A 570,385-nucleotide genomic window follows, 5' to 3' on the forward strand; every position below is an offset into this window, starting at 1 on the left:
ACTAGGAATCCCTTGTAAACAGGCAGTACTTCTCCCTGCTATTACATACAAATCAATAGGCTTTTTGCAGCTGAGCAGATCATGTAATTTCTAATATAACCAAACAGGCAGCAGCATGAAGATGATATTGCCTAAAAACAGGTGCTAGAACAAAACAAATGGTTTTATTGATTCTCTGAAGTTTAATTAAATTTTCAAAATATTTCCACCCCATCACTTTCTTTGGCCTTACGAATTGTTGGTACAGTATAAGTACAGCTTTCTAACTAGTTTCTGGTACTTTAAGAAAAAATAACATCAGATGAAAGGATATATTCTGCCATGTTTATACATGGGAAGAATATATATTTGTAGTGAAGAGATTACTGTCCCAAAGGCTTTTCCTCTTTTAAAGTCTCAGCCTGCATAAGACTGTTGGAAATAGATTAATTTAGAGATTTTGAGAATTCTGTTGCTGAAGAAAAGCATTGTATTTGTGAGGGGTGGGTAAGGGCTGTGTGCGTGCAAGAACAATCTCTGTGAGTAGGAGTGATGAAGCACTGGGTCTGAATGCTGGACTATTTTGGAGGCTGGGTGGAATACAAAGGGATATTTTAAATTCATTTTTAGAAAACACCTGTTTCCAGCCATTGCAGAACAGGTAACAATTGATGAGTAAGGTGATGCTTAAGTCAGTGGGTTTTGAAGAGCTGCTCTGATGATACTTCTATCATCCATTTGCCCCACAGCTGGCACAAGGCTCTTCTCACTTGTTTGGCAAAGATTACTGGCTGGTGTAGGAAGAGCAATCCCAAAGTCTGGTTAGCCTGTACTGAAGATTGGTGGGAAAAATCCACTCGTGATTTGGATCCATTTTTCCTTGAGGGGAGACAAGGACTACAACTGGTGCATTTGAATGTAGGAAATCAGACACTGCTCTCACAAATGCATGCTGGAAGTTGTTTAATTCCATTAGTTATGCTTAGTACAGTTCTACAGAGACAGGATTCAGGGGAAGCTTTTGTTCAGTATTCTAATCATAGCTGTGGTGGAAAAACTGCTATCTGGACATTGCTACTAGGGCTGGAGAGAGGATAGATCAGTTCAGGGGCACTCTGCAGGGTACAGCCTAAAACTTGTACTAGAAGGAAAGAGACATTTTGAAGAATGACATATAATTCTATCACACAATGTCCCTGTAGGAAATACAAGTCAAGTGCACCAATAAATGGAAGAGGAAAATGCCATGGAAGGCAGTAAATCAAAATGTAATTGATTGGAATATTTAGAGAGCTTAATTTCAATTACTGAAAGTGAGACAATGGCATACTGCAAAAGTCTGAGGTTTGGAGGGAGATACTTGGGGCACTTAATGTTCAGCCCTTTTCTTCCCAGAAAAGGTGTGCTGGGGGAGCCCAGCAGCTGACCCTGAGGGACATGGCCTTATTGCTCATTTGGAACAGGGTATAGAGCTTCAGCCTTTTCAATAGTTTGACAGTTTAAAACTGAGGAATTGGGCCATTAAGCACAAGATTTGGTGAGAATGGAAATGGTCTAGGAGCTTGGCTGTTCTCTGGTTAGCAGTGAAGCTCTTAGTCACTGAGTCTCAGAGTGCTATAACTACCATTTCCATTTGCTTTTGTGGCTTGTACTGTGCTGAATCCTTATTAGAACTAAGGCAATGCCAGTCAAGCTACTGATAATTCCAGTGAAGTTATACACTTCCATCATCTCTCCCACATTTTTCACGAATAATTTCATGTCTGATTTCAGTTATATTTTAACATTTTCAATTGAAATGGCAATTATTCGTTGTCAGAACCCAGCTATTACTCTTGTCAAAAAGACATATGATACATTAGCTTAAGGGCAATTGGCAATAAGTACAGAGGTGACATTCAGTTACACAGGATGGGCAGGTTCCACATAGATCTTCCTCAAGTGGTCAGGGTTTGCATGCCCTGCAGTTTGCACTGTTTGGGAGTGCTGCCCAACTAATTGTGCAAAACCAAACCAAATTTCAGTTTGGCTTTGAGACCATTTTGCTGTAATTAACATCTGCTCTCCCCTAGTTTCATTGAAGTCTTTTTATGTTTGTGTTTTATTACTCACTGAAACGAGCTTGCTGAAGGGGGTGGAAGGGGGAGCACTTTGTTGCCATGTAGTCTCCCATAGCATTTGTGATGACAAAGCTTTCTGATTACTGAGAGGCAGGGACCAAATGATATTTTCTTGCACTATTTCAGTTTGTGCAAGATATCCTTTGCTTTTCTAGATCCTGCTATCCTTCCTACTGAGGTTATGCTTGCTTTCACTTGTTACCTCTTGAGAGAGATTTGCAACATGATAAAACATCCTTTGTTTTATTTCATTGCTGCTGGACTTGTGGGACAGATTTTAGATGCATTCAGGAATTCCACATAATTTCTGCATCTTTGGAGCTTTAAAAATCCAATTCCACTGATGCAGCTGAAAGAGGCCCTCGTGTTTTCTCTCTTATAACAGGAAGAGTGGGAGTTATAGTCAGCTGTGCATGAAGGGAGGGGAAGAAGCTACTGGGATGGTATGAGGCAGAGGGATTTTACTTTCCAATGACAAAAAAAATTCTCACCACAAAGATTTTTTATTTAATATTGAAGTATGCAGTGTTCCTCACTCTATTTTGTGACACAGTTTGACCTGATACCTTTTTCTGGATACATTGTAGTTAGTGGCAGAACCCATGAAAGCTCAGGAAAACAAGACTTCACATGCTTAATATGGATGCCTGTGTTTGCTAATTCTGTTCTCAGTTATTAGTATACAAACCTTGTTAACCATGTAATGTAGGGGGACAGAATATAAGAAAATAAAGATAGTGTAGAAAGTAATCTCACCCCTAAGGAGTTGCAGCTGGGCCAATTATCAAAGATTAGGAGCAGGCCTGACTTTAACAGGCCACAGCTGTAACCAATGAGAAGAAGATGCTATAAAAGAGTGGGGTGGGTGGGTGAGAGGGGAGCTGGAGTCAGTGGCTGCTTTGTGAAGAAGAAAGAGTCAGTGCTCTGAGGAGATGCCCACGAGGAACACCGGGAAGGTGTGAAACTTTTGTGATTAGGAGACAACAGCATGGAACCCCTGCAATACGATGACAACAATGTAGTTTTTCTCTAATTCTGTGCTGTTTTACCCTTCTTTGCCTTATTTAGCTGGGAGAAGGCAAGCAATGGATGATTTTACTTTGTGGGTCCTTTTCATTTTTTGCCGGCTCTTAGACAAGATTTCTCTGTTGTAATAGCAGTCACCACAGGGGAGTGATAAACATTGTGACATTTCAAGTCCAATGAACAATATGATAATTTCCATCTAATTATCTGAGCTAGTTGTACCCATAACTTCCCTTCAAGGCTTCAGGAGCCTATGTATATTGCCACCACCCTTGTCCTGAAGAGTTCCTTGGCTTATCAGCTTGTGCCTCTCTGAGTGGGAGGGCTGGGCTTGCTAGTCTTATTTTTATGTACCTTGCTGCTGGTGCTGCCCAGTCTGTTGTCAGCACTCACCCAGCTTCCCTGTGTGGGGCCAGTGCAGCACCATATCTTGTCTCCTTACAGGGAGTTCAGGGCTAGGAACAGACCATTCCTCCTCAAACCGCGTGATTACTGACCAGCTTCTGCAATTGCTTGCCTTGCAAAAGCAGTGCTCCTTATTTATGCTTTTAGTTATCTAAGATAATCTAGCTAACCCAGCATTTCCATATTTAAAATGTCCTTCTGGAGAGTGGCAGGTTTCAGCTGATAACCAGTGCCCTTTGTTCATCTCTCAATGCTGTTTTCCACATGATCATCCCCAGGGAAATCCTGGTCCTTAGATGCATACTCTGAGAACCCAGTGGCAAAAAATCCCTTGGACAGCACTGTGGATATACAGCATCATTTCTTCCCTGCTGTTACTGCAATGCCTTCACCAGCATATTTCCACCTCAGATCACCTTCAGTTTGCATCAAAAAAGCATAAATCCTTAATGAAAAAATTCCACGTGTGTCTTCTGCAACAAGACACATAAATTGTGAAGACAAACTGGCTGCGGAATTTATACAGATACTGAGTTCCTAGAAATGCAAACATGTATAATTGCCTTCATAATAAGATATGAAGGAATAGTAAATGTTTCTCTTTTTTTTTTGTGTGTTACAGGAAGCCACTCACTCACAACCAGAGCAATTAGAACAAATCCCAGAGCTCAAAGGCTGTGGCAGTTTTCTTGTCACTATTAAGTAAGAACATTTTTTTTCCCCCAAATGAACAGAAGCTGTAATTTATTGTAATGTGCCCACTTGTGAGCTGAGGGGCTGGCTTTTCAGCCATTCCTTGCCCTGACAGGATTTTCCTGAGCCCATGAATGTGCTCACCATCTGGGAATGCTCATGCCCACCTTTGAGGTTTATTCAGGCAGTGCTACATTAATGAGATGCAACTTTGTACTTTCCATTTCTTGAAATCTATGGTCATTAAAGTTGAATTAACAAACAAGCAACAGTTTTTACCTGTTGTGGTGCTTCTGAAAATTGCCACTGGAATCTGTTCCACAAAGAATGAAAACCCAGAGCTGGCCAGTGAACAGCTGCACAGCCTTCTGTACCAGCAAGAAAATGAGATGGAAATCAGAGGCTGGAAGAGGTGCAAGTGCAGGTTTGTAAGAGAGTAAGGAAAAAAAAATCCCAGCAATGTTTTCTGGCTCTCTGAAGATAATGAGTGCAATGATGCCTTAACTTCAATGGGAACAGAAGCAGACCCCTGGAGAATAGTGGTGGGATCTATAATGTAAACCCCCTGCTAATAACTTTGTTAAATAGCTTTGGTGTTGACTACAGAAGTAGCAGCTGCACACACTCTTGGCTGGAGAAGGAGAGTTGTGGAGATGTGAATATATGTGGGAACATCTGGCGTGGAGACTAATCAAACTGCAGAAATTATTTTCTCTGTGTTATTGCTTGATTGTTGTTCTCTATGCCAGAAAAGGAGAACAGGAGGTGAGCGTCAAACCTCTTCAGACAGTGCAGCAAATCCTGCTAAAAGGAAGAATCTTTTTTCTTCCCCTGAGTTTTGAGTTGTTTTGCTTGAAAATGAATCAACAGCAAAACTTTTTTTAGGAAAAGAAAAAGCAGTTACTGTTCCTAGCATGGGCGTTTCCCCTCTCTCCCCTGCTAGGCAGGTATCCATGCCATGCCTATGTATATTGGCAAACCCACTCTTTGTTTCTTCATTTCTCTTCCTGGCTGAGAAGACATTCATTTTCCTTGTGCAGCCTGCTGCACTCAAATTCTGCTCTTGCAGCCGGAGTGCTTTCCTTCCTGTGGCAAAAATTGAACTAATATTTAGTAGTATCAAAAGAATAACTGCAGATATTCCAGAAATTCTTATTTCAGATTAGATGGCTTTACAGTTTTGAGCAAAATATCATCTGGTGTAGTCCAGCTAACCAAAGCTCTGCACTATTTGTAACTGTGGTTTAGCTTTACAATCTGTGCCAGTTTGTCTTATCAGAACATGATGCTGACACCACATCTAAGTAAATGAAATAATTGTCTTGCATTGCTCGAGAGCGGTTTTGTATTTGCTTAAATTATACATTATTCTGCTCCTGTGTGTGGGGATGGTATTTGGTTCAGCAGTGTTATGTCCCTCACAGCCACAAGATGTCAGGCTGAGGAGCAGTGCTGGGCTTAGAGGGCTCTGCCTGTCTCTGTGTTTAAGTGAAAATGATGATGAGGGGAACAATGAAATCTTGGATTTTTAAAGGCTGATAAAGAAGCCAGATGGTCAGTTCTTTCTAAAGCCCTAAGAATTTGCTTAGAATTATTTAAAAATCTCAGCATTTCCTGTTTTGTGCTAAGACATGATTAGAAATAAAGTGCACAGTGCCCATTTCTCTCACTGGGTGCATGGATTTGGAGTTTGGCCTCTATTCCTTTGAGTCAGTGTCCCACTAGGTACTGGGAGTGGAGCTATGTGAATCATGAGTCTAAAAATGCAACCAATGCATGATTCTAAGAGGGCTTTATCAGTACTACCTCCCCTTGCTCAGCACTTTTGAAAGAAGTTTATAAAGTTCTAAGGTGTGTTAGAAACAAGATGTTTTTCTGGATTGTGCAGTGGAGGACAAGTAGCTGTGTTTTTGTGGGTGAGTTCTTTTAAGTTTTGGAAGACCTGCTCTTTTGCAAGATAGCTGCTCTCAGGAGCATTGGCGTGAACAAATCCCAGGGGCTAAACTAAAAATTTTCTACTTTGGTGAATTACTTAAATAATAGACCTACAGTTGAGTCCGTCCTTAAAGACTGCCTTTGTTCTGCTTGTCTAAAGTCTATGCATTCCTTTTTCCCCAGGTTTTGTTGTTTTGCTCCTTTGACCTGGGCCTCCTCAGAGAGTAGCCTTTCTGTCTGTGAAGAATTCCTAGCCCAGTGTGACAAGATCCAGGGGTACATCAGTTAAAAGTAACTGAGAATGTGTTCTGTCTTGATCTGTGTTGCAGAGTTGGAAGACTCTCTTCCATGTGGTAAAGAAGCTTGCACTTATAGACACAGAAAACACAGAAGGTGGGAAAACTATAGGTAGGCACACTAGAATCTTCCTGTGTTGGTAGAAGTACAGACCCTGGATGGAACAGGAACTTCAGAGATGTGGAAAATGGTCAGTCCCATGTAGTGCAGACTCAAACTGATGACTCATTATAACTTGTGATGTGATTTATGGAACAGATGTAGGTTTTTGAGTCCTTTTATAAATGAATTGTGGTTTTGTCACTGAGGATTTACATGAGGTGCTAACTGGTGAAGTGATAGGGAATTTAAGGTACTTGCTTCTCAGGCACTTGGTAATTTTGATTTATACTATTCCTTCTTAATTTAGTGTCAGTCCTGAAGGAGCCTTGGGGGCACTGTGACCTCTGATAGAGATCATTTGGTGCTGGCTCACACTGTGTGTGTCTGGGTACTGGGTTCTTAATGATACAGCAGTCAACTCCAATGCTGGCAAAGATACAGAGAACATGAATGGATTTGGGACTCTTGATTTGAATCATTTTATCTCAAGTCCATTTAGTTCACTTAGTTGTTGAGTCATGACAAATTGGGCTGGAAAGGAGAAGGTTTCATATATCAGCCTAACAACCTGAAATGTCATTATTTTCCTTGTGTTCTGCTGAACCCTTGCTGATTTTGTCCTGCTGCAAGTGTCTATCTCTGTTCCTTGTTCTCAGTGGATACCAAAGATATTCCAGGAAGCCTTTTACCAATTTTTAAATGTTTCTATAAGAAAAATGATGCAGTTTTAACAGCATGTGCAGGTATTTGTGGAAAAGCAAATGTGTTTCCCTCTTGGCTGTTTAGTTGTCTGTAACAATAATGTCATAAATAAATAATGTTTCTGTGAGGGAGAAGAGGAGATGTTTATCAGATAGAATACATGCCAGCTAGGATAACTCTGAACAAAATGTTAACACGGATTAAACAGGGAAACATGCTGCTGGCAAACAAATTGCTGGTGAAAACAGCTTCAGCTAGGGAGTTCCTTTCTCTGTTGGATAGAAATGGTGCCTGCCATACAGACCAGCATCTTAAATTAAGACATTTGTCACCAGAAATGCTGGGTCTGTGGAAACATTCAAATGAGAATAATTTAAGTGCTGCAATAGAATAATGCACAATAAATAGTACATGGAACTGTACAAATGCTACAGATTATAGTAGGATCAGGGAGATAATGCCTAAGGGATTACTTTTTCTTTTCCTGAAATTATTTTTCAATCTAATTTAAAACCTGATTCTGTTTTGTTGAAATCAAGGTGAGGTTTTCCTTTGCATTTAATGGATTCTGGAACAGGCTGTTAACAAATGCAAACTGGTCACTCCTTGAAGAATGAAACCTAATTGTTCTCAGAATAGATGCACCATTTCCACTGAAGTTCTGTGTTTTTCAGAGTATTTTGTAAGTGTATTTCCTCCTTCTCTGAGGCCTGGTTTTGAGATATGCAGGGTTAGCTCATCTTCATTTCACTTTCCCTTGGCTTCCTTTGCTAAGATTGACAGCTGAGGGAAAATCCACTGATAGCCTTTTATCAGCATGCGCATCTCCCTTAGCAGCTGTACCAAGGCTGCTGACTAATTGCCACACAAGAATTACCACCCACAACTGAAGTGTCCAGAAGCAATGACAAAGCCAAGCCTGCCTCTGTTTGTCTGTCTCCCTGCTTTTGGTGTTTTGACTTTTAAATTTGGAGCAGGCTGGATGGCAAAGAGCATACATCTCACAGGTGATACTGTCTCAGAGTGATCCTACCTCTTCTTAGCCATTGTGAGCCATTTGAGAAAAGTAAAGTAGACATTATAGACTAGGAAGAAAAAAATACACTAAAGAGGACTTTGGTTTTATAAATTCAGCATGTGCTTACACTTCATTTTTAAATTTGGTTACCATGCTGAACTGACTTTCAATTCAGACTTTGACTTCTGTTACCAGAATTTTACATTTGTGGTTTTTGTCTCCCCTCTTTTAGAGACATTTTTTGGCTTAAGTGTTGGCACAATTTTATTATCAGTAAATGGCCCTAGTAATGTGAAATTGGAAAGCATGTTAAAATTCCTACTACAGATTCAAACTGATTGCTCTGTGGTTATCTAGTTATTTATTTATATACTTTGTCAGCCCAGTGTGCTTGGTTCAAAACACAGGAAAAATCTGGTGTTTAATACAAATAATGCTTATTGGCTAAATAATCTACATTTGAAGAAGAGAAAGAGAGAAAAGAGTGGCCAGATAATGTCTGAAAGCAGCAGAAGAAAATACAGATACATTGAAGATAGCTGAATTACAACGAAAGTAAGTACATTCAATCAGTTGCTCTCTATTGGCTTGAGGGTAATCTCTGCCATATTACAATGTACTGATTTATGGACTAATTAGTTGTACAAAACAAAAATATTTAGAGAAAATATTTCTCTCAAGCAGTCAGCAAAACAACTAAACAATAGGAAAATGGATTTGGTGTATTAAAAAATTAAATTCAATATATATTTATGAGCTTATTCAAGATGTAGAGTCTTTTTGCAACCAGATTTTCCAGTAAGCAAGAAATATCTATGTATCAAAATCTAATTGGGTCAGTATATAGACATTCCTAGAAGAAATTAAATGCCTAAGCTATAGGTATTTCAAGTCATAAAAGATATTATATATATTTATCAAGGCATAATATTATTATTATGTGAGCTCTAATATACCCAGTTAAATAAAAATCAGACAAGGAGGGGGAAAGGAAAACCCATAATATCTTTACTTTGGAAGAGAATTGTAGTGCTCAACTGTCTTTCTGTATGCATGTCTTTTAATTTATCAGACTGTTAAAATGCTTCCAATTACTTTGACTCATAACATCCCTTCACAAAACAGTAGTTGTGGTTTCCTTCTAGTCTTGAACTGAAGTGCCAAAGAGAAAATACCAGACCAGCAAAATTGCATGTGTGAGTTAAATATCACAACATTGAAACTCCAATGTTTTGGGAGGTGTAATGTAAAATGGACTTGGATGGGATAATCTGAAGTAAGTAGGTGGCAAAAAGATGCAGATGGGAGGCTATTTAACTTCAGATCTGTGTAATTTGGATGGAGTAGGGAACTGTAGGTCTCAGTACTTATTGCGATGGACGAGGTGTCAGAATTAATCTCTTTTTCTGTAATTGAGTTTGTAAGTCTCTCAGCATCTTCAAGCTTCAGTCCTTATGAATAAAATGGAAATAACATACTTCCTTGCTTTGCAGTAGTGTCATGAGGCTAACCTCAGTACAGTCTGGGAGATATTCTGATGTTAGATATTGTCAGTAAATGAGAAAACTGTCAAAAAATTGTTCAGCACTCCATCTACATAGTTTAGTCATCGTTCCTTACATCCTACTCAACGAGTGAATTGTACAAGTCGTTGTGCCTCTATCAGATCTGGGAAGGCAGAGGAGCACTGCCAAAATTAATTCATAGGTACCAATCCACCTACTTAGTGCCTGTGGGAGATCTGCAGAGCAAAGGAAGAAAAATAATTTATGAGGGCATAGAAAAAACCCTGACATGAGGGAAGAAAGCAAGCTGGAGTATGGCAAAAGAAAGCAGTATAATAAATGTAACTACCAGGGTGTTCTACATGTCAGCTTTCCCATCCTTCCAAGCAACAGTAATTAGAGGTAAGAGCTGTTAACAAGACATGCATCAAATGAGTCAGTGCATCCAGGGCCTTTCAGTCCCTTCTTGCACGTGGTGACTGCAGATGCCAATAGAAGGGAAAATATTCTCTTCTGAACACATTTAATTTTCTATGTCCTCATAAAAATTACTTTTAGAGATTTCAGAGATGTGTGGCAAAGAGCCAGAGTAACTGCTGGCATTACAGATTGTGGCAAGGGGATTCCTCCTGCACTGTGCTTACTGTGCTGTGGCCTGAGCCAGGCCTGTGATGTGTGGAAAAAACATCTGCTCCATGAACATCTGGACTAGATGGCCAGACTTGTGGGAAGTGCACAGCTGGAGCAAAGACAAAGCAGAGGTGCTGATGGGCCTGGGCTCTTCCAGCAGGTGAGTGAGCAGAGTATCACCCAGACACAAGGGGAAACCCTCAAGTGAAGACTTGTCTGTGTGAGGCTCAAGTTCTGCAATTTCCAAATCAGGGATTACAATGCTAAAATCTGTGCCTACAGATTTGTGAGCACGTATGTGGTGCCTAGACTGCCTTTTCCCTGAGATCTGGCATATTTTTAGTCTGGGCATGGGCTTATGTTCTCTTTCTTTTCCTTCTCCTGGTGTTTGGTTTTCCTCATTTTACAATACTGTAAGTCTTCATAAGAGTGGACTTTGCTTTGTTTCCCTCTGGATTCCAGTACCTTTCATGTGCACTTCTGTTTGGATTGAGGTAAAATTTGAGTAGTAAGAACAACACTTTTAGTTCTTCTTGATCTTGCTGGTCTGCATTTTCAGTAACCTGTTTCTGCTGCATGGGCTCCAACATTCATTTCTGTGTTTAACCTTTAAAGTTTCTACACTGTGAAGCTGAAAACCTTGTTTAATATTTGAATTCCATTTCCTGTGAATGCTTTCCAGTGCTATTAGATGAGCAAAGCTCTACCTCTGTACGTAACTGTTGCTGTATTTTAGCTTACTGGTTTTGGGCATACATAGCTTTTAGCTGGACATGTATTTTGCAGATCTGTTTTGAAAGAAAAATGTAATACACTTTGCATAAAGTCAGTAAAACCAGCAACAAGTAAACAATATAATTTATTTTAGTACTTGCCTAAATTTTTTAGTGCATTTTTGTAAATACATTAAATTCTCCTGCAATTAAGATGACGAATATTAAGGTATAGGAAATAATTTGAGATGTCATGATAGTTAAAACCATGATTGTAATCATTAATTTATGAACCACTATATGTTGTTTATTCTCATTAAAATACCAGTACAGGAATACTATCTTTTTTATGACCTTGGTATTCATAACTCTTGATAAAGTGAAGAAAGAATGAAGTTAAGTAAGAATGGTTACCTGTTCAGGCAAGGAATAATTTCACACCATTTGGGATACATCTGTGTCTTGCTTGTTACTTGTGAGAACAAATTTGGTTTGATCCTCATTATAAAATGAGGAGGTGTGAAGTTGTATTTTCTGATTAGAAATATAGGTTATGCATAAAAAGATTATGTTATGTGTATACTAATGCTATACATAGTGGTAGTTGTAACCAAAGCTACCAAGAAGTTTTCAATACTCTTGTAGTGTAACACTGTTCACATTCCCTGTGCTGCAAAGCTTGAATGTGGTGAATTTGTTCCTTGGCTTTGCCAGCTGCTTCTTGGGCTCTTTCAGGCAACTTCCTTTACCTCTCTGAATCAGTTTCTTCATTTCTGTTAAAAGATACCTGAAGTATCTGAACATTTACAGACTGTAGAGAATAAAAGTCTAGCCCTATTGTAACACCACTGAGAGTTTTTGAAGTATCTCACTTGTGATAAATGGAAGTACTTTCACTTTGAGTGTCATTAGAATCTTGTAAGAATGACTTAACCTTGTATTTATTTAGTTATAGCAAGCAAATACGTTTTTTCCTTCAATGTGTTTGCACAATCCAGTCAAAGGGACCCAAGCCTTTGAAGCAGATTTCTTGGTGTTGTCAATTGCAAACAACTAATATAGGCAGCAGCCACTACTTTTGCATCTACAATTATTTTCAGGTGCAAGGTGAGCCATGTTCCCAGTAGATGTACAAGGCTTGGAATGTTTTCATTGATCTGTTCAGGTAACACTGAATACAGCCACTTAAAGATGTGAAAGCATCAGCTAGATCAAGGCTTCTTAAAACCAGGGAACTTAGAATATGCCTTACACAAACTGTCAGGGTAAGGGCCTGAATGATCTACATCTCATCAGGTAGTTTAGTGGAGGAATGGTGTTGCACTTCTGAATGCAGAGAATGTTTTGAGATTAACACAATGTCCTAACCAGAAAAATTTATTCAAAAATACATTCATTTAATGGAGCTGAATCAGAAATCAGAGAAATTTTTTTGTTAATTCATGAGAAGTCATGTTCATATATATAAACATTAGATTTTATTTATTCTTGGATGTCACAAAGACTTGCAGAGAGTACTTGAGTGAAAATTACACTATATGATAAATGGAAAATACTCATCCCAAACCAGTCCCATTTTCTCTAGGCAGACAAGCATAGCCCCAGAACCCACCTCTTCCCCTCCTAGAAAACACTGCTATAACTTCAGTTTCTCAACAACAGTTTGCTTCTAGTACCAGAAGTGCATTTCCAGTGGCACCAGTAGACTTGAGCACGTGTCCAGCAGCTGCCCTGGGCAGCACTGTGTGGTGGAGATGTCTTGGAAGGGGCACGAGCACCTCTGCAAGCAGAGCTGCCAAGGCTTTGATGGGGGAGTGGTGCCTGCTGTGTCCCCATGTGAGATGTGCCCTGCTCCAGGCCCACACCCTGCTGGTGGGCTTTCCCTAACTGGGCTGGCACTTTGGCTCTCTCCCATACATCCCATGGCGTGATCTTTATCCCAGTCCTCCTCAGAGGAGAGCACTGGATAGCAATGTGTGCAGAAACTCAAGCCCCAAGCCTTTACGATCTGCTTAGGTCCCAATTGCATAAATTAGCCTTCCCTGTACTATTTGAGGCTGTAAAAAGTCTCAAGCAGTATTTCATTGTCTGTATGTTTGTGTCTGTATAGATAATGATGGCCAGAAAAACAATCAAGGGAAACATATGCTTTGTACTGGAATTTTATCTGTTGCATATTATGGCAAAACGGTGTCTTGGTGAACATACTGCTCTGGTGATGAACTTTCATTTCATTAAATGAAATGCACCATATGGTGCAAAATGCTGCCTCTCTACTTGTTTGTTTTGCATATACTTACAGCCTCTTCTTTCTGACACTCTGTGAGGGTGGGAAAGGTATTGTTGGCTAATATAAAATTTCTAATTTATAATACTAGATCTGCATTGTAGCAGATAAATGTTTGCCTCCATAAATAATTAAATGTACAGTTTTTCTTGGGAATGAATTGATTATGTCTTAATATTTACATCTGTAACTTTTGCAAGGACAAACATGAATGCTTGGCTGAAGGTTGCCTGAAAATCTGGTCTTGCATATTCTATGAAAAATATTACTCACATTTCTCACAGGTGAATAAGCTGCACGCATGGATGAATCTAGTTAATTCAATGGTTTAATAAACGTAGAATCCCAATGAGGTTATAACAAATCCCCCTGGTGTCTTGGAGTTATGAGAGAGATGTATAAAATTATATGCAACAGAAGAACTCTTTCTAAATTTGAAGAATCTTTTGCACATTATTTTTTTTTTCTGTTCACTACACGAAATAACTTCTCACTGGTGGCTCCGTCATAATAAAGTATTAGATCAATTATTTTTTTGAGGGCAACATCTGGGGTCAATTTGCATTTGACTAAATTTTTTTTCCATCTGGATAGCTTGTTTATGAAACAATTAGGTAGCAGGAAGACAGGTGCCTCTCTCTTAACTTCCCTGTGTTAAAGATGGTTGGTGTGAAGTGGAAATATCTGCAGTTCTATTGTCAGGGAGAAGCACCTTGCCCCATTTTCAGATGTTAAACACATGTGGATCCTGGATCAGAACCAATTCTCTAGGTACAAACACACGAATAGCAAGTTGACTAGGAGTGACTGATTTAGCAAAGCAGCTGGAACTAATATAACTGAATAAATCTATGATGAATGCTAGTTTTAGGGTCACTGTACTCTGACCTGTTATCTGGACAACTCAGCAATCTAAAGCCTGGTCAGAAACCTTCCAGGAAAGAAGTATCAGGCAGAAAATGATAATTCCATATTAGGTTTCTTTTGCTCTGTTTTGATACAGAAGCAAAATCCTAGCCTAGGGATTGGGTTGGCCTTTTTCAGTATCATGAATGTGTTGCTATTTTACAGGCATTTGCAGGGAGAGGATACCCAGTCCAAGAAACCTCAATATGCTGGAAGGGGTCTGTTTTCTGGTGAAAAATAAAACAGATGCTGTGACTGCACATTATCATGGAGAGATCCTACTGCATGCTCAGGAAAAGGAATCTGTTGTTTTTCACAGCTTCTGAAGTGGGGAACAAGTTCTGGCTTCATTTTACACTGAGTTAAGTAAAAGATTGCAGGTAAAGTAATGCTGAGTGCTGTAATCTCTCTCAAAGATGCACACATAATTTTAGAAATATACCTGTAATACAGTAACAGAAACTTAAACTCAAATTTTCATTTAGTAAAGTTCTGTGGAGTTTAGAGGAAGAAATAATGAAGCTGAAGAAAAGCATGGTTGACAAGAAGATTTTCCACTGAATGTATTCCTGTATAAAATTGTAATTTTATTAACAGGTAAAGGAGGATAAAATGCACAAAATGGTATCTAAATACGTGGAAAGCCATATACTCTGCCCTGGTTTAAAAGATCCCAAGTATATGAAATTGAAATGTAGCTGAGTTGATTGTGATCTTATATTCATTACTCTTCAGAACTGCTGGCAGAATCCCTTCTAACCAAATGAGCATAACATGCTCACTTAGCACTTTCACAAAGCCTTGAGTTTATAATCACAATTAAAGTACTTCTTTTGCAATAATTACACAATCTGAATTGGTCTGTGGTAATAGAAGCAAATTTTAATTCCCCATCTTATATCAGAAATCCACTTAGTTTTAGGTAGTCTCCAGCTCTGTATGTCACCTGTATTAACATTTGTATTCCTCATTGAGTCTGCTCAGTGTACTCTTCTGTTTTTATGAACATACTTCTAAAATATACCTGCAATCTCACATAGGCATGGCTGGCAACCAGCAGAGCACTCAATTTCTCTCTGCCTTACCTTATTTAGCCCACAAATGAGTGCAAGTGTGAACAGCAAACCTGGTACATGATGGAGGGTCAGGGCGCCAGCCTGAAGAGGCAGCAGCTTGATGTCATCAGCATCTTCATAGTATTCTTTTAGAATCCTATTTCTTTTTAGAAATGAAGACCTGGTTTCCCTACCCACTTCTGGAGGCTGGGTACTGTCCTGCAAAACTTGCTTCCTCAGCAGAAAGAGGTTCTCCAAGAAAGCAGTGGCCTAAATTCTGCAGTTCACCATTTGAAAGAGGCAGCCAGGTAGAATTTATTTCTCTCAGTAGTTTTTCTTTTGCTGATTAATTGTTTTCTACACTAGGCTATTATGTTGGTAAAATATTTATAACCATTATGATGAAAATTGCCAGGAAATGAATTCACACAGTCCTGCTACCTTTAGAAATTTTTTTTTTTCCTAGGACTTTGAAACACTGCTGTGGTTTTGGCTTGCCTCTCTAGTCTTGCTATTCTTTTCTGTCACACTCAGTAATTGGCCTAATAAAAGGCAGTAACAAGAATTTATTACACCTTGGGCGATACTTGAAACAAACTTTATTTGCTGGAGCAGCACTTTTTATCTACTTGCTGCTGTATATTTTGACAGTCTTTCTAAATATTAAATCTGACTTTATTAAAAGTTAAATCTTGGTGCTTTTTTGTGATTGCTGCTGTTTTTGCAGTTTCTTAAGCAGAATAGTACATATATAAACATATCTTTTTAATGAAGCTTTTGGAGAAATAATGTAAGCTGTAGATCTATCTGCTTATCGCTAGAGTCCACAAAAAAGGTATGAATTAAAGACCAGCTTCTATGATATTAGAATTTAGTTTTGGAATTTAATGTATGTGATTAATTGAGAGAACAAAGATGCAAATTTTGCAGAGCTTTTTCAAGGTTCAGATTTGATGAAATCTTCCTCGAGCAAATGATGCCCTTAACATTTTAAGTTCACAAAGTAACAGCAGTAAAATTAAAGTGAGATTAGATCGCTGTGATGTAATTTCCACTTTTAAATCTGGGTTTCCTCCAGATACTGAATGGTAAAACCATAAACTTTTTTTGTTTGTTTGCTTTCTAAAAAGGCCTTAAGAAAGAGAGCAGTAAGTCATCCTGGAACTGTTTATGCAGGAATTTTTATTCTTTGAAATCTTCCAGTGTTAAAGCAACAAGAAAACATTTATAATGTCCTTTGGTGGAATCTTATTACACTTGTTATATATGTAAACTGATATTCTTTGATGCCAGCACGTTGCCCATACAGAGAAATCTCTGCACAATTAAATGAAAGGAAAAAGAAAAGGACTAAATAAAAAGTAATAGTTTTCTCTTACCTGATTAGAATTAAATACATTAATAAATTGTCTGGTAACACAAATAGGCAATAATACAAAAAATCTACATTGTACATTATTTCAAGAAAAATAACTTCATTTGAATACAAAAGGATAAATACACTTTTTGTCCTATAGCCACTCTTGTACGGTAGGTGAACACAGCATCTTACTGATGCAGTGCTGCTAAGGTATACAAGGATATGACTGGCTCGAGTTGTATTGAGGGGGCTGTTACACATGTGCATCACTAACATCAGACAAAGAAATCTTTCAACCAACAAGGGTTACAGAGCAACGTTCACTAAAGCACAGGTTGGAAAGGATTTGGGGACTGAAGCAGGCCAATATGGCAGCTTTTACAGATTTCCTTATACCCACAATGCACTGACAGCAAAGAATGCCTTGGTTCGGTCAGTCCACACACCGGGCGGAGGTACAGGAGCGCACCAGAGAGGAGTAGCGGATGTTGTTGGAGTTCTGGGCTGTCAAAGCCATGTCAGTCCCGCAGCCGATCGATCTGACAGAACAGCGGCTGCCAGCGAGTCTCGAGTCAGAGGGGAGCAGTGTCCGCTCGCAGCCCTGTCCGTGACTGAGTGATATGGCTTAGTTCAGTTCGGCCTTCCTAGTTTGTGTGGTTATTTTGACTGTGTTTTCCTTTAGGGATTCCAGTGGCGAACGCCGGGGTTCCGTCCCGTTTCCCGCGGCCCAGGGCCGTGCACAGTCCGGGTTGAGGCCCGAGGCGCGGCCTCAGCAGCCCCGGGGCGGGCGGGCCGCGAGCAGCGCCGCCAGCAGCAGCAGCGGCGGCAGGAGGAGCCGCGGGCCGGGCCCCGCTCCCGCCCGGCCCGGGGCCGAGCTGCGGCCGCCGCAGCCGCCCGGCTCCCGCTCGCAGCGCAGCTTCTCGCACAGGATGCCCGTGTAGGCCGGCGGGCACTGGCACCGCACGTTGTTGATGCACGTCCCGCCGTTCTGGCAGTGCAGGAGCTCATTGTCACACACGTTCGCTGCAAGACAGCAGGGGAAAGGGGGACAGAACAGAGAGCCAGTGTTAAGTTTGTTTACAGCAGAAATTCACTAGAACCGAGGCTCCACCTCCCTCCTCTTCCTGAGACATATAAGGGACTCTGCTTTTTCAAATACTAGGATTCTTTTTTTTCCCCTAAAGGCTGTATTCTTGGAAAACCATCGAATTCACTTAACACCACTGACTAAAGTATTGATTAATTTTATATGAAGGACTATTTAATAATGAAATAATAAGAATTTTAATACGTGCCTTGTGCTAACGTCTGCATCGTTATTACTGAGCTGGAACTGTAGGCGCTGTGTGTTATTTGAAAGGGGCAATGTATCTAGAGCTTTTGGAGACCACGAACAGTGGTTAAAAATGCAATGTGGCTTTGCTAAAGTAAAAAGATCTGCATGAGAGGGAAGGTTTTATAATCAAGACCTGCATGTATTAGTGATCTGAAAAAATTGTGCAAAAAAGATAAGGCAAGCACAGGCAGGAAATTGAGCATGCTGTTGGATGGGGATTATATGGTACAGACATGTGGAAATAAAAGATAATGTTATTTCCATTATAGATCAAATATTTCATCCTAATTAGATTTGCTACTTTGGTACATGGCATCTTAAAGCTATCTTAGATATCTTAGATATTGTAGCCTGATAATAACTTCAGAAATCAGATTTGACAAGGGAGTTAAGAGACAATAATACAGGCAAAACTTTTAGACATGCATAATATTATAATATTTGAAAAGCTGACAGCTTTACTTTGTATTGCTTAATATCAATTCAAATATTTCATGGGTGAAAATGCGGAGGTATGAGCAACATACTAATTAAATGTGTCAATCTGTGTTGTAGTTCAGATGATATCACTAGTATGATATGTGTTGGATTACAGCCCTGCCTTCCACAGCGAGGCAATTTTAGTAAAGAACTTGCACCTATGATCTAGGTAGAAAGTAACAGTAAAATTTTTAACTTGGAGAATTAGGGAAAAGATTATTTGGGTAAGAAGCAGACACAACATCATGTGATATTTATGTATACCTTAGCCTAAAATACTCGAAATAATTCATAATATAGGAAGTATTGTTAATTTCATCTTAAACATTACTGTTTATTGCTACAAAGAAGTACAGTTTTGCAAATATTAATTTAATTACTTTTAAAAACAGTCCAAATAGCATGAGAACTACAAGTGAAATAGTCCAAGTTCTTAAGTGGTGTAGTTCTACATAAATCTGTACAATTTTGTGCACCACTAACCTCACTGGTAATCTTATGTGTCCTGGCTTGCTTTCAGAAAAATAATTTTCTCACCCTAGAAGATCTCTCCAATAGCTGCTTTCTGATGTTCTGCACCCAAGTGGGCCAAATAATGCAGTATGTTGAAAACTTGTAGATGCAATTAAGAGAGACCAGTAAATAATTAATTTCTTAGTGATTCCTTTAGCAGTCAAGGGTTTTTATTAAGAGCTATGGATTTAATACTGTTGTCCAGTTTCTGAATTGCAATGGAAAAAATTGAATAGTAAGGTACAATGACACATTTTGTTGATGATTCTATGTCTGAATTTCAATGTTCTACTCATACATTAGAAAAAATGTGTAAGAAACAGTAAATCCCCACCAAATAAATATGATGAGATTAACAACCCAAAAAAAACCATGGTAACAGGCAGAAAAAATTAACTGTATTTTAATGCAGTCAATATTTGCATTATATCTCTTACAACTGAGGCTATGTATCATTGAAGTTGACTTTATTATTTAGATTATGTATATTTAGTCATCTCAATATGCAAAATCAAAGTACTTTATCTGATGGTACAGCTACTGGAGCTGCATGTTCGGGACTACTCATTGCTGGGATGCTTCCTACAGTTCAGGCAGTGAAAATTGTGAAATATCTGCCCCATCAATACAGACCCTTGTTTGCCTTGACAAGCTCAGTGGGAGTCAACAGTTCATTAAATGCCACTTGTTAAACAGCAGAGATGTTTCACTTCACATTTTGCCTGGAATAATTTATCCAAGTTTTCTCAAGTATTAAGTAAACCATATTTTTAAAAATGTATTATAAAACAAATATCTTTCCTATTTTAAAATTTATTTTGCATACTACAGCCTGTTATTTGAAGAGGTCCTTAGCCCAGTCTGGTCTGTAGTTATAGGTGACTGGAGATGAGGGGCTGAAAAGGTATTTTGCTCCATGCTGGCTGTTCTGCCTGACACAAAATTCTGGATACAATGTTATAGATGCTGATTTTGAAATCAGACCATTTCATTCTCATTAGGAAGTTTTTGAAATGTGCTTAAAGAAGGGATGGATCAAAAGCTTCATCGTTATTCTTATATGAATGTTTTAAATGTTTGCCCACAGGAGTGCAGGTAGGTTTACTGCAAAATAGCTGAAAATAGCTGAAAATTCTGCAAAATAGCTGAAAATTCTGGAATTGTTGATCTTGTATTGTCACAGCTTTCCTAATTTTGTGCTTCTCTTTCTCTTGCACACAGACATATATGCATATATGTATCATGCAGATAGCAATTGTGAGCTGGAGGTTATATGAAAAAAAATCTGGAAATGTTATGAAATGCCATTTTTTTTGCCAATTTTGTTTTAATTTTATTCTGACCCACTCTAATACCATTTTCACTTTTCTGAAAGTATGGTCATGATTACTTTCAAAACTTTAGTATTGACTAATGATTATCTGAATGGCATCAGATACCAAGTTCTGACCAAAGAATGAAACATGGAGAAGTGACACAAGTAAAAGACTTAATTCTGAAGTCATCACATGGTAGACTATTAAGACCTGTGGGGCTAAACTAGCTGTGGATTTGCTGGCAGATCCTCCTTACTTAGAAGCCAGAACACCAAACTGGTCACTTATAAACCAAAACAGGAATCTCATTTGTTTTGGAGAGCTTTGCAGGCCTTTTTGAGGGATGTTTCTGAGCACAGTCTCCAGATCTGTGCTACTGCATGAAGTGAAATATTTAAAGTAAACTAAAGAAAATTGTTTAAAAATTATTCTCATAATTCATCAATTTGCAATCTAACTATGGTTCAGTTACAGGATCCTTAAAACACTTCACAAAGAAGACAGAAAAGAAGGCACAACATGCCTTGCCATATGTCACAAACTATTCTTGATCTTTAATTGCAATGTTAATGAATTTGGAAATGGAACAAAAAAGGAAAACAAGGGGAAAATACCCATCTTTGAGCTGGCTCAAGGGATAGTCTTAGCCTGCCATAAATGTGCTAGTGTTTCACAGAATTTATATTGGGTATTAAATGAAATATTGTGGGTAACACAGCTGTTTGACAAATTACTACTTTCCTCTTAAATGTTCAAGTCTGAATAATACATGAAAATTCCCGAGTCTCTCCAAAACTCAACTTTAATATCTTTGCAGCTTCTTGAAAGAAAAGAGTTAGACAGCTCTGGCTGATTTTAGTTCTGAGGCAACAACAGAGGCAGAGAAGGAGAAATGCAGGGATTGCTCTCTTCAGTCTGGAGGGGCACCTCAGGCACAGCCCTGTGCTCTTGGCTCACGGACCTTCTGTTGCTGTGTCTGGGCAGCTGCAGAGCACATGCCCAGGGCCTCAGCTTCTGTCTCCTGCCCAGACAGAACAACAAGATGCTACAGAGCTTAAATACAATTTCTTCTACACTCCTGTCTTTCCCAAAGGCCATCCAAGAGGGAAGAAAATAACATTTCTACCTTTCTTTGTGCTACCTTAATTTTTGTACAGCTTGCCTACAGTAGCATCTTGTTCAGGTGGGATAGGCTATTGACACATTTTTTGGGCTGGGATAGATTGTATTCTCTTTCTGCATCAAAATCTGGATTTATGATGAAATTTTCTTTGTGGGAACAACATAAAGATCATTAATGACAAAGTCACAGAAAGAAAAATTTTTATGAGAGGTCCTTGCTTCCTTTCTTGAATTCTTAAGACTTAAATTTCAAACAATGTTTCCTGCAATCGCTTCTATCACTATTTTCCTTCAGTGTGCACTTTTTGTCACATCATTTGTTACAGACTTCTCTCTCCCTCTCTCTCTTTTTAAAACCATCCCTTCACTTTCCTCCTTTTTTTGTCTCCCAGATCATGAGTATCACAGTCCCTGGACAGGTTGCAGGGTTGACAGCTCTGAATATATTACACAACGTATTTGTCTTTTCTAAAGCACTGATGCAAGCTTTGCCCTGACTTCTGCTGCAGTGAATTTTCCATACTGTTTGTCAGTGGTTTTTGTTACTGGCACCACTGAATTTTTGACCTTGGATTCCATCCATTGTTCATAACTTTGAGAGCATGCAGGTCTAATGGCTGAAGAAATTATTCTTGGCTGTTTTTTTCTCTAATGCATTTGTTGCCTTGATACTTCTTGTTTAGTAAAGAATATTGCTTGAACTCATGAATGAGGAAGATTTCAGTACACATGCTAACAGAATATTCTATCTGTGCATAAGTGAGTAAAAACCCAGCACAGTGAAACCCATGTTTTCAGTAATGATGCTTATAGGTAGCTCCAACATATGCAGTGGCTGTCTATATATAGACACTGAACAGCACATTGAAATGCCATGAAAAAATTGGGAGGCTTCATCTCACTGCATAAACAAGTACAGTAAATCCAGGCCAAGCACAAGCGATTTCTTGTCAAATGCAGAATTAGTTCCTGTGAATACTATGAGGAGCCTGTAACTAACATGCATTATTCTCTAAATGTGTGATCATTTAATCAATAAATGGTAAAAACAATCTCAAAATATAAAAGGAATTGCAGTGAATGAAGCTTGTGTGTATGCCTAATAAGAATGTGAGCATCTGCACATACATATATAGCTAGAAAACCTCTGCAGTTGTGACAGTATTAGCAACGTTTCCCCCCCAGTTTGTCAAATAGGCAGAAATGGAATTGGGGAATGCAAAAGACTTAGTCTCATTCGAATGCAAGGGTGTGAAATTCTTTCCAGTTGTACCCAGTTGCATGTTCCATAACATAAGTTACTGCAATCAAAATATTTCAAATTGCCACGGTCAGCAATGAATACCTTCAGTATTTGGGAAAAAATCCTGAAAATACAATATATAATTGTGTATGATAAGATAATACAGTATATAATTGCTGTGTGTTGAAGATCTCTACATGGAATTCCACTGACTCATGAGATCTGACCCATGTGGCACAGATGTCAGGTAAGAGGATATAAGGGCATGGGGAAAACAGTAGTCAGGCTTCTCCTGAAAGGTTACAGCTGCTGCTGTTACAGTTTGTGTTGCACAGCAGATGACAATACTTCAGGTTTTTATAGCTTAAGTATCTTACTCCTTTGAATAACCAGTGAGTAATAACTGAGTTGAAGGCTTTGTCACTGAGATTTCTTCCCCTGCCTGCCTTCCAATTAGAAGTACTAATTTTACTTATTTTATTCTAATGTTTAGAATTTAATTTACTGTTACTGTTTACATTACTGCCAAATAGCTTTAAAATGTTTTACTACTGTGAATATGTGTCAGTGTTGATCAGACTTCTTCAATGCTTTGAATCCACAAACATACCTGATATGAAAAATAGCTACTGTTCTTATAAATGAGATATTCATAATAATTTCTTTGTTTGGAAGTGACACTAATTCAACATTTGCTGTAGTAGTAAAACTATCTTAGGATACTATCAAGACAAGGCAGATGCTTTGATAGCATGAAAATAAAACTGGTTTGCACTTATCTACCAAAGCACATTCTTAAGCTAAGACAAAATAAATCACCGCAGACAAGTACAAGCCTAAAGCATATCTTACTGTGTCAAAATTATGGTCACAAAATGACAAACATTAATACAAAGATCTCTGGTGCAAAGTTGAAATAATGTTGTGATTAATTATACTGCCAGCAATACAAGGAAATAAACATTGACCAAGTAAGAGTAGTTTCTAAAGGCAGACATCTCCATCTTGACTTGTCTTAGAAATGCCTGTTAGAAGCACAATTGAAATGACACTTGATTTTTTATCAAATCACTTTTATTAAGTTATCAGAGATTAAATGAATAGGAGAGTAATGGAGATACTGTCTTCACTGCAAATTTCCAGTAGAATTTTTGGATTGCTTGCCTACATATAATTTCTGTTTTTTCTGCACAACAGGCAGTTCAAAGCCAAGCAGTTCTAATCAAATTGCAGGTGAAGTCTTCAGAGTTTCTACAAGAAGATGTAGCTATTACTCAGAGTTCTGCCCAGCACACAGCCAGAGGATGGATGGTGATTCCTCTCTCCTACAGATAGGCAGTAATTTATCCTAGCATCCACATGGGTAAGCTTAGTTGATTATCTCTCACCACTGAAAGTGCAAAATCCTGTACAGAATATGTGGGAGTTTTTAACCATGGTATGAGGATAGCAGAGGTAGAAAGTTACTGTTTTTCACAGGTTGTGTCTGTGCTTTCTCATTTTTCATCTCTATTCTTAATCTAAAATCCTTGGGTTTAATTAATAAAGAATAATGAGAAGAAATACATCTAATCTGTCAAAAGGACACGAGGAAAAACTGAATTTTGGAATTGATACTCATACATGATAGCCATAGTAGCTTTGGTAAAACTACACGATTGTGAATTAAGATGGATAAAACAAATCCAGATTTATTTATCTAAGAATTATAGTTGAACTAATACCTTTCAATCTTCCGTGGTTTCAGGAAATGAATGATTTAACCTTTCAGTTTTCCGATTTTGATGGTTCCAATTTCATACTTGTACAAAAGAGGATGATTCCCAAAGTGGGGGGAAGAAAAATTTCCCTATTCTTTTTATTGCTTTGCTTATAGAGGAGCACCACTGAATTGGTATGACCCTGATCATACTTTAGGGTAATCTCAAGAGAGCAATAAACTACATATCAGCTTTAGTTGCTCAGAAGGGACTACATGCCCCTATCATTCATATTTCACTTACAAAGCTGTAAGCTGCAGTGCCATTATTCCTCTCTGCCTGGAGAAAAATGAACATTCTTACATGACCTGTCTTCTCTTCCCTTAACTAGGAAAAGAAGCAGTTATAACTCCAGAGTTGTTGTTGGTTTTTTTTTATTTTATTGCCAACAGCAAGGGCAGGGTTTAGATGTAACCACTATCAGTAAAACTGGTTAAGCACAAGTGCTCAGATGCAAAAGACGAAGTCATCAAAGGGCCCTATGAATTGGGGGATGGGATTTGGGTCCCTAAATACAAGCAGCTACTGCCATTAGCTTTCCAGAAGTCACTTCAGACAGGTATATGGAGCTGGCAGGTGTGTCCAGGGGCTCTGGGGGCTGTAGCTGGGGGGGAGCAGTGCTGCCAGGGGCTCCTGGGCCCTGCTCTGCTGGCAGCCTCTGCCTGCTGCAGATTCCCATTTGAGGCACAGCTTCCCTGCTCCTGCTGAGCTCTGCAGGCTGTGCCTGACCCTGCGGCTGCCACTGGAGCTGCTCTGCTGCCCTGGCCTGGGGGACTGTGTGCAGGGAAACTCCTGTCCTGCTGTCCCTCACCCCTCCTGTCCTGCTGTCCCTCACCCCTCCTGTCCTGCTGTCCCTCACCCCTCCTGTCCTGCTGTCCCTCACCCCTCCTGTCCTGCTCCTGGCTCATTTGGGAGTGCCCAGCTGCCACTTCAGTCCTATCCAAAGGGCTGGCAGGGTGACCTTGCCTGCACAGCAGCATTTTCTGCTTCATGTGCGACAACAGGATTTTCTTGGAACTTGATTTTCCCAAGAATTATGAAACAAACCTGCAACAAGTATTGCTTTTACAGAGCACAAAACCATAGGAGAAAATCTGGAAAACAAACCAAAGCAGGATCTTGCAAAGGTCAGCAATTCAAATACATGATTATGAATTATATAAAAGGCTGAATGTTCCTGCTTCCTTGGCTGCTAAGGTGTTTGATTTGGAATAATGTTATGGGCAAAAAAGAATGCAAAGAATTTGTCTTTACAGAGAAAATAGTTTCTCTTTTGGCTATTCTTCCCAGTGAGCACTACACTGAAGGCTTTGAAAATCCATTAAATAGCCCCAAACACTTCTTACTGTATTTGGCAGCAAAACCAAAGGCAAGATAATCACAACTGAAAATACTTCCCCAATGATTTATGGGATTAGAATAATTTTAGTAAGTATTTTCCTAAATTTTTTTAGGGAAGGGGTAAAAGAGAGTCACAGAATGTGTTGTTGGTAGCTTCTGTTAATAATTACTGCTATCCTAAAGTTATTTGTAATCTAAAATAATTTGTAAGTTGCAAGCTTTCTTCTCACATTTGGCTTTCATTTGTCTGAAAGCCAATTGCATGGGAGCTTTTGAACAATAGGAAAAAAACCTACTGGAAACATATGTTATGATCAACTTTTAAACTACGTAAAACCAGCATTTGTAATGGAAGCACCAGCAATCTTTAACTGCACTGTAGTAATTATCAAGGGTATTAAAGTGGGAAGGGTATGAAATTAAATGGAAGTGTGACTGATCAGCTCTTTTACAGTGACCACAAGGAAAGGTAAAGCCAACTTTGTATCTACATGTCACTATATATTCCTTCTGTGTGCATTTGCCAAAAGAAAGGTTTAAGATATCAGGACAGTGGTCTCCTACAGGATACCAAAACAACAGTGTGCAAAGTTAATGGTGTAGAATCTCTGAGGAGATGAACATTGTGAATTTATGTGAACATTGGTTACAATGCAAAGACAAAGGTAAAAGATTTGCATAATTCCTACAACATGTACGAAGTGAGGGATGGGGTTTTTTGTTCAAGTAACAATGCTGTGAATCAGGAGATCTTTCTGAATGAATCTACTTTGATTTATTGTTTTGAGTGTCAATGAAATGCTGCAGAGTGCTTTTGCTGAGCCAGCTTTAGAATGGGGATAAAAACACTTCCCTATAGGTGTCAAAGCTATTCAGAGTAAAACTTCTTATTGCTAGTGAACAATGGGGAAGTTGATGCCAAGGGAAGTCCAATGAGTTGCCTGTGCAAACAAAAGGAGGGAATGATGCAGGCCCTGTGAATTCCTACTCTATTTATTACATTGCACTGCTGATTAGATAAATGCAACAGCAGAGTTGATTATTGTTTCCAGGGGAGTTTGCTGACAGTCAGCTTTAAAAAGGTTTCTAAACTATGCAGTTTAAAAAAGGACTATGCAATCTTGTCCAATTGTCATATGTGATTGTCAGAGTATTTAATCATTTTATGCAATCTCAAATACCAATGTTGTGTATTGTATCTCCTTCTAATCTCACCTATCAGAACTTCAGCTGCTTCATATTCATACATAAGGTACACAGTAAAGATATGCAAATCTTTTATCCACTCTGCTTCATCTGACCGATACAAATATTACCTGTTATTGTCTATTTTTGTATGACATTAAAATTAAAAAATGAATTCAACAGGCAGATTTTTATGTCCTAATTCCTGTCTGAGATATACCAGATGATAACATGCTCTCTTGTGAGAGGGATTTTAATTGGTGCAATGCTTTACTTTTCCACTCTTTTCATCAGAATACCAATAAGATGATTCAAACAGCTGGCATGTAGCACTCTGCAAAAATAAGAATGAATAAATTAATGTATCAAATAATTAAAGCTATTAGTTGCTTCATGCTAGTTTTCATCAACAATATTTATTGCTGCACACAGACTTGCTTGGGGTTATCATTGTGCATTTATCTTCATGACAGAGCAACCATTAGATGGGAAACCCCAGATAACAGCTCCTCTCTTTCCAACACAATCTTCTTCAGGCACACCAGTTTTTCTGTTTTACCAAGTGTAACCAATGTCACAGTCTTAGCCAGTATTTTTTTACCTGAAAACGTTAAAAAAAACTGACACAGTTCAACAAAAATGTCTGAAAGATGTTCATTATTACACACCAACCAATAGAGCGGAAGCAGGCATACAGGCAACCTACAGATTTTTCACAATATTGATATGCAGGCTACCACTAATAAGTTGTTTCAAGAGTAACAGAATTTATATTAATATTTTTTAATCAACTTTCAAGTTTTGCTATAATGTAGAAAAAGATCTGAATAAACACAGACCTGTCTTAGAGGGTACATAGCATGGTTTGTTTGGGATAATATCTGAAAAGTTCTTTCTATCAGCATACAAACTAAAGATAATGTCTCTAACCACGGATGCTGATATTGCATACTATGACAAACTGTTAAGATAATTCAGGATATTAAAAAGACCAGAGTTATATTCTCATGAGTAAAAGCTGTTTCCCTGTGAGCTTTATATGGTTCTAGCATTACGTTTGGCATTCTGATTAATGTACTTATATTTCTGTTTATCAATTGTGATGCACAAAGGTGTTAAAATTTAATTATTAATGAAGACTGAAATAACCTGGGATCCTTGAGGAATAGATAATTGCCAAGTGTGATTTCACTTCAAAGTACTTTACTTATTTTGTTTAAAATTATTTTCTCCAATTTTTAATTTGTCAAGTCATGCCAGAGTTGAAAAATACCAAGGATATCTCCTTTAATTGTTATCTAATAAATTACTGTAGATAATGTGCTAGATATTTCTAAAGATATATTGGATCAATAGCTTTAAATCGAATGATGGAAAGAAGTAGTTGTGTTACTTAAAAAGACTTCCACCTGCACTTAAAGCTGAGAAACCAAGCCCTCGGTCATTTTCTCCTGCTCCTGAGAGGCTGTGTGTACAGCAATGCCACAAACCTCTGGCTTGGAAAAGGAAGGGTCACACAAAACCCACTCAATTTTTATGAAAATGTACTTTTAGAATGCACTTTCAAAACATCATGTCTGACTCTATTTCTTTTAAACCTCTCAGTGAAAAAGGAGACAAATTTCTGCACAATGGACCTGGGATGATGACTAATCTGTATTTCCTGGCAAGTTTATCTCATTGGGTCCAGTCCTGTCATCTGCCCCAGAGAACCCTCTACATTACATATGACATCTCACAGCTCCTATCATGTTTGTCTTTCTCTTCCAGCAGCCTTGGCTGGTGGCAATGGAAATCTGGCTGATAAGATCCCAGCTCTCTGAGAACTCTGTATTCCTTGACATTGACTCCTATGGCAAGAGGGGATTTGCAACACGCCTGTGCTGCTGGCTGCATGTGCTAGTGGAGGGCCAGGAAAGGCTCTCATTCCAGGTAGGATGAATTTTTGTAGGCCTGGAGCCTTGTGAGGGACCAAACCTGGGGACAAACAGCAACAGAGCCTCCTCCTGCTCCATGGAACCACAAGGCAAGCAGGGCCAGCCAGCACAGTGCCTGCTCAAGTTTCAAACACAGCCCCAGAGTGTAGTGAGGGTATGACAGGAGTGTGAAAGGCAAAGGTTTTCTGCTGTGAGACAGCATTTCTGAAGTGGTAACATGGCAGATCCGAGAGGGATGCTGGTTTTCTGGAGACTGCCAGAAGCTACAGATTGAGTAGCTGTTTAGCTAAAACAGCAGGAGGAATGCTGAAGGGAAGTAGCTGGAACAGGAACAGTTCTGGAGAGGGGTTTGGGCTAAAGCCAGGGCGGGTAGGAGTAGGTGAGGGAGGTGCTCAACACATCTTAGCTGCCTCAATGTTTTGTATTTGCAAAACACTCAGGGTCCTTCTAATGGTGCAGTGCAGCGTGGGCTGCAGCATCATCACTAAGTTGTCATGTTGCCACTGAATAAAAGATATAACTGGAGTACACTTCTCAAAGTGTGTTTGCACTTGGTTTTAAATCTGTAATGGTTTAGCATGAACTAGCAAAGCTCTCAGGTCATTGCAGGAAAATTATTGCAGGATATGGCTTTATTTTGACAGGTAGTGTAAATCTTGACCCAAATTTTCATACCTTTGCAGAAGTTATGCAGTGTACATGCCACCTTTCATATTTCTCCCCAGTTGTGTACCAAAGGGCACATACGCAAACATAATTGGAAGCATTTCAAAGCATCCAGCTCAATTTTTGAGATGTTTGTGTTGCAGTATGTTGCAGTATGCTGTTGTAATCTGTCTCTAAGATATGTGGAATAGGTTGCTCTTTCTGAGAGTAGAAGCCTCCTTGCAGAGATCTGTGCTTTGCTGCATAATGTCAACATAATGGAGCTGATTTAAGGATGCCATGCTTGCCCTCAAGATGAATTTCCTTGCACTAGCAAGTCCCAGTTTAAATCTCATTGTGGGATTCTCCTGTTCCTGAAATCAGTAGGAAGTAAGTTAGCTTTTTGAATTTTGTGAGTGTAACTTGTCTGCCTTAGATGCTAGTCACTGCTTATTGCCTCATGATCAAAATGCAGCTTCAGCTCTTTAAATGAACAGCTGCATGTGATGAAACTGTTCACACTCCTTGGAAATGAAATTCTAAAATCTTCAAGGTAAGAGTCCTATTTCAAGGATCCTTTGGCTTAAAAAGCAAGTTGAATTCCCATTTAAAGTATGTGTGCCATTCAGAGCTCAGCGGTGCAGCCTCTCATGAACAGAACACCCTACTGACCTGTCTCCCATGGACTGCTATTCCGTACTGAGGACAGTGGAGTTTGTTCCTCCTGCACTTGTCAGTGTATCTGGGGACTGGGTAGTGCATGTGGGAACAAACCTGGTAGCTCTTTATTTTAGCCCCTGCGTGCCCCTGATCTGTAGCTGCTTGGTGCTGCTTCTTAAGGCTCACCTAAACACCTGTTAAAGGGAGAATTCCTCCTCCAAAGAGATTATGGCTCAACTCCTTATAAGCTAGAAATTTTGAAGGGCAAGCATAGATCCTTGAGTCTATTGGAAAAGGCTTCAAATTTAAGCAGGAAAGAGATTAAGAACAGAGGCTAGTTGGATGCTGGTTCCATGAGCTGGAACAATGTTTTGGGTTATCCACAGAGAGATCTGTAAATCTGGAAAATACGGATCAATGTCTAAAAAGTGTGAAAGATTTGGAAAACTATTCCACTCAGTCTCTAGAAAAGGAATAAAGTGGGTAAATTGATCTACAGTGCAAATCAAAATACTGGCTCTAGATTCAGCCAATGGCATCAGTGCAGTTGTTACTTTTGTCCACCTGTAAGTCTAAATTTTAAAATGCTCGCATGTTTGATGGATTTCAGAGTTACTTTAGGTACAGGGGCACGCCTAATGTTAAGGTGTATTTCTGCTCTGAATTTAAACATACTAAATTAATGTAATCCTAAAGTAATCAGGTTTTCTAATGTCAGATTTGTACTTCTGTAGAGCTTACTATTGTAGTATCTAGCAGCTTTCCATGGCTTTCCATGTCCATCTGAACAAAAAGACAGACAAGTCATTGGCAAGAAGAAAAAAGCATATCAAGAAGTACCTGTCCAAGATGTAGTTATAAAAATGCAACATAATTTTGGGTATTACACTTAAATCATCCTGGACTTCAGCTGCCTGTTGACATCAGTGGTGTTAATGAATACAATCCCTTTAATATAATTATTTCAAGTTGATTTCAGATACAAGTAGTCTTCTATAGAAATTAATTGCCAACAACTGAATTATGATCAAACTCTTCCCTCTTCTCTGTAACATCTTTAAACTTTCAGCACTGTCACTTCTCACCTGATGATTACAGGTAACAATTTTATTAACAATTTAATTATTCTCTTTAGACGCTAAGGTAATTATAAGGAGGTTGGATTCTACCAGAAGTCGTTTTAAATGAATTTATCATTGACTGTAGTCCAACATTAGAGAAGAACAGGCCATAATCACCAAAACCATATCTCAAAATTGTGTAGTGTTGGGAGAAATTGAAAGAGCAATGCTGTTAATATTTTACTGAACATCATGGTCCTTTTGTATGGGCTATGAATCCCCTCTAAATTTATACTGTAAATCCTGTAATGCTCAATTCACTTTCACAGTGAGTTTGTGCTATAAAAGCTGGTAGTCAAAGATCTGACAAAAAGCTGGACTGACATTTATGAGATCAAGCTTTTGTTCCTGATTTTATCATATCCATGTGCCTTGTCAAAATCTTTCCTTGCATGCTTAACCTGAAGAGGAATTTGAAATAGCTGGAAGGGCTGGTCCATGTCTCAGGTGTATGGATCTGGGAGAAGATGATCATGCAGACACTTATTAGAGAGAAATGCAAGGAAAAGCTAAAGGGGCAGAATGTTGCAGGTGATTTGGTGAGCTGGTTGTATTTGAGATGCAGAGCAAAGTGAGTATCAAAAAACCCCCAAACCTATTTAAAAGGGTTCTTATAAAAATTACATTTTTAGCAGCAGATTGAAAAAACTTTATAATAAAAATAAAATAAATTTACAAAGGGTAAAGAAAAACGGTGCAGTTATGGTGAAATGAAGGAAAAAAGAAAAGAGTACACATTCTCACAACTTAGCTCTAAGAACAGGTTAAACTACCAAGGTAGGCCAGCAATGATTGAGAAATTTAGTAAAGTCATAAAAATTAGCCATTAATATTTTTTTCTAAACATAGGAGAAGCCAGGCCTTCTAGAAAGGCTGTAGGGCAAATAAATGCTGTGTTAGGTAGGGAAGGGAAAAATCTATTAACAATGGAAGCTTTGGGAGGTTACCAGACTCCTGCCTGTGGTGATGGGGGCATGTTCTGGAGGTGTGTCTGAATGTTTATACAAACCATTATTTAAAAATGGAAGTCTGTTGCATCAGACCACCAGAAGCAAATATTGCTGCTGAGAAATTTTTAAAAAATGGAGAAATAACATTTTCACTGCTGCTTGTGATTTTTCTAATTTAATTTTTCTTATTTTCAGGATGGGCTTGATTAATTACAAAAAAGGACCTGTGGCAGGTGTGATTTTTATAAAGATTTTCAAGGAGATGGAGAGGAACTAGAGACTGGAAATCAGAACTTCTGCAGCAGGCAAGTTAATAGAAATTGTGATGAAGAACAGAATTAACAGTTAGATGAGTGAACATGATGAGTATGTAAGAGAGAAATAATAATGTACAAACCTAGTAAAGGATTTTTTTAAAGAATCAAGTAACTATATAGATGCAAAAGATCTGGTTGACAATGTATCTTACTTTACACAAAGCATTTTCCAAGATGCCTCAGCAAGGATTTTGTTTTTTCCTTTTAATTTATTTTTTTCTTTATGGAATAATTAAAGCTTGAATAATAAGAAGCAGCCTAAGAATAGATGTCAGGAACTACTAATAAGTCTTATGAGGACTTACACATATAGAATTCTGCTAGAAAAGTGAACGAAGCATGGTGTAATAAATTTACTTAGACTACAAAGGTATTGTGGCTATAAAGACCTTCAGAAGAATTTCTAAGGTGTGGGTGACAGAAATTAAGTGTTCAAGAGTAAAGTATTCCTACAGATACTTGGCTTTACTATTTAGAAAAGGTATCCTAAGAGTAGTTCAGGGTGTTTTATTGAGAATTTTGACTTAATGCTCTTCATCAGTCAGAAAGGCAAATAGATTATTGAATTTTTCAAGACAGGAAAAAGAGTGAAGTGGAAACACCACAATGTCACTATATAGCTTCATGATGTGCCCGTCTCTTGAACACTGAATGAAGTCCTGATATTGAAAAGATGTATATATATATATATATATATATATGTAGTACTACCATAAAAGGTAGAATGAAAAGCTGTCACAGCTATAAGTAGGCCATATAAAAGAAGAGATTAAATACATTATGTTTCTTCAGTGTAAGAAAGGAAAAACAGATTGAAGAAAAATAAAATATATGTCTTTAAAATCACAGATGTTATGGAAAAGGTGAATTGGAAATGATATTCATTTATTCTTCCTCTCAAGAACCAAGAAGGAATAACCAACCAGTTAAACAAAGATATTTAATTATTATTGTTGTTGTTGTGAACTTGTGCCCAGAACATTTGGATAACAAAAGTCTGAATGTCTCAAGAAGTTATTAGGCAAATTAGTGGCTGAAAGACTCACTGAGACCAATTAAATATGAAGATACTGATGAATTCTTTGGCTGAGAAAATCTATAAGCTGCACCTTCCAGCAGCTGGATGCCTCTGCTGCCTGAAGCTCACACAGCCTGCAAGTGTCACACACAGGGCACTGGTCCAGCTCAGAACAGCTTTAGTTTCTATTGTGAGGTGTTCCATTGCCTGCAAGCATGAAGATAAACACATGACTCACAGGAGTGAAAGGTTTTGAAGACTAGCTCTAAAATGAACTAGGTAAAATGGTCAGAAAATAGGGTGAAATGGGAACTGGGAAATGCAAAAAGGCACTTCTGTTAAGTGTTTTAGTTAAAAGCTCAGATCTTGAAAAGTCTTGATTAGATTCAGAAATTCTTTGCTGAAGCACTCAATTTATTGATACTAAATAATAACACCCTAAGTTTGACTAAATTTCCTTAAAACCTCCAGTCTGAATTTTTTAACCCCACCTGTACAGATTACTCATAACAAACACTATCAGGTAATCAAGACATCCAAAATATTTTGAACAAGTACGTAAAATAGTAGTAGTATGTAAAAAAGGTCTTGAATTCCTTTGCTGTTAGATACTACAATAGTCAGCTCGACAGAAGTACAAATCTGACATTAGAAAACCTGATTACTTTAGGATTACATTGATTTAGCATGTTTAAATTCAGAGCAGAAATACACCTTAACATTAGGCATGCCCCTGTACCTAAAGTAACTCTGAAATCCATCAAATATGCGAGCATTTTAAAATTTAAACTTACAAGTCGACAAAATCATAGTATACCGACTTCTATGGCATCCATTTATTAATGGTAATTAAAAGGCATTTTTTAACTTTAATATCACTGGGGAAGCTTAACTTCTCCACAGCTTTAATATCACTCCACAGCTTAACTTAGTGGAGGCAGTCAGCACTTTGCAAGTTAAAACCCATCAGCTTCTTCTAAATGAAACTTTGGTTTCCATACTGTTGTATCTGCACATGTGTAAAGGAAGTTAAAACAACAACTGCTGAAACCAGTTGATAATGATAATCAGCGTGTACTGGTTTCAGCAATGCCATCAGTTGCATCAGTGCCAAGAATGGAAACCCTGGCTATCTTTATTTGCCTCAGGTCAGTAATTTTTATCTGCAGTTAAGTAGGATGGAGATTACTTTACTTACTTCTAAATGGTCCTTTTAAGGCCCCTTCATAAAAATGCCCCATCTGGGTGTGTCTGTGCTGCTACTGATCTCTTTATTCTGTCCTCATAAAAAGGCAGTGAGCAGGCAAATTACACAGAATCTACGGCCACTGAGCAGGCTTAAAAGGAAAGCATGACAGATTTTTCAGAGGAAAAGAAGTCCTGCTCATCACTGTTCAAATGAACATTTAATAATTCATAACAACTGAGTTATAAGTTTCCCCTTCAATACGTTTCCAAATGTGAATAGATTAAGTAGTAATTGCTATCAAGCTTTATGTTCTATTTCATGTACCTAATAAAAGTTTATCTAGTGGAGCTTACTTTGTATCTTTTTGATCTATTCCTAACTGACTGCAATATACTCTATTAAAATATTTATCATAGTGCTATCAAATATTAACCATTTTAAAATCATCTGACTGAAGAAAACAAATAATGTTACTTGCTTAAGTTTTCATGAATTTCCTGATATTTAGTTGTTCAGAACTCCCCCCGATATAGCACTAAAAATACACAAGATGCTACAAATTGTATTCACTCTCTTTGAATTGGGCTGTTTTGGAAATGCACTCTGCTCACATCCATCACCACTGTCCGATTTGGCTCTTCATGCAGAATTTGAGTTTTGTTGTCTGAAAAGTTTTGATTCTGCTACAGTACAAGAGAATATTAGAGAGGTGTTGGTTTTTCTATAGCTTAGTGGATTTTTAAAACTATTTTAGGAGAGTACAGAATGTTAGGGTTTTTTTAAGAGTAACATTTTTAAGACATTTCCCTAATTATCCACCTGCTCATCCTTCTGAAATTCTGTGGCTTTGTCAGGTAAAAATACTGGCAAGTTCCTAGAGTGTAGAATAGTCTAGTAATGGGGAGTGATGTGCCACAGTTGCATGGCAGCCCAGCCCAGCCTGACTGGCTGCCAGGCTTCCATCTCTCCCCAGCTGAGTGGGTTATGCTCTCCCAGGGTGCTCCTGCTTGTTCAACCAGTGGATGATTCATATCACAGAACTAACATAGCAAAAAACCCTATTCTTTTTTGGTTAGTGTCCTGCTGAGTTAGATCTGAAATCATTCAGTGAAAGGTCAAACAACTGCCTGAGAGATTGCTGGGGGTGTGGGACTAAATAGTGGGGAATTGGGAGAAGAGGGATTGCAGCACTTGCAATTAGAGCAGTTTGGACAGCCATGAAATAGCAGCTTTGAAGCTGACACCTGGGCAAGATCAAGAGGAGAACAACCTCTCTGCTCCAATCCAATCCCTCACCTTGCTGGGGAAAAATTGTTCTGTTAAAGGTCAGGTGTATAAATGTTGCTACTGAACCATTTCTTTTTGCTTTGGAGAAAGCAATTCCTGATCACCAGGTTATCAGAGTAAATCTCCTGAAGAGCTGCAGTCTGTCAGGAGCTTGGTGCCTCTCAATAACATGGTAACTATGCAAGCTAGTCTGCTCTTTTGAGCCTCACTCTCTGCTTGATTTTATTTACTTGTTATTTTCTTTGTCTTCACCACACACAGGTATTACCCAATTCACAACCCCATCTGTTCACAGAGGCCTTCCAGCACAGAGGCACTGAGATAAAGTCCTTGAGCTCTCCCCAATACCCCTCTAGTCTATTCCTTCTGCAGGTTCTTCCATTTCCACAATATCCCACACACTTTGTAGGCAGCAGCACTAAAAGAAGAAAATTAAACATAGTCTCCAGCCTAGACATGCTACAGGAATTATGCAGATCTGTATATCTCTCTCAGAGCATCTTATGTTTTCATCTCCTCTGTGCTCTTCATAGAGGAGAGGTGCCTCACTTAATCATTTCTGTTCATATACAGTGTTTGTGTTGACATGTTTACTCTGACTAAAATACATTCTCCCCAGAGAGAGAGATCAACCTTCCTTTTCTCCTTCAAATCTAGCATCTCATTAAAAAATAATAACATTCCATGGTATTCCTACTTTGATGAGCAACTTTCTATGTATCCTAGTATCTGTATGAGTATGCTGTGGGTTGTATATTTTGGAAGGAATGCATTAATAAGCACATATGCATTGTTGTTTCTCAGGTTTGAAAGACCCTGGTTTTAAAAGGATATCAGGATGGCATTACACCTGTAAGTCACCAGTATGCTTCCCCTGAGGCAAGCAGAACTAGTGTTTTGCATCATCTGAGGATCAGGTCTGATAATGCTGTAATTTTGTTTGTATTCTTGCCTTGCTTGTCTTACATCTGTAAACCATACTTTGCTGTGAGTTGCAGAGGTTGGATTCTGGATTAATGTAAAGAGAATTATTCTGGATTTTAATTTGCAGCCATTTGAAGGAGAGTCTGTTCCTCTTGAATCCAAACCCCTGTACACACACACAATGTCTTTAGTCTGCAAAACAACCATGTAAAATAGGTATTTTGAAAGCAGTATAAAGACCAGGGACAGATGACTGTTCCCTGAGGACAACAATGCTCAGCTTCAGCAGAACTTTATCCTTTTCCATAAATTCTTCTTATATTTTACTTCCCTTCAGCTCCAAGTATAGCAGTGTGCTTACTAGTACCAGCCTTGGCACCAAACCACAGCAGAACTGAAATATATACAGCACCTGTGAGAAGGAAGTCCTACTGTATCCTGACCACCTAACAGCATTAAAACTGCTATTGGTCAAAAGATATAAAAATAGACAGGTGGATCTTCTATGGCTCCCACACGGGCAGTTGCAATGGTGAACTGGAAAGCAGGGCACCTTGATTCTGCATTTCTGTTTCTTTTTTTTTTTGTCTTGTCCCCTAGGCACAAGTTCAATGTGTAGGTATTGGATACATCTGTGTACAAATGTGTAAAAGATCACTAACCTTCACTGGGGAGACCATTGCATTTATATGTATTTAATCTGTCTATAAAGAAGTGTAGGGTGTATTTTTTTGAAAAAAGATTTTAGAAGAATTAGATGGTATATGTCTTTTCCTCTTTGCTTGCTGAATGGTAAATCCAATCTTCCAAAAGCAAATGTTAAGATTAAGTTCCAAGTTTACAATTTCAAGTCTGATTTTCTTTGGCAACTCAATCTGCATGATGATTTTGATCAAATGCCCCATCTTCTAACATTTGTAGCACATGAAAAAATCCACCCCTAATAAGCTCATATTTAAATAATCATATAATAAGTTAAATGCATGCTGTGACAGAATATGAATTATCTGACGGGCTGCAGATTAATACAAGTTTAGTCTGGAAGACAGATACAAGTACTGAGTCCAATTTGAGCATTGAAGATAAGAGTGCAATCCTTTGCTTGTTTCTGTTTAAATGAATGAGAAAGGGTAAAATGAGACGGATTGTTCAGACCTTGATATAAGGCATCTGGCTGAAAACTCTATTGCTAATTGTTTAAGATTAGCACCATTGAACCAAGATAATTTAAAACACTGATTTGCTATAGGGTGCCAGCTACCATTGGTAACTCTCACTCACTCTAGGCCTTTGTAGTGCTGTGGGTTCAATATGTTTACTTGGTTTTTGTATGAAGGGAGATAGAGAATATTATTAGTCATTGAACCTTCCCTCACCTTTTCCCCCGTGAGGAACATGCCTAATGAAAATTCGAGCTGTGCTGCCAAACTGATATTGGCAAAAGATCTTTTCTTTGCCTGATTGGATAAATATGCAGCTGGTTTTGGAATCAATGCTTCTGTGAGTGAAATTAAAAGATGTTACTTTAAACTGCTGCAGTATGTATGCAGTGGACTTTAGTCACCTGAAATGCCATGGCCAAGAAATGCACAAGACGCAAGACTGTGAGCAATACACGTAGAAGATCAAGTGAATGCTCCTATTTAATATTTTTGTGGTGTTTAAATATTTTTGCTTTTGATACAGGTTCCTTTTTTCAAAAAACACTATGTTCAATTAAAAACTGGCCCAAATCAAGTGTAGTTGCAGGTTAAATTTCTTGCCAGGCTTGGAGCTTTTAGTTCTGTTTTAATGTTCATTTTTAAAGGAAATAGTTCAGTTTCTATAAAATAGAAAAATCAAATATATGCTGTGCTATGTAATTTCTCATGTTCCAGGAGTTCTAAAAGGGTTACAGAACCAAACTGTTCTGTTCTGAATTCATTGCTGTGCTTTGATCCTGGTGAGAAAATCCATTGTGGGTATGTGGCAGGGAGGCCCCGCTGAGCCCAGCACGTTCCCCGCACGCCCACGCCTGCGGCCGCAGGGGTTCTGGGGAGGGCTCAGAAGCTGCGCCAGGCACAGCCACGTCTATTGTGCCTCTTCTTCTGAGGGCAGCAAACCTTCCTGTACCAGCCAGACCCCGCTGACCGCTACGTCTCTGCAGCACAAACCCTGAATGCAAGAAGATAACAGCTGCTATCACAGTGCTTTTTATCTGGGAGGCAAAGTCTAAAATTGCATCTGACCTCGGTGTGCGCAGAGACACCAAGTGAGGAGCGCTCTGCCTGGATCCGCAAAGGGTTTAGATTAAATCACTAAGAGTGAGGTACCTAAATAAATAGTTCTGAGGATAATAGCTTCTGTGACTTCTACTTTGTGTGGTACAAAGTAGACTCCAAACTGTAATTTATCAAATGATATATTGCAGGCCTTAGAAAACACAACTCGGCTTTTGTGTTGTTTTTTTCCCTAATAGGTTTACTAATATATACAATTATGACACTACATTTACTTATAGAATCATACATGTAATTAAACTAGCTATGGTATAGATTTAAATAGTTTATTTATAGTCAAGCTTTTGTTTGCACTAGGTCAATGGATCTTAGCAATAAAGCTCCAGAAGAATAGAATTTCATAATAATGCCAATAGCCTATGTATAACAAAAAGTAAACAAGCACATATTGGTCTGTCGAGTGAGTGTGTGTATCCATCTTTGCATATCTGTGTTCCTGTGCAGCACAGGCTTAGGGAAAAGCAGATCAAAACCACATGCTACGTGTCCAGACAAATAATCTTTTTGAGCTTTGCCAAGGCAACAGAATGAGTTCTTATTTTTCTCGTATATTGGGGTCTGCTTGCTTGCCCGGTCATTTGTTTAGAATTCAATGGGAAAATAAGAAAGCTAAAACTGACACTGTACAAAATTAAATTAATTGGAATTCTGTTCCTCCATGATAAGACTTGAAATGAGATTTAAATCAGTTTGTGGTTGGTAAAACATGGCAATTTGATGTCTGTTCCATAAAACTGACAACTGCATCTAGTTGTTTTTCTTCTGAAATTGATCAGATAATTTGTTCAAACTTTGAGAATATCTGACAGTTACACAATCAGACTGAGATTTGTTCAGAAAATTACAACATAGTGAAAGAAAACTCAATTAGTTTTGTCAGCAAATATAAAGGCACTAGCTTGCATTTCCAGAAACTGTCCAAAGCTTTTACAGATACTCTTGATTCAGCTAAAATCAGGCTAATTATATGCTGGGCTCAAAAAAACTCCTCATTAAAAGAACATTTTTTGTCTTATAATTTCCAAACTCTAAAAGATAGGAAGTACTGAAATGATTAAGTAATTGCTTTGACAAACTGGTGTATATATATATTACTGTAAAATTTGCTCAACAGTGCTCCAGACTTGTTCAGTACCTTAGCTACTTAATGTCTTTTTTAAACCCATTGGGTGGACACAGTGGTAGGTTTTCTTTATTCAAATTCTATGCAGAGAACCATACCGATTTCTGGTTTTGCTTTTTTCCCTTGTAGTTTGGGTCACTGCAATATTTCCAATGCTTCATAAATCCCAATGGTTATTTTGCCACTGTCTAGGATAAGGTACAGGGTGGTAACAACCTTCTTCTGCACATGGGGTGCAAGGCAAAGGGAGACCTCTTATTTCTGAGTGTGTTGTTTGGGAGGTAACTAGGATCTGATTTGGTGAAGAATTAGTAATAGAGAACTTAGAAACTTGAACCATTACTTCACCTGCTTTCTGCTGCAATTCTAACTGCCCAATAATTTTGTGAATCATAACTCAAGTAGAAGCAACTGGAAAATGAGAACACAGTCAACAACCATGTGTGAAAAATATGGTTTAAATGCCCTGCTAAATACAGGAACTTGCTGGTAGAAGCTGAGGAAGCCCAGTTTTCTCAGGTTGCACTGAGCAGTGTTGCCCATGCAAGCTTCTTTTCTTTTCATATACTATCTTTAATGCTATTTGGTTAATTATCACAATATTACCTGAAATTATTTATTGGTTTTCTTTCCAGATATAATTTGTTGAGTTATCACAAGTCCAGCTTTTCTGCTTCAGAGGTACTCATCACTTGGAGTGGCAGTGGTAATCTCTACCATTATTGTCTTTTTTAAAAAAAAAAATTATTGTATAAGATTTGTGTTTGGTTTTGAGTATTTAGAGCACTTGTATGACTGTTGACCAATTTATAGTACTCGTCTGATCGGTGTCAGTAATTACATTTTCTTGGGTTTCTCATTGTTGAGAATCCAAAGCAAGCTCTTGTAGAAATCTGTCTTTAATGTGTGTGTGGTTAAGAAGGCAGAGAGGCAGTGAGAGAAGGTGAAAGAAAAATGTCAGAGGACCCTCCAGAGTTTCTGGAAGTAGATGATCAAAACCGTTAAAAGAATAAATCTTAAGAATTTACTACAAACAAAATTTGCAGTAAAAGTCTAATCCTGTATATACTGAAGTGATATTTCTACTCACTTGTTTACAAGACCCGTTAACCAGAAGAGAAGCAAAATATATAAATAAGTATTGAAACAACATGTGTTCTAGCACCATTTAAGGAAAATTTCAGCTCTTATTTTTAAGGGTATTAAGTATACTTCCATTTTTTTCCAACCATTAGCTTTCATCTAGTTTTCACTAATTATTACAGGTACCAAGCCAATGTTTTGCAGTTATTGTCCAGGGATAGTTTAAAGATATGAAAGCATAATTAACTTAGTCAAGAAGCTGAAGTTTAGGACAGAAAAAAGTGAACATGCAGAGAAATCACCTTCTTTCTTTTAGTAGGAATTCTGAATTTGGAAGTAATATACTGATGTTTTAGTATACAAAACTTACTTCACAGTTGCCAACACATGTGTATTTACCTATGCCAGCGGGAGCTCCTCCGGGTATTAGCGGGAGAGAGGGAGGACACTGCAAGTGCATTGAATTAACTGGGTGGCACAGTCAGTGCCCTCAGCTGGGAGTCTCCCAAGGTTCAGGCATTATGGCACTGGTACAGCCCAGAGCTTTCACTCGTTCTCTGCTCCCAGGAATTGGCACATGACAGCACACGGACGAGAGGCAGCACAGCTGCAGGAGAGGGGCGACTCTCAGAGTTACTTACGTTGGCAGCCCAAGCTGTGCCAGATATATCCCGGCAGACATTTATCACATTTAGGCCCTGATGTTCCCTCCTTACACTCACAAAATCCTCTGTCATTACAGCGATCATGGACTGAACCAAAAGGGTTACAATAACAGTCTGCAGAAACAAGACAACACATACACACTGGATTCAGGTCTACATGTGGAGATAATTCATTCAATACCAATAAAGGGTGCATTTCCAGTGCTAAAGGTAAAGGAAGACTGTCTATTTAGAACATCTAGTGTAGTGAATATAATTACTACATGTCCATTTATTTGTTTGCATGTGTCATTTCAGGAAGAGACGTTTTATGGTGCAAAGAGAAAAAGTAGACAGAAAAGATATAAAGGCAGAAGATACCACGGTCTTGAGGGTAAGTGATTGTAACAGATTCTCTTTGGCAAGAATATTTTTGACAATTTAATGAACATTAGAAAAGCTTTGTATAGTATGGATATATCCATGTGCCATCAGGGTGAAATGTTTTGCTTTATTAAAATAGGCTTATCTGTATTACTCAATATCTTTAAAAGTGCTAGATGTCTTTACAGGGCTATATAAATGCACTTAACTTATTTCCAAGATAGTCTTCCTTTATAAGTTTGAGCAGTATAATAATTTAAGTGAATATTTGCCATTAAATTGATGAGATTGATTTATCAGTGACATTAATAAACCTTTTGCGTATTCTGCAATGAAAAGCTTGAGGTGAGCACTAATGTAATGCAAAACCTTTAAGAACAGGCTTTATGCAGCCATTTTAATTTCTCTCACCTCCCAGTGTGCAGATGGAAAATGCAGTGAGGCTCATTCCCCGCTGTATATTTTTCACATGTGTTCAGCTAATTAAAGAATAAGTAGGGTAACACATTTCCTCCCACAACACTTGCTGTGTTGTTCATTCACAGCCCTTTTCTTTAATGCGATTATAATATCTGTGTTCAGCTTTCAGCCAGCTGAACAAAGGCAAGGAGCTCACAGAGCTCATTTTTGGCATTCCTGTTCTTTACCTTGGTTATTCAGATTTTGTTTTCAAATGAAAGGTTATCTCATTTTTATGTAGACCCATGTAGACCCAGAGTAACTTCACTGTTAACTGAGACCACAGACTCCTTTTGGAAGCATCTGATCTCTGCTTCTTGCTGATTTGGGGCAACCTGCTGGGAGTCTGGATTTATATGTTTGTGAATCAGTGCTGCTGCTTTGATGACTACATATGGCAATTGTTCCCTAGCATTAGGTTAAACCTCAGTGGTACTATAAATGAAAAAATAGACTTGAACTGGGAAGTTACATATGTATAGATCTCCAATGAAAAAAACTAACAGGAAAAAAATTACCAGAAAGACATCTGTCATCTGTTGTCTCACTGTTTATTAACTATAAATTACAGATGGCACTTTGAACATTTGGGATGCTGAAGAAGAATAGTTACCTTTGGCAAAAGGGTTCCACAATAATAATAGAGTCAATTAGCTGGCAACATTCATTAATGAAGCAGAAAACTGACATGCCAAAAATACTGTGCAAGGCTGAGTATTACAGCAAAGTGAGTGCCATTTGAAAAGCTGGGAATTCTGACGTTAATCAGATGTATCAAATGTTCATGTAAACAGGCACAGACTTGAGATACATTCTGAATGCAGGAAGTGAAATTTGCTTCAAGAGTGCTTACAGAAAACCTTGCAAGACAAAAGCTTGGAATTACATTAAAAACAGAGGGCCCAATTCTTGTTTAAAATAGCTTTGTTAGATATAATGAAGTTACAGTGCTTTAAACAAGTATTTTTGAATGAAATAGCCTGTGATTCTGGATGTTATATTTTCCAGAGAACAAGACCCTGAACCCGTGAAACCTTTCCTACTGAACTCAATCATATAAACGTGTAGGAAGTTCCAGGCCCATATCATGCTATTGAAGGGAAAGTAAATAGTAGAAATGAAGTTTTAAGCCAGGCCATTTTGCAAAATTAGTAGATTCAATCAGAACACCCAACAGACTAATTCTAGCTTCCATCTTTCCCAATTGATACCACAGTAATATAATCTACAGAACATTCAGGGTCATTGTCCAACACAGTATCACAGTTTGTGGAACACTTCTCAAGGCCTACCAAATACTTAAGACATTGCAAATCTCAAAGGTCACAATTTCAGTGTGCCACAGGGAGGCAGCAAGTATCTCCAATGCCCTTACAACAACAGGCCACTAAGTAACCCTAAACTAATATTCCCAGATCACCGTAATAAGCAAACCACACACAGGAAAAACCTATGCAGATCTGAACTGAGAAAGAATTTTCATCCTAAACTTCATCTGGCAACTATTTGAAAGGATAGGAAGATAACAAATGGTAACCTGTTCACTGGGGTTCACTCTATCAATGTGATGCTTCAAACAAAACACAATGAGCATAAATAACAAAGGAGGTGGGGAAATGGGCTGAGGTTTGCTGCTTTATTAGTCTGGGCTGACAGTGGCTCCAGGACAACCCCCAGGGTTAACTTCACTAGGTGTCATTAGGTGTTAACTGAAGCTTAAGCCTGATTGACTGCAAGGGTGGCTCTGTTAAAAGTGTGACAGCAATCACCAGTTGAGTATTTATGCTGTGAGGCAAAGGTCATGTTTTATTACTCTGGGTCTACCTGGTGGTTTCCATGCTATCCTTGCTTGTCAGTGTGTGCATTCACTGAAAGTCACTCGGGCTTTATCAAGAAATAAAAAACTTCAAGCTGTTAAATTATTTTTCACACCGAATGAATAATTTTAAACTTCAGAATACCTTGATTTATTCTGAAACTGCAGTTGCCCGTATGAGGTAATTTTGCAGTTAGTGTACAAATCCACAAATTTTTGATGTTTCATTTTAGGAAATAAAATCTATTTTGCTGCTAAAGAAATTAAGGGCATCAAGAGTTTAGATTTAAGCTCACTGTATAATACATTGCATTTGGCTCACTGGTAAAAAAACCTTCTCAGGATTTGAATTCTTTATTCTTAAAAATTAAGCATTTTACATTTTCTCCATTGATTTAGCATTAGCTAAAATTTACAGATTTGTTATCCATGTACTTACCATATGTATTTCAGCAAACTGTGAAGCAGTTTTGATAAATCAGAGCCAAAGCCCTATTAGCTGCCATTAAACTAGCTCATCCAAACATTTGTTACCTTTCTACATACATGGCTGAAGAGGAAAGAATTAGCCTGAAAAAATGACTTTCATATGGGAATGAGACTTGCACATATCACTGCAAATCTGCTTATTAAAATGTTCATGCCAACATTTCATTGTAGTTAAACCACAGAACACTGCTTTTAAACTCAGAGAAAAGAGAAATGAGCGTTTCCAATAGAGCAAGACTGTGCTTGACCCAGAAGGGTGGTCAACTCTCCATCAACTCTCTCACAGGTGAAAATACTCCATGTTTTGCCCAATTAAATCTTAGGAGCCCCAGATCAAGACAGCACTTTAAGAACAAACTTCTCTGTTTTCTGAAAAGTGCTTAGGTGTCTGTTCATTTCAGTGACTTTACACATGAAGTAGGAAAGACCTCTTAAGTTGGCAAATCAGCTAGGACACATACATTAGAAACGTACATTTTGTATGGTAACTGTGATCTGGAAAACTGTCTTAGTCCAGCAAGAATGTTATTTATTTCAAATTAATTACCTAACGTTAGAAAATCAAGGTTTGATCCTATAGTTATTTCACATAGTGCAATTCTCATGGGAGTCCAAGAGAATTCTGCTTGCATTAAGGTGGAAAGTCAGCAAATGTTTATCATTGCCTATTTGTTTTGCTAAATAAAAGATTTAAAAAATTTATTTCCTCAGTGTCTTGGCAATTTTAAAATGCACAGTTGTCTTACCATGACATTTTAAATATATCACTTATAAAATAATTTTAAAATTACTTATTTTTGGATTATTGTTTACTAACTTCCTTGTCTTATGTAGCTGCAGCTGCTGTCTTAGCATTTCAGTGTATATGGGAAAACAACATACTGAATGAACTGATGAAAAATTCCAAACAGACCAATTTAGAGTTGTATTCATTAGGCCTATTTAGGCAGCTGAAATTATACAGCCCTGATGTCATACCAATTATGTCTGTCATCTACATCAAACAAATATGTGGGACAGTAGTTTTTTCCCAAGAACATTTGATTGTGTTAATCTCCTCAGCACAGTCATACAAAATCATGACTTGCCTACTAAAGTTCTTATTAGCTCTGACTAATTACTGGCAAAGGAGATCATGCATTTCCTGAACGCGTTGCCAAGCAAAGTTAAAAGAAGGACACATGAAATGCAGTGCATGGATGGATCTGTGTGTTTATCACAAGATAAAAATGTAAATCTGTCAAGTTACAAACTCAAATAATGGCAACTTAAATAGTTTCTGGCTTGAATCTCAGCAGTGGATTATAAATATAATAAAATATAATTTATTCACCCGTAGTCTATTTTGATTTTACAGTATCTGTTAACTACTCTTTGCTTCCTGGAAGATGAAAAGGAAAAAAACATCACAATGAAAATCCAGAACAGGTCCTACTGGTGCTTATGTCTATAAGAAACATGGTATTATTAAATTCTCCACCTCTGTTTGTTATTAGAACAGTGTTTTTAGTGATTATCTGTTAATTACTGGCCATTGTACAAAGGTTCCTTTATTGACTATGTTCAGGCTTCACCTAAAGTGTCCTAACTTTGTTGTATACTCTCTGTGGTGACATGAGAACAAATGCATATTCTTCTAGGGTGCTAAGATCTTAAATTTTTTCCTAATACGCTCTTCTTATTATGTTCTAACATTTTCTCTAATTCTGCAGTTTGAATATTTATAGCAGATGCTTGTTCTAAAGCACTGTTTTCACCTAGGAATCCCTTTTCTAAATTGACATCGTGTCACACTGATTTGACAAATTCTGTTTCTAACCTCATGGGCATAATTTCAGTTCCTCCTCTAAGTAGCGGGGAGGTGACACTGCATTTACAGCCCTGTGTCTGGGAGCAGAATTAGCTGCAACATGTGAAATTTAGTGAATAAAAGGGATTAACAGAGGTCCCTCCCCATGTCTTCTTGATGCAGCTGGCAGCTTTTGTAGGTATCCAGGCAAGTATTCAAGAATATGTGCAAGTAATTGCAAAAGTCAGATTGGGACCAGGTATTTAAGACTCAACTCTTAATTTTCATGTGTGGCTCCCTCCTATGTAAGGAGAGCACATCCAGTTTCTCAGGGGATTCTGGGGAAAGTCTACCCAGGACCCATAGCCAGAGAGGTTTGTCATCATGTTAGAGATTCAAAATGCCTCCTTGGGGCTACCAAGGCAATAGAAATGAAGTGAGAAGTCTACACAGATGTTCTGATCCATTGAAAAAGCTCATTCTGGCTTCCGTGGCAAGTAAGCAGCAGTGGTCCCTAGCAGCTGCCAGGAGCTGAAAAGGCACAGAAGAAAAGGCGCAGTTATCCCGGGACTGACCTATGCACACATTTTCATCGTCCAGCTCTGCAGAAGCATTTCTGAAGTAGCCCAGCCTGCATAACTCGCAGTGCTGACCTCTAGTGTTGTGCTTACAGCTCACGCAAATGACCGTATTGAGCAGCTCGATGTAACTGCACCGGTTGGAGTGCCCGAAGCATTCACAGTCTTTCAAGGAAGAACAGAAATGTATACAAAGTGTATACAGCAGCAGAGTAATAGCACAATACATGCTTAGTAAAAATGAACCATGAGCAGAAGTATGAATGAATAGCACATACATGTTAATCAATGTAACATGGACAGCAGCAGATGTTTATCTGCAATGGAAGTGGAGCTGGTTTCAGGCAGGTTAGCGTGACCCGACAACCATGGCATGATGTCGGAGGTTGGCTGTTGTTGGCAGACCTGATGGAACTGAAGCATTTGCAGTTGTAAACCTTTCAGGGTTACTGGAGGTTCAGTTTCCGCTGAGAGAAATGCACATATTTTTGCACATTTGAGATGAGTATAAATCAAGACCCGGGAAAAAACCTCCTCGTATTAACAATGTTAAATTCAGTGGACAAAATTGTCAAACCTAATTACGATTAAATCCACAACTGTAAGTAATTTTTTTTTTTTTTCTGACAGAAATGGAGAATATTCAAAAATGCTATTGAACTTGGGGTGCTCTGACTGGTAGGCACCTTGAGAACCAGTGTGTTTTATTTTTATGGCCAAACAAGTCTCTAGTTTGACAATTTTGGCCAACACCTCCTAAAACGATTAACAGTGAAGAAAAGGAAGGAAGACAGTTATTGGAGAACTACATCAACTCTACTTTTGAGGTAAGCATTAACTGGTTTTTGTATTCTGAGATGAAAACCAGTTGGGCTAGAAACGATTATGAAAATTCTGAAATGTGTACTGACTAGAAAGCATGCTTTTTACAGCCATCTGAAATGAAGTTGGCATGACAGCCACTTAAAAAAACCCCTTCATTAAATATAGAATGCTAGTGCCTTTTAGTCTTTAATCACGAGCAATACTCAGCTTTATGCAGAACAAAGAAAAAATCAGAAATGTATCAATAACGTTATAGAAGACACAGCTCTGCTTTGTGTAGAATACTTGTGTAAGCCTGATCGCTCAGGTCTTGGGATTATGAGCCCAGAATGAATGCAGGAAAGGTTACTAGGATGATAAAAGAAGTTGAGTCTATTTAAAAAGTCAAGACTAGGAAAATTTGACTTGTTTAGTCTAGCAAACTGATGACAGAAGGTATCACCTTCTTGCATAAATACAGCAAGGAGCTAAGCCTCCTGCCATCCTAATGGACAATACTGGCACAAGAACAAATGGGTGTTAACTGGCTACTGGGAAATTTCAGCTGGAAATTAGAAGATGGTATCTAGGCTTTAGGGCGGTGAGGTTGTTGGACACTTTCCATTTGTCACAAAACACACTAATGCTTTACAGATGTAGTTTATTAACTGGTAGAATAAATTGCAGTATGTTTCCTGCAATAATGGAGCATTGGATGCAGTGACTTGGAAGAGCTTTGAGGTCTTGAAGTTATCTTGTAATTAGATAAAGGTCTAGCAGGGGGTGTAAAATGTTTCCATATATAACAGAGGCCAAGTCCCCTGTGCTGCCTTTCCTCTGGTATGCTCCTGGTTATGCTGAGGCACCTGATCATCCCCCTGACTGGTGGAGTGGGCTTCACATACAGTATTTGAGTGTGTCTGTATTTTTGTAAAGAAACAACAGTTGCAGGACATGTTTCTGAGTATGCTGTGCACTCCCAATACATGGATATTTCTTTGGCTTTTGTCTGATGTACTGGACCGTAAATAGATTGCACCGTAAATGGATTAAATTTTTTTAGACACTTAGCACAACATATGTTTCAATCTTGAGAGCTGCCTTTCTGCTGCCAGAAAACATTAATCCATTTTACATATATGCATTTAGTTAACATATATTTCTTGTTCTCTTCAATGTTATTCTGCTAAACCGGTGTTTTGTGGTTCGTGCTATTCTGGTAATTTTGATGCTGGTAACTGCTGGAGTACAGGAAAACATTTGTTATCAGTCTCAGTATGTTACCATTTGACACAATTAAGTAAGGAGGAAAAAATGTTAGTTTGTTGTCTTTTGTAGCTGGTCACTCTGATCTCAGCCAGCCACCCTGCAGCATTTCTCCCCAAGTATATCCATCTTGCTCAAGTGAAAACTGCCTCTGTGGAACAGATGAGATCTAAAAGTGGAAAATAGCACTAGCAAACAGGAGTAATGGAAAATTGGTGTGATTTTGTTTGTGTTTGATTTTTAAAGTAAGAAAGACTGACTAGTGATAAGCAATCTGATCTTTCTGAAGCCAAGATTCAGAAGCAAGGCTGTCAGTCTTTCTGTCTGACAAAGGACCTGTCTTCTGCTACCAACAGATAATTTGTTTTGGTGAGGTAATACTGTATTGGTATGTTGGTCAGACTTGTTGCTAAACATTTTCATATTCCAGATGAATTTAGAGGAAATAATTTGCTTATATACGATAAAGAAAAGCTGACTATGCTACATTATCTTTTGTATTTAAGGCAGCAGAAAGAAAGTGAAAATAGTTCATGAATGAATGACTGCACTACTTCCACTCTGAAACTGCAATACAACTTTCAATTATATTACTACTACACGTAATTAGCCATAGCAACAGCACAAAAACAAAAGCTGCACATTAAGCAATTCACTCTCAACACAGGGCCTGCTCCAAGTTATGATTTGGAGTGAAGAAACCTCTAATAATTACGAAGCACTTGGATGTATGCATGCACTGTGAAACATAGGCAGGAGGACTGCTCAAGTTCAGAGGGGGGTCATCAATACTTAGGGTAAACAAAGAGACCAGTTTTTAAACTTGGTTGCATTTCTATGGGTATTGCTCTTTTGTAACAACTGTGCTGTGTGAAACCAAATCTTTGTCTCAAAGTTAACTAAGGTACAGGAGTGCTCTAGCAGTCTTGGTCAAATAAGTAAATGCTACATGGTGTAGAAAAAGCCACAGTTAACTCAAAACCAGTCCATGATCTGATCAAACACTAGCAAAGGAAAAAAAAAAGAAATGGCAAGTAATGATTAAATCAATTTTGTGATAGTGTTTGCTTCTCCCCTGCCTCCTCTCCATGTTGTTAGTGCAATAAATTGTTGCTGTTGGCCTGGTCAGTGAATCATTTTTACATCCCTCTGTGCTTACAAAAATAAGCTATGTAAAAAGTCCTCCTATGATTGAAATGGAATTACTTTTTCTACTGGCTACATGAGGTGCTACCCTAAGCCACTCAGACATAGCACACAGAATTACATTCAGCACCGTGCCAGCTGGGAAGCTGTCAGTGTTATATGGCCCTTCCAGCAGATCATGTGGTTCACCTTAACCAGAAAGTATTCTGCTTGTTAGACCTGTCAGAAGCACAGCTTAGGGTCTTTAGGCACACAGCTCTGGCCAGCAGCCTAAAGCACTGTCATGCACTGGCAAAGTCATGCAAACACTGAAGGAGATGGGGGAAAGTCTCAAAATCAGGCTGCACATGGTTTACCAACCATTGTGAAATGACATGAGCTTCTTACAGTGCTAGAAAATGCTGCTTTCAGTTCTGAGTACCACATGTCAGAAAAGACACAGATAAGTTGAATAACAATAAGGAGTGAATGGTTCAGAAACTAAAGATCTCAGAGAAGAGGTAATGACAGCTAGATTGGTTTAATGTGAAGGAAAAAGGGATTGCCATGTTAGATGTGATCATTGTTTTTGGCTGATTCAGGAACTGTCAAATCCCTTACAAACTCACAGAAGCATTGACTCCCTGAGCCTCCCTAACTATTTTCCAGTGCAATGATTTTATTGAAACAATCTTGATTCTGTTGCAGAAAGCATGATAAAATTACCCACTGAAGCAGGCTCACAAAGTTGATAATCTAATTGTTTTGTTTCTATAAATTGAACAATTTCCCCCCATTCTAATGCTATACACTTACATCTTTGAGATAACATACTATTATTGTAGGGATGAAGTTCAGCTGAAGCTTCAGCTATTACAACCATTAAAACATGAAATGTCATCACATGAAACAATGATAAACACACGAGGAAGGGTAGCATCATTTCTAAACTAAGGTTGCATGAGACAGCTATTAGTGTCACTTTTTAATTAAAAGCACAAAGCATATTTCAAGAAAAGTGCATTCACAAATCATTAAATTATATTTTCTTTTTCATTTTCCACTCACTCCGTGCTCCTCATCCATACACTAAGGCAAACAAAGGAGATTTCATTGTAACCTTAGAAATTACCTGCTTCATAACAGACAGTGTGTCTCATTACCATGATCTCATCAAATGGGCCAAACTAAGTTCACACATTTCTTAATAACCCTTTTCCTTGTTCATATGTATTTCATGAATAATGAGATATTCACAATAGCTGCAGAAAGACAAAACATCTTCATACATACTCTTTACAGATAAATTGATGAGGAAAAACAATGAAAAGATCTCAGGGTTCAGACTGTGAATGACAGATATGCAAATGAAACAGGTTGCCTGTAAGTCAGAAAGAATATTGGCATCCTTTATTATATTCATAAAATTCCATTACTTTTATAGAACACTAGACCATCAGTTCCAAATGTAATGCCTGCACTCCGAATTTGCACACTTACAATAAAATGAAGACATAAGGCACACTTACAATGCATTAAAAGACACAACAATGCATTACATTCCATGGCATTTACAGATACTTCTTGAGGACATGGACAATTGAGATTTTATGGATTGTTTGCCCTCAACTAATCTGCTTATGTTTCCTCTTTTACAATTTATGCATATCACTGAGGAAAACAAGACTCTAGTAAACATCTGCTTTCTAGGCAAGGATCTGAATAGTCATATTCATACATTTATCTCCTTTAAAAATAAATGCCATGTCACTTTATTTGCCACCAACAACTGTCTAAGAAGCATATTTATTTTTCTTTGTATGGCTTATGTTTATGTGACTTAATGCTTCTGTTGTATTCAATGAAGATGCCTCACCAGTAAACTAATGGGTACACTCCACAGATATTCCAGATTCATACAGTGCAATGTTTTCACAACACAGAGCACTATGGGATCACTGTATGAATCCTAGAATTCCTACCTCTCTTGTGGTTTGCAACTTGAACAGAAGAAACAGTTGACATAGCTAATTTGGGAGCAACTGGATAGGTAATAAAATGAACAGCAAATTAGAAAAAGTATCATATAGGAACAAATAAAAATATTAAAATAAACATTTTTATTCTCTAACTTTTGAATTTAACAATGGTTATTTTTTTGTAAAGAAAGGGTAAAGTTTCAGAAAATGAATTACACATTATCAATTATTGAATTATTTGAGCTGCAACATCCAAGATCAAGACAGGGAATGTAATTCACATCTATGCACTTTGGCAGTTTTGTGTTAAGAGTTTATTTGGCGGTTTCTCCCAATCCATGACAAATGACTATATGATAACCAGAGTGGTCTGAAAAGGGTTTTATTGAATTTGAATGCATATTTATTCTGGCCAATTAGCATAAACCTAAATCCCACAATAAAATATTTAGATATAGATGGATTTTATAATCATTCTTTTCATACACTATCCTTAAATGAAATATTTAATCTACAACTATATGTGAAACACTGTAACAATTTGCTGCAAACACACAAAAGCTGAATAGAAATGCTTTGAAGTTTTTGTGTTTTGTGCTCCCTACCAAAACATCAGAACTAAATTTACTTAAACTCTTATTTTTGGGGAAGAAATACTGAGTAATTCTGTACTGTTCAAAACATATTTTCCAATGAAGTTAGGTCTTAGATCACACACAGTATAATTAAGCAATGAAATCCATTAGAAATGCTAAGTATCATTTAACTGAGAATGGTTTAATTTAAAATTCTTCTGAATAACATAGGCTAATCCTTACAGACAGCAGAGGAAAAGAGATCAGTCTGGGCGGGGCTTTTTGTTTGTTTAAAAAAGACATGCAAAAACTTGGGAAATACAATGAGAGCTAAATGAAATTGGAATGCTAGGTATTACTTTATCAGGGATATTTAGTTTTAAATATATGGTGAATAATCCAAACTAGAGTACATATCTAATCATTACATAGAGCACAGATCAATTAGTGTTTTCTGTTTTGTTGGGCACATAGAAACTTGCACGTATAGCATGGCAGATTTCACATGCACATGGGGTATGTTTGATTTGGTGATTGTGATCCACAGACTTAATTACAGCCCTTCCCATGTAATTCCCAACAGATTCCCAATACATCTCATTTGGTGTAGTGGCCATTTTCTAGATTGCCTTTTCATTAATTTTATCCTCCACCTCTGTGTGTTATAGCACAGAAAGGACATCCTTTGAACATGAAAGTAAGCCACAGGCCAGATTTCTGCAGGGACTTTTGGGGGAGGAAAGGGCAGTAAATAAGAACAGAAGGAAATTATTTTTATAATGAGCAATCACTTTGAAATGTGAAGTATAGCTGAATACTTCTTCAACTAACAAAGAATCTTAGTTTTATTACTCATCTTAAAAGTAATTTTGTTTCTTTCAGTGCTAATCGTCACATCACAGTATGAAAGTAATTTTTTGTGTAGCACTCAAATTGTAGAAAACCATAGGTCTTTCCTGCAGAGAACTTGCTTGTATTGTGGGATGGCATGAAAGCTGAGAATGCTTCTCAGCTCACTTGGGAAAACAAAGTGGAAACAAGACATTAAAAATGCGTTTGATGTTGACAGCAACAACCTTTGTTCACTGAAAAATCTCAAAATTTACTCAAAATACAGATTGTGCTATCTAAATAGTCCAAAATTTTCCTGGACTTTCAGTGTATCACAACTTTTAGTCTGTATGTCTGTTATTCCCATATTTGCAGTAATGTGCACAGTCTGAGTGTTGGAAGACTCCCTTTTCAGGTGAGGTTTGTTTTATAGTTATTTTCTCATAGGATAGCATTACTTAGCACCAGAGAAAAATGAGTTGGAGTATCATTGTTATTACTTTTGCCACCCTGTGGGACTTGTTGAGAGCAATTTCAGTACCTTTAGACCACTAGGAATTTTACAGCATCCTACCTTGGTTTGGTTTAGAAACCTCAAGGGAAGAAATATTCGGCCATATCCTATCAAACTTTGGAGGATCTGCATGCATCAGGAAAAATCAGGTTTTGTTATTTACATCTGTGATATTGTTCTAAACAGGCAAGCATATGGACAAAGACAGAGATTACACACAGCTATTACTGGACTAGTCTAAGTTGCACTAGAACAGAACATGACTCCACAGTGAACAAGAAAACAAGCAATTCATGATTCCCAAAACACCAAATGGACATAAAATACTGTGCATAACAATTTCTCTTCTATGGCTTAAAATATAATTTTTCATGACGAGAAGATATCCTAGGCCAATATATATAGTTTTAACACCAGGAACAAAACAGGAACATATTGTGTTAAATCTGCTCTGCAGAGATAAAACGACAGTATCAGACAAATATGGACTTCTTACCAAAGACACATATCTTACTGTAACATCCTGTTTCAGGGCCTTTTGAGTGAATTACATATCTGTTATCAGAAGAAATATATTTACCAGTAGAGTGGGCCTCTTCTTTGGCTCTCACACTTTTGTGCGTTTCATCTATTTCCTATCATCTGATATGTCTGCTGATATATTTTACAGCTCGATTTTTTTTTCTCATAATGTTAAATATCTAAGTTTCTTATAAGTTCTACAAAATGTGTTACTTGCATGAAGCATTTTGTGTGAGCAGTAGAATTAGCTGTGTCTCTTTAGATCTTCATCTCCTTTGATTAATATGTTCTGGGGCTGGGGAAGTGAGGAATGACAACCCTTAGCAGACTGGTGCTGGGTCTCGGAGCTGAAAGTGAAGGGGATGGGGTTTTGGGGAAGGAAAAAAAACTTGTTCCTCTGTTGCCACCTGCCTAGCTTTGAATATTAGACTTGGACCATGTTTTTATAATATTTTCTGAGTACTGCAGTGGTTGTGTCTTGTCTGAACCAAACAGAATTCTTCTTAAGGGTCTCATCAGCCTTTGTCCCTAAAGTTCTCCACACAAAGAACAATGAAAGGAAAGGATGGGGACCTGCACTGTGCCATTTGCTGTTAGGCAGTCTTCTGCAATTGAATGGGTCAAGTTGTAATTTAATCACATAATTACATCAGATTCTTGCATTTTTGTGCTTTTTCCTTATCAATCCAGAAAACAGAGGAAAGAAAAATGGAACCAGTTTGGTAGATTCTCCAAGAGTCTACATATTGACTGACATTAACCTGCCTCTACAGGTCAGATCCACCAATTCCCACACATAGGAAGCGCAAGTGCCCCAGTCAGAGTGGATGACAAGAAGGATCTCCAAGCTGTCCCTAGTGAGGTGCTGTGGTAACCCTCACCACTCCACTGACACACAAACACCTGACAGACCACCTTCCTCCTCATCAGGCACTCACTGACAAATTACTTGCAGTTAATTCCCTGTCAAATTTTGGTCGATTTAGGAACACTTAGACTTGACCTAAACATTTAAAAGTGACTGGACATTAGGCATAACATAAAAATCAGGAGTTAAAAAAGGAAAAGCAATCATTATGGACTATGTTGTCCTACTGTCTCCTGAGCCTTTTTTTTCTTTTAGCCATTGTGCAGCATCAGAGTTGTTGCAGAAAACCGGTAACATTTCAGACTGGAGCTTCCAATATCCTACTTGTGTTGTTGAGTACAGTGTGGCACACCTGCTATAAAAATTCATATGTATATTGGTCTTCAACTGAAAAGGCCTAGGTATTATCAAAGGTAAAATTAATGGTGTCAAAGAACTTTGTAATGCCTTAGGACTAACCCTCTGGAATTTGTCATTTCATAAACTGTAGGTCCTAGATAGTAAATCAGATACTTTACATAATCAAACTGATATAATCAGTAATATTTAATATATAATTTATCCTGATCATGATTTTTCTAAGTAATATCATTCCTTGTAATGCAGAAAAATTATATTTACATATTTTTTAGAAATTCTATAAATGCTATAAATCTGTGCTTGTTTTAGCAAACTTACTTAAAATGGAGGTTGTGACTTACTGCAAAATAATTAAAAATTCCCTGACCCTCTAAATTAGATAACACTGAACTGAGTTTCTTAATGGGCACCCAAAACAATAAAGTTGGAGTTTACGGTGCCTGGAGATTACCATTTAAGTATTATTACTAGTGATTATTACTGGTTATTACTGATAATTATAAACATATTAGAAGGGACTTCTGGAGGTCATTTATTTCCACAGTTTGCTCATGGCAGGGTCAACTTTAAAGTTAGATGAGGTTGTTGAGGGTGATATCCAGCTGAAACCAGCTGCTGCTTGGTAATGTGGTTAATACTCCTTAGACTTAATGCTCCTGTCAATGTTCTTTTTTCAATCTTTGGTTAAGAGGAAATCTTTTACTCATATCCTTTATTCATGGCCTGTATTTCTATCAAGATTACAGGCTTCTTGATAAAGGTCTTTCTTTGTATCTTTCAATGGTTTTTTAATGGCAATGACTTAAAATGCTTTATCTGAAAAGGTAGGTGAGAAGTCCAAGTCCAAGAATGCTGGATGTCATTCCCACATGTACATTGGAGCAGATGAGTCATCCCTTGAACAGACACTGGGAAGATTCATTTAGCAGCTAGTTATTCTTTCACAGCAACCTGTGAAAATATTTCTAGTCCTTGGTGATTACCACCAAGGGCTTTATTTATAGAGGAGTTGACTAGATAAACCAATCTTTTCCAGAACAGTTCCATGCCTGGAAACTGCATTTTGTAATTAGAGTAATTATTTACCAGAATAATAAATGAATCTTGGGGTAGATCGTCTATAAGATGTGCTATTTCAATCTACTGTAGAATATTCCATGACAGTTATTCTGGGCAAACAAGGCTAAGAAATGTGAAAGAGAGTTTCTAAATGTATGTTTGAGTGTTATTATTTAAAAGTGATGCTACTGTAGGCATCTTTAAGAGTGGAGGTATGCAAGCTATGTGACTGAGCAAAAAATCAGATATGACATTTTAAATTTGCATTGGATATTTTTGCATTTTAGTTACTATTGTTCCAAAGCCGATTATATGTAGAAAGTAATGACTGAAAAAAATTTAATTTTCATGAAGGAAAAACTTACTGCATTATATTTATTAGATGTATGATAATTTCCTTTTTCTCCTCCCAATCTTTTTTTATTTATTTCCTCCCTGACATTCTGTATCAGAACTACTTCCAATAGTAAATGAAGAAAATCTGTCTCAAATATTCACTGGAAGCACAGTCTGCACCATGGGCTCTATCATGGTTTCAAATGGGGGAAATAAAGGAAATGAATGGGGAGTTTCAGCCTAATTCCAACCCGACAGCTGCACATGAAAAAAACCTGTCACGATCTTGGCAGAAATTAATGGGCATTTTGTTGGTTTCTCACTCCAACCAAGTACTGAGCTGGCAGTAAAAGGAAAGTGTATTCCCAGAGAGAGGGGCTGTCCCTGCTCAGGGATGAGGGCAGAGGTGATGGAGCACAGAATTCTCTGCTGCTGCCTGTGCACCTGCACTCTGCAGCCAACAGTGCCTGATCCCCTCCTCAAGTGATCCTGCAGGCCCAGCCCACAGACAGTGCAGCTGCTGGAAATTACTACCCATAAATCTCTAAGTCTTAAATAATGCTCACTAGTGGCAGACAGGGAGCACTTGTGTTGGCAACTATCATTATTAATTTAATTTTTAATAACAATAAGGAACCCCAGTGGGATATGCTGATTAAGATGTTTTCTAACTTTCTTTCCATTAAAAAAAAATTAAAAATGTATCAGTATAAACTTAATGATTCAGTAGAACTTCACGTCTCTAGCCACAGAAAGCTGGCCTTGCTGCTACCTATTTTAAACTATGAGTAGGCAGCAGTAAATATCTGTTCTCAATTATAGATGCCTGCTGAGGACAGTGGACTTATTACAGTTGTTTTAGGTGCTAATATTGAACAAAAAAATTAGGATTTTTAAGAAATAATGCTCACTGAAATCACTGGCAGATTTAGTAGCTGCTGGAGTAATCAAGTGTGTTTATATCAGGTTGTATTCCACCATTTCTTGCAATCATCATGTCATTGTTACAGCATTTCTACCTCCTTTGGCCTTTTGGAAGCTATGGTAATCTGCCTCACATAAAATTTGCTCTTTCATTAAACTGTAAAATCTAAATCACTGAAAGAGAGAAATGCTGATTTTTTTTATCAACCCTTTATTAAGTTAAAAAATTGTAGGCCAATATTAGGCAATCTTTCTTGGAGCAATGTAGGAAGTTTCATACCTGTTCCTTTGAAGAAAGGAGAATTCTGCATAAATGTGAAGATGTGGTTGTTTTATGGTAGCTCCTCAGCCATAACAGCTTTTATAACTGTTGGAAGAATTTAAATGTAATTAGTCCTTTATGTGTCCACTTGCAGAGTAAAAAGAAAGTGATCTTTTCAGAGGATTAAAAATAATCCAAGGATCCATCTCTGGAAACCTTCAGATATCAGAAAAATATACCACTGATTTGAACAAATTTTTGGCTGATTCTCAAAATAGTGAGGGCTGAGGGAATTCTTCAATTTTAAGTATTTCCATTAAAATGTTTATAGAAGTGCACAATGAATGCCAGTATTTTTGGAATGAAACATTTAGGTACCCTGTCATGAAAAGAAGAATTACTTTGTTGATAGTTTGCAGGGGTTGTGTTGTTATTTTTTATTTGGACTGGTTCTGCTTTTTCCTATAAAAATAAAATTGTCTGATCACCTGGAATTACTGTACAGTAATTCACAACTGATGAATAGTAAATCAAGATTTGTTTTTTAAAATCACTATGCTGATTTGGAAACCTCATTCTTTGCTTTAGTCAGTGAAATAAACAGATTACATGTCTTAAGGAACAGAAAGAAAACAATGAGAGGGTAACACAGAAATGCATTTTTTCCTGGCAATTTCTCCCCAAGTTTTATAGATAATTAGATTTTAAAGTAACTTTTTGGGTCATCTCTACTCTCTATAAACTTCCCTGAGTAACTGAGCTCAACTTGCATATTGCAAGTGCCATGTGTTTTGCATGGGTACCATGGTACATATTGGAATATTGCCATCTTATTTTCTAGAGTATCCTATCACTGGATTATTTATTAATGGTTAAAAGAAAGATAACTATGAACTAAGTAGTTCTCTATATATTTGCAGCACATCAAAAAGCATTGAAAACACTGTGTGATTGATAGACTGATTTAAACTAACTCAAGATGATGGTAGAAAACTGGAAAGAGGAATGAGAAACAACTCTAAACTGCGACTGGCTGTGTCTGACACTGCTGAGCACAGCTCTTCTTATCTGTTAAAATTGGTGGATCTGGCAAAACCAAAGCTGAAACAAAGCCTCCCCCAAATCCCACCCAAGGACCTGGCAGTGCTCCCTGGGGCAGCACTGGTGCTTTCTGACCCTGCCCTTGAAATCACTTGATTTATTTATATCTGTCACAGCAATTTTAGCCAAGAGGCAGTTCCTGCTCTGTGCTGGGCTCAGTTCTGCTCCCTCCCCTTCAGGGGTCACACCCTAGCTGTAGAGCAGCAAACTGGCTTTGTTGGGACTCCTACCAGGTACAACGATCCCTAACGGAATGATTTGGAATGTAAATTTCTCTCAGATCCAGTATTCAAATGAGCACATCATACCACAAAGGCCGTTTGTACTTTCTTTCAGCTCAGTAATGTTTTAATATAGTGTAAAATCGAATTTTTAAAGCAAAAGATTTCAAGAGCTTCAAAGCATTAAAGGAGGGAAAACAACTACTGGCTTGATATTATAATCAGTTATCCAGATAAGGTGACTGCCTTAGACTGGAAGCCTGATTAACAATATTATTTATTAGAAGGTCAGATTTGTATGAAATTAAATTGAAATGAGAATATTTTGCTTATATGTCCAAAATAATAGATACAGTCTGAAGACAATATTTGAATGTTTTAGGGAGATAAATATCTTAATGGTCCCTCAACAGTACAGCTTTCTGTAAACCTGACCTCAAATAATGATAGAAAAGTAATGTACAACCTAGTTATGCATGTTTATGACATGTGTTGGGTATAGACTCTAGTCTATAGCTTGGCATGGTAATGGCTTTGCTCACACGACTGAAGATTTAATAAGAGAACTTCTTGGTTACTGCAAAAGGGCAAAATCAGGTCCAAAATACTTTGTGTTGTTATTAAAAAAGAAAAAAAAAATCCACTTGTATTTGCTCTCACCACCTTTTAAGATATATATTTACCACATTAGAATTTCATTACAAATGTGAAAAACAAATAAAGCTACACTCATCCAGACACTATTTTAGCTCCAGAAAAATACCTATGAGATTTTTCAAGGTTAAGAAAACAATAAAATAAGAAAGTGCATATTCAGTCTTTTTTTTTTTTTTACTACTTCATCTTGCATTCATTATCATTTAAAAAAAGTTATCTTAATTTAAAATTGACTATAAGGAAGAACAAAAACATAGAGAACAAAGCAGAAAATACTGTTTGGTTATTGTGATTGCATCTTGCACTTGGGTGCATGGTCTGTCTCTAAACTCTGACTCATCTGCCAGCAGCAGGCTTTAAGGTGATAATCGCCCACACAGAGCTATTTGCACATCATGTCTATCTTCTCCTTTATCTAATTATACCCTCTATAACAAACTGTTTAGCATAATTAGTGGAGTTATGCTTTGCAAAAAAAAAGAAGCAATAGTTTAGAAGACTCAACTTTTTGAAGGCATACATGTACAGATTAGTAATGCTGGTATTTGGTCACAATAATGAACATTTTGATGCACTGGTCTATGTAAAATTGTACAATCATTATTTTAGCAAGTAAAATAATGCAGTTTTCAGAATATTTAAATACTGTATATAAGTATTGATTAAAATTATGAAATGGTTTTGGGACTCATTAATTGCTAACACTTTCACCAGTATTTTTTCAGACATGGCTGAAAAATGCTGAAAGAGCCAGCACTGCAATCAGGAATGCTGGAAATGATCAGAGAACCTATTATTCAACTGATAGACAACAGCAGGTACAAATGACCTTAATGGGAAAGCTCTGGGTTGTTTTTTTTTTTTTTTTTGTTTGCTTTGTTTTCTTCTAGATGATCAGAAAGGATGTTTACTAATGACCACTGTTTTTTGTGTTCAAATTTTAGTGCTAAGCTGCTTTAATACAAAATCCTTTGAGGTAAAAAAAAAAAGGAAAATAGAGAATAATACATATATGTGCACACAGGTGAATATATTTTATTCTTTGCTGGCTTTCATTGCAGTCTCAAAAAAGTGTTAAATGAACATTGCTTGAGGTGGGCATCTTCTTTGCATGCTGGAAATGTAGTGTTTCTAACCCCCTGCCCCAACCCCATCCTCTTTATAAGCTAGAAAAAGCTGGGAGCACACAAAATCCAATACCCCCCTGTAGGTGTTTGCTGCCAGTAAAATGAAACCCAAACTGTATCTCCTGAGAGTAACTTCCTGCCCCCAGATGGGGAAAAACTCTGCTGATATGAAAACAAATACTGTGTTAGCATAGACAAAACAAAAATCATGCAGAATCCATTAAAGCAGCCACAACTAATTAATCTTGTTTGGTTTTGTGTGTTAATTGGACTTCTGTTAAATTCTATTTGAGAACAGGATAAATTTATGGATTCTATCCTTGTTTAACAAAAATTCTGCTATTCCTATGTTATAGGAGAGGTGTTCAGAACATTAAGCAAGTAGACTTATTTCTCCCCTGAGATATTTAAGAAAAATCACATGGAAAAAGCAAGCAGAGTATCAGTATTTACTTGTGCTCATGAAGAGATGCTCATACTTCACCCCTTTCAGGTAGGCAAAGAAACATGTTGAATTCTACCACATATTATCCCAAGACATTAACAGCAGACTAAAGATAAAACACAGATTTGCATAAACTCTTGTATTTCCTATAGAATGTTAAACAGAATTTTCTCTGTCTGTAATAAATAAACTGTACTAATCATCCCAGTGTAAAATACAAAGAGGTCAACAATGCATCCTTTCAGCTCACCATAGTTCAAAAGGTATTTGAGTTTCCCTATTAAGTTTTCAAAGGCCAACATCTGCTGATGCTCAGAAATGGTAGATGTGGTGACGAAGGCTGTATGGAGGATGAAGTGAAAACACAACCATATAGACCATGCAACACAGTAGTACTAAGAAACTATAGCACAATCAAACTCCAAAGAACTATTTCCCATTCATCCCATTTCTGTTATTAATGGCAGGAATATTTCTGAGAATGGTGACATAAACTTATTCTCTGTCATTGAGTTAATTTTTTTTGTAAAGTATATATGTATAAACACAAAGTTTTGAAAATAGCACATCACTATGAATCTGCAGGCGTGCAAATATCAGAGCAGACACTAGAGCAGGCAAATGACATTATTAAGATTGAAGGCTTTCATTTGCACATTATTGTCATTGATGCTGTTTTTCTATTTAAAGCAGAAAACAGATGCTGTGGCATTCAGCTGCTAATGCTGCTTGCACTTGCAAGGGAGATAGTTTTGATGGCATTTAACTTGCCTGTCTAGAGCTTAACAAATCAGTGCTATTCATCAGCTTAAGTAAACCGAATTGATTAAAAATTGATAGTCCTGGCCCTGCATCATAAGAAGTGAGACAGTTTTACCCAAATTGTTAAAAACTTCTCACTTGGGTATCAGGTATGGCAAATTGCATTTAACAATGGTGGTATTTTATAACTGTGATTGTCCTGTATTATGCAAGTTGTGCCCAAACTATCTGCAAAGCTGAGGCTGTGGGGAATATTCTTTCCTTGAGCCACAGCAGGATCCCATTTCTCCCTCCCTGCTTTATTGGCAATTAACTAACGTGCCATGACTGCGTGCACTCCTCAGCTGTGGAGCTCAGCCGAGGCTCACAGCTCAGCTGCTGTGCACTTGGTCTCTCCACGTGTTTTGTTTAAGTAATCATCTGTTTCATTGATAAGTAGTTCTTTATGTAATGGTGTCATGGTTTTGGTATAGTTTGAGTTGCATTTTGGTACTTTGATTACATACAGGAAAGCATTTTTCTGTGAAGGAACACAATTCTATTTATTTTGTGGAGTAAAGCCGAGTTCAAAGCCTGCTAGAGTTAATGCAGATTCCAGCAGATACGCTGCATTTGCTAATCTACTTCATAGAAATGAAAGCTATTCCATTTATAAACTTTTCCATTTGCTCTTTGAATTTACACACACATATACATACATGAAAATTATTGGTCCTATGCTTCTGTTATTGGCAAACACTTTTCTTCAAAATGCTCAACAAATATTTTCTCTGCAACAGTGTCTTAATTCTTTGTGTCACAGTAGTTTTATAGGACTTGGTGCTCATCTGCTGACAAGAATCGATCAGAAAATCTGGGGCTGAATGCAGATGTAAGGAGTGACATTGTCTCTGACCACGTAACAACAGTTACATGTTAATGCCAGAGAGGAAGGCCAATAAACAGCCCCTGCACCACAGGGCATGCTGTCAGAGAAACATTATCTACACCAGAAAGGGATGTTGGGAAATCAGATCCATGAAGCTGAATGACAATGCAGAACAATACTGGTTTTATTACTTACTACCAATACTGGAAATACTGGGTATACCTGCAGAGAAAGAAAACACAAAGAAGTGTAGTTAGCTGTTTGCTATAGCTGGGTGAGCTATTACACCTAAGATTCTGAAAACATCTTTAGAATACTTTATCAATACATAGTTAAACTCAAGCATCTGCCATTACGTGCCCAGTCCTTTATAAATGCAGTCTTTTAGATTTTCCAGTATGGGGCTGCAGGGACCACTAAAATGCATTGACAGATGGGATCTATACCAGCTCTCTGAACTTCATGAATTTGTTCAGAACAGTTTTGTATTTCAACTAACCAGCCATTAGGTTTAATGCTCTAGATAAAAATATCAGTCATGCATGTATTATGCAGATCCAGGAGAGTAATTTAACCAAGGGATAGATGCATTGCTAACTGCTTTGGCCAGCTGCTTAAATCAGTTGGTACCTTCTGTTGCATTAATTGCATAGAACTATTTTTCCCTCTTTTACCTGACAGTTATCTAAATTAAGCTATGTAAAAGAAATGTAATTGGGTGAAACAATCTAATGCAGTAGGTTGGCCATATTGATTAAGCCTCTCATTGATTTATTTTTTTTCCTGTGTTCATTTCAATTCCTTAACTGAATTAATGCAAGGAAACCATTCCAGAGACAGGTGAAATTTACCATAAGAGGTGGGGCTGTTAAGGAGTAAAACTCCTTCACTGGATAAGCAGTGTGAGATCTCATGCTGTATAATGCAATCTCAAGAACTAGCTTCTTGTCAGGTCTGCCCTGAAAGCTAGGCTTTGTGTGTAGCACAAAACTATGGATATGAAATCTTTCCTGAAATGCCATTTTCTTAAGATTAAATACCATTGTTAATGGGACTGTGGCTCATCACTTGGGTTAGTCAGAAACTGCAGATCAGTATTGAAATCCTGGGTATTTGCATCCTCTTCCTTAAATACAGTTTGCCTTTTTAAAGTTTTATTGATTTTGTGGCATGCATTTTCTAGCAGAAATCTGTCTGTTTCTCCATTAAACATCTGCTACACTTCTTTCAACATCTATCCTAAAGTTCTGCCTTACTCAGAGATGGCATGGACCTCACTCTGCAATTAAGTGAAGGAATGTCTTGAGAATAAATGATATTCAATGTAAGCAAGGTTGCAGAGTCAAGCTGGGAAAAATCCTCACTTGTGGCATGGCTAAGACAATGCTGAAGTAAGAGAATTTGCAGAATGGGGACCAAAGCCAGACTTCTTATGTTTCCCCACATCAGTCCTGGGACACATATCAGAATTGCAGCTCCTGGGTTTCATAGCCTATGGAAGCTGTGGTCTGGCAGAGCACCATGGACAGCACCTGCTGCTCACCCAGCCCCACACTCAGATGCTGTTTGCAAACTTAATTATTTCTACTTCTGCTGAGATTAACGTGTATTTTCCAAAATTTTAGCACCATGAGGTATTGAACCCTGCGCTCATTTGCTAAATGCAAATATCAACATAATAAAACAATGTGGTCACAGTTCCAATAGTAACAAAAAGTGCTGTTTTTTGGTTAAGATAATTAAAGAGAACATCTATCCCCTTATTTTACATGTCAAAAAGACAATCAATTTTCAAATATTTTTCCTTGAAGTTTCAATAGCAGCTTGTTTCAAGTTTTGCAAGTCATTGTAGCTGGTTTAAATTAGCAGGATTAGCTTTCCTTTATACACATATGGAACCTACACAAATATTAGATAAAAGACAAAAACTGTGTTCTTGCACTCACACTTGCGCTGTGAAATGGTATTTGTATTTCCTCTGGGTATACTCCCCCGCCTCAAACCTCTCTGTCTCCTACACACACATACAAATATCCTTTCCTTTCTCTCCTGAACAGATTGTAGCAAAGGAAGAGGTTTTCCTGCAAGTCTGCTTGCCTCATATTATCGTACTTCAAAATTTTCAATGAACTCATAGTGATAAATGCTTCCTGGGCAGAGAATAATGAACACAAGATGCCTGCTAGCCTGAGGGCTCTGTATTAACCTTGCAAAGATATCTTCAGGTTCTGTTTCAAAAGCTGTTTTGCTATTTCTGTACAGAGTTTCTTAGCTGGTGTGGTGTTCTGTAACCAGACTGGTTTTTGTACTACCAGGTATCCCTGTGTGAGGTGACTGGCCTTTACAGTGCACTACTTTATGCCCTTCTTACTAAAGAGAGTGAGAATGACACTTCTGAGTTTGTCTGGAAAGGAGCTGGTTATGTAGGGCCACGAAGCAGGATCTATTAACACTCTGTGAAAACTGCACATATGATGGGGAAATTATTCTTAGAAGGAGTGTTTGTGTGAGATCTGGAGTTACATATTGAGGCTAGCTCTTGAATTCAGCTGAGCTGGATTTGCTGCAAGTCCTTAGGTAATCAGGCACAGGAGGTGTGATTGTGCTCTCCCTCTCTGTCCATGTGGAGGCAGGCAAGGGCCTTAGTGCAGGGTTCTGCCTGTGCCACCACTGCTGGGGACTGTGGGGTCATCCCCCCACTGCTGGGGACACCCACAGGCTATGGGGTCATCCCTGCACTGCTGGGGACACCCACAGGCTGTGGGGTCATCCCTGCACTGCTGGGGACACCCACAGGCTGTGGGGTCATCCCACCACTGCTGGGGACACCCACAGGCTGTGGGGTCATCCCTGCACTGCTGGGGACACCCACAGGCTGCATGGTCATCCCACCACTGCTGGGGACAACAGGCTGTGGGGTCATCCCACCACTGCTGGCCCTTGGCTTGAACCTGGTCTGTTACATGGTGTGGATTGTTTCCAGTCAGCCTTGTACTGAAATCTGTGAGTACTCTGCAGCAGTGAAGTGATGGGGACAGGTTAGAGAGATGAAGGATCAGGCCTCCTTTGATGGACAATTCTATTGAACAAGGTACAAAAAGGGATTCAATTAACATCTATTCAGTTGTTAAACCAAAGCAATGTTCAGCCTAAATTATCTTCCAGTTGAAATCACTGGGATGGTTATTAATGGTAATAGATTTATAGTGAAGGGACACCAAGTAAAGCATGCGAATAAGTTCAGAGGTTGGTACTGCCCCTGAAATTGCAAATATTGCAGGAAAAAGTCACTAATACTATTTATTATTTTTGACTTGACTTGAGGGCGGTGGTTTGGTATATTACATGTTCACTGTAAGTGCATCTAAATATATATGCATTACTTGAGAGGAAAAAAATCTGTTGTTTTCCTTTCGTATGATCTTCTGCATCTGCCCTGTAATTTTCTCATTTCCCCTACTTCCAGAAATGGGTTGTTTTAGCTCTTAGCTACCATGGAACTGGCTATTGAGATGAAGAAAAAAGCAAATCAGATGCTAGCGAAGAAAGCAAGTTTTTGATTCTGTCTCTAGTTTGTGTCAGTGTGAAATCCTTAACACAAAGAAATAGATCAAGCTTTCGGTGAGAAGGACCACACTGCTGCTTCCAGTGTCAGGGCAGGTCATACCCTGCAGACTCTCTTAGCACCTCCATTGTCAATGCCTGCATGTGCTTCTGGCAGGACTCTTAAACAGGAACAAAATACAGAGCTTTTCATAGCAGAGTCAGAGCAGGGATGTTAATGCCTCATCCGATCTTTTGCTAGAATATCTGCCCTGCAGCATGACAGCACTCCCTGCAGTGAATCTTTCTTTCCTTTGCAGCTCTTCCATTGAGGAATGATTGCAATATCAGATGCTCAGCATCAATTTCAGAACTTCTGAATTCTCTAGCAATTTAAAGCCCTGAGAAGCTCGATGATACTGGTGTCTTGTAATCCCTCAAAGGGAGTGATCATTATGATCATAGGAGTAAACTTTTCATGGGTTGTTAAACCTGTAGTCAGACAAAGGATTACACACAGTGAAAGAAAATTCTTTGGAAATTTCATCTTGTTTCATTGCAAGAGCCCCAGAACTCCTGCTACTGTTAATTTTTCCATTGTTCCTCTGTATAGATTGAATTCATAGCAAAGGAACTGTTTTGATGAAGTTTGTTATCCCTCATCTCTGCTTTCCCAAGCAATATCACCAGAAATAAATGGGACAGAGGAAATAGCTATTGTTTTATTGGGTAACATCTTTTAAAATTTGGACTTCTTCATGTTATGTTTTAGTGAGTCCAAACCAGTATTGAAAACTCTGCCTAGGAAACACCCGGTGAGATCAAAAGATTTTCTTTTTCAAGTAATCGTAATTTATTGATAGAATATTAGAAACTTTGAAAAGTCTGAAACTCAGACTATTTTTAGCACTTTGAATATCTTAAAACAGACACTTTGCCTTTCCATGCTGCTGCTGCTAAAGGACCAGAAGTCTCTTTCATTTCACCTTTTCACTGTATATGGCAAAACCAGAGTTGTTTGAAACCAGTGACATACAGAAACAATTCATTTCCCAGCAACAGATGTCACCACAGCCAGCACAAACAACCAGCTCAGCAGGGTCATGCAAGAGGGTAGAGTGCTGAAGGATAATTTTTCAAGCCCTATTTTAAAAAAAATACAGCATGTTATTTATAATGCATTGTTTTTAGGTAGGTACCTGCAATGTTTTGCTGGCTATTGCACTGGATACCCAGTTGAAGGAAAATGAGTTTATCAGTTGCAGATTTTGCAGTTTTTCCTGACACTCCTGTTTACCTGAATGCTCTTGATACACTGCAGTTTTGTCCTCACACTGTTTCCCAGCCTTCTGTGTGACATGTTCCTGTGGCTTTATACCTTCTGTAAGCTTCACGGACTAATATTAGTATGTAATATAAATATAAAATAGGAGCAATATGAAGCTTTGCTGTTTTGTAACTTATTGATTGATATCTTCCTTTTTCTCTTTGAAACACATTGTCAAAAGCATCAAGGAGCAAAATTTTGTAACTTCAATATAAGTGTCACATTCCTTCAAATCAAGTCATAAAGAAGACACTAGAAAACTTCCAGGTACTTGGGAGAATGGGCCCTTAGAAAATGGGACACTGTCTAGTTTATGAGTCTGCTTTGACTGGAAAGCAGGATGTGTGATTCTTTCAGTTAGAGGGATCCTTGTTACCTGGATTCCTGACTAAAAAGTCCCACTTCTTGGACAACTTCATTTATGCTGGTCCTTCAGGATGGCTTTGTGCCAGCAAGTATTTATGAGGAAAACTGAACATCAGTGAGGGTAATACCAGTGCACTTCTGGAGGTGCCATAAGTTTTGCCAGAAACTGTTTCTGTGGCAGCTGTGCTGCACGGATGCCTTGTAAGTCTTTTGCCTTTCAGGGAGGTTTAAGGCTGTGCTGCTGAGACAGAGGCTGTACCATGGGAGGGGGACCCACTGCAGGAGAGATTTGGTAAACTGAGATTGTCTGCCTGACTCTTGAGTGAAAAGAACCACCAATGTTTCCCATGTCCTGGTCAATCCTTCGTTTCATGTTGAACAATGAATTATGAAAGTTGTGTAACGGCTGGGAGGGAGTTCTGCTGAGTGTGGGGCACTTTTGATACAGGTTATTGGTGGTGAAGGGACTGACACAAAGGGAGCAGACTTTGATGCAGGGCAGCTCAGTGCAGTCTGAGACAGCTCTGTCTGATGGAGCAAAGAACCTAAGTGCCAAAGATGATCTAAACAATGAGAGGAAGAAAAGGGCTAGTGCTGTCAGACACACACAACTGCTGAGGAGAAAAGCTATCCTGTAATACCAAGTAGAGAGAAATTCAATAAGTTCACTTTGTGTGTCAAAACATATTGCAGAAAAAACTATCTATAGAATGTGGCAGCACAAGGGAATGAATGTAATCACAAAATAGTCAATAAGATAGAGTTGAAATATAAAATAAATGCTGTGTGGAGACAAATGGAGAAATATTGTTAGTGCCAGTAAACAACAGAGTACTTGCTGTCTTTCACAGGTAAAGCATGGAAATATGTTTTGCATTCTCCTGAAGAACTCAGGGTGACTTAAAATGGTGAAGAGATAAATGGATAAAGAAAACAGCTTTGAGTCAAGGTTTCCACTATGACTACAGAATAATCTGCAATGGTCTTCTGTTTCAGGAGTGTACCTTGAAAAGGTATGATAAAGTCTTATTGGCCACAAAAAATGGCAGAAACTGAGCAATGGAAATAAAAGAAGTTCCAGCTCGGAAAGATTTGGAAATAGTCATTAAGCTTCTTGTTGAATCTGAACAAATTTCACAAATTCAGAGAATCTCATGAAAGAGTATATTTTTATTTTGTGGAAAGAAGAAAAAAAAATTTCAGAGTGTTTCATTTATACAGCTATTTTTAACTGTATCTTATTTAAGCATATTCATGTAAACTTCAAATATATTTAAATTTTTAAATAATTTGGTATTAGATGAAAAAGATGGTCTTTGAAAATTAGAGGAAGGAGAAGTATCAAAGGAACACTGTATTACTGGATTATACAAAGTGCCCCAGAGAACTGAAGTAATATATGAAGGGAGGTTATTTCTAGCAACACGTTCCAGGAACTATTTCAGAATCCACACCTGACTAGGGAGAGTACAACACCAGGGCTGCACTGCTGACCACACGATGGAGATGGTGACATAAAGGCAACAAGTTAAGTGAAATTACACTGGCTGTGCAGAGAGTTTACACAGTAATGTAAAACTTCATATGCTCCAACACATACAGCCTTAAATCAGGAAGTGGCAAAAGAAACGAAGATTTACATACCATAAATGATTGCTGCTTGTACCAAAGAATTAGACAACCCACGAGAAGCTGATTTAGTTCTGAAGCAGTGCATAGGACACAATTCAAGAAGTAGTTATCAGAGAACCACTTCTGGACTGAAACTCAACATGCTTGTTGAGAAGGAAAAGGATAAAAAAAAATCCACTGCAGTAATATTTAACTTTGAGAGAGCGAGGAAACGAAAATGAAGAAGTTAGATAAAAGAAAAGTGAAAAGAACATCTAAAAAGATATGCATGCAAACAGCATGGAAGCAGCTGGAGACAAGTGTATGAGAGGCTCAGAATAATCATATATAACTCATTTCTTTTTTTGTAACTTATAAGAATTAGCTATCTTATAAGCAAAAAAAAAAAAAAAAAAAATCCAAACCCCAATGCCAAATTGAAAACAACAGAATGTAGATGATTTTGGAAAGATACCATTCAAACGTGTAAGTCTTCTCAATGGAGAAAGATATGGGAAGAAAAGCATAAAATCTGCCAATTTAAATATAAACCACAGTATTTTGAGAATCAACTTCCTATGAACACAGAAGTTAGAAATTGTTTTTTGTTAAAATCATCATAATAGAAGCAGGAGGCCCAGAGAGATAACTGGGGAGATAGGCAATTGGGGTATTATTAATGGTATGAAAAATTAATAATTAATTTAATTTTGAATACTAAGTTAATTGTTTTCACTGATGTTCACAACAAAGAAAGCGATTCTCACCGGCTGAGGAATTTTCTCTAAGTCTGTTAGCATCTGAAGTAAATGGTATTGAACAAGAATTGCTATGAGGAAATGTTGCCCCAAGAAGTATTTTACAGGAACTCAAATATGATGTTTCTGAACTAACTATTGTAACATATAACCTGTAATTTAAGTCAGCCTTGAGGCCAGAAGAAATGTTTTAACTGCGGTAGAGTCTTAAAAAAGGACTCAAGGACTGATCTAGAGAATAACAAAACATAAAAGAGGCACATTTTTATGTTATTGTTAAGAGCCATGTTGTTGTCATGTCTAGAATATCATGTGGAGTTTCAGCCTCACCAAATAAAAAAATGACATCACAGAACTAGAAGAGAAAGCACAGATGACCAGAGATGTGGCATGGTTTTATGATAAGATCAGAGAGATCAGGATTTGTCATTTAAAAAAGAGTGGAGGAGTGGATAAGGTCAAGTCTATGTAATGATAAATGGTGTAAGAGATGTAAACAGAGATGCATTATTCTTTGTTCCTCCCTTATCTAAGGAGGTACTGGCTCAACCGTCGAAAAATATTTAAGGCAAGCAAAATAAAATACCTCTCACTCCTTGTCTCACTAAAATTTGAAATGCATTGCCATAAGGTATCACTGAGGTCAAGCTCATGTCAGTTGGGTGTCTCTCTCTGTTCAGCAGCCAGCAACCCAGCAGTCCAGCTCAGAAAGCCAGTTTATTTCATGGTAACTGAGATGAAGAAGAAATCCTTCATTGCTTCTTCCTGTTTGCTGGAAATTCCTGCTGCCAATGACTGCTGAAGTCAGGATTTGAGGGTAAGTGGAGTATTTGTCAGCTCAAACAAGGTTATGTTTTCATCATCACCATCAACCCCAGGAAGGGCTACCTATTATTTACAAAACATTTTGATTTTTGATTAAACTGTGTATTTGCTGAAATTCACTGACGTTGTTTTAACATAAAGTTGATTTAACAAGCTTCAGACACACTTTCAGTAGGTGTTAATATCACTGTTCTGTCTGGTGCGTGCTCAGCTGACTGGGAATGAGGTAAAACTCACAGCAAGCTGAATTTAGCTAAAATCAACCTGGTAAATCTCACCATATTTCCCAAACATAGCTTTAAAGTATTAATTCTGTGAGCCAGACTCAGTTTTTATAACAGGCGAAAAAAAGTGAATACTCTTACAAAATGTTTTTCCCTGCTTTTTGGAAGTTCATTTTTTTCTGCTCAGTAAGAATTTTATCATAATTTCATGCCCCCACACTTCATGGTTTGTTACTTAGTCTATTACTCTCACATTTTACTTGATAAGGTCCTGCTTCCTATGATCTTCATTTCTGAGTTTTGATTCTTCACAGCTGCTGCTTTGAAGTCTTAGATAACATTCTGAGCATTGCACATAGCTCCTGGTTTTAAACTTTTCCTTCAGCTGCATACATAGCTCTGTTTCTCTCAAATAACTTTTTCAATAAATTGTTATATCTAATATTTTAAAATGAATGTTTTGCTTTTAATCAGGGCAAAACTGTGGACTTTTTTAAAAGGAAGCTAGTAACATCTGTCAAAAGGTATCCTCATTTTCAGTCATTTCTTCAAAGGAATTAAGGTCTGTTACTCAGTTCAGGGGGATTCTGAATCACTGCATATTTCATATATGCATGAAAGGGAGAACTGAGGGTCATACTTGTCTTTGTGCCCTCTCTTTCAGTACCATGTTTTATTTTGGCCCAATCTTGTCCAGAACCAGGAAATAGAGCTGTCAGTAACTTCTTGCTTTGGATAATATGGAAGTGTGCTGGAACAGTACAGCTGTGTGTTGTGGAGTGGCTGTTAGCTGGAAACAAGCAGATGTAAAGCCTCAGGTTGTGCCCTCGCTTTCTCTCTTCAATACTTGATCTACAAGAGTGCATCTGAATCTGGACTGCAGGTCAACATCAGGGAAATGTTTCCCAACCTTTAGATCTTTAGTTAGTAATATGAAAAATCTGGCCTGAGGTGTTTTTTTTCCCCCCTTTTTAAATGGAGAAAAAATGAGCAAGGATCTCACATGTTGAGCTGAGAGTGTCACTAATCTCAAGACAACAAGGATGTATGAATAGAGAGCTGAGGGCACCATGGCTGGAGCAGTACTGCAGTAATTCCCACTGTTTTCTCTCATCTCTGTGTGTTTTTTTATGTAGAGAGTCCTAATTTTTTCATTCCTTAGCTCTTTCTGTGCAGTGTCCAGGGATGTGTACTATGGATATAAACATGTGGTTCTCCTGGAAGTCATCTATAACCATGTGAGAGCACAGATGATGTATACTTACAATTAGCACTTACAAATTGACACCTTGTCCAATTATACACACAGAGTCAGAAAGAAATGACAAACCTTGCAAACATTAATCTTCCTTCAGAGTCATGATATGGGGCAGAATTGTAATAATGAAATATCCTTATTATACAAAACTACTTACAGATATTAGCAGTGCCCTTAGGTATAGGCAGATAAGAACCAGGGCTCCACGGTCGGCCCTGATAATTCTTCTTGCATTTTCCACAGTCTGGGCCCGTTGTGTTATGCTCACATTCACAAAGTAGTCTTTTGTTTTCTTCTTTACAGCCAGTAGCATGAAGGTTGCACTTACACCTAATTTTAAAAGGCAAAAATAAAACAAAGTGGGATATTATTTAGAGGTGAGGTGAGTTTAAGCTCAAGTTTTAGAAAAGCATGTCCTATGGCAACAGCTTGATTTCTGTGCTGTCCCTCTGGTATTGTTCTACCATGAAAGCATGACATCACAAAGCATCCCTGCAAAGAGCAAGCTGCAGCTCTTCAGCTCACACAGGTCTAAAGGCAGAAATGCCACTAAGATTCCAAGATTTTGAATCTTGTTTTCACTAATGCAGCACCACTGAGAACACATAAATGATTAATTTTTTTTTACAGATAAGTCTTGCAAAAATTCAAGAGTTACTATTTCCAGGAATAAAACAAGTCCTCTGCTTATGTCCTTACAGAATCTGGTCCAAATTACACCCTGGAAGCCTGAGAAAACAAGACTTCATTTAAATATTCTCTGCAATACCACACTTCAATAGAAGGAAAGCTCACTATAATTGTGTCTTGCCATTCTTGTTCAGCAAGTACTGTCTTGTTCAGAAAGGAAATTTCTTTTCCTGCTTTAATTTAATTTAGCTGTAGTAGCTGAAGGTCAGATGAATTATTTTGGTAGGCACATTTAGTTTTACTTGGGAAAGAAACCTAATCAAGCCTTGTGACAAAATCATTAGATAAACCAGATTCTGCATCTGGTCTTAAAACAATTTTATTTTCCTTAAATTCCCCTCTTTTCCTGAAACTAGGACACTTACAGAATGGGAAGTTAGTTTCATAAACAGTAAGGTATTTTCACCTCTTTCCATCCCTTTCCAATGGATGTCAAAACCAGCTAAAATCTATTTCTGTTTGGGGCTGGAGAGAAAAATCAGTATTTAATGACCTTTCCTGTTTGTTTTCCTAATGACCATACATCTAGTAATTTACAGGGTTCTCATGTGGGCATTTGTCACCTGTTCCATACAGTGACCAATAATCAGAGCAGAACAACATGTGGAATGGCCAAGTGCAAATTAACAGCTGTCAAGCTGACTTCCATTTGGAAGGAATATGACCTGAAGCAATTGGCCACATACATATATATCCCCAGGGTAAAACAAGCTTGCAGTTGTCATAAGTAGCTGTTGGAGAAAATCCACAAGAATATGTAATACAGTAGATGGTGGAGCATTCTCCTGTGTGCTAGAAATGAATGAAACTGCTGTTATTTGAGCAATGCTCATTCTAAAGACAAACAGGTTCAACACTTTTAAAATTGAAATGACCAAAATGTATTAATTTTGGACAAGAGAAAGAGAGTAATTTTTACACAGTTTACAAAATATGTGTGCTTGAAGACTAAATCAATTGTGACTTTTCAGTGAGTTGCCATAGCAGAAGGAAAGATGCTTGTCTGGGCATCAGTGAATGACATCCATCTATTCACTAGACACTGAACCTTTTGGTAAAGGGTACTGCTATTAAAAAAAGCCATGGGTTTTACTGTCCACAGGAATATGGAAATTGAACACTCCAAACAGGAGAGATATACAGTAAGAACAAGACCAAAAAATAGAAGAGAAAAGCAGGAGAGACTGTCAAGTAACTAGAACAAATTAGAGAGAGGAAAGGACTTGATTTCTTTTAGGAGCAGATTTCTGTTCTATTGTAGGGACTCAGTGTCAGAGGCAGCAAAATGATCTAGGCAAGAGGAAAAAAGTGGTTGATTCTGAGGAAAAGCTGTAGTACCTAGTGCTCTGAAAGGGTGCTGCAGATTTGTACAGGAACTGAGGTGGGGGAAGATAAAGGTATGTCCATCTGCTAATTGGAGTAAATATTCACAGCTCTTTTAACAAGTGCCCGAAAATAAAGAACAGTTGTGTCACAAAATCTTGTGCAAAATCTCTTTGCACTTCTTAGATGCTATGCTTTGTCAGATGTTCCTGAAGAGAGACTGACCCTTCCTTAGTTTTGCTTGCATGGGTAAAAGTCTTGGATAGACTCTGGCCTTCTCCATCCTCCTCTGCTTCTATCCAGTCCTGTGCCCTGCCTCTTCACATATATATGCAAAAAATATGCATGTACGTATATGTATGGATATATACATGCATACAGAAATAACTCCCATAGAGCCTCACCATTTCCTTTTACTGCCCTAATCCCTCTGTGTCCCACCTCTTTACTGGCTGCCTCCTCTTTTCCCTGATTTCCCAGGCAAGAGAGCATGGGCAGCACAGCTCTGCTGCCTGTCCTGGTGCCTGTTTTTTAAACTCCTTAGGGAAAGATGCTGCAGAAGAAGTGATTCTCAGCCCAAGGTGCAGCACCCACACCAGGCAGCTGTTCTGGGGTCCTGCACAAGGTGTCCTGTGTGACTGCAGCCACCAGCCAGAGACAGTGAGACATCCTGCAGGGCTGTGTTTGTACCAGGTACAGGCAGCTTTGCACAAAACCAGCAAAATTAATTTATTCAAAAAGTAGCTGGCAACCTCCTGTCAAAATTTTAAAACCCTATTAACTGAGATTTAAAACCTACAGCCCCCATATAGGCATTCAGACTAAACACACACAAAATAAAGTAGGGACATTTTAGCCACTTAGCTTTGTAAATGGAAGAATTGCTAAATAGCTTTTCTTTCCTAAACCAGCAGAATAATCAAAGATTAATTCAATCAATGCCTTTACGCAAATCAACTTATTTATATGCTTTATATGTATTTTTGAAAGCTTTCCCAGCAGAATTACCCAGAATGCTGCATCTCGTCTCAAAAGAAAATTCCAAGTAATAATAAAAAACTGAAAAAAACCCCCAAACCAAACCCCAAAGCATTGCCCCTCCAGGAAAAAAACAAACAAATAAACAAAAAAAAAAAGCTATGTGGAGAGAGGAGAGAGTAGTGTAGCCTTCTAGGAGTATGATTTAAAGAGAATAAGAGAAACAATAAGTTCAGTCACTGGAAAAAAAATAAAGGATTGATCTAAAACTTTTGTAGGCAGAGGATAGGCCAAATCTAACATTAATAACTGAGCAAAAAAAAAAACCAACAATGGTGGATTTCCAAATAATCCTCAGAATACTTCAAACTTAGCTGTGTACACTTTCTAATGAGAAGGAAATAATGAACAAATCTGGTCACTAAGTATTACTACAAGACTAGCAAAAATTAGGGTTAAAAGTACATTCATATTAAAAATGTAAAATTTGACTTACTAAGAGTTAGTTATACTAGGCACAAAAATAAATGTTTAAAACTCCCCCTAAACCCAAACCACAAATATCAGATTATGTGTGGTAAAAACTTTGCCTTCTTAATGTCTAGTCAACAGAAAAGTTGGGTTTGGCTCATGATTATTTTCATACAAGTATGAAAAAATCTGTAGATTAATAGAATCTGAAGCAACTGAACTAACAGTCTTTTAGTGTAAGGAGTAAAAGAGTGGAAGCGTAAGACGGAGTGGAAGACTGAACCAGAGGCTCTGATTCTCCTCTTGCACCATTTTTTTTTTGTGGAAGCCACTTGATAGATCTTGAAGAGATTGATCATGATTTCCACTGCAAATCAAGGACATAGCTGAACAGTGAATGTGTGTAAAATGCAGGCAATGCTAAAACTGAAAGAGAACAAGAAGCATCTGTAGAAAGCAAACTGGAGGGTACCATGTCTGGGGAAAACCAGGCCAGTATCAAAATCTGTGGTGTATGTGGAGAGAGAAACAGGGAAATAATATTTCATGTGCTTTTGGTTTTTTATGAAGGGTGCACTAGGAATTGGGCAATATGTCCCAGGGACCTAATCAGAATGTACACATGCAGTCTCAGAGACTGCTGCAGAGAAATGTGTGTTGTGCTTGAGGGACAGACTTCTCTGGATGACTGAGAGAGGTAAATGAGCGTAGCGGGGCTGAGAGATGACTAGAGTACAATAAAAAAGCTGCTTCTATTTGCAGAATAGGCAATAAGGAAAACAAATATTTAGGGTTACAGAAAGAGGGCTATTTTGGTAAAAGTAGCACCCAGACAGACCATGAGAGAATCACTCTTTTGATGAGATACACTGGATTGTCAGTGGTGTGAAAACAAAGCAGCACAGTCTGGACCTTAGGAATTCCAGCTGTCAATCAGCTGAGCACCACTGATCTGGGAGCTGACCTGGGCTCCCAGCAGATCACTCAAGATGTGCAATCAGCTTCCTATGGAGGATAACCAAATTCATCCCTTTCTTATGGAAGATTACCTTTCTTTTCTACTCCAGAGAGAAGGATGGATTTTGTTATCTTGTATGAATATCCATGGTGATAAATTATTACTGAAAATCCTAGGTACCATTTGTAATTTCATTAACCACTTGCTTTGAAGGCTGTTACTGCTGTCAATCTAAAATACTAACAAAAGGTTTAATTACATACAAAGCACATTTAACACAACAATCCCATAGCCTGTGTTGATGCTTCCATTGGCAGAATGTGCTTGTTTTGGCTGCTTGTATAAGAATGGAGAAGGTCTGAAAACCTAAAAAACTGATTTCACCTCCAGTGTACTTAGTTCCATATGACAGTATTCCATGCCCACTTAGAAATCCAAAGAAGAAAGTCCAAGTCCTGGAGAGGGTATGATGTACACACACCCAGAAAGGCAATTACTGGGTAGCAGTGGGTGGGTAGCAGCTGCTGGCACACTAAGTGGATTTGCCTGCACAGAGAAGGGGATGACAGAGGGAGCTCTAATCAGTACAGCAGGTTTGAGAGCACAGGTTAAGGTCTGGAAAACAGAAGAGGGTCTGTGCTGCAGCCTCTGCACTGCACTGACTAACAGCTTAAGGGCAAAATCTCATGTAAGGACACAGCAAATGTTAAGGGCAAAGTGCAGTTCTGAGATACAGTACATGCTCACTGTAAATGGCACTGCTGAGGTCTAATGCTTGTATGACTTTACAGAGAATGACTGAAGCTCATGATTATAAATATCAACAACTCCATGGACAATTAGGTCACGTATGGAGAGATGTAGGCCTTGCAATGGCTTTCTACCTGAAGGGAAAAGCTGTCTGCCATTTCTATCTGGTGACAGTTTTTGCAGACTTTTTTATTATTGCTCCTGGTGGGGCAGATCTGTCAGTGCTGAGCTTGTGGAAGTGAATGCCATGGCCCCACAAAACTTGTCTGCATTTGGAAACTTCCACCCTGATGTTTCTGCAGCACAGTGGATATCCATCTTCCCAGTTCAACCTGCTAAGCAGCCTGGTTATAGCACACGCAAGAACACATTTCCCTCAACGTGCAAATTCAATTTTGAATCACTGGAGATTGATATTGCTGTCCAATGCTATAAATCCTAATTGTGTGGGAGAACAAATTTGTTTTTCTGACCACTCATCTCTGACAGACTCATTATTTTGTCATAAAGCAATTGAAATGATATTTTTGGCAGTTACATAAGGCACAGGAGCGTTCTGGCGCGCTGACGGAGCAGTGCTGTTGTGGTGGGAGCCCTGGGTGTGCTGTGCTCCTCACAGACTCTATTTACATACAGGCAAGTGACATTAAAATGCTGTAAATATCACTAAGGTAATTGCTAATAGCGTGCTGACGCTCCCGCAGGGGAATGCCAACCAACAGACTGGGGGCACGTGAGGGGATCCTTGATGTTCAGGAGATCATTCACGAGAAAGAAAGACAAGAGGAGCTCTTTGATACATTTTTAACGACTAGCCATATGTTCCTCACTTAGATACATCTTTGAATCATTCTAGGTCATTGCCAAAGTTTAGAAAATTAACTTGAAACCAACTTGGAAGCCTTCTGCACAGACTCTTCCCTTCTGCATGCCACGAGCTGGCTCCCTGCTCCCAGGTAAGCCAAGCCTGAGCTTGCAGAGGAGTTGGTGTGTTTGCTCTTCACATTACTGCCCACACAATGAAAAATACCACCCCCACACAGTTTTAATTAGGCATTTTAAAACACTGTTGGCAATGTTAGGAGCCTTAGTCAGCTCCCCAGTGCTAGCAACTACTTCCAGCACCTTGTTACAGTTGTCCTAAAGGACTTGGCCGTGTTTATCATGACATCAAACGTGTTAAGGCTGTCATCTACATTATGCCTCTCAAGCTTACTAATGACCTTGAGGCAGCTTCCCCAGTGAGGTTTAGTTTTCTAATGTAATGTAGAGAGAGGAAAGAGAGGAAAATTCCACATTACAAATACATCTGAAGTGATACCCCAGCCAGGAAGGAGGATGAGATGTAAATTGAGAAAGCAAAAGTCAAAATATACCATGAAATCTTTGTCACTGAATCATTATTTTTCAGATTTTTTTTTTTTTTTTACTCTTTATGAGACAGATTCATCATAACCTGAAAAACTATATGTACAGGTAAGTTACAAAACTCTTGCACTGTTTGTGCAAGTGTACAAGGTAAACATCAATGCTTAGGTAAGTCTGGTTATCCTTTAATTTTCTCTGATAAGTGAACACATTTTCATTGAGGCTCACCATCTCAGAAACATCATGTTGGCTGAACAATATTATTCATTATATTTTAAGATTTTTCCGTGTCATATCAAAACCCCAAAGTATGCTGATCCTTACTGTAGTTTTCTAAGCTTAATAGATTTTGTGGAGATAAAAACAAGTGTAAAGGATACTGTTGTGAAGAAATAAAATGACTGCTGGCCAATTTATTTCCGTGAGGATGCAGCAGACACACTTTCATCAAAATGGTAACAAGATAATTACTGCAGTCTTGGCTACCAATGCTCACTGTAAGGACTGACCCCTCTGAAGTTTTGAGCTAAAAGGGTCAAAAACACCTAAGGACAGTTGACACTCAGAAAATGGCATGGCTTGTTGGCTGCAAGTAGGTCTGCTGAACACATGTTCTGGCTCACATGAAGCAAAAAAGTAGCTTCTCTTTTCTATTAATATTTTTTTTAGTCATATGAGTATCTCAGGTCCAGAGTGATGTATGGAATCTAAATGAATGCAGAGAGGGCACTGCGTCTTTTTCTGGACATTAGGAATAAGACCCCTGTGGTCTGGTGGTTAAATGTAGCTGCTATAGGGAGAGCAATGAAATGTGAGTCCTTTTTTTCACTTGTTTATTTCTGGAAATGCATTTGTTCACCAGTTATTTCCCTGTCCTTTTCCCTGAATTTATCTAATACATCATAATCTCTCACTGAAAAAAAAAATTCCTTTGTGGAATAGGGCTACATCAATAATAAGGGATAAACAAATTCAATAATAACAAATATAACTTTGTATAGGTAGATACATTATTCTTTCATTTGCAAAGCAAGGACTAATGGTGGATCAGGTTTTTAAGCTTCTTAAATCTGTAAGTAGCTTTGTGGTTAGAAAAGAAGTTTAACCTGTGCTCAGTAATCCTGCTGCACCTTAGTACCTTAGAATCCAGAGATTTACAGAAGCCTCTTCAACTTTATTCTTTACTGGTTCGTTTTCACTGCTAAATTTGGGAGGAAATTGAATTAGATTCCCACAGGCAGTATGGAAAATTGGGGAAAATAGCTTCTTATTCTCCCTCAGCTGAATATAATGTATCTGGTGGGGAACAGCAAAGCCAAGGCACAGAGAGCATGTTTGCTTTGCTTTCTCAGCGGCCTACTTCCAAGCAGTTTGGAGAGCTTGAAATTAAAAAAGAAAACAAAGTCCAAAAGGGCAGCATAATTCCCTTTCCCTCAGTCCCAAGGCTCACAGAAAGCTTGCAGGGTGTAGAATTGCCCACTGTTTGCACTAAGCCAACCCAACAATAAGAGTATGCAAGTGCTAAATTTAAACATTAAAAACATTTATTGTGTTCATATGCTAGTAAGCATTTCTATATACTGTCAGGTAAATGCTGGCAATACAAACAACTACAGCATCACTGCTGATCAATTCATATCTCAACCTGTGTTTGATTAAGATTGATTATTGTCTGATGCATACTATCTTCCTTTTGAAGCAAAATATCATTTAGGCAGGTCCTTCTGGCTTGGTTTCTCCTTTTCCCCTGCCTCTTTCAGACAGAGAGCCACAAGCTACCATACCTTGCCAAATAAACTATAAATGTTTCTGAAATGCAGTAGGTTACCAAATGACAGCCTTCCAGACAAACTGCACTCATCACAAACCCAGAAAGGAGGAGGCAGTAACCTGAGCAAATGCCTCAATAGTTAAGCATTTATAACTGTTCTTTGTGACTGCATAAAGGAGTGTCACAGACTAACAGATATTCTGACTTCAGAAAATATTCAGACTTTCTTCAGTTTCTTAGATCCAAAGTCTAAAAGTAATCCACTGATGCATATGTCTAATAGAACAGAACAGCTCATTGAGTCCAAGTTATTCCAGTTTACCACATAAAAAAATACCTATCCTTAAACACTTCTGTAAACTTAGCCAAGTGGAGTGGACATATACTTTTTCTAACTTTGATTCCATATTCTCTAAGTGTTAGAAATATGTGTTAGAAAGTGCAGAAATAAATATCTGACTATATAGCTGCTGTTAGCTGCTGTAGAAAACTAACTTCCATTCCCTTCCTAAACATTCATTTTTGCATTTTCTTCAGAGGTATTAGTTTTTATGGAAATGTGTCAATAAAGAAAGTGATTATAAAATCTGCTAGAGTTTGCCAGCAGCGTGTTCTGCAAATACTTTCACTCGTGAACACACTTTGTCAGATTCTTAGCTGAAGTAAATCCATCTGGCTCCTGTAAATTCAATGAATTTATGTTAGTTCACACTGCCTGAAATAAAGCCTAATTTGTTTCCAGCTTTCATTCATATTATCCTAAGCTTGGTGGCTGTATTTTTAGGTAGCGACAGATAATCTTTTTATAATTTTCAGCGGCAGGTCCAAGGCCTTGAATAATCATGGGATGGAAACTGGGAATCAGTGGAGGATAAGGAACCCAGGTGTGACGTGCTTAGGGACAGGACTGCTGTCAAGGCAGGATTCCAGTATTCCACATTGTTTCCATGCATCTGTTTTGCTCTACTCTTTAACCTCAGTAATAGGAAGCTTTTCTTACCGACATGAAAGATGCTGACAAACGTGGTCATGTCTCCCCCAGAAAAGAAGCAAAACCTCTCGTGAAGATGAAGATCAAGGTCAAGAATGACAGTTTATTCCTGTGCTACCAAGTGGTCATTTAACACTAGTGATTGTTTTGGTAGGCTCCCAGACTACCAATGAAGAACTGAGAAAAAGTAGCTGATGGAAACTCTAAGTACATCAGTGTTACAAGTAGTTTTGCTTTTTCATTCTCTCTCACTTGAGAATTCTTTTTCTTTCTCACTGGAATCCCTTTGGTTTTACATGCTAAATTGCTGTACTTCACACAGTGATCAATGTCTTGACTCAGGGATGGGATGAGAGGGCAGAGGGGGAAGCAGGTGTTGCAGAGGTACTACAGAGCTCAGGTGTTCTGAGTTGCTATGTTGTATCTCCTATTTTAATTGGTTTGCTCTAAATATAAAGAAAAAGGAGATGGTAAAAACCTGAATATCCTCAGCTCCCCATAGTGTTACGTATCAGAGTGGCAAGGTGTACTGGGACAAGAATACATCTCTCTTCACCCACCAGCTGGAATAACACAGTCTGCTTGGCAGTACCCTGCCATTGTCTGTCTGATAGTGCAAAGAAGTTAGGGTGCATGTTAACTGAGATTTGACAACTACTCCTTGCCATCAGGATATTAAGAAAGAGAAGCTTTTGATATTTAAAATTTTTTAGTGCTGTCCAATGTCCTTCTTACCCACTCTTAGTTTGCCATCCATCATTGGGCAGTTATCATTATCAACAAGTCAACAGACATGAAAAGACACCTGAAAACCACCTTCTATCTTAATCACAATAATACTACTAGGCAGGATTTAACCACTGTATTGCAGCAATTGTAAAAGAACCTGCTAGATCTAAGAATGTGGTACACAAATCTTGCATGAAAACTGCAGCAATATATCACTGCAAAGTTTTATAGCTTACAAAGTTAAAAGGAGAAGTTAAGAAATCCTCAGGAATAATTTTTTCTTCTCTTTTCTCCTGATACAGATCTGACCACTGGATTTGAAACTCCCGGCATTGTGCTAATGTGCATCACCACTTTGAAGTTTATTGAGAAATCATTTTTTCTGGGTTTAGTTTAATTAATAAGTACCAGTCTTACATCTGCTCAGCAGCACTCCCAAGAAAGCTGCTCTAAGATGCCAGTGATTATGCCAAGCTTCCTGTCTTTATCTGTAAGTAGTATTTCACAGCATCAGCTGCCAGCTGGTCCCAAATTCTTTTTCCCAGCACAACACTGAAAAGGAACAATTTGTTGTGTGGGAGGTCTAAAATTGTGGCCATTAAATTACCATCCAAGTGGACATGGTTTACAAATCCTATTCAAAAATGTCATTTAACTGTCTGCAGTGGGAGAAATTTTATTCTTGCATGCAGCAATACCCAAATGAGCTGTTAGGAATTCGTATCCATGACTGATGCAGGACAGACCTGGCTGAAGCAGAAATAACTGTAGTAGCTTAGAAAAGGACTCAGGGCATAGCACCTATTGTGTCACAGTAGGGAATTTTTGTTGTCAAGAGAGCAGTGTTTCTGCTACATGAGAAACAAGCAAGGTTAATTTCATACTGATTTTGGTAACCTTTGGAGGACTATAACCGAGAAAAGCAGCATAAAGATATCCATGGTGCACACAGAATTCAACACCAGGGAAACCAGCTCTGTGAAGCCATACATCTGCTGCTCTTCTTAAAAGGTTTTAAAGCATTTCTGTTTAAGAGACCTCCCAAAGACTCATTTAAAAGCTCAAACATGTCCCCAGTAGTCACTGCTGTGGATGGTACACATGGAAGGGTGGGGTAAGGGCTGGAACTGGTTGCCTCCAAGGGAGAGAAAATACACCTTGTGCTGCTCTGAGCAGTGCTCCTGGAGGGGCAGGGGCTGTCCAGGGCTCACTGCTGTCCTTGCTGGTGGAACCTCTGCACCCCAGGCAGCTGCAGAGCTGGGAGGGCAGGATCCCTGCATGTAGGCACAGAAGGGGTGCAGAATAGCCCACCCCACCCACACTGGCCTTTGGCACCAGGTATCACCTGAAAAAGTGAGACCTCTGATAGCTTAAATGCAATGAATAGCCAGGTCCTGCTCCTACTGCAGTCAGTAACAGGAAAGGTTTCCCTGTGGCTGCTGCTATCAGGATTCAGTGAGGAACCTTCTCCCCTGCTTATTCTCTGATAGGCATCTGTTGTGACCAGACCTGCTTTAAATCCCTCTGGTTATGCTTGTGTCTGTAGGTGAGAGGATTTTACAAATCAAAAAGTCCTGAGGAGATTTTCACCTCCTTTCCAAATAAACACAAAGACCAGGGAAAAATTTGTTTCCAAGTTAAGTTGTATTGAGAAAAAAGCAAACACAAAGCAGAATGATTTCTGGAGGCTGTCTAACCCTGCCAGAGGTGCTGCTTCAACCCCAGTGACAGGAGCCATGCAGGACGTGCATATGGAGCTGGAGCAAGGGAAAGGAGCCAGCAGAAAAGCTTCAGGCAGGTCAACAGGAGACCCACTTACTTCTCTTTGAAAAGAGCCAGGAAGAAGTCAGACTTTTATCCAAAGATAAAAGTCATATGCCCATTTTTTTGCTATGTATGTTGGCCACCTTTTGCTTTAGGTGAACGACCAATACACACAACCAGCAATAAAGAATACCAAAAAAGAAAGGCTAAGTTCTCTTTCCACGTAAGTTCTGCTAATGGTTACATATGACCCAATAGTCCCTGAAAAGCCCAGGTTGTATGTACTTTAAACAGAAAAAAATCAGATTTCTTTCTTTTATTTTTTTGTTTGTTTTGTTTTATAGGAGGTGTGTTGGGGAAAGGTAGAAAAATATTGATAAAAGCACTCTTTTATTTTCAGTATCACCATGAAATGTCTGGACACTGTTTGGACATTTAGAAAAACTGCTGGGGTAAGTGAAGGCACAAAAAGAGATGTAATTCAGGAAATTGTCATTTTAGACTTCTGAGAATCCAGACATGAAAACTTTTGGCATATGATTTAGTGGCCTGTCCTCTTAGTGGATATTTTAAAATGATAAATATCTAAAATATTTTTGAATTGTGCAGACTAATGCTTGATCTGAAAACCACCTTAATGTTTCTCTTTTCAGGCTCATTGCTACCTTGACCACATCTGCACAGAAGCCACTGCCTGATGTTCAGTGCTGGAATCACTCTGAAAGGCACCTTTTTACCCAGGTAAACTGAGCCCTGCTGCTCTGCTGGTTGCTGCTCAGGTGCTGCTGAATCAGTCCTTGGTGCCCTCTGCAGCCCAGCCCTGGCTGCAGGGTGCAGCAGGAGTGCAAGGTGCTTACATGGGGGCACGTGACTTGGTCTCTTTTTGAAATACCACATCACTGAACTTCAACTTTAAGGAGAATTATAAGGCAGCTCTGTTCTCTTCTGGACTGTATTCCAGGGTATTCATGATTAAACCAGCAAAGCTGAGAGTGCTTAATGACCTGTTCAGAGTAAAGGAAGCTGAGTAAATGACCTGGACACGAGCAGGTGACACATGTGGACATGAGCAGGTGACACGTGTGACATGCATACAGGCCTGCCCATCGTGGTAACCACCAACGCTGGTTTTCCCCCAGTGCCAAAATAGCTCTGCTATTGTGTTTAGTAGTTGTCCAGGCCACAAACTTATGTGACATGGGACAAGAGACTTTATGTATGTCACTGCGAAAAGGGGTTGCTGACACTGCTTTGGGAAGCTGAAGTGACAAAGGGCTGGTAGTTTTAAAGCCTTATATTTTAAAGTCTTAAAATTCTGACCTCATGTCAGATAAGAATAAAATATGGATCACTTTTGGCCTTCAAGTGCTCTGGAACATTTATTATTCATGTTTATTTTTAACAAATACTGGGTAAATCAAAGAATGTTCACACAGACACTGCAGTGTCCACTGAGAGGCTGGGAACGTGCTTTTGTTGTCTATGAAAACAGACATGCTGGGGGGTCAAATTTGATCCAGTGACTATAATATTCCATGTACCAGAAGAACTAAACAACTTCATTTATATTTTAAATGTTTCAAATCAATACTTCCCTTCATATTCTGTGACCCCCGCCAGGAAACTCTTATAACTGAAAATTTAAAGAATAGATTTTAACTTATGAATAATGTAAGGCTGTCATAGGGGAAAGCAACAGTGAAATACTGCTGACAGAAACAATCAGTACATGTTTATACTGAAGAACAAACCTTAGCAATTCCATCTTGCATAACACAGCTTTTAAAATCCCATACAAACTTTTCAGTTTTCCCTGAAATGTCAAGCAGTCTTCCTCAGCCTTAAACTCTGCTGGAAAATATACAAGCTGTTTCTCAAAGACTGAGCTAATCTGGAAGTAAAATGTATGCATCTATAGAATAACTATCTCTATGAAAAATAATAGAGAACTAATAGATGCAGGTAAAGAAAGATCATTGATTTGAAAAAAAACCCCAAAGTCCTTAATACAGGGAGGTCTAGCAGTATCTATTTCTCAAGCAGCAGGTTATTACCAGGAATAGATCTAGCAAGATAGGACAGGATCCATTTTGGGACACAGACACTCAGATGGTGAACCAGAGCTTCCTTGCACTAAAGCATTCTTCAGGTCATTAAGTGTGCTGTTTGAGTCTTGTCTGCACACTGACAGAGAGTTGCCATCCATTGAAAATAAGAAGAGGTATTTGTCCTGTAGACCTGATGAGTAGGAAGAGCCACGGTGCCCTGAGAGAATCCTTATAAAAATGCTTGCATGACACAGAGCTTTATCTTTAATGAATTGGGGCATAATTATCACAAACTCCCTGAATTATGCAAATAAAAAAATCAAGAAGAAAAACATAACGGCCACTTCATTAGAAAATATTTTTCTAAGTAATACTTCTGGGGGTGAAGGAGTTATTGTTTGTCTGATGGGTTTATAGCTGTGTTCTCTCTCTCAGACAATGAGGGCTGCAGGGGGAAGGAGGGAGACAGCTCACTGGAATTTAGGATGGTGCCCACAGCAGTCATGACATCCTTTCCCACCACTGCTGTTCATTGTCGTTCCTCATCTATTCTCATGCCTGCTCAGCATTTTCTCCTGTTGACCTACAGAAGCCAGGAGGGGGAAGCATTATGCAGGACTCAGAAGTCTCCCCAAATCTTGTTAAAGCAGTTCTCTGCTTGCAAACTGGGCAAAAAACATCAGGAGAGAAAAAGGGCAGCACTTGTAGGTTTTCTGGTATACACAGATTTATCATGATAAATAGCTTGACTGAGCCAAATGACTTAGTGGCCATATAATCATATCACAAAGGGCAGATTCTGGCATCTGTTCTTCTAACAGAAGTTGAATGTAGCTTTTTTTTTTTTTTGAGAATCCAATATTTCTATTACTGTTCTTTTTTTTCTGCCTTATGCAAATCACTCCTGTATTTTGTCTCAGTATTACCCCTTCATAATATTCTCTGGGTTTTCAGATGCTGACCTACTTGTGAAGGTAAAGAACTCTATAAAATAAGGTAAAAAGTCTTAGTCTGTAACAGGTTTCTCTTGAAATGCAAGCACTGCAGAATGGGAACTCTGAGAACACCTCTGACAAAACAGCTGCCTCCTCTCAGTCTCACCAGCCCCTGCTCCCGTGGCTGCAGGGCAGGACAAGTGCCCTGCTCTCCCCTACATCTCTGGGCAATTAGTTCTCTTTTCTTGCTTGACTAATGGAGTTATAGCAGCTGTTTCTGTGTTGGTTTTTTTTAATGTGCTAAGTTTATGATGATATAAAAAGTACACATTTTATTTGTTAGGAATTAGGGGGAAGCTCCTGCATGCAGGACATCGAGAGTGGACTTTATGGTGTATGAACTGTGTTTGCATTGCAGCAATATTTGCACAACTGTATAAAAGATCTCTCCTGTTTGGAGAGAGATACTTTCTCCACTCAGCCCATTTTAAATTGCTGAATCTTTTTCAGTGACAGTAAGCTTTTTTTATTGTGGTCTAATATGTGCAAGAGATTTTTCAAAAGCCCTGGTATAATAAAACAGTCAAAATTTCCAAAATCTCCAATTTTTTCTAAGAGTCAGCACTCAACCACTGTTACATAATTTAATTTTAAATGCCAAATGTCTCTAAAAATCTGTGAGTGATGCATCAAGTGATGCTCTTTGGATGAAGCCTTTAGAGCATATGTATCTCCTCTGCAGAATTCACGAGCAGGCTGAATGTCAGCCACACACTTGTGCATTTGTTAGTCAAAGCAGGGGTATGACTGTGCAGGGAGGAGAGCAGGGAACATTAAAGGTAGATCCTTTGGAATCAGAGCACACAGCCCTTTGTCATGCCCATGGTATCGCTGTGTCCCATCTCTCCTATTTAAAGCATCTATATTTTATGAAGCACTAACAGACAAACAAACAAACCAACATACAGACCACAAAGTCAGCATTAGTCTCCTAAAGCAGCCATTGGAAAGATGAGGTATTGCAGGATCTGCTCTCTCAATACAGTGATTCAGTATCTTTAAAACCCTAAAGCTCCAATATGTATTTTAAGGCAATCAAGTCTGAAACATGAGATATTTGTACATGGCAGAATGGAGGCTGTTGCTGTCATCCACCTGGAAGGATTACTGTTGGAAAGAATCCCCACACTGAGGGTTACTCCTGCAGTGTCTAAGGGACCTACCTAAGGAGAAGGTACAATGATGCAAACTGCTTTGGGTGTGTAAGGGTTCTACACTGTTGAAACTTTCTTTCAAGACATGTACACTAGAGGGGAAATGAAGTATTATTTTTCATTTTAATTTTCATTTCATCCAACTCTTTCTCCACTCCCCCTTCACCACTCAGGAATAAAACAAATGGAAAGGAGGATGAAGCCCTTTATTCATACCTGCCCCAACCCCCCTCCCATCTAGCTTCTGGATTAGGTTGAACATTTTCAGTAGCAGAATATTAGTAGCAGATTATTTGATCTTCAGCTCATTAATAACTGTAACCCACCATTCTCAAACCACAGCTTCCCATCTTTTTATTCTCCTCCTGTGTTGCGGAGGGGAAGGAGCTGCCCTTGCTGGCAGACTGCAATTCCTAGGGGACACAAGTGATTAAAAATGTAACTGGCTCCTTGCTGTTTTGCTGTCCTGCTGGAAGAATTATTTCAGGGGCATTCAAAGGAAGGAAGGCATGGTTCCATAAACACAGGATCCTTAATGAAGCTTGCTAAATGATAAGCAATTTTCTGCATTGACAAAGTAGAATAGCTTGACTTTTTTATTGCAAAGGGAGACGTTCCTCCTGAAGGTTTCCATTCCTTCTTTGAGGCACTCGGGCAGGGACTCCCCATGAGCTACAACTGAAGGAGTGATGATCACATCATGGAAAAGAGACTCAGAGACAGTGAGAAATGAGCAGCTGGAGGTATGTGGGGTGTGGGACGGGGGAAGGAGCATTTCCCCAAGTGGGTCACTGACAAAGCAGATGCCTTGTCATACTGCAGCTCTGTCCCCTGGCCCGACTGCCATTGCTGCTCCCTGTTCCTGCTGGCTCCACTCCCCCAAGGGAACAGCAGGTTGTGGGACCTGCTGTGCTCTAAATGCGGGCCAGAAATGATAATTTTTTTAAAAAACAAAACAACTTTTCCAAGTCAATTCATGGTTGTGCTTACATGGCAGAATCAACAGCTCTAGCTCTAAGAGAAGAAACAGCCCACAGTTCAATAAATATGAGAGAAATCTAAGGCCAAAGAAGAAGATCAGCTACTCAGGGAATGAATTTCATGTTTCCTCTCCTGCACAAACAGCTGCCAGAGTTCCCTGGACTCCAGTGCATGTTCATGTGCTTGGATTGGCTTTTCCAAACAGGCCTAAACCAAAGCACTATAGAACCATTACCAAATCAAAGAAGTTAAATTACTATGGTTATGACAATTTCAGTAAACACCATCCCAACATCTAAAGATCCTTAATGCACAAGACAGTTGAAGGGAAAAATAAGTAAAATCTGTTTTATCACCTATAAAAGTCAGAAACAATAAACATTCCTGCAACCATTCTGTATCTGGTAACTTGCATTAAAATATATATAAAGTATTCTGGGAACTGAAGCAATGCTTCAGTTCAATAAAACTAATGTAATTAAAGAGAAAGAATCCTGTTTTTCCTCTGCTTGCAATTTCAAATGAGAGCTTCTTAAAACTTGTGACCATTGCTGGAATCCAATTCAGGACCTCAGCTTATCAAATTCCCTGCTCTGGCACCATGCCTTTGAGGTATTATGAAGCACTCCTCATCAAAGCATCCCTGTCTGTAAATGCTCCCAATTACTTTAAAGAGCAGACACCCCATTTTGAAACAGGCAAGTGTTCCCTGTGAATCAAAATGGAGTCACCAAACCTGTGCAGCCCTCAGCTGGTGCTTCTTTTCTTGAAAGGTAACAAAGGAAAATGTGTTAGCACAAAATGTCTCCTTGTAACATTTTAAACTTGAAAAGCTTTGCAGGACAGCACACCTACACAATGCCACAGCTTTTTGGGACCCTATAGACCACACATCTTATCCTGTAATTCATTCTGGGACAGGGAAACTGCCAGGCTAATGAGCTCTCCTGCAGCCTCTTCCCCTGCAGGTGCTTCCCTGGAAGCACAATCTTAAATCAGACACGGCCATGCCAGATGTAACCTCCTGAACAAACTCCATCCTCGCTCCCACTGTGGTCTGAGCAAGCCATGGCAGCACTAATGTCTGACTTTGATGAAAGCACAAACTTCTTTTACATTCAGACAGTGGAAGCCAAATTAATTCCTCAGTTTCTTTAATGCTGAGAGCCACATCTCAGGAATTCAATACAGGAACATATTAATCTCTCTGATAGGTGATAGTGCAATGTATCACTGATGGGGGAGCCAGCACGTCAGCACTGTGACAGTGACCCTGACCAGCAGATGACTGAATGGGTAAGGAGTGAAGGAGCTGCTCTGGATTGAAGGCACAGCTCAACTTTGGCAGGCAGTCCTTCACTCTTGCCCCACTGCTAATTTTCCAACGCATTACTTTGTAGCTTGGTATCCAGGAAACCTCATTATGAAGGTATGTGACAGCCCCTGATAATACATGTCTGTGGCAAAATAATTGATCCCTCTTTGCAGTGGTGATCTTTAATGCTTATAGGGCATGGGAGGTTATTAGATGGCAGGCACCCTTTGATGGTCTCCAGCGTAATACGTTACCAGACAGCAATGTGCCACCTATCTATCACTTACAAAATAATGTCATCCCTCAAAAAGGGCCTGGCAGTTGGGGTTAGCAGAGGAAGGGGGTTTAATTATATTTGTGGATGAAAAGATGTCCTGAGAAAAGTGTGCAGCCTGATTATTTACTGGCTGTTCAAAAGCACTCAGCACAATATAAGGAAAACATCAGGCTCTCCAATACGGTGGTTCACATTGCTGTTACAGACTCTAGCCTTGAAATCAAGTTCAAGCTGAAGGACAAAATTACCTCTTACAATATGTGGTTTACTTCTGAAAATGAAAAGGGTAAGAGATGTATTAGCAGTGTTGGCATTAGTGGAGACAGCTGTTTTTAGATATTTGGTATTTCAGGGATGTGAGTTTAGCATCGTTACTAGAAGTACAGCTTACTATATTCCTCTGCTAACTTTCCAACAGTGAGCAGATGGTTACCCTATTACCAACCATTTGCATTTAACATATTGTAATGATTTATATACCACATGTCACCGAGCAAAGTAAAAACAGTCGATGGTAACTAATTAGTTGAGCGTGAAGATGTATATCTCAATGTATATATCCTTATTGTGATAAAATTTAATCTTCTTGGTTGTTATTAGGTTTAATGTATGGTGTACAGAGGGTAGATTATAACAATCCATTGTTCTTCTCTACCAATCCTTCTTAAGTGCATTTCAAAGTATTTTATAAATCCTAATGTATCAGATAATTGGCTCCTATTACAGGACAACACACATCTGGAGAGGGTGGAAGTGGGAATGCTGCTTAGCAGAGAGGAAGTATGCTCAAAGGTACCATAAAGACAGAAATGGATTTAAGAGAGAGAATGAAAAGAATCAGAAGGTCTTCAAGGGAGTTTGCACGGAACAAGCTGACAACTAATGACATTGACATGAACATCAACATCAGAAGATAGACTCAAGGGTTCAGAGGAAGAATATAACTTTAGAAACCTGCCCTGCACAACTAGAACATGGGCAGGTCTATATGCCATGTATGGCACTATCCATGGTATGTCCCAATGCCTGATCAGATGTAACCTACAGTATGAAGCTATGGATTATATGCCTTACCCTGAAATGGTTTTTGTTCACTTTTTGGCTAATTTCAAAATGGTGGCTATCACCCCAGATATGTCAAAATAATTAATATGAAGTACAGCTGGGTTACTCCAGAGTACAGCAGCATTTCCAGCATAAAAGTCTGGATGAACTGTTACGTGAGCAACCAGGTACTGTTGACAGACTGACTCTAAGGCTCCAAGGACTCGGTATGCTGCAAAAATTACAGGTGGTCTCATTCGGGAGTTGCAGTATGTCAAGATGTTCAGCAGTTCCTGCTCCCTCCTAATGTCATTAAGACACCTCTTGCTGCTCAGCATCCTTTCATTTCTACCATATCCCACAGATCTCCAGGGACACAGCCTGTTCTCCTGCAAAGGGCTGCAGCCAGCATTCTGCTTTCCTGAATGCGTCAGCAGCCAGACTTTCTCTTGGGAATTCGACCTGCAGTGTAACTCCTCGGCTCCTTTTCCCTGACACTATTGCTGCCTGCTAAAATTGCAGCATTGCCATTTGTTTCTGGAGCTCTTTCCTCCTTACTTTTCCATGAACTAGATGATAATCTGTAGGAAAGTGTTGAAAACTTCCGCTGTAGCTCAGCCCAGTTAACGATACACTTCACTTGTGTTTTACTGAGGATTTTTCACCACAGCCTGCTGTGATCAAAGAGGGACTGTGATGATTCCCTTTGAGCACAGGTCACTCCTACTGCTGAGGCACAAAAATCCCTGAGGTGGACTCCAGAGGGAATGGCAGGAAGGGTCTTGCAGACCCCACATAATGATACCATTAGACCTTGACCTTTACTAATTCACTTTCTATTTCTGAATAGGTGTGACTGTATCACTGGACTTGACAGAACCGGCTGCTTTACATCAGCTCTATCATACGGGCATGAGACAGGATGAACAGACTGAGATGTGTGAGTTTTTTCTCATTTTTTTAAACAGAAGCTGGGATAGCCTTCTGACTTCTGTCCTCCCTCCCTCCCTCATTTTCCCCCCTTTTGTTCGTTCTGTCCTCCCTTCCTCTTCATCATCTGTTTTCCCTCATTCCTCCTACATGCATTTGGAACTCAGTGAGTTAATAAGAGTAACTTCATTCAAATTACTCCTGACTTACAGGATGGCATCTGAAACAAGTATCAAGACTGGTCACTTGTTTCAATACTTAGCTTCTAACATACAGGGAGTGATACAGAGCATATTATGGCACCATTCTAAAGGGAAATGGGAGGAAAGGCAGTGGGGTAACTCTCTTAATTTCAGATATTTCCCTAGATCACAGCTGAATGATGGGTTATTTATTACAGCTACAAAAAACCCCCCACCAAAATAAGAGAGAGAGAAGGACCACCTATGTCAAGAGAAAGTACATGGATATTTTGGATTCAGTTACTACTTTCTGAGGCACTTCACACACTGAGAAGTGTTGAGGAAGAATCAGCTCCTAAGCAGATACAGTCAGGTACTGACATGAACAAAACTAATGGCAGGCAATATCACACACTGGTACCATGGAAAGGATCAGAATGCAAACTTAACCCACGCCTAAAAAATGGTAGCTCCTATTACTTGTTAAATAGTTGGAAATTTTCAAACTTTTAATGTGATAATATGTTGTACCACTCCAGCTTTAACTTCAACCAGAAGGACATCCCTGTGCCAGGAATCATTTGTATATGTGATACAGGAGATCCTTAAGCTTATTTCAGTGTTTGCATTAAATTGCACTCTTTTCAAATGAAAAGCTTAAAGGAAAGAAAGTTTCTGCAAGCTATTGGAATCACTGAATTTATTCAGAAGGCTCTTTGGATTGATTCTCAGCATACAAAGCAATACAGAAAGAAAAATCCTCATTTCTTTCATCAGGATTTTTATCTCTACTCCTTTAATATTCAGTGGCAAAATGAATTATACTACAAAAGGTTTGGTGCCTCTCCTCAATAACCCTGATCCTGCATGATACTGAGCTTCATTGAAAGACAGCTGGGGGAATACTTGATGTCTTGCAAAAAAGAAAAGATGACCAGATGCTAATGAGCTAAGGTGGTGAGTGAAACCTGGGGATTTAAACCCACTGATTAATTTGAAAAGCATATAGCAGAATGAGGGTCCTAGACAGCATTCAGACTCCACTGCTCTGCTCCCCTTCCAGCCACTGTGACTGAGGCCACGCTGAGCTGATGGACAGGACTTGTGCCATCAGGATCCAGGGTAGAAATCAGTATTATCCAAACACAGGCACCAGTAAAACCCCCCCAGGACACCTGTACTGAGTAAACCCCTGGAGACTGTTCATGTGTGAATAAACACCATGACCATTTATTTCAGCTCCTGATGACCCTAGATTTGCTTACAGAAAATGAAGGACCATTTTCCTTAGTGACATACTACAGTAGATATATTAAAAAAGCAAAAATTGCACTTGGGACTTACAGATCAATTGACATGCTCTTAAATACATGCTTCTTTCTCTTTCCTGTTCTCTAATGAGTTTATAATTTAATCAGAGAAACTGCTAGATTCCCTCCAAATACTAGTGAAAATCTCAAAGGAGAAAAGCTGCTTATGCAAGTGTTCCTGTAAAACAAAGAGTATTCAAGTATGGTAAATAACTACTAGAGTCAAGAATGGTATCCAGTTGTATCCTTAAAAGCTTGAAACCTACGTATCTTAATATCGATGGTCTGGTTTAAAACATTTTCTATTCTAAATAAAACTACAGCATTTCTATAGATTGTAACTTCCCTCGGGCAAAGCTCTGCTTTTGGGTAAATTACAGAGGGACATTATCATATAGTGTTGCCAAGTGTATGACAGAGTAACATAGACATTTACTCCAATTAATCCATCTACAGACTGCACCTGCAGAATAAGCCAGAGGATGGCACCCAGTAGAGCCCAGGCTGCCTGGTGGAACCGTGTGCCTGAAGCTGCAGGGTGAGCTCCCACTCAGGGCAAGGGCCCTCACCCACCCAAATCCATCACAGCCTCAGGAGCAGTTCAGCCTCACAGCCAGCAGGAGCAGCGGGCTGACCAAGGAGACAAAAAAGCCCCAACCCCCTCAGTAGCAAATATATTTTCCTTCAGATTAATTTATTCAGATGCTGAGATGGATTTGAATTTCAAATAGATAAAGTGAGAGCAAGGAAGTGCTAAAACTGAGGTTACTTTTCATTTGTGTATTGTGAGTTAGAGGTTTCTATTGCAGCTGGGACTACAACCGCAGCTGAGACGCGGTCAGAAAACCCTGGGGCTTAAATAGAGAAGCTTCAAGGCGAGAAGAGTATAAAAATAAATTCCAGAGGGCTTAATAGCATTGTGCAGAGACTGGATATTCTGGTGTCACAAAGAAACTGGTGGCTCTTAGATCAAAACCTAATCATTCAAAAGCAATAAGAGCCTTTGTTTTACCCAGCCAGTCATTCTGTTACCCACTGGGACCACGGATTTTACAAGCATCCTGAATTACAGTTAATTTACAGTGTATAAATGTACATGTCACTGACAATATAGAAGTTAGAGCAGAACTACTTTAAAATTAACATGGTTAAACCTTCAGCAGTCTGATCCAAAATCTGCTAGGAACCTTGAGCTTGACTTCAAAGGAATTATTATCAGCATTTTAGTGAACTTGAACAAAAATAGGTTTAAAACTGGGAGCTGTACCTCACTGCTTACTGCCAGGACTGTCCTTCACACGGAATTGAACACAGGTAGAGCCTGCAGACGGGTCAGGCCACCTCTGCAGGCAGCACAGTGAAAGAAACCTTCCTGAGGCTGTGGCACAGGGCACCCTCTGATCCTCTGCAGCAAGGCCAGATGAGGGAAAAATGTCTGCTCTTTCCTAGCTTCCCATCCCAGAAGACTTTATTTATGCATTAGTTGACCTTTCTAGCTGTTAGGACCATCTTGCTTCAGCAGTTAATTAACACAAGTGCCATAATTTAATACAGTTAATGCTACTTTATGCCCTTTAATGTACCTTCCATTAGTGATATTATTGTAGTATTACCCTGTAAATTAAAATAAGATCAAGAATAAGAGAGGCTCTCTTTAATTAAGGTACTGGCACACTGCATCGTCCATTATTCACTAGAAAAAATCACCCTGATTTAGTGAAGCAGACCATCAGTAAGTCAGAATTAGTTCATGTGGATTATTAGGTTTCTTGAATAATGGGAGCACAATGGGGTTGCTGAAATTGCTAACAGCCACGTTTCCTTTTTTTCATCACCTTAATAAATACACAATGGAAGTGGTAAATTGAAGAAGAATAAACAGGTGGTAATAGAGAAGGAAAGGCATTCATTGAGAGTACACAGGTTTTCATCTCTAATGCAACATACATCAGGCTTATTTCACACCAAAATGCAAGCAATGACAAAACAAACCTATATTAAGTGGGCAAATCTCCTGCCTATAATTCATTGTGAAGTATTAACCACCACATAGTCCTGTATATTAACACAGTGGCTTTAAGATAGATGCTTTTCACTGTCATTGATGCTTAAAACACAGTGTGAAACAAATTACATTTTATGCTGCCTTTAGAAATATGCTATTATGAGCTTTGGTGATTTTAACTGTATTTGACCTACAGGTTATGTTTTTCAGAAAAAGGAATAGCTTTAAAGTGGCTGCCAGCATCTTTCATCCACTATATGTCAAGCTCCTTGGTAACCTCCTGTCTTCATGGAATAATCTAGTCTAGTTTAACCAAATTTATATAAATAGCTGGGTCTCAAAGCCCAGCATATGAATCTTGGTAGCAAAACAAAATAATTTTGTAACAATTTCCAGTATACATCCTCAATTAAGGAGCAAGAGCTGGAAAACTCAGCTGAACGGGAAACTGTGGCACAACTACCCTGGTAACCTTTGCTTCCCTCCTCTGGTTCCCATGCTCAGGCCATGCCAGGGCACATGCTGGGAATGTTGATTGGGAGACTCTGGTAGGGAGAGGCCATAAAGTTTCTGGAAGAGACAAAAAATACCTAAAACTAGGTAACAGTGGGCTCATTGCAAGTTACAACAGGTGCAACTGAATAACCAGGGGCTGTGTAGTGTAGCCCCACAGCTGCTCAGCAGAAGCAGGCCCTAAAGACTTTTAACAAGCAAGGCTCACTAGTTATTGAAGGAAATGGCACCAAATCCCAAAAGAGCTGTTCTTCTCATTAGCAGAAAAGTGATAAGAATTCACATGAATCTAATCTACTGAGGTACTATTACACATCAGATACTTCTTTTAAAGTACATGTCCAATTACTGCAGCATTTAGACAACAAGCATCAGCATCAGATAAGTTCTCTGTACAGTCATGCTTCATTTCTACAGATAATTTTTCACAAGATTGGTGAGCCCCAGATGTGCTCAGAAGGTTTCTGTTTCTAATTTGCATGCAATGCACTCTTTTTTAATCCTTCAGATGCTTTCTTTGATAAAGTAATGATAATCTAATTGAAGTCAGACTAAGCTCCAAATGGGTTTTCAGACAGGGAACAGGCTTTCCTTAAAGCCTAAGGACCTACAAATCCTGAGCTTTGATATGATGCCTCAGTAGAGCTAACCTATGTGGAGGGAGCCCAGAGGAGAAAATATACACATTAAATAGGTGTTATTTTCCTATACTGAGGCTAATTTTACCAAACTATTTCAAACAGAGTATCTTAAGCTGTTCAAGATCCACTTAGCCCTCCCAAGAGACTTCTGAAAAATAATTTACAAGGTAACTAATGGGCATTGCAAGAAGAATTCTTAAAACAGCAACATTTATTTTAGGTTTTCAAATGTTAGACTAGTCATTTTGTACATGTGGATATATAGTTGATGTGGACACAGAAGACTGTAACTGCATGTTAAATCTCCAGTCCTAAGAAATGTATTTTGATGATCTTGATTTTCACTACAGGAATAATAAAAATACAGTCAGCACTGTTTTATATAATCACTATTATTTCACTCAGTTCTGAGTCTGCAAAGAAAGTCCCTGACCTTCCAAGACAGATTAGCTTTTCTGTTTGTTTTTATACTTAGATTCTCTTGAAGAAAAAAAAAATTTAAAAAGCAAGTCTTAAACCCTCTACAGGAGAAACAGAGAAGGAACAAAAGGTATATGAGACTGGCAAGTGAATTGCTAATAGAGGTGATCCCACTTATTTCCTCTGAACAACTTGGCATCCAAGACCCATACAAAGGGATCATTCTCCTGCTTGAGGGCATCAGTCAATTGCTAGCTTGAGCTGGGAACAAAATTTCTGATAGGAATGTCACTGCAATTATTATTTTTGGGACTACAGCACTTGATACCAGCCACCACTTGCCCTAGAGGTAACCATTTGTCTTGAACCCAGCTGAATAATCATCTTTGTTATATTCAAATCAGTCTATCTAAAACACTGTTGGGTTTTTTTCCATTTTAATTCAGCTTCTCTGCATTTCAGAGCTAATTAAAGTAGAAGGAATGGGCTCTAATCTCCGCTGCTTTCCTTGTTCACAGCCAGACCTAGTGGGAGGGTTTGGGCAAGGGTTGCTGTATCAATCACAGCTCACATTAGAGACCTGGAAAAGTCAAATGATAAAACAGAATCTCTGTTTTTAGTTAACTGCCATTGGAACAGACTCCACCTACATAAGAGAAGAAAGAGTTCGACTGCTAGGGTGAATTCCTGAGCCAACACGGGAACCGTCCTGCCTGTGAGACCCAGGGCTCAAGATCCAAGGCGAGTGCCAGCAAACACCCAGACCTTGTGCCACTGAGTCAGAAACTTCTGGTATGACAGCAATGGCCTTCAGTTGAGCCAGATTTCCAATGAACACTGACAGAAAATATCATCTTATTTGGGGAAATAAATAGCTTTGAATACCTTCTCAAATCAAACACATATGCCTGTTTCTAAAGTTATATATTCTCTTACCTTCCGTATACCCTTATGTCTGAAATTGCATAAAAGTAGCGTGCCAGGTGTTGCTCATCAACATATATTTCACCAGTTGCTGGCCTAAGCAGTCTTATCCTCAGATCTGTGATGGTAAAGAAATCTCTTAACTTCTTGGTGGTGTCAAGCTGGCCATAAAGAGAAGCCATGTTATGAAGCCGAGGTCCAGCAAAAAAAGCAAATCTATCTTTGATTTCAAAGTGGATTATTTTACTATTTGTCATGTACCCAGTAGAGTATTCCTCTGTGCAAATGATTTCTAGGACTGTGTGCTGTGATAAATCCCTCACTGATTTTGGATCCATGTGAAAAGCATCTAAGCAGTCTGTGGCATAGTACTGGTAGGGCTGCCACGTTCGTCCATAGTCGAGTGACTTCTCCAGGATCATTTGGTCAGGACGGCCAGATTCAAAGGTGATAACTATGTTATCTGTAAGCTCAATGGTTTTGTTCCAGGAGAGGGTAATATTAACATGAAGAGGCTTTGGATAGTCCTTCCAAGTTGTGGACTGCCAAAATGTGGAGGGATGTCTTCCTTCCAGATCGAACATCAGTTCTGGAGGATGAGCCAATTCTTGGGTACTTGCATCACATTCATTATTGCACATGTAGGGATTCCCCTGGAAAAGAGCAAAGCAGTGTTACAAGGGGCACCACAGAGGTGAGTGTGACACACAAGATGTTTCTTGACTGAGGACTGCTTTTCGCCAGGAGGGAAGCCAAGAAAGAAAAAACAAATGCCTGCAAGTAATAACTTTAGCTTAATGAGATTAATCCTGGCTGTTTTACCTGTTGAAGTACAAACACAAAATAGACAGCACCCATGTGTCTGTACTATAGACATTTTTCTTAATATATGTTAAAGAAAGAAACAAGGTTATTTACCCTGAACAACTTGGACCAGAGACTGAGTCACAAAAGACTAAGAATGGTATGCAAGTCTCTAATAGCTCAGTAACTCCAACTCTTCTTAGAAAGATTCAGCAGCCAAAGAGGATATCTTTTTGAAACAAGCATGTTCCCCAGAGCTCTGCCCAAAAAGTACTAATTTTTAGGGCAAGTGTATTTTGTTAGCAGTGCAGCCTGTGTGTATTCAGTATGAGCCAGTATTCAGTACACTTTCAAGTTTCCTTTCACCCAGGTGGGAAATTTATCATGCTTAACCAGCTCAACGCTGCCCTGCCTTAAAACATTTACACTTGCAACCAAAAGCCATTAGAAAAACAGTGCTCTGTCAGCTCTGGGACTTGATTCAGGTATCTGCCATCTTATTACGGGGTACCAAAGTACTTCAGAAAAGACGTTTCATGAGGCACCAGGTTCAATTTATCAGGACAAGATAATCCAGCACTTGATTAGGTGGGAGATGTCAGTGGCTCCAGCTGGAACACTGCCAAGGTGGCAGGAACTCTGAACTGAGGGTTGAGTTAAAAACAGCAACAAAAAAAGCTCGCCAATAGTGTACAGATTTTACTGCTGCTTGTCCTCTGGAGCAAGGTGAAAGTGAATTATTCCCTTTCTGGCCTTTTGATGCATTAACTTTCACACTACAATCTTCTGCTTCTTCACAAAGGCTATTTTGTCTGCAGATTGGGGATATCTTGCAGCAGTTGCCAAGATATCAGACCCTGTAGGCTGCACTGAATCACGTATATCTAATTTCAGCTTTCAACAGTACGTTAGTATTTTGCTACTTGTTCATTCTGTGTTTGTTCCAGAAAGCAAATGCTGCTCTCTCTATCCTTCCCTCCACCTGACACTCAGATTGTGGAAGAAGCCTCTATTCACTGACAGTCAGCACTGCTGGGGGAAAACATGCACATGCCTATACCTGGCAGAGCTCAGTGAGGTCATTAATGTAGGTGTTATTGTCATTATTCAGACTTCCCTGCACCTGCCCTGAAAAGAGAACAAACCCTGGCATGATGATCAACCTTTTCTTTTCTTATAATTGCAGTTATACTTCTCTCCATTTCAAAGAGCAATGAAGTGACTCAGTGCTATCCAGTGTGGAAAACAGGTTTCAAACATGAGTTTTCACCTTGGCCACTGCTCTGCTCCTTGATACACTCCCACAAAACACAAGCAAAAGAAGTTCTGCACTCACTTTGACCTCCCCACTGGCAACTTCCTCTTACCTGGGTTGGAAAATGCTGCTTTCTTTCCCTGTCTTTCTTGTTAATACAGCTGAGTGCTAAAACTGACAACGATTCACTGGGACTGGAAGTTAGGGAAAAAAACTACATGACAACAAAAAGGGTTATTTGAAAACCAGCTGTAACTGGAAATACTCTGCAAAATTTTGTCTATAATCTGTTACAGCTCTGATTTCAAGCTCATGGTTGCTATTTCTATGCCTTCCTTTTGAATAAAACAGTGAAAATTAAAAGTAAGCTTCAAGCAGGAGAGAGAAAACACAGAATTTTTAAATATTTAAGCTCCATTTAATATACCAGATACAAATGGTAAGAATCTGCTAACTTACACAAGCCTATTTTCCTCAGGGAAAATATATATATTGTGAAATCTGTCAAATTCCAGATCCTTTGGCTATATGTAAATATCAGTTTATCAGAAGATGCTCAGATTGCATAAGTCACCCCTGTCTGAGGTTGCCCAGAAAAATCTGGTCACTTAAATCTGTGTACTTCTAATCTATATGCTTTATGCTTCTGCTTTGGCAAAAGCAACTGCACTGGGCAGTCACGGGTATCAAAACCCAACAAATAAATGCTCCTGTGCAGCCAGACAGGTGCATTAAGCACTGCTGAGGGATGGCTTTAGTTTCCTGCTCCACAAGCAACTGCTGAGTCTGTTGTGACTCTTTGTGCTAAAAACTAAAGCCACTCTGATCCCTTAGTCCCTGGATGCTGGAGGAAACATGTTTCATGACTTCCAGCAGCTAACCCAGGTTGTATGGGATGTAGTGTTTCTTTCTCTCTATTGGTTGATTTATTTTACTCCCTTTGCCTTTTATCTTTTATGTTTTAGCAAAAGCTGAGGTGCCAACACAATCAGAGAATAACTGGGAAGGGGGGTTCTAAAAACACCCAACAAGCTAATGTGAATACAGTATGACAGTGAGAGCTGGCAGCCCTAGCTTGCAACTGAAATGCAGTCTACAACTCTGTGCACAGAGCTTTTTAGGGAAAGATGAGATTATTCGAATTAATGGCAGAGCATTGTGAGAAATAGGTCAAAATCACATTGCTGTCCTGTCCTGCACCTGAAACTCTTCCCGGTGGTAACAGCAGTGTCACAACCTGCCACTGAAACACTGGGGTAAGGACATCACTGCAAATGAGAATCCTAATGAAAGCTTCAGGTATATCCTCACCAATGAACTTACTTATTCTTTTGATTTTATGGCACAGAATTCTCTTTTAAGAGGTGAATGATTGGATGACACCAAAATAACCTGTGTGGAGTTCAAGTGCTTGAAAAAGAAAATTAGGAGAAAAAAAATCTAAGCTGATTATAAGCCAAAAAAATAAGTATCCTGAATTCTAACAGAAGAAGAGAAATTATGAGTTTATGTAAATTCCCCTCTGTCTACTGACATGGCAATTGCCGATGTAATTTTGAAATATTTAATATAATTATTGCTTCAGAGGCTTGGAATCAGGTTCCCATTTTCTCTGCTTGCAACTTGGCTTTCAACTGCTTCTAATTAATCTTAAATGTAATTTGCATGGTAAGTCATACTTACATTACCAAAACAGTCTAAAAGGGTCTTACTTTACACAAATGTCCCTCAGTACATGTTATAATGAAAACAATTAATGTAACTGGGATTAGTTACATATTTTAATGCCTTGATCTCTAAGATAATCCTCTTTAAGACTTTTGCCTCAGTAAAATGAATACAACAAAGACAAACTTTGTCCAATTTGTGAAAACCAAGCTCAGTCTGTGTTGGGGCCATCTGAAGGACCAGACCATTAGCATCTCTAAGTAATTTTGTGCCTAGCAGGCAGCTGTAAATAGATCTTCATTTAAGCCTTCCAAGAAGCAGCTCTTCAGTAGGACAAGGTGGAAAATATTTGTAACTTTTCAAAATGATATTTGAGCCATTAGGAGTGTTCTAAATAATTAAATACTGATAAATACTTCTAAACACTTTAGTGCCAATTAGCATAAAAGGTAGCTGAGTCTTTCCCAACACCACAACCATGGCACCCTAAAACAACCAACTATTTTCCTGTACAGAATGGGAGATTGATATTAGATGGCTCTTTGCAGGCAGGCAAATTAAGCTGCTATTAATTTTGGTTTTGGCTGCTCATGGAATTGAAAATATTACTGAAACTACTGCCATGGTCTAAGTGTTGGCTTTAGGAGGAGGTACCTGATTTGCAGGCACAGTGAGGACATGTGGCCATATCACATGACTTGATGACATTCAGCCCAGGCTGGAAAAAGCAGAGTTACCTGAGAAGCTCCTGCGTAGGCTGACTAGGCCCAGTAGGTTTTGCCTCAACCAGCTGGATTTAGTTTGTTTTAGGACACAGCAGTGTCTCTTTGTGCCAGGCAGCTTGAACTTTTGTACTGGTGTAGGAGGTGCTCTGCAAGTGTCCCTGGCTTTTTCCTTGCAAACAGCCTGAGCCCTAGTCTGCATTTGCTGCCTAGGGTTAGGGGTACACTAGGGTTAGGGTTTTGAAAACCACAACGCCCAGAGCTCCAGGCACACTGCAGCTGCAACAGGCATCCCAAGGGAAACACAAAACTGCCACAACATGCCTTCCTCCACCTGGCCTTGCTCCCCCTGGGCAGCAATGTGTCCTACCAAAAGCCTCTCCAGGAACAGCACAGTCACCCTAGGGTGAGGATTTAGGTCAAAACCAGATGTCCAGCAGCAGTGTGACCTCTGAATGTCAGCAGAGGAGCAGCAGCAGTGCTGCAGCTGCTGTTCAAGGGTTGCAGTTCGAGTGCTGCTGTTCAGGTGAAGCCTCTGGTCTCTCACCTGTGCAGCTCCTCAGTGGCACCCACTCAGGCTCAGGGTTCAGCTGAAGATGTTGCTCCTTTCAATGTGTTCCCTGTCCACATTAAGACCTCATGGACTTTCTCACTCAGGAACAAAGACAGAGGGGCTTAAATCTTCTGTAGCGTGAAGACTGGAAGCTGTATCACAGATTTCATGCTGTAATAGACACCTGGCTAAATCCCTGCAGAGGATTATAACTTGCATTTTCAAACTGGTGAAGGCTGCTGAGGTCAAGCTGGCCAAGACTTTAAAAAGAACCAAAGTAAATTTTCAAGGAGTGAGTCACTCCAACTGATTTTTATACCACTGCCACAAGGTAATTAGATCAGATGCACGAGACAAGAAATAAATACAGCCTCACTTATTTCTGGAGTGTGGCTGTGTGGTAAATTACCACATTCAAGTCACACTTTTAGGAATAATAGAGTATTTCTGTTTTCCTTTTCAAAAGATCATTACAATTAATTCACTTGGTGCATGCTGTACATTGTAGGTGATTAATTAGACAGTAATAGCTAACAGCAGCAATTGCCCTAATGCTTACATTTTGCGTGTGGTTTCTAACCAGGAATTACTTGTTTACCATGACAGAGCCAGATTATGAAACCATTAATTGTGAGATACTACTACATCTAATAAGGTGTTGTTCTGCTAAAGGCAAACAGTCAGTGAGGTGGAGGACTGGCAAGGTCCAGGATCTGGTGCATGATAATTGATGTTATCAAAGCCACTACATCCATTAGCTGGTTTGAGAGCATCTCGGTCAATGTCTGCAGAATTATTGCTGTGATGATGACAGGAATGGCTGTAGACAAGAACATTTTACCATCAACAGCCTTTCATCACTGCAGTGACAGCATTTTAAGTTAAAGTGATTTAAGTTAAGAAAGAAAAAGTGCTAAAATCTGAGTGGAAGATTTGATGCTCTTTCAAGAGCTCCCAAGCGAGGGCATCTGGATGCCCAGACTAGCACTTTGAACTCTGAGCTGCAGGCTGAACAATGTACATTCTTCAAAATGAGCAAAAAAGAGAATAAAAGCATGTTTAAATCAATACCTTCTGGGGAGACTTAAAAAGATTAAACCAGGGAGGATGTGACTGGCCAAAAATAGACAATAATGCTTAACAACTTCATGCACTTTTAAGCTTGAAAGTACATTGTAGATTATGGTCCTGATGGTGAAACAAACTCGGTGTAAGAAGGCCCTTGTAACTCAGATTTAGAAAAGATATTTAAGCCTCTGAAAATCTGGCACTTTTGCTGTGTGGCACAAAAACCTAGCTAATTATTCTTCATGACAACACCTCCACGAGGTATGGAATCCTACACCAAATTTACATATAGATGCAGAATTAGAGAGAAATGCTTTTGCATGATGAACTCAGTAATCCCTGATTATATTGTACTGTTGCTTGCAAAGCCTTTTGGTAGATCATGTGAAGGTATTGCTGGCATACAGAGTAGTTCTCAGATTACTGCCTCTTTTCAATACTGTGGATTGAAAATGCTGCATAGGAAAACATTTAATATTTGCAGCACCAAATGCATTGGTGCATTTGCCAAAGGCATTTACTTCCTAGCAGAACATTCTCTATTTTTAGTAACTTTAGTTACTTTTTGAAAATTATTTTCAATTTAGTCTGTGAGTCAAATGGAGTTTTGTTTCCTCTGAAATATTTCTACCCACTCTGGAGAGTGAAAATCCTTCTTTTCCTCACTGGTAGCTTTCTGCTGCTGAAACTGTCTCTGACTTGGCAACCTTGCTGATGTAACTTTGGCCACTTGATCCTTCTGGCATAACCTTATGGCAGATCTTACTGGCACCGACCCCAGTGTGGTTTTGTTATTTCAGAAACTCAATATTGGTGTTTTCCTCTTGCATCAGCAGGTATCTGGCAACATAATCACTATCTTATTTATAGCTTTTGCAGTGTCATGCCATGCCTGATGCTGGGACCCCACTGTGCTGAGCTCTGGCTGAACAAGACAGCAAATGTTCCAAGAAAAACTGAGTTTCTTTTATACCAGATACATACCCGGATTTAAGGAACTGAAATCCAGGGGGTGTAATATCCCCTTCTCTCAGAACAGTGGCACTTGTCCTGGCTAAAGCAGCCCATCCATGAGAGCCCTCCTTGGACAAGGCAGCAGAGGGTACCCATCTCCAGCAGCCTGCTCAGCTCAGCACTTTTGTCTGAGCCAGTTTTCCAGCCATCCGGCTGCCCTGCAGGAGCTCTGGCAAGGAAGTTGTGCAGGAGATACAGGGGGTGTCCTCAGCTGGGAATAGCTTATGCTGCCAGAAACAGCAGCTTGGGGTGTCTCTGCCTTAGCTTTTGTGTTCTGATATAGCTCTCTCATCTTGCTCACTTTCTGATTACTTTGGACTATCCATGCATTAGAATGGGAGCCATTGAGAAGGTAGAAAGAAGTCTAAAACATTACAGCTGAAAGGTGCCATTCCTGAGCAAGGAAAAGCAGTGCAGAGGGAAGTTGGTCTATTATTATGAACAGATGTTATCAGTGATCACAGTGATCATGGAAGGAATGTGCGCATCAAAATCTGAGAAATTAAATCATCCTGGTGGGGACAGGAGAAATCAGGGTGCTGGGAACACTAGTTTTTTTTTGTTGTTGTTGTTGTTCCTTTGTTGTTATAAATGGTTTTGTTCAGAGTTGTGGTCCAAAAAGAAAACTGCATACCAGAATGTTTGAGAAACAGGTTTTGATAGCATGGAAGAGCCCTGCAGGCCTTAATGTCTCCCCTCTCCCGGCCTGGGAGCAGGGGTTGATGTCCCTGACCAGCCCCACCTGGGCCCCAGGCCAGACCCTATTAAAGCTCAGTCTCTGTTCTGATGCACTGCTTGGCTAGAAGAGTACTGGTACTACCAGAAGGAACGCAACAGCTGGGAATGAAGTGAAGCAGTGCAGATAAATTGACTGGCTTAAGGGCAACATGAAAATGCACCCTAAATAGTGAACAAAGAGCTAAATTATGCCTGTGCTGTTGTACTGACGCTTAAGTGACTAAAAGGTCACTTACATACAAAAATAGCTACTTGCATGTGCAAGTGTTATGTTGTAGAAGACTACTCAGGGAATGTATGTGTCTGTTGGACTTAGACACAACCATTTCTGTCCCAACAAAATGAATTTCACTGCATATGTCCCCCCAAGGCATCATTACAATTTTATTCTTACAGAGAGCAGCAGGATTGAGGACAACAAATTCAGATTATTTCCTTTCTGACAGATGTAAACATAGCACCTGCAAATGCATACCCTGGTCTGCACTGCAGGTATTGCTGTTGCAAACTCAACAATCTAAATTCAGGTATGAAGAATTCTGTTTTTTCTACTGGCAATATTTTACTTCCTCTGTATTTGCACATCTGTGTGAGCATGCTGTATATTTTGAATTTGTTTTGCCTGATAATTTTATTATTTCTTGAAAGTGGAACTGTAGAATATGCTACAGCTGGGAAGTACAGCAGTGTGATGGAAGGCATGGCTTGTTATGTCATTGTGATTGTAGGTTTTATGTTTTACTCTGAATACTGGCAGGCTGTGTTAATGCAGATAGCCAAAGGCACTGTACCAAGCTATTCTGATTGACAAGATTTTGCTATTGTGCTATTTTCATGCACAGAAAAGCACAACTCCTTTACTAGGAACTAGTTAAAAGGGAAACTAACAAAACCAAATCCCAAACCTTTCCCAGCTTTGTGAAGACAGAGTTCTTGTTTAAGTATTCACCCTCAGAAACAGGATCTTACAATTTATTTCTCACTTGTGATCTTCACCAACTTAAAAGGTGCTATTTGATTGCCTAGATGTGCAGCTACACAGTCATTCTGCAAAATCTGTGGGATATTGACTATGAATTATGGCAAGACAATGAGCAGAAGAAAACCAAATCCTCCACGGTATTCATTAATGGTTGCCTGTGACAAACCACTGTCAGCTTTAATAGTTTTCCTGGGGTGATTCTTGCTTCCTCTGTGGGAGACTTTTGAGATTGCTAAAGAGGATTCCTAAGTTGTAGCAATAGTTAAATAACTTTCATCAAATGTAATGCAAAACAGTTAGAAAAAAGTTATCTTTGATTTCATTTTATTTCTTCATAAAGAAGTAATCTTTTTAGAACAGATGGTCTAATCAAATACCTGCACAACCAATACTAAGTAATGCCTATATTCACTAGAGCATTACCAGAACAGTGAGCTGACGTTTTACTAATCACCCCAATGAGAGAAATGCTGAGTGCCATTCAATAAACAGTTAATTTCCCAATGCTGGACTAACTTTTCCTTTGTTATCATTGAAATTAGACAGCCTTTCCAAGCCAAGGCAGGCTGTCTTCCCCAGCTCTGACAGTCCTCCTTTATTTTGCATGCTATCACACCAGTTTGAATAGGATGCAGTGTAGTAGCTGTGAATCAGGATAGCAAAACCAGGTCACTTAAAGCTGTAAAAAAACTTTCAATCCATGTTTATGTAATGTTTTGCATGTTTATGTAATGTTTTGCATACTACTTTTTAGCTCTAAATCTCCAAATTACTTACAACCACGTTCAGCTGCACGCAAAGGTACAGGTGCAGGAGATCAGACAAAGAGGTGAAGTAATTAGTGCTCAGATGAGTGGTGGCTAAGCCAGACCCTCTTCCTTAGCCTCAAGGGCCTTTGTTTCAAAAAGAAATTTTTTTATTAATTATTTTTTTCAAAGACAAATCTTTTAATTAATTCTATGGCTAATGCCATAGAGAAAAGACAGTGCAAAGCCAGACAACAAATAAAAAGAACTAAAGAGACAGAAGAAATTATTTTCTTGCTAGGGATATCTCAGCTGTGTTTTTGGGACTGTCTGCATCTGTAGACATTGTTCATCCTACTCCAGAGTGTTATTGGTTCTGTGTGCTCGTGGACCTCATGCAAATTTGTATTTCTACAATAGCTGTAATTTTATTTCTGATTCTTAACATCAGTATTATTTTTGACAATTTCAGACCTACTAATACATCTATTGCCATTCTTAATAAGTTTTAGAGCTGATGGATTGACACTGAATGTCAAACACCACAATCAGAATAGTTGATGTTATGCAGAAACACTGTTCCTAGTATCTATAACCCCCTTCCTCCCCATCTTATCATTGCTACCACATTTGCACTCATTTCTGTTGAATTTGGTAAGTGTTTTGTGGCAGGATTTCCAGGCTTAGAGGACCTTTGCATGTATGTGAATGACTTAAAGGAAGAATGAAAAAGAACATAAACAATAATGACAGTTGTAAATGAAATCCAATTTCACCTCATGTCTCTTAAAAGGTGGGCCGCATTGTTTTCCTTTCATTTGATAAAATAAATATTTTTAATGAGTCACAGTGTATACCTACATAAGGTGGAATTGTTATAGAGACAAATTTGAATGTTGAATTTCATTATACAGTGAAGAGATGTCTTATTAGTATTCACAATGAATTGTGTGATGTCTCTCCACATTCAAATTAGAGTACATAGTGTTTTGAAAAAGAATAAAGTCACTCATCAAATCCACATTAGGATACTGCACCAATATAAGTAATTCAATAAAAAAAAAATCCCCATATATTATCTTTTGAGGAAGGGTTGCAAACTGTGATAAACTGGTAATTTGTTCGGTTCTGTGCTGGAGAATGTCATGTAATTTCCTTCATGACATATGTCCATAATAAAAAATAACCACACAGCGCTGAAAAATATACAATGACTTCCTAAAATCATTAATACTGTTATCTGCCAATTTATACTTCAAGTTTGGTATGTGCTTGCAGTGCCTCCTAACAGCCTGTCACTTAAAAAATTTATTTCATCATAGCACACTGGAATATGGAAGAGCCCAACTGGTTGTGTGGCAGCGCTGCTGAAAGGGGAAGGAAAGCAGCTGCTCCTGTCCCATGCAGAGGGCAGGGTGTCATGTCTGCGTGATCCCTGCTGCTGCCTCAGGTGGGCACCTCAGAGCAAATGGCATAAAACCACTCCCAACGAGATTTCGTAGCCTCAAGTGTTGTCCCAAATGATAGAGTACCTCCCAAGTCTGAATGTGAATCTTTTACCTAAAGTAAAACAAGAGCATCTCCAAGTGCAAGCAAGGCTTATGATAAGGTATGTAACACTTTCAATTAACTCATCAGATGTGGAGCATGCAACCAGCTCCCCTGAACTGAGGCAAACTTGCTTCCTGGGTTGTTTATAAAGTAATTCAAATCTGAAGAGGCTTCTTTCCCTACAGAGCTGTGGCAAGACTTCTGCAAGCTGGGGTCTCCTCCTGAACATCTGCCTCCAGTGTAACCAGGAACAGTCATGAACTCATGGCACATGACCTGGGCTAACCCAGGTAACTTTGTTAGTGAGACCAGGGCAGCCTGGGCCATGCAGTGGTCTGGGCATTTCCGTGCTGTTGCCTATGGGGGTGTTGTGCTGCCAATTCTTTTTCTGTGCTGTTAACCCCCCACAGAAATTAAATCTGCATGTGTACGCTAGGACAAGACAACTGTAACTCACGAGCACTGTTGAATGAATATAACCTAAAAGGTATTTGGCTTTTGGTAAGCATTAGGTGGAGGAGTTTCTCCGAAGATGAGACTGAATGTGATTTTTCTATAGTGGTAAAAATAGACTTTCTACAGTTGCCTGCTGGGATGCCTGAAGGTAAAGTTTATGGACAGGGTTTCCTTTTATCCTAATACATTTCAATCTATTACAGAGCAAGTTGATAAGAAAAGCTCTAACTATGCTTCTTTCCACTGTACCACCCTGGGAAGTAATAAATTACAGCATATTATGTTCCCTATCAGTCCTACCCATCACACATCTTACAGAAGATGTGATAAAGAGAAACACATTGGCTAGAGTAATCCAATTAACTGCTGCCATTTGAAATGTGAAAAATTACATTCTCTTATTCCAGCCTGCCTGGTTGCTCAACTAATTTTGAGCAAAAATGCTGTTTAATGACTTAATGGTTGACTGTATGACTACTTTCCAACAGATTCTGTTTCCTGCAGTAGGTGCAAGCAAGGTCAAAACCTTTCACCAGTCTGCAGTGTCCTGGCTGTGCAGCCCAGAGGTCAGGGTGCTAAGGGACAGGAGAGTACTGGGACAGCCCAGCTCCACCTCAGCTGCCTCTGTGAGGGGCACAACAGGGACAGCCCCTCCCCAACACCTGGATGTGCTTCTGATGTCAGGTGGCAGCTGGGCAAGGCAGCATCTGAAGCCAGAAAGGGATGAATATGAGAGATATGCCTCCATGTGTTCCTGCAGAGACTCAGTAATTCAAACAAGCTAGCACTGCTCAGCATTTATCTTTAAATGGAATTTTAGGTTCCAGCTAGTATGAAAGGAGCTGTATGAAGTGCACTTACTAGAATGCAAGTATCTGTTTATAAAATGAGTCAGTACTTGTAAGGGTGCAGAAATAAAAGACCTCAGAGCAGGTGAGGTATTCTCTCATCTGACAGAGAATTTAAGGCTGTACTGTGCTACAAACCAGAGCCATATGCCTCTTTCTTTAAAGGTATGCAACATTTACATTTTCTCATATAAAAACCCCTTTGCATATAGCATCTCAGTGTTTTCAGGCCCCAATAAAGTGCTTTACGGATAAGAAGTGGCATAGCTCTGCTTGTAACAATGTCTTTAGACAGCATACAAAATCACCCTGTTCCACATGGCCATCTGTGATATGTTAATGCAAAAGTAAAAAAGAAAAAAGCAACTTCAAAAGATATGCCCTTGGATTTTTTTAATTTTCATTTCTTCTAATTTTTCACTGGGCATTTACTGAAAGTGCTGCAGTGAGATCAATGGAAAATAACTCCAAGTTTTAGCTTATAATGGAAGTGAACATAAGGCTGTAAATAATTTTAAATGGATTTGAGATTATTTTTGTGAATTCTGTTATACAGCACTTGAATGCACCAGTTAATAGTATTTTGTGGGCACATGCAAGTTCAAAAAGCTGGTCAATAATTAAAATATATATAAGAAAAAAGCAAGCCTCTTAAGGCATCTTTGATTTTCCTAACTCACAGTGACATAGTAAGGCTATGGAAATTATGTATTAATGTAATTTATTCAAGAAGCAGGAGAGATACTTGTCTTTGCATGGGAGCTATTAAAGAAAAAAAAATCTACTGTTTACCTCTCATCTCCTTGCAAACATTTGTGACTCTGTATCTCTCTACTTATCTGTATATATTCTGCAGCACAGTACTGACTAGCTTGTAATCATAAAATCAATTCTTCCATGTGATATTATGCCTACTCAAGTTCCTTCATATTTCGCAGACTGCTTTTTTAGGCTTCATTTTGTAATCGTTATTTTGCAGATATAGGAGAAACTTATAATAATAAAAAATAATAAAAAATCTATATTTACGTAACATTTTCTTGTAGGGTCCTGTAACCCCCCCAAACCTGGAGAAACTGCCTGCATACTTGCAGGTGTCTGAACTTGGCTGATACCAAATGTTTGGGTATGTTGCTCAAAAACAGAAACTTCTGACCTTTTTTTTAAATCTGCAAGCAGGTAAGAAAACCATTTAAAACTCTGTGTTGAATACATGAAGGGATATTTAAGTAGTTATAAAACAATCCTATGACATAAAAAATATTTTATTAGGACTTTATAGTTTATTTAAATTCTCTGAAGTTTCTTTCAATGAGGCAAATCCTATCCAGAGATTCAATTAATTTAATTCCTAGACATGAATTTGCTGAAACCAACAGATGTTCTTACTGAATAATATGTGAACAGCAATTGAACAAAAGCTCCAGGAGGTATCCCAGTGCTTATGAAGCCCCAGATCATCCTGTCACCTCCCAGCAGCTTTTAACTCTGCACACACTGAACTTCTCCAAAGCTGCTTTGCCATCAGCAGCTCCCCCAATGGCAGTGGAGGAAAATGAGGAGGCAGTTTTTGACTGAGGGAAAACTGAAAAGTCACTGCTCTCCTCCTGGAGCTTGCAGGTGTGGCAAGGCTTAGGAAAAGATCCCTGCAGCATCCTGGGGCTGTGGGGAATCCATGAAAACAGGGAGTAGGGGCCACAGCCCCACCTGAAGGCAAATAAAAAGGCAGTAAAACAAGTATGACTCAAACAAGTCTGAAGAGCAATTGTGTTTCTCTGAGTGTAAGGCAAGTGTGTTTCATACCAGTGCTTGCCTTCTCAGGTGCTACCTTTGTTAATTAAAGAAATGCTTTATAATAGAATAGCTGTCACAGATGATATAATGCTATCACTTTGATATCTTAATTAAATTACACTGCAGGTTCTAAGTCCTTCAGGACACCTTCATTGCAGATGCTCTGTGTTTGTCAGTCACCATCACAAATGGGATTTTGTTTTGTTTTGTTTGTTTTTAATATCTACACCTACAAACGCCTGGCTTTATTAGTTGACTCTAGGCTAGCAGAGTGAAGGTAGCCATGGGATGATGTAACTACAAGAGATTAGACTGAAAAGGCAGATCTGTTGAGGTTCTGACTAGCTTTTATACAATAATGAATCTTATCACCCTGCAGGAGAGTTTAACGTATATAGCAGTGGTGTCAAAATGTGGATTATGTACTGGATAGTCCATATTTTCCATTAAAAATCATAGATGTCAGAGTGTCTAAACTCAGTGTTTGTCATCCTGATTCTTATTTGTAGCAGAGGAGCCAATTTTTAGCTTATGCAGTGGTCCAAAGGGCATAACTGTGTTGAATGCCAACAGTCTGTGTAAAATGTTTGTAGTTCAGTTACACGAACAAGATTTATACAATGGTTGAAGCTAAGTAGAGGAAAAAAAAGCTTTCTGCTGGCTGTCATTCTGTTGAATGTCTTAATTATTACTATTTGTTTACATGTTGGTATTGCAGTGGCATGGCATGGAGTGGTGCAAGCCCACAGCTTGCTGAGGGCCATTGTCCAAACAGGGGTGAAGACAACCTCTGCCTGGAGGCACTGCCCATCTTGACAGCATTTTAATATCTCTCATTGTCAGTTTTATTATTTTGTTGATGGCCAGCTGCTCTTTTGTCACTATTACAATGACAAGCTGTCAAGCATGTGCTGGTCTTGGCAAAGCTCAGGTGTTTGCTTGTTGCTGTGCCTTGGAGAAGGGGATGCAAAACAGCCCCATCCTACACTCCTGAGTAAACCCAAGTAGCAAAACTTCAGGAAGCAAAATAAGTATAAGAAGAAAATATATTCATATATACATATATGTATTTGGTGCTGTTACTCTGGCATTTGTGATGGACAAGTCCTTCATGTGTCACTCTTAACTCCCACTGAAGACTGTGGGAATCTTTGCACTGATTTAAATTGAAACAGACCTGCTCCTAGATGCTCCAATTATGGAAACAGCAGCAAGTGCTTATGAGACAAAATTTTCTCACACTGGGAGAAAAAAATAATGAAGGGACACACTGTATTCGATGTGGGACATGGAACAAAATGAGTTTCTTAATGATGAATACTTGTAAAGGTTAAAAAAATGACATTGCAACAAACAATGTGCCCTTTTAGTCACCTCAGATGAGGACTGATCTCCTACTGTGTTTCATTGTTTGGTGTTATTTTATTACTGGACTTAACTTGATTTAAAATTAATTATTCCTTAATATATCTGCATTAAAAAAGTGCCGAACACCAATTATGAATGATGACATTTAAAATAATTCACCAAGTGAGTGTAATTAAGTTACAAATAGACTGTTCTGCAAATAGAACTGCTGCTCTGAGGGCAGGCTGCAGCATGCTGCCTGCATGGCATTAGCCAGACAGGCACTCCTGATGCATGTGTGTGCTAGACTTGGGAAACAAAACTTTTCTGAACTGGTGAAATAACCAAGAATAATAATTGCCTGTGAGTGTGATCTTGTAAGAAAATACACCATTCTGTATAAAGGCAACACCCCAGACTGCAGTGTCCTAAGTGATTTCATGCTTTGTATTTTTAAAATAATTCTTTAAAAGGCCATTGCAATATAAACCAACTTAATGGTGAGAAGGCTGCAGGAAGGATTTATTTGAGTTTTGAATCTGTAATAGAGCAGTTGAGTAAGAAGGGTTGGGAAAGGCTTAATAATTTTTGCAATGATTCAACACAAGCAAGTACTTCTAAGAACAATACATTTCTCGTCTTGCAGTACAGTTGCTTTTTCAGTTTTAGAAGAAGCTCTTGTTTTTTAACATTCCTCCATGACAATACAGAAGTTACATACAAAGGAGATTGTCTGTTGCATTCCTAAACTGCTCCAGAGTTTGAGGGAAGATTATGTCTAGCTTTCTGGAAGATATCAAGGGTGACTGAATAGAATCTCTGGGAAAATACACATTTACTCTTTAGTGCTGTGAAAATATAGATAATCTGGACTATAGTGTCTATATTCTTATCTTTAATGAAATGCTATGGGAAATCTGTGTAAATCAGGATAAAGTGGGAATAACTCTTCTGACTTTGTTAAAGCTGCAACAGACAACAAAACAATTAGGAAATTAGAGCTTTAAACATGTATTAAGTTCCCTGCAGTGCCTGTAATCAAAATTAAATTTATCTTAAAAATACATTAAGATTTTAGAAGCTGAATATTTTGATATTTGAATATGTGAAATAAATTATATTTTGGATGCTTGACCAATTACAACTGATGCTGGCATCATTTTCGGGATTTTTACTTTTCAAAGTGCCTCAGGATGGGTAACAGCTGCAGAAGTGGGAGTTTCAGGGACAGAGGAGTCGTGGTTGGGCCATGCTTTCCACAGGCTGCATAATATGCTGGCCAGAGAATTAAATGTGAATTCTTTATTTACAGCTCAGAGCCTTTGCCCCCCACAGCAGTGAAGTTACTGCAGCTGTACCTGAGAGCTGACTGTGTGAGCTGCATGTGCCACTGCACAATGGGATCAGTGACTGCAGTGTCACAGCAGTGATCCATTCCAGGGCACTGCAGCCCCTTCTCCTGCATTTCTACAGGTAGGCTTGGGCTGTGTCCTTGGTCAGGATGGAACTTTGAAAAGCAAGTGGTGGGGAGCAGAGGGGGAGGAAAATGCACAACTAAGTTTTGAAAAAAGTTAGTGACAACTGCCAGTAACACCAGGTAAAACTGAAACTGAGAGGTGGTAATGGTATGAAACAGGAAAGGAGGGGTCTAAAGCACTGAGATCATCAGGAAAAAACATGCAAAAGCCAACTGAAGTTTAAAAAGACAACCTTTTGTTACTGTTTTCTTCTTCTTTAGTTCTCAATTATTTCAGGTCATTCCCCTGAATATATGTCATGGTTTAAGCCAGCTGACCACCAGGCTCTATGGAGCTGCTCACTCAATCCCCCTGCAGAAGGCGGGGGGAGAATTGGAAGGGCAAAAGCCAGAAAATTCATGGGTTGAGATAGAAGTGTATGGGGAAAGTGAAAGCCATGTACACAAGCAAAGCAAAACAAGGAATTAATTCCCTACTTCCCATGGGCAGGCATTCCTGTCCTTCTTTGTTTTAAATCTGTGCTAACACAGTCCAAACTGCTGAACTACGTTCATGCATGTAAAATCACACCTTCATTTCGCTGGGTATGAGGCAAAGAATTGAGTGTCCAGTCTGAAGGCAGTAGAGGAATTTTGCACACAAGAAGAAAAGCAAAAGGAAATAAAAGGTCACTGTCTTCAGATGTGTAAAGAAAATGGGATGTAAACGGGCTAGATTACAAAAAAAGTGAGTTACCACTAAGTAATTTTCCCTACTACCTGATTTCCTTTTGCTCCTCTATCTTAGTAGACATTATGCCAAATGACAAAACAAATGGTAAAGATCAGGACAAGAACTTCTCATGTAGAACTGCCAGAAGTGCAACTTTGTAAAGTTGTATTTTTTTCCCTTTTTCCCCAATAGTCTAAAGATGCTCTTATAAAGAGTATATGCTTGTGAACAGAAGTGGGCTTCTAATGGAACTAAACCATAATTTATTTTTATGGCTTGCAATGTTAAGTAATTTTACTTAACATGCCATTTTGAAACTAAATGCATGACAGAAGGGGAAGTATGAGACACAACAAATGCATGAAGGAAGATTTATACTGAAAAATAAACTGCTAGTCTGGTTCACTGACACCACATTCCTCCAGCATTAGGCAACTCTTGCAGGTAAGTATCCTACAGTGTTTCACAAATAAGTCTACTTCTTAAGGTGCTTCTAAAATATTTTTTTTCAGATGAGGGAAAGAGGTCACAGTTTAACACTAATTGAGTTATTGGATGGACCAGTGTGGGAGTTTGCACTGACCACTGCATTGAGAGGTACTGCAGCACAGCATTTTGCCTGCTGCATGCAGCGATTTAGCAGCAAGTCAAAAACTCGTTAACTATCTGTTTGGTGTTACTGTGTCACATCCATCATCACCACATCTACTACCCTCTACTTGACAGTTTATCTCATTATAACAGCTAAAAGGAAAAGGGTCCTTTGAAACCCTTCTGACTGGGGCTGCTACTGGCTCCACCAGGAAAACAATTAGGAAACAAAGCTGCTATTGGCAATACTACCATCTTAAATGCTTGCTAAGATCTTTTATCAGGCTCTAGTGATTATTTTTAAGTTTAAAGAAATTTTTTTTTCTGCTTTATTAGCCTGCAATTAAAGTGAATTATATGAATGAACAAAGACAAACTTCATGTCTGCCGCAAAGTTATATGCAGCCTAATAGCTTATTCCTATTTTTTAAGCACTACATTGCAAGGCAATTAAAAAACCTATTTAGAGCATGTATTATTGCTGAATTGTTTTACTTTTTGTCTTCTTTTCAGTACCTCTTAATTTTATTGCTGCAAACAGCAGTATATGATCATGTGTTTGGACAAAAAAGATGAACAGCAGGAAATATGACCTGTGAGTCTATCTGGTTAATAAACATATTTCAGGAGAGGCACAGGAGATAAATGAAAACCTAATGGTTCCTGCCTTTATCCTGTGCCAGGCTCAAGGATGTCTCCTAATTTGACTTGAACATATTTTTGAATTCCATTAAAGCTAGTGTTCCTAAAAATACCTGTAAAATCATTTCGATACTAATTGGAACATTGTGTTTTTTCTGCAGGAAGCTTCATATTCCTACTTCTGCCTCAAACCAGCCAATTTCTAGGAGAAACATCATGCAAGTCATTACATTTGCCTGCAAAGCCTGGGTCACTCTGTTGCCAAATGATGAGATTCAAGGCCTAGAAACTTGGATCTTTGCAAATTGCGTGCCAGCTACAGCCGGGATTCAGGTGGGCTCTTTTGCAAACCATTTGTCTCATCTATACAAATCTGCCATTTGGCATTTTCCTGTAAGTTTTTAAATTTATTTTCCCTTATTTTAATTATGAGAGGTACATCAGTACCAAGGGCCATGTTACTGCCTCTACACTGAGGCACTTTAAAGTAAATGCTTGTTTTATATGCCTTCTGCTTTCTAACCTGGTTTACATAAATTACTGCTACTACATTATTACATACATTAATGTAGATGTATGTCATGGCTTCTTGATGTGGCAGGTGCAGGTATCCTCACTTCTCAGGGGCCCTGCCTGGCCTCAGTATGTTTGCAAATGTTGAAGACTTAAAGATGTTTTCCCCACAGAAGCCACAAGGTAAATGTAACAAGTAATCAATCTTCAGAACAACAATCAGGAAATCTCCTAATGAACATCCTACACACATGCAATAATTAATCTGAGCTATGACCTGAATGGCAATCAATACAGTCAGCCTGAAATGGTGGCGATACTGTATTCATGTTTTTGGCTTTCACAAATAGTCTGTTATATGCAATACAAACATATGGGCTGTTTTGAAGAATACTAATTTCAGGAGGGGAATGTGACACAAGGGGTGCATGCAGATTAGGTTGTCTGTTCTTACATGTTCAGAGTAAGGCAAAACACAATGTCAATGTCAAAGCAGAACAGGAAGGATATAATACACTCAGAAACCAAAAAACCCCAAGCCATCAAACCTATAGCACAAACCACACAGCAAACCCAGTCCTTTAACCACAAAGCCTCAGACAAGCAATTGAGGGCTGTGAGCAATAAGTGGTGGAGAAAGAGAAGTGTTTGGCACAGGTTCAAATTAGGCAGTGTAAGCTGTCCTTTATTAATTAGGAGGACATGTAATTTGAAAATTGCAGGCTGATCTTCAGCCAGTGTAAGTCGGCCTAGTGCCATCTTGCTCAGTCCAGTTAAAGACAGTAATGTAATTTTTTTGAGACAATACATTTTTTAATCTGAATTAGTAACACATCAAGATTCTACAAAATGAATGTGTTTCTTCTTCACTTGGCATCAGCATTGGGCATTAGAAGCAGGTGGGCAGGTTTCAGTCCCCACTGAGCAGGCTGGAGGCTGTTGTGCACAGTAATGTTTCCAGGGCAGCACTGCAGAAGTGTTTTTAAACAAGAGCAAAAACATTTCCCTAAGGATTAAAATAATGCATCTTCTAACAGACACTTCTAACAATCTTTTACACAGATTTTCTTTTTTTAAGTCTGTCTACCAAAATTAACCTAGGAAATGCCTAAAGAAATGCAACCAAAAAGAAACTTCTCCTTGGACAAATACAGGTAATCCTTACTGACTTTCACTATCAGACATGTAAAGATGGGATTTATTAATTTATGTATTTACTCTTTATTTAGTTTGGCTGTCATTTCAAAATTATGCAGGGGGAAAAAAAGGAATTCCTTGTACTTTTTCTGGTGGTAGTTCAATAGTTGAGATTCGGTGGATGCTCCCTTAGGACTGGTGAGAAATGCTCATCATGACATCTTTCTCAAATGACACTGAAATTGTCTTGTGAATCATTAGATCCATCACTTAAATTTAACTGCATTAAGCATATTATACCAGGTCCATGAAAAGGTAGGGCGGGCCAAAGGATGGAAAAGTCTAAGAGGTAACTATTGAGCAGTTAAATGTCAAGAAGAAAATTAATTGTTAATAATAACCTCGCTTACTCACAAAGAAGGAGCATGAGGAGCAAACTAAAAAATTGAAAATTTCATGCAGAAGAAAATTTCTACCAACAATGATTTCTGTATCTAGCAAATAAAACTTTTTAAAAATGTTGACACAAACCACTTAAAATTATTTCAGGTTTTTAGAGGAGGGAAAAAAAAAAGTGGGATACAGAGAAGCAAGGATTGGCAGCTCTAGACAGACCATGCCTTCTATCTGTGAGATTTTTATAGTTGAGACATAACCAACCTGAGGTTTTATTTCAACAGATAACATCGGCTATTAAAAACCAAATAAACCAGATCTACAGACAATCTCTCACCAGTTCAGTTGCTCTGGTATACATGAGTAGATGAAATGTTAAGGGTATCCCTGCTGAAATGTAAAATGCAAGTGCTGAGGAGCTAACCAAGCTGTATGAAAGCATACCAGCTGGGCTGAGACGGCAAAGGAGGAAGGTCAGGAACTCTGAAAAGAAGAAGGATCAATACCAAAGTCTTGAGAGGAATGCATTCAAGTCCTACAGAGAAAAAGAAAACTACCTTAGGTGAATTGTCAGAAGCAGCTGCCTGTTCAAAAAATAATGGTGCTTGCTCTTTTGCTCAAGTTTCTTTTTATTTTTTTTTTCTTTTCTTCTCTTTTCCTTTTCTTCTCTGCATTCCCTTGATTGATAACAGAAAAAAAAATGGTGCCTCTATATGCTATTGCAAAAATGTTGAAATCTGGCCAAATGGAAAAAGGCTAGAAAAAGATTAAAAATGTTAAAGTATATTCAGCAGCCAAGAAGCTAACCCAAAACCACAGGTAACAAGTTCATGCAGATGTCAACTTAAAGTTCAGATGGATCAGCATTTCAAGTGAATATTCTGCTGGGTTTTTAAAGAGAAAGGTAAGAAAGAAGATAATAAAACTGGAAGTATTTTTTCAAGCTTTCTTTGGCCTTGCAGTCTTCTCTGCAGTTCTGTATAATGGAAGAGATATTCAAATAGTCTAGTTTTTTGGGGTTTTTTTCCCTGCAAATTTCTCAACTAGAACTGGTTTATTAATTAATAGAAATTAGTGAGAAACCTCACTAACTAATAATCTCCAGCTCTGAAAAACGAGTTGCTTTCCCTAGACATGGCATCAACGGAGAGCTTCAGTATCAATCCTGGGCTAGGGGCAAGGTGCAGGAGGAATGAGAGGAAGCACAGTGCTCACCCCATCTCATCCCCTGCTCTCACATCTCTCCATCTTTCCTGAGGCTCAGATTTTGATAACCCTTGCTATGGTAGGAGCTGAAAAAATACTAATAGATAGAGAAAATAAGAGCAAACTTTTACTAATTCTGCTAAAGCTACTGATGTTAGTCTGGATTTAACTGGTGCAAATCAGAGTACAGCATGGATGTAATCAGCTGAAGAATAGGAATTACTGTGCAAAAGGCAACACTGCATAAACTTAAGATCTATAAAGTCTCTTAGTTCGAAGGGACTCTGTATTTTTAACTTAGTTACAGTTATGATGTGCAATGAGATATGATGCATGCTAAAGACCTCTGCTATCAATTAGTAGCAATAGGCAGAAATGAAAGATGAATATCTAATGTTTGACTGATTCAATCTCCAGTGAGAGTGGCTGGGTATTTTAAATGCGTGCCTGCATTTCTGGGGAAGATACAGTGAGCGGCTTGATGCCCACAGCAGTTGGCACCAAACAGTTGGCAGCTTCTTCATCTGCCTCTCAGGAGGGCACCAGCTTTACACCAGAGTTTGGTTTCATGTTTAAACCTGCCATGGAGAATGACACTGATGATCAGCAAAGAGACAGTCAGCAAAGGCACCCATGTCAGGCACAGTCAGAGAGAAATGTTGTCTGTGCAGTTCGAGTGACTGCTCAGAAATAGGTTAAACCTCCTGAGGCATGGTCACCATGGATTCCATGGGGCTTGGGGGGCTGTGTGCTCACTTGCACAGGCAGGAGCCTGTCCTCACCACCTGCCACAGACAGGAGCACAGTGAGCAGGGCTGCTCTCCATCCCCACTTTCTTAAGCTCCTCTGTTCAGAGATAAAGTTATGTCTGAGGGGGCTTAATGCTCTGAGTGTGTGAATGCCTGTGTGTATCACAGACCTGATGATAATTTAAACCCTCAGGTATATAGACATTCTTTTAAAAGAATAGCCCAAATAATGTTTAAACACCTGAAATGGAGACCAATGAAGTTCTTCTACAATAGATTTTTTTAAGACACACTTCATTACAAAAAGCCAGTAAGATTGTGTTCCTTATAAGGGTAGCAGCAGCTAAAACATACAGCACAAATAGATCTATTATTTACTATCCACCTAAAGCTTTATCAGTGCCAGCAGTGAGCCAGGCTGAATCTTATCAGCAAAGCCGCTTTGACATCAAGCTGCTTTTCTCACAGAGAGTTTTCCTGGATTCTCCAGGCCCTGCAATGAGGAACATGCAGGACAGTGTACAAGCAAACAAGGCTACAGAAGCAGCCTGTGCTAATCATTGTAGCTGTTGGCACACTCTTGACCTCTTGCCAACAGCTGTGAAATTATTCTTTTTTCAGATCTGAAAAAAAAAGAAATAATCACAGTTTTATTTTTTCCTCAAAAAGTTCCAGAAACAGTGATATGACCTTTAGGGGAATGCTACAGAAAATGGGAGAGATAATGGGTCCTTTGAAACAATGAATCAATGGGGGAAATGTGTTTTCTTACATAATCCATCACCCTGATAAAATTTGCACTTGCTCAGTTAGGGAGTAAACTGGCTATAAACTGTGCTGTGCTGGGAGCGCGGCTGGTGCGTGCTGCAGTCTGTAACGAGGACACACAACTTGGGGATATTTTGAGCTGAGTGATTTACATAAGCAAAGAGCCTGATCCTGTGCTTGCAGGACTCTGGAGCAATGGTGCAAGCAGGGAAGCAAAAGAAGGAAGCACCTAACTTCCATGCATTCCCATGACTACAGTATCCAAAAGAAATGAAAGGAAGATATCTGGCTGTGCGTGCCATGGCTGGCACGGGGGCTGGCCGGGGCACTGCACTCTGCTTTTCTGCCTGCTGGTCAAGTAGAAGGCTCTGATGGTTGTGAAGATGAAAACTTTTCATTTGTTCTTCTCTGACAGTCTCACACCTTTTGTGAGATGGTTTGAGAACTGTATATCAGAGCTGAGGATTTTTAAGCATGGTCTGTGGAATTTGGTGGCAGTCAGCAGAAACAGCAAAGGTACCCAGGGCAGGATTAATGCAGATTGTCTTGGACTGCAGATACAAATCATACAATTGCACTGACACCTGAAGAGTTGTGCTTGTAAAATACCAAAATATTACAGGTACAGAGCATCAACCAATCTAAAAATTACTAAAGCCCATACAAATATAAAGTTTTCCATACAGTCTTATAGCTGTCATCTTCCAGCCAGAATCCTTTGGGAATCAGAAATACTTCATGCTTTGAAAATCTTTATGACTCCACTATGGAAAGGAATCATGCACAGCAGTATGTCTAGAAAAAAACCTCAAAACTACTGTTTTTTTTTAAATGCTCACAAAATTAATAATTCAGGGTAATAAAACTCAAAATCATTGCCTTTTTAACCTCATGGTGACAAAGAAGCAAAACAACTCTCAGATTTATCTTTGCTTGATCATCTGAGTTTTAGCAGATTACTGTGAAAGATGAAACTTCCCAAATTACCACCAGCATAAAATGAAAATAATAGAGGATTTTTTCCCTCTGCTTTCTCATCCCTTCATCATCTCTCCATTGGACAGCACTGTGGATTTAGTTCATATCACTGTGGCCAGTGCTGGTTTGCCACAGGTTAGGTCAGGCTGCTTCTCTTGCACAGGGTGTCAGAAACAAACACAAGAGAAAAGAACACAGGGGAAAAAAATGCTCTACAGTAAGAGTGAGGGAAATTGCTCAAAAGAGTGAGGGAGTGTTAGGCAGGCATCACAGCTGAAATAATTTCTGCCTATTTAAAAAGATAATGTTTCAATTTGGTGCTGTCACTTCAAAACAAACAAAGCAAACATTTCCTTGAAGAAATAATGAAGAAAATAATAGTTTATTATAAGACTAGTCTTAAAGTTTATTTAGATGTTCCGTTTTCAGAACAAGAGTAATTCATAGCAGAGAGATACATTGAAAAGTGTGTAGTTTGTCAGCAGTAAACAGTAGTAAATACAATCCTGCTCTTTTCATCCTGCCATTTATATAGTGAAGCTGGCTGGGATGCCAGCTCTTCTGTCCAAGAATACATTAGCAATTCATCAAAAGAGCAAATGTCGTTATACATGGGAAGCACAGGGAATTATTTTGCATTTGATTTCCAGCTCTGATAGCATCATTATTGATTTAAATATTCTCCTGCATAACATGCACTAGACACAAAGGATCATTGTATTTTTGAACTTCCAATCACAGTCATCCTGAGTTGCCCAAATACTGATGGCTTTACTACAACTGAACACACAAACTCCTTAGGTCAGACTTCTGGCCTGTTCACAGATGACGTTCAACAGAAGCACGGTTTCTGAAATATCTAAGAATGCAACCTTAGAACAGCTGTATGAGTATACTCTATACCCACAAAGCCAGGCATGAATCCTTTAGGGCAAAAATCTGGTTTAGGTAGAAGTAGTAAGAAAATTAGTAGAAAATGAAGAAGGAAATGTTTCCTTGTGTTGCCTTTCTCAAGCAAGTAATGGTGCAGTGGAGCTGGCACAGCGAGGTTGTGTAATCACAGCTCAGCCTCGCCAGGTGACAGAGCCTGAGCCTCCCTGTGAGTACAAGGCTCTACCACCACCCTTAGAAATGCCCATTTTAGGAGAAAAATGGGAAAAGACCACCCTGATAGAGAAGAAGTGTTGTAATTTTCTCTCTAAGTGAAAAGGCTCTTTACTGTATTCCTTGAAAATGCAACTTTATGATTTATCTAAAGCACAATACTATCTATCTGCAGTGCTGGCTGTACAATGGGAAATAATGCACATGTTGGGACTCCTGGGTTCTAAGAAAGGTGTTCCTTTGAATGTTTCTGACAGACAGCATGTGTCAGACCCTACCTGACAGGAACTGTGATGAAGGGTGCCTCTGGTACATGGCCAAGCATCTTCAACAACCTTCAAGCTGCATTAGGACGCTTACAGCGCTCCAGAAAACAAGGACTCATGGACAGCCTTTGGTCCTCTTGAAGAACAAACATTAAGTCATCACCTGAACGTGAAAGAGACTTGGCAGGAGTCACAGGCACAAAACAGTTTTGGCAGTGGTTTGCAAGATGTCCAGAAGAAAGATGAGGAGTTGTTTCTGCAGCTATGTTTTGCCATGGCTGGAACAGGCAGGACTACAGCTTGCAGTAATTTAAGGTTGTGTATGGATTTAAATCAACAGGAAGAAACCAGGAAAAGGAAACAAAAAGACCTTATGACTCCATGTGGCCGTATCTGAGAGGACTAGCTGGGATATTCCCATAAGGTCAAGATAAAAAGGTAAGGGTGAGAACTTGGTATAAGAAAGCACAAGTTTACTATTCCTTGGTTACTCTGCTTGTAACTAGTATTGGATTTGAAACAGCAGAGAACTGGTACTGAAGGAATTTGAACCCTCCCTCTGTTTCCAAAAAGCAAACAAACACACAAGAACCAAAACAGAGAAGGAGCTTTGTTTAGATAAATGCACCCATCCAAAACCAAGAGACATGAAGTGCTGCAGGGCTCAGACACGATGACACTTCCAGCTCACAGAGGGCTTTGACATCTGCTCCCCAGTGACTCTGGCTGAGAGATGAATTCATGGCCCCTCCCTAGAGGTCACAGACCCACAGCAGTTGGCAGATGAGACTGGCTCTTCATGTCAGCACAGAATTCATCAGCTCTGCTGACTGCCCTGCTGGCTGTGGTTTAGAGCTAAACCAGGAGACCTCAGGGCTGAAGCAGAGGGGAAGTCATATGTGGCCTCTGCTGAGGGGAAATGGGCAATAACCCCAGCAGGCAGAGGAGGACACTGCAGCACAGGACAATCTATCTTCAGCCATGTGGTGCACTTGTTGAACGAGGATTAAAAGACACTTGGAACATCATATTCCTTCAGAGGTGGTGGCCCATAGAGAGAACAATAATGACAAATAAGACTACCACCTTTCTTCCAGATGCTTCACTAGATTAGCATCTGCATTATTGAAATGTGTGTCTAGCTTCAGCCTCCATTCCTGGAAGTGATGGAGCCAGTCTTACTTTTATCAGCAATGAGAGAGGACTCTGGTCCCAAGACAAGAGAGGACAGGACATGTATACCCATTCATACTGCAGCTTTCCAGACCCTGCTGGCACAGCTCAGCTTTGTCACATTTAGTCACAGACAGGTTACAATTATTTTCTGTTTTATTTTTTTCTCACTTAGCAAATTGCACTGGAAAAGTTTAGTAATGAGAACTAACTCATTTCTGCCACACTGGTAATGACATACATAACTGCCTACATGCTATATAAAAATTCAGTGATCCCATACCTAGAAAAACACATGTATGTGGGCTAGGGAAAGAGTGGGATGAGGACAGGTACAAACAAGCATGATTTGGTTAGCTTGACTGAATGTTAAGCTTCAGTGTCTTATTCCAAGCTACCTACTTATTTGTAAGTAAGTTTGGATTTTTGATCATACAACTTTTCTATAAAATTAATACTTTTTATAAAAGAAAGTATCCTCTGTTGAGGAAGCATCAGAACACACTCCAGATATCCAAGGATGACAGTGGATTTGTTCTGCTTGATTTATTTATTGAAGTTTTATCCACCAACATCTTTCTCAGGTACTACCATTCTGCTTCCAGTTTCACATTTTAAAAGGAGCATTATCTTTCTAAAAAGAGGCATTCTTCAAATCCTGTGTAATCTCCAAACTAGACTATTACTTCTAAAAATATAAGTCTAAAAATGCAGTGCATGAATATGTTTTCATCACATAAAAATACAGTACTGATGGAGTGCTCCATTCCCCATTAATTAAAGTGTGAGTATTGTAACATGCATTAATTTTTTTCAATTCCATTTTTTCATTTTTTAGGTTGACTTCTTTTGAGAGCCATGGTGAAAACTTTGCCTCACCATGGACCCAGCTTTCAGAAGCGAGGTGATAATTAGGTATGGATGATTCTTGTGTTTGAAAACCTCCACAAATGTACCCAATTAAGGTTCGTAATGGTGGTTGTTAATGAAGACCTTATGTAAGCATGTCAAGGGCGGTCTGTAGATGTTGCTACTGTTGGGAAGGCTGTGATGGCTTCTACTCGGTCCTGAGCAAGGTGAGTTTCAAATTACTTGAACAGGACTTAAGGTTTTTATTCTTCTAGAACTCTGCAGCTTTTTTTTTTATGGATAGTGTTTTATTGGCAGCAAATACAATTGCTTTTTATGCCGTGGCTACCTATTGAAAGTGTTGTGTGCTAGCCTCTGCTGTGTGTTACTGTGTCTGCTCTGGCTGGAAGGGCTCTCAGCAAGTGGTGATGGTCAGAGGACAATGCTGGCAGGAAAGAAATGGATTGGCTGATGTTGAGTCTCTGCTGGAGCTGGTGCTAGCGCCACGGATGTGTTCTGGAGCTCCTCAGTGGCAGTGCTGTGTCTCAGTTGGGCAGTAATGTTGGTTCTCAAGTTCTCTAAGCTCAAGGCTTGTGAGGTTGTGTGCAGAGCCCCTTGGCTCACCAGGGAAGGCTGCAGCACATCAGGAGACACAGAATCAAAAGGCAAGCCTGGGGCAGCTGCAGTAGTGTGTCCAAGGTGCTGGAGTATCCGCCACCAGAATAGCTCTTTCTTTTCTAATTTAAAATTTGGTATCTACTGTGAAAGAAAAAAATCCTTTAAGCAATATGTGCTTAATGCCTTGTTAGTGAGGCACTTTAAGTAAGTTGAAGTAAAAAATCTCTCTATCAATCCAAGGTTATCCTACTTCATAAAAGAACTAAGAGACTGCACTTGGTGCCAGGCGCTCTGAAAGCACCTCGCTGCCATACAAACTGTTTTCCAAGAAATTAAAAGCATACAACTTTACAACTCCTCCAGTAAGTGATGGAAAATATCAATTGCAAAAAACCTTCCCAGAAAAGTTTCTTCCTTGATAAATTTGAGAATCTCCATATTGCATTTTGCTTAATGCTGATTTCAAAGTATCTTACCTTAAGCTCTGAGGAGTTTGGTGCCTACTGAACATTTTGTAAAGTATTTTCTGTGGTAAACAAAAGTTCTTTCAAGTCTATACAAGAACCTAAGACAGCACAGTGTGTATGAAGCAGAAACTTCACGGGAAAAAATTTTATAACATTAAGATGCAAAAAGAATAGGATAAAAACACTGGAAATACTGAGATGTCACTCCATAAATCATTGTTGTACCCTCTCTTAAAATATATTTTTGTTTGCCTCACCTGACGTAGGACATTGCAGAAATAGAAAAGACTCAAGATCATGTGATAGAAATTAGATGTCTGGACTGACTGCTACAGGAGAAAAAATGAGAGCATGTTTAGGGAGAAGAGTGTGACTTGCACAAAAGTACTAAATGAAGGGCACTATTTGCTATTTTACCTAATGAATGAGGTAAATCAGTGGAACAGGCAATGTATTTTAAATTAATTACTGATGGAGTTTAATCCTATAATGTTTAACTGAATGCCTGGGCATTGCAAAGAAGGTAACAAATGTGATGTAGAAATACAACAAAGCACCATTTAGGTCAAGGTAGATTCTGGACCTATGTTGGTTGTAGCAGAAGCAGTACTGAAATAGAATAAAATGGCTATTTAAAATCTGAAAAGAAAAAAACCAACAACCAACTGCTTCAAACCCCATCTTCAACCCTCAAAAGGTCAAATTCAGCCCCAGAACAGAAGGTACAGAGTATACACAAGCTGAATTTTGTGCTAGAAGTGTATGACTTTATCCTTCATCTCCAAGGTTTTACTGTATTTAAAAAAAAAAAAAATTGTTAAAAGCTTGGACTGTGTTGTTATTCTCAGCACAGTCCCATAGGCTTTAATGTGACTATCATATTTTATTTGTGCATTTTAGTCAAATGCATTAGTCATGTATCAGAGATGACCTTGTAAGGGATAACGTTGAAAGCAGGAGAATATTATAATATTATGAAAGGTAATTTAATTAAAATGATAAAAGTTAATAAAGACAGAGCATTAAATAAAAAACAAGCTCAGGGAAGGCACCAACTCTAAATGGAAATAGGCAGTGAGTATTGTCATTCTGATTTATTTTTGCTCTAAGTATGTCCATTGTTATGGGTATTTGCAAGTGAATGTAGTTAGCATGTTCCACTTTGTCGAATACAGGGTAATCTATACACTGACTCTTTTTCTTGCAATATTAAAAAAAAATTAAAAATTGCCTATTAGAAAATACTTAATAGCAACTGCAGAATACAAACCAACTCAAAAAGGAAACAAAAATAAGAAATGACCACTTTTCCTGAGAAAGCATGGTGGACTTGGTTGTCTGTTTGCATCAGTGCTGCATGCCTGGGAGGGACAACTTGATGTAGAATGCAGGCTCTAGCCCGTTCCCTTGGCTGTGGGATGGAAAACAGCTTTCATGTGCTGGGGAGGTACTGGAGGTGCAGAGCAGCTGTGGCTGTTCATGATGCTGAGCAGAGCCGTGGGGAGCACAGGGTTAGCATGGCTCTTGCACCGCCCTGCAGGAGGGGCAGTGGCAGCGCTGTTTTGTCCCAGGAGTCACCTTCTCTGTCCGGGCTGGCTGAACCAGGCTGGCCCTGCTCTCGTACCGGAGATGTGGGATCGTGCCTGTGCCCAGAGAGCATCTGCTCCTCCCCTAGGCAGAGCTGTGTACAGAGGATACACAGCAGGATGCGGAGGTTGTCTTTATCTACCAGAAGCCCAAAGAGAGGAGCCAAGAGGTGTATTTATATCCACTGCCAAAGCAGAGAAAGAAAATGTACAGAATTCTGGTCCTAACTTACAGGAAAAACTTAGAAAATGCCATCATTACAGTCTTATGTACAGTATGGCCTGAGGATGTGACCATGGCAATTTGCACATCCTCAGGAAAACCAGTGATTATCTCAACATGGCCAGAAGAAAAACTCCTGACAAAATAGAAATGGAATAAAAAAACTCGATAACACAAACACCACCAACACATATGAATCTGATTAAATGCTGCCCTCACTGAGGAGAACAGTGCTTTATGTTCAGAAGATGTGCTATGCCCTGAATGAACACTCAAGCTATTTAATCCAAATATGGTTAAACTGAAAATTGTGTTATCCCCTTTTTAGCCTAAATTGTGGGCAGAGCTTGGCACACGGAGCCTGCCTTTGGAAACGTGCCGATGGCGTGTCAGTGCTGCTCTGCAGCGATGATGTGATTGCGATTAACGAGTGGCAGGGTGAGGGGGATGCTGACTGTAAAGAGCAATCCCATCACCTGACAATGGCTCTGCGATGAAATCTCTTACACAGATTAAAGAGGGAAGGGCAATAACTCATCAGAAAAAGCAGAACTGTCTGCTTAATTACTTGAAAAATGTCTGAGCCACTACCTTTTATGACACCTGGTGGGTATAAACATGTCCACAGTTTTAATTAATTTTCCCTCTTCTTTCATTGCACCTGTATAGCCTGGAGAAATGCAATTCTAATGAAATTACAGTTGCGCGTTTCTATGTGAGTTTGAAACACACTTTGGCAATATCCAAAAAACAAGGCATTTCCATGGATTTAATTAGAGACAGGAAGTGTACTGGGAAAAATACTTCCCAACAATTATAATTATTCCACATCAAGCCACAGTGCTAAGTTCCTTCTCTTAATTCATAAAACTTAGCTTTTTGGTGTCCATTTTAATTTAAAAAGATAATGGAGGAGGCTTTTCTCTGGAGTGAAGCAGAGTTACAGTGAATACCTGTCTTGGCATTTTGAAAGCAGCAACAGCACAAGCTCATACTTTTGACCTTGCAATCCTGCTACTCTCATTTAAAATTGATGAGTGAGACCCTTGCATTTGTTCTGCTGAAAACAACACTTTTTATAATGACTTTTATAAACATACCACTAATTGTGACAAAATGCCAGCTCTGCAGAAAAATGAAAGGAGCAGAGGTCTTTCTCCTCCACTTCGTGCCCCCACACCTTTTTTTTTTTTTTTTTTGAGGCAGGAACAGGTTTGCTTCCATTCTTTGGGGACATGAACCACTGACTTGTCAAGCACAGCCTGAGTTTATGCCAAAGCTTAAGCAAAGATACCTTGCATGTTCCTTCTTTCATATCACTCTAGGGAAGTCATGGTTATGCTGATCTAAAGCAGACAAAATTGAGATAAAACCCTAAATGCAAATTCTAGATAGAAATCAAATGTTCTCTAAAACTCACAATTACTCAGACACAACAGGTAACCCTTCTAGAGCTGAAGTCTTTCGCTCCTTTCCTGTATTGGTCTCTGAATTTGTAAAGAAAGCAAGCGCTTTAGAGGTTAAAATGGTTTTAGTGGAGGAAACTGGGACAAATTAAGGACGCAGGGTAAATAGTGGGGGAAGCAGAATCCAAAATGTGCAGGAATAGTGCAGTCACAGCAATACAGTATTGACATTTCTATCAATCCTCAAGCTTCATTGCCTGGGAGTTTGGGTTGGTGTAGAACCAGTGCTTGGGCAGCAGCCAGGATCTGCAGTGTTCCACAGCACTGCTGATGAATACAGGCGTGGCCTCTGGCTTGGCTAATGCTGACCAGAACCTTTTCCATGGGCCCCAGCCACAAAACCTTCTGAGCTGCTGAGGAATGCTTCAAGCTCACCTCTAAATTTTATTTGTGTCTCAGTCATTAAATTTCTCATTCTATGGACAGGTACTTCATAGTAAATGTAGTTCTAGTTTCTCAAAAACTCACTGACTGGTACTGTTTGATGGCATGTACATACAGATGTTTAGCTAGATCTTATTTTATGCCATCAAGCACATTACACTTGTTTTAATTTTTTGATTCAAAGGCTTAACATCTGGAAGGTACCAAATTAATAACTAGGAAAATGTCATCCCAAGTATACAAAATACTTTTAATGATGATTTTGTATCTTTGTATCATTCAGAAAAAAACCAAAACCCAATATATTGATGGTAATCAGATTCAAAGCAGCACAGTATGAATTTTCAAGGTTTTTTTGACACTATTTTTAGCAGCATTTTGGATTCCATGTCTTCCCCTCTTCAGAATGCCTGTGTTTATCATTTAGCATCATTAGAAAGCTCGCAAATATTATCAGGTACACAATATTCTTTAGTGTATATGCATTGAATTGTTTGGGCCTATGATGTACCAGTGCAGACTGGAACCGTCAAATAACTCTAAGATGGGTGTGTCTTGGAATGGCCACTATATCCTTTGGGCAGCAGGCATCTGAAATCTCCATATGCTTAATTGCCCTGAATAAAGCCATGGCAAACCTGACATGCTGAGGCAAGAGAAATGACAATATGCTGCTTAGGAGGAATACAGCAAAAAGCCAGATCCAGAAGATATGTGTCCCTTTGTGCATGTTGCTCCTCCCAGTGCATGTCACTGCTGAGTATGTCTGGATAAACTCTGTTTGCAATGACATGGAAGACAAACCAGAACTGGACCCTTGCTTTTAAACCTGAGCTACTGTGGGAGGAAATGGGGTTGCTGTAGGGCAATTGATGGGCAAGAGGAGAGAGGCTGTAAGTGACTGAAGTTGAGAACTGTGAGTCAAAAGCAGGACTGCAGAGAAGGGAAACTGTGATTGCAGGAAACATTCTGCAAAGAATGACTTAAAGCAAACAGGATCTGCTGTACCTCCCGCCTGTCAGGTGGATTAATTTGGAAAGTCACACTTAGGCTAAATATGTTTCCACAGTATTTAGTTGCACAGAGCAGAGAACTGAGCTAGCTATAAATCTGTTGTTTAGATGTTCTTGTGATAGCTAAAAACCCGATAGCTTTGGTAGCAGACGCCTCACTTTGGCAGTGCAGTGCTCATCATGGGCTAATTGGCCTTGCTGACAGTGGAATGGCTCTGCCAGATGATTTATGGTTTCCATGCTACATCACTATCATATCACTGTGATACAGTCTTTCCTATCCATCTTCCTAGTTAAACTCTCATTGAGGCCCTTCCTATACTGTGTTTTGATTACAGCAACAACCTTTCTTCTGGCCTTGACAAATGCAATCTAGGTCTGTTGATAACCATCCAGAAATCCAGAATGCTTCTGCTAAGATTGTTTTTCTAGGTCATTGCATGCTCTTGTTGCACTCCAGCACTAGCTACTCCTTCTCCATCTCATCAGCCATCAGCTGTTTGCCCTCACTTTGGAAGGCCTTCACTGCCTGTTCCTGCCACACTCCTCATCTCCAGTTTGGTATCAGTCAGTCAGTGCTGCCCTCATAGCACTGCTTGATGATAAGAGCCTTTACTCCTTACCTGTTTGTTTTTTACTTACACTTTTTTTATTACACAGGAACCCTTGTATTTTCTTCCATGCTGTTTTTCACACTTGGGAAGAGTTCTCCATAAAACTCAGTAAAATGAGATCATGAATCTCCTTAAAGGGGCCCCTCTTTTTCAGCAACTGGAAATATGGCACTAAATATTAATTGTATGCTCTGTTACAACTAGTATCTTTCATGCTGACTAGTGTGGATTCCTTACTTCCCTGTACTTCAAAACTTGTCCATAGAACGAGAGCTTGCATTTGGGGTAGGGGATCACCCAGATGCTAGGACAGCATGCAGTTAGCACCAGAAGGGCTCATAAATACATGTTACCCAAAATAATAAAGTTGTATAAACATTTTTATAGTGACAGCATAGAAAATGCTCACTTGGGAATCAACCAGTTAAACCCCCATCTTCAGTAAGTTTATGGAAATGATGCATCATGAAGTGCCAATGCAGAGTGTGATATTACTTTCTGCCTGACTTCCCCTGCAGACTCCCACAACTTTTTAGACATTGTTACTGCTGTTCTTATGCTATTTGATATTCAGAGAACTCTGATTACCTTGTGACTAAGAAAGGATGAGAAGTGTGGAAAGGGTTTCAGACAAAGAAACTCTGGACTGCTTGGCTGAAGGAGACGTATTGAGAAATGATAGATGCAAATAGATTAAGTTGCTGTAATAGCACCATCAACTTAAAACAAAAAAGAAATACAACTAACTGGAATGCCTGAGTTATAGCAGTAATCTCCTAAATTTAGCTGGCATGGGAAATGGGTGCTATTCCTTGAAAATTACCACTGTGACTGACTTCTAACAATTCTATATGAAAGGAGGAACTTTAATGCTCTGTGATCTCCTGTATAGCCAATAAAGCACTAAAAAATACATACTTAATTCTTTAGAAGGTACCTGGAGTGAACAGTGAGACAGACAAAGAAATATGAAGTATGGTTTTCTATAATTTTCTTGTTTTAATTTTCCTCTGGGGAACCCTTAATCACAGTATTCAGAAGGAGCTTGCACACTAAAGCATTTAGAAGCAGTGCACTGCTGTGGGAAGTTGACTGCTCATCCATGGAACCAACTGGTGTGAGCTGAGGTGCAGGTGCTGGCTCCTGTTCACAGCGCATTACTGCAAGTACATGGATTGTCACAGGCACTGCAGATGAACAGGAAGGTCATGGTATAAATCATTTTATTTGAGTCAGAGGTCTCTGGGTTTTGGAGAGTACCCCATGATGCATTTGCTCCACAACACAAATATTAAGTGCAATGAAAGTCTGTCAGAGGCTACATTTCTCAGGAGCAGTCTTACAACTCTGTGCTTCAGCTCGTGGTAAGAAACTGTAGAGTAATCAGCTACCACTGTACACATTTATTTCTGGTCATTGCAATTTAGATTAGTTCATGCCTCTATAGGATTTCTGTCAGGCATCCTGGTTACAAGTGAGTCATTGCTCTGGAGAAGGGACCAACTCCATGCACTCACAGATATCCACATTTATCACGGCACAACACCTACAAACGCTTAGGTCTCCTGTGAAGGGCAGGAAGCAGCACTGATTTATGTGCTATGAAGTGAAAGGAAACATCATAAAGGGAGTATTTTAAACTTAAAATAATGCTATTCTTAGCTGGCAAGACTTGTGATTTTGATCCTTCTCAGATACACAGCCAACAGTGAGCTATCTGGCTGCACAAATGCCCCCGCTTTTCTTCTCCTGGTTAAATCTGTGATTCGAATGCACACTCCAGTCCTCAGGAACATTATGTAGATTTGCAGAACTTTCAGAAAGACTTCCTGCCCATTAGCCACTGGCTGCTTTGCAAAAATGCATAAAGATAGTGTTTTCCTCTTGTAACAGATGTAAGCTCCTTGCACTGTTGTTCAAACTGCTTGAAGGAAAGCAATATTCCTTTTCTCCTTTTGCTGAAATAGTGACATCTCTCAACATAAACTGAAAATATACTTGGAACTTAATTTGATGCAGCTCTCACAATTTCACACGTGAGGGATGAACAAATGACGATCAGATTTCTGTAATTAGTGAGGCACATTAGAGGGACCACAGCCTGTAAAGTTTTCTGTGCTGCAAATGACTAATATTCTTGTAGTACCAAGAAGCACTTAAGGTCATTAGCCCATTAGCCACTGGCTGCTTTGCAAAAATGCATAAAGATAGTGTTTTCCTCTTGTAACAGATGTAAGCTCCTTGCACTGTTGTTCAAACTGCTTGAAGGAAAGCAATATTCCTTTTCTCCTTTTGCTGAAATAGTGACATCTCTCAACATAAACTGAAAATATACTTGGAACTTAATTTGATGCAGCTCTCACAATTTCACACGTGAGGGATGAACAAATGACGATCAGATTTCTGTAATTAGTGAGGCACATTAGAGGGACCACAGCCTGTAAAGTTTTCTGTGCTGCAAATGACTAATATTCTTGTAGTACCAAGAAGCACTTAAGGTCTGTGTCCAGTTCTGGGCCCCTCACTTCAGGAAAGACTTTGAGGAGATGGAACATATCCAGAGAAAGGCAACAAAGTTGGTGAAAGATCTAGAGATGAAGTCCTATGAGGAGCAGCTGAGGGAGCTGGGGGTGTTTAGGCTGAAGTAAAGGAGGCTCAGGGAAGACATTCTGCCCTTTAAGACGACCTGAAAGGAGGCTACAGCCAGGTGGGGCTTGGCCTCTCCCAGGCAGCCAGCAACAGGACAAGACAAAATGGCTTCAAAGTGTGTCAGGGAAGGTTCAGGTTGGACATCAGGAAGAATTTCTTCTCTTTAAGGGTAGCTAAGCATTGGAAAGAGCTTCCCAGGCAGGTCATGGAGTGACCACTCCTGAAGGTGGCACTTAGGGCCATGGTTTAGTTGACAAGGTTGTGTTCAGTAATAGGTTGGCCTCAACTGTCTTGGAGGTCTTTTCCAAACTTAGTCATTCTATGATTCTGTTCTGTCTGAAAGGTGTTGAAAATTTTATTTCAGTTGTCATTCTTGAAGCTTATTTGAAACAAATTCAGTTTTTAAATTTATGAACATACTGGAGAAATTGTTAGAGTGTGGAGCAAATTAATGTATTTTGGTTTCCAGTTTATGCTCATCACAAATGAAGAGGGAGAAAAGTAGTCCTAAAGAGCATTTCATTCTGATTAAGACTTGGAAGAACTCTAGGCATAATTTAGAGCATCCTGTAGGGTACTCTAGCTTGTGTTGGTCACAAGTCCCAGCATTCTGACTGTCTGGAAGGGGTTTTTCTCAGGCCTGCTTCATGTCCTCCAGCTGCTGGCACGGTCCATCTCCTCAATAAGGGGGAGGATCAAAGAGCAGATGCCACTGAACTGATCTTGCCAATCGTCTGCCACTGGAAGAATTTTTCCTGTGACAGTGAAAATCTTCTGCTCCATCCTAAAACCAACCAAAAGTTGGGGTTTTTTTTGGTCTACTTAACATGGTGAAGGCAGTATGGAGAAACTAAACCAGGGTCTAGATGCTTCCACAGTGACTTTAGTAGGCTTGCTCTAGACTCAGAGGTGCTACTGGCAGTGCAGAGAAGCCCGTGGCAGATAAAATAGGTGGTTTGTAATGAATGAGGCAGAACTCTGCAGTAAATTCATCAGGGACACTGTGGCAAGCCCCAAAAGGGAAAGAGGTCTAATATCCATTGAAGAGTGATGATAAAAATAAATTTTGAACAGCTGCTCTCCTCAGTTTGCACTAGACAAGGACATTTTTAAGGGTAAATATTGTTTAGAATAATCTAAAAGCTTCTGCATAATGAATTATCCACCTTTTCTGCAATACCCTTCAGAATAGCTACCCTGAGTTTTATCACAGGACTCTCCACAGCCATTTTCCTAAAAAATCATTAGAAAATACATTCTATAGTTCAAAATCTGGACAAAGTGCTTTAGCAAACTTCACAGCAAAGCAGGAGCAGGCTGCTGGGTGAGTGGTGACAAGGTGTTTCATAACTGAGGATCTGCAAACCCTTGCTGACAGCAAGATCAGCACAGTGGGACCAGTGTTCAAGGAAAGATATTTTAAGTCTGCCAGAAATTTTACGGCTCTTGTACAACCCAAATCGTCATAGAATCAGTTAAGGCAATTTTTATTTCTGAAGGGCAGCATCTGGCCTACTTGGCATGCTTTAAAATTTCAAATGTGTATTTTTCAAAGCAAGAAGCGTAACAAAAATATATAATTTAAACTGGCAGAACATTATACTTTGGATGACATTTTGTAGTTAATAACAATTTAATATAGCATAAACTGTACTTCTGGTGCAACCTAGAAAAGCATCACACAGTTTAGAACAGACATGCTAAAAGTTCATTTCAAAGTGGTGGTGCAAGCAGGCTCTGTGGCTCTTGCAAGAGCAGTAGCTTCTGCAGTATTCTTAGTGACTGGTTTTAGCATTTGGTACTTGTAAATGGACAAGATTCCAAAATCAAAAGGGAATGTGAGGGGTAGCACTTTGCTCATGGCACTGCGAGATTTATACCACAGTTTTGTCTGTTCCCAAAATCAAAGGCTGTACAAACTTTAGGAGACTTGTACCAAACACCCTGCCTGGGATTTTGGCTCATGTCCTCATTTGCCCAGAAAGCCCTCCCTGTGGCTGAACCCGACCTCGCCTGGTGCAGGAGCGGCTCGTGCGTCATTCAGCCCTTCCGTCCCCTGCCCCGCTTTGCACTCCGTGTCACTTACATTCTATTTTCCTTTCACCAAGTGCCCAAACATCATCTGGGCATGGCTTGGAGAGCTAAGCTGTGCCTGAGCAATGCAACTGAGCACCAGCTGCTTTTGTTTGTCCTCAAGTACCATGACACTCCTCCACTCAGTACATTCTGGAAAAATCTGGGTGGCACCTCACTGTGCCTGGGAATGGCCAGACCCTGGGACATGCACATACCCTGCAGGCTGGAGGAAAGCCAGACTGGCTAATTCCTCATTTGTGTCGATGTAGTTAAGCTTCTTCCTAATGATATTTTGACCTGGGTAGAGAAGAGGGGCCATATGGTATCTTCCACCCCTGACAACAACTGTGGTTAGTGTAATCAGCACATTAGCTAGGTGATTTGTTTAGATTCAGCTGTCACTAACTTGTGGCAAATTAAGTTATAATTAAGTTGTGTATTAGGTAGACTCCTAGTATAAACTGGTTTCATTTTCACAGGCCATTTCAATTGTATTTTTTGCCATAACCCTGCTTACAGATGAAGTGTCCTGACTAACTCTTCCTCAGGGCCATTGCATTTCCCACCTTTTAACTTAGGAACTGAATTTGTCTAGCATGGCAATCAAAGAGCTACAGCACCAGCCACAGAGCCATGCAACAATTTCAACAGAAATAATGCACAATCATTAGCCTTAACACATGCCTAAGTCAGCCTTCCGAGCCCCACTTTTAATTGCTTTTGACATCTGTGTTTCAATTGTGGTCTAAGCTATTTAAAATGGTGGCAATGTCTTTCCTTAGTTTTGGGCAATATACAGCCCAGTGCAGCAGCAGGCTTAAAGGAGGACTTTGAAAGTCACAGAATCACAGAATATTCTGAGCTGGAAGGGACCCACTAGGATCATCGAGTCCAGCTCTTAGGTGATTGGCCAATACAGGGATTGAACCCACAACCTTGGTGCTGTCTGCACCATGCTCTAACACTCTGAGTTAATAAACCACTATTTGTTTATGCAATTTGCTGTCCTTGGAGGTAAATGATGGTTCATGGAATAGCTCTGGGTTGCAGCAGCAGTTGAAGGTGTTTATGATGTAGATTTTCTCAAAAAGTGTTGATGCAATAATGATACTTGTATAAGTCCTTTAAAATTCCCAATTTCCCCAGACAGTATCCTGTGTTTAATAACAGGATGAAAGAGCTCAATAGTACTAACCCCCATCCTGCAAAATTAACCTTCCTCCCCCAACACCCTGAGGACAGAACTGTGATATCCTCTCCTTTTTACAGTATAGATTTCTGAATCAAATATTAATGCTAAGCATAATGTAAATGGGTTCATAAAGCTTAGAAGAGAGAGAGACAATGTTGATGGTTATCTAGGGCTATACTATTTCTCAACTTTACTGCATTAACATGCTAGCTAACAGAGGGCATGTAGTTCTTAAAAGCTTACTGCTCAAGAATACTGAATGGCAAAAAAAACATAGATGCTGTCAGATCACTGCAGTTGATTTACAAGCTTTTGCTTTTGAACTATAACCTCAGAAAAACAGGGAGAAAGATTGCAATAATCGCAAATAATGATCAAGCATTGAATTATGGCTTTGATAAATGTTTTCAAAATTGCAATGATAAACAAATTAGCACCCTTTTACTATGCACTAAATAGGCACAGTTTGCTATTAAAAGAACAAAAGGATCTAGTTTCTGTAGGTATTTAAGGTAAGTGTGGGACAAAATACAGGGCAGCAGACAATGGAGACTCAATCCCAAATGAACACTATGAATATCATTCAAAAATTCAGCAATTCTGTGAATTGTCTCCATCCCCTGCCTGGAAATGGAAGCAACCAGAATGAGATGCAAATCAGTGCGTTTATCTAATGAATAATGCAAATGAGTGTTCCTCTTATGGCATGGCAGTCTGCAGGAATCCTCTCTGCCTCACCTCACATTTCGTGTGGATTTAAGCACCATGTGTCAGAAGAAATTAGAGAACAGAATTGCCAAGAAATGACAAAGCCTTGGAGCCCCAAGTCAGTGCAGACAGCAAGGTACATTAAGATGCATAGTAGAGAGGAGGAGAGAGCAGACATCTCATTAAAATGAAAATGTTGCTATTTTTCCTTCACCTCGTTAATCGAGTTGTATGACAATTTAATCAGCAATTATTTCTGTGGCTACTAATTAGAAACATCCTCTACAATGATACCAAGGTGGGATCTCAAAAACTTGCCAAAATCTTTGAGTTTGGCTTTTTTTCTTAAATGCTGGTGTTATTTTATCTCTCTGGTATCAGTTAACTGCATCAGCATTTTTCTCATAGCATCACAGAGCATACTGCATCTTATCCATTAGTCACAAGCCTTGCTGTAACTTTCCCTTAGCATCTAACATTACCGTCCAAAAATATACTCAAGCAAACAAATCCAAAGTCATGCAAACCCTGAAAATCAACTCTTCCCCCCCCTCCCCCCCGCCCCAATCATATTTTGCCTGAATGTCTATGTGATTCAGAATCCAGGATGGATTTCATCTGCTTCATTAAAACCTCTCAGCATGTAGACCAGCTATGCTGCCACAGCTGGCATCAAGTCCCTCCTCTTCATCATTGCACTGAGTCCTCCATCTGGGGATTTGTGAAACTTTATGCTTTTCTGGCTGGTACTCTCTTAAAATACAGGGCTGATTACATCCAAATGAACAAAGCCATTTGTTCCCTGGACAACTTCTTAGTTATCAAATACAGAGTGGTAAAGGATAGGGAATGCACAGAAACCAGAGGTCTGAGAATGCAGTTTGGCCAGGTTCTGTGAAGTCCAGTTTGGGGTGGAGGGAAATTGCCTCCCACTTGGAAAGGGAAGTGCACCTCAAAGTTCTGAACTGTAAAGCTGAGAACTTGTTTTAATCACTGAACTTCGGGGTGCCCATTGTATATGTTACAACATTAGGGCCGTGTTCCCATGGGTCACTGAGCCATGAACCAGCAGGCAACAAATTGGTGGTTTGATTCAGTGACCTATCAAACAGATAAATCTATGTATTAAGCAAAAAAAGAGATTACAGCTATCTTACTACGTGCACTTCCAGGAAATGTGAAAAATAACCCAAACCAAAAAACAAAACTAAACTCCAACCCTTTTTTCTCACAAGCTGACAAAGACATCATCGTTATTTATAGTTGTGCTTCAGTTCATCAGTTGGAGGCACACTGCAGAAGATGCTAAAGCACTAGCGACATTGTACTAAATTAAGAGCTTGCAGTTTCTTTGTAATAGTTGAAAGCAAAGCTATTTCTCCACTGGGCAGCTTGTTGCAAACTCCACAATACTGGGAAAAAATGGTGTATTATTTTGATGGATTTTCTCTCAGGTCAATCCTAGTGAATCAAGGGGGAATTGCCTGGGATGCAGGTCTACAAGGAATTTGGTGTGAACTCCATGAAAATGCGACTTGCAGTCAGTAGCATTTTCACTCTCTTAAATTAGAAGAACACGGGTAGGTTCTCTGCTCCTGTTCCTGTTGGCAGTTACCATGCCAGAAATATACAGAGAGTTTAGGTTTCTTATAGCAAGGGCAATGGTAGCTACAGTGAAAAAAAATACTGTTAAAGCGAACTAAGAAGTTGATTTGAAGCAAGGAGACAATTAAAGCACAGCCTTTCTGAAAGAGTAATAAAAATGTCACTGCAAATGACAGATTGTTACAAGTCCTTGGCTTCTTCCTAGCACTGCAATAGAATACGGTGTTAAATCAGTTCCCAGAGATTATTAGTGGTATATGTTATTTTCCCAAACTCAAGGAACTCAGTATCATTTCATAAATCAACTGCAGGTTAAAATTAGATTTTTTTTTTTTACAACCTTAGTTCTGTGACCCTTGCACATACAATTAGCAAAGAAAATTAGATAAAAAAATATAGCTGAAACCTGACTCATCAAACTCGGAAAAGCTAAAAACATTCCACCAAAAACCCAAACCAAATTGGAAAACAGCTCTTTTCTATGACTTCTCAATGCCTGTGAGTTTCACTGACTGAAGAATAAGATACTGAGACAAAGATATTGGAGGAGGACTCCAATAGGAGTAGGAATGGACTCTCATTTCTCATTAGCTTAAAGTTCTGTGAATTAGCTCTAAGGTCTTCCTGTATTTTGTTATGCTTACTATCTGTACTGCTTTTTCTGTATCAAGCCTTAAGAAACCTAGGCCAGAAAACTGTAAGTAATTAAAGCCAATAATAACCCCATCACCGGGCATGTGAAGATCTCCAATGTGCAGGCTGAAAATAAGTTTTTGTGTTGTCAGGTACAATGGTATTGCAGGCTCAACTCCAAGTTCCCCTGTCTGGGGTGTTTCTGGGCCAGATAATGTCTTCTAACAAAGTCTCAGTGACAATACTGTTAGAATCTCACATGCCTTTCTTATATGGCAGAAAGCTGATTTCTACTGGAAACAATTTATCCAAGAACCCTTCAAGTTCCATGGGAGGGATCTCTGTTACCATCTTCCGACAGGCAACATTGTGGTGTGCTGTGTGTATGGCTTGCTTGGGGGGGCTGCAGCGCCCCCGGCACACTCTGGTGTGTGTTGGATACAGGGCAGGGTGTGTCACCAAGACCAGCATTCCCTTGTGGGTTCCCTACTAGCTCAGATGAGGTTTATTGTTCTCTTCTTCAGCAGCTGCCCTTTCCTAGAGCTGCACTGCCAATGTTCACACGTGTTGCAGCAAATGCTGTGTACCCAATCCTTGGTTAGGAGGGGTAATTTTGAATTACAAAGTGTTTCCAATTTATGATTTATTTAATCACTGCAAAAGTAAACTTGTTCTGCTCTTCCTGTGATGCTTTATACAGCTCATAATTATCAACAAAGCAATTACTAAGAGTCACTAAAGGCAGTGACAGCAAAGGTTTGCTCAGCATTGCCCTTACATCTGCTTTCTGTGGCCTTGGTGGTTGGCTGGTTGAAAGACAAGAAAATCAACTGTGGCTTACATGACAGGAGTTGAGAGAAACTCATGTATGGTGGTGTCATCAAGAAAGTGTTGAACAGGTCATCACAGGCACAGGTGCCATTCATCCCTGTAATAATTTGTGAAGAACATTTTTCTTCTTGGTCAGCTCCTGTAAATCTTCTTTTGAAGTTATGAGAACTGGCCTGACAGGAGGAGGATGTTGATGGCTGCATTAGTAGAGGTGTAAGGACCTTGAGGATGGGAACTGAAAAAAGCCCCTGTTACTAAGGTAAAACTCAGCGGTGCAGTGCTGCTTTCTGATTTTTTTTCTGATCTTATGCACAATTTTATTATTCCAAACCCATCACTTAGTAGTACGATGCCCTTGACATGGTACAATCATCAGAACAAGATTTACTTCAAATTCTTAGCCTGATTGTTATTGATTGGGAGAGTCAAACACTGCCTCATAAAAGGGCTATGCCTGCTTTTTCTGAGCTCCTGCAATGTATTTACTGTCCTAGAGAGTGAGCACCTGGGAAAAGCAGCATGGTGAGCAGGTCCTCATCAACCAATCAGCATTCCTGCACAATCTTTTCCCATCCTAGTGCTGAACTCTTTAAGCTTAGAAAACATCTAGAAAACACTTTACCCATCTCAAATCCACAGATTAGGTTTGTGTGGTGTGTACCATTTCCAAAAAGGATATGATCCAAATAGGATATCAGAATTCTAAGTAAGAACAAGCCCATCAGCTCTGGTGGCCTCTCAAGGTGCAGAACATTGAAGGTGTGACAAGACAGGGATGTGACCAGAAGGAAGGCAGGCAGGCTCTTCTGTTCTGTGGAACAACTCCCCATGTCTCTCTTCAGTTTTTATTTTCTCCACCATTTTCAAGACAGGGAGAGAGGGGCTGGCACCCTGGAGGGCAGCACGGACTGCGCAAGTGGCAGATGTGTGAGTGCTGCCTGCCCCACCATCCCATTAAATGTATGTACACTTTACACCAGCTGAGGACTTGTAGATTGTAGCAGAGGGAAGACAATTGTCTGTATGGCTTCAAAAAAACTCAAACCAACCCTATATAGCATTTCAGATATCAGTCCACTGTTTAACACTGAAAAAATGGCATACTTTCTCTCAAGGCTTAAAATTTGACACCATGTTCTGCTGAAACCCCCACCTTGTCTGACTAACAAAGGAAGGACAACTGTTGTAGTATTTTCTGAGACCTGTTTTTTAACTTATAAAACTTGAAGTTCATGATTGATGATGCCTGGCTAATGTTTGAGTGCTACAAGCAATAATGGTGTAGTTATGGAGAACTATGGAATGATCAGTCAATAATAGTCTTCTGTCCTTTTCAATTATTTACAAATAATCCAGGAGATGCATAAAGCTAAAATAGAGTATTTAAATATGCAAACCCTGTTACGTATTATATATATATTCTAGCTGGCACCTTCCAGATAGATGCTTTCAGTGTATCTTGTATGCCTCAAAACCAAGAAAAGATGGATAATGTCCCATTCTCCAAAACTTGTTTTGTCACTAGGGACAAAGAGCCTTGCACTGAAGATCACAACGGCTGAACTAATCCAAAACCCAGCACCAGTAAAATGAGTAAAGAAGATTTTAAAACTGAAAATGCTGGAAAATAAGTGAACTTCTGTGAAATTGCTTGTGATAAAAAAAAAATAAATTAGAATATAAAGGCACACACTTAACTTTACTTAAGATGGTTTTATAGTTTCTAGTTGAGAGTTTCAAACTGGTACAGTGCAGAGGGTAATGCTCACTACTGAGGAAGCTGCATTTTGTTGCCATCCATTGCTGTCAGTAGGAGTCCTTCTGTTGGCCTAACACAGGACACATTAATTTCAAAGGAAGATCATATTTTAAGCCCTGTTGATGTAAAGTCAAACATTAGCTCTTAGGCATGAAATATACATGATGAGTCACTTCTAATTTCCCTTTATTTATTGAAGTGTATCTTTTTTAAAAAATCAAAGCCACTGCTTCAGATGACAAAAAGCTTCTATGTTTTTAACATTTTATTTTCAAAGGCATATCCCACTTCTTTTTCAGGAAAATAGGGTTTTTAGCTGCAAACACGCTGACAAAAATTTACCCCACTAATTTAGTGAGGGAAGCTCCAATGCTTGAACCCCTTAAACCCATTACTTAACGTGTCTGGAAGTCTGAATCAACCCTTGTCAAGTGAGACACCTTGCTAGGATATTTCTGTAGGCTATCCCTACAGTATTTATACTACTTGGCAGATCCATATGGTCAAGGAAGCCAAGAGGCATGTCAGTCTGCAAGCCTGTGTTAAAAACAGAGGAGGAAAATAGCACGTGTAGAAAAAGTTGTTTCAGCAGTTAGAAAATTGCATTCTGTACTTTTTTTTTCCTCCAGCTATGCACATTGCAGATTTTAGAGGATGAGGGCTTTTGTGTAGTTGTTTGCTATTCCTTTTTATTTATTTTTTACCATCTCCCCACCCCCAGTCACTTGTAAATGTCACCCACAAGTAGCTCTGTTTCTAGGTTTCACTGGAGGAAAACGTCTTATGAGCAGGTGTAGCTGGTAGAAATCAAATTCATGAGTTAAAATGTGGCTCGTGACAGTTTTACAGATAAAAATCTAAAATGCACCAAGATGTTGGAAAGACATGGCACGTACATGTAAAAAAATGCTCCTCTCATCATAACGGTGTCTTCTTTTAGAGGTTTTACAAATACTTAGCTATAAAAATTCTCTCTGGGCTGAAGCCTGACATAAAATATCTCTGATATAGTACAAGTTCTTGCTTGTAGTAAATATAATTAGATTCATTTGCACCCTTTTCTTTCCTCCCCTTTTTTTATTCCTAAATTCCATATAAACAATCTGCCTAAAGAACTAGAAGATGAGAAATAAAACCATTTTCCAGAAAATACAACACATCAAACATCAAAGCTACATGAAATCACTTATGCACACTGCCAAGTCAGCTCAATGCCAAGGATTTTTCTGTCCTTAGCTATATTTGTACTTGTAGATCAAGATGATGTCACCACAAGTGACCTGTGAAAACACAAATTTCCATACCTAAAATGTCTACAACAGTCATTGTTTCTCCAAGTAAATTGTGTCCAGAGCTACCTATTTTTTAACTAGGGAGATTAGTGTTCCAGACACAGCAATCTGCATCTCATCACTCAATGGCCTTAATAGTATCTGGGATTATTTTTTATTTTCATATTCAGGCAGTACTCATAGGCCTTGAAACAAGTCAAGAAATATTTGGATTAGCAGATCACTCATCCCGTTTTAGCTACTCTTAAATAGGTATGTTATTTTACCTATTGGAAATGGCAGTTTTGGCAAAGCAGTATCAGTATTAAAAAAAGAAAAGTGGCAGTGGTGCTTATGCTAAAATTGACCAGCTCTCACAGATTCAGCCCTTTCTAAACTCGGTGGGTAAAAATAAATGACAGGTTTTCATCCTCACATAATGAGATGGGTAATTTCCATACTTTGTCAAGAGGAATTGCTAATGTCTGTCTGTATTTCTCCCCCTCTGCTTCCCAGCATAAAGCAGAAGGGATAGAAGTGCAGATTATCATCTCGGTTTGTACATTTATTTTTTCTTGAATGAATGAAGGTGATTTGGGTTGCATTAGGACTGGATGCTTTATAAGTAACATAAATGTCTAAATGTTAAAATCATTACTTGAGAGTCAACTTACTGATTTCTTCCTTCTCAAAGGACCCTGGGGAGCCCACTAACCAGAATGGTTGTCCTGGTGTACACTAGGTTTGTAGAATTCTCAGCTGAGTTCACTTGGCTTTGTTTCAACAAGATGCTTACAAATGGAAATTTTAATATATGGAAGTGCCTCAGGAACTTGCATTTGGTTTCCAGTGATTCTTAGCTTTTACTAAGTACAAGCTCTGCAAGAAAAAGACATGAAACTCTGGGGTTCAGAGACTAAATGAAGATGGAAAAGTATGTTTATCCAGATAATTTGAACAAACCTGAGCAGCATAAAACTTATCGCTGCTCAGTTCTGCCAAGTAAATCCAAATTTCACATTTTGAAACTTGTCTACCACAGCGGGAAGAAATATAATACCATGCTCCTTGTACAGTGTCCTCAGCCTGGAAAGCCTGATGCTGCACACTCCCTTGGGACTGAGGGCATCGTGCCCCTGACCCAAATGTGTGAAAGCAAACTGAGGGGGCGATGCTGCAGCTCCGCTCCTCCGGCTGCCTGCGTGACACCGCCAGCTTAGGAGGCAAAGGCCACTCTGCTGAAAGGAGGATTTACCATCCTGGAAAAATTCTAAGTTCAGGCTTTCTAGCAGAGAAGAAATGGGGTCACCCAGCTCTCCCTCCCGTCAGTGCAGCAGGGATGTGCTGTCCTGCCCTGGCCGAGGAGCACCAGCTGGGGTGTGCTGCTGTACTGCACTGTCTCCCTGCTCCCCAGAAAATCTCTCAGGAGTCTCCCTGCAGTGAGCCACGGGCTTGAGATCACCTCTGCCTCACCAGCAGCAGTTCAAATTATGACAGGTCCGGTAAATATTTTATTTACTAAGCAGTATTATTATACTTCACTAAAGGTGCTGCTGAGGGGATGTTTCTGGTCCAACTGCATTGACATCCATCACCATGGATGTCTGGGACTTTATTTTATAGTGGAAGATATTTATTTCTTTACAAAATTTGTGTTGCTGGTTCCATACTCAAACAAGGCCAGAACTCCAAGTTTCCACAGAGTACTTGGGTATCTCCCTCCATGTACCTCAGTGCTTTGGGGGGCCCAGGGAGGAGGGAGCAGTGGGGGGAGGCACCAACTCAGGTATTTTAAAGAACCTCATCCAGAGAGCCACACTCTCCCCCTGCACGGTTCCCTGCTTTTTAAGATCAATTGTTATTAAAATAACTGTCTAAAAATGTCCACTCTTCCCAGCTAATTTCAGGGAAAAAACAAACCAAACTGGAAGAGCAAGTAGTAAAAGGAATAAAGGCAATGCTAGAAAATGCTTAACAGCTGCTCTTACAAAGTGTATTTACAAAATATAAATCTCCTTAAAAGGATGCTCTTCTACACATACTAGTGTCATGTGCTTTGAAACTGCAACTGAAAATATGTAGAAACCGTATATTTCATTTAGGAACCCTGTTTTACCCTCAAATATTTTTAACAACTGAAGTACTTTGTGGGTGTGCTTTTGTTTTGTTTCAGGCTTGAAAACATTCCAGTACCCAAAGTGTAACTGAGGAGGAAAAAAAAAGGCAACCGGACAGAGTGTTGTTAAAGATTTACTGGAGCATCTTGATGTGTGATAATGAATAAAATGCAAATCTGTTTTACTACCAATCCTCAGTTTTGATTTATGAGCAATTATTAATTTTTAGATTGCTTCCAGTTGGATGAAAACAGAGATTTTACCAAACTATTTTTTTTATTCCTGCTGTCACTAAGTATATACCCATCTTTTTAAATCTTGTAGGAAACCAAGGAATCCTTTCCCATAAGGACCAATGAGCCTTTTCAGAGTGTACAGCAGGTGCTGCCAGAGACACAGGTAGGCTGGCCTGTGGCACTGCACAGTGGGAGGGAGCTGAGGGACAGACAGGGACAGTCCGTGACCCATGGGGACAGCCAGCAGAGGGACAGTCCGTGACCCACGGGGACGGACAGCACAGGGACAGTCCATGACATATGGGGACAGCATAGGGACAGTCCATGACCCACAGGGACAGACAGACAGGGACAGTCTGTGACCCACAGGGACAGACAGACAGGGACTGTCATGCCCCTGGTGTCCTTCCTGCCCCACTGGCTGCTGAGGGGCTGCGAGAGGGGCTCAGTGGGGCTGGATGGGAACAGCCTCAGCAGTGAGACTGAGCTGTCCTGCCCTGCTGGGGACAGGCCAATGGGCAGGGCCAAAGCTCTCAGGTCTCAGAGTGTTATTAATGAAATGAAATATTTAGTGACTTAAGAGGAGGCACTAAAATAAAAACCCCTCTCTCTGAAGGGTAAGGTGCTCTACAGTGACAAAGCAACAGCTGTAATAATTGTATGTGCCCAAAGAGTTCAAATTAGATGAATGCAGATGTTGTAAATGAGGTCTGAAGTAACTTTGAGCTGTACATACTTTAAAAATACACAACTATAAAAATCCACTTTAAACAAGACAGTAGCAAGAGCTTCATCTTTAACTTCCTGTTCCCATTTATTCCATGCTATCTAGTAAGACTATACAGATAGAATTTAGAATCCTTTGTTTTTATTCAAATTTAGCCCATAAAATAAAAAAGCTTTTTTTTTAACAGCATCTTTTAATCATATTGCACAACACTGTTTTAAAGTGTCTCATTTGAGAAAGTATGTATAAATGCCAAAATGCTTTCAAAAATAATTTTTGTTTCACATTGTGATTTACCCATTACTCAGAAAAGTATCTGTTCATTTAATTATTTCAGTAAACATAATACTGGTATCACTATGCTATATAGTATTTCCCCTTTTTTAAGGAATATGAGCCTACTTGTAATTAAAGGAATGCTATATTAATGATGCTGAAAGTCTCAGAGGGAAAAAAATTTAATGTCCACTCATAATATTATGCCAGAATTACATGTGCAGAATACTTTTTAATAATCTTTGTTTCTTAATTTAGTTTTGATTGACTATGAAATACGGAGTAGCACTCAAGGGCTCAAATTTCTACTGTCATCATCAGCATTTCTGCTCTATAAATTGTACAAATGCACAGGACTCCCATCTGCAGGCTCCTTTTCAAGCTTCTATTTAACCTATGAAGGAAATTAGCTGCAGGCAACTGTAATTGATGATAATTTTATCATTTTTAGCTGTTGGGATGTATTATGATATCTAGGTTTAAACACAAACAGAAAATTATATTTTAATGTTGCCATTTGAGCTGCAAACACAGGTTGGTAACACAAACCCATCTCTAGTTTGCAAATTACAGCAATAGCCACTAGGAGTCTCCTGGTCAAATTCATGATGAATTTGCACAGTAATCCCAGCTCAGGTTTGAATGCAAACCCCATGCTGAAGTCTGGATTTCAGCAGAGGTGCCAGTCCCTGTGCAGGGCAGGTGGGAGTGGGGCGACAGGATCTCTGAGCTGTGAGCAGCATCATCAGGTTCCTGAGATTGTACCAGGGACAGAGCTGGCACATGTTTTAGAAGGAAAGCCAGAAGCCACCTACACACTGTTCTGGTAGAGCAAATGATGGTCAGGATCATAGGAAGTCAGATTTGTTTCTCTTTATGACTGGACGGAGTATTGTGGAATTGTTCTTACAAAGAGGGAAGCAGATTTCACTGACTGTTAGTTACTCCCAGGGATTTCAAGATTTGTTTTACACTGAAATGCTGCAGGCCACAAGAACTAGCACCACCAGGTACTTCAAAATTTGCTTAGTGTGAAACCTGCAGCTCAAACCTGAAAATGTGAATAGTTTCTTTCTCTTCTCTCCTCTCCTCTCCTCACCTCCCAGGCCAACAATGCACAAGCATACAGTGCCAGACATACTCTGAGCAATGCCAAATGCTCAAAGTTAATAAATTACAGATCTGCAGAAAGGGGTCATGCTGGCTTAAACACTGTGGCTGTTCGGTCCAAGTCTGTGACTGACAAAAGATGTCCAAATTTCCTTGAAGGAGTACCACAGAAAGCAGTCATGCACCTTCTGCCAGCATATGTAGCTCACTCTGAGACACTAGAGACTGCTTTAAAATGGACAGGGAAGCCAGAGGTGACCAGAGAACCCTTCCCCACAGTGCTGATTATCCTGCAGGCAGGAGGAGCCATTATTCTTATTCTTATATACTTATTCTGCAAGGATGCTGTCACATCCTCCTTACAGATACATGCAACTCCACATCTAGAAATTGTAAGTGTTCAACTGCTCTTAGCCACTTTTTAAAGTTTCTTTTATGCATCTCTCCTCTTGAGCAAAAATTCTTTCCAAGCTGTAGAAATCCTGAATGACTTTAAATCTGATGAGATTTTAAACAAACAATAATTTGGAAGATTATTTGGTTTCTGCTTTTTGAGCTATTTGGTTTCATTTTCAAACTTTTCCCTGCAACCAGAAGGACTAAGGAAATAAAGATCATGTTTTAAATGAAACCTGAGAATCTCATATAATAATTATAGGTCTCCAGGGGTTTGAGGTTTCAGAATAATCTCATGAGCTGTCAATACTGAATGTCACCAGAAACGATAATGTTATTCTCAGAATAGATGCCTAAAAGCAACTGTGGGATAGTTTTTTCTGTTGCATACTCCCCATAATACCTACAAATGCTGTTCTGGGGGGACACCACAAAGCTACCTGCAAGTGGTGAGCTGCCAAATGCTGGCTTTAGCTGCCAGCTAGGGCTGTTATATTTTGCAACAAATTTACATATGCAATAACAGACTGTTATTCAGTCTGTCAACTAAACAAGGAAAGTACAAATTCATCACAGACTCATAAGAACATTTAATACCATGGTGAATATGCAGAAATAAGTAGGGGGCCAATTTAACCACCCATCTCCTCTGTATTGTATGCTTGCACACACATTGCAGTGCACGGCTGCTTTGTGTGTTATTGCAGATTATTATCAGCTACTCTCATGGACTGCCTTAGATTCTACCATAATCCCCCAGCAGGACTTGAATGAAAATTCTCAGCCTGGTTTGTTTCAAGGATCTAATCTATATTACACCAAAGGCTGACAGAGACTCAACAGTTAGTACCTTAGTCCAATTGGTGAAGAGAAAATTAGTAAACCTGATCAGGAAACCGACATGCAAATAAAACAGGAGGCTGCTTCAGCCTCCTTGTCATCCTGCAGAAGCAGACTTGGCTGCTTGATACCCTTGTTTATTATTAGAATAGCTGAAGACCCTGTTCTTTTCCAAGTCAGTGTTAACCTGATTTCAATAACAAAACAGTGGTACAGGTTTGGCAGGCACATAGCCAGTACTGACAAGAAGAAAACCAAGCATTTGTATAAGCCAGTTTGGCACTTCAGCATGCTGAAAAGAAACCTTTGCATCTTTGTCACTTCAAATTTGGTCTTTTTTAGCACAAGAACATGCCTAACATGAAAGAACTTTTTTCCACTGCCCACTTTCTCCAAGTATGTCAGTGCTATCTTCTTAACTCGTTTTCTAAAACTAAAAGTGAACACAAAAATTCAAGATCTCAAAAATGCCAAGGGCTCAGCCCTACAAAATACATAAAACCTCATTTTGCAGGAAATATCTAATTCCTACAGCTAGCTATGGCACAGATAGACAATGCATTTTTAGGGATGAGAATGCTCTGCTGTGAGCCACGGGCAGTATTTTAGGAACATTAAATATTTCTGTCATTTTCCTTATGTTTCAAGCAAGCCAAGCCATTACCAATGCATATCTAAATACGGTGGATATGTACAATCTACATCTATCCTGGAAACAAATCCCACAGTTTATCATGTAAGAGTCAGTCACTCTACACTTGTGTAGCTGAATGCACACTCTCATTCTGTGGGCTCTCTCTCGCTCTTCTTCCCCAGTTACTCCCCTTTCTCTGCTTCTCATGTGAGGATTCTGGTGGCCTTCTGCATCTCACAGGCTTAAGCTGCAGGTGAGCTACAGCTGTAATCTCAGGTCACTCCCAAGGAAACTTTCCTCCCACATCACAGCACTGATGAACAGATGTGGTCAAATGTTTTCAAGGGGAGTTCCGGCACCATTTTTAACACTTAGATTTAATCAAAATGTCTTTTGTTTGCCTTGTTGTTTTTTGTTTAAAATTGTTGTTCTAACTAGAGTGCATACTGATAATAAAGGCCTTCAGAAACTTACAGTATTACTTAAGATAGGAACTGCTGCAATGTTTATCTGCACTAAAAGGAAGAAACAAGTTTTATTGGGCAGGTTTGTTTCTTTTGTTGGTTTTTTTTTTCTCATTAAAAGAACCTTTTTTTGCATTAGATGACGAATTATTAAATATTATTGAGTGCTAAATCACAGCTACTATTATTCAGATGGAAAAAATGTATTTCAAGATTAAGGGAAAAAAAACAGTAAGACTATTATGTGGGGCACATGATTTCCATTTGTTTTTAAACAGTGGCTGCTTGAAACTGCTTGGAGATTTAGAGTGTCAAAGACATGTCAGCAGAGATGGATTAGTGGGCAGAGAGCAAGTGGTGCAGTCAAAGGTTCATAGTGATTGTAATTTATTCATTTTTCTTTGCAATTTATCACGTGGCTATTACCATAATGTACGTGGGAAGCAGCTGCATGCGTGCAAATAATGCCTTAAATGTATGTGTGGTTGGATCTGACCTCCTTATAGAACAGCAGTGGTGGAAAACAATGCCACAAGGCATTTAAAAGCAAATTTCCTTCCTGTGGGGATGCTGTCACCCAGCAATGATGATTTGTACACAGGCAAACAAATATCTCGTAGACTTCCCAGTTGTGATAACCTCACTTACCAGAACTCATTGGTCTTTCAAATCTAAATAATGTAGGTAATGTGGAGCATGTTTCCAGTGCTGTATTAACAGATGTAAGTGTGCATGATTTGTAAAACAAATCTCTTATTTTCTTTTCAAAGAATTCAGTATCTTCCACTCGCTATTTAACAGAAATATCCAATCGCAAAGAAAAGAGAGCCTCTGTAAGTGTGAGCACAAAGAAGTGATCTTCAAGTTAAGATCTCCTTTAACTGAAACTTCTCACAGTGTGATCTATCAAACACTTGGGAGCAGCACAGCTGTAAAATATTGATATACATACATATATATATGTGTGTGTGTAGGTGTATATATGTATATATACGTATAGAGTGTCTGTTGGATTCTTATACCTGTGCATTTACTTACCAAGCCAAACATTTCCAAACCCAATCTATTTTAGGACCATGTAAAATGAGGAGCTCTGGTCTCTCTTAGTTTTCTTGAATGCCTACAGTTTCAGCTAGAAAGAAAGCTGTGAGTAGTTGCTAGAGCTTGGAGGTGATTTTAGCTGCACTGTCCATACAGACCTGCTGCAGCTCCTTGGGTAGGTCGGAAAACTTCAACAGCCCAACTCCCAACACCATTTTTTAAGCTTTAGCAATTTGAGTGCAACTGGTCTCACTGTTTGGAAATTAGACTTAATTATGCCATGCTATGATGCTTTAAACTGATTTAGTAGAATCAGTTCATTCAAATCTTTCTTGATCAGGCAAAGGCCATCCCAGTTATGGGTTAGCACAATAGGAGTTTTATGCTGATTTCTTTTGATACATTAAAAGTTGCTGTAGAGAGACACTGAGTTCAGAAAAAGTTAAGTCCTCATAAGCAGAACATCTCATTGCTCAGCTTAATGTGCTGCTCAGAGTTTTGTACAGCAGAACCTTTCACGTTTGGAATATGATGCAGGTTTTCTTGGATAATTTCATGTGCACTCTAGGGCTTCTGTTTTGAAGCCATCTATCCCAAATATACCCCCACTAATTATGCAGAATGAAAAGCTTGCCTTACCATCGCACAGAAAGTCTCAGGAGGATCTCCACATGTTATGTCGGGGGGATCCAGAGTCACTTTTACATATTTGATCATGTCTCTGGCTTCTGGCTGGCAGGCCATGTAATCCCATACTTTTCCTTCTTCTGTGTAAATCTGAGTCTTACACACGTCATAGTGCCCCCACACAGAAGGGTAGTGCTGCATCACGGAGGATACAGTAACCCAGAGGGTGTGAAGTGACAGGAATCTTGACAAATACATTTCTAAATCCTTTTATGTCAGCTTCGTAAGGATGCTCAGTGCTGGCGTATGTGCAGTCTAGAGATTATATGTACGTATAATGTATATATTTATAAAATAGGTTCCAACTCAAACGTGAAGCATTAGGATGGGATGTTTGTTTCACTATGTTAAAGACTTTGGTAGAAGCCACCCAGGCCCTGATGACAGCCTTTCACAGCCATGCAGCGCCTGTCCTTCGACTTATAACTTATCTGTCAGGGCTTCTTGTAAAAGATGTCCAAGAGCAGATAATAATTTGTGAAGTTGCAGGTCTTGAGCTCCACTGTTGATAACCCTGAGTGATCCTCCGTGCTCAGGGCTCGCAGGGGATGCCTGGACACACTGATAAATCAGTATCCGAAGGAAGAGGGTGAGTGTCTATAGGCTGGTGTCTGTTTCCCATCAATCATCCTTTTCTTCTGGCACCAGCACCCTTTTAGAAACAATAAAAATTAAGAGTTATTGTCCAAGAATCAATGCATTACAAAATATACGATATGTTGACATTTTGAAGGTTTGATGCAATATAAAGCAAATTGGTACAATATGGATAACCTTTACTGTGGGTTCTGTGCTAGAACGAAGAAACTACCAAAATCATTCACAGTGAAAAGTATTTTGACATGAAGGATTTAACTGTACTCTAACAAAGACAGATTTATAATGTTCCAGGTGAGTTAGAGGTTCCTGCTTCCAAAACTGTATTTTCACCCTAGCAAAACTGGAGAGCAAACTACTGAATTCAGCCATGGCCCAGATGGTGCAGGCAGGCAGGGGAGCAGTCAGCCCAGCACTGCAGGGCAGCAGCAGCAAGGTTCTTTTATTCAAGTGACACAGAAATGGGCATCAGGGCTAGCAGGTGCTAGTAGTTTCTTGGCAAGAGGACCTCATGGAGCTCCAAAAGCCTTACATATTTCTTTTAAATTATTATTATTATTTTAAGAATAACAAAGATGTGGCAAGTACAATTCAATTTCCTTGACATTTCTCATTAGCACTGCAAGAGTTTTGCTCCCTTTATTTTTGCCTTTGAATTGTGATTTACAGACCACATTGATGACAAACTACTGGTAAAGATAATGGCTTATTTTGTAGCTTACTATAAAGATGCTTTCTCCCCTTATTTTCTTAGGTTTGAGGGTTGCTGTACCTGAGTACTCAGCACTTATTTCACAGCCAATATATGCCCTTTCCCCTCTTCAGAAAACAACTAGAAATCTCCTCACTTTGTAGCACCTGAATCACGTTATTACAGGTATAAAATATACCTAGAATTATATCACAGCAACTTCAAATATATATTTCCTAAATAACACAGGAAAAAAATAATCCAAATTCTGTATGAGGAAAACTGCAAAGACAGAGTAAGTACCCTAAACAGGGACAAGGAACACCAGGGCTAGGAATTCCAGTGCATTTGTGTCAGCCTGTGCCTGGGTTCAGCCTGTGCCACCCGAGGTTGGAGAGCCAGGGCGCGGGGCTGTCGACAGGGAATTTCAGCCAGACGCTGCAGCACTTCCACACTTCCTTTGTCTGGATGCTAAAACCGAGCCAGACCCACCGGACAGATGTTGAGAAACAATCATAAGTCGCCACTTTCTGCAACCTGCTTTGCTTCCCAGCTTTAAATTATGCCCAGTGTCATGAACCTCCTACACCCCACAGCCACGGGAAGAGGTGTGTGACCTGGTAAGCTCCTCAACGTGTCACATTGGGAATATTCATTTTCCAAACTTATCTTCAAAGCTATTCGCAAACAGCCTCCCTATATTTAAATAATGCTTCATCTTAAACTAAGCTAAACTACAGACACCATGAAATGCCAACAGATGGTTGAATTGTGTTTCCATAGCAAAGTAATTTACAATAATTGCTGTATGGACGTAAATGCAATTTTCCATTATATTCATTTTATCAAGTGTTACCATACAACTCTCATGTATTTTATCAGAATACGCAGAGAATATCTGAATTTTCCTGCAGTAACAATTCTCAATTCGCTCAAACATATTTAAGCTTCAAATCTGAATCTGACACAAAAGCAGAAATATCTAAGACCAAATTAAATTTAAATCTCTTTAAGAAGCATGCTGGGTAGTACTGTTGGCTTTGTAGCAACCTTACATTCTTTTTTTTTTGTTTTCAGTGGGAGTGTTTGCATATTATTTTGGAATTCAGTAATTCAGAGAACATTTTCTGTGTCATTCTAAAGACACTTCTTCCCATGTATGTACTATTCTGAAGAGGAAAAAAAAGCACCTGCAAGAGCCCATAGCTTAGGGTTATAGGAAACTATGTCACTATGAAAATGGGAAATAACTCCTTGCTAGAAGAAGCCACAAATTATTTTTAATTTATGGTAAATCAAATACCTTTTATTTGAGATGGCTTGGTCATAGCTGGAATAAACAGTAAGTAAATAAATACAATTTTTCTGTGTAGAAATAAGAAGTTACTGAGTGTAATTATATTTAGACTGCAAGCTTGTATATTCAGGCAAAAAAAAAAAAGTTTTTCTTTAATATCTTCCTTTCTAGCTCTTTAGTTACCTGTAACATTTTATAATGCTGAAACTCAGATCCACTAATAAACCAGGACTGGGTAGGACTAAATAATGTGAAGCAAGCTGCTACCTTAACACACTGTGCTAAAATACTTCCCATATAACGAATTCTCATTAAAGTAAGCCAGTCATAATGATGGTCGTTACACAGAATTATAGACTATAACATCGATTGAATTTAGTGCACTGACAAGAAAAAAGTGCAGAGGAGTGCAAGACATCTGAGCATTAGGCAGCTGTAGCCATGTACAACAGACACTCCTGACAAGAAGCAGCCAATTATAGCTTAAATTTCTGGCATATAACCAGTTCTGATTAATAGTTTTCCATTACATTACAGACATATTATTAATGTATTAAAAATGTCAAGCTTTGGCAAGAACTAGTATGGCATGGCTCAGTTAGTCTGCAATATCTTCTTTTAATGAGCTTCCATTGATATAGAGAAAGATATTGACCAAAGCACATTAAGGATCATGTGCTGAGTGCTGCCAGGTTTTTTTCTGACAGAGCTATATGATTTGTCTTGCTTTTGTTTGTTCCTGCAGAGTCACTTATGATATGCGTTTTACATTTTAGTGCCCTATTGCTAAGGACATACCTATTTGAATTATTTTGTAGAAAAAATGTTTGGAGTAACATTTCTGAAGTTTACAGCTGTGCCAGATGTTTAGTGATAAGCCTCTAGCTGTGGGCAACACACAGCAATGGGGCTTTTTGTCCCCTGTAATGCCTGTGCATTTGACCTTAGAAAAAGGTAATCAAACAAACCACTAATAACTACTGTTGGATGCCCTGATTCCCTCTGCCCTGCCCTGCTAGTCACACACCCTGGGTGTTGGGGGCCATGGGGGTGGCAAAGAGGGATCAGCAGCCTTGATGGCTGAGGGCAAGGGAACGGCAAACTGCTCGGACGACTTCAGGAAATGTATGCAAAGCCTCCAGAGCACACTGCTCCCGGCGTCTGCTGTGTGAGGCAGCAGCGCTGGGGCCTTGAACGTTCCCATGTGCCACAGCCTCTGCACTATGGAAAACACTAGGAGGCACCTGGGAGGCGCTCCTGCCTTCCTCTCGGAGCGCTGCTCCGTCTGCCAAGTGCCGGGCGCTCTGGCCACAAGCGAGTGTGTCACAGCCATCCGAGAAGAATGGCATGCAGCTGACCCCCAGACTGAAATCAGCTGTGAGGAGGCTCTGAGCACATGCATCCCTTTCCAGATGGGGAAGTCACAGCTCATGCAATGTGTTAATTCTGCAGATGGAGGAGACACCCCCTTTACAGAATAGATAAAATGCATCTTGGCAGCATCAGTGCCAGGGCAGAACTTCAGGTCTCATTAGGGGTTGTTAGCAAACACTCCTCCTTTGCCTCCTTCCATCACTGTGAAAATCCACCCCCTTCCCCTCCTCACAACCAGAGCGGCTGGATGGCTTGCATGAGCTCCCTGCTGGGAAATCGCTGTGAGATCCATAGGGGTGGGCTCTTGGGCCTCTCTCTGGCAAGCCACAGGAACGTGAAGGAGGTAATAAAATAGTGACCACCTCCCACACTGCCCATGCACTGGATCGAGTGTACCCTGTCAGCACACAGGAGCAGGAAGGAGAGCCAACAGCAGATCCTACACTGCCTGAGGAGAACTGGCTGAAACAACGAGGCAAGGCGAGGAGTGCCGGCTGCCACCTCCCCACAGCGGCAGCTGCAGAACAGATTTTTCCAAAGGAAACATGTTTCAAGTTTGTATCCCGAACAGCTTAAGCAGACGAATGGATCCAATCAAGCCCAAGTAAAAGGCACCTGTGCGTCCACTCCAGTTATTAATTATTTAAAGCCAGTTTAGAACATAGGAAATAATGTTCTAACCCTCAGGCAACTTACATTTACTAACCTCACCTTGTATACCATGTTACACCTAGGCAACTTGAGAACCTTGTACATATACAAACCAACCCCTTTTATAAACACAAAATTATTTTTCTATTCAAAGAAGAAGGAACCCTGTATTTAATGATTTAATACACATTATTTCTGTCAATACTTGTATGAAATGCAGTATACTCAAGCAACTACTTCAGTGCCTTTGGCCTCAAATGCTGTTCCAATCAAAGTTTAGGTTCTATTCTTATCTAGCTTATTTAACTATTTAGCAGAAAAAGATTTCTTAGCCTCAGGAGAAATTTAAAATGTCAATACCTAATTAAAGAAAATAAAATACAGCTACCAAAACCCTGCGATTTGGCACTCTACTTGAAATACTTCTGGTTTTCACACGTTATTCTTTGCTGACTGACACATCATACTACCACTGCCATTGCTTGCCAGGTATCATCAGCTGTCAGAATATGGAGTAAAAAGCATTTCAGCTATTTAAATTTTACAGCCTTAGTACATAGCTGCTTTTTTTCCTCTCGCATCTTTATAATTGTTAGCGTCTTGCCTTAAATATCTCTAGCATCAATCTGTTCTGCAAGTTTTTCCTCTGGGAATTTAAGTTAGCATTTGGGGAAGTTACAGGCTTTGTTTTTGGGTTTTTTTCAATGATTCCTCATGCTCAATAAGATGATGCATGCTCATCACACAGTGTATCCAGGGCATAGGGCTACAAAGCTTTCAAGTTATGGTGTGAGCTGATGACTTTCTAACTGAAAGTTCTCAGGCTCAAAAATGAATGCCTACCGTTTGCTGAATTTGTTCTGTGCTATTGCTGTATTTTACATAAATAGCTAGAAAGTTGGTGCTGCTTATCAATGTCAGAGGTTTGAGATAAAGTTTGTAACTCAGGAGAGTATAGCCACTAACTGTTTGAAACTCTCTAGTAATCACCCTGTTAAGGTCCAGAAATATACCAGAAATTAACCTTTATTTTTTCCCCATGAAAAGCACAAAACGAAAAAAAAAACCAAAACAAACTACCACCACCACAACCACAACATAAAACAAGCCAGGGGAAGTTCTGCTGTTTTCTTCCCTTTGACGGGCTTCCCCGGCCACAGCTTCTCATCCTGAACCGCATTGTCCTTAGGCAAGACAGTGACTTATTCCCTCTTTAAAAGCATCTCCACCGCTTGTTCCACTCACTGTCTTTGCTAACATTTCTGTAGAAGTAATGCTGGCTCCTACCACATCAGATCCGGAGTAGTGAAAAGTTGATTGCAGAACAATAAAAGTGTATCAATCAGAGGCCAAAACCGCACATGCAACAACTTTGAGAGTAGAAAAGCATCTGTTTTATCGCGTCTAGCTGATCTGCGCTGCTCACCGCCATGCGGGGTTTTCTTTGGGGGTTCTGTGTGCGTGTGAATGTTTAGAAAAGCCGCCTGCAATTTCCGATGCAAGGGAGGATACCAGGCTGGGTACCAGGGGCCGATGCCCTGCGCCGCCGCCCCCGCCTCTGCCCGACGGGACCGCCGCTCTCCCCGGCTGAATCCGCGCTGCGGGGCGGGCGCCGGCGCCAGAGACGCGCCCCTCCCTCAGGGCTCGCTCGCGCTCCCTCAGGGCTCGCTCGCGCTCCCTCAGGGCTCGCTCGCGCTCCCTCAGGGCTCGCTCGCGCTCCCTCAGGGCTCTCGCACCGCCCGCGCCCCTTCACAGCTCGGCGCGGCGCAGCCCGGCCCGGTTCCGAGCTCCGGCTCCCGGTTCCGAGCTCCGCGGGAGGAGGCACCGCGCAGGTACCGCCCCAGCCCGGCCCCAGCCCCGGCCCCGGCCCCGGCGCGCTCCGCTCCGCGCGGGCGGCAGGGGGCGCGCGGCCCGCACCGATCCGCCCGCGGTCGGTGGCCCGAACCCGGCGGGGCGACCCCCGCACACAGCCCCGGCAGCCGCACCGGCCCCTCCACGCCGCGCAGCCCCCGCGCCCCATCCTGCCCCTGAGCGGCATGCGGGCTGGACTCACCCTGCGGGCTCGGGCCGCCCGAGCCTCACCGCGGGGCGGCGCGGAGCCGCCGCGGCGCTGGGACGCGCTGAGGCTTCCTCGGTGGCGGCATGAAGGGCCGCGGGGAGGGCGTGAGGAGGGGGGGATGCTCTTCCCCGGGAAAGTTTCCGGCGGGTCGCGGAGGGGCTCGGCGGGGCCGCGGCTGGGCCCAGGCACTTGTCGGCGTCGAAGTTTGGCGGGGCGCGGGCGGCGCGCGGCGGGCGGGTGGCCGCACTCCTCCGGCGCTCGGCGGGGCGGCGGGCGGGTCCTGCCCGCCGGGGCTCCCCGCCCGCCACCGCCGCTCAGGGCGGGAGCGGCCCCGCGCGGGGCGCCGGCGGCCGCGGCATGGGCGCGCGGCGCGAGCGGAGTGTGCCCCTGGCCGGGGCTGCGGCGCGGAGGGCTCCGGCGGCGCGGCCAAACTTCGGGGGGCGGCGGCGGCAGCGCCTCCTCACTTCGGAGCGACCTCGCCGCGACTGCCGGCGAGCGGGGCGGCGGCAGCTACCCCACCTCCGGGCCCGCGCAACGCGCGGCCCTAGCGCCGCCGCCGCGCCCGCCCCCCCGCCGCCGCGCTCCCCGCCCCGCGGGCGCACCGCCGGCGCCGCCTGCCCCGCGGGGGGGCAACGGGACGGGACCTACCGCCCCGAACCGAGCGGGAGCCGCCCAGCCGCCGGCAGGGCTGTGGCTGCTCCCTGCGCGCTGGAGTAGCTCTAATTTTCCCGTGTTATTTCGGCTTCAGCCTGGTAACGCACAGGCGGAGGTGCTGTCCGTGCTGCCGCCGTCCGAGCCCCGAGCCCGGCGGGCTGACCCCAGCGCCCCGCCGCAGCCGCACTCGGCTGCAGGAACAGGGCAGCGTGCCGTGCCGCCCAACTCGCCGGAGGGTCCCTCCGCAGTGCTGGGCACGCCGGGGAAGCGCCGCTTCGTCCTCTGCCTACAGCACCGAAGTGCCACCGACACAGGGAGGGAGCGCGACTTGTCCTGTTGTGGTGCTGCGGTGACCGCCCGCCCCGTACCAGCCCCTCGGGGCTCCTGAAAGACGCGAAAACCCCGTCTCCTCCTTCTGCTGTGCTTCCTCGCTCCCTCCTGCACGCCCTCTACTTCTGTCGCTTAAACGAGAGGCGCACGCACTTCTCCCTTTTAGATTTCTCCAAGCTACAAAACAGTATCTAAAACTAAAGACTATCAAGTCCCGTGCAGGAATTGTGCTTACTTACTCCTGGCAACTACCTGGTTACTGAATTTGACCGGCTGCAGCTGCCAGCGCTGGGCAGTGGGACACTGGCTGCATTGTGAACGCTCAGAAGCTGCGTTTATCGTTTGTTTGCGTGTTTTGCATGTTAAGAGGTGTTAAATGTATTTATGTAGGCAACAGTGCCGTTGTATTTTGTTGACAAAATTTGGCAGTTTGCGATGCCAGTAGGTAACCAGATGAAATGAGGCAGGGGATTTATGGAAGAGTAAGAAATTTGTTCTCTATTTGAGCCATGGAATTTGGTAGGTTGTGGAAATAACTGGCAGGAGTCATTAGGAAGGACAGTTTTCATCTTTTCCCTAAGACAGGTAACCCAGCAAAGTAAAAAAGATGCCTTCTAGTTCCTCCCAGGTTTTTTTTCTCTGTGTGGGCAGTGGTGTTGTTTTGGCATTTCCATTCATTCTCTGGAATCTCTGTGGCCGTGTTAGTGCAGTTAGCACATGCATGGAAAAGTTCTTTGTGTAGGAAAGCCAGGAATGATCAAAGGGGTGGTAAAAACCAGCTTCAGGGATTTTCAATCCCCAAAAGCAGTTCTTGCTTTGTTTGCAGCCTCCTGGTCCCTGAGGTACAAACGGATAGAAGATGGAAATCAGTAATTTTTTTCTTCCCACTTGAACTGGAAGCATGTCAGGCATCGAGGCTCCATAGGGCCTTTTGTAAAGTAGAGGGGGAGAGTTTCACTGCAGTTGGAAGAAAAGGGTTATTTTCCTAATTACTAGACAGATGGTGGGCTGTACGGCGAAGAGCAAGAGACTGTACACACTGAGCCAAGTCCCTGCAGTGGCACATGTGGATGGACCAGCCCTGCTGCCTGTGACAGCTGTGGGGTTCCGCTGCCTCCTGGCGCTCCGAGTGCAGTGGCTGTGTCCATCTCTGGGCCAGGCTGGATCAGCTGTTTGCAGGTGCTGCAAGGGGAGTGGTTTTGGAGTGCTGGAGGAGTGTTGTCTTGCTTTAGACTTGACCTGGGAGAGGATGCCTTCTTTCCACATGTGGAGAGAATGGCTCTTCATGTCACAGCAGTGCCACTGGCAGTGGTGTACTTGGAGAGTGCCATTCACACCTGCTCTGCACCTTGTGCTGCTCCGGTCACATGCCCTAAACCTCACCTCCAGACATGTGTTGGAAGTTTTCTCTCCTCTGGGCAGAGTCTTTGGCCTCCTGAGGCCAGTCCCTGGTGGGACTGGCTGGCCACAAAGATTAAAGGCAGGATCGAGTCATCTGATACGTCAAAGATCATTAACTTCTTCATGCTAATGGTATTGGCCTCTTCTGCATCAAAGCTAGAGCAGCTGGTTTGAGTGCAGTGTCACCAAGTCTGAGATTAGATGTGCCTTACTGGTATAAATGATGGCCAAAAATCAAGTCTAGTCTGAGGATGTGGCCAAACTTTACAGCCAAATTTTAAGCTCATGAGAGAAAAGAGATCTGATTTAAATCAGTTGTCAAAGGCTGTTGAAAGGATGAAAAAGCAGATGGAATTCAGCAGTTAGAGATTTATCTGTGTTGTTTTTGTTCTTTTTAGAGTGACAAGCTGGAGTTAAAGAGAGAAGGGACAGTGCTTTTATAACCAAACTGAAAATACGGTACCAGTACCTGTACTAAATTTCTGACAACTCTTTTAGTAGTAAGTAATGATTTTTTGCACGTAAATGGGCTGGGCAAGTCACTGTCACAGCACCTTGAGACTGGACTTTAGCAGGATTCCTGAAGCAGATTTGATATGTAGACAGAAGATAAGATTAACCAAAGTTTGAAAGGAATATTTAAAAACACCTCAGGTCCCACTGCTTGCTTTACAGGATTGGAAATTGACTAAAAATGAAGATTTAGCAGTTGTTAAATACCAAAGGATGGAAAGTCACAACTCTGGGAAAGTGTTATCTTGAAAGTGCTTCCAGCAGTATTTCTTATGTCTTCTCAGTAATAGCTGGCATTGCCCCCTAACAGAATCAGGGAAGGGGATTAATTTTTGATTACTGGCCTGAACATGGGAGCACCTATGCCTATTAGGACACTCCTTGCTACAAGGCATAATTTATACTAGAAGCAGCATAAATTGCTGGTACAGAAGTGATACCGCTGATTGCAAACTTTTCTGGTGAAGCACCAGCTGAACTGCAAGTTTTTAACCAAGTCCTAAATCTAAACAAGCTTTGCATGTTTTCAGGCTGTGGTTTGGCTATTTAGTACATCCCCTCATGTGCCATTATGCATCTTTTATTACTTGCTGTAGTCCAAGTTGACCTCTAATGATACAGCAGAATTATTTTATTAGTTCCTTTCCCCACAGCAGAGTACTGCTGCAATGGGCAGTAGCAGAGTACCTGGCTTTGCCTGAAGCAGCTGTCCCTGGAAATGTATCCAGAGACACAGGGAGCTTCCCTGCCTGAAGCTCAGTGTTTCAGCATGCTGGTGGCTGAGGGCTGCAGTGAAAACTGCAGGTGTCATGCGGTGCAGCAGCTGGGGCCTGACCTGAGAACAGAGGCTGCTCATGGTGGGGCCAGAGCCCTGGAAGGACAGAGAGGAGGCAGTGGCTGCAGCTGCTGGGGCTGTGGTGGCAGGGAGGGTCCTGCTGTGCAGAGAGTGGCTCGGTGCTTCTGCACACCTCTGCTCTGCGGAGCCACTGCCTGCTCCATGTGCTGCTCTGCTCCTCCATCACACTGCATACGTATTTCTGACCTCTTTTGTCACCAGCTGAAGGAGTTTTTGCAGAGCAGCATGAAAAAGGTGTGGGAGATAAGAGCAAGAGTAGTGCTAATTTGCCCGTGCCTTCTACTGCTGAGCTGAACAGGGGTAGAAATGGTAATAAACAGCAAATTCTCCCAGTGGCAGAGCTGGTCTGTCCACTTTATTGCTGCTTTGCCCACAGTAGTTTAGCCTTCTGTAAAATCAATTGGCTGTCTAGAATCTGAGTGTTGTTCTGGGCTTCCATGTTTAGTGCCTCCAGTGCTTACAGCAGAATGATTGGAAAATTGTATTTAGATAAATGACAAAATCAAAAGGTTTCTGCATTAGAGTTATTCAACCTGGAGAAGAGAATGCTCTAGAGAGACCTTATAGCACCTTCCAGTTACCTAAAGGAGACCGACAGCAAGAGAGCTGAAGAAAGGTTTTTTGCAAGGGTATATAGTCATATCAAAAGGGGAAATGGCTTTAAATTGAAAGCAGATAGATTTAAATTAGGTATTAGGGAGAAATCTTTTACTCTGAGGGTAGTAAGGCTCTGGAACAGGTGGCCCAAAGAAGTGGAAGATGCCCCCTTCCTGGAAGTGTTCAAGGAGGAATTGGATGGGGCTTTGAGCAACCTGTTTTAGTGGATGGTGTGTTCCTGCCCATGTCAGGAGGATTGGAACTAGCAACCAACTCAGGACATTGAATGATTCTATGATTTGTACAGGCAGGGGACAAATCCTGACCTCTATTCAGTGAAGCAGTGAATACACAGATATCCCTATGTAGTGTTTTGACACTACTCAAGCTTCAGCATAGCTCAAGGGCAGGGGACAGGGAGGCTACTGAAAAAAATGTCACCCCTTGCTCTGAAGCCTCCATCGCAGTACAGTTTGTGAGAGGTTTTGTCTGAGCAGGCTGGGTGACAGAACAAAAATGCTGGCAGCTACAGGTGCCTTGTCTAGAGCACAGCTTCCATCATAGGACTGTGCACCAGCAGACCCAACTTAGCAGGCCTGGGAAGTCCTGATGGGAAAGGCCTGCGGAGGCACACCCCTGAGTAAGGTAATCCGGGCAGGCAGCTGGGAGTATGATGTTACACTGCTGAACACTACATCAAGAGATATGCGAGTCATCCTACTCCTGCCTCCATTTCCATACAGCTTGATAATGACTTTTTCTCCTTAGAGGGTAAGGAGATCCTTCCCAATGATGTTTCAGAGCTGAGAGCTTCTCTGAACAGGACATTGGGGTCTGAAATCTTGAAATAGGGTAGGTATGAAATCTGGGAGAAAGAGTACCTCATCAGCAGTGTTTTTCATTTGGCTGGGACTGTTTCCTGCTAGCAGGCTGTGGGACCCCATTACTTTTTCCTCAGGTCTAGGGTAGAAAATGGACCATTTCAGGTCTCCTGAGAGCAGTGTGTTTGTAATTCCCATGCAGTTCCCCAGGGAATGCAGGCAAAGGATTTTCATGAGATGTGCCCTCTGTGAGAAGGCAAAGTCAGTTATTTTTTATACAAAGTGTTGTTCTTAGGTATTGTACTTGTTGATTCAGAGATGCATGTAAATTACAGCCTGGATTTCCACTTGCAGAATGAAAAATGTCTTGTTCTAATAATAAATACTGAACCTCTGCTGTTCCCATTTACATAACATACATGACACAATGTGTAAATCCTCAACAATATTTTTTCAGAATTTAGCAGCTTGTTTTTCTGCAAACATAAACATTTATTTTTGGTGTTAATAATTAATAATATGCCACATGCACATAATAAATGTGAAATCTAATCTTGTATAGACATGAATGTATCTGCCAAAGTAGTCTTTCTGTGCTGTAAATGACTCTCACAAAGTGGCAGCATACATTCTATTTTCAATCATGGTTTTTTGTTTTGCGAACAGATATGCCATTAAATTATATGTTTTCCTTTGCAATTAACAAATACTTTACACTTTAAAGAAAAGAAAAATACTCAATAATTATTTTTAAAAGGAAAATGGCTAATAAAAGTCTTTGCAGCTGTATCCTAAGCAAAATACAGACAGAAATGTAGAAAATCCCAGCAAAGGAGGGTAGATCAGATGTGGGAGTATCAGTCCTTTTCTGCAGTGAAAAGAAGGAAATGACCAACTCGGGCTCAAAGCTGCAGCCGGTCAGGGTTTCTGCTCGATGCTGTGCAGAACAAGACACGGGAGTGGTGCAGGGTAGCAGACAGAGGTACACCCTTCTCTTGCTTATTGATTCCTCCCTCCAGTGCCCAGTATTTTTAGGTTTCATCACTTCCTAGAAACCAGCAGTAGCTGAGAACCCTCCTGACAAAGCCTTGGGGGTGTATTGCCGCTAATGGCTGTCCCACCTGGCGCCCGGGGGTGCGGCTGCTCTCGGTTCCGCTCTGGCTGCTCTTCCTCGCAGTGTGACTGCTCTTCCTCACGGTGTGAGCACAGCCGGCTGCAGCCGCTGGCTGGAAGCTGTGGCTATGCTCAGGAACCCTGGCTAACAAATTAGATGGTATTTTAGCACTGATTTCTGGTAGGAGGTGCAATGTAGTTTGTGTCATTTTCAGGGAAGCCACGCGGAGCTGTGGTTTGCTGAACTGCAGAGGAAATAACCATCTTTCCAGAGCAGGCTGGGCTGACTTTCTGGGAAAGGTAGTGATGCGCTTACACCAAAGGCTAAACCAAACATGAGATGTTCTGTTAGGCTGTTTCATAAGGACCTTTTATTTATAAGCTTGCTTTGCTTGTATTTATACTATTCCAGCCATTAACTCTTGTCTTTCTTTGCAGTTCATTGGTTGTGGTTAGTAGTGGGGCTGACATAAGGGTCCTCAAAAATTTGCCAAACTTTCTAGAAAAAGTACACCTTGATATTCCACCATGGAATAAGAGATGAAAGAGCTTTATTTGAAGCGTTTTCATGCTATCATTATGCATTCTGTAGAAGACAAAGATCATAAAAGTCCAGTTGCTGTTCATGAGCCAATACTTATTAATCAGATGAAAATAAGGTGCCCTAGGAAGGGTGAATGCAGAGTAACTGGGCTGGGATGACTCAGCCATCTTTACAGCAACAAACTCACTAAATGGTATTGTCCAAGGTGCTTTGGAGGAAAGTTTCCAAAATTCCCTGTTTTCTGAATTTCTGTCTGCTCAGTTCACCTTCTGTTTCGGCACTTTTTCTGGAAATTCTGGATACTCTTTTGGAAGCACACAGTCATGCAGAGCTTCATGGAGGCTCCCGTTGCTGTAATTGAACCGAGTTCGGGGGGAGCCTACTTACCCTCATGGGGGGTCATAGGGTACAGCTGTCAATACAATTGATTCAAAATGTGCATAGCAAGGTTTTTTTGCACTTCCAAAGAGGCTTTTAAAGATGAAATGTTCTCTAGAAATGGCCAGCACCAATGCAAGATTCAGCCATTTTTCAAACATAGTAGTAAACACAATATATTATAAATAGGAATAGATTATTTGTCAAAAAATATTGAGCCTGTTTTTCAAATGGAGGTTATATCTTTTGATTCTATATTTTGAAAATATTTCTTGTACTTGGGCTTTTTTTTAGCAGACAGACTTATCAGGACTTGGAGTCAGGGACTACTGCTTATGTTTGTGTACAGAAATGAGCACTGCTCTCAGTTATGCATCTAAGGTTGGACTTGCTGCATATAATACATACAGTAATTAGCAGTCATTCATCATCTGTCATCAGACACCTTCTAGCTGTTAATACTATCCTAAATGTATTTCCTTTGGAAAAACCACTTTTCTAAAGACTCAGAGGTCTCAGTATGTATATGACAACTAATATGAAACAACCAACTAATCTAAATTCAGTTCCCAGGTGAAACTTAATGTTTGGACATAGGTGACTATTACATTTGCTCTACCAGCTATATTCTGTTCCCTCAGCAGGGCAAAATGCATATGTTGAGAACACTACTGGTTATTTAGCCGATCCCACCTGTTCCTACACAAATACAGACATTATTTAGTACCACTTTTAATCTGTCCAATATTTTAATATTGAATAGAAACATTCCAGCAAAAATGTTTATTATTCTATTATTGAGGCATTTCTTTCATGGAGGAAAAGCATAATTTAACACTGAGGAGGGGATTACAGTAGTGCTCTGACATGGGATAAAACACAAGAACAATGGGCAGGAATAGTATTGACCACTTATCTTATCCCTCCCAGTTAAAGGTATAAGCAAATATATAAAAGCATTCATTACTTGAAAACTTGGATTATGAAGAGGCAGTTTTGGGTGTTCATTTGATAGCTATATGGAAGTCCTGGAGGGAGGAGTAGGGAAAACTCAGTTGTCATGCAGCTGAGTCACAGTTTAGTCAGGTAGCCATTAGTTTTGATTTGTGGTATACCATTATGAACCAGTGAAGGGCAGCACTATCCAACTGTTCTAGGTAACTGGATAGATCACTAATTATGTTTTCAAGTTTACAATGATGTAAACATTAAATGTTTGACAGGATTTGCTATGAAAATGGTTGTGTTGCTGTATTACTGCAAAACAGTAACTTCAAGAGCCTTTTGTTTTTGTCACCAGATTTCTGCAGTTACAAATTAACAACTTACTTGTAATGAATTTTAGGAAAGGCCATTTCATTCATTGAAAAGGTGAATCTCTTGCTAACAGTATGTTAAGTTCAGTTGCTTTATTATGTTGCAGCATAGGGTCTACACATCAAAACAGATTTTAGCAAATTGAAATATGATTAGTATCAGAAATATATGAACAATAATACAGATATTTTTGTAGCTCAAAACACTGCTTTTCTACACAAATTGTAGATGAGATTAGTACTTTTATTTCTGAAGTTTCCTTCAGCATTTTTCAATAGGAATTAATGATCCATGTGTCTGATACTTGTATTTATGCTCAATATAACAGGATATTGGAAAGAAACTCCATTAATAGTTTTATATTTTTCTTTGTGCGTGGAAATGTAGCTGTATAACTTATACAAGCCTTTTCAAAGTGCTATCTTATTTACTATGCTGTTTGAGAGGGAATAAAATTAAAAGGTGCTCTACTATTTAGTCTCTTTTTAAAGGTTCTATGCCCATGTGCACATCTAAAAAATAGTGGTTTGGTTTTTGCTCCAAAAATAGTATCTTGACTTTCCAGAGGAAGCTGTGTTATACTACAAGTCCATGCCAACAACAGTTCATCTACTTACATGTAAAAACAAAACTGTACATTGTTCTGGATTTGAAGTATTTGTCATGTGAATTCAGATGGTGACATTGTGTCCTTGCAATGTTTTCATGATGTGAGTGCTTTAGTTTTTTTTAAAAGATGTCTAAATCTTTCTGGCACACAGCTGGCTCTTCTGACAAAAAAAAGTCTGGTGTGTACCAGAGTTGGGATTTCACCTGTAGTGTTTCAGACACAGAATAGTAGGAGCTGGCTGAGGAAGCCACCCTTGGCTCCCTAGGCGAGGGGATTAGATAGGCAAGGGTTCATCATCCCTGTAAGGTCTGAGCTAAATGACAACCCAGTGGGGAGCTTTATGGCTTAGGGGTGGGCTGCAGGGGAGAGAGCCCCTGGGTGCTGCCTCTCCAGCCCCAGGATGGCTCTTCCAAACGGCATTTGAGAGAAGTCCTGGCTTTATTTCCTTGTCTTCTTTTTCACACAGATGTACAATGCCTTCAGCCTTGCAGTACTGTAGAGAGGGTGTCCGGGCCAAGATGAGGTTAGTTGCTTTCTTTCTCTAGCAGACTTGTGTACTTATTAAACATAAATATCAGGGTATTCACCATTTATTTATATTTTAAATTTAAATTTCACCTGCATTGCAAGACATTTATTACTATATTTAATGTGCAAGACTGTCCAATTAATTCATGAAAAATTCTGGGACACTGGTTACAAATTAAAATGGCGACATTTGCTGCAATAATGGTTTTTATGTGTGAGAACCAGACCCATACATCAGATTATAGAAAGATGAATGAATCCACAAATGAATAAAATGATTAAAAGCTCAAGTTGGCAGTGGAGTTTATATGTTTACTCTGGTATGTAAAACATCTATTGATCTGAAGTTTGATCAGTAATATTTACAAATTTATTCTCATATACATCATTATGATTGTATTCTCTTGTGCTAAAAGTTTACTAGTTTACCTGCTGCAGATGCTCGGACATCTTGGGGAGCTCTGCTCTCCATGCATTGGTAGGGCTTCCACCTGAGCTGGGAGAAAGAATGAGCAGGAGGGCAAATGTTTGTCCCAGGTGAAATGATACCATAGGGATCATTCACACTCCGGGGCAGAGTGTGCTGTGTGTGACAGCAGGCTCAGCCTGGGGCTCTCAGCCCTGCCTCCTCCCTCAGGACAGGGATGCCATTCCTTGCAGGAGCAGTGGAGCAGAGAAGGCCATGGAGCAACGGCTGCAGGAGTTTGGCCCTTGGCATGAATAATAGCAGGAGGAAACCAGACCTGTGCCAGGCCTGTGAGCTCAGGCTGCAGTGCAGTGCACCTCTGTGGGTTTCTTGTGATTGTTCTCAGAGGTCTGTTTCTCCAGGGCTTTTGAAAGTAACGTTCCCGAGGGTAAGCTTTCCTTTCTTGTTCCTCATTTCCTTGATGCTCTGAAAAGACATTATATTAAACAGCACACATGCCCTCCCCTCCTCTGAGCTTGGACATTTTGCGGGATCCAAGGACTGATTTCGAGACCTGAGAGGATGGGAACTCACTGTATTATGCTCCAAAAAGGCATGAACAGAGGGAAAAAGATGTGAACCTGGAGGTTTCACTTTTTAAATAGTTTTAAAAGAACTGTGAACAACGGACCAGTAATTTCAGAAAAGCAAAACTGGATTAAGCAGAACCTGGGGATTCTTAAGAGAGGAAAGCTGGGCAATGGATGTGGTCTGCTGATAAAAGAGAAAGTACAAACTGTCTCTGAAAGCAAGTATTTTAACAGAATTAATAATTTTCAGAATGATTCACAAACACATAAGAAGGACTGAAAGAGAAAAGTTTCCAAAATCAGAAGTTAAATGCCAAGGGGATGCATCTGGCATCCATATTGTAGTTGATGGTAATGTTACAACTGCTTTCAGTGGGTGCAGGGTTCAGATCTGTCTCTTTCAAAGTTGCCTGCCAGGTGTCCTTTGGACCATCTACCCTCTTGGCCCCCTGGATTTCAGCAGATCTGGGGCTGGGTTCTCAGGGACTGAGAGCTGGGAGAGCATGAATTGACATTAGCATCTGTCTCAATGGGGAATCTGCCACTGGCTTCCACTCCTGCCCAGCATTTCACACAGATCAGAATCAATATCAGCCACAGTTGTCACTTTAAGTACTGGCCATGTATATCCTTCTGACTTATGCAGAAACATAAACTAAAATATGCATTCTCATTTTTCATATGCTTCACCTGATGTCTTAAAACACAAATTATATCCAAAATGAGAAACATTGTGTGCTCAACCAGTACATATTGCAACTTTTAAAAAATACATTTTTAATAGAGTGTCATAATATATTATTCTTTGTATCTATTCAGTGGCATGGAGCTAAGCAGTATTTTTACAGGAAATATAAATGTGCTGCTGTGATTGGAGTCTGCAGTGGCCCTGCTGAAACGTTCCATAACGGGCACCTCCAGCAGGCAAAATGGGGCAGGGAATCTGCAGGAATGGTGTGCTAAATAAACACTCATAGGAGAGCCAAGACACAACAATTTATAACTGCAGGTGCTAAAGCTTGAAAGTAACTTTACTTAGGGGAATAATTTCATATTAGTTCTTAAGGGTTCTTTTGTCTTTGTAATTACATTCCCTTGTAAATAAATATGTAGGTTATCTTACCAAACAGATAACACAAAGTCTTTTACAATAGGAAATTGAAATATTAAAAGTCATGTCATGTAATAAGTTGTTGCCTGAACACTCATTTACTTTGGAGAAACTTGCCCAACTGCCCTAAAACAGCTGCTTACTCCATTCAGATTCTTATTTAAAAACTGTATTTAAAATAGAGATTGGAACTAGAACCCAACTTTTGTTGGGTTTTTTATTTGGTTGGTTTTTAATTTTGTTTTAAGGCCCTGTCTTGCTCAGCCCAACAGTCTGAGAGTTCAAAAGATAAGCATTTTGTGACATGAACAACCTGAAATATATTTTAAAAGAAAGCTATTAGAAATCCTGTTTTCTTTCACATTTCACACTTTATTGTTGCTGAGTAGTGAAAAAAAGTAAAGAAATATATCTAGAGTAATTTTGTCACTGTAGCATTATAGAAAGTGTATAATAATAATTCCATAATGAATAATAAACTATGTGCAGCTGAAACTGCAGGCAGGAGGCATGTGCATGACTGCAGTAGAGATGTCATGGGTTAATTGTGTGTGTTAAGGTCCTCTTCTTTAGGTGCACAGTTTGTGGTGATTGGGAGTGGGGCTGGCCCAGCCTCATCCCCAGTGGGTGCAGCTGTGAGCAGCAGGTGAGCAGCACTGACAGCAATGAGCCATGGAGTGCCCAGGGGCACTGAGCAACCACCAAAGGGAGCAGAGGGCACACAGGTGCAGGGCATCAATAGGAGGGGATAAAAGGCTGGGACAAAGAACAAGAAGGGCAGAGCTTGCAGCCTTCTGAAGTGATTTGGTGTTGTTCTGTATGGGCAGATGCCTGAAGCCTTCTGATGAGGTAAGGTGTTACTCTGTTTGAGTTGAAGTTTTCTGAACTTCTATGATGGCATTCTGTGTCTTGTGGCTGTCTGAACTGTGGCATGCACTGTGCTACTCTTCCCCCCCCAAATGAAGAAATGAACATCTAGCAGCACAAACAATTGGTTTTCTCTTGTCTTTCATACAGGCTGCTGAAAGAGTATGAGCAATTAATTGAGTTGTGTTTCAAAAATGGCATTAGCATGGAAAGCCTATTTTGCTTTGGGGGCTCTCTATGATAGCTTGTATGTGGCTGTCTGATTGCACCTGTGGTCTTATCACCATCAATTTTATCTGCTTGCTGGTTTCTGCATCCTTTTATTCACCACAGATCAAAATGAGAAGGTGTGTTTCAGCTGTGTGCATGTTCTCCAGTCAATCCGATAGCTTCATCTATTTTCTTCTGCAGATAGGTTCCTTCACTCCCATCTGCTGTGTAGATCTCCAAAGTGGTGTGGAAATTGGTTCAGCAACCTCAGTGTATCAGATGAGAGATGCACTTACTGTGGAACAGATAGAGTGCTTTCCTTCCCTTTTAACAGTTTTGAATCATTTAGTTAATAGATGGTTAGTGGCTCATGTAGCTTTATGGCTTCTTGGTAGCTTCCTGAGCAGGTGGGAATCCTTGGATGGTCTTATTGCACTGTGGTCGCATAATATATGTGATGTCATTCTCTACCACAATTGTTGTTAGCAGGAGGATGGAATTAATCCTGGGGACTTCTGAAGAAGCTATTCTAGGTTTGTTGTGGCGGATAGTGAAATTATTAAGGAATGAAGAGGATGAAGTTTGTGTTAGTGCCGTCTTTGCTCTTCCCTGTATGGTGTGTTAACCATAGCTCAGCCATCTGTCAATATCTGCACCTCTCAATCCTATTGCCAATTACTGGAACCAGCCACTCTCTGTATGTATTTTAGAAATTAGTCCCTGATTATTAAATCATGACTGCATGTTAACACACATTATTTTTATAAACCCACTGCAGACTCCCATGCATTATAAATAAATTGTATTAACTCCAGTTCATATGAAATATTTATAAATACTATGGAAAGGGCTCACTTTCTGTGCATAATTATTAGACATTTTAGATTATAAAAGATTGCAAATGGTCAATTATGTAAAATTATGAGAATACAAGCTTAAAACCAGGCTCATAATCCTACAATGGGAGACACAGAAAACCAAGATTCCAACTGGGTTCAAGAAGAGTGGCATGCTTTATGTTTCTTAATTATCTTTATTTCCCAGTAGCATTGCTATTGCCAGAGCTCAATTTACTATGTGCCAATGAAAGAGTAATAAGTTGCAGAGACACTCCTATATCAGATGAGAGAGTTTCACTCTCCTCTGTTGTCAGAACATAAACCCATAGAGGTCAGATGATTTTAGCTGTACCCTGTTTGACTCAGAGCAATTTCGTAATTTGGGCAAAAATCAGCTGTGAAGTAAATGGTTCTTACCAAAACCCCTTCTGGAGATGGGCACTGAGGCTATTTATGTTGCTTAATGTTAAGCAGCTAATAGAAATTACAAATCTACATATTTTTGTAAATCTAGGTCATAACTCCTGAGCCTTTGAAAAGATAGCTGAGTGTGGTAATAAACCCCGGAAGCCAGAGCAGGAGTACTGAGCCTGCTGGTTTGCAGTGCTACAGTTTATGGACTAGGGAAGGACATGGCTGAGTGACAGGAAGAAGTTTTAAAAAATATTCATTGATGTTCCGCTGAATCCAAGGGAAATAATCTTTTCTTTTCTAGGAGAACATGGGGAGATTAGTGAAAAATACCTTTGAAACCCTCAGCCTGATGGTCTGAGCTGGCCTTCACAGAGCTGCCTGTTAGTTTCCCCACCAGGGATTAGAAGCTTTCGAGATGTTTTACCCTTTTGTTTTGGTGAGAAAGCACCTCTAACAGGACTCTGTATAGTCTTTTACATAAGTATGATAAACCTGTTTACCCAACCTCCTCTCATCCTCAGCTTTCTCCTAACTAAATCTAGGTTATGTCCCTAGTTAGAAAATTAATAAATAAGTTAAATGTTTGTACAGCACCTTGAAGCTGTAAAGTGCTGCCTAAATCCCAGGTACTAGTAACCCTCTCAATTATGATACAGCATGTTTATACAAATATGTTTGATGTCCTCAGAACATTTGGACTAAGTGGAGCATATTTCCTGTTGAGCATAGATTTTGCTAGTTGGAAGCTATGCCTTATGAAATGCAGACTGCTGTCACAGCATCCAGTTCAGGAAAATAATAACATAAAGAAACATAATTTGCCACATTAAACTCACATTTTCTATGTATCTGGAAGTGGAAGTAAAATATTTAAAAGAATCCCTTCTTCCTGGTTTAATCAGAATTGTGTTGCTTTGCTGATTACGGGCGCACCTGTGTGTTTTATGATAGTGGTATTGCATTTGACTTTAGTTAATGGTCTGACTGTTTTCATTATGTATTTTTATGAGTTTATTGTTTGGACATTTTAAAATGGAAACATAATGAAAATCATAATGGAATTAGGAAGCTTTTCTCTAGAAGAGCAGTTTTCACCATAGCCTGCTCTACCAGTATACTGTTTTTCTCATGGCAAGCAGAGGAGAGGACTGGCTTTGGGAATACTGGGATTTGCTGTGAGGTCCAGGACTGCAGCCAGGAAGAAGGCTTGCTCTAAAGCTGTTCTTCTGTCACAGTTGCAGGAGACATGTAATAAGGTGCATGGAAAGGCTAAAAGAAAATGCAGTCAAAGTCAGTCTTCTAACTTCACCCTTAAGACAATGACTATATACCAGGCTATTCTTTATTACCATAAGCTTTCTTTGACTCAGAATATCTTTAACATTCTGATTCTTGAGTGTTGAAGCTGTCAGGCAGTACCTCAGCAAGCAGAATCTATTTTTTCAGGGAAGTATTTCTCATCATTACAATGCTTTTTAGCCCCAATTAAGGATGGTTTATGAATTACAATATCACTACTAATGCCAGTAAAGAGGTCACATTTTGCTGTGATGGAAAAGAAAAAATTGTGCCTAAGGACTCCAGAGAATGCATGTACGTTTTGGGTAAAGAGCTGTTAGACTTCCAACAGCCATGTCAGAATTCATATGCTCATTGTTGAAAGCTGATACTGGATAATTAAGCCATGCCAACAGATAGCCTCAAAGATATGCTACCAAGGATACAGCATGCTATTCATGGCATTAAAAAAGCTCTAAGGCAGAAAATTCTGAATTGCTCACCATTAGGGTGGCTCTGCTGCCACTGAAGTAAAAAGTAGAAATCCTGTCAGTCTTGACAGGAACCATGCTGCTCTACTGACATGTGTCAGATATCTTCATCATTAATTGCATGACCAAATATCTTAATTGTAAATCTGATTGAACCTTGCTCATCAGTAATGTATTAAAAGTATAGATGGGCATGGAGTGACTGTTCTTGCAATGACTATCAAGTCTTCAGCATTGTGGTGGTTTTTTTAATTTTTTTTTTTCCAGATTACATTGAAAATGAGAGGAAATAGAGAAAACCCCTTTCTGAACAGTGTTCTGATTAGAAATAGCTGCTTACACAGTGATTAGGGAGTCACCTAAGTGATAGTTAAGAGAATGATTCCCCATACTTGAGCACTAGCCTGCTTATGCATTGCTTTCCCTCCACAGCCTGGGAGCCACTGTGCCCGGGCAGAAGAGATAAATCACAGCTGGCAGGGCTGCAAGAGGCTCTCCTGGTCCCCATCCCGTGCCCTCCCTCCTGCGAGATCCCTGGGTGCCCCACTCCATCCTGCCTGCCCGCCCTCCAGGCTGCCCGCAGTGCTCTGGCAAAAACCTCCTGCCCTAAATCCCTCCCTCCACAGCTTCTCCATCTTTTGTCATGCTGCTTTCTGAGTCCATGATTAATCCCCACCTTTTGTGTCAACTGTTGCCCTGAAGAGCATTTCTGAATGGTGCTCAGGCCCCTGGCATCTTCCCCCTCCCAGGCTATCGCCTTTGGTTTCCTGCAGTTTCATCAGCAAGGCTGTTAATTCTGCTTTTCTTTTTCTTTTTTTTTCTTCTTTCTTTTAGCTCTTTTCTCTGATATTTTCTACTTCATGGAAATCATATGACAGTCAGAACTACAGATGGAATTAAACTGAGTAATACTCAAATTCATTATGCCAGACTTCTACCTATGTTTTCCATATCTGAAAGGTGGTAATAATTTTTCTGTGGATAACTTATTGCCAATCCCACCTTTTCTTGTCTTACCTTTTTTGCTTATCTTATTGACCGAGACCAAGCCTGTAGAATAGAGCATCCTTCACTTCCCTGCCAAACTGTGTATGGAGACCTGCTGGTTTCTCTGCATGGGATCCCATACCTGCTGCATTGCTGGACTTGCCTCAGCTATCCTCTCATTTTTGTATGAAGTACAGGAGATGGTATCACAGACAAGTTGAGCTATCTTCAGTTTATGCTTTTTGTTCCCATAACACAGAGGCCATGGGAATGGGTTGCTGTACTACTCAATGTGTTCATCCCATACCTGCTTAATTGCCTAGATTTCTGATTTTCTTTTTACTTTAAATCTTGTTTGGCAGGTGGATTTTTTGATGTGTCATTTGGGTGTAGAATCTTCTTCTCTTTTCCTGTCAGTGCCTTTCAGTTGAGGTAGCCTATCAGTGCAGGTCCCCTGTGTGACCTTAAAGGACTTGTTGTCCATAGGAATTCCAAATCATTGTTTAAGCTGATTAGTAAAGAGCATTTACTATAGATACTGAAAGCCCAAATGCTTAAGAGAGCTTCACAATGCATAAACTCTTATGCAGTGTCTTTACTGTGGTGGTTTTTAAGTTTTTTTTCTGAAAAAATCAATAGGTCTTATAATTGGGTGCTCATCATTAGCTATTTCCAGTGTTGATTAAATATTTTATGGTGATTCCTGAAGCTTTCTGGCTGTCACCTGGAGTAGTGACCCAATATGTATTTTCAGTGTACAGTAAGCAACTTTCTTCTTGAGAATGATCAGAAGTCTTAATACTGAGTTGGGAGATTGCTCATTTGGACAACCTGGTGGTAAAGAGGCTTGGCCCTTGGGAACAAAATACAGCCAAGTTGCAGCTGGTATCTACACAACCTGTTTTAATGATGGTGAAGTGATGGATGATCACAGTGTTGCTCCTTACCTCGTTTCTTTAGTAAATATTCAGACTTTTTCATGTTTTACTGAGCAAAATCCTTTAATCATAATTACATATATAATTTACATTAATGTAATTGTATTAATGTATATTGGATTATGTTGTTAGAACTGACCAGAATTTGATTAATTAAATTTTATTTAAATGCAATTTCTAATTAAAAAATAGGAATTCCTATGGTGTTATTTGCGTTCTTTGTAACACATGCATTTAAAAGAAATGTTCGGTATATCTTGAGATCGTACTAATTGGCATGAGGGTTACCAGAGCAATAGCTTTAACTGAAATCCACAGGAAATAGCAGAATGAACCCCAAGGTAAATATCAATAGATTTGCAGCTCCCCATAGCACAACAGGGATTGCTGCAGGAAAGCAGTCAATTTCTATATAAGCTTTATTTTTCAGTGCTGGTTTTCCAGCAATTTGAAACTGACAATGCAGAAAAATATTGCTTTCACATAAGCAAAGTATTTTTTCCACCACTCTTGTCCAATGGCCTGAAGAAGAACTGGCCAGTGAGACATGTAAGAGATCCCCAAGCTTCAGCTCTATTGATCTGAGATGAGGCTCCCTTGAGTGACACAGTGCAGTGCGAGACTCTGCCCATCCCAGCCTAGGCTTTGTGCCCACAGTGTGAGGTGGAGTGTACAGGGGTCAAGGGGTGCATCTCAGACTCTTTCAGAGGTGAATGCTGCCTTTCAGCTTGCCCCCTTGAGCTGTCATCTATAAGCACTCTTTAGAAGCTACTTTTGTTTGGATCCAGTTCTCCAGCTTTATTCTTTGGTTACTATGAAATACTTATATATATAATATCATAAAATAGATATGTGTGTGTGTATATATACACATAAAATATTCCTTAACAAAATATACTAAGAGAATTTTACTTCCTGGCATTTATTGCAATGTTACCTGGATGTGACTTCTGGATGCACATTATCATATAAATGTGCATTGAAATACATGAATGATTTAGCTGTTGAAATGTTCTTAATCAACCAAATTTATAATATGCCTTTCACTGACCAGGAGAAGAAAGGAATGAAGCACGGGCAAGTGAAGTTGTCTGATTTTGACAAGAAAAATGAATTGCACTTTCTTATGCCAGAATACTTCCCAGTTTCTCCTTCCCTGCTTCTGTAATTCAGAGTGTTGGGCCAGAAGGATCTTGATGTTGTCTAGTAAAACCTTCTCTTGGTGTTCTACTACTCAGTTTCTTCCTGTTTGCTATCATGCTCAATAGGTTGCTGAATTAATTATTAAAAAATATATTCCTAATTTTTAGTTTGAATTAATCTGCTTTCAGCCATTGCTTCTTCTTATGCTTTTTTTTCTGCTAGATTAAAGAACCTTTTAGTGCCTGGTATTTTCTTCCCATGAGGTGCTTATCTGTTGTAATAAACTCTTCACTCCATCTTCTTGATAAGATAAACAGATTGGGGTGTTCTGGTTTCTTACTGTAAGGTATTTCCTCCAGCCTAAAATAGTGTATGTGAGCCTCTTCTGCACTTCAATTTTTTTTCAACATCCTTTGCCTTACATGCCTTTTTATATCTAAAAGGAGTATATATCTAAAAGGAGCAATCCAGCACAAAAATTGCCTTTTTTTCCCCCCAAAGGAACAATCATCATACAATGACCCTATGCAAGCCTCAAAATAACAAGAACTGGATTTCTTTTGACAGCACTCATTTATTAGGCAGCAAGGGCAGCTGAATGTATCTGAATCTTACTGCTTCATTTCTGGATGAACCAGGTTGTGGTAAAATTCTGATTCATCAGAGGGAAAGGTGAACAATGACATGTGTCCCCAGGAGAGGCCACCTTGTCTCACAGCTGCTGATGTGCTGGACTTAAATGGGAAAGCTTTGTGGAGAAGGTAGGAGTTGTGTCCAGCACTGGGACAAAGCTGGGGATCATGCCATGGCCAGCCCTGCTATTCCAAACCTGGGAGCATCTTTGTACCATAGAGATTTGGGGATTTTAAACAAATCCTATACAAAGCAGGAACAAACATTTTGTGGGTGGAGAGGGCTCTGGGGAGGAGGACAAATCAGATGAGTAGTGCTTGTACTTCTTTGGGGGTGAGTGAAAGGTGGCTGTGCAGGGGATGGCTGAGAGCAGAGGGAAACATTTCCCTGCTTGCCAAAGTCACTCAAATCCCTTGTTTACTACTCTTGTGATAATCGCTGGTATTGTTGGTAGTGATGTGGTCCAAGAACCAAATGGTATCAGCTGTGGTATGTTGAAAATAAATGTGATTTACCCAAATTTGGTAATTACCTCACTTTAAAACACAGAATAAGTTGCAGATAAATAAGAAGGCAGTTTTATGGCTAGTAGAAAGAATACAGAATAAAAGACATACTAATTAAGTTTCTCTCTAATCTGTCTACCTGGTGGAATCAAATTTCATTTTAGAAAGCAAAGTGATTTACAGGTGAGTTCCTCCTGATGCTGTCTTACAGAACTTGGCTTTTCTGCTGTTTATACCTGTGAACTTCCATGTGAGTGCAGGAAGCTGCCCACTGTGTGGCTGGGTTCTAAATAACCACAAATTCCATCACTTCTCTACAGCAATGCTATATATGGTGAAACACGTGGCATTCCTGCCTTCATCTGAAGGATGGAGGAGATGAGGTGTTGGGATTTCAATAGTTGCCTATGACTGAACAGTCATGGTTCAATAGTTTTCCCCTGCTGCTAAAAAAAGCTATTTAAGAAATTGCTAATACCTCATTTAAAATCTTGATCCTTTTGATGTGATGACAGGGGGTCAGGCTTGGAGGCGGTGTCACAAACAGAAAGATATGAATGTTCAGCATATAGAAGTATTCATTAATGACTCATAAGCAAGTGTGCCTGGCGACTAATTGGAGATTTTTGTGCAGAAATATTGTATTTATGGGCTCCATAGAATCTAACTTATTTTTGTTCTGCTGCTTGTGAGGCTATCTTTTTGGCAGGAAGAACTCATTAATCAAAATCCTTCCTTTTGTAAATGACAGAGTATTGAGAGGGTGGGGAGAGAGGAGGGCAGGTAGAACATGCATCTGAAATGCCAGAGGGATTTTGTACTGATACAGCTCATACCACCAAATAGAAGAGGGGATGTCAGAAAAGAGGAAAACCTCTATTCTAACGCTGTTTATGTCAGGGCATCGTTGATGAAACCCAGCTCTACTTCTCTGAGAAATCTGAAGTTACATTTTATGATCCCTTCATATTTCTTCATTTTTTTAAAGCAATGCAGCTAAAATCCAGTCTGCTTACTATGAAAATATTTGAATTAACATTTTACATTCTCAGCCTATTTCTCTCTGTGTAAGGGTTCTTGGTGGAATAAAGGTTTGGGGAGAGCTGTGGGGTTTGGGCAGGGAGCCTGATCCTGTTCCTACTGGGTACAGGGTATCCTCTCTCTGCCCAGGTGCAGGGGTTGCTCTCCAGCTACCAGAGGCAGAGCAGGCTGCACAGAGCAGTGCTGGGGTGCATGAGGTACCTAGAAACTGAGAAGAGCTGTGGATATGCCTAACAATAGCTCCCCTTGAGCTAAGGCAAATGCTGTTTTCACATTTTATTGCTATTGAGCAAAAATTTGGGATAATTTAAACAGATTGAAAGGTATCTCCACCCTTTCGAAGGACTGGAATATACATTCTCTGAAAGAGTTTCCTTTGAACAAAAAAATGTGGTATTTAAGCTCTTTTTTCTTATGCTGTGTCATAGACTAACAGATAGGGATTTCACATGTATCTACTGGCAGAGCCACCTTTTATCCTGTTCTAGCAAGGCCTGATTAATCTGTCTTTTTAAGATAATAAATATGTCATTGACCCTGTCTGCTCCCATACTTTACAAATTCATTAATGCTTTTCTATGTTCTATTTCTTACTGCGCTATACAGCTATGCAAAGAGAGCTCCAGCCTTTGTACTGTAAATCTCTAATACCCAGACTGAAAGCAGTTGGTGTTAATGAGATAGCTCACCTACCACTCACATGTCAGAGATACTAGTAAAATCAGGATGATGTGCACAGCTTTGGTGGAAGCTGAATTTGTGTTTCTAATAAATGCAGGAAAAATGGATAGGATGCTTGTCCACACAACTGAGCAGCCTGTCTGCAATGCCAGCGGTTTGCAAAGAACATGAGAGAAATTAAGAGAGATGTTCTTCTGATTAGCCAGCTTTTCCAAGTTCAGCTAGCTAGCATAAGCTCTTTAGTCTTTGGAAGGAAATACTTCCAAAGAGGATAGAGAATTGTTTTTAGTGGTGGTAATCTTCCAATAAATTACTTCTGACCAAGGGAAGACTTGGAGGGGCAGGATAATCCCAGAGTAAAGTTGATTTAACTTCTCCATTATTCTCAGGAAGGCTCTGGGATTGGAGGTTTGAAGAGCTGTATATGACATTTTTAAAAGGCTTCAGCAGAGGCTTAAACTCCTATAATGTTAAATATATTTTTTGAAGCAATGAGGTTCTCATGCCCGGGGCAAGATATAAGGAATGCTTTTGTGTGTGCACTAACATAGATGACATCAGCTTTTTGACAAGGTTGCAAGATGCAAAAGTACATCTGGGCACAGTCTTATTACTTTCCTAATTAATAACAAACAGGGAGTTTTCTCTTTTTTCCTCTGGAATTAAGCACTGTACCCAAAAGGAACTTCTATTGGACATGACTGTACATCAAAACTGTCTGATCCAACCTCTGCCCGTGTGCTCTAGGTCTGCCACGGAGCACATTGGCAAGGCTCAGAGTGTAGCTGGCTGCCCCTCCCTGGCCTGTGCATAAAGAGGATATGACTTTGCAAGTCTTGAGAACCAGTGCCTTTTTCATTCAGGTACAAGAAAGAAACCTGAAATTGTCATTCTTTGACAGGATGTACTGATTTGCATTACAAGGCTGGGAAGAAAACATGCACTTCATCTGCTTTGACAGTTGGCCTTCTGAATTACACTTATCAGCTGTATTAGCCCAGCAGCCTTTGGCAGAGGAGGAGCAGGGGTGGGTGGCGTTGTTCTTGCTGATCGGGGACGATGCATGGCTCTGGATGTCTGCATTCCCTTTGGCACTTAGGTGGCATTTAAAAATATGACAGCTGTGAATTAGCTCAGCTATTTACAGGCTAGATTGCACATGGCTCACTGACAGGCAAGGTGCAAAAGGTTTTTTCCTTCTCTTTCACTTAGTGTTTGATTTCCACCAGGAAAGCTGTGGCAGCCAAGTGTAATAGCGGTCACAAGCCTCAATAAGACTCTGCTGATCTATTTGCCTTGCTAATTTCTGGAGATAGTTATGTTTGCATCTGCAGTAGGTCTCGGTGGGAGGATCTTCCTTTTACAGCTCTATGTGCTTGTGTTACGGGATAATGAAGAGGAAGGAGGCTGCACATCTGAATTCCTGCCCTCACAGAGGACCCTCACCCTTGTTGCTGTTTGGGTGCTAATTGTGCTTCTGGCTTTCCCATGGCCTGTTTGATTGGTGTTCCCTGCTGGGTGAGCTCTGTAATGAACTGCCAGTGCATGGTGAGCAGCTCACATGGCCTCTGCCCCATTACTTTGTCTTCCTTAGTAGGAGTAGGGGAGGAAAAACTCCACAACCACTGTTGGTTTTATTTTCAGAAATTTCTCTCAATATTCCACTTAGTTTGATAGTTTAAACATTGGCTGAAATTCCTAGCTGTCACAGACAGAAGTTACTTTTGCCTTGTTTTCATGTCCATATAGAAGGATGTGCAGAAAGTGCCTGGTGTTGTGGGAGAAGAGAGGATGGGAACACATCAGGAAAGGCAGAGGGACAGAGAGCAGCTAGAGCCCCAGATCTGTCCAGGAAGGGCAAGAGTAGAGTCTCCTAAAGCCCTGTTTTGCTTTGCAGTAGGCTGTGTCCTGGTGGGGTTGAGGCTGGGCATTCATCCAGACTGAGCCACTCTGTGAATGGCTGGCATGTTCTTGCCTGCTTCCATTTCTCATGGAGAGGGTGCCTGTAAGCCACCAGGAGATTAAACAGGGAAAACCTGCTCTTTCCTTCAGACACCAGAAAGTTGCACTGCTGCCTTCTGTACCAGACAGGACATTATCCATGTTCTTACTGATGCTGGTAAGGTTTTCCATGCGTCAGTGTCTAAGGGTCTTAAAAGAGGGAGATGCTTTCCCCTCTCAGCTGTCTAGGAAACTTGCTCTTGTCTTGTCAGATTGTACCTCAGCAGCACCTCTGCATGGCCTTGTTGTATAGATGTAGTCATATATCTCTCATATGTTATATAATGTATGTTTGTGGCACAGAGTAGAGGATTGGTGTGGAAAATCATGTCTTACAAGAGTTATTTCTGTGTTTGCACGCCCTTCCCCCCATCTGACTGTTAGAGTGATCTTTTTAAATTTTTTCAGTACCTCCCCATACAATTCTGCACAGTCACCACCAAAATCAGTTATCACAGAAAATCCTTCCCCTTCTGCCCCCTTGCATTGCTAAAATCTAATTTTAGCCTATGAAAAAAAAGATTTAAAGGATTCATATGGGTAGGGTGAATTTTGTGACAGACTGGTCCGAAACTCCATCCTGGAAGCAGTTCTGCCTGTCAGCTGAGCCACTGCAGTATCTGTAATTTTTATGTATTAGGGATCTGGCTCCTTTCTCTGGCATCTTCTGCTGTACAAAATTAGCCCAGCATATGGGTAGTGTAAATTGGAGGACATAGGTTTGAGTAATGAACAAACAGTGACTATGCTAATTGGCTTCATGGACATGAAGTTCAGTGTCTTCTGAACAGAATCACCTCAGCTATTTTACAACCAAAAAGAATAAAAAATGAGAGTCCCTGATTTGGTGATTTTTTTTTTTCTTTTTGTTTTGGCAGTGGCAAATATTTCCAGCCTTTTACTTATTGTGATTAGAGTTTGTGTGCTGCCCAATTATCTGCATATTGTAATGGATGGCTCCTACAAACAGGTGAGCCAACATCCTTTTCCTTTAAGGTGTTTAGTGTAGCTGCAGTTGATAATAAAGATCAGCACATCCAAAAGTGTTCATCAAATTGTAACATCAAAACAGTAAGGGAAGCAGGAATCACTATGCTCGTAAGAGCTGTAAATATCTTGTAAAACTGAATATCAATTTTCAAAAAATAAAGCGTGCTATAAAAAGAAAACCTCAGAAAAATATATTTTGCAGTAAGATTTATTTTATGAATTTCTACTTACTACAGTGGTTTTCAAACTTGCCAGGCTGGTTTTTTTGTGTTTTGTTTCGTTTTTTTTTTCTTTTTCCTTGCAAGCATTTTAATGACCCTCATTCTTCCTCTGCCTGATCCTAATTCTGCTGCCCATGGTCACTGCTGCCTTCTGCACGGAGTAACCTCTGGCCCAGAGACTGCTGAGTCAGCAGCAGCACTGTCTCCCTTGCCAGCCCTGTTCCTACACTCTGCCTGGCAGAAGCACCCTATTGCTGCAGGGCTGAGCAAGTTCTTTGTCCTTCCAAAAGTCGTGGGCCCTGTTGGGTGGGCAAGGGGGATGGAGTGGGAAGCTGGGACGCCTTTGGGAAGTTGTTTGCTGTCATTTAGGCTCCCGCTCTTGGTGCGTGCAGATCTTGCCAAGCGCTAATGTTGGGATTTAGTGCAGGCTGAGCTTCTATGGAGTGAGTGCAAGCAATTTCAGTTCTCTCACTATGAAAAGAAATGGATAGTGTAGAGGGAAAAGGAAAGAAGAAAAGGTGGTTTAGCCTTGTGAAAGCCAGCTCCTTGAGAGATAGTATGTTTTCCCAACATTGCTGTACAAGCACGCCTCCATCCTCACGTTAAATTTTGCAGTCTGTGTTTTGGGGAACATAAAAGGTGATCGTTCAAATGGGGTATTCTGGATTTTGTCTGTGGCTCTTGGGGCTGTGGAGGTACTCTGAAATTGAGATGTGTAATCTAAATGCAGTCTACAGAGGGCTTCTTAAGCAGCCTTTGTTCCTTGCGTTTATTTAGAGCACCAAATACCTGCATTTTTGGTGCTGTTTGTGTAGTTTTAACTGTGAGTAAGTGGAGGAATTTGATAGTCACCTCTGTCCTGGAGGAGAGGTAGCTTTAACGGGTTTCTTGACTGGTCATAAATCATAATCACAGATCTCAGAATATTCTGAGTTGAAAGGGACCCATGAGGATCCTCAAGCCCAACTGTTAAGTGAATAGCCCATATGGGAATTGAACACACAAGCTTGGTGTCATTAGCACCACGCTGTAACACACTGGGCTCATCTCAGGGTCATAAAGATCATAAGGATTCATAAGGATTGACCATTATTCATGGTAAATGAGCTAGAAAAATTCTCCTTTCTGTCATAGCCCTCCTCAATAACCTGATGATCATTACTGTGCTAGAAACCTTAAGAAATATCCTAAACAAGTTGCTTATCAGTACAAGCCTTTATAATGGAGATGTGTGTATTTGTATATGCAAAAGACTAGTAGTACTGTTTTTATAGTGTTGATATTTTAGGATTTAAATGGGCAGGGTTTTTAGAAGGGAAATGCCTTTTGTTGGACAGCGGTTTAAGTGGGGGAACACTGATAAGTGCTGGTGTCTGTTCTCTCTCTGCCTTGCAACAATAGTGCCTATTAGTGCAAGTCTCACATGGTTGTTGTCTGTTATCACTGATGCTGGTGCTTGAGTTCCCCACCTAATCATGATCATTTAAAAACACATTTTGGTTGCTTTACATTGCACCTGCTGGAATTATCTGTGGAAAATAAAAAGGTCATTCCAGTGGCCCCTCTAGCCAGAGACATACACGCAGTATATGTTACTTAGAAATTTCCTAGTCATGGCTGTCCACAGTTCTTCTCAATTATTTTTAAGGCATACTGCTCTTTTCTTAAAATGGCATTGCAGAGTGCTCCTCATCCCACAACTCATGCAGTAGAATGAGGACACAGCAAATGCTGTAGCTGCTGCCCAGTGTTTTCTATCATCAGCTGGGCTGCTCTTTGTAAGAGGAGAGCCTCTGTTACTGTCTATGTACCTCCATTGCTGCATAATAACTTCATCTGCTAGGAGTGAAAGTAACCTAATTTGGAATAATGTTTAGGAGAGACCTGGTAAAGTCTCCTGCTGGCCTTGATATCTGTAAGATTTTTCTGAAGTAGAGGACCTAAGACTGTTTCATCTTCCATACGCTAATCTCTCTAAGGACTAAGAGAAGACTCAGATGGGTGATGGCATGATAATGATCAACTTGTGTAAACATGAGCAGATTTTAAAAGCAAAAAATCACGATCTACACTTCTTGTTTTGCCTCACATTTATTTTTCATGAGTTGTACACAGGGCATGCAACAATAATGTGTTCTTTATACTCTTGACAGATGACCAAGAACAGCCACTTACTCTAAAACCCAAGCATCAAACATTTTCAATCTTTCTAGAAGATAATTTTAAATCTTTCCAAATAAAGCATTGCAATTCAGGCAGTACAAAGCTTGGCAGGTTGCATGATGGTGAAGATTGAACAACTTAATTGTGTTCTAGATAGAAAGTGCCAAAAGGAATCAATGATATAGGAGCCAGTGAGAAGCAAACTTGGGCAGTCACCCTCTCTTGCTTTCCATCAGAGAATAGAGTAGTTTGTAATTTAGTATTCCTGCATCAAATATTTTGTCTTTTTCTTCCACAGAGGTGTTTGTAAGAGAAATTCAGAAACCTTTACAAATGCTTAAATAAAAGTTTGATGTTCCATTATTATTATTCCGTTTAAATTGGCGTATCTAGCAAAATACTCTTTTCCATTTTTAGACTTTGGTCCAAGGTGTAAACTATATTTGAAGAGGCTCATTTCGATTTAATAGCTTCCCACATATCATAAGAGAAAAAATCACAAGTTAAGCAAGCTAACTGCGTTTTGCAGGTCAGAAATCTGCAAAGAAGCTTGGTGCAAAGGATTTTCCAATTCCAATGTTTTTTCTGATTTGCTTTTTATAAAGCAATTAGCCACACATTTCAAAAATGGATTTAATAATATAATACCTAGCAATTTCATGTAGATAGTAAGGAAGTAGCTTACTGTCTTTGAAAATAGAGGCATGCCCTTTCAGTTACCTGCTGGATGTGATCCACTGAATGCCAAGTGTTACAGTGGCAAATCTACAAGAGGGGAAACAATAACCAAGACAAAAATCCTTGAACAAGAGAAATACAACTTTCCAGCTGGAGAATAACACCTCTGCTGTTCCTTTTGAAATATAAAAGATTTTTAATAGATGTACTCATCCCAGAGCTGAGCTGTTGGTCACCCCCCACCAAGTACTATTAGAAATAATAAAGGATACCGTAAAAGCACTTCAGTCTTACACGTTTGCTTTGATAGTATAGAAAATAAGGTTAATAGGTATCATATCCCTACTTCTAGATCTCAATTTTAGCTGGTCTGTAAGTTAAAAATTGAAAACTAGACAAGACAGGGAAAGTACAGACACCTTTCTTTCCAAGGCAGAAATCCTTTCACTTCTGTCTCATGTGAGCCACGGTAGCTCAGAAATAGAAGAATTTGGCAGAGAAAGAAAGTATAATTCTGAATTTTACTGTAAATGTAGGAATAATTTAGTTTATCCAAAATGCTCTTTCTCCTGGATGCTGTTACATTTAGATCTGAGCTTACAGACAGTGCTGTGGGCTCTTTAGCAGTCACTGTCACAGGGACCTTGGCATTGTATGTCCCAGAGAAGCTGGGCTCCCCCCCCCCCCCCATGGGCACTGGGATTGCTCCTGAAAGATTGTGCTGGGTCTCTGAGTCTCCCTCTCACAAACCTCTTTACTGGGGAGGAGCAGCAGGCCTGTCCCTGCCAGAGCTGAAATATCTTGGCATGGTTTTTGTTCATGGTGTCACCATTCTCTGACTCACCTGACAAGGTCCCTGCCTGGGAGCAGGGCAGGGGCAGAGACCCTGCAGGCCCTGGTGCCCACTGAGGCTCTTGCACATGACCTACCCTGTTGGCAGCTTTGCTGTTCTAAGTGCTCTGCTGCTCTTACAAGTCGGCCCTTGGAGGGCCCTGTTGGGCCAGTACCACCTTCCTTCTTCCTGCCCCTTTCTGAAGCTCAGAGAGGAGGAAGCTGGGGAGATGCAGTGTGCCAGCTGCCCGCCCTTCTCTTTTCCTCAGGCTCTAGACATGTTCCTGATGAAACAGCACTGCTGTGGCAGATCCTGTTCTTGGAAGAAGCTGCCTTTCCTGGTGGCTCAGTGGCACAGCTTTCAGGAGCTGTTTGTGCGGTCTCCTCTCTGCCTTATGAGTCAATGAACTGCAGCGAGGTTCCAGTGTGGTTTGCCAGCTCTTGTGTTGCTGGCAATGCTTGCAACACTCTTGGTTGGATGTGCTGGGAACATGACAGAGTTTTTAGCCAGGCTGGGCAAGTGTCCCCTCACAGGCGTTGTAGGGCATTGTTGACTCTTCTGCTTTATTTCCCTAAAGTACTTAGATGCAAAATGGAAACCTGTGCCTTTCAACACTGAGTGTAAAATCTGCATTAGTTTGGAATTGGAATAAACTGTGGCCATAATTCTCTTTAAAATATGGGGTCTGCTCAGGTAAAAGATGAAGATGAGTATATAAAGAAGTAAGGGACAAAAAAATCAGAAAAGTACAAGGAGTTAATGTGCTCATTCATGGCAGCAATTTATTATTCCCTCCCTGTTCTTACCCTGTGTCTGAAACTGGATCATCCCTCCAGGGGAAAATAGTTAAAATTTGGTAGTACCTCTGGTTCAAATTAGAATAGAACTTTGTTTTCAACAACTCCAAAAGGCAAACAACTTCCAAAAAGTTTTAGATCAGAAATGACAAAGCAGGAGGTTCTTACTGCCCCATCAGTCAGAGGCAATTTTGCATGCTAAAATCAAACCTCAGCATGTTCATCCACATGACCTTGGCCCCAGGCAGTGAGTAACTCCCATCCCTCTGCTGGTGTCCCCCATCCTGGGCTTCCCCCGGAACTGAGGCAACCACCCAGCTCCACTCTCTCTTGCAGGCAGAAATCCAAATAGGAATTCAAAACTTGTGCAGGGATGAGCACATATTCTTCCTAGTGTCCTCTCAACTCTTTTGAAGGAGTTTGGATTAAATGCATACTTAGCATTTTATTCTATTAATAAGAATGCATAACAAAGATAATATATGTTGCTACCTGTGCTGCTTACACTATGCTGTTCCAGTAAATGTGTTAATATCAGGAATATAAAGAACTGAAGCATTTTCCTGATGTGTTGGTTATTATTAGAAGAGGTGTAGGCCTACACATGGATGGAATGCAATGTGCTTCTTCAGAATATAGTGACTGATCCTACATTTTTATGCTTTCTACTATATATACACTTGTTTTTATTACAGCATAAAGTACTTTTCCACGGCACAATCAAGAGAAATACAGTTTATGCATGTGTATTTATCACATTTTTGGCTGATATACTTCTGGTGAAAATTAGGAATAGAAATAGGGCTATGAATACTAGGGCAATGTGACAAGTAAATTTAGAACAAGAGAGTAAGTTGCTATCTGGGACTAAACTTTGTGCAAGGGTTTTCTTTGTAAGGAAACAAGGATAAATATGAAACAATCCCACAGAATATATTAGGGTGAAAAACAAATATTAAATTGAGGCAGATAAAGCTCTAACTTCGAGTCCTCACCAGTTTGGGGGAGAATTTTGGACACTGCTATTTAGGCCAAATTCTCATCAAAATGTAGGTTCAGATATGACTGAAGTCCAAGCCCAGTAATAAAACCCGTGTGTGCCCTGAATTTATATGAATTATTTAATCACATCTGTAGTTATAAAAAAATTGGAAATAGTCTAAATTTTGAGGAAAACAACCATTATTCAAATCCCACTTCAATGTAGTTCTCGCCAATTTGCCTTCCATAACAGATGCTACTTCTCTTGACAGTTTATTGAGGCCAAACCATTTATTTCTAGCCAGAAAATGGAATAAATGACAAAAGCCACACTGGAGGAAGAGCTGTGTTCTTATCAGTGGAAAGGCTTTCCTTTACCCCAAGAGAATGCTGGTTGCACAGGAGGTTGGGTGGTTACCCAAGTGTGTGTGTAGACACACACACTCATTTGCCTTTTTCTTCTTGGGTGTTCATTAGCTTAGGACTTTTTTGTTTACAGTTTTGCTCTTCTAACATATTTCTATTTGGTTTGTTTGTTTTGTTAAAAGTCTGTTTTCTCTCAACTCTTTCTCTTCTACTCCAGGCTAGTTTGGAACATTTTGTCAGTGTTTGGTCTTGTGGTCCATTCTGTCCTCTTGCATCTTTACATCACGCAGGTTTGCATCATGCAACTTCATGTCTCACTTCTTGGCCCTTCTGTATGTTGTTCAACTCCTTTCCTAGACTGGAGGGTGCATCTTGCTCTACAGGGCAGTGTTCTCTTCCTACTTTTAGGAAATATCGAACTCTTCCACTCAATATCAAAATAACCTTAATAATCACTTGCAACAAAATCAGAGTTGCAGACTGCTGAAGGTACCATTGTGTGGAAGATCCAGAAAGTTATAATTAAATAATGATTTACTAATTTATATTTTTACCTTTCAGGGATTCTAAGCAGATCTTTACACTGCTTAATTTGTGACAGCAGCAAGAATTGTAATCTGGTAGAATACTTTATGAAATTAAGCAAAATTGTCACATAATGAATTTCATCAGGATTTAGAGTAATTGCAGCCAGACACAGAGAGAATCATTTGCTTTTAGTGGTCAATAGTTGTACAAAACAGAAGAGAAAAAGATCAAAGGAATATTTTTGAGGGAGTTCTACTTTCACACCAGTGTGCCCAAATTTCCTTCTGTCTTGAAGAAACAGCTGGATCAGATGTACTTCACTCTTGAATCAGGAAACGGATCCATGACTTTTAGAGTACAAACTGTCCTCAGAAAGCTTGCCTTCTCTGGTCCAGGGGTGTATCTTTGTCTTCTTCAGTGTCCTTTCACAGTTTAACAGCCCACACATAGAAGAAGCTTGCAAAAGCTGAATCCATCTTGACCCCAGTTCCACAAGACAACCAAAGATTTCTGCAGAAATACCAAGGAGTTGAAATATTTTTACAGAAGCCATTGGGAGATGGGTATAATGAGAAGTAAGGATTTTGTAGAGGTAAAAGCAATTTCAGATTTCATACTCATGGACAAGATGTGATTTTCAACATCATGTGCTGAGCTGCCAGCATGCTTCTGTCTGGGCTCTGTGCAGATAGGGACAATCAGGCACCAGGGCTGGGCACTTGAGGATATGAAGACAAGGTCCTGGCAATGGTTTGCAGGTGACCAGAACCCCTCTGGGCACAATGCTCTGTGTAAAAGTAAGCTGTATTCTTATTAGTAAGACTCTTCAGATTCCCTTTGTTACAATTACATTCACAACATGAGTGGAGACATGCTGCTAAGACTAAACTTGATGCTTGCACTGTATTATAATAAAAATTTAAGATAGATTTCCTTTTACTCTCTCTTTGTATAGAAAATTTTCTGTCTTTACTGATGGCATAGCAAACTACCAATTGTTCAGCCTGCCACCAGCTCTGTACTGCTGTGTTTGATGGGAAGGAGGCAAAGGTTTCATGCACTAATTTTGCATTATTTGTAATTTTACACATTTTATGGCTTGTCACAATCTTACTTGCATTTGAATGCAGTTTCTCTGCATGTTAAATGCAGCCTTTTAAAATAGGTGACATTTTCTGTATTTTATGTGGTGACAAACTGCAAAGTAAGAGTCTTAAAAATATCAAATGACATGCATGATAGGCCAGTGAAAACAGAAATTTTGGTGTTTCACCTCTCAAGAGGGGTCAAGCATTAAGCAGTCCATATTCAAGGTGTCAGCAAAGACACCACAGGACATCAAGTAACAGATATTGCTGTCTTATTCCTCTCTGCCAGTTCCTAAAAGCTGGAGCCATGAGTTGGGTTCAGTGTGTTCTTGCGTACTGTGAGGAGAGGCATTCTTTGCCCCAAAGGTTTTGTGATTAAGCCAATCTTAGTCAGATTTTTAATTTTTTTTTTTTCCTGGAATGTTATAGATAAGAATAAATTTTACTGCCAATGGTGCAAATGGTTTCTCTTGATTTTGCTGAGCATATAAAGTGAAATATTTTTTATCAGGTTGATGAAATATTTAACTCTAAATTATCTGATTCTATCCTGTAGCTGTGCATGCCAGGAACCCCCAAGGACTGCGGTATACTTGCAACATTATAATTTAGGAACTGCTGAATCAAGTTTTTCCCTCTGTATGCCAAGGCAACAGATTTTACTTTCTTTGGTACAGGAAACATTGAGGGAAAATGTTCAAAATTTTTTTAGTAAAAAAATCACTGACCATCACTAACATCATAGATATGGGTGGGCCAATATTAAATGAAAAAACTCAATCCAGACATGCACACATTTAAGCTCACAGATGATTCTAAGCACTAGAGCGCATCTCTATTGCATGTTGCCGTATCTTGTTAATGTCAGCCTGAAAACATTCCAGGCAAATCTGTTCAGAAAAAGAGCACAGGATGTACAAATCTCACTAATCTAAACAAGATGGGATGCTACTTACAGGTATGCAGTTTACAAGACATGGAACATATGTTGAGTGAGCAAAACAAAAGAAATCGTGATCATGTAGCAATCAACCATCTGAATAAGCAAGGATGCTGTGCACAAATGTCTTTCATCGCTTAAATGATCACCTGCATTTTCAAAAGGCTTTACTAATGTATTTGACTTTTTTGCCTCTAGTGCCATTATTTTATATTAAGTACTATTTAACATAGATCATGCAGACAACAAGCAAAAGTCTTAATAAGCTAATAAAAAGTCTTAATAGACTGTAATTATTACAAAGTATCTTGATCAAGAAACCCCAACACTCCTAACCCTCCAAATCCAACCTGATTGTAACAAGATGTTTGCCAGCTGTTCAGATGGGAATGGGCCAGAATTCATCATTTAAAGTAATACCTAATTAATATTTTTCTGCAACAGATATCAAACATTTTTTTTCTAGACCTAAGTGCTATAAATTTTGTGTATTAAATATGTCCTCAGAATCCTATTTTTGACCTCTGTTTTAATACAGCCCAACCAGAACTTGCCTGAAAGGAAGAGCTGGGAAACACCCTGGTGTTCAGATGTACAAAAGTCAATGCAGCCAACAGCTCTGGGGAGGAGAGCTGTGCCCTGGGGCTGCTGCGGGATGTGTAATACACAACCCAGGTCACAGCTGGTCACTTGCCTCTGCTCACTAATTTGGCTTTGTGGCCTCCTGGGGTCATGGGCAGCAGGAGGCCAAGGGCACAAGACTGTGGTGGTAGTTTACCCTTGTTTTTGTCTGTTTGTGGGCCAGTTAGTTCTGCCTGTACGCTCCAATGGCTTTTATCCCACTCATGTTCCTGATCCATGCCTGCAGAGGTGTCTGGATGCACATGCTGTAGCCAGGCACAGCAAAGTGAGTCAGCTGCAGCCTGCATGCAGCACTGAGCTGTGTCCCAGCAGAGCTGGTGACGTGTCCCAGGCCTCCCACTGCAGGTAATTCTGTTCTGGAGTCAGGAGGATTTGCTGCAATTGGCCTTTCCCCAGTGATTTCCCTGGCTGCCCCAGCTCCCTGTGCCCAGTTGCTGTGTGGGCAGACCGGGGCTGGCACCAGCAGTGCTGCTCAGGAGCAGGTCAGAGGCCTGGCTGGGCTGGGCATGACAGGGACTGGCACAGTCCTGGCATAGCCAGGCCATCGTGGGCCCTTCTTCCAAAGCACAGCTATGCAATGTGCATGGGGAATTACTTGCAGGGGTTTCTGAGGAATTTTACTGAGAAGCCCCATTTTACAGACTTAGAGAGAGAAAAAACACACCCAGCCATAAGAGAAATGACAAAGAACGTGAAGGAGAACAAAACTGGAGAGACAGAACGCAATGATAGGGAGGTAGCTCTGAAATGCTGTGTGGTTTTGTTTTCTCTGTCATCTCATCTGCTGTCTAACCTGTAGCTCTTCCAAGAAAGAAAGAAAATACAGCTTATCTTGTGGAAGTAAGGAGAGCAAGTCTGGAGCTGGGTATGACCCACTTTATATAGGTCCAAAAACTCTAAGGATAACACTGTAAGCCACAGAATGATGGATTGGAGTGAAGCACAGAGTTGGGCATGGACGGATGCTCTGCAGGGCATGCTTGATATTTTTAAAGCAAGGTGCTATAAAAAAAGGCACATGTACGTGTGTCTGTATGCAGAAAACTGACCTTGCCTCCAAAAAAATTCCAAACTGAATTTTGCAAGTGTGACCATAAATTTAGAGAAGGAAAATATGAGCCTTTCCTTTTAGACCTTATTCTGATTCTGTTTTCCCCTGTGAGAGGAAGGTGATACCAAAGTGGAGTTAACCCATCTTGTAGCAGGAGCAAGATGATGCTTCTACAGCCTGGCAGCACTGGCTAAGACTGATATTGATGAAATCCCTTTGATTTTTTTGCTGATGCTTTTAAATATTCTAGGGGCAGTGACTAAAATATTTGAAATGGCATGGAGAAACCAACCTTGGTGTGCACAATCTATGTGGATATTTTAAAAGACTGATTTCTGGAGTCTAAAGTCCCTCCAATTGAGACATTTTAAAAAAAGTGCTGTGATCAGGAAATAGCATTTTTCTTTATTTTGAACATCCCAGCTTTTGTTGGCTTATAACATACAGAAATATAATAAAAAACTGTTATGATTTAAAATTTGGCATAAAAAATAAAAGTTATTTCCCTTCTTTAAAGAACTTAATTTTAGGAGCTCTCCCTTCCCTCCTTTCCCAGTTTTTAAGAATGCATGGGGAGAGTTTAAAAAAATGAAAACTGTGTGGTGGTGGGATAGCTTGCTTGACATTTCTCAACAAAAACTGAGTTCTTGGTTTCAGGCTATTTTTCTAGCCTGAATGAATTTTCATGGTTACATCGTAAACCCTTGAAAATCACAGTTTATAGGGAAATGGGTGATACAACCTTAGTTATGATATATAATGAGCTGCCATTCTAAAAAAAAATTGTTAACTCCTTCTGGGAACTTGTGACTATATTGTGATGTTCATGCACCATCTGTTTGGTTATATTCCAAAAAAACGTGATGGTGAAACATGTATAGTCTAAGTGTCAGTTTAGATTAAGTGATCAGCTCCATGAACTACAAACACAGACACACACCTACACAGCTAATCAATCTGCGCTTCATTTGTCAGCTCAGTGCATATCATTTGCAGAGGAGAGAGCAAACTCATATGTTTAATGTGGTTAACTTTGCAATAAGGAGGATTTTCCTGATCTATATGTTTTTCCTTGTCTGTAATTCTGTTTTGGTGACAGAATTTGAAACTGGGGAGTCACACTCTCAGGAATGGTGATGTTGGCTTAGAAATCATGACTTTTGAGATATAAAGACTTGGGAATCTTATTAATTAGTCTTTAGGCCCCTTAAAAACATAGGTGTGAATTTCACAAATTAGCAGAGGTCCGGGGTCGGACTTTGAACAAGTTCTAACAGTTATCAATTATTTGGCCAAGCAAACACTTTCAGGAGGTAGTTATAGGGTCTGCCCTCTGACCCCATGGCGTGTATCAGGCAGGAGCTGGAACCACAGGGCTCAGCAGCTCTTTGGCTTTCACCACTGCACTTTCACACTCAGCACTTGTGGGTCACAAAGCTGGCAAGACTGCAGGTACAAGGAAATTTTATTGGCTTAGTACAGCTATCAAAAGTTATTGGCCAAAGAAATCTCAGCAGCTGGTGATGGATGTGTTGGAATTACTGGCTGAAAAAAACCAGAATGGGTCTTCCTTCCTCGAGCTCTGCACAGAAGAAATGAATGAAGAGTAGGGATTTCAGTTTAAGTTAATGCCGTGTTAGCTGATGCACAGGCAGCTTCAATTCTCTTTAATTAGTGCAGCATTAAGTGACAAAGTATTTAATCAGCAAGCTAACAAGTGCACTGGCTGATTGCTCTGTGCATGCACTTGTGTGGGTGTGTGACTGAAAAAAGTAAATAAAATTACTTTCCTTGCTTTAAATGAAATGGGATCCCTAATTTTATTACAGCTGCAATCGGTTTAGAGGCATGATAGAGCAATAAAAATTGATTCTATCCTGTTTTATTCCTTTAACAAAGTATTTCATTAAAAAAGCTAATACTGTAATTTAACTGTTTAGCTTCTTGAGATATGAATTTAGGCCTTATTTTCACAGTGTCTCTGTCAAGGGAAGGATCCAGCTGTCTTATCTTGATGTTGTACTCTTGCATCTAAAGCACATATCTTTCTTTTTGCCACTGATCAGATTGAAGATTGAGCCCCCTTTTCTTAGAAAGGTCTAGAAATAATGATGCAAGTACATAAGCTTATTAACTTTCAGTATGGCAATTCATTACATCAAGGTCTTAAGATAAATACTGTGAAAACCCTCTAACTGCTGCAAGCCACTTAGTGGCTTAGTAATGCAGATTACCATCAGCATGTAACCTTGTACTACACTCTCTGCTGGGTTCCTGTTGAATATGGTCCAGTTCAGGATTTCTGTCTCAGATCCAAAGCCCTCTGCATAGACCCTGCAGATACCTGTGGGATTGTCACTCTGATGTACTAAACCAAAACTGCATGAACTGGCAGAGGGTGATTTGTATGGTCCTCTCTTGCCACTGAGTTCATGGATCTCACACACATGAGCGGGAAAAGGGCCATGTACCTGTTCACTTTCAGACTCAGAGCTTCCAGTCCAAGTGGAATGATTACTGAACCTGATGTTCCAGGCACAGAGGAGACTTCATGTGTTAGGTACCCACCAGTCAGAAAGGCAAACCTTGTGCTAAGAACTTTCTGAAAGTAAATCAGACAGGAGGCAATGGTGATAGATGGAGGCACTCAGAGAAATAGTGAAAATTAACTTATGTGGGCGTTAGTGTGAGAACAGTGGAAACTCAAATGGGCTTTGAAGTAGGTGAACCAACTACTTTAGTATTAGCTAACTACTTTACCTATTCAAGAACTTCCTTTGTAACTCTCTAAGAGGGGAAAAAAGACTTTTCAATTAATGGAAAAAAAACACGACTCACAAATGCAAAATGACCCCTTGTAGCTGAGTGGCAAAACCCCTAAATATTCATTGAGATTTTTGTCATTGTTTTCAATGAGCTCATAATTTCAGCCATAATTGATAATTTATAGTTTGAGCCATCCCAGAAATAGGATGGGGGGGCTGAAATAGGTGAAAAGGCTGATGAGAGTAGGTGGTTTGTGGAGGAGAAGGGTGCAGAGCACACCACGGCCCAGCCGTGGGAGTGGGGGACAGGAGCACATGCCCACAGCCCTCCTTAAATCCATTCCTGAGGCAGCGGAAGTCATCCAAAATCTGTCACATTGTCTCTACTCTTTATCAACAGCAGCACTCCTGGGAAGTTTGTTTTTTGAATTTACAGTAGAGTGCTGAGGGAGGTTAGCCTGAGAAGACAGACATGGAAAACAGACCCTTGAATATGAAGTTGACAGGTTTTATTTAGAAAGCTGGCATATGCACTGGCTGCATTCATATCTGCAGTGTTCCCCAACTTGACAGGCGATCTAGAGTATGATGTATATTAAAGAGAAGTAGTTTTGAACTCAGATTTTGGTTCCTTTCATACATTTCCTGTAACACTGAACATTTTTAGACAAGTACTGGTTTTGTTTTTCAGTAAAGACTACATGGCTTTTTTTTTTTTTTTTTAACAGCTCACTGAAAAAAATGTGTAGTAGCATAAGTCTGGCTGCCTAGTTAGGCAAGTTTACTTGCATTTTTAAAATGCAAATATAATACCATCAGAGTTGATCATAAAAGCCTGCCTGAAGAGAGTATAGGAAAGCATGACAAAGTTTTTTATGGTTTTAATTTAATCTCAGAAATAATGTCCAGCAAGTAGAATACTCTACATAACTACTTAAGCAGCATCAACACAACCAGAATTCCTTTGAATTTCTCAGTAAGCTTAGGAGGATAGGTTGATACTGCATGGTCAGGCTAATGCCTTTCCTCTGAGATGACAAAGTAAATGGCCTGTTCATGGGATCTAATGCTGAGTTATTTCATCTAATTTAAAAAGAAATATATGTAAAAGAAATACATGATTGCTCATCTGTCTGCTATTGACCTCGGTTCAAGTCCTGACTCAAGAGCATGTCTTTGGGAGAGCACTTAAACACAATGCCATGCTTTTCTGAGGGGGAGGTGGGCTGCAGAATGTGTGTAAGTTCTTTCTTCAACTAAGATAGAAAAAAATGTATGTAGTACTGTTGGAAATCTTTCAGAATGGGAAAAATTAGCAAACTTCAAAAAACCTGCCAGACATAATTGTTGAAGTGTATTGGTCCAGAGTCAAGGTGTTGCTAGATCTGTGTAATGAAGGAAACCAGGCTGTACTTTAAATGTTGCACTTTAATGTCTTTCATTTATTGAAGAGGGGGTTCCCACACAAGTCTTCCCTTGTGTGTAGAAGTGTTACTGAAGAACTCTGTCATGTCATTTCTTAACCTTCACGGGCAAGTTATGATTGCACACAGAGCACACCATCATCATTGTGATGGTCCTTTGTGATCCTAGAACCACAGGACTGGCTGCTGGGAAAGCAGCTGAACAGTTTTGTAGTTTACCTTAGATTGGCCCCAATGGCTAAAAATTATCAACTTTTTTAGAGTTATTATGAAATAAATTTTTTAAAGTAGCAAACAGAGAAGCCTTCTGCAACTTTCAACTTAAACCAATCTCAGAGGTGGCTCAAAATCAAGTAAAAAGAAGTGGAAGTTAAAATTTTGTTATGCAAGTTAAAACAATTTAGGTATTGTATTAGTCTCTGTAATATTTTCTTACTTGGGTTTATACAGACTTATCAACATATCCCAGGAGTTACAGTTCTCTTACACATCTTCATTACATTGACTCACTGAGAGCAAGTGTGAAAAGAACAGAAAATAAGCATATGACAAAAAGGAGTTATTAGGATTTCTCCCAAAGTGGGGCTTAATCTGTGTAAGTACTCTACATGGAAATAACCCCAGGTGTTAAAGGCTTTTAGCTCAGGAGATGATGAGACCCAATGTCTGGCACCTGAGTGACTCAGTGTGCAGATGGGGGTGATTGTTGTTTATTGCTGGTGACCAATCAGCCCATTCCCCAAGTAATATCAGGGAGCTCCCAAAGCAGCTGTTTCTGAGTCAGAGATTTCAGGTTAGGCCTTATAAAGAAAAGAGCTTACCTTCTCTTCCCTCTCCCCATCAGAAAACCCTTAACTCCACCAACCATTAAAAGGGTTATGTAGTTCTTTGGAGTATAAAGTGTTTTTAGCTTCTCTGTGTGAAGCTAAAACTATGAAGCCTGAAGAGCTGGAAGAATTACAGAAAGCTGATTGTTTATTGACTGGTAAGTGAAATGAACTTGTGGATTTAATCCAAGTGTGTGTCCTGTAACCATTGCTACTTCTGTTTGGTAATCTGAAGGGGAAGTTCCCTGGAACTGTCATTTGGGACTGAGGCTAAAAGGCAGAAAATGAGGATCAGGAATCACACTGTCAAGAAGGTTTCCACTTTCATTTGTCCACTAGGTGCTGCTTCTGTTTACAGCTAGAGATTGCTCATAGTAAAATGATGCTCATGGCGGGGGGATGCTACTTCATGGTCTGAAATGAGCTTGTGGCAACATGGAGAGTTATTTCCTGACAGGAAAGCTGAGCTTCTGGAGAACCCTGGACTAGGAGAGAAGGTGTTAGCAGTGTTTTGTCTGTTAACAGTATAAATACTGTTTTCTGCAGACTGAGTTCTGGCTGGACTAGCCATGCAGATTTATGGCACCTCAGTGGTTTCATGACACTGCCTGCTGTGCAAACCCTGGAGCTGGTTTCTACTGGAAACCAAGAACAGCAACACAGGGATCATAGATGCACTTAGAAGTCAGAAGTACAAATGGAAGTGATAATTTTGGAGTGGTCCTTTTCTAGATTTTTAAGGCTCTTGCTGTACTACACTGGTATGTAGGAAATATTTTTAATATATACTTGTTTTTCCTTGGTTAAAATGAAATATTTAACATAGAATGTTTTCTGTGTATCTGGACAAAAGGGAGTAAACAGAAGAGGGCAAGGACAGGGAAAGGGGAGAAGAGAAAATCTCTGAAGAAGCTGAGGAGCTTTCCAAAGAACAAATAGTATGATCTACTTTGTTGCTAAACTGATTAGCTCTCTTATAATCACATCTCAGCTGATGAACTTTGTGATCTTCCTCTGTAGAGCCCTCTATGGCTGTTCTATTTCATTCCTTAAGAAGATTAGGTGGGTAATCCTGAAGCTCCACAAAACCACCTGTTGTTTGGGCTGCTGTATAATACGGCTTTTGAGGCAATCCTTTGACAGTTCAGAAGTAGGATTGTGAGCAGGCTCAGTTATTTGTGTACCTGCTTCTTGCAGTCTGTGTGTGCTGTGTGGCCCTCTGCGCTGTTTCCAGCAGCATAAGTAGCTGGCCCTTAGGAAAACTGGACCCGATCAACCTCCCCTCTCTCCTGCTTTCCCTTCCCCAGGGACTGTTTCTGTCTGCAGCAGCACTGCTTTCCTTGCTGTAATGACATTTGCAGAGTCTGTGTCTTTACCATCTGGCTGTTCTAGGGTTTCAAATGCACCAGGTGTTGGTAAATTCATCCACTTCATCAGAAAGGGTGCCTTGCAGTATGTCTAGAACAGAATTGTTAAAGAAAACAGAAAATAACCTAAAAACAGATAAATGCTTTGGAGAGAGAGAGAGTAAATCCAGGAAAGCCAGTCAGCTGCAGGTTGAGCTGTAAATAATAGTCATGCCAAAACTGGGTCAAAATCCTTGTTCTACATAATCTGCTGGGACACAATGGTAGCTGTTTGGGCTGGGATGTTTTCCTGTAAGCTGCACTGTCTCACCATCCTACTGAAAATGTCACTCACTAGAAATGAAATTCCTAAATTTAAACCCACAACCCTAACTCCAGAAGAATGTAGGAACTTTTTTTTTCTCCTCAGAAGAGTTCAGAAACCTGTGAAGATAAAATATATTTGTAAGATATGAGTTAAATACTCTGGGCTGCCTGTTTTTCTGCTCTGCCAATGTTAAGGACACAATCTAACAATATGTTAAGCTGGTGCTTAATTCTAAGCATCTTAATGATCTAATGGTAGTAGGCAGTAGTGTTGCTGTTTGTCTGCTTTGATTTAAAGACTTCCTTAAATGCATTGCTGATTTTGGCTTTCTCCACCACAGGTTAATACATTGTGATTAAAAATGAATAAGTGCAGGCATATCATCAGCCACAAAATTGTCTTTGTCAATCCATTAAAATAAGATTATTCTCATCAGTATGTTTCTTCTTTTCCATCCCCCCACAATGAAGCCTGTGAGGGGAGGAAAAATATTTTTCACATTACAAATCTTATTATAAATGAGGAATTTCAGGCAAAGGTCTTCAGAATGTCTTATGTTTAATGTCTTTTTCTGTGAAAATACAGACAGACATTAAAGTACTTCTCTCCTGTGTACTCATCTGTCTTTCTTACCCTAAAAAAGTATGCTTTGGTCAAAGGGTTTTCCAGCATCTGGAGAATATGTGGTGGGAGTAAGAGTTGCACACTGCTTGTGTCCTCCCTTAGGGCCATGATGACAGGTAGAGCTGCAGCTGTTTGCTGCAGTTTGATTACAAACACGAGATTTTGTGAGCCTTGGGTGCTGAGAAAATTGTGGAACAACTTGTCAATGCTTTTCTGACTGTGGAAATCTGATTGCTTAAAAAAAAAGGTAAACATATGGCTATTATGTTTGATTAATCTGTTTCTTGACATTCCCTGGCAAGGAATGAAGGGGTCACCAGACTCAAGCATAGGTAAGTCACTTCTGGTTGCCCTTCAGTTTGATCTCTAGTAATCACCATTAATGTTGGTGCAGCTTAATTGAATGTTTTGTATTGCAAAATGGATCCATATGGAGATCAGCATTTTCCATGCTTTAAATGGCTCAGTAGAAAAAGAATTATCTGAAAAATGTTTTTGACAGGGTGTCTTAAGTGACAGACTTACAGACTAAAACAGAAGATTACTGTTGTGAGGATCAATTTGATCAGTGGTGCTAAGGGTAAATGGCAAATAGATTGATTATCCTATTCCTGCCAGTCCAGGGCAGAGAGGGTTAATAACAGGAGTATTCTTTCACCATGTTCTTCTGGCTGAGAAAGCTCAAGGTAACCAAATGTAGGGATATGGTTTGATTGACAATTTATTCATCAAGACATTGATTGTTTCCTGCCATTCAGCTTGTAGACAGGTTGTTGAGTAAAGAAGTGTCTAATTAAAATTCCTTTGTGGTGTGATTTCCCTAGAAACACATGAAACCAACACATGAGACAGCAGAAGAATTTTAAAATACTGTTTTCCACTGTTTCAAAGTCCCTGTTTTGCGTGATCGGTTTAGAAGCCTGATTCTGGAGGTTTGTCTTTCGATGTAGCTGTCCTGTGAAGTTTCAAGGCAGGCTTGTGCCTCTGCTTTCTTTTGTGCTTTTGGCTAATGGCTTTGTATTTTCTGATGACAACTTACCAGGGGAGAACGGTGATAAACTGGAGCTTCTCTCAAGATAAGGAGTAAACAAACCAGGGAATTTAGTCTACTTTTGGTTGAGGAGGTGAATTTGAGTTGTTGATGGCCTCTTTTCTTCTTCAGAAATTGATGTATGAACTTAGGAGTAGAAAGGAGCTTATCTATTTTAGCTCTCTGAAGGGTAGGGAATATGATAGAGGAAAACAGCTTTTTTTGCTTGTAGCAATTACATGAACAGCAGAATTCAAACATTAAGAATTCTCCCACTCCAGGACGTCAGCATGCTATAGCTTAGCATTGTGGCTGCTCCCATTGTACTGATAGTAATTTTCTGTCCAATAGTTTCTGTAAGACAAATATTCTCTCTATTGCAGATATCTCCTGCTGTTTACTCAAAGAATTAGAGTTTCCCAGCCTTCCTAGCTCCCAAAGGAAGTGTCAAACAAACTAGGCTGCCAGAGGGATTGTAAAATTTCAAATGTTTTGTATGAAGAGTGCTTCTAAAGAGTAAAATAATGCTGAGCAAGCACACCTTTTTAACTTTCAGAAGTTTCTGTTGCTATCTTGTAATCTGTAAGACAGTAAAAGAACCTTTTTTCTAGTAGAGAAATCTAGATTGTATCTTGCAGAATTGGAGAACATTGAGTGGCATTATATTCCAAAGTACTGAGATACAGCTACCAAACCTTCCGAGAAGACAGAACTGGGTGTGTGTGTATATAGCAATACACTGGCAATAGCCATATTTTTTATTGTAATGAAATATAGGGATAAAAACCCATGAGTGAAAAAGTGATTGTAACTACATTTAATGCAGATATTTGCATATTCCATGATGATAAAGGGATTAAATGAGACTTGTTTTAGGTCAGTATAAAAGGATCTTTCAATATGGTAGTCATTAATGCTAGATTTTACATAAAATACTTGTAAAACAAACAATCTTCATGTCTAGCTATTTCTAGAAGCTGACTGCAGTGTCACTGAAGTGTTTGAAACAGGGGGAAATAAGAGTTGTATGGCTTAAGACAGTGAGAAAAGTCAAAAAGTCACCTCTTAGAGAAACAATGCCTGGAAAGATGAAGAAAAAGAGAAACAATGCCTGGAAAGATGAAGAAAATAAGTTGCTGGATGCTTTATTTCTTATTAAAGTTTTTGGCTGTAGAGAATCTGTATTCCTTAATGGGATTATTTCTGATTATTTTGTTGTAATACTTTCATGAGGATGCAAGTTGGCCACAAACTGCACTCCTGATTGTACAGGGGCTCTGATAGCAGGCAGCAGACAGAGCACTGTCACTGGCAGGCATACCCATAGACCTGCTGCTAAGTTTGCTTTTATCTAAAGAAAGTGCAGTACACCTTCCTTTGGGGCTTAAGTGAGAGAAGAATAAGTCATAGGAAAGATCTGGAGTTGTCTGAGTATCTAGAAGTGCTTTCTTTTAATTTACTATTTTCTTTAAGGAAGATGGACTTCAGTCCCAAAAGTGGCAAAAAAATCATTTGACTACATTCGGGGAGAATGTGAATAATTCTGTGGTGTGATTCATTATGGGCCATTGAAAGCAATTTTGGTTTAATCAGAAATAATAGAAAATATGTAATTAAAAAGCTCTCAAAATGTATGGGTTCAAAACATCACTTAGTATGGGTTTATAACAGCTTCATTCGTCCATTCTGTACTTGGAGCTATATGGCAGGGCACAATCACATGTATAGCACAGTGATTTATACAGCTGAGAGCAGACACTAATGAGAAAAAGCTTTTAAAATAAAGACTTGTATTATATAATTTACGTAGCTATGGCCATAAATATTCAAAAAATACTGAACAGATAGTTTCTAGGCTTTAATGTGAAAGTTTCCAAGCTTTATACCCTTATGCATATAAGAATATAGTAGGAAAGAGCTGACAATAAATCTGGAGGACAGCTATATCTTGGTAAGTGGCACTTCAAGACTTGTATTAATTCTAAAAGCTAAAGTCAAACTTGCCTTTTCTCTCCTTTCGTTATGCAACAAGGAGTTTGGACTTCAGCTGGTGTTGCGTTTTTGTATTGTAGATGAATAGATACCTCTTGTATACACTATAGAGGCACAGGTCAGAGAGAAGCCTATGTTATTCAATACAATCCAGGCAAAAAAGTCTTTAATAAATTATTTATCTGAAGACTTTTTGTGGTAGTGAAGGTTGTGCCCAGCTCTGGCTGGCACAAGTCAGCAGTGTTGATATTAGAAGCTCGGGGCTGACTCCCATCTGCTGCCAGGTGATGGAACCCATCATCAGCTCTTGCTCCTCTTTACTAGTTGGCTGGAATTGCTGTGCAGTAGTGTGGAAAGGCACTGGCAACCTGGAACACAGCTCTGCACATGAGTAGGAAACAGCTGTGGAGGGAATGCTGCTGCCTACTTGTCCCAGTTCTGCTGTTTATGTGGACCTTCTGCAGAGAGCTGGATTTGAACCTTACAAACATCTTTGCTGCTATTAGCAGTTGTGTCTCTGTCAAAAAGTCCTGCTTGTGCTTTTGAGTTGAAAAAGGTTTTGCTAACAACAAGAGTAAAGAGAAGAAGAAAAAAATTATAAATAACATTTCTAGTAGATAACTTCATCAACAGACCAAGTCTTACTGGAGAGTTGAATGATCTTGAAAGTCTAGGTACTTTGATGTACAAATAGATTCCCAGTTCATGAATCTCAGTTTACAAAGGCATGTAGTGCTAGGTATGTTTGGGTTTTTTTTCTGACTGGCATCTAGTAACTGGCTCAGTAATACCAGAGAACTGTTGCTAAGGCTACTGCAGGGCAGTCTATGCATTTCATACAGGTTCCATAGGTAATGCTGCCAACATTGCAGTGCTATTCCAACCAGTAGCTCAGAGCGAGGCCAGCTTGGAGTCTCTGCTCAAAAGGGACTTTAATGATGCTAAGTAAACATTTATGTATTACAGAAACTAAATAAACTTCTACTGTACTTTCTTTAAAATGCTAAAAACCCTCAAAAACCAAAATAAACAAACAAAAAAGAACTACTTCAAGGACTAGTGGACTCTCAAACATGGATTTTACTTTTAAAGCAATGGGAAGGATTTTTTTCTTTGTTAATTGCTTTTATCAGCAGGATTGAGGAAGCTGTATAAGAAACTGTAATGGGCATCTTTGTAAATCAGAAATAGGACAGGTTTATAAATCTAGCTCCTACCTGTGGAATCACTGGAGATTCTTTGGGGTGGATGGCCTTCCTTTGGAGTCAGTGCTTCCTTTTACTAGAAACTGTACAGGGGCCCAGTTACATATCCTGATGAGTGCTGCCTCAGCACCAGGGAAAGACCTTGCCTGCTACCCCAGGTAATTTTTCTGTGAATATCATAGCTGAGGAGAGAAACAGGCAAGTTAGGAACCTGAGCCAGGCTGGGAGCCAGGCTGGATGCCAGTGCTGTGTGGTGTGCGTGCTGAATGACTGCTAATAAAACCACTGCCCTGTTCAGATTCAAAAACATAGGATTATTTGAGCCCTGTATTTCTGAGGTGAATATTTATGAAGGATGGTCAGAAATAAGCTGTCAAACCTACTGCATGAGGAGGAGCTATTGCATTCCCAAGTACAACCTCTAAATTTTTTTTTTCACCCTGGGAGCTAATTCAGCTATGAGGGCTGTTTGTGTGGTATAAAGTCTAGAGTGAGTGCTTTGTATAATAGTACATGGGTGGGCTTTTGCAAGGCAAATTAGTAGAAACAGTGATATTAATATACCTGTTAGTTCATATACCTGGTGAATTACAAATTATTCTAATTATAAAACAATTTATCTTTCACTTTTCTTTTTTTTTAAAGAGTTCTTCATTCCTAAACAATAGTCAGTCTTAGAGGAAGCTAACAGGGGACATTTCAGCCAACTAATAAAAAATGCAGTGGTTCCTGAATGTGTGATCTTTGCTTGGCTTTTGTTAGATTAATAATTTAGTAAATATAGTTGAGTGTGTTTAATGCAATTTTCTTCTCTTTAAAATGTTCTCATAGGTAAACAAAAAATCACTTTTATTGTGCTTTCATGCACAGAATCCCATTTTCCCTCCCTTCAGGATGATCTGATGCTGCAGCAAATAGGGGATGGAGAGTAGAGGGGAAGGGTTGAGCAGCCAGGTTGTTCAACCATTGCTGTCAAGTTTGAAAGACCAGTGCAAATTAATTGCTTTTCATAGTTTCCATCTTTGTAAGCATTTTGCATATCACCATAACTTTAACTGAAGGGAGCTTGGTGACAATGCTGTGGCAAAGCAGGCAGTAGAGAGGACTGGAAGTGCAGGTGAGGCATGATGACAGCTGGAGAAGCAGAGTCTGCTCTTTCTTTGCCTGCCCCACATGGGCACAGCAGAAGTGCAGTGTTTGATGGGCTGAGATCTGCTCCTCTGCTGCTTTGTGCACAGTGTTGGGGTCATGGTGATTCCAGCTACTGGTGCTCTAACAGCTCAATACATCTGTGGCTCTTAGTGAGTTCTCCTGGCCTGCTGCCCTTTCCCTCTTCCAAATGGTGCTCCTTCACTGTGTGTCACACCGTGAGCTACATAAAAGACAAGTTCTCAGTTGCTCCAGTCGCTGCCCCAGAGGCTGTGAAGGGTTGATGTGCACGGTTGTGGCCGCCAGCAGGTGCCTTTCCCTCACATGATTCATGGGCTCCAGAGCACATCATGTTGTGGAAAAGTTAAGCAAGGAAGGATATGGCCATGCACCCACCAGCAGCTGGGCTGAATCAAACATTGTATTAAACAGGTCTGCTGCCTTCTGCTGGAAATAGAAGCTAGCAGTAAGCAAGAGAGTCACATGGGCTCTACTTTGAGCATTAGCAGAGGATCCTGCCTCCTGTTCCCTAGAGGCTGTCCAGCACATCATCTGCTGCTGTGGGCTACATGCTCAGCAGTCAAAAATTGGTACTTGGGGAACAGATATTAGGTATTTTTGCCTAATTCTCCAGAAATCTTACTGGTAACTAGACCAGGAATTGCACTGCCTGGTATAAAAATTTTATGTTAAATAGTTCAAATGCTTAGTCTAAAAAAAATTAAGACTCTTGTCCTTTCACAACTGAAATAGAGAGCAGAATATTCAGGTAAAAATAATTTATGACAGTAATATGGTATAAACCAACTTTTCAGCAGCTAGTTGCTTAAATTTCTTCTTCCCTACTCCACACTTGTCAAGCCTATAGGGAAATCACTGCAAGAAATACCCCTTCTGCCTGCTATATTCATCAGAAATAGGATGTTGTATGTGAACACTTAACTGTGTAATGAAAAAAGGATCTTATATGCTATGATCTGGAGGATCAAGAGGTCAACCAGTTTTCTGAAACTAAGTCTAATTTTTACTGGCAACATCTAATATTAATTACTAAAGCTCACACCTTTCCCCATTAAATTCTGAACATTTATGCACATTAATATGAGACATCTAATGGCTTGACAGCTTTAATTTTTTTCACTGTGTGCATTTCATTTTGTTTAACCACAAGAAAACTGAACTTCTATTTATTATGGGAAAAATTGATTCAGAATAAATCCTGACAGTTTGAGTTACTTCTGAGCTTTTGTGTTTAATGGAAACACAGTATGAAATCCCTTTCTATGCTCCCTGTATGGGAAGGGGGGATTTGACAGTAGGAGAGCAGATATCACCACTAATAAAAGTGACTGCATGGCAGGGTGGGACAGGCATGTTGTGCAGGCATTTTGCTTCAGGACCCTTCCCCAGCAGGGAAGCCCCAGCACGTTGGTACTGAAGTGCAGATAACCAAGGGCAGCTCCAACAGACAGCGTGAGTTGTGGTAAGTGTGCAAGATTGCTGGTGTTGCTGCCTTTACACCAGGGGTTTCTGCAGACCAGAGGTAGTCAGTAGATGATCAGATGTCCCTTCTCCAACCATCTCTTGATACCTCCAGGCAAGCTGAAGCCTGTGTAGTAAATGTAAATGCTGCATTCAAAAAGCAAGCCTTGTTTGGTTGAGCCCTTTGTCATTGCCACAATAACAATGGAGAGGTCTGGTGCTTACTGGGCTTTGGCTGAAATGCTCAGTCTGGTGTGACAAGCATGGATGCCAACTGGGTCAAGTATATATTGCTGCAGAACTGGAAAGTGGTCACCAACTCATTTCACACCAGCTACTGGAGAGATACCAGCTGAATAGAAAGGCATAAACTTGTTATGGGATTTAAGAAAAAAAACAAAACCAAACCATATTTTAATCATTAAACAAAGAATAAGTGAAATGCTGGCTACTGAAGACAGCTAGGTGAGGACATTGTGAGGCCCCAAGTAAATTCCTTATAGGAGAACTCGATGGTCTTGATTGGACTCGATGATCTTAAAGGTCTCTTCCAACCTAGAAATTCTGTGATATTTTTTATATAGAACAGTTACTGCAGCAGAGTTCAAAAGTGGTGGGGAGATGCTCAACAAGGAGAGCGGAAAGAGCAAATGAGCTGTCCTTGATAGGACCATGACTATTAAATAGCAATTTCTGCTTTTGCTTGCTTGTCTACCTTGTTTTTTCAGTTTGACTCAGCATGAATAGTAGCTTAATAACTGCTTTTGTACTGGTAGTCCCCTGATAGGAGTACTATCAAGTTGGATAAATTCAGGACTCCTGAAGCAGAGGTACTGAAGCTCAGTCCCTGCCCCCACTGTTGCTTGTCATTCCTGCTCTTGTTGCCAAAGGGGGATTTGTCCTCATCACTCCTGACACGTTTCAGTCTTTAAGATTGTTTTTTAAATCATGGATGTTGGAAGCATGTATACCCAAGCTGACTAGAGTTCAGGCTCTTGTGCAAGGATATTGCTTGACAGAGGGAGAAATCCTTCATAGTCCTTACCCTGCAGTAACATAGGATAGTGAGCAGGAAATGGTCTGATAGTTAAAGCAGATGGTTTCTCAGCAAAAGCCTTCTGTGACTTGTGTTCTCTGTAACTTTTTTTAGTGAGACGAACCAGCTTCCCTGATATGACAGCTTCATTGCTGAGCCTTGTGGAAACATGCTGCCACTTAGACTAATTTTACCGTGTAAGAATATGAGAGCACAGTGGTAAAGCAAAAAAGTCAGCATTGCTATGATTTGAGAAATGCTTTTTTTTTTCCTGTGGCATAAGTGGTTGCCAATAGAGGGAAGCAATTTGTTAAACTATACAGAGAACAACAGCTTTAAAACATAAATGAGTTCCTGCTTTTCCTGGTTTTTGCATATCTGCGTAGTGAGCCAATGCAATTGCTAAAGAGCGCTCCCCAAAAGGGCTGTTCTACAGCTATGTGGCTTGTAAATGACAAGACTTAGGGGAAAAATGATAAAGACAAACATCTTCCAGAAGACTGCACTAACAGGATTCAGAGTCTGAAACAGGGTGCATGTAAATGAATGTAGAGCATTGGTGTTGATAGAGGCCAGGGAACGCTGCTAACAGGGCTGGGGAGCTGGGAGATGTAGCAGTGTGCTGGCCTTCCAGGGAGAGAGGGGACCAGGGAGGTGGTGGCACATCTGACACATCTTGGTTTGTGCAGACCAAGGGAAAGGGGACCATGTCTGGCTTTCCTCTGAGGTATAAAGGAGGAGCAGTGTCCTCTCCTCTAACTGGTGCGTTGGACTTTTGTGTAAGTAGGAGGTGAAGATATGGTAATTAGTTTGTTTTAGGCTATGTGACTTCTGTTGAATATATCAAAAGGTTTCATATTAGAGCCTGAGTGGCACTGAGGTGGTTTTTCTACAGTGCTACCTACAGTGCTGGGTGTTATGTTTGATGGGAAGGGGTATCTGATTGTGGTATCTGATTACATTCATGCTTGTTCTCTAAGTTTTCCTTTTTTGGAGTGATTTGAGGTCTCTGAAGGTCAAAGTACAGGAATTATAACTAATAATCACCTATAAAAATTCAGAAACAATCTCTGGAAATGCCTTCACCATATTAACTGTTGGCATAAAATATGAATTCTTAAATGATTGTGCATTCATTGTTCAGATTTCAGCTCTATGAAGCTGAATTCATTCATTTTGAATTCATGTCTCAAGACACTTCAGTTTCCTAACTCTGTATTAGGGCTCTAAATGACAAGTTGATGACATCATGATAATTTTTCTTATGTAGTAAATGGTGAAGCCATTAACATATGACTTAACAGCATTTATATGACTGTCGACCAAAGAGAATGGGTTCTCAAAGAAAAAAGTTCTTAATCAAAAACATATCTTCAATAATAGCAGGGGAAATATAGAAAATGACTGTCAAAGTAAATTGCATTTTGGATGAATACCATCTTCTTTCAAGTTTGTCCCACTGTGATAATCCTTCTTTATTTACTGGTATTGGCCTTTTCTGTTTAGAGACCTTTAGTGAAGACTTATTTTATATTTCATATATCATTAAAGTGACTTAAATGATCAAGGATGTGGTAGGCCTGACATTTATTTTTAATTATTAGCATAAATAAAGAGCCATCTATATTCCACACCTGCTGCAATTATAAAAATATATTTTCTTCATTTATAAAACAAATTATGTGCTTCAGGGAGTCAACCAGAGAGATGAGATGCTGTTCTTTTTTGGTAATCTCTCTATATTGTCAAGGTCTATTAGATCTGACTGCAAAGGGCCAGCAATGTGGTTTTGATGCCACACAATTCATGAATTCCATGCAGCTCCTGGGAAGGGTATCTGCATAGTAATGGAAACAGAATTGTAAAGGAAAACTACTCCAGAAGTGTTTTATCACAGCCTCATATCTACACTGCTGGGCTGTGCAGCCTTAGATATTGTATTTCTGAGAAGAGCAGTTTGCTGAGAAATGATACATTGGTCACAAGCTAGAACAGAAAAGAGGCCCCTTCAGCTTTTAGATACCATCTAAAAAGCCCTCCAGTTTAAATTTTGATCAGTTTAAACATGAAACATTTCATATGAATTTAAAAAGCTGAGCTATATTTTACTCAGCATTGCTTTCTATTTTTTGTTCCATTTCTATGTGTAAGCATTAGTTATAAAATGTATTCATAATTACATTTTAGAAAATACAACATATTCAATTAATCTAATCTGAGACTCCATTTGTCAAAGTACTCTGCTTTAGTAGTTCATACTCCTTTCTCATGCAGACTGTCATATTTATTTTTTTTTTAAATAAAAAGTCTATCATGAAATAGTAATGGTATTTTAACACTCTTGGCAAGACTGGCTACAGCACAACAGTGGAATCAACTGGTTACAACTAAATAATTTCTCTCAAATTGTTGTGCCTTGGGTTAGAGTCTTGTCTAACAAGGCTGAGAGAAGCTTTCTATGCTTTTCTGCGTGGTGGAAGAAAGCCTCTTTTATATTATGCTAGATAATTTCTGTTTCCTAAGCTGCTCTCCCTGTTCAACAGTAACTGACTTCAGTGAGTTGTGGTATCCTGTACAGCAAGTGAAGATGTCTTCCATTTGCAAGTTTTTAGTCTGGAGATTTCTTGTGATCCCATTAGATGTAGGGGCCCACACATGATCTTCTGAGGTCCGTGTGTCTCTCTGAGGCTTCCCTGTCTCACAGCATGTCACAGCTCTTCACACTTGGGAAGGTTTTACCAGCACGGGGTGTCTAATGTGACATGTTTGCTTCTTGTGATGCACCAAGATTTGCATTTGTCACAGGGCAAATTATTAGCTGAATACCTTTTGATGAAATAAGATATGATGGCAATTTGGTAATCTAGTGTAAATTCATAAATTTGTTGTTTAAAAGTTAAAGTAATTAGTTAAAAGCATTGTGATTAATGATAGCTAACAGCTTGTATGTATGAATATAATAGTGCTGAGTGGCTGTATTCCATGAGAAGTGATTGATTGTGTTCTAGGGGTGCACATATGTTCTGGGTGCATATAAATTATTGTTAGTCATGCAGTTTCAGTAATGGGAGTATTTTCAGTGGTATCTCTGCCATTTTAATGTGCTTGCTTTTCAGTCTTATATTAGCTATCCAGGACTGCTCTGTATTGCATCAATATGGTTCTTCTCTTGTTCTCTTTCATGTAACTGTCATACATAAGGGACAGTGGCAACAAGAAAAATGAAAAGAAAATGTATTTTAATGTCTTGAAAACAGCAACATAGACAAGAAAAACACCCAAACCAAGGAGCCAAACCTATAATACTTTATATTTTAGGCAAATAAAAGTTGTACTTTGAATTTTTTGTGCCAAGACAATTTGGCTTTTAGGATAATGTTTCCACATATGTTCAACAGCCATCTAAGTAAAACTCTTTGGATGTCTGTCTTCCATTTGCTTTAGTCTGAGGTAGGCACCCAGACTATATGGTGAAAGAAAGAAACTGGTCTCTAAAACATTCACACAATTTATTCCTCAGGATGCAGACCTTTATATCACTTGACATTCAGGGAAGTAAGTTTTTTGTTACAAAAACATTTCTTCAAATTTCATTTGAAGGCAGCAAACTGAACTGTGTGGGCTCAGCTTACCAAGCATATTGCAGCTGCTGTGGTGGTTTTGTTAGCACAGAGAGCCCACTTAACATCTCTGGCTATACCAAGAGATCTGTGTGAGCACTAAGCTTCTAGGATACGGCCAAGAGGTTGGCTAAGACCTTGCTGTGGGGTGTTAGACATCACTTGGAGCCACTGGGCATTTTGATATGCAATATGAAATGGAATAACCTAGGGGAGGATCAATGTAATACCAAGCCACCACAGGGTGGAGGGAATGCAGAGGTGGCATCAGTTCAGTTTTGGCCCCAACCTCTCACCTGGGCAGCTCTTTGGCTGCAGCCCACAAATGCAGAGCTACAGAACATGCTGTTCTGAAAAACAAACCCAAGGTGCTAGACTGGCAGCAATTGTTGTGCAGTGCTCAATTGTCTCAGGGATACAACTAAAAAGGCAGTGACTGAGCATGTCTTCTGCCATTCCCTAGATCCATGAAACTCACTCAGGGTTTACCCAAACCATTTTTAGACATAAAGGTGTCCCTCATGTCCTTTCAGGATTTGGCCTCTATGCTCAGACTGTCTGGAATTTTGTGGGGAGGACGCCTGTCTCCCACAGCCCAGACTGGGACTCTCCACTCATTTCACGCAGTGAGGAGAGCAGCTGTCAGACAGGAACTGCTTTCATCCCCCGACCCTCTTCCTCTGTTATTTGCACATTTCTGTCATTTCTGCCTCTCTTCTCATGTGCAGAATATCTGCTTCTAGATGTTCTGAGCAGTTTCTGCATGCAGATCTGGAGCAGGTTGCCTATCAGAAATCAATATTTTAAATGATGTTTTCCCCACAAGATTATTATCATTGTAAAATCAAAATATTTTGAAGATCTTGAAAGCTCCAAGAATATTCTGTGTATGAGCTGACAGGAAACCATAATCAAATTGTCAAGCAATTGCTTCTACTGTGGCAAAGTGAGAATGTTAGATTACATGTGTCAGCATGTGAAGATAAAGACTGTGCAGTGAACAGCAGGCTGAAGGCTTGATAGGAGATGGGGAGTTTATCGCTGTACGCTGTAACCTATTGTGGACAGTTCTGCTACCTCAGCAGTCCTCAGTTTGCATTAAAAACTATGATCAATAAAATGCCTCAGTTTTGTCATTCTACCAACTTTATTTGATCAATTAAACTGAAAACTAATTGCTATTCCAAAGGGTTAAGTAATAAAAGATGCAGAATACTAATGTAGGTTCAGTAGTTGTTTACTGAATCTAATATTATCACTGCTCTAATCTCTTCAAACTGGCATCAAAATGTATGCTGCTGTGATTATTTGAGTAAGAAAAATGGCTCATTTATTCAACATATGCATTGGCTGCTGATCTGGGTTTTTAGATTTTTAAAGATTTATGATCAATTTTTTTTTCCAATTTTCCTGTCCTTTTACCTATTCTTCTGTAAACTCTTCCATCTTCCTGTTTTTTGTGGCTGCTCTATGTTCACTGAAAACTTCTTACCAGTTTTTGGTTCTGAGCTTGGGACACTAACCCAAAATGTGCCAAGAACTTGAACTCTCATTAAATTCAGTCAGAATTAATGACTCATCACATTGAAAGATCTAGGATTGTAGGAGATGTTCTCAAGTAGTCCAATCATTCCTGTAGCTTTTTCTCTTGTAGAGAAAGAAAATGTGTTTGCAGGAGTGGAATTTAAAAGGTTTTTAACTCTGGTATCCAGATTGCCATTCAGGGTGATTATTTAACTGTAGCAGATAACAGGCATTTAATATCAGTTAAGTAAAGGAGTAATTTTAGAAAAGTAGAGTATTTAGCCAGTCAACTGGTACAACCTTTGTCTGACCATGAAAGGACTTGTAATTCCCCAACAAAATTTAAAAGGAAGTAAACGGTGATACATGATGGGAGAACAAAAATAAATACTAGACAATCAGAATTAGGTTGCCAATGGTAGATGAACCCGGTATTGTACATTGAGAACAGTGACTGGTGAAGGGAATGCACAAAATTTTATAATTTTGGTTGGTAGCAAAATATTTGCGAGGGTATTGTTTTAAAGTATATGGAGGGAAATATAATGGAAAATGACAAGTGCATGAAAACTGAAAGAATTATGAGCAGGTAAGTTAAAGATAAGAAAACAGAAAAAAACCCATAAATTGTGAATGTTTACACTGATTTAGAAATAGATTTTTAATCTTCCTGGGACAAGGGCTGGGAGCAGCCTTCCAGCAAGACTTGTAAGTGGGAAATGTGCTTTCACCTGCAGTCACATGACTCAATTTCCTCTGACTTGCACTAGAGAGGGCAAAGCAGAGCCAGTGCTGGCTGTGCCTCTGCCTTTCTGTTAGTGAGTGTTGCAGGTGGGCTTAATACTAAACAAGAAGGTCAATTTACATTTAAACTGGAAATTAGTCAGCTGGTGAGACAATCATGTAATGTGGGGCTGGGACTAGACAGCGTGTCCAGTGACTCAGCTCTGGTTCTCTAGTCTTGCATATTTTATCCTAAAGAACACATTATTTCTCAGAACTTTTCTGTGTCTGGTAGGGGCATTAATTCACAGATTGAAGGGCAAAGTCTGTGTTTCTGTGATCAGTGAATCTGCTGCTTTAGAGTGTGTCATTTGAGAATGTGTACTGGGGAGCAATATGGCCTAAGCTTGTACATTTATTTAGTACCTAACAGGCAAACTCTCTCTAAATTTAAATTCCTTTGCTCGTTCTGGGGGTCACACATTTATAGCTGCGTCCTATCCCCATTAAAGCAGTAGGAAGATGACAGATGAGATTCTCATGATCTGGAGAAAATATTCTTTGTCAGGGTCTTGAAGGCTTATGAAATGTTAGTCTGAGACTTGGAAGAAGAGAGACTGAGGCTGTGACTGATCCAAAATCCAAGAGTAGTGCTAGGGTAAAAGAAGATCTTTATTTCCAAGCTACTAGTTCTTTTAAATGAGTGCTTGAGCATCTCCTCTCTCTTTTTTTTCTCTCCATGAGAACACTTTTCCTACAGTCCACAGCAAGGTATCTCTCCTCAATATAAGGAATTTGAGAATGTTGTTAAAAAGGTATGATTTGAACCTATATAAAAATGATTATATATTCACAGTATCCTAGAAGAATATTGAAGTACAAAAGGCAAGTTGAGAAAACCAGCTGGGCTGAGAACTTGCTGTTGATGCAAGTTCAGTACACATTAGTGCTCAGAAACTTTTGTTTGCCAGCAATCTGTAAGGCCTTTTCATTAGCAAATTACTGTTTATGTTCAATCACTCTTTTCTCGTCCCAAAGGCTTATCAACTCTATTTCACTAAGCAAATGTACCTCTTCAGTAAAATTTTTTATCATGCACTTGCAGCCCAGAGAGCCAACTGTACCCTGGGCTGCACCCAAAGCAGTGCAGGGAGGGGACTGCCCCTCTGCTCTGGTGAGACCCAGCCTGCAGTGCTGTGTCCAGCTCTGGGGCTGGAAACACAGAAAGGACATAGAGCTGTTGAAGTGAGACAAGAGGGGAGACCATAAAGATACTCAGAGGGCTGGAGCACCTTTCCAATGAAGATGTGCTGAGAGCGTTCAGCCTGGAGAAGAGAAGGCTCTGGAGAGACCTTAGAGATCCTGAATACCTAAAGGAGAGTCTATGAAAGAGGGACTTTTTACAGGGGTGTTCAGTGCTAGGACAAGGGGGATGGCTTTGAACTGAAAGAGGTAGGTTTATATTAGACTCTAGGAAGAAATTCTTTGCTTTGAGGATGGTGAGGCACTGGAACACTGCACTCTATATCTGTGGCTACAGTGGATGGGGCTTTAAGCAATGTGATCTAGAGGAAGGTGTCCCTGTCCATGGCAGGGGTATTGGAACCAGGGGACTTTTAAGGTCTCTTCCAACCCAAACTGTTCTATGGTCTTAGTTGAAAGTTATGCAGCCAATAAGTTTTGTTCATTGTACCTAAGCAATGAATCCTGACTGGCTTCTGTCTTTGTGCTGTGACAATGGGAACTGCAAATGAGTAGGAATTAAGTAGCAGTTACTGTTGCTTTAACTCTTGGTTTGAAACTGCTTACTTGTGGTTTATTTTTGCACAGCTCTCCAAGCTGCTTAGCTGAAAAGGCATTTAAAATGTTTGTTGTATTGCTGGGAAGGATAGCCTGCCAAGGGCTATTATGATGACAAAATAAATGCCAGTGACTGTACTTTGCCAACAGAATATTGGACCATAACTTTTTTTCTTCAGCATTTTCCAGAGTCACTATCTGAATGGAAAATGGCAAGAGTGTTGGGGTGAAATCCCGTAGATTCAGCATTCTCTCTTGACTGGCTCTCTTCTTTACTTGGAGGACCTTAAGTACACATCTTCTTGAAATGAATCTTATACAGGACCCTACTTCATCTTCCTGCCTCTTTCCATTGCTTTGATAATAATAAGAATTTTAGCATTAGAAGTATGCCTTTGTAGTATCACTCAAGGAGGAGTCTTTGTTGTCATACATCTTAATAATTTATCATGCTCTTGATAAGAATTCTAGATCAGTAGAAAAGAGTAAACAGGCTCAGGGAGACAGCTGTTTGATGCTGATGTTAATTTTGCAGCAACCAAATTGGTCTTCTGTCATTACAACTTAAGATGTATAATTGCAAGATCATCATTTTGGAGAAGTTACTGCTGCCAAATATTTTACAAAATGTGTGTTAATTAGGCAGTTTAAAATGAAATGCACCTTTCCTTACTAACATGGAAAAGAGGAAATAACTGTAGTGTTGAGACCTTAAAACATTTATAAAATGAGGAAGAGAGTGTGCTGCAATCTCAATGCTAAAATAAGAAAGATTTTTTTTTTGGACTATAACCAAGCCATTAGAAATGGACAGACTAGTGCAGATAAAAATAGAATTAAACTGAACCTATATATAAGCAAAAATACTGAATGCTTGAGAAACTGATAATCATTTTTGCCTATCTCAGTAACCCCTCTGATTAGTAGGGGCTAAGGAAGGCAAGGAAATATGTAATAAAAAAGGTAATTCCAGGGAGGGAAGTGGTTTAGTGATCTAAGTTTAGGTATTTGGGAGTTTCTATGTGCTTTTTTCATGATTATGTCTGTTAGTGTGCTTACAAATAACTTTACTATGAAGCCATATGGAAGAACAGCACGGGAATGCAACATCAGCTCAGTGAGAAATGCCTGCAGTTGTTTGTGAACCTTACTGTATTTGGGAATGATGAGCTTTGTAATGCCCTTTGTCAGAGGTAAAAAGAAAGGTGGTGGTTATTAGCTCCCTCTGCTACACTCCTTATGAGAAGTGACAGCAGGTCTGAGTGATCTGTGAAAAAGGAGAGCACAAAATGTGTGACTTGTATCAAGTTTCTGCTCAAGTGCAATGAGAACAGCAAAAATGGCTGTTGGATGTTAATTAGTCTGTTTCTACCATATTGGAATAGACTTAGCTGCAACAGAATTCTTGCTAAAGAATTCTAAATATCCATTTGGGAGAGAGCAGAGAGAGAGACCTTTGTAGGTGGGGAGATAAAGCAACAGTATTGTGGAATTTCAGGAAATTTGAGGAAATGAAGCCAAAATCCCCAAGATCAATCCTTTGAGACGTTTAAAAATTGTGGAGCTTAATGGAAGGAAGATAGTACAGGTTCATTTATTCTTATTGGAGAAAACTATAGTTTAGGCTCTAATCGAAGATGCAGTGGTAGAAGCCAGTAATTAATTTCTAAAAATGAAAGGTGCCACAAAAGTATAAAAAAATCTGATCTTGTGGCTCTGGTGATGTGGGTTCTTCTTGTGGAGCTATGCTTGCTTTTAAGACAATGTGTTTCAAGTATTTGCCTCATTACTACTCTGAGCTGGTTCTGCTTTTACCTTTAGGCACATATCTAGGAGTGGGCAGATGTGTTTGTTGATCCATCTAGACTAGACCCCACTACTCAGACCAGCTTACTGCCCAAAGGCAGGAGAAGCCTGGCCTGTAAATCTGCTTCTTTGTGCCTTTGTAATCCAAGTCCCTGTCCCAAGAGCACTGATTGCCTGCTAACGTTTCTGGTACGAGGACAGCAGTAAAGCTGGCTATTACAGCGGAAATGGAACCAAGTGCAGCTAGGCAAAAGCTAATTAAAAATGAAGGGGATGAGGAGCCTGGAAGAGGTAATGGTCCTGGAAAACATTTTGGTCCTAGGACAAAGGGTTATTTCTGATAGGTTTTCTTAAAAGCATTGTCAACATAAATTCCATCTGTCTGTAGAGATGTCTTTCTGTTTCGGGTATCTTTCACAAACCACTGTCACCATGTAATTGTTGCTGTCTCATCTTTTTCATCTGGGCATTTTCTCTTCTTCAAAGCGATTTTAATTGTTGCAGTAACATAGCTACTCTAAGGATCTTTGTTGCATTCTCTAAGAACTCTTGCCCAGTGCCGAACCAGGGTTGAAGCTGTCCATTATGAAGGAAACACAGTGCAGCTTCACAAACAGCATTATTGAAGAGGCACTTTGCATTATTCCAAGTGCCCACTTTACTAACATGTATCTATTCTCAAGAGTAATAAGGGCTGCATTTGATTCTCTGTGAGCAATTCAAGGGTCAAGGTCTAGACTCACTTGTGCTGGGATAAATGTAGCGGAGCACCACAAAAGTCAGTTGTTATGGCTCTGTATGGCTGGAGCAGAGATTGAAATGTTTTCCTCTGTATCACAAGTAGGGCTCTCCCAGGCCAAATACATAGATTATATTTCCTAGGTACTTACCACCAAATAGAAGAAATATGTATTTAACAATTAGAGAAATTGAGAAATGAAAATAGGCTTAGAGAAATGAAAATAGGATTCAGTAATTTAAGATATTAACATTTTTTGTCAATCTGCAGTTGCTTGTTTGCCCTTTTTCTCTAACACTATTGTTTGTCGCTTTCCATTTTATTTGGGCTGAAAAAAAAGATGAAAGAGAGGAGTAATATCTTCTAGCATTTTTATAGTAACAGTTATGGTAATTTTAGAACATTGTCATGACAGTTGGTGTGTTAAGGTAATTTGAAGACATTACGACAAGATGAAAAAAAAATCTTTTATGCTGATGATGGCTGATTTACTCGTAGTGGAAGCCTTGGTTTTCATCTCTCTTAGTGTAGCAGGCCTGCTGTTAGAGCTGCCTCACTACTTCTGAGATAAAATATAATGGGCTTTTTGGAAGAAGATTGAGAAACTTAAAACAAGGATTATATCCCAGTATAATTCCTGGGTTTTGGACGTTCCGTACTGAGTCCCCACTGCTGAGAGTCTGACCTGTCTGGAGCTGCACAGTGATGTGCTGGGTTATTTTAATGAGGAGGATTGAAGGCAAAGAGATGAAGGGCATCTTTCTCCAAATCATTCATGAGTCTGTGCCGGAAGGCCTGGGGTCTGTTGAAGCTGCCAGTGCATGCTTCTGGTATGCACCCTGGGTGGCACAGTGTCTCCCCAATCTTGTGCCTTATTGCTCTCACTGTCCCAGGAGTTGGCTCTCCTTTCCTTTTCCTTCCATCTCATTGAAGGCAGGAAGATGTGGTTCCCTTGAGCTGAAAATAAGAAAAGGTTACTTTTCCACCTTTTGTTTTTAGTGATTTTAATGGGCATGGGAAGAAGGTTGGAGCTGGCTGAGGGGTAGAAGTGGCTGTGGGATTGTCATGGGATGTTGAGGTGGATGTGGGGCCGTGCTTTCAACCAGGAGCTTTGCTGATGAAGAGTGAGGCTCCCCCTCCCTGAGGAGACAGAACTCATTGCCATGGAAATTGCTGAACCACAAAGCCTGATCTGTTCAGAAGTGCTGTCAGTCCAGGGCAGTTTTTGGAGCCACCTCTGCATTGACCCTGTTTTCCAGGAAAGTGTGCTGGAAGTGGCCATGTGGAAGAGAGAGCAGAAAGGGGCCAAGAGACTGAGGTAAGGGCTTTGGGGATTTGCAGGGGATGTCTTCAGAAGTGAGTTGTTCCTGAACCAGTGCTTCCTTATTGAGATGAGGATTAACTGCTCCTACCTCATGAATTCCTGCCTCTGGCTTAATGCCAGCATCTTTATGCCTGTTGGATTGACCTGTTCAGTGGGCTGAAATGCTCAACCTGTGGCTGTCTTGGAGGACAAGGGGGTTGGTTTTTGCCTGTCCTGTTTAGCAAAACAAGTGCAGCAGAAGCCCTTGAAGGAAGCTGGTGTCTGGTTCCTCTGTGAGGGAAAGTATGTGTAACCTGGGAAGTGCATGTCTGCAAAAGCTTTTTCTCACCTACACAGGGAGCAACAGGGAAGGAGAAGCAGGGGCAGTCTGTTGAGAAGTTAAAGCTTTAAGCATTCTTAACAGGAGAGTGGGAGGGAATACTGTTTAATCTCTGAGCTTTACCACTCTCAGGAGATAAGAGTGGAGGAGTGAGGAAAGTACATCATGACATAGTCTCTGACATGACAGGGAAATGTACTCTTTTTTTCAACTTTGCTGAGGAGCACAAGTTATTGACTTGCACTCTGTTGTAGCCAGGTACTGTACAAACACAGCAAAACCCTGTAAACTCCTTGGATAGGGGATGTCTTTCTAAGCCAGGGAGTACAGGCCCCTTGTTATATGCTCTGACTAGCTGGCTTTCCTGCAAGTGAAGCAGTATTTCCACAAATATCAGAAACAGGTGCCTTTTTCACATGTTTTCAAGTGGTACCTGGTTTTCACTGCCCTCTCTAAACATGTGCAATGTGTGTGCCCAGGGGGTTCAGCAGCTTTTCCACAGTGACTTACTCATTGGACATATCTGAGCTTCCTGTGATTCCACAACAAATAACTGAGTAAAGCATTCTCTGAGAATCAACAATTTTTATTATTTGTTACAGATCCCTGAATTTATATAGTTATTAAAATGGGTTGAATTTCTTGATGCAACAAACTTTAGTATATACTATTCTCTTGGTACAGTGATAGCAATTCAATGTTGCCTTTTCCATAGTGTCTGGTAAAAGGAAGAGATGAGCAAAGGGTCCTTTTCACCAAATCTTTGCTCTGAATGGCACTTCAGGTGTGTCTACAAAATAGAGAATTGTACAGTGTACAATTCTCATGAGAACTGATCACTACCAAGGAGAGACTTGTCTCTCACTGCCCACCTCTTTTTTCTGGCAGTTGGTGGTAGCTCTTGGTTTACAGCAGGTGACCCAATGACACACATGTGTAAAGGTGACAAACCAGCTGCTGTGCAGCAGCTGCCCCAGCTAATGCCTGCTCCTGTCAGTGCAAGCAGTGTCATAAGCAGGAGAAACCTGTTGGGAGTTTGGTCAGGTCCTGATGAAATCAAGATAGTTGCTGCAGGAGATGTGTTGGTAGACAACCTGGTGCACTGGTGGGGATGCCCATGGTGGCTCACCTTCCCCCAGCTGCTTCATAGACAGAGATCCAATTTGTCTTTTCTCTTTGTCCTGTTCTTGTAATTTTATTACCAAAATAACTTGCACTGTTTGAGTATGCCATTAGTTATGGACCCTACTAATAAGTATTTGTGCATGTAAGCCTGTGTCCATGTTCTTTATGTTACAATTAACGTGTAAGAGCTCAATGTCCATTGGCGTGTTTGGTGGTGGTAGTAATGCAGCAATACAATCACAAAGCTCATTTGCACAGGCTGTCAAGTGTTACTGTGGTGCCACATAACCCCTTCTAGAAGGACAGGGAGTCCTGAGAATTTTACAATCAATGAAGAGGAAAAACTACAACTTGTATTCACTTATAGTTAGGATTCTTGTCCAGTACACATTTCAGATGGAGCAATAAGCCTTCAGCTTCCATGTAACTATGCACAGCAGGTCACCCACTTGGTCTGTCTGGATTTAGATGAGAAGGGAGGTTCTTGTCAGAAATCCAAAGAATGCTCTATGGAGCAGATTTTTAAAAGAAAAGTCATTATCCACATTGTGAGCCAGACTTCCTTCAAAAGCTTATCCCCAGTTTAGGCACCAACACAAAGTGATCGTATTCAACCCAAGGGCTCAGTGTTGTGTGTGTGTGTGCAGAGTCCGAGTCTCTGTGGCACTGCCAGGGCAACGAGGGGCAGCTGCTCCTTGAAATCATGAAAGTGTCTAAATATGACCTTGGCATATTGAAAAATCTGTCCATCCCCAACTGAGGGTGCAGAGCCCTTGAAGATTAACCCCCTGGGCTCTTATGGAAGTCTGGTCCTGCATCTATTTGATCTGGAAGAGCTGAGAGGGAGCTCTTGCTATGCAGATTCACATTCCTTGTTGAATTCATTTAGAACTGGTTATCATATTTTGTAATTAATCTGTCATAAACATAAATATGTTTGGGGGAGTAAGAATTATTATTAATTTGTACTATTACAAATCTCTTTGGCATAGTTTTCATTTTTCTCTGTTTTGTTAGAAGCATGTATCTTTGTCACAGCAAATTACACTGCACTTGATTAAATGCTGGGAGAAACTTCGTTCCTTGTCAGTGGAACAGCCTTTAGTAAGACAGTGGTGATTCTATACTTTCCACTTTGACTAACTTCAGAGAAGTAAGTTTAAGAAATAATTAAGAGTAGACTACATCTGAGAGAGTTTTTAGTTCTTTTTGTTTTTCCCCTTTCCTCATTTTTTCTCCTTTTCCCCATTTTTTTTCTTTACTTACTGGTGATGTTAATAAAAGACTGCTCACAACTCTCTTTCAGTTTCAACATGTCAGGAGGTCATCACAGGGCCTGTGGTCTGCCTTTATCGGTTTTATTATTTTTAACTTGGATTACTACTTGCTTTGCAACAGCTCAAAAATTCTGCCATGTGATAAGGAGTTCTTAAGAGCACAAGCATGTGCTCTGGAAAATGCAGAGAAGCTAACAGCTTAGCTGATGTCATGCACAAAAGCAATTGGTACAATTGAGAACAAGCGTGAGCCTTGCAACCAATTATTTTTTCAGTGTTTTCCAGAATAGGAGCCCACTTTTTCAGACAGTGGGTTTGTGCCATGAATACAGGCAGCAAAACACTGTGATCCTCTGGCTGAAAGAGTTCAATCCATATGTGGAATTGTGGTTATTACTAATGATACACGTTATGCATTTTTATAAATAATTCATGGTTTTGCTAAAATAGTGCTTTGGCCATTGCAAACCATAATATGTTTTCAGCATATTCTTTCAAGCTATAATATTTAAAACCTTTTAATTATGTTCTGTAGATTTTTATAATTCTTGACAAACAGTTTGAGCATGCACTATCACATGCACCTTATGTGGTGTGCATTACTTCTCAATTTCTCTTGCATTGTTGAATAGCTTGCCAGAACACAGCCAGCACAGTAATCCAGCAGAATTTGTGCTATGCTGTCCCCAGTTTGCAGTAAGAGAAGCACTGGCACTCACATTCCCTTATGGCACAGCTTTAATCTCACTGGATTTATCCTAATTGAGACTATCATCCTTGCTACTGAGACATACATGAAAATGATCCCTTTTTTTAATCTGTGGATATTCATTAATCTAAGGGAATATTCTAAACTTTTCCTATGGTGAACCTTTTAATAGCTGCACAAGCAGAGGGGAGTATTGAGAGATCAATTTCTGTCTGATAAATAATTATTCATTTCTCTTGGTGCCCAGGGTTCAAAGATTAGGCTATGCAGCTTAACCAGTGATAACCTACCATCCATGAAAGTCAAAGACCCCTTTCACTCATTACCTGTATCCCTGTATAACACTCATCTCTTGACTTCTGTACATCCCATGGAGACCCTGTGTTGCATGAAAGTTACATGCAGTCCCTTCTGTTTCATGGATGGTTTTTGTTGCTGGGAGTAGAAATCACATTGCTCCCCATGTCTGCAGTTCCTTGTTGAAGAGGGAAGACTGTCAGTGGAATAAGGTTATGGTTCCACCTGTGTCTTTAAACAAGAATGTGCAGTAAATGGTGGGTGCTTTGGTTCCTTAGTAGCATGCCTGAGTCTGGCTGGCACTTAAAAAGAGCTTTTTCTCTTAATCTCAGTCTCTTTGGAAGCCCAAACATTGTCATTAATTCTATTTTATACATAGAACATGAGAGTTGCTAGTTAATGACCTTTACATTAAAAAAAGTAACTTCTGATGGTTGGACGCCTCAGTTTTGTTCTAAGTGATCTCTACTAGGAAGTCCTTTTTATGCTCTTGCCTGCATCTGCTTTTCTACGACTTGGACTAATCTTTCGAAGCAGATCACTGTTTGAAAGGGTTGGTTTTGGTTTGGCTTTTTTTATTAGGCTATTTGAAAGGTTTTAGTCTTGATTTGTGTTGGTGTTTTTTAATAGGCTATTATTAATAGGTAGTTTTCTCAAAAGTCCCAAGTTTTAGCAGAGGTATAGGGAGAGTTTTCAGGCAGTAAAATATGATGAATAAAAAGTAAAAATAGCAACTTGGATTTGTTGTTTCACACAGATAAGTGTTTTGCATCCCGTGGTGGTTTAAATGCTGACATGACACAGAGGCATTTGCAGAAGGCAGTGAAGCTCCTGGAGTACAGTGTGGATTCAGGCTTTTCCTGACCTAGCACAGAATGGGTAATAAGTCCATCTGGACATTGTGGACAGAGAAAACAAGAAGTGAAGGAAACCAAAATACATTCAAAGCAGAAACAAAAATGTTTCTGACAGGAAGAAACAAACCAATGATTTCATTCACAGTCAGCCTTGAAATGAGAGGATCTAATTCCAAGGCCTTCTGTGCTTGTTGCAGTGTTTTCAAATGCACACTGTAAGTTTTCCCTGCTACTGTTTTTACATGCGATTTTTGACATCTGGTGTAAAAATATTACTAAAATACTTTATCATTCTTTGTAGAGTAATTCCAGGTGTCCTTTCAGAGGACACCATAATGGAAATATAATTTTTATTTTTCCCATAAGTGGTATTAATTAGCTTGGAAAAACATCTGTGATGATTGTAGAGTGTGTTTTGTTTGACCTATAACCTTTATTATTTCAGCTGATTAACAATAAAATGGCCATTGTTTTTAGTACATAAAAATCTTGAAACAAGTAAAGTGTCAACTTAACAACTTCAGATAACACTGACAAATGCTTGAGACAAGTGTGCCTTGATTTGCTTTTGCTGTTGGCAAGAAAGGAGGCAGGGGGAAGTTATATCTGCAGTTATTTTTTCCTGGGGAGCAGATTTGAGGAATGAGTTCTGTGAACACCTGCAGCAGCACTCAGTATTTCTCATATAATCAAAATTAACAGCCACACAAAGGACTTTTGCATAGGAGACACATCCTCCAGTGAACTAGACAAGAACTATAGATATCCTCCAATAATGATAGATAGGCTGTACCTCCACAGTGATTTAGTGTGCAACAACATTGTTTATAGATATGAATCCTTGTCACATCTGTGTGAGCTATTCTGTACAGCATCCTAATGGGTTCCTAGCAGCCTGTGAGATGGTCTGCCTTAAAATAGTCCTTAAAGGGGCCTTAAAGATCATCTAATTCCAACCCTGCATTCCTCAAGTATTCCAGCACCATGAGGACTCCTGTACTTAGATCTTTCTTTAGAGCACTTCGATGTTGGAGACATGACGGAAAGGATATAACAGCTCACTTGCAGAAAATGGTTATAAAGGCATATTCACTATTAACCTGGACCACCTGCTTAACCTGTAATCCATTAAGTCAAGAAAGCATTTTAAAATTTCTTTTAATAATCAAGATATGGATTTAGAAGCTTTATAGCACCACTTTAAATAGGCAAAATAGATCCTATGGGTGCATTCAGAGTGTTAAATAGTATTTAACAAGGCATATCCCATTAAAATCATAGGCTGCTGTCTGGGAAAAAAAGAGCAGCAAGAATGTATTGGAAAACAAAATAAATCAAGCAAATGCACACTGAATCTTAGCTATGAATCTGGCCTTAGGCAATTTGGCACCAGTTTGCACCCTTGGAGATCAGCTGCATTGCAGAGGAGCTGCTCTCTGACAGGAGGGTGCCTTTACAAGCCTGTTCAAGGCTCTGCTGCAGCCCTCTGCCAAATGGGTTTCTTCTGCCCAGGGACAGGTGCTGAATCACATCTCTCTTGGTCAAACAGGAGCCATCTGCTTCTGTACCAGCACTGTCCTTTCCTGGTGGAGATGTTGGCCTCTCCTTTGTGATGGAGAGCCTGCCTGCAGGATAATTGTGATTCTGAACCTAAGAAGAGGGATCGGTGACTGAGTAGTGAGTCTAATCCTGTGTTCTAAGGAACTTAATTTTTTTTGTTTTTTTGTCAATATGGTGTAGTAGTCACTCATTTCACTAACCAGCTGAAATGAGAGGATGATTCTGGAGCCACTTGCACAATATCTATCTACCAAAACCTTAACAGGATGATAAAGTGAGGTTTGTAACACAGGTGGAGAAATCCCACTTGCCTGTGCATCTGAGTTATTTCTACAGGTCCCAAAACAGGGTGAAGAAGCTAAATTTTCAGTGGTAATGAAGTGCAGTAAGCTAAAAAAAACCTAAGTCCCGTATGTCTTCAGGTTTGGTAGCATTGTTTGAAACAATCCTGCTTTGGTCCCTTGTTAAAGATGTAAATGTGACTTGTACTCAGATACTTTTGTGGCTGAAGTTTTAAACCAAGGCTATAACTCTGCAGAAAGGATGTTTTTGGAGGAAGTGGTTGACTGTGGCCTAAAATAAATGGTTGGTCCCAGAGTCCCCAGAGCAGCTTGCTTTCCTTGGACAGCACAGGACAGGCAGCACGCTAAGCTTCAAATACTGACAAATGTTTTTTGAAGTGCTACTAGCTATATTAAACCTGCAAATGCTCACAGTAGCCCCATTTTAGCCACTTAGCCTCATTTTTCCTGCAGTCATTATTTGTTCCTTTCATTTTCATGTAGCTCAGCAGTTCTCTGCCATGAAAATGGCACACAGAAACAATATTGACAAAAAAGGGGAGAATAGCTGGAGAATATATATGTAGATGTAAGTGTTTATGCATGCCACATTAGCTATTAACATAGAATGTGTCAATTTAAATGAGTCTTTGTTGATAATTGCTTTACTTGAAAATATTGCAAAAGAGGACCTTGATCTGTAAAGAGCATTGAGAAGCAAGTGCTGGAGAGCTTTCTGGTACAGGAAAGTACATGTTTCATTTTAAGGATGCTTAAACAGTCATGCTGAGTATCTTAGGACTCACCCATTTAAATGCATTACTAAGTCATGACCTAAAGCTTTCCAGCTATCTGAAGATATTAAAAGTAAGTGTGTTTAATAAGAGACATACTTTAAAATAATAAAAATAATAAAATGTTGATGCTGACATGTTCCTGGGATTAGCAAAAGACCATTGGCCTTCCTCATCCCCATCATTAATTAATCCAGGAGGAATTACATGAACTTTTGTTGTCATGCACCTCTTCCAGATGAACAGTAAACCTGTGCTTCTTGGTGGAATATGGACTTGCTAAATACCTCCCTTTGCCCTTTATAAGTACAGAGGGATTCTTCCATTTTGGGGAAAAGAAGAAATTAAATCTTGAAGACCAGACTAAATTTGCATTTTGAGCAAGGATGGATATCTGTCTGGGCTGTAATAAATAGTTAAAATAGTTAAATAATAATAAATAGTTCTTTTATTTCTCAAAAGGATTCTATTTATACTTATGGTAAAACAGTTTGTTACATTTTTTATGTAAATGAAAGTTGCATTTGAAAAGGTAATTATTACTGATGAGAAAAGTAAGTTGTTCCTAAGTAATTTCTAGATGCTATGAACATGTTTTGGAAATTTTTTTTAAGAAGAGCCTCATACCAGAATACTAACCTTCCATAAATATTTTTTGCCTATGAAACATTCAATAGCAAGAAAATTATGGCAAAAATTAGCACAAAAAAAGAAGAAAAAAATAGATTGATGTCAACCAGAGCAGAGTGCCTGCCAGAAATATTTAAAGCAGATATTGATTGAGATACCATCTTACAGTCTTGGCAGTGAGATAACTTTTACACAGAACAGGGGAAGCCAAAAGGCTGAATTCTCCGAAGAGCAGGGTGTTCAAAAACCTGCCCAGCTCATGACCCAGGAGCAGTCTCTTCAGAGTACTTCTGAGTGAAGCAGTCTATTATTGATTCAACAGGCTTTCTTGCTTTCCTTGTCTTTAGTTTCTTCTGCTGTCCTTCATTTCAGTCATTTGGGGCTTTTCAGGAAATCTCAAATAAGAAGTATCTGATCTCTTGTTTTGCAATTTCTATTATTCCCATCCAGAATACCTTGTTAAGATGCTAAGAAATTTGAGAACACACTAGTAATTTAAAGATGCAGAGCAGTAAAAGAATATACAATTTTGTGGATACAGTGTATAATATTTTTTTGTGTATTTTTATATGTATAAATATATTTATAAAGCTGTACATTATTCTCACAGAATTTAAAATGCAGTCCAATGCACTATTAAGGCTGAATGTCAATGAAACTAGAGAATTCTGAATAATAGAGGTGCAAGGTTAAGGTCACTCCAACCGACTTCTGTGCTGTTCTTGTTAGTAGGACTAGGAGCAGCCTTTTGCATAGTTTAGGGGATTAACCTGAGAGGAGGAGTACTTTTCTGTAATGTGTAAGAATACTGTGGTCTTAAAAAGAGCTCATTGCAAGTTTGCCAGAAGCATAATGATATATTTTTAGCTAAACAAATTGGTCTTTTCTTTATAAAGCCATGTGCTGAGACACTTATATTAGCAGAGGAATTAAAGTCAGTTTTTATGAAGGAATGCCAGATTAATATGGCTGCTGCTGCCCCACAGCCAGTGGAGTCTAAGTTGCTGTGGGTGTTTTTGTTTGTTAGATTTTAAGGTTTTTTATTGTTGTTCTGTGGGAGTCTTGAGATTTTTTGTGGTTTGGTTGGTTTTAATTTTTTTTCTCCAGAACAGTTCCATTCATTGAGGATTTCAGTCACTGAGGTCAGTCAGAGCTGTAGCTCTTGCTAATCTTTTTAGGAATGTGTCATTTGATGGGCACAAACACCTTTTTTGGAATTGAGGAAAATGAGGCAAATCAAGTACCAAAGACTTCTATTTTCTTCTTTTTTTTAGGGGAAAAATGTCTTTTTTTCCCCTGTTTCTGAAGGATTAAATTACAGAATGGCAATTACAGAATGGCAAATACACAATGCATGTAGAAAATGGGAAATGGAGAGAGTAGTGGAGATCTTTGCAAGAGAGGGTGGGGAAGAAACACAGTTGAGTTTAACAGTCTTTTTGGTTATGATCAGATTTGTTACCGTTTCAGGCACTTAAGACTATAGGTTTTATATTTATTTCTTAATGTTGACTTGGGAGACAAGATAGGTTATTTTATTTGATGTTCTGGATACATTAATTTCATTCTCATTTTCATTCTGTTTCCATTGGAAGACTTCTATTTTACTAAATGTTTCTGGAATAGAAATATGTGAACTTTTAAATTCCAGTTTAAATTGATCATACAGAAGAAAGAACTTGAAGACCTGCACTAAAATTGGCTGGATACGTCTGAGCCTCCATCTTGAACAGCACATCTGTGCCCGGTGTAGGTTATTCTCTGAGCAGCTCAGGTCAGAGCAGTTTTATGAGGGCCTGGCTTGGAGCAACTCAGCCTGGGGCTTTTCCAAGCTGCCAGTCCCATTCTCTCTAGATCTTAGTGCTTTTTAGTCCCACCTCTTTTTATAGGACTATATTTCTTCACACAGGCCATGAAACATGTAGCAGTATTTCTGACACTTCTGGCTGTTTATTAGTGGTTGATGCTGAGTGAGCACACAGGACAGAATAGGAGCTGCTTTCTCCAGCCACTAGCTAACACTTTATCCTTTGTCCTGTAAGTTTATGACCCAGTGGGTGGCAAAATTTTCTAGATGCTATCACTCCATAGGGATAGGTGATAGACTAGTTAATAAATTTCCTTTGTTCTTACCATTTTAGTTCATACTTTATGGGTATAACTTTATGGCATTATAAATCCATTTAATTTATAATTATCAATAGCTGGTTCTATCTGCTTTTCTCTAATTTGCTTAACAATATGATCCATGGACTGAAGATCTTAAAATACAAGTAGCGTGTTGGGTTCAATCCTCAGGATAAAAGGTTCAGTAGATTTGCTACAGGTGATCTCCCTTAACCTGTCATTTACTAAATTCCTTAGAACTGAGACTTTGCATGCTGTATAGGAAACTTTAGAATGATTTCCTGGATGTAATACAGCAAGTCAATTATATAAATTCATTCTTTTTAGGTGATTTGCTACTGGCTGCTTATTGATCTTTGATGAAAAAGTATTATGAAAGGAAATTTATGTGCCCATAAACTTGATGGCAATAGTGATAAATAGGATTTGCATGCAGGCAGAGCTACTGCTTGCATTCCCAACACAGAGGTTATATTGCTTGCCTCCCTGTGACTGGAAGGGAGAAATAGTGCTCTATGATTTAGACTCATGGATTTGGTGTGTGTGTGTGTCTGTGCATGTGTACAAGCATGGAATGTACTCATATGGTAAATTAGAGATATTTGGCTCTTTCATTTATATTTAGGGACTGTGAAGCACATCTTGGGTAGATCAGGCCCAGCTCAGACTCTATGCTACTGTCACACTTTCCATGCAGGAGGTGTTTCCCTGTTTTTTGGGCTTTTCATTATTTTTTCTGGGGGAATATCTCCAAGGGAGCTGCATCCTTTCTCAGCTTTTCGGAGCTGGACAAGTGGTTTGTACCTTTTTAGTTTATTCTGGGGTTGGGTACCATGAATTGAATATTCCCTGAATGTTTGCGTCAGTACTGCTGACAAATAGGGATGAGTGGTTGGATGTCAGTGTAGGGGTTGATGTAATTTTGAGATTTTTCCACTGGCATGGGGGAGATTGTCAGGCCTTTCTGCAGAACCCTTTGGTGCAAGGCCTGCGGGGCTCAGCCAAACACAGCACACTGTCAGCAGGGACTATCATTTTTTGCCATGGTTTAAAGTAGAAGTCACATGAAAATGGGTGACCTTGTGATCCATCCTCAAGGTGTTAATCATCTTCACAGTACATTAAACAGTCAATTTGATCTGTGCATCAATCTCCCACAAAATGATGGGAAAAACAATATCATAGTAAAATAGCCCAACAAAATAATTAATATGCAGTATTAAATCTCTCATAAATGGATAGTGAGGAAAAGAAAGCTCAGTCATTACATTGGATTTAATTTGCTCAGGGAAACAGCCTTCACACCTGAGCCACAGTCACAGCTTGGTTTTCTCTCAATTAAATCCATGCTTGTCTAAAGCAATGAGGGTTTGGAGGACAAGATCAGGGCACATGCTAATGAAATTCCCTGCAGAACAAGGACATTATGCAGGAACTGTTACAAGGCATAGACCACATAATCTGTGTTTAAAATTCTCTCTAAGGCAATGAATGCAAAAGCTTGGTGAACATTAGATATAGACCATGCTATTAATAATGAGAAGTATTTTTTCAAAGTAAAATTCTATGGATATTCTAAGCTTTTGCTGTAGGATATTGCTATTCAAGAGTACTTATGACAAGATTTATATTTTTACACCTACCCTTTTGAAATCTAAACAAAAAGTTGTTGCTCAGTCCTTTCCAGATCCATTTAGAATTCTTCCCTTCATAAACTGTTGTTGGCCAAATCAAACTAAAGCACTATGATCTACTGCAATACTGCTCTAATTAGGTTTCCTTGCCAGACTGTTAGAATTTCTGGCAGTATCACATAGCTCCCAGAGAACCTCTAAGTTGGGGCTTCCAGAGAGTTGCAAGTAGTTACTGTGAAGGATTGCTTTTCCTTTACTGAAAACCATGCCTTAGAAGGATGATGAGCAATTGCATTCAAAAAGACTTTGAGTTATGCCAAAAGCAGAATGTTTTTGGTTTTTTTTTTCCTTTCTCAAACATGGCAAAATTTTTCAAGGAACTTTTTCAAGGTTCTTCATCTGTATACATGTTTAAGCAAGTACCCCTATCTAAAATAGTTCTCCACCCTGTCTATATACATTCACTAATACTTCCCCGAGTCTAGAATAGAATTTTAACTGTTTCAAGTCATTTCTAACTAATCCCTTTCTTTAATTCTAGAGGGAATTTTTTGGCTTCTGTCTGTAACTCTCAAGAGAATTTTATAAAAGAGATTTCAAGGAGCTTAAGAAGTTTGTTAAAACAAACAATTGCACATTTAAGAATGCTTTTATTTGCCTTCAAAATATTAATTCTGAGGGTGTTGTTTTTTGGTTTTTTTCCCCCTGTGCCAAAGTCATCAATCTCCAAATTTGGCATTGGTGAAATCCAGCATTGCAAGTTGGTATCTTTAGGAGTACCATCCTCTTCTGAGTGGCTTCACTCCACATAATTTATTTAAATATAAATATAATAAAATAACTGGTTGGCAACAGGAAATCCATTTGCAGAATTTGTTTCTTTGGAAAATTCTGAATTAAAAATACTGGACGTATAAAGAGAGGGTCTAAGAAATCAATTAGTTTCTCTCTTCCCTTTCCTGCTTATCCCTAGGCTGCTCTTGGATTTGTCTTATTTTTATGCAGGGGTCTAGATGACCTATTTCCCCTCTATCTCAGGGCATTTTGTCAACTATACAGCTATTTTTGTAATATTCTTAATTTGATCCAACTTGTGTCATATGTCACATTTATGTCATTACTATTTTTTGTCTAGTTTTGCTGTTTATACATGACAAAAAACTTCCTAGCTGAGCCTAATCATTGAGCTCCTATCCCAAAATTTATAAACTGAATTTCAAATAGTGAGCTGTGTTTGAAACAGGAAACAAAACCCTTAAGAAAGGATTAAAAAAAACTGAAACCAAACAACCAAACAAAAACATCACCATATGTTGGTCAGCCACTTAGGATTACATCTTCTGAACATGCTGAGGTACTTCTGCCAGGAACAGTGCTTAACTAGGCTATTTGGAGGTTTGCTATTTATTAATTTATGAAAATCCCCCAACTAGTAATTTCCACTTTGGTGTGGTTTCATTATTTGTTTGGGGTGTTTTTTGAACAGTTTTTCTCTTGGTAGCGTTTGCTTTTGGGGTTTTTTTTTGAGTTCTGACCTTGTCTGGTTTGTGTAATCTGATGAGTCATCAAGGTTTGGACTCTGCTGATGTGACTTTATTTGCATATAAAGCCCAAAGCAGCAGTGGTCTGTTCACAAAAGCAAAGAATATCCTCACTTCTAAGGGACCCATGAGGCTCATGGAGCCCACACAGGGCAATGTGTTAAACATCTGAGAGCATTGTCTGAATGCTTGCTGGGCACCAAAAGGCAGGGCAATGTGGCCACCTCCCAGAGGAACTTGTTCCAGTCCCCAGCCTCCACTCACACCTCTTTCACACTGACTTGTCTGCCTGTTTTTTATTCTTCTGAAAGTAAAGAGTCCACTGCTTTTTTTGGTTCAAAGGCATAACCCCACCATTGAAAATTCATGTTGGCAGAAGAAAATTGAGAATTATAAATTCTTCAAACTGTGAAATGTGTACAAGTCAGCCTCAAAATGTTTATAAAGCCAACCCCATTTTTGGCATATCATGTTTGTGCCACTTCCATGGAAAAGACTTGATTCTCCTAACATTATTGATAAGAATTCTCACGGCTGCTTTTACTGCTCTGCTGAGGGTTAGGGTTATGCCTAGGGTTAGGGTTCTGAAAACCACGAAGCCCAGAGCTCCAAGCACACTGCAGCTGCAAAAGGCATCCCAAGGGAAACACAAAACTGCAACAACATGGCTTCCACCACAGCTTTTTCCTTGGAACCAACCTTAGCCCAAGGCTGCTTTTACTCCTCTGCCTAGGGTTAGGGTTCTGAAAACCACAAAGCCCAGAGCTCCAAGCACACTGCAGCTGCAAAAGGCATCCCAAGGGGAAGCAAAAACTGCCACGCTATGGCTCAGTCCCCACCTTTGTACTTGGCACCAGCCATACCCACATGCACCTTTTACTCTCTCGCCTAGGTTAGGCTTACACCGAGGGTTAGGGTTTTGAAAACCACAAAGCGTAGTGCACTAGACACACTTCATATGCAAATGGAATTCCAAGGGAAACACATAACTGCCAAAACATAACCCTAAACCTAATCAGAGCTCTTACCCTGAACCATAACCTGAAACCCTAACCTTGACCCTAAACCTATATCCTTACCCTATCTCTGTCAGAATGTCTTGAAAGTAAATCTGTTTGGAGAAATAAATAACACTCCCAGCAGTCCTGTGAATTCTGACATTGAGGGATATGGCAAGAACCAATACATGACTCTGCAGATTTGAATGGTCAAAAATAAGCAGTGTAAGATATGTGGGGAAAATGGCAAAATATAAAGAGCTATTTAAAAAAAAAGTCTTAGATGATGGAACACTTGTAGTGTAAACGGTTTTAATTATTAAATATAAAAAAAGCAAGAAATGAATTAACGTCCTTTCACCTCAAACTACAACATAAGGTACAGTCTCTCTATTCAGAATATAAAAAGCTAAAAGAAGAATGGGTGTGTAAAGGATTTTGTTCTTGCACATAAATCCAGAGAAAAGAATGAAGAAAACCCCCACATCAAGCACTAAAAATTATCCTAGGAAGAAAAGGATAATTAAAATGTGTTACTGAGGGAAACTAAGCAGTATGACTGGAACTCTAACCAGTATTAGTGAACAACAGATGAGTGCAAAATGTTTTCATCTTAGAATTTGGCATTAAAGAATTGGCATGTTTTGTTGTAGTCTGCTTTTCACTTTTCATGCAAAAATGTTGTAATAATCCAAATCATTGTTCTTTATTTCACTTTGATCAGAATTACTCCTAAGGGTATGTAAGAGCCAGAAATAGTGCCTTATACATGTTCAGGTTTGGGTTTCATTAGCAGCAACTAACCATGGCAGACACATGAAATTGTGGAGTAAATAATTAGTAAGAAATGGTAATGTGGGTGCATAAATGCTGGAATCAAGCTATGTGTGTGCTAATCAGTGGAACCTTTAATAGGCTAAGGATCTAAGAACAGTGTGGTAATGATCTCTGTGAACATAACTTAATATTGTGAAAATTCTCCAAGACTTCTTTCTGGTTTTCCTTCCTAAAAATTAAAGCATGGCAAATTTTTTTTTTTTTACTAACTAACTAAAATACATGGCATGTATGACATGATTGAAGGTTGTTCTTTTCATATTATGGCAAATAAATTTCATGTTTTTAAGGGGAAAAAAGAAAACAAAAATGTTAAGAGTAACTACACTTTATTTCCAAAAAATGAACCAAAATATTGCCTTTCTTTTCCCTTGTGGATTTGCAAGGGCAGCTGTCCTCCCAACTTTTCTCCTTCTGTAAAAGAAATCCAAGAAGACGACATGTAAGCTGGTAATTAAATCTGCTTCACACTGTGTGGTTCAAAATGCAAAGGTAAAGCAGAACAGAGAGAAGAGCTCTCTGCTGCACCTATTGAGCTGCAGAGAATTAACTTCTTTTTGAGCATCCTGTTATCTCAAAGGAAGGACCGCTTCACAGAAAAAGTCAAATGAAATCCCAGTAATCACAAATGCTCAGTGGTTTATAAACAAGTTGTTATAACGGGACTAAGGCATGCACAAAACAAATTTCAGGTTAGAATGGAAAGCAGTCTTCATGCTTACTGCCACGTTAGAAACCAGCATTTGTGACAGACTCAAACTACAAAAAGGTAGTTCAAGGTGCACTCACTCACTTGTGACTGGTCATGTTTTCCTATTACTGCTATCAAATGGAACGTTTGAGTATGAAATGCACTGTTGAAGAGTATTGGTCTAAAAAGTAAAAACCAAATACAAACTTTTCCAAAACAAAATAAGCCCTAATCCCTGCCCCCCTTCTCCAAAACAAAAGAATCCCCAAAATAAATACCCAAGTTTCTTTCTGGGAGTAATGTTCACAATTACTTTCTCAAGGCTTCCTCAGTGAGGAGCCAGAATGAATAAGATATAAAGTGATCTCATTTGTGAAGAAACACTAAACAAAGATTTTATTTTCTTTTTCCTAACCAAGACACTGTTTCCATAAGTGCCTTTTCTGACAGAAACATTGGCTCTGAAGACAGCTGTAGGAAGTTTTAATGAGATAATAAACTTGTTGCATAGGTTAGGGTAAGAAACTGGTGATACCATTTTAATAATAAGCTTGCAAAAGAAGCAGCTTTTAAGGAGTGCCATAGGCAGGAAACAACTTAAATAATGATAATTTTTGAGACTCAAATTATTATTGGAAATGCCATAAGTGAGTTCTATGGTTTCAAAGCTTTACTATGCAAGGCATCTGATTGTAATGACTTTATTTTGCATGAAGGTATGACATAGAAAGAAGTACATGAGTCATGTATTGCAATGGGGAATGCTTTTGAGATTATTGGAGGCCCCTGGCTCCCTGTATGCAGCAGGGGTCCATGTCAGTCTGTTCCCATGTGAAGGGACCGAGGGCTGTGGCCCTGATGACTTGGGACACCTAGTGCATCCACTTGATATGGAACAATCTTCTCAAAGAAGAGGAAATAGAATTTAGACTAAAGAAATTATGTGACAGCATATGCCCCCATAGTAGTCTGAAAGTTTTGGCATGTTTTCAAAATGATACATTGCCATTGCAAACTGGTAACTAACAAGAAAAGTTTTACTGTGATAGTTAGGACTGAGGTACAAGGATTAGAGTGTTGTATCTTTATATTTTATCTGTATATTTATCATGGAAACTGTGAAGGAGGAATGGAAGCAGGTAGCTGAGAATAAGTTAATCAGGACACACCATGACCTACACTGAGATTTCTGTTGAACTAAGAGATGTGCCCAAGACTGGAAGTTAGAAGTTGCTATGTTATATGCATTATATAATGATATCACATGCTGCACTTAATAGAGTTCAAGCACTAATTAATTATATAGCCTTGCCAGATATGTTGTTTTCAAATACATGTCTGAATAGAGAGAGAGATGTTACTGTGCAAAGAGCAATGGGTACAGTGCCAGACATGGAATTATTTTCACAGGAGAATTCTGACTGTGTGGGCTGGATACAATCCTGATGAAAAGAGTGTCAGAGTAACCAGAAGCTGAGAGGACCAAACTCTGTCCAAAGCTGTATGGGGAATGCAGTGACTCTAGAAAGGGAGTGGCTCTTTGCTAAAGGATAGTGAGTCCCACCAGAACCCTATTAAATTTGCTGAAATAATTTTCTGTATTTTGACTTTATAGGAATATGCAGTGATGACATAAAAAAAGAGAAATTAAAAAAAAATAGAAATGTCATGTGTTAAGTTGCACTATGTCATAACTTGTTACTATATGGCAACTTACTTTTCACAGATTTTGTTGTTGTTTTCCCAGTTCTTATGTTAGCATTGTTTCTTGTTCTTGCACCTTCTTTGAATTTGCCATGGGAGCTTTATCTGACAGAGAGAACTTGGCTGAGACTTTAGTGATTAAGATTTGAGGTTGTCTTTTGTACTACTGACCCCTTATATCCCTGCCTTTGGATTGTCAGTATCAAGAGAATAACTAAACTAGCACTTGTGATCAAACCAGCAGGAGTAAGGGCTGAAGACAAAAAGAGCCTTGTGGAACCACCACAGACACTTGGAGACTGGGAAGGAATAAATGGAGAAAGAGGCAGTAGTAAGGGGAAACCATAATATGGTACATTTCAGATTTTAATTTCTTGGGTTCGAGCTATCAGATGACTAGCTGACCTGTTAAAGAAAATGTGACTAAATTAGTATTTGAGATGGGTCTGATCTTTAGAGATTTTCCTTGTAAGAACAGGGTTTAAAGAAAAATGAACAAACTAAAAAAGGCCGTATTTTAAGGTGTAGGTATCTGAATTTCAAGATGTGTCTATTTTCAATGTAATATTTGGATAGTAATTTGCTAGAATGTAAGGAAAAAACAGTGCCATTATAAAGGGTTTTTTTCTTCTTTTTAGATAAACTACCAGATGGATTGTAGTAACTGTAATACTAAGATATATTTTTGGGGCAAGAATCAGACACATGTCAGATATTTCACATCCAGAAACTTTTAAAGGTTTGGCCTTCATAAATTCTAGACAGGAGAAGGTATCAGATTGATTGTCAAGTATGTGTTAGTTACTGAATAGGGATAAAGCAGTGCTATATCTAGATATTTGGCCATAATCCAGTAAAAATTTATTTTGTCCAGATTTTTACTATATACTTGCTAAATTAATTTCTGTGAAAGCCAACTGGAAGGAGCAGTAGAGCAGTACATGGGGGAGGTATGCTACAGCATATGCTCTGGTTCTGCCCTTGAATAGAACAGTTCTGAAAACAAATTATATAATGTGTTGACAGAAAACTATAATCCCTGAGGTAAATTTGGCTTCAGAAAATATTCTCTAAGAATCATTTGACAGGTCCTTTGAGAACAACAATATGGTAAGAATGGTATCTGATGAACTGGTAGCAGATTTGAATCTATCCAATCTTTTTTAAGACATCTGAAGGATCTGTGATTTATAGTGGGTATAAGGCAAATATTTGCTTCATTTTGAAGGGAAGTTTTTCCATCTGCACGGTTATGTTCTAACACATTTGTTCTTGATCCTAGATCTAGTAAAAAGGGGGCAGTTCTGCTAAGAGTCCTGCTGAGACTTTGGTCAAATTTAGCTCTAAGCTGAACCTCTAGAAATCCAGACCTGCTTTAGTTAGTAAGGTCTGTGTGAACTTGTACAAAAATTACTGTCAGAAGAACCTGACTCAGTCAAGTATTACCAAGTGGTGTGTATTTTATAAATGACTGGTATCAAACTTAACAGCCTTCTCACTGATGTAAGCTGGAAATATAATAGAAGTGGAGGAGAGTGTGTGGTGCTGGGTCATGGCTCATGCTTCAATGGATTGTTTTCAGAGCTTATGTGAGACTGTTTTAAAGAGAGTGAGGTTTCAGCAAGGAAAGTTTAATACAGTTATTTTGGTACTGGCTGCATTCCACTGCAATGAAAACTGAATAACCCTTCTTACATTTTAAAACCCTTGTTAGTCATAGGAAGAATATTATGTACTACTATAGTTACAACAAACACCATTTAAATGCTGTTTGCTGTGTGGGCCTGGGATTGAGAGGCTCATGTGCTCAAGACCATTATTACCACAAAGTCACTGGCATGGCTCTGTCAGAACTGACCATATGTACAGGTGTTCTACAGCTGAGTGAGTTTAAGTGACACTTTAAACTTCACAGGAAAAATAGGAATTCATATGACAGGCAGTTTTGGGGCTTCTTTTGTAAAAAGAGGCATTTAACCTGCCAGTCAGTTGTTAAACTCCTATGGGTTTAGTGGAATTAGTAGTCTGCTGAGAAGGTGAGACAGTTTTGGACAAGCCCAAAGTCTTGGTGACTTAAATTTGCTCACAGAAACAGATGTGTGCTTTTCTGAAAATGGGCTTGGTGCTGATGCTTTTAATGGTACCTTGTGCCTTGAAACATGGGTAGGAAACACATAAAGGTCAAAGGTTGCATTTCCCTGGTGGAAGCCATTTAAAAGTGAAAATGCTCTTCAAAAGCTTTATGGGAAAAATGATAGCTTCCAGCACATCTTTTTGCTGTTTTATTGGATGAGCTCTTGCTTGTTTCATACATTCTGTGCATGATAGCACTGTTTGGTCTTTGGTGATTCAGTGCATTAAATGGCAATGGAATATCACTGGGAAGCCTTTTGTTTGGGTAAAAGAGTGAAATATCATGGTTCACATGCAAGCTCTTGCCTGATTGAAATAAAGGAAGATCTTGCCAGTCCTTGGGTCCATATTTTAGTTTACCCGTACTTTGAAACCCAGTATTTAATGTATGGTTGAGAGTTTTATTTACTTGTGCCAAATAGATGAAACTTTGTTTTGTTACTGGAATTTAAATGCTCATGGAAACAAACTATGACACCTCAAATGTAGTCCAGCTTTGAAAGGAGTGCAAAAGGATGAAGACACTTCACATATATCAGAAACCTAGAGTACCAGAAAACTGTTCCTTGCATAGTCCATTAGGAGAGATATTTCTGTAATTTCTACTTCAATTATTGTTCTACTGAAATATACATTTCATTTTTTTCCTCTTTTAATTTTATTCTGGTAGTAACAACTGTTGCCCTCTCTGTACCCTGCCCTGCTTCAGCAAGGAGAGCAGAAGATTTTGCTCTGCATGCTGCATGCATATTTATCAGTAGGAATTGTTAGGAGCTGTGAAATTGTCACACTTCCTCTGTGATATCCACAGATATCACAAAACTTTATGGTACAGAAGGCTTGAGGAGGTTCTTTTGCCTGGGTATTGTGACTGTGTCCAGCTGCCCTACTGAGACAGCAAGATTTTCACAGCAAAAAAAGCTTTTCTTCCTTTGAGAAATGAATTCTGTGTTTTTGTATTAAGTACTGGAAGGGTTTTCTTTAAGCTACTTCTACTTTCTCTCACTATTTTGTTCTTACCTACCAAACGTTTCCACTCTGTACTTGTGAGGTCTTCCGTGACATTCATTTGGTCCTTGCAGGGAAATCTTTTACCTGAACAAATTCAAAGCAAGTCAGAGGCCACCTTGAGGAGCCCATGGTGGATGAAGTTGCAGTATAACAGTATCATGCTCAGAATAATGATCCCTCTTCCACTTTCAATAGAAATCAGAGGCACTTCTCTGCAATGTAGAATTCTCATTCTGCTCACATTCTTTATTGATTTCCAGTGCTCGAATCCGATTTTATTGAAGTATCCTTCCCACCAACTTCAAAATGTCAACACAGCTTACAAAATTTTTCATCTTTTCTATGACCACATTTTATTTGATTAAATGTATAGCATCAGCAAACATTAAAACTCCAGAGTCTTCTGAAGGAAAATGCAGTAAAATTTATTTTGCTGTCTGAGGTCTTCATTCAAATACAGTTGAGTAAGACAACTGTCATTAACAGGCAGCCTTTTCAGCAGCTGAAAATGACTGTGGAACTGCTGAGCATCATTTGTGTTTTAGACAAAGTCACTCTTAAATAATTTAGCCAAACTATATGACCTGACAATTTACATGACTTCCAGGGATCAGAGTATTTGTGAAATGGACGTTACTAAACTACAGTCTGTGCTGGGGCTGATTTTTGATCTGGTTTTTTTTTTTGAAAGTATCTTGACCAAGAGCTAAATCCTGCTGCCTTACTAATGATAAGGAGTACTGATATTGTGTGTTGAACAGTGTTAAAGGAAAAAGACATTGCTTAGCATGAAGAAAGAGGGTAGAGTCATGCTTTACAACATGAACTATTCTTTTCTATAGCAGGGAAAACTGGATATCATTAAAAACAAAAGAAAAAAGGGACATGTTAATTTTTTTTTCTGTGTTGAAAATATTCAGCAAGGAGCCAAATGATGCTGGGAAATCTATTCGAAAACTCAAGTAAAAGTGTGTTAAGATGACAATCTCACACAGTTCAGGTGTCTTACTCCAACAGCCCACAGTGCCTGCTGCAAGGGTGTTTGAGTCTTTGTTGGCAATTAGGGATATTCTGGCCAGTCCTGCTCAGTGGGTATGAAATGAAAGATTTGCCTGCTGAACCTCACTCTTCAGATGTCATTTTAACTTTTTTTTTCTCTAGGGATCACATGTATTTGAATCCCAGCTCTAAAGCTGTTCCTGCTCTCTGCCTTAGTGGATAGCCAAGTTCAAGTCATGCTATAATAAATCAGGTACCTAGAAAAGAATAAACAGGAAAGCTGAGTCAGAGCTCTTCTCCTGCATAGCCCATCAGGTTTTTGTGCTTCAGGCAAACATCATCAGACCCACACACATTCCCTCCTGAGCACACTGACAAAGGGATGCCACTTTCTGCCCCAGAAGAAGGTGAGCATAGAGACACTACCTGCAGGGTTTAGAGATCCATTTCCTAGCTTTCTGTACCACTTTCCTGGCCCTGTAAAGGCATTTGGAAGAGCATTGCATAGGCAGTGACTCAGACTTGTTGATTTAGAGTCACATTGAATCATCCCACAGGAACTCGAGTGCAACATATATACTTTATCTGACCCACTTGAGAAGATCAGATTTAAAAGGGAGATGACTGAAATATAGCAAACAAGAGGAACAAAAAAAGATATGAAAGTCTGACCTATACTAAGTTTTTCAGTGCTTTTTCACTTAAATTGGGTCACTTTACATAATAGGTCAAAGGAGCTACATAAACTTTGCAAGAAAAGCTTGAATTTTAGCCTTTGTCTCCTAACCTGAAATGAAACACAAGCTTTTCTTTATATCTTGCTCTCTTCAAATGACAAACAGGACATCCTTTTTTTTTCCTAATTACTTAATGTCTGTGGTCTAATTCACTTGGTCAGATTTTATGACCAATTTAGACAAACAAAACATAGTAATTTTATTAGCATTGTGATAAATTTTTAATTCCTCAGAACTTGATAATGATCATAAAAATCAGTGTGAATGAGTAACTATTGAAAGGGTTGCTGTCACTCATACAAGCAATACATTTCCAAGAGACCGAAGGACTCTCTCCTCTGGAACTGCTGCTGCAGGTAAAGAAAGGGCTCACCATTTTTTTCCTAAGATCTCTGTAGAGTCTTTAAAATGATGAGAACTAGTGTGAATACTGTAGACAGCCAACCATTAATCATGTAGGGTGAGGTGGGAGGAATGCCAGGCTGTCTTTGGGAAGGTTGGTTTGTCTGGTGCCTCCTGCAGGAGCGCTTGCACCGCTCGTGGCTCCCCTGCGGTCTGGGGGCTCGCAGCAGCTCCAGCCTCTGCCCTGCACTGCAGGTGCCTGGGCAGGCACTTGGATCCTCACAGACCAGCTCCCCTGCCCACACACTGACTACACACTGACTCTTGGATGTCTCACTTTGGAATTCTGTCATCTTTTTTCTTCTGTCGAGATTATTTCAAACTCTAATCCTGCTTGTCAATGTTACCTGCAGTCCCTCTTGGTTCTGTGTCAGTTAGCTACTTAATTTTACATCTGTCTCATAGTAATTTCACTTGCATCATATTTCTGAAGATTCCCTATGAGAATGTCATGCAAAACTGTCAAAAGCTTTACTAAAACCAAAGAACATGACACTTATTCCTTCTTTCCTGTTCACACAGTCTGTCTTGAAAGGAAATTGGACAGATTTGATGTTTGCTCTTGACTTACCACAGTGGCTGCTGTTAACCTCCCTGCTGCTGTCCTAGCATTCACAAACAATTTTTAATAAGTGTTACAGACTTTTTGTCCATTGAGCCAATTCACCTAAAATTACCCAATTCTTCTGTTTTCCTCTTTGGCTCCACAAAGAAGGAGGGTCACATATAAAAGTATGGTTTATGGCATAGTAGACCAGAAGTTTGTAGTGATGGCTTTTTTCTTAGTAAAATTCTACTAGTGAGAATGCAGATTTGTGAAAGAAAGCTGCTCAGAAGCAAGCTTTTGTTTTTGTGGAAGAAATGACAAAATTTGAATCTGAGGGAAATTGTATAAACCTTTTGTAAGCAATAGTGTCTTTGGTAAGGGGCTGGTTGGGAAGAAAAGGTAATTTCCTTTAGAAAGAGCAATGTGATTTAGCACTAGTGAAACAAAGATCTGGGGCTGTTATTACCAACAATTTTGGCAACGTATGAGTCTGAATCAATTATTGCCTCATGCAAGGTCCAACTTTTAATGCTTGCAAAAAAAAGACATAATTTTAGTAAATAATCTATATCTGAGGATGTGCTTGGGCCTTTTAAATGTTGCTAATAGAGAAAAGATCCTGTGGATTTTATTTTCTTCTTTTGCTTTGTTTTTCATTGGAATGTACTGTCTCAGAAAGGCCAACTATTTGCAGAATTGTGCAACAACATATCTAGGTAATAAAAATTGGAATATTAAAAAATTCTTTTGTTTCAGCAAATTCAAAACACACTATTGCCCTCTTATAATTTCAGAGTGGATCCGAAATATACATTTATAAAATGCATCACACAGTAGATGCAAGACTTATAAAATGCTTGACAAGAAAGACTTATTATATTTGTTTAGCAGAGAAAAGAGAGGCAGGAGGAAGACGTTTTTGTAGTTTCTAAGAATCAAAAGGCTACAAAAAAAGCAATTTTAAGAAAAGCCAATTTAGATCAAGTAAATATCAATTATATAGATATTTAAGAACTAAAAGAGGCTACAGGTGGAGGCCATCAAATGCCCTTGATAGCAGCATTTTAATTATAGGTCAGGCAAATATCTTGCATGGACAGAAGAGTTAAACTTGACTTTGTATCAAGTTCTGGGGCATAAATGGGATGACTTCTTAAGGTTCTTTCAGGTCTTAATTATTTTTTGTAGTAAATATCAAAGTGGACACATCTAAATATTTTGAAAAAATAAAGTGACATAGTATAATATATAACAATATGTAATGACCTTCAGATTCTCAAATGGATTAATGTCTTTTTTACATCAGGCTGGGCAATCAATATTGCTTTTTGTCTCTGTCTATTATTTAACACAATCATTTAGGCTTCTAAAAGCTGTGATTAAAAGCATGCTTCCCACAAATAGATCTTGAAGTCATTGGCTGTCTTTGATAGAGTTTATCTAACCAAAACCACATGATTTCAACTGTTCAGGGACACATCATTGCATCTGGGATGAGGGGAATGGATCATGTGTTTTACCAAAGCAAATGAATGTGATGCATTATTATCTCTTGTTTGCATGGCACCACGAATGACCCAGGTGCTATCAAGACAGGCAATAAAACAAAGGGGAATGAGCTCCAGACCTAAATGGGGCAGTTTTGCACAAATGTGGATCCAGGCATAAGAAGGGAATGAGCTGAAAGAAAAGCAATAAGTCTGAAGACTCAGCAATTATTATGAGGAACCCATTAATGCTGTGATGTACCAACGTGCAGGATGGCATTCCAGGGCTGATCCTCAGGATCATTATGGAGGTGATGACATTTCTGCAAAACTGAGCATGTCTCCTCTGGAAGCAGTAGTTATTCCCCCTGAAGGTGGACCAAAATGTACCAAAGGAGAGAATTTGCAGAATCACGCACACAGTGTATGTGTGAAGAGACTTGTTTGGAATACAACAATCATGACTTTATTAGTTGGTGATTACAAAGAGATGATGAAATCTGAACCCATGCTTTATGACTGCCAAAACAGCATTCAGCCGTATGTTATATACAATCTTCGGAATAAAAATGCAAAACTGTTGTCAAAAGTAATTTCAGAAACTTTGCAATTGACAGTAACTGCTTTAAAAGAAAAAAGCATCCTCATTAATGAACTCTGCTGTGAAAACTCATCTGCATGTAAAGCATAATTTTAAGAAGAATTAACATTTCTCATGTAAAAAGAGGATTCCAGTGGCTTTAGCAAGTAATATCATTGGTTTATCCTTGTATCTAGGGGAATGTGAAAAAAAAGTTCCATAGTTTCAGTAGATGAAACTTAGTTACTGTAACACTCATGAGCCTCTGTTTTGTAAAGGTCATAAAATGAAAGCTGGCAGGGTCAGTCCAGCAGGTCCTTCAGTCCAAGGCAGGACATACCCTCTACTTTCCAGTGAAATAAACATCCCTGCATGTATTTGCACTCATTGCAGAAACAGCAAAATGTTTATTTTTATTGCAAGGTCCCTCCCCCCCTTTTTTTTTAATTTTCTTATTCTGGAAAAAAATGTGAGTATGACTGCCTTGTTTGTTTCTGATTAAAATGCCAATTATTTGTGATTTACATTATAACACGCTACTGTCATAGGACTAGGAAGGATGTGTAAAAGCATCATGTGAGCTTACATTTGAAGCCATCAAAACTGAAAAATAGGAAAGAGGGTAGGACAGGAAAGAAACTTCAATTTGTGTTTTTCCTACTTGTAATCTGCTTTTTTCAAATGAGGCTGGGTGAATCAGAAATGAGGCAGAAGACTATGCAGAGAAAATATAGGCACTGAAAAACATAAAGAAAAACTAATAAATACCTCAAAATCGACCCTGGAACTTGTAGGACCTTTAAGAAACTTCCTGTTCTTTCTAATGCAGTTTTTTAGCTTTTTAGGGGATGTATTTTCAGCTTTTCTCTGTACTTATAAGGCTTTTTCCTATTACCTGTAAATCAAAAGTTGACCTACTCACAAAATCACCAGATTCTAGCATATAAAAGTTTGCTCAGAGTTATGAAATACAGAATACTGCAAAACGGAGAGAGTAGGCAATATTAGCTTGAAATCCATCAGATTTAAAGGCAGATATGCCAAAGCAGCAGGAGGCAACTGAAGTAAGTGGAAAAGAAAGTAACAAATTCAGAGATAAAAGGTGTAATTGGCCCCATCTGTGGTTTACCTTGGCTACAAGGAACAGATAACTCATACCTAAAAATCAGCACAAGGCTCTTAAACCTTTTGTTTAAGGCTTGCTTCAACTTTTGTCCCTGATTCCTCCATTTAGGGGTGTGCAGAGTTCCAGGTGTTTCTTTTCTCAGCTGCAGTCTGACATTCTGCATGTGGCCTCTTCAGTTGTCCTTGTCTTTGAGCAGAGCCCTCACCTCCTCCCTTTGCTGTGTCCTTTTCCCGTGAGTCTTGGGGTTTGTGCCAGAGTGCATCATGTACCAGAGGATGAGTGACTGTGCTGGGGACGCCGGCACGGCCATGGGAAGCTTTGAGGACACCTTGTGCTTGTAGGATAGAAGAGGTGAAATAGTGGAGCAGGCTGGTGACAGCAAGACAAGTCACCCTGCTGTGTTGCTATACTAGGAAATCAAGGAAGTAGGCTTTCTGTGAAGCTTCAAAAGAATGACAGCCCAGTTTTCTTCTATTCTAGATGCTGCTGTGTGCCTCTACAGTGGAGAAATTCACTTGTTGTGAAATACCAAGGTTTCCTCTAAAGAGCATCCCGACTCAGTTTCAGAAACTTTCTCAGACCCTGTGACAGGGTCAGGTAAAGCCACTATCCCTATGATCTATCCAGAGAAGGGAAAGGATGAGTAATTAAGAGGCAACACTACTCAAACAAACACCTGTCTTGGAAGGTATCAAACCCAGAGCACTGTCAAGTGCTGCATAAAGCACTTGACATGAGACATTGCAGAGATTCTGGGCTCCTGCAGATTGCCATTTTGATGGGCAGTAATTGTGATTTTGAAGCAGTGATAGAGCAAGACACAGCAGGCTGCAGTGTTCATAAACTGCCATGTTCTTTGGATCATGGAGACACAAAATGTTTTCTGTTTTACTGAAGTTGATTTCAGTAAAATAATCTTGTTTTGTTTTATAATGTCTTGCTGGGAAACAACTCTACCCCATGAGGGGTGTGGTTAAAATAGCTCAAGGCCTGCTGTGATGGTGCCAAAAAATACCACTGTTTGTACATATGATTCACACGTTGTCTTTCACAGGGTGGAGCAAGATGAAAAAAAATATATATTTTTACCAGATAAATTTTCTTTTTGCTCACAAAGTCTACCTGTCTAAATAGGCTTTTAAGAGACAGGGCAATACTGGTCATACTTTTCATCTATAGTGATGGTACCAGAATAGTCTAAAAAAATGGATTTCATATAACAACTTGAGGTCATGAAGTACAGACAAAGTGGATGATAAATATGTGTATATAAATAAGGTATCTCTCTAATTATTTAAAGCAGGAAAAGTTACTGAGGCTATATCCTCAGCTGGTGAAAATTAGGTTGGCGTAATTTGCTTCAGTTTGGTTTGTTGGTTTACTCTGATTTTCATCATCACATTTAGTGGTTGTAGCTTTTAATCAAAGCAGGACAACAAGAAGAAAACTAGTGTGAACTCTTGGCTCTTTAGCTGTGGAGCAGTTGTTCCACATAATAGGGTTGTTTGTTTGTTAAATAACCCATGTGTTATGTTTTAATACAATTACCTAAAAAACCCCCAACCAAAACAAACTCAAAGGAAGCAGCGTGAAAAGGATGGTGGTGATCTTCTCTCCAGGTTGACAAGCAAGTATAATTCCATAAGGAACAGAATTTAAGAACTTCTCAAGTTGATTTTGGACAGTGCAGAGACACTGATGTGGGGATGGGAGCTCTGCTGTGGCTGGGATTTCGGGGCCCTGGGGGGTGTTTCTGCCAGTCAGGGCACGGATCACCTGTCCAGGGCCCCCATGCTGGGGCTGCTGCCTTCACTCTTTAGCCTCAGGCATGAATATTTTCTCTAGCAGCCCCATGCCAGTTTCTTATGTGAGGAAATGGCAATATGTAAAGTAAAGATGCTCCTATTAAAAAAAAATAAAAAAATCTCTGACTTGAATGTAAATAGGAATATGGAGAAAGTTCTGCTCTTCTATTTGCCTTGCCTGTGTGAAGACTTTCAGGATTACCTTACTAACAAATTATGCTTTATTTCATTCTCACTTCATTTAAAAATGTTGTTGGTTTTGCTATATTTTTCCATATACTGTGCATTTTCTCCTATGGCATTAATGGACTTAGAAATATAATAGACAAAATAGATAATTCTGTGTTGCAGAAGCTTAATTAAGCTGTTACTCTTCAAAATTTTGTTTGATTCATGTCAATTAAAGACAAGAATTTTTCTTTAAACTCTTTCTGTTGCAAGATTTGAAGGCTGAGGCAGGTTTATTTGGGGCTTTTGAGAACTGGAAATATGTGTGGGGGTGGTTCTCCTGTCTTGAACTTAACAATTTATGAAAAGAAGACAACTTTCTGCTTGAAACCTTTTAAGATGGGGTTTTCTGTCCATGAGTTTCTATTAAAAGTCTGACATCCATCTTGGCTCCATCTGTGGAGTCTCTGAACTAGGTGAAATTGTTGTTTCAACCAATAACATAATTATTCCATTATGGTCTTTCCTTAAAAAAACTTGATAAAAGTAAGGAGAAAATAATTTGTGCACGGAGCTTATCACATATGTATTTACAGGCATTGTGGTAGTGTCATGTAGTAGGAGGTTAAACTTGCTTGTGGTGCACTGAATCAATATTTTTGTCCTAACTACTTACTGTCAATAAATCTTTTTATATGCCTTATATATGAAAACCTCCTTTTTCAGTCAATAAGCAAATATATTCACACTTTGGAAACTTTTTTCTGAACATAACATTCCTTATTCTTCCTCTGCTTTTAACAAGAAAGGGATGTAATGAATTCCTGCAGTGATTAGCTAAATGCAGAAGTGATGTAAATAATATCATGCTGGTGTGACTTCTAAAGGAGTCTTAAAATGCACGGAGTGCTTGGGAATTCTGACCACTGAGTTCCTTCTAACTTTGTCTTATTTCTGTGGGTTATAGCATTTTTCTTTCATGCATATGTCAGGTTTGATAAAGCAGAAAGAAGTAACAAATAACAAGTAACCAGGTAAAGTTACTGATGAATTAAACATAATGCTTCATCTTAAAATCTTTATTTTTACTTGCTTTTCTGCTGGAGCACCATCCCTTGGTTCAGCTTGGAAATTACATCAATGTTCATGAACTTCCTCACACCAGTGCAGGGTTTTAAATTAAGGTCTATGAAGGGATGATAAGAATCTGCAAGTAAGTGGTGTTGCTTCTTGACCAGAGTCAAAAATCAGAAATTTTATATATATTTTTAATGATAAGCTCAAAGAAACAGAGAATAATGGTAGGAAAGTTTTTAGATGAACTTTGATGTCTTTGTTAGCCTATACAAAGTAGGGAATTTTTGGTTTTATGAAGTAATTTATGTGACAGCTATACTAATACTCGAACTTATTCAACAAAGACAAAAACTTGAAAAAAAAAAGGAAAAAAGAGTCCTTCAAGGAAAGAGGCATGGCTCTATGTATGAAATCTGTCTATGCTCCTTCCAAGCCAGAGATCAAGGAGGATGGAAAAGCTCTGATCCTTGGGTGACAGCTAGAAAGAAGAGCCATGATGAGCACTATTGGTGGGATGTTCACTATGAAGTGCCAGCTTTAAGGCCTGAGTGAAGCTGCTGGTGAGCAGGGGACAGGGTAGCCCAAGGCACGTGGTGGTGCTGAGAGAGGGGCTGAAGTGGCTGAGCTGGGGAAGGAGTGCAGTAGGGAAGAAATCAGTCACATTGTTTAAATCAAATTGTTTCTTCTTTTGGTTAATAATAGAGAACAAAGATTTTGGGGACATATAATTTTTTAGATTTGATTGTACCTGCTACGTACATTCTAGATGATTAGTTTTAAAATGACTAGTAGTTTGAATAAGGAGAGCCAAAAAATTATAGCATCTCTGATCTCTGGAAAGGTTCTTACCTCCCAGAGCAGAAACAACCATAGACTCCCAGGCAAACAAAAAACCTCCAAAATTTGCAGTAAAGGAACCAAGGTATTTCACAAAGATGGTTTTCAACTGTCACAGAAAATTCCTAAAGTACTTTTTCTGAAAGGCTGGTCAAATTGAAAAAAAAGTTACAATGATTTCGCAGATCCTTTAAGGAAAATAATTTTAGTATACTTTGGGGGAGCACAATGTAGTTCAAGTTACTTGGAAATCCAAACCCAGAGTGTTGCTGGGTGGTCTAGATTCAAAATGGAGGGCAATGTTGAACAGTGTTCAGTTAATTGTCTTGGGTCTGGTTATTTTCTGTGTGCATTTACTCATTTTTGTAATGAATGAGCTGGAAGACTGAATAGGGTGACAGCTTTTTAAATCTGGAACACATCTAGGAGAAAATTTGGATATGTTGGAGGATGGAAATGGAATCCCAAAATTATATTGAAAAATGGGAGAAATACTCTGAAGATGATGGATGAGGTCTGATGGTTATGCTCTGCAGGAGGGAAAGCTAGAACAGCTGGGTATCAAGGTCTGCAGGAAGCAGTAGTGGGCTTCCAGTGGATCATGACCTCTTTAGTTTGTCTAAAGTGGCAAATTTGCTAGTTTTGCCATGGCTGAAAAGAATTGTCATAAGCGCTCTAGGGATGTGATCCTGATGAGGCTGTGAGACTGATACACACAGCAGTGCACCCTGCCAGCTGAGTGAGGTAAACTTCTGTGAGCTCCTGAGCAAGCCTCAGCTGCAGTGTGGTTGTTTGCACACTGCAACTCAAGACTGATACAGACAATAAGGGAGATTCTGCAGAGAAGGAAAGAGATCTGTGGTATAGATATAGAAGCTTTACCAAAAAAAATGGAAAGAATTGGGGAAGACTGAAGGGGGACATCTCTTCAACGATATAAAATACTGCTGCAAACCCAAAGGGAATGAACCCTTCTCCATCTCCACAATGAATAGGACAGGAAATAATTACAGGTTTCTGCAAGAAAAACTGATTTTGGGAATGAGGATGATTACTGTTGGTGCAAAAATGAGTCTTGATGTGGGACATGATTGCCTTTGTCAGTTGTGGAGTGGCAGCAATGACTTGCAGAACTGAAACCTGTCAGGACTGATGGTGGGGCCCAGCAGAACAGTAGATGGCTGCTTGAAATGTCTTCCAGGTGTGGGTTTGAAACATTGCTTTATCATTTTTATGGTTCTCTAAAGAAAGAACAGAAAATGGAAATGGAGAGTTTCTGCAAGGCCCACACTATTGTGCTTCATTGCTTCTTAGTGTTCTGATGTACTGGATGCTACGCTTTGCCTGGTAAACTGATTTCACTGAGTTGGAGCTTTTAGTGATGGAAATGGAATCTCATAGAGTGTTTTCCCTTCCCATTTAATCTAAGTCAGTCTTCCTATAATGACTACTTTAGTTTGCACAAGGAATATTGGAATCAAACACTTTGAATTTATTTTGTAGTGTTTCTATACTTCTTTTCATACATAAATCCAAGCAGAATTTGCCACAACAAATTCAAAGTACTAACCATTGTGTATCCTAATTATCTGGGAGTTATCTATATATTTAGTTGGGATTTTTTAAGATTTGGAGTTTCTCTAAGTTTTAACATGTCTGATCTAATTTTGGCTTTGCAACTTTTTTTTTGTTGAACATTATAAGGAAAGATGAAGGAAAACTCATCTTTTGAGCTGATTACATGATTGTATGAATGTGATAGATTTCAGTGAATCAATTTCAGTTGAAGAATATATCATTCGACAATCAGTCTGTCAAATGAATTCAAAAGCTTGACAAAATCTTTTTGTACAAACAAGTGATTATAAATGGGAAGCTGTTTTCTGGCATACAGGCACAGATCTATGTTTTGCAGAACAGTAAATCCACATTTTTATGTAAGGTTTATTTCATAAGAGCAACAGGTCTTGGTCTTTGACATTTTATTACCCTATGCTTTTCAAACCAACATTTAGTTGGACTTGGTAAATATTGTTGATTATTTTTAGTCATTCACAACATGCATGAATCTGTGTTCTCATGGAGGCAGTAATGCATTCATCGTAAATGATACAGAGCTTTGAGCATATTTTAACAGAAATAACCACAGTATACAGTCATTTAAAAACACATTTGCAAAATACTGTTTTGCAACAAAAATGAAATGCTAAGGCTGAATATAGACACAATATTTCAGATATGACAGATTCCACTTTTTTTTTTCTCAGTTTCTAACATTATTGTTACGAGTTGTCATGTGTAGCTGAATGCTTGGTGATTCTGAATCCTTGTGATGATGCATTCAATTTCTGCAATGAGCTTTGCACTTAGAGAGGTTGAGTAACACAGAGTTGAGTGTTGGTTTCTTGATTCCTTTTATGTCCTTTAAGTACTGGAACGGATCAGAAGTTCAATAAACTTAGGGGTCTCTCAGAAGATGTGGTGCAGGGTGGGTTTTAAAATTTGGAAGAGGGAATGCATATTTAGAGACAGTGAGTGAGAAAGACAGAGAGGCTTCACTTTCTGTGAGAAACACTTGGGGAGGAGGGAGAAAGGGGAGGGTTTCCCCCACTAATCCAGAATCTAATTTGCTGCTGGAGGCTTAATCATATCCTTGTGTCTGAGGTAATTGTTACCAGCAATTTGGGTGGTTTTACTTCATTTTCTAAAGCAGGCAAGGACAATTTGGAATAATACTTACCTCCCTGGAGCTGGTCACAGTTTTACCTCATGGAATGCCTTAGCTCATATTCTGCTTTACTCTGTGGGCCTTTTGGGGTCAGGTGAGTGCATCTCTACCAGCTGCTGAGCACAAACTGCACTTTACAAATCTAGGTATTGCTAACCAAATTAGATTACTGTAACACACATTTACAGTACACAACAGTTGTAGCAGGGCCAGCATGTTTCTGGCAGTCTCAACACAATGCAGTAATGCTTTGCTGTTGTGCACATGAGGTAGTTTGATGAGTCTTTTGGTGTGCCATTTTTCCATATATTTTGTCTGATGTTACTGATCCAATAGTTAGTTTTACTTTATCTGCTAAATAATACCTGGGATTAACAACACTATTCCTACTTTCAGTTCTTATAAGTACAAAGACAGATCTAATTTTGGTATATCTGTTTATTAAAGTGAATTTATATTTTAAAGGAATTGCACATTTGGAATTAATTTAGATAACCAGTGGACAATGCTGCTGGCTCTGCCAAAGATAGGAGCAGGCATACTTCTCTGGCTGTTTAAATAAAGACAAGTCTAGGTCCAGAAGTCCTTAATAGGGCAGTTTTGGAAGCTTGCCTCCTGTCTCTATTCCCCAAAAGTTGTATTTTGATTTTAGTATTCATAACCAGCCATTGATTTTTCCAACCTAATTTCCTCCCTGATGTATTTAATATCAAGCCAGATCTGCCATCTATCTACAAATCACCCTGGCTTTACAAGCCAGCTCTGCCATCCATCTACAAATCATAATGGCTTTAGTCAGGAAATTAGAAGTAGGCTTAATTTTTTTTGAAAGTAAAGGATTCTTAAACCACTTACTTCAGCCCTCTCTCATGACTCAGCTTGTGTTTCTATTTGTTGCAGCTCCTGGCTCGTGGACTTCATCAAGTTATAACATACAGCATATTGTAGCTGATTCAGATTCTGGCAATCAGAATGGTTGGTTGCATTTTTTCTTTTTAAAGAAAGAGTCTTCATTTTTGGGTAATAATTCTAGAAATATGCATTTTAATGACAAGGCAGTCAAAATCAATTGCATTAGAAGAAAGAAACATACAGTGTTACAACAGTACCTCTTTAATAAAGAACAGGAAACTATTTAAAATTAATTACTGATAATTAATGACTGTAATTATGTCCTGAGTTTCCTTGATATGATAAACTGTATAATCAAAACCTTTTTCTTTGTAAAAGTCCTCTCAGAATATATTACCAGAAGTAAAACTGAAGTTATAGTAAGAATAAAAATGTTGAAGTTAAATGATCTTAATTTCTGACGGATTTTGAAGATAATTCTAAAGCATCACGATTGTTCCAGTTAAGCATATGCCAAAGCCACGGCTCCCAGTGGGTTCCCGTCACAGAGGGATAATCCATCACCTTTGTCTTTGCTGCTGAGAGCAGAAATTTATGAAAATCAGCATTTGGGAGTTTACATGGACACACTGTGCCCTGAAATTCAATAGCAAATTTCAGATGCTCTGTTGATATTGATTAATGTTTACGATCACCCTATAAATATCTTGTTTCTATTATGTATTAAGCTTATAATACTTAATATAGAATATTCATCAGCATAATATATACAATCTCATGTTCTCATGCTTTGGTTTCATATGACAGTATATTTTTATGCTACTTTGGGGGTGGAAAGACCAGAGAACTACTTTTAGAAGAGGTAGGTATGCACCCAGATGGGTTTTCTAAAGCATCTGAAAAACAGCAAAGTCTTACCTTTGAACTGTGAAAAATTTTCTAGATTTGAAACTCTTGTTGGGGCTATCTTCACAAGTTTTTAATCACATAGGGCAGTATTTCCTAAAGGGAAAGATTCAGTTTATGTGTTTCTGATGTTATTGCTGGAAGAGGCACTTTCCCCTACAAATAGCTCATTGGTGCCCTCCCCAGCAGGGTGCCCTGCAGGGTTCACCCATTGAACTGAACCCATTGAAACTCCCAAGTACAGAGCTATACATTGTCAAAGAGAATTACCTTGAGCTTCTGCACATAGATTAAAAAACTAGAAGACTAAATTGTAGAAATCTTAGCTTAAAAAAAAATCTACCCTCTAAATGAAACATCATTAAAATATCAAAGTCTGAAAAAGTGTGTCTGAGATGGTAAGGGTCAAGAAAGGTACCACCTGAAAACAGCCAAGAATTATTGAGCAGACAGTGGATCTATGCACCTGGAGCACATGAGCATCAATACCAGCATTATCAGTAATGTCTGTCTGTGGTGCAAATCAGCTGTAGCAGGCAGGTTTTTTGTTTGTTTTTTTTGGGGGGGGGGGGGGGGGGGGGCTGTTGTCCCTCCAGTATTTTTCCTGAAAGACTAGATGGTCTTGCCCTTCCTTTTATGAGATCATTGCATAGTTTTGCTTGTACTTATTGCTTGTGTGTATAACTTTTATACTCCTTATAAACTAATGATGTCCTACAGAGATATTTACAAAGATGACTCAGTTTAGTTGTGTTTTGAACAGATTTCTTGTAATGTATCATTTATAGGGAAAGGAGAATTCATCTGATAGAAAAAGAAAGCTGATGCTCTACAAAATATTCTTTGCTGCCAAACCTTTCTTGCATATGGACTGGCTCTGTGTTTTGACAGTGTGTGAGGGGAATACCAGATGTCAACTAATCAATGTATACAGCACTCAAAAAATGTTTATTTACCATAAGTTAATAATTTTTTTTTTTCTGTGAGCTGCTGGAATGAGCTGTTCAACAGCTCCATTTAGTTATTGCTGGGTCTGCATCCTGAACTGAAAGGGAGGAGACCCTACTGGAAACAGAAACCTTGTATCTCTTCTCCATGAGAACATCAAGTCTTGGGGAATTAGATAAGGGTGTTGAAAAAGCGCCAAGGGAAAGTTTAAAATGTTGTTATAAATCACTACACTACATAAAAAGTCAGTCATGTACAACACCTCAGGATTTATAGATCAGAAGTATAAATTTCAAGTAAGTTAAAATTTTTCTATATAGGTAACAGAGCAGTGGACTTCGAATCACTTGGCTCTACACCAAAAAGTTTGAAGATTTTAAATATTTATCAAGATATACCTTTTAACCTTCACTCCCACTGCAAAGCAGCCTAAACTCTATCCAAATCATTAAATTAATCCTTAGTGGCCTCTTCAAAATCAAAATTTCATTTCTTTAGCATGCAAATGATACTATTAATGCTTGAAAACGTACACTACAAAACAGTCTCATCCACCTCTCTATTTTGGTCTTGTTTGAAATCTTCAGCACTGGTAAACTATAGACACAGGACATAAAATGTAATTTCAAATTAATTATTGCAGTTAGGTGGCAAGAACTAGCTGTATTTGAAGGATAAAAAGATTAGTCTTTTTATCTGCTTTATGCTGCTGAAAAGCATATGTGGACATTGTAAAATGAATGCTGTAGGAGGAAAATGTATAATGCTATGAAAGATTTTACTATGGCTTTGATTCTGCGGTAAGTTTTGGGATTGCCTCTTTTAACACAGTTCAGGAGAGTCAGTTTTAGAACAGGGCTGCTGAGTTCTTCTCTTGCCTAGAGAACTTGGTGCCAGGAGAACCCTGGGGTCACCCTGGCTCCAGCTCAAGTGCCCTGGTTCACCTCCTGAACTTGGGTTTTCAGTGGCAGCTGCTTGGTGAGAGGGACTTGTAGGTTCCCCATCCAAGTACCCAGTGCCCATGGCTGTGTTGAGCAGGATTTTGTAACCTCTCTGTGAGTGCACCTTCTTGAGGTGCCCCATGCTGGGGGAGCTGAGGTCTGTGCACAGCTCTGCTGAGGCTGCATCTCCCTGAGTAGCCACAGCCTGGGTGCTGCTGGTGCCTGGCTCGTGCTCCCCACCCACCCTGCACCTCCCAGCCCTGGGTGCCCAGCCTGTGTGTGGCATTAGTGAAAGGTGGCACTGGGGTCTCTGCCACCTTCTTGTCCAAGCTTGGGAGGTCACTTGAGGCTGAGCCTGGAGCACTGCCAAACCTAGCAGCCAGAAAGGTGAAAGCCTGGGCTGTTGGCATGACCTGGAAGGGGAGCTGAGCAGTCCTGGCACCTGCTGCTACCCTTCTGGATGCCAAAACAGGCAAGTGAACATCATCATGTTATGGCTTTTCCCCCTGGCTCTTGCCTTAGTTTCAGCTACATGGGTGGCTGCAGGATGGCATTGGGCAGGAGAAATGCTCTGCCCACAGTTATCCACAGGGAGTTGTCAGCAAGGAGCTGGGAACTGCAGCTTCTGAGAGTGTCCATGGGGGTCTGGGCAGTCTGCTGGAGTGAGGGGAATGCCTGAGAGCAGCCCAGAGACCTGAAACCCCAGCAGACAAACCCCTTCTGCTTCTGTGCCCCTGGGCTCTGATCACTTCACCTTTCTCTGTTCAGCCCAGCCACTTTGGCTTTTCTCCATTTGGAGATATGTTTTAAAAACATCTTCCTATGCTGAGTTTAGAAACTTTTTGATCATCTGCTGTGAAGTTAGGAAGTCCAGGCAGGTCTAATGGAAACCTGAGGCCAAGCTGGAGTCCTGTCACAAACTGTCAGGTCCTTAAGTTTTCATGCAATTAAAATGAGTAAAGATGCTGATGAGAATAATTGAATGATGTAGAGAAGGGCTAATGCTAAGTAACCTGAAAGACATCTCTTATTAAATGGGTTCCTGTTCTGGTTTTGGGACAGGTTCCATATTTTGGGAAGCTTTAGTTCAAATCTAGACAGCCTGTGGTCAGTCTTTTGCTGCTTATATGAAAAGAGAAAGGCCTCATGGAGTTATTGCAAAGCTAAATGAAAATTCTTTAATTGCTTCAGGAAGAGTTGGAGTTGAAATGCTTCAACACTTTATGATTTTGGGAAATTAACATTTACTTTAGACTCAGAAATCTTTGTGCTGTATTTTTGCATGCCAACTTTCCTTCAAATATTTACAATGCTTTCAAGGTAAGTGAACTAGAGTAGTGTTGAAAACTGAACAAGGACATCCAAACAAGTGCTTGTTATGGTTGATTACTGCCTTTGTACCACATTATCAGAGCAATATTTTGACATATTGAAAAATAATAATACTTCAAAATACTTAGCTAAATTATTAAAATGGTTAGTATTGCTTAATTTATTGATTTTGATAACACTATAATTTTTCCTCTTCTGTCACAAAAGTAATACCAGCTTCTCTGGTAGGCTAGAGCACAGTGAGCTGGGGAGGAGCAGAGAGGGGATGATTGGACAGGAAAATGTTCTGGTGCTCTCCAGCCTATACCCAGCTCCTCATAGACCCAAGTATGAGGTTACAGCTGAGGCAATTGTGAGAATCTTTGTGATGGTTCTCTGCTCTCTATGCTGAGGTGATCTCAACACTGGGAAGAATTTTTTACTAAGTAGTAACTTGCCTATAATATTGTTGACTAAGTTTTGAAGTGTCATGTTGGATGGAAAGGATTTTGATTATTGTTTTACCACACAAATCCATTATGAAGACCTGAAAAAAATTGTTCTTAGTTCTGTTCCCTAACAAAGTATTCTTAAATAAAAGCTAATTATAGTGGTTTTGATCTTAAATATGCACACACAGGTAAGGTCAGTACTGTTTTGGTAAGCATATCTGTCAATGAATGCACAGGTTTGAGAAGGATGTAGATATCAGAGCTGAGCTGTAAAGCCACAGTCCTACTGGAAAGTAGGCATTTCTTGTAAATGGAAATTATTGAAATTACATTTCTGAATTACTGACAAAATAAGAAAAGCAAACATGTATTTGGTCACATTGTCTTTTTAAAATAGCTTTCTTTTACCCATATCCACAGATCAATAAAAGATACAGAAAAGATAACAGCTATTGTACTTACAGCAGGGAGGTTCCTTCAAGCTCATCCTTTTCACAAAGCAAGCAAGCAAAATTTTTTTACATTTTTTATACCTATGACATAATCTTTAAAATATGATATGTGGTAGCATGTTAGCAAGTCATGTTATATATTAATAAAAAACTTTGAAAATATTATAATATTTGGGTATGAGGAAAAAAGACTAATTTAGTTGAAAGATTTACATAAAACCATACTCTTGTTGATGTTTGATCCCAGATTTAACATCATGTGTCATGGGATACCATTCAAAATCTGTGCTTGTCAGTATTCCTGGATGTTGGGGATAAAAGAAGCACACTCTTGTCTGAGATCTGGGAGTTATGGTTTTTGCCCTGTAAGATCACACTGACTGCTCAGTCATTTTTTTCCGAGGATCTAATTCTGTTTGATACATTTCACAACTCCTTGAACAATCACTCCAAGCTCTTTGGCCCCCACCCTGCACTCAGGCTGATCCCTGACCACAGAAGTTGAGCCACTGTGACTGCTGCCCTGTGACCCTGGCCTTGTGCTGGTGTTTCTTTACATTTTGAGAATTTCAAGATTGTTTAACTCACACACAACGTCCATTAGAAATGTCTAGGTAAGGAACAGCACTAGATTTCTGTGAGGGTAAAAATCCACTCTGAGGTGGGAAAATGCTCTGCTGAGGGTTGGGTAGATACAGAGCAGAATGGAGACTGTGTAGATTGCATCTAGTGCCATAGAGGGCATGTGAGATGGACCATGGGTGAACTGAGGTTCCAGGCAAAACTACTGAGCTTTTAGATCATGCTGTTCCCTTCTCCTGCTCTGGGGACAAAGCTTTCTGTAGAAGGAATTTAAGAAGATCGAGGGAAAGCAAAGCAAAGGAATTATCTTTGGTACTACATGGCTCCCAGCAAATCATTTCGCTTGAAGTTACAACTGTTTGTTGGAAAGACCTACTTTTGGGAATCTTAAAGCTATAATCAGAGGAGAATCTGAATTTTTCTAATTTTTTTCTGTAGCTAGTATGGAGATTAAGCATATTTACTCTATGATGAAATTTCAAGTTTTGAACTGGTTTGATATAAAACCAATTTATAAATATCAACAATATTTCTATAGTTGATCAAAAAATATTAAATTCAAGCTAGTTTGAAAAGAATGTCATTTTCTTGTTGAAATCAATGGAATTGAGCTTCTCTTTTAACTTCAGTTTTCTCTGTCGGCAGAGATATTTTAAAATTTCTAGAAAGAGAAACATGATGGTAAATTTAAAAAAGAGAAGAATGGAGAAAAACTTACTGATGAAAATGTTGATCATTAAGGAGAATTTTTCTTAGTCAAGGTCTTGTTCTATCAAGTGTTGGCTTTGCTGTGTTTTATTGAATCATGGGGCAACCACCATATGTCCCTGAGTTTCATACCCTTTATATATCTAGAATAATCATCCTCCCACCTACTTGCCTAACAGTTTGCCAGAGATGCTCTGCTTTATGTAAATATAATACTTTGTATTATACTTCATATTTAATGTAAATAAAGTAACTTGCTGTGTACTAACACATAGAGAGAGTCAGATTGACATTTTAGAACCTGGATAAATAACTCATACTAATAACCCTTCTACAGACAGCATCTGCTATCCATGTGAATAACTTCTGTACAACTTGGCCATTTTTCTAACACTTGTACAATTAGCATGGCATATGTCAGAGTACCAGGAGTTCGTATTAGTATTTTTTGAAAGACCTTATGATGAATATTGACATGTAGGTTTTTTCTGCTGAGCTAATACATAACAGATCACTATCTATGCATACCTGCTAGTACTATAAACCACCTAAGGAATTTTAGTTTAGATCTCTGTGTTGTTGTGGGGATCAGTGATTTTTGGATTCAGAACCTGTCTCAGCCACAAGTTATTTTTTGAGATGGTTTTTCAGAAAAACAAAATGGGATTTTTGCATTGTTTCCTCATTAGTGAAGTTGTTTGCATATTTATCTGAAGCTGAAAGTTTTAGTAATATAGTCAATGAGTGCTTATATGTTAATTTACAGAGGTGTAGGAATACTAAATTGGTTTATCCACAAATATAAAAGGATGAGACTGTATAATGGGCATTCACTGATACAACAGCAAGACAGTCTTATGAATTAAGATCTCAATTTCAAAGTATTTAGAAATTAAATGGGTATTCTCTTTTATTTGTCCCTGGAAATTGTCACAGGCATCATAATGATTAGTGTTTTCATAAGAAAAATATTAATTACTTAAAAGAATGTGCTGGTTCCTTACTAGACCTTCCAATCATTCTTTCTAGTTTACACAGTCTATTACTCTAGAGGATGAAATCCAGAAGTCTTCACTCAGTATTTATGCAGTTTCAATTGAAATCAAAGCCCCACTAGCTTCAGTAGGACTTTTACCTAAACCAATTTCTGAATAAGCACTTCAGAATCTGGACCCTAGTGGAAATATGTAATCTGAATTTAAAAAGAATTGCTCTGAGTATACAGAAAACTATAAAGTTCAGCAGCTGAAGAAGAGAATTCACAACATCCTAGGTTTTAAATTATTAATTCCTATGAATTTGTTATCCTCTACTTTCCTTCAAAACTTTTTACTGCAAAGGAGATTATCCTTGATGCTGTTGGGTTTCTGTCAGAGATGCTTGCAGTGCTCTTCCCCAGCAAGTGGGTCTGGTTACTCTTTGCTAACCAGTCCCCTGCTTATGCCACACAGCCCCAGAGAGCCCCAGGTCAGCTGGAGTTCCTTGAATTGGATGAAGGATGAAGGACTCATCCAGGAATAAGGCCTCGTGCTTATGAGTTGGCACAGAGCCAGGGCTCCTCTGTGCACCTCAGGTGAAGGCTCTGCTTGGATGCATTCAAACTTTGAACAGTAAACTTGAATAGTAAAAAATATGATAAATATTATTGGTCTATATGCTAATGCTCCTGTATTTGTTGTTGCCTGCAATATTTCATGTCTATTTAAAGGTAGGATTCAATATTTGATCTTATCTAAGGCTAAGCAAGAAGGGAATTGCACAATATGCACATTTCATCAGCCTTCATCTTCCCTGTTTTCCTTATTTTCAAGCAGCAGTGATTTGGCTAGAAAAATATTCCTTTGTGTGAATGACTTTTCCCACAGTAGTCTAAAATAAGACCAGATTAATATGGAATTTCCTGGATTTTTTGAGTTTTTTGACTCTGACAGTATTCAGTATTGGCAATACTGCCCTTGTCCAGCTAGGTGACAGACTTAATATGGGTGACACATTTATATAGAGCCCTATCTGGGTCACCAAGTTACTGATTTGATAATTTAATGGTATCCAAAGAATATCTTTCTTTTCTTTGCTGCCTTATGGGAGCATGTTCTCTCTCAGGATAATTGCCTCATGAAGGTCCAGCCTTTTCCCAACGTTAGGGAAGAGAAGTGCTCTAAGACAAATGAAGTTAGCAAATATCTCTGATTTATGTGGTATGGTTGTTTCACTCTCTATAAATTTCTAGATATATCAGTGTTGGAACAAAGGAGTAGTTCAGAGTATATTATGTAAATAAAAAAAAAAATCAAAATCATCAAGGAAAACTTTATTTAATCAAACATTTTGAAAGAAACACTATTGAGTATGGTAATGCTCTCATTTTCCTTTGTGTGCACTTTGTTTGCATTTCATGGGACTTGGAGTACTGAATTCTGCATTCATATGAGCTGGAATGGGTGATAAAGTAGAGTAGTGAATATTATCAGTATTTGGCATTTGGAAACCAAAATATATATTTTGGTTCAAGTATAAGTGTGACTTGATGTGTTTGTTTCCTACTTCTATAAGTGTAGCTCACCACATTCTTTTTTCAACAGAACTCATTGTCACAAGTTCTGAATCCCAAGTCCTAAAGACTTTGGTTTAATGGGTTCAGATTTTTTGGTTTAGAGAAATTAAGTCTTGCAAAAAGTTGTTTTACAGGAACCTAGTGGAATAATAAATGAAAAACTGGACACAATAGTAGGATGAGCACAGCCTGTGTATATTTAAGAATTTGGGTCTAAACCTGTTACTGAAGATAACAAACTTCAAAGTGAGTGTGCTGTATTATCCAGAGAGCCATATGGTGCTAACAACTTTGCTACTTGGATCAGTCTACCACTCAGATGACAGACAAGTAAGAAAATGGAACTTGATCATTTGTGAAGTTAGTGAAAGGTCTGACACTGAGTTTGATCAGAAAATACAGGACCTTTGCTCCCTGCCTGATACTTTCTACAAAACCTCTGTATTTTGAAAAGTCTCATACTGATACTTAACATCTTTGAAAATGTGTATATATATTTAGAGAAGTAAGAAATTATAAACATATGAGAAAATGGAAAGAAAACCCCCCACAAAATTAGAATAGTCTCTGAGGGCATGAGGAAAAAGGCCTTTATTTTTAGCAAATTATTATGTTTTATCTTATGATGTTCTTAGTAGTTCTTTTAATCCCCTTGGTCTTAAATGGTATCAGTACTACAATATACAATCATCCAATACACATTAGGAAGCTGTAAAAAATAACTGCCTTCTTCAAACGTTTTCTAATAAACTTAAATTTAGAAGTGTTCTCCATTCCTTAGTACAAATAAAACAGAAGATAAGTTTTCAAAAAAAAGTAATTTTTCAAAATTAGTTGTTGAATTGAATTTGCTCTTTTCTATAGTCAGGTGATAAAATCAGATTAGTCTGTGTGGGTTTCTCTTTCAGTAGCATAGGGAATCCTCCATAATGACCGAAGCAGTTAATGAGCAGTGATAGTTTCTTGTGCCATTCCTTCTGAACACCATTTTGTTCTGTACTGGAGTCAGTTAGAAAAAAACCTTTGAAATACAGAAGTGAAGCGCAAGAACTGGAAATTTACTGGTCATTTTTCATTAGCTATTTCTCTGCAGTATGGAATAGCATCACATGATGACCAAAAACTGCCTAAAGCCTGTCTGGGAGGCAATATAGGTGCTACAGAATCCAAGGAGTTAGTGTACTGAGGGAGAATTTGATCCAAAATGGGAAGGTATTGCATGAATTCTTAAAATCATACTTTTCTCTTTTTTTCTATAGGTAGGCTGGGGATATTTTTAAAATCCTCCCACCAACCTGCCAAATCACAGGATGGAGTTACTCAGTGTCTCCTTTCCATTGAATGTTTTGCCACATGCAAACTTTCCTCTTCTGTCTCAGTGTACTTGTGTGTTTTGCTAGGCTTACTTTCAAAGGCAGGTATTTTGCTAACATATGAAACTGCAAGGAAACTTAATCATATAAATGACAGAGTTCAGAGTCACAGGTCTAATGTCTTTGTCTAGGGGTACATTTCTTATCATGGTGTGGTGTGATTATGATAGGAATTGCTTTTTATTGTTTTATTCCCTGCAAATTCAGCTCAAAGAAAACTAACTAATTATAGGTTCTAATTATAATGGATTTTTTTTCTCCTCATTTTGTGTGGATTAGAACCAAACTGAATTATAATATCTCTGATTTCTTTTCTTTGCCTTAGGAATAGGGGAAGGTTAAATGTATCCAACAGCATTTTCTCTGTGGAAAGAAGCTATCACAGAGTGAATTGCAGCTGCAAATGTGTGACACCAAAAGCCCTTTCATCCTGACTCACAGCTTGTGTCAATAGCTATTATCCCTGGACTAGTAGTTTGCAGTTCATGTCAAAAGCACCTGATGTGTTGCTGGAACCATGAAATAGATCAACTGATAATGAAGTTTACTGCTGGTTTACAAAGTTTCCTAATCTAGCTATATTAATAATTCCTTTGAATCCAGGTGATTTTGTCAGAAGAAAACAGTCTCAGTGTAGATGTTTAAAGGGACACAGAAGGAGATGAGGCTGTTTTTCTATGACAGAGTACCAGTTTTAAAGCTTTGCCTACTTTGCTTACTTTGAAATGCCAGCAGATTGAACTTGTTATTATTGGGTCTCTTTCTGTTGATTTCAATAGTCTTATCTAGAAGTAATAAAAAACTCTGTCCAAAACAAAACAGAAAAAGCCAATCAAAACCTGCAAAAGCAAGAATGCATGTTTTTTAGAAAAGGTTAACTAGGAAGCTTTGGTATTTATTGAACAAAAAATATAGGTAGGATATTTCATCATTGGTTTTTTTGGGGGGTTCAAAATTTTTTTCATAACTTTTCTGCTGAAGAACTGATAAGTAAAATTTCCTTGTTTAATGACTGGACAAATACTAAATAACTCTACTCATAATTTTATTTCATTGAAATTTTATTCTTATATTCTCTTAGTAGAATTTCAGATATCACTACTTGCTTTCATGGGGCTAAAATATTTCCTGGGTGATACTGCAGGCCACAATGGTTTGATGTATTTCAGTTCCATTTCAATATTACAGGAACGCTTCTTGGGCTGTTCTACCCTGTACCCTCCAATCTTAAATGAAACTTTTCCAGCTCCACTAAAGACATAGAATTTAAATGAATCATAGAAAACATTAAATAAGACTTCATATTTTTCCCCATTAGTTTGTGTTGGATGAGTAAGAGGTGCTCTGTATCTTGTATCAAGCCAGGCCTATCTGTATAATCCTGTAGTTTGATCTGAGCCCACAGCAACGGGAAGCAGCTCATGCTGGGCACTGTTTTATGCTCATGGTAATCTCACTGTGACACATGTACTTTAATCTGTCAATGACTCGTGCTTGACACAGACTTGAATTAATGTTACCAGAATTAAAAGACTAGGAACACCTTTTATTTTTAAAATAGACAAGCAAAACAGGCAGAGAGTTGAATGCCTCTAGCCAAGACAATATATCAAAGAATGTTCTGTGAGATAGACCCAAAGATCAGGTGCTCTTGCCATGAGGGAGAGCAAATTTTTTTGGAAAAACTATATACAGAAATCCAGAAAAACTAAACAAAGCCATTTATTCTCCTCCCTCTAGAATGAGAACTGCAGTAGGAGATGATTAGGTTTGCATGCAATGGCCATAACCAGGCTGAGGCATGGCGAATTAATGCATAGGCAATTTCTGTAGCAATCACTAAACACAGCAAAGATGCCAGACAAACACAGCAGAGATGTGTCTTTTGTTTCAAAAAGAGAAGCTTGGTGCCTGACAAAGGGTCAAATGAGTGTCATGCTGCTGCTGCTGTCATGGTCTGGCCAAATTTGTGACATCTCCTTCTCTAAGGGATGATGTTGGAAGCTTTTTAGGTTTCAGGTCTACTTCATATTAGTAACTGAGAGGGTCTGTGTTGATCCCACAGATGTTTAGATGGTTACTCTTGCTTCCAGATCCAGCAGGCTGTAACTGGGCAGTATTCATAGAAGAGAGGGGGATTTACATGTGTCTCCCAGCCAGGGAACTCCTGGGAACTCATTTTTCCCTTTAACTAGATAAAACCAAGAATATGATGATACTATTTATCAGCATGTTATGGTTGTGCCCATAAAACTGACACAGGAAGCTGGCCTGCTTGGTCATCAGGTGAATGTTTACTGAGCTAAATCCTAAATAATGACTGTTGACTTGTATTGGGACAAATATCCAAATGAAGCTAGGGCGAATTTCCCTTGAAGAGCAGCTTCTGAATTTTATGTGTTTTGCTTTGGAGAAATATTCGTTGGTGGTATTTATGCAAGACCAATTTTGAGGTTTCATTAGAATCTGAAAAAAACCCCAAACAATACCTGTCCCCCACGTTTTTACTAGGAAAAAAAGATCTTTAACTTCCAGAAGCAAATTATCTTTTTAACTCTCTTGCTTCCCTATTTTCTTGTCAAGGTTAAAAGAGTGGAGTGTACTGGAGTCAGGAAAGCTCAGTGTCTGTTGGAGGTGAAGTCACCAGCATTGCATTTCTCCACCAGTCACAACTGATAAGTTCAAAACCACATCAGGTGAGGTTATTGTACCCTTGACTTGAAATGTGAAAGCCAATGCATGTGCAATCACATATCCCTGTTAAACCTCTTCCTTGTCAAATCACATATCACTAATAAGTTTTTAACTGTGAGCTTGGCTCTTTAAATTGTCAAATTTTTTCTGCATTCATATGGTACAAACAGATAGATAAAATACCAATGTTATGGTCAGTTCTGCATTTTAGGTTGAAAAAGTGCATATAATTTTCCTTTTTACTCAAAAAGAATTGCTAGCAAATCAAAATAGAAAACACAAGCAAACAGAAGAGGGAATATTTGAACAAGTGCATGCAAAATAATTATTCAGCACTGCAAACTAGTCTTTTGCAAAGCTTTAAATAATATATGTACAGAGATTAGAAATCCCTGCAAGGAAGTTTTTAATTTTTTCCTGTATGCTTCTCTCCAGTATTTTCTTTGAAGCTCACATGGCATATCTTTTAGCATATTCAAAATGATGATTTTACATCAAAAACTGCAGCCAAGCCAATACTTTTCCTTCAACTGGTTGTTCAAAGGGGAAAAAATTGTTAAAATTTGTTTTTTAAAAACATTCTGCTTTGTGTTAGTCAACGTGCGATATTCTACTTCTCTTGCTCTCTCTCTCTTGCTCTCTCTCCTTTTCTCCTTTTCTTTTCTCTGCCTGTTTTTTCTCCGCCTGTTTTTTCTGTCTTGTTTTGGAAATAAACACCTGTCCATGCAATAGATTGTTTTTAAAAGATATCTCTGTATTTCTTCAAATGTCGCATTCATTGAAAATATTTTTGCTGTTAAACATGGTAAAGAAGAAGATCTTTTTTTTAGGTAATGAATTGCCATAGTGGTTAAAAATCCAACAATTCTTCGTTGGAAAGTACTAGTAAATGACACAAACTTTTTGTGTTAAAATATTCTTTAGTTGAATTACAAAGAATTCCAAATTTTGTGTTACAAAATTCTTTAGCTGAATTCAAAGTATGTGAAAGAAAGTGCAGAATGATCAGGGGTTGGAAACAAAACTAGAAAAACAAAGGTATAAAGACATACTATATTAAGCCCTGCGGCATTGCACCTTATTTATACAACAGAGGATGTCTACAGAATAAGCAACCAGCACAACAGAGGTATGACTAATAGATAGGTATGAATCAGTGGATTTGTATTCTCCTCACACATCCCTCTTCCCAAAAGCAGAGAAAATGAAAGAAACCCCCTCCTGCGCTTTCTCACACATTCATCCTTTTCAAACCTGATGCTCACAGTTATGATAGTTAAATTTTAGCTTTGGGCAGCCCAGGGTACTAATCTTGCATGACCTGTTCCAAATGAAATCATGCCCTTATGACTCATTTGCTTTCCCTGTCTAATTTTTTTTCTCTTTGAGGATCCTGTATCCAAAGACTCTTTCTATCAAAATAATAATAATTTAAAAAAACCTAGAACCTCTATCTTGTTGCTATATATTTAAATATGAAGAGCAAGAGCGTAGGTTTCGATATTGTGGAATCTGGATTACTTCTAGATCACAGTTTTCCAGCTTCAATTTAGTTGCATGGAAGGACATTTTCTTGATACCTGGTTTATCACTACCCCTGAGTGCCAATAAATCAATATCTAATTGCAGTGCTGTTAAAATCAATTGATAAATTTTTTTTATAGTTCTCATAGGGAGGCAACTACTAAGAATAGGAAGTACCATCTCTGCCATGATAAATCACCCCCAGGAAAACTGGCTTATCCCAGCTCAAGGTGGCCACAAAACCAACATTCCAGTAAGTAGCTTTGTCTCTAAAAATGTCCCAGCTGTTTTATCACTAATTATTCATGTAAATTCAGATCTTCCAGGGTTTTTTTACAAATGCAGTGCTTATGGATTACTTGGAGGTACATATATGGGTTTCAGCCTTTCACAATACCTCCTCACAAAAAAAAAAAAAAAATATATTTTTTTATTCTAGAAGATATACATCACTATAACTGGTTTGTGCCTTAAATGTGCTTTTCTGTGCAGCTGGGGTTTGAGAAGGATTCCAGTGATTCATTGGCCTTGTCGTGGATCTCGTACAATAGTAGCACATTAACCTTGGTGGAATATGTTAAAAGAACAGGGTCTTGACCTTGCAAACGTTGCTGCATGTGCCAGGCTTCCCCTGCGGGACTCCCTGCATCTCCCCTGGAAAATGCCTAACACCATATACGGGAGTATTGATTTTGCAGGGGGAATAATGTTAGGATACAAACCATACTCTGCTACTTATCTTGCCTTTCTAATGTAATACAAAAGCCCTGCAATCTACTTTCAGCTGTGATTGGAGTTAGCAGATGAATACAGGGGGCTTCTGTAAAGGATTGTTGGTTTTACCCAACCTCCTCGTGCTTAGCTGTTGTTGTTTGCCTCTGTAATTAATGACAAAATGTTTTTCTCATGTTTCTTATCTATGGTTGGCTAACTCCAGACACAAATGCCAGATCTGATGAACCTGAAAGGGAAAGTAGGTGGGAGCAAATTTTCCGAGAGTGTTATTCTAGTTGACAGGTCTGCCTCTTGTGACATTAATAATGCTTCACAAATGTTGATATAAATCAAGATAAAGCCAGAAGCAAACCATAGGCAGGATGGGGAGCCTTGGCTCTGCAGTTTTAGCATCCCCAGAGCTGATAGAAAGACTGCAGCTTTCAGCTGTGAATACCTTCCTTCTTATTCCAGAAGCTTGTACAATAATATAGGTTCTACATCTGCCTGTATATATGAATCAGGCATCCCCAGGGCTAAATCAGCAAACTTGATTGAACATTTGATCCAAAATACAGTGGCTAAAAAAAAAAAAAAAAAAAGTATTTTCCTTCACTTTGGTGGGCTCAATCTCAGCATGTCCCTGAAATCTAATTCTCTGGCAACTTCTGTGACTTTGCAGGTCCACATTTCTGGAGCACTTTGGTATCAAAATACCAGCTTGGTACTTCAGTCCTTATGTAAGGAGGCACATCTTAGATTTACAGAAATAAGAATGTAGCTGGCAGTCTTTCAGAGTTTATGTGCAAAATAAGTTGGTTATAGGCCTTATGCTGCTTCTGGAAGTAATGACAAATATTAGTTCCTCTTGGTACTGCAGAGCCCCTCTCTAGCTTTTGTTTGTGGTGAAGTGCTCTGTCTGAGATTAGCAAAGAACAGGGCAATCTACAAAGTACACAGGAGAGGAATGAGCCTGGAGCCAAGGTAAGTGTTTGCAGTACTGTGTTAGAGTGCCTGCCTAATAATGAGGTGCCTTTTGGAAGTGAAGGGCGTTACCTCTCCTGAATGTAGAATTCTGTTCCTAAAATATGTTTTATAACACCTGCAGCTGCTGATTTTGCTTTTCTGCTGCTGTATGGTTAAGACAGCAAACACCAGAGGATAATATTTTGGCAGGAACTACTCTGTCTGCACTTTTTCTTCCATGGAAGATGCAGGAAGGTCAAAAGATTTCAAGGGAGGTTTTGTGAACAAGAGAGCTGCATGTTCCGTAGTGGAAGGTGGATACCACAGCAGCATTTTAAGAAATTGGCATTGTTTCATTTTTCTGTGAATCTTCTTGCAAAGCCTTGTCTTCCACTAATGTGTGGAGCTCTTTCTTGACAAAGAAAATTTTTAACTCTAAAGCCATTTGTCCATCTGGATGAGTAGTCGAACTCTGCTCACTTAACCTCCTGCCCAACTTCTCTCTCTCCACTCTTTCCCTTTCTGACTGGTCTCAGAGTCTTTTCTCACTTAAGCTCTTTTGCAAATGGAGAGAAAGATCATCTTTGCTTTTTACCATTCCTGACAGCTTTTACTCCTGGAATCTGTATCCAAACTGCACTGGGTTCCCAACACCCACCTCAGTCCCTTCTTTGCCTTGCTAAAGCCTCCATTAAAGCAGTATGTATCTCTAAGCAAAGGCATGATCTTTTCAATTAACAGTGAGATTTGATCTAAGTTCTAGGGCAGTAATGCCCTCTTTGATGTACTTGTCGTCTACATTGTTTGGGTACCTGTACCAAAGAGGGATGTTGCTCCAAATCTGAACACTAAGGATAGTAAATGCATGGAAAAAAATGCCCTTGAACTAGACCTTGAACTTCCCAGGAAACCTTCATTTACTTCCATCAAGGTATAGGGAAAAGGCAATTAAATGGTTTAACATTTGCACTGTCTGCTGAACTGCAGTTGTTGAGTTTAATGCAGCATTTGCACCTAGCTGAGTAAATCAGCTGTGCAGCAGGTTGAGCTTCTGATTATAATAGGATAGGACAATACCCTACCTGTAAGACATGAAGCCACATCTCCAACAATGTGATAAGACTGAAACAGAGAAAAAGGAAAAAAAAATTAAATCCCTCTGTCCTTGAGGAAAATGGACGTTGTGGAGACATTGGAAATCTATTTGGCTATTCTGCAGTAAAGCAAGAGCACAACCCTTGTTGACTCTTTCTGGGCAAGATTTCTGATCACAGCTATTACAGAATGATGGAACTCTGTGGCATGGAAATTTCTCTCCATGTCCATGTCTCTTTTGATGGACGTGGAAGCATTTGAACATTGGAAATATTGCCCTTAAAACACTTCCTTGGTTTGTGACCTTTAGTACATTTTTCTGATATTACTAGAGTTAAAATTTGTAGTTTTCAGATGTGGGCAAATTTCTCCTACATTCTTGGATTCCAGCCAAGTTTCCTGTAATTTTGGTTTACCTTCATCGGGTCCTTAAGATTCCAGGGAACAGACTATGACAATTTGAAAAGGGTTTAGCTTCATTTGGAGTTGTCTACCAAACTATGATTGTCTCTGTTCCCCTAACTATTACTTCAGTCCTCACTTGAAAGAAGAATTTGCGACTTTCTATTGCACATGTTACAATGTAAAATTGTCTTTTTCATGCAATCTTTGAACATTTCACTATTTTATATTATTAATTTACTTTCTTTTTCTTTAAATGTAAATAAACCCCAACAACAACATCAGATGATGGATTCTCTTCATTTATATAACCTTGACTTTACCAGGTGCATTTCTCCCAGAAAGGCCTGGCAAGCCCCAGGGTTCTCATTTTTCTTGTAATCTCCTTTCATTGGCATCTAAAGTGGCATTAAGTATACCGACATTTTGACCTTGAAGTCTTCTCAATAGAACAGAAAAGCAAGACCCCTTAAATAATAAAAGAGGCAGTTCATACTTGTATGGTTTTAAAATAAGATCCCATTTATTTTCAAATGCTGTGATGATTTTTCAGTGTCTACATTTACTGACTTTTTGGAGACTTAGAAGTTTGTTTCTCTCATCTCCTGAAAACACAACCAAAGTCTGGAAGGAATCTTCTTTTTTAAAAAAATGCAGCCCATTTTCATTTCTGGAAATGCTAGTTTTCGTTCACCATCTATACCCTTTCATTCTTTCTATAATAACCCATCCCCTTTTTCCTATTACTTTTTTTCCTTTTTCCTGACAAAATGCTTTGTGTTTCATATTGCCATTCTCCATTTTGACTAAAGATCCTCTAGCATTTTGGATATTCAGTATTAGTCCTTAACTGCTCACTGCACAGACTTCATAAATACTATATTAGCTTTCTCTTTAACAAAAATGCCCTATTTTTATTAAGAGTACAGTGATGAAAACTCATGTAATTTACTTTTGGTACAGTCTCTCATTAAGAGAAATGGAAAGCTGATTTTATAGTCTGAATTGGTACCTTGATAATATAATAGCATATGTCTCATTGACAGAACACAATAAAATATATTTCATTGATACAACACCCCAGTTTCATTTTAATAAGTAAAGAGTTCACAGTAGTCCAGACAATTCATTCTGTGATCAAAGTGTTGGCAGAGACTTAAAAAACGTTGCCTGCTGGACATATTCTCCTGCATTTCTCTATGGCACATAAAGCATTTAGGACTAATTACCATTGTCACCTTTAGAAACCATTGAAAAATTGGAAAGAGAAAAATTCAGACACCACCACTGTGGCTGTGTAGCCGTGGTGTCTCCAGGGCCAGGGAGCAGCAGTCTGTGTCTCATTGGGATGGCTCCATGTCTGCCAGGAGAATGGCCTCTCCAGTGGCCAGCTCAGCACCTCAGGTGCCTCTTTTGGGGAGGGCTGCAGCTTAGAAAGGACTCATTGCTTTTACAAGGGACTGAAATTTCTGGTGTTTTTGGGCATAGCCGATTGGGTACACTGACAAGAGGATACACAAGGATGGGCTGGGGGGTTTGTGGGGCTTGCAGAGCTGTATTTTAGATATTAGTAGCAGTTTGGGAGCCATTATTTTGACGTAGGAAACTTTCCTTCAGTGAACCTTCTGCTGAAGCAAGCTCTGTGCCAGGTTACCACTGAGTGAGTTTACTAACCCTTGAAAAGTGAGGATGGCACAGCTCAGTGGCCCGTGTAAGCTTCTTGTCCCTTAAATGCCAGTGTATGAGAATTTTATATTCTCCCTCTGTGCTTCTCTTTTTCACACTCAGTTGTTCATTCTTTGCATTCTCAACTTTGTTTTCATCCTATTTCTCACTGGAGTTTTTCTCTGCTCCCTCACTGATCCTTCATTTGTAGTCTCTCCTAAGCAGAATAACAATCAAGTGACATTCAATGTTGTACCAGCCTTTTCAAAACAGTGTGATTTGAAATTAAAGAGCTTGAATATACCATCTACAAATCAGTACACAGATGCGTTGTGGATAAATCAAAATTAAAATATTTGGGAAATTCTTTTTAAAATTGCAGCTTACATATGAATTTACAAGGATAGTCCTTAGCCTTGAAAAAACACTCACTGGAATTAAAATTGTGCAGTGGACTAATCCCACTAGAAGCCATACTGCAGATACTAAATAATTTTTAATGTAGGATAAAACTGCAAAGATTGCATGTTTACTCTGTGTTGTAAAATGATGCATAATTATATTGTTTGTCCATGTTTTTGTATTTCTGTTAGTTATATATAAATGTGAAGACTAATTGGATACGAATTTGCGTGCATATACAATTCAATTCCACATACCACCATAGACAAATTCACTGTCTCCAAACTATCCACACATTCTTCTTCAGCAAATAAATTGACATGTGTTTAAGTACTTCAATTCCTTTGAAAAGCAGACTTCTAAGCACATGCTTATGTGCTCTGCTATAGATAAAAGTAGCTTATGGTCTGAATAAAGATGTATGGGCATAATCCCTTACCACTGAAAATTTAATTGTTGAATGTAGCATCACACAAGTGTTAATGTCTGAAAGCCTGTAAATTCATTTAGCATTCCCTAGTAAAAAGTTTTAGGTGTATAAAGCTTCATCTACAGTGCTAGAAGATATTCTTACAACGTGCCCATGTCAAAATCAACTGCAAAAGTTTTATACAAAGTCAGATATCTCATCTAGTGTGTCTAATAGCTCTGAATGTGTGCATGTGTTATGAGTTATAGGTACAATAATTCTGGTTTATTTCACTTGAATAATGCTCCGTTTGTGAGCTGAAGGCCTGGATTCTGTGGTGCATGTAGCCAGACCAGGGTAAATTCTGAGAAATGCTTTATCCAGAGTCATCTTTTCTAGATGATTCTTTTACATTAAAGCTACTTTCACAGTGATGTCTTCAGAAAAAAGTTTTGAAACAGCCATTCAGATTATCATATGAAACAACTCATGCAATTTTATCTTCTCACACAAGACTTAAATTTCTCTTGAAAGACATAGTTAATTTTTCATGATTTTTATCCAGAACCAGCCAAATTTTTAGAACAAAAGCTGATATTGGCCCCATGAACAAATGACATCAATTGAAATTTACTTTTTTTTTGTGCAAGGTGATTGATGTAATTTCGTATTAAAGTGACCTTTGTTAAAATTGTTTTGACTATAATGATTTCCTGTCCTTTTTGCTCAGCAATCAGAACAGCAGAACTGGCATCAGCCTGTTTCAGCTGCTTCTCTTAATGCTTGAAGGGAAGCAAGCTGCACTGAATGCCTGCCTGAAGGATGGGCAGAGGTGAGGGTCAGCACAACTAGCCATGGAAATGTAAAATGCCAACCTGAGAGGTTAGTAAGGAACCAGACTTGGCCTCACACCACTAAAAGTACAGTCAAATTACTATCTTGAATTTAACTGCTTTACCTTACATTTCTTAGCAAGAAGTTTTGTTCCTGAGGGCATTGTGTTCCTGACATGTATGGGCTGATTCATGTTTCTATAGGCTGATCTTTTTTGTGTTGGAAGTCTGGCACCTGGAAAACCTGTGATTTATGCTTGTGAATGATACCTATTATATAGTTATAGAAACATAGCTGCATCTGTAAAACTGATTGATAGCTCCTTATATGAAACCATCTTATTATGAGTGACTGGAAGTGCTGAGGATGGCAGTGATCTTTGGTAGATTCTCTGGATGAATATTGTTTAAAAGATATTTTCATTTAACGGCGAGAAGTGAAGTTAAATTCTTCTATGTGAAATTCATTCTAAAAAGCATGAGTCAAAACTTTATACCATTCAGGAAAACACAGTTACAAAAAAAAGTAACATCCGTTCCCACTTCAAAAGAAAAATTAAGAATAATCCTATAACTAAGGTGCAATAGGTGCTTGGATTAGATGCCCCATGTGACCCACTGGTTTTAAAATGTGTGGGCAGTACTGCAGGCCTATTTTAATTTGAACACTATTAAAAATCCATACAGACAGAATACCAAGCAAGACAAACATGCTATGGCAGATGTTGTTTTTTTCCTTCTTTATTTTCTTACTTTTCCTGTAGAGAAGAAAATAATCTTTAACATGTAGACCCCTGCTTATCATCTCATGTTTGTAGGAAGAGATGTAGCAATATTATTGCCATGCTATTCTTTCTACTGTGAAGTAAACTTTTTCATAACAACTCTGTGATCTGAATATTTTAGTAAATAAATCAGAAATACTGAATATAATAGAATTAAAAGAATCTGTTTAAAAATAAGGTTGTAATTACAAGCTACCAAGATTCATTTCATAGAGCATATGGCTTCTCTAATTAAGAGGAAGGCTGTTATTTTTTTATCTTTTAAGCTGCATATAATACTCTAAGTTCTATTCATGTGCTGCCAAACTTGTCAAATGAGCCTGCTTTTGCAGCTAAATTTTTGCTCTTGTTCAACCCACTCTTATCAAAGGCTGAAGTTAAAAAAAAGCACACAACATAGAATAATACTGAGCTTTGAAGCTAATGCTGGACGTTCTTTTAAAATTCTTCCCCTATTCTAACTACTGTCCTGAAATTGAGTGCTCCCATCTATTTGAGAGTGTTCACCTGATGCTCGTTCTTGATTTAAGGATTCTGTCTCCTATTTTTTAGGTTCATAGGATGATGCATTTATTACATGATTATTGCCATGTCAGCTGTTCGGAACATAATTTGAATGTTGACGGTAAGGATGGTCTTGGCTGTTGCAATAAAGTATAGGACATTGCATGGTTTAGAAAGCAACATTTTGTCTTCTCTGTTTCTACTTAGTAAGAAAAATCCAAAGAGATTAAGCAGACTAACAATCTAGGAAAAATATTTGAAGAGAAACCTAGGCCAGAGTTTACTCCAGAATTTTTCCTTGCTTTGCCCCAAAATTGCCAGGTGCTACTCGTGCATACTTGGTGGACACATTGTGTTTTGGTTTATTTTCTGTTCAGAATGGAAAAAGATTAAAGAAGCATTTTTGTCATGTGCATCTGACTTTTTAAATAGCAAGATTGAAGTGCTGAATCCAGTCTTGCTGCGACATAGAGCAGAAAGGACATTCCAAATTACACTAAGCTAGGAAAAGTAATTGTCATAGCCTTGTATGCAGGGTTTTAGGAAAAATGTGTCTCTGCTGGATGCACACCTCTGTGTTTCTGCTCTTCAGTGCAGCCTGTCTGTGGGTTGCACACTGCCCAGCAACTCAGCTCCAGGGCAGTCCCAGGCTGGCACAGCTGCAGGCACTGCCCTGAAAGAGAAAGGCCTAAAATGCCTCAGCTTGGAGATCTGCAGAATAAGATTTGGCATGTGTTTCTTAAAGCTGATCCTATCACAACTTGAGCAGCTGCTGCTGATCCTGTGAGGCTTTTGACTTTGAATAACTTCTTTGGAGTTTGAATAACTTCTGGAGTATCTAGACTTTTACAGTAGGAGAGTGTTGGTACCTCTGGGAATTGAGGTTAGATGCTATCCAGAAGTTCCCCTTGCTTTCCCCCAGGAAACAATGGGTTTATCAACTAATAAGTTTTTCTTCATGTGCCTCCAGCCTGCTACCCTTCCATTCCATAGCACTTAGTGCACAAGCCATGCTTCTGTTTTCAGTGGGGCTACTCATGTGAGTACCACTTCACACAGGGAGAGTGATGGGATCAGCATCTGAATTGCCCACCGCCAGCTTGTTGTGACATTAGTGCTTATTGGCTTGGGTTTACCCACAACTTCCAGTTATAAAAAAAACCTAAACCAAACCAAAAACCACAAGCAAATAAAAATGCCCCCCTCAAAAAAGTAGAAAAGTAATGGGAATTGTGGATTATTGATGTCTTTCTCATATTATGTTTGACTTTTTTGTAATGCAAGCCTACCCACACTACTCTTATATTTATGAATTCACATGCTAGGCAGTCTTGTAATGATTTTTTTTTGGTAACAGCAAGTCCAGCCCATTCTTTGTATTTATTTTGTACACTGGCTTATCAATAAATCATTCAAATGATCTTAGTCATCTACTGCAACGTGAAGAAGCTATTCTTTGTTTCTGTCAAATCTGCTTCTGAAGTTATCTGTTCACAGGTACATGAATATTTATACAGATGACATTTTCAAGGCATTTTTGGCCCTAGATTCCTAATGGAGAATAATATTCCCGTTTAAATGAGCTTTTATTGTTTTCTTTTAATTTTCTATGAAACATTATCACTGCACATAAACTAATGCTTTGTTCACTTGTTTTGATTCCTAATAATGTAATCATATGCAAAAATTATAAGCAAGCTATAAACACTGGTGAATTATAATTAAAAGCAGATTTAATAAGGTGTTCTTAGCTGCTAATTGCCTTCTTGAATTGAAATCTGAAGATTCATGCAGGATGTTTTTAAGGAAAGTCATGTTAGGTATGAATTTTGTGAATATATTCTTTAATGATGTCAGTAATGAGGAAGAAGGCGTTGAGCTATATTCTTAACACTGATGATGCCAATGCCTACGGTTCAAGATTCACCCAATTTTTGCATTGCACACGGAGAAAAATATCATGGACTTTGCATTAAGATCTTGGGTCTGACCACTTTGCTTTTTTATCACCTCAGGTTCTCACTGGGAAAGGGCTGTAACAAACATTGCACTGGGATCTGTTGAAATGTGTCATACTTGATCAGTTTTCTGCGAAATGTGCAGAGGTCTCTGCACAGGAATGGCACTTTGGAAGTTATAACATATTCACAAATAAGTGTTCTTTTCAAAGGAAACCTTTAACAAGGTGCTGCTGGGATGTTATCCATTCTCTGCAGCATCCTTAAACTCCATGCTCAGGGTCATCTTCAAAAGCTGAATTTGTGAGTAAGCATGAAACAGATTTGTCAAGCTGCTGTCCACAGAGTACTCAACAACCTGCATGGTGAAAGGTGGAGGAAAAAAACAGATGCTTATAGCTTGAGCACTTACTTGCATTTCAACTATCAATTTGTTTAAAAGGGGATTTTGTTGTTTAACTAAAATAACATAAAATTAATATGAGACTCAGGAATTGTCCCATTTGATCTTTGGACTATTACAGAGATAATATTTTGTACTGTATATACTAGATATATAGCTGTATGTATCTATGTATGTATCTTAGGAAAATACCTACAAATAATCCAGTGGCTGAAATTGATGGGTCCCTTGTGTCGCAGGGCCTGTTGTGTGAACTCCCTGAAAGGAGCCTTTGTTTCCATAGGCAACAGAGCTGCTGTGGCACTATGGATCAAACACATCCGGATTTACTTTTATGCCTCTGAGGTAAACAGTTGCCTGCTGCACTACATAAATACTGAAAGAAAAACTCTTTTTCAGTGAAAGACCCGAGCAGCATGAACGGCAGGCTGCCGAGGAGAGCCTGGCGCAGGCAGCTCCTGGGGGAGCGCCACATGCGCTGCCATTTTTGCCTTTTCTGCCATTTAGGGCTCCAACTTTTGTGTTGTGTATTTCACAGCTTAAAGACTCATTGAAAAAAATCTTTAATGTGATCAGTTTTTTCCTTCCCCCTACATCCAGGTAGAATATGTTTTGGTTGTCTTGTCGCAGTGAGGCTGGAGATAAAATTATCAAATGGTTCTGCTTTTGACTATTTGAATTGTAGAATTAACTGTACTTTCTGATCTCAGCCAGCCCAAATTGTTTGATACAGCTAAATGGAGAGTTTTAAAAGACAATGCAAATCTAGCTGGGTTTTGAAAGCATACCCTTCCATTTTAACCAAAGTGAATGAAATTAAAGCAACATATTATAAAAGGTGGTACAGGAAAAATGACCTTTACATTAAAAAATGAGATGTCTTATGATTGTTGTTGTACAAGAAAAATTAGCCACAAAGATCAAAGAGAAATATAAGCTACTGATAAGTTATGTCTGGGTTTGCTGAGTTTGCTTATCCATCTGATTAAAATTATGCCATTCCATGCAATCTACGTTTATTTTATTTTGCACTTCCTATTTGTCTTGCTAATGATTTTGTTCTCCAAAAGGCAGGTTTCCAGAGGTGCAAGCCACAGAGACCTGGTACACTCTGCTGATTCAGTACAAGTGGAGCCTAATCCTGAGTTAAGTACACAAAGCTTTACAGATGTTGCAGTGAGAATTTTCTGATTGATTTTAATGGTATCCACTGTCACATTTCTGAAACCACTGTTACCCTGCAAATAATCAAACATATCGAGTTTCTGTCTCTGTGTTAGTAGATGGAGACTCATAAAATATATTTGTTCTGCTGCTAAAAATGCTCTTAGTGCTTACTTAGGCATCTTAATGAAAAGTAAGTGGTCGCCCTGTAGGCAGAAGCTTGTGAGAGTGTTCAGGGCATGGAAACTCTGCTGCCTCCCTCTTACAGGGCAGATTTGTCCAGTGACCAACTCCTGCCCCTGCAGAGGTGGCACGGGTGGCTCAGGTCCCCTGTGCTGAACGAGGCTCCTCCCTTCTCTCCTTGGGAAGCCCAGCCTGTCCCTTCCTCACCTTCTGGGTGGCCTCCTTCGGCACTCTGCTTCTGCTGGAGTAACTTCTCTTCAGAAAGGGGGGATGGAACAGCCTTTTGGTCTGTGACTTTCTCTCTCATAAGAGGTCAAGTACTGAATATTTTTATCTCAGCTGCTCTTGTCATAGAAATACTCCTTGAATTCATATAAATGCCCTGTTTATTTGTACCGATTAAGGCTACTGAATAAATTAATTATTGAGAGAAAAGTTAAGAATGTCATTTTAAGGTAGAAATATGTAATAAATCACAAAGTGAATATGTGATAATCCCAAAGTGATGGGCACAGTCTTTATGGCAATGCATATTTTTTTGAGTTCTGTGTTCTTGGTCTCTACATCCTTTTTTTGGTTAACATGAAAGCTTTTCAAGGTCAGCAGTGCCATACAGGTAACGATGAGCCTGGGGAAGGCTTATGTTAAATGTGTCCTCAGTGTTCAGGTTAATCTTTTCATTTGTGATTTTTTTTTCCCCATAAATGGATATGTGGAAAGACATTACCTGTGTCACAAAAGCAATTTTTATGTCTTTAAGTATTATGGTGGTCTATTTTTCAAATGAGAGGTTAATTTATGCATTAAAAACTGTGACTTTCATTAACAATCCCCTAACTTCAAGCACTTTATTTAGAAAAATGTAAACTCTGGATACTGCAAGGTTGAATAGATGTAAAAAAATGAAGGGATAAATAAAAATAGGGCAGCTTATCTGCACTTTTACATTTAATCCAAAATTGCATGTTATTTTATCTGACCCAAATAGGTGGAAACAATAAGTTAGTGAGTTGAACAGATTACCAGTGTCTTGAAAGTGGAGCTCAGTTTAGGTACTGCTGGGCTGAGCCCTGTAGTCATTATCTGATCTTGTGAGCTCTGCCTGCAACCTTCACTTTCCATTTATTTTAGTGAGGTGTTGATTTTCGTTAGCATGAGCAGCATTTGGTGTTATTTTGTGAAGAGTTGCAGTAGGTCATTGTTTGCCTAAACACTTGCAGCTACTAGGAAATCGAGTGTTGTTATTCTTTTCTCTGAGACTCTTGAGTCTTAAACAGCAATCCAACTTGTTTCTTAGGATTTCCTTATTATAAGGATCCAGCTGTCATATATTTCCCTGTGCATGAAACTGAACATAAAAACATAGAATAGTTTTCTGAGAAATACTTCTGGCCTGTTTTTTATAGCAATAATATTTGTGCATTTGTTTGTGTATGACTGTCTAAATGCCTTGTCTAATAACTTTCAAACCCACTGACCAGTGTCAAGAAATTTTGACAGAAGGGAAGTAGTCTCAAGGATAATTGAGTTCTCAGTAGCTTTGGAAAAATAGACCCCATAAGCATTTTGACTGAAGGAAAGACAGCAGAGAAAACTCATGTTTTGTGAGAGGTTATAAATTCCCATACCAGAGGTAAAGCTCAAATTGGAGCTTAAATCATGAGATCCAAATCCACAGAAAACCAAGCTGCATTTATTTCAGGCTTCATTGTTTCACTTTTGTTTTTAATAACATCTTATGGGATTTAGAGATCAAAAAAATTTTAATCTTTTGTATTTGTCATTATTTCCACTGTTTATTTAGTTGTCACTGTCCAAACTTATTGAAAGGAGATTATTTTTCTCTTTTTACATTTTGTCAACATAGAATGAAGCATCAGTTTATGGGAGGTGCAAATCATTGTGTTTGCTGTTTAATTACTAATTTCTGTTTTGTGCTTTAACAACATTATTCCATGTTTTATTCTTTTTTAATGCAACAACTGTGTCATAGTCTTCTTTGAAAATTGAGTTGAAAAATCTGCAACCAGTGAGGTGTGGAAGGTACTTCCCTTGTTGCCTCTGGGTCTTTGAATTAGACCTAGAGAAATAATTCTGAACTGTTGTTTGTTTGCTACAGGCATCTTGCTTCCCCTAAGCATGCGATGGGATTTGATATCAGTGCTGTTTCTCCATGCTGATACTGTGATTAAACTCCCAGATTTGGGCAGGTACTTGAACATGCCAAACAAATCCTTCCCCTTTTCTAGACTTCCCCAACCAAAGGCCACTTTCATGCCCACTTCCCTGCAATACCTTTCCTATGCTGAGGAAGGAAGGACCCTGCAGAGAAGTCATGGGAACCTGTGGTAATGTGCATTTTCTGGGACTGCTCGCTTTGGTGCAAAATTACCAGTCTGTGCTCTTTTTTTTCTAAAATTTCCTCTACATGTTAGATCCTGTCAAGGAGGTAAGGGGGACTGTGAATTCCTGCTTTCTCCAGTATTTATTCTAGCAGGATGAGTTATGCAAAAATGAGCACTCTGTCCATAGTGTGCAATCTGACAGTATCATTGTAGATGGAGACTGTGCTCTCTGAACACTGCTTATAATTGTGCTAAAAAATTAAACCAGATAAATTATCCTGAAAGCTTATTGTGTAATTATATATTCCAAGCAGTTTTTTAAGAACATTTTGCACTTGTCACAAGCATTTGTTCAAAGTGAGTAGGAACTGAGAGCAAACAACCAAAGACTTAAGGGTCTTGGAGTAACTTGCATGCCTATCATCTAAGTGACTGTCATGTCACACATCTGCTTTGTGATATGTCACTGCCTTTCTATAACATGCCACATCCTAAGCAGTGTGCTGAGTGACAGCATGTCACTCACCTTGCTGTCATGCACAGTCTTGTAGTACTGAAACCTTCTCAGGCAATGGTCAAAATTTGAAATTTGCTCTGTGTTTCCACGGTGAGAGGTGAAACAATAGGGAGAAAACTATTAAAGGAAAAATGAGAATAAACTCCCACTTATTGGTTGCTTTCTGTTACCAGTTAATTCTAGTCCAGTAAGCACACATTTTGAACCTGTTTTTACAATATTCTACCCATTGTCCTTTGGAAAGAAGCTGCCTATATTGGAGGCACTCAGGGGCTGGGCATTTTACAAGTGTGAGTCAGGGTTCTGACAGATTATCTCTGACAGATTTAGATGCAGTGATAGAATGCTCAGACTTTACACCTTGCTTCTCAGCTGGAAGTAACCACCTGAAGAGCAAAGGCACCAGATTGGAGTGTGATGTAGCTCATAGGCCAGTGGCAGCCCAGCTGACACTGCTTATGAAGGTAGTGCTCCCAAACTGGGAACAAGCATCCCATTTTGTAGTACTGGGATGGAGATGGGTGGAGGGAACACTGTAGATCACAACAGGTAAATACCTGAAGGAAATGTGGCTCTTCTGGTGCATGGGCCAGGGGATCTGATGGAGGATGTGGGAAAGGTCCGGATGCTCAGAACCTGTTGGCCTCAGTCTTTCCTGATAAGGCCAGCCTTCAGGAATGCTGAGTCAGCTGCTGCTTTACCCCCTTACTGAGGTGGACAGTGGGTGAGAGTGTCCCCTGTGAAGCTTTGCAGTTGATGAAGACTGGGAGGAGTCTTGGATACACCAGGCACTGCCATTCAGAGGCACCTGGAGAGGAGCTCACAGAAGTGGCATGAAGTCCAGCAAAGTGGACTTTGCGGGGCAGCCAGCTGAAAATAAGTTCTGCAGTGGAACACCTTGGTGTCCTGGTGGATGAGAACATTGCCATCAGGCCCGGGGACATGAACTTTCCCCTCAAATCACCAGTGCTGAAACACATCTGGTTGCTATGTCCAATTCTGGGCTCCACAGGACAAGAGATATGACAAGAGGAAATGGGCACAACAGAAATAGGGGACATTCCAGTTAAAGGTAGGGAAAAACTTTTTAGAGCAGAAATTATGGAACACAGGAACACATTTTCAACAGAGCTTCTGAAATCTCTTTCCTTAGAGATATTCAAAACCTGTTGGGACCTGGCTCTGAGCACCTTGCTGTGGCTAGTCCTTCTCTAACCAAAGGGTTGGACCAGACAATCTTCCCCAGAGGTGCCTGGTGCAGCCACTCTGAAAGTCTGTGATTCTAAAGCTCACACATCAGACTCCCCAGTCTCTAGACCTGAAGACAGTTGTGCTTTAAAATTTGCTTGCTGATTTGCTTAATTTTTGTTTGATTGTCAAGAGAATGCAACATGCAAAGTACACCGCTGGGCTAGTGTTTGCTAAAAACTTGTACAACCTCGGGCTAATGAGGGTAACAAAAGTAGCAGAGGTGCAAATCACGAGCTGGCAATTTTACAAGGTGTCTACTGGAAAGAAATTCTTTACAGGTATTTCTTGAATATTTTCTTGGAATTCCGTGAGGTAAGTTTCCTTTCTTCTTATGCCTTTAGACAGATGTACAAACTGCTTTGAAGCCAACCATACCGGAATTAATAGTTTCTTCAAGCCATTATGGACTTGATTTTTTTTTTTTTTTGGCATTTCTTCTCTTAGAGACCTCTTTAAGAGATTTAACTTTGAAGCCTTTGTCCCTTTGAATGTCTTTTTCTTCAGCAGCAATTTGTAACTCCCAGCACCCCCTTTCTACTGCAAATATGAATGTAAGTCTCTACATTATTCATTCTTTCTAAAGTGAGAAGGGAGAGTTGTAAACTGCTGAATTACAACCTGCAGTTGCCAAGAGGCAGGAACAACTTAGGAGCAATTTAATTGTAGATGTTTTCCTCCTTTCCCTTTTAACTCTTTCCTCAGGGAAGGATAAACACTACAGGCAGTTGAATAGTAAAGGAGCTGTTCTGGAGACAGAGTCAAGCAGGCATAGAGAAGGTCAGAATGAACTTTGCAGCTAGGAGAACAAAAGACAGCCAGAATATCAGACCAACTTTAGAAGGGCAGGAATTTCAAATTAGTTCATTGAGTTACTCTGTTCAAGTTTGCTAATGTAATGGACTTTATTCACAAAAAAAAATTAAATTTCAGTTTAACATTGGGAAGGAGTTAAAACTGTTGTAATTTTTTAGTGGGTGAGATTCCATCAATGCCCTACACTACCCCAGCCAGCTCAAGACAGAATTTTGTGAAGGAAGCAGCTCTGAGGTAAAGGTAAAATGAAGCGACCAGGGGGTCATTATATAATCAAAGCGTATTGTGTCAGGCCAGTTGATGTCATAGTTAGAATTTTAGTGATATTTATGCTTGTCTGAGAATGTCATCATGGAAAGTGCGTGCTATTCTGGAACAGCCTAAAGAGAGTGCTGAATTGGTGCTCCTCCTCTTAGATGCTTTTTTTGTACATTGCATTATTTGTTTGACCATGGGAACTTCTTGTGTGGTCCCTCACCATTGTTTCTACTGTAATAATATGGATGCAACCTGCCTCCTGACAGTGAACCTCTACAAGAGGTCATCTCAAAAAAAAATGGTGTCATCTGGAGAACCTTAGGCAGATTACCTCCACAGTCAACAACATCACTGCAATCCTGAGCTGCACGTGCTGCAAACTGCAGCGCCTGACAGCAGGGTGAGCTGTTCCTGTTGACTGAAAAGATTCTGCTTTTTATTTAGAGTGAGGAGTGGTTGAAAGGGACTTAGAGAAACACTTATTTTACTGTCTTCCATAAGCTTCATGTTAAAAGCAGTACAAAACTGCAACCTTTTTACCTTGGTATCCACTACTAGAGAGGGACAAGCCTTGAAGCCAAGGGCTTTTGTGCAAGGCATGAATAATATTAATCCTATTACCATGGTTGAAATAGAAGTGGGCATATTCTTCTGTTGTTGGCTTTGTGAGAATACCTTATTTTCCACTACCAGCTTGAACAGTATGTACTGCCAGCTAAGAGTGACCCTTTTTTTGTGCACATGTTCCATGCTGTATCTGTGAAGTGTACGGGCATTTTTGCATGACATTGCACACTGTATTTTTGCAATTCCTTAATGCAGCTGAAAGGAGGATATTCACAAAGAAGATGTAATGTAGGCACCTGCAAAAAGATTTTTCTTAGGTTCTCTGCCTGAAGTGGAAGGTCTACAAACCTGCCAATGCATTAATTCACTATATAAGGTGTCTGCCATTTTTAGGTCATCTGGTTATACCTCTGGTCCTCAGAGTCTGGTAACAAAAATCAAAATATGTCAAGTCAAAATATGCACAAAAGTATTTTTAAAAAAAATATTTTTGTTCTTTTCTCTTCCTTTTTGTCTAATTTAATTGGATTCTCATATACCATTCTGTGAAGTAAAGAAAGTAGGAAAACAACAACAACAAAAAAGTGGCTCTTTTTTTTAAATTTCTCTCCTTTTGATGACAAGTCAAATATGGGGTCATTTGTTTTGTCTGAACTACAAGGCAGTGTTAGCCTTGAGCTTGTTTCCTCTAGAGAAGAGAGATTATGTAACAGCACTAAATGGTGTTAGTCTGGACAAATAAATAAACCTGGCTCACTCCTTGAAGGTAGGTAGGGACGAATGTATAACAATAGCAGGCAAGGGAGGCTTTTCTATGAGTGGCTGAAATTTACTTGTGGAGCCACACACTGCTGGTGTCACTTTAGCTGCCTTCTTCTTTCCTCCTGAAGAAAATCCACAGAAAGGCTGGATGTTTGCAGCCATTTGGCCAAAAGCTGGGATTGTCAATATGCTCTACTATAATCAGTTCTGCAGTGCTGTGACATGAGTCCTTGTGGCCCTTGCAAGTTGAGCAGGTTTTCTGAGGAGACTTGTCTTTAACCACCTGAGTCTAATGAGATTTTTGACCACCTTTATCCCCTCTTTATGTGTCTTCCCAGCCCTTCCCACCCCATTGTTCTGTGGTTCCATGTGTTAGCTGCCTTAATATGGCTGACGTACAAACCTCTGGGGAACTTATTCTCAGTCTGTACGAAGTCAAGGCCATGTAAGACAGAAACAAAACCTACTGTTGTTAACCACTTTAAAAAATAAAATCCTGTGGTGTTCCATGGCCATTTACAGTCTCCATCCATAAAGAGTTTTCTACCTTCTAATCCTATTACTAAAGAAACATGTCATTTTACTTTAACAGACCATTCAGGGAGAAGAAATATTTTTTCTTTTCAATTCACATTTCCATTCTGCAGTAACCTCAAACACAAAAATTTACTTTTGTTTCTTTGTATTCCTATGATTTTCTGCAGTGCCTGGAATATTCTGGTTTTTAGGATGGATTCTCGCTCCTTCTGACATGCCATTCTTGACGCTTAAGGGGTAAAAAGTGCATTATGTGTGTAAGTTTTCTTCTAAGTCTTTCTGTATGAATTAGGTTGCTTCTCTTACTGATTCATGTGAGCAATTTTCTTAGGGTCTGTGCAGAGAGCCTGCATGAACACATCACCCCCTACAAGACTGATTGCAGCTGGAACGTGCAACAGCAACAAGTATGTTGTTGAGGCCAAACAAATTACCTCCAAAATCCACATCTTGAATTTCCAAAAATTACATACTTAGGTGATTGAACATTTATTGACCATATGGAATGTCTTTTTAAAGTACCAGCTATATTTTAAAACAAAGCACAATCTTAATCTGAAACAAACCTAAAGAACAGTTCTGTTCATAACAGCCATGTCAGAATTTTCTGATCCCTCTGTGCATAAATCACTTTCATTCTGGGATGTAAATAAATGTAGTCTGAAGGAAAAGCACTTCCTATTGATGGCTAAGAGTATATGCCATTGCTTGGGAAAGAATATTATTGCCTTTTTTTTTCCCCGAATGGTATTGCACTTTACCTCACATCCCCTTGTACTTGGTTTATTTATCTTTAGAGCAGTTCTCCCTGTCCTGAGGGATTTGAGTAGCCTAACTTGCCTTTCTTTTCATTTCTTTTAATGTCCCTGTTTCATGTCTGCGTAAAGAGAAATAAAGCTCTCAAAAACTTTTGCTATATTAACAGCATTTAAAATACTTAAGTAGTATTTCATCCCAAGTGTTATCAGCAAGGACTACGAGACGAGGGAGATGAGGAGTGGATCTCTGTCCCTGTGCCCTGTTCATGTGGGGAGAAGGTTACTTGCAAGCATTTTTCTCAAATGCTAAATAGAAGGCAAAAATTATTTTGAAGAGATGAACTGCATGGTAATAATGTAGAGTTTTATGGGATAATTGGTGAAGAAATACACGTATGAGGCTGAAATAATTTGTGTCACAATGTGACAGAACAGAGCTTCAAGTCCTTTTAGCAACATACTGTTACTATGGGCAGGACAGTGACCTTTACTCATAAGACACACAACTGGTTTGAATCAGGGTTGTTTGGGTTGATGAGCAAGAAGAAAGGAGAGCCACAGTTGTCGCAGATTTTGGGACTGGATAAGGCTCAAATTCTATTCATAGTTATTTTTACAGTAATCCCTGAAATCAGTGGTGCAAGATCAGCTAGTAAGCTTGTGCTCAATTACAAATACTTCAATATTAAAATTTCTAGAAGATAGCAAGCATCCTACAATACATGTTTTACAATTATTTTTTCATCTGGCCCCTCTCAGGCTATTAACATTCACTTAAATTTGAAATTGTTGAGTAAACACAATTTTCAGAATGTTCATCTAGTCTTTATTTTTTGATAATACTGTTCTATTATCCTTCTTTTCAGCTAGACACACCAGGCAGATCTTTGTGATGAATTTCTAGCTCATATAATACCAAAATCAAGAACACGTGAGCAGCAAAATACACTCCTCTGACTAAGCCTATGATAATATTAGAATTAATTGCTCGTAAGCAGTCTTTTCATAAGTATCCTCAGTGATGCTAAATTGTGAAGCTAAAATTCTGATTAAGGTTATCAAAATAATTCAGAAGGAGGGCTTTTTTGTAATGGCTGCAACTTAAACCTGCAGGGAACTAAATATTCACCTATCAGATATTTTAAGATAAGTATGTGTGTAAAGGACACAGACTCCTAAAATAAATTTAGAACATTTCTTTTGATTTATTTCTTATAATAACCAGAAGCTGATCTTAAAATGAAGAAATATTTCAGGAAATAGTTCTCCTCCCTTAACTTCTGTTTTCTAGGTAAAACATTGTTATTTGTGGTGTTTATATAATTATATTCCAGTGTAATTCAAGTATATAATGACATTTCTTAAATGAAAGCATTTAAATAACTCAGGAAATTGTTCTACTGTTCTGTTTCCTGACTTAAAACCCATTTTGTCATGTTAGTTTTATTGTTCAATCTGTCTGAGCTCATCTAGGTATATTCTACCCTATACAGAGTGAAATGAAGTATTTACTAGTTGATCATCTCATATATGCTAATATACAAATATGCATGTTATATTAAAACCATTCATCTATATCTATATATCTTCATACAGTTACTATTTTCACCCTTTACTCAATTTTAGTTAATATAAAAACCAGAAATCTCACATAACATCAGAATGTGACTAGACTGTAATAAAACAAGAGTAATCTTAAATGATGGCATATCAGATAATAAATCTATTGGTTATCAAAAACAATTTTTTAAAAAGAAATCACTTTAATTTTTCATGTAGTACCAATCAAATATAAGAAATATAGAGTTTTTCTTTGTATTTGGCAAAACAGCAAAACCGTTTTCTCACATGTACAGCCCAGAAGGATGCTTTGTTTTGTTCAAATAGTTCAGTACAGAGGTGGTATTTTTCAGCAAAGGAGGGGAAAATTTGCCAGGCTTGCAGGAGAACTAAGTCTTCTTTTACCCTAAAGACCCTTCTATGAGACAAGTGATAGGTTAACCTGTCTCATTTTTATCCAGAGCTTTTTTAATTTAGTGGATAAGATTAAAGAGCAAGCTGAATACCACAGGTGTAGCTTGGGTTTTTAATCTGCTTGACTCAAGTTAATCTAGTTCCTGAATGGGGCTACTAATAATGTAGTTCCCAAAGTAAAATAGGAAACCTAAGTATTGCAATGCTTTTATTCAGCTTTGAATAAATCAGAGGAGCATAAAATATACTGAGACAGATTAAATTTGATTCCTGCAGGAATAAAAGTTTTAGAAGTTGTAGTAGAGATGGAGAGAAACTCAATAGTGGAGATCAAACTCTGCCCAGGGCATACAGACTCTGCTGGGGTGTGATGGTGCCCAGAATAACCCCCTGGGCACTTGGCCTGAATAAACAGCTTAGGCACAGCCATGTTCCTGGTTTTATGCTAAGAGTAGGCACCAGTGAGATTATGGTACTTATTTCTGTGTTATCCTGCACTGGAAAATATGTCTCCCATGCTCCAGGACAAAAATGGAAAAATACCCTGAAATAATTGCTGGTATATAAGTACTGTCTAATTCAGCACTGCAGCATAAATTCTTGGGTTTCTTTTTTTAAATGCACTTTAAATTTTATATATTCTATGCCAAATTCTTTAGCCCTTAGGTGAGCAGAACTCCTGCTGTCCGTGCTGAGAGGTGTGCTCAGTTAAGAAGCACAAAAGCTTCATCCTGTGTTACACTGATAGCTTTGATATTTCTGCAGGTTTTCAGAATATTCTTTTGTGAGCTGAGGACTCACATCCCCCTGTGTGTGTCACCCAGCTCCTGGCACTGGCACTGTAAAGGCAGCAGAGTGAGCCCTGCCCTACAGGAGGGCCTGCAAGGGGCACAGGCCCGAGCTGCACCCACCTATGGACTGGGATCAGCTCCTAGCAATGCCCTGGTGGGGACTGGAGCCAGAGCAGGAAAGGGATGGGAGAGGAAAAATCTTGTGTTGGTACCAGCAATTGCAGGATGTAGTTCAGAGGAGCAATGGTTTTTGTAAAAGCCTGTTCTGGCCAGAAAGGAACACTAGAATGTTCAGTTCCTGCCCAGCCCCAGTTTGGCCTGGGAAGCAGCAGGGATGCAAGCATTGCCTGTGAAGAGCTCTGGGCACCCCTGAATTGGTGGGGAGGGGAGCCAGTGCAGGCACTGCACAGGGACTGTGGTGGAAGGAGCATGCATCAGCCCTGGCCACAGAGGCTCCCCCTGAAGAACTTGTACCTATCCCCAGAGCTAAGGGTGTCAAGTGCTGATTCTGTGAGGGCTTCTGAGTTTTTCCTACATCTTAAACTTCAGAAAGAAATATGAACTTAATCTGTTTTTCTTCACTGGAACATGCTGTATTTCCTAGATGTTGGCTCTAAATTTGGCAAAATAAATCCACTGGATATGACTGTAACTGTGATGGCTCAACTAATTTTATATAACATCATTATCCTATTCAGGGAGACTGAGCAACTTGAATTTTTAGTATTTAGCTCAGCAGTCAATATATACTTGCATGTTTTAGTTAATACTCATTCACATGTATCTAAATATACAGTCCTTTATTTTTAGTCTTCAAGTTAAGAAACTAACACGTTCTTTTAACCATGTTATTTACAGAACTTCTTGAGAAAATTTCATGATCTGAGCAACTGCTGCAGCTTGTTGTAGCAGTGAAGGGCTAATGCACTAACAGAAACTCGAGTGCTTCTCTAATTTATAGAAGAAGATAACAGTAAGTATTTGAAAATCAATGTAAATACACATCTTTAAATAGAAATACATGTGCAAGTATCTCATGGGGTCCTAGCTTCCCTGGGTACTTGCTTTGTGGTGAGCAGTAGTTACTCCCAGTTAAAAAGATTGTGTATGTGTTAATCACTTAATGTGCTGTGGTTAAATCATCCTGCTTATTTATGTTTAGATAATTTTCATCAAATAAAGAAAACAGTCTGGTCTTCTGCCTAATAGTGTACAAGTGCAAGATGTGGAGTAGTTTTTAGTTTTCCCTAACTTAATCCTCTTTTTAATATTTAAGAAATAGAAATTCTACTGCTATGATGTACTCAGCAGGTATTTGTTACAACAATCTTTGGAACTTGTTTCATAGAGATGTATTCTCGCAGAATGCAAGGAAGGAAGGAAGAAGTTAAGGTAAGAGATTTCAGATTATATTTCAAATAGAAGAAAATTCATACCCCCACCAGTGGAATGATGTTACCTTTTCAAGGCTAACCCAACCCTCCTTAACTGGTACAGAAGGTGAGAAGGTGTTTGTAGAAGTGTTTTTTTTTTTTTTTTTTGTGATCTCTGTTCCTGTGAGGAATTCAAGCTTAAAAAGTGTAAATAATATTGAAAACTCTTACATTTTTAAATTCAGATACCATATATCTAAGAAATACCATATATGATGGGTCTGCAGGGCTTCTCTCAGAGCAGTTGTGGCCAAGAGGGCTCAGATGGCTCCCCATGTGCTCAGTTATGATGTTTTATGCTTGTGTTAATGGGTTCCTAACTTAAGTCTTAGCAAAAAAGCCATAGAAATCCCACTTAAGTATCTCAGTAGGTGCTTCTTAGTGAAGAAAATCTGTTCAAGAAACAATAGATACTACTAGAGTTACTCATGCTTGAAAAATATTGCAGCCTGATTGTTAGAAAGCCCTGAGGGTAAAAACAGTGGCTCCATCCTAGCAGCTGTGGGGAGGGAATGAAGGATGTTTTGTGTACCTCCTCATTGGAAGGTAAGTTTTGCAGGGTTCAAAACCCTCTGGTTAGTGGGGGGGGTCAAGGAGAACCTCATCAGTTTCTGCTAAGTGTCCTCTGCCTGTCTTGCACAGGGTGGGTGGTGAGACAATACCTGGCTGTCTGACAGTAGCAGATGTGATGCAAGCTTCAGTGTGCAAGGAAGCAGAGTTCAAATTCCTTTTGTGTCTATAAATACAGAGCTGCTGTGAAAGTCTGTGAATAGAGCTGGGGCCTAATGCATGAGGACCCTTGAGGGAAGAGATGTGATGGCAAAACACCCATCTGGGAACAATTGTTTTCACTCATCTATTTTAAGAACGGTTTCAAATCTTTAGTAAATGTAATCCATCTGCAAAAGCCACACTGGAACAAACAGGTGAGACATGTAGCTGTTGGTAACTTTGCTCTGCTAATGACATGTTACACCTGGCTGCAGTTGCTTAACTACTTTACACAACTTTTTAATTTACTCAACACCTCTCAGCTCACCCAGCTGTGCAGGAGCTGTCATTAAAAATTTTCAAGCTGTATTCAAAGTTCATCAGTGCTTTAGAGGATCACCCTTCCAAGATAAGGAATCTCCACAAAGGTTGTTGTCCTAACCAAAGGGGCTTATGGACAGTTAGATACTGCCTACAGTATATTTTCCTTTTTATTCTCAATATCTTGGATGGAAAATGTGAAATGAAATTAGTGCAGTAAGGACCTCTCAAGTGAGACCAGATGGAGTGGTTGGAGCTGAATCAGGGACTGATGGTCAGCCTAAATTGGATTCACCTGAATCTGATTTCTCATCCCTTTATATCCCATCCCACCACCCATTTTCTCTTTTATCCTCCGTCCATTCAGTATTTTACTAAGCTCTTTGGTGTTTTCTTGCCAGCTTTAAAAGCTGATTTAGGCAGGCATGTGCTAAAGTCTTTTGTAAAAAGATTTTTAATACTGGATGTTTCCTGTGGTCAGAGGAACTACAAAAGCTTCAACAAGCTGTGGTAAGGCTTTCTTTTTGCTTTCTGTTGATCCACCTGGACCTGTTTTGCAAACTGTTTTGCATGTGTTCTGTGGCTGTCTCTAGCAAAGTAAAAAATTCTGGCTGTATTCTTTTTCTGGATTTTGTATCTTATGTTATATAGCAGAGTTAAATACTTATTAACAACATCCAACAACAAGAAAGATATTAAATATACAGGAAATTTTTGTTACTACTCTGTGCTAGGCAGAAAAGCTTTATTTGAATTTGTGCATCTACATCTCTCATGGAAGATGATTCTGGTCATTTTGGATAGTGAACTATCTATACATGTGGGCATGTTCTAATTACCAGTCTGGAACCTCTAAGATGACTGAATGTCAGCTATTTTCCCTAGAGAGCATGAACAAATAAAAGTTTAGTTCTCTGGGGCACAAGTTTTGGTCATTAGTGTCCATGCACCAAATTCCCCTATTCCTAATTTGGTGTTACCTATTGTGCTAGTAAAATAAAATAAAACTGCTGTAATATTCTTCTTTTTCTATCTGTTATCTAGAGATGAGCATTACTTTTAATGCAGTTCCCAAAATGACCTTATTCAGGTGTATAAATAAAGCAGAAATTTTCAATTCCAATAGACAAATGTACATTATAGAGGTAGAATTTTAATTTTTAGGAAGCCTTGCACTTTTTCGTGTGTGTGGCTTTTGTTTTTGTTGCTTATTTTTTAATTCCAAGACATATGTTGACTGAAGAGGTGGCTTTCTGTGGGGAAAATAAAAGACATTTACATGTATCTATCTATATCTATCAGTATCAAAGAAAGAATTTAAGGAACGGCCTTGGTAACTAATGTTTCTCTAATGACAAATTACCAGTGCTTTTGTTGGAAGGGAAAAGCCTCAAGATTTTGAACTACAGAAATAGCCATGCATGTAGGTGTTCCATTATCTGACAAATAGAAAATGTAATTTTAGCATTATAACTGCTTTTTCTGTATAATTTTTCAACCTCTGAATTGAGTTGGCCTATAGCTTGTACTTGGGGTTTGAGACCCTTGAAGCATTTGAATCTTTGATTTGTTTGTAGTGATTGGATTTTACTTTATTTGGGGAAGCTCCAGACCTTAAATGCTAAAAAATCAGTAGCTCTGTATATGTTTGTCATACATATTTGACTTAAAAGGTTTCTTTTATTCTAGAGTGGGACTATTGCACAACCAGCATTTGAAATATTGATTCTTTAGCTATTTCTGTAACCTACACAACTGATTTCTCTGCTGTTTTCAAATTCTTGCGATATGGGGATGGTTAATAGTTAAATTATAAAAAAGAAACCACCCAAACCTGTAATCACTGTCACTTTCTAAAAGAACAAGATTATTTACTTTCCATTTCTTGCCTTCATTTTGTGAGACTGTATTCTGTACAGATGAATCCAATTTTCAGAATAGTGATCTTCCTGCAAGAAAATCTAATACAAGAGAGCAACATCAAACTGACAGGAAGATTGAATGGGTAATATATGCCCTCTTCTTTCTAATGTGGGGTATCTTTATGATACTGTGGCCTGTGCTCTACAACTTTGACCCACATCTTTCTTTTTAGTTAACCTCCATCAACTATTTAATATAGCTTCACATGTTTGTCATGTGAATCTGTAATTAATGCCATTCTATTCCCCATGTTAATATGTTCACTGAAAATGATATAGAAGGAAGGGCACTTAGATCTACAGAGAATTAATTAGCATGTAATTTTCAGCATATCATCTAGTGTTAATTAGCAGTTAAACTATCTTCTAGTGCACGACCTGCTGATTTAAATACAGCATTCTGTTACAGTGGCCCTGGGGGATAATGTCTTGAAAGGGTATTCTCTTGAAAATGGAACTCCCTGTTTGTCTCTCTATTTCTTTGTGCCTTTACATCAGATCTTTGTCAGTCCTTTCTCCCACACAAAAGCCCCTTTACTTAAATGATCAGCAAGCAGCAATTTTGATATTAATCAGAAAAGATAATGATAGATTTAATCATGCCAAATCAATGTGCTGCCTTATGGAGGTGTGATAACTCTGTGGTTAAAGGAGGGTCATATCCTCCCTGATGGATCTCTAACTGCAGTAACTTCAGCTTTGCCATCTTTCTTTAAACACATACAATTCTACCATGAGAAACTGTAATACTGGCTAGTGGAGGCATTCAGGAACTACCTCTCTTTACATAGTTGTAGTGTATCAGCTTATATTTCTCATGAAAAAAAACAAGTGCTATATTATGTTTTAACTACCTAGCTTAATCTGCTTATGTTTTGCTATTCCTCTTTTCTTAAGTTGTGAGTGATCCTTTAAATTTTTTATTTCATCAGTGTAAAAATATCTAAAGCTCTATTTTATTGAGCACTTCCATCACCCTGAATACCTCTATTATACTGCTTTTGAGGTCTTATTTTTCTATGCAATCCAATTCCCTTGACCTCAGAAGAGTATTTATTCCTGGTATCCGTGCTTTATATTATAAAGGCTTTACCCTGGTGTGTCATCAAAGCTGTTGCTGTGAAGTGGTGAGTTTTAGTACTGTGAAATTGAACTCTTTCATGGTGATAGAAAACAACTGACCCTAGTTCTTCAACCAGTTGATGATGGATTAGGAGATGAAACCAAGTGAGAAGTTTCTTGTGCTCCTTCTTTGCTGCTGGTGGTTTTTTGGATGTGTGTGGTTTTTTGCTTTTGTTGTTTTGTTTTGGATTGGTTGGATTCTTTTTTCTTAATATTTTCAAGGTCAAGTGTTACAGAGCAGGATGCTATTAAACTGAAAAAAAAAGCTCTTGAACAGAAGGGTTGACTTATCCAGAAAATGTCCAACTTTTGAGTTTCTAGAATGAGAAATCTCTTAATGATCAAAAAAGCAATCCCCTCAGTTGTCACCAGAATTGTGCAGATTCTCAATAGGAGCTATCAGATGGGCAATACATGACAGACACCCAGAATATGTTTTAGGAGACAGATATCTCAGATGGTTGCAATGAAACTTCTGCCTAAATCCAAGATGGTTTGTAAATCTGTTCATTGCCATTATGAAGTGCTTTTGAGGACAGTTAGAAAAGACTGTAGTTTTTGATTAAGTGGTAAGTAACTTAGTGAACTCTTTAGATGAAAAATTTATTCTTCTTTGCAAATTATTGCATTGTCCAAGAGCTGATCTCAACTTCATCAATGTATTCATTGTTCAGTTCTAAAATACTCTGTCACTATGGATTCATCAAGAATTTAGTGCAGATAGCTAAACATTGCTTTTATTTGCTCTCCATGGGAAAGATTAAAACTGCATTTGATAGAATTAATTTCTGAATAAGCTGTATTAAACCTGTACACCTACTTTTGTGTTATAAAATGACAGCCTGCTCAACCAGACCACTCTAAGCTATCAGTGGTAAGTTTAAGTGCTGGTATTTCCCTAACCTGTGACATGTTCAAACACTTTTCTCTCCAGCCATCCTGAAGCAGCACTGGCTAGTGCTAGTGCTCTGCTGGCTACTGCAACCAAGCTCAGTGTGTGGAAAGCATTTCCACAGCATTGTGTGGCTCAGTCCTTAAACTGTTTCAGGTGATGTGTTTCTGGCCTGGCTGCTGGACTCCCTTTAGCTGAGAAGGGTTGGGCCAGGAAGAGGCATCAGTGCTGAACTGTGCAGTGGGGCTGGAGGAGCTGTGTATGGTGGATTGCTGGGACAGTAGTGTTGTGGTTCTTTGGTCATTTATTTTTCCTTTGGCAGAATTTGGGATATCGTTGTTTTCAGGCATGGCAAAGGAACAGAATTGTTTCCTATTCACTGTGTTTATTAAACTTGGAACATTTAAGATTCTGCATTTGTAATTTTTTTTTTCCTGATTACTGGGAAGGAAATCTTGGTCCTGCAAATTAAATTAAATACACAACCTTTAAAACATTTCTGTGTTTATTTAAAATGTTTTAAAATACTTTAAAATTACTGTGTGCTCAAGACAGGAGGGGCAATATCTGAGACTGAGACTATTCATACTCTGGTAAGTCTCTTTTTGAAAATCAGAGCTAGGGAGTACCTACTGAAAATATAAATGATCAAGCCCATCTATATTTTGTATATATGAAGTAACACCAGTGTTAGAATGTTCCAGTTTGTTCATATGACCTGCGCTACTTCCTCAGCACAGAATTAGCTCTCATTTCCAGACTCTAATGGATTTGTTGAAATCTATTCTGATTTGGACACCCATCCAAAAAAGTTTGGGCTGAAGCTTAGGAAGGTTGCTCCTTCATTGTATTTCCCAGTTTTTTCCTCTGCAAAAAATTTCCTGTAACTACTTCTCTCATACAAAATTGCCAGTTTCTCTTTCCCTGGTGTTGAGAGCCTATTACAAACCCTCTGATTGCAAAATCTTGAGTTCCCACTGTCAGCACTGTTTCAATTCCCAGTTTCTAGGTCACATTAAAATACTATGGAAGTAGCTTTTATTCATCTTTCCCTGTTTAAATGTCTCATTTATGGTCTCCTGGCATGGCATTCACACTGAAAAGTGTTACTGCTTGTATGAGTAAGTGGCACAAACAGACTTTGCAGAAGCCTGTAAGCTGTAATTTGCTGGATGATGAAAAGGGGACATAAGGTAAGGTTGGTCCAATACAATCTCTTTATCACCAAAGGCTGAAGTGTTGAGAGGGGGAAAAGGAGATCGTTCCAAAGAAATCTTCTTTGTTGACTGCCTAATGATCCATAAATGTTTTGTTTCCTTAAATTGATGATTGTGTTTTTTAACACTTTCATGTTCCTTGTGTCAGCAGAGGCCATGATGGATCTCTTGGCCTAAATAGGAATGAATTAGGTTATTTGATTAGACTGCTGTAGTAATTCTATTTCTTGTGCACATTTCTGATTAGTTCCTAAGTAGATGCCTATAACCAAACTAGAGCTTTCAGAAAGAATTGAAATTTGAGCATTGCCTGCAGGCTTATGAAGAATCAAAAATATCCAGCAAATTGTCATGTAACAGTCCTGTGAAGATGCAGCTCAGTAGCTTGAACCATCTTCTAGTCTAATAATGTTCCGATATAAGATTAATTATTTATTGCTGCAAATTTTTGATTATTGCTATATTTATGTTACTATAAAAGTAATTCATGATACTGTGTAAAGATGAGGCAAATTCTGGAGAACATGATGAAAATTAAAAGATGTTCTGGAGAATATATCAAAACTATTTTTTTTAAATTGGTGTGTAATAAAACCTGTAATTATTTGCCTAACTGGAACATAAAACCTAAGGTTTTAATAAGTATGTTTACATATTTTTTGCTGCAGTAGAAAAAACCACTGCTTATGGCAGAAGGTGCTATTTGAAATGTTTAGGCACTGTGGAAGGATGCAAGAATGGAGCTGTGACTCTTGAAACTCACTTCAAGAGCCAACAACAGTAGCTGGGGCAAGCTGTGCCCAAGAGGCTGTGGGTTAGGACTGGGACAATTGGGATGGTCCTTGTGAGTCAAACACTGCTGTGAAAGCCAGGCAAGCCCTGCCATAATGAGCTTGCTTCCAGTGCCAGGGCTGGTACTGTCGTTCTGTAGTGTCTGAACATGGTTTCCCAAAATGGTTGATGTGTACCCACCCTCTTCTGTACCAGAGAACATTAGCTCAGCAGCTGATTGACAAATGTAAAACTCCTAATCTTGATTTGAAGTCTGCACCTTTTAGATTTGTTTGTGATATTTCTGGTTTAAATTGGGATTGGTGTGAGAAGCTGCATCTACAATGAAGAAAACACTTCTATTTCTGGTCTGTTTCACACAGACAGCCTGAAAGGCTTCCGCTCGGATGGAAACAGGTCACATTTCATCCCAAAGCAATTGAAATGACAGCTACAAATTCTGTAAAAAGTTTATAACAAGTCTTCTGACAGATACTGAAATAAGGAGTACTAGAGACCAGCAATAGAATGTTCATAATGGCCCTCATCGTACCAGTCCTGGTCAGGTACAAATTCTACCAAGCTTACTGATCCCAGAAAATACTTTAATGAATAAGTAGTCCAATTGCAATTCAAAATAGGGTATCAAAATAAGGGAGGAAAGAAAGCAATGTCTTTCTTGGCCTCTCAAAATTTTCACCTGTTCCTGTGTCATTAATATATTCTAGGAATGGTATATATTCCACTATATGACACACTCCTGTTTTTTCCTTGACTGCTCTTAACACCTGCAAATTATTCCTTGAATCTCAATTTACTGTGAGCAGATTTTGGATATATGGAGCATCTGGGGCTGGTACTGGAACTGTAGAAGAGAAATTATGTTAGAGCAAGTAAGATGATTGCCCACATTGCAGGCAATGTATGTTCTCAGTATTAAGGAACCAGTGAAAAAATGGTGTGCTTTGCTCTCTGGAAAATCCCTGGCTGAGAACAAAAGCTGCCAACATGCTTATGATGCTCTCCAAAAACCAAAACACCAGCCTAAAAGTGTTTGAAGTGATCTCCATGTAGTTAAGAAGATTTCTGAATTCAAATCCTTTAAAGAAGAGTGATGTATTCAGCTGTTTTAGTGCGAGTAGAAACATTAGTTGCAATTTAGGTTCTGAGGAAGAAAATTATCTACTTTCTCTTCTCTCTTAAGGTGCCTTGGATTCTTAATCACTTGGTCCTGGGACCAGTGCAGTGTTCAATTAGTGCACTCAGTGCCTGTTAATAATCTGTTTTTCTTCGAGTAGTAACACTGTCACTCCACTTTGGTACATGTGTACTTGGAGTAAATGCACACTGAAGGCAATCAAAACTACATGTGAGCTTGTAGGGACAAAATTTGGCATTCACAGTTTAAACACAACAAGGACCAAATGTAGTAAAGTGGGAAAAGCTCTTTTTCCACAAGACCTTAGATGAGGTTAGTGGCACTTAAATAATACCATGGAAAATTCATTCTCTTCAGTAAGTCCCAGTCTGTCAGGAGGCTGACAATCTGATAGGTTTAATCTCTGGGGGTCTAAAATGAGACTGGCCAGCTGTGGTTCATGGATCACCAATAGTGCATGGTGGTCCATGTGTTATAAAGGGATTAGGGAAGAATCCATTTATCTTCAGGCAACTATGCTTTTCTAGTTGTTTTAAGGACTTACAGAACCTTCAGAAATAATTATTTTTCCTCTTGATGATGGAAATAAAGATATCAAGCAGTTGCCTGTCCTGTGCTGCAATGTCTTTCTTTTCTCCTACTTTTTGCAGGAAATTTGACATTTTACTCTTCTGAAATGGAAAGAAGGGAAGTGAGGCTGCAAAGGCCAACCTTGAATCTCAAAATGACCAGGGAAGTTTGAAGTTGCTTCTAAGAGAGGAAGATATGGGACTCACAATTCTCAGCAGTCAGGAAAAAGTAAATATTACAATTTCATAGACATAGCCAAGCACAGTGGAATTCATTTTATCTTTTCTCCTTAGAACTGTCCTACTTTGATGCTGCAGAAGGATGGTCACACAAGGGAACATGTTGTCTTGTGGGTGAGAGTTTGAGAGTGCTGCTGGCCAGGAAAGGAGATGTTGCTCTAAGAAGTGGCCTGAATATGTAGTCGAAGATCTTCTTTTAAATACCATAATATCCCCAGGGCATTAACACTGACTAGTGAAGAAGTCACTAAATTATTACAGTTTCCAGTTGTGTTGTTTAAGCATGTAACCTGATTCTCCTTACTCAACATTGACATTTGATTCCAGAACTTTGGTCTTAACTTGGCTGATTGGGACTCAGATATTTCTCCCATGACTTCTAATAATGCTTTCTTTGGTCTTGAGAGGTCTTAAATGAAAAATAATTAATTTAATACAGATTTTTTTTCCTAAGCTCTTGCAGCTCTAATAAGAGAGTATTGCAAAACCTCTATGTTAAAATTTAAATAGCAGAGAAGAAAAGGTGGGCAGGAGGCAGTAAGAAAAAAAGCACAATGGAGGATAAAAAAAAGGAGATAATGGTCTATAAGCTCTTTGTGGCAAGGAAGGATTCCTTGTGCAGAACAGCACACCAGTGGGCCTAATTAATGCCTGTTACTTGCCACTTAAGGCTTGTTCTGAAACTGCTGGTAAAAAACAAAGAGAAAATGAGAGGAAGAAAGAAATTCTGGAAGGGAAATGCAGAAAACACAGCACAAATACCTCCCTTGAGATTCCAGCTTTTGACTATAGGAACTTCTTGGAAGTAGAGGCTCCTACAGTTCATGATGACAGTGGCTGTAAATGGGGACACAATAATGTTGGGATAGGAAGGGGAGAATATCTTTACCTTTTCTTGTGAGATTTGTCCCGTGGCAGTCTGATCATGGGTTTATTATGGGGTGATTTAAGCTGTAGGAGCTGGTAACAGGCTTGAAGAGGATATGTCCATGTGTGAGTGTTGCTGAGGCCAAGAAGGAAAATAGAATGGAACCTGGTTTCTCTGGCTTGTGGAAAAACAGAATCAAAATAGAATAGGAAATACCTGAAATAGAGCAGCTGTTCAGCTAAGTGTTGTTTTAATGCAAAACTATCCCTCTTAAATTTTTTTTTCTAAATTATTATTAAGATCTTAGCAATATTTATAATAATACAAATAACTTTTCTGGACATGGTTTTATAGACAGATTTATTTTTACATAGTTGTTTATTTGCCATCTGAATTGTTGCTGTGATGCTATCTAGTATCACCATTATCTGGTGTGAGAGAATAGTCTGATCTGTCTGAAAAATGGAGCTGATATGTAAACTGTGTACATCAAAGGCATTTATCTAGTGAGTGTCATGTCATATACTCACAGAGAGCAAATTTCAGAAATGGTTTTTTTTGAACTAATATCTAAACTCATCTTTTAAAATCAAGAGTGACCCCTATTCAAACCTATAGTTGTGTGTTGGGGAGGTATCCACTCGTGGCATCCAGAGTGAACAGCGATGCTTCAGCACTTGTCCATCCTGCCCACAGACCCCTTGGAGAAGGAGCTGCTGCTTTGGGAACTGCAGAAGGGATGAGTAGCATGGCACTGCTGCCTTAGGCTCTGCTCATGTTTCACATGCTGGACTGGAACATGCCCTGTTAACCTTTGGCCTAAAGGTAATCCATGGTTTATACAAGTTAAGATATTTATGATCTTTTAGTAGCCTCATTCACATGAAAGACCTATAATTTTGCCCTGATTCAAATGCAATATGTACTGGTATTAGGGATATGCTTTTCTTTGTTTTGGGAGGATATAAGGATATAGGTATGAGAGAATTGATTATATTCCATACTATGCATTTGGAGATAGAGCCAGTAATATGCTAGTTAGCAGTTTTACATAATCTCATTGGCTTCAGCAGCCAATTTTATCCTTTATCCTTTTCTTGCACTATAAATGAAAAAGACTCAGTCCATTAACATTTAAATTGGAGATACAGATTCCTGATGTAAACTGTTTGCATTGACATTAATAGTGGGCACAGCCCATTAGTGTGAGCTCATATTAGCAACATCTTAATAATCATGGCAGAGCTTTTTTTAAAGTTATGGGAATTTCACTGTAGCATATAATTAAATGTGTATGGAATTTTTATTGTGTATAATTAAGATGCATGATCTTTGTTTATTATAGCATTAGAAAGTACTATAATAGCTCTGAAAAGCACTGGTTGTCATGTGGTACTCCTTAATTATGGAAAAATACTATAACACTTCAGGTTGGGCTGATTAAAGCAATTAGCACAAAATTATAATTGGATGCTATTAAAGTATGTAAAAATATTTACAAGCCTCCTCATGACTATGGGAATTGGGACTTGAATGTTTTTCTTCTTAAGAAGATGCAATTTTATGTTTTTCCTGTTGCTATACAAGAAAAAAATCTCCACAAATCTATTAGTTACTTATTGGGCAATGTTACGAGGTTCCTATGTGTGTGCATGTATTTAAAGCTATTTCAAATCCTTTAAAATCTGAAACTATGCGTGTTGATCTTATCCATAAAAGCATTCTCATCTGTATCCTTCTAACCAATACTTAAGCAGTGTAGAAGTTGGATCCTTCTGATAGTGGGGCCCTGGAAAATGTTGAAGATAGACTCTGAAAATGTTAGGCTTTGTGTTTTCCCAGATCATTGCACCTGCATAAGCAGTATGATAAATGATATAATTGTTATTGTGATGATTTTTTAGTAATTAAATATAATTATTGTATAATCATAAGAAGAATCATGAGAAACTATGTTAGAAATTTAAAGGGGGCCACGGGAAGCCATGCTTGGCTAAAATCTATGTATACAATAGAACAATTTAAGTTTAATAATTAACATAAAGGTTACATAACTATAGAATATAAAAACACGTTCATCTCGAATGTATGGTCAGAGTCAGATTTGGGTTGAATACCCTTGACACCCAGAGCTCTTAATAAAAGCACTGACATGTGATCATTTTCCTGATTATATGTTTCCGAACGCTAACACTTTTCTTAAAAGATCTAAAGTTCATGTTCCTCTACCTAGACTATGATAAGATTTTCTCCTGTCCCATTGCCTTCATTTAGGAAACACTGATTTTTTACTTCAGTTCAGTTTTTGGCACAATATTTTGTGGCACATTAATATTTTCCTCTTGCTTTTTACATGGCCAAATATGGGACATCTCTGTCCTCCCTTCTTGTTTTGACGGTTTGGGTTCTGTGTGGATCCCAGAGGTATTCATCATTTTAGGGTAGCTGAAACAAGAAACATCAGCAACTGAAATATGCAGATCAAAAGGCTGGAGGGAATAAGGCCCTAAATATTTTTAATTTAAATTATTCTGTCATCTTCTGGGTTTTGGATCTTTGGAGTGCACTGAAGTGAAGCTTCTCTTCACAGCCATACACAAAAGGAACTCAAGTACTTAAAAATAAGAACTAAAAGAAATTGTTATTGGTAGTACAGGGATAGCTGTTTTTCTCTGAGCTGTTACTTCTTGAAATAGTTTCTTATTGTTTGCACAGTAATCTCTCCAGTTCCTTCTTGAACCTGTTGTTCCTGGGAAGTGGGGAGATGTGATGATAACAAAGTTCTTTAAGGAGCAACTAGTGGGGAAATGTCATCTGTTTTAATAAAAATGTAAGTTTTTGGTCTCAAAATCTTTTTCTGCTTCTGCTCATAATGAATTGAAATATTTCAGTCCATTTTACTTTTTCCTAAAAGAAACTCTGAGACATTTCTGCCTCATATCTGCCTCAGTAAGGAAAGTGGAACAATATTGTTTCAGCTGGGAGATGTCCCATTTGTTATGATAATAGATTGTGTTTTCAGTGTTTTTGTTTTGTTGCTCTCACCAACTCTATTTGTGTAGTGATGAGAATTCTCTGCCAAATTATGAGATGTGGTATTTCCCTCAGCCAGGGATGTGCTCCCTAAAACTGTATTAAACTGTCTTTCTTCAATGTTCCATGTCAGTGCCTTGCTTATCTCTATATGTGTACTTTTTTTCTACTAATTTTCTGTTCTCCACTTAAAAATGAGGAGTCTGAGTTTTCACCACAAACAGGTGCCAGCCATCTCCATATGCTATACAAATAATTTAATCTGAATGCAGCTTAGTGGTTCTGGTGAGTTGTTGCAGATGTTTTTGTTTGTTAGTTTTAATTTAAATAATATATATCCAAATCATGTGGCTAAACCAAAATATTTTGTCTTGTCACGTCGTAAAGGAACGTACAGGTTATGTAGATGTCATCATTTCATGTCATTTATTAATGACAAGTAACACATGGGTGGTCCCAATGATTACACTTCAGTTTGGACTGTTTAGGATGCTGAGAACTAAATATTTCCTTCTCCTTAAAGAATCTCTCTTAACTGATGGTATGAATTCTTTCAAATAAGGTACTCTACCCACCAGAACTTTAGTGAGAAACTGCTCTATACACCCATTTTTGTACTTTGGTATAGAAATTTTAACTTTTCCCCAGACACTGGCTTGATTTATTTTTCTTTCATTTTGACAGAAGTTTGGACTAATGCTTTTTTACTAAATAGAATAAAAATTTAAAAAATGCAGCTATCCTTGCAGGTGATAATGAAATAGGGATTCTTTTGCATGTTAAGAAAAGAATGCTATAGTGAAATTTTACTTTGTAGCTACAGCAGTTACATGCTGTAATGTCTAGACACTCCTCTCCCTTATTCATAGATGAGTTGTTTAAATTAATGGACAATAAGCCCTGATCAGATTTTTGGGTGAAGTACAAAACAGCTGAGACAGATGATGTTCAGCCATCTAATTGCCTAAATTTAATTTTTTGATTCTTACTTACATTCAGTGGCAAATCTGTCAAGACACAAAAACTTGTCCCCTTCTGCCTGTCTCAGATGTTCAGGTTTTGGTCCCAAATACAATAATTAGCAGTATCACAATGAGAGCAGAATTCGGTGACCACTGTTATTTCATGGTTTCAGCAGCTCCGTCTCACTGGGAGTGCTTTGAATTTTTCACTCAACTTAGCAAGATGGTCTTTGATACACTTTTCATTATTAAGCTAATAGGAAGGCTCATGGAGGACTTTAAAATGGATTCAAGTGTGAAATCAGTAGGTAATATACATAATGAGGCCATTGCTACAGCTGTGCTGCTTGGTAGAGTTAAGCTACAATGAAACTTGAAATTGGCTTTGGCTTGAGTTAGACCTGAATCTGTGAACAGCAGAGATATTGGGAATATCAGGCAAAAAATCTGAGATTTCTTCATCAGCCTAAGTTGTCTATGGGTAAGTGATCTTGCACAGCTGATTTGGGGGGAAGGGGAAATAACCCTCCTCTTTCCTTGTTTCTCATAAGCAAAATGGCAACAAAACCTCCTATGTGTATTTCTCCCGTCTATCCCTCTGAGGTTCTGACTATAAACTGGTTTCTTCTTTCCCTTACCTGCTTGTGGATTTCAGGCTTCCTTTCCTATCTAAACTATCACATGGCTTCTCATGGTAATACAATGGTATGATATGGTTCTGTCTGAAAATACTGAGTGGATCTCATCTTGCAAACACCTCAGTGTTTTCAGATCTTGCTGTTGTTCTCAATCATTTGCTGGTATAACAAGGCAACTAAAATTAATTTTTCAAGTTCTCTAAATCTGTCTGTGCATTTCTATAATTGTAAAGCCATAAAATGATGCCCAGCCTTGTGAAAAGTTGGATGTTCTTGTGGCTACGACTGATGGGGGGAGAGCAGAGGGAGGAAATAAAAGCTTGGTTCTTCTCTCTCTGTCACATACTTTTCATGCCTTATAGCATGTCACTTAGTCTGTGTCTCTGTAGGGATCTCGTAACTACTTGTACCTGTAGGGATAATAGCCCTTCTTCTCTTCTCTTATCTATCCCGTTGTTTTGGTTGGTGAACCCTTCCTAGTAAAATACTGTTTTTTACAGTGTGTGTGCAATGAGATGATATCTATATTGTTTCCTTCAAGCTGTGCTATAAATATTTTTGGGAATTGTCTGTCAAAATATTTTAAAAAACAAAAAAAATTTATTTTTAGGAAAATAATGCTCCCATGCTTCTGTTGTTGTTGTTTTGGAGTGGGTTTTTTTGGTTGGTTTGTGGTTTTTTGGGTTTGGGTTGTGGGGTTTTTTTGTAGCCCACAAAGAAAGCATGGCCAGTATTTCCTGAAATAGTCTGTGGTTTTCCTCTCTGCATGAATTGCTGTACTGTATCTTGGAGTTGTGTTCTACCATGAGAGCAAGACAAACTGGGAATCCACAGGAGTTGGTCTTCAACATTCTCAGGAGGGGAAGTGGAGGAGAAAATGCTGATCTTGTCACTCTTGTGACCAGTGACAAGACTCAAGGAAATGGTGTGGAGCTGAGCTGGGGGAGGTTTAGGTCAGATATCAGGAAAATGTTCTTTACCCAGGGGACAGTTGGGCATGGAACAGGCTCCCCAGGGCAATGGGCACAGCACCAAGGCTGCCAGAGTTCAACAAGTGTGTTTGGAAAATGTTCTTGGGCACAGGGTGTGATTGTTGGGGTGTCCTGTGCAGGGCCGGAGGCTGGACTCGATGATCCTGATGAATCCCTTCCAAGACAGCATATTGTATGGTTCTGTGAATAAAGGGATCAAGAGGAAGAACAACAATTCTAGTGACTGTACCTTGTTTTCTGACCAGGAATTAATGTTTCTAATCCTAGCTTCTTGAAGGGTTTAATTTGAATATGTTTTGTTTATTATAAATGTACAGGAACCTTATCGTCTGTGAAACAGGCAAATTGTTATTGAATTGATATGTTGAATTTAAACAAGGGGTGATAGAGAGATTTCAAAGGGGATGAAAGTTCAAATTTAGGTCCTGAGTTTTTTGTTTTGGGAGGTTTTTTTGGCAGGTGCTGTTTGGTATGTTTAGTGCAGTAGGCATGGACGGTGTGATGTTGTAAGAACACAGCTATTCCTGGTCACACTTACAGACTTGAAGAAGTAACACACATATAATAAAGAGAATCTGTGCCTGAGGAAATGCAAGTGATTATGCAGTTGTGAAAATTAATATTAGCCTGAACTTCTTGCAAACAATCTGGGAGACCTAGTAAAATCAAGTGCAGTTTCTGCAGTGCTGTCTGAGCTCATGCAAAACACTTTGTGGTTATATATTTGTGTATAACGAGGCCTCATTCTCTCAGGGAAATGAAAGAACCATGGCCCCTAAAGGACAGGAAGAAGGCATCCTTAAGAATGAAGATGGAGAGAGAGTGGAAGAGGGAGACTCAAGATTCCTAAAATAGCTTTTTTGGTTTTGGGGCATCTCACAGGGGAATATACAGTGAAGCCTAAGAGTTAGAAGACTAATCAGTCTTTTCTTGAGCCAGTGAGTTTTTTTCTTTTATATCTGTTACTCCAGAAAACAGCCAAAATCTCTAAGCCTTCTTTTTGACAGAAGCAGATGAATTCAGGAAATTCTAATTCTGGAATACTAGCCAGAAATTGGGAAACCAGCTTTTAACAAAGTACAGAAAAAATATATGCTTGAAACTTCAATAACTAAAAGTGGTTAGAGAAATCTGGAACTCCCCTTACCTAGCACAAATTTTTGACAATTGGCCACACAGAATTCTTAGTATTATTTTAAATGACCTGAAATGTTTAATGAAATGTTTTCAGTTTTAAGAATAGGAGCATATCCCAACACTCTTGAACAGAAAGTTGCAGTGCCAGAAATCCCCTAAGGAAGTCTGTTCCTGCTATGAGATCCTGGGCAGGGTGACTTGAATAAAATTGTGAATGCTTCAGGGCTCATCCAAATTGAGCGAACTCTGAACCTTAGAGATTCACACACCAGCAGTTTCTTTGAAGTGAAAGAGTTTGTGAGGCAAATCCAGGAAAATTTATTGCCTATCAAAGATTTTTGCCACCGCCCAGCTGTGGGACAATGCCTGGCACTGGTGTGGGAGCAAGGCATAGGGTAGGATGCCTTCTGCTCTGATGTGGGGCTCAGCTACTGCGGAGCAAAAAGATTAAGACTGGACTACAAGTCATGACAGTTCAAAGCATTACAGGGTTTGAGCTAATTCCTGATTCTCTTTGTTCTTTTTACCATAGGAGAAAAGGAGCCAGGACAGGCAGGTGATTACCTTTGGTTGTTGTTGCTGTACCACAGTTAGAAAAACAAATGTGGCTGATATGTTTAATTTTGACTTAACTGTAACAAGACAGGTTGATCAGTGCAGTGTTGCCTAGTGCTCACAGCTGCCCCAGCACACCAGCTGTCCTCCTGCAGGGCGGCAGCTGGTCCTGCCTTGGTGATTTCCACTGTTACTGCAGAACTCCTCATTGCCCTGCACCTCTGAAGGAGCAGCTCCATTTAGTTTTAACCCATTCTTCTTCTCCTAGCTTTAGATTGCCAAAGATTAGGTACAGAGGAAGGAGGAGATAGAAAATCTACTTTTTGTTTTGTTGATTTTTTTTTTTAAATTTAGCTCCAGATTCTCTGTCATATGTAATGATTTTCTGATGGTTATGCACCACATAGTCACTCCTGATATAGTAAATTATCTTTTAATAGGAAAACTGAGGAAATGGCCTCTAATGATTCTTTGCAAGATGTTATTTTTACATCTGCAATAACTGATTTGAGTCTCAGTGGTGGCCAACGGCCAGGAAAAGAGCACAACAGTGCTTTCTAATAGAACGTGTGAATCTTCCTTACAATGTTAAAATAAGGAGTTTTGGATAATTTCCTTCAGAGGCAGAAAAAAAACATTCTGCACAGCTGTACTGCTCATGATCCCTCTGTGATCCCTCACCCAGGGTTATGGTGACTTGATATCCTGTTTGGTTTGTGTAGGCCAGTCCATGTTCTCATGCCTCTTTTTTTTACACTTATGCAACCGCTCTGCTCTGTCAGCTGTTGAGGCAAGAGCTGTGCTGGGACCTTATGCAAGGCATACAGGCTGCTTTTCTCCTCTTGTGGAGAAGGACTTGTGAGTGAGCTTGAAGTATGATCCCAAATCCTACCAGGTCCTAACTGCTGCTGGGTAAATGTAACATCTGACCCTGCTGAGAGTGTCACCTTGGTTGTTGCCCACACAGCTGATGTTTCACTGCACATGTACATTGTCCCCCACATTCCCCCCATTAAAAATCAGTTGAATAGAAAACATTTCCTTGAAGCTTTTGAAGTTAAGACTGTACTTAATTTTGGCTTGTTTTCTGCTTTTCTTTCTTCTTCTGTGCGTCTTAGCCCGTCTTATTGTATAAATCTCTCAGTGTGTTTATATATAGAGAAAAACTGAATGAGAAATTCCCATAGCTGCTTTTCACTTTGGACTGTTTTTAAGGCTTAAAAACCATTTAAGTCTGTCTTTTCAATGGAATAATTTTGAAATAAAAATTGTCAGGGATCAAGTTGTAATAAAAATTTCATGTTCTTTCTTTCTGTTTTGATGGAAATCACTGAACTGGAGCAGAAGGCTGGGAGCCTCATAGACTAGGACATTGGATCTGGGACTGCACTAACTGAAAACTAAATTAACATTATAGACAATAAAGCCCAGCCTTCTATTTGAGTTTGTTCTGTGAAGATTTTTTTTAGTTTTTTTTTTTTTTTTTTGTGAAGAATTTGTGAAACAGGCATAATATGAAGAGTGGAAGTGATGGGAAATTTTCAAACTTTCAGTTTCCTAAAATTAAAACAATTTAAGGATACAGTACACTAAGAAGTATCCTAATACCAATGACTACTGCTTTCCATCAGGACTAATAAGTTTTGATTGCCCATTTCATCGTGATGATAGTGGGATTGTGTGTCATTGCACCTGCCAGTCTCACTTGCTTCAATGTAGCAGTTGCAATATAAATAAATTAAAATATGACTAAATATTAGAATGGGAAAATTCCATCTGTTTATACCAGCAGCTGTTTAAAACCATATAATATATGTTGAGATATGAAGCAGAGATGCCTTAGTAGCACACTTAAGGAATGCAGGGCTTGTATCTTCATATATGACTCCTTTATCTACATATTACTGGGAACTTCCAGGCTTTGATTTGGGAGGATGTGGTACCTTGCTGCCTCTGAGACAGGCCAGCTGCTAGTGGAGTGAATTAGATTTGTATCTGCTGCTGTGTTCTGGTCTGATGGGGAAAATCTTTCTTGTGGCACTCCCATACTTTGGATTGTTCTGAGCTGAGCACAGTGCTATGTATTACTGCTTTTACCTGAGTATCATGATTATTTTTAAATTCAGGAGCCAAGCTAACAAAACACAGTGTTTTCCTGAAGAATTGCCTCTAGTGCAAATGGACAATGTAAATACTTTTCCACCTCTCTGATTTTGAATCCTGTGTGTGTGGCGGGGAGGAGGGTGGGGGGAAGAGAGAAATATCATCATGGTTTAACTGAACAATGTGATTCTCATGTTGGTATTAGGCTGAGTACAAGGAGGAGCTCCTAATGCCCTTCACTCCCATCATAAGCATTTTGGAAAAGTTGGCTTCTCTGCTAATGAAGCTGGCTATGTTAATTGTGACATATTTGAAGACTTTATGTTTTGGTTATCCTTAGTTCTGTGAAAGCTGGCTTCCAAATATTTTTGGAAATGGATTTTTGAGGAGAATTTGTCCAAATCTGACAGAAGTTGCAATTCTAACACTTACCATGTGAATTCAATGTGATGTCTTTCCCCTAGGCAAAATAACAAATTCTGAGCAAATTTATCCCAGTGAGAATTTAATACTATTTCCACGAATAAATGTCCCTCTTTTTGGTGTGAATCATACCTGGATTATTAACACGTGAAATAACAGTTTCAAACTTCACAAATAATTTACATTTGTAAGCACACTACTAATAATTCAGTGTAAAAAGTTTTGGTTTTCTATGGAAGTTTCTGATTTTTATGAAGGAATGTGATTTCTCTTTTGTTTTTCCCTTTCCACCCCTTAGCTCTGATTTACTGATGATGTTGTTTCCTTGTGCCTTTTCTCTCTTTTTTTTTTTTTTTTCCAAGTTAAGTTAATCCTAAATGCTGACACAAGAGATTTTAGTAGGAAGCTCATCCTATCAGCTGTTGATAGGGCTCACACTGTTAGTGCAAGTCCCAGGCCAGGGCATATGCCTAGATCTGTGCTGCAAGCAGTGTAGGCTGGAGTAAACAGACTTGACTAACTTTTACTCACCAGGGATTTGGCCCAAATATTTTGGTTACAATAAGGAAAACTAATGTTGGTTCTTAATTAGCCAAATGTGAGATATTTTGCATTTATCTTTGTGTTATTTTACAGTTCAGTATATTTTATAGCAAGCGTAAAAGTAATAAATTTCTTTTAATCCTATCACCCTGCAGTAATATAGTGGAATGTTTGCTAATTGCTGAGAAGCATTTTATTTAAAGATAAATAGCCTTTGTACTGGAAATGAAATTTCAAGTTGTTTAATTTTATGCTGATATGCTAAAAGCAGTTCTGTACACAGATATCTTTATCATCAGTTTTACTAGGGGGCCTATAGCACATATATTTATAATATATTAGCAGGGAATTTTAATATACCCTGTGAATAATATAAACTAGCAAAATAAGATGGGGCATCCTGACAAAATAAACATGTATTTAGTAATTAATTTCATTTGGGAGTGATGTGTACCTGTCATTTCCATCCATGCAATAAGAAGTCTCAAAGGCTCTCATGTGCTCCATATTTTTTCCTAGCTCCTGTACATGACTCCCAGTATTTTTAGCTCTTTTTTTCATCTTGAAAGTTTTCTCATCTCTTCTAGTACATTTGCCTCCTAGTTCTTCCCTGCAAGGTGTTAATCTTCCCCAGTGCTTTTATTTTACATAAGGCATTTACGTGCTAATTTTAATTTTCCTTGATTTCTTAAAATGCTTTTTAAAAAATCCATATCTTTACGTAGCAATGGCATTCTGAAACTGTCAATACATTTTTTGGTAAAATGCCTTGTAGGAAGCAAAGAAAGCAATAAAAGTCTTTAAGTGGCCTTGGTTATGGAAATAATGTGAACCACTCTTCTGCACTGTGCCTGAATGTACAAGAGCAACTGCTGAAGATTTCTTGGTACATAGAATGGCCAAATCCTCACCCTTCAACAAACAATATATTAATTCTTGTAAGAAACATTTTATTGAAATTAAAGTAGTACAGAAAAAAATGACTTGTAGGGAGTATGTGGAGGAAGAGTCTTCCATATCAATCTACTTGGTTTCTACTAGACTGATTCTTGCTGCATTGTGAATTCAGGGTGATGTCTTTGAGATCAATATCTGTAATCTGGAGGTTTGGTTGATTTTTTTATTTTTTATTCTGGTGTACTTCATCTGCACCCAAACAATAGTTAACAATGTTTGCAGACAACAAAAACAACCCTTATGTCCACTGAGTGCAGTGGGACCCATGTCAGATTTCCATCCAATGCAGTTACAGTTCTTGTGACTGATTTTTGGATACAAGGTGTTGGTTCACTGTTCTTGTGAGCAGCTGGAATAGCTGGAGATCAGGGGGATGCCAGAGATAAGGAGTGAGGAAAAGACTGAGGAGTGGGGATGAGGAACTGAGCCTGTTATTTTAAATCATCCATGTGCTGCTCCCAAGCTGCTCTGCCATGGACCACTGTGGATCTTCCATATCCTTGTGGTTGTGCACTTTCATTTTTTAGCATAAACTCTCATCTGTTAACATGTTCTTTGTTTTGCATTCTGTGCTGTGCTTTTAAGAACCAGGGCTGTGGTGCTGTGTGGTGTGGGGTTGTGCTGTACCAAACCTCTGTGGCACAGTCTGCCTTCGCCCTTCAGGCTGAGGAGGGAAGAGCTGTGCTCTGAGGTGAGGCCTCTCCTGTGTTTAAAGACAAGTTTATACAAGATCACAGTGTGACACTTGAGTTACCTTGAGTTTTGGTACCACTTGTGCTCAGCCTGCAAGAGGCAGCCATGGCCAGTGCCTGTGGGGCCTGGGGCAGCCCTGGCTGCTGCCCTGCCCTGGCATTGGGCATCCTGCGGCACCCAGCAGAGGCCACTGAGAATTATTATATTTTCTCCTCTGTTTAACTCTCACAGTGGCCTTGTGAGGCTGATGAATTATGTATTACAGACTAGTTTCTCTCACAGGCTTTTCTGCATTAGCTGAGGTGGTTCTGGAGGAGCCAGTGGCTCCTTGGCGGCCATGCCCACAGGAGCTGGTGGAGCTGGCCCTGCTGATGGGAAGGTGGTCATCCTTCCTCTCAGGTATGTTTAATATCCATGGCTCCCAGAGCCTGGGCTGCTGAAGGACAGGGCTGCTGTGCTGATGGCAAGGTGGTCATCCTTCCTCTCAGGTATGTTTAATATCCATGGCTCCCAGAGCCTGGGCTCCTGAAGGACAGGGCTGCTGTGCTGATGGGAAGGTGGTCATCCTTCCTCTCAGGTGTTTAATATCCATGGCTCCCAGAGCCTGGGCTCCTGAAGGACAGGGCTGCTGTGCTGATGGGAAGGTGGTCATCCTTCCTCTCAGGTATGTTTAATATCCATGGCTCCCAGAGCCTGGGCTCCTGAAGGACAGGGCTGCTGTGCTGATGGAAAGGTGGCCACCCTTCCTCTCAGGTGTGTTTAAGATCCAGTTGTACATCCTCTGTTTTATACCTGGCTGTGCCTGTGTTTCTCTACAGTCAGTTGCCTGTTTAGAAAATGTAAATATTTTAGCTATAAGGCTTTAGAACTTTTCATATTGTTGCTCACAAAAAAGTACACACTGTATGTTTTCAACACTTCTGCTAAATGCGTATCTAACTTTTATTTTTCTATGAAATGCAATATTTTCCCTAAGGAGTTAACTAATATCTCTGAAGCCTTCTAAGGTTAAGATTTGAAAAGCCTTCAATATATGTCCCTGATTTTCTGATTCCGTTGCTTATTTATTTAGGCTGATGGGAATAGGCTTTGTCTATTGTGCTTGAAGAAGAAAAGAAGATTTTTGTGCTCCCAGGAGGAAAAGGCAGTTTTCATTGGCATTTTAGTGAAATATTAAAGGCAAAGCAGATTTGGAGGGACACACTGCAGAGGCTGTCACAGTGATCAGAGAGGCACTGGAGTGAGGAAAGGGACAGCTAAATGTGTAGGTGGGGAGTCAGTCCATTTGTGTAAAGGTATGAGTAACTGAAGTTATGAATTGGTTGCAGATGGGAGATGGCAAGCAAGAAAAGTGGAACAAAATTATATTGACATCCCTGTGTTGTCTAAAGACCACTACAAGACCATTAGTATTGCTGCGTAGCCAGCAGGGAGGCCCTGTCAGGGTGAGATTTTACTTAGGCAACTGGTATTGATTTCTGGTCTGCCGCCAGGATGGAGGAAGGAAAAGATTTTTTCTTTTTTTTTTCTTTTTTTTTTTCATTTTTTCTCATGTGTCCATATTCATGGATGCAAAGCAGTGTGTCTGGGCCTGGGATGTGTGCTGTCATGACTGACTTTACTGGGGGTGAAATCTTTTGAATTGACCTTCAGACTTCTGGCCTTGACTTTGCTCATCTTTCCCTCTCGTGTCTCCTGTAAAGCCATGTTAAAAGGCAAAATTAAGAATTGAACACATGGTTGTGGCAAAGTTTTTAACTTTTGGGGTTTTTTTGCCATCTCTGAATGAATTTTGAGTGAGTTTTTGGTATTTCTGGTTGCTCAAATGGAGAGCCCTGTGTTTGCTCCCTGGGCAGCAGCAGCCAGGGCTGTGAGGGCTCAGCTCTCCCCTGGGGGTGCTCAGAGTGCTGGGGGCTCCTGCAAATATCCAATATCACAGCAGTGCAGGAAGAAACTCTAAGGAGTCAAGCTGCCTTTAATTTCTGGCCAAAGTCTGATCCAGATACTGCCAAATACAGCTGTTATTAGTGTATCTGTGTTATCTGTTCTGGTAAAAATAGAGTGAGGGCTAAAAATGGGCCATGAAGCAGCTATCAGGCCAAGGTAGCAGCTCTAGTTCTTGGGTCTCACTTGAAGTGGCAACCTGGAAGAGGAATGGCTTAGTGCTTAGTGATGCTTCTCTTCTTTTTCCTCCTGCAATGGAAGGGTGCCAGTTTCTCTTCTGTATTTATGAGTGCCCAGTTAAACATGTGTGCAGTGAGTTTATTTCCCTATTTCCTAAGAGAAAGGTTGGTACACAGAAGTTTCTGGCAAGAGAAGAACTTGTGTGAAAAATAGTGAGCTGCAGTCTGCTTGTAATAGATGGACAGAGATTGACCTGGTTTAACTCACATCAGATCCTTCCTCATGACTTACATCAGATTAGATCCTAATATATTGTTATTAATACGCTTCTTTAGTAAAGAAGATTAATGTCAGAGAAAAATGTTTTTCGTCATTCTATTTCATGTATGATAGACACTTAGCTAAGATGTTTTTTTCTTTAAAATTTATATACCTGCACACTGAAAATGGAGGCTGCAGAATTGTTAGAGAAACAAAGCACTAAAACAGAATGGTGCTGTTCAAGTGTAATAGATGATTAAATCTCCCATGCTATTTCATCCCTGTTTATCTATGTCAATACTTTTCTCTCATGTTGTGAAGCCTACTTAAATTCATTCTATTACATGTTTGACAGATTATTCCTATGGAGGGCTGGTCTGAACACTGCTTATTTCCAAGGAGATAGAATGAAAATATTCTTTTGGGAATTTGGTCCTTTAATTATGGGTAATTTTTAAGCCAATTAGTTGTGATTATTGAAACACCAGATTAAATCTCAGCATTGATTGAGGTCAGTTCTGTTAAGTCTTCAATTTTTGTGTTGTCTTGTGGAACAGACAGCTGTTTGTCCTGAAATTTTGTTTGCTGCTGCTTTATTTTCACTCACTCCTACCTCAGTTCTGACCACATATCTGATTGGGAAACAGTTATAATCAAGAATACAGAACCCAAATCCAGGATACTATAACTTCTAAAATTGTCAATGTTTTTAATTTTGCCTTATTCATGGTGATTAATTGGAACTTTTTTCAGACTCTCCATCTATTTCTGTGTGATAGTGATTGAAGAGTAAAAAAGCTATTTATTTTCAAATTCTGTCAAAAGTACTAAAGCATGTCTGTTCTGAAGCACAGCAGAAGTCAAATCCTTAGCTTATTCTTTTTCCTTAGCTCTCCCTCCAGGACCTACTCAGATTGTCTTTGGCTTGACTTTAACCCTGAGATGGAAAATTATCTGATTTTGGGTTGAATCACCCAGAATTGTCCCTGTTTGTTTGTGGAGGGTGTTAGCTCCTTATAGAAGAACAACATGCACAATTCCAAATTGCTTATTTGCAAATCTTATTTGATTAGGTCTGTCAAGATCCAGAGTATATAGTAGTGTATTCAATTTTACTGTTCAATGCTTTAATTCCTTCCCCACACCATGATAACTGAATCTTTATCTGAATTCAGCCCAGTTAAGCTATAGAGTAATCAGAAAAGGGCTTCTGGGTTTTAGTTGCTGCAGAAAAGCTGATGCAATATGAATAATGGTTTGCAACACTGTGTGCAACAATGGTTTTCTAAGATGTAAGCATAAGATCCATTTCCTTAAGAAATCAAGGTGTTTTATGAAGTGTAATAGGCAATATTTTCATCTGTGCATTTTGCTAGAAAATGCTAGTGGAGGTTTGGATGTCACTTAGATGTGTGTTATTTGTGAGCATGGCTGCCTTTTTCATCATGCTTTTGCAAAACATCAAATACAATGGCACCATTCATTCTAGTAACGTTTTCAAATACAACACCACCCTTTATTCCAGTAATGTTTTTATACAAATAAATAAGTTGCAAATGACCGTTTTAAGTGTAGAATTAATTTTTAAGTTTGGAATACTCTGCACACCAAAGATCTTTCATTTCGGTTCTTAACACACATGCATACAGTCTAGCTGCCCTTCTAAAACCTTGAACTTGAATTTCAGTCTGAAAACCATAAATTCCTTAAGCTGAGCACAGACTCTTGTCTTTATGCAGAAACAGTTGCTAAAATTAGAAATATAGACAGCAGTTCCAGGAAATGCTACCTAGAATCTTTACTTTACATCATTAGCTGACAAGTAAGAACCCACTTGCAAGCCAGTAAGATGGGGTTGTTTTCCTCACTGCTGTTTGATAGCAAATGATTACAGATAAGCTGTAGGGATATCCATTTATTCACAAGGACTTTGTCTTGCAGATGAAAAAAAAACATTACCAATTCAGAAAGCTCTCTATGTATGGCAATCAATTTTAACTCTGCCTTTCTGCTGATAATGGAAGCTTCTGTCTCACCCCCTGTCTGGCTCACGCGAACTCCTCTTCAACACGTTCTGAGCTTGACAAAGTTGTATAAATCATTTTATGGTAACAGAAGATACTGTTAGGCTGGTAAACAGAAAGGAATAAATACACAAGTGTCAAGCTCCCTTCAGTTATATCTATTTATTACCCCACATGAATGCATACGGTGCTTCATAAAACTCCATCGGTATTGTAATCAAGTTATGTCTTTTGGGAGAGGGAGAAGCTGTCGTAGGGACCATGTTAAACCTTCATGCTCAATAGAGTGCAGAACACCAATTAAGGAGACTTTTGCTCTAAAACTGCCCTAATTTGCCACGTGAGCCAGGGGAATCTTTTATAAGACAGCATATGGGACTCCCTGGGACTTGGTATGCTAGCTAGAGAAAGGTGGCATAAACACAGGCAAGTGTATCCACTAGAGGGTATTGGCACACTATATATGGTGGTGCATTATAGATAATATCTAACAGGTCTCATTTATTATGCCTTTAAAGGAGACCTTTAAAAGTCCTTTCTCTTGTGAAGTCCATATTCCCCAGGACCTTTTCCATTTCCTGGTAGCAAATGCATTCCTAATATGAGCTCAATTGCCATTAGGAGAACAGGGGGGTGGGAAGCTGCTCACCACCAAATTATCAAATGGCTCATGCCCAGGTGCTGAATTGAAATATTGATGCAGTCAGAAGACTTCTAGAGAGTTGGAATGTCGGTGGAGCAACATGAAGATTTGCCCCTGCCTTGCACAACAGCTTTCAGGAGAGGGATAAGTGGGTTCAAATTCTGCAATCCAAGCATTTCCAAAAAGCATCTGTCCTGGAGTGGAAAAAGCACAGGAAAGGAGCTCCTATTTTTAATAGCATCCACTAATCCCACTGCTATCAAGACTTTATAACAAATCTAGGATGGGGCCTTTAAGTTGATAGTACAAGGCTGGTTTGCTTCAGAGAAGAATTTATATTTGTTGTTCAGATAAATGGCCTATCACATTATAATCCTAGTAGTATTACTTTTCAATTTAAAGTGTTTACTTGGTTAGGATTGCTATAGGAATTGTTTGTTTTTGCTCATAAATGACTATTAAAAGGAAGAGAGAAAGGAATTGTGCAGTGTGTGTGAAAATATCAAGTGTCTCACATGGGCATTGGAGTCGCTGGGAGTCTCTGGGTGGCTTTCATTAATATTTTTTTTAAAAATCTCTTTTGTAGAAAACAGTATGAAAAATGAAGTTATTTGCATTTAAAAACACAGTTTAGTGGTGGACCTGGTAGTGTTAGGTTGGTGGCTGGACTTGATCTCAAGAGGTCTTTTCAAACCTGAGGGATCCTATGATTTTATGGGACTATATTTTGCTTGCACTATTCTGAGGCTGTTCTTTTGAAATTTTTAAGATCTTGGGGAAAAGATAATGATAAGTGCTCATTCAGCTATGGACATTTTACACTAAGATGTGTATCTGCATAAATACCTGCAAATTCCTTGTCCTTTGAGAGCCTGAGCCATATAAGTCACAAAGGGAATTGAAAAAGTCTAGCCTGAAGAAGTGCCTGCCCTATCATAACAAACCTAATTGTGGGTGTGAACAAGGCTCACCAAAATACACTGATCCCACCCAAAATGACAAAAATGAGTCAAGTGAAACCAACAACAAATATTGCCTTGTTTATATTACAAAAGCCATTGACTTTCTTTCCCATGATAACACACTGGCTCAGAGAGTTGATGATAATGCATATGAGCATGTCAGAAAAGCATTTTAATGAGAAAGCCCTTTATGTAATATCTATTTTTATTCAAATTGGAGATTGAGGGATCAAGTAACAGGATGAGATGTTGAAGGATTGGTCTGAAAGAAATTGTTTCATTGTTGTAGTCATTAATGAAAGTGTTCTCCTTAAATATTCAAACATCCACAGCAGTATTAAAAATTAATCTATATACCATGTATGAATGCTTACTAATTTTTTTTTTTGCAGAAGGTAAATTTAAAAGAACTGATTGTGTGAAGGGAAGTACTTGTTTAGGTAGATTTTCTTCTTTTTTTTCTTGTAGCATTGTGATAGTATGGTTTGAATAATTTATTCAAAATTTAGTTAGGGATAAAGACAGCTTAGATTTTCTGATTCTCCTTCCAAAATGGGGTTTTACAATAATGTGCAGATTTTAGTGCTCTGCCTAAACTAATTTTAATTTGCCAAGTTACCAGTGCAATAATATAAATATTTCTTGGCTTTTTGGAATTGTTTTCAGATATGTAGACTTTAACAGTCTATTTTCAGATATGCATAATACTGTGATGTAAAAAAAAAAAAATGCACACAATTTTATGTAGGTCTTTGTTAGTGTCCTGGTTTATTCTGAACATGTCTGTTTTCTATTCATGTTTTCTTCTTAATATCTCCCAGTAAAATCACCTAAATATTTTTTCATGTGATGTGCCTGGTTTTCCATTAGAAGTTCTACCTCATGTTTTTCCTCATTGAATACCACTTGTAATTTTCTATCCACATCTCAAATTTCTGAATTTGTGTTTTACCCCTTATTTCAGTCATTATGGACAAAAGTCAGTTATCACTACACATCACAATTTCTGTAATCACTTTTTAATAGAAAATGATTTTCAAATTTCCAATGTATTTGTTTCAGTTGCTCCAAAAGAATTAAGAATATTGAACAAGACCAGTAGCTTTTATGTTCATTAAATAAATTATGTAATCTCTATTTCATGTAATTCTGAGTTGCATCTAGGCTAGACTAATGGAGTGTTGATATCTCCTAGTATTTGAAGCAAAGTGTTTGAAGTCTGGATATCTTTCCTAATTCTCAGGTTGAATTTTGGTGTTGCACTCTGAGAAAAGTCTTAACTTTTGCTGCTAAAATGTAGCAACTTCACGGATATATTAACCCTCATTTTCCACTGTAAAGTAAGATGAATAATCAAATACTACAAACAAAGCTGTATCTTCTAGCAAGCATCCTGTGAGTCCAGGCTCCTTGCATTTCCATTTCCTTATCCAATGGTAGGTAGCATCAGCAGTTTAGCTTTTCCATTCTGCATTGCAACATCCTATCACTAAAAACTTCCTGAACATCACTTTAATGGATTGAGGAAGATGATTGTGGCTGATTAATTTTTTTCAACTTAAATTAAGTATTAGCAATTTGGCATGACTTTAATTCTTTTTCTGCTTTATGATGCTCCTTCCATTGTGTTTGTGGTATGATGATGATGCATTTTTGCAGAACTTTAAGTAAATTGTGGGACTAATTGTATTTCCACTGGGAATTTCATGGCAAAATGCCTTTTTTGTTTAAACAATTTAATGAAGACTTGCCTCACACTGACACTCAGATACAATACGTCTCTCTCATTCAATATTGAAGTTTAAAAATAAATGGCAATATAAAAATTAATTCTGTGTTAGAAAAGAATGGCTCTGCAGTACTATTTTCCTGTGCTTGCCTTAATAAAACAACTGAAAAAAACTCCAAAGAAACCATGGATTTTGATAAATACTCTTTAGTTGCTGTTGGCATAGAGAGATTAGTTTACTCTGGAGAAAAAAATGCTTGTGACTTGGGATTCTAGATTTTTGGTTATTGACTTGGCACTTGCAGTCACATGAAGATGTTGCAATGCCATCAACTGCTTTGTTGCTGCCAGGCTGAAGATACAAAACAGGGCTGGCCTGTGCTTTTCTCAGTAAGCCTGTGTGTCTGTGGGTCTGTCACACTGAGGGATACACGGTAAAGTCTTCCAGGAGCATACACAGGAGAATGTATAAATGCATACTCTACGTAAGATTCCTTGCAATGGTGTAATGTATTTTCTAAGGTGTAAAGCCAACCCAAGTTTTATAATCCCAAGTTTCCAATTACAGAAACAGTGTGTAGTTTTAGTATACAGACTATGTAGTATAATATCTATGGTAATAACATCCTCTTCAGTTTCAAAGAGCCTTTCCTCATTTTTCTTCCATGTTTGAGTGTAGTTTTGTGTTTCCCCATGCAGTTCTTTTTTCTTCATCTTACTGGTGATGGAATATTTATGTGTGTTATTTGTAAACCATTTTGGGTTGGATATTGTTACACATGACAGAAAAATTTGACAGATAAGTAGCAGGCTACTACTACACCAATAATACCTTTTTATGGCTAATGTGAAACACTGCTAGACAGGTTAAGCTGTAGATAGATAGATGGGAAAGAAAAACAAACACAAAAATGTCCATAATCCAAATTCAAATTAATTTTCTCAAATGAAGCAATTGACATTTCTATCATAAAATAGAAATAGAATACTAACTTGACGTCTCTATATCTATAATTGAAAAATTATATATTCAGCATATTGGTTATACCTCCTTTTTAGAAAGCTTGCAAAAATGTGTCAGCTGAAAAATATATTACTTTAAGCTCTATATTTTTAGAGGTGATTGAGAGGTTTCTTTTTGTTGTGAGTTTTGTTTTTTTCTATGTCCCCACTCTCACCCAAGTGCCAATGCCCACATTGTGGGTAGTGAAGGTTACTTTTGTATAAAAGTGGGTTTTGGTGTATAACCTCATGAAGCTTCTTTAGAAGGTCAAAGTGAATGGAAAACTTTTTGCTCAGACTTAAATGCATACTTGAGTAGGTTCTTTAAGTCAAAGCAAGACAGATGTTGGTGAATACATATTTTAGATGTTCTTTTTTTGGATATTCTGCTGCAAGAGCACCTGTCCAGCCAAATGAAAACATCACATAAGAATGAAGTGGCACTTGTGCTGGTTCAAGCATTTTAAAGCAGACATACTCAACTATCACTTAACAAAGCAACATCTGTGGCACAGGGGAAGTTTGAATAATGCTGCTTTTTGGGTTTGCTTAAACACGTTTGTGTCTGCTATTCCAATTTGTCTGCCTGGTGCTACAAAAAGATGTTTCAGTGACTTTGGGAAATGAGGTATAAACAACAGTTTTGCTTCTTCAGCTGACACACCTAACAGAACACAGAGCTCCTTCTTAGGACAAAGAATAGAGGGATCACAGTGGCAAAGCCTTTTCTGTGTGTTTTATCTACAGAGGTGATGGTGTGTTTGCATTCCTATCTCCGTATGCTTGACTTGGCATTCATAGAAAGTACTTCAGTAGCTCTGTCATATTGCATTTGCTGATCTGTAGGATTGGAAGATGAGCATTTCCAGGTTAAGGAATTATATTTTATTAATAAGAAGGTTCACTTATCAAAGGCACAGGATTCTTCCCGTTGTTGTGCACTGTTGCAGGGCAAGCTAAAACTTTTTTATCAACAGTCAGAAGTGCAATTAGTACTTTTGACCTTCTGTGAATATCTTTGATAGTAGGTAAAAGAAATGTGCTCCTAGATTCTTAAATGCTAACCTCTTCTTCTTTTACCTGAAGAGCATGAGCAAAAGTACATGTCCTATAGCATTTTTTACCTTTCATCTAACAAATTTTTTTGTATATGTGATATGTTTCTGTAGAGGATATCAATTCCTCTGAAATCAGCCTTTTAAATTTAGCTGCATACAGTGTAATTCACATCTTTAATTTAAAATCAATTCACAGTTGTACTTTTGTGAGCTGTAGGTTATTTCTTCTTCTCTATGAAATTACTCACATTATGCGTACTTTGTATAAATTATCTTAACTTGGGTTTGGGTTAGTTTAATTATGGTTGTCTCCAAAATGATTGTGGCATGCTTATGTTAATCAGAGGAATAGTTATCTAACTGACCTGTGGATTATCTAGGCTGTTGAGTTAGTTATTGTCAGTAAACAGCTGAAGGTGTAAATGGTATCCTCAAATGTGGAAGTTCAAGGCTCGGAAATAGTAGTCAGGACCATAAGTGTTGTGAGATGTACTTTGTTGTCAGCTTAGGAGAAACCTAAAGTTAATTTCTCCACCAGAAGCACAGGGTGGGATTTGCTTTGTATCATGCTGTAAAATATGAATGAGTTTTAAAAGTATCCCTAATGGTCCAAGCTTTGCGGTATACAAATACCAGTAGGATCGTTGATGTGCACTCCTAAGGTGCCAGTCTTCTAATTCTGTTATGCCCTGAGAGTCAGCAGCCTTGAACTGTATGAAGTTAGAAATACCCAGTATGTAAAGGGATGTCAAAACCCTCATTTTGCCCCACCCTTTGCTGGTCAGCTGCTCAGCTCAGAAACAACCCCGTGCAAATGTGTGTCCAACAGAAAAAGCCAAAAATCTCATCTGTGACCCTTAGTAGGAAAAGGTATTTGAGTGAGAGAAGGGACCTGATCTTGTGTTGCTGTTTGAAATACTCAAGTATTAGAAATAGAGCAAAACCTGGCCTATTCTTGGTTACCTCTGTGATGACATGAACACCTTGGTGGTCAGGGTGCCATAGTGATATTTAGTAGTCTAGAGGCTATTTTTTCCTTGTTTTCTGGAAAAAGTGTAGTTAAAAAAGATTGTTTAAAATATGGTCCTTTAATACTGAAAGACATTGTTGAAATCAACAAGGCAAGCAACAGTGCTCCACACTGTAATTTTATTTTTTGCTTCAGACTCTTTTTAACTACGTACTTAACTTTTACAATTGATAAACTTAACACTGCAGTGTTAAGAACTTGAATATAAACAGTGGAATTAATTTTATTAATTTTCATTGTCTACCTTAAGAAATAGGAAGAAATGGAAGATCATAAATAGAAGAAGTTTGTTTTCTTTCACTTTGATTTATTGGAAGAAAATTTAGACCAACTAATATGTTACAAGAGGAGTTTGGTATAATAAATAATAAGATTACAATTCTGGAACAGCAATTTCCTTATTTAATGCTGTTAATGGGAAAAGTTTGAGATATTAATTTGTCAATTACATTTGAAATGCATTAACTAGACACAAATAGCTCAGTCAGAATAGACATTGGATAGCTCATTACCCTTTCATATACTGCACTACAGCCCTAACTAGAAAGCACATGTTAGTAAAAAAATAACAAGCAGTTTAAAATTCACACACACAACTCTCAAGCTACCTTAGATTAGTTACAGATACATTCCTTTATTTTTGCTCTGTTCTTTTTCTCTGATGAAGCAGATCAAATGAATGAATGCATCTGAAACTGGATGAAGTGTATCTAGCTGTACCATATGTATTTATACATTTAATTGTAATTGTTTTTTAGAAATACTGCTATCAAGACAAAAATTCTGAAATCTCAAATAATCATTTCAGGACAATAATATATTAAAAGTTATTATTTTCAGTTTAGGTTTTTCCCTTACACACTATGATTTACAGTTTTTATTGCACAAGAGGTCTTTTACAAGGGAACCCACATTTCCTGCTTTTTTCCCATATAATATAGATTATATTCTAAAACCTTCAGTACTAAGTATTACTACTTAATTATTAATTATATATACTAAGTAATTTATTATTTGGGATGATGGTGGTTTTTTGGAGGGGGACTTTGTTGGGGTTTTTTAAATTTTGTAAATGACAAACTTAGAGTCTCTGAGGGGGTTCATAGAAGTACCTTATTGTCTTTGAACAATGCTTTGAATCAGCTTGTTGTGACAATGTCTTGAGCCTTTTTTATGCTTGGTTTTGCTGTAAGAGCAAGGCATGGGATGATGAGAGGCGGCACACAAGTGGGCACCAGAGACCTCCCAGTTTCAAATGACTCACCAATGGTCAGTTAGAGACTTAGGAGTTAGCTAAAAATTATGTTGGGATAGAAAAGAGTAAAGAACAAGTAGCTTGTGTACAAAATCTACTATATACAGTAAGTTTGAATCCCTAAAGGAAGAGCAACGTTAAGAGTGTTAGAAGGCACATAAAAATGGCCTTAAAGACATCCTGTAGAAATCACTGTCAATATCATGCTGCTTGCAGTGAAGGAATTGCTGTATGGGTGGCATTGACTCGTTTCCCCCTGCCAGGTGGGAGCTGTTGGTCTTGGGGAGCCCAAGCAGCAGTCCAGTCCTTTCTCTGTCAGAGAAAGGAATCTACACTAGGAAGCGTGCCTATATTTACCAGCTTTAACTGTAATATACTGTACTATTTAATGATAGATTATTTTATTATTGCAAGTTCCTTTTCTGAAACTGCTAAGCTGGACTGAACCCTTTGACTGTGCCCTGAAGATTCCAACTCTTGTAATCAAAGTTTCTTGGCCTTACATCCAGTGTGTGCTTTCCTCCTTATGTGTAACAAGGCAGGCTGGGTTCATGGAAGGGAAACTGCTGGGGTCTGCAGGCAGACGCTGGCCTGATGTGGCAGTGGGGCTGCTTTCAGGGCAAAGGCCATTATCTCTATGGCTCCGTAGCAGGACAAATGCTCCTGGTCACTCTTTCCAGGACTGTGAACTAGTTCTCTGTTGGTACTAGGAGTGTTGGTGAGAGGCAGGTGAGAAGTGGTGTCATGACCTTTTCCCCATCAAAACAAGTTTGATTTAAAACCTCACGGCAACTTAGTGTGAACCCTTGCAACTCTTCATCACATTTTCATTATGCAGTCTCCCTCCTGGCTGGCCCCATGTCGGGGCTCTGGGGAGCCTCAGTTATGTTGGTGTTCAGCCTGGAAAAAGCAACTCTTAGTTGTAGGTCCTATTGTTCCAAATAAAATCTCTGATGCTGAATATGTTCTTGAAAAGACACTTAAAATTCACAGCTCCTTTTGTCCAGTTTATGTTGTATTTCACTGTGTGAATGATCATTGGAACTGAACTGTATCCATCAAGTGGAAATAGTTTATATTAATCCTGTAGCAGTGACATAACCCTTCCTTTCCCACAGGATTCAGGCACCTGCCAGGCACTTTAGGTTTAGCCTTTTGCCTCAGCTTGGCTTATACCCAGACTAGGATATTTCTCACTTTTCAAAATGAACATTCATTTGAAGTTTGAGTTTGTGCTTTCCTAAGCTCTGAGTGGTTTCTGTGATGGCAAAACCAGGGCACTGGAGAGCTGACTGACTAAGAGTGATCCTTCTCCTGCTGCTTGCCATGGGACTGCTTCCTGCATAAGCACAGAAAGAGTAAGTGAGGCTTGTCCGAGGGCCCCTTCCTATAAATGTGTGAGTGATTGCAGCATTCACCCGTGCCTTACACCCCATCACTCAGCTTCCCACAAACACCTTTGCTCAGTGATTATTTGAGCTATCAGACAAACAAGGCAGTATAATGGTTAGAAATGAAAGTGCCAACTGAGAGAAGTTAGACATAGAGAGGCATTAGTAAGGTCTCTCTCAATGCTCGTATTGAACTGGTGGATTGGGGCACAAACTACTTAATCTTTGAGGTATCTCTAGGAATCAAAGCCACCAAAACTAAGTCCCACAGAAGATTAGAATTGGAAATCCATTTGTTTTCATGGTATTACTAAGGGGTTTTTTCCTTTGATTTTGAATGAAAATTATAATGACTTCATAGAGACAGTAAGTTATACTAATTTGGATGTGTTATTTATTTCAAGCATGACTCTTCTTGCTGAGAAAAATAAGACTCCTGTGAACTTTTTTGTGATTATATATGGCAGACAGGTTGGTAATTTTAATTGGTGTATATATAGTCACTAAATTGAGGTTTGTGTGAAAGATAATGTAAATAATCAAATTAATAGGAAATCACAAGAGCTCTGAAAGGGATTTTGAGCCAAAAATCCAATCTATTTTCAATTGGAGCCTTGTAAAATCTGTAATCTCCATCTTTTTTTAAAAGCATTGTTCTGTGAGGGGGAAGGCAGAAAGAGAAGAATAGACTGGGTAAAAAAAGTGTAAGCCTACAGTTTAAGCCCCAAGTTACACATTGCTCCTTGCTAAGATTTCATTTCTCTGGTATTCTGTTTTGATCAATTAGAAAAAATTGTGGATTTTATCTAAGCGGCCGAAAAAAATATATTAAAAGAAAATCTTTAGTGGTGATTTTGTGGTCTTCAGTTAATTACAGCAAATGTTTACTCATGCATATTTCTGTTTGGAGTACGTACATTTAAATTTCAGCCAGAAATTCTCTCCATCAAGAAAGTGATGTTGTTTAATTATTAAGATAGCGTGCAATGTGACCTGTTTAATAATATAATACAGGCTCCTTTAGTGTTTATCTACCAGTATTCATGTGAAAAGTTAAAGTTTGATCCATATAAAAATTTTGCTTCAAAATCAGTAAGCAGCTATAATTCTGTAAGTGCACAGTATTGCCATGATCTTGACTCTTTTTGAGAAACAGGAGCTCATGCAAGAAGTCACATATCATCTGGGGAAAGCAAGACAAGCTTTCTTTCACCATTCATTGTGTCATCTGATTTCACAAGAGAGAAGAAACTTAAGCTATTCTGATTTGAAAGCTTCTTTCATTTTAACCCTGAGCTCAAAAAGAAATCTGATATAAAAGCTTGTAGCTGCATGTTTCAAAAGATTTTCTCAATAATTTCCAAGTTAAAAACTTTAATCCATTGTAGGATATGGACATCCTCATAAAGAAACATATTTTGGGGTTTTTTTCAAGCAGAGTCATGAAATAATACCTTCCTTGTACTGCTGTGATTCAGTGCAGGGATGCATTTTGCTTCAGTCTGTGTCATTGTAGCCTTGTTACCATGTCATGGAAAAGATTTAGGCATGGCATGAACTCTTTCATTGTTGTACTTAGCATTTCCTTGTGCACTGCTTCTAGGGATTGACATCAAAGAGCAATATGAGTACACGGATTTAAACACAACTTTAAAGAAGTCAAGCTATTTTTGGTTGTCTTCTGAAATGATGATACCTCTCAAAACCAATCCCAAGTAGCCTCATGTTCTGTGTGTGCATGTGTCTGTTTTCCACAGTAACTGACATTCAAAATAGCATCTCTGGAAGGAGACAAGTGCTGGCATTAATGCTGATCAGGAATAGTAAGTAATTTGCTAGAAAGAGACAGAAATGCAAGTGGTGTTAATAGAGGGAAACCCTTCAGAGAAAGCAGGCGTTTTACATTCTTGCTTTCTCCAGAGTCTTCCGGAAGTCCTTCTGCATCAGTGATTTCTGATCATGGCCTGCAGGGAAACACCTTTCTTGCAATTTGTGCAGTAATACTGTGAAGTGATGCTGTTAGAGGGAGACAGTTTCATCCCTCAGCAAAATGAGACATTCGAGACAATATCCAATTTGTTCCCAGGGCATTTTTGGGACAATCTGACAAACTCTCAGATATCAGCAGTGTCTGAGCTGCAGCTAATGGACCTTGCGCCTGGAAAAGCAACATTGTCCCCTGAGCTTTTCACATTATGTCTGTCCTAAGTCCAGAATATTCTTATTGCACAATTTTTTATTGAGTAGAAACATAATTTTTGCTTTTCTTGTCTTGTAATGGGAGTTTTTGTTTTCATTTATTTATTGATACTTTGACATTACGTGGCATAGAAAAAAGCCCTTTGGAATTTGGGACATGTTGTGTTTATGCAGGGATAGCCCTTTGGAGTTGTAGTCTGACAAGTGTGTGTCCTGAAGCGAGTTTTTTGCTCTGAAAGGTTGGAACGTGCTGCCAGTCCTTAATTGCCTGTCTGCAGGGTGTCCCTGCTCTGTCCCCCCTGCCCACAGAGCTCAGCTGCCACCAGCCCACAGAGGGAGCTCGGGCTCCTCCCCTCACTGCAGGGGTGGAGCTCAGCAGCGGGGAAATCTAGCTGAGGTATTTAAATATTTAAACCTCTGGGTGTAAATTGTTATCACATTCTGAAATAGTTGATAAAAGGCTTCCAGAAGCTCTCTGTATTGGAAGGAAACTGCAGTTCTGCAGCAGAAGTAACACATACCTGCCATGGATGCTTTCTGTTAGGCACACTCTGATCTGCAGAAATAGGTTTTATGATAAAGAGTGTTAAGTTACAGAGCAATACAGAATGGTAGTGCTTGTGAAATGTCTGTTCTGGCACTTCTGGAAATAAATGCTTAAATTAATGATGACTTGGAGAAATCACACAAATGTAAAATACTGGATTTACTGTGGCTTTATGCAGTACTTCAGTATTAATTGCTTGGAAAAAAATCCTTTGAAAAGTAAATGTATTTTTGGGTTAACCTTTCTTCAAATCTTCATATTTCATGCAGTAATTTTCACAAATTTTATTCAGTGAATAAAAAGATGCATAAAACCAGAAACTTGTGATTAATAAAATGGACTCTGGTGTATAATGAGAAGGACACGAATTAGGCAAAGTTTTACAGGTTCAATACTTGCCCCTTCCTTTTTGTATCTCAGGACTGCAGAGTGGTGGAATTACAAGTTTCACTAGAGTGTTCAAATTTCATAAACCAAACTTTTAAATTATGGTTCTCTGTGCTCAAAATATGGAATGCAATATTATTAGACTAATTCTTGATATTCAGAAAAAAATATCAAATGATAATCTCGCAGTTAACTATAGGACTACTGCAGCTTTATCCTGGATCAAGGTTGTCACATGAACTATCTGTTTGTTTGGTAGCACTGATCATTGTAGTCCTTGAGCACTGTTATCATCTCCAGGTTATTTTTCTTTTCTCTAGATAGAAAGCTCATGTTGTAAAAACCAGGTATCAGCATGTATCATCATTGATAAAAGAAGATTGTCTCTTAAGTGAAGTCTTAACATTTGAAATCCCAGAATTGTAGGATATCTGGAGTGGAAGGAATCCACAAGGACCATCAAAGTCCAGCTATGGGCCCTAAGAATCACACCATATACAAGCAATGCCATTACAGTTGAACTTGATCTATTTTGTTAGAGTGAATGAAATATGGAGACATTGATTGCAAGTCCAACTCTGAGGTCTCTTCTTTTCACTCTAATTTCACCAGTCTTTGTTCTGTTCCAACAACAAGATAGGCTGTTGACTGGGAGTATGGGAGTGTCTGCATGTTTTAAATATCTTTCTCATGGATGTAAAGCTGGGGGAGATGAAGAAGTTTCATGTTCAGGTAGTGTGCTCCAGTACTGTGAGCATCAGACATCTTGGACAGGCTTAGGGCAGCACAGAGAAGGCGGCAGAGAACTCTGCTGCTGCAGCTCACTCTGCTCTGTCCATGGAACTGCTTGGAAATATTGAAGCCTTTGCAGTCTAATGCTGTGTTAATGAGCAAGACTGGCTTACTGCTGTTACGTTGCAGCTTGGTCCTCAAAGTCAATGCTAGAAAAAGAGCTACAGATTTTCTGTTAAAGTAATGATATTTTATAAATTGATTATTGATTTAGTTGGCATGATAGGGGGCTAGTTATGGCCTTGTGATAAATCTCTGCAATTATGAGTGCCTTTGTTGAAGGCATGTTTTGAAATTTAATAATAGAGTTCTAGTAGGTTTACATAAACTTGTAACTTGATTTAAATTATCAGGCTGATCACAAAGAGGTCCATAGCGCATCAGTTCCTAGACTAATGAACCATACATCCTTGTCGACTTTAGTAATGTTTTGACAGTTTTTGCCTCAGTGCCTCTGAATTACAAGTGTGCAGAGATGTATTGCTTGCTGCTACGATAGGTCTCTCCCTCAGGATATGGGAGGTCACGTTTTCTGAATTTGAATTGCTTAACTAAACAATGACAACTTCTGTAATGCTTTAAAAGAAGGCTACAATCAGTTATCATAGTTGTAGTTGCATCTTTTTTTCCACAAGGAGAGATATTAAAAGAATGACATTTTTCAATTTCATACATTATTTAGCTTTTCTGAAATGGCACTTTTGGTGTTCTTAAAATATAGGGGATTTATATAGCTGTGTGATTAATTCTAAGATGGTAGAAAACTGCTGTTGATTCTTTCTTGACAAACAGAGATGCAAAAATAATTCAGGTTTTAAAATCAGGCTGTCTTTATCTTCTTGCTAATGAATATATTATGTGCATGAAACACATGCAGCAACTGTCTTATACCATTTACTTGTTTGAGTTTGTCCTATCAGCTAACCTTGTTCAGTATGGGCATTTTTCATAAATAAGATGGCTTTTTTTGTCTTTCACTATGTGGCTGTTGAAAAAAGGGCCTGTGTTGGTCTGTGTTTGATCTTGTCTATGAATTCCCTGTTTTCTTGAGTTCACAGAAAGCAAACCAGATAAATATAGGAAGGCAATTTTTCTATGAATGACAGATGATATTAGTATTAAATGTCTAGATTTTCTTATGTTTGTCTGTTTTCCCCTTTTAGAGGTGCAATAAAGTGGAGCTGAAATGCATCTTACACGTTGAGGTCAGTTCTGCGATGAGAGTTGAATATTATTTCATGTGTTTGAAACATTCCTTTGCTATACTACATTATAGAAGGGAAAGTAAGGCAAGCTTTATTAAACATTGTGACCTCCTGAAATGGAGATTTGGCAATTTTAACTATGGCATTTCCAAGTACAGAAGTTTTGAGGAATGTATCTTTTGTGGAAAGCAGTGAATCTTGTGAGTCACAGGATATTTCTCTAAGTGGGGTTATGTTTGAGTGAAGCATGTTACATGGTGCATCATCATTTAATTACTTGTGGAAAGGTTTGGGAGCAATGATCTTGGGCACTGCTGCATTTTGTTCTCATCTGCTCAAAGACCTCTGAAAGGGCTGTTGTAAGTGCTGCAAAAACGACAGCTGTGAGGATGATGATGGTGTCACTTATGTCCACTGTGTTGTCTTACTCCCTTGTGGAAGCTGAATGTAGCATGAATTCCTTGTGTTCTTTGTTAAAACCTATTCTATAAATTTCAGATAGGCCTAATAGTCCATATCATAGACCATAATCCCCATTACTGCCCATTATAAATGTCTAGTTATCTGTTCAATAGTACATTATCGTCCCCTTGGATCCATTATTGTTTAATATATTAAGACCTTAAAGTTTTAATATATGGATCACCCTTCAAAGCTCAGTGACAGTCTGATAAGTAGTTGCAAATAACTCAAGCTTTAAAATAAAAGTTTTTCTTTTCAAAATGACATTTTTCTAGACTGGGACATCCCTTACACCTGCCTCTTCAACCTCACTTCACTCAGCAAAGACTGATGTGCAATTAAAGCAAGTCTTATAAGATCTCAAGAACAGTAACGGATTTTCAAAATGGAGCAAGGTTTTGGCTGACTTTTTCATGTCCACACAATGAAGGACAAGAGAGAAGAGCATTTTCTACAGTTTGTATGTGTTTGATTGTTCTTTTTAGAGCCCTGTAAGTGTCACTCTTGCTGAAGCCATACAGGACCTCCTACAACCCACACCTTTTCTGTGTTTTCCATTGCACTGTGTGCCTGAGGCAGGTCAGTGTCTGGACAGTACAGAAGAAAAACAAATAATATGGTTCTCGAGCTCTCTGACAGACTTCTCCCACTCAACTTTTCTGCCTTTCATTTTATGCTATAGAGAACTTGCAAAATGTTCAGCATAGAGAGCTTACAAAGAAAACTCTGGTGGCCTGAAGTCTTGTTCTTTGTTCCTCAGCCCTCAGAGATGTCCTGCTCAAGAGCGTTTGCAGTTAGATTTAGGACTCCCTAAAACAAAATAATAAGAAATGTAGGTTCATTGATTGCAAAGATGATGCAATATTTACTTGGTCCTTGCACAAAGATATTTTTGTAATCGCTTAGTTTTTAGAGATTCAAGATCCTGACTGAGACATTGTTCAATTCTGGCAAATAGTTGACAAATTATTAAACTTAAAGTGAGGCTGCAGATTAAATCTTACACAGCTGACAGCAAGGAATGTGTTGCTGCACTGGGACATCCTGGGCAGCAGTTGCATTCTTTCTTTTTTTCCCCACATTGTTTCCTAAACCTTCCTCGTCCAACTTATGTTCTGTGTATTTGTCATAATTTAAATATGGATAAATGCCTCTCAGTTAGGTTAATAGCTGATAACATATAGTAATAATTCTGGTGCAAATGGGTCTTTGTTGTCAGTGCATTATGCTACCTGCTATAATGGCACATAGTTGTTCGGCAGCTCATGCAATGACTGAGAACAGTGTTTATTGGCACAGGTGGTCCATGCCAGGTGCTCATCCTCCATTGCAAAGGTCTGTGGTGCTGTAGTTGTCCTGTGTGGTGGGGCCTCTTCCTGATCCTGTCATGCCACTTGCTTTTGGAAGAGTCTGTTTCTCTTAGATGAAATTACAGAAAATATTGGCCCTCGCCCAGCTTTGCCCGTGTTCCTGCTGGAGCAAAGGGAGGGTGCAGGCAGGGTGTGTGAATTACCGAGTTCCACATGGCAGTGGGCTCAAACAGGTGGAGGTGCTGAACTGTGGTAGTGGGGTGGACACAGATGACCATTTCGGCTCTTTGTGTTTGGCACCAGCTCCTCATCGTGCTGATAGGTCCTTTTAGCTTAGTATTAAAGCAGGAAAAGATCAATCAGAAACATCAACTAAAGAAAAAAATTATTGTTGCAGATTTCCTGTCTTTAAGGGACAGTGACCTTGCCTGATTCAGTATTAGCTTTTAGATTGTTTGTGGTGCTTTCCTTTTCCCCCCAGCCTACTATTCTTAAACTGCAGGTTATTTTAAGCTTATTGCTTTTAAATTGCAGAGCATTTAAGACATTGTAGGCATATAGAATTAAGCTTGGACAGTATTGAAGGTCACACTATAGAGAACTAAATTACAATGACAGCTGGATAGTCTGCATGATAGTCTTTTTATCTAGCTCATGTATCTGATTCTGGTCTTACTAACCAGTGTTTATTCTTTCCTACACTGGTAATTATACTTCAATACTTCAGCAGTGACATTTTAAACCCATTTTTGCTGCAAAAATTTTTGTTTGAGCAAACATCAGATTTATTTGGTTACTCTCATTTAGTCAAGTTTAAATGTGTTTCACCATAAATTTTCCTTGAAATTAAGCTTTTCTGTTGTTTTGTTTTGTAACGCTGTAATAATCATTGACGTGGTGATAGATGAACAAAAACACTGGAGACATAGTCTTCATTTATTACATGAAGTTTGGGAAAAGATGGATCTGGAAAAAGATGCAACTGATCCTAGTGTTGCAATTGGTTTTGATTAATTGTAGCTTTAAAGACTTCTGACATTGTAGTAGCTTGTTAAAACACAGTGCTGTGCTGTTCCTCATGGGCTTGGAGCACAGAGGTTGCAGTGGGTCTCTGATTTTCCTGGGCTTTGTGTGCAACAGACCCCTGTGTCCTCCTGCTGTGTAAATAGAATGATGGCTGATGAGAATCATGCAAGCTGTTGCTTCTCTCTCCTTGCTGGTAGTGTCTCACATGGAATTGTGTCCACTCCCACACAGTGACCTGAACTGTGGCTCCAATTATAATCATGGTTATGTTTTCCATCAAAAAGTTCTTGAGCATCTTTTGATTTGTTAGTATATATTAATTATTTCATCAGCTGGTTTCAAAGTCTAATTAAAATCTAAATTTTAGAATTGGCTCCATGTCTGTAAATAGCACCTGCAATTGTTCAAGAATTATTTGAAGAGCAAGGCAATTGATATTCCAAACAACTGTTTTGTGAAGGTTGTAATCTAGATCCACTGAGAAATCTGTAGAGAAAAAGCAGTAGCTAGACTCCCTGCTGCTTCTCTTATAAAAATTAAAGACAAACCAGAAAATGACAGCACATAATTATAAAGAAATAGATCCATTTGTTAACAGTTCTATGGTGAAATTTTGTTATTGGCACTAATAACAACATAAACATTTGCATTCAGCTGAAAGCAAGCAGTGATATTCACAACGCGGTCAAAAATATCCCTGTAGAGTTCTCAATGAGAAGAGCATTGTTTTGAATAAAACCTATCTGGATATTGTAGAATGCTATGCTGCTATTGTGTATTTCATTCCCCCCCCTTTTTTTTTTTCTTAAGACGTATTCCTCTCTAAAATATTTTCCAGTATTAAATTCTCCTATGGAACTGGAAGCTATCTTCCAAACATATTTTCTAGTCTGTATTTTTAAACTGCCTTTGCAAGTATAAAAAGGTACATGCTACAATTTATTTACTGATTATCCCTAAAACTTTGAGTAGGCTCTTTGAATGGAAGTAGAATAAATTCACTAAAGCATCTGCAAAATGACAAGTGTTTAGTAAGTGGCTGGCTACTAATAAATCCGAGGCAAAACATACAGAAATGAAATAAGGTATTGATATAAAAAAGAGGTGTAAGAAGCATCAGTACAATGCAGTAGCTTGATAAATCTGGTTTGAAATTTAAAAAAAAAGGGAAGACAGTATTCCTGCTCCTGAGAAGCAGAGCTGTAGGTGGGCTCTGTGAGTTTGGGGTGGTACATGAGTTTTCCCATAGCAGGTCCACCTCCCAGCCTCCAGAAAGAACTGGTGTGAAGAGCTGGGAGATGGGATGTCCCTCCATAGCAAAGAATATTGCACTGTGAATGCCAAGTGTTGATAACTCTGTGCGTACACATGTTTTTTTATAGTATGGGATTCCTTCTACTGAAGATCTTGCAACTCTGGAAATATTACACAGGCTTTGCAGTAGAAACTGTCATATGCCAGAAATTCAGCTGAGCGCTTCTTGGATTTCTCTGTCTGAACACCATGGAGATGATGTCTGTCACAATTGTACAGCTGCTGCAAGTGGTAATTTTCTAATCAGATGAAGCATAAGAAAAATAATTCCTTGTTACATACCTTTAAGCTACTGCATTTAACTTCTTTTCATTACCATGTAATTATCTTTTCATTCTATAGATGGTGTGATAATTTCCAAAACTGTTTGTGTCTGAAAATTAAGTGAAGTTGTGACATGCCTGGAACAGTCTTACTTCAGTGACCTAAACTACTTAGCTCTGGTAAATGTTCACGACAATAAAAGCTGCCTGTGCAATGCCCAGTCATCACAAGTTATCCAAAACAGCTGTGACAGAGACACTGTACTTTAGGCCTGATAAGAGCCAGTGGATGTGAATCTTTTCTCTTTTTTCTAGTTGTGATGATGTCTTTTTTCTCTATATTGTAGTTGCATTTGTGATTCTTGTAGCTGTTGTAGAGAGCAAAAGGTGAAGTTGTGTTCTAGGCTTGTTGTTTTCAGTAATCTTTAAGAAGGAGATAGGGAAGCCAGAATTTTCATGTCAGAAGAGCATTTGTTCATTTGAGGGAGATCTGAACAAACACAAAAGGATCTAGCACAGTAGAAGGAACCAGAAGAGCAGACAAAATATGGGGAAAGAAAGGCAATTTTAGTAGTGTCTGAGAGGTGTTTGAATTCTGTAAAAATGGTGCATTACTAAATATACTGTTTGATAGAAGAATTATAAATTATCAACAATTATACATATGTTACAGCCATGCAGAAGTATTGTATGGTAAATAGTGCTCATCAAGACCAGTAAAAAGTGTTAAAATAATTTAGGACTACTGAGTCTGCAAGCAGTGTGTTACACAGACCACTGATTTGCTTTATAGTAAACCAACTATTAAGAAATTATTAATCTTTTAATAACTGGTATGAAATTAATGTAAAACACAGCTGAGTCTCATCATGCTGGTGTAAAAATAAGATTTATTTTCCTTTGTCAGACATTTTCTTCCTTCCCACTCCCAAATGTTGAGAAGGATACTTTAATAGAGGAAAGAGATTTTAAGCTTGCACATTTGGCTCTTTTTGTAGTCATTATTATAGGTAGGTTTAGTACTTTTGTAGGCCCCATCAATTGTCTTACTATATTATGAAAAAATCATGTTTCTTGTTTGAGGAAAAAAACAAGGAAAGAGAGAAGGGGTATCACTGTATGGGTACATAAGTCAAGAACAGCTAACAGCCAAAGGGCAGTAACTCAACCAGAAATGGATATTGTAGTTCTCATAGAGCAATTGCCTTGGCAGTTATTTCCCCTAGGAATGGGATAAAAACACTTCCAAAATACAGACACTTGCCTGTATGTGCTTCTAACCAATTTGTGTTCTCCCAACCTACTTAATTGTGAATAAAAGCATAGTTAAAAGATTAACCTGCTTTATCTTAACCCACCTCTTTTGAGACATGCACATCAATGGTTCTTTTCCTTTCCTTAGAAGTATTTCCCACTGCCCTGAGTCCCTTTCTTTGTTTGCTGCCCAACGTGCACAGCCCATGTGGTGAAGAATGTATCATGTCTGGGCTGATGGGCTGGAAATCCAGTAAAAATGAGATGTGGAGTGGAGTGGGGTGGGGAGTGGGAGGGATGGAGAAGTCAGAGGAGCAGCAGCCTCTGTGGGGCTCAGAGTGGTCCCTGCTGGGCGTGTGGTGTTGGTGTGCTCTGGTTCCTTGCGCTGCCTTCAATGGAAACTGATCCAACCTGTAAGGGAATGGAGATTTAGCAAAGCTCAGTATCTGCTCAAGTGCTGGACTCTGTGTCTGCTTTTATTATTGATTGGCCAGTGGAGAAGGCTACTGTAGAGAAATATGGCAGTGAGATGACAAGAGATGAAATATTTTTTCAGTTAGAAGTGACCTCGTAATTCCCAAATGGCGGTATGAAGTGGTACTCCAAATGAATTGTGTGGGGACATCCTAATGAGTAGGAGTTGTTTTGGATCAACTTCTAGGCAGTACAGAATTTCTAGCCTTATGAGAAATGTCTTTCCTATTGCAATTCACCATACAAAGACAAAATTGAGAAAGCTTTGGAGCTATAGCCAGCTAAATTTATTTGTCTATCAGGTGATAATGATGTTTGGTAAATGGGGTTGAATACAACCATGGCATTCAAATGTTTAGGCAATGTTCAAGGCCATGCACATTTTGTCCTTGCTGTAACTTTAGATCATAACAGGCTCTAAAACAAATGTTCATTTCTTGCAGATAAGGCTTGGGGTTTTACGTACATCTATGTTTACTCCTGATGGTTTTTTAAAAATTACATTTTCATAGACTGATGAAGACAGTAAGAGACATGCACAAATTACTGTCAAGAAATGAGTAAGGTTTTTAGCTAAAAGATTGCTTAGCTGATGTTTAGCTTCTGCAAGAGACCTTAAGGGCTGTTTATATACAAGTCACAAGACTAGTGGACATAAAATATAAAAATATTAGTGAGAACTTACTCAAATAATATGCTTTTTTTTTAATTCTACAGAGAGCTCTGTGAAGAGTACAACACTTTTACTGTTCTGTCAGGTCTCTGCAACATGATTCTTACACTGACATGGATGTAAGTACCTTGAAACTGCTTATGTAAAAGAAGTACTTTGATAAAATCTGACCTTTATTACAGTTCTCTTCGTCATGGTGACATAAGGAGGCTATGTTACCTGTCACTTTTATTAACTCACACAACTAGTCAGTTTAAGTGATGCTCAAAATTTCTCCTTCAAAAGGCTGTAGGAATGAAAAGGTTAAATCTAATTTTAAATGTCACTTTCTAGCAAAATACTTCCACTACGGAAAGGAAACATCAAGTAAGCAAAACTTGCTTAATTTGTGGACCCGGACATGACTATTTCAAGTCACTCCATGTAGACTGGAAGAACTGCTGTAATTTCCCAGAAAAATTTTACCAGACATGTACCAAGAGATGCAGTGTAAAAGAAAGCTGGCTTGCAAGTATAGCTTTCCCTCATGATAAAGACAATTAAAGTTTTTTTTTGAAATTTAGTCTAGAAATATGCTATGTTTTATTTGAAATTATTTGCTGCCTAGGATAAATTCATGGGATCCACATTTTTTTCACAAAACCCTCAATATAGAGAGCTAGAGGAGCACCAGCATTATTTATATAGATAAGGGATCAAACTGCTTTCAGGCTGGACATTCTCAGTACCATTGATGGCTGGAAAAAAAATGACAAAGGCTGTACAACTTTTGATGCTGTCTAAGGGGTTTTTTTTGATCATGGTGAAAAGTTAAATAAAATGATTAACACTAGGTCCTAAAGCTAAGTGTAAAGGTCCTGATGAATACCTCATACTTCATTGGTGACTCTTGAGTATTTGGATATGCCAATAGAGATACTGGTCCTCAGCCCAGGTTTTTCCAGAACAGAAATATGTCTAGTAGCTTTTCTGCTTGATAAGGGCTTGATGTTGTGTTGCTTTTCATGTTTACTTTGAAAACCCCCTAAAATTAGTCTGTGCAGAGAATTGATTATCTGACACCTGATTTGGTTGGCAAACACCTCTGAAAGCACCAAGTCTGCCCCTTGATAGGTTAGTGAAAGGTTGTACTTGGATAGTAGTGCAGAATTGGGGTTTTAGCTCTTTTAGATTTGACAACTTAAAATAGGCTAAGGGGTTTCAACTTGAATAAAGTACTGCAGAAGCTATGTGAGATTTATTGGGAACTGCAAACCAGACAAACCGTACTGGACTGCCCAAACATAGTTCATGTTGTAAGTAGTACCACAAAAAATGAGGAGGAGTCTGAATAATCACGGTGTTAGACCTTTTTATATTTATTTAGAGCATTTTTTAAGGTGTTAAATGGCTCTGAAGGTGCATGAGTTTAGGTCTGGGGGCCCTAGGGGGATGTTGCTGGCTGCCCTGGGCAGAGCTGGGTGCTATGGTTGGGCTGGCTGGCCAAATTCTATATTCTGCTGGGCTGGGCTGGGCCTAGGTTTGTGCAGCAATGATCACCAGCAACTTAACCACTGGGAGTGGTGTGACCCTGACTGTCACCGCTTGAGGATGTGCCTTAGATTGTCCTTTCATGGCCCTGAATAATATTTTACTATCTGAATTTAACTAGGCTATACTGGCATTTATATGTCTTATTTGTTCCAAAGAAATGCTGAGGGGAAAAATATAGATGTGTAGAAGTATACCTTGAATTTATGATATACATTTGCATTCTCTGCAGGGGTAAGATTATCTTGCTGTAATTACATAGTTTATCAACTGGCCACTGCTCGTGGGGCTTGCCTCACCTACTGCTGAATGTGGGACCTGTACATTAATTTTAACTCTGATGATGATTGGCTGTAGTGTTTTCTATTGTCACTGCAGCCGTGGAGATCAGGCCTGATGATATGCCACCAAATCAGTGACAGTTTGCATACAGACATGGTTTACTCAGGTCTCAGCACTGCCATTCTCAGAAGATGAGGAGGTATTGAACTGTCAAACTGAGACTGAGCAGGTGACAGCTGATGCATTTTAGATCAGCTGCCTTCATGACTGATTTAGTAAACCTAACTGAGAGCAAGCAGGCTTTTTCTCCTTCAATATTATATTCTTTAGAAAAATAAGATGAAAATGAAACTGTGAAAATGTGGGGGTTTTTTTCATTTTTAAAAATTACCCTTTATTCCTTCTATTCACTTTGAAACCTTTTAGTGTTAAAAATTATAAGGATGCAAGATCTGAGAGGATTTTTTCTATGGAATGAATTGAGGTAGAGAAGTATTTTTATACTTTCCACAGCTCTGTGGCAATTTAACATCTGACTCTCAGTCAATCACTCTACCTGCTGTCTTCTATATATCATACAACTTCTTTAAATAGGTAATGCTGAAAATAACATAGACAAGCAAAAACATGTGGAAGCATGCAGTAAATATAAAATGTATTTCCTTCTCTTGCCTGAGTTGCTTCCTAATTTGATAGCATTGATTAAAAAATGAAGGTAATTCATAGTGCAAGGAGTTAGCTTAGGATGAAGCCATTTCACAAAACACAGCAAGCTTCTAGTAGGCAATGAACACAGTGGTGAGGCTGAACAAGTGGCATTGTCATTGCAAGTTGGTCTCAAAGAGCTGATTGCTCTGCTACATAAGAATTAAATCTTCTTGCATATTCAGAGAGATATTTTCAGTCATTTCTCTTTGATATCACTAAAATTTGAAGAGCCTAACAGGGGTCTTAAGTGGAAAACTCTTTTCTGTCCATTACAGAATGTCCTTTTGGCAGAACAACTGCATATCACAGAAGAGGGAGAAAAATTTTGTAGATGTCATTTTGTTGGCAGCATCCAGTTGCTCAGAGCATTTTTTGTCTCTTGTGTCTACTCATATGCAAAAGTAAAGGATGTGGGAAGGGACCTCTTCTCTACATCTCTCCTTTTCTCTCTTTTTGACTGAAATATTCCCCTCAGAAAAGCTCTGCTGTTGCTTCCTGTGGTCTTGGGAATGCTTCTTTGTCTGATTTGACTAGCAGAGAATACAGTGCATAATATATACCTTGGGTTCAGAAGAAAAAAGATTTTTATGTCAAGAGAATTTCATGCAGTTTTTCTTGAACACTTAAAAATATAAAGATGAGATGCTAATATGAAGAGTGTGAAGTATATTTCCAAGTTGATAATACATTACATAGATTTGTTTTCTGTGTGCTGTATTGTTTTTGAGAAATTGCATTAGGGTTTTTTTCAATCTGTTAAATACTGGAAAATTGGATCACTGGAGCAGTGAGTAAACTTTGTGCCTATAATGGCCAGAGATGTCCAAAACCTCCTGCATTTCTTTTATTTCCCCCCCAAAATTGCAAGCTGGAAATGAAAGTATTTATGCAGAAGTCACATGAATAATATTCTTCCTTCATCACCAGTGCAGCTGGGAATGCATTATTTCTGGTGATGACTGATGTGCTCTCTCACCTCTTTGTCCTCTCCTCATGAAAATGCTTTGCTGCTGCTGAGGAGCGCAGCATCGGACAAAGCGCAGAGTCCTGGGCTGTGCCCTTGGGAGGGCTGGGCAGGGCAAGGGCCACCAAGGAGAGCAGCAGAGATGTGTTGGAGCACGTATGCCAGTCACTAGAGGAAAGGTGATGACCCAGGGAGGTGACAGTGCCAAATCCCTGTGTGGCTTAGTCCCAGATAGCCCAGTTCTCTAGTGGCTGTTGTTACTGTTTCTTGGTGTATTAAAAAGGAGACTTGGGGAGGGAGTGGTTGCAAATTGCTTTAGAAATCAGACTTTTAGAGATATATGTGTGTGTGTATATATATATATATATATATAAAATTAGTAATAAAAGCAGCCTTAAAAAAGTAATCAACCACAAAATACTTCACTGTTTCCAGGTAAGTGTGTGCAGGGGGAAAGAGAAACATTTGTTAAATCTCTGTTATATCTGCATGTTAGAGAAATGCCTTACAGTTCTTGCTGCAGGCTGACTTCCCTATATGCTCAAAATTCACTTCAGTATTTATTGCAATTTAAGGTTCTATTATTGAGTATAGTGACGCAAAACAGCATTCCAGCAGAATGTTTGCTCCACAGACTCTGTGCTACCAGTCCTGCAAATATCAAAAAAGAGCCCTATTTGGATTATAGAGAACAATAATGTTATCAGGGGGATACTTGCGAATTGCATTCTATCAACTTTGATATTTATTTCTACTATATATGTAATTTGTAGATTCTGATTCTTTATAAGCTTCTTGATTTTCCTTTAAATTATTTCAAAATATTCCATTTTTATTTGTCAGCAAAGTATCTTTCCCTATCTCTAATGGATTTATTAAAATCCATACCTCATGCTGCTGTCCCTGTACGCTGGTCCCCAAATGCCGCTTTACTCTCAGTGCCATTTTTGTGTGAGTTGTGGGGCGAGATGCTACAGTCCTGTCGCTTAAATCAGGATGACAGCCTGGTGCTGGGCTTGAGCCCTCATGGCTTGTCATGATTCAGCATTCCTGCCATCAAGGGAAGGAGATAAACACAGCAGTGAAGTGGGCAGAGGGTGCCTTAATGAGAGTTGTTAATGAGGGGAAGGCATTTTTCATTTTAATGGTGCAATAGAATTTTTCCCCCAATTCACTTAATTCCTTTACCTCTGTGTATAGTTTATTACACAGAAATGCACACTTGGGGTTAAGTTACCCGGAGAGAAATAGTGCACACCTGGGCTATAAGTACTTTGTTTCCAGCAACAGACAGAGGCAGAGGTTTATCTAGGGTGTGAGGCTCAGGGGGCATGAAATGGTGGGGTGAGCTTCCCCTCTTGATGCATTAATTAGCATAACAATTGCAATTAGAGAGAATGGTCTGCAAGCCCTTGCTGGTGGCATCAACAGTCCTGAAAGAGAGAAAATAGTGATTTCAGCTTCTCTCATGTTATTTGTCTTTCTAGACAAAAGCAGCAAGAGAGTGGAAAGCCAAAGGTATGCTGAGGGATGTGGTAACCCCATCAGATCAAGATGTTTCCATGGTGCTGCTCCCCAGCCCAAGTCCTTATGGGCATTGTTAGTGAAATATGGACTGCAGGCATCCCTTTGCTGTAGGGCAGATGTTTGTGTAGCTTGCGGAGGGAAAAAGAGAGAGAAGTTCATTGCATTTGCAGAGTGATATATTTAGACCTTGCTCTAAAATTATCAAGTCACTTCAACCTCCTTGTATTTTACTCTATAGGCTTGTCGTTTTCAACCTTTTTTGATCTGTGAACCTCTCAACCTTTTCCACAGAAGATACAGATCTCTGTATAGTGAGTTAAAGCCCCACTGACAATCAGCTTGAATTTTTAATGTTTTCTTTTCAAGTTATCCTTACAGATATCCCCAGACCTTGAGTGCTTGGTGGACTACATTGTGAAAGCCATTGCCCTGAGGTACCAGTCATGCTGAAGTGAGCCTAAAGCTACTAAGAAGTTGAAGATTCTGGCTATGAAAAAATATCTATTCTGTTGAGGTAAAATAATATGGAGAGCTCCTCCTATTATCTTTGAAAATATTTATAATAATTTTGAATTTTTCCTTTGCAAATTTTAAGCAAGCTGAGTCTTGGACTCTGATGTTTGAGTGGTCAGCAGTGAGGACGGAAAGCAAGAACAGAGGTAGCTGGGGGTGGGGTGTGAGTGCTGATTCCCTCAACAAAGTAGTAGCATGTCATAGCCCCTGCAAGACCAGAAGTTCAGGTTTTGCTCTATGATCTATTGAAAAACTAAGCAGATTTTCCATGAGGAGATAGAAGTTTGTTGAAAGAAATGCATTTCAGGAATCAGTGTTTCCTGATTGAACATGCACTTTGCTAGTCAGTGTCACTCAAGCTGAGCTGCAAGCTCAGATGTCTCAGGTCTTTTAGCATTGAGCCTGAACTTTACTGGTAGAAGGCTGGCTAGAGGAGAAATATGGTGAAAGGGAAATGAAGTCTGATGGGATGGCGCTGAGCAAATAATTCAAATTATTCAATGAACTGACTTTTAAAATTACTGTAGAATTCTGTGAAAAATAAGGGGCAAATAAAGCCAGCACAGAAGTCAGCCTGCTAGGAGAGTATCAGGCTTTTATTTTCACGGTTTAATTTTCTTTGGAGACATGCTTCCTAGGAGAACTTATCAACAAAGACAGCAACTATTTCATTTTGCCCTCAGCCAAAAAATAATTTTTTTGTTTGTGCTTATGTCTGGATCTTCCTGCTGGCTGTGAGCCTTTCTTTGAGTGTCTAGGTAGGGACAAGTTAGAATTATATGGTGCAGAACACCTGCTTGCTCCAAGATGCTAAACTGCTGCTTAATAGAAAACTTGATGTCTTACTTGTGTAGTTCTCAATATGAATTTACTATTTCTTTGACTCCTGGCTGTGTGTGATGACTTCTGTAATAAGGAGGAATGGCTAAAAATCAATGGAAAGCTGTTTTAAAATTTTCACGCATGAATTTGTATGTGTGCTTGGCATAGATTCTCAAACACAGTCAGAGCAAATGAATGGAAAGAAAAGGATGCTGGCAAGGAGGAGGTGCATCAAAGAAGTTTGGATTAGATTATGCTGGGTAAAGTATTTTTAAGCAGCACAGGAAGCCAGTAGTATTTTTTGTTTGTTTGTTTTTAAGGAATATTTTTTTCCTGTCTGTGCTTAAGCAAATCCTGGAAAACAGAGTAGAGTCAAGCACTTTTAAACTTTTGGGATCTTAAAGAAGAAGCTGGCAGTGAACCATGTGCATTTTATCAGCCAGCTTGTTCCAAAACTCCGGGGTCTACATAGAAAAGCAGATTTGCTTTTTAGTTTTCTGGCAGACAGAGATGGATTGCATCCTTTCCATGGCCAAAGGGGGAAGAGAGATTCTGTTTAAGGGGACAATTTGTTTCGTTGTCTTTCTTTGACTGGAGCCTTGCTTTTAGGAGAAGGGGGAAGCTATGATAGCTGACACAAGCTTCTTGGAAAAACATTATATGGAACCTGCCAAGATGTGGGGAGAGGAATGACACTGACATACACTGATTCCATGCCTGGGGAACCTGAAAGAGAAAGTATTGAAGTGTCTAGCATCTGCTATTAGACAACAGCTTTTGGAGGTCTGTGTAATGTAAAACCTTCATTTTAGTAACATCGTATTGAAGTTCCTTTTGCCTCAGAGGAACTACTGCTAACAATATTAGCATTAATATTTGTACTTCTTAAAGGGAATCTTTTGTACATTGATGCCTAAGTTTATAATGGCTTTTTTCTGTTTTATGATCCCATTAATTCTGCTCAGGTTTATTTTAGTTTTTGAAATGTACTTATGATAGTGCAGAAAGCAAAAAATATTTTGGCAAATTACTAACTGCATTTTGGAGTGGTCTATATGTGCTCATGTAAATACACACAGAAAGTGAATATTTGCAGGAACAATGTTTTGCACTTATGTCAAACTTTGTTAATAGAAAGGACTGCAACCAATTGTCCTTGAATTTCAGCTGTGGGCTTGGTAAGGAAAGATAGATTTTAACAAATGATGATGTAAGGGGCCAAATAGAAGTGAAGATAAGAGAGTGAAGAGGAAGGAGATGTGGATAAACAGAGCACTACCTGATGAGAGTGTTCAGGTCTCCCAGCAGCCTTAGTGGCATTTCATAAGGATTAGATTATGTTTTAAATATTGCATGATGAAAGGTGTTTCAGCATTTAAGAAGCTGCTTTTGGAAATAAAATAATATTGATGTGGTACTTGATCTGTTTTCTGCAGAAATGAAGTAGCTACTGATTCCCTTGCACAGCATCTTCCTGCACTAGTGGGAATAGACCTCAGAAGTTAATTAGTTGGTTTTGTGCTTATCAGGAGTGGGAGAAAACTCACTGCAAGTCTCCACAGGGTGCTGGTAGCTCTCCTTTCTTTAGGGATTTCTCTGATGTTTTATAGGTAGAGGACAAACTTGGCAAAGCCAGGCATGTTTTATGGGAGTAAGAGTGATTATGGCTGTCTTGGTCAGCTGAGGTTGATCTTGTGTTCCTGAATAATTTCCTATCCATGCCCCCAGATGCTGAGGTGAACTGGCAATTCAATAACTGTTGCTGAGCTTCAATATTGCTAGTTAAAGTTTAATGTAATACTTGCTAAAATTATTAAAGCCGCGTGCAGACAGTCTACATGTGTTACATTAGAAAATGTACTTGTGTACACATGCAGCTTCCTGGTTTTTGCTATGTTGCTTGTTTATGTGTATGGCATTTTTAAAACAAGGAGAAAAAGTCTAGGAAAAAAAAATCCTTGCTGGGCCTTCTTATTATGGCCCTAATATTATATCAAATTGTGGACCAGCTATGGAAATCTTTTCTTTTAAGAGAGTGGAAATTCCACAGGAATAGATGGCAAGGAAATCCCATTCTGCTGCTCCACTCTCATCTGCCAGAGGTTGGAGGAGGGCATTGTGTTCACCATGATGTGTGAGTGCTCAGTGATTGTCCAAGCCAGAGACAGGAGAGACAGGCCAGCTCAGTGCTTGAAGTGACAGGAGTTATTTGATAGGATGGCTGCTGCAATTGTCCTGTGACAGACAGCACTGCCCAGTCCCAGTATGCAAAACAGGCTGAGGAAGTGGCCTGACATGTCACAGGGAGCTGGCACAAGCAGCACAATGTGATGACAAATGAAGCTCTTTTGGCCAGGGCTTGGCTCCTCTGTGTGAATGAGCTGTAAATGCACGTGGAGCTGCTGCTTAGTTTCCTCTTCCTCCTCACAGCAATCTATTCCTTATTGCAAGCTCTGGTCTCAAGGCACAGCTGCAAGACAAAAAAAAGAATAAGCAGATTTGTGATATAAGACCAAAGACTCATTATTTTGAGAATCTTTTCTGAGCAGTACTTACACAAAGGTACTGTTAATTTATAATATTTTGGGAAAAGACATTAGCTGGAGAGAAGTGCTGTCAGTAAATGTATTTTTAACTTGCAGTCTTAGTCCTTTATTTTTCAGCTCTATTAAGTACTTTCTCCAAATCCCTGGTTACATAGTTCAAAGAGATGAAGCTATTGGATTATTGTCTCTTTCCTGTCAAGGAGCCTACAAAATTCTTTCTAGAGCCTGAGTGTAGCCTCTGTTAAATAGCATGTTTTGGTGGTGCACTTTACAGTGTGTGTGCACAGAACATGTGAATGTAATTGTTCAAAACTACATTTAAGACAGATGATCTTGCCATGGTAGAAGAGTATCTTAGGTTGTAGGCAACATTTAATTTAGTTAGGTTTCCTGAGGAAAATTTTCACTTCTCTTCCTCCTAGCCATCTAACTGTTCTTAAGGTTAGAAAAAAGAACTTGGCTACCAAGCAAATCCTCCTACCATCTTCTTGATCAGAGTTTCTTCAGCAGAGAAGGGAACAGAACCAATACAAATACCTGTGGATTGGGGCCATTGGTCATTGATCAGCACTGCCTTGCACAGGGCATGGTACAAATGTCCAGCAAGAATAATCTCTCCAAGGCTTTTACAAACACATAACAATAATGCATAGAAAATATATCTGTTTTCTGAACCTATATCCCTACATTGTGTCTACAGACAAATGAAATGTGTCAGGCAGCCCTTGTAATAAGCAGTAAATCCATGCCCAATTCACAGAATTCTTTGTGTCTAATGAGAAATTTTTTTCTCTCAAATCCCTTAGTTGGGAAAATAGTCTTATAAATTCAATTGGTTTATGTAAGATAAGATACAATACCAATCAAATGTAAAGCTGAAATGTATAAAATGTTTTATTTTATGAATCCATGGAGAACTCTTATAGCTACCAGCACCAACTAATCATGAGCTCAAACTGAGGCCTGAAGGGAGGTTCTCTGGCTAGTACTAAATCAGTCAGATTGGCAAAAATACTTCTAACTACGTAGGATATTGAAGAAAATTATTAAATTTGCAGTCATGGAACATTGGAGCTTTGATAGACACTTTACTAGCAAATGCCTGCATTTCCTAGGCTTCCAAATTTTCAACGCGTTTAAATAGAGATGTTACATTGCAAAAGAAATCCTAAAATGCAGGAGTAATAAAATGATTTAATTTTTTCTCATTTGATTATAATTTCTTTTCCATTTCTTCTCCCTCCCTAAATAGCATAAGAAAAACATTTTTTCAGGTAACATTTTTCACAGATACAGCATCAAAATATCAGATTCTGTATTAACTCTAGAAAAATTTTAGCATTGGTGTTATTGCTGAAAAGTGACCCAAAGAAATGTGAAACAGGAATTTTTTTGTTGTGGTGGCTTGTCTACCATGACAACATATAAAGGAGATGGGAACAATTTTGTTTTTTCTTTTCAAAATGAAATATCTCTCTCTGAGAACACAGTGAAAAGATTGGCTATGGCCCCAGACTTCAAATGAGAAACAAGGATGATTAATCTCTTAAAAAAAAAAAAAAGATTCGTTCTTTGAATAACATGTTTGATTTTCAGTTAAAGAACTGTCGAATAAAAATCTAAGCACTTTGAACAATTTCAACACTATTTTGAAATTTTAACTAATCTCATGTTATGCTGGCTGTTATAATTGGATTGCCTCTCTTGAGTTTTCTAGGAAGAGCGTAAGAGACAAGAATAATTTTTCTGATATGATAAAAGATATAACTGCCCTATCATATGGCTTCATCCTCTCTTGGCTGCCAGATTAGCTGTAAAAGCAAAAACTACTTTAAAAGGAAAAGTATTTTATAATATTTTGTACTTTCTTCAAGTTTTTCTTTGAGAACAATATACATCTTCAGTAAATTCCTCATCATGTTGTGCTGGGCGGCCATCTGCTTATCTGGTAAGCTGTGATGAGTTTGGAATAATGCCACTTAATTCATTGGAATTTTATTTCAAATCATAAGGCAATCTTGATTTTTCTATGTATATCACTTGATTTTTTTTATAAGTATGTTAGGGACTCATTTGATGGTCTCTTTTTGTGTTTACTGGATACGTGTGTGTGACATTTTTATTAATGGTAGAATGTATTATGAATTCTGGCATTATTTTACAAACTACCCACTCCTCTGTTGTAAAGGCAAACATTAAAGGTCAGAAAATTCAGTAGTAGGCGGAGTCAGAAAGATCAAACTGATGCTAACCATGCACCTGGTGCCCTGAGAGTAGAACAGCAGTGTGGAGAGAAATGGTAGCGTGGGGCTTGGCAGCTTTGAGATCTCTGCTGGCATCCAATGATCTTTCAGTATAGGACAATCTTTTCCCATCAGTGAGCTGCCAGATAGGCTATACATTTACAGAGGGTGGATTTGTTCTGAAGTGATGCCAGCACAGGGTCTTTGTTTTGTTGTTTTGGTTTTTTTAATCAATACAGTTCTGAGTAGGGATGCAATTAAGCCAGTCTAAGAATGCCTTTAGAAGTATGTTCTGCTTTCTAAATGAGCGTGACTTATAGCCACATTATCATATAGTCTATCTACTTCAAACTATGCAGAGTTCTTCAGCAAGCCTTGGAAACAATGTTAACTCCAGTTATCAGCTTCTACTGCAGCATCAAACATCAGTTTTGGGGCTTTTACAGTTGCGCCCGGAATTTTGCCTTCCCTCTTACCTCAAAAAGGCAATCACCTATAGGTATTTGGGGAGTGGAGAGCAACTGTGCAAGAAAGAACAAGGAAAAAAAATAAAGAGGTCTGGTGACATGTCCCCTGGCATTTCCTTCATCAGAGCTTCTCTCCCCATCTCCATGTTGTAGCAGAACATTGTTAACTTCTTGATGCTTGCAACAAGGAGCATTGCTCTTGCATTTTCTCCTTTCTAGACATTCCTCTGAACCCAAGCTTTTGAACCTGTTTATGTGAAAGATGAATGTGAGTACTTATCTGTTGGCTTCAGAATCAGATTTTCTACTTACTTTTCCATACCTGAAAGGGGTGAAGATACAAATAATTGCCTGAATCGACAAAAGAGCTATTTATACATGCCTAACTTTGTAGCAAGCTCTCTCCAAGAATATTAAGTGGTGTAAAATATTTAATCCCAACAAGTATTACATAAAGAAAATGCTTAGAAAATTTGGAACTCAAAGCAGCATGTCTATATCATGTACCTGATGCTTTCAAAAAGTGCATTTTCTAAATGGTGGTCTAATCAACATGTCTACTGTGGACACTTGTCTTTTTTTTTACATTTGGCATGATACACACAGTGAAAAAAGTCTTCTTCCTAGCAGCCTTAAAAATTTACCAGTGGGACAAGAAAACCAGATGGAAAGAGATAGACAGAACAGTAAGAAGAAAATGTGGAAGGGCATCCTAGAAGAAGGCATATTGTGTCCAATAGTTTTGTTTTGCTTTGTTTATATAAGCTTTTCTAGTTCCAGATTCTGTTTTCAGGAAATTTTAATGCTTAATGTGATTATTTACAGATGATCTTTTATTTCATTTCACGCATTTTCTTTCTCTGGAAAGGTTTATAATGGAAAGTGCTGCTGTACTCCTTATGAAATCTTACTTATTCAAGATTTACTTTACTTTCCTCTTCCCATCTTGATGGAAGTATAAATGTATCTCACTGAATGTTACTTAAATAGTAATTGATCTTTATACCTGTGAGCCCCCTTTCTGATAGCCACCACATTTAGGGCCATTGTGAAACCTTTTTGAACTGATTATGTGATTCCAATCAGTTCTGCACTGAAGTGCCCAGAGTGCCAGCTGATGGAGTAGCCATGGTTTAGAGGTCAGTTCTCATGTCATTGACAGCAGCTACACACAGGCAGGCAGAGGCTGGTTTGGCCCTTCATGATGAATTTGGGTTACTTCTTATTTTTCTCTTTCAACTTTCATCTTTTTGTTTGAGACTGTACTTGTTCCCAGACAATTTTTATATTCAGTACAAGTTCTTGCTGCGATCATCTCACTTTGAATGTCTCTTGCTGAATGAGACTTCAGTAACAGCTATATTTTACACTTTAAATGTGAATTTCAGCCTTAGTTAAGCAAGAAATTAATTCTGACCCGCCTTCTGTACCAAACCTACCAAATGAATGGCTATTAACTCTGGATTATTAAACCCCCAAAAGCTTTTCTGCAGCTTCTGGGAACTGACCTGGAACTTCCTTTACAAAAGGGAATGAAAAGAAAATCAGAAGCTGTAGAGGATTTTTTTTTTGGCTTTTTAAATTATTTTTTTTAGCAGGAGGAGTATGAGTAGAGGGGAATGCAGTATGTAAATATCAGAATATCTTTTCTTCTGGTTTATTTTTTATTTCCTCAGGTTTCTGGCAGAAGGACTGGCTACTGTCTCTCAGTCCATGGTATTTACTGTTGGCTTTCTTTGTCTGTCCTGTTACTGGTAGGTTTTCAAGTTCTCCCTAAAGACAGGTTAGATGAACTGACAGTTTGCTAGTTGTGGGCAGTTTTCCCCTCAGGCTTGTGTTTAACACAGCAGACTTGTTTTCAGGGATTTTTTTTTTGTTTGTTTGTTTTGTTGGGTTTTTTTCCATGTCACACTCTGCAGTTGGAATAATTTTCCATGTATGTTTTGTTTTTCTAATGTTGGACACATATGTAAGAGAGCAAACTAGCACACCCTCTTCCAAAGAGAAGTGAACAGGTGTTCCACAGCCCCTAGACCCACAGCTGGACATTCTTGCTTGCTGGGCTCAGCATTGCTATGGGCGTGAGCACCTTCTTCTCTTCCAACTGGGTGTTCTGGCTCTGTCAGACTGGAACCAGCTCCTTGGCTCTTGTGAACTGATGGTCTGTCCTGCAGGTTCTTTCCTTCTCCCATTTTGCCTCTCCAGCACTGCAAGAATTGCTGTGCTATTCTGAGTGTAGCTGGAAATACGATTTATTTTGAAGGCAGAGTAATCTACATCTAAGGTAGATGCATCCTCTACAGGCAGACTAATACAACAGTGATATTTAACAGATACCATGATAATTGACTGATGCAATTAATTATAGACAGGAATAGGTAGAGACAAATAAAATAGATACTTCAAAACTGTCAAGCATGCTTAAAACCAAGATTACTCAGCAAAGCAGAGTGGAGGATGTTTTGGGGTGTTTGAGCAGGGCTAATCTGTATTATCTAGTTGCTGTTTTATCTATTTGCTAAGTCTATTACACAGAGATACTCACTTTTCTCTTTATTTATTAAACATTTGGTTATCCCTACCTAATGCTGGTACACTGTAAAATCTCCTGTATACAAGGTGAGATGGCTGTGCTGATTGAAGGCCTGAAGATTGACTGAGCTGGAGCATTCTCAAGGCTTCAAGAAAGGTTTTTACTTGACGTGCTTTCCCACAGGAGTTCACATTTGCTGTTTTATCTCTGGGAGTGAGCTTAGTGACAGACACACACTGAGAGTCAGGGAGAAATGCCATGGGAGCTACTTAACAGCATTCAGATGCAGAGATGGCATTTGATTCCCAGCCTTCTTTGCTGCAGCCGCTTTATAAGAAATCTAAATCAGGGAACTCTACAGGGTATCAGGAAAGCAGACCTCTGATCTGTGAGCTAGCACCATTAAAAAGCAGAGTCCTGCTTCTGAAACAATAAACAAATCTAAAGGTTGTTTTGGAGTAGCTCCTGTTTATTTTGGTGGAGTCTGTGAAGTGGCAGAATTGCAGGTGTGTGGACACACCACCATGCGTGGTAGAGCCACAAGAGTTCTCTGACAAGGTGTTAACAGGTTGCCTGACATACTCATTGTAGCTGCTTCCATTTAATGTAGGAACTGCATTAGTCTAATTCCTACTTGTTCTTCAGGTAAAATGTTTTGGATGTGTTTAAAAGCAAGTGCCAGTCTTTTGAAACGGTTCCCAGAACCTGCGTTAAAGACATCAAATATTCTTTTAGAGATAGCAGAGCTTGAAATATTTCTTTTGCATTTTAGTTTTTATTCATTTGTTTAAATTTATAAGTATCTGGAGGTGAGTAATTGAAACTCGTCAGCAATCATTTTTCTTTCCCTTTAGATGTATAAAGCTTGAAAAGTCTAAAATACCTTGTGAGTAGACATGCTAATGTTATGTTGAAACTTTGCCTCTCATTCATGGGAAAGGTAATTTTTTGGTGATTCTTATGGTGTGATTCTAATTTGAAATTAAGAAAGTCACCAAAAATAAACATAAAAGCAAATGACTAGATGGCAAAAGTGATAAAAATGTAAGCACTGCAGCTGTAAGATAATGCACTCCCTGATGTCAGAACTGTGAATTGTTGATGAAGTTTGAAGTAATTCCATTTTGCATAATATTTTTAAATTCTCATCTAACACAATTGATTTAAATGTAGAAACTTTGAAATACAAAGAATTAACCTCACCTTCCAGACAAGATGCTTAAGGTTAAAAATAATAGAAACATAAATCTTGTGTAAGTCTTATTAGAAAAGAAATATCTGCACTATCTGAGTTAGATTTCTTTCAACCAAAACTCCTATTCTGAAATGCTACCATTCTGACAGTGTGACAAATTGCTGGAACAAATGCTAAATAGTTAAATGGACAAGTGATGGATGGCCTCATAAGCCTTGCAGGGCAGCCTGTGTAAGATACTAATTGGTTCTGTGGAACTGGTTTTGGTCAATAAATTCACTTGAGATATTTTTTTTTGTGTGTGTGTGTGTTAGATATCTTTAAAGAATGCAGTCTTGTAGGTGACAAACCACTTGCAATGTATTAGGCCACCAACAACTTTATTTTGTCTGCTCTACCATCTACCTTCTTTCAAGGATATAACCTACTAAAAATCTATTATTGATGCACTGCTGTCTCTCAAATGCTTCTGAATTATGAGTTTATTTCGAAGCCTCTAGAATTTTCTGATGCTAAAAAATGTCCATGTTAAGTTTGCCACAGTGTTTGCAATTGCTCTTTTTTTTTCTTTTCCCTTCCCCTGGAATAGATTCTGCCACTATTTCTCACTTTGAGCACTACATTCTACTGCAAAGAGCCTAAATACTAGTGTACTCCCCTTGTAAAAAATATTGCCAAGGTGTGTAAAGGCAGTCAGACTGGACTTTGAGACCTGTGTTAGGAAAGAGTTGAGCCACCAATCCTTGAACTGAACTTGGAGATAAGGAGGTAGCTGCAGAGGGGTTTTCAGGATTCTCACTTTGAGTTTAGGCACCAGGGGCTCCTTGTTCTGCAACCCCTGCGCTTCCTTGAGCTCTCGTGGCTGAGCCATGGCTCATTGTGTCTGTGTAACCCAAGCAGCCCTGTCCTGATGGGGCTTGCAGGCTGAGCTGCAGCTTGCACTGAGCTCCAGGGGCTGCCGTGCCAGAGGAGGCACAGCCCCTCCTGGCTGGTACCCCAGCCTGTCTCTGCATCCCTGCTCAGCTCTGTCTGTGCTGTGGCAGGGCTGGGATGCAGGGTGCTGTAACAGGCAAAATCCCAGCTCTTTCACTGCTCCAGAGTCTGGAAGAAAAGCTCGTTGCTATTGTTCTGGTCCTGGGTAGATCAGCTGAAGGGTTGAAAGAGCTCACCCTGTTGTTTCCCAGGGATGAGTTGGTTGGTTTGTTTTGGACAGCTCCCTCCCACAACCTGGCTGCTGCAAACCTCGTGTGCTGCAAACTCCTGCTCTGCACAGCATTGCACAGCCTATCCTGGGACCTGCTGTCTTGACATCATCTCCAGGCATTGAAAAGACAAGCCCTGAAGCAATTGCCTTTCAAGTCCCTCAGTCCTTTGTTGAATTTCGACCTAAGTGATTTCAGTGGAAATAAGAGCTGTAGAGTTTGTTCCTGGTTTATTTTGTTTTGGGTTCTGGTTTTTTTATTGCCTTTTTTTTCCTTCTTGAGTTGTTTTTTTTGTTAGTTGGGTGGATTTTTTATTTTTTTTTAAATTTTCATTAGTACTAAGTAGAATTTTTTTCCATGGAAGCTAAAAAAACCCCTAAGAGAACCAAAGCCAGCCTCAATAAGCGAGCCAGGGAAGCAGAAGGATTGAGATGGTTTCACAGTTTTTTCCAGATAGCAATTTCCTGTTCTATAAAGTAGAATAGGTTAATTCTAAAAACATCAGAATTTACAAGGCTAATCTTTGATATAAAGGAATAATCTGAAATTAATTTAGAGTTTAAATAATGCTGAACTTACACATACATTATGTCTTTGTTTGCTTTGCGTTCTTGCCCATGTTAATATATATGAGATGTTTCATAATTAAAACCTAGATTTCAACTGCTGTATATTTAAACCAAATTTGACTGCTTACACTTACTAGCTACCTTAGCAGCAAACCAGATGTTTCCAGAATGATCCGTATGCCTAACATATATAGATGTCAAGAAAACTTTCTGGGAATGAAAAAGCATGCAGCTGCTTTAACATTCAGTTATTTATTCAGTTATATTTATTATTCAATTCAGTGCAGTGTAGTCAACTCTTGTGGAATGCATATTCAACTGGAAGGCAAATGTATTACTTTGGGAGACTATGAAGACAAGGCTCCATAGGCTCCTTGTAAAGCTTTTGGGAGGAGGTAGATATCTCAAGGAGAACTTGCTGTTTGCGACATACAACCCAGACCTGGCTCCCCAGTACAAGAAAAACATGATTTGTCATTGTGGAAAAGTACATTCAAGTCATTATATAACAAAACAACTAATAGTTTTTTCCTTAAATCCTAATACATGATTGGATTTTATGACCAAATAACCCCCAGAACAGGCTAATAAAAGCTAATTTTGTATCAGTTATCTGTATGGTAGCTTCCTTTTGCAGGTTACTTGACTGAGGTATGCAACAAGCTGAGCATATCTGTTGTTAATCCAAACAAGCAAGAGCTGAATGAGAAGAGTTCAGAGCTGTCCTGCTAGGGAAGCCTGCTGGATGTGCAGCCATCTGAGAATCAAGGGATAACTACAGTCTATTTGCTTACATTTAATCAGATTCTGTGGCTCCACAGAAAAGGCTCACAGGTCCCTCTGGAGAGAATTTATAATGACTATTTTAGTTTATTAATACAAAGGATTCTGACTATACACATAACAGAAGAAACAAATGTTATGCAATATCTGAAACACTGATCTCTATGCTTGTGTGAGAACTCAAGGCTCACTTAGGATATTGAGCAGTAGAGTTTAACTACTGAATTGACCAAAGATGATAGACTTGAAATTTTCTGTGTAACCAAAAACATTTTTAAATAATTTAACCTTTTCTTGTTTAAAGTTAATTTTGAACTTAGGACTGCATATGTTGTGTTCTGTAATACAGAAAATGCTGCTACAGGTAACTTATCAATCTTCAGTGGTGTCTGTGCCAAGAAAAGAGACCTTGCAGCACAGAGCACTCCAGTTAATGGTTACCAGGCCATAGATTAATTGCCATGAAGCAGACTTTCAGGTTTAAATACCAACATTCTTTTGCTTGTAAATCAACTGGAAGTGAGGGCCTTATGGGTCATTTGGATATTGGAAATCTGTCCTTTGAATTCAGCTGATAAACTTAGATGTTGCAAGTGTAAGGTACATAATTTGGTATAAGGAACTTGTAAATACTGTGTGTGTCTAAAATCATGATGTGCATCTCAAAGGCTTTTGGTTCCTGTAGAAATCTCTTAATCACTTCAGAAAGGAAGGGTAAGCTGTTTCTTAGGTACAGTTAGAAAGGAAACTGCTCTAAAAGCTTCTCTCATTTTCCAAAGTTTCCCAAATAGACCTTAACTTCAAAACTTAAGTGGTTGTAAATGAAGGGTCTACTTCCAAATAGCTTATGAAACAAACATGGAGGTGATGAGCTGATATGTTTGTCACACTTGTGTACTTAGCTAGCCATGTGTTTATAAAGGGTTGTGTCACATCTGTGGGAGACACTGCAGCTGTTCATAACTTGACTGTAAAAATCTGCTGACCTGCTGGATTTCTTAACAGGTTCGAGTTATTACTTAACCTTTCTGAAAGATTTTTTTTTAAGTTTATGAAAGAATATTTTTTCAGCAAAGCTGAGTGTGTGATGTTAGAAGAGAAAGTAAAGAGATGGAAAGAATAAAACTGCTGAATGTCAAACTCACAAGGACCTACTGAAATTCAGGACAAAATCCAAATTCAGGTAATTTCTTAAGTTACCATCTGTTCTGTTCACAAGTATCTTTTATATACTATAAATATACCATACTGTAACAGCTTCCCAGCTGTGAAGAACCCATTTGCCTGACTATTCTTGTAATTCCTCCATAAAACTTTGGTTTTGAAGTTGGCCATCTGCCTAGATGCCAGTGGAATAGGCATTAATAAAATATAGTATAAAGGATAAATTAAAGCATCTGCTAAAATTAATATGAAAAGGTTCTCTTTGGCATAGCAGGAAGTACAATAGCATGGAGAAACTGAGCAGTCTGAATTGGAAGTCATAATTTTGAGATATGGAGATAATGAAGGAGGCACTTGGGAGCTGGTCCAGCAAGTGCTTGCATTCATACAGTGTCAACCATAAGCCTGTGAGTAACCCCATTCTTGGCTTACTTGCACATAAACCCAACACTAAGTGTGTTATGTGACAGAAACCATTTTTACATCCTGCTACAGCTATAGAGTTATGGGAGATTCATTTTACTGCTGAGGATAAGCCCTAGCAAGTGCAGCTGGATTGGAAAGGTAAGGCTGTTTCCCTCTTTGTCACCACCGTGCTCTGTGTGTGTAGACACACACAGCTCAGAGCTGTAACCACGCAGCCCCCAAGGCTCAGTCTGGGCTACATTGACTCCTCCTGGCAGAGAGGCCAAAGGGCAGGGTTCTGTAAGCACTGACCCAAGTGATGGATTTCCTGCAGGCTGAGAGGCTGCAGAACATGGGTGTTCTGTGCTTTTAGTACAGGCAGCATGTAGGCTCCCCTTGTTGCTTGTGCTGATCCAGCAACAGGAGCCTGGCTTGGGCTAAGCATGAAGAAAATTAGGGAGGTGAACAGTGCAAGTGCAAATCTTTTCATTAGAGAAAGGGTTCTTTGTGAGGAGGGTGTACAGCACTAAGAGAGATTGTGGTGTATTTCTTCATCATAAGAAGGTTTTTGGACTTGTGTTTAGTCAATACTGAGGCTGGAAGCTTCTAGAAATGTTTTCCACCTGTCTTTCTTGAGACAATACTTTTTCAGAACAAATCTCTCTCTCTAGAAGAGATCAGGGCCAGGCACTTAGGAAAAAGCAAAAGATGAGACATACAAATTTGTTCTCAATATTCTACTATAATCTGGCAACAATGGGATGGGCATTTCCCAAACAGAAGGTGTTGTCTTTGTATTTATTTAATAAGTATGAAAAAGTTTGGTTGATACACTTCAAGGTTTTCATTTTAACCTAGTAATTATTAGAATTCTGAGATATAAGAGAATTATCTTGTTTTAGAAAGGGTTTTGGTATTTAATGATAGGGTATTTTTATGAGAAAATCTGATTAATTTATTTACATTTTTCTGGCGTACTCTATCAGCTCTGCCTTCCTGCTACTTTGTGGGTAGACAGGAAAAGGTGTTCAAATTCCAGTTTGTTAGTCAGTCACTTGAATTCTTCTACATTGTCTTGGACCTGTGTGCTCAATCCCTTAAATTGTCTGTCTCAGGAAGAACAATCCTCACTTGATCAGCTTCATGAGGTCTTTGCCTCAGTAACTGAAATAAAGCCAGGTTGGTTTTATATAATTTCTAGCATTAAAAATGTACAGCTCTGATTCAGCTTCTTCTGAGGCTTAGCTGGGGTTTTAAGGTTTGTAGCACATTCCCTGAGCAGTGTTGCCAGCCCTGTATTGTTCATGTCCCTTGTGCTGTACTGTGTGCTTTTAAACTGGGCACTGGTTCTAGGTTTGTCTCCAGCATGTCTGTTTCGTGACATTATTTTAGAAATTTGCTGTGAGTATTGCCTAATCACTTTGCACTCATTTCTCAGTCTTCTGGAAGCAGGGATTAACCTCCTGTGGCATTTTTGATCTAACTAGCCATGGAATTGGAATGGTTTCTGCTGCTGGTAACAGGCTCTGAATTTTGTGAAGTTTGCCTTCCTGTGGCAGCCCCCACTCTGTGCCATGGCCAGCTTGGTGTCACTGTCTCCAGCAGGCACTTCCATGGGAGAAATGCTGTGTCCCATGCAGCAGCAGAGGCTCTGTGACAAGCACTGCAGTCCCTTGGGTGCACTGGGCTGGTGGCACCTTGCCAGGTCAGTGCCTGGGCAGCTGCACACCCCCTCAGCAAAGAGCAGGGGGCCTGGCTGGGCAGGGCAGCCCCTCTGCTGGGCTCTGCCAGCAGCTCAATTCACGTGGGGGCTGCTGCCAGGCCAACCCCTGAAGCATCCTGCCCTGGAGCAGTGCTGTGACGCTGGGGGAGACGGCCCTGCTCATGCTTGGCTTTACTTGCTGGCTGCTCATCCTCAGACCTCTGGCTATTCCTCTTATGCAGCTGGGTGTGAAAAGTATCTCAGGGGTTTCTCTGTGTGTATCAAATCTAAAAAGAATACGTCACGCCTCTAATTATGAGCTGAAAGTTTCTTTTAATTTGCTTTTATCTGTGCATTTTCTTACTGGCTCCTTATCCTTTGAAAACAAATAGGTCCCTCTGAGATAAACAGAATATTTCATGTAGGAAACATGAGTTGTGTACATTTAGTTCTAATTCTTAATATTCAGAACTTAATCAGTTCTTTACAAAAGGCATCTGGGAACTTGGTGAATACTCTGCTTACACATTCACAATTAGAAGCCTGCCTTAGGTGCTATCACATACATAGGTACATGTGTACATACAAATACACACACACACACTTATTTTTTTTTTAATCTTTCCCTTTTCAGTAGCCTGCTTATGTAATTGATATCATCATGGTGAAAGGTTCATAGAGAAATCTTGATAAAGAGCAAGGGTGGAGACAGACAGTGGAAAAAAAGAAGAAAAACAAACCAAAACAGTAAAAAAACTGATGAAAGAAGCTGGAGACTCATATGTAAAACAGAAAAGACCACTGTGAAAATAAGCTATTTTTTATAATTTTTTTTATGCTATGGATAACTTTAAAAGTTATTAGAGTATTCAGGTGTGTGCAGGGAGTCTTTTACCTCAGATAACATAACTTTTACTATCATTGTGTATTGCAGTGGCACTCGATAGCACCGCACTAGTTAAGGGTCTGTGAGGAGTATTTCTGTTATAAATCTGGAAGATAATATCTCTGTCTTCTCATATTGCATCATCCTGAAACCTGACAAGTTGTCAGTGGAGAGGCAATTATTTCTACCATAACATAGAGAACATAATATAAATTTTGAAGGTATGTAGAAAATACGAAATCCATGAAAATATGTAGATTTAGGAGAAAGTGATGAGGTTGTTAGGATTCTTTGTTTTAGTTTACCCGAACTATAAAATTTGCATGTTGAAACTTTAAAAGTGATCTTTTTCTTGCTGGTAGTTGACAATGATGTTTAATTGTGTTTTTCAGTTTTCAAGGGTGAGGGAGAGGGAATGACATAGTTGAAGCCTTAAGAAAAATGGGAGAAAAAAAACCAAACAAGCCAGTGGGATTGGCCAGGAGATACTGTTCTATCCTATGAAAGAGAAATAATATTATTTCCAGTTCGTTGTTGGGTTTGGGAGCAGCTGGTGCTAGAGGAAGAGGCTGTGTTTCCCAGCAGTGACTCACTGGATCTCAGGAGCGGCAGGGAGAGCAGAGCGGGTGTGAGCAGAGCCAGGAGCGGCTGGCAGGGCTGGGACACTAAGACTCCTAGCAGGATGTAGCTCATTATTTTTGCCTTGCACACTCTACAAAAAGTGAACATTTTGGAAGGGTAAGACAAAGACTAGGGAGCCAGGGGAGCAGAGATAATGTTTGGAGGGGCAAAAGGAATCTGTGAAGAAGAGTGAAGGTGCCCTTCAGCTTACCTGATAATATGCCAGCTTAGAGCAACACAATGCATCATCAGTGAAATGTATAGAAGTGGTTGTATGAACAGCATAACCAACTGAGAGTAAGTGAACTGCAAATTCAAAATTCAGATTACCCTGTATTTCAGGATGCTTGTTTGTGTGAAGAAAGCCAAGTGGCCTTGGGAAAGTTAGCGACTTTTATTTCCTTATTGTGAATTAGCTTCAGCAATGCTGATTATTGAAAATAGATGAAACTGTTTTCTTATTAAATATCTTCAAGGTAAAAAAATTCTTTCTCTCTGCCTTGCTGTGAAATTGAATTTTAACCTTTCCTATCTGCTTCCATAAAAAATGGAGGAAATGAACCTGTGTTATGTCCCAGCAGTGCACTTATTTGGAAAGATGTGGGAGTTTGATTCACATTACCATAGTGGAGGTATCTCATTTACTGGCTTGGAGCTACAGTGCTTTCTTCACAGACCTCTGATAAGTGACTACATCTAATTCATAGGACATGGAAGAGCCATGTTCAGTTCTCTGCTCTATCATTCTTTTCTCTGGCTTATGGCCTTATACACCTTGCCTTAACATTGGGCTTTGTCTCAGAAGTCCTGTTGTAATATTTTTGCTTAATGTTGGTCAATAAAACAGAAATTTGGGTGAGAGTTGGAGACAGCAACTAAATTGTCCATGACTTGTAAAACTGCAGAGGGCCCCACAGCTACTGACCAAAATGGCAAGTAATTCCTAGTGTTCTAATATTCTGGTTTTAATCAGAAATATTCTGTATACTTGTCCGATATATATTGCCACTCTGATAGTTTTCAGAGATACGTTTAGGACCCAAGTAGCTCAATCAGTATTTTTTTAGGATCCTAAATTGAAATTATAACTATAAACATACAATTCAGAGAATTTTCAAAGGAATTTGTAAAATTTGTTTTCTTTTTTAAATCAGAAGAATTAAACAGAAACATGAATCAGTAAGGAAAAATGTCTTCATTATTTATGGATAGAACCTTTATTTCTCACAGTCAGATGCGACCTACAGTTTGCATCATTGTACTGCTGAAGTGAGTGAGCAGTGAAAGCAGACACCACGCGGTCTGTGCTGAGTGGATGGGAAGCAGAAGCAGTTTTGGGCTGACAGATTGCAGAGCCGTGGTGATGAGGTCAGGATCATCCCTGCTGCACTGGCTTTTGTATCTGTACTCATCTTGAAATCATGAAACCATTTTCTGTGGTTCCTCTACCTTGTTCCATCAGCATTATTTCCCTGAAGAAGAATGGTCAGCTGCTGAACAGAATGAGGGGACAAAGTGTGCAGTCATGAAGTCACGTCTCAGAGAGGCTGCTGGGGTTTGGGGGCGCCTGGGGAAGGTGCACAAGGATGTTCATCCAAGGAGGTTGCAGACACATTCAGGGGGTTGATGAATATGACAGCTGATACTTGTTTGCTTAACAGCTGGGACCTTCTTTGCTAGCTTCATCACCAGTGGAGAAGTGTTTCATACATGTGCCATGTAGTATAAACACCAGATTGCCTCCCTGCCTGCCAAATTCCCAGGACATGGGTGCCTAAGAAGTTGCTCTGAGTGCACTGAGCAATCACGATGGCATTTGCCATGTTAGCATTTGTTCAAGGGGCGTGAACATGCTGAAACAGAAGTAGTGCATTAACAGCTCAGGGTCACAGTGAGGTGGCCGCTGTTAGCATGATCTCACACCCTGCAGAAAGTTACACTGATCTCAATAGCACTTAAAAGAGTGCCCCTCATAATAAATGAGGCTGTTAACCTCCTCCTTGGAGGATGGCTGAGGGACTCAAACTCCTTCCCATGACCCCAGAAAATAGGAAGGAAAGAGAAATAATTGCTAAATTTTGAATTTTGTGGCTATTGAGAGCTTTTGTATACTTGGCAGTTAAGCAGCTCATAGCATGGTTTTGCTTCATGCTTCCCATGGATTAATTTCCTCCAATTCCCGGATCATTAGACTATGGCCACTGAGATCTTCTGACTGCATAAACTGTTTTTTGATTGACATTCTTTGTAATTAGCTCTTTAAACCCAGTGGCCTTCCAAGATTGCCTCTTCCCATTCCTGTATTAGCTCCCAAAAGCTTTCCTTTTGCACATCTTTTATGCCCTTTTCTCCAAGGTTAGTATTTGTCAGCATTTCCTACTTTTGTAGAGAGCTATTATATATTATATGCCTTTATACTCTTGAAGGTAGAATTACCTCTCCTTTCACATCAACATTGCTTTATACTCCTGGGCTACCTGGAAATCCAAAAGAAGTCATTATCAGAATTAAGAGCTCATCCACAAATCCTTTTGTGTTTTCTCTTTTGTGAAATGCCTCTTGACAATAAAGTTGAATTCATATCATAATTTGAGTTTAAAATTCAGTTACCAAGTAGATGTTCCTAAAATTAAAATGGCTGTTGGAAAACATATTGTCTTTCTATAATTCTCAGTTGTGAAAATCTAAAAGTGAGAAAAGAAAAGAAGTGGGAAAGCTGGAACTCTGTAGCAGTAGAAACAAAGGATGCACGGCAGAAGTTTGAACTCTTTCCATTTTGGTGTGCTAACACTTCTGATTTGAACAGTTAATTGCTCTTGTACCTTTAACTCTTTGGCAACCATTGCTTTTAGGTGTCTATTACAATGGGGAAAATCCATCGCTTAGTATAAAAGGAGTGAGGGAAGTACTTTCTTGCCTTTTATTACTGGTCTCTTTCTATACATAAAAAAGTTATACCTGTTACCTTGCTTTAAAAACCTCTCTCACAGGGGCTTTTCAGTTAGATTGAGCAGAAACTTCTAAAAAGTGACAATGTCCCTATGATACCTGCTTTCTAAACAAGGCTCCTGCAGTATAGACATCAAGTTATTGACTTTGAGGGGAAGCTGGTAAGATGGGAAAATTTTCATTCTCTTTTTCTTGCATAGCTAGGAAACAAGTAGAACAAGAGCTAGATGTTGGTCAGAGATGTTATGTAAAAAATAAATCAGTAGTGCTCTAACTTACACCCCGTGAAACCATACAGTCTTATCTTGAGATGCACAAAGTATTCCCACAGATTATTTTAGGTCCAGGAATCTTAATATATTTTCTGGCAAGATTTAAAGGTTTTGCACTGGGATGGTGATGGTGAATGAAAATATGGCCCCAGGTATCAGACTTTATCCTATATTTATAATAACCTGGAGGAAAAAAAACAGTAAAAATAAATCCCCTTACTTTTATGATAGCAAACAGAGCAAATCAGCAAAAAACCCCTACCTGTTTAATATTGTCTTTTCCTGGATTTCTGTTTTATTGTAAATAACTATTTTTAAATAGGCACTATATCTGACAGTTTTCCATAGAGACGTCAGTGGCTGCATGTGTGACTGATGTGTAAGAGAAATCCATGTTTAGTGTTTAGTTGAACTCTTCGATCTTGGTAAGTTGTCTTCAATTTGTGAACTTGTCTTCCATCTGTGTAGTGCATGGAGACAGACAGCATCCTACGGAGCCAAATGGGAATTTCACTGCTGTGAGGAGTCCCTGACGCGCTGGTTCTTGTGCTGCCTTGTTGGCAAGGCTGTGAAGAAGATACATGACCAATGTAAGAAAAAACAGATTATGACATGCATTAGGCTTTAAGTGACATAGTTTGCGTAAGTTCTGAGTTTAAAAAAAAAATCCCAAAATAGGAAGACATAACTGGCTCTTACATAGCTTCTTACTTTATGATGTACATTTAGCTCAGCTGAGGAACAGGCATATAGCAGTGAAACTTCTCACTGTAGACCTAGTTCATCATCTCAGACTCTCCACAAAGGACAGCTTGGAAGTAGAGACACATTTGTGCATATGTTTACAGGTCACAGACTGCTTTCTCCTCAGGTATGTGTTACAGGAATGACGGCACAATTAACAGAATCGGTATGTTTTCCTTTTGGACATTTTGTGTTCTTAATTAAATGTGCTTCTTCAGCATTTTTGTGATGTTTAGGGATAGGCTTATAGAGGTTCTGAAGGCAGAAATACCCATTTTGTTGACTGTTTTTCTTTTACTAGTGTAACGGGTTGGTTTTGACATTACAGGACAGAAGATATTACACAATTTGGTCCAAAAACTGATGCCAAATCTGGGGTTTGTGAAAGTTCTTTTCTGTGCATGCTTAGGAAAGCAGTGGGGAAAGAGGGAATGATGGGGGGATCACAAACCTGTGTGTACCCATTTTTATATCTTTTTTAAACCAGAAAAAGTCTTCTACTGCCTTTGAAAATCAAATTATTATGCTGGGTTTGAACACATAAAGTGTCCATTGCAGCATATAGAGAGATTACTTGTGAGCAGTGCACACCAGGTGGCTAAGAAAAGCAAACCTGTGTAAGCTGACATAGATTCAGTTAACAATGGTTCATATTTTGAATGAAAAAATTTCAGAGGTCTACAGGCTCCCTGGACTAGTCTGTTGCCTGGGAAACTGCACATCATAAATTAGGGTAAGGGGAAAAGGCGGTTATTAGATATGTATTTTTATAATTATTGCTGTAATTTTTACAATAAACATCCAAGCCGGGCTGTGCAATGGACTTGATCAGCCTTTTTATGTTTGTACAGCCCTGACAATAAGGTTGGGACATTTTTTTGTAAGCAGTGCATGGTTGCATAGGAGGTTAAATATTAAGCAAAAATAGTTCTTTTCCAAGTCTGTCAGCATATGTTTTGTAGATATAAAATCTTTTCCTCTTGTTATTGATGACTTGCTGTGTCTGCCTTAGATGCAGAATAGACTGCTGGAGGAATGGATGAATCCCTTCCTCCCAAACCTGGCATAATTGAAAAAGCCAAGAGAGAACAAGGATTGCTTGAACTCTTATGGCTCTAATAATTTTTTAGCCTGTAGATGTCCCCTCTTTTCTTAGCACTTGTACATTTCAAGAGCATAAGCTTAAATTTTTATAAGGGATATATAGAAAGATTTACTTAATATGTGGGAAAGCACAGAGCATCAACTTTTGAAATTGATAAAACACTTGGACTGGCCACTTCAGACTCTGAAGCTTGATTTGCATATATTTTCAAATGGGAGTGTGAAATACTCCAAGAGCATAAGCGCATCATTTTTAACCTCATCTGAAAAGTAAGAAAGTAAGATCATGCTAAAATGCTCTACAATACCTCCTGCTTTGGCTAACCAATTCAACAAACCAAATTGTTTTTACAACCCCCGTCTCCTTGGGAGACACCAAGAGAGACACAGTTTGCATTGAGGAGAATGGAGAACATTAAGGTAAATGTTCATTTTACTTGAAACCAGATACTCGTAGAGAGATGTTGAAAGCTCAAGTCAAAATGAGTTTCAGACAACTTCTTCCTTCTGCAAGTGCCTCATGAGGCAGTTCTTCCAAAATCTAAGTGTAAGAATGTCTTTTACAAGAGCAGCCATGCTGCTGTCTGGAAAACAACTGGAGCGCGTGCTGCCAGTCAACGCTCCCAGTCTGGAAAGTGCTGTGCATGGTCAGACCAGCTTTTCCTGCCTGCTCTCCCTTTCTTGGCTTTGGACTCTGGGTTTCCTTGCACCAGGGATAGATCCCTCAGTGGCCATGCCTGCCTGCTTCGTTGTGATGTCCTGACTTCTGCTGAGCACTGGCTTTGCTCTCTGCCCTCTCAAGAGAGCTGCAGGTTGCCCAAAAGCTACTTTTTGGGTCTGGTCTCTCCCCATTTCTTTTCTCTGGGCTTTTGCTTTTAGAGGCAAAACAAACTCCTTAGCTCAAAAGGAATTATCTTTAAAACTGAGTCTTGACATTTGGTTTGGAATGGCAGGGAGAGAAACTGCAATTTTTATATTACTGCATATGCAGCAGGAGTTCCAGACTCTTACTTCAACAAAAAGAAACTCACTGAAAAACTAATCCTTTCCTGGTAGTAAATTCATTATTTTCCTGGGGTTAAGCCATTCAGTAACTGTGGGCACTGATCTCTCTGTCAGGGTTTTCCAGATGTGGTCTTTCTCTAAGTGTCAAGCTACAATTGGAGAACGAATGCTTCAGTCCATAGTGAAGATTATTTTCCAAGTCAAATGAAATTGTGGAATTGAGGACTTGACATTGGCGTAGTCTCCCAACTGTCACACTTGTGTACAAAAACTAATAACACAGGACACACTGCAGTCTTCTGGACTGGTAGAGTTTATTTTTAACTCTGTAACTCTGAGGTAAGTTATAGAAATTTGGTATTCATTGCCACTCAGCTTCCTCCTCAACTCCCTGGTGGTAAAGATCTACTTCTCTTGGTTGTCATTGTGCTATATTTACTTATATTCTCTATAGATCCTCTTTATTCATTATTTTTTTCTAAAACCGATTTTTTTCTTTTCCATTCAGGAAAATGATGTTGTAAAAATCACGAGACTCTATTTTCTTAGATAAGTGTTGAACCTGGACTGTTCCTTCTAGTTCTACCAGTTGCTTAGAGTATTCTCCCTGAGAACATGTAGTAATGTGACTAATCTGTTACATATAGTTTGTTCTGTCATGTTTTCTCTGTGGAAAAATTGTATAAACATTGTCGTGCTTTTCTGTGACAAGATGTTGCTTATGTTTGTGAAGGTTTGTTATTTATGGGTGTGTTAGGAAAGGTGGCTTGGAGAAGAGAGCTGACTTGCTTCCTCTGTTTTTCTGGAATTTCTTTTCATTCCAGCACTGCTATTATTCCCTGAGTAGCCTCGTTGCTACCCCAGTAATCTTTGTTACTGAGCATAGTTACTGACATGACTGAATACAGTTTTTTCTTTCAGGGGTACTTTCAAAATGTGTTTAAAGATGATGGTCCAATGGGTGTATTTATGATAAAATCTGACAGTTTAACAACTTTTGGATAGTTTGGTATTTCTGTAGATCTTTGCCGTAACATCATCCACAATAGCTTTGGGACAATTGTAAGTTAAATTACTTCATGGAAGTGGCTTCAGCAAACTTCAGGTAGATCAGTGTAATCCTCTGAATATGTCAAAGCCATTAATGAGAAGTTTCTCATCAAATTTGACTTCAGGTGCCATGTTTGGTTTTGAAATCTGTATTCTTGCTTTTGTGACAGTTATGTTACAAATTTTCCTCATCTTTGATGATAACACATAAAACAAAACTGTTTCTTGCTTTAAAAAAAAAGGGCATTAGAAATAAATGTGACTCAAGTATTGACAATTTCATAGACCACAGGTTGTAGGCAGCCTTCTTGTTCTCAGTATTATTACTTTTAAACATAAACTCGATTTATGATGAAGAAGCTTTAAAGCTTTGTTTTCTAATACCATGCTTTCTCTTCAGCCCTTGTTACTCTGCATCTCTGGGCTGGAATAGACATTATTCCAGCTTGTTTAATCTCTTTATATTGAACTACTAATTCTATTAATGTTTATGGTGGGGAAGACGTCTCTAGGAAATGTTTTCCTCTGAAAAAATGCAATATATTGTGTTTCTAAAGAATAAGATTCAAAGGCCTGAGGAAAAAAACTACCTCATAAATGATTACTAGGAGCACATGTATAGCAGCCACAGTGCTGTGAGTTGGCCATGCTTTTGGGGAAATGAAAAATTTAACAAGAAAATATGCTGAAGAAGAATACGGGAATATCTTGTGCCTCCTAAATTCTGAATGAAAAAGGTAAACACCTTATTAAAAAACCCAGTATATCTATCAGCCAACTGAATTGCTTTCTGGAAACACATTAGTTTTAGGCTATGTAAGCAGCAGTTATTAGTGTTCATAGTCAGTTTTATCCAAGAGATGTGTCCTCCAGCAGGTCTATACCAATAAAACTGTGCCTTAACTAGGTTTTACATTTTGCTTATACATGTCCCATCTGCTTGGAGTATCTCAGCCCTTGCTCCTAAAATGATTATCAGAATACCCTGTTTTTCACCTCTATTTTTTTGGAGTATCATGATTTATTCCTCAAAGAAGCATGAGTTGAATCTACCTCAATCTCAATCAGGGTCAAACATTGGCATGTACTTAACTGAAAGTTTATTGTTATCTTGATTTAATTGTAGAAATAGAACAATGGAATAATGCAGTCTATTCACTATTCTAAATAATTCAAGTGACTTTATTCAGATTCCTAAGAAGTGACTGTCAGTGTGGGATTTGGAATAGCAAGTATTGCTTTATGCTTAACAAAACACGGATAACTGACAGCCCCTTCAAATGGGGAATGGTTCATTTTTGTGATGCAAAACAGATAGCTTGGGTGGGAATAATATTGTGTATCTATATGCAGGATTAAATCCCAGGCAGAAAGCACAGGCAGATGAAAAAAATCGTATTGCTAGTCTCCTTTTTTCCTGCAGTAAAACTGAATATTTCACAGCCCTCAGGAGAGTAAGGCAAGTGGCTGGTTAATGCATCGACTGTGTTTGACGTACCTTATAACTATTTTTGAACTTTCAGCTCCCTTTTTTAAACATGAGCAGATTGTTGCTGTGATTGAATAGCTTTCTCCAGTAAGAATCTTGTGATAGGAGATTTACATGTTAGAGAACACTGTACCTTCAACATAGGCAAGCAGTATTTCTGACATCATTGACAAGCAAAATGCTCAAGAGCTAGGCACTCATCTTCTGCAAAAACTGCCTTCATCCCTTTCATCATTCTAGGAAAGCCTTGGTTTCAGGGAGTTTGTTTTTTAATTAATTTATTTTAAATAGTGTCACGCACATTTTGAGTAGCTGAAATTTGCATTCTTAAAACTTGTGGTCCATGGAGTTAACTCTGGTAGCCAAAGCAATCAGATGGTGCTTAGGAGCCTATTAGTCCAGCTTCTTGCTATTGCACTGTGTCACAATGGTGAGTCCTTCAGTATCTGTCACTTGCAAACCCGCCAGCATCTCAGTGCATGAAACGTCAGGAAAACATTTCTGGGGATGCTGCCAAGGGAAGGGCTCTGTGTGCTTGGCCCTTTTCCCCCTGTCTGGATGGTGCTGTGTGGGATGGCTGCTGGAGATCAGCCCCAGTGACACACAGGACTCCATGAGCTTGGCCCTTTCCCCCTCTCTGGATGGTGTTGTCTGGCATCGTTGCTGGGGATCAGCCCCAGTGACACACAGGGCTCGGTGCCAGCCAGGATGGAGGCACACATGGAGGGCAGATGGGTGTGTAGCAGCTTTTGCCTGTCATCCTTCTGGGCTGCCATGCTCGTACCCAACTGATCCAGCAACCATTTCACATATGAACCCTCTTGAAAGGAACTGTTAGACTGATAGCTTCAGTGAACTCCCACTGACATTATACAGAAAATGCTTTGAAAAGCATTTCAGAACCCCAATGAGTTAAAAAGCAATTTATGCATTTCAAAAGCTGTGCTGAAGAGGAATATAATATTTTTATATTGTTCTGGTGAAAATGTATGCTTAAGGAGATGTTTCAACCTGAAATAGGCAGGAGGAGAGCAGGTGGCAGCTTTGGGTGTCTGGGCACAGCTCCTCTTGGTGGTGGCAGCTCTTTTGCTAGTGAAGGGGCTGCTGTCTTCAGCTGTCCCAGAGGTGCTCCTGGTTCACTGTGGTTGGTCACAGTCAGGTTTGCTTGGTTTAAAATGTAATTGTTCAAAGCTACAGTCAAATACAAACCCTTCAATCAACTGTTTTATTAGATTGCAAAAACCCAAAGTTCATAGAACCACAGAATAATTTATGATCAAAGAGTCTCTGGAGGTCACCTGATTCATTTTCCAGTCAAATTCTGAATATCTCCAAAGATGGATATTTCACAGTGCCTCAGGTCTTTTCCATTGCTTATCTTATTGTGAAATTTTATTTAAACCACAGGTGCATAACCACAAAAGTGCAACATTCCCATATTTACCCATTCTAGTGCCCTTCTTTGTCAGGCAGAGCAGGAAAGCTAATAGGGAGTAAAAAGGAGCCTTGAAATGCAACTGTAACCTGGACTCAGGAGGATATTAGAGCTTATATGAGTACAGATTATTTCTTATTTCATATAGTTCCCCAATAGGCTTTTGTATTTTCCTGTTTAAATCTCTGAAATTGAATCTCTAATAGCTGCAGCAAGATTCCTAAATACTCCATGAAAAAAATCAAAACCCACTCTTTATTGAAAGGGGAAAAAAGCAAGAGTATTTTTGGGGAGGTCATACCTTGTAGGAAAAATATACAAAATCCTTTGAGGCTCTTGCTTGTGGGTGACATTTTTGTCTGTTTTGGCAGGTGGTCTTAACTTATTTTCCTATTTTTCTATCTAGTCCCTAAGGAAAGCTCACAGTCACTGTGATCCTGGACATTCTGTGCTTAATAGGTAGTGTGAAAAATCCTGATGAGAATGTAGAGTAACACCTGTGTAATCACTCATACAAAGGACACTTTTGTGAACTGCATTTCTGTGAGGACACAAAATTCAAAGAGGAGCTTGAACGTGCTTTTTGTGTTCAGAGGAGGAAAACCGCGCTTCTTGCAAGTCTCGAATCCCGTCGTCTCATTGAGCTGCTCCTCAATACTTTCATGTTCAAGGGTTCTTCCTTCTTGCCCTGTCCACATTGTCTGGTCTGCCTCCTGTCCCTGCCTGCCTGCTATTTGGGCAGCAGCAAGGAGCAGTCCCAGGCTGTGCCTGCATGCCCCTGATGAAGCGCCATGCTCAGATGCCGGCATTTGTGCCGCAGGTTTACGATCACTGCATCGATCGGTGTCTCCATTTAAATGATTTATCTTTGCTCTTGGCTCGCTGTGAGCTTTTCCACGAGTTGCAAGGAAAACTGATTTTATATATGTGTTTTTTAGCAAGTTACTCAGCTTGTTACTCATGTTATCTGAAGGAAATGGGATAAGAACTGGGAAGTAGCATGGTGAGTACCAGGGTATGTGCAGGGCCTGGAGCTGTCCCAAAGGATTGTGTGATGGGGTGGCTGCAGACCTCACTCCCTCTGCCCTGCGGCACCAAAGCCACACCTGGCTCTGAGATCTGTGAGCAGGCTGCTCAGAGCTACTCTGTTGGGTAGGGTCAGCTCCTGCAGGTTTTAGAAAGCATAGAGTTTGGAGTATTTAGAAGTCTGTCATTGAATCAAATCCCCAAGGAACAATCCATTTTTGGTATATCAAAATAAGTATATTTTGCTTATGTAATCAATCCTAGGATGATAAATATTTTGTCATCCATTCCAGGCAATTTACTTCATTGATTGACATCAAATAGTTATTGTATGATCAATATAATTTTCATACCTCACTTTTGCTGCAATTTCACCTACTTTTTTAAATTTATTAAAAGCTATGGTTCAGTTTTCCTTTTTATTTGAACTCAGAGGCCTCATTTTGTTTTCTTCTCCTGATTAAAAAATATGTTGTCAAGACTAACCTGGAGTTACGTAAATCAATAATGCTACACAGAAAATGAGAACAAATTGTACCTCTCATTTGCATAATGGACAAGATCTAAAATGAATTCCTCAGGTTAATGAGTGTCCTCAGGGTTGTTTGTGAGAATGTACAGCCCTCTGTGACACCAGTGTGTTACTGATTGAAAAGTATGGCTCAGAGTCAAAGAAAAAAGAGAAAAAAATCAGGAGCAATCAGGTTGGGGGACTCCATACTAAGCTTTTAGCTTTAGTGCATTGATTTTTGGATGCCTGCATTGAGCTTCACTATAAGCTGAGGATACAAATTCAGATTTACCCTTGCTTTGAGGTTCAAACTCAACCTAATCTCACCTGGGGTTTTGGCTAACTGCAGCTGAGTCCCCAGGTTTCTGTCACACTGACATAAGGTTATCTTTGTCTTTCTCAGAAAGAGCACAGTGCTCCCCAGAGGGATGGGAACACGAACACCTTGTGCAGGGTTATGCAGCTTGGTTAAGTCAGAAAAGTCTGAATCTTAGATGAGACAATCACAGGGCCAAAAATTGCTAGAAGCAGGCAGTTACAACAGCATTAAAATGTCTCATATTTCCTATTCTGTTTCTGCTCCATTACCTCTATCCTCTTATTCCAGGCAGTTAGCCTCCTCTTGCTCCTATTAGCTTGCTGTGAAATGGTAACGTGGCTGGAGGAGCACAGGATACTGCCAAAGGTGGCCATTCCTGCATGGAGAGGAGAGAGGATAGGAGGAAACCTTGCTTTGGCTGGAGTGCTCTGCAAAAGGAATTGCTTTTGGAAGCTTGCACTGTGACTGTAGTTGGATATACATTTATGCTGATGGCAAGAGGGGAATTCAAGGCATAAGGGAGGGCCTATTACCTCCCCACCCAATGTAACATTTTTTATTCCAAAGAGGAGGAAGCTGGTGCTACTCAAAGTTCAATTGAAGATAAACAAAACAAGTGTTTTGTTCTTAAGTGTTTTATTCTTACTGATAATGAACTGTAGTAAATGATTTTTACCTTAACTATGCACCATGAGAAGGGCTTCTACAAAAATTAAATTACACATTAGTAGAGTTCATGTAATGTGAGAGAATTGGCTCTACAGATCAACCACTGCACAATGACTCTTGCTTTTTTCCCTGTTTAATGTGTACCTTGAATATTGCACTATAAGAGATGATCTCCTTTAGAGGATTGTTCTGAAGAAGGGAAAGTTCAATGGTCAAGTGAAGAAGGTGTTTCCAATTTACAGTGCAGTGACTTGTGGAGATTGGGGCCACTCTGACTTCTTTGTGCTTCAGGACTCGAGCTGGGAAGGCCCCTGTGTGTGCAGTAGGACTGCTGCAGCCTGGTCCCTGTCACTGCTGCCCTGACAGCACCTCTCACCCATGCAGCAAGTCCCTGGGAGTTCAGAACCACACAGGCTTTTTCATCTGCTGAAACATTTCCTTGTTGGGAAATAGGGCTTGCTGTACTGGGAGTCAGCAGGTGTATCGTGCTGGTTTGTGGGGTCTACTCTGTTTTTCTGTACAGGCAGAATATTAGGTAAACATGTTTTTTCATATGTAAAGAATATTTGTTTATTGAATTTACTGTACACACACACAGAATTACATCTTTGGGTTTCTTTTGTGATTTTTATATGGCCTTTTTTGCTGTGTAACACTTCTTCCAATTCTGCTGCATCTTGCCTATGATCTATAAAGCTAAGAATTATGGAAAAATTCCCAGGGATTTGTAGACTTCTGAAAACTGAATCCTACTTAGAAAACTTAGTGAATTAAATTGCCCCAATGCCTGTGGTTTTGAGAATTTTCAAGCCTTCTACATAGAGGAGAAAAAAAAAAACTACATTAAGTAAGGAGAATTGTGCAAGCTGAACCCAGCAGAGCTGCTGTGCTTTACCTATCATTCTTCAAAAGGTGTTTGATCCTTAGATAAAACATTTGTTAATACTTTCAAGATTTCAGCATAACATCTTTAAAGATTTTCTCTTTTTCTACAGTAAAAACCTAATAATAAGTCATAATTTTACTTAAGTGTTAAACTTCTTTCATAATCTGAAACTGTTCACCCTAGGCATTCAATAACAACTGTGCAACACAAAAATCCTGAATCAGGAAGTAAGATGATGAAATAAGACTGGGGTAAATGGGTTGAAGGTTTAGAATAATTTCGGATTGATTTAACTCTCTGCTAGCAACATGAAAAAGATAATCTTTTTATGTCATTGATAGGCAAATTTTGGGAAATGCTGAATGCAGGGCACAGAAAGTAATTAGAAAAAGAATTAAAAGATGAAAATGTTCTTTCAGATATAAAATCATGTTATTGGATAAACTAAGGTTCTGGAAGCCTTATTCTCTCTCTCTTTTTTAATCAGTTTGCAGGAAATGGAGCAAAGCAAACAGAAAAGAGTGGCAGGGTGTTAATTGCAACCTGATAATTAAAGTGAAGCATAGTCAAGGAACAGATATCCTCCCAGCTTTCAGCATGAAAATGATGATGGGCAGCATCTCTGGATGCTCAGCGCTGTTTTGATAACCCTGGGAAGCTGCTGCAGGGAGAGCCTCAGTGACACACAACTCTGTGTCTGAGAACACACATTATCAGGTGGGGAGTTTCATGAAACTGTTTTTTTTCAATTAATCTTTTTTTTCCATCTCTGCCTTGGTGTCTGGGCTGTTGATGGGTAGGAAATGGAAAGGATGAGCTCCCTTGGTGATAAAAAGCGTGGGCGAACAGGCGGCGGTTGCAGGGTAATGGCAACAGTGCCTTGTGTCAGTCACAGATGAGTACTGAGAGATTAAATAGATTAAATGAAAATAAATGTAAGCTAATTGAATTCAGTGATATAGGAGAAGAAATCAGAGGAGTATAAAATTAGGCTTAAGATGGGCATTATTATTTTACTTTTTGTCAGCTCTCTTTTTGGTTTTCCAGAGTTGGTAGCTTTTTGAGTCAGAAGTGAAAACAAAACAAGAATACACTCTGAAAGAAAATTAACTATTTACCTGTTTTACAGGTTTTAGACTTTTTCTTACAACAAAACAGTTTTGCAGAAGATTTGCATTGTTTCAAAAAGATTATACTTTGACACCATCTTAGATTGAAGTTGCTTGGGTTTTCTCCATGTTTTTAGGTAAGATGACCTAAAATTTGAGTTAAAAGAATCTGTTTTTGAGTTAAAATGTTCAGAAGTGTGATGAACTGTGACAAAACAATTGTGATTCATTTTCTAGATTTTGTTGTGACTCACAGAGGTAGTGAGGTTAAACTCCTCTTCTCCTGACACGACCTCCCCACTTCAAGCATGTGTTTTATGGAAGAATATAAATTTGTGAACTCATGAGTTTATATCCAGTCAGCAAGATGGACCACTAAACTTAGGAACAGTACAGAAAATACAATAGACATGAAAGTCTGAAGAGAATAATGGGGAGAAGGAAAGTTTTAAAATAATCAGAGCAAATTGAAAGCCAAGCTGTATGTGTTGTGTTTTTCTGGGCCTTGTATTTGAGAGAACTGTGAACTTGAAGCAGAGGATGAAGGGTTTGATTTGAATATGAATGTCTGGCAGGGTCTTAGCAGCATGAAAAGGATAATTTTGGCAGCAGCTTTTGAATAGGGTGCTGGGTACAAGCTGAGATATAAGTAGGCTACCCAGGCTATAGCTAAGATCAAGGATGAGGTAAGGAAAAACCACAAAAAGCAGATAAAATTCACCTGGGTGCAAAAAGCGTCCTGCAGAAGCATGCATGACTTTCACTGATAGCTGGTTTGTAAATTTTATTGGAATACCAAGGGTTTGGTTGGCAAACAGAGATTTCCCTCAGGCAGGCAGGCTATATTTTATGGTATCCATTTACAGGCACAGTACCTGAGGGGGTTTTGTGAGCATCTGAAACATAGGAGAGGTGATTAGGGTTGGGGTTCAGTTGAGACCTCGCACCAGATGAAGGAATTTGTAGTAAAGATGAACTTTACTATGTGGAGTCAGAGGTTATGGCAGGGTGCCCAAGAGAAGGGGAAGATATAGGCAGCATTGTCTAGATTCAATGACAGGCTTAAAAGATTTTTTCACACCTGAAAGCTTGTGCTGTAGAAGTAAAACATCGAAACAAATGCAATGATTAAAGAGCAAACCAAAACAATATGAAGTGTCTAGCACTTTTTCCTCTTTTCTAACAAATGCTTTTTCAATTCCTCAGTGATGATTTTTTTTCAGAGGAAAATACCATACAATTAAAGTTTAGTAGGCATAGATGAACATTGAAAAAGGCATGCACTGCAAAAGACTTCAATAATGTTTACAGCCAACCCATTTGGCAGATAAAATACTTTTCTCTATTGCTTCAAAATTTTCTGTGAGAGGCACTTCACTTTTCTTGGTATATAGAAATGTTTATTATCTTTGATTTGAAAACAAACAAACAAAAGCCTTTTTCTTATTCACATTCAGGTCTCACTTTCATTGCAGGATATTTAAAAATCTGGCATTGGCTTTAGCAGAGGAAGGAATGAACTCTTTTCAACTTCAGTTGGAGCACTTGCGAGTTTCATAGTTGATATAGCTATTTCCAGGACCTAAGGCCTTGCTTTAGAGGTAATGGAATCCATAAAATCCCACCATATGTCATAGAATGATTTTCATATTATTAATGAAGTAACCATGGATAATTGAGGGTTTTTTGACTGATAAGACTCAGGTATTAAGCTGATCCAAAATGAGAGAGGCTAAGTTCATTTACACTGTAATGAAGTGAAATTAACATTTTTGATTTCAGACAGTATGCTGTGTATTTGAGAACATTCCCTATAAATATCAGTGACCATAAAAGGTTCTTTTTCTCACCTCTTCATTATTCCAGCCAATGTTGCTTATTTTTTTCCTGAAGCTCTTAGAATTTGAATATATTGAGTTCTCCTCTGCCTTGTAATATTACTTTGCTGTCTATGATGCCATGCATTTATCACATGTTTATGGTCTCATAAAATGGTTTAGGTTGGAAGGGACCATAAAGATCTGGTTTCAGTCCTCCTGCCTTAGGCAGGGACACCTTCCACTAGACCAGGTTGTTCAGAGTTACATCCAACCTGGCCTTGAACACTGCCATGGATGGGGCAGCCACAGCTTCTCTGGGCAACCTGTTCCAATGCTTCAACACCCTCACAATAAAGAATTTCTTCCTAATATCTACAATAAATCTGCCCTCTTTCAGTTCAAAGCCATTCCCCCCTGGTTCTGTTAATACGCATCCTTGTAAAAAGTCCCTGTAGGGGACTTACAGGTACTGGAAGGTTCTCCAAGGTCTCTCCAGAGCCTTCTCTTCCCCAGATTGTTATTTTAGGAGAGATGCTCCAGCCCTCAGATCATCCCTGTGTTCTCCTCTGCACTTTCTTGAACAGGTCCACGTTCTTCTCTGCCCTGGGGACCCCAGCACTGCAGGCTGGGTCTCACCAGAGCAGAGGGACAGTCCCCTCCCTGCCCTGCTGCCAGGACTGCTCTGGGTGCAGCCCAGGGTGCAGTTGGCTCTCTGAGCTGCAAGCTCACGTTGCTGGGCCATGCTCAGCATCTCAGCACCCAGGCTGTCCTCCCCAGGGAGAAATGTGAAAAAACCACTCATTCATATACTTTGTGGCAACAAATTGCATTCTTCAATTTAGATATGCAAAGTGTAAAGTAAAATAGATGGGAAGATAATTTAGAATCAGCAATCATATTAAAATGTACCACCAATGAATACACTTGAAACTCAGTAGAACAGTGTTACATTTTCCCCCACTAAAAATAATGAGATCTGCTTTGAGATTTCTGGCTCAAATTAAATTTCAGTAAATAACCAGGGAACAGAAAATGAGTCTAGCTTGCAATTTTCCTCCCCCATTGTTTTTCAAACAGCACAAATAAATTTTTCATTCAGAATTTTGGTAATTTTTAGATTCAGAAATTTGGAGAGCTTTCACTGATGAACAAATATGTGAGCTATTTCAAAACCTGAAAATGTGTTTGTAAGTTCTGTAAATAGGAACAATTGAAGGCTGAGCTCTAAGAAAAATCTGGCCAGGATTTTATGTGCCAAGTGTTCAAGAATCTTTTCCTTAAAGTGTAAAAATATAGCCTTACAAAGCCAAAAAATTTGAAAATTATTGAGAATATTCTCCCCTCCCCCTTCATATTTCTATCATCTCCCAGTCTGAGGCATCCAAAACCACAAGGAAGGCAAATCACCATTTCTTGAAATATTTTTACGTGGCATGTTGTGATGGGGGTACTGTCATGTCCTACAATCAACTAGCAGTGGAACTTCCAAAATCTCACCTCATCTCAAATGGCTATTAAAATATATTAAAAGTTTTAAATTTAATATCAAAGCCTTGCAGAAGCAGAGCTATCACATACAGATGCAGATTAGAGATTTCTTCATCCTTGAGGTGGCTACTAGTTCCTGGTTTGCACTAGGAAGCAATTCATTTTCTTATTCCTTTTCTATTACTCTTATTAGAAATCATTTAGCTAGGCAAAATATATTTATTCCTGTTCCTTAATATGGTGCTTCAGAAAAAGAAAATATGACTGTTTTTTCATTATATTTTCAGTAGGAAGCATATTATGACTTTTATGCTGTGCATCAGGTGGAGGAGAGATGGAGCTGAGGTGATGTTTGCTGTATGTCAGTAGCTGAAGTTTTGATTTCACTGATAAAGGAACTGTAGTGTCAGCTAAATGGGCTTAGAGCAAGTTGGTTCACGTCAAATGCAGTGTAACTATCAGCAGTCTGAATCCCAAAGAAAGAGGAAAATAAAGCCTTAAAGCATCAGTAGCCCGTGGCTGAAGCACCCTTTCTCTAGGGTAAGCACATATATAGGAAACTGATGGATACAGAGGCTTCCCTGAACTTTCTTATGGAATAGTGCAGGCTGAAGAGAAGATTCTTCAAGTAGAAGAGAGGATTCTTCAAGTAGAACATGGTTCCTTTTTTCTAGAAGTTTTGCTGACTGAACACTGTTATTAGTTCTACATGAATGAAACCTGAGAGTTAGTTTAATTTGGGGTTTTTCTAGATTTACATCATCACAGATAAAGAACAAACTGAATCCATTGTCCATCTTGTCCTTAAAACCTTTTATTGCTGAGTTCAATAGACAGCTTTCTGTATGCATGAATTTTTGACTCTTGGAGAAAATCTTGAAAACTTGAAATTTCCTTGGAAGAGTGTCTCTCAGTGATTCTGATTCTGATGATAGAACCAAACTCCTCCCATCTGTAAGGTTAAACAAGGATAGCTGAAAATAACTGCAAGGGTGTTAATTGTCCTTTGAGGAAATACAGGGAGAGAGACTGAAAAAAAGCATTGAGAAATGGGAAAAATTGAGTTAGTTTCTGGAGTTGAACACATAGTAAATATACTTTTGTTTTGTATTGTATTTCTTAAAACTTTTGGATTATTTAATGTGTTGGAACTACAGTATAACCATTTCTAGATTTTTTGGATCAAATGTGGTAAGAAAGAAATAATAAATACAAGGATTAAGGGATCTTTTAGGCAGAGTAAAGAGGTGAGATTAGAGCCACTTGCTTGATGTTCATTTGTTCCTATCGTTCTTCCTTTCAGAAAGTGCTTGTATGCAGACATCAGGACAGTAAGTCTCATATAAGTCAGATCTGGTTACAGTTCCTCATACTTGGCTTCAGTCTGTCACTTGTCTTTGGAAACTTTAAATAATTGTGAAGGAAAATTGAACCATCAGCCATCAGTATGAAACAAGAATGCTTCATTTTTGCTTCGTGTTTGACTATAGGTTTTGGAGTCATGCTTTTTATGTGTGCTTTGTTTGACTTATGCAGATATTCAACTGACTAAGGAAAATCCATACCGCAACTAGAAAAAATTTTTCCTATTACACTTTATTTTGCAATTGGCTTTCATAGATTTTGTTGCAGGAAACTCCTCCATGCAGCCTGGTTTAGATTTCACATGCTAGCCATGTTTAGACAGCAAGGTTTAAGTTATTACAGAGATGGGCAGTAGTGTAAATCTTCTGGCAGTGACCTGCTCTAGTACATTCTGTATATACTCTGTATATACACATTTGCATTGTAATAACTCCTTTATTAATATCTGGGGAAATAAAAATTAAATCAGCATGAGATCTGTTTAAAAAAAAGAGTAAGATTACTTCCTTCAAGGATCTTTCATCACTATTTTAACAGCTAGAGATACTATGCAAGATGTGGCTAGTATGTGTGGGAACAAAGGATATTTCATCTCTTACTGAAATCTTCTCAGCTTTGGTAACTCCAAAACTGAGCAGGAGCTTTGTATCTGCATTGTTTGATGATATTTCCATAACATTTGTGGCTGTCCAACTTTGTTGTGAAATGAAAGTCAGGAAATCTGACTGAATGCATTGTTAACTTTCAAGAGCCTACATTTTACTTCTGCAAAAACCCTGTGACATTTTGATCTGTAAAAGTCCTTGTCCTTAAACTGGGGCAGAAAGAAAGGGTCAGGAAAGGAACCTAAAATGGTGACTGTAATTTAATGGAGAAGATGAGCAAGGTACTGTTTGGTCTGCTTGAAGCTGAAATCAAACAAATGACTGTTTTAACATGTTGAGCATGATTTCATTCCATCATCATCAGCCAGATGGAAAACATGGTGACAAGCTTTGAGTGACCAGTGACAGTATCAAAGGGCACTGTGGTCACAGTATGGTTAGCTGGCAGAACAAGGGCACCTTAGATAACTAGTCATGCTACTAGTGTAGTGCATTAATTTGTGAAGAATTACATTGGAATTAATTATGATATTTTTAATTAATTTTTTTTATATCTGGCATTTCTAGAATGCTGGCCTGCGTATTGTATATTGGGTTTGCTCTTTTTATTACTGTATTTTAGAGTCACATTTTGTTGTGTAACTATCCAGATGGGTGGAACTACAGGCCGAGTTATTTGGCTGAATTTATGATGTGTTTCTCAACAATTAAATGTTGAAGTAAAGAAGGAAATCATATGTTAAAATTATTGTAGCCTTTGTACTTATACATTTTTATGAAGAAGATGATTTGTTTTTTGATGGTATTTCAGAGATTCTTTTAATTATTTTGTGATGTTTTCCAGCTGCCCTAATACCAAGCTCCTTTGCATTTTCCTCATTCCAGAGGTGCTCTAGGGAATTCTGTTTCACAGCAAGCCTGTGCCTCCCTGGCTGTACTGTGGGAAGAAGCATGCCTTATGGTTTCTTTTGCAAAGTCCATGCATTTGATGGTGTAATGAGGTCGAGGTGTTCCTCATGATGCTTTTACAGTGTGATGCCCATGACCTGATGTGCCCTAGAAGAGAGAAAGAGGTAGTTAACTATTTATTAGCTCTCTCTATGTATGCAGCAAGAGATTACAAGCAGTCACCACATTATTAAAGAAGTCTCAGCTGATCATTCAAGCCTTTTATTTGTGCATTAAAGTAAGACTGGAACATTTGTAGTTATCCTTTCCTAGACATCCTCTTCAGGTCTCTCTCTTTTTGGAGACAGAAGCGGTGTGGGTTTTGGCCCTTGACTTAGACCTGTGATATTTCTGGCCAGTTTATCTCCCCTTTTTTTGCAGTGCTATTTAAAAGCTGGTTCAACCATTTTTTGCTACTGCTGTTTGTTTGCTTAACTAATCCTTTAATCCTATTCATAGCTTCTGTTAGAGGGTGAGGTTCTCATAATCCTTTTGGGCAAACTTGTTTTCCTTTTATTGTCTTGGCTGGTGTTCATTCAGGAGTGGTTACTATATTTTGCCATAAATATAAGGCAATTTTTAAGATAAGTACAGGGGCAATAATTGGAGAACTTTTGATTTTGAATTTTACTTTTCTGGTAGCAGGTATGAGCTCAACAAATCATGCTGCAGGGTTTTCTTGTGCCTGGTCCCATAACCACACACTTATATCTCCAGTTAAAGAAGGGTAGCATAAACCTTCTCATGAGGGCTTGGAAATCTCTTTGCAGACAGAAAGCAAAGTATTAGAGGGTTTTAGAAGAGGCCATGCTTACATATGACATTTCTGTGTTTCTGGCAGTAGATCCAAATTAAGTAAAAGTTTCCAGATTTTTAGAAAATATAATATTTTCTCTTAGAGTGGCTGAATTAAGAATCTGAAGCTTTGCCTCCCTGCCTGACAAGCAGGAGGCCCTGAGCAGTGTCATTTTCTGCCAAGAGGGAGGAAGTGGAGCTGTCAGCAGCTCTCCTGACAGAGAGCTGCTGACCACCAGGACATGGGCTGTTGGTCTCTCTAAATGCAGTATTTCTTTTTCAGGGAATGCATTGTGAATTTCAAGCTTTGCTCTTTTTCCTGTTTCCAGCATGCAGGCTCTTGGCAGTGTTATATTTATTGCAATTTTGTTGTCTTGGCAAAGAATTCAAAAGTGTTTGCATTCCTCAGTGGACCAGTGATAGAGTAATGATATGTAGCAGCAGCAAATGTTTGGTTTTTTTTTTTTTCCTGCACTGCTATCATGTTTCATAGGTGCCATACTGGAAAATGAGATCCAAAATGGAAAATAAGATGTTTGAATCCACTTTGGTAGTTCAATTGTGGATCTGCTGCTCTCCAGGGATGCAGCTCTTGAGTAGAGAGGACAGAGCCCAGGGACAGCCTGGCAGTTTTAGCATCACCTCTTTCCCAATGGAGTTTTTCTTTTGCCTGGAGAAATATCCTGAGCTATAACTGTGATTGTGGATTGCATGGACTGAGTGCTGGTGAGTGCCCCAAATTATGGACAGCTCATCTTCACATGATCTGATAAAATGGTGTTGCAACAGTGCTGCACGAGTTGCAGACTTTTGAACTACTTATGGTCTGCAGATGCTCAGTCAGCACAGAAACATGAGGTCCTTCAATAAGGCCTGCAATCAGTTTGAATTTTCTGGATAGCAATAGAGGAGGAAAATCCCCAGAGAAGCCAGGAAAATCTATCTTGCCAAGAGCTATACACGTGCAGAAACTCTTGGTCCATGTCTGGCACGGTGCATTTCCTGTGTGTGAAACTTCTCTTGCTAGAACAAGCAGCTGGTTGATGGAGACATGTGTTTCTCCAACTGAACTTTAATGACAGTTTAAACCAGCACTTGTTTATTAAGAACAAAACTGCTACCTTTTCTAGACAATTTTTTGTCAGTCTATGGCATCAGAAGAATCAATGAAAGATAGTTAATGGTTAAAGCTGGCAAGTTATGAAAATTAAATAATGAAACATAATTTTCAAAAGCTATGAAGGATTATAGTTTCAAAACTATTTAAAGTGCTTGATTTTTAACCTACTTTTTTCTTAGATATCTCAATTTTTTTAGGGTGATCTCCCTTTTAAAAAGATCTCAAAACCTGGTGAATGTTGCCATAGGTATGTAAAAATATTCCTCCTTAGAACATGAAAATCTTGAATAATACATTATGGTCAGCTAATAATTTAAAAAAATTATTTAATATATTGCTTTCTGAGATTTTTAGCTTAAAAACTTCAGGCAATTTGACCAAAAAGGCTCCTAAAACTCTTGAACGATCTAGGTGCATTACTCCTGGCATAGAATAGAGTCTAAAACACTGATAAATTACAAATGATTTCACACCAAAGTCTGCCCTGACTGTGCAAAAGCAGGAATTAATGCCCTCATCCAGACTGAGATCCCTAGGTATCAAAAAAAACATCAGAACAAGGAACTGAGTCTGAATTTTCCAAAAATGAGTAAAAGCTCTTGTTTTTTCACTTGTGTAATAGATCAAAGGGACTATTTAGTGCAAATCTGTGCAAATTTTTTGAGTTGTTGAGTTGCAGTATTGTGAAATTATCCAAAAATGTACCCCAATGAAACTTCCCATTTCTGGGGAAGGAATAATTTTTGTCCTTTAATGAGTTTACTCTGAGTTCTTTGTGAGAAGGCATGTACATATGGCACAGAGGAGACCTAAAAGTTTGTGGGATTTGATCTCTGCCATCCTCAGCTAATGCTGAGGGGAGATCAGGTACAGTGGTATGAATTTTATTGTTAATCCTCTAAGCTTGTGTAAATATTAATTTAACCAGATTAAACATATGATTGACTTTATCAGCAGGCAAAAGCAGATCACATTCCAGGCTAGCCCTATTTTGTACCTGCTGCAGAACTGGCATTGCAGGTAATGCATGATTGAAGATGGGGTTGAGTTCTGTTTATCTGTCAGGCTTAGTCCTCAACCTTAAATGTGTACAGCATGATAATATTGCATGGCATGTGACCCCTCCACTGGCATCCTGCTGAGCATGTGGCAAAGTGAGTATCCCACAGTGTAACCCAGGAATAACACACTGTCCTGGTCACTTTGGGTTATATTTTTCCAGGTTTGTGTTTCAAGTCATGGAGATAATTGGAAAACTGCAGCTGCACAGTGTGGAGTGTGCTGTGTAAGCAGAAGTCTAAACACTGTCTGCAGAGACATCTAGATACCAGGGTGTGTGTAAGAAAAACTGCTTAATTATGGACACAATAACAAACACATCTGCAGGGAAACACAGAATTCACTGCAAGGAGGTGTCACTGGGATGTAATCTACATACATTAATTGCTAGATAATATTTTTACGTTATGCAAATAGCTAAACAAAATACAAACATGCTATAGCCTTTTAACGAGGAGCTAAAGGCCTAGGACACCTCATAAATTCTGACAAACACCATTTAAAAGCGATTATGCCTCTGTGCTATAATTTTTAAGATCCTTTGTATTATTAGGGAAAATTTCAAAGGAACTACAGTCTTTTGCTCTGATGTCTACTTTTCAGGAGCATGCATGTAGCTTTCTGCATGGCTAATCCAAAATGCATGAGAGCTGTGATTATTCAGATAAGCTGATACATATGCTGACTTTCAAAACTTTGAGTGATAAGCTATTTGATTTTTCTGTATTTTCCTTTTTCTTTTCAGTATTCTCTGAAATAATAATCTTCACTACACTTATATCCCAACCACAGACATTTTATGTTCTAGCAGACACAGCTCCTCTGGCACTAGGCAGCATTTCCACCAGTTTAAGCTTCTGGATGCCTCTCAAATTTCACTTGAACAACATATGGAAATCATACTACAACTAGTTATATTTTTTGGATATGATTTTGTAAAGAAAATGTGTTCTGTTTGAAACTTGGGGTGAGGGGAGATAAACAGAATATAATAAAAAAGACACTTCTGAAAAAAACTGTATGATCTGACTTCTAAGCTCCCCTATTCTAATTCAGCAACTACTTTTTTTACATGCAGCAAAGCCTTTTATTGGTTATTTCTTGTTCTTTAATGACTTCACTGCAGGGTTGCATGGGTCGATAGGAATGCCTTCTCCAAAATCCATTAACATGGTTCTTGACTGAATGCAGTCCAGGCATGTTAATTACCATTATTCTTCAAGAATGTCAGACCTCTCAAGTTTTCTATATGTGAATTTCATGTCTGAGAATTGATGCGTTCCTTATTTATCCACAGGACTGAGTACCTTGCTGGAAATCAGGGTACAATTAGTTTAAAATTCTGCTATAGCAAATATGATCAAGGTAAAGAAATTTCTTTAATGTTGGGAAATACTTATAAACTGAAATTAAAATTATAGTATCATCTGTGCATTTCTTATCTAGATAGTACAATTCAAAGAAATTTGAATTATTTGTCTCTTCTTTTACTTCAACACATGCATATTAAAGAGAAACTTTTTTTGATGTGATTGCGTCAGGAGAAAAGATACATCATGATTGATGCCAGTGGGGTTTGACAAATAGCAACTCTACAGAAATTATACAAAAATTTCCTTCCATATTTCCTCTCAACTGTTCTGCCACTTTGATGAAATGGTAATCTCTCTAATCCATTTCTCCAGCTAGAAAAGCTGTTTCAGAAACATACCCTTCCCTGCAGTTATTACCATGATGGAACATTTATTATCCAGCAAATGAGGCATCATACTCTCTGATAATTCTCCTAAAAAAAATCTTGGGGATAGTTGCCTTCCATTGTGCATATCAATGATCAATTAAAATGTGAAAAAAAGGGTTGTATATTCTGCACAAGGCAGAATACAGACTTGTTTCACTGATCAATATCCAGTGCAGAAATATATTAAATCTTGTGTGTACAAATTCCTGCCTTGTGCTGAGGGGTGGTTGGACACCCCACTCATGCCCTAAACCAGCAAGGCTGTAGAATGTGGAGTTGTGAATTGTTTTCACATACAAAAGCCCTGGTCAATTTTGCCTTAAAAAATATGTCTCTAGTGTACTAAATGATTGTGGCTTTTGGCCCTCTGTATTCCTGGACTGTTAGGGAAGAATGAGAAACACAGCTGTAAAAAGGTATGCTACCAAAAAACCGATCAACCAACCAAAGAAACCCTTCCAAAAAATACCTCTGCAAAAATCACCAGTAGGCTTTGCACAAAGCTAGTCCCTGTTTAACTATTTGCTTTATTTTACAAAAAGGTAAATCACAAGGACTAAATCCACACAGGAGCTCTAAACCAACCATACTACTTTAATAATAATATTTTTTGTTCATTCACTTAGATTTTTGTTTACTCAGCTTAAAACACACAGATGAAGCTGAAGGTTTTCACAAGAGTTAATTTTAATGTTAGAGGGTTTTATTTATGAAAAAAAAGAAGTGATTTTTATAAAATGGTCTAAGAGTAATGTCAGAAAATATTTGCTGAGTGATATGGGTTGTTTGTCTGTCTTCAATCCTATTTTATTTTATGTGTACACACATACATATATATGTGTGTGCCTGCTATATGCAAATGCACTTAAATATAGAGCAGGTACTGTTTGTTAACTTTGACCAATTTCTTTATTGCTTTCCTTAAAATGTTCTGTGATTTTTGCCCTCTGCAAGTAGTTTCAGAAATGTTTTTGTGGTACTGTGTAACCAAAACCTCATTGAATTACTGTTCTGTCCAAGAGAAGTTTTCAAACACAGTTGAATATTAACTTGAAAATGCAATTTTTGAATAGTAATGATTCTTAAAATCTTTGTTGTGGATTCTCTTCCTTCCTATGCCTGATCTTTAAAAGTAAATTTCAATTATATGGCCCATTACAAAGCCATAATTGCATAATGAGAAAATTTAGGTTATTCATTTTTTTAACATTTACTGCTGCATTTTCTTTTATTAAACTAAAACAAAATAGATTTTTTTTTGCTTTTTTCTGTAGCTAAAGCAATAGGTGACATGATGCTCTTTGTGTTTTGCCCACTTGCAGGTTGCTGTTTGAACATTTGTGCACCACCTCTTCACCCACCACATTAGGAACCCCCTCACATTTCATTCTTACACACATGCAATGATTTTACAGAATTTGAAAGAATGTACCAAGGATGGAAACAAGACATGTTCCTGAAGAAATGTTTTATTCAACAAAACTTGCCCAACTTGAGCATTTTCCAGGTAAAGGATCTGCCTTTTTTTTCTTTTCTTTTTTTTTTTTTTCTTTTTTAAAATGTTACTTGTTTGCTTAAACACTGTGGAGTAAGTGACCTAAGAAAAGCTGCTGAGTCAAAAATGCTTTCTCCCAGAGACATTTGTGAGAAGGGAACAATACCTAAAATAGCTTGGAATCAAACCTACCTGATAATGCCATGAATATGTGAATATTTTTGTCTTACGTAGTAGGAAAAGAACCCAACCCAATGATCTCAAATCCAAATAGTTACCATAGTAACTCATGTTATGGTATATTATTTATGGGCATATTGCAACATAGTATTCATAATGTGTTACTTTTTTCAGACCTTATGCTTCTGGTTGTTCAGGTAACATTTGCACAGCTGAGTGAAAATGCCAGATCTTTTCACTTGTAGCAAGCTAACATTTCTCTATACTATCAAAAAGTGCAGAATGATGTATTTTGAGACCACTAGAAAAAAATCATAGGTTTTTAAAATTATATTTAGATAATCAGTGTAATAGAGCAAAGCAGTGCTGCTAATTTCTTTTTTTATCACTGCCATGTTTTATGGGGTGAAGGGCAGAGGGGTAACACAACAAGTAGTAAATTCCTCATCTGCTGATGGAAGGGAATGACACTTCATTAAAAACTCAATTGAAACTGCTGAAAGGAAAGCAAACAGAAGCATCACATGACTGGCTCTACTGTAGTTTTTCATAAATGCTTTTTAATAGTGTTACTTGTGGGAGGATAGAACATAAGAAAATAAAGATAGTGTAGAAAGTAATCTCACCCCTAAGGAGTTGCAGCTGGGCCAATTCTCAAAGATTAGGAGCAGGCCTGACTTTAACAGGCCACAGCTGTGAGCAATGAGAAGAAGATGCTATAAAAGAGTGGGGTGGCTGGGTGAGAGGGGAACTGGAGTCAGTTGGCTGCTTTGTGAAGAAGAAAGAGTCAGTGCTCTGAGGAGCTGCCCATGAAAAACACCAAGAAGGTGTGAAACTTTTGTGATTAGGAGACAACAGCATGGAACCCCTGCAATACGATGACAATAGTTACTTATGGTGTGAACACATAAATTAGTCTGTAAAAGGCAGACTAATTTGTTAAGCTTGTATTGATGAAATTTCAAAGTAATTTTATTCTTCAAGGATTATCTTCAGGCATTTACTAAAATAAGTACCTATGATCTTGGTAAAAGTAACATTCCCTTCCTTCTGCTTACGTTTTGAGGCACAAAGAGCAGCTGGCTACTCTACTGCTAAGGAATAGTAATGAAACTTGGTCACCTGGCTTTGCCATTCCAGCCAGGGGCCAGAGCAGGTGCTCTGTCTCTCTCTGCTCTCTTCCTTTTTATACAAAAACTGTCTTTAAAAAGTCAAGCTAGATGTTGCTATGACTGTCTGCAAATGAATGCCATTGAATCAAAGGGAAGAGTGTGGGAATCTGCACATCCAGGTCGCTCTGAAATGCTTTGTCTTTGAAGCTCATCTCATGTATGCACCAAATTGAATATTTGGATATAAATATTTAGACACTTGAGTTGATTAAGTTTACTTAACGCCCAAGTATTTTTACTTGTTATCTAATTTCCATGTTACACAGAACAAATTTTTTGAAATGAGGTGTTCCTGCCAGCAAGTGCAACTCCTTCCCAGACAGGAGGTCAGCTATCATTTGATATTCCCTTTTCTGCTTGTCATTTTCATCATTTGGCACCTGTAACTATTTTGAACACAATTTATGTCATTTAGACAGGAAATATGTGACACCTAAATGCCACAAATCATGCATATGCATCATTGCTGGCACAAATTTACATCTGTAATTATCTATACTTGCAAACTGTCATTGTTATGAAGCCTTGTTGGAGACTGGCTGAAGAACATGACATACTTCACTCATCCTCTACACGCAAATTACGTCCTGTTCCATATTTTTTTCCTGTTTGAAAAGTTATCAAAATGTTTAAAAATCAAAATTAGTTAACAATTAACATGGATGAAAGAGAAGTATTCTATGTGAGGAGTATATTTCAGCTCCTCTCTGCCCTGCACTTTATTTCAACTGTGAATGGACTTTTCAGAAAAGATATGAATATTTTATTGAGAACAGTTCTGTTCCACTATTACTCTGACTGTGCAATTAATCCACTAATGAGGAAAAAAAGGGTGTTCCCCTATATAGATTTATTTTTACCACCAATATTTACGTGGATTCTGGTACATCCTGTTGATAAATATTCTCATAATTCCTGGTTTGCAATAGAAAACAAAGCAATAATCGGTTTAAAGACAGATCGGTTTAAATCTTAGATCTGTGCAACCACAACCACCAAATCTGGTGGTTGTAGTTGCACAGATCTAAGATTTTGCTGCTGTGGTTATTTTTTGTTGGAAGACAGTAAGTTCACTCAGAAATAGGGAGGTATTTTTGCCCATTCACTGTCTGATTATTGATGCAGTTTCTCTACTACAAATTCTGATAATTTCTGAGAGGGAAGGGAAAAATTACTTCATGTGTAATCCACAATTCTTTTGTTAAATTGTCACTATGTAATATTCCAATTGTAAAATACTTGTGAATTGTAAGTATGGTCTCCTCACAATGGCAACATATTTTTTTCAATCAAAAATGCTGATGTTTAAATAAATCCGGTTGGATTTGGATGCTGTTTATACCATTGGAACTGTGATCTGAGAACTCATGCACATGTCACAGGCTCTCAGTCTAAGTATTTTGAAATATACTCAACTAGGATCCTTGAAGGGGAATTTTTGTAGTGCCTCTCTGCTGTTTGTATCATTACTTTTTTTAGTGCTTGCTCTTCCTCCTCCAACTCCAGTCTTTGAAGTGCTGTGTCTCTGTAGCCAGCTAATAGAGTTCATAGTGATTTTGAGGTTGGGAGTATCTGCATTTATTTGGAATATGTAGCTGGCAATGAAGACTCTTAACAGCCATTTCAGAGCTGTTTGGGAACTGGCTGTTGCCAGCTGGTGTCATTTTCTAATCTGCTGATGGGTGCTACTTATTTTTAACACCACTATTTTCTAAATGATAAGAGCAGAAAAAAGAGTTGGTGAGGGTAAACATCACTGTCTTTTTTTTGAAATTTTGTATTAATAGAATATTAAATGTTAAGGAAGGAAAGGCTAAGGGAAGGATTAAAAGGGGGGGGGGGAGGGGGAAGGAACAAATAAAATAATTGAGTTGAAAGGAAATTTAATCACTGACTGGCTTATAATATCAGTGCTTCACACACTCCAAAAAGAGAAAACAGAAAATGAAACACTGGGTTTACAGTTGCACAAATGGAAATAAAGGCCATAGGGAAGTCAGAAATTAAATCAATATTTTAGCTGTACCTAGGTATCTCTTTCCAGCTGATTTCTGACACCTGATGTTTGCCTGTGAATTCCCAAATCAGCCATCTGCCAAGACCTGCTTTTAAAGCTGGTTAACTTGTGAGGGACTTGTGTCTTTAGCCATCAATAGGGACACATTTTGAGAGGTAGAGTTTGGTTGGGGTTTTTTTGGTATAATAATTCTGCTTCTTGTAGTTACCAGTGTTTCAGTCTGCATGCAAAATTGCTGAGTTTCACTGACAGGAGTGTTCTTACTCCTTACCACAAGAGGAGTTCTAGTCCAATGTGAAATTGGAGAAGCCTTTGCAGAGTTTGTAGAGATCTTCCAAGTGACTCTTTGCAACTGTCGTTTTGTTGTGTTAAAAGAACTCATGCAAAAAAAAAAAAAAAAAGCTGCAGAAAATGTTTAAGAAAGCACATTAATTCTCAAATGAAACTTTGTAGAAATGCTTAGCAGCTGGTGTGCAATCTGAAAAAGGTTCTTTCTTTTATTAGAAACACAAAACGTTGGCATTCCCATTACTGCCAGAAAAGGTTATGCCAATATGAAGCAAAGAGAAGGAAGGAAAGAAGATTAACAAGTTTTCCAGCTTTCCATTTCTACATAATAATGTGACTTGAAGAAAAACAAAACTAATGTTCATTATATAAAGGGAAATAGCTTTTGCATTTTGGTTTGTCTAGTTCCAAAACAGATTGGAAGATTTTTGCTCTTGTGAGGGAGCTTATTTTTGTAGTTTGGAAAATTGATCTGTTAATTGAAGTCAAGTAGCTGAATGCTGGCCTTTTTAGGTTTGGGAGAGCAGGACACAACAAACAAACCAAAACCCCTGACCTTGAAGGTTCAAAGTTCAACTTCCATTTTAATAATTTGTGTGGTTCTGCTTTTGTGGTCATCCTGACCTGTTTGGTGGATAAACACCAGTAGAGCTTCATTGACCTCAACTTTGACACGTATGAAACTGTTACAAGATCTAAAATTTGGAATTGCAACAGGAAGCATGCCAGTAAAAACTGTGCCTTTTAAATTCTAAATATGCAGATGTATGTTTTATTTCATTTTCTAATTTCTTATTTTCTTTCTACTTTTCTTTCTTTGTGGCACAACTGATAAAAGCCAAAATGTAGTTTTTTACCTCAATTAAATAAATTCCCTGATCTTAATAGGTTATCTACACTTATCTGATTTTTGTGATATAAGTCTAGTTATGCCATTATAAAAATCATAGAGAGCATTTCTATGATGCTGCTTCCTATGACGTGGAAAACAGCTCCTTTTTTTGATTTTGTATCTAAATGAACAAAATGCAATATAGATAAAGCCATGTGTATCTTATATAGCCTAATTTTTCTCTGAGTTAATCAATCTCATTAGCCTTGTCACACAGTTACTTATGTTAGCTGATTACAAACCACCACAAACATGAAGAATGGAAACAGTTCCACTATACTTGGGGCTAAATTATATTTACGTAGGAAACTCCTTTGTTTTCCCTTTGTTTCCCTACACACAAAGACATCCAGCCTTGCAGCCTGGGGACCCTAAACATGCTGCACTGCAAGGGCTTGGGGAGAGAGAAGAGGATGGAGGAGGAGCTGTGAGCCTGACTGGCTTTCTTCCAGGGACACTGTGATCAGTAGTGGAGAGAAAGGAAGGGCATCCTACCTCTAGGGTTGTCAGGCTCTTTCTTTGTTTCAGATCAGGTAGGATTACTCACACTCCTGCTTAGTGTTATGTGGTCTCAGGACTCACAACAGAACCCCTAAGGTTCAATTTTATCTGCATTTATTGTGAAGATTTACTTGAATTGCTACCTCTATTTTAATTTTGTTGCAGACCAGTTTTTTAGTTGCAGCTACCTTCCACTCTATTGTCAATTACTTTGTAGTTAGATTTGGACCCAATCAGTTCAAATAGCAATGCCTTCACTTAGTCACTTAGATCCAATTTAGCTACCCAGAGAAGTGACTATGAACATTAATCACTTAACTAATCAGCACCTTTTCACAATGGCTGAGTAGAGATGGAAGATAGAATGTTCCTTCCTGAAGGCAGATGAGTTAGAATTTTTTGGCCAAGCAGGTAAAATCCTAACATTGCATTGTCTTCATTGGTTGCTCCGTTAAGTGAGATGGGATATGAAATTCTGTGACCTTTTAAAAATGGGCAATTACAGTTGCTGAGAAATTAGCACACATGAAATCTGTGTAGAATTGCATAACTGAAGTTGTATGAATGATTTAACATTGACACTACCACTGCCCTGCACATACATTTAGCACAGATTAAATTTACTGTAGATCTTCTAGTTTTTACAAATCTGCATGTTAATCTGAATGTCTTTTATATTATACCTTTAGTAGATAAAATGAAGTGTCAGGCTAAATAAAGCAGGAAAATATTTATTCTAAGCTGTTGATGACAGCATCAACAATGTATTAGGAGCCAGCCCCAGGAAGCACTGACTTCTGTCTCATCTACTTTAATGTGAATCTGAAATAAGCCATTTAAAGGTAAGGGATATGTTAATAGAGTTAAGTTAGTGTAAAATTGGCATGAAAATAGGATGAAGATATAATATGGAGTCATTGGTTCAGAACAAGATACAGACCCTGTTAAATGTAAAAATTCTCATGACTGATGCATGGCATCTACTTCCAGATGCAAGTTGCTCCTCTGATCCTTTTTAAACCATCCATTGGGCCATCCTTGTATTTTGTGTATCTTGAATATCCGTGTCAGGGAACTGAAAATATTTGGGTGCTAGAAATTCAAAAGAGCTGGTTTTGGGAGTTATTCCAGGAGTTCTGAAAGGTTGTTTAAACTTATCATGGTGTTCTTAGTATGGATAAAGGTATTTAGTCAACTATGCTTGGTAACTGCTCTATTTTCTTCTGCATGACATGGCATGGAAAAGTGTTAAATATTTCAGGTTGTGCTGGATGGATATAGAATATCACAAAATTGCCAAATGCATCTCAATATAGTATGACATGAATTATTAGGCTTTTAATGCAAGAAAGCACAAACTTCTGCATATCTAACTGCATCATCAGTGCTGTCTGATCCTGGCTATCTCAAAATGCCTCTAGATATATGCCTGGTCAAGTCACAGAAGTAAAATCCCCATTGCAAGGCACTGCCTTCCTGCAGGCCCCTCCTGCTGCAGAGGAGTCCCATGTACCTCCTCTGTACTTGTGCCTGGCTATAGGTTGTCCTCACCTCTGGCTCCTGGCCTGGGGGTTGCAGGGAGGCTGAGACTGTGTTTGTGTCCCCTGTAGCCCTGCAGGAAGGCTACATGTGGAATCCACTTTCTATACTTCACCTTCAAATAGCTCCTGTAGTTTCCCTGGAAGTGCAGCCCAAATTGAGATCTTAATAGAGCACCCATGTGCAGTTGTTAAGAGGGGAGGGCTATATATCCAGGCTTCTGTTTGACGTTTCTATAGCCTGATGTGAAATGTGCTACTTGCTGTAATTGGCTGATAAGTGGGGAAGATAGAAAGTGGTCTGGCTTGACTGCTACAAAACACTTCATGATTATGTTGCATAGCTCACCTCTTTGTTTCCTGTATCACTGCATCATGATTATGATTCTAATTAGTTTATTTTAATCACGATCAATACACCAAGGAGAAGCATCAGACAGCTAATATGATTTATTACTTATTCCAAGAGCATTTGTCTCAGATTTGGCATTTCTGCTATCTGTCTCCAGAATGCCCCTGCCTGCTTGACAGCAGCCTGTCAGCGCTGCTATGATTGCTCTATGCAGTGACTTTAACTGCCAGCTTTTCCTGCAGCCTTGGAGAGTGATCGATCAGCACTACAATCACAGCTACACAGAATATTTTAACACTTGCCTATGGCCCTGCCAATTATGAAAAGATGGAGTATCAATGCACGTTGCAATCTGGTGCTGTAGCACTTAAGCATCAAACAGAAGACAAAAAGTAAACAGTGGTGACCGCCTTTATGAATATCTTTCTCTTTTGAAGCTTTTTTTCTTATAACTGATGTTTTACACATAGCTCTGGAAGAAGATCAAGAGCTGTCTTTGTAACATTAAGTATTCTTGGAGGTACTGTTAGTACTGAAGTAGTGGTAAAGAAATGCAGTGATGCTCAAGTTTTTCATAAACTGTCTTTCAAACCTGTGAAGGCAAAGGTCAGGTGAGGTGGTGGGTTATTATTATTAATGAATATAGGAGCAAGGGGAGATATTAAGGTTTTCTTCAAAACATACAATATTTTACGGCTGAGTTTCAAGGCATCTTCTTTTCCTGAACCTCTAGTATGGGTGACTTGACCCTGGTTTTATTGATTAAACTTTTATTCTTCCCCAATGAATAATTTAAATTATGAGCTGTAGTCTGGCATGATTAGTAGGATCGTAGGAGAGATTTTAGACTAATACACTGTGTCACTGTGTGCTTCTCCTCCTGCATTGGATTCCTCTGCATCACTGCACTCTGGGCTGAAAACTTTACATGCAACTTTGTAACTTGATCACCAATTCTCTTCAGTGAGAGGCCTAATAACAGATTTTTACTCTTTGGTGCAGGAGGAGGGTTACAGAGCTTGTTTTGGTTCCCTGATTCTCCTGTCAGTCTCCAGCCTTGCTGGAGTTTCTAATCTGCTCCCATAGTTCAGCTCACCTAGCACAGGTGATTCAGCTGTGCTGCAGTAAAGCATCCCCTGATCTCTACTTTTCCCTGAATGCAACATGTGTCAGTCCTCTTGGGTGGGGAGAAATGCATAGCCCCCTATTTTCCTCAAACACTATTGCAATAAGTTGTGCTTTATCACAAGAAATTTTTGTATAGAGGGCGTAGGAAAACTCAATAACGTAAATTTGTAATTTCATAAAACTATGCAGCACAAAAGGCCAAGATTTGGACAGTGAAGAGTTATTTTAATGTTGCACATAATGGTCATTATACTCTCACTAATGTTTTCTATCCTCAGGTGCTCTTGCAGGTCCCACTGATATCCCAGAGCATTAGTGTGTGAGACCTGAAAACAAGTGTGGCTCAGTGTAGTGACTGCATGAGTATACTGTATACAAGAGATGTGCAGGTGGCACTGAAAAACAATCTCAGATTGTAAATGGTATTCAGAGAGATGACTTATAAAATGTTAAAGAAAAAAAAAGAATGAAAGCAACAACAGAAGAAAAAACACAAAGCACTTCCCTTCTACTAAGCCATAAACTGCAGCAAAACTTGGGAAAAGGGCCAAAAATAATTATACCAGTTCCCCAGGAAACAGGTATTCTTAATTACAGAGCTGTATTAGCTGGCTAATAATCCTCATGGTGAAGTTGTACACAGGAAATTGCCTGTTGCAGTTGCCAGGCTGCTGCTGCAATGTCTGTTGTACCCCTGCACCAAAGTGCACAGAGTCTCAATGCCTAGGGCTTTAGCTTTAATATTTTTCAGATTCTCTGCTGCTTGGCATTTAACTCTGAAACTTCATATTTATTATTAGTAGGTTCTCTTAAAGCATTTTTAGTGAAAATCATATCCCTTCCCTGCAGAGAATCAAGGACAACTGTTATGCAAAAAGCATAAACAATGCAAAGAGAAGGGGGCAAGACAGGGGGTTGAGATTTCATGACCTGGAGCTGTAATTGGACAATTGAAACCAATATGTAGATGAACCAAAACTTATAAAAGTGTAAAATCTTGTGACTGGGATCCATCTTGGATTCAACCTGGGTGTAGCCCTGGCCAGGCTCATGTGCTGCCAGGCTGTATCCCTTTAAGGCCTTTCAATAAATACCTATTTTGTCCATTCAGCTCTGTTCCAGATCAGCCTTTCTAGGCATTGGCCTCAATTTAAATGCTGTTGTTAAAATGCCCCATGGAGTCCTGAAAGCATCCAGGGCTGCACTCACAGCCTCTTTCCACGTCCCCTTTTATAAAGGGCCTTGGTGTGGCAGGGCTGGCCCCTGTTCTCAGGGCAGGGAGATCCCTGCGTGCTGCTCCCAGTCCCTGTGCAGATATGGAGCTGCCAGGGGTTACAGGGCAATGGAGCATGTTTCTGCAGGACATGGCAAGTGTGCACTCCATGGCACTCAGGCCATGGAGCAAGGAAAGGAGAGAGCACAGCCTGCTGCCTCAGGTGTGCTTGGTTTCCCAGCCACAAGCAGGAGAAATAATTTCTTGGGACCTGAGTGTTGTTAGTGCCATATCTTTTTCCTTTTCTTTATTTCAAATGATGGCTACATTGGGGTTGGTTATTTACATATGTATTACAGTCTCTGCCTTATTACAAATTCTGTATTTCTTAAACAGTTTATAGAATATGTCCTTTAAAAAAACTTTTGATTTTTTTTATTAGACTGTTCTAACATAATAGAAGTATATATTTAAAAAAAGTGTATATTTAATGAAAATATAGTACATTTTTCCTGCAAGCTGTTTAATGTACAGGCATATTTCACCCACTAGAACTTGTCACTTTCCATATGGATTCAGTTTTAACTCAGTCTTAAACCGCATTTTGTAAAATATTTTTTGGCATTTTTAAAATTAGTTGTTATGAAATAAAATCTGCCATAGCAGCAAACTCATTTCAAAGGATGGCTATGAGGGTAATCCAAATCTTAAAATGTTAGAATTGATCTGAAGATGGCATCAGACAATATGCTTCAATGAAGTCTTTCCTGGAAAGATGAAATCTTTTAAAGAGAAATTGTAGCATACTAAAGTTAAGGTAGGACAGTCCTACCTCTGTACATCTATAATTTTGGAGCCTAGAAAAACCAAAGGAATGGCATTTTCATGTCTGCTCACCTTCATATCACCTACAGGATCAGAGTATTCCATTTGCAGGGTTGTTACTTGAGAACGGATTTCAGAGAATGACACGCATCCATATGTTCATCAAATTGTTGGTCTAATATAAAATCAAATGTGATCTCAGAGGCTTTTATTTGTATTCATTGGAGGATTAGATACCCTTGCCAGGTATTCTAGTGTGTGTATGTGGGGAAGGGGATTATCCATTCAGTGGGTCACAATCCCAGCTGATGCTGGGCATTGGAAGTGCAGCACTGAGGAGCTCCAAGGTTGTGGTTTTCCAGGAGTGTTCTTCTGGCCACGTTGTTGCTGCTGATCCTTCAAAGAATGTTTAGCAGTGCCTGTCAGCTCAGTCTTTCTACAAGTTGCTGTTTGCAATACTAAGGTCTTATCTTAAATCTTTGCTGATGTCTCAGGTTGAGTGGTTTAAAACTTTCTGACAATCATTATCCTTCAGTAATTTTCATAGAAGAGTCTCCAAGCTAAATTTCAGAACAGGTTAATCCCACATCTCTGTTGTGCTGGATAAGTTTTACACAGCTCTGAACTTGTAACAATACACATTTTAATGTATTTTCCTATGCCTTGGCAAACCTATAGGACAATTTATTAGCCATCTAGGGAAATAGCAGGAGAAGTTCTTTCATTTGGCACCTGGAGGCTGTGAATTGGGGTTCAGTTATTCCAATGATCTGCAGTCACTGAGAAAATATTTAAAGAATAGAAAATAAAGTACCATGCAAAGATAAAAATGTGATTTATGGATTGAATTGTAACTTGTGATATTAGTTGTTATGTATATATAGATTTTTTTAAAAATCTTTTGTGCTATAATGGGCAATAAGTGCATTTGTACGTTGAAACTGTAAAAAAAGAAATTGATCTCTTCTTAAAATGATTTGCTAGTATTTTAATATATCTGCATTCATTTAGGCTATAGAAAAGAGAAATTCTGTGCTGCTCTGAATTTATTTTAGTATATGAAGCTGAAGATCCTAATGCAGCTCTCAAATGCAAGATGTTGGAAGATTTTACAAGGAGCAACATGGAATTGGACTTAAAATTATAACTTCATCTCTAATTAACTCTTTTTTCCTATATATTTGATAATTTGAATGCAAAACAAAAAATGCTTGGATTATAGAAATGAAATTCCAATTAAGGCAGTTAAATTTAAATGATGAGTGTTAATAACTAAAATGTGCTTATTTTTAAGGAGGAAATTGTTTCTGGTGTAATGCTTAGATATATTTATGGTAAAGACTGCACTTCCTAATTAGAATGCTCAATGGTAAAAACTGAGCAATGCCTGTGGGTTCCTGTTGTGCCTGGAGACTTGTACCCCTTTCACTGAACAGGTGAAGTTCTGCTGGTGTCATCTGAGTTTAATAATCCTTCACTTTAGACAATGTTAATTTGCATTAATTTCTCTGCCTTTTTCCTTCATGTTAGTCACTTCCTGCAAGGAACAAGTAAAGTTTTCATGGATTTTGAGGTAGAAATTACAAATTTGCATTGTTCTGCATTTGAAGTGTAATTTTGTATTACTGTTATACATTTTGTGGGGTTTTCTTAGTATGAATTCTATTCAGAAAAGTTGTGGATCAAATGCAAAGTTTGTTTCACCTGAAATCTGTCACCTAAGATTGTTTTCAGTCATCCTCAAATAGTAAATTAAAGGTCTGGAATTAGTTTGGGCATTCTTGCTGGTTTTGTTTCATGGAATACTGGCCTTTTGTCTTGGCCTAGTTGGCTAGTTTTTTTTTCTTTCCCCTGTAAAATAATAGAAAAGAATAACAGAATAATTCTTGTGTGAATAATTATTGTATTTAGATAGAAATATTCTCTGATGTAGTTTTTAGAATCAAGGATTTTTAACATTTTTAAAAGTCTAGCTTTTTAAATTAAAAAGTCAGGATGTATTGACTCATATCTTAATAATAAAACTTTTTTTTAATATAATAGGAAGGGAGAAAAGATCTATCAATATTGTACCACTTTTTTGGCCATATGTGTATGGAAAGTGATTGCATCAGAAGTCAATCTGATTAAGTAATGAAAATAAAGTGGGGGGAGGGATCTGGATTTATTGTTTCACTATAACAATTTAATTTCCCAAGCTACTAAAAGGTGGGGGGGTGGGCCTGGGTTCTAATTAACTTTCTAATTTCTGTCCATGATAACTTGGCACTTGAGTCTGAGGAAGGGATCCATGTTAATGCATTGCTGGGGTGAGTGACTGAAACCCTTCTCCACGTTCCCACCTGTTTGCCACGGCCCCTGCAGGCCTCCAGAAGACTGGCACGAGTTAGTGAGTCTCAGTTGAGTGCACAGGAGACTGTAGACTTTAATTTCCTTGTAGGGCATAATTCATTTGGGAAAAGCCTTTAAGGGATTATTCTTGTGGGAGTTTTCTGGCCAAATGGTTTCAGCAGGCTAGAGGCTTTTGCAAAACTGACGATGCCCTTTGGGAATGTTTCAGCATTGTTTGTATCATGGCTTGAGAAATAAAGAGGACAAGCATAAGGGGAGACAGTGACTTCAGAGCCTTCTTCTGTGACTGTTAAACCTTCTGTGAACATTTCAGGAAGATTTGGACCCCCAATCACAGAGTATCCCCTTCAAGGGCAATTGTGCAAATTCACTTTATCATCTGAGAAATTAGTTGCTAGGTCTGGTTCCCATGAGCTGTGCAATCCTACTGCATGAGACTCCTTTCTCTTTGCCTTACTTCCCTTCCTGTAAAATCCAAATAGGAACAGCCTATATATATAAGATCAGTAAGGAAAGTTTCATATAAGGTCAATAAGGAAAGCTCTCACTCCTTAAATTAAGATTTGTAGTGCTCTAATAAAGGACAAGCCATTGTAATGTGCTGATATTTAAGTAAATGTAAAGAATATCATTAGAGGAAAGCAGTGAATATAGCATTTCAGAGTCAAGGATAAGCATCATCAAAATAGGAAACTGTGATTTGAGATTAGCGCACTTGGAAGTCACGATCAATTTTTGTGGTCCTCTCTGTTGTTCTGTCTAAATATTTCTAAAGGGAAGGGAATTATGAACTTAAGTATTTTTGAGTGTGTACCATAAAGATAATGAAGAGGCCCATGGCAGGGATTGTTTTCTTGGCCAATTATGTGACAAAATGTTAATAATATGCTCCAGAAATCTCAGTAATATAGTTCCTTGTTTTCTGTGTTGCTTAGGTATTGGTGGAACTTTCTAAATATTAGCATATTTCCTGTCACACAGGGCTGAGTATTGTCTTTGGAAGAAAGAAAAGCTCTTATCTTTTCAAAAGGATAAGCAGATTCATGTTTATCCAAATTCAGGATGTAGATGTTTTCTGTAATTAGATTTAAAGTGCTCTCTTACCGAATGATTTTTTAGCTGCAAATGCCCACAGGGCATTGTGCCTGAGTGGTATCATCTATCATATCACTTCTATGGAGCAAGGAAGACAGACCCACAAACATCTCTGGAGCCAGACGTGACTGTGGCCCCATGGTTTTCGAACCATCTTTAGCTGGTAGATAATTTTGATAACTGCTACTAATAATAACTTTGGTAGGGTAATAGTCCTAAAATCAAATCTGAACAGAGTTCTTCCTTTCCACAGTTACAAGTAAGAAAAATACTGAATGCATTACTAAATTCAAATGTTTTATTACCTTCAGTTGTATCCTCACAGTGGGGTAAATCAAATTTCATTACTATTCAGAAATCTATGTGTAAGCTGCATATGAACAAAGTGGTTTGCAATCATTCTCTTTATGGTAAGAGAGGGACACAGATCATTTGTATTCATGTTATCTGGACCATTTCCAGGGTTTTCCTCAAAGCAGTAGCAAGGAGTGTGCCTGCTGCCTGTTGTGTAAAGCTCTAATATGCTTTCTTATGGTCACTTGTTTTGATTGAAGAGGAATTGCTAGAGCTGAGAGGACAAAATGAATGCTATTACAGGGAGTGTTATAGGCACAGAGAAAAGAACAAAACTTAGTGAGCCCTCAGGACGTGAGGGCTGCCTATTGCCTCTGCAGAGTGCAGTGAGCATCCATGAGAGCCATTTATAAATGTGTGCCTGTGTGGGACTCTGGTGGCACCCTCTGATGATGGGTTAATTGAACAGTGTCAGCCAGGGCACTCCTGGCCCTAGAAAGAGACTGACAGGATGACGGCAGCAGTCACTACTTCATTACTCAGAAACAAAATCAGAGATTCTTCATTTTAAAGGCAGGAGCTGCCAAGCAGTTTAAGAGCAAATGGTTTAATGTGTGGGGGTGGATGAGGTGAGGAGTTTCACTTAACCCTGTGGCAGCATTCCACTCTTGATCTGTCTGTGGCATCTGAGCAGACAGGCCAGTCCTACTGTTTTAACTCTGGTCTTTGATTCTCACCAGCCAAATCTATTTTAATTGTTTAACTAATTTCATTTCCCTCAAGTAAGTCTGTTTTGCCTATGACAGTAATTGGCAAGATATTCCCCTGTCTTTATCCTCACCCACAAGGTTTTTCATCTCATTTTCTCCCTGTCCTGCTGAGAAGGGGGAGTGATAGAGAGATTGGGTGGCCATGTGGCAGCTAGAGAAGGTCAACAGTCCATCCTATACATTGGGGCTGCCTCAGTCATACCAGTGCTGCTATTCCATGTTCCATTTTCTCAAATCCTTTACCAAGATCTGGGTGTAAGCATAAGAGGGTAACAAATAGAACTGGCAGCTGCTTTACTGCTTGAAAATTCTGCTTTCTTCAGTGGTCATCTTATAAATGGGATTTATTTCCAGTGTTGGCTGTGTTTTTTTTCCCTAGTCTTTGCAACCCTGTCCCCCACACCATCCACTAGAAAAAAGAAAGAAAAAAATGTTGAGAAGTGTCACTGCTTTGTTCTATAGGATGATTTGAGATGTGTGTCTCTGTTTTCACTTGTAGATTGAGTTCACTCACTAAGGAGTATTTTCCATAGTTAGTGCTTCTCTGAGGAGGATTGTTGTCTAAAAAAGTAAGAATCACACATACTCCAAGGTTCATAAGTAAATTTTACCCTCTCACACACACCCCTGAATTAGTGCCTTTTAGATATAACTCAGTGTTTCTCCCTTTACAGGTATTTAATCTCTTTGGTGACAACTGCTGGTCCTCTACAGGACATTTCCAGCGAGCTGTAGATGCTGGGAAGTGCAGGTAAGGGGAGAAACATCCTGTCAGGTCTGGAATGGGTACTGCCACACCTGACACCTGGGTGCTCAGCCCCTCTATCTCAGATGTACCTGTACCCATGAGGGAAAAATGTCTCCCTGATCCTCTTTGTCACAGAAGCAGGTTTGGCTGTGAGGAAAGGTCCCAACAACAGGCTGGGATACAGGGAACAGGGCATGGGCAGCAGCCCACAGCCCCCCTGAATGCCAGCCAGGTGCAGACTGTCCCTACCCAGCCTGTCAGGGATCCCAGTTGTGTCTCTGTGCCCCTTTGAACCACTGTCAACTTTTATTGTGTGTAAGCACAATAACTGGAAGAGAGGTCATAGTATCCTTTAACATTTTTAATGAAAGAGAGCACTGGATGCACAGACTGTAGTCATGGCAGTAGATTTGGCACTGATGTCAATATAAGCAAAAGTATGACAAAGGACAAAATGTCTCAAATTTGTGATTTTAATTGTTCAATGAAATAAACTGTAAGACATTTTCAGAAGCAGTGTTCCATAATCCCAGTAAATAAATGGAAGGTCAGATTTCAAGACATGCTTCATCCTCTGCAAGTATTTTACATGTTTTACTACTTATTTCACTGTTTTCATACATGCTAAATTCTTCTGAAAATACAGTTTAAATCGTCTGTGGAGCATCCTTTATAATCTATAGATGGTGAAATAGGAAGTTTCTAGACTGAAAGTTTGAAAAGACTGCTATTACTATCATTTTCAGCAGTAGTGACTGTCAGTATTCAATCTTGGCTTCCTCCAGCTGGCCAATAATAGTTCAGTTTCTTATCAGCTTTTCTATTTTTATAACTTATTGGATTTGGATGTATATTTAAGATTACATGTGAATTTTTCCATTTTACCTTGCATTCAAGAAGCCATGCAATTTTTGTTACTTGTCCAGTTTTTAGGGATTGTTCATTGAATTAGACTTTAGGAAATTACAGCTCATGTAATGACAAAAGAATGGCATAATTCAAATCAGTAGCAGCATGAGAGATTTTGAAAAACAGTTTTAACTCCCAAATCTGGTGGTTGCTGCTGGTGATTTTTGCTTGCTGGTTCATTTATTTATTTAAGATTAGATTTAATTTTAGATTTGAGGCCCAGATCCAAATGATTCCTTCTGTAGCAGCCCCAAAATGTTCAGTCTGAAGAGGGTGAGGTATAATAAGAACCAACTTCTAGTGGTATTTGCTTAGGCTGCTTTTCTGTCATCTGCCACTTACCAGATTTTGTACCAGAATTTACACTGTCTAATTTCGTTTAATGAGTGGTTTTGGTGAGGCCTGGAAGAGAGAAGTTATCCAAGTTTCTTTAAGAAATTCATGCACTATTGCTCCCTCTGCTTCCTTTGCTTTCTGGAGGAAATAATTTCAAATACTTAATGTCTTGCTATGTGAATGTCTTTCCAAACCTTTGATTATTTTTGGAGCTCCTTCAGTCCTTTAATAACCTTTCTTAGATAAAATGACAGAAACAGTGTTTGAAGAAACAAAATCAGTGATGTATGAAAAGATATGCATGTTTTCATATTACATTATGTCCTACCCTTGGGACAACCTAACATTTCTTCTATGATTTCTTTACCTGTTGAGAGAAACTCTCACTGAGCTGACCACAATGATAGCTCCATAGTTCCATCCCTTTCTTGTGGTGCTTTGTGACGAGTGAATTGTAATTGCTGTAACATAGATTTAAATTGTTCTCCCAGTTTGCATTTCTGGACTTGCAGCTTTCACTTCCATTTCCATATGTGGTCTCTTCCTGGAAAATGAAGGCTCTATGATATTTCTCAAGATTACAGAGATGACATCAAAACACTTTGTAGAAGTCAGGTCTGGCAGGAGAGCTGGCCAGATTGCAGAGATTCCAGCCAGCCCTTTCAGCAGCAGCGCTGCCAGGCTAGCGAGTTGCCATGCAGCTCTTCCCTGACTTTTCAGGCTGTTTTGATCCTCTGAACTTTTCCTTTGACAGACCCAGTGTTGCAAGTTCCACAGCCCCAGGCTGCCCAGTTTGCCTGTCCCAGCTGCAGGCTGAGCTGACAGCTCCCTTAGGGACCTGCACCTCATGTTGCCATACAGGAGAGCGGCTGACACTGCCCACCAACACTTCACCTTAGAGCATGTCCAGCAAGCAATGCTCCAGCACCAGGAACTCACTCCTCCTTTCTCAGCCATCTCCACCATAAATTGCTGACAGCTTTCTGAAAGATACTTTGAAGTAAAAGAAATCAGACATTTCAAAGTGATAAACAATTGGGCCTTTGAGAAAAACAGGTCTTCAGTATCACACATCTTTAGCTTTAGCCAAATGGATGTGTTGTCATTGGCTGCTTTGGGTCCAGGATAAATAACTATTGTCAGGAAGTTTAAATCACTGCTTTTGATGCTCTTGGTAGTTTGGTAAGGAAATTTCTTTTTTCTTGGTTAATGACAACTAGCTTTCTTATGAAACCAATCATCTCACAGTTTTCTTGGAAGCTTCAGTCTAGAAGCTCACATGGTTCTGTTTCGTGTTGTGTTTCATGCCCTGAGGAATATAAAGTTATAGAAACTGTTTTACTGGTTGTACCTTACTTGATTGTGATATGCCAGATAATTTGTTTCTCTTAATCAGCCTTGTTCACTAGGCTCACATGTAAAACTCTCTTTCATATGTCAATATTGACATGTGGTATATTCACACTTCATTCCATAAATCTATGGATTATTTGCACAATTTTTAAAAACTAGAACACGGTACTCATTGCTTTCCAGTCCTCTGAAACAGTGGCAGTTCCCTACAGATGTTGATTGAATTCTGAAGTTACTCTGCCTATATGAGGATATGATGAAGGAACATCTTGCAGTTTTAATGAAAAAGAGAATTGCACAAAAGATTTTGGAAGGCAAAGGGCTGCTGAATCTCTTGAGACATAATTTACAGGATAGGGCTCTCAACAGAATGACAGTGAGGAAAAGGTTTGCTTAGGGTACGAGTAATATTTGAGAGCCTTATGGGAATAAATGAACAAAACCTTAAATACTTGTGAATAAATATTCTCAGGGGTTTCTTGTTATTACAAAGGTATTTTATGTTTTTTTTTTTTTTTTGTGTAAAAGCCTGTGATATTTCTGGTAAACAGCCATTGGGGGAGGGCAGGTCAGAGGGAGTAATCTACAAAAAAAAGAGCAAATGGGTCAGTGTCTGATTTCTCTCTTGCTAAGGCAGGAAGGTATCATAGAAATGCATCAGTCCCAGCAGAATTGTAAAAATATCTCCAAAATAGTCAAATATTCCTCAGAGTTATTTGATGCTTATCTTGAATCCTAGAACTGTAGACTCTATGTAGAATTTGTAGTTTTCAAATGACTGGGATAATGTGGAAAGTTATGTACATTTTCGAGGAAAATACTGGCATTCTTGGTGGCATTTTGATCTCAGGAATGGAATTATTTACTTAAGGAAATTATTTTTGACCTCCTTTCTCTTTGCTTTGACTTTATGCTGTCAAGTTACAAAATTCAGCATGGTACATCATGCAGGCAGCAATGGTTGATATAACAACAAAGAAACCTATTGAATATATTTAATTGGGTGCCAATTCAAGGAAACCAGAGAAAATTGCTGTACAACTGCTGTGTGAGTTGGCTGGTTCTAAACTAGCTTTAGGTGAATGTAATTAAAATCACTGCTATGTTTTTTGTGATTGATTTTTTATAAGGTTGTGAACTAGAAAAATAAAAATAAAAGAAACATTCTACTGTATTTCATATTACCTTAAAAATCAGTTCCAACAGTTTACAAGTCAAATAGTTGTATGACTAGGCCTTATTATCCTCCACACATCTCATATTTTGATTGATTTGACTTTTTGGAGATAAATGTCTTGTGTCACATATATAGCACAAAGCATAACACAATATAATGCAATTTCATCAAGGATCTTTTGTAATTGCTTATCACACATAGCTGTGCATGATAGATGGAAACAATAAAAAATAAATGAAAAATATTCAAGCCAAACAATGTTAGTTTCTGAAATGTTGATTTTTTTTTTCCAATATGTCCAGACCTGAACACTCAGGAAACATCAATCTCCTCAGGAATGCATTAGGAACTGTGGGATAGAATTGATAAAGAGCTTACTTTCCACAGATTTCAAATCAATAGCGGGGACTTTAAGGAAGGCAACTGCTGGCTGCTGCATGGGGTGTAAGGTACACTCCTGAGTGCCTGGAGCAAGGTCATCATATTTATCAAGTCAGTTCTTTTCATTTTGGTTGTTTTATTGAGACAGTGTTAGGAGAGCAGTTCAAAGCATCTCTTTAAATTAGTGAGAATACATTATCTGAAAATGGTATAGCTTAAGAATCAGTAAGTCATAAAAACTAATAGAAAAAATAGTTTATCATATAAGAATTTAGGGTTTTTGTTTCAGAACCAAACTGCAATTGTACTGCTGGATAGCTGCCTGATATGTGCTTGGATGTGGTTGGACTGTAGTAAGCCTTCATTCATTCACAAAACTAAAGTTACACAAATATAATTTTAAAATGTGCCTGGTATCCCTTTGTAACCTGGGCTTCCTAGTAGCAGTGGTTCACAAAATACTGTTGTGTACAAATGAACAACCAGCCCCCCACTTTCTGCAGTCTGTGCTAACAGAGACCCTCAAACAAACTGAGTTGGTTTGGTTACTATACTTTCATCTCATCTTGTCCCACCTAGTGCCTTTCTTTCCCTTTAGACAGAACCATGAAATACCTGGGAGAATCTTAAAATGGGGAAACAGATGCTGAAAACTGAAGTGGCTTTTCACACTCCTGTAAAGCTCTGTCCCTTATCACTGAGCCAAGCAGGCTGCAAAGCACCTTCAGACATCTCTAGTCCACCACCCTGCACAAAGCAGGTCCAGGCTTTGTCCAGGCAGGCTTTGGTACCTGCTAAGAGATGTGTTTCCAGAATGTGCCATCCTCCTTGTGAAAATGTTTGCTTATAAATCAAGATTTCCTGTGTTGTACCTGATGTCTGTTGTCATTCATCCTAGTGATGTGCGCTTCTGTTCTTCTGTGGCCCTTGACAGTATTGAGGCAATTAATTCTCTTACTATCTCCTCCTTTGCTGTCATTTAGCTCAGTTTTGGTTTTTTTCCACTAGCAATTAGAAAAATGTATTTTGTCTTTAAAAACTATTAGTATCTCCAGCACTTGAACTGCATTCTTTGTATTGACAGATATTTAATATCACAAGTCATTCAAAATAGCAAAGCCATTGCCAATTTGGATTCCAAGATGCAGGGTAATATTTAACAAATTTTCAGTGTAAGTGACAACTCCAGACAATTTTCTATATGGCACCTAATATACAGACCCCTTGTGACTATTTGTAGCAACGCATTTTTTTATATTTTTTTGGGATTTTTATTTTTTGCTTTTTCCTGGCATTGTAAGATATCTGGCTCCCTATCATCTTAAGGTTTACTTAATGTTGTCTCTTTATAGGACATGTTAATTTCTAACTTGGTGATCTTCACCGTGGCTTCCAATTCCTGTAGACATGCTGAGCATTAGTATGTGGTGTTCCTAAATCAGTGACCAGAGGGAAACCATGCTTACCTGGCCCCTTTTCTTGTGCCTTATCTCCTGGGGCATAAGGGCTCAGGGATATCATTTGGCATCTGTTTCTAATTTTGATTATAAATACAAGAGAGCTTGTTATGTTCTCTCAGGCCTCCAAGTTTTCTGTAAGTAAGGATGAGTGCAAAGTGATGGGTGTTCCACTAGGATTGCCAGCTGCTAGATCTTAACAGAACCACAGCTAAGGTCATAACTAATTCATATTAGCTGCAGCCTAATTCAGCTGAGGACTTGTGCTCATAGACAATATTTTTAATAGGTTGCTGAATGACTTGTTTGCTGTGGGGAAGTCCCATTTTCTTCCATTTCTGCTGCAATGTAGTTATTCTCTAACCACAAAGCACTTGCTCCTTTATTCTTTTGGAGACTCTGCTTGTTCAAAGCTAGTGACAGCTTTTCATCTTTGGGATTTTGCTGTTTGGATTTTTTTTGTTTGCTTGATATTGGTTGCTTGTTTTGTGAATCATCTTTTTGAAACATGGGATCATTTTGATTGTATGAAGTTAAATAAAATGGACTGTTTAGAACCCTAGCACCTAGATTCTCCTTTTGTTTTAGTTTGACTATTTACATTCTGTGAGCAGATCTGGTTTTTCTTTGTTGTTTTTTTTCCCTTCTCTTTCCATTGCTCTTGTTAATTCTGCTGCTTTGGGCCATGTTAAATTTGCTTTTGCCAGGAATCATCTTTGGAATCTCTCATTATTAACAGAGCATTCATTCTCTCAGTATGTCCTCTAGGACATTTCTAAATGGGCAATATTCTGTTAGGCTGTCACATACACAGTTATAGTGTCATGCAACTGTAATGTCATATTGCCTTTTCCTATAATGAAATATTTTACAATGGTGTTTGGTTTGATAGGTTACTCTTTTACAATTATTTGTACATCTTCTGAGGTTTTACCTCCTGCTTTCTGAGACTGCTACAAACTGCTTAAGACAGAGTAAGTTTCACTCTTTATATATTTAGGAGAGTTATGTGTTCTCTGTAATCTTATATGTGAAAAAACATTGGCCCAGGGTTTCTATATATTGCTGCCATTTCCTGCATTGAACTGTCCATTTTTCCTACAAACTACCATTCTTAATTTTTTTTTGTTTTGTTAGTATTTATATTAAAGAAACCTTTAGTTTAAAAAAGCAAACTGTACTTAAATCAATGAAAAAAACTCTTGCTCTATTTCAGCAACACGAAAACACAATAGAGGAAAAACCACTGTGTAATTAAACAGTAAAGAGATGAAAATGCAGAATTGCTACATCATGTCTTGCTTTTAGTTCATTTCCTAAGATGCTACCTGTTAACTATCTGGAATAGTTTATTCTGGGCACCACAGGGTTGCTGTCCAGTGTGCCTTTGAAGGATGTATGCTTAAAGTAATTTTTTTTCATGATCATTTTCCATAATTAATTGCAATTGGAAAAAATAAACATATAATTGATTTGGTTTTGAAATTATTGCTCTTGTAGATCATTTGATAGTTTGTGTATATTTTATATGTCTTTTTTTCAGCATAAGCCAGAAACTTGCCCTGTAGGAATTGTATGTCTATTTTCTCTTCTGCAAAAGCCATTTAGGTAAATTTCAGCTTTTTTGAAGCAGTTGATGTTTTCTTTGTATGCTGAGTGCCACACATCACTTTGCTTGTAGCTATGAATGTCCATAGTTGTATTTATAGGACAATATCAGGCATGAGCTGTGGAATATGCTGCATTTAGGTCTGCCAACACATAGACTCCAGAGCAGATAAACCATTAGCAGAGCCCCCAGCCTGGTGGGCAAATGGAGTCCCATGAGTGACAGCAGATGAGATTCAAATGTGACCTGTACAGCTGAGAAATTCTAACAACTCTTACTCTAGACAGCAGCTAAAGCCCAAGAGTGCCTAAAGGAACTTCGTGCAATAAGAACTTTTTGTTGAATACAGAACTTAATATATGGTTTCCTTGTTCATCAAAAATTAATGATAAAATATTCATTTGCTGTAAGGGTGTGACTCAGGATTCTGTCCAGATGTCCTGGTTCTGGCCAGGGCAGGGTTAATTTTTTTCAGTAGCCAGGAGGGGGCATGGCTGGGACACGGAGATTATGCTATACCACCTCATGAAATTGCTGGGGGCTGAAGGAAAGGGATTCCCTTCCAGAGAAAGGGGCTCCTGCCAGTCAAGAAAAGGTGGCAGCTGGAGCAGTCTGGTCTTTGTTTATTGTCAGAGCCTTTATGTGTAAATTGTTTTCCTTTCTTATACCTTTTGTATTAATATTGTGCTCTTACTGTTCGTTTCCTTATCTCATTGCTCTTTCCAGTAAATCACCCTTATGTCCACCATGATCTTTGCCTTTTGTGCCTCCATCTGGAGCGGGGTGGGAGGGGAAGCAGTTGCCTGGCTTTACTGTGAGTACTAAATTGGAGAATCCCATTCCTAAACCATGACACCAGATTGAACTGTCTTCTCTGAATGTCCATGGAGAGACTGAAATCCTGGCTTTGGCCAGGCAAATTTCTGATGTGTCACCTTCCCAAAACATCAAACCCTTTCATTATCAACATCTCTTCTGGCTCCCAGTCTCTCTTCTATCTCATTTCTCTCTCCACCTTACATTTTGACTTTTTAAAATTCATTCCTAATTAATAAGTAGGGCTTTTTAACTATTGCGAGTTTAGCCTATTTTAATGATTTTTTTCTGAGTTTAGTCATGCTTTGTATCATCAACTTCCACACATGACCCTTCAAATGACAGACAGGAAAAAACGTCCCCAGACTTTATGAAATTATATGTAAGTACCTTAACAGTACTTAACCTCTTTTTACAAAAATTGCTTTTTACATTAATTTCCAGTATTTATAGAAATCCATAATTTTATTTGCATTAGGGTTAAGCAGAAAAGAGATTCTGAAATTATGCAAATTGAGGGGTACTTCAGATCTTTAAAATATAACCTGATTAGAACTCCAGAGAAGCACAACAGAGCCACTACATCTGGTTTCAGGTAAGCACATAGCTGAAGAGCAAAGTGATTTTGGTATTTGCCTGAGACCTTTTTTTTTAGAGCCTAATGCAGTCAGGCACCTGACTATTGTTGTATTTCCAAAGAAATCAAGTTTCTATATCCCTTAGTCATCTTTCATAATTCTAATCTATTTTTGGTGTACCTTTTGTGTATCATAGGAAATATATACTCTCCAAATATGAGAGGAAATGCTCAATTCATTTATTATTTATTAGAAAGAAATATTTAACTACTTAAATGCTAAAATTGAAAAAGATCCAATCTAAGCCAAAGCCAGCCTGTTGCTTAGACCCTTGTATGGGGAAAACTATTTCAAGTTATTTATTTTTTATATTTCTTTACTCAGCAGGTTTTGAGGGCTAAATGTTTTGGTGATTTACATGCAATAAACCTAGGCTCTTTTCCAGGCTCTCCCAAAGGCCATTTTAGTGACCTTCGGCAAGTTCATGGCAAATAAATAATGAGATTGAACCTAATTTCCTTTACAAAGGAAAGCACTGTGGCTATAGGTATAAATGTTTATATACTCATCTGAGATACTGCAGTAAAAGAGTCCTGTCAACCACAAACCAGCATTATTTATTGGAGTGGCTAAGATTGAATGATGAAAATGCTAACACTATCTACTCAATCTGCATACTTGTTAGTGTGTCATAAACACAACACTTCCCATCAAATGCACTCTTCCTGATATGAATCAAACGCTTCTATTACAGTGCTCTGCACTATTCATCAGTCTGACTCCCTGGCCTTAACTGCCAAATACAAAATGCTTGCTGATTTTCAGGGATGTCACCATACAGCCATGTGGTTTTGGTTAGAGTAATGGGCTATCAGCAAAACACATACAAAAAATAATTACAAACATTTAAAACTGAATTCTGGGTATTTGTACCAGCAATACAATTCAGGTACCTGCTTCTGCAATCAGTGGTCATGGCCTAGTTCTATACACGGATTTTTTTTTCAATCATAGTTAGAAATGAACCAAAATGCTTATAGAGAATCCCTATGTGACACTGTTAATTTCACTATCAGGGATGGTCTGTTGCACTTGAAGATTTTATCCTCCCCTGTACATGGCATGACACCTGTGTTTTCTCTATTTCTCTGTTGAAAATGCTGAACACTTTGGGTAGGCAATCCATGCCAATACAGGAAGCTGCTATTGCTAACAATGTATAGATCAACAAGAAATTGCATTCTAAATCTTGGATTCTTGGATCTGTAAACCCTATTGAAGACAATAATCAGTCCGGATGCCAAATATTTTTTGTATTAAAGATCAAGATAGGCAGTTTGCAAGTTTTAGAACAGGGACCAAGGCTCCTTGACAATCTGGAAAAAAACCCCATTCTCTTGAAGAATTTTATCAGAAAACAAAACTCTGCATTTCACTGGCTTGGTTACTGTCACTTTTGGTTAATTAATCCCTGTGTCAGTCCCACGTTCTCTTAAGGGGTTATGTCCATTGCTGAACACCAAGTGTTGAACAATCAGTGTTCTTCACCTTGTGAAAAATCTCAAAAAGTGTGTTATGCGTGGGAGGTGCAAAAAGTCAAGGTCTGAAATACAGAAGCAGCTGTAAACATCACACTTTCCTAGGTGTTTTGTGATGATAGGAAACCTGATATACTGTGAGATTGTTGTCTAGAAGGTTACAGTATTGTAGAAGGTCTATTTATGTTTATTGCAAACACATTTAATTGGGTACACAGAAAAAATTAGAGATGTTGGACAAATGTGAGAATTGTTGTGCATTTTGCGCTCTAATTGAAGAAAAATGGTACCAATGAGATCATTGGATTATTTTTGAAGGAATTTCTCTTTTCTTGTATGAAATTATGATTCTTGTGAAGACAGAGACATTAGATTCTCCTTTGGAACTAACCTTGTGTAAAATGAGAAGGGTAATCTTTTGCTCTTGGTAGAAAGCAAGACCTTGATAAGACATAAATAATTTTAGAATTTCCCAGTGACTGTGAGCAAATTACTGATGCTCCCTAAGGCTGTTTTACTTGACTAGTAGAAAAATACTAAGTTTTCTATCTCTACTCTTGCAAAGTTCATCTGTTGAAAAAGCTTTCTGTTATTATTATTGCAGTAAAAAGGGATTGTACCCTCTGTTGGAGGGTATGCTGCAGCAAAGAGGGAAGTAAGCAAATGAATGTCTAGAAAAAAATGGATAAGGTTTCATTTAGATGCTTCCAATCCTATGTTTTCACATTTCCTTATATTTCTTCCCCAACTTGAGCCCAGGTATGTACAAAAATTCCTTGGTGAAGGATTTTATTTAATAATGCAGGGACACAGAGAAGAGACATTGTACCCCACAAGGTGTTTAGCTCCAAAGCTGACCTATAACCACACTGCTGGCACCAACGCTGCTGCTACCAAAAGGAAATGCCAAAGAAGCTTTGGGGCTTTTTTAAATAGCCAGTTCTGGAGAAAAGACAAAACCATCTAAATATTTCAGATAATCTTAATAATACTTTTTTTTTTTCTTTCTGTTTAACAGCTCCACCTTGAGAATTTCACATTATTAATGGTCAGCTCTTAATATTTGGGATATAACTATCCGCTAACTCATGTGTGCTGAAGTGTCCTTTATTCCCCACTGAGAAGTCTGGGTAATACTGGTAGAGAAACATAGGTGAACACAATCAAAAATCTGTATTTATACTTTTGTTCCAGTTCTTTCCTTTAGTAATTTTTAGGTGGTCTCTCTATGTATGGCTCTATGATTCATTCTTGTTTAAAAAACACCCAGAATTTCAAACTTGATTGGACTTGGTCTGTCTCTATGGGTTTTTTTTTTTTGACAATATAGTTTAAAGGAATAAGCCTGGAAGTACTGACATGACTTTTGTTTCAGTTTGGTACTATGCAAGAAACAATTCTCTGTAAGAGACCTTCAATCTGAGAAATGGGCTTTGTAACATCTGTTTTGTACAGGAGGCTAGGTGGGTTAACTAATGAACTCTGAAAAAATTATTACTGAGTTTTTGAATAAAAGTTCTATCTGTGCAATAACTGCAGAAATGTTAGAAAAACTGCAGTTTTAAATCCCAGACTGAGGATTGACAAAAAAACCCAAAACCTAAAAGAAGACCAACTTAGCATTTCAAACATCCTCAGAAATGTGAGGGCACAGAATGACCTGGAGGATGCCTGATTTTTGGAGGAAAACTGGTGATTAATTCGTATAGCATCAAAGTATCTCTTGGTAGGTATGAAAACTGCTATTTCCATATAAGTTTGGGAAAAAGTCAAAACAATTCAGTTCCTCTAAAGTGACAAAGGAATAAAATCAAGGACACCCATAGCAGTACTTAAGATGTTTTTATTCTTACAGTGGTGCAAACAGAAACTGTTGAGCCATTTGCAGTCTGTGGTCATGTGTGTCATTTCCCAAGAGAACAGAGAGCTGAAGGGTTTGGTTTTAAAACACCATTTAGATGAGAATTTTCTGTTGAATTAAGCTTGTAGTTTTTGGTCCTAGTTTTCTCCTTAGGGGAAACAGAACGTTAAGTGACCAGTGAAAAAGCTCCGTTCTTCCTTGCAGAGAAGAGCTGCTCTGCCTATGCTGTGGGGTCAATAGCTTGACTGTGTTTGTTTTATTATATATATTTTTATTTAATCACTGCACTCACTTTTAATCTTTTATTGGTTCTTTTCCAGAGAGTGCTTTGGAGCTGCTTATTAGCTCTATCCCTGTAATCCTAGATTTTTGCTGCTAAACTGTTAAAAGGAAATTTAACTTTAAGACTTGTGGGAGTGCATGTTGGCTACGACTGTGTTATCTGTGCAGCTGGCTATATGATCTTTTATCCTAGTGGAGAATTGTGAGTTGAGAAAGGTGGATTAGGAGAGCTGCTGGACAGCAAGTGTTGCTCACAGCATGCAAAGTGAGCATTTTATTTTAAATGCAGTTCTGATGGCAACTGGGTGCATCTGATGTCAGGACAACACGCAGGAAAGGCAGTATACAGCAGACACTGGGTATCTGTCTGGTGGATGGGGTTAGATCATCTGGGAAATTTCTTAATTTACTGTTAATTTTTCTATCACTGAATTGAGATTCTGCCATAAACATTCTTTATTCGGTTTGCATTTTAGTTCAGGTTGCAAGTGAAAACAATCCCACTACCTTTTAATTTAATGCAAAAAGAACTAATTCTTAAAAATTATAGTGACACACTGAATAGATGAATTGCACTGGGAAAAAGGAAAAAGTATTCCCTCAGGGCCTTTGTCATGGGAAGCCTTTAAAACGAAAAAGCATGTAAGAAAAAAGTAGATCTGAGTGATTTTGAAGGTGGCTTTGCCAAGTGCTAATGGGAGACTATGGCAGGAATCTTTTTGAAGGGTGTGGAGAAGCAAATTCGTGCTTCTTGTGGTGTTAGTCCTCATACTGTGGTGCTGGTTAACCAGGAGCAGTTCTTATCTCAGATATAGGGGATCCATCCTCACCAGGACTTGGCATAAATCTGAGTCCTCTTTGGCTCAGTGCTAAACAGAAATGGGCTGGCACCAAACCCAACACCACAACTCAGTGGGGCAGGAAGAGTTGCTGCTGTCAAGAGCTTTGAAGTGAACAAGTGAGGAAAAGCCAGAGCTACCAGTCAACATACAGAATTCAGGTAGCATTGTCACCATTGGCTGTCTTAAAACATTGAGCTGGACTTTAATGTGTTTGAGCATTTTCAGCTCTAAGAGTTAGTTAAGTAAGTTAGTTAAGCAATGCATATTTTTTGATTGATGATTTTTTTGTCTCTCCCAATAAAAAGGAAACTGTTGAAACTTAGGCACCTAGAATGGGCTAACATGATCTCCTGCTAAGGAGGTTTAAGTTGTGCTGCTGTGCAGGAATGCATGTGGCTATAGAAACTCCTAAGAAAGCTGGATACTACCAGTATGATATGGGCTGGTACAGGACAAATCTCTCTTGTCTGAATTCTGTTATTGTGGATACATTGCCATGCTACCTGAGTTAGCTGCTTTAAAACTGGCTCAGGTGTGTCAGTGGTATTGCAGTTTCTGCAAAGTTTTGCTCTAGCCTGGAAGTGAATAGAAAAGGGATCTTGTATGGTACAGAAAAGCTGGTTCCAAAGCTGCAAATGTTCTTCTTTCCTCCTCGTGTTACCTCTGATATTACTGGTTTAATATGGAGAAATGCTTTTATTGTAAAGCACCCTAGGGCACTCTTAAGCTAAGGTGTTTCCAGTGGTATATTACTTGCATTGGAGAATATTCTTGATGGAAGAGTAGTTTTTTGATACTTTATTTCTCATGATTTTCTTATTGCACCAAATCTGAGCATAAACATTCTGGGAGAAATGTACTGTAAATATTTGTATTTATTAATGCAAATCAAAATCACACAGCTAAATCCCTATGTACTGGACTAAATATTTACTCTTCTGTGTAGATTTTAAGTGTATTCAAGGACAGAAAAACCATTCTCCATGTTCATAAATAGTAAAAGATGCCATTCAAGAATTATGGACATTTTCTCATTATTGAGTGGGAGAGGTGGAAGCTACTATAAAATGTAAGAGTGGGTTCTAAAATGTAAATATTGTGTGTCTTGAAATATTTTGCTGATCATGATATAATGCTGTTAATTGCTTGGCTATCAATTAGTTTAGCAAACCTCTAGGAAGCCCCTTATACACAGTACCACATATTAAAAACCATTCAGCTTCCTGGAACAACCCCTTCTAAAAGAGTTCTAGTGAGCCCAAATGGAAAAAAATGTAGGATATCAAATGGACTTAAATGAAGTAAAGCTTCTGGCAAAGGTCACAGAGCTGCTTAGATGGGCTAGAAATGTGCTTAGTCTTCCTTGGTCCCCAACAAAATACACAGCCCCAGCCTGCCACACTTTGCCTGAGGCTGCTCAGCAATTCCAGTTTCGACCATAGGAAATTGCTTGGGAGAAGAATCCCAATGGCAGGGTTACATGGCTCCTAGATTGACTCTGACTCTAATTCTGACTTCCAAAATAGTGCAGGAAAGCCCATACCATTCCTCATGTCCATGTGTCTGTCCTTTATGGAAAGGTGTGAGGAGAAGTCTCTGCATCAGCCTGAACCGTGAGCACCTCAGCAGGGCCAGCTCAGGCTCACTGTGCCCCACAGGGCAGAGAGGGACCTGATCATCCGCCAGGAGCTGGGACACCAGCTCCCTCAACCCAGCAGGTCACCCCTGCACCCCAAAGGGGGACTTCCAATATAGTTATAGCCTGTACAGCAATTTCTTTCCCTTTGGTGCTATTTTGAATGTGACAGTGGGAAAACCTCATCAAACTTTCCCTAGAATGAGACTTTAATTCCCTCTGTCATAGCCTATCCTGCCTGCTCTTGAGGGGCCAAATCAGTGTTAAAGATAAATGGCAGAGCTTTGCATTCACCTGTGCTGGCAAATGTGTCTGCTGCAACTTCAGAAAAAGTGACATAAGGACAAGTAAAGACAAGACTGGAGTAAATTAAATGTGGAATACCTGGCTGAGCTGCAGCTCACCAAGACCAAAACCCTGTCTGTGATTTAGTAAGCCAGGAAAATAACTTATAGTTTAGACTTGTTTTTCTCTTCTTTTTGAGACCCAGGAAGGCTAATACTTTTATAATAACTGTTTATAGAATGTCTGACTTCATGATCCTGACCTAAGCACTGAACAGGAGACCACTACAGGAAATTTATGCCTCAAACCAGCATAGCATCTCCAGCTATTATTGAATTGTAGCACTACAATATAGCTCCTAATAAAGCTTGTAACAGTGGTGAGTTCTTTGCAGCTCTTTCTCTTTAAAATCTCCTGATACACTTTTAAATCAATTTCTAACAGGGAAACATTTTTTCCCAGGGCAGTAAATAAAACGTTAATGGAGAGAAGACTCCTGCCCCACTATGCCTGAGCAATCCGAGAATTTCAATAGATCAGGGCTCCCTCTCTTCCCCTTTGAGGGAAAAGATGGCTGGGGATATACTCAGTGGTGGCCTTGTCTGCCACACAAATCCTTCTCTGGGCTACATGACCCAGATTTGGAGTGCAAACAAATATTTATAACTCCCAGAAGTGCCCTTACACTCCATCCTGCCATGAGTAGTAGAGCTCTATTTTGTGCCACTGGATGAAGTTTTCGTCAGTTAAAACATAAACAGATTATATGATTAACAAATATTTAATTTTATGGTTACCTGGGATTTTTTTCCTTTAGTAGCAAACTGGTAGCTGGCTTAAATCAAACCAGTACTGAGAAAACCTGTGAATAGAAAGAAAATTCAAATTAATCTTCAATTTCTCTGTTTTGGTACTATCTTTTAAATATGCAATAGTTTAATATCTGTATCTCTGTATCTGAAGCAACAGATAAAAATAAATAATAACAAAAAACTCATATGGCACTTGTACATCTGCAGTAACATTGAGCTAGTTTGTTAATAGTGAGAGTAGTTTGAAAGGTTTGGAGAGGTAAATTGTATTGCTAGGTAAGTGAAAAGGGATGGTTTCTATTTTTATGACCTGACTTGCTCTGAATCAGGGAAAACCTTTGATCTGTTTTAACAAGATAGACTACAGATGTAATCTAAATAAGCTACATTTCTTACTTGTATGAGGTTCTCTCTCTGTAAGAAATTGAAAGGCCATATTTCTCCTGTATTATTATGTAGTAGTTGCTTACCAGGATCGTAATTTTTTCTAATGCTAAAGAAAAAAATGAAGAAATTAAAGTTAGGCATGTTTATTAAAGGGAAGAGGTTGCTGAGTGTAGATTAAATTTTTAGGGGATTTTGATGTCATCTTTTAAGAGCATGCACAGATAATAATTCTGAACCTTACAGTTCAGTTAGGCCTGATTGGTAGAGAGCATATTCTACCTCCAATGCAGTATCCTAAAAATTAAGTTGCTGCCAAACTTTGCAAAATCCCATTGCAAATCATGAAGCTGTTAAGCTTTCTCATAACTGATTTATTTTTCACATTTGAAAAATGCCCCTGTCTCAAAGAATGGATGAATTACTTTCCTAAAACTATTTTTTAAATGACATTCAGAGGGAGAATTTAATCCCAAGTATTTAAAGTGTAGCATAATAAGAGCAACTGCATGATAGTTAGATTGAGAAGTGCTTTCTTATATTAACTATGAGTATTTCTGTGGGCCCTATCTATATTGAAAATGACATAAATAAAAAAGTAAATGCCATTCTCTTTTTTCTTTTTTGTTACTTTTTAAAATGCTCCTTCAAATAGGATTAATTTAAGTTGTTTCTATTCAAAATCTGGGCTATCATACTGGTGATTTAATGGATAAATGTCTGTTTAAAAAGATTAATTTTACCCTGGGACTTGAGTGAAGACTCTGGCTCTTGGTGCTCTGCAGTAGTATAGTATATTTCACAGCTGTGGGCTTTGATGGAGCACAGCCTGCCCTCTGCTCCACACAATGCCTCTCAGGGGAATGTTCCCCGTAGTACTTTAGATGATAACCACTTCCAGAAAGTGTAATGGATGACAAAAGAAACCACAAGATAGTTTGACCCATGCCAGTTTGAAGGCTTTAAAATTACTGACCTTACTCTAAACTTAAAGTTGATTTTTTATTTTTACTCCTCTATGTGGAAAGTGGAATACAGGTGTGCTGTGATCAGTACCAGAAAGGCTTGCAGCAGGCAGGATGCCCTGGAGATTCTGTGTGGGCAGTTTCTTGTACAAAGTGTCTTGGTGAAGACAGAAATGTAGATCACTGCCATGGAGCTGCTGCCACGTGAGAGATCATGTGCTAGAAAATTGGTTCTCGTTTTGGGTGGTTATAGTTTGCCTGTTACCATCTGGACAGGCAAGAGTGACAAGTGTGAAGTGATCCCCTGCACTTTTGTTCATGAAGCTGGCTTTAAGCTTGCTTATCTGGGCCGCGCTGTGCTGTCACCCGATGCGAGCACTCAATGAAAGCCAGCCTCTGCTGAGCCCTGGCCTCTGCTGAGCCCTGGCCTGTGCTGCCATGGCTGTGCTGCCAATGCCACCTCAACAGCAGCTCTGACAAACCTGCTGTGCTAAGTCTGTTCCACACACAGAAATGAGTGCACTGCTCACATCTTTTGGGTTTCCCTCCGTGCGCAAGATGTAGGCAGAATCATGTGAGATACATCTACTTTGCAGCAGTCCTGAGAGATTTTGCTGACCTAGAGGTAAAATGTGCTTACCTGGTTTAGGATGAAAATACCATTGGAAAACTAGCATTTCACTCATGCATAAAATTGTTATTCAAAAAGTAGAGAAGCCAGACATTGTGATGTAGATAGATATGTGCCCATCTCAACTGGATGTATGAAATTTGTTATTTTCTGATTTTAAAGTGCCAACCTCAAGAGCCAAGGGCTATAAAGAAAACAGTATTAATGAAGTTTATCCATTTCTGCAAAACTTTCCTGTAATACCCTCTACTGGCATTGTATAGCTCTTCATAGTTTGACAGTTGTAATTCATTTTGGGGCTGCACCACTCAGAATTAATGAGGTTATTCCAAATTTCTGCTGATAAAATCTTTATACCACCTCATGCTGGTACGTGCCTTTGTTGTATAGCGTGCAGTGAGGTAGATGTATATACACTTATTCAGTTTATTTATCTTTAAACTTACAGTGCACATAGCTTAAGATCTAGTATTTTAATACTTCAATAGTCCTAAAATGTCCATAACTATAAAGGTAAATGGCCTATGAAATGATATACTTAGCATCTGTAAAGGAATAATGTGTTTAGAGACCCAATGAAATAAATCTGTCAACATAAGAACTACTTTGGAGAATAGGATTTCCATGAAGTTATTTTCTTCTACAGAATGTTAGGAAAGCTGATTCAGTTAGACAAAAAGAGATTAGAGAGACAAGAATATACACTATACACACAGGAGACCCCCTATATGTATACGTGGTAGCCAAATAAGCATTTCAATTACTTGAATTTAAAAAAAGGCAGTGAAAAAAGTTCATTTGGCTAAGGCAGCCAATATTTGGTGTAATCAAAATTACCAAGAATGTTCACAGAGATTTGAGATTTCTGAGTGTCTAAATATGGAAGAAGTACAAATGTTTCTTTGAAAGTGAAAAAAAATTCCAAGTAAATTTCCATAATTAAGTTATTTAATTTTCTTTTGTGCTAGCTTTTATTCCTAAGCTCAAATTTCTTTCAAAGCCTTTAAAATGCAGGAATTGGAGGGGAAAGTAACGTGTTTATACTTATGCCATCTGAGTATTTTGTTAGTAATTGCTAAAGTGGCAGTATCTGATATCAGTGTGAAAGAAAGCCTTACAGTAATTTGAATAGTAATGTAGCAAACAGCAGCAAGACTAAAGTGCATATGCTGTAATATATACAGCAAGTCAGCTAGCTCTTAAATGTACACAAATCACTTCTGCCTGAGCTAGTCTCTGAAAAGCAAAGTTTGAAACTGGGGAGACACTCTAGAAAGGTAACCTGTAGTTCTGCTCTGGCTTTAAAATTTCCTCTGACAACAGTAACTGAACACCTTTTGAGACAGGGCAGACAATGGAGGCCACTGTCTGAATCCTGAGGGGTCACTCCTGTGTCAGTGTCTTGCATTGCTGGGAGCACTAAGCTCTAACTTTACAAGAATTTCAGCAAAATAATTAAACAGTATGAAATTCCATGACATTAAATATTATTCCTGTACGTAATGCTTAATGTCTTTTTGAAAAAACCCCAAGCAGGTCAAGTAGAGGATTATATTATTTGAATCAGAGCAATTTGACCTCATGTGTGTTTATTTTGATGCTTTCTATGTATAAGATACCCTAGCCACACGTCATCCATTTTGGGCCAGTCAGTGCACATTCTCTTCTTTCAGGATTAATATTTCAAAATTAAATATCAGATCCAGTTCAATAGTATATTCAATCCCAAATATGAACATAGCCTCAGAGAGTGAGAATAGAGGGAAAGGTCAGATGATATCATCAGTTGCTAAGAACAGCTACAGGGTTTGAGAAGCAGGCTGAGGAGAAGGGAAGGTTTCTTGGACAGGAGCCAGAAATCTGCACTGTGGTGAAATCAATTTTCAATTCTAAGTACGGTGTTTCCATTGGTAAGGATCTTTGAGGATTGCACCATCCAGCTTTCAGGGATCAAAAGCAACAGCAGCCTCAAGAATCTTGTCTGCCCACATTTTTAATTGTTAAAAACCCTGGTTTTAGGCATCAAAGCAATGAGACCTATAAAGACACAATCAAATGGTTAATTAAGATATGTGTTTGCTCTCTTCCTTCATTTAGAGAATGAAAACATTCTGATGGGATATATTCTTGGATGGTGTGGCTATCATTATGTTTTCTGCCATTATGTCATAAGATTTGATATTTCAAGTCTAGTCAGATACCTTTCAGGGTTTTTCAATACAAAAGCAGTTTAGCCCTCAATGTATCTAATAAAGTGAATTCATTGAGATGATGTGTTGAAGATTAAAGAACTAAGTCTAGCAATTATTGCAGTCATAAAACAAGCTAGGTAATAAACTGAGAAACATTTTATGGAATGATTTAGCACCTTTGGTAGTCAATGGGAAGAAACAAATGAAATTGCTCCTAATGGATTTTCCTTGGAAATCAAGGAAGTCAAAGTGAGTTAGGAAATCAGTGTGAACAAGGCACAGCACACTGAAACCCCTTGGCATGTCTATAATGCAATGCAGATGCTTTGCAAGCATTTCTGAGGTAGCACTGCCAAGTGTGAGCTGTGTGTGAGCACATCCCAGCGTCTGAGAGGAGCAGACCATGGAGGGATGAGCTGCCAGTGCCAGTTCTGCTGAGGGAAGCAGGGCACTGCAGGCTGGGGCTCTGTGCAGGCTCTGCACTCCAGCTCTGGGGGCAGAGCAGCTTGGACATCCCACACAGCTCTGCAGCCTGCAATGACAGCTATTCCCATGGCTTCCCAGCTTTATGCAAACTTCCAAAGAGTAAAAGGTTCTATATATTCTCCACAGTGTTTATTCATTTCACATAGTAGCTTTCTGTACTCTCACTGCCATTCCTATTGGCAGATCTTTTTAAAATTGTAACCTACTCAATTGCCAACTTTCATTATAATCCCAAATTTACAAATAAAAGAAAATGACTGCTTAAAAAAAATAATCAAAGCATTTGGCTGACTATAGAGATGTGTTATTACAGATCTCTTTGTTTGCTGTGAAATTGCTTGTCTTTTCTTTCCAAATGCTAGTCTCATTTTCATAATAATGGTTTTAGCTTTGCCTTCCTTTTTTAAAACAGCATTAAATTAAAAAATGAGTATGTTCCAGCGGTCAAATCTGTTGGTGGCAAAACATGCTTAATTCTTAATGAGTGTATAACCTTGTTAAAGGCTGAGTGAGAACTAAATGATGTCCTCACAAAGAGAAAAATAATGCAGCTTGTTCCTGGCATAAATAGGGGGAGGGGAAAGGGGAGAAGTGTGAGCTATAAACAAATCTGTGCAATGGAGTCAAGCTTGGTGTCCAGCTGGAAAACTGTCCTGTGGATGGAAATCATTGTGGGAATAGTGACTGATAAAAGTGAGTGATTGGCACACAAGAGGCTGCTCTGGGGACCCTTGAAAAAGCAGTTTTTTCCTATAGTCTGTGCTCCTCTGTATCCCTGGCTGAGGAAATAAATCAATGCACACTTCCTAAAGTGTATAACCATGGTTTTTCTAAATGGGAAGGCAGCCTTTGAATACCCCTGTGCACAGGAGGGAGAAGCTTTTTCTTGCTAGTGAGTCACACACAGCTAAAAGATTTGGAATTTGGTATGCAGAAACCTGATTCTCAGGTGCTGGAAGATGAACTTCCACTGCAACAATGTAGATTTACATAAGCTGACAACCAGTACTTTAACTTCAGTAGCAACAGAAAACAGTGATTGATATTTAAAAAAAAAATACAATTATAAATAATCATACTAATTTCAGATTTCCTATCTGTAGTTAATGCAAGTACATAAAATAGCACTGAACTAAAAGTATTTATTTCCCAGAGACTTCAAAATGAGCTTAGCTGTGATGAGATTGGTTACTGTTTTCAATGAAAAAGAGAAATAACTGGGGAAATTTAAAATTAATCTTTTAAATTAACATTCCAATCTTTACAGAAAAGAAGTGTTAAGAATTAAATATGTGGACACCAAAACAAGTAGCCTTAACTTTTAAATATTAAGTTAAAGTTTAGAAATTTGCAAATTTGTATGATTGATTTACAAATGAATTCTAGATATGGATTTTCTTTTCAATGATTCCTCTGCTGTTTGGGGCTTTAAGATGGTCATTAGTGGAAAAAAACTGTATTGCTCATATGCCTCTGGCCCTTGTGGAGGAGGCCAGGTACTGCTTTCCATCCAGGCTGGGAATGGGGGTGCCCAGGCTGTGAATGGGGGTGCCAGGCGGGGAATGGGGGTGCCAGGCGGGGAATGGGGGTGCCAGACGGGGAATGGGGGTGCCCAGGCTGGGAATGGGGGTGCCCAGGCTGTGAATGGGGGTGCCCAGGCAGGGAATGGGGGTGCCCAGGCGGGGAATGGGGGTGCCCAGGCTGTGAATGGGGGTGCCCAGGCTGGGAATGGGGGTGCCAGGCGGGGAATGGGGGTTCCCAGGCTGTGAATGGGGGTGCCCAGGCTGTGAATGGGGGTGCCCAGGCTGTGAATGGGGGTGCCAGGCTGTGAATGGGGGTGCCCAGGCTGTGAATGGGGGTGCCCAGGCGGGGAATGGGGGTGCCCAGGCGGGGAATGGGGGTGCCCAGGCTGTGAATGGGGGTGCCCAGGCAGGGAATGGGGGTGCCCAGGCTGTGAATGGGGGTGCCCAGGCGGGGAATGGGGGTGCCCAGGCTGTGAATGGCGGTGCCCAGGCGGGGAATGGGGGTGCCCAGGCTGTGAATGGCGGTGCCCAGGCGGGGAATGGGGTGCCCAGGCGGGGAATGGGGGTGCCCAGGCTGTGAATGGGGGTGCCCAGGCTGTGAATGGGGGTGCCCAGGCTGGGAATGGGGGTGCCCAGGCGGGGAATGGATCCCAGGGAGTTGCCCTGGGCTGGGCAGAAGGATGGGCAGGGCTGCTGGTCCCCCTGCAGAGCTGCTTTGGGCCCTCCTGTGACCACAGCTCCAATCGTGCCCTGGAAGCCCCCAGGGGCAGCACCTCACCCTGCTGCCAGGGGAGTGTGTCCTGGGCAGGACACAAGGTAATTAATAACTGCAATACAGAACTAAACTTCCTAAGTCATGCTTTCTTTTTTTTTTTTTTTTTTTTTTGGTAGACTATTCACAAACATCCAGAAGCTCAGTGTTTAAAGGTTTAAAGGGACAGTCCAGTACCTAAGGAAATAATCAGTGTAATCAGATGTAATCATTGCTATAGCAACAATTTCTTCCAGATCAGTGGAGAAAATGCTTGTTTCAAACTTGTGTCTGTAACTTGTAAGTAGACTTTATTTTCTGTTTTATTTCCTCTTCAATATTCTCAATCACCACAATGAAGCTTCTAAAGAGCACTTGTAAAGAACACAGTACAACAATTGGTGAAGCAAGTGGGTTCAACAATCCATATATTGACACAATGAATTCAATAGAAAACTAATTAATAATAATAATAATAAAAATAATAATAAGATAGCACTTTGCCCTCTATGGCTTCTTTCATCAAAGAAGCTCAGAGAGCTTTGCAAATATTAATTAAGCCTCAGAACACCCTGATAAGCATCTCTCTCTTCTCATTTTTTCCCTGTAACTAATATTAATTTTTGGATTATAATGAATCAGAACTAAAACTCAAGAAAGACTGAAAGGTAAAAAAATCCCCTCAGTACTGTTTTAAGGTTACCCACAGAATCAAAGGCTGCATGGCTGAAACCAACTGCTGCATCTGGTGTTCTGCAGAATAATCTGTGCACCTGCCCTGCACTCTCATTTGTGTGAAGTGTTTCTTTGCTCTACAGTGTGTGCAGACATCCAATCGGATTTTTTTATCAAGATATAATCCTTTCCTAATCAGTGAAATGCACTGTTCTTACATTTACAGTCTAACACACAGATTCAGACAAAGTGATTTTTTTTCCCTTATTTTAAGAAAGTATTCCCCAAAGCTTAATAAAGAGTTCATATATTCTAGTGTGCAGAAGGCTGGTCTAGGATCTTGAGATCTAATCCTATTTGCAAATGGCTTGAATTGTAGCTTTGGAAAAATATTTTAATCTCATTACTTCAATTTCCTGCTTTGGAGAAGAGATAAATAGTATTTGTTTATATTTGGGGTTTCTAGAAGGATTATTTAAATGTTGTTTTAAAGACAGTGTGGCTCAGTGCACTGTGTCAGAACAGGAACAAGGCAATTATCTGTTTATTGAGGCATTTATTTATTATTCCCTAATTCTATGAGCTTGGCTTGGCTGATCTGGGCCATTCTACAGAGAACAAGATTTTGGTGAGATTTTTTTCTACAGCCCTATCAGCAGTTTCCACTTCCTGGTCTCACTTTATTCACCTATTTGAATGCAATAATCTTAATTATTTTCTAGTGCAAAGTCAAATCTTCTCCAGCTTTTAGCAGATTCACAGTGTCATTCCCAACTGGTGTTTTCTTTGGTTCTTGGAATACCATTTCCTATTCCCTACTGCACCTCACAATCCCTTTGTGTCTTTGGGCCCCACACTGTTCATCAGTTGAATAACTGCTGCACCTGATCAGCCCTACTGCTTCTCACATGCAAGAGTGAGTTGGTATCATCTCTGAGTCTGATCTGCTGCAAGGAAGAATGGCTGAATTCAAATTATTCCCAGAAAACCGTTCCTTCTGGTTTGTGCTGTTATTTCAGACAGCCAAATGATTTCTGCTCAAGTAGAGACAGCAGAGTGGGGCCACTGCAGAGCTGTGTGTGCTTGCTCAGGGCTCTGTGAAAGTCACTGCCCTGGCAAGCGGGCTCTGCAGCCTCCCTCCCATTCCTCCCCGTCTTCTGACTTTTACACAGAATTTCATTTGCAGACTGAGCTTGAAGATGTTAAACTACAGCTCTCTTGGACAGGGATGTAGATGTGAGAGAGGTGAAGAGAGGTGAAGTGACCTTTAGGTAGCCTATTTCTCTGCCAAGCACTTCTCACTCGCGTAAAGCGGCGGCGCAGGTTCTGACGCAGGTGTTTGCAGCAGCTCTTGTCAAGGAGTTGGGGTGTAAAGATATTTGTGCTGGTTCTCTTGAGGACAATTTTAGAGAAGCATGGTATTGCTTAATTCTAATGAACTATATGCAAATATTTGATTAGTCACCGCAGAATAAAATTGTAGATGGTCTTTTTAAACTCAGGAAAACATTTGAAGATATTTTCCTAGCTGTTCTCAAGCCCAGAAAGGGGAGAATGTTCAGATGCTCTTCCAGTGCCTGAGTGTGTACTTTTAGCCCCCTAAAATTTCTAACTTCTAAGGGAAGTGAGGAGTCTGACTGTGAGAAATGAAGTTTAATAAGTTCTGTACTAGTGAATGCCAAGGTGCTTGGGTCTTTACCACCTGGGAGTAACTGTTTCACCCAGGGCACTCTAAACTGTGTCCTGACAATATTCCTATCTCCAGTAATACATGGGGACATTGGGCTCCCTGACAGTGCTCTGAACTGTACAGAAATTGGTTGTTTAGAAGACATGGTCTAAACAGAACTTTTGGATCTAATTCTCTGTGTTATGCTAACAAGGGGGTGGTGTAAAGAAAATAAGAACTGAAATCTATTCTAGTTACTATCAAGGACAAAAAAATAACTGATAAAATCAGAATCGATTTTAAAGTATTAAGATTATTAAGGTAAATGTTTTGTATTTCATTAGGTCCACTAATTAAAACTAACTATCTTTTCAGATGGAAATTTGTATTTGCTGAGATTGCTCATTTTTACAAAATTAGGTACCTTAGTAATTATCTCCGAGTTTGTGGCCCAGATGTGTGATGTTAGGAATTTAAGCATATGTGCATGCATTTTAAATTGTATTTCCCAAAAAGTGTATAACAAATAGTTCCAACAATTATGCACTTCTACATGAGTTCAAAGAGCAAATTTACAATTGTGTTCACTCAGAACTTGCATACTTGTTTGTAAAGTTGTAAATCAAAAATCTCATATCAGGACTGCGTTCTCTTGAAACAGCTCTTGAAATTTGGAAGTTTTTTAAAGAATCTTTTGAATTCCAAGGATAAGGTAAGGAAAATATTCTTCATCAACTTATTTTACCATAAAAAAATAATCCTAGTTAGCTGTTGCAGACTGTTGCCTCTTACACAGAGATCAATGTTATACCACAAACACCATGTCAGAAGGGGCATATTTAGCAGCCAATTATGAATATAATATCCAGCTAATGATTTAGTCCTCTATTTCCCATAATTTTGTTGGTCCTATAAGATGCTTATTTATAGCACATAGATAAAATTTGCTGGTTTGACTGAAGCACCTTAGCAGAGCCACCTTTCAGCAGTTCCTTCAGGTTTTATCACACTATTACTGTGGATTAATTAGCCTTTCCCAACAGAATGGTGGTGTTAGAATATGAATGAAGTCCTGCAGCGATCTCTTTCAAGTGTGGGATTGCTGGGTTAATCTCTACATGAAACAGTTTGGTTACTGAATGGAAGAGCTGCCATGTGGGCTAAAGCTGGCAAAGTCAATATATTTTAAGAGATTTAGTAAGACATACTCTTCAGAAGTAGCTCCACAAGAACTGTGTGGTCTGCAATAATTTAATAAATTGGAATTACTTTTATATTCAATTGGAGTGCAGCTTTAGTTTCCATCCTTTCCATTTGCTGTAAAACAAAGACCTAAAGTAATTGAGTGTAATCCTGGGCTGCCACCCTGGGAGCAGGCAGAGCATGGAGGGTGCTGCTTCAAGCTGTCCTGATACATTCCAGCTACTACAGAAGCATTAAAGAGCCCCAGGTTATTAGCCCGTGGTTCCATTATCTTTTCTCTGGCAGAGAACAACAACCTGACTCTGGTGCTATACACAGTGCCCACTCAGGGATCTGAATTTGGCATCAGTAGGGCCCAGTTAACTGGAGGAGGAGCCCTAAATCCCCTCCCTGCCACTGTTGGAGTTTTCAGTCAAGGCCACACACTTGGCTTCCCTTCTGCTCACTGTCATGCTTGTCATGCTTGCTTACTGTTAATATTTTGTGCATCCTTCAAAGCGTTAGTAACTGAATTCTTCCCACAAATGCCATGTGCCATGTCCTCCAATATTCTCACCTGAGTGATTTTGCCCTGCTGACTGTCCCAGGCTGGCTTGTACCTCTGTGCAGGGCACCTGTGAAGTGGCAGCAAGGGGAAAAGTGCATTTCTTGGTGGACAAGTATTCTCAGTGGGAGCTGGCTAAATATTTCTTAGAATGGTCATTTTTGTGTTTATTTTTTTGTTAAGTGGTCATTGTCCTACCCAGGTACACACCCTCCTTATTGCCAGAAAGACAAAACTCTACAGGGATTGCTTCATTATAAGTAAATATTCTTTGCTCTTATGTTTGTCCACTGTTAAATCATAGTTCAACAGCAGTGACTGAAGTGGGTCATACCTGCTTTGCTTGATTTCCAAGTAAATTTAACCAAATTGAGTCAAATATCTAACTCAAACATTACCTGGTTTACCTTCCACTTGGGACTGTGAAAGGAACATGAGAGAGAAAAGGAGAAACCTGTGAAAAATATTGAAAAGTAAAGAGGGTGCAGAGGAGTTATTAGTACCTGCCTGCCTGTCTTTCCATAGGTGCACAGGCTGAGGGCAATCACTCGCTATCAGGTCAGTAGCCTAGTGAGTAATTTGTAGCAGAAAATGTATTTCAGCCCTTTCAGAAGATGACATTTACTATTCAAGATATCAGAAGTCCTTTTGTTTTAAACCTCAATGCATGCTAGCTGGAAGAGAAAAGTTGCCAGTTAGTAATAAATCTTGCTGTGGTTCCTAGCACCAAATTTCCCTCTGTCTGTGTCCTGCTTGCTGTCTCACATCTCCTTTCTTTACTAGTGCAGTTTTGGGGATCGTCCATAACAACATCCACTTTCATTTGCAGGAAGGGATAGATGAAGATTTCTAATGGCCAATAAGATTTGTTCTCTCTCCTGCAGTGGGCAAAAGTGAGCAGAAATTCAAGCCTTCAGTCCTGCAGCTGCAAGAGGGTAGGTAGGGGCACATCCTTGTGCTCAAAAACCCCAGGGAATTTTCAAACGAGGCCTCTGCCCTGCTCCCCTCTGATATAGCAGGGAAAAGCAAGAGGGCAGCCTGAGCTTTAGGAAGTGTGTCTGTGAGGATAGGGCTACACTTGAAAGGCTGACAGGATATGTGTAGCCAACATGTACAATTGCTGCAATTTTTACAGCTACAGGGTAACAAAGATACCAAAAATACCCTGAGAAATTTTTTTTTTGAGAATTGCCTCCTGTTAGAACTAATTTCTGTACACCTGAAGCATTGCCATATTTTTTTTTTGTATTTTGGTTTTTTGTCACTGAATGATTTCAGTAGAACTGTCTGTTAAACATTTATTTTCCTTTTATGTTTTTCTCTAGCAGAGAATAAAAACTGTTTACTCTACAGGAAGAACTAGTCTCCCTACTTAGTATGCAATGTAATTTAGTGCTTAGAGTACCTATTCTGTAATTGTGTATACACAGCTAAATATGTACTTCTCAATAGGGCTTAACCTTCTATGAACATATGCTGTAAATCTACAGTGTTTGCATAATGTTTATCCAACTTGGTAGAATTCTAAGGTTTAGTGATATAGAAAACTTACTGTGTTTTTAAATGTGGTAGGTGTGGAGGGCATCCTGAGATAGCTGGAGAGCTCTTTGTCTTGGTTCCTGAGGATGCTCTGAAGTGCAGCTAAGCAGGGCTGGCAGTTCTGCTTTGTGGTGCTACTGCCAGTTCTGCTGCTGTTCCTGCACCTTCTCTAAACAATGTATTTTGAAAATTGACAGATCTCTCTTAAGTAGAGTTTTAGCCCTTCTGGATATTGTGAAATAGTAGTGGCATGAGATGATGCTTTTTATATTTTGCCTTCAGTTTCTTGATTATTGTACTGAAAGCAGTCTGCAGATTTTAAATTTGAGCTGATGGATGAAACTGTACAGCTGAAGAGACACAGCACACGTGGCAGGTTTGCAATAGGTTTGTTCATCTTCCTGTGCTAAATGACTGAACATCAGCCAGTAGTGAAATGGCATTAAAGGTCTAGGTCTAGTGAGCTGGCAAAGAGATATTCCCTGAGATACCAAGAGATGGGAGGTTTTTGGTAGGAATTATTGTACTATTAATCTGCAAATATTATGGCAATAGGTCTAGAGTCTCTTCTTTGGGGACTTAAATAGAAGGGTTTAATTGTTCTATTGTAATTCATTCTGTGCCTCAGCCTAACCCATGGAATTTGGAGAGAATAAGAATGGACAATTCAAGTTTTATTATCTTCTCCTACATTGGCAGGTGTCCTAAAATGGAATTTTTTTCCCAGTTGTCAGCAGCCTCAAATCTAAACTTGATTTTAGCACTTTCATTGGATGAAAATGCAATTGACAGGGAGAAAATATTTTCTGAAGAAAAGTTAAAAATTACTTCTGTAAAAAAAAATTAATGCTGTAAGCAGAAGGAAAAAGCAGCAAAGCTCTAGTAAGACTACTTGTTAAAGATAGTACTATGAGATTAAAAGGAAATTCTTAAAAAATTAATCTGCAGACATGGAATTTCCATGTACTGACTTCACACAAAGAAAGAAGAAAATCTTTCAAACTTTCACCTCCCTTGGTGAAGCAACTTCATAATCTCTTATAATTTTTGATCTTTAGAACTTTATTTTTAATGTTTTGTCCTGAAGTGCCTAAAGGACCATGAAGAGAGCTGTTTTATCTATAATGTTTCTTGTGTTTTTTTTCTTACAAGTTGCTGTCACCATAAGATTGAAAGAGTAACATTGTCCCCACACCGTACTATGTGCTGTGTGTGGCAATTTGGTGAAATGCATGAAATGGAAATGAGGGAACTCTGTAGCAGGTATCTGCTCTTGTATAAAGGAGGGGAGGCCTTCAAAATGTCTCATCTGAAGCTCTGGAACTCTGCAGGCTGATGAGCTGAAGGAGAATGAAGCCACAGGCACAGCAGAGGCAATAATCTTGTGCTCAGTTCCGTGAGTGCTCAGAGAATAATGTGGCAAAATACTGGACACAGACCATGTAAGGAGGGAACTCCATGGGCTTCTAGGGCTCTGTTGGTCCTTAAAGCAGCACATCTGGTGGTGACAGGCTCTGCTGATTCTTTAGGCTCCATTTCAAACAGACTTAGAGTCTGTATTTAGAATCAGGTAAATTTCATGTACACAGAAAAATAAAGACCCTTCAATTATCTGCTTAAGGCCTTTATTTAGGTTTTATGCTTTGTGTATTGCTTTTTCTCCAGAGAGATGTAATTCATTAATTACATCACTAGCACTGCTACAAAATGAGTTATAAATTTGCATATTCAAAAATTGCACATTCAAAAATGTGATATAGAAAACAATGTTAACTCACAGTCTTTGATTAAAATGTTTGTTGCAGATTTTTTTAAGCCACTTTGAATAAATATTTAAAGACATTTATTAAAAACAAAATAACAGAGTAACTTCTCATGATAAGAAGGAGTCACTGTAGTCTTGTAGAAATAGTAAAGTGAGAAAATTCATGGGTTGAGATAAAGACAGTGTAACAGGTAAAGCAAAACAAGGAGCTAGCAGGTGTTCAGGCATGCCCAGGAAAGCAGGGCTCCATCAGGGTAAGGGCTGCTTGGGGAGGTAAAAGCCTTTCTGTGCTGAGCCTGGCTCCATGCAGTGTGGCACATCCCTGGGGCCAGCTGGGGCCAGCTGTCCTGGTTGTGCCCCCTCCCAGCCCCTTGCATTCCCCAGCCTCCTCACTGCTGGGGCTGCACGAGGCAGAAAAGGCCTTGCAGCCTCACAAGGTCTGCTCAGCAATAACAAAAACATCTCTTATATCATCACCACTGTGTTCAGCACAAATCTAAAGCAGTCCCATAGCCACTACTGTGAGGCAAACTGACTCTGTTGCAGCCAAAACCAGCATGCTCAAGGCTCCACTGAAAGGAGCATTATTGAAAAACAGAAGGAAGGCATTGCATGCATATGTATAATGCAGATGATTCCCTACTTCATGGAACAGAGTAATGTGGAAAAACACAGTGCAACAGGAGAGAGGAGATGGTAAAGAAACAGGAAAGTGATTGTATTTACTACGATGTGGGCCATTAATAATTTAAGATAAATATAAATTTATTATTTTTTAAGCATGTCTAATGTTGATGTGCTCTTTGGCTTTCTGTCTGAACAAGCAGCTTTCATTGACTTTTGGTGCATTTCAGGTGGATACCTAAACTTTCCAATTTGCATCAAGAAAAACTATAGCACAATGACTTTATGGAAGCTGTAAAATATGTATTTTATTCTTTCTTTTGAAAGACTGCTCTTCATTAAAGCTCTTCTTAGGGCTTTAAAGCAGATTGCTTGGGACATGAAACATGAGGTTTTAAGATGACATTGCTGTGCTGTAGAAAGTCTTTATAAAAGTGCAGGTGTAAGAAAAATTTGATCTGTTATTACCCTAACAAGTCACATTTGTCTGTTAGCTTTAAAGCTTCTTTTAATCACAGGTCATAGTCTTTGATGTTCATGGTTACCTTTCATCCCTTTTCTCTTCTCTGCCTTCCTTACATGCCCAAACCATAATTCTCAGTGCTACTAAATCCACACGTCAGACACTTTTTTTTGTGTACAATTTTAACTTCATTTCAATTCTAGTTTTATTATAAGTAGTGACTGAACTGTTGTTTTTAACCTTTGTCTTTAAATATTTCTCTCTATATACTTAAGGTTTGTTTTTATTGCTTATTGGATGATTTTGTTTCAGGTCATTACACTTCTAAAACAGCTAGCAAAACCTTTTAACGACTTGTTAATTAAATACTAACTCCTCCAAAGCTTTATAAAGGACCTGTATGTGGACATTTGGATTAGAGTGCTATGGATATCTTCTCCATGGCACAGGTGCTGATGCCTTTTCTTCTTCTCAAGGGTCCATCCATCAAACCTGGCATTCATAATCTCTTATTGCTCCCATTTCACTGGGATTACTCTCACAGCAAAATGCAGCCTAGCATAAAGTAGATCTCACTCCTCCCTTGCCGTCTGTCTGAGGATACATCCAGGCAGCAAATGAAGCACATTGACCATGAATCAGCATTAGAGGACTCAGATAATGTGCCACAAACCTGCTGGGGCTTGTGGTCAAAGCAGTACCTTGATTTGATTTTGGAGTGTGTGACACAAAGGCCAGCAGAGCAGATAGCCAGTGTGTAGACAGAAAGTCACAAAACTATGACTCTTACACCTGGTTTGGAGCTGCATCTGTCCTTAGTGCAAGGTGTGGGCTAGGTGAGGGACTACTAGAGCATTTCAAATGTCATCTCCTTTAATCCTTCTGTTGTAAGCATCCCTAACAACAGGAGCCTTAGAAAGTAGCTGTGCATTAAGTGTTTATTGCAACAGTGCAGAAGTTATGCATTTCATTAAACTATTAAAAATGGGGCATACATTTGGAATTTACTGGCTCTGTAGATCTCAGATTCATTCAGTCAGAAGCATTTGGTACCAGGGATCAACTGATGAAAATTAGAGAAACAAGAGGTGGCTCTGAGCTTTTTCACTTCCTTCTTTCCTACCCAGTTGACAGCAAAATCCTACAATAATAGAGTGAGCTACAATGGCATCTAATGATTTTCTGGAAAGCAGGGAGTACACTTCAGCAGGGAACCAGAAGCCTTACCATACTGATGCTTTATATTCTAAAGTTTAAAAGCCAAAACCTCAGCAGTTGATGACTGAGACATGCTGAGGAAGGAAAAGTAGCCCTGTATTTCTTCACCAACTCATAGTTTACTAAAATTTATAACATTCTCATTTCAAAACACCAAATAAACATTTGAAATGGGGAGATTTTATCCAAATGAGGATTATAGACTGCAGAAAGTCACTTCTTGGACACTATCTCAGACATCCTTGGTTGAATAATTGAATAATTGAAGCAAATTTCCTAGGTTGTTATTTCCAGTAATTTTAAATTAAGAAGACTTAAATTTTTTTTTTTTTAATACAAAACATATATTAAAAATTATTAATAACTAATTCTTAAAAAATTGCAAAACAAGCTGTGGAGAAACAGAGTGAGAGAAATGTCAGCCTTTCCACTGAGTTGCACTTCCCAGGACACCTGGAGGTAGAGGTCAGGCTGCCCTGAGCTTTTGGCAGCTGCCTACAAGGGGTCACTCCTGAAGGCAGGGGTTGGTTTCCACAAGTCACCCCTCCAGGGTATGAGTCACTTCCTCACTCCTCCAGGCAAGCACCTTGTTGGATGGCTTGGGCATCAGGTCACCTGCAGAGGGTGGCAAATACAACCCAGGACACAGACAATCCTCTGCCCCTTGGGAAGGAGCAGGAGGCAGCACATCTAATCTTAGAGCATCCAAAATGGTGCTGAATACTTGTGCAGCCAGGATCTGCACCAAGTTGTCAGACACAACCAGATAAAACAATGAGAAAAAAACTGAAAAAGAAAAGTCTACCTTGGACAGTACTGTTTAGTCACCTCTTATAAGCCTGGGCTTAATTCTAGTATCTTTTGCTAGAAAGAGGTCAGACCCAGAATATTTACCAATGATCTCATATAATTATGTCTTCCTTACAGGGGGAAAAAAAATCTTCTTTCCTATCTAGCAATTTATATGCAATTGGAAAATGTCACATTCCCCCAGTGCATTCCTCCATTTATTCACACTGAAGTTCTCCATCTGTGTATCAATACCACTATGAGGAGATTTCTCTGAGTAGAGCTAGACATGTTTGAATGCATATTGTAAATGTGAGGTGGGGGTTTTTGCCTTCTTTTTTCTACCTTCTGGGCATAAGTATTGCACACAACTATTAAAAGATGTGGTCCGTATGTAGTGGCTGCGACAAATGTTTGGTGTTTTATTACAATGGAAGGATATATTGAAACATTAAAATATATTTATGCCTATTCTGATGCATATGGGTGTAAAGAAACTGAGGCTTTTTTCATGTGTAAAATTTTAGGGTTTTTTAAATTTTGCTTTGGTGGTTGTTGCCAAATACAAGTTTTAAGTGTTTCATGAGACCAGTCTATAGCAAGAACTTGTACTCTTAACACAGGTGTTTTTGTTCCAGCTATTACAAACATTTTTACTGTTTATTATTACCTGTCTTGGATGTGAAAATGGCAATTACAGTTTTATGTTGAAAAAATAGGTAGTTTTTTTCATTTATTTGGCTACTCTGTGGAATGGGTCTTAGTTCCTGTTTCTGAGAGGTCTGGGAAGTATTAGGTAGATAAGACTGCCACATTGAAATAATATCTTAATATTCTTATGGGTATTGAATAATTTTGAATTGCACGAATTTGTGTTCATAGCTTCTTATACGTGATATTGATAACATAACCATACATTTTACTAACAGATGGATTGATGCAATTTGGATGATGATGTGCTAATCTGAAGAAAATGGCAGGTGTGCTCCATGCCTGATGCAGAAAGAGTATGTTGTGTTTGTTGGTAGAAAGGAAATCATTATGTTGTGTCTCAAATACATTTCTTATACAAGGATATTCTTTGAGAGATGAAAGTCTGTAGGATTGCCATATTGGTATGCTGTGTTAATAACTCTTTTGCAGCTCTGATTATTTATCCTGGATAGGTAAGCCTTTTGCCTCAGTTTCTTTATTTGCAAAAAAGTTATCTCTAATGATCTGGTTAGATTTAATAACAGAGAGAAAATGCAACCCAAATTTAAATACCTTGCAATTAAACAAAAGACAGTATTTGGGTTTTGATACTTGTAAAAAGGATAAAATCATGGCATCAGCAATTCAGTACATTCCTACCTGTATCTATTTTTTTCTGGGTAGATTCTCGAAGCTTTTGCAACTAATGAAGTGCATCACTTGCATGAAGATTTATTTCACTGTTTAACTCTTAAACATCCAGCAGCATAATAAAACCAGCAGAGAGGCAAGCGGCGTAGCCACGCCTAGGAGAGCAGCCGAGGCACTGACCTTGCATGCGGGAGACCTGTGCTCTGTGACTTTTGTCTTCCCTAGAACTCCCAACGAGTACCCTGGCCATCAGCCACTGCAGTTACTCAACTTCCCAGGTAACCTCAGGTGTCACACAGCTCTCCCAACCACTTCTGCATTTTATTTCATTCCAGCAAAAGTCTCCCTTTCCTGAACAAAAAATTGTTGGAGAGCTCTAATTCCTTGGATAGGATTAGAGCTGACTCCTTTTTCTGTGAGTGTGAACTGGGATCTGGGAACTAAATCTTTGTTGTACTTCATTTGTGTTCGATGTTTCTTGAGCCACAGTTGCAAATGTGTAGGTCAGGGAATAAAGGCAACCATGCAAGATCTGTGCACACATCAGAGGGGCCCATAAACACCACCTGGTACATTAATGAAGTGTAAAATTGAAGATGTGAGTGTTTGTAAACTGAGAGATTGCTGAAGTTCTCGTAGGACAGTTTCTATTTTTCTGGTTTTCTTTCTTGTAGGTAATGGGAGTAGTAAAATGCATTTCAGCATTAAAAATGAAGATAAATATACAGTAAATATAAAGTGAGATACAATTAAAAGTCAGGTCATTGTCTACTTAAATCACTTATAAGTGGAGATTTTGAAGAAAAAACTTGAAATCTAAAGCATTATACGTGCTTAAGTTTATCCTTTTAAATTTCTTTAAAAGTTTGCAGGGAGATCTAAAGCTTCATCTCAGTTAATCTGAAAGGTCTTAACATTGTGTGCTAATGTTACATCACAGACATAGTAAAACTGTAAATTTGACTGCTATGTCTTTTCAAATAGGAGTTGGCTTTTGTCATATGATATTTTCTGTCAAGAAGTAGTAGATTTCAGCCAGTGAATGAAATGTTTTCAAATTTTTACTTAAAAAATCCCAACAGATGCAAAAATCTCTACATCTGTAAAAATTACATTTCAAGAAATTCAGACAGTGAAGAGGTAAAGACGGAAAGAAATGGGAAATCTACTTCTCACATACTCGTGAGCTGAGCTTCTTAAACAGTCAGTACATTGGTTCCCATTGCAAACAAGGTAATTACTGTCCTGTTTCTGTTGCCATTATGTGCTGATGATATCAGTCTTTCTTTTCTTTGCTCATCTGTGGAAATCAAATTGGCTGTACCTGCTGGCATGGGCGAGAGGTTACAGCACAAGTGTATTTTCTGAGCCCCCTGGAGGATTGTACCTCTGACTACAGTCTGCTATCTGCTAACCTGGCTGATCACTGACTGATACATTTGTTCATGGGGGAAGAAAATGAAAAGCCAGATTTCTTCAACTGAATTGGAATAGTGAAGGTGGCTCTCCATTTTCCTCTCAGGAAATGGGGATGAGGGTGATGCTTTAGGCTGAACTGGAAAGAGGGAAGGTTAATGCTTAGAAACAAAAGGAAATGGAGCAGCAAATTTGGTTTAGCCTTCATTTGTATTACATGCTTTTTTGGTTTTTAGAAGTTTTTCTATTCAGATTGAATGATTTTGTCCTGAAATAGGAAGACATTTTCATACATGATCTTGATGAGGGAGAGAAGAGGGAGAAGAGAATCCTGTTTTCTCAAAGTGTGTTTCCCAATGGGAGAGTGCTTCTGATCCTACTTAATTGAATGTCACGCTTGGTGTGGCAGAAGTCACATTCTCCAGTTGGACTGACTGTGCACCTGCTCTGCCTTTCTCAAAGCTAGTGAGCAGGTACTCTGTTTACTATTAATATTTGTAGTAGGCAATGGTAGGATTTTAATAGTGGTTGATTTGAGTATAAACAGCTGATTTCAAAATTAATTCAATCATTTTTCCAACCTTTGAAAATCTTGGTACTAAATGAAAGACATTCAGCAACTTAACATCTATTTTCTGGAAGCCAGTTTTATCACTTAGCATATTGTTTTGGTCAGTATGTGTAATCTGTGTAAATAAAGGGAAATAAGTACATTCAAAATGGTGATAGTCTCAGCTTAAATAATTAGTGTGTCAGATTTTTAGGAACTGCAGTGGGAAGTGTCAGTAAAACTAAGCGCCTTTATAAAAGTCAGCAGATGCTCATACCAACCACACCAGTTTTTCTTGGATTTATTTTTATTTCCCTTTTGTTTAAGTATTAGACATATTGTTTGGTATGTTGTACAATTAAAATAAAAAGAGCATTGCCTCCTATTAAAGTGACTAGAGAAGTAATTAATTCATTTATTTCAGTAACATGCATCTTTCCATTATTAGGATTAGTTCTGTAAATAGCCTGATCTAAAACAGAGAAAATAAGCCTAGCATAACTCCTGGAATAGTTTCACATTATTCTCAAATTATCCATAATCTTATACTCCTGACTTTATGACTGCTGTGCATAATTACTGTTATAATTATAAAGATAATTCTTTCATTTGAATTCCACAATAAAAAATTAAAATTTTATGATTAATCAAGATAAACTGGTCAATACAACAGCTTTAAAAGCATTCTAAGCATTTGATTAGGTTATCCAATGAGAGTTGAGTTGCACTTGAGTTTCAGCATCAGTGCTGTGTCAATACATGGTCAAGAATTAAGGCTTTCTTGTTTGAACTAACAACAGAACTGCAACAGAAATTTATTCTCCTTTAATTGATAAGGGCATGGAGAAGGACTGGGGTTATTAACTAAACATCTTAAGTAGAAGCTAACTCATCTAGAGAATGAGTAGGGTTTTTCTCAGATCTTTCAGACTTGAATAGAAAAGAATTTTCTGTTACAGGTGGTCAGATGCCTGAAGGAACACTCATTATCCCTCGGTATTGTATCACACACGGTAGCAGGAGACAAAAATGTGCTCATTATGTTTTCATCACTACAGTTTGAAAAGCATATCTCTTGTGCTTCTCTGCATAAAGCCATCAAGTATTTTAAAATGTTAATGGATCTTAATGAGGATAATTTAATATAACCTTTTTGTGGTTTCTTTGAAAATTAATTGATGCTCTGTTCTTTAGATGACTTGGATCGTTCACTTTGAGTGACTTGTAATGAGAAAACTACTACTAATACTTAATTTTTTCAAACTGTTAGGAGAATGTTTTCAGGTATTGACATAAATCTGCATCCTTGCCAGATGATGAAAATTACTTTCTGCTCCCTATTTGTCTCCCTCACTGTAGATCTTAGAATTTGAGTTTGGTAAATTTGCACATTGCTCTTTTATTCCTTTGATATTTAGAGGCTTGATCACCTTTCAGATAGAGGAGGAATAGGCAATTTCTCAGAATGTATTTTGTATTCTACTAGATTAGGCCCTGTGAATATCTGATCTTCTGTGCTTTCCCCACTTGGGCATGATTCTAAACAAGCATGTCTGACTCCCTTTCTGTTTGCTCTGGTGCTGAGACAGACTTGTTCTTTCTATCAAGTAAAATGCTATACATTGATGCTGTTATGTATATGAATATCAAACTCTCATCACCTGTCTCTTTGCTTGCAAAAGGTTTCCCAAGGAAAAGAGAAAAAGTGATGCAAATCATGATGAAAAAGCTTTTAAAATTTTTTTTTCTATTTTATCTCTGGCAGTGTGTCTTTGTTGTCTACTTTGGATGCACGTTTTTGAGCATAAAATATCACATGAAGTGCTAACATTTGGTAGAATCTTTTAAATTTAATTTGGTTTTCACGTGGGATGTAGAAATCAATAGAAAAATATATCTGTGTTTACCTAAAATGCTTTAACATCAAATAACAAAGGTCTATTGATATGGCAAATGCAGGACAAATTCAATAAGAAATTCAAAAGGGTAGCAGAGGGATTTGAAAACATTCTCGTGTTGCACAATGTCGTGTTAAATCATATTTCATAATGGGAGAATAATGCAATGGTAACTGCAGATGGTGTCCTGCAAGGTAGGTGATTTGGGAACAAGTATTGGCAGGACTGTCTTGTCAATACTTTTTTGTCCTACTGCCAATTCTGAGAAGAAAATGTAAGCCAGGTTAAAATGCATGCATGGTTGTTATTTGGTAAAAGGATCTTTTTCTGTATACAGAAAGTGATAACTCTGGTTCCATGGTGCCACTTAGAGTTGTTTCATTTCTGGGTCTGATAGAATTACTGTAGAAAATTACAGATTGGCCACGTGATATTGCAACAGTTTCATTTCTTGATGAGAGTGACTGAAGTTATTGCTTATATGTATCCTAAGGATTCATAATTATGAAAGGTGAAGATAAGCAGTACAACAGGGGCAAATGACACCTTAAGTCCATGACATGTTTTTTTTGGTTTTTTTTCCCCTGATTTCATAGCAGAAAAATGCTAAAAGAATTGCCAGCAATATTTATATTTGATTACTTTAACTGTTTTTTCTCTGACAAATTTCTTTAACTCTTTTCATCTCCTAGTCAGTCCCATTAATTTACTATCATATTTGAACTTTGCTAATGCCTAAATCTTCCTTCTTCAGTCTTCAGATATTTTCTTGCAAGTATGTGTCTATTCAGATTCATACTTGGGTAGAGAGGGTTAGGAAATGGCAACTTCTGAATAAAATGAAATTAAATTATTTTGTGGAAATTATTGGAATTAGCATGGTCCACTTGGATCCAAGCTGGGAACAAAACTATCCATCATTCATGGAATTATTTTCTCTTTTTACTTGCTTTGTTTGCTATGGTCTCTTGTTTGCTTGTACTGAACTGTGCCTCAAATAGAGAAAATGACCTTCAGTGTTGAGAAGCTTTGTTTCTTCTGTACAACAGCAACTATAATTAAAATGTCATGCTAATTAATACAAATAATTTAATGTGTTCCCAAAATTCTTTAGTAACTTCAGATTTGGATTAGTTCAGCTCTTCTTGGATAAAACTCTCACAAAGTAAAAATAATCCTTACTTGTTTGAGACAAAAAAAAAAGTCAGCACACCTTATTCAGATGGGAATTTAGAGTGGAATTTATTTCTTCATTTCAAATTCAAGTATGACATTGCTTCTACTGTACATACTTAAAAAATGCTACGGACAATTTTTAATGATCATGGAAGTGCACACTTTGATGTGATGTCTTTTCCAACAACAGAGTCTTGCTGCTACACTGTCTGTACTGGCTATAGGGCACCTCTCTTCTTGGCTGCTGGGAGCAGAGGGCTGCAGAGACAGCTGAGATGCAATATCTTGTGCTTCAGTCTTCTAAATGAGTGAGAAAAAATCTAGGCAGAGGTTAAGCATCAACTTTTAAATACAGATGGGCAAGAGGGTATGGATTGGGCTGAGAAGTGTAATTGCAGCAAAAGACAATGTATTACACAAATTGCTAAGTAGGAAGAGGAGATGCCAGCCTAAAATGTGGCTGATTTATAGCATATATCAAGATTTTCTAAAACTTTAAATAGATTATTTTTCAATCTCCAACTCTTTCAGAAATGGAGACTGCACAACTGCCAGATCCACAGCTTGACCTGCTATTATTTCCTTAGGAGCCTTTTATTTGAACACAGCATCCTTCAACCATTCAAGAGAAGACCTTGAACTCTGCTTCTACTCATAGCAGAGGTTATACTGAGAATACTTTTGATAACACTTCTTTTCTTCTTGGGATGCTTCTAGAATATATCTGCTACCTGTTTCCTTGGAGACTGACATGCAGTCAGCACAATGGCTCTATAGCACCTGTAAATCAAACTTCAAAAGGAGACACTGTCCTTGTTAGAGGAAATGGTATGCATGGTGGGGAAAGAGGAGAGCTTTGCTTTCCCCTTGGCTTCCAGAGGATAAGATGGCTGTAGTGCTATAGAGAGACTGAGATTATGTTGCAGGGTGAGGGCTGCGTAGGCTGTGCAGCAGCCTTCAGACTGCCTGGAATTTTTATCAAAAATACCACTGGACTGCATTTAATTTGTAGAGAATAAGGCCTTATTTTGCAAATGAATTTGTGAATGCAGTAGTTACAGAGACAACTGTATATTTATCATTAAGAGTTTAGATGTGAAAAAAATACAGTAGTAATTCTGACAATCTTGGGCATCTTTTTAGCAAATTCTTTTATCACAGATGCTGTAATCTTCATGTATCCCTTTTATGTACCCTTCCTGCATGAAGAGATAGGGCCAGTACACTTGTGAGGACATGAGCTTGAACCTGTTTTCTCCAATTCAAACACTTTATCTTTCTCCTCTGTCCTTTGCAGTGTGGTTAAGGGATATGTTCTAATGGTTTCCTATTCCTTTCCCTTATGTCAATGTTTTAAAATGTTGTTAGTTTTGGCAGTTATAAATTTGGTCAACATTTAGCTTCCCAGCTCTCACACAGAAACAAAATTAAAGGACATATTTGCTTTTAGATTAACTACTGATTCAAAAAGAGCTGAAAATAAATAATTGGAGTCTCAACTTAGGAACTTAGGTGGTATATTACAAGGGGGGAAAAAAGGTTTCCTGTTGGAACAGACACATAGGAATTCAGGTGAGCAACACTTGGTCAAATAATAATGATATATATAATCCTTATTATACCCACTTTAGAACGAGTATTGTTATTGCCAATGTCAACATCCAGATTTCCTGTGACTTCACTTCAGTGTCAAGTTTTTAGAGTAAATCCACAGCTAAAAATTGCCAGCAGTAGATACAAACAATTTAACAAACATATCAAATGTCCTTCACAGTCTGAGCAAATTTTAAGAGCATGATGCTCAAATATTTGATTAGATAGTGCTGTGGGATGTTCATGTGCTGAGCCTACTGACTGAGATCCTTTTGACTGCTTACCCTTTGCTTTGTAAGGGAGGGGGACAGGGAGCCCCCAAGGTTAGAGTAAATTACAGCTTTTCATGGCATTTCTAAGTGGAAATGGAGTCAACTACTGTGTGATTTTATAATCCATAGCTTCCAAATCTGCTAAGTGACACCAACAACAATGAGGAAAGCTACAGCTGAATGAAATTTGATCAGATGTGGTGCATAGCCATAGGGCAGTCCTAATTCTTGTGTTGTTTTCTGCAGTCTCCCATTATTCTTCAATGATGTTAGGACATGGCCATCTTTTCTTGCCTTCTCTCAGGCCTCCATCAGCCACTCCTTAAGTCTTCCAGGAATTATGCAGAATGAATCTGTTTCATCCCCTGAGAGGCTTTATCATGTCTGCATATGATGCATGTCTGCAGATTGAGTGAATCCTCACTTTGATTTTCCTCGCACACCCTGCAGTTCTCAAAATGCCTCACTGGGACTGAATGCAGGTATCAAATCTTTTGTTATCACGTCAGCTTTACCTCAGTTCCTAGGCTAGCAGTGGTCTGCCTGGAGAGTTTTGGACACTAAATCTCACAATAGCCATGTTGCCTGTGAATTATGTGGAATGAGTTGTAATTTTTAATGAACTGCTAAAGGCCATCCAAGGCTCTCCTCTACAGAGAGGACTACACAGCCTGTCTGCCCATATATGCTCTACAACTCCTCTAGCTAGGTGTGGGAACTCCTGAGCATAGATCACATGGCAGATGTATATCTAAGAGGATGCTTGGGAAGATCCTTTAATGTCCCTTGCATGAAAGCAGCAAGGAGAAAAGATTCCAGAGGCTCCTTCCAGCCCCATGATGAGGCAGTAGCAGAGGGTAGGATGTAGTCAGATAAATGGTTTCTCAGCCTGATTTCAGAATGATGAATGGCAGCCACTCTTGCCTCACAAGAACAATGTACAAAGCACAGCTCAGCTCTCACTGAATCACCAAGCTGTCCCTTCTCAATTACTCTCTGGGTGCCATTCAGTCCTACGTAGTTATTTCCACTATAATTTTATTTTTGTCGTAGGTTGCTACAACACTCAGTGTGCATGCACACACTGTTGCTAAGAGCTCTGCTATGTGTCACTTGCCAGCATTCTACAAGGAAGAAATTAAGGTGTTCATCATGAAATATGTGTTTGGTAAGTCATTGATGTAGGCTGAAAACACAGAGCCCCAAATACAGCTTGTCTATTACAGCCAAATAAGGCATAACTGTTGGTTTGGAGAACCTGTTATGAGTGGTGAACTGATGAAATGTGGAAAGCTCTCAAGAAATTAATTACATCAATCTCTGTGCCCTGATTTTGTAGCTACATGAATCTGGACTGTTTGTGAACCTGTATGCACAGTCTTAAGGGTCAGAATGACAATTTCTATCATTTCCCTCCAAGTTTTTGAGTTGTTAGGCATGAAAATAATTTGCACATTATAACACATATGAAACTCTTTAAAGAACTTTAATTAAATGTTCAAAATAAAAGGGTTTTGCCTTCCCTTCATGTACAGGCTAAACTCTTATTAATAGAACTTACATGTGTTCCATGAAGAAAAAATAGGAACACAATTTGTAGGGGACAAACTTGAAAGAAAATAAGATTCTTAATTATAAATAAGAATTATGTTAATAGATATTAAAGATATGCCATGAAAAAAAAAAACCTGAAACCCAAGTTTATACCAAGTAAACAAATTATTTTAAATTAAGTACTTAGAGAGTAGTAGCTTGTTTCTAATTTCTTGTTTTTCATATATTCATATATTTTGTAGTACCCGCAGATCTTATCTAGATGGACTTTTTGTTATAGTTAATGCTGTATAAATATGTAATGAAATTACTTACCCAAAGATATTGAAGTATTAGTTTTATTTATAGCCCAAGCCAACCCTATTGTCTACAACATTGAGTTCCTACATAAGTAAAGTATTTGCTATTGATTTCTTATAAACTTCAGTGAAACATTAAAGAAACTAATTTTCCTTGCTGGGTCTGGTTATATGAGTTAGCCACTAGCATTTGTTCCCTGTTTATTAATTAGTGTCCCCAGTGTGCCCTTGGATAATCATGTATAGATGAAACAGCATCTGTCACTTAGCTCAAGTCAAAGTTGACAGAACTAATCTAGTTATTAGAATTGTAGGTAAATTGACACTTTTATTCTTGCAGAATGTGTCAAATGCCTATTTTCCTGCCAGAAAATAGGCATTTTTTTTCTCATCCAACTGAAATCTAACTGAGCAGGACTAATTGACAACTGATTTCAAGAGTAAAGAAAATTTATAGTATATTTTCCAGGATGTAAGAAAATAAAATTCTGGCCTGAATGAAGAATTTTGTAATTTAAAAAGATTCTTCCATGATTGGAATCACAATCTTGTAATGATGGAATATTTCTGAGAAGTAAAAAATAATTTTCAATAGGTGATGAATAAATGACAGTTTATTACTATAGTAAGGAATCCCTTTACTTTTTAATATCCTATACAATAGCAATTCTTTACTGTTTCAGATGCAGTTTTATTGCTGCTATGGTTACTGTTGTCACTTGTATGTGTGTCTATGCTGATTTGTATAATCCATGAAAGGACAGCAAACCTGAACTCGTAATCTATATGAAATAATTTATCAGTTAGCCACAAAATTTACCACAGTGGAAATAAATATATGATCCCACTTGATTTTTGTATTAAAGAATTTTAGGCTGGGTTGATTCCCTTGGGGTGGTTTATTATTAATATCAAGTGTGAGGAATGCAAACGAGTGTGGATTTCTGAGTAGGGAGCTTTGACTCTCTGGATGCTCAGAGGGGGCTCAGAGTTCTTGGAGGAGCTTGTAGGGATGGGACAGGGACAGCCTGTGCTCCCCAGCCAGGTCATGTGTGACAGACCAAGAGACTGGCAGTAGCAGCAGCAAAGGGGGAGCTTTAGCACTTGTTCTCTGGCAATGATGCCCTAATTGCAAGGTTGAACTCGTCTGCCTGACTGCTGGACTAGATCCAAAGGAAGAAGAAGCCTTCACAGGCCATATGCTCTGCTTTAAAAAAAAAAAACAAAACAGGTCAAAAATTGCTAAGTCATTCCTGTTTGTATCTCAGGGCCTTCTGGAGAGCTTGACATGTCTGGGTGACTCTTGTATGACTTCAACTATCACATTTGATAAGGCAAGCAGAACCTCATAGTTAAAATTTCCCTTCCTACACTGCAGCCGTGTTGTGCTTTTTGCTGGAATCTGTGGGGACACCATTTCTTTGAAGCTCTTTTGTATCTCCTGTAACTGTGTGACAAGATGGGTGCTCTAGGGTGGTGCTGGTGGCACATCCCAGCTGTTGGACCCCTCCACTTATCCTCTACATCCTTCCCTGTTTCCACTTGGTCCCTACAGCAAGAGCTTGTAAAAGTGGCAACAGAGGGACATTTTAGCAATTCTGCTCTACCATGCAAGTCCTACTAAACCAGCAATGTGGTACACTTTAAACTCTCTTGTTTCTTTATGTATTACAGAGCTGGGACATAACACCAGAACAACAAAAAGAAGACTTCTTTACATCCAGCCACCAGCTCAGTTGGTAGCAGAGATGTGTTTCACTTGATCACTGAAGCCAGCAGTGACTGAGGTCCATTTCTGAACAGCTGTGTCCTGCATAAAAACCATTTCTGTTTTTCAAAAGGTTTCAATATTAGACATGAAAAAAATGGTAAGATAGAAAAAGAAAAGAGTTCTCATTAAAAGTGTTCATAGAACTGAAGCTCTAAAGTATTTGTATTCATGCCCTCCCTGCTGCTGGCTGTTCTCGAGAATCAGGACAAGCTAATTTGCTCATTGTTTGCTGGGGACAGAAAGTCATGTAAGTAAAGGAGGAAGTTCCAAAGCACATCACTGACTTACAGCCAGTTCAGAGACTTTTTGCAAATTGTTTATGCTGTTATTCCCAATGCCAATTAATTGACCTGCATAATTCTAATTGATGCTGGTGTAACTAATGTATTTCCCTCCAGGTATGTGTTTGTTGGGGTTGGGAGCCTTGGCCATTACTTTTTTGAGTTTTATTTCTTTGGATGAGTTGTATATTTATTTGATAGCCTTTTGGAATTTTTTCTCAAACTGAGCAAGTTTGGTTTAAACAGATATGTAGATGGTGAAGTGCAAGTTAAAGTTATAGTTACTGACTTTTATTTTAATAAATTTGTCCTAAATACTTGAGATTTTAAGATTTCCTTTCAATACCATGTGGTTAATGAATCTTATATATCTTTCAGTTTTCAGTATAGCTATTGAAATCAAGCTGACTTGCTTTTAAAAGAGAAAATTTCAAAACATGAATCAGATGGTGAACAAATAAAAAGGATTTCAAAGTATTTTTCCAGGAAATGGATTTGTGACCAGAGAGAACCAGAACAGAGAGAACTTCTATACTTTTACAAAAACCAGTATTTAAATTATAAGCAAAACACATTGAAATTAAAAATAAAAAGAAATAAAAATTAAAGGAATGGAGAGGATCAGTAAAGACAAAGTATTATCTAATCCTCCTGATTTTCTAGGATAGCTGCTGGTACAGGCAAGTGTGATTTTTACCCTCTTTGGTAAGCAGCCATTGCAGAGTTAATTAGTCTCCAGTGTTAGCAAGTGGGTGGCATTTACTTTTATAATAATAGGTCTGTCTCTAAAGTGGAGATAGCACAGGTCATGATTGTGTACCTTATCTTTTGGGGCAGGAGCAGTAAAGACTCTGTAAATGGCTTTAAGCAGAAAGTTAACTAAAAGCATTTTGGTGTGTCCCAAGAATGTCGTTTGTTCTAATTATAGAATGGCAAATATCAAGTGGAAAGGATGCTGTGCTGGGGTGGTGTGGGTGACTCAGTGCTCACTATTCACTGCAGAGCAGGCTGTCAGAAAGTGCTACTTCTCTGACTCACTGCATCTTGTAAATGAAGAAAGAAACATGAGCTATATTCATATTATATTCATCAGTGCCATGTTATTTAATTCCAACAGTGTTTGGAGGATTTGCTCAGCTACTGAGCCCTTTGAAGTGTCAGGCCCTTGCTAAATAGTAACAGTAGTAGTGCCTAACAGAGTTAATGGCATTTTAGATATAACTGTGGGCTTAAGTGCCATGCTTAAGCAATAAGAACAATAATGGCAGTGTCCTAATTTAACAGAAAGGAAATCTCATTTTTGGCTGTATTACATGAGTTCCAAACAGACATGCACATACACAAACATTAAAACAAATTTGAATGTTTGCCATAAAAATAATTCTAATCTGATCCCGTTCTGAATGCTTGGCTAATTAAACAAAAAAACCCAAACTAGTTACCCAGTGAAAAAACCATTAAATGTTATTTTTCTTGAGGAATATTTTTTCCTAAAGGACCTTAGTTGTTATCTCATTTCCTTTTGGCATCAGAAAAAGACTTGTAATTCTGTAATAGTCGTGTTCTATGTAATGTAAACTGTTAACATGTATTTTAGGCTTTATATATATATATATATATATATTTAAAATAAATAAATTGTGACTATTATTTCAATGTTTGCTCCTCTCTAGGGGATGTTGAGCAAAACAAGACTCATCACCTTCATGAAGTAACGGATAATTCTGAACTTCTTTCAAGGGGGATCTGTGCCTTTTAAAATCAACTTCCAAACTATTTTGCTGAGTCATACCTAGAGTAACAGGGAACTTTTTCCTCTGATTTCAGAAACTATGGATAATTTTGCCATAAAAATATTATAGATAATGTGTGGAATTCCATTTAACTCTGCTTTTGAAAAGCAGCTAGTTTTTTTACACTGGGGTTTTAAACAAAGCAGCTTTGTAAACTAATTGTATGTTGTGTTGAAGAACCAGTCATTGGCTGACTTGTTAGTGGTATATATTTCTTTAAAATGTTCCCTTGAAAATCCTATCAGCTCTTCTAAATTTTTTTTCGTATACAAGGCTCTATTATTTTTGTCCAAATTTTACAGTATTGTCCACAATAGCCAATATGCCGGAAGACCTCTTTGGAAGAGGTCTTTGGAACAAACCTGTAAGCAATTTATTTCATTTTGAAAGTGGAATGTATAGAAGGAAACTGCAGAACAGATGGAAGAAGTGCTATTATAGATTTGCAAACAGTGCAATCAAAGACATAGTTAGTTAGTGCCTGGCAAGATTTTGGCTGTTTTTTTGTCATTTGAGAGGTCTCTTGCTAAGGATGGATGAAGTGCTTTAAAAAGTGAGATTAGCATCAGCATATATAAATAATTTTTTTGTTTTGTTGTTTATTGTCCATTCCATCCCACTGAAGTTGGGTGTATTGGTTTGGGAAGAGCAACATGTTTAAATACAGAAAACTCAGTGAATGGAGCAATTCAGCAGACTCTGTTTGCCACTACTGAGGAGGGAGCTCTAAGGATCTTTGGTCTGGTTTTTTCTTTGTTTTACTATTCCTCTGGTTGCAAACTGGGCTCAACACTTAACATTTCAGAGGCTGATCTTCAGAACCTTCCTTTCTGCACTCTGGATGGTTGGATTTAAATGTGGGTAATACAAATGTGTATATGCATATATCCAAAGCTATTTATATTTACCATAAAGGTGTGGAAGCTGTATTTTATGCTAAGACAAGACTAGCATTCTGAAAAGAACCTGAAAGGTACTGTAACTTCATCTTAAATTTGTTTTAATCTCATTAAGACTGAATACACATTTTTAAAAGTGCTGTTGAACTTTCAAAACTGACTCTGCCCAATTCCTAGTCAATAACTTTCATATACAAGACAGTCTACAACTGAGGCATATTTTTTTACTTTCTAGTTTCCAGGTTCTTTACAGCCACTGTAGAACAGCAAATTCAGTTGTATTATATTGTTTTTATTAATTATTGTCTGTAATCATCATGTCCCTGTTTATCTGTGGATTATATTATCTTATGGTCCCAGTCACCTTTTATCAGTCTATTCTCTTTAGTGAAGAAACACAGATGTAATTAACAGTGACTTAGGAAGAATAATTATACAGATCACTCATGCAGACCCCCACACACAGAAGCTAACTCCCAGCAACACTGGTTCTACAGACACAAAGGCAATAATGCATTGCACTAATCAGCAATTTCAGGCTTACTAGGCAAATACGACAGAGAGGTTGATTCAAATTTCTAACAAATCCAAGAAAAGGTTAACAAGTATTTTGATGGCTTTGGATCAAAGCAGAGAGAGAAAATTTTCAAATATGTGAGCAGTTAACTTCTGTGTATTTTGATTGTCAGTGATTCGGTCATGAATCATACAGTAATTTAATGTTTAGAAATAATATACTGTGTGCTATCACCTTAACAAGCATAGCATTCTGTGGTGCTGGGCAGCATTTTGTCTAAGATAAAGTTATGGTTTATTTGTTGGGTATTTTGATGTTGCAGTGAAGTGTGGTTAACACTGAGGTTTGAGAGCATAATAGCATAAATCGGCTTTACTTTCCTTTTTAGCAGTAATTTCAGTTCCTTTTTCTCTGCTGTGCTTTTGTTTATTGTTCTGAAAAGAATGAAAAAATGGTGGCACCACAGTATGATGATAGACTGGAGACTACTAATATAAGGTGTCTGAAGAACTGCACTGAGTTGTGGTAGCCAAACAATTTAAGAAAAATGCTGCTGGCCAAGGGCATTTATGGATGTGCAACCTGCGAGTCTCATTTTTTCAAAATTAATTGTGACTATGTGTAAGTTAAGTGAATATGTACTTGTGGATGAAAACTGTTCCTACCCAACTAGAAAAAAAGAAGCTGAAATTCAGTTCAGAAAATCTGATTTTTATGTATAGATCTCAGATCATAGAGCAATGGAAATATTGCACCGATTGTGAAGTACACTTAAATATACATAAGACACAGAGTGGTGTTTTTCTTCTGACCTCTGCTCTGAACTCTTAACTGTAGTCTGGTTTACTGCATAACTTGAAACCTTTTCCAGTTTGGAATGGAGTTTCTTCATGTAGAAATGAAGAAGTTATGGCAGATTGAGAAGAAATTCACATCAGGAAAGTTGTTCTTTTCAGTTTGCCATTATGGGTTATTTTTACTATGTTAATAACTATAAATTGAAAATGGGCTCAAAACTAGTTCTAGATCTTATGCTGTTGAAAAGTTTTTGTTTTGGTTTAAATTCAAATAAGTATGCCTTTTAAAAGCATTAGTAGTATAAATCACATGCATATGCTGACTGATTCTATTACCTCATTTTCAATACAAACCTCTTAAACAGAAGGCCAGAGGATGCATTTCTGCTTTAATCTCTCAGAATTCAAGCAAAAATATATATTTTAGAAACTTTCACAGACAAATGCTTAGATTGAACTGTAATTTGCATGTTAATACCTGAATGTGTTGTTTCTGACTTTAATTACTCAGTTTTGTACTATTATTCTAATTGTGCTTGGAGTATTTTATCAATAACTTTCCGTCAATATTTTTATCAATATTTTTATCAACATTATATTGAAATTGATGGGACCTTGCTGATATCTAATATGTTGTCAATAGAGCCTTTCCACTTTATGGTAACAACCATTGACCTGTGAATTCCTGAGAGTAAAAGAATACAGGCTTTACTAGAATTTTGTCAAAATTCTAGTAAAGAAACCCCCTCTTGTAAGGGTTTTGGGCTAGATCATCTTGTCTGACCATTATAACTCCACTGATTTTAGCTGTGCTGCTTTGACCTGGATGGTCTGGGAATTTTTGGTATTTTTTTACCTGAATAAAAACGTAGCAGTGGTATCTTAAACAGGTGAGTTTTGGTTACCCTTCTGGTGATGCTAACAGCCTGCAGGGGGTTAGAGCAGTGGACTGCTCAGTTAGAGGCAGCAGAATCCATTTCCACAGCTGTTTGCAGCTAGCAGGGAGAAAGAAATTATTTCAGCCAAAGGTAATGCGAGGCAGAAGGCTAATGGCTATCAATTCCTCACCACCAGTACTGAATCTATTACTGTGCTGATTGCTCAAAAAATTCCCTTGCTCAAGTAAAACAATGCAAATTTTTTGAATTAACTTCAGTAGAGTTTGGTTTATTGACCTATGGCTTTAGAAACTTTTTCTGCCTTTTCTAGCTTTTTAGAAATTCTCAAAGGAAAAGTCTATATCTGCAGCAGATATAATATAAATTTTAAATAACTATTACAACACAATTCTCTGTAACTGCAGACATGAATTTTGATGCTAATCTCTGAATATAATGAACTTTTGTCTGTTATTTTGCTCTCAGATTGATGCTTAGTTCCAGTATCCAGTAGGGCAGAAAAATAACTTATCAGCATTCATTAGATACATGAAACTCAGTGGAATATTTCCTGTTGCCTATGAAAGTTGCTTTCTAAACTAGGAAAGGATGTATGAAATGAGAGAAGGCAAAACAGAATTGAAATTGGATAAGAAGCCTTTCACATAGGGGCCATTAGTTATCAAAACCTATTCTTACATGATGGCTCACTGGTATTCTAAATTTAATGCCATATGTGGGTGATCTCATCATTGCTTCTTACTTAATAATGTAACATCTCTTATTTTTGCTGCTGGGACCTGGGTTTCTTAGTTGTAGCAGGGTTTTGGGGTGTCTTTGTTCAGTTTTTCACCAGTAAAAGGAAACATTGTTTTTCAGGACTGTGTTTTCAAATTTAGACTGCTTTTCTTCACAAATCTTATGAGGCAAGCAGGTCTGCTGAGGAAAAACAAAGTGAACAAAGAGTCTTTCCTCTGCTCTTTGCCTCCTCAACATAATGGCAGTGCCATGTGAATTTCTGGTTTACTTCAGAGATGTTCATAATTACAGGTGAGCTGCCACCCCTCCTCTTGTTCTACAATTGAACTTTGTTATAATTTGTTTTCACATAGGGTTTTTGTTTTCACATTTGTTTTCACATTTGCTTGATCTGAGTCAGAATGGATTTTTTTTTTGGTCTCAGTGGCAGGAGCTCTATGCTTTTTTCCTGCATTTCCTCAAACCAACACTGAGGCAAAATTAGTTTGAACAATTGCAACTATATAAAGCTCAAAATTGTTTAGGATCAAGAGCAATTGAAAAACTGAAAGTCAGATGCCAGAATTGTGTGAGACTTGTGATTTCATTTTCAGATTTTAACCCACAATCCACATCTTCTTAAAGGTCAACCCCAGGAATTTTGTGTCTATTTCTAAGGGGTTGGGTGAGGATGTTTTTTCAAAACTGTAATATTTTGCAGACATGCAGTGAGTAACATCCATGTTTTCTATAACAAATCTAAAATTCTTCCTTAACAACTAAATAATTACATCCTGACATATAAGCACCCCAGTGTCTATCTTTGAAGAGCACAAGACTGATGGATTGAAAGAGGAAAATATGTTCTTATTTTGCATGATACTACTTCAGTAATAGTTAAATAAAATTGTCTGTATTGATCTGGACATGAAAACAAACACCAAGATGGCTTTGTGAACTTAATGTATGAATTGAGTGTGTGAATTCAATTAACGGTCATAAACAAGCAGGGAAAGCTTAGCTCACCCTCATTTCGAGGTTATTGATGTAAGAAGCAAAACACTTAAAAGGAATCAAATTTTTTTCCCCTTCCCATACTTAGGTCAAGGTAGAGGATTTGTGAACACACCATGAGCTTTAGACAGTTCACTATACTTGGACTTCTGAAATAAGATTATTTGTAAAGGATTTTAGAGTTCTGACTTTTGAAGAGACCTCTGAACCTCAGAAATTAACTATGAAAATTCTCCATGTACCTCCTTACTGTTAAAGTTTGTTTAAATTGAAAATTTTCGCTTCTTAAGTGGAAAAAAAAAAAGCGCCATATCATAAACTTGACCCATCAGCTGTTAATTTGGTTTTGATTCCTCTGGTAAATTCTGTAATTTAAACCAGTTATCTTCATTAGATTTTAAGTGTGATAAATAAATTAGAAGCTGCTTAATTGTTGTTGCTTTTCACTTGAGAAATACTGTGTAATCATAGCTATGACTTCAAAAGTGTGGTATAAGAATTATTTTGACTCCCTGGACTAAAACTGAGATGACAGGATGTAATGTGCTCTTTCAGTCAGTTTTAGGAAGGGACACAGAACTCTCTCCTCATGATATGTCACATATATAAAAGAAGTTTTAGTCAGTGAATACTTTGCCTAAAGGACAACTTCAGCTTAAAGGAGCCCAGGTCTAGCACTGTTCTACAGACCTTACTCTAGATTCATTCTTACTTATTAGTCTTCCAAAATTTATATTTGTAAAGAAATATTTCTCTAGAATATATTAAAAATACATTTTTTCTATCTAGAAAAGTTTTCTATGCTGTTTTAAAGAATTGTTTGCTAGATGTAAATTTTTAATGCAACTAAGCAGAACAAAATTAAACGTCAGAATATTTTTGCTTTAAGGGTAAACGAATTTGATATTCCTATACAAATTTTCCTTAAAAGCAAGTGAAATGAATGATCATACAACTGTCACAGAAAGAAGGGTTTTTAGTCTTCTCTCAGTACATATAAACCTCTGTAGAGCATATTTGTTATGTTTCAATGGCTCCAGTGACTTGTATTTGGAGGATTATTTCAGAGGAAAAAAATCCCATTTGAAAGGTTTTCTGATGTCAGGGATCATTGCCCAGTTAACTTGCTAGTGATGAATGCTTGTAGCATATCCAGGAATTCCATTCTAATCCAAGTGGGAGAAGTAGAATGTTAGCCTAGTGATTCAAAAAAAGAGAAATATTGGTTATGTTATCATTTTTAGCTGGAATGTTTGTGGGTGATTTTAGCAGAACAAAATTTGCAAGGACCAGGTAGATCTGGAAGCTATAACAATGTTAAGTTGGGAGATGAGGGAGACAGCACTTACACTATTTTCCTTTGGACCACAGTCTCAGTAACTTTGTTTCCTAATAGCTCTTAGCAAGAAAAAAGGGAAAAAAAACAACCCCACAATTAGAGCTAGACCCTCTACCAATACTATCTGATGTTCCTCTTTTCTTTTGAGCAGGCTTACTCTATTTTGTCATAAAGATCTTTGGTTTTGTCTTATTTCCTTCTCATTGTATTTTCCCATTTCTGATTTCTCTGAAATCGTGACTCTTTTCCACTCTATGAAGTTTAATAAAGTTATGCTTAAAGAAAGGCTGCCCTCACACTGTGTTGGTTCTAAAGAGGAGAGGAATCCCCTGTCACAGGGCACAAGTGCAGCTGCTTTTGTCGAGCTGCTCTGTGCCAGTGCACACCCTGCACTCAGCAAAAGCAGAGCAGCAGTGCCAACAGCCAGCCATGTCTCCAGAGCAGGAGATGGACTCTGTGAATGTCTGTTCTGCTCAGTGGACTGAAAATGTCTCTGAGGAGAATCTCTGCTCTGATCTTGTCTCTGGATTTCTGCAGGCATTTAATCACTGCTAGCTCAGATATCCACCTGAATCTGGCTGCCTGTTGTACTCCTGTGATTGAACCCCACAGTTTTCTGCAACAAATGCACTGACAAGGTGCAATCAGTAAACCCCTTCACTCTAGCTGGCTGAATTGCTGTTTGCTCTTAGGCTGATAGGTTTTGGGCACAAATCTAAAGTCAGGTTGATTTCAGGGTCCAAGATGCTTTCAAGTATCCTTTCCTTCCTCCTTCTCCCTCATTCTCTGATGTTTTCTTGCACTTGATGTACTTGAAACATGTATCTGGGTATTTCACTCTGCTTAGGCAGTTATTGTAAAAAAATTTCCATTCAATGCCTAAACTTAGTGATCCTTAATTTCCTCTACCTTTAAATAATTTTCACATTGACAGTTAAAAGTTCTTCTAACAATAAATGTACTATTTATTACTCCAGAGGAGTATTTTCTTTGCCCAGGACTTTCAGGATCAGGTTTGCAACAGAAGCACAGGGTTGGTGGCCACAATCATTAGGTTGCAATTGCCCTGAGGCCAGGCAGATAGAAGAGGAATTTTCAAACTGCCTCACCAGTTTTCTTCTCAGTTTGTCTGTACCCCAGTATTTTGCAGTTGTTAATACTTTTTGTCTTTTTTTGTTGAGCTGGTAACGAAGGGCATTTCGTTAGAGAAAATCTTTAGTACTGCCTATGATGAGAATTCTAAATTTCCTCTATTTCTGATCCATTTCCTTTATCAAATACTGTGATACTTCAAAAGGTTATTTTATGAAGTTTTCTATTGGTTATATTTTCAGTCAAATGATATAAGGAAATACTGCATATAGGGTCAGATTGTTTGTGTCCATAACTGGGGGAAAAAAAATCACAGTGTTGATATCCCACTGTTCAGCTTATTATCAGACAATCTTAATAGCTCGTTGTTGCACTTTCATCTTCTAATTTTTGGACATTATTGTGTATGAGAGCTGTACTCTGCTTCCTGTTTTTTGGTAGATGTCAGAGCATAACATTGGAAAAAAGTTGAGGGTTCTTTGGTCCTGCTAGGAGATTTCTCAAGTCTTTACTTCCTTAAGATTGTGGTTAATTGACAGTCTTTGAAACTGAAGCTCTCTGCAAATTGCAAACTAGAAGCTGGTGTTTCAAAAGTGTTAAGTAGAGCTCAACAAGCTTTAGCAGAGTAAAAAAAGCTAGTGATTGAACCACCAGTGTGTCCTGTAATCTATGAAAAATATGATGTGTTGGTAAAGAGGAGTCTGACATAATAATACATTAAAGATCCTTTAACTGAAATTCATGTAAAAATCAAGGAGCTGAAATGAGCAGACTGATTCTATTTTCATATTACCACCTGAAATTTTCTATGATTAATCTGAGAATCTCTGAAAAGTGAGACTTTCTGGAAGTATCTATTTAAGGTATTTAAGTGGCTCTGAAAGCCACAAAGTACTTTTGTAAAAGTATACTAGGGTATTTCATATTATTTAAAAACAGTTATTACAATAAACCAAATGCTGCAAAGAGCAGAATGCAAACACAATTGGGTTTTGCTGTAGCCAGTCCTGTCTGTTAGTGTTGTATCTGTTGTTGACTCCTGGCTGACAGAGCTAGACTTCATCAGAACCTGCTTATTTAGTTGCATTGAATTTCTCTTCTGACCTGCTGAATAGCCGAGTCACATGGCAGAGATATTTAATGTGCTGCCTTCAGCCTATCCCATTAGACTGAAGATTTATGCTTAATCCAAACCTCAGATGGTTGAGTGGGTTTAAAAAAATATAACTCCACAGTTCTTATCTTTGCCTGGTTTTGTTCTTTACGTTTTCCTTTGGTTTCTGGTAATCATTCTTCCACACACTGTTTGCCCCTTTCTCTGCTGCTGAGCAGAGGGGATTTTCATTCTCCTGGAACACACCAGACCAGCAGGCACAAAGACAGACACTCTGCAGCTCTGCAAAAATGGAGACTGAAATACTGTGCTCCTTCAAAATAAAATAAATGGTAAAATTAAAACAAAAGAAGATATGAAGCAGTTAGAGATATGAAGATATAAAGCAGTAGAGAGAGTGATACAATTGTAAAGTTTCCAGAAAAGGAGAACTAAAAACCTTGTTTAAAGCAGGCTTTTCCAGGGATTATACAAGTATGAATTTGCATGTGAGTCTGTATCTCTTATCACTTTATGCTATTCATAGAATATCCCAGGCCATCACAGGACTTCAGATCTGGTCTTCCCTACCCCCATTTGTTCGAGCAGATGGAAGAGTGAACAAGACAGACCATAAAGATGATGCTGCTGCTGCCCATTTTTCATCATGTTTGTAATCAAAAATCTTTACAGTAAACATGTGAAACTATCTCCTGTTTCCTGGACATGTTCCACATTAAATGTAGCACTTCCCTTCGCATTCCTAAGATAAATTATTATTTAGTGTGACCTATGTCTTCCAGCTGTGATATTCTTTGCATCAATTACTTCTTCAGAGATGCTCCTGTGGCTCTTTAATAATGGGCTAGGAGAGAAAATCTCAACTAGAGAGTACAAAAAAAAAAATTCATTTCAGTTATTCTATTTTAGTTTAGTCTTCTACTAAACCACCCCTTTCTCCAACAAGCCATTGTGTAGGGGTGAAATTTAATATCTATATGAGAACAAGCATTGGTAATCTTATGACAGCACATAAGATTAGGAACAATGAAGAGATTAATTTGATGAGGTTTGTTTATATCTTCTCTCTAAAACCTTTTCTGGGAAATTCTAAAGGGTTTTTGTATTTTTGTTTTTAATCTATGATTAAATTCCAATATATCTCCCACTGGGTTCCTACCTTGTATTTTCTGTTTACTTAAATAACATGTGTTTTATGTAAGAACTGCATTTCCATTTTTCTTTAACCTAAAACATTTCTGTTGAGCTGTCACCATAGAGTGAAAACTTACTTTGATAACACCGACGCTAGTTTCTCCAGAATAGACTGCTTTAAAATTTAGCTTTAGAAATGTTTGACTTTATCATGAAGAAATTGTGAATGCTGTGCCACTGAGTGCCAATGACTTTGCTGTATCCCTGCAGGCTGGGAGCAGGAGCTCAGCAGCACTGGAGGGGCTGAGCTGTCCTGATTGTGAGCTGCACGTAATCTCTGGGTGTGCAACTGTGGAAGTGTTTCCAGACTGCTCTGGAATCTCTTCCCTTATGGATCACCCAATAACTTCTTGCTTCTTGCTCAGCTGTGTGCAGAGGTTGGTAGGCGTCCACACCTTCTAAAAAAAGGTAAAAGCCCCATGAGAGTAACATGAGAAAAACAGGTAATCAAAGAGAAGAGGAGAAAATAAGATGAATTTTTTTTTTCCTGATGAGTTATGTCTCAGAAAGATATTTGGGTGATCAGTTAAAAAAAGAAAAAGAGAATTTTGTCAAATTCCTTTGCTCTTGAAGTTGATCAAATTTATGTAGAAAATACTTAATGATGAGAGCTGCATTATATCTTAAGACAACCAGTTAGCTAGTTCTCTTGAAAGACCATATTTTATTACAAGTAATTCTAAAATATGCATCTGGTAGTATGTTAAATTTGGGGGTTTTTTTTCACTTATTTATTGTGAAATAAGAGAAAAAATAAAACAACATAAAGCCCCCCATGGTTTGCTTTTGACTGCTTTTCAGTGAGAAAAAGCTGTGGTCAGTAACACTAAGTGAATGTTTTAAGTCCAGTGAAACAGGCAACAGGATGTGACATTAATTAAATTCATGAATTTTTAAAGAATGAGTTGATTCAAACATCAATTTGCAGAATGACATAGCAAAAGAGTCCAAGAGCTCTTCTTCCCTGGAGGGGAGCATAGACACTCAGTGGAGCCTTTGCCTACCAGAGGCGGAGAGGAGGGGAGGGCCAGGCTGGGGTAATGGATGGTGAATGAAGTGTGACTTTCATGTGCTCCTGGCCTCTGGTCCTTCAGCCTTTGAATGCAAGACAGTTTTTTTCCATGACAAATGTTAGAAAGTCGTTTATTGCTCAGGGTGTTTTAGGTGCCAACAGGCTTGCAAATGAAAGATGGCAAAGCAAACATGAAAGCGAGCATGAAACTATTAAAGGAATGTCAGTTAATGTATACAAGTAGCAGAAATAAAAACAAAATTATGTTAATACCTTCCTCATTATTTTCCCTGGAAGCAGACCTTTAGTCATCTGTCCTTTCTTTAATATCCTTTAATTAAATGTGTTTAAATAAATAAAAAAGCCCTAAGCTTATGTTATGACTAATGATATGACTCTAATGCATTTCTCCAGTGGCAATCACAGCTGAATTGCTGGTGCATTTTCAATGAGACCACAGTTCTCATTCACCGGTTCTTGTGAAAAGGGGCTTCACTGATTCACCATATTGATTAAATTATTTTAATTTCTAGGTTATAGCACTGTGTATGTCTGTGCTTGTGTGGAGGGTGAATACTTTTTGTTTAGTTAAATAAAAAAAGAAGGAAATGTATTTTGGAAAGCAATACTTTGTGTGACACTTTTCTAATATATAAATGAATATAAATATATAATGAAATGCATAGCAGAGTTTTCATGTATATCAAGGTCAACATTAATATTGATATTTTAAATTATTTGATCTCTCTCTGCTAAAATTTGTCTTCCTTGGCTTATGATTCTATAAAATAAAGTTGTTTAGCTTTGAGAAAAATAAATAGTGAAGTAGTCTGCCCATTGGGACCAAGTGGACCCAATCTTATCTTTTTGCACCCAGCCTCATAATTCTGGGAAAAAAAAATTAGCTACATGTAATACTTATGATATAAGAAGTACAACAAATACTAAGTTTTATAAGCTCTCTCCACTTCTTATACTCAGATGCTCCATAATGCTCAAAGCAAAAAACTTTTTTACAAAAGTATAAAAAATGATATATTTGTGTTATGTGGAAAAATAAAATATATGGGAGAAGGAGCCATTTGAACTACTGTTGAATACTTACTGAAACTCTGACAGTGTTGCTGGGAGTCTATTAGCACTAACATGCTCCTCAACAGGACGTTTTATGGCTTTATTATGGATTCTCATTTACAGGAATGCAGAGTCAGAATGCAGCTGGTTTGTTCCATATTTAGCAGTTTAACTATTTATTAACTGTCACAGCTCTCACCCTGTCCAAAGATGTAACACTGAGACCATTCAGTAACACACTGAGAAATCTCCATGACTGAGCATAAGGATCATTAACATAGCAAAAGTTTAACTAATAAAGTTGAAAACTACTAATAAATCTACCTATTTTTATTGCCAATTAAAATCTGCATACATCCTATGGCATTCATTAAAAATTAAGTGGATAGATACAATCAGAGATAATCATGCATGCCACTTATCCCTGAGAACATGACATGCTGTTAATTCATAGAAACTGAAAGCCTAATTACTTCTATCACTGTAATTGATGGGCTTTGCATGTACTGCTCCATCATAGAAATTAATGTGAAACAAAATTCCCTCTAATTTATTGGCACTTCTGAAATAGAGGAATACTAGTTAAATATGCAGAATTCTGCATATGGGTGCTGTTGCAAATTTCAGTATTAATTTCTGCAATCTTTCATAAGCATATTTCTGCATAGTGTTTAAGTATACTGTAATTATTTCATTACCTAATTGCCTAATATGTTATTAACTGTGTAGTAAAATTAATTTTTTATTAGTGAATATGCTCACTGACCATACATTCTGTGTTTGAGATGAGGAATATCTCATGGTGTTAAATCATCCTGTAGTGAGCTAAGTGCTTTATAAAACACACAGCCAAGGCTACATTAAGATTAATTTTTCTGCAGCTGTGATGATATTGACATATCTTTACTACATTTTAAGTATAGTAAAGGGAGGAATGCTCTAACTTACTCATTTTCTCATATTCCTGTAAAATCAGCAACATTGGCCAAGTTAATCTGATGGCAGCATGACTGATAAAATTGTGCTTTCTTGATACTAAGGCCATGCAATAGAATTCAGCTTAACTTGCTGGAGTGAGTGCACTCTAAAATTATGTTGGGTTGGTGTGGGGGTTTTTTTTGTCTTTTTTGTTTGTTTGTTTGCTTGTTTGGGTTTTTGTTTTGTTTTTGTTTTGTTTTTTTTTACTCTCATCTTAGTGTAGATTTTTTGAATATATTTTTTTATATATTGAGCCAAATATTTTCCAGCTCTTCAAGGTTTTGTTTTTGGAATAAATGAACAATTTTCTAGAGAGATCACTTTCTTCCCTGGTAACTATAGGAGGTAAAGAGTCTTGATATTGTGCTGTGTAGCAGGGATTGCATGGACAGTTTAATCTCTGTTGTAATAAAAATTTTAAATTAATGGTGGTGTTTAAGCATTTGGGCAAGACTGATCAGGCTTCTCTTCTGAATAACTTGGGAAGAGTTCCTCCTGTCCTTTCTCCTGCTCTCTCTGGCCTACAATGCTGTCATTCAGAAAATGAGTGTCGAGGTATTCAGGCTTTACAGTACTCTTGGAGATCCTACACTTTAGAGCTCATAAAACTGACAGTTGGAAATAAAACACCTTGTTGAAATGAAAAGTTCAACAGGTTCATTTTATATTTGTAAAGTTTACTATTTCCCATATTCAAGCTAGGCCAGATGTCTCTGTGCTAGGACATACAGGGTGGACTGAATTGAGGCATGTGGGTTAGGACTGGTTGGGTTGTTGTACTGCATATTTAAGACTTATAAATATGTGCTTTTGATGAGATAGAGTTGCTTCCCTCCTCTTGCTAGTAGCACTATCTAATCTGTTTGCTGTCTTTACTTACTACTCCAGCATTCCAGAAAGCACAGAGTTTGCAGTCACTTTCATAGTTTTATCCATTCTTCAGAGAGAAAGAATTGAAGGTCTGTGTACTGAATTGCTGAATGATGGGTTAGCTGTTTTTGCACAAATAAAGGAGCTGGCAATCAGTGGAGGTTTTCAAAGACCTGTCACACACGTACTATAAGGGGTTGCTGAGACCCTGTAATTGAATATTAAAGGACAGTGGTGGAGGATGTTTGATACTACGGTGTCATTTTCTTGAGTCTCTTTTGAGCCATGGGAGCAGCTTAGAGTAATACTTACAGAAAAATGATTGACTCTTTCTACACCTTAAGTCACTTTTCTCCCAGAAGAAATAGACCTGAGGACAGAAGCTCGTTCTCAGATACTGCAAAAACCAAACTGAGTATTAAAGGTGGAAAAAAGATGTCTCTAGGCTCAGGGGAGGGGCAGAGGTTTGATTTTTTGTTGTTTGTTTATTTTTTTTTTAAGGTTGTAGAAAAATCAGTTTTTATTACCAGAATAGTTCACTACAAAGGAAGTGCATAAATGCAATCCCTTCCTGGCTTAATTTAAGTTGTAAAAATTAGTTATGTTTACATCCCTTGGTAAACCTGAAAACTTGTCTAAGAGTATGCTCTAATTCAGTTGACAGCTTCAGAGAAAATTGAGTAGACAATAAAAAGGGAGATGTTTTCTCAGTCATATTTAAAAATTGTCTTTGATCTGTTGCATTTTATCATTGGAACAGATAAGAGGGAAGATATTGCTGTGGGTAGAATTAACTTTATTCAGATTTAAGAAATATGGATTTAAAATGTAAAAGATCTGTCATTAGAAAAATCATCAGAAGGATTTACACTAAAAGCTTCTAGACAGTTACAATGGAAACATCTTTAAGAAACAATGTTGTAATTCTAGCAAGAAGGATGAAACACCTGCTGACTTTTTGATATTTTTTGACTTTCTAAAATATATTATTTTGAATTTGAGCAAAGATGTTATTCAGCTTTGAGAGGGGGGAAAATGAAAGGAACAAAATAGGCTGTTCTGGAAAAAAGTTTCCAGTATTTCAGTATTTCACTTGTAAAGGATTGATAATAATATAGGTTATGATGTTGAGAAGATTTTGAGGAAAAAAAGATAGAACAAAGGTTTTGTGAAGATATTACTAATTTACCTGTAGTTTGGTGTGTTTATTCAGATTGCTCTATTAAAAGTAAGTATATGTGGAAATTCATTCAAATTAAGAATTTGCAATAAACCAAATTTATTGTTGGGCAATAATAGCAAAGAATAGAATGATCAAATTAAAAGGAAAACCTGACAACTCCTTTTTCCATCAAACTAATTGAAACAAATGCCAATGGCAAGAGATTTGAGTGAGAAGGATGGTGCTCAGTAATGCAAAGGAAGAACTTGGATTTATTTGCTGGATTTGCTATTGACTCCTACTCTAACCAATAGCAAGTAATTTCCTGTGTCCCAATTTCCCTCTTTTTGTTCCTATTTCCATGTTACCAAACCACAATTATTCTGTCTGCCTCTTCTGTTTTGTTAAATTTTCTAGGTTACAAGTTTCTGTGCAGAGGGAATACACTCTATGAATGTGATTGGTTTAATGGAACTTGGGAGTTTGTAAAGGCTATTCTGATACCAACAAATAATTATAGTTTCAATGATCTTTGACAAATATTTACCAAAATGTAATGCTTTAAATTTCACTATAATTAGTTTTACTCCAGTGTTTCTGTGAAAGGAACCATATAATAAGCGATTAACTAAGACATTTAGCACTGAATTACTTTTTCATGGCTCCTTGCTTCCATTAGAGGAAAAAATGTGTGTTTTCTTTGGCTTCTCTTCTCTGGATTCTAAATGGATAAACTGTATTGATAATTCTTCCTAGCTTGTAGAGGTGGTTATCACTGATTGCATGGTCATTAGCCATTGTAACTACAGTGGTAATGCTAAACTTAAGATCTTCTATTTTGTTCCTAGAATGCCTTTGTTACACAGTCCAGTTTTAAAATATGTTTATTTTTTTTCCAAACAGTGAACATTTTAGCCAGAGAGCAGAAAGTTTTTTGAAATTATTATATCACTCCTCCACACTGCTTGAATGCCTCAGTAAGTCAGATTCAGGCTTCCTCTGTTGGCATTACATTCCGTTTCCTGTTATCTCTGAAAAATAATGTTATTTATGAATAGAATTTCTTGATGAAAGCAGACTCAGCACTTTCTGCTAAGCCCACAATCTGACCAAAGAACATTTTATTTCCACTGTAGCTCAAACTAATTCTAGACACTGCAGTGTTGGAAATGAGCATATCTCTAAAAATGAGCAAGTCTATACATTTGTGTGAAAAAACTTTTAAATGGGATTTTCTAATCTTGCAGCCTCAATCAGAGATTTGGCAGCAGTAAAACTCTTCCAGCTACTCTTAAAGATACTAAATTGCAGGTAGATCCAGCAGATGAAAGTAATGACATTAACTTGATAAATATGCATTTTAACATAGAAAGTGAAAAGCTTTCCTGGAACCAAAACAAAAGCAAAATTTCCATGTTATTATGACTGAAAATCTGAAAAAAAAGCAGTTGCTTTGAAGAGGAGAAGGTGTTCACAAGTATTTCTGCTCTTCACTTCCTGCATTAAGACCCCGGAACATTATTCTTTCTTGCCCTACATTCCAGCCTGGCCGCACTCAGAAGTTAAAAATCCCACTGTAAAGATCTATTTCACCAGCATTTCTGTCCCCTCATTATAGTAAGATATCCAGATTTTTTCTTTCCTTGAAAAGAAAAACAGGGCAGTGTATTATTCCTCTATAGCAAACTGCTGGATTTTCTCTTCTGCTGCCAAAGCCTGTCCCGGGCCCTCCGAGTGTACCCTGGGATAAAATTTATTTAAAGCTGATAGTCTGTGGTTTAATACAGCAGAGTGCCAAACATTCCTTCCTGCTTTCACAACTCTCTTCTGTCAGCTTGCTGTCTCAGAGCTCTGCTTGGAGCCCGTGATGAGATCCATGCCTCTGTACAGAGCTGTGTGACAAAGGCTCTGGGTCAAGCACTACCCAAGTAAGAGCAGTTTGTTTACATTTACTTTGAATGTCGCTCTCCCTTGACAAGAATACTAAGCAGGTTAAATCTTGTGGGTATATGTACAAAACCACTGATTATATGCTAATTTCTGTCCCTTTGCTGAAAGTCAGTATCTTCAAAGTTGAGATTGAAAACTAAAAGATTTTCAACAAGTGTTGAGGTTTCTCTACCTCTTCCTGCAGTGCCATTATTCCACAATATTTATCTTCTTTTTTCCTAGAGTATTAATCTACACAACTAACATTTTTTTCTGATCTAAGCTTCTGAAAACAGTTTTAAGAATTTATAGTAGGCTTTAAACTGTAACCCAGGGGATTTTATTTTGTCTTGTCATTGATAATTGCATATGTGTAGAGCACTATCAGGTCTAGCTACAGCTGTAGATGTATGAAGAGGTATAATTTAAAGAGAGTCATATGATTAGGAATCATTTAACTGAGGATACAATTTCTGAAATATTTGTAGGGTGAAACTCATTTATGTGTCAGCGTATTTTCATATGTATTCTTCTATAATCATGAATTGGTAAATATTTTAACTCTCTTCCTCAAAAAGATCATGAAATTTTGATCTTGATCAAAATGAGACCTAAAGAGCAATGAATGAGGAGCAGAATCAGAAGCAGATTTTTCACCTTGAAGGAATGATGGCATAAGCTTGAATCTGTATTAAGAAGCTGCACATGCACATTGCTGATTACCAGCAGCAGCATGGCTCTATCATATGCAAATGCAGGAGATTTTGCTTGATAAGGGTTTGACCTGATTAGGATGCAGGAAAACCCAGCAGCAACGCAGGAGTCATCAGCACGAGTTACAGCTGGAATGAAAAATCAGGCTGGCTTTGGGGAGGGCATAATGCAAGGTTGTTCATCCCTGCCAAGGCATCTGCACTTGGATTGGCCAGGGAGCCGTGCAAATTGAGGAGAGTGCTCTGCAGAGAGCCAGTCAGGAGGTAAGCTCCATGCTGGTGGGGTTTACAGCTCCTTCCTGCCTCAGTCTCAGTGGCACAGGTATTTGCCATCTGTCAGCTGGGGGCTGGTAAAACAAGGCTCTGCCTTTGCAACAATTGTCCAACGGAACAAGGTAAAAATTGAGGTTAAAGAGATTTTTAAGGAAAGTATTCTAGAACTGAGATATTTCCTTAGATGAATTATTTACCTTGATTTGCATATTGGACCTTATCTGAAATTGCACTTCCATGCCTTGTAGACCTAAAACTCCATGAAGTCCATTCTAACCTTAATCCATCTGAGAAAAGCTGTGAGGCTGAACCCAAGGACTTTAAAGAATGTTGACATATGAAAACAAAAAAATCCCATAAGCCACTCCCCCCCCCCAAAAAAAACCCCAAAAAACCAATAAAAACCAAAACCAAACAAAAGAAAATAAAATAAAATCACCTCAGAAATACAGTATGAACTGAAATATCAGTGTTGATGCACTTAGGTTCAAGGAACACTAAAAAAGAATCCAAGAAAGGGATTCCAGAACAAAGGTGTTGCATGTGTAATAGTGATATGTGATTTGCAAGTAAGAACCTTAAATAAGTTAAAATGTGTTTGTATGTTCAACAGAAAATCAGAGATGCGAAAATAATTTGCCCCACTGGGCAATATTGATGAGCTAGAAGATTATTAAAAAGGTTAGGGCATTGATTCAAATCAAGTCTGGAGACAGAATTTATAATGTGTCCTGTCTTAATTTTTCTTTAAAGTGTCTTTTCTTTGTAGTCTGCAATGTCTGATTTAAAATGCAAACAAGAATCAGTTATCAGGGGGTAAATCTCCTGAATGCCTGGTATTGCCCACACAGAGCAGGCATGCCTGTTCTCAGGTGATCATGATTTATTTTTTGCAGAGACGTAGTGTGAAAATAATAAAAAATGAACCACCCAAAAAGCCCCAGAGTATTAGCATTTACATCTGGCCTTGTGGCTGCAGTGGTCACATGAACACTGAGGGTCATGTATTTGCCTGAGTGGAGGTGAAGGAATGCCTATGAATTATGATATTTTTACAAAAAGAAGGGAAAATAAATAATTTGCAAAGAATAAGAAGTCCATTATGAAAATGACTCCAGGGAAACAGGACTGATGTGGCTACTGCACAAACAAGCTCTACAAACTTCACTCATGGTTCTCTGTTTCCAAAGAATATACAGGGCACTGAATTTTGGTAATATTTTGGTTTTGAATCTCATAGCTACTGCTTCATTACAATACAATTAAAAAAGCGAAAACCCAAACAAACATAAAAAAATTTTTTTTCTTAGTTTCAGTGCAATTTGGACTTGTTAGGGTAAATGACAGCATTTCAGGAAATGTTGATTTTGTTTCACATCATTGAGATTTATCCTAGTTAAAAGTCAAAATAATCTGTTAATAACCCCTAATAATCCTGTTATTTTCCATCACAAATTAACACAGAGCTTGAATTTAAAGGAAATGTTTCTGCAACAACTCAGCAGGAAACAGTAACAGCCTACCTTAGAGTTCCAGGCTTGCAGAGAGTAAAGCACTGACTACACAGTCTGTTCCTGTTTCAAATGTGTTCTGGGGGAATTAATTGGAAAGTACATTCCATGTCCAATAATGAAAAAAATTGCAACTCCAGAGCTGCTATCATAGTTTGAAGCCACATTAAATTCTGGGGTTTTGTTCTTTTTCCAAGGCAAAGCACTCTTGAATTTTTGCCAGTAAAACCAGAGTAGCAGAGATTCTTCACCAATTTTTGAAATTGTAACCAGTACAAACTCTTGCTCTGTGATGTTGTAGGAATTCTACTGATATTAAGCCTGATATCAGCACTCACCAGTGGGAATCATTAAATCAGCTCAGCTGGGACCAGGATAAAGCCCTGAGAGGGTCTTTGAATCTAGCCAAACACAATGAAATATATCAATTTCTAAAGAGCCTCCAGAAATGTTTCTGGAGTTCCTTTAATATGGGTCAGTCTCTTCTGTATTAATAATGAGTATAGAAAACCAGGAGAAGTTATTTTTTTGTCCTGCATGCTTTTCTCCATTTAATTTTATATTGATGCCTGTGAAAGTGACTGAATAAGACACAGTAGAGGCAATCTGTGTTTTTCTTCAGTAAATTTTGTAATGGTGCCACCTTTTTCAGTGTAATTGAATACTTTGAAACTAAACTACTGTTTCAAAGTAATATTTTTTGCATATATGGTGCTTTCAAGGGTTAAAAAACCCAAAAAGACCCCAAAGAAATCTAAACCAGCCAACCAAACAGAACCAGATAAAGAAAACATCAGCTGTGGGGTTACAAATAGATACCAAATCTATTACTTTTCTAACATACAAGTAATGCAAATAGACTGATAACCTAAAATGTTGCTCCCAGAAATTCTTGTTAAGAGCAAGGAAATATGTTGTACCTACAGTGAACTTGTCTATAACCTCTGCAAACTTGGGATTAAGGCACAAGGATCATCTCACTGTTTTAGTCCACTCACATTCTAATATTGAGAAGCTAATGCATAATCTGCACTGTCAAAGAGCTACAGACAGACAAGTTTTGAGAGCAGACTGCGTTGGAAATATCTTCCTTGCTTATATTAAATAGGATCTAATTTTAAACCTTATATTGAATGTTAGTGTTGAAAGTGACAGCCTTTCCTTATTTCAAACAGTCAAGCAGTCATGTCCCTCTGCTAGATAGAACAATATATGTATTTGAAAATAATATTACTTTTCACTTAGTTTTAAATTGAACCAATTTTAGGTTTTGTTCTCCTACTCTTGGATGTTGTAAGTATTTAGCCTGTTGTTACTACAGGGATGGGAAATACAACACAAAGGGCTTTTCTGTTGTGCTGCTTTCTGTCTTTCCAGGCAGTCTGCCTTTTGCATGAAAATGGCTCCAGTTTCCTTGGCAATATTCTTAAGGGAGTGCTTTCCCTCAGGAATAGGAGAGCATTTAAACACGTTTTTAGCCAACTCACATTTTGCAGATGGGACATTTACCTACGGTAAATAAAGCCGGGATTATTTGCCCTACAGTGGAAAAGACAAAAAGGACTGTGCAGCTGGATGGGTCCTGTGGTGGGGTTGGTGTGTTTCTGGAAGCACTCTGTATGCAGCTGTGCCTTGGAAAGCCTTGCAGCACTGCCAGGGGTCTCTGGGGAAGCACAGCTCACTCCTTCCATCCTTCTGGAGCAAGTGAACACACGCCCATGGTCAGATGTTCCCACTCCCACGCTTGTCCATGGACACAATGGAGAAATCCTGGCTCAGTCTGTGCAGCTTCTGGCCAGTTCAAAGGTGAAAATGTCAGCACTGAGTTTGAAGCACATTGTAAAGGAACAATTGCTTCAAAGTAAGTGGAAGGAACCACACAGCTGATTTCTCACTCTTCCTTCACATGTAGCCTATAGTGGGCAAAATGCACTTTAATTTTAGCTATGACGTGCAGCCTTAATACAGAATCAGAATTCTGGGAAGTATTTTTGGCAAGTGCTGCACCGTATCAGTTTCACACATGCACATGCTTTGTTGCAGTGTTCGCAAAATAGATCTGGATCTTGCCTGGGATAATCAATCTGTTTAACTCTTCATCAGCTATGGTTATTAAATGATGGGTTATTGGTAATTTTATGTGCCTATTGTCTCATAAAATTTACAGATTTGACATGTGTGTGCTGGATGCTTTACCTTGCTTTTCTCTTTGAGGCATTGAGAGAATTTAATGTAACAGTAATTTTGGGCTTTGGTCAAGGAATTAATTTCTAAAATTGTGCATTGAATATAAATCATGGTGCTATTCTTTCTAATAACCCAGAAACCTGATCTCTTTCCTGAAATCTGCACTAATCGCATATTAACAGTACTTAAAAATTAGTAATAAAGAGTTTGGCAAACTAAGTCTCTGCAATAAACTAGAGATAGGTCCACATTTTATCCTCTGTCATTTTATCATTTATGCAGAAAGCAAAAACCATATGGAAGTAGAATAAAAATCCAGGATATAAAACGAAATGAAATATGTTTACTATATTTAATTATCCAGTGATTCTGCAATGGTTTGCATTGACTTTGGTCTGGGCCTGACAGAGAAAAACATTACATATTGAAATAGAAATTATAATTGATATTATCATGATAGATATGGATCTATTTTCAGGTCCTGTAGATAGTGAATCATATTTGACTTTTTTTTGAATGTAGATAATTGTACTATTCATATGTTAATATAATTTTTGTTGTATTTTTTTCAATATAGATTTAGTCCATGACAATATGAAGGAAATTTTGAATATCAATACATTGCTTAAGAAAAGGAAAAAAATCTCAGAAAAGATAAAATTAGGATGTTGCCGTTGTTTAGACTGGGCCAATTGTTATTTTATTTACTACTGCTTATTAGTTCAGACTGGGTCACTTGGTGTTGTTTTGCCTTTGGACAGTTGACTATTGGAGTTCTGTATCATTTGAATTACAGTTACATGATTATAATTATTGAAGGCATACATTAGGTATGAGGGCTACATACATTTAGAAAAAGAAAAGAAAAGTAACTTTACAAGATGCAGATGAGAGAAGTTCTCTAAATTTCCTATGATGGTTTTTTTTTTCCCTTTCCTGTAACAGTGCAGGAAAAATAAATAAGGTGTAGTAGAGAACAAATCAAGTGTAATTATTTGCTGGATCATGTGTCAGAAAACATACAAATGTGCTTTCTAATTTTTGGTTGGATTTTTCTAGCACTTAAGCCAAAATGAGTGTTCCCATTTTCTTCAGTGGAAACTAGAACAAGCCAGGAATTTTAGGTTTATTAAACACCCTCAGGAAAAAAAAAAAAAAGGCATTGAGGATGAGGCATCAGGTACCATCTGTGCTATTCAGCACAGAGAAGTAATATAAGATAAAGAACCAGGGATGAGAACATTTTAATCTATGTAGTTAGTATAAACACTATTGAAAGCATGCAGTCAAGTACTTCACAGCTTGGAAATGGCAAAACAAAAGCTGCAACATTAAAATTCCCCTGTTTTTCTGCTTGTTTTGTGTGCCTACATAGTAATGGTATTCCTATATATGTGATTACTTACAATTTCCCCAAACAAGACACCTAATGTGATTAGTATTCTATGACTAAGATATAAAGATAGATGAGAGATCTGAGGTTGTACCAGGACCTCAGAGATCCTCACAGACTTTGAACAGTCAGTCTGATTTGCAGTATTTTCTTTGATGGACTGCATTATTTTTTACAATAGTTCTATTTAATCTTACTACCTACATGGTTCTAGTATTTAAATAGTCATAATAAATTCTTGTGCCAATGTTAATATCTTTATCTGAGTAACAGAGAGAAGCATCCAAGATAAAAAACCCAGTTGTTTTTGGTGTCACACAAAAATTAAAAATTGAGTCCTTGAAGTTGATAAATAAAATGACACTCCCCAAAAACCCAGCTGTCATTCCCAAATGCATAGTTTTCATTTCAAAGAAAATAAGAAAAAGAAACTGTATTTACAGCAAATGAATTCACTTCAATATTATTTTTCTTCTATGGAAATAGCTTGGTAAAAAATGTGGGTTAAAAAAGGATTGTTTTGGTGTGAATGATGTTTCAGTTTTTTGAACATCATTTTGAACTGATTTTTGAAACTAGAACTGCAAATTAGCACAGCCTCTAAGTAATCAACATTTTCTTTCCTAGAAATGAATGTTGAGTCACAAGTCAAGTATGGTGAGCTTCTGACTTCTGTGACTAGAATTGCGTTTGACGCTTTTCTTAGAGAACCAGTTCCCCCATTTTATTATTTAAAAGAACATTTTAAAAGATCATTTAAATGGTCTTCTTGAAAAAAAAAAATCACTCGCTTATTTTGGCATTTTTTGCGACTTAGAATTTAGCTGAAAGCAGAGATGTTTTTTGTTCTAAACACATTTTGGCAAAGAAGTCCTCATTTTAAAGATTTTTGATTGTGCATGGAAGAGATCCCTTAAATAAATGTTAATTTTCATAGTATAATATTAGTTAAGAAGCACACAATACAACTGAGGTTACTGACTATGTTAGCTAAAGCAGCAGTCATATAGACACATCCATTTGAGATGACTGTGTGATATAGAAGAAGCTCTGTTTGTTGGCCAGTGCACATAACCAGTAACACCAACAGTTTGTGCTATTTTTATTGACTTTTATGACAGCAACATGAAAATATCCAAAGAGGATTGTGAGGTAATTAAAGGTAGGAACAGCTTTGCCATTGAAATTATGTTGTAGCATAGCTAAGTAGCAGAAAGATTGATTGTTTTGTAACTTGATTTGATAGTCTATTGCTGATCTTATTTAAGTTTCTTTTTCTAATCCATTTTCTCTGGGACAGTTATCAAAGAGAGAAAATTGGACTCTGCAAAACTTCAGATGAAAAGTTCACTGAGACTTATCCTTATTTTGAATACCTTCTTACAATAGAAGGTAATTTTTGGAAACTAATAAATCAGTTCTGAAACTTTATCATGATAACTTGGAGCATTATCTGACCCTTAATCTATAGCAAATTCTTTTTCCTAAGTTTTTACACTGAGATTTTACCTGCAAGGTTGACCTGAAAACCTACTCCAGTGTGAAACCTGATCCTCTGATGTCAGGAGGGAAATATGCACATGTGAAGGGATTGTAGAGAGCTCCATTCTGCAGATTCTTAGCTGGTTCAACAAAATACAAGTTCTAGACTGTTACTGTAGCACAGGCTATAATGAGGCTTTTAATGATGAAATTACTTTGATATACAATCATCTTTTGCAGTGTGCAATTTTTAGAACAAAGAGATAAGAAAGGAATAATAATAAATTGGACACAGAGATTTCATTAAACGCTCACAATTGTATCATACAGAATAAAAACATTTCATCTTATCTAGTTTGCTTGGAAGACTAGGAAGCTAAAATAACTTGGAAAGATCTTTTAAAATTGCACATAAAATTATCCTACTAAGAAAATTAAGATTTTAAACTTTACTACTGAAAAAGAGCCAGTTCAGGTGAACTATGAAGAATGAAGTACCTTGGAATATGTAGAACAGGAAGCCAGAGCTGGAAGGTCAGCTGCAAAAGGAAAAATCCATACAAAGATGACAGTGAAGCAAAGGTAGAAAGTCACTGTCCATTGATTGACCTTCAGCCTGTTCCTCAGAATCAGTCAGTGGAATAACTCATTTCATCAACTACTACAATTCACATGGTAATTCAAACAGCCTCTCTTCTCTCTTTCTGAGAAGACATGCTGTCTGAGAAGGCATTTTGACAAAAAGGTCCTAGGATCTCTAAGAAATGGTATTTTCATTGGTGAGACCTTATGCTGCTAAGAAACAGGAACAGGGAAGATCCAGGCCAAATTTATTCAAAGTTTAGGTCCCTGTCAATATCTATGATTTGAATAACCTTGTTATAGAGCATAACAATTTTGTTGACTCAGATGACTCTTCACTACTGCAAATACTTAGATCCCTGATAAGAAGAAGGGCTATAATACATAGATTCTTTCTTTAGGACTTTTAATTCCATAGAGATTTAATTTTACTTTACCTGATTTCCCACATGAACTACTTCAGTGTTCTAAGTCATCTGGGTAAAGTTCCAGAACTGATCTGTTTGCCTCTAAGAATTACCTTCTACTGTGAGAAGGTATTCCAGGTAAGAGCAATCCAATTAGTTTTTCATCTAAAGTTTGGCAATCTCCAATTCTTACAGGATATTCTGCAGATTTTGCTGTATCCTAACTAATAAGAAGGCAAAGGAAGTTGTGCTGGTGGTTAGGATAGAACAAACTTCCAATACTGATATAAGTATTTGGTCAATGTCTGTAGAATATAAAGCTTTTCAATAACTTATTTTCAATTATTTTCAATAATCTGCTCAGAATAATTAGGTAATTGTAATCTGAGGATACCTCTCTGGCAATTGAGAAAAATATTGTATTTGGTATTTAGGAGTCAACATAGACAAAACCCCTTTTGATTGCCCTCCTCCTCTATGTTTCCTGCTTCTGGCTGCTGAGGAGGAACAGATCCATTGCTTCTTGGAAAGTGGAGGGTGGGTCCATTTGTCTGTGGTATTGCAACCTTTACTTTTTCTTCTCATTATAAAACCATTGTGAAAGCAAAGCAAAAAAGTTTGCCTTGTAATGAACTACACAGTTTTTATTTTGTTAGCAAGTTATCCACTCCTCAGCTGAGACAGCATAATGCTGTAATAATTTAAAACTGTATTCTACAGCTATTCCAGTGGCTTGTTTTGATATGCCACATTAAGATTTAATTTATGGAAGGATGTATAGGTACATAGGCTTGTTTTCTTCAGTTTGTGTCTGGAAAAAAAGATAACAAAAAGATGGTTGAAAGTAGGAAAAAAACAATACTCACATGTTCTGGATTTTTATTCTTATCTATGTCTGCACCCCAAATTTAGTAACACAGTAATCCCAAATCCTTTAAACAAGCCTATTGAAATGTCCCTTTCCTCTCTTTCATGTTTATAGGTATGCTCATATGTACATATGAAAAATAATATAATCACAGAAAAACATGAACAAATTTTCCAAACTTTCAGCTTTTAACAGCACAGAGAACTATTCACTTCTTTTAATCGTTACTTTTTCTTCATTTCTTTTATTTAAATAATTTTTGCTGCACTTTATTTTCCTCTCAGTTGCATACTTGAGCCTTTTAGGGTTTTTTTTTTACTCAGCCTCTTCATCCAATTAGTATATGCCTTTCCTTTAAAAGCAGAGTGACAAAATGTAACAGTTTTATTCCCATCTATTTTTTCCCAGTTCTGTTTGAAGACACTGGCCCCGATTTACTACAGTGTGTAGGCTCTTATGCCTATTCAGCTAAAAACTTGGGAATTAACATAGGCATTAAATAATGTCTCTGTGTTTTGTATCTGGCTGGGTGTAGGCAGCAGAAAGGTGAACAGTTCCTGTTTGCATAGTGCTGTTTGTATCTGCATAATAGTAATATAAAAAATGACAGTAACAGCAAAACCTGTTGGTTTATGAAATAAACCTAAATATTCTAAAAATATAGTGTGCCAAGGCATAACCTACCATCTGTAGGCTTTTTCAGTCTAGCTGCTAGTCTAGTCTGAGCACTACAGAGCTTGGTTGCATTAACATCCATGGCTTGAAAACAGCTTCTTTGTAGACTATGACTTTCAGACATACGATGATTATCAATTGATTACATCCTGCTTGCTCAATACTGAGTATTGTGCTCAGGAATAAATAATTCATGCAAATAGTACCATCAGGAGGAACCAACCAATACTATAATTTTTTTACTTGCAGGAATGACTTGTTTTGCAAGTTGCCTAAAAGTGTACATTTGTACACAAATGTTTACACATTGAAAGGCACAGTGAGGAACATATTTCTGTGTAAGGAAAGCCTCTGCTCAAATGAATGAAATTCAGTCTTGACATTTCTGACGGTTGGAGCAGGATTCAATTTATCACATCTTTATCCCATAATGACCTGCTATCATTGTTCTTTCAAGACTGACAACAGAAATGATCCCCTTTGAAAAAATGGCTTGAATATGTGAAGTCCCTATTTAGACATCCCACGCACCCCTGAGCATTTGAAATTTGTGATTTCTTGTCATAGACATTTTAAAGGGAGCAAACTCTCCAGTGCAGTGTGTTGACTCTGCCAACAGCACCATGGCAAGGAAGTATTGTTTTTTAATGATACTGTAAGGTTTAATTATGTACTTGGCATGTGAAATCTATGGCGAAGGGTGAAGCAGGGAGGGAGATGAGTGATTTTCTCTTGATATCCATGCTACAATCTACTGCTACTACAGAATTTCAGTAAAATTGACAATAAAGAAGGCTAATGAATGTTCTAGAATCCAAAGAGCTAAAATTAATATTATGTCAGGTTCTTCCTAGGACTTGGATTATTAATAACCTTCTAAGTGACAATAACTTTCTAAAAAACTTTTTGTTCTTGAGGTCAGTCAGAGCTCATTTTTATCATCAATTTTTTTAATAACACCAAAAATTCAGTTAATGAAATCTAAGCTAAGAGATGAAGAAATTTCATAATTATCTTTTTCTCAGATGCCAACCTTTTCTAATACAACATGGTACTTATTTGATTTCACCCTTTTTTAGAAACCTTGATTTTCTCCTCCAGCTGTGTCTGAGGGTGCTCTAAGTCACAATAGATGCAAATCTACACTTTCTTCCTCCTTAATATTTTGTATTCTGTTTTTTAACAGGACAATTTGTAATTGTTTGTAATTTATTGTATGTTGATCACATAAATCCTGTCAAAGGAAACTATTTTTTACCTCATAAGCAAGAAAGTAAAATCTCTGGAGTCATTAAGGGATGATTCAGTAATGCTAAATATACCGCAATTTGTTAGATTCTTCTTCCATGCATCTCCTCTGGGTGCTGATACATTTCACCTGTGTCAAATATGGTGCAGACCAACTTTTTTTGTTAGTAAACCAAAAATTAAAATTGTAATAATAATTTCAAAAATATGTTTTGTTTACTTATGGTGAATTTTTAGGTTTGAAAGAAGAGCATCCCTGAGGTTGCCTGCTCAAGTTGTGGTTTATGACAATTGAACTAATAATTATTTAACCTGATCAACCCTCTCTTTGCTCTGAAAGATTTGTTTAAGGCCATTGTTTCTGATGGGCTATAAAAGTCAGTGTTCATGAATTTAGTTTGCTGTAAAAAATTCTTTTCACCTATTTTCATATCTATTCCATGGGAACTAGTAACTTTAATCCCTTTGAGAAGCTGATCCCTCAAGGTGCACATATCAGAGAGATTTCTAAAGTGGAACAGACAAATTAATACATTTCAACCTTGACAGATATTGAGTTTGTACCAACATCCTGTTCTTGGCATATGTCCACCCCAACCATTCTATTAATCCATTTCCAGGAATTATTCTTGTTTCAAAACTAAAATCTATTTTCAGTACATTACTATACTTACTCTAGCTCTCTTATGTGAGAACAAAAATGTCATATTCATGTACCAGCATCTGCACTTTCAAATGGGAAATAAAAATTGAATACAATAAAGCAAGCAATATTCCATAGGTCTCATTGAAAACTTACCTGAAAAAGTGTAATATTCATGTTGGGTCTCCTACAATTGGGACAGGAAATTTCAGTGAGATATGACTACCAAAAAAGAGTTTATTTTACGTGTAGACTCTACTAATATACTGGGGACCTTTATGTAATGTTAGTTTTATAAAATGTGTACAATTCAAAACTGCCATGCCATAGCTAGAAGGTAACATGTCCTGAGATGTGGTCTGAGAATAAGTGTTGTCCTCAGGTTAGCCTGTAACAGGTTATGACAAACCCTGTCCATGTCCTGGGAGGACAGACCATTTCCTGGCTGGAATGTTCTCAATATTACAAATTGCTTTATTACAACTTAGTATGTATACCTTTTCTCTTATATTCACTTATCCTGTCTCCTCCTGTATCATTGACTCCAAGAGACATTAGCAATGTTTTTTCATATCGGACATTTCAGTTAAGTATGGGGTTTTTTGTGGCCTTCCCTGGAAAAGGGCATAATGAGTTATTTTAGATTAATTGATAGCTTTTGTCTGATGGCATTCCTGACTCTAGTTTAAAAGTAAAACAATGCTACTTACAACCTCACTAATACAATATTTAAAATTGTTTCCTGTCGAGAGATTAGACATCCTTTTTTGTAGCATTCTAGGATTTATTTTCGCGCCTGACCCAGGGAACATTGTATACTGATGTAGATGATGTATGCTTGTATGGGGAACTCATAACGAGAGTAATTTTAACCATCTGAAAAGGATACTGACCTCCAAAAATGGGTTGTCAGTAATCTCTTAAGACCTTTAGCAAACAGTTTATTAATGTATTGGTCTATGCATTATGGATGCCTATGGATGGACTACTGTGTGAAGGTTATCACATACTAGAGCTGGTAAGAAACCCTGATCTATATCATAGAAGGATGAAGCCATCTCATAACAAGGAGTTGCACCACTATGTGTTTTTTCCTTCTATTTTAAGTGAAGATTGCCTGTTATTTCCTCTTCTGCATGTCTTTCATATTGCATGTCTTTTGTATTGCTAAGATTTATAGTTCAGTGTTTTGCTTGTAGACATAGACACTTTTAACTATGGTTCTCCCTGGTTTGCACATTTTGAGCAGTTAGCTTCCATTACAGATGGAAGAAATGCATTCTCCCTTTTACCTACCACTCAGTGTATTTTGTTGCTATCTGACTGGTTTAGGCAAAGAAATTTGTAAATAAATGTTTGTCCTTAGTATATTAACACATGTACAGCGATGTTTGTGATATTTGAGTGTGATTAGCTCTTGAAAAATTCATCAAATGTATTGAGATCTGCATTGCTTTTTAAAAATTCATAAAAAGTTTTGAAGAGTGAAAATGGTTTGACAAGTAGGCAGGCCACAAAGAAACTGACACATCAAGGGAGGAAGATCAAACAGGAATAGAGCAGCACATTCATACTGGAGGCTGAGAGCCTGGCTGCACTCCAAGGAGGTTGAAAGAACAAGTAGACATGAAATATAGAGAAAGAATAGAGACAGGAATCTCAAGGTGGGGAAATGAAAGACCATTTGACATTCAAACAGGATTTTTAAACATCTTTGACATACAGTCAATAAATTCACCTCTGCTTTGCTTATTTATTAACTAGATGCAAAAGTTTTCTTATAATGGAAATGCACACTGCATGAAATTTTCAGGAAATTATCTCCTATTTAGGAAGGAAATACTCAAGGGATTTGGAAAGGTTCTTAAAATAATCATTGTGGCTTTGATGTGGGGTTGTGAGTCAAATAGGCTCTACAGTCAAGTCACCCCTGATACTTGATAGCTGCAATTTAACCTTAATGATTTATGTCTACTACACTAAACATGAACTGTATCTCTAAAACACTGCCTATTAAAAGGTCCCATTATTTTTATTGCAAGTATTTTATTAAAGGTGCTGTCATATTTATAAAGACAAAGTCCATTGGTTATGTGTGTATGAATATTCCTAAATTTGAATTGACTGTGAAAAGAGAAAGCAAATGTTTCATTAATTACATTATATTTCTTTATTTTACATTAAGCAAGCATTTGGCACCATGTCATAAAAGAGCTATATATGTAAGTGTCAATCTGAAATATATTTAATGATGTTTAACAATGCTCTAGCCAATGGCTGGACCTGCCAGCCTGCAGGGACACATCCATTCATAACATTTACACATATATGCTATGTGAATAGGACAGAAAATGGGTCTTTTGCCTTCCACACTTCTTTGCCACATATCTGTTATGCGATGGATGCCATCCATCAAGGAATTTCAAAGGGCAATTGGTAAAAGAAAACATAAGACATTCATCTCAAGAGGCCTGATTCTGTTTTATTAGATTCTCCCTAGGTTTTTCCCAAGCTTTGAAGAGGAGGTAGCAGCAAGGGATCAAGCAGTAAAAGCCTTTTAAAACTTCAGCCTCCTCTCCAGCTGGGTTTTGAATCAATTCTTTTTTCACTGGGCCAGCAGTAGTGCTGTAGGAGTGTAGAGCACTGCAGTATTAAAAACTTGATAAAACTTAACTTCCCCTTTCTTATTCCAGGGAAATTTTACAGGACAACACCGAAGACAAAGCGGTAGTAAGGTTACAAATGTAACCTCTCCGGTTTGTTTTGGTTTGAAGAATTTAAGGTGGGAATTTGGAAGAATATTCAAGTATTTTACTCTTGATGGTGAATTTCCCCTATGTTCTTTGAGATTCTCATGAATTAGTGACTGTGTACATCTGTGCTGGGCAATTCTCAGTGTGTACACTAGGATAGGAATAAATAATTTTATCCACCTGATAAATCTGAGAATCCTGTTATGAAATGTTTTTGAAGTTAATTTCTATGGAAGACCTAAACGAGACAGAAAATTTACAAGACCCTCACAAATTCGGAATGGGGCATTATAATTTTGTCTTCTTTCTCTTGTAATTCTCTCAGGTACTGCTAGAGAAAACGAGGCAGCCTGCAGTCCCAGAAGCTATTTACAGAAGAAATGTACTTTGTGGTTCTGACAATAACAAAACAACGAAGCCATATATCCAAAATAGTTTAAGAAATCTCTTTTGTGTGTTGTCTCTAGGTATCAGAAGATGGAACCTTTCTGGTGTGCTTTGTGGTTGCTCTGGTGTTCCCGAGGTGGCTGCCTGGCCCTGGGTGCAGGTGAGCTTCGTGCTTGGCTGAGGGGCCCGGCCGGCTCAGTCCGGCCAAGCCAGGTGCAATTAATTACCCGGTTAATTGGCTGCAGCTGGGGCGGGGGGGCGCAACCCCCGAGCCCTCCTCACAACCGGGGGCTGCAGTGACCGAGAGCTGGGGCTGCTCTGCTTGCTCTGTGTCTGTTCCCACACTCAGGTAAGTTTATTTTGTTGGTCTCAGGGGATGTGCTCTCAGTTTTAGTCCTGCTGACGGATAATTCTCCATAATTCTCCGTAATTCTCCGCGGCTGTCGGGCCCCGGCAGCTGAGCTGTCGGCTTGTCCGCTCCCACTTTGGGGGGTGCCCTCACAGCCCCGCGGGGCTCCACCTCTGCCCGCCACGGGCTTCGCTCACCTCTCCGCACTTCTTGCCTTTGCTCAGAGGGGTGGCTTTTATGTTTCTATGTGGTGGTTTTTATGTTATGTGTGTGTATGTGTGTATAAAATATAAATACACTAAGAATAAATACACTTAGTATATGCGTACACATATATATAATATATATATATTTTTACACACACACATATATCCACACACGCACAAGTAGATTCTCAGGATTTTATGTACTTTGGGACAGTTTTCCTGTTCAATCTCCGCAGAAAGCAGCGATCTCCCGGCCCCTTTTTGAGTACGTGCGCCCCGCGGTTCTGTGCCCGCTCCCGGCGCTCCCGTGGCCAGCACCGGCCAGCCCGAGCCCCGGAGCGCCCCGAGCCCTTCATGGCTCTTCATGTCATTATTCTGGCAGCACAATGGCTCATCATTAGCTCCCTGATCATTACGACTCCCGACTCTTCTGGCCTTTTTATCCTAAATAGTTTTTTTCTGGCAAATCACCTCCTCTGCTGATGTGTCACTGGGAGCCGCTCGGGAGAGCCGAGTCCCGGGAGGTTAGCGGAACCCTTGTGAGTCCTTTTCTTGCAATTAACTCAGCTGTGTGCCAGGTTTCCATTAGAACACGATAATTGGTAAGCTGAGGTATTGCAGGGTGCTGCAATATTTTCATAGTTTCTGATTTATTTTCCTCTGGAGTGGCGGTCCTGTTGTGTAGGTCATTTCTGGGTGGAATGACAGAGAAGCTGAGTTCCAGTGATTTACCACAGTTACAACCATGTGTGTAATGTACTTCCAGCCTCTTTGTCACGTATGCTACATGTCATGAAATATTATTGTGGAATGCTTAATATACCAGTGCCCAGCAGGAGATAATATCAGATTAATTACACTGTGGTGTATATAAATCACAGCTTTGAAGCTAGGATTGCTCAAGTTCATGTGCTGCTTTATACTCTGCTTTTAAGGGTGTCAGGTGAGCTGCTGCCTGCACTGCTCAGGTTAGTTGCTTTCCATGAAGATCAAGTATTTGCATATTCCAACTTTACTAAGGTTTCCAATCTTTGGGATAAAAAAACCCCAGTACAAACTTGTTGTAGAAAACTATATTGTTAGGCTATTGCAAAGCTGAAAACAAGACTTTTATTAAAATGCAGTTATGGAAGTTCATGTGTTGGGGTGACTGAGAAATGTGTGGTCCTCTCCTCTTCCAATGAGTTTGAGCCCTCACTGTTACAGCCCTCTCCTGCTGCACTTAGAAAGCTTTTTGCTCTAGTTGCTTTCTCCAGAATCTGCATCTGACCTGCCCTTCGAATTCTGGATGAACACTGTGCTCAGCTCTCCTTTTCCAACAGCAGTTTCTGGTTGTTAGAATCTGGTTTTCCTACCAAAGGTGTTGAGATAAGTATCTCCTACTGTAATTCCTTAGGTTCCTTCTCCATTTTCCTTAAGACTTTGAACAAAGCTGGATGCCTGTAAGCTGTGAGCTTCAAAATACCTTTATATCCCTCCCTCCCCTCAAGAATTGCATTAATATTCCAAACTTTCTAGTTAAAAGGGATTTAGGTCTTAGCTAGTGTCTGTTAAAAATCAGTATGGAGCATTTTACTGGAGAAGGAGGAGTGTTTTGGATGTGAGAAGGAAGTCAGGCCCTTTGCTTAGTGCTTTGTTGCATTTGTTAGCTGGTCTCAGGGATGTGCTAGAAATTGATACATGTGTCAGTTTGCTTCTTAACAGCATTTCTGCTTTGTTACCAACCACACAAGAACAGCATATTTAGAAGAATTTGCATGTATGACATGCATTTCACATTTGATGCAGGGAGTGTGTGGTGCTGTACTCACAGCTTCCTCTTGCTAACCAATTTCAATGTGTTTTTATGTGAGCTGTTACAGTGGCCCCTTTATCACCCAAACAGAAAATTTCAGGTGTCCATACCTAACCGTTGTGCTCAGCCTTGCAAATACCAAACACTTGTGAGTCAGTGTTTGGTTAAATCTAGTCACAATTTTACATGTATTTCACAGTACATGTAGACTTTCAGGAAAATTTTTGTGTGAAAAAAAAGGGGTGAAATCTTCACACTTTGCAGCAGGCAAGATTTTGGCCATTCTGTGATCTGTGTGTTCATGGATGACCACTCCCCTTCATTTGTTTGCCACTCATGTTCATACTCATAACTTTTTTGTTCTGTTTTTTGTTTTGCTTTTTCTTTTTTTGTCCTTCCCAAAAGGACATTTATGAGACTTAAAAAATTTCTGTAACTAAAACATGACCTGGTCTGGTCAGTCAGTGTCTCCTTTAGATGAAGATTTAAAGTACAATAATGTATGTATTATGAGAACTTTCTCTTGCACCTCTCTGTTGAAGTCCATATGGCGAAGGCCATTAATACCAGAAATATGCTGCTTTTCAGATTTGGTAGGATCATATCTGAATTTTGTTAAATCAACTTTGCTTCTTTCAGACATTTTTGTGCAATAATTCCCTAGAATTTAGATGGCATGAACCATCAGACTCAGTGCAGATGTTTTTGGTGAGTTCACAAAACAATGTATTGTCATATTGAGGACCAAGTTAAGCCATTTATGCAGTCAGTTTCGATGACATAATATGTCCAGGGGAAACTGGAAAGTCCAAGGACGTCACCAGTCAAGAGGAAGAGTAGGATGGGAGATGACTCCCCACTACATGTAACTAGAGCAGCTCCTGAAGTGTTTAATAATACAGTCTACCTGTTTCTATGAATTTAAACATCTTTTAACACACTGAAATAGAAGCTTCACAAATGTCAAAACTGAGCATCATTGTAGGAGATAGTTCTTTGTTCTTGAACAAATAAAAGGGTAAAACAAACCTTATAATGATTGCTCAGCATGGTTTGATTCAGACTCAGGCCTGTGATTTCTTTTGGCTGGTTTACAGTGATTTTTACAGTGTGTTCAAAGAAAAGCTGTCACACTCCCTCTTGGAATTATTTGCAGTTAGAAAACACTTGGACTGCTTTAAACATCCTATGGGATCCTTCAGGCATACATTTGATTTTCCACTGGTACCTGTAGATTTCTTGATGACATTTGTGCAAGTCCTCCCTGAGAGAGGTGCTGTGCAATGGGTTAGTGGCACAAGCTGATTCACACGGGCTCGGCTGCAGTCTGTGTGGCTTTCCATACAAAACCAGGGTATGCATAACTGCTGCATTAGCAAGGATGAGTTTTGCAGAGTTTTTTTGGCATCTCACGTGAACAGAACAGATGACAGCAGAACAGCTTGTTCTGCTCTTTTTTCAATGAATAATGAAGTGTTGAAGCTTTTTGCTCTTTAAAACAAATTCAGGAAAAAATGGCATTGAAGGTTTTGAAAGTTAGAGCTGGTTGTGATGTTTCAGATCTGAGCATGTGTAAGATATATTCTGATGTTTATTCCTATTTGTGGTGAGCTGATCCTGGCTCTCCAGTATGGGGATTCACTGGTGTTTTGTGCTTAGGATATTTGATGTTTTAAATGCTTGCCTTTGGCCCTAACTTCTGTAACCCTACATATCAACATGCCAGCATGAGTCCTTTGGAATTTGCCTTGCTGATTTGATAATTAGTTTTATGTAAAACTATTCTAACTTTTCTGTGAAAAGGAATTTTTCTTACCCCATCCCATACCTGGGAAAAAATAACTTGATGAGAATGCAAAACTATTGCTTCACAAAAGATTGTTATATTATTAATTATGAAATAAACATTATTTCTTGCTGGTATAAACTACCAATTTGACTTTCCAATTCCAAACCCAAATGAACTGGGTGCCTTGAAGTCTTTTGTTCTGGAAATGACATTATTTTAGTCTCAAATTAGGGTTTTTGACAGGATGGTGTGTGGTACTTTTGTGCAGATTTGTGTTTAACCACTTTGTTTTGGATTTCTGGAGATAGAATCCCTCTCTTGTTTGTTGTGACCTTTTCTGTTTCATTGAGTTTGCTTGCTTCCCAATTTCCACTCCTCAGGTGCAAGTGTCTGTTTTCCACTGCTTCATTCCAGCATCACTGATTACTGAAGTTATTTCATCAGTGAATATACACTGTATCTATTGTATCCCCCAGACTGGGACAGGCACCTCTGAATTATTTTTCCTGCTGCTGATGACTTATTCCTTGTAATGATGTTGCTTGATTTACTATTGTTAGCTGTTATTCAGGCTTCAAACTATTTCAAATCTGTCTTCTTTTCTTTCAGCTCAGGAAATGGCTGTTTTGGGGGGTTTGTGTCTTTTTACAGGAGAGGCAGTAAAATTAATATGCCTAACCTATAATCAGTGCAGTGAGGCGAGGTTTTGGGTTTAGTGTTTTTAGACTTTTTTTAAAATGTCATTTTTCTGAACATAAGTGTTGCTGTAGTGTGCTAACAGCTTACACTTGTTAGGAAGAATCGATCCAGGATGGCTTTGTGTGTCTAATTGTGAACGTTCATGCATGGAGAGAAAGGCCAGGCCAGATGTTCTTTTCTCATCAAAATGTAGTAGTTGATATTGCCTGTTAGTAGGTGCCACTAAACTGTGCCGGTAATAACAAAAAGATGGAGAGTAATTTATTGTGTAGAGCAAGCAGAGTCATCTAACTTGACTATGCTAAATGTGTGCTCTTAGCAGAATGCAGGCACTTACTGAGGATAGCTGATGATAACTGCAGATGTGGAGCTGCTGAGGAATAAACTTTCTTCAAGGATAGAAGAACAAAACTGAAATTCCTGGAGGTGAAATACTCCTCAGACAGTCTGTCTGATGTGTTCAGGAAGCATTGTTTACTCATTCAAGTTCCTTTAGCTTAGTGATGGAGGAGGCTTTATTTTCTTAATACTACTCTTGAGGTTAAATAAATGCTTTTTTTAGAGAGTGCTGTTTTATACCTGAGTAGTGCAGCATCAGAAGTATTGCCTATGCACTTAAATAATGCAAAAGCCAAGTTACACTCGTGTTTTATTCTCCCTAAATTCTTCTCTGCCTGCCTGAGTTCTGCTAAAAAATGTGCAAATGGGGCACATATAGGATTTTTTAATGATAAGAACGTCATAGAAGCAAGTATGTTATTTAAGTGATAAAAATTATTATTTAATTATAGTTTACTTAATATTTGAAAGAAAAGCCTCAGTGCTAGTGTGGAATTTAGCAAAAGTCTGTTATCTCAATTTGAGAGCTGATATCTTTTGTGAAGTGTCTACTTTAACATATTCATCTAGTGCTTAAAAACTTCAGCTTTTTTGGCCTATGAACTGCATGCTGTTTCTCTAAATACCCCAGTGTACATAACCATGGAACCACAGAATGGTTTGGGTTGGAAGGGACCTTAGGGGTTTTCTAGTTGCAACCTTCCCCATGATGGGCAGGGACGCCTATCACTGCATCAGCCTGCTCTGGGTGCCATCCAGCCTGGCCTTGAGCACTTCAGAGATGGGGCACCCACAGCTTCTCTGGCCAGCCTGTGCCAGGGCTTACCACCCTCACAGGAAGGAATTTCCTCCTGACACCTCATCTAGACCTAATCTTCTCAGTTTATTTCCTCTTGTCCTATCACTGCATGTCCTTGTAAAAGCCCCTCTCCAGGTCTCTTGTCAGTTCTCTTTAGTTACTGAAAGGTGCTATAGGCTTCTCCTAGGAGACCTTGAGAGGCCTTTTTTATTCCAGGTGGAAAAGCCCCATTTCTCTCAGTCTGTCCTCTTAAGAGAGGTGCTCCATCCCTCTGAGTGTGGCCTCTTCTGGCCTTTGTGCTGGGGGCTCCAGAGCTGGACACTGATCCAGGTGGGGTCTCCTGATGGCTTTGGAGGTCTTTTCCATCCTTAGTGATTCTCTGGTTCTCATGTTCTATGTGAGGAAGAAGAAAGATATCACTGCTGGGAAGACAATGGCTCTGGAAAGGGAGGACGTGTTTAAAATGAATACAAATAAACTAATGGAAACCAGGAGTCATAGCTGTTCTGTGCTTGGTAGGCATTTCTGAAACGTCAGAATGAAGTAACTTTGTTGCAGGGTCATTGTTGGAATTAGGATGTGAAGGTTGAAAATAAGAATGAGATCTAAAAATGTCTTCATACAGTAATTTTAGTGTTTTCAGTGCTGATGTTTGGCATATTTACAAGGAATTAGTAAGAAATGGAAATCAAGAACTTCCAAATGGCAAGAACAGGGCTGAGACCTGCAAGAAGCTTGGAAGGAGTCCTGTCCTAGGACAGTCCTGATGGCACTTTCTGGGATGAAAATAGAGCTGAAAATGGTTGTTTAGGGACAGGTGAGAGAACTGGTCCAGGACAGAAAGATCAGACAGAATTACTTAAGAATGTAAAAATTCTAATAGCCAGGGGAAGCAGCACTGTTTCTCTGAGTAATTACTCTTTGGTCACTGAGCAGTATTACCAATTATCCTGCACCAGGGGGTATGCAGATTACTTTTTTTTGTTTGCCTTTAGAATTAGGTGAAGGGACTAACAGCAAAGAAAAGCTTTGTGTTTGAAATAATGATAGTCTTTCCTCATGACCTTCCTTCAATGTTTCACACATCCCATACCACACACGTTGTTGTAACTATTCCTTTTTCATTAGTTTTTCATAATTTTTGCTACCGTGGACAATCAACAACTCGAATTCCCATCCATAAGACAAAGTTAGAGCTGCTCATGAACAGAAGTTGCTTACTCAGCATTTCAATTTAGAAGTGTCATTGGCACCAAGATAGTGTGAATATACTTGAAAAACTCAAGGTCTCATATATTATTTAGTTTTTCTTTTCCCTCAAAGTGTTAGAATTTTACAGGGACAAGCACTAGATAAGGTTCCACTTGTCTAAACAAATGTCCTGTGCTTTCAACAGGATGTGGGAAAGATGATAGGCAAAACTCATTTACCTTTTAAGCTGAGGACTAGTTTGGGAATGAAAGAAGTGTTTTTCACTGTCAATATTTACTAGTTTTTAAATACACTAGGGGTGATTATTCTCCTCTCAGTGGATTTTAAGTGAGAATAAGTGGCAAGTAAGACCAAGTAAAATGTTTGTGTGGAACCAAGCCAGAAGTGTGTGTCTATTTATAATCCTTAGCCTTCTGCTCTGCAAGGCTAACTGTTCTTGTCTTTTCTGCAGAGACTAAACCTGTGTCACTTTAGTGGTCTGTCTGAGGCTCCTGCAGAAGAATTCTAATGGATGGATTTCTTTTATTCACTGAGTAATTGCTGTAGCTTTTCAGTTCTGCAGTCACAAAAGAAACACCATATTGTACACTGGGAAAGCATGCCATGTTTATAAAAGTATAATGTGTTAACTTCAAAGTTATCTTTCAATGTCCTTGGAATTTTCTTTATAATATTTTCTTATTCTTTGTGCTGGAAATTCTACGCTATATCTTCAAAGACATTTTATATAATGTTCTCTTCTGTAAGGGAGACATTTGGGCTCATTTATAGTTAGGTGACAATCAGCAGTCAGTGAACATGGTAATGTCACTAACCCTATGTCACTACAGACATAATCCTTGTAGACTCTTACGAGAGAAAAGTGTAGCCTTTAGAAGTATTTTACAAAAAATCCTTTTGTTTATGGTGAAAATAAATGGGTAACAATGGTTGAGATTATAATAAATAATGAAAAAAAATCACTGTTAAAGAGTTCTGTATCATCTGGTAATATTTTGCTGCAGTTATGTGCTGTATTATTGGCATTTTTTCAGTGTTGAGGGTTCTTTATTTTAGGTCAAAGATCATGTCACTCTGTCTCAGTCAGTGGTTAGCCAGTCAATTTTTTACAGCAAAAAATTATTACCCACACCAGAGGTCAATAGTACAGAAGTATTATAGATCACATTGCCCTGTCCTAATCAATTGAACTGTATTAGACAATTCAAGGTTGTAATAATACTTAAGGATGTAAAGAAAGTAGAATTTTGGACTTAAGCTACATAACTGGGATGGATTATTCTGTGTTTTATTCAGGAGCATCAGGAATGTATAAGTAGACTGCTGTAGGCTGGAACTGCACAGAGGCATTGGCCAAAGCCTGATATTCCTGCCAATAGATGAGTTTGTCACCACTGAAACTCCTACTAATCTGCACTGGCAGGAATCAAGGGGAGCTTGACCCGTGTTTCTTGGTTGTTTAAGGAGTCTGTTACTTAAATGCAATTAGCTGCTCTGATGCTGATGCACAACAATAAGAATTGTTACATTTTGTTCTAATATTCCTCGAAATATTGTAAGGATATAGTTTCCATTGTTCTGATCTTTAAGAACTGGGTTTCAGTAGGTTTCAAAGAGACCTCTAAATTTTCTCATCTCCTTTACATGGACAAGCTTTGTAGCACTTTGCTACTTGACTTTTGTGCCTAAAAATCTTTTAAAGAATACAAAAATAGAGGTTTCATTTTTAAGAATAGTCATTTTTTCAAGATCCTTTGTTTCACTGTTTTAATGCGGTCTATGCAGAAGTGTTTATCTCTTGCAGCTGACTCTTACAGATAGCTTGCTGCAGACATGTGTAGATTATCTAAGCTTTTCCCTGCTAGCATTTTCATACAGCTTTTTATGTCACTGAAAAGTCTGACTGGGATTCAAATCTAGTAATTACCAGAGTCAAGAAAGCCATCAGCTAACTGTCAGTTTTACATATGTGTTTGCTGAGGCTCACTTTCAAAATAAAAACTACGTTTTTTCCCAGGTATTTTGCTTGATAGTAATTTGCAGAGAAATAGATGCCCTGTTTAGAAATTAAGTAGCTCCAATGTCTGTTTTGTCTTTACAGACCAACACGCACAGGAAGATTCTTTAGGCAGACAGAACAATTTGGGTACTTGTCACTTCTTTTGAATGGAGCAATTAAAAAAAATCTAATTAATTATAACCACAATTGGGGTTTTTTCTTAATATAATATTAAAAAATATATTTTTTCTTCAAATCCTGATTAAACAGATATTGCTCTGATCTCTTGTCCAGTTTGCTGTTACCCAGCCATCCACTTAATTCTGTTGCTTTGCCAGGTGTTTTCTCCCAGTTTTACTTTGAATCAAACCTATAGCATGTACCCTTGCTTATACCTGTAGTATCTTTGATGACAATATTTGAGATGTTTCTTTTATCCTCTTATTTCCCCTGAAAGATGACACCTATGAAAATTAGAGGTGATAGCAACTTTGGCTTTTCGTGGGTTAGCTGGGATGTTGCAAGTGTACAGAGGGAGGTAAAAAACCAGGTGGTCAAGCTGCCATTTTCCCTGTTCTTTGCTGCCAGCTGTGTCTCTGGGTTTCAGCCTCCTGAAACACACTCCCCAACACCTACTTCATGTGCAAGCAGTGGATAGGTTTGCTGACATGAATTTCCTATGCTAGGCATGTATCTTAAAATACAATTTTGAATTGCATGAAAATATATTGAAGGGGAATAATTACTTGTGGAATCAGCAACAGTGTTAAACATAAAGCCACCATAATGCAGAGGAGCCCAGTTTCCTTGGTTTGGGTTTACTTTGCCATGGTCTGGTGGTAAAGTGATAATTGTGAATCCATCTATTATTGGGGAGGATAATGTCATGTTCCTCTGAAATGATATAGCTTTCTTCTACAACTGCAATTATACTATACACAAATATTATTTCTGTCTATCATTTGCTCTCCTTCCTACTGTGAATTCAGCATGTGACCACTCTGAATCTACCTGAAAAAAATCTCAGAGTAGATCAGATGTTTATTCCTTGTTATAATATTCAGCCATTGCTCTTCCTGTTGTTGATTATGGTGGGTTATGGTTGTTTTTTTTGGTAGTGTGAAAGGTTGCAGCATACCTCCAGGCCACCAGTGAAATTGGATAACTTAATTAGCAATGAGTGCTTTTGGTCACTTGGATTAATCAGACCTTTTGCTTACTCTACAGGTGTAAATGTAACACCTTTTAAACCTAACATTCCTACCAAAAAATAGTCTGGTTTAAGTAATATTGTCAAGAATTGTAGATGATTCTTTTCTTCTCTGTTATTTTTTTTCTTTTTTGAAAGAGTTAAGACGTAATCATGCAGGCAAACGCGGAGTATGCTGGCATGTACATAAGGAACCCATTTACTGAGTCACTGTCATTTTAACAGCAGGGATGTTGACTCCCTGAGGTGTTTCTAAAGCATTTCAGGCTCACTGAGTCAGGACTAAATAACACCCAGCTGGGTAAGAACAAATACCTGTCAGATAATCCAGCTAATAGCTGGTTTAGTTATCAGTGCCCTTCTCTACCTGCTTCCTCTTTCCTGCCTTTCTAAATGTATGATGCATTTCCTACAACATCATGTTTAAAAGCTTCAATAACCCCATAATGGCAGCTGATGGAAACCTTTTATATGTTGATTCCTTTTTTCCTTGGTTTTGGAAAGATGGCAGAAGTTTCCACGATGACATCTTGATTAGAATGTCTCTTTTTGTGTTCAGATGTATTTCAGCTGGGTTTTCCCCTCTTTGGAAGTGTCAGTGTTAGTAATTGCTTCTGGAATCCATGTAATCATTTTCCTCAGTGAGAATACAACTCTGCAAACTGAATTCTTCTGCAAGTGGGCTGGTTTCCTAAATACAGCTTTATATTGCTACCTTTGAGGTCAGTGATCCACGGGTTGGCAAGTGAAAGCTGTAGAACATGAGCATCACCAGACTTCTAAGCCTGCATTTTTGATTTTAGTGACTCTGTATCCCTGCCCTGGAAACTGGCCTAGCAGTTTATGATCAGCTTCTTTTGACAGTTGTTCCAAGTATGTATCCTTGTTTTCTAGATATACAGACAGCTCTAATTCTGGTAATTGCTAAGTCTTGAGTTAGTTTGTAATCTTCCTGCTGTCCTAGAATAGTTCTCTATAATGCATATTTCTATTTTAATTCACTATATTTTACATGCTGCTGTATCTGGGTGCAACATGGTACTGTCAGCTTTGACAGTTTGATCTTCAGTGTTGCTGTAAAGCTCATCATTCTTAGCTAATCCGATTGCTTAATTAGCTGAATATTATTAACCTCATAAATTAACATAGAAGTTTTTCAGTTACAAACTGTCCAGTGTAAGTGTACTTTGGAAAACTGGCTTAACTATTTTCAGTCTTTCTTATCAAAACTTTATCTAGGCTGAAAACATGTCAAGGTTCAGTCTGAGTCAAATGAGCAGAGTTAATGCTTAGGCTTGACTATTTCTCTGCTCTCTTGTGCTGTGTGGCATGCAGTCCTTGATCTTGGTGTCTGGTTTGCAGTGCAGGAAGTGGCTTTGAGAAGACAACAGCAAATGCAGGCAGGCATTGAAGGGAAGGAACACCTTGCTGTCATCCCACAGAAATACTCTGGGAAACGAGAAGGTGGCATTAATGGGTTCCAAGAGAATGATCAAACCATATTGCTGTGCTGGCAGAAAGGAGATGGCAGTAGGGAGAGCTGACAGTGGGTGTGAGTTAAAAGGCATCACATGACACTTGACAGAGTGGCAGACATATGCTGTAGCTGATGGGAGCAGGGCGAGCAGAAAGCAGTCAGGAATCCATTGTGTGTACATCATGTGCTGTGCTGCCACTCGTACACCTTCTCTGTAACTTTTCTCTTGTAGCTTCTCTTAGTGTCCATCACAAGTGGTGCTTTTCCTGCCTTGGTGCCTTTCAGTCCTTCAGTCCCACAAGTGCTCTGTGACCTGGCCTCTTCACAGCTGAGATTGATCAGGAGTTCTGCTAATCCTGTTCTTCTCTAATGCTTGTTGGGGATGTCTCAGCTCCTCAGAGGCTTTTAGGTGGGTTCTGTAGCTGGGCTCTCTCCTATATTTCTTCCTTTAAATACATGTCAGTAAGTGTTTTTTTACAGTTGTGTTTTGCTTATTGAAATATCTCTTTGAATTTAAATCTTCCTGAGAGACTTATTCTGTAACAGCGATAGTGCAGGAGAGAATAAATGTGTCTCTGGCAAACTGAAATTTGATAGGCAATCCCTTGGGAAAATGTCTTATTAGTGCTTTTGGAATATAATTTTCCTTTACTGTGACAGAACTGTGAACTTAGAATTGGAAAAAGAAATGGAATTTGTAGGACCTGGAAATTTCATTTCTTAAATCATACTGACAAAGGGAGCATGACTGGGTTTTCTGGGAGAGTGCTGTGAGCAGCTGCAAGCTGTTATTAATAAAAGGGCCTAAAATAATTCTTAATAAAAGAGCCTGCTGGAAATAAAGCTGATAGGGCAAGTAACTTTAATTTCCAGGATCATGGGCAGTCTAATTGGGTAGTTTGGGCAAATCAGTCCAATAGTTATGCCTATGATGATCTGTATCTAATCTGCAAACACTGTGGTGCTTTGTTTTCCTCAGCTGGTATCAAAGACACAAGATTCATCTTGTAGGGGGAGGCCCAGGATGGCTGATTAGGTGTCACAGTATGCTGTACCTCACTCTGCTCCAAGTCACATTCTAATAATATCAGCATATTAGGAGCTATGAGCTTCAATATCATGGAATTTGGATGAAATATCTCTGACAATCTGACAGGCAAGGTGACAGCTAATAAACACCTAATGCCAGGACAAGTCACCTGGCATCTGCTGAGGCTGGCTGAGTGTGCATGTGAGCATTGACTCACATGTTAAGATTTCCTACTGATGCAAACATACTTGTATTGCTGTTGATATGAAAATAAAAGTGTTCACATTGCAGAAGTGTCCATTTAGTGCAGTTTATTTTAGTGCAGTGTGTATTTAGCATGTGAATACCTTGAACTCTTTTCAGTGGTACAAACTGAAGATAACTTCACTCCTGGAAGATATTATAGTTAAAGACATTATGCACAAAGTGAGACATGAAGTTAATCTGGATCAAGGCTCTGGGCTCATGTATTCACCTCATGTGCTTGGTGAGATGCAATTTTTTAATTTAGTTTTTTTTTTTTTTACAATTTTTTGATATATTCTCTGTGACACATCCTCATTGATTTGTCATTTACCATCTTCAGGATTTAAAGATATGTAGTGAATCTTAGCAAAAAAACATTGGAAGATGTCACTTAGATCGAATTTGATATTTCAGCAGTTGGTAATCCTCTACCTCAATTTCATTTCCAAGTTAGAGGCTGGTGCATTGGCTATAGCCACAGCTCTTTTGAGGTTGTGGCTGTGCTTTTGGTCATGTTTAACTTGGTCCAATTATTGAACTCCAGAAACAAAGAGCAGGATTGTGAAGGGATGCGCAGTTCTTACTTACATAATAATCCTGCAGGAAACCTGGAGAGCACAATCGGGGAGGTGTTTGCTTCCCCAGTGCAGTGCCAGAAGGTGTCTTGTAGTGAAATGGGAATTGTGTTGTGCTGTGCCTTGGGGTGGTCACAGGAAAGAGAGGTATTTCCCTGCTGAAACAGCTGCTTTGCACAAGAGTTTTATCTGGAGACATTAGATTTTCTTGTTTTGCCACAAAGGGTTGCATGGATTTATGATATGTTGGAGGAAGAAAAGTAAGGTGAATAATTTAAGCTTGTGATTGCTTTGTCACTAAGAATGAGCTTGCATTGGTTTAGTTAAGTATAACTGTTCAAGGAGATAATGTGTCAGTAGTGCCTGGTCTGCAGTGGCAAAGAAACCCAGGTAGATGGCTCTCATTTCACCCTCTATTACTATTAACCACAGAATAACTTTGAAAGCTTCAACATCTTATTGTACTTTTTGTAAGCTTACATCAAAGTTTACTTCCAGCTGTGCTAAGTAATACTTTGTTTTATCCAGGTATGAATCAGGTTTATTCATTGCCCTTAATCTCTATTCTTTCTTGACCTCTTGGAATTTTAGTCAGTAGCAGAATTATTTCTACATGCTGATAACACTGTTGTCATTTTGCCACTGACGTTTTATTATTAAAAAACCCAAACACAATCCTTTGTACTAATTTTCATTTTAAAGCCATGAAGTATTCCCACAGCTCTTTGCAGATAACTTGTAAAATGTTTATCTTGCAGAGTGACTGCTTACAAAACCAAAACTGAGGGCTGGCTTTGGGGGTCAGCTTCTGCATGGAAACACAAGTGGGCTGTGGGCTTGCAGGAATTCTCCACAGCACTGTTAAAGCTGTTCTGGGGGCACAGGCATTATTGACATATTATGCAGGGTTTTTCAGATTCAAAACAGAAGTGTAAGTGCCCAGATAGCACTGGTGAGCTGCCTGTGCCTTGTATGCCTTTGATGAAGCTGGTTGAGTTGTTGGCAGGTGTTTTGGAAACTCATTCCAATGTAACATAAGCCTTCCTAGACACTCCCTGTACTCTGCAGTGTCCATTCAGAAGCTGAAATTAGCTCTTGTTCCTGGCCTGGATTCCCTGCAGATCTTTATAATTTTTAGGCTTTCTCATTTCAAAGGACTGATAAATTAGACTTTTATTTTTGTTTGCATTAGACACTGTGCTTTGATAATTATTTTTGAATATTTTTTCATCTTTGCGATGGAAGGCCACTTGGCATTGCTGCTGATGAGCTCTAAGAAGCAGCCAAGAACAATAAGCTTGGAGAAACCACTTGCTAGCTCAGAATCTGAGGCTGCAGACATGTTGCCAGGCAGTGTGCTGTGTGATCTGTGAAATATTTGGGTGTTTTTGAGCGTTTTCCCACTTAGCATAGAAGGCTCACACAGCAGTCCTGCAGCTCGAGGCCCCAGGAGCTGTCCTGGGCTTGTGCTGGCCGGAGCTGCCTGGGGCTCATTGCCTGTGTCTGTGTGCCTGTGGCCTTTTGGGGCTGCTGAGGGACAGCCCTGGGGGCTGGAGGAGGCTGGTGGGTGCCTGCCTGGCTGTGCCTGGCACCCAGTGGGAAGGCAGCAGGGTATGGTAAGAAAATTTATGAAAATGACCTTCACGTGGTTGAGATGGAGCAGGAGGAGCTGTTCCCCACCGGTTCCACCTTGGGCCATTGGACGTGGCCAGCTGGGATGGGGAATGCAGGAGGTTGTCTTTGCGTAACACCCAGACCTCTGTAAGGTCTTATCTTACCAAACAGAGTGGATTACAGCAGCATCTGAAAGTTGTTCACTTTACTTCTAAAGATAAGATTATCTGTAGAAACTCCTCTCTACTGAAGAATGTTGAGGAAATAAGCTACTCCCAGTGTTCACTCTTTGCATGTATCTAGTCTTTTGGTACAACAGCCAGTTTACCTGCATTATTTAATCTGATCAATGACCTAATAATTTTCTAGTTTCTAAAGAGATGGTTCTTCCATGTTACTAATTTTTTGCCTTTTTTTTGTGAAATAAGCCTGCTATAGTATAAATTCTCAAATATTTTAAATTGAAATCTAATAGGTATCAGAAGTTATCAGTTCTACATTGTCCTTTCAAGCTTTAATGTGAAATATTTGTGCCATACTGAACACTTCATTGTTCATTAAAACTTTTTATAATTATATGCATTTTTTAAAAGTATTTTTTATTTTATGTATTATCATGAAGACTTAGATTTGTGGGAGGAATTTTAGCATTTTGAACTAAATCTTTCTTAACCCCAAACCCCAAATGAGTTCTTGAAGGATTTAAAGATTTGGATTATCAGAATACAAAAGGATGAAAGACAGGGTGACAAATACTAAGGATAATAACAAAAAGTGCCATTTTAGCTTTTTAATTCAAGTCTGTTTTTAGGTACTTTATACATGCTGCTGTGAAACAGATACTACTTATTGTATAATAATAAGCATATTTAAAGAAAGATTCAAGCTATTCTTTTCCTATCTATTCAAACATTTAAAGGTGTGCATGGTTTTGACTATTGGCATAAGAATTTGAAGTGAACTGCTGTGCTAGAAAATTACAAAATAGACAATACTCAAAGGTCTGCTCGTGTATTCCTTCTGAGATGTTCAACACCTATTTCCAAATGCAGTTTGGCCAGAGCTCTGTCTTGGTGGAAAAATGTGGCCCAATGTGGGGCTACTGCAGTGGGAAATTTTTGTTCAGTTCATGTATGAGTAAATTATGCAAACCAGTTCTGTGAAGAAAAGATTTCTGTGTTGGGCTTGTCATCTGAAAACAAATGAGCAGAAAACAAACAAGTGTTTTCTGATTAACTGTCTGCACTTCAGTATATGCTCCACATTGCTTTGATTTGAAAAGCTTTGCAGCGACTGTGTTCTTACTCCCCAGTGAGTGGCAGACCTCCTGGTGTTTATGTGTTTGTTACTGTTTATATTTTCTTTCTATTTTAGTTTGGACAGTTCATGTCAGTCTTTCTGCATTAGTAATTCCACGGCTTTCTCCAAGAATGAGAATCAGCATCTAAAGAAAAGGGAGAATGAGATTTAGTGCCTCGCATGCACGGCTGGGGAGATGGGCTGGCAGGAACCTGGTGGAGTTAGGAAGGAAGCACAAAGTGCTGCAGCTGGGAAGGAACATTGCCATGCCCCAGTATGTGCTGGGAGTGCTGGGAGCTGTGACACTGCAGAGCAGCTTGGCACAAAAGGACCCTGCAGGGCACCGAGCTGAACCCAGTCTGTGGCATGGCTTGCTGCAAAGGTGGGCGGTGTCCTGGGCTGCACTATGCAAAGGATTAGGATTGCCAGCAGGCCAGGAAAGGAGATCCTTTTCCTCTATCCAGCATGGTGAGGCCACACCTGGAGCACTGCATCCAGTTCTGGGCTTTTCAGTACAAGAGAAAGGTACTGGAGCATCCTGTGAAGGGTCACAAAGAATGCTGAAGGGACTGGAGCACCTCACGCATAAGGAGGGCTGAAAAAGCTGGCACTATTGACCCTAAAGGAGAGCAGGCTCAGGGAGATCTTATCAATCTATACAAATACCTGACAGGAGGGTGCAAATGCAGAGAGGTGCCTGGTAACAGGATTAGAGGAAATGGGCACAAAATGAAACATCTGTTTCCAGCTGAACATTTGCAAACACTTTTTTTCACTGGTGAGGGTGACTGAACATTTGAGCAGGCTGCCCAGGAGAGTGTGCAGAGTGTCCATCCATGCAGATACTCCAAAGCCCCCCGGACAGAGCTATGGACAGCCTGCTCTAGGTGACTCTTGGCAGGGTGATTTGACCAGATGACCTCCAGAGGGTCCCTTCCAACCTCATAGAGTCATGAGATTATGATATGTGGACCTGATATCAAGTCTGTTGCAGAATAAATGGTAGACAGAGTTTTTTACTCTTATTTAATTTCTGGAAAGAGGTAATAGTTTTGCTAAATGTTCTAATCAAATGTTATTTGGCATTCAAATTAAAAGTTGGTGATAAATTTCTTCAAGGATTATTAATGCTCAGCAAGTGTATCCTATTATGCTTCTGAGTGTATAACATATTTTAGCTTTTAAACATGCTCTAAGTGCTGCAGAAACATGACTTTCTTGTATGAGTTTTGCTGGTGTTTGAGCCTCCAGATGATAGCAATGATTCCAAGTCCCTCAGGGGCAGTTATGCAAGTCTTATTAGCTGTGAGCAGTAATAAATACTCTTAATGCATGCAACCAGCTGGAATGCTGAAAAAAATCATTCAGGGTATTCCTGCCATAAACTGATAAGAGTGATTGAAGTTCCTTTATATATGTGTCAGATTTAGGTTAAATAAATTGATAATGTGTTAGTCACAGCTCTGAGAGTTCTCCCCAGAATGGAGGACCCTTAAAAAATATATGGACTTTTACTCTGAGGTGGAAGCTGTTGTGATTACACTGCTATCAGGAGAGCAGCTGGCAGGAGTAGTTAACATGAACTCTAAGAGAGGATATTTGCTGCAGCAGCACTTTCTTCTCTAGACTGTGCATGTTGTGTTTCCAGTCACCTTAAACTCCAGGATTCCCTCTCTGACAGTTTAATTTGAAACAACTCAGAATTAGTCTAGTGGAGCTTAGAAACTGCACTGCAAGAGACAAAATTTGTAAACAAACTGCAGGGAAGAGCTTTAGGAGCCAAACTCTGTAATGAGCTTGAATGCATGAAGGAATCCCTGTTACTTCTTGTTCCGGTTGTCCTCTGTTTGTCAAGAACTACACTGAGGCTTTCTTAATTTATGTATATAGATAGAAAGATATAAAGGAGAAAATATGGTAGCAGTTTCAAGGCTCATCAGCTTTCCAGTTGTTCTGAAGGGTCATAGAAGTAGTTGGCAAAAAACTGTGTGGAGCAGGGAGTAGTGGGTTTCAAGTTAGCTGCAAGTGTCTTCAGTTTTAATAATACAAAGCAAACATGAAAATCCCCTATAGTTGCTACTTTGCTATTTTTTAGTTGTAATGAATACATTGCTCTTTCAATGTATTCACCCTCAGGATGGATTCAGTCAAGGCAAGATTTTAGAGCACTGAGCAAAATTATAGCACTTGAGCATTTATTTTCTCAAAAGATTTCTGCTGGTTTTGACTTAAACTTTGGTGGTAAAGAGTGCGTTATTAGAACTTCACATTATGCCTAATTAAATATTTATGTTAGAGTTTATGTACCTGTATAGAAGTTACAATTGAAAGCAGTCTTTCTCTGGCTTAGTCAGTGCATGCCTACCAAGGGAGCATCCATGCAGAAGAAGGGGAGTTGCAGTTTCATCCACTAAGTAGGACTTTTTCCTTTATCACTTGATGGTAGGACTAAAAGGGGTAAAGGACAGGACTTTTGCTGTTAGTGTAGGCTTGTATTGTCCTGAGCAGGGTCCCAGGAAGCAGGGTGGAACAAGAAAATGTGTAAAGTTCCCACATGGGAGGTGTTCCCCCAGCTCTGCTTGGGGACAGCTGAGACTGTCAAACCTTTAACCCTGGGTGATGTAGGAAAGCATAGCATCAGAGGATTAGCTGATGCTAGGGAGTTTTTTGAATAATTTATCTGTGTTAGTAATGAGACTTTTTAATATGCATATTGGCAAGGAGGTTGCTTCGAGTCCTGTAATGAGACTGCAGTTTGGACTATTTGGCTGAAAAAACACTGCTGAAGTACCAGCATGTTCCTGGATCTATTTAAAGAATGCATTTTCTGTTGCAAGGTTCTGAGTAACGAAGTGCAAAAGACATGTGACAACATACTGGAGAAAGTTATTCCTGACCTGCACTGAGTGAAGCTCAGTAGTTATGACTAACTCTTGCAGCGTTTCCAAAGGTATGTGGAATAGCTAGTCCATACTTGAAAGGTCACCCTTCCCTGCCTTTATATGTATTTTTAATTTTTTATAGTTATTTTCCATTCAGATTGAAAAATAAAAGCTGTTATGCCATTTGTTTTAATTATTGTAAAAAGGAAAAAAATACTGTGAGCAATTTCTAAGGAAAATAATTTGCAGCAGTTGACATATTTTGTGTCAATGAGTACTTCTAATGTTATTAGAAGTGGTTAGCTTATCTTGACAGTGGTAGCACACTCAGTAGGAATATGTACCACTGCCAAGTAACAAATGCATTGCTTTGCCACGTTGCCAACTTTTAATTTCAAACTTTCAGTGGGAGCTGATCCCCCCTTTCCCAGTAGTGCAACCAAAGAAAAGTTATGAACATCTGTGTGAGAAATATAATGTGAGGATGCTCAGGTCCTGACGCAGTATGACATCAAAATATGTGCCTGTAGGATTGCACAGCAACAATCACTTTGTGAAATTATGCTAATGTGATGTATTAAACTTTCATGAACTGGTGCTTAGCTAAACACACAGCACTATTAAAAAAGAAACTAAGCAGTCAAGTACTGCATTAGCATCGGCTGGACAACTTGCAAACTCCGTCCTGTACTAATAGATTGCTGAGAGAGACTTGAAAAGTTTGTGAAACTCATTATTACAAAAATGGATTGAAATTCTGTCACTCCTCATTTCCTCTCCCTGTTCTCATCTGAGCAGCACCTTCCAGTCATGGCTTCCAGTGTAGTTTGCAAATGACAGCAGAACAGCAGCAGCCATCTCTTAAACTGCTTTAACCTTTACAACAGTGTGTTTGTTTGGAGAAGGCAACCATTCCATTTCTCTGTTGCTCACAGAATATTAAAGTTGCAGTCAGAGGAAACAAAAAGAATGGCCAACAACTAGAATTTGAAAATTTTGAAAAGGTCAATATAGCATGGTTTAGGACTGTAAGTCTGTATGCTTTCTTCTCAGCAGGTGACAACTGACCAAATACCAATAAACTATACATACATTTTTAAATATCAGTACAAAAAGTGTCTCAACAGTCAGCTTAAGTAGCACTGTTTGTTAGGTTTTCAGTTGTTGATATCCAGAAGTTATTAAATTTAATCAAGTCATTTTGATTTCTTTACTGCTGTAGGGTTTACTGCCATTTCATTCTCTTTGCACATGCATGTTTTTATATAGAAAATGTGGTATTGTAGCAAACATTTTTGGGATTGCATTAATTCTCAGAACAGCATATCCCCAGCAGGCTGCTTGCCCATCCAAATACTGGGCTTCAGCTAGACAAGTTGACCCATATGAAATAAGCACTCAGTGTACACATTCAAATATGAAATGCTTTAGAAGGAAAAAAAATCAAGAACAAATTGTCATAAAATTGACACAGAATCTGCTCTGAAGATATCCCTCTGCAGCAGGTGTCAGTTATATCTAATGGTTACCTAATACCTCACAGGCTGTGGAGTCTCTCTCGATAATGTGTCTGGCTATTGACCTGTTTGTAAAGATCTCAGTGCTTTTGCTTTGTTATCCAAGCTCTTGCAACAGTGAAATATTTCCTTTTCTGTGCATGGTGGTCTGTGAAAACAATTTACTTCCTTCATTGGGGCACTTATCTTTCTTTTTGTTTAGACATGGTGCTCTTTCCTTCAGGTGAAAGGTGTCCTGGAACTACATGCATTTATTTTCTAATGATTAAAGTGTGACCCCACCAGAGTTTAGCATTTGAAACTTTGAAGTCTTATGTTAAAGTTTGTCTTCCAGCCTCATATTTTCCACAGACAGAAAAAGCTGTCTTCAGGAGGCAGTTTGTTGCATTTCCCTGGGGTTGCTTTCTCCCTTCACTGGTGTGGAGGTGGGACTAAATCAGGAGCAATGCACTTCCTGGACCTTTTGGGACGGTTATAATTGTATGAGAGTAGTTTCTGTAATGTAGTATGAAGAGGGAAAGAAAGGAAAGTGGTGTTATGGACACCTTAAAGCTAATAGGCATAGAACATGTTTGTAGACCCTTAATTTTTATTGCTCTAGATTCTTTTAAACCTAGTAGCCTGAAACAATTGTGAATTAGTGACTGTTACTCCTTTAGATGTTCCATCTCTGAGAGAACAGAAACAATTATATCCTACAATTAGTTCCATGTCACTTAATCAGTTTACGGCAGAGCCTATCATGGGAAAGAGTTTATTGCTCCCTTCCAGTTAGCAAAGCAGTCCTCTGACAGTGTGAAGGTCTCTGATGCATAAAGAATTAATACATTCTTCTCAATGAACTGTGTCCAACCCTGCTAAACTGCTGACTTTATTTTGGAGGTGTGACCTTTTACCTTCTTCAGTGTCTGCTCACTTCTGTGTTGAGATGAAACAAGAACAAAGCCCTAATAAGAGAAGGTCATTAAATGCAGATGCTCTTCTATTTAAATACAAACATGTGAGACAATAACCCAGCTCCCACCAGGAAAACTGTGTTGTCAGGGAAGAGGTTACCTTGGCAACAAGGTCACCCGGCAGGACCCTCGGTGCAGAGTGATGGGGCAGCACGGGATGGCAGAGCCTCCAAGATGATGAAAGAGCAGGAGGTCAATCCCTCACACTTCTCACTGCCTTGGCTCAGCTCAAGGTGAGCTACTCCAGCAGCTTCATAAACCTGGCTTTCTGAATACAAATGGTCTGTGTGAATTGTCAAGGGCATGGAGGACTTTACACTCCAGAAATTATCATCAAAGACTTTTTTTTTAAGAGGGAAAAACTATTTTTGAAGCTCATAGGTGGTTACTTGCTCATAGCACTGAACTGTATGCTTCCTGAGAAAAGAATCACAGACTTTAGGTATGGACAGGGGAGATGCAGGATGTGGCCCAGAGCACAGGACAGCTGAACTGACAGTGGTTCCAGTTCATGGCTGTTGGGGCTAGCAGGTGTCTAGGATTGTCTGGCAACCTTAAGATCAGTTGAAGCATTGGTTTGACAGTGAGCTCGTGACAGGCCAGCAGTGGGCTCAATCAATTTATCAGATTTCTCCAGAAGCTTAGAAAGAGTGAGGAAACCTTGAAAGCTCTTGAGGTTGCTCATGTGCTTAGTGTGCTGGGTGAGTTCTAAGGCAAAGAAAAGCAAAGGCTGTGGAAAAGTTGCCAAGCACAGCTGGCAGACTGAGTGATTCCTCATCCTTACAGGATGAGTAAGAGAGATGGAGACAGAAGACATGGAGACCGGAGCGGGATGTTTAAAGCTGCATGGGCAAAAAAAAAAATTAAAAGGATAGTTTCTATCTCAGGAACGAAGGAGTGGTTTGTAAACAACAATTTGCACTATTTCAGCTTGCTCCTTTTTTTTTCATACTGTGAGAAAAATTAAATAGGGATACTAATAGACAACCTACTTAAAGCAGATAAATCAATTTAGGACTGTAATTAACAGGTGGATCTTAATCACTCCTTATGGTTCTCTTTTACCTGTTCTTTACCAAGCTATTAGTTTTGTCTCTTGCTGTTTGATTGCTGGGCCCTGTAAGAAATTCACTGCCATCCTCAAGGCACTTTTCTCTTGGTGCAGGATATTCAGTGAGGTAGACTCATTGTCTTGTCTCTTTGTAATTAGCATGCCTGCTAACCATGTCTGCAGTCTAAACTGCTCAGTTGGAAGCTAATGAGACAGCATAGTGGTGTTATTCTGTATTCAGTGCTCAGGTCTGGGTCTGTTTTTCAGTCAAAGGATTGCCAGCTCTTTCCATTTTGAAGGCAACATTCTGCAGAAGTGTAAATGACACCACCTCCTCTCTCTCATCGTGCAAGACTGCATGTCTAACTGCAGTGACGAGAGAACCGAACTTGTGACTTTGTTAGTGAGGAAATTATGTTCTTGATACTTTTCTCAGTCCTCCTCACCCATCACCTCAGGCAAAACTAACCTACTCCTCCACGATCCTGTTGTTAAATACAGCAGAAAGACACGGTGCTGATAACAGAAAAAGCCAACACTCTTTAGGTACTGCTAAATTATTCTGTGCTGCTCTTAATTTTTAAGGTCTATTTCCTGTTTGTGCTGGAATTAGTGATGTAGCTAAAAAAACCCCACCTCCGGAGATCTCTTTATTCTTAACTGGTGTAATGAATATTTCTTTTTCAAGGAAGGTAATGGTCATGATTACAAAGACCTCAAATGTGGTTGAAACTGTTTATTTTCACCCCTATGCTTTTACTTTTGCTACATTTTTGGGGAGCAAAGGAATTATATCACAAAATTGATGTTGTTTACTGCTCACTGAGGAGAGTTTAAACCATTCATGCCAAAAATGTTTGTATTTTCTTATTTCCTTTGCATTTGTTTGCTGAAAAAATAGCTGAATATTCAACTGCACTTGCTACGTGTGCAAATTGGATAGAAACTCATGTTACTCTATGTGCACGACTGGGTTGTTTGGGAAACTAGAAATCATTGAGGACTACTGTGAAAGTCACAAAGAACAAGTGAATGTGAACACTGGAAGCTCTAGAAGGGAAATTATTACTAAGGAGGTAGGAGTTTAGGCTCAAGAGGTTAGAGCTTTTCTTCTGAGTGTTCACCTCACCTTTCCATCTTGTGTGTTCATACATAATCAAGGCATAGGGCATCACCCAAGCTCTCAGACACATCTGTCCTGTCATTAGTTCATCCTGAGAATTCAAGAAACACTGGTAAGCAAAGGAGCAGCAAGAACAGTCCAAACGTGATAGCTGGTTTTGTCTAAGTAGTGTCTTCAGCCTCAGTTTCTGTGCAGGAAAGGCTCATGAACTGAAGAACTGAATCCCAAAAAGGGTAAACTGTGACTGCAGCTGCAGCAGCAGGTGTGCTACAATTAAAGAAACGACTGCTTCTTAAATGAGTAGGGATAGTCTGCTCTTTCTCCAAATGAGCTGCCACTGGAATCCCAGTTATAAAGATGGTAGTCTCTTAAATGGCATTTAACAAAATTACTAAAGCAAGAGAATAAGATAAGAATTTATTGCTAAAATACTAATTGATATTTTGTAAAGCTGTAACTTCCTTGCATAAGCACTTTTGTCAGATTCTAATTAAATACGTAGACATTCTCTTGCAAATTTAATTTAGTAACTTAACAACATCTATTGCTTCTCTAGTTTTAGTAATGGCTTGACTGTGCTCTCCAATATACTATTCATCCAGAGTACATAACTTTCTGATAATTGATTGCTGTGCTCTGAACAGCCAGACTAAACAAGACATGGCATCAGGGGGTTTGTCCAAGTGCCCCAATAGCACCACTCACATAAAGGCTGAGGTAAAATCTGATTGTGAAGCTCCACCCCAGACACAGTCATCAACAGAATGCCCAACTAGGCACCACCAGGCCGGCTGCCTGGTGAGAAATCCGAAATTGCAATAACCAGTTTTCAATTAGGGCAAGGAAGAGTAATATCCTTTCAGTTACAGGTATTTAGAGGCCTGAAATCTCCTGACTGTAGCACACTTTTCTCTGAAGCCACTTGTGCAGGACCCATCTATAAGATGATCTTCCCACCCCAATTACTGGCTGTAACTGGGGCTTGGATCATCTCTGCCCCCCTTCTGAGCCCAGGATGTGTCAGGGGCAGCCAGCTCCCATCTTGTGCAGGTGAGGTTGTGCTGACACTGTGTGTGTTGCAGCTTGTGAAAAATGCATGTATTTTATGGTTGGCTTTTCGCAAATATTAAAATGAATATTGTATGTGTTGTGTTAGAAAGTAATGCTGTATTAATTCTCTTAGGTACTGTGTTAAATATAGCTTTAGGTTATAAAAATTGTTAAAATAGAAACGATGCTACGTAGGATACTTTTTTTAAAAAAGAAAGGACTCGCATTGAGATGGCAGCCACAGGACACCTAAATCTTTCAGAGCAGAAGAATTTATGGCCCTCTTATCTAGGGGGTGGTTTTTAGAGCTGTATCTAACTTGAACTTGAGCTGCTGTGGGAAGTGGTTCAGTCAATTCATGTTTTGGTTTCCTCTGGGGTTTCTTGGCTTCCTCCATTTGCAGTATCCAGCCTGGGGTAACTTCCTGCTCAGACACCTGAGACAACAAACACTGTTATGTCTTTTGGGCCAAACTAATTTTCTTATATCAAGTCTGAAGCAAAAATTACCTTAAATATCTATCTATACTTTGTGAATGGCCATGATTATTTTGTTTTGATTCAGCTAATTACATTTCCAGCCAAAATAACTAAGGGTTACTGAATTCTTCTGATTGAATGTTAACTGCCTCATAATTTCTTTTTTGTGGTATTAATTGGCTGCTTGTTTATCCTGTAATTCACTGATAGAGAAATTGAAAGTTATTATTTTTCATTCTTCAGAATGTATTTGACTACTTTGCAGCAAGTTGTAGTTGTTTAAAAGCACTGAGTGATTGTGTCAAAATTCAAGTGCTGTATCACTAACAGTTCTCAGAGAATCAGTTTACAGTTCTGAAAGCAAGATCATTTGAAATCCTTTAGAAGCATCAAAGCAGTCCTCTTGAGGATCTACAGCATTCTAAAACTTATAGGGAAAAACTCTGCATTGTCTCCTCTGCTGGAATGGAGCTTTTCAGGGGCAGTAGAAGATTCACCATGCCTCAATAAAAACTTCATCACCCAAATTGCTTTAATTTTTCTGGATTTCTAGAAGAAATCTTAGTGTCCTTAAAACACTAAGAAGTCTTAGTGTCCTTAAAACTTCTTAAAGAGCAGACACAATGCCAATGTCCTGAATTCATGTAATTCATGTAAATCAGCTGCAAGATCTTTTGGAGAGTCAGAACTGAAAATTATTTGTTCAAGAAGTTAAAGAAAATGTTTAAAATGTTTAAAATGAGGACAGATGCTCAGGGTGCTGCATTTTTGCTGCTTCTTAGATACAGACTTTATGGCTGTTCACCTTGAATTTGGCAGTTCTGGAAGTAACCTGTGCAGCTGTGTATGTTTCTTTTAATGCCAGATTACCAGAAAAGTTGTGCTGGGCTTGAGTCAGAAAACCCACTGGCTGTATGGTTCAAGGACCAATTTGAGCATCCTTGCTGGCACTCTGATATGCAGGGTACACAAAACTACTCAGCTGCCACACTTCAAAGCTGGAAGTCTTGCTGCTTAAAGCAGAATGGGCACTGCAGTTGTAAATCTAAGTTAATTAAAATACCTACAAAATTCTGTCTTTAACCTTCCCAGGATTAACTGTAGGGCAACCTCCTCTTAGTTCTCTACCAACACATTTCTAGAATACGTTAACAAAACTCTTGTTGCTTATGTTAATTTTCTATCCATTTTGTGAAAAATTCATACCTGTCTTCAGAAGTTTGTCTTCTACTCTTTAGAAATATGGAAGAAAAAAAAAGATAATAGCTTTTTGCACTAAATTAAGTCTTGAAGGAGCCTTTTTCTTTTTTTTTCCTGTTTCAGACACTAACACATGTAATTCCAAGCAAAGCTGAGAGATTAAGTCCCCTGTCAGTTGAAGAATAATTCATGCTTTATTTATGAGAATATGCAAATATGCTAATAGAAGATTATTCATCTTGGTATGAATATTTGATCTCTGATGTACCTTAGGACAGGCAAAGCTTTTCATCTAGAGGAATTGCACTGAAGTAATGGCCAGAAGTTCAAAATTTAGTTATCCCCAGATGTATAAATGAAGCGTTTTTAAATTTGCTTCATTTATGTCCAAAAATAGCAGTTCCGTTAGTTGTCCCACAGGGTGTATTTGAACAACTCTGGAAAATAATGTTTTTTCTTCTTATGTTAGATATCTGTGCTTCAAAATACAACTTTTAGGTGAAGGGCAAGTGGTTGCCTTCACCCAAAACTAAGTAAAAGAACCTTTGCCAGGTGAGTACAGAATACACAAAATGCAGCTCTGTGATGGATGCTCCTTTTCAAAGGCTGAGCAATCAATGAAAGTATACCTTGTACAGTTTCTCTTGTGCTTATTGGTACATTGGGCTAGGATTTCCTTGGGTCAGAAGAGATGGATTTTGCCTGTGAGCATGTTCTGCTGGACTGCCAGCTGCTTGCATGCTGGTTGTGATTGTTGCCACTGCTGGAAGCAAGACCCCATGTCTGTTAGTTCAAGGGCTGCTTTTGCACTGCTTATTCAAATAACAGAGTTTGGTTTCTTGAAACATGTTACAGGACTTCTCTCCATGAAGTGTGTTTACCCGGTTCCCCTGGTTTGAAGAGCTCTAACACAGGCTCTAGAATAGAAAACTTTTGGTTTCTCTGCTTGGTTTTATGTTTCTTTGGGATTGTAGCTGTTTGTGAACTGCTATTCAAAGGATTTAGTTTTTGTTTCTCCCCAGTCTTTCTCTGTGGCCTCATGTATGGATATCAAAGAGGCTTCACACAGATGGTGTGGATTTCATGTGCTGTGTATGAATGACAGCTCTTCTATACCTTTTTGCTATCCCAGAATGCTGTGTGTGAAAGGTCACAAGCTTATGTATCTTAAGGAAAGAAACAGAAGATACATTCAAGATAAATATTTGTTCATATCTATTAATAAACTGCAATTGGCTGACATTTAAATCCAAGCTGTTGTGCTTCTGAGAACTTAAATAGTTAAGCAAGTACTTTATAGTGAATAATCTTTATGATGAATTTATTCTCTTTTCCTCTTAACAAATCTTCTATGAAAGCACAATGTATCTTCTGAGATGTACTTGTTGTTATAATTGCTCTTTTTCATTCATTCTGGTGTTGGTTTTCAAGTCATGAATTGCTTGGAGATTGTTAGTGTTTGAAATGCATTGATGCATCTGGATTGAGCTCTGACTTTGTTATATGGAAGGATAATTTTTTGATGTCCAGGTGGAGATGAAATTAGTTTTTGGTGTGACCCTGTTATTTATAAAAATAGTTTTAGTGGTTTATGTTCTCAGTGTGGCAGAAGTGGAAATGTGCACAAAAACCTTTGGAACCACTGTAATTCATGGCAGAAACATTACATATGCAGCACCTTTCTGCTTCACCTACTTGTTAATTGTTTCTAATTCTTTCCTTAAAATAAGTGTTTAAGGTTACTGGAGCAAAAGATTACTCTACATTTCTGCATAGCTTGCTGGTTTTGGGGATTTCCTTTGGCAAAAAACACATTGCTTGTTCCAGGAATTAATCTGCTACCTGAGAGATAAAAAATAAACAGAACAAGAAATCTACTGTTTAGGAAATAATATCAAGGGATTCCTGTGAATTTTCTTTTGGTAACAGTCTATACATTTTTCTATAAGGGAAAAAATTCTTATCCTTCAATTTAAAGCCCTTCATGGATTCAAAAGTTGATTCAGTTCAAACGTTATGAAGTGTCCATTGCACACAGGAAAATCCCTGGGGAGAGCAGGAATGGGAGGGGGAAGGAAATGAGAACAGGAGTAACAGGAATGTATTGATTGCATGTGTGTGAATAAAACAAAAAATCCCGGCCAATAAACAGCAATAACAAAACCTCCATTCCCAAAAAACGGCAAAAAAATTTTTAAGTACAAAAGATATATCGAATATAGAAGCAGCCCTTTCACATTGCCCTTAGAATGCAGAGGTGAAAGATGATGTAAGTATATTATGCCAGAGAAAAATAATTCAGAAGATGAAGTTAGTTTTATGGGCTGTTGTAGTTCCCCCCTATTCCCCTCTGCCTCCCTCGCTCACATGCAAAGGTGCACAGTCTGCAGATCTTCAGAGCCCACAAAGTTCATCTATTCCCCTTTATGCTGAAAATGCTGACCAGAAATCAAAGGGGAATAGAGAGTTCAGGCAGGGAAGCTCCATCTGTGTCTCACTGTTTTTCACCAGGTAAAGCACAAAATATTATCCCAAATTTGAAGCCTGCATCCATACTGAGGAGTAAGGGATGAGATGTGCAGAGATCTGCATCCAAATATCTGAACTTGCTTGCTGTTAGATTTTTTTTTTGTTTTTTTTTAAAGGAAGTGTTTGTGAATTTGCTTAGTTTTTAGGGAAAAAATATGTCAACAGAGAAAAAAATGATTGCAGTTGGTTTTGCCATTTGTTAAGCTAATGGGATTTCTTTTGGTGGTATTCTTCATGTGTATTCTCAGCATATCCCATTATAAAGTCCCATGGAACCATTTTAGTGTGTGCTGCAAATGTTTATTGCCAATATGATGAATTGTTTAACAACGCTCAGACAATCATAACAGATTTACTGAACAAGTTTAAATCTCTTATTTTAACAAAAGCCCTCCTGGAACTCTCAAAAGAAGTAAACAGACCTTAGAACCATTACAGGCACATTAAAAAAAAAACCAAAAAAACACCACTTAGTGTGACTGATATTTTTATATTTGTCCCATGATAAAACTTGGAAATCATACAAGTGACCTATTTTTAAGATTTTCTAGGGTTTTTTCCTAGTATTTGCATAACACATATTCTATAAAAAGTCCTAATAAAGCAAGGTTGATCATGTACAAGGAAATTTTTTCTAAATGTGATCTGTGAAAGCTCACAGCTTTTAATTCATGCCTGTTTATTTTGTTTCTTGTGATTGCATTGACACCTTTGGGATGGCAGGAGCATTGTGCTAATTCATCTGTTGGGACTTGTAAGTAATTGGAATTATTTTCCAACATCAGAATAAAATGTAGAGACTGTGAGAACCTTGGGAGCCATGGGCTGGATGATGGTGGGCTGAAGACTGGCTCTCCTGTCAGGCTGCAAGGGCTGCTGGCAGCCATGAGCAGAGTGCCCCAGGAGTTCATGTAGAGGCCAATTTTTTCCCCAGGAGTTGTAGTATCAAAGAAATATTGGTTGCAAGAGACCTCTGGGTCTTGACTCTGTGTGGAAGTCTGAGCTCTATCTTTAATGCTAGCATCAAAGCTTGGAGTCACTTTTGAATTGCTCTTCTTCTCAGACTGAGTGAGTTCAAGAGCCTCAAGCTCTCCTTGTAGATCATGTGCTGGAGGTGCCTGCCCACAGTGATGGTCCTTCCATGCACCTTCCCAAGCTTCTGAGCATTCTTTTTGCATTAGCCCACCCAAAATTATGCCCTGTGCTACAGATCCAACCTCACCAGGGTTGAATAATGGCTGTAAACTGTGGTTTGAGAGGTTTAGGTAGAACTCCAGGGAGATTAAAATAAAACTTGCTAGAAGAGTAGTGCAGCCCAGGGAGAGATTACCCAGATGTTCAGGAGTCTGCGTACTTGGAGGTTCTCAAGAAAACTGTGAAGAGTCTGGTCTGATTTAGTGGTGATTATGCTCTAGTTCATAGTGGGAGGTTAGACTAGATAACCTTTTGGGGTCCCTTCCAATAAGTATTTTTATGATGGCATCATTCATTCGCTCTATGAGAGCTGATTTTGTTTTTTAAATTATTGGTTTCTACTTAAAATTTTTCTTTCTTGCACATTCTTAAGTAATACTCCAGAGAACTTAATGATAGATCTAAAAGATCTGTTTAAAAATGATGTTTCAAACTGATACTGTTAAGTAACTTCTGACAGAAAAAGATTTCTTGTTTGAAAACTTGTATCAGATTTTGAAAAATAACTCAGGATGTTGTCACCATTCATAATTCAAAGTCTTTTCTTGGGACAAATTTTATTAAAATAATCCATATTTTTCTAGGACCACAAATCTAAAAACAATTTTTGAGAGAGGTGGGTGCCACTTCACAGGATGCATGCATGCTTTGCTATGCTGGGGATGTGTTAAAATTTTCCGTAGTTGATTTTCTTTTTATAGTCCCGGTTGAAGTCTCAGTTTTCAGTTTTTTTGTTTTCTGGTTTTCAGTTTTTGGTTTGTTTTTTTTTCAAAGGGAAGGACTAATTTCATTATAGTTGCAGGAAATTCCACACTGAAATCATTAGGCTTGCAGGGAATGGAAATTAAAGAAAAATTTGGTCTGGGATACTTTCAAATTCTCCCCATCCTCATAAATAAATGGATAAAAAGAAAACTTCAGAACTGTGCAGAATTCTGTGTGTGTCTGCTTCTGCAGGAGCCAGCAGGGCTGGGGTTTTCCAGCTACCAAGGCAGGGAATTGAGTCACTGGGAAGAGTGCATTGACTGTGCCATGCCTTGGGCAGGGGCTGGCCTGGGGTCCCTGCCAGCCTTGGCTCTTCTGTTGTGCTCCTGTGGAGTGAGCCAGGGAACCTTTTGTCTCTGTGGCCTCTTGGGGGTGAATTCCTGCTGCTGTCTACCTTGCTGTAGACAAATTTTAGGTGGTGAAAGATGAAAGTGGCCATTGAACCTTTTGAGTACATTATTTTTTACTGTACCAGGGAGGGGATTCTTGACACTGCAAAGCAGAAGGAAGCAGCAGCTTTCCCTGGACTGTTTATTGGGTAGGACTTGAAATACAGCACTGAGTGGGAAAGAGCAAACTGAAGTGAGACTAAAGCAGGACTAGTGATACCATCTCAGGAGCAATTTAGATCAGGGTTCCTGTCTCTCTTTAAAAAATAAAGTATCTTCCATACACCTTTTGGAAGTAAAGATACTGGGGGCTATGGTATGGGGAGTGCAAAGCAAAATCTTAGCACGTTTTTGGATGGAAAATGAGTAAAGACATACCAGGACTGCCAGCTTTTGGAAGAGGGAATTTGCTAAATGGTGTTGCCTTGTTCCAAGCCCCCTCCAGCTGTGTATTATGGGTGCTGGGAAAGCTGTAGGTGTAGAGAAAACTGCAAACACCTTTTACAGATCACCTTCAATTTATATACTTCTATTCTTTAGCTATGTTTCCTTATAAATAATTTTTGGTTATAGTACACAAACTTGTATATACTGCAGTTCCTTACCATCTGCAACCATATTCTGACTAATTTACACCTACCCTTGGGGTTCCTTAGCACAACAAACCAGCCTGCCTAAAGATCTGCTTTTTGGGCCTACCTGTCTATAGGAAGAAAGCAAGTTATAGTCTGATTTTCTATGTAACAGTCACACAGTGTAAATGGAATGGGAATAATTTATTTTTCCTTTGCTGAACAAAAGATATTGTGTTTGTTCAGGAAGTTCTTATTAAAAAAAACATATGCCAAGGAATATGTAGCAGTGAGATAACACATGCCTCAAGGAACTCCGTGAGGCACATACTTTTGGAAATATTTTATTTCTCTATTCCTTTTTGAAAAGAAGTGTCAAAATATGGAAAGCCAACAGGGAGCTCTCACTAATGCACCAAACAGATTTTCTTTGCAACATATTTGCACATAGGACCTTCCAGTCAAAAAAGACATAATTAATTCCCTGGAACACTGGTATATAAGTTTCAGTAGTTTTGAAGGCAAAAAACCCAACAGGATAGAGATAAAAATTGTAAAGAAGGATCCTTGTGTGTAAATACTTGCACACAAAATCTGTTCCCACACATATGCTCCTATATATATTGGATTGCAGGAATGTGACCCAAGTATGCATTGTCTTTATTGATCTGAGGACAAAGTGCTTCAGAATTTTAGAAAAGCTCTTTCACCCTGAAGTAATAGGGAAAACATCTGCACATATTAAGTACATCTTTATTCACTGTTTAGCTATTATGGAGTTATTTAATCTCATCCTTTGATGGACATTGGCAATAACTCCTGTCCTTGATGACCTTAAATTCGCATTCAGATGTTTCTTTGGCTAATCCTGAAATAAAATTCTATATGGATCCAGGCTTTTTTTCCTCCTTCTTTTCCTCCCTAATCACCAATATAAATTTGGTGCAAGCATTGGTTCCAGAGAAATCTTCTGGAATGTTTTTGTTCCAAAGGAGTGACTACTTTCTTTTTTTTTTTTTTTTTTTTTTTTTCTGTAGTTGACCAAAGTGTGTGGATTTTCAGTTTGTTTGCTTGTTTGTTTTATCCCTAAGCCTGGACAGTTCAGCAGCTTGACCTTATATTTCAATGCAAGTTTTTTCTTTGTTTTGAACTGTACTCATCACCACAGCCCTTTGCCTCTAAAGGCAGTATCCTTAAAGAAAGAATTTATACGACTGGAGGTAAAGGCTTTTTAGAGATCTCTTCTAGTACAGCACTGAGAAAAGCATTTGCTTTTCACAAACCCCTTCCTGCTCTGGTAGGTTCTGTAAGGCAGCAATTACTAGTCTTATTTTACCCCAATGAAACACCATTTTGTAAGGTAAAATAAGACCTGGTAAACAGCAGCTTTCTTCAGGGGAAAAAAAACCCAAAAAACCACCATCTCTTACACTATTGCCAGTGAATGAAAAATAACTCTTTCATTCCCAAAGTTATTTTGCAAGAAGTGTCTGAGGAAACTTGTGAAATTGCAGGATGAAGCAGCTCACAGAATTGTATTTTTATAAGTATGATTTCAAAGTAGATAAAATAACTCTTCCTTTTTTCAGACTTTGCTTGGAAAAGGAGTTGCTGTAGCTGCTCTGCAGTGTGTTCTCCAAGGATGCATCCAGCAAACCCTGAAGTTGTCCTCTAGCTCCTCCTGTGCAGGAAGCTGGGGTGCAAGGAGGTGAGAGGAGCATGAGGTGTAAGTCTGTGTTTTTCCAAAATACCCTAGACAATATAAATGTCCCTCTTTTCAGCCATCCCCATCTCCAACTACTATCCAGAGATGGGAAATCTAAGCTCAGTTGTTTCAGTTCTTGACGGAAAACTGGAAGTAATGAGTTATCCTGCAGACAGTCTGGGTCTCCTGGAGGTAAATTTCCAATCACCTCTGTCAGATTCCAAGTGTGCTGCCTCTTGCCATGGTGCTCTGCCCTACACCTAGGCATGGACAGAGACATCACTGATCCTTGAGGCACACTTTTGGGAAGAGCTGCACACTGGTGGCAAGTGCAACATAATACATTGATTAACTTCAGCTGCCTTTCCTCAGTTATGCTCTCACTTGCATTAACAAAAAAAGTGCAGCCAATTCTGAAGCTCGTTCCTGGTGATAACTGAGGCAGTTAAAGTGCAAAGTGGAGTGAGGGGGGAGTGTTTCCAGACTGGAGGTAGAACCTGTGCATGTAAGAAAAGCTCTCCCACTGGTGTTGAGTGTAATGGACAGAGGTGTGTGGTGAAATCTTCCCCATCATCTCCAGATTTCTAAGGGGGTTATGAAGGTTCCATGTAGCCTTTACTTTATGACAAAGATTCTTGATTCCAAGTTAAATGATGTATTCAAAAGTTTGAATGCAGACATGTTCAGGTTCAATAATATTTTCTTGACTGTGTACAACTAATAAATGCACACAATATTCATACTGCTAATACGTTAAGCAATATTTAACAATCTTGCCCTTTATTTGGTCTCTTTGTTTAAATCTTTTACCTGTTCAGCAGTTTAAATTATCTTTAAATAATGATTAAAATTAATATTTGGAAAACACAAACTTAGGAAGAAAGCTTGAAAAGAGGAGGTAACTGGTTTTGAGATTCTTATCCCTTTTTTTTCTTCTGTCATTTTCATTTCCCTCTTATTTTCTTATTTCAAACTAGCTGGACCTGGTTCAAATACTCATGCTATATTGATGATATTTATGGATCAAAAGAATATGATTTCCATGGCAACTGCTCCAGGTTTTGAGCAAATATCAGCTTTGAAAGTGCTTTTTCTCTTTTTGGTTTTTATTTTGTGATTATTAGATTAACCCCAGGAGTAGTTTAGATCTCGTTTATAAACAGATAACTTAATTTGAAGAAGAAAAGCAAATTTCAAAATAGAATGGAGTGTTCAAGATATCAGATGCAGCTGCAGAGTTCTATCAGATTCTTGCTTTGTCCTTGAGTGTTTAAGCTACTACAACTTCTAAAAAGCAATTTTTAGCATAGAATATGATGTTGTTTATAATCATGTGATTTCATAGTTTCTGAATAAGTGTTCTGAAAGAGTTATTCATATTTATAGTGTCCCCTGGCTGTCCATTTGCTGGTGCTGCATACGGTGTGGGTGGATTGAGGGTGACAATGTAGCTGTGAGGTGAATTGAGGCATAAGTGCTCTGAATGGGGAGCTTGCTCTGTAAGCACTGATGATAATAACTGAACCTGATTGTTGCTTGCATGTAGCAAAATGCTCTGGGACAAAGTTTTCCCAGTTTGAATGCCTGCTCTGCCTGCATGTTAGCTCCTACCTCTTGCAAATCTTAACCCTGAAACAGCTGTTAATAGCCCTGTAGTCAGCATACACAGCACTGGATTCTTCTAAACAGTTGGTATTTATTGCCCATCATTATAAAAATGCATCTAATTCAGAGATTCATGAAATACATGCCAAATTTTGATATTTAATTAATTTCCAAGAAGTCATCAATACTAAAAATGATGGATCCATGGCTTTAAAGAAGAATTTATTCTTGCCAAGTCTCAATTTGTATGGCTGTGGTTCAGAACTGCTGTTGTGTGTGTGTGTTTATGCATTTACACACATGCACCTGCATGGTTGTGGGAATACTCCAGTTGTTCAATGTAACATCACTTCATTATTCCTTGGTGCTGGTATCTCAAGGAATGAGGCAGGGAACTCCTAGGACACAAGAGAATGTAATTATCCCTCGAGTAAGTTTCAACTCTGTGTCACAATGCATGGTCATGAGAAAGCAAAACTGAGGCTGCACAAGCACTTCCTCATTCTCTTGCATGTAGGAAAAAAACATATTTTAGAGAAAAAAAAAAATAGGGCATTGGTTATGAGCAGCAGAACCTCCCCATGTGTTATTGGCAGGGTTAGAAATCTTAATTTTGGGCATAATAATAAAGCAGAGTCAAGGACGGTGGGTTTGATCTCTTCAAGGATCCAGTCTATAAATATCCTGGTTAGGTTGTGGGGAGCTACAATGTTGGCTAATTTTGGTCACCAGCCTTTAAATACATGTGGTATATGCATGTGGTTTATAGGATATTGGGAAAAAATACTTAGAATACTTTTCTCCATATTTTTCTATATCACCACCCACACTGTCAGCTGCTATCATATTTTTCTGGCTTTGATACTGTTATTCATTAAAGAAAATAACAGATGAAAGTAACTTTGGCTACTCAGCTTCTGTAGTCTTGAAGTTCCTCAGTTTGTGGTATCATGTGATGGGGAAGTCCTGGCTGCTAACACTAATGTTCTCTGAAAAGCCAGGCAGCAACAGGCCTTTCCAGTTTTGGTTTCTAATTTTATTTATTACTCTGTTCCTCAGAGAGCTAGAGCATGGCTATATTTACAATGCATTTATTTTCTCATACTTACACAGAAGTGGAAATGGTAAAAAAAAAAAACATGAATTTTTCTCTATTCTCTTTTGCTTTGTGTGAGTGAACCAGGCTGTTGTGTTCCTGTGGGGGGGGGGGTCTCCTGTACTTACAGAGTGTTTTGTCTTTGCTAGACCCAGATCCTGCTTTGAATGCAGTCAGGTTACATCATAGGAGCTCAGGCAGATTGTAGCTAAGAACTGAAAAAACTGACCCTAGTGTTTTGGTTATCACTGTTTCACTGAATTTCACATTGAATTATGGTATTAGAACAAAAGATAATCAGAGGAATTTGTCCAAGATTTTAACTGAAAGTGTGAAATCAAGATGAGTAACATCTCAGGTGTCTGCAGTCAAGCCCCACATTGCACTGAGTACCTTATGATTTTGACCCATCCATGCAAATATACTCTGGTTTGGTGTATTCTCAGCAAAAGCTTTATAAACTCTGGTCAATCTACTAAAGAGCAAGAGTTGCAAGGTTTTACTAGAATGAAAAGGCAGGAATTTTCTTTTTTGCAGATTCTCCACTGATAAGCATGTTTCAAAGACTCTGAACAGGATAAAATAGATTGTGTTGCTTCATGTGACTATGTGAATATTTCTCATAGTTCTAGCTGTGAACTATTTCTGGCCTTTTTTCAATTCTTGACTTTCCCATACTTTGTAAAACCAAGAGCAGGTTTTATACAGCTTTTTTAGGATGGCTTCTTTAGAGATATCTTTTTAATATTTGAGAATTGTAAGTAAAATTATGCATAGACATACCTGGTTGATTCAGTCTGTATATTTTGCATACTAATTTTATCCTGCCAGTGCTATTTTATTCAACTGAGTTACCTTTGATGTTTGTAGGCGTGCTGAAGTAAAATTGCTCTTTCCTATCTCAGGAGCTCAATAACTTCCCAAGGGATGCTCCATGGGGTGCCTGCACATCAGTCAGCTCCTTGTAGGGTAAGGGGGAATTACACACCCATAGCACCTTGGTCATGTCAAGGATACCCTGGTACTCCTCTTTTTTCTAAATTAAGCCTAATTTGCTTGTTTCCTTGCTACAGGATAACATTTTTGAATCTTTTTGAAAAGGTTTCCTTGTTCCCCAAATACATACAGATGTCTTGTTTTCAGAAACAGGTAAACTAGTTGTTTCACCCCTTGCTAGCTCCTTGTTGAGAAACTACCATTTGCTCACAATGGAAAATGTCAAGTCATTTTGAATTTGCCAGATGAGGAAAGGGAAGGGAGAAAGCCCCATAACAGAAATAACTTTTATGAGGGTGAGCCAAGACAGGCATTTAACTCCTCTTCATCATATGGTTTTATTATGTAATGCCTTAAATACAGAAAAGGAAAGCAGGTGGCAGTCAAAGAGCAGGAGAGGACACCAGCCACTGGAGAGCAGGACCATGTGGTCCTTAGTGGAGATGAATATGAATATGAAGGAATACAGCCACAGATCTCATAGGATTAACAGAGGCGTACAGGGCTCACCCAAATTTGAGATTGTTAAGAGCAGATAGTAGGTTCACACCTTATGGCATCTTCTTTCCCCTGCTCCATATCTCTCTCTCTCCATGTTGTTTCAAATTCATTTTCCTTTGTGGCCCAAGGCCTTTTGTGACTTCTTTCTCCCAGGGATTGGCTTTTCTATTACTTTTTGCTTTCACTTTTGTTTTAGGTTTAATGTCATCTAGATGTTAGTGTAAAATAGGCTGAGATGGTTGTGTTTTTTATGAGTCACTGTTACTTGTCCTGTTTATGGCTGTGATAAGGGTATGAGAGTAGGTATGTTAGACAATTGTAGACAAAATTGTTTGGATTCTTGTTGGTTCTGGCAATGTACAGGTTTAAATTGCTATCAGTGGGTCATATGAACTAATAGTTCAGAATTTAAAAATAAATAATATTAAAAGAGCATTACTTAGAGTTCTGTAGTTACCTGGAGAATCTGACTGTGGAGGTGCTGTTTCACATTGACAATATGTTCTCATTTACAGCCCAACAAGTCTCCAAGTTATCATGTTTTCAAAAAGGCAATATTTTACTGGCTTTAGATATTTCTATGTGTTGGATTCAGGTTAGCTTCATGTGAGATAGCCAATTATTTGAGCTCTTGTGATGAGGCGTTAAGGACAATGCAGTTTGTTTAGTTATAACAGCAGCAGTGATACAAGAAACATCAGCTTGTGTAAGTCAGTGTCAGATCTGTGCCATTTCAACACATGCCCTGCAATCTCTGCTGGCTGTCTTTGCATTTACACTGTGTTTGTGCTACTGAAAATCCCTTTACATCACTGTGTTGTTTTGCTGGTAAGGTTGCAATGAGGCCAAAGGACTTAATTCTCCAGGCTGTTAAGCACTTTTACTGTTGTGCTGTGTACCCTCAAATTCTATTGCTTTTGAAGTTTCTATTTTTTTGTAGTTTTGAAGATTCTGTTGCTTTATTGAAGTACTCAATGCCATGTGAGATCCTACCATTCTAGAAAGAAATGCACTCAAAGTGTTTTTCAGTTCTCTGATAAAAGTCACTATGGCCCATGGAAGTGCCAGGTACAATTATTATTGATATTCAGGCACCATACCAGTAGCATTTGCTGCTGCATTTCACATTCCTCAAAAATGTAGAGAAATGGTCCTCTGTCACTGGAGATCAGAAGATTTTTACTGTCTCTATCATCACACACTTTTTACCTGTTACTTGGCTCTTTGTCAAAAATAATACTCCCTGCTTCGTTCTAAGACCTTGATAGGTGGAAGGTTTTATTTAAGAACTAAACCTAGAAACAATGATTTTACAAAGATGACATTCCTATCCTATTCACATTTCCTCCTCCTAAAGCACAAAGTCTCCATGAATAATTATCCTAGTAGTAGTTTTCGGTCTTGACATAGCTGGAGGTTGTTGAAATTTATTTGAACTTTTTGCAAGAAGTTTGAAAATTGTTTGAAAATTTAAAATTAACTTTCTCAATATGATCTAAACATGGAAATTGTGTCATGCTGTCTTTTGTAATACAGCTGAAGATAGTAGTCACCCTTGTCAGGCCCAACTGTGAAGCCAATTTTTTTGCAGACCCAACACTGATAAAAGGGACTTTGCAACTCAGTCATTTCACTCACAGAAAAATGGAGGCACTGCCCCAGACTCTTTCTCTGGTCAGTGGAGAGGGGAAGAAGGTCCACAGGGCACTTCATCCCCTACAAAAAGACCTTTTCTAGGATGGAGTGCACTCCTCTTTCTTTACTATGGAGATACACACATATATCTAGGCTAAACACTCATGTTTCCATGTTGAAATATAATCAGAGTTGACTCTTACCCTTAAATCATGTATTAACACAACCAAATTATATGCTTTTGGCATCCTAGTGGAAGAGGATTGTAATTAGTCATTATCTCTGTATTGTTACTCAAGCAAACCTTTAAGGGAATTGTTCCTGATTAATGGTTGCAGGACTAAGATCTGTAAGAATCTTTGTAGGAGAGACTGTGATCTCTGCTGCTTTAATGAGTTTTAGTTCTGAGATTCATTATGGCTGAGCTGGCCTTATGAGTGGCCCTGAGAAATAAGTTCTCTGAGCGTGCTGCCAGCACTGAGCTGGATAGGTATTTGTGTGAGGCTCTTGCAAAGATGCTTCTTTTTTCTTTTTTTTTTTCCCTTAAAGTGGAGTCCACTTTTGTTTCTTTCAGCATGACTCTTGGTCTTTCTTTTGTAAAATGTGTGAGAAACAGGGCTAGAAAAATGTGATTATATTTTTGGCTATGTAAATCAGAGTAACTTCACTGAGTGAAAACACTGTCCTACTGTTTCATTACAAGAAGAAAGGCATGACTGAGGTCTTTCTTTACACTTGTATGTATCATTCTCCAGCTCAGGAGACTTGTTCTTGTAAATAGGGAATCCTCTGCACATCTACTTCGTTCTGTCGATAGAGCTGAAGTAGGCTTGCCAAGAAGATGTACGAATAATTTGTTATAAATATTAGATGTTTGAATTGAAGGCAACTGAGAATTTAATCCAAATTTAGAATTTTCCTGTGCTGTAAGTGTATTCAATTTATTAGAAGTATGTATGAAAATTAGAAAAAGGAAAAAGACAATTTTCTTAAAAAATGGTGGGGAATTTTGTTCTTTAAGGTGCTGACCTTTTCAAAGTAACAACAAATCTTCATGGCATGGCAAGTTCTTATATCTTCTGAGTTTTACTCTCTTTTAGTATTTCCTTTTCTTTTTATAGGTGTTTTGGATCTTAATTAACATTTGAGACCCTATTGCTTTCATTTCAGAAGCAGTTGGTCTGGAATGAGAAAGACGAGAGGGATCACTCCAATTCCTTTATTCCTCTTGTACTCTCCTGTACTCCCTCTCTCTCTTTTCTTCCCCTCCCAACTTGGTTGTTTCCTTCTTCAGAATCACAAAAGGACTAGGTTGGAAGAGACCTTCAAGATCGAGTCCAACCCATGCCCTAACACCTCAACTAAACCATAGCAGCAAGTGCCATGTCCAGACCTTTTTTGAATACATCCAGGGATGGTGACTCCACCACCTCCCCAGGCAGGCCATTCCAATATTTTATCATTCTTTCTGTGAAAAACTTCTACCTAATATCCAATCTATATTTCCCCTGTTGCAGCTTGAGACTGTGTCCTCTGGTTCTGTCAGTGCTGCCTGGAGAAAGAGACCAGCCCCACCTGACCACAGCCACCTTTCAGAGAGCTGTAGAGAGTGATCAGGTCACCCCTGAGTCTGCTTTTCTCCAGGCTGAACACCCCCAGCTGCCTCAGTTGCTCCTCACAGGGCTTGTGTTCCAAGCCCCTCACCAGCCTCCTCCACTAGAATTGCCATTCTCTCTGAAAGAACACTGACAAGGAACTTACTGATTATCTTCCTGCAGCACATAGCTGGTTGGAGATGTCTCTGATTCAGGCTTTATACCATGAAGCACAGTGGGGATTTTCAATCTCTAAGGGCTTGCTGTCTGCTGAAACCAAACAATGTGTTTGTGTGCATGTTGTTCTTTTTTTGGTGTTTTTTTTTTTGTTGTTGTTGTTTTTGTTATCACAGTGTGCTTTTTAGCACAATGTGTTACTGTTACAGCTGTGTGAACCTGACTTTTTGAAATTCTCTTTTATTTTTAAACATCCTGTCATGAACAACTTCATCCTCCATCACTTAGTCATGAAAGGATGTTTTGGGTTTTTCAGCCTCATTTAACATCAGCTTAGCACTTAGTTTGTACAAGATCTGTACTCCTCTATCAGGAGACAATCGATGTCTTCTGTCTCAATGGTGTTTTGCTGAGATTTGAAATTTGGATTTACACTTGAGTAAAAATGTCAGCTGCTGAGAGCGGGGAAAGACTTGGGTCCTGCAGGTTTCTAGATGGCGCCTTTCTAGGTTTCTAGAGACTTTATAAAGCTGTCTACTGCAATAATCATGTTCACATGGTGCTTTAAATAGAAATTAGAGATTTACTTTCTTACTCCCACCCTCTTGGTCTTTCATGTCCGGGGAGGCTGTCTGGCCAAACTCACTTTGCAAAGAAGTGCAGTTAATTTCCCTTAAAAGAATGAATGGAAAAGATTATTGCTTTCCCTTGGCAGCTGCCTATAACAGTGTCTTTCATAAGGTTGCCTTTATTTTTTCACAGAAGGAAAGCAAAGACTCGGTGCTCAGAGCATCTCAACCACAAGATGTAGATGTAGTGTTTTGAATGGGATCTTACCTCTGTCCAGTTCTATTTATTGCAGTGGTTTCTAGCTGCTTCCCTCAAAACTGTTCTAGGTCAGAGGGGGCATAGTTAAGAAGCCCCTGCATGTGTAAAACTAGAATTTGTATTGCTGTTTACAATTTCTTGGCCGAGACTTGTAGGAGTGTCTTTGTATGTACACACGAACAGAAATACACACATGCATGTCCAGTCTCTGCTCCCAGCTATCACTCCTTAAACTTGGGTTCTTTCTGTTCTCCTTTGTTGCTGTGTTAGAAATGTCTGTTCCTCAGTAAACTGTCAGGAGGGTCATTTTATGAGCTAATTGGAGACTACAGAAAGGAAAAAAAAATCTTTAAACATTGATGGACCTAGCTGGTCAAACTTCAAGTCTTTCTACCTGTATTAGTTTAAGAGATGACTTCATTTTTCTGGGCAGAAAATTAAATGCTTCTTCACCCACATAATTTACTAAATTGACAGAGAGACACCAGAGGGACAGTGTATTATTACCTAGTTAAGAGAAGCTGAACAGAAAGAATCACTTTGAAAGGTGTTTCAAACAAAATAATGATGACATACCAGCAAACCTCAAAATGTTCATGGGAAGGAATTATCTGGATCCCTTTATTTTAATATTTATTTTTTAAAATCATGTTATCTCTGTGCTATCAGTGCTATACATAAGCCAGGAACCTTGTGAAGGATGCTGACCAACTGGTTTATAGGAACACTCTGAGCTCAGGTTTGACTAGACTTTCATCAGTATTACTGTTTTTTTCAAATTGGTTGTTGTCCTAATCTTACACTTTGCAAATACAAAATTTGATATAAATGAGAGAAATCCCTGAACATTTAATTTTGTCTTCTAATTTTAAAATACAAGATATTTATACAAGTACTTCAAAATAACTATTATTTCTCTCCTTCCACTTCACCTGTTGTAATAGTACATAATTTAGTGTTAATCTAAGGAAATCTTGAAGCTGTTGGATTCTTCAGAGAGCAAGTGGCCTTCTTTTGGCACAAATGTGTTAACCATGCATCGCCACCAGTCTTGAAAAGTCTTAATTTTTATTTAGAATAGCAAGCAATTTGCAGTGTTCATACAGTTGTAGCATAAAACCTGTAAAATCAGGTATGGTTCACAAGATGTGAGCTGTGAAAATGAGCAGTATGATATGAAAGAATAAAAATCCTTGTATTTCGCAGTTTATCTGTCTTCTAATGAGCAATTCAATTAAGTCTGGCCTTGTTAAGTAGGTGCTTGAAAAATAAGTCAAGTGATGCAGCAATTAGGAACAGAGAAAAACAAATCCCTCCCTCTTTTAAATAGGAATCAAAATATTTGTGGAGAAGTTACTATTGTGGAGCTTTTAGTACATATTCTAAAATCCTCAGGCAGCTAAATTGAGGAAAAACCCAGAGTGCAAAAATACAGGGTTGGAAGGCTTGAGAAGGCATTAAATGCAAATCCATCAGTATCTCAGTTTCAAGACTCCACAGGGGAATGATTTAAAGAATATGTAAGTTTATAATAGGAACAAATTATACTTCTTCCAGATTGTAAGCAAATTGAGCATAAAAGGTGAATAATGGCATTTCACGCTGGGTATTTGTTTCCAATTAATGTAGAAAACTTAGCCAGCTCTAAAGTAATAGATGATATTTAAATTGACATTAATAATGAAACTGATTTCTGGACAGTGCATCTGATCATGAGAGCATTTGCTTTATTTAATTGACAGCTTACTGGTTTGCCCCACACATTTGGTTTTGCTCGTGGTCAACAATTCTTTTTCTAGGACAGCACCATTAAATTAAAGAGCAAGAGCAAAATGCAAGAGGCAGCACCTACAGTGTTTGACAGAGTGGCATTTGGTTTGGCTTGAGCAGTGTCACAGGAGCTGAGAGCTCATTTACCGTTGCCATTTGGAATTTGTAAGGCAATCTGTAAAGAACAGCTTCTGTCCAAGTAACTTGTCTGTTTTGTAAAATTCCACTTTCTTCACCAGTGAGAGACTTGGTCTTTAGTTTATCTGCCTTTGTCTTTCTCACTGTCACTAGTGTCCACTGTGGAACACTCTCAGTCAAATTTGTACCTGTGGAGCCTGTCCCTGTCAGAGCTTTACTGAGCATCACCTTTAAAAACTTGAAAAGGCTGTCTTGTGCCCCAGCAAAGAGTTACCTGGTGGAAAAAGGAAAATTAGCAGGTCTTGATATTGGACTATTCCAGAGACTCCCTCTGTCAGCTCCTGCTGTGCATTGACCAATTTATAAGAACAAATTATGTGTTTAAATGTGCTGATTAACATACTGGGTGGACAATCTGGCAATTCCAATGATTCCTCTGCAGCAAGAACTGCCTAGAATTGACCAGATTGAACATAAATAATATAAATTAGTCAGTAGAAACTGTTTTTTGCAGGCATGGGGAGCCAAAAAAAAAAAAAAAAAAATTGCAAAACCCACCCAATGCAACACAGCTTTCAAAGACAGAAAGTAAAGTTTTGTTGTTGAAGCCTTTGGGAATCACTGTGACAGTAATTTCAATGAGACAGAAAAGCTTGTTTCATGTAGAAGAGAGACAGCTCAAACAGCTTGACTTGTTTCCTATATGATGTGTTTCAGATTACTTACGTTTTTATGGGTGTTCTCTTTTCCAAATGTACCTTGCACTACCACTGTGACGGTTGACTTCTGATCCTTTGGGACGAAAATTGCATAAAGTCTCTTATTATCAACATCTAATTGATATTTTATTCATATCATTTATTTTAATTGCAGGGATTGAATGGTATTTAAGCAGCCATTGTTCTCCCCATGCTGTGTGTTACCAGGTACATGGGCATGCTACATTACAGTGAGTTCATTTAAAGGAAGATGATTCCGAACAGGCAAAGAATGCTTGCAGAATAATTTGGTACAGTGGGATTGCCAAATGGATTGTGAGGTGGTTTGGGTGTTTCTAATCATGTGAAGTCAATGTAATGTCATTAAAATGCTTAGGATAATCTGTACTAGATCCTTAATAAGGAAATCATGTATGGTGTGGGACTTAGATATAACACAGTCCCTGACTGCTGTGCTAAAGTGTTTTGACACTACACTGAAGCATCAAATCAATTTGATTCTTTCTTCTGAAATTATTACAAAATACTATTAGTGATTATTGTACTCTGAGCTCTTTGTTGCTAGGCACTACCTTGAGCCTGGTGGTAAATTTCCCATATATCATCAGCTAGATGAGATTTTTATTTTTTTGAAAAACCTAGTCCAATTTGTAAAGCAAAATTGCTCTGTAGACAGTGATCAGAAATTGGAAGCATCACTGTTACTGGCTGTGCTTTTCTGTTTTCTCTGTGGACAGATCTTCAGTTTCCTTTTCTACTGGGGAAGAAGAAAACTGGTTAAAAGATAAGAACTTGGTTGAAAGGTTCAGATTTGATTGCAAAACTACTTAAAACAGCAACATAATGGCAGTGACAGAAACGCCAGCAGCACTGTTAGAATAGCTGAGGAAAAGTGAATAAATAGTTGCTACTCTTCTGTTTCTTTTTGAGATTGAATTAATGATGGCATCATCATTCTTCTCAGGAATAAAAGGTGAAGGTTCTGTGTTTCAGTGTGATGCTAATAACCCCAAAATAGTAAAGAGAGTGGAGTGTCCTGGAGTTGCTATGAATGGCTCACCTCTGCAGGTGAGGTGGGCAGCAGGTAAATAACATCCTGCTGTCCCTGACAAAGTTCTGTGGTCACATGCAAGCGGTTTGTGTGTTTGTGAGTTAGCTATCTTTGGGCACAGTAATCACCCCTAGGCTTTGCACTTTCTCTGACAGAGGGTGGTGCTGAAATGACACCTTATCCTTTGGATTTTAACACCCACTTTGTGCATCATGCCTGAGGTTCATTTTCCCCCTGGCAGCTGGTGAGGCATCTGACCAGAATGCCTTTTTCTGTCAACCCATCCTTTTGTTTTTTAACTTCCATGAGCGAAATATGCTGACCTTATGAAAATGATAAAATTATTCGCATGAGTTATTACTGGAAGGTGATAATTGTTTTATCAATACCAGACACAGTCAATTGCATTTCAAATGCCTTCAGAGCACATTATCTGATCACACTGTCAGACAGCTTTGGTTAGTGTGTGTGAGCTATTAGCAGCAGATGTGTAATCATGAATAACTTCCTTTGCTCAGGAGGGTCTGAGCTTTAAGCTCAGCTCCCAGTGTGAACCAGGTCATGGTTTGGGAAAATGTGTAGGAGAATTACTGAGGAGGAGGACTTCCCTATGGTCCACTGGCACTGCAGCCGGTTCTGGGGGTTGTCCCAAAAAGCTGCCCTTCAACAATTAAATGGGAAAGTTGTCAAATAGCTGGTGAAATACTGACATTTCTGTCACTCATCCTGCTCATTCAGATTTGTGTATTTGGCAGACTGAGTGGTTTTCTTTGTTTCCCAGTAAAATCTTGATACTCCTTGACTGTTTCTGAAGGCTTGCCCAGCAGGGGTGATGTGCAGGGACTATTTTCTAAAGGTTCTCACTGTCTAGTGTTTTGGCTTTTGACAAAACTTTTGTCTCTGGTCAGTTCTTGGTTGTTAGAGTAGCAAGTATGCTAATGAAAGTGAAGTCTCCCATCCTTTGGCCAAAAATTATGCTTTTTGAGGGCAATAACCCTCAAAAATTTATTACTCTGCTAACTGTCTGTATGTGTATGCAGAAAGAAAGTCTCTTGTAAGGTAGTGAATACTTCATGCAGTGGGGTGACAATAAGCATGCTCTTGTCTAGACAAATACTCTTCTGTGGTGCTTCAAAGAGCAACAATGTAAAGTAACCTGTAAATGTGAAAATTTAAAGCCAGTTAGGAAGCTTAAGGAATGAATTTTTAATAGAATTAAGTACTGAGAGCATACTCAACAAAATTAACCTTTTGCCCTAGCACAAAATAGCAGTGGCAGATAAGATCATTAGAGGCAGTGGAAGATCGTGCCCAAAGTAGTACTGGATTTTGCATTGTGGGTTAAATGGCTGGTTTGGGCTTGTGGTGGTTGTGTCACTGATTTGGTGCCTGCCCAGAGTGACAGAATGCAGCCCCTCCAAGCTGGCAAACATTAGTGCTGCTCTAACATCTGGGCAGGAGAGGCTCTCTCACCTTCTCCTTCTCTGCTGCGCTTGAGAGCTGCAAAGCCATCTGCCCTGGATAGTCAGAGTGCAGGCTTAAAAGAAAACTACTTCTTGTTTGTTTGTTTAATTAATAAAGCAGGCTTTATTAATCTGCCACAGTTAAATGCAGATGCTTACAGGCTTAGCTGCAGTGCTGTGTTCCATCAACCATGTAGCAACAAACACAAGTGAGGAGCCATGAACTGGTGGCCTGTACTTGTCTCTGAGTGACTGCACTTAGAACTCTGATGAGCCCTCACCTGACTCTTTGCCCAAGCAGTGCTCACTGCACTGTTGAGGGGTGTTCATTTTCTTTTAGACTGCTTTATAAACCTTAATTAAATGCTTTTAAATTGTGATTATTTAAACTTCAGCCAGAAGATTTATGCACAGATGGAATTTGAGCTTTTTAGACATACTAAAGTTGATTTAAAGTTTTGGTGTTATTTTCTGTATTTCTTGCACTCAAAGTGGAAGACTGTTCCTTTTTTTTTTTTTTTTCCAGGGACAATCTAAAGTGCAGTGCAGTAAAATTTAGGCTATCTGAAACTGAGGACAGAGCATGGCAAAGCCATTAATTTTCTGTGTCTAGTGATTCCAGTGTTCCTAGTGATTTTTAGGTGAAATCTGAAAATAATATAGTGTTGTATTTGCAATAGATATCTTAGCATTTTCTTTTCATGAAAAAAGGGAAATAGACAGCAACCAAGCATCTGAAATATGTGTGGCATAGATAGAGGAAGTTTGACCTGATTAGGTAATATTTTATACTTAATGACTCAAGAACATCAGCAGCTGTCAGCCTCTTATTTTCAAAGTTTCAGCTCTCTCCATTTAAAAATTAAGATCCATGTGAACAAACATAAGTTTCATTTTAATTATTTATATAAATCAGAGTTCCTAACAATCACTTGCAACCCAGGGTCATTTCCAAACAACTTATTTTGTGAGTCATGAAATTCTTTCTTTTTAAATGATTTCAGATTTCTTTCAGAAAATTAAGGAAGATGTACTCTCTAAATTAAATTTACATAGAGAATTTCGGGATTTTTCCAGGGGAATTATCACAGTAGTTTCATAGCAGAGCTCCATGCATAATACCTACTTTTAGTGCATATATGTATTCATTTTATAGACTTCTAGCTATTATTTTGAGGAATGTACAGTAAAGTGTGGCTATCTCTCTATGGATTGCATTTCTGCTTTTCACATTAGATTAACTTTTCAACATTAGCATGGATACATCTTTATGCTTTTATTCCTTTACTTACCATGTCCACACAATTAAAAAAAAAAAAAAACAAAAAACAACCAAACCAATAACACTTAACTCCAATCTGAATACAAGAACTAAAAGATGTGCTTTGCTTCAGTAATGGCTGGAATTTGAACTGATTAGATTCCATGTATTTAATGAAAAATACAGAAGTTGGATGACATGACACTGGTCACTTAATTCAGCTGTTTCGCATGAAATAATTTCCATGACAAAATCAGAGGTTTTAAAGAACATAGGAACTATGTTCCTCGGTCATCCCAGTGCACTCCTGTGCCCCAGTGTGCTGTCTCCAGAAGTGCCATCAGGAAAGGTTATTCACTGTTTTGTTCTGGATGCTTTCTGCAGCCTGTTTCCTCATAGTCTTGCAGCATCCAGTAAATACCTTTAGCAGACTGAAAATTTGAACAACATTCCTAATGTTTGAAAACCAAAACTCACCTCCCAGATACTTTCCCGTGCTTTCTCTTGGTTTTTTTTTTTTGTTGTTGTTGTTGGTTTTTTTTTTTAATTTTTTTTTTTTTTTATGTTTTATGGTCCTTTCCTGTCATGTAGAGATGCTCCCTGTTCTCAGGGAGGGAGAAGACACCAGCACTGGGGCTGTGTACCCTGGCTGAGAGTTATCTGGTGCAGTTCAGCTCTCAGGTTGTGTATTTGTCTCAGCATCATGGGGCTAATAGAAATTAGCTCCACTGTTAAAGTATTTAGACATTACTTTTACTTAGAAACTCTATAATAACAGGGACAAAGAAATGCAAATGGTATCTCATTCTTTTCCAATATTTCAAGTAAATGGGCCAGTATTCCAAAGACATGAAAGCATTGAGCTGTCATTATATTTAAGTGTAGCCAGGTCCTTCACATTGGAAACATTTAATATATTTGAATGGGTACAGATATAGATAAAGCTGTAACAGAGAAAAATGCTATATGAGGAGATAGAAATAGGAAAATGACATTAAATATTGAAAATTAAAAGAGGAGAATTAAATATGGAAAAAATCCCTTTTTAAAGAACTGCCTGTTCTTAAGCAGATGGGAGAAAAATTGGAGAAAGACAACTTATCTGGCTCCAAAATATCAACTCACATCCTCCTTTCTGTCATGAATAAGGAATATTTTATTCATTTTTTTCTAGGAAAGCTACCTAAAAATATGTAATGCTTAGGCTTGAATATATAGTTAGGAAGTACCATTCTGTGGAGCCTTTCATGGACTGGGTGCTTGTAATGAGTCCGTGCAGCACTGGTGGGGTGAGAGTGCTGGCAGGATGAACTCTGTGTGTGGCTGAAGGCCTGAAATAGTTTGGTGTTTGTAGCTGTGCAGTGGGAATGTGAGAGAAAAAGGAAGTGACTGATAAGCAGCCAGATAATAGACTGATGATCAGAATGTCAGAAATCCATCAAAAAGAAGGCAAAGGTTTGCACTAGGCATGTGTGGTCTCGAATGAGAAGCAGCGCAGAAAATATCCAAACATGACAGGAATAGAAGCATGAATTGATCACATTGTGGTTTTAATGACTGGTGTACACCTGCATGCTCTGCTTCCAAGCAAAATTAACTAATTTAAAAATGTGTTTCAGTTCAGTTGTAGAAAATACAGGAGTAGTTTTGGCTAATGCAGAATTTGTGATTAAAGAATTGATTACGTTATATAGATGTGAGGTGTGGGCTGGATTCTTTAAATTTCTATACTGTGTAGTTAATTTCCCCTGGGAGCAACTGAATGACTTCTCCAAAGTCATACAAAGTAACCTTCTTTCTGTCACAATTAACACTTCGTTTAAGCATGATGCTGCTTTGGTCTGAAGTCAGAGCTGGCTTTCAGAAATTAAAAAATGGCAATAGATTTGATAATATTTCGATTTCTACATTCATAGCAATCAATTTCTGTTGCTCTACCTCTCCCAGGGACTGCTGTTTTGATGTTTTGGGATTTGGCAAAGAGAAGCAGGAGACTGAATAGTGGTGTGTACCCATTTTAGTGAGGCCACAGTTCCTCCGGCCCCAGCCCTCGTTGGGAAGCACGACCAAATCTGAGCTTAGGTCAGGCTGCTCAGGGACACTTGAGTTAGGAAAATCTCCAAGGTGGTGCAACACCAACTCCCTCAACTCCTGTTTCACTGTCAGAAAGATATTGGTTAATTGTTAAGCAACCTAAGGAGGAAATTACAGGTTCTCACAGTGTATCCCAGTAGTTTGCATTTTGTGGATCTCTCAAGGAGTTCCTGGGTAACAAGAATCATTTAAATGTTTGGAGTATTTTATGTTCACCCTTTTTATTAAATGTCTTCCCTAAACAGGTGTATCCCTACCCTGTCTATCTTTAGCAATTGAAAATCAGCTCATGCCTGCTCTTTTTCACTGGTTTAGTTGGAGGGCTGGAAAAAACAACCTTTGGTGAAATAGGATTTTCAGACTTTTAATGAAACTTTGTAGTTATGCAAGCTAAGAGAGGGATAATCAAATTTCATACTCAATGCCGATATGCTGATCATGACAGGAGTTCAGGAGGAAGTTTTCTTTCGATTTAGGCATGAAAGAACTTGCTGCTCTTCAGTTTCTGTGTAGATTTCATGGAAAGGCTAGATTGCTAATAGATGAAAGCTACTGGATTTGAAGGATCTCATTACCAAATCCTGGACACTCTTCCTCAAGTCCTCTGCTTGTTCACACAATATGATGGAGTTTTCTGGCCTTCACAGAGTTCACTCTCACAGTCTTTGGAAGTGAAGGAAGTTCAGAGTATGCTTTTAATGATCAGTGCTGCAGTAAGATAGGGGTAGAAAGGAATGCTCAAGACAGGTCAGATACTACTGTGTTTTCCAAGCAGACATCTCAAGGAGGGAGGGAAGGAGGTGGTCAAGGCACTTTTCCATCTCCACAGTGGGCAATGAACTTGTTCCATTCTGAATGTGGAAAAAAGGGTTCCTATGACCCCTAGCATCACTGTATGTCATGAATTGTGTGTTGGAATTTGAATTACAATCTTGAAACCAGTGATGTTCTCCAAAAGTGGAAGTGGCAGATCAATATTGATTGAGAATTCAGAATTCCATCACAGACAGTGATGTCATCTCACTAGGTGGTGCTACAGAATCATTTTGCCTAGAGAGAGCAAAAATGTGCTTTGTGTGATGATTAATGGCTACTATATTTCTGAGAAAAAGCTGAATTAGATGCTAAACTTCTTAGCTGAGGAAGTTATGGGGTTTATACTTAAAACTTTTGAATACATAGAATCTGAACTGTAATAATTTTAGCTGAGGAAGAGTTTAAGTGAATCATCATTATATGAGATGAAATATAAGATGCCTATTTTCAATCTCTGATTAAGGAATAAGGTAAAAGACAAAAAATAAGAACAACAACGAAAAGGCAGAAAAGGGTGAAACTGTGCTTGCTATGAGCAGATATTTTCAAGGGTCTGATGGGACTCATTGTGCTGTAACACCATGATGGAGACTGAATTTTTGAAGTATTTTGCTTTGAAATACTATTGATTTGAATTACGTCTTGTTGTTTTGCTCTTTCCTGAATATTAATGGTCAAATTTCAAGAATGAGGTTTTTTATAGACATTTAACTAACAATGTATTCATTCATATTCTTATAAGATATGGGATGCAGAGAGCTCATTTACAAACTGATAGCAGGAGTCTGCAATATGAAGAATCTTTGTCCAAATCTGATGTAGTCTCAGTACATGCTGAGCATGGAAGAAATATTCCCCACTGTTATTCCAAATTCCTATCCTTATAGTTCCCAAGGGGAGGTACAACCCCCCTTGCTCTTGCCCTGAAATGACAAGGAGGAAATCTTCTGTTGCAAACATACAAGATTAAATGACAGGACTTTAGTTTAATCCAGTTTTCTGTAAAATCAAGGAACCCAGTGCAACACGGGAGCTAAAAATCAAGTATAGAAACAGGGAAAAAGTGCTTAGCAATATTATTGGTTTCACTGAGCATGAACCCATCAGTAATACCACCTGGGAATGTCACATGGATCAAACACCAAGTCAAAACATTTTGAATTTAGGTCATAAGTATTCATGGCTACCTGCAGAACCTCATAGTTCATGGACAGAATTAGGCAAAATGAGCTAAAGAGGTTGAATGCTGAGAATAACACCTACAGCTTTCATTGCAAATCCTCAAGGATCTGGTATATTTTAGTCTCCAATCTGAATACAGCTTCAGTCATAATGAGACAGTTTATCCTTTTCAGGACTGCTGCTATGAATGCTTAGCATGCACAACAGTCTCAGCTGTGGGTCAGCCATGGCTGATTTCTGTGAACCCAAAAGCTGTCTGAGGTTTCTCTGATTTAAACATGCAAACCACCCAGTGTGTTGCCAGGAGTGATTGGTATGCTGTCCTGTGTTCTCTTCTGAGAGCACCACAAGAACATTAAGTATAGCAGAGCAGAACTAGGCAAATAATGGATTTTTTTGCTTGACTGCTGAAACAAAAGGAAAGTAAAAAGAAATTAAGATAAATCAATCTGACACAGGTTTGTGGGGTTTTTAGAGGCACTTTGAATAATATGACTTGGAGGGAGAAATATAAATACTTGGCAGAAAAGCATTCTTTTTAACTCTTTATTTTTATAAAATTAAATTTGATGTAATGCTATTTGAAAGTGAAAAGTTGTGAAGTTTTATCTTGGAAGTATATAAAGTTGCTGGTATTTCCACTATTTTTTTGTTTGAAAATGGATGACATACTTCGTATAAACAAGTGATATTTTTATAGACAATTCTTGCCCTTGCAAGGAGCTGCAGCTCTGTCTTACAATGAATATGATATTCATTAATGGAACTAGAGCAGAATTCAGAATGGGAAATGGGCTATTTGAGACAGAATTGCCAAATGGCTAGCAGTGTTCTTTGCTGCTACTAGAACTGCTTCATCATCCTGCTCTTATGGCTCATGCCCATTGATGCATGACATGATTTCTATGATGAGAGAAACATAGAAGTAATTTGTGTAAATGGTGTAATCTTATTGTTTAGTATATAGCTTTTTTCTCTTAAATACTCCTCTTTAAAACCAGAATAAATTTTATTGAATAGTTTAATGTTGCACTTAGTGTTATTGATGTTGTCATAAATCATAACTATTTTGAGTTAAATATGAGGTTTTTGTTTATTTCACTGAATATGATGTTCCATTTTAATAATCTTTTCACAAATAATCTTGATTGTTTTTTTTTTTTCTGGGTGAATGAAGAACAACTAGTCTCAGGGGAAACTGTTTTGATCTCTAGGATGTCTGGCATATTGTGCTTAAATATTTGTTTATGAACAGAATTTAGGGGAAGTACTGGAATTTAGCTAAACCTTAAGATAAAGGTGCCCTAACTTTCAATTCCATTGTAAGGCAGAAAATCAGTAGAATTGGATAGAAGCCCTTATGAATTTAGTCACCAAGGCTACAAGAGTGGTACTCAGTGGTCCCAGCATTGGGCTTTTTAGAGATCCTGGTCCAGCCTGTACAGCTGCTCTGACAGAACATGTCCTGTGCTGAAGGGGGAAAGAAGATCCCAGCAGGACAATAACCTGGGCTGGTGGCAGCTCATGTTACCAGAGCTCTGTCAGGTTTGGTCTGCTCTCTGCTGTGCCGGCTCAGGGAGCCCAGAGGGATCCAGCTCCAGGGCTGCTGCTGCCGGCAGTGTTCTGTTGAACAGCAGTGCTGTTCCCTGTGCACCTGCATTAGGTCAGCCCTTGGTTTCAGGGACAGGGGCTCTGCAGAGGTGCAGAGAGCCCAGCAGAGCAGGGAAACTGAGTCTGGGGCTGGGCCAGCCCATGTTTGTGCCTCAAAGGAGAGAGCCCTCTGTGTGCCAGAGATGGTGACACTGACCCAAGCTAGGGACCTCACGGCAGATTCCAGTCTCTGAAGGGGATCTTATGCCTTCAAAGCCCTCTCAAATCACAATTTCTTTTCTCCACAGCCAAAGCATCAGGCTAATGATGCCAAAGGAGGAAGATTTAGCTTAGTTGCTATGGCAAAACTAGAGAGGACACAAAGCTGATAGAAAAAGTGTGTCATCCTCAGTGGCTACTCCATCTCTCTCCTTTTTTTACCCAAGCCCAGGAAAAATTTGAGAGAGAGAAGAAGGGATTATATATATGCCCTATCTATGTTGCATATACGCATTACTACACATTTTTGTTGTATGATGTAATATATACATACTAGCATTTAATGCAAATTAATAGACCTCTAAAGAATTAATATTTGCTATGAGTTTTACTTATAAAAAATTCCAATTTGGCAGCCTCCTGCAGTGCTTAATATTACATCTGCTTAATAAGCAGGATGAAAATTCTGCAAACCATATCCAGATTATTTGCTAAACCTTAGAGCAAGTGGCTGTGAAAATAAATGTATTACCAGAAAGGAATACTGTAGTACAACATCTGCATTTTTGTATTATAGTTTGTTTGACTTGGCTTGTTGTCTGCTTTAAGAAAAAAGCAACAACCACAAAAAAAAAGAAACAAACAAAAAAAAAACCCCAAAAAACAACAACAACAAAATAAAACCCAAACAAACCCCCAAAAGTTTGTTTTGCAGTACATGAAGTACTTAATGCAGCTTTTTGTGTGTAATGCAAGTTCTTGCCATTAATTGATTAATGTTTTGCCTTGCTTTAAATTTCTGATAAAAATTGAGCTTCAGCAGTACTGTTAATTTATGCTGTGCCTCTTAACAAATCTGAAATAATATTTTATATGTTTTCTATCCTTAAAAGAGCAAACCTCGGTGACAGTTTACAAGTCTGTTATTTACTGAGTGTCTTGTTGCTTAGCTCACAGGCTTGTATTGCAAAACTTAAGGCAAACAACAAGTAAAACTCAGGTAGTGTCAGGTAGGACAAGTTAATTATATAAATACGTCTTCAGAAACCTATCCTAGTCTTTCCATCCCCAGTATATTTTGTTAAAAAATTATTTAACTGGAGAAATTATTTGATCTTGCTCACTTGTGCCATCACTTGTATCTAAACTGAAGCTATAATGTTTTTAAAGCCATTGCTACTCAGCTGGGAACTTACTTTAGTTGTGACTAATAGTAGCATTTTCCTTAAAAATAGTAATTGCATAGGCTTGCTACCTTGTGAGCATGTAGATTGTCTTGCAGTAATCAGAAAAGGATGAGAAACTTTTGGGTCAGAGTCAGGTGGTCACCAGAAGGGAATGAGTAGCGTGGACTGACTGGCTAAACGGGAAGGGAATGCTAAATAATAGAATTGTGACATTGGAATAAAGTTAAGCAAAAATGACTGAGATGTGATTATATAATACACATGTATTAATTCATTTTATGTTTCTGGTTTTGAACAAGAAAATCTGAGAGGAATTTCAACAACACAAAAATAAAATTGATGGAGATTCTAAGCTGTATGGACACAAGTTATTAGGACAAGTAAATCTGTATTAGAAGCAATGTAGCTGCAATAAAGTAAATAAATATTGTAATTTTTAACAAGATGAACTGACAAGTAATTTACAAGTAATTTGTGCCTTTAGTAGAAAATGCAGTCAAGCATAAACTCTTTTCTTTCTCATGCAGAGTAAAATGCTTATTCTGACAATTACTGCCTCTAAGTGTCTATTGCTCAGTGTCTTTCATCTTCTGGACTTTGATATTCCCTCAGTGAATTATCAAAAAGGCATTGACTTTTACAATATGGCAATTGTATTGCTTTACATATTTTTGATAAAGAAAATTTTTTAAAACCATCCTAAATTTCACTAATATACAGAAATGCAGCTGCCTTTTATGTCTTGTTCATAGCCACTCAATGTAGAAATGGTGGACAATGGCAAGGGTTTCATTAGTCATTCACTGGAGGCCTCTGGTCTTGTGGTTGAGTTTCACAGACAAGAGGTGTTAGTCTTCATGTTTAGAAACCTTCTTGAGGCCTTGTCATAAGAATAATTGATGTCACTTGGGGCAAGGAATGAAATATATATCTAAAGATTTATATAATGAGTGAACTGCTATAAAAATGATAAGCATTATTTGTCGAGAGCATGGCTGTACTGCATGCACAGTACAAAAAGGTATTTCTTTCTTAAAGTGGGTTTTATAAAGATAATTTTCAGGAATCTATTTTGGAAGGTTCTTGGCATCTCTTCAACTTTCATTGCAGCATGCAGAGCTGTAGGTGCTCTGAGCACCTTTCAAGAGGCATTGCCTCTGTCTTAAGGTGTTCTTGGGGGTTGTGTTAATTTTTGGGAAGGTTGTTTTGTGATGCATGTGTGGATTTTTTGTTGTATACATTTGGTGGTTTGTTTTTTGTTTGGTTTTTGTTCATTTGTGTGGGGGGTTTATGTGTTCTGTTGTTGGTTTAGTTTGTGTTTTTGCTTTGGTTGTGTGTTGGGGTTTTTTAGCGGTGGGTGGGAGGGAGAGGCTGACTTGTTTGTTTGTTTGTTTGAACATGCCACTGTTCCTGAATGCAAGACAGTGTGTTCTAAACAGAACTCTGCAGTCCTGATGTCTGCTGTGGTTTTCCATCACAGCCTTGTTTCTAGGAGGGTTACCTGAATTTGACCATGACTCATTATGCACATTCCATTTGTGTGTGTAAATTGGCAAGTAAGGTTACAGGTTTTAGAAGATCAGGTGTGACTCAAAGTTTATTCCAAGCCTGATATCCTCCTAAAATTAAATCCCATGTGCTGCAGGACATGGAGAATTTTACAGACTGATTTGATCCATGTGGTAGCATAGAAACTGTCAATGTGAAATATTTTGTACATGACATTAGAGAAAAGAGAATGGGTGGTATGAAATCCATTGATGCCATCCACAGTTCTTCATAGTTTAAAATAGTCATTAATTTAATAATTGATCTGACCATAGTATTTCTTTATTTCTCTTTTTCTCTGAGATTTTCTAGTGTCAGTTTTGATATGCTGGCTGTTTTGTTTTTCTTAATTTTATGTAGTGATATTCACCCTTTCTAAAGGTGAAATTGCAAAAAATAATTTGGGACATCCTCTCTCCCTCACCTCAATAAGGTGGCCTTAGGGGAAGGCACTATGAATAAGTCATAATTTACTTTACAAATTTTCAAATTTCTCAGTATAATTCAACTTCTACTTTCTATTCAGCCACGTGGAGCCTTGATATCACATTTCCTTGTGCAGCCTTCTAGTGAATAGTCTTCATGTCAATCCCATTCCATGAGTGGGGCTGGTTAAGAGCATGGTTATGAAACATTCCAATTTGTTTATTTGACCAGCTCCAGAGTTAAAGTCAACACATGTTTGATTAGAGACACACTGAAATTTTTTATCACAATACCATCACTGTCATTGTACAGCATCTACTATGGAAGCATCATCAAAAGATAAATTGACCTTAGAAGGAAACAGTTATATCTATATTGATATGAAAACTGGTGATCTTTATTGGCAAAAATAAAATATACAATTCTTTATTTTTCACTAAAACAAGTCAATATTTCCCTCCTTACGTTTAGCAAACAGCAGATTAATATTTTAACAGCTATTTTCGAACAGTTTTCTGTATAACTTCAAGGCACACTCGGATTTCTTTCCTGGTTTGAAAGAATGACAGCAAAAGCACCTTTATCTGACATTTAGGATGATTAAATTTTGAAAAATCACTTGGCATATTCAGCATGACTCCACAGGGTACTTTTGCTTTATAAGGCAATGGATCATGTTAGCTTAACTTATATTTAAGATTTGCTGGCCTGATATTATTGTGTTAGGCAGTATTGCTGAAATGGAAACATAAAATTTTGCTGCCAGGAGATCAAGTCTGTGCCTGCCCTACACTATAAATTAGTTCCATAAAGTTTTAAAATGCAATATTTGCTCTAACCCAACTAGTGCTGAAAGCCAAAAAATTGTGTTTAAATATATAAAATTAAATCCCAGATCAAAAATGTATACATTTCTTTTTTGCCATCTCAGAAGCTATAAAAGATACTCTGCTACTTTAAAATGGAAATCAACTTCAATTGAATATAAATAGAGATAATATATAGAGATATAATATAATATAGAGATATAAATAAATTTCACTCTTTTTAATCCCTGACACTGATGTAGAAGCAGATTTTGGAGTATCAAAAATTTTCACTTGTGTTTCTAAATGGTAATGTGTTTGTTGTGTCTTACTGAGTTGAATCTGAGCAACAGTGCTAGAAAAAAAATAAAAGTCTTCTTTTAAGACGTCATGGATCTGAAATTTAATTTAATTAATCATCTGAAAAAAAACTGTATTAATTTTTCGACATTTCTGTGCTTCAATATTTGAGCAATTCTATTTACTGCCATTGGGCTGGGATTGTGGTGTGGATGCTCAGCACAGCCCCTTGGTACAGCCTCCTTTCTGACTTCACCCTTCACCTTCTGAGGAGTGGAGGCAGAAAGCCAGCATGGAGGTTCCCACAGATCCCCTTGGCATGCCTGCTTGAGCCATTTGAACTTCCCTTATTTTCTGTTCTCCAGAGCAGGGTCCTGTTGTGCCACTTGATTGAGCAGAAATAGCTTCTGTTAACATGCAACCTCTGTGGGTCATGGAAAATCCTTTTTTCATCAAAAGAGAGAAGTAAGTTTGTCTCAAAGCTGGGAAACAGGCACTTGTCTTTGTCCTGAGAAACAGACTTGCTGAGTTAAGAGAATGCTGGGTTTGCAGCTTTTCTAATCACAAAGATGTGCCTCTCACAATGGATTTGTGGAAGAGAGAAGCCAGCAATTCCTTTGATTGCAGTAGAGCAGCAAAAGACAAGAAGAGCACAAGTTAAAGCTGTTCAGTTTTCTGTTGCCTTTTCCGTCCATGCTCATACACATTTAATATATTTCAGATGACAGACCATTGTATGTAGTTGTTAGGCCTTATTAATAGTATCCTGTTAAGAATTTTGTTGTTTAAGTGAAATGTTAATTTAGGAGAACAGTTCCCACCTTGGTGTGGCAGTCTGGGAGGGGGTTCTGAGCTCCTGCAGAATGCATGGAGGCTGAGGAGCCCAGGGAACAGCTCCCTCACCTACAGCAGTGGCTGTGTTGGGAGGATTGCTCACATTTTGGTCATTGAAGGACTCTGAACAAATTGTGCTGAAGCCTTACAGGCTCTCAAATGAGGTGCAGCAGGGATTTTTGCACCATGCCTGCAAAACTGACCCACAGCTCTCAGATGCCTGTAAGGGCTCCCAACAGAGGTGCTGACACAGGTTTGAATGAATTTGGGTTTTCCCTCATTGAGGTGGGTCAGGTCTGCAGGTGCAGCAGAAGCCTATTTGCAGTCTAACCAAGTACTGTGGTCATTATTTGAGCTAACAGAGTGGGTGTAAGGCTTTTCAAATCGGTGTTAATGCCTGTTTTTTGCCACATTTGGCTGGGAAAGGCAGGCCCAGGGAATGCTCCTGGGGCGTCTGATGTGCACTGCTCAGGCCAATGGCTCAGTGGAAATGAGCTGCAGCTCAGGCACTGACCTCTCTCTGACTCTTGCCTTCCAAGTGCTTTCTGCACTACGCAGTGCCTGGCTTGATAAATTAGCCAGAGGTTTACAGAGCACCAATAAATTAATGCCTGCTTTGCGTTATGGCTGTTTACAAATCAATTTGAAATTCACAGTTTCACTGCAGTGGTTTGCTCCCTTTGCCAAGTTCTTCTGGGAAAGATGGAAAATTTTGAGCTGAAGATAAAATATCAGATTTAAGAAAGGATCAACTTGGTGCAGTGTTTTAGTAAAAGAAACTTGGTAAGCCATGCAAATATTTCAAAGAAGCTGAGCAGTAATTCAAGTGATAAATTGTTAAAAAAATATATCTGATTGCTTGTAACTTCTCTTATTATTAGTTAATTAAATATCCTAATGTACCAACACATATTTTTGAAAGCTTATTCATAGAAATAATTGAAAATAAATTACAGTTTCACAAAAGGAAAGCTATTAAGACGGGCACTATTCAAAACTGCAATCCCCTTCTCCCAGACTCACACTTAGTGCCTGTACAAACAGAGACATTAATGCTGCTAATGCTGCCTGTTCTGAGAGTTTCGATTTCAGTTTATGTTTTCATTTTAGTTTCAGAGTCTGTATGAAAACTGGATCATATTTTAAAGCATATTTCAACTCAGGAAAAATACCTGATGTAATTGCATACCTCTGGAGGCTGTGAATCTGAATTGAATGCTGAGTGCCACGCAGTTCTTGTGACAAAATCAAGATGGCTACAGATGCTGAGCATGTCTTGTGCATTGTAGCCATCCTAAATATCTGCCTTGGCTCCTCTGAATGGAGCTGGTAACTGTTCAGACTGGGTGTTCTGGTGTTTTCTGTGGTAAGAAATGTGATTTGGTGTTGATTCAGCCACAGTTAGAGAGCCATTCATGCTCTAGACTTCATGTGGTACATCCAGTATAGAAGAGAGAATTTTCTCTCCATGTACAAGGCAGCTGCAGATTGTTCAGTGCTCCTCTGTGGAACAGTTGGCTTTGGAGCTGTTGCTTTGCCACTGTTTCTGTAAGTTTTCAGTCAGCTCCCTGAAGGAGGCTGACATTAGTGGCTACTTAATTGGCAAGTGCTGACATAGTAGTAAAATAGAATTTCTGTGGACTGATTGATTAAATTGCATCAAAACATACAGATAAAGGGAGTACATGTGGATGAAGATATTACCCATCTCAATGAAGTTAGCAACAATCTAGATAATTTGGATTAGGATTTTTTTTACATTTTATTTTAACCTGAGAAAGTATATCTGTATTTCATAAACTCATTTAGAAAGTACTGATATATCTTTGACATTGATTCTGATACATGGAGACATGGGAAAATATTATTCATTGAAATATTGAAATAACTGAATTGAATGCTTAGATGCAATTTTCAATTATATCTGTGTTATATCTATCTAGAAAAAAAGCATGTGCTGTGCTTGGTTATAAAAAAATCCATCTTCTGTAGTCATCAGGAGAGTCTAGAAAATCCCTTGACTCATTAAGGGACAATGTTAGATCAAGTGCCAAAGTTATGATGTCCTCCTGTCACCAAAACTGTGGGAAAACCAAAAAACCTCTCCAACAACATTTTTAGTGTAAGAGAATCTAGTCATTACTTTATTCTGGCAAGGATGCTGTTCTGGCCAGGATGTGCAGCAGAAATAATTTAATTCACACATAGCCTGGGTCTGCAGAGAAAATCATTCTATGACACATTAATTTTGCCAGATTTTTCAGATAATTATACAGTCAAAACCCGTAGAAATTCATGGTTCAATGTTCATTGGTCCAAGGTTATACAGTTCTTAGTATTTGGTTTCCTGTTGGTCGTGGATTTCTTTGCCTCTTGTGCCAATTCTTATCTCTTATCAGTCTTTTCTGGACCAGGTGTTTCTGGCCATGCCAGAGGAGCTGTTTGGAGTTGCTGGTCATTACCTTTTGTGTATCTCCTGTGCTCCTCCCAGCCTGTCCAGATGTTGAGCACATCATGCCTTGCCTGATGAAGCAGCCCTTTGAAAAGAAACTTAAAACTCCTTTCCCCCGTGGCAAAGGTGAAGGAGACTGACTAAAGTTACAAAAAATTTTAAATTTTGTATTGCTTAGCAAAAATCTGGAGGTTTGGGACTCTTGTGTGACTGTGGGAGTCCTGCAGGGACCCCATCCCTGTCTGGGGCTGCCACTGCCAGATGCCCTCAGTCCTGGCGCAGGGGCTAAGGGGTCACACAGATTAGTTTCCTTAATGTCTTAAACACCAAGGAATAGCTCAGTTACACAGACTAAAATATCTAGTAACAAATTAGAGGAAGCACTGCATAACCCTGTAAAACTGGTCTTTTCCCAGCCACCTTTCATCTCTACTGTTCAACTTATCAACCATATCTTTTTAGGAGTTGTTAAAACCTGGTTTAAACACAGAGGGGCAAAGGAAATGAAGTGTCTGTGAATAAAATGGAAAGAACTTTGAAGGTTCCCAATACTCCCCAAGAAAATGAGATAAAACCCAAATGAGATTAAATGTTGATGCCAAAAAATGGACATATTTTTCTTTAATGCCAAGAGAGAGAAAGAGAAAGAAAAAGTTAGAAAAAGCTATGGTTGCTTTAAAAATCATGGCAGAGGTCATCACCACACCTGCTCCAGGGGCCTCTGGGTGTCCTGCAATCCCTCACTTTCCCCTCCATGATTTGCACCAGTTTTGCCTTGCTTTATGGGCCTTAAGGTGGGCTACTCACAGTCCATCCTGCACGTGCTTTTCAGCCGTTCCAAAGTGATTGTGATAAGCAGACATAATGGTGAAGAGCAGAAAGTACTGCCAGATACCTTAGTTTTTTACATATAGACATATATCTATGTGATTCTAACTTATCACAGAGTATTCTGATGGGAAGGGAGCCCTCAAGGATCACTGAGTCCAGCTCTGAATGTCCCATAAAGGTATTGAATCCACAAGCTTGGCATTATTAGCACCATGTTCTCACCACCTGAGATAATCTGAAAAGCCTTTAATAGACTGTTTAAAATCCCTTGTATTTGGGACACTAGAGCACAAGGAACTGTGTGAGAAAAACCCTTTGGTTTATACCATGTTTCTGAAAAGGTAATATACATAGAAAGGAAGCTCTATTGAAAAATACTGGTGACTTGAGAAACCAGTGGCCTCTTGTGTGTTCTTGTCAGGTGTTTTTGCTTCAGTGTATGATCTACTACTGTCTGCTTTGCAATGCATTCAGTATTATGTGCTGTGGCACTGGAAATGACAGTGCAGTTATTTGTCATGAGAATTTGAATCATAAGGAAACGATTTTGCAGTCTTCAGTGTGAACAGTAAATGACAGGCAGATGGGGTTTTTTCACTCTTCCATTTTATCATGTTTAAAGTGTCTATTTCTATTTAAAAAATGAGTATATGTTTGTGGAATGAATTAATAATGTTTGGGGAACTAGAGTTCCATGTGCTGTATCATACTCATTGTATTAGCAAATTCATCTAAATATTTGACATCTTTTTAGGAAAGAAAGTTCTCTGACTTATCTGACAAATGTCTAAAGCATCCAAGAAGCCTTATGCTGTAGTGCTCCCTTTGGAAAGACAAGCAAACAAACCTCAAAAGAGCCCAAAACAAACTAAACCCAGAAACCAAATCACATTTTCCCTTTTGATTGAGGCTTTTGCAACTGCTCTGCAGTGCCTCACTGGGCTAATGCAGGAGTATTGTGTTTCTGAACAGAACATAAAGTCATTGAGGGGCAAGTCATGAGACTACAGAATCTTCATAGGGGATGAAAATGAGAATCCCTAAGATATTTTTCAAAATATCTTCTTTTTTTTTTTTTTCTCATATTCATATTTGGAGGCAAGGTGAGACTTAGCATTGGCATGCAGTGTAAGATTTGTTTAAGAATTGGGCTGAGTATGAATTGTAGATGTTGTTTTAACTTTTCTTAAACATGTAGAATTTAATAAGTGTTTACCAGGGAAGGAGATTTTAATTTAGTGCTGTTTTTACCATGAAAATGGATAGGAATAAGTTTTGAACCAGGTTAAGCAGGGAAGAAAACAGCTCAGTTTCTACTTGTGTCTGCAGTTACTACAGTTTCATACTGATGATACTTCTGTTCTGTCCTTCAGTCCTGACTTTTGAGTAAGACCTTCTGTGGAAATAATAGAAATGCTGACAAAGAGTGTGTTCCTAAATGTTTGTTGCAGTTTCTTACCTACATTGTTATAATCCCTGCCTATGAAGGTGCTTCTGCTATTTTTTTTGGTGTGCTTCACGAGGGCTCATAACTTTAGACTTTGTTGTAAAATCTTCTGAGTGCTATTTTCATCTTGGGTCCAGCATGGGTGATGCATGTGCTGGTGCCAAGCCCAGCAGTGAAAAGTGCTGGAAGGAGAAGTGTGCTCTATCTGTGCTGTAGTCTTCAATGGAAATATTTATGGCTGTCACTGAGCTTGCAGAGAATTAAAATGTCCACAGTTTTCAGGAAAACCCTGTGTAGAAACTTGAATTGTAACTTTAAGCTAATATATTAATTTTCCTTTTTTCTTATTCACAGTGGTTCTATTAATTTTTATGATGCTTTTGTTACTACAGCACAACTCCAGAAAACCCCTTTCTTATTGAGCTCTTTAAGTAACTGACAAAACAAGTAAGCCAAACTGAAATAGTTGTGTGTAAATAAATCTAATATCCACTGTAACATCAGTTCTGATTTGATAAAAGAAAGAACTGTGGAATAAAGGCAGACTGATTTTTTTTTAAGATATATTTTTAAATTATATCCTGTTACAGTGAGGCAGGAGCAAAAATCAGTTATACCACAGAATGAAATTGAGGCATAGAAGCTGATTAAAAGGAAACAAAATATGACTGATAATTCATATTGACAAGAGGTTTCAAGGGATCTATCACAGTGTTCTGAGTAAAGCACATAGTATTTAAATATCACTATGAGAATAGATTACAGTATTACATCAACAGTTTCTAAAGGTCTGAGTGACAATGAAATTGAGATGTAAGGCAAAACAAAATGTCAGGTTCAACATACAAAGTAACAAGGAGCAACTACAGCACCCCTGAGAAGCAGCTGGTTCAGTGTCAAATGAATAACCTAACTAGTGGAAAACAAACTGGGGGAAAACTATCTAGAAAGTAACAAATTTCATCCTGCATCAGAGGGTTTTTCTGTCTATTGCTCTTTCCAGTTGTCTATTTTACATTTGAATAGGGCACTCTGTTCATTTTCTTTTTTCGTCCAAAGCTCTTTAAACATATATTGAAGTTTGCATCAGTATATTTTTTAGCACTGGCTCCTCTCTTTTTTATTTATTTCACAAACCAATTTTGATTTCATTTCTCTCTTCCCTTCCATAATAGAATATTTTTTATCACACAGGGTATGAGACTAAATTCTCACATATGCAGCTGTGTGCTGGTATTAATCCTAAGGAAAGCAAGCAAAGAACTCGGGTAACACATGATCCAGAAAATAAATTTTTGTGGCCATGTTGAGTGTGGAGGAAGAAGAATGGGCATAACTGTGGTTTGCAGCATGAATATGTCTGACTGGGGCAAGCATGCTTTAAACACCATACAAAGTGGGGTTAACAAAGCTCATCACTGTGACCAACACTTAGTAGATTGTTCCTAACTTGTTGCTGTTTCCTTGAGAGCATTTGGAAGGCAAAAGTTTCTCAGCCAGCGTGTTCCTATCTCAGTGCAAGCTGTGCTTCTTGCTGAGAGTACAAGGAGAATATCTGCACATATGAAAAATAAGGTCCTGAGGATTTTGTGCAGTATTTGATCCACAGAATGCACAGGAAACTTAAAAAAAATAAACTTTGTCATAGGAATTAGCCATTGTCAAGAAAATATCAATAACCTAACATAAAATTGGAATCCATAGTACTTTCTTTTCATTTTGACTAGTAGCTTGAAATTAATAATGATTTCATTATCCTATTTATGTTAATATAGCTTTCATTTTCATGCTGGCAATACATGAGACTATATAATAAATATCTAGGATATAAATGTAATCCCTTTTTGCTTTGTTTTCATTTAATAGAATAGAGCTATATGATTAGAGATATAACATTTTCAAGAGAATTATCTGCAGGTGATTAATTTTGCTACTAGAGCAATCTCTTGTTCCCATTGGAGTTCACCTAATGGGAGCAGCTTTTATAATGGATTAGGTGACCAGTTGAGTTAATTCTGTGGCTTTACATGTTCAGAGTATCACAAATCAGATTAAAAAGTGAAAGTATTAAATATTGTAGCTGTAAAACCACTGCAAGCTTTATTAAGATCCTAAATAGAAATTCATAAGAAGTTATAGGTTCAGAAGATAAAAGTTTAATTTTGGCTTATTCTCTTTGAAAACAGTGAATTTTGAAACTATGTATTGAGCCATAAAGTTTTCAAAAGCTGCTGATATTTGCTCTTGGACAATATTCTGAACACCAGAAGCACCTAAACGCTGCTCCTAATGCCTTAAATTTATAAAGTCTTGTAATTTGTTTATGAAGACAGCTTACCTGCATTGATTTGTTGAATATTCAGCATCAGAAAATCCTTTGCCATTTTGTTTAGCCTGCATAATAATGACTTTTGCTTGCCTGGTAGGAGCTTTGAAGTAATTATAAAAGGATAAACCTTTATTGGTAATCTATATCTTTGGCAGAGTTCTGTTGATTTTAACTGAAAAACAATGACAAAAAGGATATTAGCTTCAGTGAACCAAATATTTGCAATTAAATCAGAGGATTGGGGAAAGGCTTAACACTAATGAGGTGAATGGTATGGATTACAGGATCTACATTTTGTCCAATTAACTTCAGAATCTTTGTATTTAGACAAAATAATGCTTAGGGTAGATAATGGCTAATAATTGTCAATCTTGGGTGAAATACTGTTTTGACAGAATGAATGAATGTTCATTGGAGCTGTTGGATAAATTAGGAGTTCAGTGTTGTGCCTGCAGCCCAGACTGTGGGGAGCCTTTACCCTGACCCACGAGGGGTGGCTGCAGCTCAGTCACACCCAACGTGAGGGAAACAACCCTGCAAGATCAGATCCCACACTCCTCATTTGTAACTCTGGATGTGTGAGGCATGAATGAACACTGGAACTTTTCTTTGGTCCTTTCTTTGTTGGACACTAATCTGCTGCATGAAAAGATTGACCTCTTAATTTGAGGCTAACAGTAACAGCCATACAAGAAAACTATTTGTGACAAACTCTTTTCTTCTTGATAGGTTGCTCCTTAGAGATGCTGATTCTCTTTTTTTCCTTCATCCTCTTTGCAAAATAATGTTGTGGGGCTTTTTTTGTTTGTCTGTTTATTTTCTAAAGGGGTAAATTCTCACACAATCCAATGTTCTTTTTTAATAATTCAGTCTTAAAGCATTAGTTTTTATTGTGCACAATAGCATATATCTATCTGCAAGAGAAAACTTCTACAATAGCTGAACTTTGTGAAGATAAAATCTGTTGTTGAAGCTACATGCATTTTCTTTTTCATTTGAAAACCCTGAAATTTTGCATATATTATCTCCTAAAATGCCTTATGACTGAAATTAGGGAGTGGTTACAAAGAAGCTGAAGGAATGTAGGTAACTGGAATCTTAACAAAGGAAAACAATCTTTCTACACCTTCTGCTAGTTATTGTAGACTTGAATAATTTGCCTATTTTTGTTCTCTCTTGAGATGTTTTTAGACATCCTTTAAAGGTAGTATTAATTGAATGTGCATATATGCAGATGGGGGTACTATGATATGTTGTTTCTCTTGCTATCTTGAGAATTCTAATATAAATGAGTATTTTTTCAGTTGCAAAACTAACGTACAAGAGAATAATTGGTTAAGCAAACTTCTCCTAAATCATAGCAATTTTAAAAAAGGAAAAAAACCCCACTCTTTGCCTTATGTCTGGAAGATGCTTGAATATTCTAAAATAATAATAAAATAATTACACATAAACTTAATTTAGGCAGAATCATAGTGATACAGAGGCAACTTCACCCAGGATTACCTTCTTTGAAGAGCTCACCTAGTCTGCCCAAGAGATGAAAATAAATTTTTAATGATGTTCTATCCAGTGGAAATCCCTAATAATTTTTTGTGTAATTATAACAGAATAGCAATTAACAATTAAATAGACTGAAATTTATGTTACTTTATGGTGTTTGGATTGTGGATTCTTAGTTTTTTAGGGGAGGGTGTGTGTTAAAATTTCATGCCTAAGATTGATTTTGTTTATAGAAATTGACTTTCTTAGATTGCAAATGATTGCCTGAAGGAAGCTGAATTTGTTTTCAGCAGCACACAGAATATAATAATGAAAATATAACCAAGAGTTAATGAATGTTCAATGTATTAAAGAGATCAAAGAATAGCGTGGTGAAATGAATTTTTCGGATAATGTTTTTTTCTGTTTTCTTGGCTGATTACTTGTGAAGGTAGTTAACACACAAAGGATGAACCATTGCATAATTAATTTATAACTGTAATACTGCAAATACTCTAAACAAAACTGTAAAATTAGAATATTAATGTATGCAGTGCTGGTTATGTAAAATTATTTTTTCCCCCAAACCATGTAATAATTTAATGCACTATTTAGCTGTGACTAACTCTAACTCTGAGTCATTTAAAGTGTTTATAAATATTTGTCTGTCATTTGTTTTTCTTTATAATTGTATTAAGTTGAGATGATTTTAGGGACCCTGTTTAGGTCTTGGTAAATTCCTTATTTCTTTTATATCATCCCAATGGTAGCATGCCATGAGAGTAAAAAAAAAAGGTGAATTGTTTTTCTGTTAAAAACAATTAATTTAAACTTTTCTAGTTTTATATACGTATCTTAGGCACGCTGCAGCAGTATCAGGCTGGTGTGTTTCAGTGGTGCTTTTAACAGTTGTCTCAAACTTGGGCTAAAAGCACCAAATAGTCCTGATATTGTTAAACAAATTTAAATCTATATCAATATTAGGCCAAACAAGACTTTTGTGCTTAGGCAGAATATTTTGAACTGCAGCACCTCTGCAAAGTAAGTGACTTTAGTGGCTGCTTTTTTCTCCAGTCCCATAAATAATGTCTCAACTTTTCAACTTGCAAGGACTTGTTTTGACAAGGGGTTTCTGTTATGTTCTTCAGGATCCAATTAACCTGATAAAGTTATCCTGAAAGAGGACTCCCAAACTGCTAGGCAAAATCTGAATTAATTATTAAGGCCTGTCTAATTAGATAGCACCATTTCTATTTTGACTTGTCTTTTCAGATGTTTGCAATGTAAATGTTCCAAATTGCTTTCTATACATCAGATCATAAATATTCAGATCATCATTTGAGACCTATTCTCAGTTTATTCTTTTCAAAATGATTGCAAAGTGCTGAAATATTTTCCTTATCCTGGCAGAACACAAACCAAAAAATAGCAGGACTTTTTTCAATAAGGTGTGAAGGAAAAGACTCTGAGGATTTTAAACACCACCTAAATAATTCCAGTAGCTGTAAAGTTGCAGAATGCACTATGTAAGACTTTCTTTAGCAAATAAGGCTTTATTTTTGATCTGGAAATAGGATGATGCATACAGATTACATCCAGTAGTAATTAATTACTTTGGGATGTTCTTAAAAATTTCAATATTAAATTTTGAAATACCTCAGAGAATAAGGGAATATTTGCCATGCTTTTGGCTATAGCTCTGGTCTTGTGAGCTTCATTAAAACTATTGTTCAACATCTCCAATGATCATAAATGTGAATGGCAATGCAAATGAAATCCTTTTATTGTGGAAAGGACACTGTTCCTGTTGTCAATAGCTTGAAAGCTGGTTAATCTACACCTTCCCACCCCTGGGAGAAGGGTGAGACATCATTCTCCAGCTGAGGCTTTTTATGCTGATGAGCTGAGGGAAGTAATCAGAGGACCACCAAAGATCAGGGATTTTGCTGTGAAGAGAGGAGTCCAGAAAAATTCAGTCTAGGAAACAGATGTACTGAGCACAGAGAAATGGGGTATTTTTAATCAAATCACATTTATTGGTGACTTCTCTGCTGTGAGGTTTGTCTCTGGTTCCTGCTCTTTTCACACTTAGGCAGGATTTTCATCTGTTCGGGATCTTGAGGAGCAACAAGCTGCTGTTCCAACTGAATGTATGGGATAACTTATACAAATAGATATTTGCACATCTAAAAATAAACACACCACACATGTATATTGCTGTCAGGGAGCTGGAGATTGTTGTGATGGGAACTTCAGAAAACTGACAAATTGGGCAAGTTGTGAATTTGTTTAAAATCTTTTAACCAGTCGCTTTTTCATATTAAAAAAGTAAACAGATTCATTTCTTTCTTTTAAATCTTGATATATGCAACATGATATAAGCCAGCAAGATTCAGAAAATAAAATGAAGTGATTCTAGAGAGAAAAGTTTACCAAATGAGAAATATTGCTCTTGGATATGGTCAAAGTGAATCATATCATGGGAATATAGAACTGAGAAAGCAGTGGCATATACCAAGTACTACCATGAACCAAAATCATTATTAAAAGGATTCCAACCCACATTTGTAGGAACTTTTGAAGGTTTGAGTTTGTAAGCACAGAATGTGTCAGAGGCAGAGACATCCTCTTTGGTTTTCTCTCTCTGAAGGGGAAATTACATTCTCAAACACTTTTAGCAAAGTGAGGTTAATAGACCACCTTTTGAAGAAAAGGAGGGGTTAAAATAGACAGCAGTAGTTCTAATGTTCAGGTCAGCATTCAAACATATTATAAATGTATTTGCATAATTCTGGAATTTAATTATGTATGCAAGCTCACAAAACTTCTTCATTCTTTTGTGAAGCTGAGGATAAAGAGTTTGGTATTCATTTTTTAAAACAAAAATATATTTGTTGATGATGATGCTCTGCTACACTTATTCTCAAACAGTTGCTTCCTCTCTGAAGGGGCACAGAATGGCTCCTTTAACAATGAAAAACTCATTTACTGAACATTGCATAATGAAATGTGAACCAATTAATGCATTGTATGGAACCCTATCCTAAATGTCTGGTTTCTGTAAGATCAAGCAGAAGAGGCACTTCATTCAACCTTAGATTTTGCAATATAGCTTTTGGTTTTTTTTGAGTACAAAAAAACTTCAGTTTTTTTATTAACTTTATAAATCTGATTTTGTACTTATTCATTGTTTGTATCTCAAGATTTTTTTTATTTGATATTTTGAAATGCTGGTTCAGTTTTCATAAAAGTCAAGTGGAAATATTACCTGAATTTCAAGAGGGCTGAGAGTCAGCTCTTAAACAAGTAAAGCATTAAGCAAATATGTATTTAGAATGCCATGCAAATTCCATCTGTTTTACTATTGTGAAGATTTTTTCCCCTGTGGGTAAATATTATTATATATAACATTAATTTAAGCCAATTAAAATACAATTTGAATGTTCTAGCAGACTTAAAGCAAGAATTTGCATTTCCTTATTAAACTAAAGCCTAAGAAGTCACCTTGACACTCAGGATATATTTTTTCTTTTTTTTCAAGCTGCAGCTTTATTTAGTCATGTCTGCACATGTACATAAAATTTTGTAGCAAGGTACATGTGTTCTTTCAAGGTTAATTTTTGTTTTGTTGCCTCAGCCTATCAGGTCTAAACAAAACATTTTCCAGCACTTAGAACATCTCTTCAGATCCCCACAACCCTGAAAAACTGTCTTCAATTTAGAGCAGATTCTAGAAATATTTGAGGGGTTTCTTGGTATTAAAAAAAACCAAACCATTATCCATGTGTTCTTCTCCATTGTGAATGTGTCTGAGCTAGGCCAGAGATCAGGGAACTCTGTTTGCGATAGGATTTTGGTGCAGTTTCCACCTGCCATTTCTGCAGGACTTCACCATCCGCTTTTGATGGAGTAGGAATGCTAGCAGGTGAATGATTTTCAGATAGGTAGTTTAGCTAGGTTTGGGGGGAAAAACATATGGTAGAGGTTGCTCTGGACCCTTCCCTGATGAATAACTGTGATCCTCACTATTTTTAGAACTGGTTTCGCAGGGTGAATTTGATTGACACATTGTCAGGTCCTGCATATTTCACAGCTACTGGGGAGGAGAAAAATGAGAAAATACTTGCAGACTTCAAGAACTCTCACTGCGGTCCTTGGCTAATTTTACAGTCCTAAATACCATGGTCACCCATAGAGGGAAGAAGGATTGATTGTCTGCTCCATGCTTGCACAACAGTAAATTTGACAGAGAGACTTTGGTATCTTCTTCCCCAGTGTGCACCATTGCCCCTGAACCCGGAATAGGCACTGGAGTGTCTGAGGGTTCATGTTTATGGGCACAGAAGTGCAGGTCTGCCATGGACCCTACTTCCATGTCCATGTCATCCTCCAGCTCTTCTATCAAACCAATTCTCTGATTATAGAAATTGCTTCTATTGTAGCTGGACCTGTGCTCATGAGCAGCTCTGGTTAAAGCTTCATTCTGAATGTTACTGACTTTATAATACTGCTTCTGGGCATTTAAAATACTATGAATGGCTGTAGGAATGATCTTATATTATAAGGGAAGGATTATATTTCCTTCCCTTATTCTTATTTTCAGTTTAGTGCTTAGGCTCTTTCTCAGTTTTGTCCCCACTGCACTTCTCATGCCGATCTCACTGTTGGTGTTTAAATGAGCAGCTCTAATTGCTACTGGTCAGTAATAACCACAGGTTTAGTTATAAACAAATTGGAGATTTTTTTTCTGAAGTATCTTTACAAGTGCTAAACCAAAAATCTCTCTAACATCCATGTTGCAATCAGGAGAAACCATTTTAATGACCAGTAAATCTCCTTTCCTTGTTAATAAAATATCTTCCATTACAAAACAATGAACCAACAGTCACACCTCAAAGATGTGATCACTTTCTAGAAGGTGAATATTTGCAGATAGTTGACAGTAAAAGTAGAAGTAGAATTTTTCTAGCACTTGTTGACCTCTCTTTATTTGCCCTACTGAGACATGCTCCTTTATGCTTTCTTGAAGCCAACATCTGAAACTGCTCAGACTGTAGAAAATCTCATTGATTGACTCTCTAAGGAAGGAGTGATCAGATCACCCCAGTGGCTGGGTTTGTGTTTCCTGGGTGGGTCTGTGCTGGCATTTCAGTTTACACTCAGTACTGCTCTCTGCAGTGGATTTCTGTTCTGTTCCCGGTGTAGGGCAGCTCTGGGGCATTGTGAAAGGGTTTCTTGCCAACACCACTAAGCCAGAAGGTGAGAGCAGGCTGTGCCAGCCCAGGCAGCTCCTGTCAGCAGCAGATCTGTTGGAGGTGTTGCTGTTGGGCTCTGGTTACTCAGCAGCAATAATCCCAATCTCCAGGTCAGCTCCCATTACACAGCCCTGCTTGCCAATGCAGATGACTCCATGAAGTTCCATTTTTTGGTTTAAGCTGTTGTCAGCTGCAAATGAAGATAGACTGTAAGTCAATTCTGCTATTGTGTAAGTGAAGATAACCATGAAATAAAGGCTTCCTGGGAGAAGGAGAAACCCTAACTGTTACTGTGATAGAGCTCCATATTTTCATTTATGTTAAGTATTTTCTTCGTTGGAAATTGCATGCAAGGATATTTATATGCATCACATGATGCATTCTTCATGTAGCTGTGTGACTTCATTTGTACTCTCTTCCACCTCATGAATGGTGTGTACACACCATGTGAAATGGGAAATAGCAGTAACTAATGGGCATTTTTATAGAATAGCAGAATAAATAGGTGCATAAAACTTTGCAGTGGTTACTGCTGCTTACAGCTGCACTGACTCACTGGGGTGCACTTCCAAAGAGAAATGTCGGATCCAGAAGTAAGCATACAAAATATTTCCATGTTTGTAAAATTACCAAGGCATTGTTAGGTTGTTTTGGTGCGCTATTTTTCATTTGTTTTTGTAGTTAGTTTGTTTCTTTGGAATGTTTTTGTTCAGTTTTGTTTAGTTTTATTTCTGGAATTCTGTTTAACTTGCTTCACTGTGAAAGTTCCTTTTTCTTCTCCAGAATAAAATTTGCAGACTCTTATTTTCTACCTTATTTTGAGATCTGAGGTTTTCAGTGCCCTTCTTTCTAAATCTCATATTTACCTGGATGGCATAACTAAAAAAAAAACAAAAACAAAAAACAAGAATCTCTGAGTCCAGTGTTTGGCAAATTTTTTATGTATCTAGAGACACAGAGGAAAAATTTGCATTTTCTGTTTTTGCAGATTAAATACTCAATACATAATTACCTCAGTTTGCAAAGAAAGGGATAGTGTTAAACACATTTTCCTTTGATTCTAGTCCAAGATTGATAGAGAAGGGAAAGTTATTAACAAGAAATTTAATGCACAATGGTTAAAAATATTTGCTTAAGAAATTCAATATCCCAAAATGTCATTGTTGTCTCTGCAAATGAACATAACTCTTTGGATAAAATCTGCTGCTGTGCTCTGGGCATGTCCTGTATGCTGTGTCTCCAGAACCACCTGGAGGCATGGGTACAGATAGCTTGATCAGAGGATGGACTGCAGTAGAAAAAGAAATATAAAACTCACAGTAGAAATCACTACTGAAAGTGCTAACTAATTCTGGGAGCATCTTAAGAAAGACATTGTCCATGCCTTTAAGTGCATGATCCAAAAATGTCATTTTAAGGCAGTTCTGCTCTTTATAGTGGCTGTCACATAATCCACTTAAATATTTGAGCTTTGTGAAGGTCTTTGTGCTGTCATCTAGTATATATCTATATTAGTCCCTGCTTCTATTTTTGATTTTTTTTATTTTTGCCATTTCCTGTCTGGATTGCTCTGGCTAGTTGTGCTACTGCTTCTAGAACAAAATCTCCTGCATAGTTTTGAGATTTGGTTTCAGTAGAAACAAATGAGAAATGCTGGCTTGTACTTGTGTTCTTTGGGCAAAAGCTCCCTTCAAACAGGTATGGAGTACCACAGAAAAACAGTAAGTGCAGGCTGTATTTTAAAACACCAGGAGACTGGAAAAAAAAAAAAAGAGTGAAAGTTCTGTGAATGTATTCCATCTAAATGCTACATAAGAACTGATTTACTTCTAATAAATTCTACACTTTAAGCTCAGAAGAAGGAAAAGTTACATTGGGACTGTAGAGGGAACATGTTAAAATTGTATGTACTCTGATGTCTGGTATTTTCCAGGAGAAAAAGAAAATAGGATTGAGAGATAAAAGAGAAAAAATATTTGAAAATGGAATGTATAGCTGTTAATATTTTTATTTCATTCACTGTCTGTTTTGGTCACTTGGAAGGGGCACATTGCACTGACAATACTTGAGGAATGCTGTTGTTGCTACAAATGACTGTTTGCAGCACAACAGCACTGACACTGTGCTTGATCTGCACATGCCAGCCATAAATAGGGAAATAGGTCTGCAAGCAGAAGCTGACGTGGTAAAGATCTATCTGGGTGTTAATTGAGAGAAAAACCTCCTGATATGGAAGCATTTTAGGTGAGCACTATGGTGCAGCAAATGCAACAAGTGAATAGGACTCATGCAGTAGTGCTCATGCAGGACTGTACATGGTTTCTCACTTTTAAGAAGGAATTACTATTTGTTTGGTTTAAAAACTTTGACTTTTTTTCTAAATTATTTTTTCAAGAGTCTGTGATTAACATTTAATAATGATATTTAAGTTTTGTACAAATACAACCAAATATATCTGGCTGTACTTACTGTAGTTTACTTATTAGGGACTTTCAGTGTTGGTCTTTGGAATTTATTTGTTTTGAATGATATGGACTAGAAGAAAAAGTGTTCCTTACTTGGTAGCAGTGTAGCTCATGTAGTCTCATCTCTAATCTTTTTACTTTCTCAAGCCTGATGTGAAATTCTGGAGTTTGATGTTAATGTTCCTTTGAAAATGTTCAACAGTATTCAAAAAAGAACCTAGCTATCCATAACCCACAGATCTACTTTTAAGAAAAGGTTTTGGGTTTTTTTGGCCTATATGCTTGTTCTTTTAATTCCTTGTGGTAATGAGGCATTATACTCACCATCACATTAAGATGGATTAGTTTCTCTCAGTGCTAAAAGATCAGCTTTGTGGAAGTTGTTATTGCTGGGTGTTTGTTGTTTACAGTTTTTTAATTAATAACTACTTGAATATCAGGAGTTTTGCTTAGGTGAGTTGATGACAGGGGAAAGTTGCAGAGTTCTAGTGAAGTGCCAATTATAAACATAATTTGACTTCTTAACAATGACAATATCAAATTGTTTCAGAGCTTCCCTTCTGTTCAGTCATTATTTCTCAACCTTATTTTGAATTCAGACAAACAACTGTACTCAAAATTTTTCATGTAAAAACAGTAAACACTTCTTGAGACTAAGCTGCTGCCCAGAGAAGACTTTTAATTTAGTCAAGGACTGTGGGTGCAGTCTGCCCCCCATGAAGCAATTATATAACTCTCTCCTCACCTTCCATACACGTCTTGCTGGGTCTGACTGGGGTTTTTGTGTGTTTGTGCTTTTGGTTTTGTTTTCTTTTTCTAAGCTACCATTTGCACCCCTGGATAATTATAGGATCTGGGTAACTACCACCAAAGGGTATAATTCAATTTAAAGAAAAAAATATGTTCAGGCTCCTACGTTGCAGATGGTCATGCTGGGCTCCTGAAGGCCTTTGTGGCATTATGTGGGCTATTCTAGAATGGGAGCCAAACATTGTTACTGATTTGAGACCTAAATTATTATTTAAATTTAGACTGAGGAAGAGATTAATTTCTCTTTAAAGTATGCTGTCAGAATTAATGCAGGTTCATTCTTTTCTCTGGTGTGCTTTCTTGTTGGAGGAGACCATCTGTTTGTCTAGGGAAGCCACAAAATAATATCCGATGTGAGATTTGCACTGAAACCCTGACATCTAGCAACTGCAGTTAGGAAAATTATCTAAATGTGCCTAATTCATTTATATTTTAATTCCAATCCATCAGTGTCAGATAAAATAAGTTATTTTTCTTCTATTCCTGGGTGGCACCTATAATAGCTGAATGTTGTCTGAATAGTAAAATGGTAAGTTTTGAAGTCTTGCTGCAAGCCAGGGGCTGTTAAGAAGGGCTGCCCAGATGAAAGCTTTTTTTTGAAATTATTAAACTTTATATTTCTACAGTTAATGATTATGTTTAATTTCTTTAAAATGATTTGCCTATCACAGCTGTTGGAAGCCATATGTGAAGAGAATGTGAATTAATGATAAAGCAAAAGCAGGTAAAAAGTTCTGGATGTCGGGACAGTGATGAGACTTGACAAGAAACAGATTCTTTTGGCTGATCTGATTGAGACAGTTTCCTTTTTATGTTGAAAAACTGTAAAAATACATGGAAAATTACCAAAGCAGCTGTGTGCTGTTCCAGGTCTTCTAATTTGGCTAATCCCATTAAATTGGCAATTGCACCATTGTTTCAAAAAGTACTTAAGTTACTTCTTTCTTTTCTAGGCATTTAGATGGCACCCCTAGACTTTATCTTAAGCATTTCTTAAGGATTTATAAATTGAAAGATTTCTGTGATTTTCAGAAAGATGTCTTTGCTAGTGTCAGGGAGGTGCTTTTAGGATGATCCAAGTTGTCTCTTTGTTTTCTGATGTTTGAGTCTTGTTAAAATGTCCTTCACATGTTCCTAAGACTAATAACTGGACAAGTCATGACATCATACCTTTTTCCACAGGGGTTTGTGATGATTTCTTTTAAATTAAATAAATTTATTTTTTATTTATTTTATTTATTTCCTTTCAGGCTTCTATTCCACTAACCTCAGTGGTTTCATATTTTTAACTCCTCTTTGAGGTGTGGCATTCCTAAACCCATTGGTCACGTGAGTCTGTTGGCCCTGCCAATGGCATCAGGGACACGTGCTCAAGGGCTGTGGCCTGGGGTGAAACATCTGGGTCTGAGGCCAGGTCTCTAGAAGTAGCAACCTGCAGGGATTATCTTCCTCTTGTAGCATCTCCAAACTAATTTTGCCTAGGATACACCAGAGAATATGCTGTGTGTTTCTTCATAGCCTCTCAGATAAAAAGTGACCAAAATACAAAGTCCATAGTCCACTTACTATAAAAGCTCATGTTTTCAATGTTTTTTCATGTAACAAAGTGAAAATTGACCCTTTTATTGCCACATAAATGGCAGACTATTTCTGGAATGTAACCCTTCTTAAAGTTCCCATTTGAATTCCAATTATTTTTACTAATCAAGGCTTGCCTCCTTAAAAGGGCATTGATGTCATTATCAGCCTAAACACATATGAAGATGTGGGATGGAGTGATTTTATAATTTACAAAGCTGCTTGAGCATATTTGAAACAGCCTCACCTTTTTGGGCTAAGCTGGGTTATGATTTAGGCCTTCAGTAGTTGGCAAGGAGTCACGAATACGTAGGAGTGAAGTAATAAACAAGGGAAAAAAAATTCTGCCTTGTTTCATGTCTGCTTTTGATCTGCTATTGACAGAACAAAGGCAGGTATTGTAACTATATCCTCTTTTAGACTGGAAATGAAAATATGACAGCTACATCACAGATTAATTCAAGAACTTTTAATCAGTGAAATATTTTTGTTGTTCTTGCCTCAGACTCAGGTGTTTTCTTCATAATGCCAAAGGCTTTAGACAAATTTATTTTTATAAAATATTCAGTGAAAAATCCTTTAATCTGAAAGTTTCATTTTAATTTTTTTAGAGGAAAGTTTATACCACTTCATTAATTTGCACTAAGCAAACCCAGAGGTGCTGACTTCTGTTTTACAAGAGAAAACTGAAGTATATTTTATCTGTTGGTATGCTAAGCTTCTTTTCTTCCCTTGTCTCCTTACTGAAAATAATACAGCTATTCTTGCTATAAAATATCTCTGTGTTACTGGGGAGCAAGTGTGGCAAGAGGCTTTGTTCTGAGGTTCTGAAAATGAGAGTGATTTTCAGAAACTGGCTAATTTGCTAGGAGCATACTAAAGCTCTTCAAATAAATATGGTTAACCTAGAAAAAAGACTATGATGAATTCACAGGGGTTTGGTTTTAATTTTCTGGCTTTTGTGTGCATGAGCAAAGATTTGTTTTTTAGTGAATGTAAGCACAGCTGACAGCAAGATTTGAGAGGCAGACTCGTAGGTATTGTGGCATGCCATGGTCTGCTGGTCATCCTGGTCAGTGCAGCTGCCTCTTCTTCCTTCTGTGAAAGAGGAGAGATCTGGTGCTCATTTGGGCCTCCCTCTGAGATGAACTTGGGACTGTGTCAGGACACGCAGCTGGTTTGGGCTTAGGAGGACCAAAAGTTGGCTTTGATTTTGTTTGCTATTCCACCAAGGGATAGCAAAGTTTGTAGTTTCTTGAATATTCTGACAGCTGCCTCTTTAACAGTTTTTCTACACTGTTGTCTTCATGAATGAAAGGAGCTTTCTGTAAAAAGCAAGACAACTGTTACTCTCCTTTAAGACTGCAAAGAAATTCAGTGTACAGTGCCATGGTAGTCTGACAAACAACACAGCAGGAACAGAACTGGATTGCTGAGAGAGGAGTCTGTACTGAGGTGCTGTTCCCCATCAGCCATCAGGATTTTATCCTGTGCTCCACAGAGTAAAGCCCACCCACTACTTAAATTCCATTATTCAGTAACATTCATTCTAGCATAAAATACCAAATTCTCCAGAATTTTCCTCTAAAAAAATCCACCTAATTTTGTCATCAAATTGGATAGTGCTTTTTGTGTGGTTGAACCTAGAGCTGTGACAGAAACAAAGTTATTTTGCAAAATAGAGATTGACTGTTCACTGTACATGAAGGATGCTAGATACATCTATTGTCATCTATTTCCCTCCTAATAATAATAATTTTTATCACCTGTCCATTTATAGTGGTCATTTTTGCAAGCTAAATACTAATTTATAATTTGTTCATTAGAAAATTGGTTTTATTCTTTTAGGTAAGAACGAAAATATAATCATGCCTTCGAAAAGAAATTGTCCTATCCATGTCTTGATCTGCTTTTATGTACTGTTGGCAAAACAAAAGCATGTAAAATAATTATTTGTTCTGTTAAACATCAAAACATCAGTCTCAGCTATATAATGCATATAAATTGGAGAAAAGCTAATTAATCAGTCTCATCATTTCTCTCTCTGAAAAGAAATACTATTATTCATTCCACTACCTGCTGCTTGTTTCTACAGTTTCAAGAGCCACACCTCAGAATATGATGGTTCAATCCAACTAATCCTAGGTTTGTGTCTGGGCTGTTTCTGGGTTCTTTTATATTAGTTTTCTCCCATGTCAGTGTATGTTTCTTCTGCCTGCACTCCATATTATTATAATAAGTAAGTGATCCAAACTGTAGTGAATTATTACATTTTAAAAGTCAGTAACCTAAGTGGCTTTATTTATACCCACTAAGCTTCTTTTCTTTGTCTAGTTTTGCCGAGAGAAATACCTATATTGTGTCTAGAAAAGCTTTTCAAATGCTGTGCTATTCAGACACTTAGGGGCAGTGCATTTAGAACTGGAGTGGATAATGTGTGTGCTTTCTATCCCTTCAGTCAGTGGTTAAGGCAGGAAGTAGCTTTGATAGTGAAAACCAGGGTTTTGTAAAATGCTCAAAGATGAAGAAAGAAGAATGACACTTCTTTCCTTGCTGTTTCAGAATCCATTTGCTTTTGTATATACAGCAAGGGAGCGAGTTTCCTAAACTGAGAAATCTTTTACTCTACAAGTGAGGCAGCATGAGAATCAATTGGTAGATTCAGCTTGAATTATTTACATTTTTTCTGCGCTCAGAGGAAACATCTTAGACCACCCATTAAAAAAAAATTCATGGATGTCTCCAGGGAAGGGGTGTCTAGTATTCATATACCAACAACTCAGGAAAGTTTGTTTCACTCTGTATCTCTCTAACTCTCAATTTGTTTATACTTTTTTTGTCTCAACCTGTTGTTAATTTCAGAAAATCTTGGTAGGAGACCATTATGTGTCATTAATCTTCTTTTCACGCTACTTTTCTCCCAATATGTTCTGCTACATCTTATCTAAAGTGAAGCTTAAATCTAAGCTTTATAACAGAGTTTGAGATTTATGATACCATCTTTTCACAGCATCACAAAGGGTAGAATGTAGGAAAAAGTGTCTGCAGAAGTGGCTATCACTTAAGTAGATAAAAGGTGGGGATAATGAAGTGTTAAGTACTGTATTTCTTTGAGATAAAATAAATCAGCCAAGGTCCTGTTGAAAAATTTGGGCAAAATTACATGAGTCAACCTTGATAGCACAAGCCAGTCTGTTGCTTCTACCACTAAGCCTACATATGTAACTGGAGATATGAATTTTGTACTTTCTGCCTCTATATCAAGTCTAGTAGAATATTCTGCAATGGGATGTGAACTTTATTTTCTACAGATGATGATTAAAAAACCCAGTGCATGTTGACTCTTTCACCTTTGCCTTGGTATCTCACTCCCACTGAGTGCCTAAATACCACCGCTTGTTTCCTGCTCTCTGAGAACCAGTGTGTTGCTAAAGAAGTTTTGTGTGCTTTCATAATATAAGATTATTTTTTTCAGTACAAGTCAGAGCTCAGAAAGTATTCTTCTCTTTACTTTCCAGGCTCATTTTAGTGTCCACTGATGATAATAGTAGAATCTTTTTATTGGTTGGATTTATCCAAGTTTGGGTCTTTTAAAAATTATTTTACTTCTATCTAAATTAACCAAAACTGTCAGGTAGGCAAGCAGAACCTGCTGCCAAGCAACAAAGCTGCATTACCTGGAGAATAATATTACACTGCACTGAATACTGACAGAATTGGCAAATGGTCTCAGAGGAGAGAGATCAGTCTCCATTCTGTTACAAACCTGCAAATACAGATGGTAACAGGGATTAGCAGTCTAGAGGTTTTCTGGCTTAATAACTTACAGATTGTGTCTTTTTA

At 38.6% G+C, this 570,385-nt stretch overlaps 1 protein-coding gene and 2 long non-coding RNA genes across 12 annotated transcripts; 2 read left to right on the plus strand and 1 right to left on the minus strand.

The window, feature by feature from the left end:
- Positions 1 to 16,532: 16,532 nt before the first annotated feature.
- On the minus strand, positions 16,533 to 163,303 carry NTNG1 (netrin G1). Of its 10 annotated transcripts, XM_054638163.2 has the most exons (10): positions 163,165 to 163,303; positions 156,454 to 157,153; positions 100,784 to 101,424; positions 74,397 to 74,569; positions 64,523 to 64,549; positions 54,876 to 54,941; positions 52,899 to 52,958; positions 47,719 to 47,886; positions 42,204 to 42,341; positions 16,533 to 17,756 (listed from the first exon to the last, which is right to left on the minus strand). In XM_054638163.2, exons 2-10 carry the CDS (start codon positions 156,697 to 156,699, stop codon positions 17,503 to 17,505), a joined length of 1,773 nt encoding a protein of 590 aa, XP_054494138.2. In that variant the 5' UTR covers positions 156,700 to 157,153; positions 163,165 to 163,303; the 3' UTR covers positions 16,533 to 17,502. The 10 variants fall into 10 exon arrangements, with proteins under 10 accessions (XP_054494138.2, XP_077038234.1, XP_077038238.1 ...); XM_077182119.1 differs by lacking the exons at positions 52,899 to 52,958; positions 54,876 to 54,941; XM_077182123.1 differs by lacking the exons at positions 47,719 to 47,886; positions 52,899 to 52,958.
- On the plus strand, positions 162,788 to 459,169 carry LOC143694639 (uncharacterized). The gene is made up of 27 exons (XR_013183243.1): positions 162,788 to 162,943; positions 271,670 to 271,782; positions 273,445 to 273,557; positions 284,511 to 292,094; positions 296,219 to 296,333; positions 296,709 to 296,752; positions 305,559 to 305,706; positions 307,282 to 307,410; positions 341,411 to 341,573; positions 341,685 to 341,785; positions 344,051 to 344,125; positions 349,384 to 349,531; positions 370,358 to 370,479; positions 380,615 to 380,844; positions 381,257 to 381,373; positions 382,712 to 382,837; positions 387,402 to 387,587; positions 390,332 to 390,397; positions 391,734 to 391,801; positions 393,500 to 393,684; positions 408,964 to 409,040; positions 434,847 to 434,897; positions 436,762 to 436,867; positions 443,787 to 443,952; positions 451,633 to 451,747; positions 454,107 to 454,300; positions 456,158 to 459,169. It is a non-coding gene; the product is annotated as an uncharacterized LOC143694639 (long non-coding RNA).
- Positions 417,002 to 417,670, plus strand: LOC143694676 (uncharacterized). The gene is made up of 3 exons (XR_013183341.1): positions 417,002 to 417,073; positions 417,374 to 417,457; positions 417,554 to 417,670. It is a non-coding gene; the product is annotated as an uncharacterized LOC143694676 (long non-coding RNA).
- Positions 459,170 to 570,385: the final 111,216 nt, after the last annotated feature.

This window comes from Agelaius phoeniceus, chromosome 8, assembly GCF_051311805.1.
Source record: "Agelaius phoeniceus isolate bAgePho1 chromosome 8, bAgePho1.hap1, whole genome shotgun sequence".
Taxonomy (NCBI): Eukaryota; Metazoa; Chordata; class Aves; order Passeriformes; family Icteridae; genus Agelaius; species Agelaius phoeniceus.

Bases quoted from the DNA above. Each gene is read 5' to 3' on its own strand.
- NTNG1 (XM_054638163.2), bottom strand. From the start codon at position 156,699: ATGTATTTGTCAAGATTCCTGTCACTTCACACCCTCTGGGTTACTGTA. The intron at 52,959-54,875 runs GTAGGATGCTGT...TTACCTATCCAG, and splicing joins GGTTTCTAAACCAAACCAAG to TTGCTCCCAAATTAGCTATG. The intron at 42,342-47,718 runs GTCAGTCCCGGG...TTGTTTCTGCAG, and splicing joins CGATGAAAATGTGTGCATAG to ACTGTTATTGTAACCCTTTT.